Source organism: Ambystoma mexicanum, chromosome 5q (assembly GCF_040938575.1).
Source record: "Ambystoma mexicanum isolate Mex_15411 chromosome 5q, UKY_AmexF1_1, whole genome shotgun sequence".
Taxonomy (NCBI): domain Eukaryota; kingdom Metazoa; phylum Chordata; class Amphibia; order Caudata; family Ambystomatidae; genus Ambystoma; species Ambystoma mexicanum.
This window is the reverse complement of record NC_090933.1, coordinates 462,836,713-463,413,428: the sequence shown is the minus strand read 5'-3', so window position 1 is coordinate 463,413,428 and position 576,716 is coordinate 462,836,713. Positions and strand designations below refer to the sequence as shown.

The 576,716-nt window shown below is 45.2% G+C and overlaps 1 protein-coding gene across 1 annotated transcript; it reads left to right on the top strand.

Moving 5' to 3' along the window:
• Positions 1-127,159: 127,159 nt before the first annotated feature.
• On the top strand, positions 127,160-546,398 carry CDH2 (cadherin 2). Its single transcript, XM_069620955.1, has 16 exons — positions 127,160-127,620; positions 178,213-178,324; positions 447,408-447,634; positions 458,251-458,400; positions 470,797-470,952; positions 479,075-479,219; positions 481,922-482,094; positions 495,961-496,098; positions 496,786-496,971; positions 501,678-501,931; positions 503,520-503,662; positions 505,132-505,365; positions 508,265-508,498; positions 516,495-516,634; positions 519,681-519,845; positions 545,004-546,398. Exons 1-16 carry the CDS (start codon positions 127,528-127,530, stop codon positions 545,208-545,210), a joined length of 2,757 nt encoding a protein of 918 aa, XP_069477056.1. The 5' UTR covers positions 127,160-127,527; the 3' UTR covers positions 545,211-546,398.
• Positions 546,399-576,716: the final 30,318 nt, after the last annotated feature.

Here is a 576,716-nt window from a genome sequence, read left to right as displayed (position 1 = left end):
CTGAGGGTAGGAAGAAATATGTAATAGTCCTAATAGACTTCTCAAAGTGGGCTGAAGTCACAACAGTGAAGAGGCATTGCCAACTGCCCTGAAAAATGATCGCTTAGATCCGATCCTTGCACTCCCCTCACCACCTTTGATTAAATGTGAGTGGGCAACAGTGGTGATCCCACCCCTGCTGTGGGTGGATAGGCAGCGGAGAAGCTGGGGCATTGGCGTTACAAGAAATGGGTCGGCAGAGTGTCAGGAACACAAACCCTAATACCACAACGCAGACCACCTCACGGTTTCCTCCAACCCTGAACATGAAACGCTTCCTTCATACTCCCAAAAGACCTCCGTTATGGGCTGCTACATGGTTACCTGCTAGTGCATTAGCCTGTAAGTATGTGTTGCGTTCCAGCTGGGGGTTGTCAAGAAGACGCTGGAACGCACCCATCAGGAACAGGAAGTACCCGAAGTTGTTGTCACTGCGCTATGTTTCTTTGGTGCTTTAAAGAGCTTGTTCTGCCACCAGCATTTGCTTCTGTTTGTTAAGTCTGCGCCTTGTGTTACTTTAATATTTTGGATTTCTTGGATTACCGAACCTGCGCCTTACCTCCCGACCTCCGTTTGCTCTGCCCTCTTGCTTGGTTTTCGCCCGCTCGTCATGAACCTCTGCCTGTTTACTGGACTGTCTAGCCTTGCTCTCTTGGATCAGTTATTACCTCCCGTTGCCGACCTCAGCTTGCTTCCAGATTGCCTCCTACCTATTGTGATTTTGAGTGCTGTTACTTGCACTTACCTCTCGTCAGACCTTTTCCTCAGATTTTTCTTGTTCCAATTTTTTTGGCCATCATCGATGAACTTTCAAGTACTCTTGCCTGCAATACCCTTCTTCTGGATTTCTTCAAGTCAAGACCAGGCGTCTGTGTGCCGGCGGATACAGGTTTCTTGTTTCCTGGATTCATCAGACAGTTTGGACTTTGTTTGCAACAACTAACCAGATGTCCGCGTGCCATTGGGAATAGGGTTCTTTGGAACTATTTCTACCTGGACCTTGGATGCTCTACTTGCACCAACCCAAGACCACAACTCTCTCAAGTCTAAACACTACACTCACGCGGGTAAGCTCATTTTGATCTCCAATACTTCAGTCAGTAGTTTGGGGAATGGTTTAGAAATTGCTTATTACTAAGGTTTTCTGTTTTTACTCTTTGCCTTAAGGGGGAACCTTTGACTGCTACACCTTCTGCTTGTTTTCACTACCTGATTGTGTTTACTCAGGTGAGCCTTGTTGTCTCTGGTGTTTTGTACATTATTGCTGCCTTTGTTATACTAAATGACGGTATTTTCCTTGGAGTCAGCAGTGTTCCAGTGGTGTCCCTCCATGTCTTTCTTTTAATTGACTGCTCTGCTGTTATAATCCGGCAGAGTGGTACATTATTAGGAAGAAATCTTCCTCTACACTACCAGTTCAAGTATTCAGGACCTGGTCCAGGATAGACGTGATAGAGGGAGTTCTGACAAAATCAGAACCTCAAATGGACACCACGGACCCTTTGACTGCATTGGCTCAGTTAATGGCAGACCTTAGAACTGATATGGTCGCTGCTTATGCAGCTAGACAACAGCAAATAGCCGACCTTCAGTCCAGAATGCAACCACCAGGAGAGCACCTGCCAATGCCGGTGGCTGGCCCTAGCTCAGGGGCATCTAGGCAGGACTCGGGTACTGTGTATATGGCTGCCCAGTTTCTGTTGGCCCCACCCGAGCATTTTACGGGAGGCCCTAAAACCTTCCGTACCTTCATTAACCAATGCAGCCTGCATTTCTTGTGCCGTCCGGCATCGTTTCCCGATTCCACAACCAAGTCAGCCTTTGTATTGTCATATTTAGGTGGCACTGCAGCAATATGGGCTAATCCCTTGCTTGAGCAGTGAAGTCATTTACTGTATGACTGTGACACCCTTATCACGGCTCTAGGGAGAGTCTTTGAAACTCGTTATAGGACCCAGATCACTGATCATGAGTTACTGAACCTCCAACAAGGAAAATCAACCTTACTTGTGAAATTCTACCAATTGGTATCTGAAACAGGTTGGCCCAATGAGAAGAGAGCTGCCCTGTTTTACAAGGGACTCTCAGACGAATTGAAAGATACTTTGTCCATGGTCCCTGTGGTTCCCACAGTGTTTCTGGAACTTCTGGACCTTGTTCTGCAGATTGATGCTCGGAAAACTGAAAGAAAAGGGGAAAATAGGGCTGCACCCTTGTCATCCCAGAATGTACCATTACCCAATGCAGGGAATGGAGAGCCTATGCAGATTGGGGCCTTGCGTGGTCCCTTATCTTCCAACGAAAGGGAATTACGGAGAAAGAACAACTTAAGCTTTTATTGCGGCTCAGCTGAGCACTTTCTGCGTTCTTGCCCAAAGAAACCCGCCAAGAAACCGGGAAATGCCAAAGCCCGGCAATGAGTGGAGTCCAGTTGCCGGGCATATCACATTTTGACTCTTGCTCTTCTAGTCCCTTTCCTCTCCCAGTTGTATTTACAATGCCTTCTGGGGAGGTATGGACGGCCCGAGCCATTGTGGATTCCGGTGCTACGGGCAATTACATAGACTCCACCTTTGCCAAAGACCAAGGGGTCCCATTCATCTCTAGATTCTGTCCGGAGCTTGTTAATGCCATGGATGGCACTACACTGCTTTCAGTGTTAGTCACTGAACAAATCATCGATATGCAGATGACCACTAATGAGTGCCACACAGAATCCATTTCCTTCAATGTCATCACGGCACTACAGTATCGTCTAATTTTAGGACTTCCGTGGCTCCGCTTCCACAATCCCTTGTTGGATTGGTGTAATGGGACTCTGGAATACCACTCGCCACCATGTCTTAAACAGTGTACTACACAGTCTAAGCAATCCCTTGGTCAATGTCAGACCATTTTAGATACAGCAGGTGCCATTGGTGCTCTTGTCACCGTTACGTTACCTGAAGAATACAGGAAGTTTCAGGATGTTTTTGATAAGGGGGGTGCTGATATTCTTCCTCTGCACCACCCTATGATTGCCCTATCGAGTTGTTGCCTGGAGCTAAGGTTCCTTCTGGGAGGATTTATTCTTTGACACAGAAGGAGGATGCTGTGTTGAAGGAGTATATTGATAAGGCGCTCCAAAATGGGTTTATCCGCCCTTCCAAATCTCCGGCGGCATCCCCGCTCTTCTTTGTACCTAAGAAAGAGGGGGACTTAAGACCCTGCATCGATTATAGAGAGCTCAATGCGGTAACAGTCCATAATCAATACCCCATACCACTCATCTCAGTATTACTTGACCAGTTGGGAGCCTTGGTTGTTTACACCAAATTAGACCTGAGGGGGGGCATACAATTTGGTTTGTATCCGATGGGGAGATGAGTGGAAAACAGCATTCAAAGCAAGGTACGGGTTAAACAAGTATTTAGTTGTGCCATTTGGGCTCTGTAACGCCCCGGCTATGTTTCAGAGTTTTATGAATGATATATTCCGGGATATGATAGATCAGTTTGTCATAATATACTTGGATGACATCTTGATATAATCACCATCTGTGTAGACACACATCAAACACGTCACCATGGTTTTGCAGTGTTTGAGGGATAACCGTCTCTATGCTAAACTCGAAAAATGTATCTTTCATACCAGGCGAGTTGAATTCCTGGGGTATGACATCACTGACTGTGGTGTACATATGAGCTCTTCTAAAGTCCAGGCAGTGCTAGACTGGCCGATTCCTACCAATAGGAAGGCTTTACAATCTTTTCTTGGCTTTGCCAATTTCTACTGCAGGTTTATACAGGCCTTTTCTGCCATCGTAGCCCTGCCTACTGCCCTTTCCAGCGAGAAAAACGCATTTCAGTGGAATCAGGATGCACAACAATCTTTCGAGAAGTTGAATGAGGCTTTCACGTTGGCACCTGTGTTGTAACATCCAGATCCGGCCTTACCGTTTGTGGTTGAGACCGATGCATCTGACACTGCTGTTGGAGCAATCCTTTCCCAACAGTGTAGAGACACTGGGTTTTTGCATCCAATAGCCTAACATTCTCGTAAATTGACCTCCTATGAAAGGAACTATACGATAATGGAGCGAGAACTTCTGGCTATACGTGATGCCTTCCTTGTCTGGCGACATCAATAATTGGGAAATCCGCTTCCTGTACAAGTTTATACTGACCACAGGAATTTGTTGGCTTTACAATCCGTAAAATGCTCTACTGCCCGACATGCACGATGGCATGAGTTCTTTATCATGTTCAATTTCTCCATCACCTACAGGCTGGGACATTTACATTCAAAACCTGATGCCCTGTCTCGTATAAATGGTCCTTCTGAATCACGTCCTTCAGATGGCGCTTTGCTCTTGCATAACCAAGTTGTCTGTGCCTGCTCTATGCAACCTTCTCTTAAAACCATGGTGCAAGACTGAGGTCTGTCTTCACCGCAAGAATTGGGCGATTACAATATGGACAAAGTACAGGGTCTTCCTATTGTACAAGGTAAGATCTTTATACCTACTGCCCTTGCCAGGAAGGTAGCACTACAGTGGTGTCATGATTCGCTTGTGGCTGCACACCCGGGAAGAAGAAAGACCCTCAAACTCCTTAAGCGATGGTGTTGGTGGCTGGCCATGTACAAGGATGTGGTCCAGTACATTTCCTCCTGTGCCGTCTGTGCTCAAAGTAAGACCTCTAAAGCCAAACCTATGGGTCTGCTCCAGCCATTGCCCGTTCCTGAACATCCAGGAGTGATGATCTCCATGGATTTCATTGTAGAACTTCCTCCGGTTTCAGGTTTTGATACCATCTGGGTGGTCATTGACTACTTTACTAATTTTGCGCTGTTTGTCCCGTGTATGGGGCTTCCGACAGCCTCTCAGCTGGCTGAACTGTTTTTGCATCATGTGTTCAGATTCTTTGGTCTCCCAGATAACATTATCAACGACAGGGGGTCGCAATTCACGTCAAGGTTCTGGAGGGCATTGACATCTGCCTTAGGAGTAGAAGAACGATACTCCAGTGCCTACCACCCCCAGATTGACGGTCAGACTGAGAGACTAAACGCCATGTTGGAGCAATATTTGCATTGCCTTATACTGCAACACCAGGAATCATGGTATTTTGTTTTGAGCCTGGCAGAATTTGCGTACAACAACTCCTTGCACACCGCCACTGGGAATACTCCGTTCTTTGCATTGTACGGGCAGCATCCACGCTCCCTTCCCTTGGGGCCAGTCGCTGCTATGAATAATCCAGCAGCACAGTTATGTCTCCAGGATATAATTGACACCCATCTATCTGTCCATCTCAAGCTCACGAAGGCACGTGATCGTGCTAAGGTCTTTGCAGACCGACACAGACAGCCTGCTCCTGAATAACAAATGGGGACGAAGGTCTGGCTCTCATCTCGAAATCTCTGCTTGAAGGGTCGTCATGTCTTGGCCCCGAAGTTTGTTGGCCCTTACACTGTCCTTGACCTCATAGGTCCGGCAGCCCTCCGTTTGGACATTCCTCATTGTTGGAAGATACATCCCGTGTTCCACGTCTCTTTAGTCAAGCCCTGTCCTTCCGATACACGATTGACAAATTGCCCATCACCTTTTCTGGTCCAGGACTCTGATGAGTATGAGATACAGGACATTTTGGATACTAGGGTCAGGAGGGCTGTCCGCCAGTTCTTTATTGATTGGAAGAGTTACAGGCCTGAGGACCGCATCTGGGAGCCTGCTAGCAACATCCATGCTCCTGAATTGATGTCTCGGTTCTTGGCCTCCCGTGGGGTGAGGGCATCTTTTGGGGAGGGTACTGTCAGGAACACAAACCCTTATACCACAACGCAGACCACCTCACGGTTTCCTCCAACCCTGAAAACTAAATGCTTCCTTCATGCTTCTAAAAGACCTCCGTTATGGGCTGCTACATGGTTTCCTGCTAGTGCATTAGCCAGCAAGTATGCATTGTGTTCCAACTGGGGGTTGTCAAGGAGACGCTGGAACGCACGCGGCAGGAACAGGAAGCTGGTTCTGCCACCAGCATTTCTTCTGATTGTAGTAAGTCTGCATCTTGTGTTACTTTAAAATTTTGGATTTCTTGGATTACCGAACCTGCGCCTTGCCTCCCGACTTCCGTTTGCTCTGTCCTCTTGCTTGGAAGGTAAGGACCCGATTGTCTTCCTAGAGTCATGGATCCCAGTCAACCTGAAAATGGAGTTTGCAAGGGGGCTGGAGATACAACGGGCGCATAGAGAATCTAGAATAAATGGGAGCAAAGTGCAGACACCGAGACCAATGATTGCCTGCTTTCTTCGATACCCGCATGTCAGGCAGATTCTGGCAGCTGTTAAAGGCAAAAGTCTGATTAAGTGGGAAAGCCACAGTATATACTTAGCACCAGACTTCTCCAAGGTGACGTTAACCCAGAAGAAAAGATTCTTGGACATGAGACCAATAATGAGGAAATGGGACCTACACTATGGCTTGTTGGAACCTGCAAGAATGCTGGTCACGAAAGATCAGAAGACAATCATTTTTACGGAGCCATCCATATTATGCGACTATCTGTAAGATCTCGAGGTGCAGGCTATGGACACGTCTCAACCGGGAAGAGTGGGAAGCCATGACAGAGGAAGTCATCACCAGTGAGGGAAGTTGGAGAGTAGGCAATATGGAATGGAAGAGAGAAGTCAGGGAGCTCAGCACAAGCTCATCAGTGATAAGCAAATGACACAGGATGGCTCGAGTATAGACAGAATCCTAGAAAAGTTGAGATCTCTGTTGAAGAACTGACAGCAATAAAGGAACAAATGAGAGAGACATCTATACCGTTTGAGGTTTGGTAAAGAGTGAGAGGGATTGCTAGAAAGGGAGGAGCATACATATCACTCTGGCTGGAATCTAAAATCAAATGATGGGGAGGAGGTGAAACAGGTGGTTACTGGGCAGATGCCTGTTCATGGACGATTCATGAGATTCAGTAATAAACAATAGGAGAGGAAGGGTCCCTGATTTGGGATTCCTGGAGTATGGGGGTGGTGGACGGACCGGGGAAAGTAGCAGTAGGATTGGGATTGAGGGTAAGCTTGCACAAGGTTTATATACAAGACAGAGGTCTCTTAGAGTTCAGGAGATACATATTTCGGATGGCGGTTATAGTTTGAGGGTGATGTCCCTGAATGTCAATGAGTTGAAGCATTTTATAAAAAGAAAGAAGATTTTGCAATACCTAACATCCGAAAAGACAGACATAGCGAGAGACACACCTTGACAAGCGGGAAGCAGAGAAGCTGTGTAGAGAATGGGTATGGAAAGTGTACTACAGTAGTCTAGACAGAAAAAAGAAATGTGGGTTGGCTATTCTCATACGAAAATCACTTCTGATTTTCACCACGAGGATTTGAGCAGATGAGGGAGGTACATTTGTGGCGATTACAATGCACATTGGTACCAACCAGTTAATCATAGGCTCGACATATGCACCCACAGCAGACAAACTACAATACTTCTCAAATATTCGTGGCTCACTGGCGGGTATGGGCAATAGTCCAATGTTGATAGGGTGAATTGGAATTTTCCATCAGATCCCTACCTGGACAAGTTTTAGAACCCCAAAGATTGTAATTCCAGAGATACAGAGCATTTGGTACACTAATAGCCTATGCGATCCCTGGAGGTTATTGAATCCCTCAGTCAGGGAATATACATTCACATCATGAGTACATGGCACGAGATCACAGATTGACTATTTCCTACTTTCCAATCAATTATTAAACAGTGTGATACAATGCGACATATTAATAGAGGGGTCTTAGCATCTCGCTAGATACATCATATGGAAAGTCAAAGGCAACACAGTGGAGATTAAACACAAGTATGGTAAAACATCTGCAAGACAAACAAGCCCTAACAAATGCAATAGAGGAATACTTCACTCTCAATGAAGGCTCAGTTAGAACAGTGAGTAGCTTTTGGGCAGAAGGAAATGCTTATATCCAGGGGATCATGATGTAGCGAGGGGGAAGAAGGAAGAGGAAAGACATGCAGAGACAGACTGCTTGAAGAAGTGGTAACTAATCTAACTCATCTTTATGACGAACAGCCCATGCAGGAGCACCTCATAAGGGTTAGGAGAGCGAAATATGAGTTAAATACATTTTTTATGAGAGAAAGCAGTGTATACGCTATTTAGGACAAAAGCAACTACCTATTAACAGGGAGAGAAAGCAGGATGCCTATTAGCTTCACAACTGAAGCAGGGAGAACATGCAGGAATCACAATGCTGAGGAATGTAACAACGGGGGAAATTATTACTGATCCGAAGGATATAGGTTCAGCCTTCTGCAGGTTTTATGTGACCTATATACAGGGAAGGAGGCCACGGACCAGAGGGCGGAAGATGAGTTGTTAAATAACATGCATCTACCCACCTTAATTGCTGAAGAAAGGTTTCAAATAGGGGGATCATTTCTGGTAGAGGAAGTGCAGGAGGCCATAAAAGAAATGAAGGCAAATAAGTCACACGAAGAAGACGGGCTGCCAAAAGAGTTCTATAAAGTAGGGGGAGACAAAGTAGCAGAAATGCTCACTAGACTCTTTAATGAAGTGGCAAAAGAAGGGACACTAACCTCAGAATTCAATAGAGCCTTGGTCACTGTTCTACCCAAACCTGGGTGAGACTTGATGAACCATGGGTGTTACAGGCCTATTTCATTGATCAATGTGGATGTTAAAATCCTGGCCAAAATACTGGCAATGAGATTGCAGAAAGTAATTATCATGGTTAGTGCACAAAACCCACATGGGGTACATGCCGGGGCGCAATGCGAGAGACAATATGAGGATATTGCTACATGTATTGTGGCAAGAGAGAGAAGGTACACCAGGCGTAGCGCTTTCACTAGACGCAGAGAAAGTGTTTGACAGGGTGAAGTGAGGATATCTGTTCCTAGTTTTAGAGAAGTCTGGTCTGTGTGAAGACTATATACGAAAGGTTAGGTTGTTGTACTCGCACCCTAGCGCCAGGGTAAATAGAGGAGGATACATCTCAGAGCCAGTGGGTGTAAATTGGCAGGCAAAAGGAGACACTCACCCCCCCACCACCCTTTCCCAGGGAAACATGCAGGTGTAGAGGCAGGTGAGTTTCCCCAACATGTCTGTTTTGTCTCTTTGTTCTTGTTCTTTTTAGTTCTCCAGTTGTTTACCAGTAAGTCGGTTTATTACCCTAGTATATGTAACTCCTGTCCTTCTATAGTAATGACTTATAGCCATATTACTGATTTAGTACTCCTCCAAAGAGGATGCAGTATAGCGACAAGGAACAACATGGCTAGTAAAGATAAATAGAGGAAGATAGATGTGTCAGGAAGGGTGGGAGAACTCTCCTTCAGATAAGTAGAGGCGCAGAAGATAGGAATGTACTGATGGGGGTAAATCTGTTATGTTATGTGAAATACTTGATTATTAAAGAAAGAACTGCAACACATTTGGTCATAAATTTTACAAAAGTCATTGTTTTGTATTGCTTTGTATGAAAATTCAATAAAAATAAAGATCTCAACAACAGTATATGAAGATGACTAAGGCAGTTATAATGTTTTTAGATATACTAGCTGTTCCCGGCGTAACATACAGCGTTCTAGCAGATCGTAAAGGTGTATATCGGTTGGTAATTCATAAGTCACATCTAACCCCCTTTTTAAATATTGGAATTACCACTGATTGCTTTTAAGAAGGGGGCATAGGTCCCTGTGACTTGTGAATGGCCATTGAAAAGACTAAACGTGTAGGTAACTGTCTTGTTTTGAATTTGAAAGGCATATTTGTATCAGATGGAATGAGAGGTATCCGTGGTATGATAACAGTATCTAAGTTCCACCAATTACACTGGTCTCTATGATGTGTCTTTGTAGATGTGTAATTGTCAACCTTGTTCCATTGCAGAGTCCCCGTGATGGCATAGGATTGCATAGTAGCATGATTACAGCAGCTACTTTCAGTTTTAGTTCTTGGATCATCCTAAAGCGTTTGGCTCTTTTGAGACTGCAACGTTGAGTTGATAATAAACTGTTCAGTGACAGTGGAACCCCCGTGCCCTGTGTGAAGAAGAGTGGGGTGGAAAGAAGTAACTTGAGATTATTCTAAATGTTTGCGATAGTTGAAACTGAAGGTGACCACGTAGAATTGTGCTTTCTGTTTGTTAAAATGAAAGCTAGTGCACTTTGCCATTTGGACAGCAGAAGGTAACCTAACACTAATGAATTGCATCAGCTGACTATGGAAACATACCTAAGCGTTTTATATATGTAGATTATTCAGAGGGAGGGATCTCCGAGAGATTAATGACAACAGGGTACATCTAACCTCGAATGAAATGGAGACATATGTGATGAATCCTATGTCATCCTCAATAATTCCCCGTCAAAGATCTCCTCACACGTGACCAGGGGATGGCAGGCACTACCTGATCCTGACCCTGGGGGTGGTATTATGAGAGGGAATCACGTGGGAGGAGAAGGCTGTCAGGCAAAGGTGGTGACCCCAGTAGGATAGATGCAGTATTCTTCCCTACATAAAGAAGACATAAAGAATACTGAATAATTCCTAACATTTTAAAGGCTTGTTGTTAAGTCCTTCCCGTTGTAGACCCCAAAAACCGCTTCTAAAATTCACTCTAGGCAAGATAATATGTGTGCCTCATACACACATAATACTCCTTTAACATCTTCTGTCTCTAAAGGTTCTTTGAGCAGAAATCCTGAACAATATCACAATGAAAGTCACATAAATTTTACAAACTACGACTCCCAGAAAGCCTCAAGTACTGAGACGAAGAAGAGGAAGAAGGAGTTAAGGAAGATCAAGAGAAACACAAATATGCAGAGAAGTTGTTTTGAGGAGGTTCGGGTGAGCGGGACATTGAAAATGGTAGCCGCTTTCATAACAGGAGAGCCGAGAAAGAAAAAATGAGACCAGGAGTCGAGAATGGCACAGTTGGGGACCCCTGGGTAAAATGAAGAGAAGGACTGCACTGGAGAAAGCAGGGACTTTTACAGCGCTGCTCGCAGGCGTTACATACCATTGTGGTGTGAGGCTGGCAGGGATGCTGCAAGCACCAGGAAGGAACCGTTGGAAGACCAGCAGCAACAACACAGCTGCCAGGAATACGGTTGTGCAGAGGGACAGCAGTCATGCAGGTGAGTGAGTGCGGAGCTGCTGGGGGAGCTGAAAGGAAGCCTGCTGTGCAGGGGAGACTGTGCAGGGGAGACTGTGCCAGAGTGGGCGCTTCACCGAAGTGGCATGTTACGGGTCGGGAATGCTTCAGTACATCAGGGAGTCTATCCAGTACTATTGAGGACCCCTGGGCATACCGACAGGCATGGGAACAATTAAGAAGTTATTTTGAATATAGATCAAGTGAAGTAAAAAGACAGAAATTGAACAATTCCCCTTACATGAAATGTCAGTGTGGGGAAAGTTGAAACAAGCAGAACCCTGAGCCAATGAAGTAGAAACACAGTGAAGTAGTACAAAATAAAATGTAGGTTTATTGGTTAAAAACAAACCCTTTGCCCACATACATAGACATCAATAAAAAGTATCATTACATCCTTATAAATTAAAAAACATACTACCAAAACAGCAAGTTAAAAGTACACACTAATTTTTTAAGACATATTCAATTATTTACATCACTAAGATAATAAGAAAAAAGAAAAAGTAAAAGACATTTAATTTACGATTTGTCCAATAATTATTAAAATACATACAGAATAAAATCTTCAAATCAACTTTCCATTAGGTGACAAATATCAGCGGATGCAACTTTAAAATCCTCTGCCTGATATGAAAGGTTGCTTAATTCAAATTCTGGCAATCACCTGAAAAAATATAGGACCAAAATTGTTCTTGTTGTATGTGCCCGATATGTTTGACAAAATTATGATAACCGCTGGCGTATATTTCACTCAAGTTATCACATGAGGTGAGCAAATGTCGAGTAGTTTCAATTTTGTTCTGGCAGCTCCCACATAGCCTAGATTCGTAAGGAACGTTAGTCCAGGCACCTCGGCATTCATAGGTAGGTAATTGGTTGAAATGTAGTTTCATTATAAAACAACACTTTTTTGTGTTATGAACTTCATAAAAATATTTAAATGGCGCTCTGATAATAAAACCTTGCTTGACATAGTCACAGTAGAGCGCCTTATTTGATAAATGCTCAATATTGTGTATACTGTCCCAGATTTCGGCTTTCTTTTTAATTCCTTTTGTGTCCAAGCCAACCTTCATGGGATCCTGTGCTGTAAATGCGATATTTGTCTGAAACTTTTCAATATCTTGCAGTCAACCTTCCATCTTTTTATGTGGGCTCTCTGCGTTAAGCTTTAAATTTGAGGCAAAGTAAAGGGATTCTGAGATCTTACACTGTTCTTTCATCTTGAGGAGCAAGAGGCTACGGTGTGGTTTCCATATCGTGGTCAAAGAAGTTGTTCCCAATTCCAGACATAAAGCTTCCATAGGGCTCAATGGTAATCATTCTAAAGTGCCTGACCATAATTTCCCCTCCAAGACGCTTAACCATTGCATCTTCCAGTACATTAGAATCTCTAGTCCATATAGTGCCGTCGGAACAATGGTTGCTCTATATATTGTAAGCAATCCTTCTGTTGAATAACCTCTACTATTAGTTATAAATGATCTAATTGCAAAGAATGTCCTGCCTACTTGTGTGCTGATGTCATTGGTCAAAAGTTTAAAATCAAAGGAGTTATGTTTGGGCATTCCTATATACATATCGTTTTTTACAATTTCAATTGTTGTACCATCTAGTACCATCTAATTCTTGTACTTATTCTTTCTACCATTTATAATCATAATCTTGGTTTTTCCTAGGCTCAGTATTAATTGATTACTCTTTGAATATTTGTGTAATGCCGTCAAACTATGCTAAAGTCCCATAGGGGTACGGTCAAAAAGAATGGTGTCATCAGCGTAGGAGAGCCAACTGATTGCTTGCTGCACAATTTTCAGGGGATTATTCTTGCATTTGCATAATGTATCGTCACGGTCTGCAATATATATATTAAAAAGAACCGGGGCCAAGGTGCATCCTTGTTTTATACCATGGTTAGTGTGAATAGAGTCACTCAGCTGTCCGTTCATATTGACTCTAATTTTGGATGAAGTATTGGTATGTAGGGTGACTGCAAAGTGCAAGGTCGTTAAATCTAGCCCCCAACACTGTAATTTCCTCCAAAGTCTCTGGCTGTTTACTGTATGAAAGGCTTTGGAGTAGTCCACATAAGATATATATAATGGTTCCTTCTAGTAACTATAGGCTAACCGGAATAAATAACTCAGACACCACAGATTAGTCAATGGGCCTCATTACGACCCGGGCGGTAAGGGATTACCGGTACTGGTAAGGGATTTGGTACCGGTAATCCCTTACCGCCCTACTACGAGTTCCCTTTGCGGGTCCTTCCTTAACGCCTGCTTTTAGCAGTCGTTAAGGACGGGACCCGCAAAGGGACTTTGGTGCTAATAACGGTACCGCAATTTGAGGTACTGTTATTAGTGTCTTCCCCATTCCCATTGAGCCCTATGAGGGCTCAAATGGGAATGGGGAAGGGCCCTGGTGAATGGGGAATAACCGCCCCGCCAACCTTGGAATGGGGCGGTAATAGCTCCATTCACCAGGGCGGAGTCGGTAAGGATTTGGAGGCAGCCATGGCGCCAACAGCGCCATAGTTACCTCCAACCTTGTAATGACCCCCAACGTGCTTTCACCTTTACGGAAACCAGTTTTTTGCTTTTTAATATTTTGGTGTTTTGTAACAAAAAACTAATTTTACTTAATATAAAATGGCAAAATATTTTGGCCAAGGAATCGATCATGGCAAGCAACCTATAATTTTCAGCTAAGTCTCTCCTGACTTTTTTTATGGATGTGGACCAAGATGGATATTTCCAGTCTTGATTAGTTGCATAAACAATGTTTCAATCAGTATTGCCCATCCATGTGGAAAAACGATGTTAGCAACCTGGTCTGGGCCTGGAGCTCATGATGATTTAAATTTTATAATGACTTCTTCAATATCAGTTACTGAGATCAAAAGAAACCTCACCATGATAAATGCGGGCCATTTTAGGCTCTCTTTCCTTGTTTAGACTGTTAGTCGTGTACATATTCTTAACGTAACTTAACCAGTTATCAGATATTGGGTTAATTTCGTCTTTTCCGATCAGATCTGTGGCATGCCATTTATAAATGGCCTAGAACTTTTGTGAGTCTAATATACATGAGGCATTGTTTATAATTTGCCATTGCACTGTGGCCATATCCTTTTTATGCTGCCTGATCCCATTCCTATAGGCAGTTCTAAGTTTTGTTATTGCATTCTGGGTTGCAATTGTTGATAGGATCAATTTTATGACATTACGTACATTGAACGTCAACAGTTTTTTTATGGGCAACTGTCACGTCAAATAGCTTACCAGGATCGCTTTAGCTATGTGTCCTTCTAATTGTGTTCTTAGTCATGACTCCCAGTATATGTTCCATTTCATCATAATAGACATTGAGGTTTAATTCATCTACACTATCCATCTCAAAAAGTTCATGACCAGCTCATGTAGTTTTGTCACATGTTCCTTGGTCCAAGTTATTCTGGTGGCCGCAACATTAGTTGTGTAGGAGCCTGTCATTTGTACTCTTGGACTTTTAAGATTGTGTTAGATAGTAGATTTAATGGCTACATGATCACTAGGTGTATTTCCATCAAGCTCGAATTTCAAAATGCTACTGAGTAGTTTACGCCCAACAAATACATAATCAATCCATGTTGAAGAACTTCCAATGGACCATGTGTGTTGACTAGGTTGGCCAGGTTTCCCATCAACATGCAGTTGTTTCAAGTCATTCCTAGTAATAAACTCCTCCCATTGATTCACTTTACAATCACCCACCACTATCTCTTCCGGCAATGATTCTATTGCAATAACATTATGGTTATTTTTCATGATACAATAGTAATCATCCTTTTTCCTATTTGCGGGTTTTGTACAGTGCCTCTGAAAGTGAAAATCATCCATGACAGCAATTAATCCTGAAGGGTTAATCTGCTGCGCATTCATTAATTAAGTGTTCAACATGGATTATAGTCCTAGCAGTTTCTTCACCGATGGGAGGATCATATATGTTGACAATAAAGATTTGTTGCACTTGACCTTCAATGTAAATTGTAAGAATATCAGCCATAGTAAATACATTTACACACCCTGATTTAAACTCTGCCACACTCAGAGAGTTTTAGTGCCTATCAACAGCCTTCCCATCGGTCTACCAGTCAGATTTCGTCTTTCCCACCTCTGAATAATAGAATACCCATCCAGGCTGAAGTCATTAATGAGCCAGGCCTCCTGTACAACGAAGACATCAGCCTTCGTCAATAGACTGTGACCCTGTGGATTCTTAACAAATGAATTAAAAACCGTGAAATTCCAAACGACAATTGATATCATGTCCTCATCCACGTTTCTTGGTCAATTCGGCTTATTTGCTGTTCTTCTCTCTTGGCGCAGGTTGCAATTACTAATGGGAGCAATAACATCCCCCAGCGCTGTAGCTAGATTTCCTATAATGGATTCTAGTAATTTATTCGTATGGTTTTTCTTTTTTCCCTCCGTCTCGTTGTTTGATGGGATAATGTTGGTGGTTAGAGTTTCCTGTTTCTGTGTAAAGTCAAAACCTAGCTTCAGAAACTCAGCCCTATATGCCACAACCATTTCAGAAATGATGGGAGAGGCAAAGTGTACTTCTGCCCAGTTAGCTTCTTCCAGAGTGACCGGTAGTTCTACCAGTTCTAGGTCTTTAGACGTGATCAGGGGTGAATGGGGTATCTGTGTATAATTTGTCAAATACATTTACGATTTAAAAACGGGCTAAAGGCTGATGCATACTGTTCGGATACTCTAATCTTTTTGCTGATAATACTATTGTCGGTCTCCATCATCTTGACATTGTCATTCCAAATATTTGTCACTTGATCAATTGTCTTAGCGAATAGACAATCAATAGAGTGTATTTTCTCAGATGTCACACCATATTCATCATCAATCCTGGTCATATTATCTGACTCATCTGCTGATAGTGCTATCGCATGTGTATGATTAATCCAGTTAGCCAGTGTCCCTGGCTATTGCCGGCATATTGCCGGGGAATGATTTATGGACCACATTGATAATGTTCCAAATGTATTGGGTATGGTGCTGTTCACTAAGCCAGTATTGGTTATGTTTTTCACTGGTGGTGGTGCAGGTCCAGCATCCCTTTTATGCACATTAGGTTTCCTGTGCGTAGCTCAAGCTTTTTCTCTCCTTATAGCAGCTGCACGCTTATTCTGTCTTGCTTTTTTAGATTGTCCGTGTTTTTTTTTCCTTTGGTTTAGGCTGTTATCGCTCAAGGTGAGTGATGACGACATGAAGTCCAATACATTAGTCCTGAATTCTCCATATTTTTCACAGATTAATGAGTGGTCAGTTATGATGATCGTGGATACAGGTGCCACTAACACTGGTTCATGTTCCTGCTCATCTGTGGCAGCCGGGTAGTCCTCTCCTATCTCGGTTGGTTGGTTAGATGACAGGAAGAATTCCCCAGATTGAGCCGGTAGAACAACATCTACCAACTTTATGATGCCCGCTTTTAAAACCTGCTGCTCCTTATATAGGTTGTTGCAAGGAGTGAACAGTGCCCTCACAATAATCAACACCTCAGAGTCAGGCTGGTCCACCTAATTCAATGAGTCAGAGGAACTATTGGACGCATTATATACTTGAGAAGATGCATACATGCTTCTGGCAATAGGCTCTAAGCGAGGGGGGCAGATAGGTATGTTCTGTTGGTAGGTGCAAGTCCAATAACATTTCCCATACTCGGTTCTTTGTTGGTTTCACTTTGTGTATATGCTTGGGCAAAAGTACCTACACTCTGTAAATTCAGACACATATTCAACAACGAGTTATTGTCTACTGTGCAGACATCAAACTCAACTTGTTGGTAGGGATTTGGAGATTCTCAGATAGCACTGGCTTTGGTACTTCAGCAGCTAAGTTTGCAATAGTTGGTGGGTTGGTTGGTTTAAGAAATGCAGTTTTTTTACTTTGTTCCCTGCGCAAGTTAGTTAATGCTCTGCTTTCCTCCAGCGCGACCGCTATACTATATGAGGCCGCATTATCATGCAGCTTGCTGCAAACACGTTTTTAAAAATTCCTGCTTGTGTTAGTAGCTCAGGATTTTTCAGTGGTGTTAGTATTTCTAAGGTGACAGGTTTTACAACTTGCCGGCATGGTTTAGAATAGTGGGAGTTGTCACAAGCCACCCTCCGTCCACATGTCAAGGATGTTCTGCAGCTGGTTGTTCAAAATCTGACTACCCACAGAAGTAAAGGAGAGCAAAGATGGACACAACCTGCTTGCCCACCATATGTCAGCACAGGGTGCTGTTTGCACTCACCAAGCTTATGTGGCAGTGGAATGGGATAGTTCTGGTTTGACTCCCGGCACTAGGTTACTACGTCTGTGTGTTTAGCAGCGCTAGTTATATTGAAACTTAACAGGCTCCAAGGGGTTAGGCGTACACAGTAGCTAGTATTGCAGGTTACTTCATCTGCATCTGACATCTGACTGAAATACACATTATATTGGCTCACAACCAGCTCAAAGGGTTATATCCTGCAGTTGCACGTCATGAGCTTATCTATAGCTTGCTTGGAGCATGTATAGTATCAGGAGCAAGACTGGGGAGAATAAAACAGGTAGTACTGTAACCAAACAGGCTATCCAATTGTTGAAGGACCGTATTACGAAAAACTTAAGGCCAATTTGGCATGCACGTTTTTCCAGGTGTCCCTGCATTGCCTATGCAAAATGCAGCAGTGCGCACACAAAAACAGCAATATCAGCACTAGATCGCTATATTCTCTAGCAAAGTATGTCACATTGCTGCATTCGCCTCCTAGAATGCAGCCTTAAAGCCAGCTGTTGGCTAGCAGTGCCGACTGCAATCTCTCACTTGAGCTCCTCAAGCTCTTCACACCGGACAATGGTGAACAGCGCTACTGCTCACCTCTCCATTCCTGCAGGAAGGTGTAGGCTCTCTGCCCTGATCCACCGGCAATCTGTGCATCGGTTGGCTCTTACTTTTGCTTCTTTCAAGCACCGACATTGGGAGCTGGTAAGCACCAGGCAGGAGACTCCAGGCACTAGAGGAATTAACCTAGCAGCGTTAACATTACAGTGTGCCAAGCCGTACTGACGCTGTATCGCTGTAGCGCTGCATCAGCCACTTCTGACACACTTCCGACCAAACTCAAGAGTTTTGAATCGAGGACCATGCAGAAGTAGTACAACTGTGTCAAATGAAAGAACAGTAAACTCAAGAAGAAGTCCTGTTGAAAGGAGTGCATCAGACAGTGAACGTTGGGAGGCAAGATACCTGCCAGGAGATTATACCAGGTGATCTGTAAGGGATTCCTGATGGGGGAGTATACCAGGAAGTGCAGTCACATTTCATAAAGAGAGACAAGATACCTGGCAGGAGACTATAAACGGGGATCTGAAAGACCCAGAAATGGTTTCCTGGCAGGGGAGTATACCACGAGGTCAATTAAAATTGCATAAAGAGTGGAAAGTCCTGGCAGGGTAATGTACCAGGAGGTCCATTCATGTTGTATAAAGAAACGTATTTGTTTTACAATGTATTTGGTAAAGAAGTACACCAGAGATACTTTTGCCATCCTTAAGAAGATTTTGTTTGGAAGGGACACTTTGCCATCCTTAAGAAGTTATAATTTCAGAGAGACATATTTGCTATCCTTAAGGAGCTATTGTTTGGAATTGATACCCTTACCATTCGTAAAGAACTGTCATGTGAAGGAGGCACTTGTGCTATCCTTAAGGAAATGTTCTTTGGAAGACACACTCTTACTATCCTTAAGTAACTGTTCTTTGGAAGAGACATTTTTCCTATCATAGGATTAGGATAGGGACAAAAAGGCCTTTATTCAACCCTTTTTCTGTTTAATAAAGATGTCTGATGTTAAAAACAGTACAACTTTGTGTCTGCCTCTCATTACTGACCCCTCACATATGGTATTAGGAATGGGATGTTGAACTAGTTGACAAAAACTGGGAATTCATTGACATCTTTACTCTATAATGCAGCTTATTATCCAACAACAAGAGGAAGACAATTTCAGACTTGAAATTAATCCTCACAACACTTTTCTAAGTATTACACAAAAGATCCTAACAAAATGTGCCTTTCCTATATATCACCAAAAACGTGTTTCCCATGATCATCCTCTGTTAAACACATTCCAGGTGTTAGACTATAATATAAATGAATACAGTAAATTAAGTTTGGTGGTTATGGCAGAGATAGACCTAACTCAAGCTTCTCTACAAGCATCAATCCTAGCCTCAGGATGCCTGCCCGAGCCCTGATCAAACAGGAAGAATGATTAGATCCTATGTCTTTACTAGAGATAAGTGAACCAATAGAAGTAGACCCCTCTCCTGAGATAGAAGAAGAGGTATTTTCCTTTTTCGATCGACCAGCTAGAGACCGTGATACAGTTCTGTTTGAACAAACTGTTTCTTTCATTGAGGGAGAAGAGTCTGGGTAAAAAACCGAAATGACAATCTTATAAGGTCTTTTAGACCAGTTGACTGCCCATCAGATTCAGCAGAGAATTGATTCCAAGAGGGACTGGATAGAATTGCTGCAACCTCCGAGAGACACATGTTACCACACAGGGGGTCTCATTGCAACATTGCCGGTCCAGAAACAAGTGTGCCGATAACCCAGCCTACTCCCTGCTGACTAAGACCCATTCTTACCTTATCAATTGGCCTTGCTTGTTTTTTAATAAACGCCATCAGTTGGTCCTCCTTCTAAGTTCAGCGGACCGGCATTGCAAATGAAAAACGCTTGCTGTCGGCTGTGTATTGATTCAATAAATTCAACAAAAGTTGTGTCATCTCCAGTATTACTACCAGATCCAAAGACACAGGGCCTCATTACAAGGTATGCCGGTAGCCATGCCGCTATTGGCAGCATGGCTGCCGGCAAAACCGCATCCGTGTCCGTGTCCTCGGAATGAGGACTTACCGGACCATTCCGAGTTCGGATGGCCCGGTAATTCCTCACTCGAGGACACGGACACGGTTCATCCCCATTCCCATTTCAGCCCCCATAGGGCTGAATGGGAATGGGAGAGGGAGTAAACAACGGGCCATTACGAGATGGCCCGTTGTTTCCTCCCTCTTCCCCTCGCGGGACCCGGTATGCACGCTTGGTTTTCCCAGGCGTGCTTAACGTGTCCCGCGAGGGGACCTCGTAATGTGGCGGAACGGGTTGAACGGCGCCGCAGCCTTTTACGGCGCCGTTTAACCCGTTCCGCCAGGGTCGTAATGAGGCCCACTGTCTCTCCGCTCCAACAGAAGCAATATCCAAGAATGGCTGACTTGCCTGACTGATGCATATGACAGGACGTGAGACGTCACATACGCATGCACTCAATCCAATACCAGGTTGTCATATGACCAGTCAGGGACAATGTACGGCCGACAGCAAGTGTTTTTCATTTGCAATGCCGGTCTGCCGAACTTAGAGGGAGGACCAACTGATGGCGTTTATTAAAAAACAAGCAAGGCCAATCCATAATGTAAGGATGGGCCGTAACAGCAAGGAGTAGGCTGGGTACTTGAAAGTGAGTTGATTCTTCATTCATGAAGAGAACACAGGCGGCTGAACATAAATCGCCACAATGTAGACACAGAACCATATTGTTCACTGACCAGAGCTATTCATTGCTCCCTCATCCTCTATTCTCTCTTGTATTTCTGGCATTATAGACAGACCGAGTGGGCCACAGACTAATAAGCGGCTCAGTGCTTCTTTAACGTTGGACCTAGCAGTCACATTCTGAACAGTGCAGAGTCAGATGGATGTCACTCAGGTTAGTGACCTCTTTTAATCATGCATAAGGATAGATGTCGATCTTGAATACGACACCTAAACACAAAAATTAGTTATGAGGTGAAGCAACATTATTTGTTTAACAAAGATGCTTGGTAACAACAATTAAATTATGTTTTTTTAGAATGCATTGTGCAATTAGGAAACACGAATAAACATGTTATTTCCTACCTAATTTGTTTAGTTTTGCAACAATGTCGTTACCCTGTATTCTCCTTTTTCTGCAGGGCCACGACTTTAGTCGCAATTGAGGATGGTGCGGTAAGATATATAGCACTTGGCTATTCAATTCCAGATACTATTGAGCATATCACTGTGTTATTTATCGAAGGCTGTCCTGAAGAAAGTGGTATTAGCCAACTCATACAACTGAACCCGGTTGACAGGAGAGACATTAACAGGAGTACTTTCATCCTTACCCAAGCACACAGTTTCGTTCTGATCTCCTTATGGACCAAAAACGTTATAAGGGCACAAAGATAAAAGTGTCTTTGTTTCAACACACAAAGTGGTTGATATAGTAAACACTATTTTATATTTTAGAGATTCTAGGGAGATGTTTATTTTGTCTATAGGTTATTAAATTGAGCTGTACTAGAAATAGAATACTGAACGATGGCATAGCTGCTCTCTTTTTAAGTATGAATGATAGAGAGTGGTTGAAGAGGGGAAGAGAATAAGACCATCAAGAACAGTGATTTCTGAAGAACATATAAGATAACATATTTCTTTGTCTGGTTCTTTTTCTATCCACTGTTGTATAAGTTGCACACCAGCGCAGCCTAGAACTAGTAAAACAATAGGCAGCATTAGTGAGACAATCATGCTATACTTGTGTCTTTTTAAATGTGTGAACTTCTAGGTCACCTCCTCTTTAACTCCTCTGTGGATGTGAAGCATGTTGCAATGCACGGTTGTGCAGATGTCTTAGCCCTTCTTTTGTGTTAATTCTTGCCAGTAATACCTTTAAAATCCAAGAGACAACGATAGTGAATGGTGTCACAATCAGAGCCGTAATTGATTTGGGGAGTAAACAAACAGCCGTAAGATCTGATTTGATATCCCCTAAGAATTTGGAAAAAGGGAACCCCATTTAAGGTTACTTGTTTATATGGTGATGAAGAAATTTACCATAGAACCCCAGTTACTAGTGCGCTTCAAAGGGAGGCTACTAGGAAAAATGCTGCTGTCATCCCAGGGCTACCTGAAGAAACAATTATTGGTGCAGATTTCCCTAATTTGGAAAACATTCAGAAAAATGCTAGCAAGACATCCCTTCCATATTCTGAAATGTATTCATGGGAACACAAAGTATTTCCTTTGACAGGCCCTGTTTTTCAGGATTAGGAAACCCAAACTAAGGAACCTCTTCTTTATATCAGGGAGGCTATTGTTTTTTTAATCAAACTAATGACCTTAGAGTGGGAAGACAGTCTTTAATTTATTATTATAATTATAATTGTTCTTTTATAACACAGTTAATACTGGAGACCAGTTTCTAAGCGCAAGACCGGAATTCAAACTTGGGTTACAATGCGTTGTCTTGCTTCCAAGACAAACATGTTTCCCTTGATCTATCCTCCCGGTCCTATGGAATACTATGGAGTAATCACTTATTCCCTGACAAAGATCTCCCATGTGGCCAGGGGACAGCACCCGCTACCTGATCCTAACCAGGGGTATGATATTATGAGTGAGGATCACATGGGAGGAGAAGTCTGTTGGGGAAAGGTGCTGACCTCAGTAGGAGAGACACAGTATTCTTCCATACATAAAGAAGAAGACTGCACCATTCCTAAAATGTTCGTGGCTTGCTGTCAATATAAAAGTCCTTCCTATTGTAAACCCCCAAAAAAACCTTCTTTAAAATCTCTCTTGGCAAGCTAATATTTGTACCTCATACATACATAATACTCCTTTAACATCTCCTGTGTCTAATGGTTCTTTGACCAGAAAGCCTGAACAATATCACATAGAAAGTCGAACTCCCAGAAAGTCTCAAGTACTGAGACGAGGAAGAGGAAGAAGGATTTAATGAGGATCAAGAGAAACATAAACATGCAGACTAGGTGTTTTTTTAGGAGGTCTAGGTGAGTGGGGTGTTTAAAAAGGGTAGCTGCTTCCACAACAGGAGAGCTGGAGCAGAAGGAAGCAGACCTGGAGATGAGAGAAGCAAAGTTGAAGCAAGACGCATTGCGGAGAAGCACTGCGCTGGAGGAAGCAGGGCCTTTTATTCTGCTGCTCGCAGGCATTAGAGACTGGTGTGGGGTGAGGCTGGTGGGTACACTGCTAGCACCAGGATAGAACTGCCAGAAGATGGCAGCCACAACTAAGCTATTGGGAACACAGTTGTGCAGAGGGACAGCGATCATGCAGGCGAGTGAGCGTGGAGCTGCCCGGGAGCTGAAAGGAGGCGTGATGTGAAGGGGAGACCATCCGAGAGCAGGAGCTTCTCTGAAGCCACATGTTACAGGAATGCTTCAGTACAGAGGTGAGGCTACCCAGGACTTTTGGGGACCCTGGAGCGTAGACAGGCATGGGAACAATTAAGAAGCTATTTTGAATACTGATCAAGTGAAGTAAAAAGACAGAATGCGAACTATTCCCCATACACGAAATATCAAGGTGGGGAAAGTTGGAGCAAGCATTACACCAAGCAAAAGAATAATAATGAAGACATAAAAAGACATATCTTGAACAAATCCCCATACATGAGATGTCAGAGTGGGGAAAGTTGGAACAAATAGTACCTTAAGCCAATGAAGTAGAAACACAGTGAAGTAGTACAACTGTGTTGAATTAAAGGACAGTGAACTCAAGAAGACGTCCTGCTGAGAGCAGTACACCAGAGAGTGAACATTGGGAGGCAAGATACCTGGCAGGAGAGTATGCCAGGGGATCTGTAAGACTCAATGAGGGGTTCCTGGCAGGGGAATATAACAGGAAGTTCAGTCACGTCGTAGAAAAGAGTGGCAAGTTACCTGGCAGGAGACTGACTACACCAGGGGATCGGTAAAACCGAGAAACGGTTTCCAGGCTGGGGACTATAACAGGAAGTACATTATAATTGCAGAACGTGTGGAAAGTCCTGGCAGTGTAATATACCAGGAGGTCCATTAACATTGTATAAAGAAACGTATTTGTTTTTACAAAGTATATGGTAAAGAAGTACATCAGAGATACTTTTGCCATCCGTAAGAAGCTTTTGTTTGGAAGTGATGCCCTTACCATTCCTAAGGAACTGTTATGTGAACGAGACACTTTTGCTATCCTTAAGGAACTGTTTGGAAGAGACATTCTTACTATCCTTATGGAACAGTTATTTAAAAGAGACAGTTTTCCTATCATACTTAAATAATCCAGGGGAAGGTAAATCACCCTCTGGATCCAGGAATGACACCTTGGAAAAGACGGTTTCTGGTAGATTTGTCTACTTGCCTTAGTTGGGAACACTTTTTGCCAAATATATGCCGATACGTTTCCTTTTTCTTTGCACTTTTAGCATTCATTTTTAGTGTGAGGGAAGAGATGTCACAATCCATACCCCTGACCCCCTGAGGTATAACAGCCCCCTGGCAGCAGTGGGGCTAAAGCCCTTCACACTGGCCCAAGGGACTTAAAACTCCTACACAGGTCAGTTCCTTAGAGCTAAGCCATGCTGTCTAGTGTTTTGGGTGTGGCTGGGCCTGGAACTACTTGGCCTGGAACTACTTTACCTGAGCTATTTAAACCACACCCAAACAGCAGAACACGCTTCGAGTTATTCTGCACTCCTGCAGCGTAACGCTCGCTGTGTCCAGCTCCTGCTCATCTGCTTCTCCGGCGGCTCGATCCTGAAGCCCTAGATCCAGATTCCATTAATAACCTGGAAGAACAAGAACAGCATTAGTGAGCAAGAACACTTACCTGTGAAGTGACCGGTCTTGAATCCACCCTGCACTTCGCTTACTTCGCCCATCTTGGGAGTTCGCCGCAACCTGCAAAGGTAAGGAAACAAGGACAGCATTAATAACAATTCTTACCTGAGCAAGCAGCAAGTCCTGGCAGCACCCTGAGCTTCTCTTACCTCGCCCATCTCTGGGTTTCACCGCAACCTGCAAGGGAGAAGGAACAAGGTCAGCATTAACAAAGCACTTACCTGGGCAAGCAGCGCTTCGATCGCTCATCACTCTGGAACATCACCGCAACCTGTACAAAGAAGAGAAGAGAACACAGGTTAGCAATCAACACCAATAAACAGTGCAGCGCTCCGCGCATCAATAACTCACCGTGGTCTTCGCCATCGGCGGCAACTCCCAGATTGCAACCATCCCTGTGAAAACAAAAACAGACATTGTTAGGGAACAGCATAGTGGAGCAAGACGCCGAGAAGACAGAGAAAACAGAGGGAAAGAAAGTGACAGAATAAAGACTGAAAAGACATTATAACTCACCTGGAAGACAGCAAGCAGAGTCGGAGTCACAACCGGTCTGGACCCGACATAAGGGCACACGGACCACTGAAGCAACTAGGTCCATGGAACACCCGCACCAACCACGCGCCCCTGCACAGAGACGAAGGACCGAGAGTTCAACGCACAAAAACCTGAGGTGAGCAATAACCCCAAGGGAGGGGATTTGGACCAGAGGGAGGTGGGAGTCACCCATCACAGAACCAGTACCTTAACCCTCCATTCTCCTGTTATAGGTGCTACCCAACGTCTGGCACATAACCAAGCAGAGAGGGGTCCAGGATAGCGCTTAGACCTCCATCCAGTATCGTGTGGCGCCCCCGTGGATACCAGGTGAGCGTAACAGAAGCCAAAGCCTCAATTAAAAAATCCACCTGGGTGTCATGGAAGCATCAGAGACTGACCAACTAGCCCAGTTACTGGGAGAATTAAGGGCCGAGGTGCACTCCGCCCGGCAAGAAACCAACACCCTTAGGAGGGAGTTGATTGTCACCAAGGACTGCACCAATTAATTAGTCAGACAATTGCTCCAAACACAGGCTGGGCAGGCTCCGTTGCCAGGAAGTATTCCGTCGGTTCCAGCCACATCCGTCAATCCAGTGCAGGTGGTCCTCCCTGGGCAGTTCCTTTGGCCCCACCGGAACATTTCACGGTGGACCCAAGAGGATATGCAGTATTCATGAACCAGTGCCGCCTCCATTTTCTTTGTAGACCCAGAGCCTTTCCTAACGATCAGTCGCGGGTTGCCTTCATTCTGTCATATCTGAGTGGCAGTGCTGCGGATTGGTCCATACCGTTAGTAAGCCAGGATGACCCAATCCTGCGGGATTTCAGGGGGTTTCAACAGGAGAAGCTGTTCGGTCGACATGCCCAAGGCCAAGCCCTGGATAACGAACTTCCATCCCTCCGCCAAGGCAGCCAAGATTTCTTAACATATATCGCCACTTTTAACAGACTTGTCATTGAAACTGAGTGGCCTGAGGAGAAGCGAACAATGTTATTCCATCGAGGATTACGGGGGGAATTGAAAGACGTCCTAGCTCAGGTGGTAAACCCACCAGAAGACTGTGCAGAGTTCATCAACCTAGTGGTGCAGCTAGACCATAGGCTGCAAGATCGAAGGACAGATCAAGCCAGAATGGAGAATTGGACTGTGTATGTATACTCAAAGGAGAACAGTCCGCGTTCATCAGAAAATAATTCGGAACCCATGCAAATTGGGGGTACGGAGCCCATTAACCAAGGCCAAAAGAGACAAAAGGAGGCAACAGCAATTATGCCTGTACTGCAGGAAATCAGCTCACTTCCTCAGGGAATGTCCTGTAAAACCCCCTAGGAGAACAGTTGGAGCTACAGAGAAAGAAGGAGGAGAACAAGAGTCAGAAAACTTCCAGGCCTGGCAAGCGTAGAGGTCAGTTTGTCGAGCGAAGGAAAAGAGCCACAGACCTCACACCTTGCCCTGCCTGTGATTTTGATCAGTCACCAAAAACTGTCTATGATGCATAATTTGGGGGCATACATAGACAGCGGAGCCGTTGGTAACTTCATAGACCAAGGCCTGGCAACGAGGATGGGGCTTCCCCTCTGTCAGAAAACGAAAACTGAGAAGGTCACCACTGTCGATGGCACAGAGATAGCTTCTGGTCCTGTAACTCAACGCACAGCAGAATTGACCCTTCTGTGCCAAGACGGACATTGGGAAGCCATTGCCTTCGACCTTATCAAAGCCCTTCAGTTCCGGGTGATTCTAGGGATGCCGTGGTTGGTGGCTCACAATCCTAACATCGACTGGTGAGCCAAGAAATTAGCCTTTTCCAATGAGTGTGTTCATGCGTGCTAGCCGCAGTGGGAGCAGTGGGAGCCGCAGCTGTAGGAGCCGCCCCTCAGGCAAAGGGCGGCTCCTACAGCTGCGGCTCCCACTGTGTCTGCAGGTGTCCGCAGGGGACGCAAGGCGCAAGTTCAATTTGCTATCTCCACCTTCTCCCGGCCCACCCCACCTACACCTGGTCACTGCATTCGCATGGTGTCTTCACCTCACTGTGTTCCACAGTTGTGGTAAACTAGGGTTTTTTTCTCCCCTCGCAGGATTCTCAAACTTAGGTGGCCTCTCCACTGTGTACCTAATACACATTTACTGTTGTTGTTCTGAAATGTGGTAAACTAGGGTTTTTTCTCCCCTCGCAGGATTCTCAAACTTAGGTGGCCTCTTCACTGTGTACCTAATACGCATTTACTGTTGTTGTTCTGAAATGTGGTAAACTAGGGTTTTTTCTCCCCTCGCAGGATTCTCAAACTTAGGTGGCCTCTCCACTGTGTACCTAATATGCTTTTACTGTTGTTGTTCTGAAATGTGGTAAACTTGTGCTTGCCGCTCACTTCCTGTCTGCGTGCTCTCGTATCGTCTGTCTTCCCCCCCACTCCCTCCTACTCCATGGTGCTCTCTATCTCGCCTATCTTCTCTAACTGCTTCTCTATTGCCTATCCTGCTCTCCTCACTAAATCTGGTAGGAAAAGGTTTAAAAAGGACATCCTGGTCTCCAACCCAGGCCTTCCTATCGCTGACACCTACACTAGTGCCTGCTCTAAGGAAACTGTCACTGACATCCTCTTTTTCGTGCCTTCGCCTGACCTATGGACCCTCCATATGGTCTCTGTGCTCTCTCCTTTTTCCTCTTCTCCCATTAATGGTGGCACCCATTGGGATGTCCTCTTGGCCCCCTTCCGCTCCTCTAAGGCCATCATTAATGTCTCCGCTAATAGGACCGTCTTGGTCCAAGGCCCTCAGGCCAACCTTCACCTCTTTGATAGACGCTTCCCACGCCTCATCAACTTCCTTTCCTCTCCTGCTGACCCCCTCCTCTGTCCTCGGGTACCTTGCCTCTACCCTCGCTCCCTGCCCCCTCTAGTGCTCCTTCTTCACCTCCTTCTTCTACACCTCCGCAGGGTGTACCTCTGATCTGTACCCCTCCCCGGAAGTCCTTCAAGGATGGCAACCTTCTCCACATTGCCACTCTTAACTCTCGCTCTGCCATCAAGCATTCCTCTGATATCTGTCGCCTTCTTGAGGAACTGGACCTTGACGTCCTCGGTCTCACTGAGACATGGTTCACAGCCAGCTCTGTCACCAGCGTTGACACACTCCTATCGACGGTTACAAGATCCTCTCCGTACCCAGGCACAACCGTGCAGGGGGAGGTGTTGCCCTTATCTTCCCTGAGTGGATTCCTGCCACTGTCACTCCTACGCAGACCTACTCCTCTTTTGAATGTCTTGTCTGCCGACTCTCTCTCTCTCCTAGCCATTCCCTTACCGTGGCTACTATCTATCGGCCACCTGGTCAAATTTCCTCCTTCCTCTCTGAGTGGGCTGACCTCTCCTCCTCACTCCTGTCCTCAACCACTCAACTCCTCTTTCTTGGTGACTTCAACATCCACCTGGATGCCTCCTGTCCCCCCACTGGACTCTTTAGTGACCTCTGCGACTCTCTATCACTCTCTATTCTCCCGTCTGGGCCTACTCATTCTGCAGGGCAAACTCTTGATGCTCTGATCTCTTCTGACCTTCCCCTCTCCGTCCCTCTCTCCACTCCTCTCTCCTGGAGTGATCACTTTCTCCTATCCTCCCACCTCACCCTCCCTGCCCCACCGGCAAAGCCACCCTCATCATTGCCACCCACCTTCTCGGTCATCCGACCCATGAAGTGCGTGTCAGTTGAGGCTTTCGCTGCCACCTTCTCGCCCCCACTCCCCATTCGGCTGACTCCCACCCTGACACAGCCCTCTCCATGCTCCACTCTGCTATATCTGATACTCTTGATATCCTTGCCCCTGTCATGAGAATCCGCCTGAAGCCCAAAGCCAAATGTAACTCCTGGTATGACTCGGATCTCGTCACCCTAAAACGCAAGTGCAGGGTGGCAGAGAGGAAATGGCGTGCTTCATGTTCATCTTCTGACAAACTGGCCTGCCGCCTGCTCCAAAGGCAATACCGTCTCTCCGTTTTCACCAAGAAGAGAGCCCTTATCCAAGCCTGCATCTCTGCGGCAACTAACAACTCGGCTGAACTCTTTAAAATGTGCAAGGAGCTTGCCAACCCTGCTGCAGTCTCTACCTCTCCTGTCCCCTCCCAGGCCCTCTGCACTGCACTGGCCTCTCATTTCATCTCTAAAACTCGGGACATCCTGTCCTCACTCTCCTCCTATCACCTCCCTCCCTCTCTTCCCGGCTCTTCCTCTGGCCCTTCTGCAGCCACCCCTCCTCCCTCCTTCTCTGCCTTTCCCCTTTTTTCTGCTGACGAGGTTTCCAGACAAGTCCGATCTATGAAAGTCTCGTCTAAACAGGTTCACCCCTGTTCCCCCAAAACTATCAAGGACCACATCGACTCCCTAGCTCCTGCCCTGGCTGACTTTTGCAACCACTCCTTCACCTCTGGAGTCTTCCCATCCCCCCTCAAGCACTCCCTTGTGCACCCTCTTCTTAAGAAACCCTCCTCCGACCCCTCCTGCCCAGCTAACTATCGACCAATCTCCATCACTCCTTTCCTGGGCAAGCTCCTGGAGAAACTGGCCATCTCCCAGCTTAACCTCCATGCTGAAACTGTTGGTAGTCTTCATGACCATCAATCTGGCTTCAGAGCGGCCAGAAGCACGGAAACTGCTCTCCTGAACATCCGTGAGGACCTGCTCTTGAACCTCGACTCCAACACTCCGTGTGTTCTCATTCTGCTCAATCTCTCTTCTGCCTTTGACACTGTCAACCATGTCATCCTGCTCAACCGTCTCCGTGATAACCTGGGTATCACTGGTCAGGCTCTGGCGTGGCTGACCTCTTTCCTTTCCAATCGACCCTCCCAGGTCCAACTTGGGTCCTTCCTCTCTGACATCTTTTTCTCCACCTGTGGTGTTCGCCAGGGATCTAATCTCTCTCCCTGGCTGTTGAACCAGTATCTGGCACTCCTTGCCCACCGCATCACCGCTCTCTGCCCCAACTTTCAGTGCTATGCGGACGATACCCAGCTCATTTTCAGGCTACCCTCGGCCTCCTCCTCTCCTTCCCTCATCTCTGACTGTCTGTCTGCTATCCAGGAATGGTGTGCCGCCAATGACCTCTGCCTTAATGCCAGTAAGACTGAGATTCTACTCATCGGCACACCCACTCCTTCCTTCCTTGCAGCTCTCTGGCCAGCCTCTCTTGGCCCTCTTCCTGCGCCTGCAAGGCAAAAAACCTCAGGGTCATCTTCGACTCCACACTCTCCTTCTCTCCTCATATATCTGACGTCTCTAAGAAGTCACACTACCAGCTGCACCTCCTCAGAGGTATTCGTCCCTTCCTCTCCTTCCCCCAGAAGCTCACTGTCTCCCGAGCTCTGGTTCTCTCGAAGCTGGACTACTGTAACAGCCTCTATCTTAATCTGCCTGCCTCCACTCTCCGCCCTCTGCAACTCATCCAGAACAGAACTGCGAGACTTGTCCTTGGCCTCAAGCCCAGGGACCGTATTTCTCCAGGAATGAAATCTCTACACTGGCTCCCAGTGGCTGCGATGATTAAGTTCAAAACCCTCTGCATTGTCCACAAGGCCTTCTGGGGCCTGGGGCCTAAATACCTTCAACTCTCTCTTCCTAAATATCTTCCTTCCCGAGCCCTTCGCTCATCCGTCTCCAACTCCCTCAGGGTCAGCCGCTTCTCGAAGCAACGAGCTGGGGGTAGATCTCTCTCCGCGGCAGGGGCCTCCCTCTGGAACAGCCTTCCTGCCTCCCTGAAACTTGGGGAGAACCATCTCCGGTTCTGGAAGCACCTCAAAACCTTCCTCTTTGCTTCTGCTTTCTCTCTCCCTCTCCCCTGCTAAATTCTTCACTGAAACTGCACTGAATCTGCAACTGGGCCACTCTCACTGACCTTGGTCCTGGGCCCAGCCACTCTCCACTTGCACTGCCTCCCTGGCAACCCCTGCACTGCGGGACTGTCTATGTATCCCTACAGCCCCCCCTTCCCAGCACTTGTCTGCACTTACCTTGCACTTGCCACCAGCTGGCCCTATTTATTTATTTTTATTCTACTTACTTTGTACTGCAGTCCCCCCCTTCCCCTTGCACTTTTTCCCTTTCCACTACCCCTGCACTTGCGCGGTCTGAATGACACCTGGCCTAGTAGGATCGTTGTCTGTCTTCCCCTTGTTCCCCCCTCCCTGCCTCGTCGCGCCTTCAAACACTTGTGTATAGGCGCGTTACAAATGCCATATCATATCATATCATATCATACCAAGTGGAAATGACATCATCTGACCTAGAGACACCTGTCCAAAATAAAGAGGCGTTGGTACTAGGTGTAACAAGTACACTACCAAGCGAATACCACGATTTCCAAGACGTTTTCCAAAAAGAACAGGCTAATACCTTACCCCCTCACAGGCCATATGACTGTCAGATCGACCTCGTACCTGGTGCACAAATCCGTGTAGTCGAATTTATGCACTCACCGAACCTGAAAAACTCCACTTGAAATCATATCTGGACCAATACCTGGCAAACGGTTTTATCCGCCCGTCCAAATCCCCGGCATCCTCGCCCCTATTCTTCGTGCCCAAGAAGGAGGGGGACTTGAGAACGTGCAGTGATTACCGTGCACTAAGCCAGGTAACAGTTAAAAACCATTATCCTCTACCCCTTATCCCAGAACTGCTGGACCAAGTCAAGGATACCCAAATTTACACCAAATTGGACCTCAGGCGGGCATACCATCTCGTACGTGTAAAGAAAGGAGACGAATGTAAGACTGCCTTTCGTACTAGGTATGGGCTGTACGAATATCAGGTGATGCCCTTTGGGCTTTGCAACACTCCTGCCACATTACAGTACTTCATGAACGATGTACTACAGGAATTGACCGACGTATGTGGCCTAGTTTACATGGACGACATCTTGGTGTACTCCTCTTCTAAACAGGACCATGTCAGGCACGTTCGCTCCGTCCTTGCAAAACTCTGACAGCACCAGCTATATGCCAAACTAGAAACATGCTCCTTCCATGTCACCGAAGTCGAGTTCCTTGGTTTTGTCCTCACTCCCAGAGGCGTCGAATGGATATGCACAAAGTAGACTCCATCCTTAGCTGGCCATCACCTTCTTCAGTCAAATGTGTCCAAAGTATGCTTGGCTTTGCGAACTTTTATCACTGATTCATCCCAGGTTTCTCCCAGATTGTGCACCCGATCACTTCTTTATTACGAAAAAACAACAAACTGTTCCAATTGACAGAAGAGGCAGAGAAGGCCTTCCAGGAACTCAATAAAAGATTCACCTCAGCCCCGGTGCTATGACACCCCCGACCAGATCTCCCATATGTAGTGGGAGTAGATGCCTCCAGCATGGCAATGGGGGCTGTTCTTTCCCAAAGGGATCCCGAAACAGGCCAGTTACAGCTTGTGGCCTTTTGGTTGCAAAAAGTTACTACACCTGAACTTAACTATGCAATAACAGACAAGGAACTCGTAGCGATCAAGGCAGCCTTTAAGGCTTGGTGGCATTACCTCCTAGGCGCCAGGCATACCATCATAGTAATCACCGACCATCACAACCTACAATACCTCAAGACGGCAAAGGCTCAATCATCCTGTCAACTCAGATGGGCTTTATTCTTCGCAGAATATGATTACATAATCACGTACCGACCTGGAGTCCAGAACGGAAAAGCTGACGCCCTATCCCGCATGTGTATTGATGAGAACGCATATTCAACCCCAGGCCCGGTGGCCATTATTCTAGGTGATTATTCCTACTAGGACTTACACAACTTTATCTCTGGACGAACTCCAAAAGGAAATTTGGCTTCTAATTAACACCGAGGCTCTACAAGACTGGACCACTCAAGGTGAACATTACACAACAAAGAACCAACTCCTGTATTTCAGAGGGCGTTTATATCTACTGAATAAGGCACTACAAGAACAAGTCATTTCTGGTTATCACGACCCCCTGATAGAAGGACATCCAGGAATTGCCAAGACCCTAGACAAGGTGAAAAGAAATTATTGGTGGCCGACGTGGCGAAAGGACATTACACAGTTTATTCTGTCATTTGGCATTGTGCACAGAATAAATCCCTCTGCGTGCCTTCTTCAACCCCTGGAAATTCCACCTGCACCTTGGCACACACTCTCCCTCGATTTCCTCACAGATCTGCCTCCCTGTCAATGGTTTAGCACTATCCTAGTGGCTGTTGACCTATTCTCTAAAATGGACCATTTCATTCCGCTTAAGGGTCTACCAAATGCATCCAGTCTGGCAAAGGTGTTTTTAGAGCAAATCGTATGATTACATGGTTTCCCCTCCATCCTGATTTCTTACCGAGGGAGTCAGTTCGTGTCTACCTTCTGAAAGAAGAGTTGTGCAATTGCCCAAATCGATATTCGTCTGTCCACTAGTCACCATTCCCAAACTGATGGCCAAATGGAGCGGACAAATCAGTTACTAGAGCAATACCTACGGTGCATGTTATGTCAAGTGCAAGAAAGCTGGAAGAATGTGCTGTGGATAGCCGAATATGCCTACAACAACTCCCTACACACCAGTAGCGGACAGAGTCCATTCTATACCATATATGGAAGGCACCCAAGTACTTCCGATTTAGATACCCCCATGGCCTTGGAAATGCCTGCGTTGAAGACTTTACATATGACCATCACTCAAGCCTTAAAAAGGCAGAACACTTGATCCAAGCCAAAGAAAGACAGAAAAGATTCTCTGATCAACATCGAAGAAAAGCCCCAGACTACCAAGTCGGACATGAAGTCTGGTTGGCGTCTCGGCACATGCCCATAAGAGGAACTCGAACATTTCGTCCCAGATATCTAGGGCCCTCTACCATCAAGGCTATTACAAATCCTGTGGCAGTAAAACTAGCTTTATCACCAAATATGCAGATCCATCCCGTATTCCACGTGTCACTCTTAAAACCTGTTCAGCCTGGAACTTGGGTCAAAACACCACCAAATCCGGTACTGGTTAACGGAGAACCCAAATTTGAAGTCAAGGACATCCTAGATTCTAAACTCACTAGGTCCAAGTTATATTACTTAGTGGACTGGAAGGGATACGGCCCTCAGGACAGGACATGTGAGCCTAGCGAGCATGTCCATGCGCCATGCCTGGTAAGACGATTTCATCAGAACCATCCAACCAAACCAGGCAAGACAGAGGAAATACCTTGAGAGGGGCCTTAGGGGGGAGTGCTGTCACGATCCATGCCTCTGACCCCCTCAGGTATAACAGCCCCCTGACAGCAGTGGGGCTAAAGCCCTTCACACTGGCCCCAAGGACCTTAAAACTCCATCAAAAACATACATGGAGTCAGTCCTGGCACCTTTGGCGCCAGGCTCATTATGAGGAATAAAGCAATGCCAGTTTTGGACCTTAATCCAACATGGAGGCCTATTACACAGGTCAGTTCCTTAGAACCAAGCCATGCGGTCTAGTGTTTTGGGTGTGGCTGTGTCTGGAAGTACTTGGCCTGGAACTACTTTACCTGAGCTACTTAAACCACACCCAAACAGAAGAACATGCTTCAAGTTATTCTGTACTCCTGCAGCGTAACGCTCACCGTGTCCAGCTCCTGCTCATCTGCTTCTCCGGCAGTCCGATCCTGAAGCCCTAGATCCAGATTCCATTATTAACCTGGAAGAACAAGAACAGCATTAGCGAGCAAGAACACTTACCTGTGAAGTAACCACTCTTGAATCCATCCTGCGCTTTGCTTACCTCGCCCATCTCCGGAGTTCGCCGCAACCTGCAAAGGTTAAGAAACGAGGACAGCATTAATAACAATTCTTACCTGGGCAAGCAGCGAGTCCTGGTAGCACTTTGCGCTTCTCTTACCTCGCCCATCTCTGGGTTTCACCGCATCCTGCAAGGGAGAAGGAACAAGGTCAGCATTAACAAAGCACTTACCTGGGCAAGCAGTGATTCGATCGCTCATCACTCTGGAACATCACTGCAACCTGTACAAAGAAGAGAAGAGAACACAGGTTAGCAATCAACACCAATAAACAGCGCAGCGCTCCACGCATCAATAACTTAGTGTGGTCTTTGCCATCGGCGCAGCAACTCTGAGATCGCAACCATCCCTGTGAAAACAAAAAGAGACATTGTTAGGGAACAGCATAGTGGAGCAAGACGCTGAGAAGACAGAGAAAACAGAGGGAAAGAAAGTGACTGAATAAAGATCGAAACGACATTATAACTCACCTAGAAGTCAGCAAGCAGAGTCGGAGTCACAACCGGTCTGGACCCGACATAAGGGCACATGGACGAGTGAAGCAACTAGGTCCACGGAACAGCTGCACCAACCACGCGCCTCTGCACAGAGATGCAGGCCAGAGAGTTCAATGCACAAAAACCTAAGGTGAGCAATAACCCCAAGGGAGGGGATTTAGCCCAGAGGGAGGTGGGAGTCCACCCATCACAGAACCTGTATCTTAACCCTCCATTCTCCTGTTATAGGCGCTACCCAAAGTCTGGCACATAACCAAGCAGAGAGGGGTCCGGGAGAGCGCTTAGACCTCCATCCAGTATCGTGTGGCGCCCCCGTGGATACCAGGTGAGTTTAACAAGAGTAGTATGTTTTGGACACAAGGACAGGTTATATGTTTGACGACGAGACACAGACTGATCTTTAGTTGTAGTTTTCTAGGTAAGGAAACTTTCTTTAGGTTAGGGACTGAAAGGTCTTTATCCAACCCTTTTTTGTTTATTGAACACTACAACTTTGTGTCCGCCTCGCATTACTGACCCCCCACACATATTCGAGGTGTGTTGGAGTGTGCCACGTAAAAACCTCACTTTATCATCTGTAGACCAATGGTGATGTAGAAAGATTTAATAGGACACTCATGGTTTCAGTTAGGATGTTAATCAGCAAAGGGAGAAATTGGGAGGAGGAAATAGGGAGACGTGTATTAGCGTATAGGCTGACTCCCCATTCCAGCACAGGCTTGATTAAATTTTAATAACTTAGGAGAAGGAACCCTATAACATGTTGGGTCCACCTTGGATGGGGTTGGACAGGTATATTGAGTGGGACCGAGAGGAACTCTGAATGAATGTGTAAAATATGATAGGGAAGATGAAAGAACATTATGAAATGGTCAAGTGTACCAAATATATAGCGATGAGGGCAAGCCAACAAGTATATTTAAGAAGGCAGGGTGGGAGTTTAAAGGCTGCCCTCAAATGTGTGGGCCTGCAGGTTGGTGTGGACGTATTGCAGGATGCCATAGTCAGAGGAGAAGGGAGAGTGTGGAATAACAGCAAAATGGGACTGGCAAAATTAATGACTAGCGTGTTATGATGTGAACTTCAACGGCTTGATGATTAACCACATGCAAGATACCCAGGAGAATGCTAAGGTGGGGTAATGAGTGGCTGAGAAGTAGACTAGAATGTCAGGGAGAATTTGGTCAGATGGAGAGCTCCTGGGGGTCCATAGAACTGAACCTACAATTCTTAATAAAGTAGTCATTATTATATCACCTGGTCTCCTCATTAAGTCGTTTTTGGAAGCCATTTTCACTCTGGGATCCATCATTTGGCCTCAAACTCTAGGCCGCCAGCCACACTTGTGTCCACTGTATGATATGATATGATAAGTCATTTATAACACACCTGTACACAAGTGTTTCTAGGCGCGAGAAGGGAGGGAAGACAGAAGTAGGACAAGGCAAACAATCTTATTAGGCCTTTTGTCATTCAGATTGTGTAAGTGTGAGAATGATAAGTGCAAGCAGAGGGGGGGTCCAAGGTAAAGGGGAGGGGAAAACAGGGCAGCAATGCTCTGATTAAGTGCAGCCCCGGCAGTGTTGCTCTATGTAGTGCAAGGAGAACAAGGGATGCTAGGGGTACAGTTACATTCCCTAAGTGCGTGGTAGGCACGGACGCAGTCCAAGCGTGACTGATCAAGAAAGTGCCTGCTTCCCATTGAGACTCTGAGGGTAGTCAAGCAACCAGTCGATACAGCAGATAGGTAGGTCAGTAGAGGAGTGGAGGGGGGGAGAGAGAAAGCAGAGGAGAATAGGAAAGTTTTGAGCTGCTTCCGGATCTTAAGTTGGTCCGGCTCAAGTTTGAGAGAGGCAGGGAGGCCATTGCTGAGGGAGGCACTTGCAGAAGAGAGAGATCTGCCCCCACTCTCTGCCTGGAGAAGCGTCTAACCCTTAGAGAGTTGGGGGTAGCTGAGCGAAGGGCTCGAGAAGGAAGGTCTTTTGGAAGAGAGCACTGGATGTAGTGTGGGCCCCAGAAAGCCTTGTGGACAATGCAAAGGTTCTTGAACTTGATCCTTGCATCCACCGGGAGCCAGTGGAGAGATTTCAGGGCTGGAGGCCAAGGATACCTCTTGCAGTTCTGTTCTGGATTAGTTGCAGAGGGCGGAGTGTAGAGGAAGGCAGATTGAGAAAGAGGTTGTTGCAGTAGTCCTGCCTAGAGAGAACCAGTACTCTGGAGACCATGAGCTTCTGGGGGAAAGTGAGAAAGGGAAAAGTCCCTTTGAGGAGGTGCAGGTGGTAGTGGGACTTCTTGGTGATGTCCAAGATATGAGGAGAGAAAGAGAGATTGGAGTTGAACATGACATCAAGGTTTTTTGCCTTGCAGGAAGGCGAATGAAGAGGGCCCAAGGCAGGCGGCCAGAGTTAGAGAGGGAAAGCAGGGGCAGGGGTTCCAATGAGAAGGATCTCCATCTTACTGGCATTAATGTAACAAAAATTGGACCAATAGACAAAAGACGACAATGTACTATAGTTTCTGTTTCATTAATTCACAGAAAAGGATTTTAATTCATCAGATATCATTCCAACCCAGAATTCATATCTAAAAGAAACTCATCACACATTCAAACTGTCTACTGTGTTCAAAAGACGGTGTCATAAACAATATCACTGTCATACAATTCATATATTCTGCTTAGACCCTTTCTTTTTTACAGGTGTGTCCCTCTGTATCAATTACAGGAGATCTAACCGTCGATATGTGTTTCAGTGGATATTAGATAGGACATAACATCTCTTGCCCTCCAGTTCTGCCAACCTTCATCAGGACTGAGGTCAACTACCAACTGTGTGTTGCCTCGCAGGAAGATGGGGTGAGCAACGTAATCTAAAGAAATATACAACAATAAACAAATTACTCTCTTAATATATCATTGTCATCTTAACTTATTTATTGTTTCAATCAATGCAAACACAGTAACTTCTTCCGTTGTTACCAGTATTATACTCACCTCCTCTGCACAATTGTCAGAGGCGAGTATAGATATTCTACGACAAATCATGTGTATGCTCTGTCTGGAAATACATCAGCTAGTGGATATTCCTACAGAACATAAAACAGAGGACCAAGTATGTAACTACACTTGGGGCCCCTTTGAGTAGCCTAGCCTTGACCGCATATACAAATATAAACTGAAGGATTCAGGTACTCACTTATTGGATCTGGTAAATATCTCATTACAACAAGGCAGTGGAAATCTACTGCATATGTAAGTCCGGGATCAACATCTTGATAGTTGGTGTCCTGTATCAGGGTAGATTACCCATTTTAGTGCTGAGCAGTGATCTTTATTCCTGTTTGTAGCATTTACCTCTTGGTGCTTAAACAGTTCATGTAGGTTCTCTCTTACCGTGCTCCGATTTAAGTGCTCGCAGGTAATCTTTACTGGTCGTTTCCTTATGGACCAAAATATTATGGATGTATTGGGATCCTATCCTATCTGCCCTTGTATTGCAGTTAATGAAAATGAGAATAAAAATCGAAATGTAAAATGTTTATCTTTACGTTCCTACTTATTTGTTTTCAGTGTTTGCAACACATTAGGCGTTATCTCTGTGCTAAATTGCACAACATAGCTAGTTTGCTTGCTACTTTTGAAACTTCATTTCAGTGATCAGTATTGCTTATGATTCTATGTCAAGACCGGAGTCTCGGAATATGCGTCTCTTCCATTTTACTGATCAGCAGAAAGTATAAAACCAATGAACATGAATAGCAAACTCAATAAACTACAATAACCATGTTTTTGTGCTTTTGGTAGTTCGGTTCCTATTGGTCCTGAAACTGACCATGTGATAAACTCAACCAATCATCATAGTCTCTGCCCATAAATCACCCTGTCCTTCTTCCCTCTTCCTCTTTGTGTGCTGCTCGACAGCGAGTTAAGTGCCCTTTTTATCACTTTATTGTGTGAGTGTTGTTTATGAGTGTTGGTGTTTAAACATATTCGCATGCACACACACGCACTGTCAGAGGTGTTGGCGGAGCATATCCGCATTAGTTTCAAGTCTTTGAAGTTACAGTTGTGACGGGGCTGGTGCTCCCGCGACCGCAACTTCAAAGATCCGACACAGAGGGAACTGCGGTCACGGAAGAGAGAGCACGACGGGACCGCGTAGTTCCAGCGCTCTCTCTCCTCATTCCACGACCATTACAAGAGCATTTCAGTCAGAGTTTACGAGCACTAAAATCATTCTTACGATCTGAACGATTTACTTATATTTTAATTTCGCTTTCATAGCGCAACGTTCAATCGGGATCGAGCTACTCGATCAAGGAGCACAGCGCCCCTGCAGACCAATATAAGGTACCACAATAACGATACGGTCACAGTCCCAAGTAAAAAGTGATATATAGTACACATAGATCTTGGGTTAGGCCAGGACTATCGAATGCGGCTGAAAACATCCTTAGTGAATCCTGGGATCCGGGGACACACAGGGCTTATAAACCAGCTGGGCTAGATGGAGTAGCTGGAGTCTGGAGAGGAATATTCATCCCGATGAAACGGATATAGTACACGCAGCTAATTTCTTAGCACAGCTTGCAGCTCAAGGAAAGGCATACAGAACTATCAACGCGGCCAGGTCCGCGATATCGGCAGGACACCCTAGGGTAAAAGGCTTAGCGATAGGTGAACACCTCTTGATCTGTAGATTAGTAAGGGGGATAAAAATGATTAGACCCCCTAGCTAAAAGTATAATCAATTATGGGATGTAGACAAACATTTGAGATTATTTCTATCATGGCCAGATAATCAGGATCTATCCAGGGAGGCTATTTCAGGCAAGCTAGCCATGCTTTTATGCCTTTTAGCTTGTAAGAGATCATCAGACGTTAGAGCACTGGAAATCAACAGGAAAAGTGTATCTCCGAATGGAGTGACTTTTCTCATAACGAGAAGGACCAAGACAGGTTTGAGATCCATATTTTATAAAGCTTTTCCGGGACAACCAAAATTATGTCCGGTCAGATGCTTAGGAGCATATGAGGATATGACAAGAGAAGTAAGACCTCCAGGAGTATCCCAGTTATTGATAGCAATTTGTAAACCTTTTAAGGCCATTACACCGACTACCATAGCCAGATGGCTTAGATTGGTGATGGTACAGACAGGCATTGATATAGTGAAATATGGCGCTCACTCAGCTAGAGGAGCAATGGCTACCAACATATATGGTTTTCAACATAGGGGCCAGAGTAGAGGACATTATGAGGTCGGCAGATTGGTTGAATGAATCGACTTTTAAAACGTTCTATTTCAAACCTATGGAAAGTGCAACATCGATAGTGGTGAGTAAGCTTTGAACAAGCATAATCCGAGCCTCCGGACTTGACATAAAATTCAGATTTTCAACACATTTGTTCCAGAAAGTCATAATTCTATTGAATTGAAGACACAGAGGGGAAGGATTATGCTTCTCTTCCATACATTTATAGATTCAAATAGAAACAGTAATTGGAAGAAATTACAAAGGATTAACTAATGTATCTTTTTCTGAAGTTTACAACTGGTCTTGGACCTAGCAAGCAGGAACTTGCGATCTTGAAGGGCCCAGCAGTGTAGTGTAGATCTGTTGTGAGGGCTTATCCATCCATCGACAGCAAAATGTAAACAAGAAAAAGGTGATTACCCTTGCCACACCCTTCCCAAATGGATGACAAATGAGCACTATGCCAAGGCATTTGCTGCAACTGAATCCCCCTTGACCAAAGCACCAGTTATTCACTCTCCTGTCCCTGTCAAAGTTATTAGTGAGCGGATGGTATCCTTTGGCATAGGTCCTCATGTGATATAGCTTACACTCCTATTATGCCACCAATTTGTATTTTCTAGAGAAAGAAAGATTCAAGGAGAAGGTAATAATTTGATCCCACAATGGCAGAGTTTAGGTAACAGTGTGGAAAATTACTCCTCATGTGCTAAGTTTATCTGAAAACCAGCGCAGGCTGAACTTTACTGAAGCAGTCAATATTGGTCCCTTCTGTCACCTCGCATCTCAATTAACTAGGGAGAATAACATTGTGATTGAAAGAGTTTGCACTGATAAACCATATGTGTGTTGTTTCCTCATGAATGGACAAAATGTCCTGCTATGGTTGATTATACAAGCTAGGTTCCATCTCTCATGCAATTAACCCAACAGAGTTTAGAAATGTGACTTGTGGTCAGTCAGGAGGTGTGGTGCAATAGAGCAAATAGACTACAGGTCAGAGTTCAGGTACACCTTTGTGTGCGCCTAATTAGGAACAATCATCCTTGCATTGCCGTTTTCAGTCTTTCAGGTAAATTCACAGTTTCCCAAATATTCCTTAGGTTCACCTATGAGACTAGCCAAACAGAAACTAGTCCTGATTCTCCGGGAAGTAATCTGGATCTGGGTGAATGGGTGCGGGATAGAACAATTACTGCACTAATAGCTTGGAATGTTTAAAGGGGCCGGTCTTTGGGTAGTCTAGCAAAGGCTGCTCGTCATCACTGTGGCACAGATGATCAATACAGATGCAAATATGGAGAAATGAGAATAATCTTTGCTCTGAGCACAATGACGAGAACTTTTGACAAACCTCAATCGGTTTAGTTGGCTCCCATCCATGGAGATATACTTCTTGCTTAGAAAAAACACCAGGACACTTAATTTCTTTTGGCCTGTGAAGAGGTCAAGGTTGGCAAGTTTGAATGGTAAAATGAATTGGCTGGTCCACTCTGTTGTTGCACAGGTCGGAAAATCCTTTAGGGGTTTTGCCACAGGCGCACAGCATTACTGATGTAAAAAAACAGTTGAATATTATAGAAACAGTGCTCAATGAGGAGAATGATGCATTTCAGGTTGTTCACGGCCTGCACATCTGACCGTATTTAATCATCTCGCTCCTCATAATGGCAAAGATTTTAGCACTTGCCGATGTGGTCCTTGCAGCTATACATCATTCTCATGTGTATAAACCTTTATGGGCACAGTGAGAAGGGTAACCAATTTAGAACTTCGACTTGACAATTTGTAAGAACCATCAGGGCAAGGAATTTCCAAGAACATTTTTAAAGGATATAATGGGAGATCTACTCCAGTAATCTTCTTGATATTGGAAAAACAAGCTTCTACCAAAATAGTTGGAACATGCAAAAGCTTCACCTAATATGAAAGCATGGACCATAAGCCAGGGGGCACCTCCAATGAAAGGAAAAAACATTTGGGAACATTTTAGTCAGGCTTATAGTAGTGAAATACCAGTGGTAGCTGTTATCCGTTATTTGAATACATTTTGAACCTTTTGTAGGCTAAGACCAAATAGTATGCCATGCCTGATCATCTATCATGGAGCCCAAATCTTCTTGCCATCTGGCCATGTAAGGTTGAGGAATCTTTTAGGGAATGGAGTTGACAATAAGTAATAAGAAACAATCTTTTAACAGCTAGTCCCTCATCAAAGAGGTCCTGAAATTATGTGTTTTTATCGGCACCAGCTTTTTTGATGCAGGGGCTCGTGATCCAATGTCTGATTTGGAAATATGCAAATGTATCCGATCCACGGAGCAAGAATACTTATTTTCAGCCCTCGAAATCCATGGGAGTGGTGTCCCAAAATAGTTAACCAAGGCTCTCCAAGTCCCCTGCTATCCCATGTGTAAAATGCTGCAGATAAAACCCTGTAGTAAAATCCATATTTCGGTACCAGGGTTTCTCTCAGATGGGTAATCATTGGAACATCAAAAAGTAATCCAAAAAAGGAGTGTAGACTAAGAAAGAAGTAACGCTGTTTATTACAGCTGGGCAAGCACAAATTAAACAGCACAGTGGAACAGAACTGGTTGATAGGAGCTGACAAAACCACCCACTGCGGTCAAACTTCTTTTAGTATCACACATTATTTGCATAGTGAGAAACAGTTGTAAGCATTGTTGAAAATATTAGACATCCTACGAAGCTGATTGGTGGGGCTATGTCAATCACATGTAACCACATATGTTCATGAGAAATTATTGTAGTAAATGATCTTGAGCCCTCTGTTCAATACACCAAATACCTCCCTGTTCCGCCCCAGAAATTACTTTTTATTAGCAATACGTAATCGTGCTGTACTCCGGAACGTTATTGACCTGCCATTGGTTAGCAAACATGAGAAACACAAGACAGCCTGAGCTTGTGCGAAGGGAAACATTCAACCGGCATCCGACCAATAAGGTGCCTCGCGGACATCAGCGAGGATGCAAAACACTGTTACATCTCTGGACACCAAACCTCTTCTGTTGATTGTCTCAGTTCAGTCTCGTCCCCTCGCCACACTACCTTCTTCCCAGGCCCGTCTGTCAAGGGGACATTTTAAACCGCTGACCACAATGTGAATTTGTCTGTCACAGCATGCATTTATGTGTTTAATTTCCTCATTTCCCAGTGAGCACCCAAGAGGCTGGCTCGCTCACCTTGTATGTATCTGCTGGTCCCCTGTCCCAGTGACTGCTGTCTCCTGGGACCAGCCAGCTCGCAACATTACTCCTGCTCACCGCTGCTACGAGGTGCTCATGAAATTCATGTCTGCCTGTTATGAAGGGGCCTGTCAGAGTGGTATACTTACCTGTCTTATACCGCCTCACGATGAGTGTTATGTAATTCACATTGTATTATACTACTTGTTCTACCCCTCTCTTCTGCCCCGGGTACCCCCCTCCCCACGTGTCCACCCTTGAGTGCTCCCACCCCTCTCTTGCCCCCAGACCTCTCGAGCTGCACGTGCGCACTCAGCACATATATTACGCATTGCAGCTGTCAACAATGTCCCGCCTCCATCTAGGGATACCCCGTCGCTGCTCCCATTATTCCCATAGCTGGTATGTGCGCCCCCCTTGACAGCGATGAATCAGCACTTTTTGATGCAGGAGCTTGCAGTGCAATATCTGATTTGGAAATATGTAAATGTATCTCATCCATGGAGTAAGAATATTTATTTTCAGCCCTCCAAATCCATGGGAGCGGTTTCCCTAAATAGTTACCCAAGCCTCTCCAGGTCCCCTGCTATCCCATGTGTAAAATGCTGCATATAAAGCCCTGTAGTAAAATCCATATTCCTAGGACTGTAGTCAGCAGAGATGGGAAAGTGGGTGCCGCAGACCATTTAACTGCTCTCTACCGGTATCTTTACATAGAATTCATGGACAACAAATATGTGCACATTTTAAGGCAAAAGGAACCACCATTGATTTACCAGCCAGGTCAATGGGTATTGTCTATTTCAAGCAATCTCTTCCCCTGTGTAGAAGAATTCTAGTCCAGTTAACCATTATGCCTGTATGTAGCTCTTGACATCTGGTACTCCTAAATCCCCATTGGTTCTAGAGGCCAACACTGTTTACAGGGGTACTCGTGGAAGAGCTGGAGTCCACATAAAACAATTTTTTGTTTTAACTGGATTTCTTGTGTCTTTTTGGGGAAAATAAATACAGAGGGCTTGGAAGATATATAGCAGTTTGTGTCGAAGGCTGGACTTTATTGCCTGAATCCGATCGAACCAGGACAACTCATACTTGGCTCAAATCTCCAGGTGTGCTTTCATGGTCCGTAGAAATTTGGGGATGGTGTTTTGTTATAGTGAGTGATGAGATATCATGAGGGGCATGTCCAGCTACTTTATTTTAGTTTGTTCTCACTTAAATTCAAAATAAGCTTGGAGAAAGGTCAACAATTATTTAGTTTCAGAGATATTAAACATCTTGAAATTTGCATAGTTCATTTTAAACCCTCAAACATCACATTTCTCAAGAAGGGTAACTGTGTGCGGTAGCGTTGAAGGTGTATTTTGAACAAGGAAGAGAAGGTCATCATCAAATAGTGATATTTGTGTTGGCTGTTGCCCAGTTAGATACCCTGACTACTGGCATGCAATCTTACTGTTATGTAGGTAAAGGACTTTGGAGGAAGCAGGTAAGATGATCAAGTGTCTTTATTCAGTTACGTCTTTAGATCAGTTGCCATCAGATACACAACTTCATTAGGAGATAGAAGGAAGCTAAGAGGAAGCCCACTTGCTCCCACCACCTAGGCAACATTCTTCCAACTACCACAGGTGGAACACTCAGACTTATTGCTAATATTAGGATCTGTTCCTACAGTGCATACGGTGTTTACGAATCCAGTACCTACAGGTCCATACTGTTTTTTAGCAGTTTAGAACTGCAAATCCTCAAAATATTAAACTAACATGACTAATGCAAACAACTTTAAAAGATCCACAAACATTTGGAATATTCTCTGAGATGCACAATACCTTTCACTATAAAGGCAGTCACCCCTCAATAAGCAAATAAACATTTTACAACAAACATGCACTGATAAAAAAGCTGCACTTTCCGACTCTCTTGACTTCCTTGGGGAATGGCAGCCCAGCCTGCTTCCCACTGGAAAGACGGATAACACATTCACTGGCAAGTTAAGTAAACACAAGACTTGCAGAACGGTATACCTTCTTCGATGCCCTCTTATCGCAGTGGCAAAATATGAATAGTACCTTACATTGTCCAAGATGTCATGTTCATGCTTCTCTTAACTCCCAGACTCTGGTACCGCAGCTGAACAAAACGTCCACTCATGTTATGACTGTAACTCCTTCTGTGCCGTCGCAGAGGCAAACTCAGAATTTCATGCACATTTCCAATACCTGTAGTTCAATGCCCCGACACTGCCGCACAATAACACTTCTTAAATGATTTGTCCCATAGCCACACAGACACATGAAGGACGCCACACCCAAAACTCCATGGCGACCTGACCATTGACTGTGGAAATCCATAGTAACGAACAATGCTGCAAGGACACATGCAGCTTTACTACATTCTTGCGTACAGTGTTCGACTATGGCAGGGGTTCCCATCCTTTTGTGCGCAATGAGCAAAATTGGCATATCAAATAAAATGGTGAACAACATCCATTTTTTGATGGAACATATCGGCACACAGTTGGCAGACAAATGATTGCAACACAAATTAGAAATTCGAAAGTTTGCGAGTTTGGTGGCATCTCAACGGTACCGCTACTGTCACTTTGTCTGGTGGTCTCACTGCCGGATTCCAAGTGGTGGTTTGGCTGTGTTTGTCCCCACTGTGTTACACATGGCCGTAAATGGTCACTATGGGCTCGTACCCGGTTATACGGTTCTCTTGCCCGCTTGAATGGTATTCTTTGGAGGAGCAGTTCCAAGATGGACACCCATAGAGACCTTCGAACGGAAGGCAGCGGTTCAGTCTTCCCACATCCCTGCGAGACGCTGCAGAACGCTCACATGACTCTATTTCCGGACTCGAAGCCTATGGATCTTTGCTTCGCTTCTGCTACTGACGCTCTGTGAGTTCGCTCTCGTCTTTCTTGCCTATTTGCAGAAAATTCCATATTAATCCTTTCTTACTCTTCTGATTCTTTGTTTCTCAGTCCTTTTCTGCAGTTGCTCTGCTCAGCCCCCATTCCTTGCGAGTGCAGACCAGTCCATCTTATCAATCATTTTCCAGTCGATTCAAGAGAAGTCTCTCCAGCTTTCATTTCCTCTCAGAAACCCGCGAGGGTAAGCCCTATTTCCTTTGAACTCCCCGTTCTTAGTTTCAATCACAACACTTACCTATCTGTTCTTATAGAGTTCCTGTGATTTACCAGCAAACCCTTTCAGTACCCATCTTGTCAAGTCTAAGCCTTCCTAGACTCTATTAACGGTGAGAGGATCCTCCTTCCACCCTTTCCTAAACCTCCAACTCCCATTTCCATTCTAACCCTCTTCTTATCTTCCTTTCGTGTATCCAGAGGAAGCCTCCCAGAGGACATCAGTTTCTACAGCACCTCAGGAACATCTTCTCTCCACACCCACCTGTACGTCGAGACTCCAGATTCGTCCAAGGTTTTCTTCCCATTAGAGGGTTTCCCTGGCGGTCCTGTCCTCTCCCCTGGTTATTCTATTTCCAGGCAGGGGGGGTCAGGGTTGCCTCTGGGATATCTTCACAGCCGCATTTGCCTCTTCCATTTTGGATTCTTCGACTTGTCAAGGTGAGCGACTTGGTAAACAGTAACTTATCAGTAAGCGACGCCCAAAGTATTGACAAGTCGATATCCTCATGGAACAACAAATGCAGCAATTAATGGCGCCCATGCAAGCCATGTCTTTAGAGATTAAATCTTTGAAACAAGATAACGCTCAACTGCGACAGCAAGTCGCAAGGGCTTTTTCAGACACTCCCCCAGCCTCCCTACACACAATCATGTATGATGGTGATCCTTATAAACTTAAGGAATTCCTCGATAGTTGTACTGTACAGTTCACCTTTAAATCACGCTTTTTCCCTACAGACAAAGACAAAGTGGGATATGTGATTTCTCATCTTTCGGGCCCTGCATTAGCTTGGGCCACTCCTTTAGTCACCTCTAATAATGCGATTCTTGACTCTTACCCTGCCTTCGCTAATAGCCTTAAATCTATGTTTGGAAGGAAGGAAATAACAGTTGCCACACAAGAAAGACTCCTTGATCTTAAACAGGGGAGTAAGGATTTACTAGGGTACATCACCCAATTTAAACAATTGTCCTCGGAATTGGGTTGGCCGGATGACGGACTTCTTACCCTCTTTCATAGAGGATTAACAGAAGAACTTAAGGATGAGCTCTCTAAAGTGCCCCGCCCAGCCAACTTGGCTGATATGATTGCTTTAACTATGCAGATAGACTATAGGATGCATGAACGTTCCTACGAAAGAAGAAAGGGCAAGGGACTACGATCACATAGTGAGTTTTCCTCTACAGGGAATACAACTCTCCCTCAAAATGAAGAACCTATGCAAATAGGGAACATAAGAGGACCGTTATCAACGACTGAGAGAGAAAGGAGAAAGACACTTGGATTATGTATGTAGTGCAGGTCCTCCTCTCATGTGTTAAAGGATTGTCATTTGGTGCCCCCACGTTGCAGTACTAACACCAAGTCAGGAAACTCCAAGACCCTACTGTCAGGGGAAGAACGGTAGGGAGACAGAATCCTCCTTCCCCATGCCAAACCAATATGACTCTAGACAAAGCCACAAATAACCAGACGATGGTGGTAGTATCTCTATCTATGATATTATCCGAACATTTACTACCCGGCATTCCTGCGTTGATTGACTGCGGTGCAGCAGGTATTTTCTTGGATCAAGATTGGGCACAGAGACACAGTATTCCCCACATAACCAAGGCATTTGTTACTCCCATTCAAGGAGTAGATGGGAGTCCTTTAAGCTCTGGCCCTATCAAAGAACAAACTAATCCAATTACCTGCATGATAGCTAACCATAAGGAAACCCTAGTGTTCGATCTGATCAAAACTGCACATTTTCCAATCATCTTGGGGCTTCCGTGGTTGAGACTCCACAATCCTTTCATTAACTGGTCAGCAGGTACTCTTTTCCTTGGGTCAGAATATTGTGTCCACCATTGCCTTTCTCAGGAGTCGGTAGGTTTACATATCCCCTCTGTAGAGGCTCCTAACCCTTCAGTAGCAACTATCAATCTACTAGAAACTGTCCCTAAATGTCATTGGAAATTCTGAGCTATTTTTGAAGATCCCGAGTTCCCTATGTTACCTCCACATCGGAGAGATGATTGCCATATTGATCTGCTTCCTGAACATCCCATTCCTTTTGGCAGGATGTACGTACTCTCCCAACGTGAGAAGAATGTTTTGAAAGAATACCTTCAAACCAATTTACGAAATGGCCTTATAACCGAATCAGTGTCACCGGCGGGAGCCTCTCTGTTTTTCATTCCCAAAAAAGACTCAGATGAACTTCGCCCTTGTATTGACTACCAGGGTCTAAATAAAATAACCATCGCTGACAAATACCCCATGCCTCTCATAACGGACATCATCGAAGCAGTTAGAGGGGCGACTCTCTACACAAAGTTTGATCTTAGAGGTGCTTACCATCTCATTCGAATAGCTCCAGGAGATGAATGGAAGACGGCCTTTCGCACACCTTTTGGGCATTTCGAATATCACGTTATGACGTTTGGTTTGGTTAATGCCCCGGCTATCTTTCAGCGGTTTATGGACCATCTATTTGCCGACATTTTATTTCACTTTGTCATCACCTATTTGGATGATATCCTCGTGTATTCCAACAACCCTGAGGATCATATACAACATGTTAATACAGTTTTGGAACGGCTTCAATCAAATAAACTCTACCGTAAAGCCGCCAAATGTGAGTTTCATCGGGAACAAGTCAACTATCTAGGATTTGTTCTCTCCTCTCAGGGAATTTCTATGGACCCGAAGAAAGTATCAGCAGTTTTGGATTGGCCTTCTCCTGCAAGTGTAAAGGAGGTGCAGCGGTTTTTAGGGTTCGCAAACTTCTATCGGAAGTTTATTCCCTGTTTTTCCGAAATCATTCTACCCATCACCAGACTTTTGAAAAAAGGTAACACGTTTTCTTGGAACGGTACAGCTCAGAAAGCATTTCAAACTTTAAAAGAAAAGTTTACTTCTGCTTCCATTCTTATCACACCCGATCAATCTAAGCAATTCATTGTGGAAACAGATGCATCACAATATGCTTTAGGAGCCGTACTTCTACAAAAGACGGAGCAGGGGGAAGAACGACAAGTGACCTACTTATCTAAAACCTTCAATACGGCAGAACAGAACTACTCTGTACTTGAGAAAGAATTGTTGGCTATTAAACAGGCCTTCAAGGAATGGAGACTGTAAGCAATATTCAATCAACACTACAGCTAAGTCAATGCCTAGTCTGGGATGCTGAGGAAAACCCTTATTGATGTATTTTTATATCCAGTTCAGTACTCTGGATGACAACCCTTGTATAACACCCCCCTATAAGAATCCCCCTGACCCCACTGAGCCAGGAAGTAGGTTTTTTTTTTTGCAAATTAAAAGGTTTATTTGGACAATTCAAAAATATATATCTAGCACACTTTATAAATAAATTGATAACTGATATCACACTTCAGAATATGACCGTGATCAACAATGGATAATGTTACAGGGGTACACTGATTTGGTTACTTAGGAGTAGTGTAGAGGATGAGGTAGCTGAAAATGCTTGATGGTTTCAAGGAAATGCAAGGTGGAATAAAATGCAGTACAGAAATAACATGTTATGATTTTAGCAAAAGGTAATATGATCACTTTTTCTTTTGACAATTCACTCCCCCCCTATGCAATACAAGAAATGGAAGGAGAGCACACAGTCTTCAAGAATCCCACAAATCACACTTTATAATGCAATACACAGTTCCAGTTCCCCCAGCAAGCTTAGAGAAAACAGGGATGAGTTTTAAACACAGGCAAATTCCTTTAATGTGGTTTGCAAGGAAGTGAAAAGGTGCTAAAATTGCTTTTAATTCCCTCTAGAGGTTCAGGGTGAGTGAGAGATGCTTGTTGGTATTAGTTCAGGCTCACTTTACCAATGCCCTATGAGTTATTAGCAGATTGCAAACGAATTTTAGCAAAGAGCTGCTGATTTCTACAGATGAAGAAATCGGGCCAAATCGCAAATCGCTGTAAATTTCGCGAGTGCGTGTCTCGCGATTACGGGAAAAGTATAGGGAGTAGGAAGTCGGTTCTAGGTTCGTTGGAAAGCCTAGGTTCTAAGCTTCCAGATGAAATTTCGTTCCTAGCCCAGACGGTTCAAGAGATACAGACGATTTAATAAAGGTAGCTTTTCGGATTTAAAGTAAAACTCAAAATGACAGGTGACAGCTTGCAGCTGCAGAATTGACAGGTGACAGTTGTGCAGCTTTAAAAATGACAGATGACACGATTTCTAGGAGGCAGTTCTACTTAGGTTAAAATAGTCTGGATTAGATTATTTTAACTAAGAGATTGGGTTCTGCACAGTTCTGGCGGTACTCACAATATATTTTGGGCAGGAATGGGCCTCACCACGGATCTGGTCAGGTTTTGGACTGGACTCCGGTTCTGGTCTCGGCACTTCACAGCGATCTGGGTCACCTCTGCTCTCTGGGTCTGTCAAGCACCGGATCTGCTCACAACAGTCTGGTTTGTGGTTCTCTCGGGTTCCGGATACAGCACTGCTTTCTGGATACTGCTACAGGTTCTTGCAAAAATCCCTTGCAAAAATTCAAACAGCTCGCCCGGCTGTTCAATAGTTTGGTTGGTTTTTAGGCCTGCTGAAGAGGATTCAGCTGGTGGATTCAGGCCTCTCTGCTACAAATTCTGGAGTTAATTTCTGCTACAGGTTCTGGAGATTGATGGATTTGAAGTCTGGATCTCTGGACGTGAAGTCGTCGGTCAGCATGCTCCGCAGCAAATGGAATTGAATGTCCCTACCTGTCCCAGCAGTCTCTTTTTGTGTGTTTTGAAAATGGGTGTGTGCCTGGGCCTAGCTAAGCCTGCCCCTCTCACTTATCATTGGCCAAGCTTTCCTCTCTCCCTTGATTGGGGGGAAGAAATGGAGTGTCAGAGTGATGCTGTAGGCTTTATGGTCAGGGGAACCTCCCCTTGTCAAATTGCACACAAATCTATTTCTGATCCAAATACATATTTCCCAGGTACACAGTTGTTTGACATCACATACACACATCATATATTACTAAAGATAGCCCCTGTCCCGACTCTGGCGTTTCTAGGAGCTTGCATTCAAAAATGGCAACTTATTTTCGATTTTAGTGGGTTTTGCAACATTGGTTTTTCATCAAAAATTATACCAAGGTACATTTCCCTTCCACATATATCCCAGTAACTTTCCATGTCTCTAGCTTAAACACATTGTCTACAATAATCATAATTAGCGGGGTTTTGCCCCAGAACATGGTACAAATTGGAGTTTGGACTCAAATCGTGAGGGCATTTTTCAAACTAAGACTCTCAAAGTTGTACATTCCTGTCATTTGGTTACAATAAATTATCACTGTTTCTATAAAATATATATTTGTTGCAATTCAACTCCCCCAAAGTGTTTGGGTCCACCTCCAGGAGTCTGGGTGGGTCAGTGATCACATATTTCTCCTTGCTGGCAGAGGGCTGTTGACAGGAAACACTCAAAATTAACATACCCCATTCAACAGAAAGAGCCTTTTGTGTGGGCTCCAGCAGGCTGCCTGGAAGTCTCTCCTCAATCAATCAACATGGTCATGTGATATCTTGCCTCCTGGGGTGGGAATCTCTGAGGTGTTAAGGTTTCCCAGCCTCTTGGCCTCTGGGAACAGCAGGTGGCTAAGATTTCCAATTAACTAACAAGCTTTGAAGTCCCTGCCCCTCTTGCAACTCCTAAATACAGTTTCCCTGTCAGAGTTTAGACCGCTAGCGCCACCTATGGGGAATTTGTCGGTACTGCATCCATTTTTGAGTTGTCTTGAATTACTGCATTTCAATAGAGTGGTCTTTTGCTTGATAGTATAGGACCCTTGCTTAACATTGTTTTGATGGCATCCTTACAGTAGAGTGGTGATGTGGAACCCCTCACAAGAAGGTTGTATTTTTGGAGTGGTCTCGTGCCAACTGCGCAGTTCTCCTATTCTGGCGTGAATGTGAGCGGCGATAGCTCATCCCCACATCCACCCAGTCTATTGATTTAGTTTGTTCTGGGATAGAATAATGGGCGGCGACAGCTCATCCCCACATCTACCCAGTCTATTGATTCAACATGGGTCAAAACCCTTGACAAGACATTGGGCCTCATTACGAGTTGGCCGGTAAGAACGGGTCCATTTCCGGCATGCCGGAATGAGCGTGTCCGTGCACGTATGAACCCGCTAACACCGGGTGATTACGAGTGTGCGAGCACGCGCGTTCCCCCATGCCGGTAGTGGCAATCCCGCCATGCCGGTAGGGTGCCACCAACCCCCTTATACCGGCATCGCGCGGCACGCCCATAGCGCTACCGCTTCATACCAATACCTGAATACCGGCACGGTGATACCGGCACGGTATCACCGTGTACGTAAAAACCGGATCCGGAAATTATGTCATCGCGCAGGAACGGGAAATGGGCCGCCGGCCATCTTTAAAAACACAATCCATTGCCATCCTCCATAACCACCACTACACCCATGTTGTTGAGTGCCACAACTCAATCAGGATATCGAAGGCCACCAGAATAAGCACCCAAGGGAAGAGGAAGCAGCGTTTTTGTGATGCTGAACTGACAATGCTGGCAAACACCCTCGAACAGCATGCTGATATCATCAGAAGCACAGACCTTAAGCATGCGGCCCAAACCCAAAAAAAAGAGGTGTGGCAGGAGGTTGCTACGAGGGTGTCGGCAGTGGGTAGCACCCCAAGGAGTGTACGGGATTGCCGAAAGCGCTAGGACGACCTCCGCCTCTGGGTCCGGAAGATCCTGTCGGAGAACCGGAGGGCCGCAATGACGACAGGCGGTGGCACACACTCCCCTGTAAAGCTCACTGCATGGGAGGAGATCGCAAGTGGATTCATTGACCCGGAATCCATAGAGGGGATAGGAGACCAGAAGTTTGGCGCAGCAACTACAACAGTGGAAGGTGAGTGAACCATCACATCCACGCAAAACAAAACATGATGTGACACAAGTGATGTTGAAGTCAGATTAGGCACGCTAATGCATGTCCCAAGGCGACATCAACAAATCAATAGAATAATGAGTGCCACCCCCTGCACCACACGCATGATGAGTGAAAATTCCAATCCGAACAGAGGTGCAACATGACCCAACCATGCCCATGCCCCCCTCAGACACCAAAAGAATCCAATGCCACCAGCCATGCAATGATTGCCAACATGTCCCCTCAGTACACCAAATGCCACACAACAGAAATTAAATTGTACCTGTATGTATGAAAATATCACACCGCAAAACATCACAGCTGCCATTTGGCAACATCACTGATGACCTGCATCTCTTCTATCTCCCAGGCACCGATGAGGAAGGTGGAACAGAGGACACGGGTGCAAGCACATCCAGTGCATGCAAGGGGACCAGGGCCACCGCTACCCCCTCGTCCAAGAGATTGCCTTCAGCCACACCCAGTGTGCCACGCAAGGCATCAACCCTGCAGGGGGCACCTGCTGCGACAGTGGTAGCTGTTCCGCCGGCCACCACGGACGTCGTGTCCACACAGGTGGCTGAAGAGGCAGAGGTAATGTCCGTAACGCCCAGCCCAACGCCCATTGCCAGCACCCCCCACCTGTGGAGACTGAGAGCCAGGATGATCCATGTCTGCATGACTCCGACCTTGGAGAATCGGACATTGGCATCTTCGAGGAGGACACTGCCCAGGACGAGGACCCCACGCAGGTGCCTTCCACCACCCCGCCAGCCACCACCCTGCCTTCCACCACCCCGCCAGCCACCACCCTGCCTTCCACCACCCTGCCTTCCACCACCCTGCCTTTCACCACCCCGCCAGCCACCAGTACACCTGCGGCTGAAACCCCCTTTGAGGTCCGTCTGGCAAGGGTAGAGACCCGCCAAGAAGAAATGCTACAGATAATGCGACAACAGGTCGTCGCTGGTGATGAGGCCATGAAGGCCATAGCCATGGCCATTGCTGCCAATACAGCTGCCGTGGAGGCGTCCACGTGTGCATTCCGGGAGTGCATGGGGTCACTGACCCAGGCCCTTCTTGCGAAGATCACGCAAGTGCAGCAGCCACACCATGGCCCAGCCAGGGGACTGATAATAGACACCTCAACCACGTCATCCCCTTCCACCTCGGTGCAATCAAGCCCTGTGCGCTTAACGCGCAGGAGCGCACGGCGCTCGGCCATGGCACCCCCAGACCCAAAAGTCGCAAAGAAATGACATTATTGGAAATGACAGTATGTGAGGAACTACAATGGTGAAGGCAACACTGTTGGTTGCACACATGGGGACATTTGGGATCTGTGGGGTGGGTGAGGGAGTTTGTTGGCCTATTCACTGGGGTATGTGGGGTGGGTGAGGGAGTTTGTTGGCCTATTCACTGGGGTATGTGGGCTGGGTGAGGGAGTTTGTTGGCCTATTCACTGGGGTATGTGGGGTGGGTGAGGGAGTTTGTTGGGGGGTTCTGGGAGGGGGGAGTGGGCACAGTTTTGCTGTTACAAATAATACACAAGTTGTGATGAGAAAAATCCATGGCTGGACATTATTTTTTGTGTTCATCCATTTAATGTGTTAAGGTGTTCAGTGCCCAACCACCAACATTCCCTTTGTGCATGTTCACATTGGCCCAGTGTCTGACTGACACAAGTCATGCATCGTCCCTGTGTTTCAAAAGTATTTGTCAATTAGTGCTTGGTGTACAGCATGGCCGTCCCGTGCATCACGTACTGGCAGGGGGGCTCCTTCGCCTCCGTCTCCATCCCCTTCATCCTCACCCGGCCCATGCATGTCAATGTCAGGTGGCAATGGTACATTCCTTCGGACACACATGTTGTGCAGCATGACACAGGCCATGGTGATCTTTGCAACCTTCTCAGGCCTATATAGGAGTGCCCCACCAGACCTGCTTAGGCAGCAGAACCGCGCCTTCAACAGGCCAAAGGTCTGCTCAATCACAACACGGGTACGAGTGTGCAAACGATTGTACTCCTCTTCATGGCTATTCTGCGGGTTCCGCACAGGGGTAAGTAGCCACGGCCTCAAGGGACATCCTCCATCACCTGCAAGCAGAAACAAATAGGTGTGTGTCACTCTGAACTGCCACCTTCAGGGAGCATGGTCATGGCAGCAGCTATTTGGTGTGGGCATGCACATGTCCCTGTGCATGTACCAAATAGTCACCTATATGGAATGTATACTGTAAAGAGGTGTGGAACACTGGATGGGGTTGAATAGAGGATGGAGGGTGTAATCATGCATGCTGAGGCAGATGTGCTGTGGCAGTGAGACAATGTTTAGCCTCCAATTCATGCGGTATACTCTTCACTATGCATGGTCACACTAGCCGCATTGCTACAGTTGCCATCCTATTCAGTCATGCATTGCTTGCCATCACCATGGTGCCCCGGTTGTGCCTCTAACTTGTTGTCATCCATATGCATTATTTGTGATATGTGGCCCAGTGATGGATGTGTTATTTTCCGTTTGGCTGGGTCAGGTGAGGAGTGTTTAGCTCTGCATTCATTCTCCACTCACTGGCTTATGCCACCCAGGTGTACTATTAACCCCCCCTTTCCCACCCTGGTGAAGTATGCCCCCCTTTTCCCACCCGGGTGCAGTAGCCCCCCCTTCTGCATCCGCACACATGAGTACCCCACAGCATGGCCATGGGCCTGTTGTGCAACTCACCGAGCAGCCAGGCACGTGGTCCAGCATGTCGCTCCATGTGACGGGGTAGCGTGGAGTTGCGCAGTACCATGGCATCATGTGTGGATCCAGGAAATCAGGCGCAGCAATGGGTGATGACCTTGCTGGAGTCACATACCATTTGCACATTGATGGAGTGGTATTGCTTGCGATTGCGGTACACCGCGTCTATGGCATGGGGGACTACCAATTCCATATGGGTGCAGTCGATGGCACCAACACAATTGGGCATGCCTGCCAGTGCATGGAAGCCTACTTTGGTTTCGGCTATCTCCTGGGCAGTCCATGGTAGGGATGTGTGGGTGCTTGCGTGCTTCAGGAGGGCATCCAGCACTTGGTTCAGCATGCGTGAGAATAGTGGTTGTGAAATGCCATGCAGCTGGCCCACTGTGTGTTGGTAGGTGCCTGTGGCCAGGATGTGTAGCACAGACACCACCTTTAGTAGTGGGGGGATGGCAGTGCGTATTTGTATGTGGCTGGCAATGTCGTTCTGTATCATGTCAACTATGGTGGTGATGGTGTCACGGTCCAACCGGTACAGGGTGTGGATCTGCTCAGGGGTTAGGTTGAATGGGCTGGGTCTGGTGCGAGGGATTGGTGGCTGCCTCCTGCGTCTCCTATGTGCTGCCTGTTCTTGCTGCTGTAGTTGTTGTTGTTGTTGCTGTTGTTGCTGTAGTTGTAGAAGTATAGGCATGTCCTCCTGCGCCATGATTGCAAATGCTAGTGGTAGCATTTTGGTGTAGGAAGGGGTGTGGTGTGTAGGTGTGCTCCTTTTGTACTGGGCCACTCTACATTGCCTACACCTGTGGGGGGGGGGTTGTGGGGGGGGGGGTGTGCTCAGTTCATACTGGCACAGCCTCCATTGACTCCACCTGTGGGGATTGTGTGCACCTGTGGCAGCTGCCTTGTATCTTGGTTGCTGTTTGCGGGTGGTCCGCGATGCCTGTTTTGCCGGCATCATGCAGCCCGTTATTACCGGGTTTGCGATGCCGGTATTTGCATGTTTGCGTGGGTTGTAATTGGCACCTATTACAGGCATGCCGGTATTTCCTGCCTGAAGAGGCTCGTGTACGCGCCTATGCCGCTATTTGCGGCACAGTAAATAACGGTGCCGTTAATACCGGGTTTGTGGGTCAGAATGCTACGGAACGTTAAATGATGCCGGAATTTCTATACCGGCATCATTTTTCCCTTACCGGCATACCTCGTAATGAGGCCCATTTACTATTAGGATCTACCCATCCTATAAAGGTTTGCACAGACCATCAGAATCTCAGAGTGCTCCAAAATGCTTATAGTACTAACAGTCGACAAGCCCGTTGGGCTTATTTTTTTCTTCCCTTCCGGATCGAATTCACCTTTCTGCCAGGAAAACACAATCAAAGGGCAGACGCTTTATCCCGCAAGGACTCACCTACTTCTAAATTCTGTTCAGAGAGAATGTTTCCCAATGCGCAATTCATCGCTGTCATTACAGACTTTCTTCAAAGAGTGCGAATTGCTACAGCACAAAATCAATCATTGTGTGAGAGTTTCGCTTCCTCCCATCAGCTTACTAAGGAAACTGGTTATTTCTTTCATTGGGCGCAGGTTCTGATTCCCACTCCTTCGTTACAGCTGGAAGTGCTACAAATGTGTCATGATTCACGGGCTGCAGGTCACCGTGCGGTTCTTTCCACGTTGGAATTTATACAACGACATTTCTGGTGGCCAAATCTAAAATCTGATGTCCGTGATTACGTTGCAGTTTGCAGTATCTGTGCTCATGCAAAGACTCCATGAACCCAACCTTTGGGATTACTAACAAGGATGACTATTCCAGACTGACCTTGGCAAATTATATCCACTGAATTTGTGTCTGATTTACCTGTATCTGAAAACAAGACAACCATTATGGTGACTATTGATTATTTCACTAAATTAGCTCATTTTATCCCTTTAGTGAAGTTACCTGGAGCAACATTAATGGCTAAAATCTTCCTCTCTGAAATTTTCTCTCGTCACGGTCTACCAGATACCATCGTTTCAGATCAGGGTCCTCAATATACCTCCCTCTTTTGGCAAAAGATATGTCAAGTCTTAGGGGTCAAACGTGCCCTCTCCTCAGGATACCATCCCCAAACTAATGGGCAAACGGAACATTTGAATCAGACCCTAGAAGGATATCTACGATGCTTTGTATCAGCAGCTCAGGATAATTGGGTGGAATTGCTTCCATTCGCTGAATTTGCCTACAATAATTCTTTTCATTCTGCTCTCAGGACCAGTCCTTTTCATTGTTCTTATGGCTACCATCCCTCTTTTGTTCCTACTGTTTCGACTTCTACTTCCAGCTGCCCGGGAGTGGATAGCCTTATTGCCGACATTCAGGATGGGCAGAAACTGGCTAAACAATCCCTTCTAGCGGCTCAAGACCATGCTAAACAATCTGCAGATCTTCATCGTCGATTAGCCCCGACACTTGCTATCGTTGACTCTGTTTGGTTGGCGTCCCGCTTCCTTCCTCGCCACCTTGTCCCATCAAAACTCTCTCCAAAATACTTCGGTCCGTTTAAGGTGTTGTCCTTGGTGGGTGCAGCGGCGGTCAGATTGGCTTTGCCTGCCTCCTGGTCTCGTATACATCCTGTCTTTCATCTGTCTCAGATCAAATTGTTTGTGCGAGATCGATTTCACCGGAACAGAGTTGTTCCTCCACCTCCTGTCCTTATGGACTGTGGTCCAGAATTTGAGGTTGCTGATATTTGTGACTCTCGTTATCGACGAGCCAGATTACAGTTTTTGATTGACTGGAAGGGCTATTCCCCGGCGGAAAGAACATGGGAACTGGCCTCTGGTGTTCATGCACCTAGGTTGGTGCGCCGTTTTTTCGTCTTCACACGGGTAAACCGGGGGCGCCCCCCAGCAGAAGAGGGTATACTGTTACACAAGGCCGTAAATGGTCACTATGGGCTCGTACCCGGTTATACGATTCTCGTGCCCGCTTGAGTGGTATTCTTTGGAGGAGCAGTTCCAAGATGGACGCCCATAGAGACCTTCGAACGGATGGCAGCGGTTCAGTCTTCCCACGTCCCTGCGAGACGCCACAGAATGCTCACGTGACTCTATTTCCGGACTCGAAGCCTACGGATCTTCGCTTCGCTTCTGCTACTGACGCTCCGTGAGTTCGCTCTCGTCTTTCTTGCCTATTTGCATAAAATTCCATATTAATCCTTTCTTACTCTTCTGATTCTTTGTTTCTCAGTCCTTTTCTGCAGTTGCTCTGCTCAGCCCCCATTCCTTGCGAGTGCAGACCAGTCCAGCTTATCAATCATTTTCCAGTAGATTTGAGAGAAGTTTCTCCAGCTTTCATTTCCTCTCAGAAACCCGTGAGGGTAAGCCCTATTTCCTTTGAACTCCCCGTTCTAAGTTTCAATCACAACATTTATCTATCTGTTCTTATAGAGTTCCTGTGATTTACCAGCAAACCCTTTCAGTACCCATCTCGTTAAGTCTAAGCCTTCCTGGCTCTATTAACGGTGAGAGGATCCTCCTTCCGCCCTTTACTAAACCTCCAACTCCCATTTCCATTTTAACCCTCTTCTTATCTTCCTTTCGTGTGTCCAGAGGAAGCCTCCCAGAGGACATCAGTTTCTACAGCACCTCAGGAACATCTTTTCTCCACACCCACCTGAACTTCGAGACTCCAGATTCATCCAGGGTTTTCTTCCCATTAGAGGGTTTCCCTGGCGGTCCTGTCCTCTCCCCTGGTTATGCTATTTCCAGGCAGGGGGGGGTCAGGGTTGCCTCTGGGATATCTTCACAGCCGCATTTGCCTCTTCCATTTTGGATTCTTCGACTTGTCAAGGTGAGCGAGTTGGTAAACAGTAACTTAACACACTGATGGAGTCCATGGGACTCCAGGGTGGATTTTGGCGGTATTCGATTGATAGAAACATAGCGTGGCATAACTTATGTTTTATAGGGGTCTGTGACAAATCTGTGGATGTTTCCCCTTCTCCCCGAGGGGGGAGACCATTCCCATGGGGCCAGGAGGGTGCATCCTCAGTACAATAGGCTTCCGGGGGCCTGGTGAAATGATATGATAGGCTATTTATAACGTGCTTAATACCCAGAGGTTTCTAAGTGCGGACCCCGGGATCGAACCTGTGTTGCTCTGTGTTGTCTTGCATCCAAGACGAGCACATTGCCCCTGTGCTATCCTCCCGAGATGCAGGGAGAGGATGACATGGAAGGAGAAAGCCCTCATTGGACTTGGGAGGACCCACCCTTGAGAAAGTGGTATCCCTGCCAATCACCAGCCCCTAGAACCCCCCTTCCTATAACCCTGGGAGCAACCCCTTCCATAATAGGCTCATGAGTTATAGTCGCCCTGCCATTTCCCTAGAACGTACTGGGACTATGGAGAGCACAACTGACCCAAGGGAGATCAAGGACAGAAATACTGAGACGAGGAAGAGTGGGGAAGAAATGAAAGATATACTATTTAAAACCACTGAGATGAAGAAGATGCATGGAGGAATGTAGAGTGCCCCACGGAACCAACATGAGTATTCTCGACAACTTGGAATAAGTACTGGGACGAAGAGGAGGCACAGAGGCAGTAAGCGTACTCCCAGGAACCACAATGAGCAGTCTAGTTGTTGCTGGCTGCTCAGTGGTCAATGTAGAGTAGAGAAAGAAGAGAGACTAAAAAATAAGTTGTCTAGTCCTCCATGGAGGAGCTGCAGGAGCCAGCACAGTGCAGGAAGGTGCAAGAAAGCACACCAGGATGCCAAGAGGGGAGCTGGAAGGACCAGGGCCAGTCCAGAGTGGAAGGACCAGAAGGCGAGCTGGCAGAGAGAAGCTCCCGGTGTTGCTGAAGATTGGGAAGCGCGTGAAGGGAAGACTGCGCTGCCCATAGAAAGATTGGCACTGCAGTGTTCCCGGGCGGACCAGAGCCCACTACAAGGCTCCATAGAGGTAGGGGGAGTGCTCAGGCTGGCTAGTGGGAAACTAAGAAGGTGCAGTCAGCATCTTCATAGTCACAGGACCTGGCAGGCACATGAACCAGATCTGTCCCAAAACCAGAGAATCTTAAGGGTCTGGAATCCACCAAATCAAAGCAACGCAAGTCCTTCTCCTTGTGGCGGTACTTGGGAGGAAAGGGCTCCAAGTACCTGCACAAAAGGAAGAGGTATCTGGGACCCACTACATGAGAACCACATGAGTCCTCTTCCTCGTGGTAGTACTTGGGAGAAGAGGGCTCCCGTTCCTGACCATAAAGAGGGGTCTGGTACCCAATCCCATGAGAAGAAGGGAAACCACAGAGCAATTTACTAAGGACCATACTTGGCAGGGAAGTGAACCAAGCTGGCCCAAGCAGAAAGAGAGAGAAGCTGAGATCTGGGACCTACAAGAGAAGGAACTAGGGCACGGGGGTCATTGCCCCTGGTTTTGTTGCAAGAAATAGAGAATTGCCAAGAGAAGGAATGAGGACAAGGGTGTCATTTCCCCTGGTTGTTGCAAAGTTTGTATAACAGAGAAATATCTAAGAACTTTATGGAACTTAGTTTTACATTTATGAAGTTTGGGTTTGGAACCTTTGTTATTTGGAACTCTTTGATTGGATCTACAACCTATTCTTCTGAACTAAGAAGACCTTTTATTTTTTATAGTTTAGTCAATAGTGTGAGGGATGGAAATAGGCCTTTGCCTTGTGACAGTGGACTATTTACTTTAGACAAAAACAACCTGACAGTTTCCTTAGTTTTTGTTGAGGTAGGAAAACCCCTCTAAGCTTTAGGGAAAGGCATGAGTTTCCACAACCCACACCCTTTTACTTTAATAAATGTGTATGCCAATCAACATGAGCCCACTGAGTCCTACTTCTACACCCTTACAGGTCACTAATGGTTTGTTAAGTCATATCCAAAGGTGATACGCAGACATCTCATTATCTGTCCGATATACAAATCATACATTGTTTTCCACCACAGATAAAGGTGAAAAGCAGGGATGTCGGTTGGCCCCGGTGTATTCCTTTTGGATGTTGATTCTAGTACTTCTCTTAGGAGAGTTAATCTACCCTTTCTGAAGGATACATTATATAGCATGCTTCCTTATGCAGAAGACACGACTATTTTGGACTTGCCCCCGGCAGGTCTCCAACAGGGCCTGTTAAACACAAGTTACTATAGTTTTAAATTAAATATGATAAAAACAAAAATGATGGTGTTCATGAAAAGGGTGAAACCTTGTAGCTAATTTGTAAATGAATGTAAGGATGAGGGGGCGGTCTCATTTTTATTTGAACCTACTCTTCGCAAAGAGCGATGCTTGCTTCAATAATTTTAAGAAGACAGCTGAAAAGGCATCATTAAGGATTAGAGGGCTTTTACATTGTTATTTCAAGTTTGAGGCTTTTATGGCAGCAAAATCTATGGTGGTTCAAACTATCATGGCCTGGAGGAGTTGCAAAATAAATTCCTGTGCCAAATAATGGGCATCCCTGCAGATACACCTGGTAGCGTCTTATGAGCTGAATTGGGGGGTATTCAATTTGAAAGTTTTGGGCAAGTTAAAGTTTTTTACCTATGTTTTAAAAGCACATCTGGGATTTTCTGGTAATCATAAAGTGAATTTCAGTGCAAGTGCGATTGTATCCGTCCCTGGTAAAGAAATCTACTTGAGGTTATGGGCGGTTGTAAGGCACTATCCATTTGGATAGGGATGGGATATAACTAGATTTGGCACATTCAGTCACCTCAAAATAGCTCTAATAGCAAGAGCTTGTCTGATGGAGAAAGAGGCTGATGTCCAAAATATACCTAGGTTGCCCTATTTAGCCTTATATACAGACTTGCGTACACGTATAAGATTGCAGGAGATATCTGTGAAATGAGATCACCAGAAGGCAGGAGGCTGGTTAAATGTATCCATTCCTCAATAAATTAAGGTGTGCAGGATGTAACGCTCACCTGATTCCCGTAGAGGCGCCGGTCTTGACTGGGCGTATACCGTATCTTCAAAGGTGACGTGTAACACACGGCTGGCTCTTTGGGCTGGACCTCTGTGCACTGTATGTTTGACTCGAAGGGTAAGATGTCTGCAGATAGAAAATATGGGATTAATGAACTGGGTTATTGAATGTCTCTCTCTTCTTCCCTTTCTCTTCTCCTGTAGAACCCCGAAGGTTAACGCTCTCACCTTAGGTAAGTGAACGCCGTGCTCTCCATCTGCCTCGGGGCAGGGTGCTGTAACCAGTTTCTTCACTGGATAAGGGGAGCAGGCCTCTTGACTTCAGAGGACTGCTGTCCGTCGTTTACTGCACGAACGGTAAGTTTCGAGTAATTCTAATGTCTTTAAAGTCTTTAGTAATGATGTCTCTTGTTTTGCAGGGTTCCGGCGATGGTGGATGACGGGCTGAAGTGAGTTGAAGATGGAGCCCGTGTGATGAATAGAAGCGCCTGGAAGCACGTAAGTAAGCGCTTGTTGCCTGCTTCACGATGCGCTCTAACTGTCTTTTTATTTTGCAGGTACAAGTTCGGAGCGGCTGCAGGGTGCCGGAATACCCACTGGGTTAGATGTGGAAAGGAGTAAGGGCACGTGAGTATTAAAGTTCCCCAATGTCTTTAAACGCACCTTGTTTTGTCTTTCAGATGCGGGATGCAGCGCCGAAGGCCTCCGGAGCGTGCGAAGAGTTGGTAAGCTTTTGTCTTTCAGATGCCGGAATGCAGTGTGAAGACCTCCGGAGCGCACGAAGAGTAGGTAAGCCTTTGTCTTTCAGAATGCAGCGTGAGGCGTTGGTGACAGCCGATGGCCCAGGTAAGTGAAGAGCTGTCACTGAAGACCGTAATGCTAACCTGTTCTTTCTTGTCTTTATAGGTGTTGCTGAAGACTGGATTCAGGATGGTAAGCCTTTTTCCTTAGGCCCAGGATCAGATGCAGAAGACACGATGAGCGTTCTGCTGCAGAGGATGCAGAATAACGCAAAGCAAGATTCATCCATCGGGTGTGGTTTAAATAGCCTCCTGTAGTGCTTAGGTGTCTCCTTCCACAGCCACGCCTAGGTAAGAAAAGAGTTCCTGCTTTCCAGAAGAGTTCCAGTGTTCTGAACCTAGGGAGTGGCTCCTGCCCCACCCAACAGGAAAAGTAGTTCCAAACAGAAGAGGATCAGAGGCTCAACTGGCAGGCAAGTAAGCAGCATGGTCTGCTGCAGGTAAGTCCACCCAAGCATTATGAGCCCGGCGCTTCCAGCGCTGGGACTGGGCATATTTATGAGCCTGGTGCCACTGGCGCCAGGACTGGGTCCAAAAGGTCCCAATTGGGACTGGTTGGCACTCGGAACCTGGGTTATGAATCTGCTTCCAAGGGAGTTGGGAAAACCCTGACCTTTTGGAAGCAGAGATCATGACAGTACCCCCCCTCAAGGCCCCTCCCAAACCGGGCTTCTCCGGGGGTTTTGGCTTGTCAGGAAATGTTCGGTGAAATCTTTTGATTAGGCGAGGAGCGTGGACATATTCAGCAGGTTCCCAGGATCTCTCTTGGGGGCCGTAGCCTTTCCAGTCAATTAGGTAAAATAGTTTAGATTTGAAATCTTGGAGTCCAGAATGCTTTTGACTTCAAACTCGAGTTCCCCATCAACTAGGATAGGTTTTGGAGATTTAGTTAGTCGGGTTTGAGGTTGCACGGGTTTTAATAGAGAGACGTGGAAGACCGGATGTATCTTCATGTGCGGGGGCAAGTCCAACTTGACCGCTACTGGGTTTACTATGGTAGTGATGGAATAGGGACCAAGGTATCTTGGGTTGAATGTGCGTGGCCCTTTTAGAGGTAAATATTTGGTGGATAACCAGACTTGATCCCCTACTCGATATTGAGGGGCTTCCTTCCGATGTTGATCTGCTCCTTTCTTGTATTGTTCTTTAGCCCTTTGAAGGTGAGAAACAGCTTCCTTAAAGGCTTGGGTGATTGTAGAATGCAGGTAGTCTACTGCTGGTGTTTCAAGATCTTGGAGGGGATCCAACTCCGAGGTTCAAGGGTGACTGCCGTACAAAAGAAAAAACGGGGTTTTCCCAGTTCCCGAATGGACAGAGTTATTGTAGGCATATTCGCCTATCCAAAGGATGTCTTTCCAAGTTTTTTCAGTTTGTTGCAGCATGCAGCGTAAATACTGTTCCAGAGTTTGATTGGTCCTCTCGGTTTGTCCGTCGGTCTGAGGGTGGTGACTGGTCGATAGTCTCACATCAATTTGAGCCGACCGACAGCAACTTCGCCAAAAATGAGAAATAAATTGACTACCTCGATCCGAAATTAGAACCGAAGGAAAACCGTGCAGTCGGACGATGTTTTCGAGAAATTCTCGGGCCAGAGTTGCTGCTGTTGGCAAGCCTTTGAGCGGAATGAAATGCGCCATCTTGGAGAATAAGTCCACGATTACTAGAATCGTATTGTATCCGGAGCATGGAGGTAGATCGGTGATGAAGTCCATAGAAAGCGTATGCCAAGGGCGAGGTGGGATGTCAATAGGGCGTAAGAGGCCTGCTGGTCTTTCCTTTTGACTCTTGTTTTGGGTGCATACTCCACAGGACATTATAAAGTCTCTGATATCTTTTTTCCAAGACGGCCACCAGAAGTAGCGCTTGATCTTTTCTGAGGTCTTGGCTATACCGGGATGTCCTTCCATTAAAGAATCGTGATAACAAGAGATTACTTCTTTCTGTAAATCTGTGGTGGGTAGGTATAATCGTTCCTGGAAAAACAATAAGTTGTCCTTTACTGCAAAGTCCTTTCCTTGCAGATGCCAATTCTGTATGTCTGCTGGAGTTACAAGTTGCCTGGCTTTATCCTTAACTTCCTCTATGGATTGTGTGGCGATTACACCCAGAATTCTTTGTTCGGGAATGATTGGTACAGGTTTAGGGTTGATCAAGTGTCCTTCCACTCCCATCCGAGAAAGGGCATCAGCTTTACCGTTTTTTGTACCAGGTCGATAGGTAATTATGAAGTCAAACTCGGGAAAGAATAATGCCCAACGGAGTTGTCTAGAGGATTGGGCTTTTGCGGTTTTCAAATATTGCAGGTTTCGGTGATCCGTAATCACAGTAACGGTGTGTCGGGCCCCCAGCAGATAATGCCGCCAAGCCTTAAAGGCAGACTTGATAGCCAGAAGTTCCTTGTCAGTAATCGTGTAATTGATTTCAGGAGGCGAGAATTTGCGGGACCAAAATGCCACGGGATGCAACTGATTGGTTACCGGGTCCTTTTGTGATAGAACTGCCCCCATGGCAAGGCTTGAAGCATCAGTTTCCACGATGTAGGGGAGTTCGGGGCGAGGGTGTTTTAAGATTGGTGCAGAGATAAATTTAGTCTTCAAATCCTGGAAAGCTTGTTCCGCCTCGGTAGACCATTCAAAACGTTTGTTTTTCTTTAACAAGGCAGTGATGGGCTGGACTATTCGAGAGAATTCGGGGATAAACCTGCGGTAAAAGTTAGCGAAGCCTAACATGCTTTGCACACCTTTTACGGAGGATGGTGATGGCCATTTGAGAACTGCATCGACCTTCTTTGAATCCATACACACTCCGCCAGGTGATAATATGAATCCCAAGAATTCAACTTCAGTCACGTTGAAAACACATTTTTCCAACTTAGCGAAAAGTTTGTGTTGACGCAATCTTTCGAGGACCATTTTCACGTGTTTCCGATGTTCAGATTCCGATGAAGAATAAACGAGGATGTCGTCAATGTAAACAACAACACACACATCTATGAGCTCTCTGAGGACATCGTTCATAAAATATTGAAAGGCGGCCGGGGCATTGCAAAGTCCGAAGGGCATGACCTGATATTCAAATAGCCCATACTTGGTGCGGAAGGCCGTCTTCCATTCATCGCCCTCTTTTACTCGTACCAAGTGGTAAGCTCCTCTAAGATCCAGCTTTGTATATATGCATGCTTTTCTGACTTGGTCCAGGAGTTCAGGGATCAAAGGTAACGGATATCTATTCTTAACGGTGATCTGGTTCAGGGAGCGATAATCTATACAAGTTCTAAGGTCTCCTTCCTTTTTTGGAACGAAGAACAAAGCTGAAGAAGCAGGGGACTTGGAAGGACGAATAAACCCATTTGCCAGGTATTGATCCAGGTATTGTCGAAGGTGAAGGTTCTCAGGCTCGGTGAGGGCATAAATTCTACTACAAGGAGGAGTAGATCCAGGTATCAGGTCTATCTGGCAGTCATAAGACCTATGAGGAGGTAGAGAGTTAGCCTGATCCTTCCGGAAAACATCTTGGTATTCTAGGTATTCGGGAGGTAACTGGGGAGTCTCTGAAGAAATTGCTGCCAGTGCAACACCAGGTGGAGGGTGACAAGTAGAGACACATTCTGGAAACTGGACCGTTCTTGCTCGCCAATCGATCAGAGGATTGTGTTTCTCTAACCAAGGTATTCCTAGAATAATCTGAAACTGAGGGGCCTTGATCACATCGAACACGATCTTCTCATGGTGTCCATCTTGACTTATTAGCGTCACTTCTTGAGTGGTATGCGTTACTGGCCCGGAGGCTATCTCCGTACCATCCACTGTAGTAATGACGTCCTTTACAGCCTTGGGACAAAGAGTTAGATTCATCCTCGAAACCATTTCATGATCCACATAATTGCCGATGGCACCGCTGTCGACGTAAGCTTCAATTGCATGTAATCGATCCGGATTATCAGGGCTAATGAGGACCATAGGTATCACGAAATGCGAGGTCACGGAACTGGTTTTCACGCTCGGCAAGAGGACCTCTATTCTTGTCGGGCGAGGTCGTTTCCCTGCTCAGAGTTTGTAAATTTGGTAACTGCAGCTCCTACTGCCTTCTTAGCAGGTTTCACCGGACAGTCTCGGAGAAAGTGCCCTGAGTTTCCGCAATAGAGGCATAATTGCAACTGTTTTCTCCTTTCCCGCTCTTTTTGTGTTAGAGGACCTTTCATACCCCCTATTTGCATGGGTTCCCCGGAGTCTACTCCTTTGGAAGGAGTTGGCGGTTTGGAAAATACTCGAGCATCAAACTTGGAACGATCGGCCTTCCTGTTCTGCAGTCTGTGATCTATTTGAACGACTAAGTCTATATAGTCCGAACAATCTTGTGGGGGATTCACTACTTGGGCTAACACATCTTTGAGCTCTCCACGTAGACCTCTATAAAACAGCGTAATCCTTTTGTCCTCAGGCCATTGAGTTTCCACTATCAGTCTGTTGAAAGACGCAATATAAGCCAAAAGGTCTTGATTACCTTGTCGCAACGAAAGAAGCTCATTGTCCAAGGCCTGCCCCTGTGAATGTCTTGCGAACAGTTTTTCCATACTGAGCTGAAAAGCTTGAAAATCATGGAGGACCGGATCATCTTGATTTACTAGAGGGATCGACCAGTCTGCCGCATTGCCACTAAGGTACGAAAGCACGAAAGCTACTTTAGCTTGATCAGTTGGAAAGGCTGCTGGCCGGCATAAGAAATGCAACCGGCACTGATTGATAAATACTGCAAACCTCATTGGGTCACCAGAAAATCGTTCGGGCGGAGCCAGAGGTACATTCCCAGGTAGGTTGATCTGCACTGGATTCATAGAGGATGTAGAAGGAAGATTTCCCCCAGATGCGGGTAACGGGGTCTGTCCGGCTTGTGACTGTAGCAATTGTCTAGCGAGATCATCTGTTCGCTCCTTGGAAATAATCAGTTCCCTTCTTAGAGCGTTAGTTTCCTGACGGGCTGCATGCACTTCTGCCCTTAGTTCCCCAAGTAACTGGGCTAGTTGGTCGGTATCCGAGGTTTCCATAGCACCTGGACGGGAGTTTTGTGGTAGTCTTTGCGTTCTGTAACGCTCACCTGATTCCCTTAGAGGCGCCGGTCTTGACTGGGCGTATACCGTATCTTCAAAGGTGACGTGTAACACACGGCTGGCTCTTTGGGCTGGACCTCTGTGCACTGTATGTTTGACTCGAAGGGTAAGATGTCTGCAGATAGAAAATATGGGATTAATGAACTGGGTTATTGAATGTCTCTCTCTTCTTCCCTTTCTCTTCTCCTGTAGAACCCCGAAGGTTAACGCTCTCACCTTAGGTAAGTGAACGCCGTGCTCTCCATCTGCCTCGGGGCATGGTGCTGTAACCAGTTTCTTCACTGGATAAGGGGAGCAGGCCTCTTGACTTCAGAGGACTGCTGTCCGTCGTTTACTGCACGAACGGTAAGTTTCGAGTAATTCTAATGTCTTTAAAGTCTTTAGTAATGATGTCTCTTGTTTTGCAGGGTTCCGGCGATGGTGGATGACGGGCTGAAGTGAGTTGAAGATGGAGCCCGTGTGATGAATAGAAGCGCCTGGAAGCACGTAAGTAAGCGCTTGTTGCCTGCTTCACGATGCGCTCTAACTGTCTTTTTATTTTGCAGGTACAAGTTCGGAGCGGCTGCAGGGTGCCGGAATACCCACTGGGTTAGATGTGGAAAGGAGTAAGGGCACGTGAGTATTAAAGTTCCCCAATGTCTTTAAACGCACCTTGTTTTGTCTTTCAGATGCGGGATGCAGCGCCGAAGGCCTCCGGAGCGTGCGAAGAGTTGGTAAGCTTTTGTCTTTCAGATGCCGGAATGCAGTGTGAAGACCTCCGGAGCGCACGAAGAGTAGGTAAGCCTTTGTCTTTCAGAATGCAGCGCGAGGCGTTGGTGACAGCCGATGGCCCAGGTAAGTGAAGAGCTGTCACTGAAGACCGTAATGCTAACCTGTTCTTTCTTGTCTTTATAGGTGTTGCTGAAGACTGGATTCAGGATGGTAAGCCTTTTTCCTTAGGCCCAGGATCAGATGCAGAAGACACGATGAGCGTTCTGCTGCAGAGGATGCAGAATAACGCAAAGCAAGATTCATCCATCGGGTGTGGTTTAAATAGCCTCCTGTAGTGCTTAGGTGTCTCCTTCCACAGCCACGCCTAGGTAAGAAAAGAGTTCCTGCTTTCCAGAAGAGTTCCAGTGTTCTGAACCTAGGGAGTGGCTCCTGCCCCACCCAACAGGAAAAGTAGTTCCAAACAGAAGAGGATCAGAGGCTCAACTGGCAGGCAAGTAAGCAGCATGGTCTGCTGCAGGTAAGTCCACCCAAGCATTATGAGCCCGGCGCTTCCAGCGCTGGGACTGGGCATATTTATGAGCCTGGTGCCATTGGCGCCAGGACTGGGTCCAAAAGGTCCCAATTGGGACTGGTTGGCACTCGGAACCTGGGTTATGAATCTGCTTCCAAGGGAGTTGGGAAAACCCTGACCTTTTGGAAGCAGAGATCATGACACAGGAGGAAGCACAAAATGTGCTTGCAAAATAGGAGTTGAAGATTTGGTTAATTTTTTGTTAATTTGTAGTTGTTCCTCTGTTTTGCATCAGCAAGAAGTGCATAGGAGCTATGTTTTATTTGATTAATTGTAATGATCCGGTTTTTATATACAGCATGTTTGAATATGTTAAAGTTGCTTTCTTATTTTGGGCTTCTTCTGTGTGAATTGTATGAAAAATATGATACATGTTTTTAAATATTGCTAACTTAATGGAGAAATACGTTGAGTACTGCAGGTCATTATATGGTAGGATATAAAGAACACTTAATTGGGGCTTTGGAGGTTACCTCTTAAGAATTCTTTGGGAATGTTATGGCAAATGGTGCGTTTTAATACTCCAGTGGGCTGTTACATTGGTGACCAAGTGGTTAGAAATAAAACAAATACCTTTCTTTTCTCTACCCAAAAGGGATTTTGCACAAGACTTAGTGGCAAACATTGGCCCCTTCATAGAGGGATGTGGTGGTGTTAACTAAGTATTTGGATTAATTAATTGGCTTGTTAGTATAAACATATTAACAGTATCTTAATTGGATTTGAATATAGAGCAAATTATTATGAAAAATGTGCCATGCATTTACCTTATCTGCCCATTAACCATGTGTCAGATGGGCAGAGTATCAAACGATGACAATTTTTCCACTAGGACACTATGTAATAATAAATATAGGAGACACCAAAATTAATATTGCAGGCAAATATGCATGGTGGCATCAAACACAAACTACACTTGTACAAAAAGCAGTGCATGCAAACTATTTAACAAAGGAACGTTGGGTATGCATGCCACCTATTTGTCCATTATGCTCCTGTTAGCTGTACCAAGGAACGGAATATGATTATTTTCTCCAGGACACAAATATGGTTCAATTGTTTTACTCAATAATACATTTGTCATCTGAGCAAAGTAACTGAAGATGACATGGTTTTAACAATGACACTACTATAACAAGTAAGGACATTTACTGAAAATTAATTTGCATGGTGGCAACAAACACAAATCTTGCATGCATAACAATAAACAGCTGGAACCATAGCAGGCTCATTGGCCAACATTATAGCACAGTGCAGGACTGTGTCCTGGCTACAGTGCTACTGAGATCTCATTCCTTCAGTAGCTCCTTCTAGGACTCCACACCATGGCCCGGAGAAACTGGCAAGCAACAATTTAGGGTGCAGCGAGCTACATGTTTGGGATCCCTGGACTACGGCCTTTCCTCTGAACATCCAGCAACGGCTAAAAACATCACTCCTCTTGACAAGGGGCATGGAATTTTTCAGATTGCCAGACCCTTTGCCTTCTACCCAATGTCACTATTTCTCCAAAGACCACAGAGCTAAGGAGAGCTCTGCGCCACAAATGGCCCACCATGGTTTATCCCAAGGCAGTCCATGCAAGCCATCCTGATCTCCCAAACTCCAGGTCCCAGCCGTCCTGTACACAGCCTGCCTGTCCAAGTGCATTAGTTCTCCACCTCTTTCCCCCAACTGGAAGATCTGCTCAGTGGAAACTCTCTCTCCATCTGCTCTCCGGCCAGAGCCACACACTGGGCACTTCAGAGCTATCTTTGCGGCAGGGCATCAGGCAATGACCATTGGATACCGCAGCACCCTCCTTGTTCTCCTCTTTGGACACCCTGAGTATTCCTACTGAACAGCCATGCTGACTTGTCCACTGTTTGGACACTTTGTATTTTGCCCAGCCAGAAGCCTCTCCTCGTCTTAGATGACCTCTCTACCTCTATCCAGGCACACTGCCCATTGACCTGCCAGAATCTTCACTTGCTACCCTCTGCAGCAGCCCTTTTACTCACTCTGGGTGGTGGGAAACTTCTTCTGGGGACAGTGGGTCCTCCCTTTATCCCTTTCTCTGTTCCTTCCTCCTGCACTCCCGGCAGCAGTCTAATCTCCTCTTTCTCAATCTCACAGGTACCTGGCTTCTTCTTTCTCTGCCTGGATCCGTTCCAAGACCGACTCATCACCAGCTGTTATGTAGATAAATGACTCTGTAGGCAGCAGGTAAAATTATCAAGTTTCTTTATTCAGTTACTTTTGCAGATTAGATGTCATTGGGTACATAACTTAATTAGGAGATAGAAGGAAGCTCAGAGGGAGCCCACTGGCTCACATCACCCAGGCTACATTCTTCCAACTGCCACAGGTAGAACACTCAATCATTAACCAAAATTCTGGCACTCACCTAGCATTCTATAGATGACCTCACTCAGTCAGGCATGCAGGGAGATAGGCGAACAGCAGGAAGGACAGACCCTAACACTTACCAGTTGGGCAAGAGGCTCCGCTGCGAGAGTGATAAGCATGGAGGACAATAGACACCCGTGCCTAGTGCCTCTTGAGATTTGGATCTGCTAGTGTAGGAAGCCCTCAGCTCTAATCCTGGCTGTGGAATGGGCATAATTGGCGAGAACGAAAGTGATTAATCTAGGCCAATGCACAAACGGGTATCAACACTTACTTTAAGTGACCCCAATATATATGATCAAATCCTTGTTCAGCATCGATTGTAAGTAAGGCACCATGCACCTCCCACTTGGCTGCTAATCTAGATTGACCTGGGATGAACCCATCTCATCAAGATGGCTAATACAGAGTAAAATAGGAATAGTTTCAAATCGCTATAGGGCGATACAATTCTCACAAATTCCGATCCCTGCCTGGCTTTGCAAAAGAGTATGAATTGAGTCACCCATTGTAGTGGTAATGGCCCAGAAACTGCAAAACGATTAAATAGTAATACCAATTGTGTGGATAAGAGTGTGGCAATTTATTTTATAGAAAAGAGCTTAGAAGCAGTCGGGCCAGTCGTTTTGTTCACCAGAGTATTCTTTATGATGAGCTCTACTTTCCCAACCGAAATAGGCTCCTCGAGCGATTGCTTTTAAGAGGGACTTAAGGTAGGGAGGCAGGAGTCATGTAGACAAGAACTTTGTATCTGTTTGTTTCTGGGGCCCTTTGTGGAAAGGGCAGTATAAAGGTATGTCAGAATCTTCAGTTTTTCAGTAGCACATCCCTGTACTATCCCACATATATGATGCAATCATGGTGTTGAATCCATGACACGCGGGGGTTGCAATGTGGGTGCAAGGAACCTATTTGCTTTGTTGAAATTATCAAAATAAAACTATCTAGCCTTAAGGAGCTTAGAGGATATGTTCACAGCCCACAACACTGTTAACATTGCTCTAGCCACTTGCAGTTGCCAGAAAACCTGAAGGGGAGTTGTTACATTATTTATATTGGGTTTCCAGATGCAACACTTTTTCAGCTACAGTCCTCCACGCTGTCAGTTGCTTCTTCCGACGAGTGGCTGCGCTAATAATTGCACCCCATATTGATACCTTAAAGGCCTTCACAAGGTTACAAGTGTAGTTTCTTGTACTGTATTTTCTTTGAAATGTTGAGATATTTAGTGGTCAGAAGGGAACATATCTCATGGACTTTAATGAGGGCATCATTAAGATGCCACTGAACAGGCTTTAACATATGTCCACAAGGAGAGGCCAAATGGAGAACCAATGGGGAAGGGTCTGAAACTATTGCTGTTGATTGAACTGCACTAAGTAGTGGGTGATACATCAGGAACTAGTCTATCCTTCAAAATCCCAGGTGCACATGTACAACATATGTATAGTCTCTAGACCTGGAGTAGAAATAGCACCAACCATTGATTACATTTAGATCATCTATGGCAACATGGAAAATCAGAAATATTGGCGGTCCATGCAACATTATCTCTAGATTTATCCAAGTCCACATCGAAAACAGAGTTTAAGTGCCCTCACTAGGATGAGCCCTACTTTAGAAAAGTGATATACTTTTGGGAACAACTTATCGATGAAGCAAGTATGCTTCCCGTTTGGCCCATAGATGGATAAAATTATGAGGATCCCTGCGACCTGTTTGCAACTTAAGACCAAGAATTTTACTCTGCTGTTCCCTCATTTCACCCAGGTTTGTAAACTTTACATTTCGGTCAACTGAGATTGCCACATATCTTTTTTTCTCTTGCAGAAAAGAATTGATGAAGGAACAGTTCGGATCTGAAACAGTGCCAATCCCTTTGCAGCATGTGTGTTTTTCCTGCAGCAGAGAAATAGTGCGACCCCTCTCCAAGAGTTAACTTTTTCCCCCTTCATTGGTTAGTTGAGCTCTTGATCATTGAAGGGCACAAGTTTCAAATCAACCATGTGAGATCCTGCTTTTGACTATAAATGCCAAGCTTAACAGAACATCCAAAGGGTGCACATGTAGGGCTCTTGCCAGGGCAGAACTACATTGACCTGGCCTCAAGTGGGAGAGAAAAGGGACAAGACCAATTCTACAATGCTTACTCTGGTACTCACACACTCCCAGGAGCCACCTCAAGGATCTAGAAAGAAGGTAAGCATAAGGGGCCACCAGAAAGAGCATAATTTTAGTCATGATGGATGTTCAGCCCTGTGAAATCAGATAAACATTTCAAAATCTCTAGTGTTAGCTGTGTTCTCAGTTGCTGTTGTGAAAGCCCATAGCCTTGGACTATGGGACTAACTAATAGCTCCCTAAAGGGATGCATGTGTCAATTCACAGAAACCTATGTGGGCGTGTGCGCCTGCAATACAAGTTGATGAAATTGAGGAACTTCAGCTCCACCAACTCCCCATTAAGACCCAGCACGACACTGAGGGAGCGGGGAGAAGCACTGTAAAATGATAAAGGAATGGATCATTAAGACATCATAAATGCTCTCGTGTACACTCAAATTGGAATCCACACTTTGTTCATGTCTGTCCACTGATTAATTGAGGGGGAACTTCAGGACCTTAGCTGCTGCTTCTAGGGAAGAGAAATGATGACAATTATTCTAAAAGCCAAGAACAATCATGATAGGGAGTCCCCAGCGACATGGAATCTTTTATTGCTGAAGCCATGTGATCAAAGGCCTCATTTGCGTTGCATTATTGTCCCTGGGGCCTGGTCCTGAAAAAGCTTGATGGTCGCCCCCCTGAAGCATAGTCAAGACAGCCGGTATTAGCCCATTTTGTTGTTGGAAGCTGAAAAACACCTTGTGCGTTGTGTCCAAAGTTAGTTCCATCCAAATTGTTTCTCACAAGATAGTCATGAACAGAACCTGCACATACCTTTCCTGATCGGCATTAGACATTTCTTTTGGGATGCCCCTGATTCAATGATTTTTCAATCTACAAAGTTTTTGCCATACTCCAACGTTTCTTCTAAATGGTGCTGATGCTCCTCAAACTGTAACATTTGTTGCTACAGCTCAGATTAATTATAGTCATGACCACAAAATGCTTTTCCAGTTGCTGAAAATTGGTAAAGAGTTCTCAAATGGATTCTCGCAGCTCCTGTTTGAATGAAGTGATGCCATGCTTGAGCACCAGGAGCATGTTAGCTATGTCTACTCGAATTCGGGCAAATTTCCCATATCCAAAATGTCAGAGGAAGAAAAGACTGAATGTTATTTGTTCAATAATGACATTTGTTTTTTCTTCCTGCGGCCATTCAGACTTTTTTATTCTGTCTTTTTGGGTGTTTCCCTCTACTCTGATGGCCCATGCTGATTTCGCTGTATATGGTGGACCGTACCCTGTATTTGAACAGATGTTTTGCTGAGTTTTCTTCATAGGATGGACCATGTCCTAATCATAGAAGATTTGGGCTCTTTTGTTTTGGAGGATCTTTTCTGGATAATAAGATGGGGGCCAGTGCCACAGAGACGCTCAATGGGCATAAAGCTGCAGTGAGGGGAAACAGAGATGTGGGCTCTCCCGGCAGTCCCGCAAAGGTTGGCATGATATCATCACACCGCCCAGTGCAAAGGCTTCTCCAGCTTCCCACCTCTTCCTCATTTGCTAATACCGGGGGCCTGTCCACCCCAAGGGGCCCACAAGCTCAGGGTTCTGGGAGACAACTCACTGTAAACGCTTAGACAATGGTCAGTCCACTGCCTCTGGGCTTCTATGAGCTTTCACCTAAGCCAGGGAGAGAGGGCCCAGACACTGACACGAATTTGGGGGATAATCAGCTTCCTCCCTCCTCGCCTCCAGGATGCTCACTGATTCACCCAGGAGAGGAGCGGGCAGCCAAATCAGTTGCTTTAGAGTGCAGTTCTCCTACCCAGTTCCAAAGCGTTGTATGCTGCAATGATGCAGGCATCATGCAAGCGGCCCGCACGATCACCCCCACCACAGTCTGCGTTCCCCGTTTGGGTCCTCCTGATCAGGGCGGCCCGCTCCTAGTCCTGCACCTGAGCATCACAATGGCATTGGCGTACCAACAGTTTGGGGAGTCTGTGAAGTCCCAGCACACCCATCGCTATCTGCAGACCCTGGCCTTCGGCCCTCAACAAAGCTCCCTGGCTGGGGCCTGAGTCCCATCTCCATGACTAACCTCCATTTCCTCCTCTGCATGGCCCAGACTACGAGGCCCCGGTAATCGGGAGGCTCTGCTAGGTGCCCCGTGGTGTCAAAAAGTAAAGCTGCTAATTGTCCCCAATTTGCAGCTTGAATGTTGCGCTGCACAGTCTGCCTCCTCGTATTGTGTGACCAAGTTTGCATGGGCACACCACAAAAGCTGAGGGGTCAATACCACAACGATCCTGGGCTAAGCCATGCCTTCCAGGATTGTTTGCTGTTGTACAAGTTGTACTGATAAGGGGGGTTTATGTATCTATAACACCAGATGAACAGTAAGGGTAGGAAGTAAAATGTTTTATCTAGGACACGCTGAAGTTAGAGATGTGTATGAACTGAGAGCGAGGTAGAAAAAGAAATTGATGCCCATATAAATATATTACTTTAAATGGTAATGAGTGGATTAATAAAGGTCTGTCCTTATAGATCCGGTTCCAGTGAAACCCTTGACATTTTAACAGGGTGTGAAATAATGTGGGTATGTGTTGCATGTGTGGTAGAGTCAGGTATCTCACCCTGTCAAGAAGGGATGGGGACCCCTCTCATTCTGGGGTCAGAGACCTACCAGGTTTTTCACATGAGCCAGTCTTGCCCCAGAGATGGGAGGGACCCAGTCTCTGTCCCTTCTACTTGTTCCTGCATGAATTAAATGAATACCACTTTTTCTTGTCCCATGCCTGTACTGCATAATGCTGACCAGTATCTTTCTTGGCCTATACGACTTCAATATCCAGCATGTCTAGCGTTGATGGAAGGAGCTATCAACCTGACCAGGAGAGAGACCGCGAAGAGCTATCGTGCCTCTTGGCAGCCCGCACAACAGACCAGTGGATTAAGCACACTACATGACACAGACCAGAACCAAGGATATAACCACAGTGAGTATGCAGAGCGGTACACTCAGCGTGCCAGCAATCTCTGCGCATCATGCAGAAATAAAATGGACAATTCCCTGTGACAGGGCCACACAGTGTGTCCCCGGGCTAACAATCATAATCAGTGGTCATAAAAAGCCTAAATCAAACTGGGATATTGACTGCGATGGCACCGGAAAACCATTGCCTAGAGTTGGTGTACCTGTGCACAAGAAAGGGGAGAGGCTTAAGTCTCCTTTTATGTGTTTGCCCACCTGTAACAACTCCCCAAGGGGAAAGAAAGCCAGCAGTTGGCCTGGGTTAACAGGTGAGGGAGAGAGCCAATGGGAAAGAAAAGCATAGGATAAAAAGAGGCACAAGGCGTAGGTTGGTGTTGGTTATGCTGGTGATGTTAAGGAAGAGGAAGGAGGACCAAGAGACCAAGCAAAGGGAAGACTATAGGGGAAAGTGAAAGGAAGATAGAGACTGCTGGAATCAGCGTAAAATTCTGAAATGGTGCCATGCTATATTTTATATATGGTGTACTTTTTCCCCAACTATGAACAGACAGTGTGGAACTTTACTGCATTAAAACATTTTGGAACTATGTGAACAAGAAATATGGAACTTATGAAAGGCAGAGCATACTTCATGTAAACAACTGTACAACTGTACTACTGTACTGTTATGTTGTTTCTCGCCTATACTCTGTATGTAACCCAAGCTTAAGTAACCTTGTACCTGCTGCGCCCGGCTACCCCTGGGTTTTGTGCGCATTATCAAATAAACAAACAACAACTAATAACACCATGATCTGACAGTGGGGGGCAAAATGCGAGAACGCCAAAGCACTGTCGCCTGTTTCTACATCATGGGGAAAAACACTGCCAAGAAAACAAAGAGATAAACTCAAAGATTTACTATAGCACAATCATGCAATGGCAGCCTGGGAGACGTTACTCCTTAGTTTTCTTGGTCCCAAATATGGTTCATCTTTACAATATCAAAGAAACAATGTTAATAGATACTTGGTGTCCACTTGTGAGTGGGCTTTAATATTGAACCCAATAACTGAGTATACAGTGAAGGTAAATGCATTTAATGAGCACACAGCCCACGTGTGTTTTGACCTCAGGGGGCTTTCTCGAGGGTGATACCTAACAAAGCAAAGGGTACGTGGTTAGGGGGGACATTTTCCATTATATACAGATTGAAGCATAAAAAAAGATGGTGAAATTTGGAGTGCGATGATCCATGTAATACAGTCAGAAGAAATTATTACGGATACCAATTTCCAATCACAAGTGTAGAGGGAGGGTGGAAAGAAAAGAAGAGAAAAGAGAAAAAACAAGAATAAACATTGTTATAAGTATAACAAGATATTCAGTAAAGCTCACAAGCTCCAGCTTTATCTATTTATTTTTGCATTTTTTAAGCTCTCTAAACGCGTGAGCATCAAGGCGTTGGTTACAGAAATGGGCACAACAGGAGAGAAAAACTATATTTAGGATCACCGGTTATTACCTAGACAGGACCTGGGTGAAAAGCAGAGTCTTGAGCTGTTTTCGGAAAGGGCCAGTAAGGGTCTTGAAGATTGTGCTTTGATAGGTTTTTGGGGAAGGTATCTGGGGGCCGTAGCAGAGAGATACTTGTGGGTGATAGCTGAAGTTTTAAAAATAATGCACACTTCTTCTAGCGACTGATGTGTGATCTTGCCTTGGGATGTTTAGTGCCGCCCTGAGTGCATTGTTCTGAATGACCTGGAGTTGATTAATGTTCTGCGTGGAGGAGCCTGCAAGCAAAACTTTGCAGTAATCCAGTCTGGAGCCATTGAGCGCTCGGGATGATGGTGAGGCAGCTGTCTCTGGACAGAAAACGTCTGCAGGCGTTTATTAGCTTGGTATTAACTTGGGGCTCCTCGCCCAACCTAGGGTATATTTGTACCACACCTGGGCTGTAAGGCTGGCTGAGGGGGCACCTCTTGACATATTTCTCAACCATAGCTCAGTTGGGAATTTGTCCGAAATAGGATGGGTGATTGCGATGTTTCCTTGTCTTCTTTCGTGTCATGTATTTCATAGGAGGGGGGGGAGGAAGAAGGCTTCCCCATCCCTCTTCAAACAAACAATCCCAAACTCTGCATCCCACCCCGCCCCCTTCGAGGTAACAAGCATCAAGTATACTTTCAGTGTACATCGATGGAATATGGTCTCGTAATTGTTCATACCACTTAATCCTCCTGGTTTATGCAACTGTACCGCCCCATAGAGCGCAAGCCGCTGTCAATTCCCCCCTAGTACAATTATACGATGCAATTCAGGCTTGTAGGGCCCGGCCAACCGGGCCATGTATTATTCTTCTGGTCCATCTGTTATTGTTCCACATCGTATTAAACATTTTGTTCTTCAGCTATCAGCAGCTCTATTACCTTATGTTATCCTAGTTCTCCCCTGGCAAACCTGGCATGAACTGTTTACCCCCTTCCTCCTGACTTTCCTCCCCAATGGCTTTGCTTGGTCTCTCAGCCACAAACATATTCTGGGTAAGCATGTTCCAAGCCAGTACATCCTCACTCCTTTCTCTTTCGCCCCTTTCCATTGCTCTGTGGCACACCTCTGTCTCGGCCATTGCCAATCTTTGTAAATCTCCCCACCATGCGTCAATGCTTGGACCCCTAGTTTGTTTCCAGGTCTTGGCTATCTGTCTTTTAGCCAACATACAGATTAGATCTTTCATCCTTGGCAGATGCGCTGTCTGTCTACCCTGTCCTCCCTCTCGCTTATCCCTCGAAATATCCCTAATACACATGCCTCAGGGGGCCATCCTCTCATGTCTACTCCTCCCTCTCCCACTCTATCCACAACCTCCATCCAGAATGCGTTTATAACAGGGCAGGCCCAAAACATGTGGAGCATCCCTGCTTCCCCAGCCAAGCACCTACGGCAGTCCTCTTTTCCCATCCTTGGGATCTGAGATATCCTATACGGTGTCAAATCAGTGCGGTTTGTTACATACAATTGGATCAATTTAAATCTAGAATTTCTGGCACCTTTTTTGTGTAAAGGAGTACATTCCTCCACTCTGCATCTGTAAAGTCTCTGCTCAGGTCTGCTTCCCACTCGGTCCTCGTTTTCGTTAGCCTCTGCCCTTGCTTTCCCATCAATAAGTCATATAATCTAGGTACTGGATGACCCCCCCTCCGTAACATCATACATGGTTGCTAGTGTGCCATCCATCTCTATCCCAGTCTGAACTTCCGGCCATCAAGTATGTTAAAAACTGGCCCTTCGGGATATTGTTGTCCTGGTTTAAAGTCTCAAACTCCCGTAACCACATTTCCTCCATTAAATCAACCGCTGTGGCTACCACTTTTCCTTCCCATTGGATTCTAATTGCCTCCCTCATTCCCGGGTGCCTATTCACCAACCCTGGCAGTGGGATGTGTGGGGAATAGGGATCTTCTACCCTTATCAGTTTCCAAGCCCTCTTCCACATTGTCCTTCGTGGGGTACCAAATGTGGCACATGTATTAAACTCCTGTCACCCACCCATGCTATCTCTTTCGGGTAGAGGGGTTTGACCCATCGTTGAGGCCGCTGTGTTTCTACTGTTGGCTCGTCCGCCATCCACCCAATAATAAACTGTAGTTGACCAGGAAAGTAGTATGCTTCAAAGTTGGGTACACATATCCCACCTTCAGCATGACCGCCCTGCAGCATCCACAATGCTATCCTGCATCTCTTGCCCACCCACAGAAACTCCCTAACGGTTCTATCCATCCTGCAAAAAGATGTCACAGGTACGTTGTATGTAATGTTCACCAAGTGATACAATATGCTCGGCAGTGCCACCATTTTAATCAGTGCTGCCCTGCTTGCCGTTGATAATGGTAGCTCTTTCCAGAATAGCATGCTCTTTTCGAGACCATTCCACACCTTATGCGTGTTCTGTGTATGTGTGTCTGTGAGGTCATGCCAGATATCAATACCCAAATATCTGAACAATCACAGCATCCATTTTATGCCTATGTCTTGGAGCTGATTTCCGTTCAAGGCCCTCATGGCCCCCAACGGTAACAAACAGGATTTCTCCCTGATGATCCTGGTCCCCGAAAGTTCTGTGTAGCTATCCAGCACGACTAATATGTAGGGAAGATTGTCCTCCGGCCTGCTTAAATAAAGCAGTATATCATCTGCCTAGAATGATATAACATGCCTCACCCCTCTTATTGCTATACCTGCATCTCTATATTCTAAGCGTAAAACCTCTGCCAGTGTCTCCATGGCTAGGATGAATAACATGGGAGTCCAACCCTGTCTTGTACCCTTTTTGAGTCCCAACTACCGGAGATTATGCTTCCCCGTTCTTATCCTAGGCCTTGGTGCCCCATAGATCACTTGTACCCATTTCAGAAAGACCGATCCCAAGCCAAAGCGTTGTAGCTTAGCGTACAACAAATACCACTCAACAGAGTCTAGCGCTTAAATAGCATCCGGGGAACGTGGCGGTCCATGGCGTACGTGTCCACGTGGAACGCTGATCGGATAAAAGTAATTTAAGGTGGGTTGGTAGCTACCTCTGTTGATAATTTCTATTGACAGTATGTGGTATTTGTACACGCAAGATTTACTGCTCGCCATAAAGGATACTGATCAGGGTTCTATCTCTTTACGCATTTTGAATAAAACTAGAAAGCTGAAGATTGCACGGGCATTGCCGACCAATGCCACTTCCACTGTAACCGCAGCAGATGAGTGCTTTAATTTAGCACTGATCAATGCTAGGTCTGCTAAAAGAACGCTGTTTCTTTGCGCAATTTCATTCTAATGAATAACATCGATACAATTATGGTTACAGAAGCATGGTTCACAGAGACATGGCAATCACATTTTCATATGCTGACACCACTTAACTATTTTATTAAATGGTTAAATAGATAGGGAAAAAGGGGAGGTGGAGTGGCTATTATCTATAGAGATAATATACATTTGCAGAGTACCGATACCCTAAAGTGGGATGATACCTCACAGGTGTTAGCATGTTCCTTCCAATTCTCACTAAATGAGTCCTTAGGACTTATCTTATACTACAGACCGCCGGGCCCTGCTACTACGTTCCTTAATGCCATGGATACTTACTTGGGCGTGGAGGTAAGCAACCAGCCAAACATTGTGATTGTTGACGATCTCAATGTTTGGCTTGGGATCGGTCTTTCTGAAATGGGTACAAGTGATCTATGCGGCACCAGGGCCTAGGATAAGAACGGGGAAGCATAATCTCCGGTAGTTGGGACTCAAAAAGGGTACAAGACAGAATCTCAGTCTTCTCTCGAAACAATCCACTCATGTAAATGGGCATTGTTTGGATCCTATAAAATCTAGAGGTTTTAGGCTATATAATGTGGCTATCAAGCAAGTTAGCTGGTCTGACCACTTTATGGTTCAGTCTAATTGGGTATTGACGCCTACTGTAGATAGAAGTATAACACCTCCTATTATAGACTACTGATGACAAAAGAAAGATCTGGATAGAATTTCAGACATCAATTTGATGCTACATATCCCAGAACCCTATAATATGTCAGAAGGTGAGGCAGACTATATGTGCCTGATGCAACAGTTACAAAAAAACTGTGATTTCCTTGCACCTATAAAAAAAAGTTTTAAAAAACACCAGGAGAGGGAACCAATGGTTTAGTGAGATTGTAAAAAACATCAAAGAAAGTATCGGAAGGCCGAAAAGAGATGGTGTTTGTCTCAGTCCAGTGAAGATCCCATAATAGCCAAATTAGCATTAAAATGCTATAAAGATGCAATCAGAGAGGCAAAGGCATTAAGTCTACAAAATCAGATTAATTTAACCCAAACCAGACCGAAAGAACCATTTAAGGTCCTTGGAAAGATAGTGAATTACGACTGCATCAACACTAGCCTGCATTCAAGTTTGAAGATGACCAACGATTTTAATAACTTCTTTTTTGATAAGGTGGAACAGATCAGAGTAAATATTGATAGTCAATCCACTGGCGGATCTGACCCCATCATGCCGATCCACGAGGAGGGGGGAATATCCCCATATACAGAGTTTAATTTCACCACAGTGGATAAAGAGGCCATCAAATAACTAATTGGTGCACTAAAACTAACAAATCATAGCTATGATCCTATCCCGGCATACCTAGCACAAAAACATGCAGAAATCGTGAGCGGACCAATTCCAAGCTTTGTTAATGCATCGCTGGCTCGGGGATGTGTGCCACAGGATTTAAAGAAATCATACTTGACACCGCTATTAAAAAACCTAGTTTCGATCCCCATATATTGGCTAATTACTGCCCTATTGCTGGGCTGGTGTGGCCTACTAAGATTCTAGAAAAGGTTGTGACCATGCAACTCAAAAGACATCTGGAAGGGAACAATATTCTTGATACACTCCAGTCTGGCTTTAGGCTGGGACGTGGAACGGAGACAGCACTGATCAAAGTATGGGATGACATACTTCAGAATGTAGATAGTGGCAATGTTAGCATGCTTATTATGTCAGACCTGTCGGCAGCGTTCGACACGATTGATAAAAAAATTCTGAATGCTAGATTGAGTGAAGTGGCACATGTCTCCAAAGAAGCACGGAGATGGTTTGACACTTTTATGAGTGACTGTAAGCAGCAGGTTAAGATGGGCTGCTTCCTATCGGAAATGCTGACGATTGTCTGCGGAGTACCTCAGGGCTCCTCTCTATCGCCGGTTCACTTCAATCTTTATATTCGCCCTCTCCTAATAATTTTGGCACAATTTAATCTGCAGTATCATTCCTATGCGGATGATATGCAGATTTATGTGAGCCTAAAACAACCAGTGGAGGCACTAGAGAATATCCTAAAATGTGCAGAGGCAGTTAGAGGGTAGATGATAGATAATACATTCCAGTTTAACCCTAATAAGACTGAGATTATTATTTCCGGATCTAAGGAGAATCTAGGAACCACTATTCAGATGGTCCCAAGCCCTTCGATATTTGGTAATATCATAAAGTACACAGACTCTGTTAAGAATCTGGGTGTGTATTTGGCAGTCGGACATGGGGTACAATCGGCAAGTGAACCAAATGGTCAAATCAGTATATTTTCAACTGGAAATGCTGAAACCACTCCTCCCCCATGTTTCAGAAGGTGATCAAGCAATGGTGGTGGGCTCACTTGTTAATGCTAAGCTGGACTATTGCAATGGCCTTTTGAAAGGATGTCCTAAATATCAGTTGCAATGCCTTGCAGTGGTACAGAATGCAGCAGTACGCGTAGTGTCTCACTACCTTGGAAAAAAAAACAGTTTCCGAATTTAGGAAGAAACTACACTGGCTTCCGGTCCATCAACAGATCCAGTTTAAGTTATTGTGCCTGGTGTTCAAGTGCATACACAACCTCGCACCCTCTTACCTAGCTGCCAAGATTCAAACTTATACCCCCAATAGATTATTTTGATCTATGGCTTTAAATCAAATGGTAGTTCCCACCTCTAGATTTGTCCATTGGGGGAATAAAAGGATTTTGGTGGCCGGCGCTCGTGTATGGAATGGCCTACTGCAACACTTAAGGAAGATAGAATCTTTGACAGTTTTTAGAAAACAACTTAAAACATATCTGTTTGAGTAACATCATAGTGGTTACTGATTATTATTTCATATAAAATCTGTGCCTAGATGTGGCTTGCCACTTGGTTCCCCCAGGGGATTTGCGCTATACAAATTCAAAAATCAAATCAATCAAACCACTGCACATTCCTCCTGCATGCCATTGGTGTAATCGATTGTATGGTGAAATCTCCATATATTCCAATTCCAGCAGGTATTCCTGCACGACATATATCCTGTCTGATCTGGATGCACGATCACTCCCATTAAAAATGTTTAATCGTTGCACCAAAGTGGGCATCAGGATTTAGCAGTCGGTATTTGTCATGGAAAGAGGCCTATACGATCCGCATTCCAAAGCAGTCTTCCCTTGGTTCAAAATAGGTACTATTATGGATTCTCTTAAACTCTGCAGCAATTTCCCGTTCTCATATGCTTGCGCATACATCTCTAACAACCTGGGCGCTAGTGTATTTGCATATTCTCTACAGAATTACAGGTAGCCCATCTGCCCAAAGCGTTATCCCCATAGGCAACGCCTTAATAACCTCTTGTATTTCTTCAATTGTCAATGTTACACCAAGCAACTCTGCCTGTTCTGAAGTCAGGCTCGGCAGGGTTAGTTCTGACAACACCTTCTCTACCTCCGAGCGGTCTGCGGTCCACCCCTGATGGTATAAGGACTCGTAAAATCTGGCAAACACTGTATTCACTGCAGTTTTTGTCCTGAGCACCTCCCCCACACCATCTTTAATTGTACAGATTATTTCTTTTTTTTCGTCTTTGTGGCATAGCATGCCAGCAGCCTTCCTGTCTTGTCTCTTTCCCTGTGTAGTTTTTCGGTTTACTTCGCATAGTCCAATTTGCCTAGCCTCTCCCATTGTGCTATGTACTGCTGTTTAAGTTCTGTCAATGTTACCATCTCCGCCCCTTCCCGCCACCTGCTTATGTTCTGCCTTGGCAATTTGTCATTCCGTGTTCGAGAGGTCTCTCATTATATCGTTCCTGATGCCACTTATTCATCCTTTTGCCTCTCCCCTCATCACAGTTTTAAAGTCTCCCATTGTATGTCCACACTGTCCACTCTACTGGAGCTATCTCCAAAGAAACCCACTATACTATCCGATATCTGATCCCGGAACCCATCATCAAGTAACGCTTCTGCTCTCAACCTCCATACTGGAATAGGGGGTCTATATGAAAAATCCTGCCACTCTACTATAAGGGGAGCATGGTCTGAAAGGACCCCTGGCAAGAACTCAGAGTGCTCCAACTCTTCCAGTGTTTCCCGCCCAGGTAAAGGGGTAATCTATGCACGTAAATACACAGTGTGGGGCCGAGTAATGTGAGTATCCCTATGATTGCCCATGTTCCGACCTCCAAACATCCTCTAGAGATAGATGATCTATTAACTTTGCCAGGATTTTAGCCGGGGGGGGGCGGCTTCTTATATTTCCCATCTGATCTATCTAGCATGGGGTTCATTGTACAATTAAAGTGCCCCCCCCATATCCACATTGCTCCCTGATATGTGGCCAGGCATGGAGACAGGGAATTAAAGAAGGTTCCCGCATTGTGTTTAAGCGCATATGTATTAACTATACAAATCTCTCGGCTTTCCAAGAAGGCATACACCAAGATCATCCTAGCCTCCTCATCACTCCTTGTCTCCAAAATTTTAAAAGGAACTGAGGGCGCTACCCAAACCAGCACCCCACTAGCATATGCAGAGTGTGGCACGCCCACCAGCATCCCTGCCCAGTTCTTTGCAGGGTGCATTGTCTTTCCCTCATGAGGTGCGTTTCCTGCAATAATGCTATGCCCGCTCCTTTTCTCCTCAGATATGTACCCTTACTCGTTTGATGTAACTATTTAAAGCCTGTACATTCCAGGTCATTATCTTAACCCCAGGCACCATATTCAATTATTGTTCCTGGCTCCCTTTTCCTACTTTTTCCCGCCATAATTTGTTTTGTCCTCCCTTTCCATACCTCAATTGGAAGAGAATCGAGCATTCATCCCTTCTGGTGCACACTGCTGCGTTTGTCCTTTGAAATGGGACCCCCCCAACACTGAACCCAAACATCCCCCAACAGCCCTAACAGCGACCCCAGAGAGATACTCCTGCACAGGCCTAACTACTGTGATAGTCTCCTGCCATTGCTCCTTATTGCTTCAGTCAAACAGAAGGTTCATTTCATGTTCCGTGTCCCTGCCAGGCGCCGTCCTCTCACGGGTAATTGTCATGCCCCCTCGGTAGCTTCAGGATCCCTAAACATCCATCCACTTGTGGGCCTCCTCGGTGCTCTCAAAGAAGTGCGACTTCCCGTTATGTAATATCTTCAGCTTGGTGGGGTAAATCAGCATGTACCATAGATTTGCTTACCTCATGCTTTCTTTGGTAGGACCGAACTGTGCTCTTCGTCGCTGAACCAGCGCACTATAATCAGGATAGTTTGTTAAATTCAGGGATCCATTATTGATGGTCCCTCCCTCTCTCGAAAAGGCTAAGACCTTTTCCCTATCCTTGTAGTTTAGGATCTTTGTTATCACAGGCCTTTGAGGTGCGATCTTCCTTTCTTGTCTTGACAGCAGCCAGTGCACACGTTCCACTGCAGTTTTCACTGATATCAATCAGTGCCCCCACCACACTCTCATCCGCAGTGGTGGCTCCCTTCCGCAGCGTGTGGTCCCTGGGTACTGGGGAGTCCCGCCGACCCCGTCCAGCTGCTGTAGGACCTTATGCTGCTTTCGGGTCTCTGCGAACTGTATTGGGCTCTCTCTGTGGCCCCGAAATCGTCTGCAATGTGAGTCACTCCTCTGCCATTGGCCCTTCTGCTCACAATCCCTTTGTGCCTCTGTCACATTCCCTTCTGCCACATGGGCTCTCCTGTAGACTTGCGCCTTGCTAGCAAATGGGACATGTCAGCTACAGTAGCTGTACTGTCTCCCGTCCCTCATCTTTCGGGCTGACCATGCCAGCTGCAGATCGCTACACTTACAGCTTGGGAAACCAAGAAGTCTTCCTCGCCCATGTCTACTGGCTGGGAGGCACGTTAACAGTTTGCCGGAATCCAGCCGCCATCTTGGGAGCCGCGGCCGCACATTTCGTACAGCCCGTTCTCGGCGCGTTTCGGCGGTTGCTGCTCTTCTTTCACATATGTAGTTCCTGGGTTATTCCGCTATCATATCCTGCAATATCACACAAATTTGGGCATTTTGGAAAGGATCTATCACAGGATCATGCGGAGCTCTGTGGAATTGCTGCTTATCTACATGGCCGCTAGCCACGGCCCCCGTCCGCGTAGTTAGTGTAAAAAATGCTTTGGTCGAAAAAAGGGGTTTTGTGAAGATGCTGTAGAGGTTGGGGGAGACACACAAACCTTGGGGGACGCCACAGGTGGGGGCAGAGGCAATGGAGGAGAAAGCTCTCAGGGATCTGTTAGAGAAGAAGGAGGATATCCAGGAGAAAGCTTCAGCTGAGACATGGGCAGCCGAGGTTAGGTGTTGACACAGAATTTGGTGGTCCACAAGGTCAAAGGCTGCCAACAGGTCAAGCAGAAGGAGGAGAGCTGAGCTGCCAGCATCCCTGATCTCATCCAACTGTTTTTTTTTAGGTCCAGCAATGCAGATTTGGTGCCATAGCTTGGTCGGAATCCGGATTGGCGCAGGCCTAGGAGGTTGTTGTATTATAAGTAACGCTGGATTTGTAGGTATGACACACAATCCAAGGTTTTAAGGAGGAAGGGGACTGTGGTGATTGGGTGGTAGTTTGTAGGGACAATAGGGTCGAGAGTCTGTTTTTTTAACAGGGAAGGACCCATGCATCATTTAGACTGGTTGGCACTGAGCAAGTGGAGAAAGTGGAGTTAAGGAGGGTAGCAATGAAAGGTGCGAGGGGTTCAGGACAATACTTGATGACAGCCACTGGGCAGACATCCATGTGGAACCTGGAGGGTTTAAGGCCTTTAATGATCTGAAAAACCTTGTTTTCTGAAACTGGTTTTAAGTTAAATAAGGGAAAGTTTATTTGGGATGCAAGGAGCCCAGTGGAGGTGGAGATGGTGCTGCTCACCAAGTTTTCTTCTATTAGGATTTTCTTATGGAGGGTTTTGATTTTGTCTAGTAGGGCCTTTTGAATATTTGAGCACCAGGTGCTCTCATTGGTGCAGTTAGATGGAAGGGGTGCCAGAGATTCAAGTTCACGCAGGATCTCGAAAAGCTCACAGGAACTTGATTTTGCATAAGCGATTCTGGTATCATAGGTGGTGCTTTTTGCTTGGAGTATTGCCTGTTTGTAATCCCTCGCTAGGGAGGTGATGCAGTCTTTGGTCGATGTTCCTCCATTTTGAGTCAGCCTCATGTTTTTTTCAGACAGAGGGCTTTGAGGTCTGCAGAGAACCAAGTGTTGAGGTGCGATGCAGGTTTGGCTTTACTATGGGTGAGGGGAGCCACAATGTTGATGGCCTGTGTGAGTGTTTGGTCATAGGTGTCTACCAGAGAGGCTGGGTCTGTGGCAAGTAGCTGTGAGGGGGATAGATGATTCAAAAATGGGAGTATGCAGGATTTGGTTAAATAACGAGAACTTTGTGTTAGAGTGGGAGGCAAGGGTGGCACAATAGGTGGCGGTGAAAATGAGGCAGGAAGGGTAAGATGATATTGTGATCGGTACAGGGGCAAGGCAGATTGGAGAAGACTGCAAAGACACAATTAAGGTCAGCTAACCAGTGCAGTATCCAGCCTTTTATGTGCGTGGGGATACTTGTACGAAGCCAAGCGCCTTATGGGAGATGGCAAGGGATAAGGCATTGGTATCAGCTTCATCCATGAGGCCAAGGTTGAGTTCACAGAGGACTATGGTCTTAGATGAGTGTTTGGAGTTGGAGAGGAGGTGCAGGACATCTTCTTCGAAGGAGAGCAATGAGCCTGGTGCCCGATAGACCAGATGAAGGAGGTGTGTGAAATGCTTAGCTTAATGGTCAGTAGTTCTCCGGAGGAGATGGTGAAGTTGCAGGTTTCTCTATTTGTGAGAGAATTTCTTGCTATGAGGGCAACCCCTGCCCCTCTGGACTCTGCTCTGTCTTTACGTTAAAAGGTGTAATTTGATGGTAAGGCCACATATAAATCCGGGCCCAATACAGCGTGAAGCTACTTTCAGTAATGGCTAATAGATAGATTAGTGGAAATGATGAGGTCTAAAATGTCAAAGTCCTTGTATTGACCTTGCATTCCCCAGAGCTTCCTTAAGGGATGTACCTGTCAAATTCAGAGAAGGCTTGGTGTGCTTGGCTTGGCTATGAGTTGGAGTGACAGTTTTGTGGAGGAGAGAAGAGGCTTGTGCAATGTGAGTGAAGCTGCACGATAGTGGTACATCTATCTTGACTGATAGCGGTGTCGCTATGATGGGTATGTTATCGATTGTGTCAGAGCTCCTAGGTGTGTGCTGGAGCATCAAGTAGCTTTGGGTGAATAGTAGTGATCGAAAGTAGGTATGGAGGTCAGGTCGCTTTTACTAGAAGTAGATATGTGACTAGTTGGAGATATACAGGGTGATTCTAGGATGTTAAGTGGGGACTTTGCGGTGGTGCTCAGTGTGTAAGGAATGAGGGTTTCTGATGCAGGAGTAGTCATGTGGTTGTAGCCGGTGTTTGAGAGGGTGCTCAATTGGGAGACGCCAGAGGAGTTTTGGAGAAATCTAGGGCAAGTAGTAGTCGCCTGCCAGGGCACTTTTCTGGCACAAGGTGTCAGTGTACTGGTGTTGGTCACCTAGTGGTGTGTGGTGAGCGAGTTAAGTCGTACTCACCTTGCATGATGTATGCAGGGCAGCAAATTGCCCTGTGAGATTCGATGTGGCCATGACTCAAAGGGAGGGGTTGTGGGAGACTGTGGGGAGGCATTAGTTGTGCCTAACCCAATTCAGGCCAAATAGGGTTGTAGGAAAGAAGAGGGTGGGATCAGACCAATTGACAACATAATTGTAGCACCGGACAGGGTTGAAAACACGTACCTTGAGGTCATGTTATTTTTTCAGTCTTCCATGGCCTGACAGGAGAAGACAACCTTTGTGAGCGGCCTATCATGGGAGGCCGGCTTCACCTGTCGGCGCCCCGGCTGCAAGAACATGTTATTGGGCAACACCCAATCAGATGGAATGGTAGGCAGGCCTCCAGAATGGCATCTTGCAGCATCAGAATCAGAGGGTTTGTGAAAATTGGCTCCCATGTTGTTGTGCTTTAAATTGCACACATTAATGTTACAAAGTTCAGCAGGGCTTACATTCTCTCGGTCGATAAGCCCATTCAGGCGTGGAGTTACCGGAGGGCAGATGATCTCCTCCACAACATCAGGCCAGACAGGGGAAGGCAGCCTTTGAGAGCGGACTTCGTGGGAGGCCGGCTTGACCTGTTGGCTGCCCAGCTGCAGCAATATGTTATTGGGCAACGCTCAATCAGATGCGAGGGTAGGCGGGTCACCAGAACAGCATCTCTCAGCATCACAGAGCTTGTGCAAATCAGCGGCCATGTTGCTGTGCTTTAAATCGCACACGATAATGTTAGAAAGCTGAGCAGGGCTTACCTTCTTTGGGTCGATGAGTGAATTCAGGCGCAGAGTTACTGGATGGCAGATGATCTCCTTCACAGTATCAGGACATAAACGGAAGGCAGCTTTTGTGAGCGGACTTCGTGGGAGTCCAGCTTTGCCTGCCAGGTCCCCGGCCCCAGGAAAACACCTAATCAGAGGCAAGGGTTGGCGGGATGCCAGAACAGCATCTCTCTTCATCAGAGAGCATGTGAAAATCAGCGGCCAGGTCTTGTTTTACTTACCCATTGGGTTAATCCAAATCTGCAAATATTGAGATGCATGAGATTGCATTGAGTAAATAATAACTATCTGGAAAATCCTCTGTCTAAACTTCAAACATGCCCACCATGTCAATGGGGTTACTGAGGATGCTTAGATGGATCATATTAAACTCACTCTGGGGTCTGCACCTCTTGATGAGGTGCAGGTATCCACTCTGTTAGACGAGTGGGAATGCAATCTTTCTCCCTGGCTATGATCCTGCTAATTGAGCGTCTTAATGGATCGCGTGCCACCAGACCAGATGGAATATGTAATGACTTGCTAAAATCCTTCCCTGAGTTATGGGTGAATGCCCTTCATGTTTTATTCAAAGCCATTGGTAAAACTGGCCATATACCACCTAGTTGGCGAGAAAGTCATATTGTTGCACTTTATAAGAAAGGTCCTCGAAATAACCCGGCCAACTATCACATGCTTGTAATGATTGATGTGCGGGCCAAGGTGTTTGCTTGTGTTCTCCTTGCAGAACTTAATGCTTGGATCACTACTAACAACATCTTGAGCCCCTACCAAACTGGCTTTCGTATGAAATCTTCAACCAGTCATAACATCCTAACATTGATATCCGCAATAGAGTACTCCAAGCTCAAACACGACACAGCAGTATACTGTGCATTTTACTGCACTGCTTTTCACTCGATTTCGAGAAGTTGCCTATGGTCTAAACTAATTGAGTTAAAGATTCCAGCTGGTCTCCTAAGGATGTTAATGTTACTTCATGTTGATACTAAAGTGAGGATCCAACTAGATGGCCGCGGCAAGCTATCCAGATCGATGAGCTCAAACAGAGGAACTAAACATGGCAGAATCATTGCTGCGATCTTGTTTAACATCTATCTGATCTGCACAAAGAATTTGTGAATATCTCCTATTAGCCATTAAAAGTGGGCAGCAAACTTATTTGTTGGCTTGCCCATGCGGATGACTTGCTCTTGCTTGATATCACACCCAAAGGCCTTCAAGTTATGATTTCTGCATTGGGACTCTATGCGGACCAAAATTGCCTAATTGTCAACATCTAGAAGAGCAAGATAATGATCTCTAGAAGAGCAAGATAATGATCTTTCCTCCCAAGAAGAAGTTGAAATGCAACTTTGTATGGGATCTGAATGGCACCCCTCTAGAAAGAGTTCACTGTTATAAGTATCTTGGTTTAACAGTTGACGCCTTGTTGAAATGGAATGTACATTGGCTTGATACTAAAGCCAAATGTATGGTTATGGCCAATGTTTTAAGTAATTTTATCGGAAGAAATGTTAGAACATCAGTGCAGACTGTTCTTCTGTTATACACCACTAAAACTGTGCCTGTTCTAGCCTATGGAATCGTGATTTGGGGTCATGCCTCTGGAGTAGAACTCATCAGGTTTGAAGCCAAATTGTTATGTAAACTTCTTTGCATGCCATCTGCACTATCGATCGAGTTCCTATATCTTGAATTCAAACACACAGGAATAGCATTTGTTGTTATTCAAAGAACTTGTATGAATTGGGTAAAATTGCTCAGACTAACAAACGGTGCATGTATAGTTAACTATATCCAGTCTTTTCTTCGACTGGATAATCATAAGAAATTGGGCACAATTGGCAATATTATCAAAGTGTATGACAGATGGATGACTGAAACTGACTCCTCACCCAGCATCATTTCTGTTTCATCAACCAAATTCTTGCTAAAACAGAAATTTAATACCTTTTTTTATGAGAGCCAAATTGTACAACGAGCAGTCAATAGAAATGCGGGCTGTTTTATTGATTACATTAATTCACCTCCACATAGACCAGATTACATCCCTGCATATCCCAACAGTGGAATTGTGCGCCAATATCTTCTTTTATAATTCAATATCTGTGAGACATTGGAAGCGAAGGGTGGCCAAATGGGTACCTCCTGTGATAATCGATATTGTCGCCTCTGCGGTAGTGAAGCAATTGAAAGTCTAAAACACATTTTGCTATTTTGTGAAGCCCTAAATCCATTGAGAAATAACTTTATGAAAATGTATAATAACCAACTGGACTGTACTGATCTCTTACATTTGTGGCAAATATTTATGGAAGGTAACGATGCAAACCTGATTCATTTTATTATCACATTTTATTGGAAGTTCACTGATATTTTAAGGATAATATGAGTACTCTTTTTAGTAATGTTTTATGAACTGTTATTTTTATTGAATTGAATTTTAGGCTGTATTTTGTTGGGAAATAGACTGTGATATATATGCTGTTTCATGTTTGTCTGTAATGATAATGTGTTGTTGATGCACTATGAGCTTTTAACATTTTATGTCTTTTAATCCTGTAATTGTTTTAAATCCTGTACTGTTTATACACTGTTTATGTTTTATATTGTATATACAAGGCTTGACAGCCATATGTATATTATCCAAATAAATAAATAAATAACTAATAAGGTCCATTTGGTTCCTATTAATTAGGAATCTATTGAATGGAAACAATATAATTGGAGGTAGACTGTGTAATAGTTAGTGGGAGTTATTCCATGGTTCTGAATGTAAGTTTATCAAAACACCTATTTAAAAGAATACAGCATGATCCCTAGTTATATTTGTGTTGCTTGAGTAAGTTCTGGGTCTGATAAGTACATCTAGGAAGGACCAAAACTAAATATAGTATTTGAAACATGCACAATTGAAGATGAACAGAATTGGGAGAACTAGTATTATGTTGGTGACTTACCAATTACATTATTCAGGATACGCTCGTCCTTGTTGTATTTGGCTATCTGGTGTTTTGTGCGCACGTTCGCATACGCCATTTGGATACTTTGTTTATATCCAAACTAAGAGGTCATACGTATGGACGCATGACGTCGTCATTGGCTGGTCAACATTAGTAACTGTAAATTACTCTGTCAGGAGCACATATTGTGCTGTAGTTTATTTAAAAGTGGTGTTAGGATATGTTGATAATTTTTAAAAAAAACAATATTGTTGCAGGTATCCAATTTTAGCTATACATTTTCAAAAAATGGTATGCTCCAAGTTGAGTTGGGGATTATCTCGACAAAGTCAAGTGTGCATTACATCAACCTATAAGTAAACAAGTCAAATATTCCTGTGCTACGCCATGTGACTCATGAGGGTAAAATCTATCCCCACATATATTCCAAGCAAGTGGCTTTGCCGGCATTTGGTTGATGAGATCAATTTGGTGGTGCTGATCATTTTAACCGAGTCCATCAGACAGTGTAGAATCAAATTACAAATAAACACATTCTTGGATCCATATATAAACTTCGAGTCGCAATGAGTATGACCACTAATATTTGATAATAAATATGAGTGTTTAGTGGAAGATATTAATTTCATGCTCAGTATTAAGACTGTCAAAGAGGGTACAAAATGTACAATTGTATCTGGCTTCCAGCTCTGGCTCCAACTGTCTGTATTTCAACTCCCTATTTACTCATGTTACACAGGAAACGGTTTGTTTTCCCACAAATTTCACATCCTTCTTGTCTTCTAGCTGGTGGCATTGTTGCCAGTGTGATGCGAGCAGGAGTTTTAGGGTCTTGGCTTCCCATCTATTTTAGATGTGCATGAATCCTGATTCTCAGTTCATGTATGGTGCTCCCTATGTAGACTTTCTTGCATACACAAGATTACATAAATAGCTTATTTTGTATGGCAATTGATATGTTCCCTGATATTGTTTGTATTCATAGCATATTGGCATATGGAACAATTCCCACATTTGAAAAAGCCAGTAATGTCCTGCTTGTGTAGCCATGTCTTGTCTGACTGAGGGGAGCAGCACATAAAGGACAGACATAGGATGGAGCTAAGAGTTGGAGGTCTGGTTTTAGTAAAAGTGGGGCATTTAATAATATACAATTTGAGGTCACTGTCAATCGGTAACATGTACCAGTGTTTATTAATCACACTGTGTAACAAATGACTGTCAGAAGCTAGCTGATGATGAACAGGTTTCTGAAGAAGGAGCTACCAAATGGTATGTAGTAAATATGTGTTTCATTTGCTGCATTAATGATGTTTATGAATGGTACAATGTTTTTTTTCTACCGGCTTAGCTCCTTCTCGTTCATCAGTTTCACTTGTTCTGTATGTGGATGGTTCTAGGTGTGCGTTTGGTAGAGTCAAACCAGGTGTTGACCTTTTGCTCAAAAGCATATTTGCACTATCACTGTAAACTGGAGCTTTTACAATAGTCATTTCCAATTATGTCAGTATATATTTTAGGTGGACATGGTCCACTTTATGGGCAAAACACATTACCAAATTAGAATATGTGCCTTTTGATAGGTTAACCGTTCCAATGTATTGCACTTTTATTTTGGGGGGAGGCAATGTATTGCACTTAGAAGGATTTTGGGGGTATGCAATGTATTGCACTTAGATGAATTCAGAGGGTTGGAAATGTATTGCAATTAGGTGGCTTTTGGGGTAGGCAATGTACAGCACTTAGACAGATTTGGGGTTAGGCAATGTACTGCACCTTGATTTTGTGGGTGGACAGTGCATTGCACTTAGATGGATTTTGGGGGAGGGAGTGTATGACACTTAGATGGGTTTGGAGGTAGGCAATGTATTTCACTCAATAAATACCATTATAATAATAAAATATGAACCTTGAGGGCGGGCATGGACTAGGTATTGGACTTAGATGGATTGTGCGGGGTTGGCAATGTATCGGACTGGAGGTATTTATGATGGTGGCCAAAGTGTTGGACCACATCATTAGAAAGGTGGCCATTGTTTCTGCTCTTAGATGAAAAATATGTGTAACTAAGGTTTGTGCTCTGAATATCCATTAGGGTAGCCAACATGTTACACTTAAAAGACTTGTGTGGTTGGCCAATGTGCTGCACTTGGAAGAACTCAAGAGGACGACCTGGGTGCTGCTCTCAGGAGATTTTGTGGGGGTAGTCATTGTATTGCAAAGAGTGTAGCCTTGCAACAGTGGGCCTCTTGCGCTAAGTCTTTGTATAGCACTTGGAATGGTTGTGACATTGACCATGGTGCTGCGCTTAGTCGAGGCTTGAGGGCCACCAAGTTATGGATTCTAGGCGACTGCAGAATGGGTTCCACTACATAGAATGTAGGTGTTGGCAGAAAGCTGCCTGTACAGTTAAGTGGGGATTCCAATGTAGCCAATTAATGATAGCTGGATGCATGAACCCACTGTAATGTTCAACCCAGCTGTTTCAGAATTTGTCGACTGAACCATTTCTAGGATTTCACTTCATTATAACCAATGCATTTTTTTTGCCCTTGCACCCCGCGTGCTGGAATTAGTCAAAGGCGTGGCCACATTGCTGCACACATCTGCTTTCAGATACAACTCGAATGACACTTTGCACAACACTTCCGCCATAAGAATATAGCTACCTTTCACTGCAAAAAATGCTAACTCTAGCTACATACATAATTGACTATCCTCTTACACACACGCCTCTAGCTTATTTCCCTAGTGTAGCTCTCCCAACCCATCCATAAGCCAATTGGACAGGGTGGCTAGCAGGGACTCGGCCAAGCCTTCATAATCTTTAATGGGCATTATGCACACACCCATACAAGCACCTCCTAACTTCCCCATACTTCGCACCCTCCGAGGACGTTCGACCTACGGCGCGTGCATTGGTACCATAACCATGGTGAAAGACGCTATACAGATGACGAAATGAAATGAAGAACTGAACTGAATAATAAATCTAACCATTTCAGTGTGATTCTGACTGTGTCTTATTTTAGGGATCAATAGATCCTGTCTGTTCGGAGTTGAGGTTGTATGTTCAACTTGGTTATGTATGTTAGTTTGTATCTCTATCATGGAATTTACTGTTCAACAAACCACATTCTTCCATATAAGTAGTGTCATTACTGCAATTATGGTGTGCTATATTAAGAAAGCCTAGTTTAAAACATTGATAAGTCTAGTTTAAAACCACACCAGCCAATGTATTCGTCTGTAATTTCATAAGCCGACATGTCATGTGTTTTCAAATGAAGCGTAGATGTGTTATACATGAAGAAAGGTGCTTCCATTTATGAATTGGCAGTGCTCTTTCTAATTTTGTAATGTATTTTATTTAAAGCATGTGAAATAATGTTGAATGTAAAAGGAGTTTCTTTACCTGACAACAGTACAAGTGCCCAGTGCCCTATGGGAAATAAGTAAGTGTGATACAATAACAAATGGGGAGAAACATATTTTGAATGTATCAAATGTCCATAAGTACATGTTAGTTTGTTAGACTATAAACAGTGAAAATATTACTGCTTAAAATGCATGGCCAGGCAGAGGTTCTAAGTTTGGCTATTGCCAGTGCTTGTTTTGCTAGTTCTGTATTGAATATAATACAAGCTAAACTTCTAGTCAACCTACATGAGAACACATTGGTGATGGGAGAATTATACAATCTCCATCTGGAGGCCCAGGTCCTCTGATTCAGCCATCAAAGAAACACAATGGGTACACTACAGCAAAAGCATAATGTGCTCAGGGATTAGGAAAATGTCTTATAAATACATTTTGAATTCCAGTAGAGCCAAATCCATGGTCCTCCAGCTGATTAAGATCTAAATTGACCACATGATGAACATGGTTGCTGTCCACCTCTGTGGAAATGGTTGCACTTAAGAATTACAACTCTGAACGTGGCCTCCATATACAATTCACCAACTGGAGTTAATGGAAAGATTAACATAGGGACATGCCAGTCTCTCATAATAATCATTAGATTCACAAGGGGCTTCTGAGAGCAACTGACATGATTCATTGGGATGACACAAGTCTTGACATGCCCAGTTAAACATGGATAAGGTTACCCATTTCATTCAGCATTATTTGGGGCATATAAAACCAATTATTGGGTATACCTTTACAATGCAGTGGTTTAGACTAAAAACAAGTGTACTGAAACTGTAAAATGAGACTAAACTTGACAAATTAATATTTATTAATAATTGATCAAGTATATTAATACTGATAATGTTGTAAAACGTCATAGCACAAATTCATACCGCATTTGTTTAAATTTGGCTTGATTATGCAAATCTAAAAATCCATATTTCATTGATGGGACAAATTCCTGCTGGAAGATATGGAAGAAAATATTATTATGAGTCCAATTTTTCCATCTTCACCACTGCCACATGTGCAAAAAGTATTAACAACTTCTGAAATTAAGTGGTGTATTCTCTGGCTGTCTCAACCTGTTAAGCCAGACATTCGGAATATGTCCCTAATCATAAAATGAGTTGCAAATATGAAAGAGTGTGGGGAAATTAGAGAGTATTTCAGTTGAAACCAACATGAAGTGGAGAGAGAGCATGGGATTTTGAAGGCTGCAAAAAGGAAAACCTCTATCCAACTTGATGAGTTCTGAGCTCAGATAATATCTGGAGATAAGAGAGACCATGGTACTTATTCAGGAGGAGGCATGATGCAGATTTGATTTCAACAAAAAGAGAGATAGAGGGGTATGTGGCACCAGCCTACCCTCAACATAAAGGGATTAACCCTTAATAAATTGCAACAACCGAGCTGGTGCTCATCATCGCTGCTTTCTCTGGGTGGGTTCTATTCTCATACCATATTCGATTCTAGGCAAGGGAAAAACTACTATTTAGACATGGAATTGTAGAAAAATAAACATATTTTATTACTCATTTACACGCAAATATTAAAAACACACCTTCGGTGCAAAGTTAAAGTGCTTATAAAGTCTCCTGTGTTGGGAGTCTGAATATCACGTTAACAGCAGTATATGCACAAGCTTAGACCCTTTCCATCGGTAATTCAATTAGTTTTGATTTTTAACCGTTAGAGTGTATTGTGCTGTGTTGTTTATCACACCAGGCCATACCTTATTTCGCACACCTCACTCAAACACATTCCATTCACTCTTTCCTTCAGTCACTGTCACCATCTCATTCTACACACACACAACTGGTGCCCGACATGTTTCTTTCCGTTTCAATGTAATGTAATTAATACTTGGAAATTCTTCAGGGGCTTTTTAGTGAAGAGTTAGTAAGACATGCATAACAATTTTGTCAACGCCATAACCTAAAAACAGACAATGATTACTACAAACAAAGTAATGTCAACAATTCGTGTTGAGATTCTAGTGGTATCTTCTTCTTAAGGGTTTGTAGTACCCTTGCCGTCCATCTACCTGGAAGGTAATCACCACCTATCAGAGAGCAGTGACAAGGAATAGGCGTATTAGTGACCTATCCAACTACTGTACTCATAAGACAACTATAATAAAATGATAGCAGTTCAATCTCAAGTCTAAAGGAGTAACAACAACCGTAAAGAGTCAGAAAGGTACTTGTTTTTGTATAAACAATTTGAACCGAGAAAGTGACTATCAGTGCTTCATCCATGCCTACACTCTTGACAGAGCTTTAGGGATGTATCTTCAAGGTGGAGACGTGATCTACTTAATTCCAACACTGGCTAGTGGGACATGAAACTAACTTCCACTCACCCGTTTTATCGACTGTCAATCCACTGCTTTTGACGATGTGGCCATGTAGTGAGGGTTGTCTCACTCGTACGGAGCATCAGCTTTCACTGGATTAGAAAGAAGTATAAGAGAAAAGGTCCATTAGGTGCTTAACAATCTAATCAAATGGTATAGATTGTGCACATTACCCAGTCGGCTTACCCTGTGAGGCGGGTTCCGTTTCTAAGGTCTTCGAGGGATCGTCTGAAATCACTCGCCTTCTTCTGGGCATGCTGTGTAGTGCTAGTTCCACCTGACTCCGCCTTTAGAACACTAAAGAAACAAGACCATACAATTAGTTGCTGTTGGGTCATTTATACGGGGATGCATTCTGCAAAACCCACAATTCGCGGCACTCACTTTGGCTAATATCCCCTCTGAGCATGCTGTTCAAGCACACTATGTCCTTCAGCCCAAGCGGTTTAAAGCGCCGATATGTAATCAAGCGCCATTCCCATCTACACCCGTTGTGCGTTGATCACCATTCTTTCTCAGAACACGGGTTTGTTTTCATCTGCACGGGAAAGACCAAACGGATACAGATTAATCCCTTGTTGCTATAGTTAACGGTCTAGGTTCCTGGTCATTTTACACCCCACAGAATCACCCGCCCGTGCGCTATCTTAGTTAATTCCTGAAGACCTAAGTCCTTATTAACCGGTGAACTCGTGATTTGTATACCTTTACGGCTGACACGGGAAGGTTGCTATCGTGCAGCGTAAAGGTTCGGCATTGTCATGCACTTTCTGGTGACCGGTTTCGCCCCGTCCAGACTCCTATCAAGTCAACAACATATCTTGGTGAGTTCTCTTACTGCTAAAGTCGGGTATGAATTCCGCGTTCAAGCGTGGCTGAATCGTCCGCGTTCTCTCGGCAGTCAATCACTTCCGGGTTGGCTGCTATTCGTTTTACAGCACCTTTGGTGTTCTTTTACGTTGGTATTAGCGAAGGACGCATGCGCAGTGGAGCCTCAACACAAATCTTTGGTTAGTGAGTGTTAATGCTGCTCAGGTTCGTTCGTCAAGCCCATGGTCATTTTGAAAAAATGAAGCTTGGTTTAAGATTGTTTTCAATGTCCACTTCATTGGTGTTATAGTGCCATATTGCATTTGTCAGATAACCGCCCTGATTGTGAGGCTCAATTACTGTATTGATGATCTCTAAACTTCAGACCCACCAGTCGATTTTCACCTTGAGTCCTGTATTCATACTGTTGGTAAGAGAAATGAGCTGCTGTTCTTTTTTCAAAAGGGTTCTTTTATCTTTGTTGCCGTCCATATCTGACCTCTGTTTATATAGGACTGTCCTGCTGATATCTTCCACCGTATGGTTATGGTCAATCCAATGGTCTACAAGGGATGCATTCCGAGTCCTATTTCTTATGCAACTTTTATGTTCCCCAATCCGGATTTTGATTTTTCTATCAGTTTTGCCCACATACATTTTTTTTACAAGGGTACCAGACTGCGTAAATGACCATATTGGAGTTGCAGTTCGTGAAGCTTTTCTGTTGCCACAGGGTCGGCAAACCAATGTCTACTGCTGTACTTTTAAAAGTGGAGGGACAGCATAGGCAGTTTCCACACTGTGTGTGTCCCGTCAATGTTGGGAACCCCCATTGTTGTGGTAATGTCTTTTGCTTCGTCGGTTTCTTACTGATGTCATTTCTGGTAAGATGTTCTTTAACATTCCGACTTCTTTTAAAAGCAATACTAGGTCTTGCAATTGGATGATCACAATTCTCCAACAGGTGCCAGTTTTTACCAATGATTCTTTTGATTCCATTCGAGAGATGGTTGTATATGTTGAGTCTTTTACTTGTCTCTTTCTGTGTCCGCTGTTCCCTATATTCTAGGAGGGCATCTCTATTGTTGTTATTTGCCCGTTTCCAGGCGTTCTGGGTGATCTTTCTCGGATAGCCTCTGTTTTCCAGTTTTTCTTTCATTTTGGCTGCTTCTGTCCAGCCTTAAAAACTGGCCCAATGGTAAATTGTTGCGTACGTGGCGGGGGTGAAAGCTGGAACAGAGAGTTTCTATCAGTTGGTTTGTTAAATGGTTTAACGTGCAGTTTTTTTGTCTCAGGTTCGACACAGATGGTAATGTCTAGATAGTCTAGAGAAATCGTACTAAATTGGTGTGTGAATTTCAAGAATCCATTCTGCAGGTTAATCCACTTGAACAAATGCTCCAGTTCCTGTTCATTGCCAGTCCAGATTATAAAGATATCATCTATGTATCGTCGCCATTTTCTAATACGGCTCATAAACGGATTGGAATCATTCATGACGATATTCATCTCAAATCCCTCTATATATAGGTTAGCCACACTCGGCGCCAGGGTGGCGCCCCTGGCTGTTCCTTGTACCTGTTTGAAAACTTCTCCATTGAAATGGAAGTAGCTTTCCACTAGGGCCATTTCCGCACACCATAGGATGAAGGAAACAGGGGTGGTTTTCACAGTACGGTCTCTTAAATGTTTTTCTTCTAGCACCTCCAAAGACAATTGTTGGGGAATGCTAGTGTACAGAGCCACTACATCTAGCCCTACCAAACTCTCGATTTGTGGATCAAAATTCAAATCTTCCACTTCAGATATAATTTGCGTGGTGTCGTATTGCAGATTTGACCTGAGGCAAACTTGATTCCTAGCGGTGGATAAAGTGTACAGCATGAGGGGCCTGGCTGAGTGGGGATTAGGTGAAGTCTGTGAGTGCCCATGCTGACTTTATGCGTTAAAAGAAATATCTAAAAGGGAGTATAAAAGCCCCAATTCAATTAGATATACGCCCTCTAGAAGCATCTATTTACTAAGTGCCTGGAGTGGGTGGGACAGGTAGGAATTCTACTAGAGTTACAATGTTTCAGCATTTTAGTGTGAAATACACTTGGCTTTCTCAATATATTACATATTCAAACCCAAGTGAGATCTGATTTAGTGTAGACCAAATAGCATTTTTCATTGCACAGCGAGCAGAACCACTTATATTCCCATAGAGAATGATCGAATTTCAAATGAAGTTACATTTCACCAATGACACTGTGTTGAAGTGAGAGGACCCTCAATCAGATACACTAAAATGATCCAAAGGAGTTGGGAGGATAGTTGTCCTTTCAGAAAAATATATCTTTAAGTTGGCACATAGGTAAATCAACTTCTGTGCGTTCTAAATTGATAGCACAGCTTCCCTAAACTCAAGCATGTAGATTTTGATGCAACCCACCATAGATTGTATTTCACTTACATTCAATGCTTGGAACACACAGCACCACATTTACACCTTGGGGGGAATTCACACAAATGTAAACAATATTAATAGTGATTTGTATGTAACTTTTCCACGATTGCAATAATTATCATTGATATTGGAGAAAATAAAGTGTTCTGAAGAATCTGCCATTCATTAAAAGAAAGTCAGTTTTATGTACATGCTGTGCCAAGTATTTAAGCACACTTGCCGACAAACAGCAATGTAAAGATTGAAGTACATTTCGCTGCTAAGAAATTGCATTGCATTATTTAGATTAGAGGTTTTGAAGTATATATTTTCGATTCATATGAATGAATGTGTATGTTCTAGAATTAGCGAGATTTTACTGGCAGGTTGATGTCTCAACAAAGTAAATTGTTTATGCTTGTAAATTATATTGTGGTGACTTCCCCAGCATAACGTTAGGGGACCACACTGACTTCCATTGTCATTCAATTCAAATATGGCCGGCTTCTTGTCCCAGAATTTTAGGATGGAATTGTACAAAAGGGGTGTTACAATCAGAGAGCATTCCTTGGCTAATTTAATATTTAAATCGACAATAATAAATCTGACACAGTGGTGCAGAGGAAAATGTATGAGGATTTCTGAAGGAGTATGCAAGGTGAAGTATTTCCTCTGGTGAGAGAGAGGTACTTGGGTTTGAGTGTGTGTGCAAGGTGTGTGAGTGGGGCTAACTGAGGGACAGTAGGGAGTGAATGAGAAGGTGATTGAGAGGGTGAAAGGAGTGTCATGGTGGGAGGAGTATAGTTTGGGGAGGGGAGAGTATTAGTGTGGAGAGGAGAGAGTAGTATTAGTGTGGAGGGGGAAGAGAAGTATTATTGTGGAGTGTATTAGTGGTGTAGGGAGAGGAGATTAGTAGTGGTGGGGAGAGCAGTAGTGGCATGGAGAAGAGCGCAGGGGAGTAGATACATAGACCATCATAGAGAGCGGGAAAGATCAGTAGAGATGGAGAGACAACAGAGATTCACAGGAAGAAGGGAAGGAGAGTAGAAGAAAGGGGAAAGCAGAATAGAACATGAGTGCAAGGAGTACAAGCATGTGAAATGGAAGGACCAATTGGGGCTCTACGTTAAGGAGCACCTAGATTGTTACCTAAGGGAGATAGTTAGAAAGGGTGTTTGCTCTTAGGCCAACACCACTTGACAGGCACATACTTAGATTATATGGGTTACTGATCTCTAGAGACCATCCTGCGGTTGAGGGACGCATAGGCTAAAGAGGGAATGGCCCGCGCAAGATGAGAAAGAGGAACAGCCCTTAGTGAGCCCATTTACGATTCTTCCAATACAACCTTTCCACTTTATATCTCAATAAGAAGGGCTGAGCTGATTTTATGAGATTTCGTTTCAATCTGCTCCTCACTCGTGAAATATTACCTAGAAGGAATGTTTGTTGCAGCGATGAAGCCTTTTGTAGGTTTTGGAAAAATTGTATGGAAAATTTAAGATTGTCCTGCCTTGAAATATAAGCGACTGTTGTATTTTAGACGGTTTATTTATAGAACTGATTTTATTGATCGTGAAATGTTATGGACATATTTACAACACTGTATTTAATTATTTGAATTCTCTAAATCTATATTTGAATTGTTTGTGAATATTATGTATCTGTTGGTGTTGCTGTTTTTTTCTATTTTTTTCTATAATCAGGTTTAATGTATAATTGATTATTTGATAACAATGTAAAGGTTTTTTGATAACATTGTAAATACAATAAAATAATTTAAATAACGTTCAACTATCTTCGAGAGTTTTGTTCTTGAGGTCATCTGTGACACGTGTAAAGAGCAAATGGGGGGATGTAGAGGCAGTTTTATTATATTGCATGTTTGCTCTGCTGCTATTTGGATACAAAAGAAAATGGACCCTGGTAGTGGGGCTAGAACAGTTCAATGTGTAATTAATAAGCAATATTTCGAAAAATATATTTTATAATTTTTAAAATATCACTTTAGTTATTGTTTGCTCATTAATCACATAGACATATCACAATGTTTGACACCTTTCCAGTCTCTACACCAATCATCTACTCTTTCATTCCATACCGTTACTGATTCATTCTAACAAAACATGTCCATGAAACATTTGCCTATCACAAAAAATCTCAAACATATTTCAATTTCGATTACACCAGTGACAATTATTTGTTTGTATATATATATATATATATATATATATATATATATATATATATATATATATATATATATCAAATAGCTCCACAGCTTATTTGCTGGATCTACATATGTTTCAGTTTTCTAGTCGACCCTTGCATGATGGACCAATAATTCAACAACCTTCTCCAGAATCAACCCAGACTTCAACTCTGGTCTGATTTGTTGAACACAGGCAACTGCAGACTTCTGTGGTGAACAAAACTAATGTACTTCATCACAAAATCAAGAAATTAACAGCTTGGCTTGCATTTACTTCAAGCAGAGACCTGGTAACACAAGATGAGGAGTTCTCTTTTAGCGGACAGGTATGCAGGTTGGAGTGGCCGTCTACTGTTGCAGGTGTCTGTGGGCAGCCTTGGGCTTTTCTGACTTGGATTTTACATATATCATTTGACACTTGGATCTGATAGCATGAAGGCTGGTAGTGTGTTTCAACCTCCAACCCCACCCCCGGCCCCCTCTGCCACAGCCTCGGCCAGCAGGTAAAGGTCCAAGAACATGAGACCCCTGGTCTGTATAGCATCTCTTTAAGTTTAGTTGATTCTTCTCTGCTGTAGGAGTGGTGGGAGAAAATGCCAGAAGTTTTCTTTCTTTTTAAGGACTGGTTGGCCACAAGTGGAGGGTGGTGGAATTGTTCCCCTCTATTCAGTGGTGGAGCATTGATAAAGGTGTAAGAGTTGTTTTCAGTGTTTTGAAATATGTTCTGTTAACTCCCCATGAGAGCGCTTAGTGGGGGCTATTGGTTTTTTAGGGCGCTGGAGCTGCAATGTGGCTGGGGTCAATAGGAGGATGCCGGAGCACAGATGTGGCCGGGGCCTGCAGGACCATCTACCGATTCACTTTTCCATAATAAACCAGAGTGTTTGTTTTTTCCTTTTTTATTTTAGGCCTGGCTGGCATGATGGGTGCCAGTGGGTGAAGCAGACAGTGCAGTGCTGTGGCAGACCCTGGATTACTTTTTTGTGCCGAAGTAAAGGTCTGAGGCTCAGAACAGAATAGCTCACCGAATTATGAGGTGCCGGACTCCCTCAGATGAAAGGGATGCCATTCTCTTATTGCAGCACTGAGGCATTTTTCTTCTTTAAAAATCTCCTCTTGCCCAATAGGGAAGACCAGGTTGTAGCTGTGTTTTTTTTATTTTCTCTGACTGCAAAATGAGCAAACAGGCCTCTGGAATGCTTGCAGTGAACTCACAGGACAAACAGGAAAAGTGGTCAGCTCCCAACACTTCCCCCCAGCTCTCTCCCCTGCAAGTTTGATGACAAACCCTTTTTAGGACATTTGGGGTCCAAGGCAATGGCCCTATCCCCTGCAGGTGTGCCAGCTTACTTTTTTGGTTCCTCAGTGTCCGGGGAATTCACTACTTGGATACAAGTCAAAGCATAGCCATTCAGTGCAAATGGCTAAGGATAAAAGAAACTACAAAATGTAGCCTACTAACCCAGAAACATGTTGGTCCAGCCCTCTCATGCATAGCATGATGGTTATTGTCACGCTCACCTGGTCTCCACAGGGGCGTAGCACCTAGTCGCACGAATGAGATCTGCACTGGTGTATCACTGCTTGAATGATGATGTCCTCTCCCTTGTTATCACCCCAGGAGACTTTTGTCTGAAATGTCGAAACAAGATATTAGCTATTGAGTGGGGGTGGTTAGGTCCCACCTCCATTAACCTTCTGATGCCCAACTTCTCTTCTGTCTCACCTTGGAGTTTTGTGAGGTTGGCTCTCCGTCCTGCTTGTCTTTTTAGCAGGGGTGCAGTAGCACAGTCTTTCCCCGGACCTAGTTACTTCACTGGTCCAATGTGGCTGTCGCAGAGTCTGGAATATCTGGATTTAACAGGTAAGTCTCTATGCCAATGGATGCTTGGTATAGGTTCTCAAAGTCTGTATTGCCCCAGATTTAAACGTGTTTTGTCTTTTCTTTCAGGTGCGGTCTCGTGCGGAATTTGGATGAAGAATTGACTCTTCCTAGGATACTGAGCAGGTTCCCTTCAGGTGAATATTAGAGTGAGTGAGTGGCGCTGAATGTCTGAATAAGTGTTCATTTGCGTCCGCGACTAACCTGCTGTTTATTTTCCTTCTGTGCAGGCGGGGCTAATGGAAGAACCGCTCCAACGTATTCCGGAGGAATGCAGACCCCAGCTGAGTATTGGATGCCTGCACGGATGCCTTCTTCCCTGCAAGGACGGCGATCCGAAGATCAGCTGAAGGCGCAGCCGATTGGATGAAAACTGCAGGTAAGGCCTTCGTTGTACTAACTCCTGTTCTCTTCTCTTTCTTCTTTCAGGTACCGATGGATGGAAATCTCAGAACGGGCGTGGCTGTAGAAGTTTGAGGATTGAGCAGACACTGTGAACTGCAGGAGTGCAGAATAACTCGAAGCGTGTTCTGCCTGCAGGGTGTGGCTTAAATAGCCTTGCAAGTAGTTCCAGATAAAGTATTCCCTTTACCACACCCTGCCTTTCAGGTAAAGTAGTCCCTCATCCACACCCAGGGTATGAAGAAAGGCTCAGCCTCACTAGTCTGAGTAAGTAGTCCCATGCAGTTCAATCCAGTTTATGAGCCTGGCGCCAACAGCGCCAGGACTGAGTCCAAGAGGTTCTGGGACACTCATTTGGGGCTTGATAAGCCCTTATGGGTGTCAGTGACTGGGGTGGGCCCATCAGTTCCAGGGGTTTGGGAGCACGCATCATGACAGTTATCCCACAAATAATAGGGAGGGCTACAGGCCTTGCAAATTATTAAAAATCCCACTAGAACTTCAGGGCGAGTTCCTTAATTTATATACTTGACCTAAGAGAAAGCACTCACCCCATGGTGAGGGGTGACCAAATATTTACCAACTAGTGTACAGGCCCATGTACACGGGCCAAAGTGCAGGTTTTCATTCACACAGTGGGACCACTATATATCCTAATCCTACAACTCCCTCTAGCGATGACAACAGGCGAAGCTATGCGAATTGGACCACTGTATAACCTAAGACACAGTTCCCTCTACTAGCAGAGCATTCTGTGCATTCGGGCAGCCTCTACTGCGCATGAGGGCATCGGACAAACATACATCTGGCCTTTTTTCATTGTAAGATGTTTTATATGAAATAGTGCATTTCGCCATAAGCACACTTCATGTGGTGCAATGCTGCCACCAAGAGGCCAGCGATTGTTGGGAAGGAGAGAGAGTCTTCCCACATGCCTAGGCGATTCTGAGTGAGAAACAAACGATAGAGCACACTTTGAGAGAGAGAGAGAGAGCAGGGGTGGGGGTCCCCACAGGAGAGTACAGAATCGCGCAGTGCATGCATTAGGAGCTATATAGTAGAGGCAAGTGTAAATGCCACTTCAGTTATTGGCAGCCATTTTGGAACGTAGGTCCAAGTGCAGTGAAAGCGCCAAATGTGTTAGTATTAGGCTTGCATTATTAGCACAGACATAATCCACACCACAAGTGAGATTCATGGAGTTACAAGCCTTTCATTGTCTCAGAGGCTGTAGGCTTTCGCGCCCCAGGAAGAATGTGCTCTGCAAGGCCACGAGAAGGGAGCAGAGTGTCTATTGGCAGTCACCATCCCACAATAAAGATAGCATGACCACTCAGCCGCAAGACCCCCTGCATCAGATCTGCAGCCCTCCTATGCTTTGATCTCAAGACCCCCACATACCATGGTAGCAGCCAGGCCCAGACCACCCACCATAAAGCTGTAAGACCCCTGATCGATCAAAAAGATCAGAAAGCAAGGCTATCTTGCCTTCACATTTGGGTCACGTGATTTGTGCGAGGTCCCGGGGAGGGTTGAAGTTATATATCCCAAAACGATTGTGGAAGGCCTTGGGAGGTTGCTGGAGCATCGAGGAATGAGGGAAGTATGTGAGTAAGTATGAGTAAGTATGAGTAAGTATGACCTCGGCTCTACCCCTGGGCCTATATATGCGTCTGCCAGGTGAACCGTTACAGTGATAGAATAGCATTGTTTTTGAAGTAACTAATTACTTATTAGGCCCTGTTCTACTATGGATGACGAGCCCAGCAGCACGCATGTGGGCGGAGACAGACAGGAAGGCTGGGACCAATGGCCTAGCATCCTCTATGGTGTGGGTCAACCATGTATAGGGTCTCGCCAACCAACCTCGCAGGTTTTCAATGTATGTAATGACGACATAGATGACGCCAGGCGCCTTTTTAGCTTACTGCACACCCCTAATTTGGCAGAACGTTTAGTGGCAGCAGAGTTCTTTGCTGATGCACTCCTGTTTTGTAGGAATAAAAATGTGTTATCCTTGCAAGCAGTGTATTGTGCCTTTTTCCATAGAGGGTTGTATTTTTTCTGGTGTGAGCGTGCAGGGGCTTGCCTTCACCATACACAGTAACACTTTTATTTTCCATTTACTCCAAATTGTGTTTGCAGTAAATGGCAAGTAAGTTTCAAACATCCCCATACTCGCCAGCAAGGCGAGTACCCTGCAAATGGTACTCGCCCTTCATGAAATCCCCCTGCTGAGTGGGCTAGCATATTTTGTGATCCATGTGCAGCATTTGCCTCATAAATGCAACATCACGGCTCTAAAAAAAGGACTTATGGCATAATAGCTAAAAGCAACTCCTGGGTATCCGGCATCACCCAGTAAGTAGGAACTAACTTTAGGGAACAAAGAGCTAGTAAATAGCGGGTTGGAAATCTAGCTTCCACATACGTGGCAAACTATAAACGATATGGGCCATTATAGTTTAAATGTTTTAGAGCTGTATTCTAATGCTCCTTCAGACAAATTCCCAAACACCAAGATTTAGAATCATTTAGGTATGTATCTATTTATTTATTTTATTTTAAAATGTTTTGATTGCCATTTCTTAAAGTAACATTGTGTTGAATTACATTATTGTCATCTTATGCCGTATAGTTCAAAATAAACAGATAAGAAAATAAAAACAGCAACAAAAGGCAAACAAAACAGTAACGAACAGTTACTGTCTCCATACATGTTATATTACTTTGGTTTTGCATTGTTTAAGGGGGGGTGAAGTGGTAGGGGGGTTCGTTGTGTCAGGAGTTGGCTAGGTGCTCAGTCTTGGCGCACACCATCGGTGTCTTATTCACTTTTCTGTGGTGGAATTTGTCCGTTCAAGGGGGTCTATCATCCGAAGGGTGAAACATTTCTCAGACTAGTGTTTTCCATGCCTCAACCGTTAGACTTACCCCTTCGTCCGATCTGGAAACTCCCTCTCCTAATGCTTTAGCCTCCGCCAAGCGTTCCAATTCCCTGTACCATGCAGCGTATTGTGGGCCCCTAGCTTTTTTCCATGCCTTCGCTATAGTTCTCTTGGTTAGTATGCATGCCATATCCATAAACTTCACTATGTGCTTTACCTTAGTTATCCTGGGATAAGTTCCCAAGAGGCATTCCTTAGGGGACCAGGTGTATCGTGTTATGCCAATCCTTCTGCAGGCTTGTTCCACCATGGCCCAGAGATGTCGCGTTTTGCACATTCCCAGAACATATGCATCAGTCCTGCCCCATCTGTGCCACACAAGGTGCACTGGGATAGCATTTGTTTATTGAATCTGCCCATCTGGTTTGGGGTCATATAGGTGTGATATAGCACATTCAGTTGTATTACTCGGAATCTGACATTCCTGGATACTTCCAGAGGAGACTCTAGTGCCCCTGCCCACTCTTTCTCAGCAATGTCTGTCCCCAAATCCTCCTCCCATTTCGCCTTAAGTGCAGCTCCCCTGGGGTTGGGTCTGTCAACCAGCTGGTTGTATATTCTGGACACCGGTTTCCAGGCATCACCCAGGTTGTACAGCAATGTCATCAGTGGATTCACCTCTGGTCGTTCTGGCCACTCTTCCCACTTCACTCTAGCCGCCCGTCTAGCCCTCTGGTACCACAAAAATTGACCTTCGGGGAGCCCTTCTTTGGATTTCAATGAGTCTAATTATCTAAAACTCCTTCCTCGTATAGGTCCCCCAACTTGTACACCCCCCACCTTTCCCAGTGTCTTACAATCAACAGATCAGTTCTAACTTTGCAGATGTCTACGACCATTGGAATCTATTGTGAGTAAGAGTGTTCTAAGTGTAGGAGTGTTCTTGTTCTATTCCATACCTGCTCCTTAAGACCACTATCATGGGGGTGGTTTCTAAGCAGCTCGAACGGACCCAAATGAGTTCTTTCAGGTATACCGGGGCCACTAGTTGTCGCAGCAGTCCGGTTTCCGATGTGTCATCATCCGAGAGCCATCAGGCAACAAAGCTAAGTTGCACCGATAACTAATACTTTTCGAAATCCGGAAGTTGTTTGCTCCCCTCTCTGTGTGGTAGGGTTAGAGTGGACAAGGACAATTTGTACCTTCCAGTGCCCCATAGGAATTCCCAGATCAGTGTTTCTAGTAGGCGGAAGGAGTCTTTAATATAGTAACATACATTTTGGAAGTGATATAGGAACCTTGGAAGGATAATCATTTAAACAATTGATGTCCTGCCCATCACCGATAATGGTAATTTGGACCAGAATTTTATGGATGTGCGCAGGCCCTTGACCGCTGCCCCTGTGTTGTTTTCATGCATTGATTCCAGCGTATGTCGTATGTTAACCCCTAGGTACCTGAATGGGCTTGCTGCCATTGGATTCCTACATCTGGTAATTCCTCTATGGTCTTGCCCTTCATGCCTGCCATCAGGAACAAGCAGGACTTCTGTTTACTGAAGTGTATCCCAGAGACCTTTGCATAGTTCTCAAATACCTCCAACATAACAGGCACATATAATTGTGGGTCCCTCAAATACAAGAGAACATAGTCCGCATATAGCGGGATTATGTGGTTTCTGCCCACCCTTATCCCTGCATCAAAAAATTACTTCCTGAAGTAGATAGCAATCGGTTCCAGACCCAGTATGTACAACATGGGCGATAGTGGGCATCCTTGTCTGGTGCCTCTACACATATCCCAGGCCAAAGACACTATCCTCTCCGACTTCACTCTCGCCATTGGTTTGGTGTATAGAACCGTCACCCATTTAATGAATCTCTCCCCGAACCCAAACTCCTTCAGGACCGCCAGCAGCCATTCCCAGTATATGGAGTCGAATGCTTTAATAGCATCCAATGATAACAACGCAAAAGGTGATTGTTCTTTCTCAGTTTGGGCCATGATGTGTTGGATTCTACGGAGGTTTGCTGTTCTATTGCGGCCTGGTACAAAACCATTCTGGTCACTGTCCACCAGCCCGCCCACCACTCTAGAGAGTCGCTTAGCCAATATAGTAGTCAATATTTTAACATTGTAGTTGAGCACTGCAAGTGGGCGATACGAGTCGCACTCATCTGTGGGCTTCCTGAGTTTGGGTATTGGCACCACTAGTGTTTCTCTCATTCTCCCCGGTAGTATCCCCATTTCATACCCTTCCCCAAACACCTCATGTAGCAATGGCGTGAGGGATGACTCGTATGTTTTGTAGAATTCGGGGGGCAAACCCCGGGGGTTTTGCTAGTAGCCAGGGACCTGATTGCCTCGGTGATATCTTCGGCAGTGATTACCTCATCTAGTGCTTCTCGTTGTGACGGGTCTAGTTCAGGAAGTCCGATCTCTTCTAGTGTGTTTTGTATGTCGTCTTGGGGCACTGCAGTGTTATGTGCATATAGGTGGGTATAGAATTACTTAAAAGTGTCGTTAATTACTTGTTGTGTCTGGTGAATCTTGCCCCACCCGTCTTTGAGTGCAGTCGTTAGGTTTCTGGGATGTTCACTCTTGCAGAGCCACGCTAGTGGCCGACTTGGGCTATCCCCTTCCCTGTGGGCTCTTATGGATCTTGTTTTATAATTGAATTTGGCAAACCTCCACCATGCTTCTTTGCATTTACTTCTTATTTGGCTCAGTGTCTCTTCCTCCTCTTCCGTCCCCTGGGTGATGGCTTCCATCAATTTGATTTCCTCCTCCCATTGCTCTAGTTCCACCCGCAAGATTTTCATCACACTCCCCCCTCTGGCTATAATCTCCCCTCGTACCACTACCTTCAGTGCTTCCCATACAGTGCTCCAGTGTTCCACGCTACCCACATTCTCCTCTATGTATTTCACTAGGCTGTCCCGGAGATCTTCCCTGAAGGCCTGATCTGTTAAAGCTTCTGTGGGCATTCGCCATAATGGGATAGGGGGTCTAGGGCCTGCCGTCCTCCATTCCATCATCAGGGGCGAGTGATCTGAGATCGATCTGCCCAGATATTGTGCTGCCTCTATCTGCATGAGTTGGTTTCTGCCTATGAATATATAGTCAATCCTGGTGTATAGTCCATGTGGCAAGGAGAAATAAGAGTATCTCTTCTCTTCTGGATATAGCTCTCTACATACATCCACTAGGTCCAGTTGGTCTAGTGCTGTGTTGAGTGCTGTGGCGGCTGCTACTTTTCTGTTTAATGGCGGGCGGACCTATCCAGGTCCAGGTCTCTCACACAATTGAAATCTCCACCCCAAAAGAAAAAGCTGTCTCTGTGGTGAGTTATGTTGGCGCATAGTACATCAAGATGCGCCGGGATGTTGTGGTTGGGGAAATAGGAGTTAATTATGCATACTTTGGTCTGTTCAATATAACCCCACAGTATCAAGTATCTGCCTTCCACATCTGGCTCTGCGTTTACCATTCTGACGGGTATCTAGGGGCTTATCCATGTGAACACCCGTCTCGCGTATTTAGAGTACGCTGCACCATACCCCTGTCCACCCCAGCACTCCTTCAATTTGGACATTGACTCTTTTGTCAAGTGGGTTTCTTGCAATAGGGCTATGGAGACCTTTTTTCTATTCAAGTATGATTTTACCCGGTTTCTGCGAAGGTAGGTACCCATTCCCCTTATATTCCACATCAACACTTTGATTTGCGCAGCCATGGTCGTTTGGTAACAGGTCCCAGGACTCCCCACTCCTGCCTTTGTTGTTCCCCACAGTTGGCCGAGACCCAAGAAACCCCGTCCTCCCAGACACCCAGACAAATCGCACATTCCGTCTTTTCTCAAAACCATTGCTGCATCACCCCCTTCACTCCTGGAGACTTTGTAACCAACAAAAGAACAACCGTGTTAAACAAATTAACAAGTAACAATGAATAACTGCACCAAGCTGCCGCTTTAGACCTGTGGTGCTCGGGTGCCCCCATGTCTTCTGGACCCTTCCAGGTCATTGGGCGCAAATGTTGTGCTGGAAACAGGCCTGCACTGTTCATTCCGTGGGGCTGGCCCATGAGCCCAGTTCGTTTGGCCAGGCAGTCTCTCTGCCCAAATTGGTGCTCATTACAATGCCACAGCGGGCGCATAGCTCTGCTCAGTTGACTTACCTCCGTTTGTAGTTGTTATCATTTAGCTCGAGTGCCCCTCTCCCCCTTCTTCGATTCAGTTCATGTGACCGGTTTTTCCCTTTCAGCCAGGTTGTTGTGCTCTAGCCACATGTTGGCCGCTGCTGGAGTGTCCAAGAATATAGCCTTGCCCTTGTAAAGCACTTTCAGATGGGACGGATACATCAACATGTATTTTAAGTTCAGTTGTCAGAGCCTTGCTTTAATCGGTACAAAGGAGTTTCTTGCTCGCTGTACTGTGGGTGTGTAATCCGGGTAAATGGCGATCTTAGAGTTATCTCTTTTTATCTCTCCCCCTTCTCTTGAGTATTTGAGTAGGACCTCTCTGTCCTGGACGTTCAACATTTTCACGATCATTGGGCGGGGGTGTGAGTCAGGCAGTGGCCTCTTTTGTAGGGACCTGTGGGCTCTTTCCACCGCAAAGCCTTATGATAGCTGGCCAGTGCCAATTTCTAGTTGCAACAAAGTTTCTACAAACCCGGTCTGGTTCGAGCCCTCCATCCCCTCCGGAATTCCCAGTAACCGAATATTGTTGCGGCGGGCCCACCCTTCTGCATCCTCCGATCTCGCCTCTAGTATTGCAACCTTTCTCTCCAGCTCTTGCACTCTTGTTTTCAGGTCTGCTGTGGTCTCCACTGTTTCTTGAAGACCTGTTTCAGCTGCGGTCACTCTTTCTGTTAGGTTGCGTGCGTCTTGCCACATCAGGAGCATGTCTGATTTGACCTCGTCAATTTTTGTGACTATAAATGTCCTGAGTGCAGCTATAGCCTGTAATACCTGCCCATCTTTGGAGTTCTCATCTGGTATCTGCTGTTCGCTGTGTGTTGCTGTGTCCGCCTGCACCAAAATTCGGGATTTAGTAGCTGTGAAAGAGTCCATTATTGTCGATTTTGTTTTTCCTTTGGTAGGTGACATGGACGCCCGATAGTGGCAGAGGTTAACCGGCAGCTTTGTACACGTCTCTTAAGGTGTGGTTAGATAACTCATTGACTGCCGGCGAACTTGCGAGTCGGTCTGGGCTGTCTGGTGGGCAGTTCAGCAGTTGTTATATGGTGGGTTCCTTCCAAGGGAGGGTTCACTCACTGTTATTGTGGCCATTGGAAGTTCTGGTAGGTACAGGTGAGCCCATTGACCTCACTAACCAGTCTGTAGTCCTTGGATCAGTCACAGCTTCCTGATTAATCTCTAATTTGTCGTTGCTGCCATGTCTAGAGTTTGTTCCAGGTTCCCATTTTCCCGATCTTCGGTTGCATGTTCCAACCAGCTCCGTGGGTTATGGTTTTCATCTATGTTTTGTTGGCAGTTGCCCGTTGCCCTGTCTTCTTGAGTGTGAGCCAATTCGGAGATGCCTCTGCACTGTGTAGGGCCTGTACCCTGTGGGCTGGGCGTGGATCCGACTAGTGGAGTGTCGTGACCTCCGAGGCCAGGCTCACACTGAATGTAGGTGTATTTTGGTAGTCCAATTAAAAGGTGCCAGCCTCCGGTCTCAGTATGACAGTTCTTTAGTGTTCATTTGTTGGGTCACCTTACCACGTGCTAGCGTCCAGTCCTTCGCTTCAGTAGGGGCGTCCCAGGTTTCTCGTGTTATGCGGTGGGGTCTGCAGGCATAGGCCGGCCTCAACCTTAGATGGGCTCCCAGGGACTAGTTATACATTGGGGGTTGTCATGGTGCAGCGCAGGTTTCCCCTTGGCACCAGCACTCATGCGGTTGTCGCGATTTGTCTTTGGGGCTGAGGCAGCACTGTTGATCTTCCCCACCGGTTTTGTGTGGCCGCCCTCCCGAGGGTCTCGAAGTTGGCGGTTACTTGGTAGACGTTCATGTGATGGCTTTGGTCTTTAGCCTCATCTTCACAGGTGCCTTCCTGACTGTAGGATCGTGTTGTAGGGTGTTAGGGAGTGCCCTGCGACCCCGTATGTGCTGCTCAGCCAGTGCCCCCAGGCGCAAATGGAATTGCAGTGACAATTAATGAGGTGCTCTATTTCCAAACAGTAGTCGTCCGAACCTGCACCCAAGGGGATCCGCAATGTACGATAATGTCATATGTTCTCGCCAATGTGTTGCTCAAGGGATGTGGGTGTCCGCAGCAGCATCCAGTGGCAATGCGTGGCCCTGCTGGTCTTCGTTCGATCGTGTGCTGCAGGCTAAACCGCCATGGGCGGGTTGCACTCCTGTTCGCCGACTGGCGATCCCTTTGGCATAGAGCCCCCAGTTCTAGACAGGGGCGTTAGTGGCGGTCAGCCTGCTCATGGAGCATGGTCTTCTTATGTCCCACCTTTTCTCGTAGGTTTCCCGGACCTCAGGAGGGAGCCCCCCAGACTTCGGGCAAGGGGCAGTGTCCTCTTTGTTCACCGCCGTCGCCCTGCAAACGTACTTTTCAGGGCAATCGTGTCCCACCTCAGTGTGGGGCTGCGTACCCGATTGTGCTCCGTATCAGGGTTGATGTCTCCTCCACGCGGCTTAGATCTTCTTCGTCGCCCAGCATCGCGGTTTTATGGTGGTCACACTAAGCAGTCAGTTCACGGTGACCTCTTTATCCAAATGGTAGTATCTCGTTACTGCTGAGATCCCGACAGAGCTACCTCCGTATTCCAGAGCTATTTTCTTTCGGTGGGACATTCGGGAGCCTCTGGAACCGCTCCCTTTGCAGCAGGGGTCTGGAGCTCCTCTGTTGCACAGCATCGCACCGCGGCACCTACGGCGTTGTTGTCTGATCCAAGGGGTGTCCCCACGGTAAGCGTGTCACCGCTGGTAGCGGGAGGAACCCAGTCTCTCGCCTCCGGTATGCAGTCTCTGCGATCGGTTAGTTTCTGTTGGTCTGCGTTCCTTACAGTCGCTAAGCGCCGGCTTTAGGCACCATTTTGTGTGCCGTAGGGGCACTTCTTCTGATGCTCATATCTGCGGGTTTTCAGCTCTCCCAATTTCAGGGGAATTGGTTCACCTCACTTTATCAGCTGGAGGTTTTCGGTTTCTCAGCGTATATCTGATGCAGCAGGATCAGTTCTAGGATCTCAGGCAGGAGCCTTGACCGGCAGCTTCTTCACGCCATGAGCCCAGGCCACGCCCCAGACAGGTATGTATCTATAGGACCAGTTGGCTGGGAAGTCAAACGTAGCTCCTAGGGGTTGCTTGACATCAAGTTACAAAGGATCTGGTAGGCTGTAAGCAGGGCCTAATTAGCTCCCATATCGTGACAATTTCGAACTCTGCAACATACAGAGCAATACTGGAGTTACTAAAAAAACATACAGACAAACCATTCCCTCACATATTAAATATGCAGTTACAGGAAGTATACAATGTTGAGCACACTGAGGAGATTTTGACATTTTATATTTTACATGATGCCATTAAGGACACTGTCAAAGAACAAGTGTTTGTTTGATTTTAACAATATGTGTCCCGAGGATTTGTATGTGGGTTAAACTTGTCATATTGTGTGTGGTATGTGGATTTGAGTTTTTTGTGATATTTGTACTGTGCGGCTGTGTTTTTGGTTTGCCAGTTGTGTTGTCTTTCTTGGGCTGTGTGTGTTTTGCTTTATTTTGTGAAGTAGTGAGTTACATGCCAGGTATGGTGTGGACTAGGAATGTGCGCTAGGAGAAGTGTATTCTGACAGCACTGTGTTTTTTTATATGTGTTGTTGTGGAATGCATGTCATGCTCTTCAGTGTGCTGCCTGCATAATGGTGAGTGGTGTGTGTGAAAGATTGATTGTGTGAGTCGTATGGTGGGGTATGAGTAGGGTCTGTCTGTTGTGAGTGCAGTGTGTGATGAGTGTTGTGTTCTGGTTTGAGAGATTGTTTTGTCTACTGGTATGTGTGCTGTTTGGTTTTACTGAAGATATTAAATGGGTTCCATGGACATGCGCTTGCCAAAACACACTTTACATTCACAAATGATAATAATGACCCTGTTAGGTTGATGATTGACATTAAAGTTGCTTTGAAATCAATCTAAAGATGAAAGCAATGATTGCCGCTCAACATTGTGGTTGCCTTAAAATATTTTATTCATTACTCAATACTGTATTTGCCCAATACTGTATTTGCCAACACGTGTTTCAACCAATTTTGTTTTTTTTTCAAGGCACAGTATCTAGTCTAAGGTCTTCATAATTCCACAAACAGAAATTAAATTCATATTTCATTCATAATCAGAACAAAGATTAACATAAGCAACAGATTATTTGGTATATCATGGTAGATCACATCATACAAAAGTGTTGTTAGTTTTATGATTCAAAACAAGAGTGGCAAGGAAACAGGATATATGATAATCACAAAACAAGAATGAAAGAGATTTTTTGGAAAAGAAAAAGTAAAAAAGTCAAATGATAATTTATTGAATGCATCTGATCTTATATTCTTGATCACATTGTCTATTAGGGAGATGTCATCCTGCATGCTTCTTAGTACCATCCCACATGCTGTGTAGCAGTGTATACATTATTGTGAGAAGAAGCCATAAACTACTCACTAGATTAGACATTGTCCCTGATAAAGTTCAGGAATAACTAAATTACAAATAAGAAAATAGGAATATTGGGGTTTTCAGAATAAGTTAAAAGTATCTTTCAATTACAATTTTACGTGTGCAGACCAACACAAATGTATAATGGATAAGGAAAGACCTTCATGAAGGTGGTTAGGGCATTGTTGGCATTCCCTCTGTTCAGCAATTCAAAGATGCTCGGTAGTAACATTTCTCGCAAACTAATAGTGTTATTAATCTGTTCCTATATGGCCATATGAGTCCTTCTCCCATATCAATTAAATTATGTCTGATCCTCATGCGAATCATGTGATATTGTATAAACTGGAGATTAATATCCTTGACCCATGTCAATTATATAATATCTAGTCCTCATGTGAATCATTGCTTGAACTGAAGATTTTACGTCCCAAATATGAGTGCATGCACAGTGACATGGAGTGATTTGGTGATTCCCGCTCAGTGCGTTATCCCAATTTAAATGATTGCACCTTATAAAACATTTATCACTGGTATGCACAAAAGTGTCCCATGCACCACGGTGTCATCATGCTTTAGTTTGTGATTGCCCAATTGTTCCTTGTTGCAGCAACCGGTGCAGTACTCACAGTAGAGTTATAGATAATTGCTCCTAGGTGTAGTCAAATGGTCAATATCATTTGTCATGATTTCCATACAGATGCCTATATTATGAAAAAATATGTATACTTTTCATGCCTGCTATTATTAGGTTAGACATAATTTGCAACCGATTTTATTGCATGTTTTGTTTGATTATAGTAAATTACCTGTTTGCCTTGTCAGTTCAGTATGCTTGTGTTAATGGCTCGAATGGGCCACGCTGCGAGGTATCCTAAATCACTGTGGTTAGATCCCTATTGCCTGTGTGAACAAGTAAATGCATATATGCTGTGCATGTTCTATCTACATTCGTATTTGAGCTACAATATTGTGCACGTAAGATAATGCATGTCATGCATTTGATTAATTGTTGAATTAATTGAGTTCTGCAAACATCGCTATGCATTGCTACATTCGGATGCAAATTACCTATATGGCTGGTTAATACTGTACGTCTGTCCTTGCAATTTCACTTGTCCCAATGCTTACGTATGCCACGTGCAGCTGCGAAGTGTTCCAATTCACCACGGTTATTTCTGTGTTACCTACGTGGACAGATAAAAGCATATATATTGTGCATGTTTTATCACCATTATTATTAAATATATAACGTCATACACGAGAACTCAGTACTGTGCAGTCGACGTCATTGTGTATTGTGTGACACTACGTGTTACGCCCGTTTGTATTTCCACAATCCGTTACTCATGATTCTCATTTGCATCCTAATTAGTCATTTGTGTCATTCTTGTTCATGTTGTTCTTGACCAATCTCCATATTCCCCCACTGATTCGATATGTATAACCACCTGATTGCGTGATACTGTTTCTAAAAGACATTATTTTTCATACAATACCATTGAACACCTTCTGCATTAATTTAGTAAATAATTAATTTTAGAAAGGATACCATTACAATTGCAGCCTAACCGTACATTGTGTTAAATCAAAGACAATTTATCTCTATACGATTAAGTTCACGATAATGTATAGATACAATTTTTTATTAGCCGTTTATTTGTAGTTAGTATGAGATTTGAAAATTAGATTAAATGCTGCCTGTGTCAATGGCAGCTATACGATCTTTGCCACAATGCCTGGTTCCATCATTCATTTAGGCCTCTCAATCAATAGGCCTCACGCTACTATGGCTACATTTACACATTCAATTATTGATAATGATCAGCTCATGACAAACCATGTAGGCACTATTAAGTTCTATTTGCTACATGACATGTTGTATTACTACGTGCTTTGCACAAAATTGTACCATATGCCAAACTTCTTAATATGAATGCTGATGATTATGGTTAATTATTTAATGTCCATATATCATGTCATAGGAACACATTGAGTTCATGGTCACTGTTCAGACCTAGCTTGATGCATCTCAATGTGCATATCATGCGCGATTCCAATTGCCTTAGATGAAGTTGTCGATCGCCCCCTCTTATGTGAGCTTGCGTTTGTTGTAAACCCACGAAACAAATGTCGTTCCTGTTGTCTGACTGATGATGGGTCTGCCAATCGACTGAGAAGGGCAATTTGGGATCTTGGTTATTGAGATTGGACAGATGCTCTCTTATCCTGATACGTAACTCACAAATGGTACTCCCAACATATACTTTGTGGCAGACACATACTATAGCATAAACAATGAATGTGGATTTACAATTGATGAATTCTTTCATTACAGTTTGAAGACCACCATGGCACATAAATATTTTAGTGGGTGACAAAGCAAACTGACAATAGTTGCAGTTGCCACATTTATGAAAACCAATTGGTTTGCTTCTCATCCAATTTCTATCCATTTTGGAGTCAAGTTTAGGTTTGAGGAACGAGGGACTCTGTTTATTTTTGAGAGTCAAAGATTTGGTAAATATAATTTTGGGATTGTCAGTGATATATTGTAGTAAATCTGAATCCAATTTTAGAAGATGCCAATGCTTGTTAAGCAGTTTATATAACCGATCACTGTCGTGAGAAAACATAGGAATGAAAATGACCCCTTGAAAGGAGTTCTGTTTAAGTGAATGTTCTTTGTTTAATATATGATCTCTGTGTATGAGATTAGTCTTCTTCAGGGCTTTCCTGATACAAACAGAGGAGTACCCTCGTTCTTGAAACCTTCGCTCTAGCAGAGCACATTCCTGCATGTACAATTCCTGAGAACTACAATTTCTTTTCGCTCTGTGGAATTCACCTACTGGAATATTGTTGATCACCGATTTTTTCTGACAGGTTGTTGCGTGCAAGGTCGAAATGACCTCTGTCGGTTTCCTGTGTCTGCGTGTATACAGGTGATTGTTCTCTATATAAATCTTCAAATCAAGAAAGTCTATTGTCACTATATTAATTTCACCCGTAAACTCAATGCCAAATGTATTATTGTTGAGATATTCTATAAAGAAAGCAAAAGGTTTGGAAGATCCATTCCAAATAACCAAGACATCATCAATATATCTCTTCCATAAAAAAGACTTCTGTCACAAAATCATGAGTATTGTAAATATACGTGTACTCGAATAAACCCATTAAGAGGTTAGCCAAGGAGGGCACATATTTTGCTCCCATGGCAACCCCATTCCATTGTGTAAAGTACTGATTGTTGAAAAGAAATTGATTGTGACTGAGAGTGAATTCCAAAAACGCCTTGACCATCCCTAAGTGTGTGCTGTGTGATGCAGAATGCTTGCGAAAAGTAAAATCCAATGTGTCTATCGCTAGATTGTGTTGGATTGAAGTATATAACGACTTGCCATCTAAAGTCGCCAAAAAGTAATGTGGTTTCCACGAGATTTGATTTAGAATTATAAATGTATGAGTTGAATCTCTAAGGTAGGACGGTAACAGTGGTACTAGATCTTTGATCGTTGTCTCTATATACTCTGGTTTTACTGTTGTGCAGTGTGCGATATGTGTTTTGCTATGGGCTGTGCGTATTGTGTTATGTGTGCTGAGGAATCGTATGTCCACTATGTGGTTAGGATGACAAGGAATTAGAGGGGTGAGGGGGAAGGAGTGTGTGTGTGAGGGGAGCAGCAGGGGGACAAAAGGGGCATGGGAACAGGGGCTTCGGGAAAGGGGCTGGGGGAAAATGGGGTACAGGAGAGGTGGGAAGGATAAAGAGAGGGAGAAAAGAGGAACGGGAAATGAGACTGGGAGGGGAAGGATGGGATATTAGGGAAGGAGTGATTGATAAGAGGGACTGAGGTTGGGTTAGAGGGATGAGGGCGAGAGGGGCAGTAGGTGATTAAGAGGAGACAGAACATATGGGTGGGTTGATGGAGGGTAAGGTTTATTGGAGAGGCCTGGGGTGAAACGGAGAAAGTCTGCTGTGGTAAAAGAAGGCGGGAGAGAGTGAAATTGAGATGGGGTAAATCTGGGAAATCTCAAATGTCAAATGGTCATAGATCAGTCTGATGACGATAGCGGAGAAACTGACTTTTGAAACAAGAAACTGAAAGCGGTGTCCCAAGTAGCCTCATTAGAACTTTTCAGCAAGAACCTTTTCAGGAAGAAAGCTAAAAGTCTTTTGTAAAAATCTTTTATTGATGAAATGCAAATAAAAAAAATAAAAAAAAAGATGGGGTAAAACTGAGGATAGGAAGAGGTGTTGCGGGAGACATGGAACAGAGGAATTGGGGTGCGGACAAGACGAGATGAATGAGTTGGTGTAAAAGAGAGAGAGTGGTGAGTAGAGGCGTGGGAGAAGATGAATGGGTCAAGTGGAGAAAAGATATGAGAGAGGTTAGGAGGAGGAAAAGGGAAAGAGGGGGACTGTAGAAAGGAAAAGGAGAGGCGCAAAGGGAGAAAGGGGAGGTTGGAAAAGAGTTTGAGAAATGGCAAGGGATTTGGGGTGCTGAGACGAGGTGTAGAGAATGGGAGAGGTCGCGAAATGGCAATTGATTGGGAGTACCAAGAGAGCAATGACAGCAAAAAGATCAGTGTGAGGTTTGAGTTTGGTCCAGAACAGGTCCAACACAGAAGACAAAGAACTGTCAGGCTGCACTTTATGCGCAAATGTGTGTGTGGGGGGGGGCGCTGCTACTCGTTATGTTATCAGTGTGTGCATGTTTGAGGGTAATGACTGCAGGTATTGTTACCTGTGTTTCAGAGCAATGCCAGATAGCATGTTATGTGGGGGGAATTGCAATTCTGCTGGGTATGTGCGCACATTTGTGCGGGTTTGACTAGGTGTGTGTGAGGTCAAGCAGAATGTGTGATATATGCGTGCTTCACTGCTGTGCCAGTGCAAGGCCTCCTTGTATGCTAAATGTGTGAGTAAATTAAGAGTATGTATATGTGTGTGTGAGAGAGCATTGTCAATCGTCATGTGATGTGTATTTGGGGGCAGTGTTGTTGGCATATTGCATGTGTCTCTGTGTTGGGGGCAGTTAGTCCACACATTGTGTGTAAAAGCAGTGACAGACAGAATGTGTCTGGGGAGCAGCCTAAATAGTGTGTGTGCGGCCTGCATTAGTTGTGTGAGGGCATTTACAGTCGGCATGCTGTGTGTGCGTGTGCATGTATAGTGCCATTCTAAGTATTGATTGTGTGTGTGGTTAAGCTGAGCTGAGAGCAGCATCAGTATGCATGGTGTTTTTGTGAGTGCAGTGCCTGAATGCTGGTTGAGGTCAGTGCTGGCATGTACATTATGTGGGTATGAGAGCAGTATCAGCATTACGTGTGAGACAGCAGTGTCGATCTGCATGCAATACGCATGTGAGAGGGCAGTACTACCATATCAGTACTTGAGAAAGTGACTAAATGAATATTGTGTGCAAGGGGTCAGGCTGGATAACGGGTCACATGTATATCAGTCTCAATCTGCATGGTGGTTAAGGCAGTGCCAGCCCACATGCTAAGTGCGTGTGCAAGGCCCGCGTGTTAAGTGCGTGTGCGGGGAAATGGCAGCATGAATAGTGTGTGTGTAGTTTCAGCCTATATATTACGTGTGTGTTCACGACTGCACAGCATGTGTGTCTAGATGGCAAGAACGTTTGTTTTATTTGTGAGGGTGGTTGCAGCCTTACAAAACTGTCAGTCTTCAAGTGGTGTGTCAATCTGCATGTTTGTGTTAGGGTACTCAGAGTGGTGTTAGCGCCAACGTGTTTTCTAGTTGCTAGCTACTGTATGCATGTTATTGTTGAGTGATGTGCCAGCATGCATCACTGATGGTCGTTGCAATGTGCGTGCGTGAGTTTGTATGTGCCTGCTTACATTTTAGGAGTGTTTTGTATAAGTACAGCTGTAGTCGACATATTCCGTGTGCGTGAATGCGGCGGAAGGGCAATGCCAGCCCCCACGGTGCCAGGGCGAATGCGGTGCAAGACCAAAGGCTGTTGTGAGATTGTGTGGGGTCTATGCGGGTCCATTCTGCATTTGTGAGTTGGAAAAAGAGGGAGCCGAGGTGCTCGTAGCCCCTCTCTAGCTTGCATCCGCGTGTATTGTTCTCGACTCTGATGGGGAGGAGTGTAGTGTGCCGGGGAGACAGGAGGGGGAGGAGGAGGCTGGGCAGAGCTTCAGAGCACGCAGCCACCATGGGCTTACACTGACTGAAGCTCAGAGCGGCTGGAGGAACGCGGGAGGAGCCTAGCACAGGCAGCACCGGCACACCGGCGGCAACAGCACCCTGACACGCAGGAGCCCGGCGCTTCCGCCGCACGCAGCACCGTTAGCACTGACAGGAGAGCGGCATCCGCGCGGCGGTGGCGGCGGCACGGGGAGCATCCGCCAGGGCGCCGCAGTGAGCAGGACTCGCTGCACAGGACCGCCTCATCATCTGCACCGGGGCGCAGCGGCTCTCCGGACGGACGGAGCCCAGGGGCGCGGGTACCACAGGGCGCTGCAGCAGCAGCACTTGGCGGGCGCTGCTGCTCTTTGAAGCCGGATCCTCGCGGGCGAGGAGGCCGCCCGGAGCGGCGCATCATGTGCGGGGCAGCGCGGGGCTCCTCGAGGCGGAGGGCACCGTTCATCGTCCGGGCTCTGCGGCTTCTTGCGGCCGCCCTCTTTCTGCAGCAGGTGAGTGACGCTGGAGGCGTAGGGCGCCCTCGGGTTCATACGGGGGTTCCGCCCGGGGAGGCTTGCTGTGGAGATTTCGGGTGTGCGCCGCCCGCCTTTAGCGCCCCTTCCCGGAGACTTCCCCTCTGGTTTACCAGGCACGCGGCCGCCCGGTAAGGCGCATCCACTGCCTGGGGGCTACCGCTCAGTGCGGGGACTGTACCACCTGCGCCCGGGCAGAGGGGTGGCGCGTAAGTGACAGCGATTATTACCAACGACCGCTCGACTCTTGTGCCCTTCCGTTGCATGTATGTGTTTTGGTGATTTGTGCTTACTCTTGGCGTGTATGCGGGAAGCTACCCCCTCTCCATACGGCGACTTGCTCAGGCCGCTGCAGGTGCACGCAGGGCGCCGCGCCTCCCTAGTAACGGTTACTGCGCCCCCTTGTGACGGGAGGCGCGGAGGGCCCGGCTCTCGCAGGGCTCTGTCTCAGAGGCGCCTGTATCCAAAGGAGGCTGCGCGGAGACGGACGAGAGGGCGACATTGCAAAAACTGTTCCTAGTGTCATTTAGAACAAAAGATAACGGTGCCCTGCACCCTATGAATGCCTGTGACCGGTTCACTCCGGAACCCAACTATGAGCGGTTGAAACACCCCCAGCGGGCTTCCTGCGCTCACTGCTCACGGGGCACAAGGACCTCTGATCTCTAGGGCTATGCCTTCTGATGCCCCCCTTTTTTTATTTTTACCTTAAACAGCTGGGCTTGTTGCACGTACTCCCACCCTTAAATGTCGTCTCATAGCCAAAATGCTGTCTCATATCCCGGGATATAATCACCCACCCTTGGATGCCCTCTGCCACCCATCAGTGCATTTGTATACACCCGCCGCTCGGTGTATTCCCTCATTCCTTGATATGCTCGTATTGTCACATCCTGCTTATCGGCTACTTCTTATATCCTGTAGCGTTGTGCCACGCCTGGGCATCACCCAGCGACCTCTCCAGTTCCTGGTTTCCACCCAACTACATTCGCACCTCTGGCTGGACTCTTTCTCCCCTTGGTGACCCCCACGTCTTCTCTTCTCTCCGCCCCAGGCACTTTTCAACCTCCTGTCTGCTCTCTCCCACCCGCTGTACTGCCCACGCCTTGGTGTTTTATCACTATGTATTCTCTCCTGGACCTTGTTATAAATCCCTACAGACTTCCTCACCTCAGGGTGTTCTGTCCTACCCAGTGTGTACCGCGCCCCCCCTCCACTAGGGGGCCTTATCTATCCCCGTGTTTATTCTCCCACGACCCTGTGCCCTCCCCCAGCTCCAGTCGTACTACATGCCTCTCCTTGCCCCGTGCTTCTTCTTACAGATGCATTCCGTGCTGCAGCGATTGCCTTGCGCCCACATGGCCGGCTACACACCCCTGCTGTCCTCGTAGCCCCGGTGTCATATGATTTATACTACTGTCTTGTGGGGCCTGTGTGAAAACATCATATGTTCTACCCTACAAGTAAAAACCTCTCAGTGCGCTCAACTCAGGGGGTGTTGCCCCAGTCACTCGGGGCCGCCACCCACCAGCCTCCTCGAGCAGTGGGGGGTGCTCTCTCCCGGTTGCACTGGACTCTCCTCCAGTCATTTCGTTTCATTGAGCGGGACGGGCTCCTCCCACTGCTGCCGGCAGCCCGGCCACTGTCCATGGTGTTTAAAGCCTCCACCGCCGCCAGAGATTAGACGCCGCCTGCTGAGCCAGCACCGCACGCCCAGAGCGCACTGCGCCCCCGTTCCCGCCCGGTGCTCGCCTTTCACAGACATGCCCCCGCGCACATCAACGGTACCTGCGAGAAATGAGGCCCAGTGCCGGGTGCGCCTCTGTGCCCCCCCCCTGCAAAGGGAGCCTGTCTACTAGCACCCTAATGACAGTGTGTTCTCCCCTGCACCTATTCTGTGCCCAACGTGTGGTCTGGCCAGGGAGGGCACGATATGCCAAGCACACTACGATTCATAGAATGGTACCAATATTTGCAACCACACACACACACACACACACACACGTGTATAGACACTCATACACAAATATACACAGTGCAATATGTGCACATGATACACACACTGACTCGTACATATGCAGTTATAATCACACCTGTATACGCAGTCGCACACGTAAGTGATACAGTCGAAGGGGCAAAATAAACAGGTACACAACATTAACATGCATAGAGTTGCTTACTGCTCACACACACGTAAGGGAGCAACACAAAATATAGGTGCGTAAAATGTCCCACGAAACATTTCTTTACCTGTAGAATTATAAGGCAAGTGCACAAATACAGAGCCGCATACGTATACAAGTACACGCACTCTTACATGCACAGTCATGTACGCACAACACCAACAAACACATAAAAGCGCATACATAACAATCACATATCCAGCACACAAACACTTGTGCACATCACAATCGTCAATAAATGCATGCAGGGTTAGTACACACCCACATGCACAAGCATAACATACTGGTGCAAAGCACACGTTGTTGACAATGCATCGGTAGCTCTCCCATTTGGAAGTAATCCGGTTTTAGTAGGATCGCCCCTGCCATCCCTCGCCCCTTGCTGTTGTTTGCTGTGTACCCGCCACTGCGTACATTATTCTCGCTCCTTTATTGTGCAGGGAGTGGCTGAGATCAGGTTAGAGGCAGGGTGGTGGGAAAGACACAGAAAACCCGGGTATGTTGTTCCCTTTCACAGTTTTTACACTAGGGGGATGCCTGCCAATTCCTGTCGCTTTCATCCCCGTCCAATTAAGGGTTGCTGAGACAATGCTGGGCTATCTGGTGTGAACAGGAAATGGCCCGAGCGCCCGCTCGTCAGCCGGCATCATTGCTTCTGCTAATGTTACGGTCGGGGAATCCAATTTCCCCTTGACTGCTCTGGGTACTTATTAAATCAGGCTGCATTTTTTGATGTGCTGTAACAGATTGGAGATGCTACACAAAATCGATTGCTTTATTTATTTGCATCCCGGAGCAGGCGCTGTTTTTACATTTCATCCGGCCATTTCTTGTGGCTGGAACAAACACCACCGCCAGGCAGCCATGGCCCACAAGCTGCTCATCATTCGCACATTTCATCACTTTTCTTGAAATGCACCCGGGCAGTTTTCCTCACCATCAGCCGCTTTGCCGTGTCTCAGGCTGCGTGCCAGTCGCACCCCTCCGCCCCCCCCCCCCCCCCCGCCACCCAATTTCCTGCAAACCCAAGCACAGGGTGCACGAGTCTTTCTGCCCGGGCCCCTAGCACTGGCAATGCAGCACTGCTGTGTCAGCTTCGGGGCTGCGTCTCGGGGGACCTATGGATGGAGCTTTGGCTGAACCCCCATGTCCCCCTCCCCAGTGAGCGTGCTTGTTCTCGAAGGGTTAACTGCCATCCCTGCCGTGTTCATACTATTAGGAACGGGCACACTTGAGTGGGCGTGGGCAGTGTCAATCAGACATACATTCGGGCACACCGATTGCGCAACATGGAGATTTGGGTTAGTAGAGAATATTTCATTATCAGAAACTGTGTTATTTATCAAGGGCAGTAGTAGCGAGACCATATAGGCTTAATTTTTTAGTAGGCGTCCGTTGAAATAACAATACCATGCCTTTCTTCAACCCAGATAAAATCATACGAATCGGCTACACAACTTGCGTTGCCTTACTCCATCCCACTTCCAATAACCACCGTTTCATTTTCTTACTGCGGTTCTAAATATTCATACGTCTGCCATAAAAGGACTGCACCCCTTTTTTTTTATTCAGCTCACCCAACCACAGTGTATGCACCTTCCCTGGCGGTGACTCGCCGGGGGTTGGCGGTGCATTCGTGCACCTGTTTCCGCGGAGCGATGACATTGCTGTTCTTCTCCTTGTGCAAGCAAACGACGAGGGTGGGCTACATAAGTAGAAGTGGGATATGGGGCTAGAAGCCCGTTTCCTCTCCAGGAATACACGAAATCTCCAAGCAACTCTAGTGGTTTGTTTCGTTGCCGTTTTTAGTATGAGAAATATTTGCGCGGCGATGTGGCGTTAGCAGAAAACACGTGAGCCTTCTTTGTGCTCGAGCCAGGCACAGATAACGAGGCCACGCAGCCTATGTTCTTCGCATGGTGTGTTCGAGGGTCCGCTGTTAGCAGGGCCTCACCGCCAAATACCTTCCCCACCCTTCCCAAAACACAGCACAAGGGCGTTCGATCTGAGGGGAGACCTTGCTCCCACCCTCCCCCGGGTGCATAGAACCGAGCCATAACTCTGCTGCTGCCCCGAGTGCTCTCTGCCAATGCAGAGTTGGGGTCATTTCTAACTCGAGGAAACAAATTGCTTTTCCTTCCCCCATTATTCTTTCTGTCTATGTTGTCAACCGGGTCATAATGTTCTGCCCTTTATAGATAGGTGACCTTATTACTCATTTCCCACACAAAGTTTATTTGTGCGAGTGCGCGCCAGGTATGGGCGACAGTGACATTTTGGAATATCGGCTATACATGAACCACGGCGACCACTTATAGGCTGACCCCTGGGGCATGGGCAGAGCACTAGCACAGCGCAAGCAAGGTACACGGAAGTTGTTTGTTTTCTTTTTTTGTAAAGACGAACCGTGTTCTTTAACAGAGCAGTGAGTATGTCTGCTGCAGAGGACTCCGTGCCCCCACCCATCCTTAGGACTCATTCGCAGGCTGCTCGTGTTCTCTGGCATGCCGCCCCCACTGGACATCACTAATGCTGCTGTCCATGGAACCACAGAAAGCAGGTATAACCTGTAGCGTCCACTCATGTGCCCCCCACTGTCTGCCAGGCAGCCAATGAGCGAACGCGCAGAAAGGGGACCTGCACGCCAGATTCCTTTCCGCTGACCTAGTCGGTGTGGGCCTGACCCTGCTCCTGGAAAAGGACGGCACTAAAAACGGATTGGATCGACTTCAGATCTCCACTTCGACTTCTCAGGGAAGCGATTGCAGTGATCACACGTGACACCAGCCAGGAATTTTGTATCCAGGGCAAATTGCGCTCTTCTGTGCCCGAAAGATGTGGTTCCCGGACAAGGTGCTCTGCTTTTACTTAGCCACAAAGGCATACCAGCTCTCTTTAGTCCATTCTGGTGGGGGCTTTGTTTATTTGTGCATCACAAATATCACCCACAGATTCTTTGTGTCTCCAGGTCTTTTCCTGACCCAATGCATATTGCTCAAGAGAGGTTAAAAGGAAATGCTTGCTAAACAACATATTGCCCACATGAGTGGATTAATGCTAAACGTGAGCCTTGCAGTACCGTTTCTCTGGAGTGCTGTGTGCCAGGTGTTTGACACTCCTAGACCCGCAATGGAGTGGCTCATAGCACTGTAAATTCGAGATGATTCACCATAGGTTTGCGGTACTAACAGCTTCATAGCACCCATGTTCTAGACCAGGGTTGTCCAACTCTAGGCCTCGAGGGCTAGATCCATGCCAGGTTTTCAGGATAGCCCTAATTAATATTCATGAGAAACATTTGCCATTTGCATACAATGATGCTTAAATGTATGCACATTTGTCCTCATGAATATTAATGAGGGGTAGCCTGAAAACCTGTCAGGATTCTGGCCCTCGAGGGCCAGGGTTGGACAACCATGTTCTAGACCATGAAGGCTATATCCCAAGCCCCAACTCATGCCTCTGTAGATGGCGGTCATAATGTGATCGTGTGCCTTTGCACACTTTCCCCATCATAGTGTTCTTGCGTCTGGAGGAAAGAGCTAACAACGAACCACAAATTGCCTATCTGCATTCCCCCTAATACCTTTATTAGCAATGTGACGATCACAAGTCTGTCTTTTACCTCTATAGTCTCCCCTCCAGTCCAGGGGGCGTGGTGCATCATTTGGTCTCTTTCTCAGGATCACTCCTACTTTGTTCTTTAACAAACCATGTGTGTTATTGTTGTGCTCTAGCAGCATTGTCTGTTGTTCACCTTTGGCACTTTCGCTTCAATCCTAGTTTTATAGTTGGGTCCTTGCCACCCTAAAATCTATAAGGGGTGTACACAACTGACTACTATTTTGCACCAGTTCCCTGGTCTCTATTTTTTGCAAACAATCAGTAAATTGCGAGCCAACAGATCTGAAATGTCAGGGAAGTAAAATGTTATGTTATGTGGTATTTATAAAGAGCAACATCTGACATTTACAGACCCTCTTGGCACTGATGGCCGCCTGGGAGGAAGATTGGCGGCTGTCAGCTCTGGATTGCTTTATGGGAGCATCCCATAGCGAGGCTTGCTCTGTCATCTTCCCACTCACCCTGTTGACGGGGGCAATTCTCTGCTGGTAAATGCTGGAGATGGCTTAACAGCCCTTCCTGATCACAAGTAGATCTCCATACTAACTGAGGCAGTACCATCATGCCAGTTTAGCTCATATCCGCTGCGGGTGCTTAATGTAAAATTTTTTACTGCATTTAACGTTTTTAAAGTTGGGGGAGAGAGCAGTGTTGCAGTTTCTTTGGTGCTGTTAGGCATCTAGCAAAAATGTAGAGTGCATGTGCCTACTACCCAAAGCCAACAGCTTGCACAGAAAGATTTGCGGTGGGAGTGTCATGCAAACATCATCCTCAAGATCTGCTATAAAGGAGAGGGCATGGAGAGAGAGCAAACAATGACATGGCGCATATAGAAGGAGCTCACGCGGTGCCCAAGACCTCAGTCCAACCTCTTGGATTCTTTCGTTGTCTTCGTCACCTCAGCAACGAGAAAGCCTCCGAGTTCGCAGCTGGATTTTGGGAAGTTGATCTCATTAAAAAAAAAAAAAAATGTTTGGGCGGTCCTGGCAGGCGTCTTTTCCGGATACTCGTTCTTGGCATGGGGGCATTAGTAAAGTCGATGAGTCAAGCTAACTTTAGAAAACGTAGAATGGACGGTGGTTTGAGCTGGTGACAAGTTTCATGACTAAGGTGAGCACCAACTGCACAAAAGGACAATGTGTGAACTCCAGCTGTGATCGGGCGTATCACAGTGACTCCCTATTCTTTTCACGGATAAAGACATGTTAATAAAGCAGGATATGACTCTTAACAATCAAAACGTGGGGCAAGAAATCCTGAGATGCGAAATGGCACCCGAAGCAAAGATGCTTGGAACAAAAACCGTGGAAGTAGCTCCAGTGGCATGATGTGCAGCAGGGCCTACAGAGAAACCCTTCCACAACCACTGTAGCATGCGACCCACAACAGTGACACAAGTGGCATACCAAAGACCGCTATATTTGGGTGTTCTCCTGCAGTTACCAGGCAGAACAGTGATGAAGCATGCTAAACTACAAGGCCCTGATGCAAGCCTGATCATTTGAATGGTTGGATGCCAGATCCAACTGAAGAAAGGGGGCGGGCGTTTGTTTTTGTTAATTAAATATAGACTATTATGCTGCACGGACAGCAAGGACCAACCTTCTGCACTATGCATACATAGCGCCATTGTGCATGACGCCCACCGGGCGCCACTTTTTTAGTCACTGCATGATGTTTTTTCTTTAAGTTAAACCTATGATCAGGGCTAAATGCTAATACGTCTAAGGAGAGAGGGAGGCATTGTATTAGTGTACCTTTCAACAAGATCTAAAATCCCATTTCCCCAAAAAAGCTTCAATTCTGGTCTTCCATGGTAAGGTCATGATACTTCCCCTGGCACTCACCGTGTGCGTTTCCTGCCTTGTTGCTTGGAGTGTTATGTGGGTAGATGCATTTTGTGTTTTCCCTACACATGGTAGCTCGACTTTTTGTTGTATTTCCTTCACACCCAAAGGTTTTTTACTTTCTTGCAGGTTTTAGTATTTTAAACCACTTCTCTGTCTTGCAGAGCAGTCACCATAGCAACCCAGTTATTGGGGCCCCACCCCTGATCGCGAACAAGTGACTGCAGACATGTCGCTTTATCGTGGTCTCAGTTGGCAGCACACCCACCATGTTGCAGTGAAAACGTGTCCATTTGCAGTGATCCCGTTACTGCACTGGTCCAAGAGTGTGATATTGTACACAGGTTCCCGAGTTTGTCCTGAGGTCGTTACATAGCTCTGTGTGGGTTCTTTACGATGAATCTAGGGGCTTTTAGGCTGCTTTTGGGGTGGCATTGCATCCTGCGTACTAAAAGACACATTAATTGATTCAGCCCTCCTCCCACCCTGGTGGCAAAGGAGCTAGCTCTATGGAGACTGCTTGCAGTGCTTACATTAGTTTGTCCATTTGAGCAAGTGACCTAACTTTCGTTAAATTGTTTTTTTTTTTTTTTAAAATGTATATCTGAGATGTCTGAGAACCTTTTCACATCACTGAAACCTCATTCATAATGATTACCATCAGAATGTTTACTTTTAAATAATCTTTAATTGGTGGTCCTTTACGACCTTAAGAAAAGTTTCAGCATGTAGAATCTCGTACTATTCCGCTTGCTTGCAATCTCAGAGGATTTAATGTGTCTCAAAACACCTCAGAGGATTTAATGTGTCTCAAAACACTTCTGTATTAGCTGCGACCCTGTATCATACACGAGGGGTAATCACGACACCCGTACAGAACTTAGCAGAGAGAGGAATCCGCCATTAAACGCCTTATAAGTACACAAAGTATTATTATTATTATTACTGGATATATCGTCGACACACCATGGAATGCTAAACCACGCCACAAAGCAAGTCTCTGTGCTAATTGGCTCGATGGTTTGCTTGACTGAACTCCTTCCTGTGGTCATCAATATGGCCGACAAGAGGGCACCGCGACCAGGAAGTCATCAACTTTTGGTCACTGCCTGTGAAATAAGGTCTTGGTCCTCAGAGACAGGTGACCGCTTTCTCTAAAACACACGATCACAATTTGCTGTGTCAGGTGAGAGGTCAAAGGTTGCAGGGTAATGAAACCCTCACGCTCTTGAGGACGTTTGTTCAGAGTAGGGGTGACACGCGTTGGTGAGCATGGGGGGTGGGCACTGTATTCGTTCGATTGGTGTTCCGCACATGCGTAACGGCACTGCCCAATGCGGGGTACAGCGTGCAGCGGTACCTGCAGGAGACAACACACAGCCTCTGCAGGATGCACACCCGCATCTGACACGCTGGAGGGGGATACGCACTGGAGCTAGTTTAGTATGTAAGCCGGACTTTATCAAAAAGAATATCCTTGTAGTCGCCAGAATGCTCCCCCAACACCGTCAAAAAATACTATCCGCACCACCCCCTCCCACAAGCAGAAATGTTGCTCCACTTCCCTTCCCCCAAAAATAATATCCGCGTCTTTACTGCCAACCATAATCCCTCCCCCACGAACTGATCAGGGGCGTCTGCCAGGCGCTAGCAGAAGCATAACACCCCTTTGGAAAATAGCAACAGCATGTCTGTTTTCACAACTACAGCACGGACACCCTCCTCCGCTTCTCCAACTATATGGCGGGCTCTCCGTCACCGTGCAGTTAGCGTGTGCACATGCATGGCTGCCTCCGAGGTTTTAGCTTTAATTAGCGGCGTTCAGTTAGTCTTTGAGGCAGTGGGGGCCGCCCCCATGGAACGCTTTGTCTGCCACCGTGAGCTTCTTAAATGCAGCCCTTTGATTGATCGGTAAACAGAGCGGTGTTCTTAGGCTCGTCGATTGGTGCCTGCAACAAAGGAAGCCAGGAGGAAGGGGGGAGGGGGAGGCGTGCCGGGGAGCGAGTGACACATGCCCATAATCCAATCGAGAGATTAGGAAAACGCGGGGATGGGCTGGGCACCCCGTGCAGGTGCCCAAGATTTCATCCGGTCCGTGCTTGACGTACAGATGGGAAGCGTGTCCAAAACTCAGCACTGGATCACGCGCTCCCCGCACCCCTCTACCTTCTGCATTCGTTGCCATCTGTGATTTATTGCAGGGATGGCGAATTGGGTTGGAATGTGACAGAACATTGCAAAGGGCGCGGTTTCTGAAAGAACAGTATATGCACGAGGCTGAGCACAATTGCTGCTGTGCTTTCGCATTCTTTTTATTTAAAGCTCTCTTTTGGGTTCTGTGCAGTGCGCAAGATTTTGATTTTCTGTTTCACGTGGATTTCTTCGTGGCCCCTTCTTGCTGCTGGCTATTTGTTCCTGGAGCTCTCCCTAGAGGCACTTAACTGAGAATTGTGCAGGTTTTGGGCAATGGCCATATGTTCCTCGAGGCAATGTGCTTTGTAGTGTATGCACTGCAATCCCCATGACATAACATGTCAAAGAATCACGACTTCGATAGACCTAGTTTTACACACGCGCTTTGCTGGTCACATAAGACTATTGGTAAATGATGCAGGCATGGGTAATGAGACCAGGGCTTAATTCAGATTTTCAACACATTTGTTCCAGAAAGTCATAATTCTATTAAAGACACAGAGGCAAAGGATTATGCTTCTCTTTCATTTTACTACTCAACCAGCAAATAACAAAACCGGTAATATACATTGGTAACAAAGCTAGAAAAACAAACTACACTATCCATTGAAAAAAGTCTTTGGTAGTCCTGATATTATTGGTCTCAAAACTGACCACATGACAAACTTAACCAATCAGTTCAGTCCTTAACCATGACCACACTGAACTTCCTCTTCTACCTCTTTCTTTGCTTGATCGAAATTGCGTTCACTGTTAATCACAATCTTGTCATATGAAAATATCCTTCTTCAATTCCTTGGATGTTTGTAATCCACCACCAAACCTAATACAAAACAAATATATATTCAGTGATTGTAAGCCAAAAGAGGATGGGACAATCGTAAACATCCAACCGTTTCAATTTGCTATAACTTTATGCATATAATAACATTTAACATCTTTATATCATTTATCTTCGATTCCACTTATGTATATTTATAACTTTAAAAACAGTTCAATATATGTTCAACCATCCTTATTGATATCACGATTGATAGGGTGGGATAATCCTTCGCCTCCGTGTCTTTCATAGAATTATGACTTTCTGGAACAAATGTGTTGAAAATCTGAATTCTCTGTCAAGACCGGAGGCTTGGCTTATGCTTGTTCAAAGCTTACTCACCACTAACGATGCCACACTCTTGTTTTTTTAAAAAAAATTGAATGTTTTAAAAGTCAATTAATTCGACCAATCTGCCGATCTCATAATGGGCCTCATTCACAGAGCGTTTTCCAATGGGGTTTTGCCAATATAATATGCTTCTGTGAATTAGGCCCAATGTCTTCTACTCTTGCTCCTGTGTTAAATGCCTTGGTAGCCATCACTCCCCTCGCTGAGTGAGCACTGTACCTTACTACGTCAATGCCTGCCTGACCCACCACCCATCTAAGCCATCTGGCTATGGTAGCCGGTGTCGCAGCCCCAAATGGTTTGCAGATCGCTATTTATAACTGTGATACTCCTTGGGGTCTCACTTCCCTCGTCATATCCTCATATGCTGTCAAACATCTAATCGGGCATAATTTAGGTTGACCCGGAAAAGAATCGTATGGTATGGATTTCAACCCTGTCTTAGTCCTCCTCGTTATGAAGAAGGTCACCCCATTCAGTGATAAACTCTTCCTACTGATCTCCAGCGCTCTAATGTCCGATGATCTTTTACAAGACAGTAGACTATTTGGCCGAAATAGCCTTCCTGTATAAATTCTGGTTGCCTGGCCATCATAGAAAAGTTTCAGCACTGTGTCCACATCCCATAGTTGACTATATTTGTCTCTAGGGGGTCTAGACATTTTTACTCCCCTTAAGAGTCTGCAAATCAAGGAGTGTTCCCCTATCGCAACCCCCTCAATCCTGGGGCACCCTGCTGATATCGCGGACCTGGCCGTATTGATGGTCCTATATGCTTTACTTCCCTTGAGCTGCCATCTGTGCTAGGAAGTTGGCAACGTGAACTACATCTGTTCCATCAGGTTAATGTCCCTCTCCATACACCAGCCATGCCAGTTAGCCCATGCAGATTTGTACGCTCTGTGTGTTCCTGGGGCCCAAGATTCACCAATGATGATTTCAGCTTCATTCGATAATCCTGGCCTAACCCAAGATCTCCTGAAATCGCCTGTGCGATTAGATTGAGGTTGCCTATCCTCACTAATGGGTGACTGAGAACTCTTGGGTTCCCGTACAATGAACTCAAACCTCGGTAGAGCCACTGGGTCATGATATGATAATTCCAGTAGACTTGGGAACCACACCTTTCCCCTCCAATCTGGCTTAACCAGGACTAGCAGTGCTTTCTGCCTCCTGATCTGGGCTAGCGTCCTCGCTATCATGGAGAAAGGAGGGAAAACGTAATTTTTTGTTGACCCCATGTTTGGAGAAAGGCTTCTGTTGCTTCCGCCTCTGGGTCCGGTCTGCAGCTGAAGAACTGAGGTAGTTGGTTTTTCAATCTCGACGCAAATAGATCGACCTGGCATGGCCCCCATCGAGTCATCAGTTCTTGGAATAACTCCTTGTCCAGCTTCCAATCGCTGGCGTCCTTGAGGTATCTGGAGTTCGAGTCAGCCACCTCGTTCTGATGGCGCGATAAGTACTCTGCCTTCACTTACACTTTCCTCTGAAGGCAGAGTTCCCAGAATTCCTTTGCCAATCCTGCCAATAATTTGGATCTCGTCCCTCCCAGTCGGTTTATGTACCTGACTGCCGAGACGTTGTCCATTTTGAGTAAGACACAACATTGTGCTTTCTCCTGAGTCCAGCATTTCACTGCGAAAGACCCTGCTAGTAATTTTAGACAGTTGATGTGAAGAGTATTCTCCTGATCCAACCACCTGGCCCCTGTCGACAGTTTCCCGCATCGAGCTCCCCAGCCCCATCTGCTGGCATCGGGTTCGATGATCAGGTCCGGGGTGAGCCAAATATGTCTCTTACGTTCCATGCATCGATGTGGTGTAGCCACCATTCTTCCTCTTCCCTTATTTTGTGAGAGATTGCAACGTTTAATTCGTAAGGTGCGCCCCTCCTGAGATGTCTGATCTTCAATCTCTGTAGCGCTCTGTAATGCGGTGGCCCTGGGAATATAGCCTGGACCGATGATGCTAGGTGTCCCATTAACCTTGCAATGTCTCTCAGCGACATCTCTCTCCTTGCTAGGGTGTGTCTTATCTGTTTCTTGATGTCGTTCACCTTGGAAATGGGTAGGCTGAGGGATCCCTCTGTCGAGTCTACTATAAAACCTAGAAATGCCATTGTCTGTTGCGGCAGTATTCTGGATTTCTCTCAGTTTATTAGGAAGACCAGGTTCTGCAATAGATGTACCATTGTCTGCACCTGCATTCAAAGTGTCTCCCTGTCCTGACACATTAAGCATATATCTTCCAGGTATATTATGAGTCTTATCCCCTGGCTCCTGAGGTGGGTCACCACTGCTTTCATTAATTTGTTGAAACACCGGTTGTAGGTCAAAGGATCGGCAACCAAAGGGTCGAATGGTCAAAGGATCGACACCAAAGGACCGAAAACCAAAGGATCACATTTTTTTTATTTAATTTTGTTAACATTTTTTTTTGGGGGGGGGCTCCCCCCCCAAGCCCTGTTTTTGTGGTAAAAAAACACTTTTTTCACTAAACGAAAACCCCCCAAAAAATATATAATAAAAAAAAAATGGATCCTTTGGTTTTCGATCCTTTGGATTCAATCCTTTGACCAGACACCGTGAAACACCATGGTGCGGATGCCAGTCCAAAGGAAAGTCCTCCAAATTCCCATGTCGACTTCCCCCCAGATAAATCTTAGGAATTTGCGGTGTTCCTTTGCTATGGGTATAGTTAGGTATGCTTCTTTCAGGTCTATCCTGGCGAGCCAATCGTCTCAAATTAACGTGTCTCTTAATAGGCGTTTCCCTTCCAATTTGAAGTGTCTGTAAACAACTAATTTGTTCAAACCCTTCAGATTTATGATTGGCCTCACCTTGTGTTTTCCCCTTGCTTAGGAAACCTCATGAGGAGCCTGTTACCTGTCTTCTGGTATTTTTGCCTTCCAGCCCTCTCTTCCGAGCCGAGCTCTTCCTCTAGTTATTGTCTGTCTTCATTGTTTTTAGACATAAACCCCATGGAGGGTTCCTCTATTGTGGTATCATTTGAAAATCTATGTGAAAAACCTGCACCGTCACTAGTACCCAGGTATCTCCAGATATAGCGTGCCAGTTTTTTTATATATTCCGCTAGCCTCCCCCCTATTGTTGGGGTAACTAAGCGCAGGTTGCTCGCTCTCACCTGTGGATTTCTGTTGACGATCCCCATGTCGCCAGCCTCTTCCCCTTACTCTGCCCCTTGAGGGGAAGAAAGGTGTCTGCCTTCGATCTTCTTGGTCTCATCACTGTGTCCTATTATTGTAGGATCTATTGAATGTAAACCCTACCTCTGATGGCCCTCCCGAAAAGGTGTCTTCCATATACTCTCTTGAGCGACGCTTGTGCCTTATCCAGTGCTGCTTAAGAGTTTGGGAACTTCGTTAATTGCTTGATATATGAATCTCTGAAGAGTTTCCCCTTTGCTGTCATCGCTGACTCTGATGAAGCTAGTTCACTCCGTTTCAGATCTATTTTCACTAGAAGTGATCTTCTTCTTTCAGGGGCAATCGCATAATTGGCGTTACCCAGCATACAGATTGCTCTCTGGGCCCACCCGATCAAAATCATCGAGTCCACCGGTTTACCCTTCGCCCTGGCTTCTTCGCCCATCTATAAAATCTTGGTGAGTGGCCCCACCATGTCTAACATCTTGTCCTGGCATGATTGCCAGGACATATAAAGACCGTCTCACCAGCCCCGTCGCGACCGCAACTCTCCAGATCCCACTAAATGCGGATATGCTCTGCCAAAAACCTCTATGCTGTGCACGCGCGTGCAAATCTGTCCCTAATACAGCATATCATTAAAGTATACTGACATGTATAAAAATGTAATAGCGGGTAATGAAAATTGCACTTAACTCGTTGCCGAGCAGCAAAGAAAGTGGAAGTAGAAGAAGAAGTTGAGTGTGGTCATGGTCAAGGAATGAACTGATTGGTTAAGTTTGTCACATGGTCTGTTTTGAGACAATATTATCAGGACTACCAAAGACTCTTTTTTCAATGGATATTGTCATTTTTTGAGCTTTGTTACCAGTGTTCATTATTGGTTTTGTCATTTGCTGCTTGAGTAGTAAAATGAAAGAGAAGCATAATCCGAGCCTCTGGTCTTGACATAGAATTCTTTTCTTTTCTCTCGAAACCAGGGGTCAAGTCGAGGGTACACGCTGTTTGACAGAGTCCCCCCACTTTTTCAGAGGGCACCTTGATATGCTCATTTCTGGTGACTCCCTATTCAATTGGTATTAATGAGTCCCTCCACTTTTCTTGTAGGACTTGACCCCTGCTCGAAACCCAGCATCAACTGTGGCTATGAGCGAGTAGCCCTATCGAGCCATCTGGGAACCATCGACACACTACTTATTGTGAGGGTACTTCAGCCCTCTGATCGGCCACCATTGTTATATAGCTGTATTTCTGGACGTGACAAGCACACACATGCGGACAGACAGCAACACTCTTCTAAGACATAGATTTGTGTAAGCAAATATTGAATCAAGTGAACTTATCGTTCTGTGGCATGTTTTGTGGCCTAAGACATAGGAAACCCATTTGGATATTAACATTTCTTGGCTACCTCTAGTAATAATTATATATTTGGTTATTTATAACACGCTAACTACCCAGAGGTTTCTAAGCACGGACCGGGTATCGAACCTGTGTTGCTCCGCGTCGTCTTTCTTCGAAGACACGCACATTGCCCCTGAGCTATCCTCCCGAGCTTCCAGTCCTGTGACACTTCTGGGAATAGAACTGGCCAGTGATGGCATGGTATTACCATGCCCATAACACATATAACATGTTGCCTAACTGTCTTCTTCTCCATTGTGTATGTTGTGCCACAGGCTTTCCGTTTACCTGGCCAAGTAATAGTAACTCTTCACGGCTTTGGTTGGCATAGAATTCTGACCAGATGTCAGATTTCTCAGCCAACTCACCAGCTTTCCTTTCACACGCACACCAAAGAACCATTTCAGTCTTTCACGTGCTAATGTTGCCTATGTGCGCTCTCCTGTGTTTACCCAGCCCATTAGCCAGTGCTGAAAGGGCACTTGAATGATGTACTTCTAAGCAGGAAGGCATTGGCATGCCCTCCCTCCCTCCCTCCCTCCCTCCCTCCCTCCCTCCCTCCCTCCCTCCCTTCCTTCCTCCCTCCCTTCCTTCCTTCCTTCCTTCCTTCCTTCCTTCCTTCCTTCCTTCCTTCCTTCCTTCCTTCCTTCCTTCCTTCCTTCCTTCCTTCCTTCCTTCCTTCCTTCCTTCCTTCCTTCCTTCCTTCCTTCCTTCCTTCCTTCCTTCCTTCCTTCCTTCCTTCCTTCCTTCCTTCCTTCCTTCCTTCCTTCCTTCCTTCCTCCATGTCCTCCCTTCCCAGTACCCCCCTCCCAGCCCACTATGCAATCAGCAGGTGAAGGCAGGGATTAGTGGTTTTTGGAGACACTCTTTGATCTATCTGGCTGTAAACTTGTTTGGGATCATACCAAAATAAAGGATGTAAACACATTTCGGAGCCCAAAATACCGAATTTTAAAATATGTGTGGGTGGGGTTAAGTTAATAAAAAGGGTAGAGGGTTATTATGGAGGCTCCGGGGGTCTCTTCGCATATATATGTGGTTAAAAAAACAATCAGTATTTTGGGATTCAACCTTTTTTCCCTGCAATATTCACATAGATCCCACTTGTTTTGTGTGCTCATTCTCATACATCATCATCTTCCTTAAAGTGTCCGTAGTATGGCGGCTACACTGCTTCATAGTCGGGCTCTATGTTTTTTCTAGAAATGCTGTTTAGCTTTTAGTAGGGTACTTACATTTAAATAGTTTTTTGTTTACTCATTTCCATTGTAATTTTGTATAATTTACGGAAGGGGGTGTCCGATTTTAATTGGCGTTTTAAAATACCTGACTAGTTTATGTTTGTTTGAATTCTGAGCAACGGTCTCACACACTTGCCTGACGTTTCAGGGGAGTAACTTCCTCTCCCAAACACTTTGAAGGCGCGCTGCTGAATTTTCTCGGGCACACCACGCACTCTGCAAACCTTTTGTTGCCTATTTCCTTGTGTGCCCCCAGATTTAATGCTGATTTCCACGCTCACACTGATAGGGATCGTGTGAGACGTGTTTGAAGAAGGACACGTTCCTGGTGACAGTCCCTCATGCATTGGCGGCGGTGACCATAGACCCTTTGACGTGCGTCACCCCGAGTGGCTGCGTCTCTTATGGTAGTGACAACTTTCCTTCCGGCCTTCTGTTTCGCACTAGCACGGTGTCACCCACGGCAATGTCTTTCTCTGGGAGCCTCCACCTGGTGGTCTCTCTTTCATTCTGAGTGGCTCTCTCCGCTTGCACCTGCTCATTATTGATCTCTCCCGGATGTCGACCTCCGATTTCTGGTAACAATCCTCTTGGCACCCGTTTGAAGAGCGCCCTTGAGGGCTCCGATAGCGAGGCTAGGTCACGGATGAAGCGACCGCAATAGTTCACCATCCCCAGGAAGCTTCTAATCTCCGCTGGAGATGTTGGTGGAGCGGCTTCACGGATGTCCTTCACTTTCTCTGGATCAGGGGAGATCCCGCCAGCATGGAAAACGAAACCAAAGAACTCCAACCTGTCTTTCAGAAACTCGCACTTTTCTTTGTGTAAAGTTAGACCTAGAGTGCGCAGCCTTTCTAGGGTGTTCTCCAGGCGCTTCAGATGTTCTGCCTCCGACCGGGCAAAGACCAGGATGTCGTCCGACATGTTGATCACTCCCTTGAGTCCTGACAGAGCCCCCCTGATGGCATTTTGGAAGACTTCCGCCGCGGACGAGACTCCAAAACTGAGCCGCTTGTATTGATATAACCCCTCATGAGTTGTGAAGGTCGTAATGTATCTGGACTCGGGGTGTAACTCTAACTGGTGATATCCAGATCGTAGGTCCAGTTTTGAGAATATTTTTGCTCCCTGGAGTTCCCCGACGATATCATCTAAGGTGGGCGTGATGTGGCGTTCCCTCTTGATGGCTACATTGGGTAGCCTCATTTCCACGCAGATGCGCACCGCGCCTGGCTGTTTAGGCTTCGGGGCTACTACGATTGGGGAGACCCACGGGGTGGGGCCTTCCACCCTTTCGATGATGTCTCGGTCAACCAGGGACTGCAACTCCTTCTCCACCTGTGCTCTCAGATGGAACGGGATGTGGCGGTGTTTGAGAGCTATTGGTCTCACTGACCCGTCTATGTGGTGGCGTATTGGATCCGCTTTCAGCTTTCCTATGCCATTGAAGATTGTCTCGAACCGTTGCAGTAGGTTTTCCAGGTCAGCGCAGTACACCGCAAATGAGAAATGGACAAGGTTTAGCGCTTCCGCGGTGGCGCAACTTAGGAGTGAGTGTGGGCTCACACTTGTGACGAAGAATCTTGCCTTGATTCTGGTCTGTCCATGAGTCACCGGTGCTACGAACAGCCCCTGGATGGGGAGCGGAGTGTGTCCACTAAATGCATATATGCGTGCCGTGGATTCTGCCAACCCTGGTGGGCCAGGCAACGCGTTGTAATGTTCAATCGCTAGCACACAGACGGACGCTCCAGTGTCTATCAGGACCGCGTGGGTGTTTCCCCAATGTTCACTGTGCACTTGGGCTGACGCCGTTTCCCTGGGCCTTTGGCGATACTGGAGATGAAGAAGATTTCGTCCTCTTCTTCTGCGATGTTCAAGTCTTGCATGCCCTGTTCAATGGACGACACACCCCTTATCCTCCTAGAGGTGCCTCGGCCAATTCTCTCCGGACCTCTTGACGCTGCGACTGGTGTCGTTGCCCTGCACACTCTCGCATAGTGTCCCGGAGTGCCACACCTGCCGCAGGTTCTTGATTTGGCGGGGCACTCGCCTACATGTGGCAGGTCATATCCGCAATATTGGCATGATGGAGCATTGCTGTGACCTGTGGGTGGGTCTCCACCTCTTGGGGCCCATCTTGCCTTCCCTGGTGCATAGCGACCGACTGCAAAAGCTTCTTCCTCCTTCTTTGCATTAGTAGCAGCGTCCATCTTCGCCCCCCTGGCATCAGCCAGTTCATACGCTCTCCCCATGTCTAGGATTTGTTGTAGGGTTAGCCCAGGTTCTCTCAAAACCTGCCTCTGCAGTTTTCCGGAGCTGCACCCTTGCAGCAGCTGGTTATGAACCATCTCCTCTTCGTTACCCCATCTGCAGGAGCTTGCTAGGTGTCGGAGTCGCGCACAGAACTTGTCCAACGATTCATCATCTCGCTGCTTCTCCGCGCCCATGACAAACCTGTCAAAGTCTACGTTTGTCATGGGGAGGAAGTAATCCCTGAGTGCTTGTTTCACTGCAACGTAGGTGGCCACAGGGATGGTCAGCGAGTCATAGATCTTGTGTACCTCCATCCCTGCCGAGTATACCATGATGGCAATTTTTTCTGCATCTTCCGTGACCCCCACGGCCGTGAAAAACATTTCTAGCCGTTTCACCCACAGGAGCCATTTCGGACCCAGCTTAGATGCGGGCCTGTGGTATCAAATTCAGGCATGGGGCTTAGCGTGCTGTTCATCCTGCGTGGGATGGGGGCAATTGCACCATCCTGGTCATCCTCTTCCCCCATTTTGGTGAATAGCACTCACCAGTACTTGTTGGACACCTTCTGTGGCTGCTGGGCTGGTGAGCTGAGTCCCCTTTGTGATGTGGTGCTTCTCCTGCACCCTTTTCTCCTCCTGATGACTTGTGCCACAGCCCTGTAGATGTGAGGGCTGTGGGATTTCCAAAAATTGCTGCTGGGCAAAGCAAAAGTGCAAGTGGCGCACAAGCACCCTCACGGGCCGCTACCACTGCCTTTCACGTGTTGACCAAGATGGCCGCCGGCCATACGCGTGGACTCGTGTGAACGCGAGTCAACGTCCTTCTCCTGGAACGTTGCCGGAGTGGAGGATGGCTCCCGCGCCGTCCTCGTCGCCAGTGTTAAGTATTGTGGGGGCGATGGAGGGGGCCCACGCAATCACACACACACTCACTCCGCATACATCCAAGGAGCCACGCCGGAGACGTGTGGATGGTTTCGGTCCCCGGCGCGAACTGCCGCACGGGCCGTGTTTATTAACACTGCGCATGCGTGAGCCTCGTTCTGGCTCACGCATGCGCCCAACAGCGTATTGATACGCAACACACATGATGCACTGTTACTCGGGCCCAAGGTGAGGGGACACGCTTGTGGACTGAGTCCCCAAACTTTTTTCAGGAGTACCCCCACTTTTTTTCAAATGGCACCTTGATATGCTAATTTCTGGTGACACCACATTCAATTGGTATGTTAATGCGCCCCCTCCTTTTTCTTTAGGACTCAACTCCTGCCTGTTACTTCTTACTTGTGCACCTGTTGCCTGTTGTGGATGTCAGGGTGCAGTTCCTCCACAGTGCTTCGTCTTTAAATTCAAATGACTGGCAAGTCTTCACACGAAAGTTTATGGTAGCTGGGCCTGACACTGCAAATCGCAACCGTGTCGTGCAGATTTCTGGGCTATGGTCTACTATCTGCTCCGCAAATAATGGGGAGCTCATGCTTCCCAGCTGCAGGCAGACTGCCCTTTAGGTACTGACTTCGAATGCATGTGTGCTCGTATCATTTCAGTGTTGTTTTACTCCAGCAGCCAATTTCGTGCTTTGCAGCGAGGTCTATTGTCTCCTTGCTGGGTGGGATTGTAACTGTAACAGCTGGCCATGAAGAACATGCACAGTTCTGTGGGGATTACTTACTGGTAATCTTCATTACTTGCAGTCCAGCTCTTCCTCGTCACTGTATGTACTCATTGATGTCCCGACTCTACGGCCAGGATCCTTTTGTTTTTTTCTTCTTGTCCAGCCCCGTTATGGCATCATGTACATTACAGTGACTGCTCTCTCGCCTTCTTGACATCGCAACTGGGACGGGCGTGGTGATCATAAATACTGTGTCCTTATTACTGTTCCCAGTACTTACTCATTGAGGCATCTGCAACCACTCTGATGGCTGAGGCAATCATCACTCAGATCGCAACGCACTAAAGACATCCTGCTTTATTCTTTATTTCATTTTATTGTTTAAAGCACGGACCTACCTCGAGAGCAGCAGAGCGCTGTACAGATTGTGGGTAGCCAGCATTTTAGCTGGCATCTTTTAACAGTAGCGCAGTACTGTGAGGTCTGTGCATTGATATGTGCGACCATTGGAATTAGTCCCCAGTCAGGTGTTGTTGAAAGAGCTATGTTTTGAGAGATTTGTGAAATTGGAGAATTGTGAGGGCATTCCAAGCCCACAACAGAATTGAGCTACACAGGATAAGTGCATGACAAGAGAACGATTGTTTGCTGGTCCCCTCTTTGCGGACAAGTTTTGATTCAAGCCGGTTGGTCGATTTGCTGCGCGAGGAATTTGTGCCACCAGATATGTGGAGCTTAGCAGCCAGCAATGCTGGTGTACTACTTGTGACATGCAGTCTTGAATAGTATCCTGGATTGGAGTGGAAGCCAACGTAGTTCGCGTAGGATGGGGTAATTCTTTCAAATTTCCATGCTCCCATAATAAGACATGCTGCAGAGTGGTGGACTGCTTTTAGAGGATCCAAGTGAGCATTTCCCCCATCGATGTGCGAGACCACAAGGGCCTGTACTATGGTCTGGAAATTCTGTGGTGGTATGAAAGATTTGATTTTTCAAAGGGTAGAGATTCTGAGCCAGGCTATTTGGGCCTTCTTGGCTATGTGTTTCTGGAAGGACAGGCTGCTGTCAATTGCGGAACCTAAGGATTTTGCTGAGTCTGATATTTGTGGATCAAATCCTTCTAGGCGCATATCATTCAGCCATTGTTGAACAACTTGTGTTTTAGCGGGTGGACTGATGAGGATGAATTCAGACTTGGATGGGTTTAGTTTGAGGTAGGCGGTCGACATGCAGGACTGCATGATGGCTATGGCTAGGTAATTGTAAAGGCGAATCATATCCTGCACGCTATTTACTCTAATGTACAAATGAGTATTGTTTGCGTATTGGTGGATGACTATATTGGGATATTTGAGGAGAGTGCCCAGAGGCTCCATGTAAAGGTTAAAAAGGATTGGTGTAAGGATGGAGCTTTCGGGGACTCTGCAGGAGACCTGGAGTCGGTTAGAGTGCAACAAGTTCATCTGGACATCCTGGTATCTGCCTGAGCTGTAGGAGGTAAACCCGTTCAGGACAGTGCCAGAGAATCCCATCAGCAAGGAGGGAGAGAAGGATGCAGTGGTCGACAGTGTTGAATGCAGTTGACAGGTCAAGGAGGTCCAGGACACGAGTCACCCTTATCAATAATTTGGAGAGCATCATTCTCCACCTGGATGGTGACTGTCTCGATGCTACACTTTGGGCGGAACCCTGACTTATAGTCAATTAGGAGGCAGAGTTGTTCGATTCTGACGAGTAGTTGTATACCAACTACCTTTTCCAAGATTTCATCAATAAACAGGAGTTTCATAATGGGCCTGTAGTTGGCCAGGTCTTATTGGACCTAGGTTTGGTTTTTTCAAAAGAGGTTGTCGGAGACCAGTCTTGGCGGTGTCAGAGAATGATTCTTTTGCGAGGGAGGCATTGATGATGCTTAAGTGCCGGGCCCATCAATTGTTTAATGTTGACTGAGCGGGTTTTTAGCCTGACCTATGTGAGCCATAGTCCAGTTGGTGATTAATAATGGGATGGCAGCATGGCCAGACCAGTCAAGTGGAAAAGGGTCTGCACAGGTGATGTAGGGGGATGATGTGAAGATTACGTTTGGGGTGTTGCCTTTGTTGTACTTGGGGGAGAGTACAATTTGCTTACGGTCCATGGAAGCGGTCAGTATAAAAAGCCTGCTTCAGGTATGGTTGTAAGCCTGTGACTCAGGGACGTTAAAATCACAGGAAAAGACATTATTTGAATGAACTCTCTTGGTAGAGGAGAGTCATTTGGAGATGTTTCCATTGAATGAGTCACTGAAGTGAGGTGGTCTGTAGATGATGTGGAAGGTCATGGATTCATTGTGCGATAAAGGGAACCAGCAGGCGAGTGATTCAAATGAGCTTGTTCTGGGAGAGGTGATGATGGAGCATGGCCAATCGCTCCTGTGGATGATTGCTACTCCGCTGCCTGCCCTTCCTGGCCGGTTGGCATTTTGGATGCAGTAGCCATGGGGTAGGAGGATGTCAAAAATATGTGGGAAGAATGGGGTAAAGCATGTTTTAGTAATAAACAGGCCATCAAGGTTGTTGTACGAGATGAGGTCAGCGATCTCTGCAGCGTGAGCGACTGCTGAGCAAGCATTGGTCAGCATGAGACACCATGTACATGTGGTCCTGTGGTCCGTGGGTGTTGAATGGGGGCAAGGGCAATATTGATGAGGTTCGCTAGGGTAGCTTTCTGGGGCTACCCAGGGCACGTGGCCATTCGAACACTAGTGAGAGTGGGGATGGGCTGTGGAGGGAGGAGACACATGTTGATGTCTTTTGGTGAGTAGCAGTAGTAGTTAGTAGCTTGTAGGTGAAATGCAGGATAACAGGTCAGGCCGTTGGCCCTTTCAGGGCCAAACAGGCACAAACAGGTGAGGTCCTTCTTTGCCCGTCCCTTTGCTGAGGATGCTGGCGATGAGGATGCCTAAGGAAGAATGATTAAATATGTGATGGGCAGAGCAACTGAGTGGCAGGGCCTAGTCACGTGACCAGCAGCCTACTCAATGCTGTCTGCCTGGAGCTGGCCTACAGTCCTTAAGTAGAGTCTTGGAAGGCACAAAAACTGGAGGTCCGCAGAGCACTGAGTGGCAGGGCTTGGTCAAATGATCAGCAGCCTACCCAATGCTGTCTGCCTGAAGATGGCCTACAGTCCTTAAGTAGAGGCTTGGAAGGTGTGAAAACTGGAGGTTGGAGGAGCAACTGAGTGGCAGGCCTTGGTCACGTGACCTGCAGCCTATCAATGCTGTCTGCTTTGAGCTGCAATCAGTGCTCAGTAACTGCCCCCTGTACCAAAAGTAGTGGATACATGTGTATGAACGCTTAGACTGTATTGCCTAACAAACGTTTTAGGATCAGCCCAAGTCACCACTCTATAAATGTCCAAGATAGGCACCCCATCTAACTTCTGCTCAAGAAGCCTCCACAACTCTCATGGAAACCCTGAACCTCTTCAGGCAACTTTACCCCTGCTGCAGTGTAGGCTTCCTTGATAGTGTCCCTGGTCCACCTACTAATCGTGGCTACCAATGCCTCCCTACCTATGGCACTCCCCCCAAAGGTAACAGACTATCAAATGGGAGATACCCCTGAGACCTTTCTAGATAGAGCAGACACAGAGACACCGGATGCAGAAATAAAATTGGCAGCACAGCTTTGTGCGATAGATCAAATGTCAACATCACCTTTAGTGTAAGATTTAGATTGCATCTGAATGCCAACACCTCTGGAAGGACTTTCAAGAAGGGAGGAGTGCATAACAATGCCCCTAACTCTTCAAGATTTCTGGCCGATGGAATGGCCAGTAAAACAAAACACACCCAAAAAACCACCTTAATCGGGAGGAGCTTGATGTCTGTTGACTCCATGGTTTCAAAAGGTGCCTTGTAAAGCTTTTAAAACCAGCAGTATATCTCAAGCTAGCACCCCCCTGTGCTCTGGCTTCCTGCACGTCAAGTTATTTGGCAATTAAGAAACCAATGCTTCTTCCCTTTCCGAACCTCCACCTAGGGCAGCAAAACTGCCCTGATGGCCATCCATTGATCACTAAGAGAGGAAACCGACAGTCCCACACCAAACCCTCTTTCCGAAACTGCAACAATGCCAGGACTGGACAGTGGATGGGATCAGCTTGCTGCTGTTTGCACCATGAGAAAAGGAGTGTCAATGCCTATCATATGCCTTTCCGGTGGCGGAACCACTGGCATCCTGCAGAATTGTGGCTAGCTGTGAGGACAATCCTTGCTGCTGCCACCCTTCTCTCTGCCACTCTTCCCTCTCCTCGCTGTATCATGCCTGTACCTAGAGAGATGCACAGCACCACTGCCCCCCTGTTCTCCTCCAACAGCATCATCAGTTATAAGGCTAGCTCTAACAGGAGAGGGAAGCACCAACACTTCCTTGCCCATACCGGAGCTTCTAACACTATAAGGCACTCTGATTCTCCAGCATGGGGTCTGGCATGGATTCACATGCTCATGAATATTCCCCGTCGTCAGGCTGGGAATCCTCGGTAAAGAAAAAACCAGTATCAGTTTCGTTTCTGATCTGTCTTTCGTAGTAATAACCAATCACTGGTCTCTGCGTCATACTGACCACAGCCAATGACTGCCCTCTACCTAAGCACCGCCTCTGGCAGCCATCTTCAGATTTTTACCGCACGTTCATGTGTTGGGATCCTCGTGCTATTGCTCTCGAGCGTTAGTGCTATTTTTTCGCGCTTTTTTACAAAAAACTTCGATTCTTTCGGTCAAAAGAGCCTCAAGCTCCACCGATCCTACATCCGATCAACGGGGACCCGTGTCGGATTCATCTGTGCCCCTCAAGGGTGAAGATTTCGTCGAGCTACACTTCGGAGGACTCCAGAAGCTTCTCAGGCCCTGTCTCGGAGATGGCCCAGGAGAAGGGAAGCTCGACGCCCGGAAAGCTGTTCAGGGTCTGCCCTGGATGCCAGCTGCAGAACGTCTTCAAGGAGGACGAACACTCTTTCTGCCTTTACTGCCTTCATGAGGACAAGACGCACGTGGAGAAGGACTGTGCGTTTTGCGGCAACATGTCGGAACGGACCATGAAGGACCGCCAACAACGTCTCGCCAACTGGCTGGAGGGTAAGAGCCCGTCTGGCGAGAAGAAGAAGAAATCCGAGCGGTCTTCTAAGACCTTTGAGGGCGCCCCGGCGACGGGGGCCCAACATAAGGCCAAGCACCGCGAGTCCGCTGGCACCGGGAGCGCCGAACGGTCGGGCTCTGCGGGCGCCAGGCAGGGCGCACCCTCCCCGGCACCATCAACCACGAGCCAACGCTCTGGGTCGGGTAAGAGGAAGGCCGAGCACCCGGCGAAGCTCCTGGAGAGGCCCCGGTCGAGCTCTAAGGCAGAGGAGGAGCGTGGCAGTGCCCCCTCCCTCAAGGATAAGGCGGTGAGCGCACCTAAGGTGGTGAAGGCCTTGATCCATCCGACCAAGCCCTCTATCGAAACGGTCGCGGCGGCCCTGGCTCAGCCTGTGGTGGCTGCACCAGTGGTGGCGACCTCAGGGCCCAGAATCTCCCTGCCTCCTCGGAGGGAGTCTTCCTTTGTGCCCATCGATAGGACCCCCGTGAAACCCTCCGTGGGGAAGAAGAAGGGGGGGCAGGGCGTCGTCGTAGAGTCGGCCTCAACCTCAGAAGAGGAACTGATCGAGGTCTTAAGCCACGGCCTAGGCGTGGAAGAAGGCCAGCCCGTCGGAATGGACCCCGACGCAGGTGACGACGACGACATCGTCGAGGATACCGACGGGGCCCCTGCTCGCCCGTCGGATTCCCCTCTGCCAGCGCCGCAAGACAACTCGGCGGCCATTTTGTTGGCCATACAGTCCTTATGCTCCGAGATAAGGACGAGGCTACCGTTACCGACGGAGGAACCTCTCCCGTCGGGGGATCCAGAACCGGGACCTTCTGGTGTTCCCCCTACCAAGAAAAGAAGGATCCATCCACCACCTCCTTTTCATCCGTCGCGCCCCTTCCAGCCCTCCTCCCCGTCCACCCGAGGGGATGATACGGGGACTGACACGGCAGCGAGGGGTACGGACGACAAGGCATACGACGAGGATTTTCCGTCGTCGCCTCCCACCAGGGCCTCTCCGCCCGACGAGATCGGATCTTTCCACTCCATGATCTCCAGGGCTTCCGAGCTTTTCCAACTCTGCCCTGAGGAGAAGAAAAAGGAAGGCTTCCTTTATCAGCGGCGCGAGGCCAAGAGGAAGACGGTCCTCGCAGTGCCTCTGTTGGACGACATTTGGGATGAGGGCCTTTCCCTCCTCAAGAACCCTTCCACGACGCCAGCTAGAAGAGACCGGTACGAGAAAAAGTACCGGGTCCCGGACACGGCCCCCCTATGCCTCCGGGCGCAGCCTACCCCGGACTCCGTCGTCTCCGCGGCAGCCAGGAAGAAAGCGGGGGGGGGTGCGGCCTCCACATCGACTTCCCCGCCGGACGGCGAGGGAAAGAAATTGGATACTATGGGGCGTAGAGTCATCTCGTCGGCAGCGACGACGATTAAAGCGGCCAACGCCTTGGCTATCGTGGCCCGCTACGACAGGGAGCTCTGGTACAAGATGGCTCCTCTGCTGGATTTTCTGCCGGACGACAAGAGGGCGGAGGCCCTTGAGATCCTGCAGGAAGGTGAGGTGGCCTCGGACCACGCCATCACCGTGGCGACGGACATCGCCGACACTGGATTCCGCCAGCTGGGCAACGGTGTTTGCCTTCGACGTCGTGGATGGCTCAAAGCTACGGACTTCCGGCAGGACGTCCAGACCAGAGTCCTGGACATGCCCTTCGACGGGAACAACCTGTTTGGGAAGACAGTGGACGATTCCCTTCAGGCCATCAAGGCGGATACTGAGACGGCCCGGGCCCTTGGAGTCCTGCAACGACGGACGCCCTTTCGGAGCGGCGGAGGCAAGGGCGCCTCCAAAGGTTCCGGCGGCGGTTTCGCTTCCTACCGTCAAGCGGCCCGCTCGTCGTCGCAAGAGGCCTACAGAGGACGAGGCAAGTCTAGCGGACCCCGCCGTCGTCGCCAAGGAGGTCAAGGCGGCAAGGCCGCGTCCAAGCAGGATTGAACCGGCTTTGGGGTCGGGCCCCCACCGAAGCACCCCGGTGGGAGGCCGGCTGGCGGGCTTCGTCAGCGTGTGGGAGTCCATCTCCACCGACCGTTGGGTGCTGGACGCCCTGGCCCGGGGCCACGCGCTCGAGTTTCAAAGAAGGTGCCCGCGCGTCCCCCCCGTGGCCAGGAAAGAACTTCACGTCCCTCAACTTCTCCTGGAGGTAAAGGCGATGCTCAGAAAGGGCGCCATCGAACTCGTCCCAAAGAGGCTTCGGGGCTCCGGAGTCTACTCGAGATACTTCCTCGTGAAGAAGAAGACGGGAGGATGGCGCCCCATCCTGGACCTGCGACGTCTGAACAAGTTCATCAAGGCGCAGAAGTTCCGGATGGTCACCCTCCAGCACGTCCTGGGTCAGCTGGAGGAAGGAGACTTCCTATCGTCATTGGATTTGGAGGATGCCTACTTCCACATTCCCATCCTAAAGGGGCACCGCAAATTCCTCAGATTCGTGGTCCAAGGGCGTCATTACCAGTTCAAAGCCCTTCCCTTCGGACTACGGTCGGCACCCAGGGTATTCACCAAGTGCCTTGCACCGGTGGCGGCGCAGCTGCGCCGCGAGGGGATCCACGTCTACCCCTACCTGGACGACTGGCTCATCCGCGCCAAGACGAGGGAGCTCGCCGTGGTCCACACGACAAGGACCGTCCAACTCCTCACGGACCTGGGATTCTCCGTGAACTACGCCAAATCCCACCTGGTGCCCGCGCAAGTCGCACTGTTTCTGGGAGCGAGGCTCGACACAGTGTCCCTGCTGGCCTCCCCGTCGGAGGAGAGGACCAGGACCATCTTGGGCAAGGTGCAACGGATGTTGGTGGCCGACGCGGCCAAAGTGAGGTCCATCAAGTCCCTCCTCGGGATGATGTCTTCCTGCATCTACCTCATTCCCATGTGCAGGCTCCGGATGCGCCCGTTGCAAGAATTCCTGGATGCGCGCTGGATCCAGACGACGGGCAGCTTCGAGGAAAGGATCAAGCTCGACGAGAGTTTCCGACGAGCGATACGGTGGTGGGGCACCCGCGCGCATCTGACGGCGGGCATGGACTTCCAGACCCCAGCCCACCAGGAGACTGTGACCACGGATGCCTCCCTGGAAGGGTGGGGAGCGCACACCGAAAATCTGCACGCAAGGGGACTCTGGCTCCCGACGGAGAAGTCCCTACATATCAACGTCCTGGAGCTCCGTGCAGTGTTTTGGGCCCTCAGGTCCTTCCTTCCGTCCCTCAAGGGCAAGGTGGTGAGGATCTTCACCGACAACACCACCACCATGTTTTACATCAGGAAACAGGGCGGAACCAGGTCCCCAGCGCTGTCCAAGGAGGCGCAGGACCTGTGGCATTGGGCCGTCGCCCAAGGGATTTTTCTGGTGCCGTTTCATCTGGCAGGGATAAAAAACACCATCGCCGACTCACTCAGCAGGGAGCTGCGCTCGTGCCACGAGTGGGAACTACGGCAGGATCTGGTGGATCGCCTCTTCCGACGGTGGGGCACACCCCAGATCGACCTGTTCGCGACGGCGACGAACGCCAAGTGCCGGAGGTTCGCCAGCAGGTTTCCCCAGACGAGGAGCATGGGCGATGCTTTCTCGTTCCCCTGGGAGGGCCTGTTCCTCTACGCGTTCCCTCCCTTGCCTCTGCTAATCCGGCTCGTCAACCAGCTCAAGAGGTCACGGTGCAGGATGATCCTCGTCGCACCTGCGTGGCCGAGGCAGATATGGTTCCCGGACCTTCTGGACTTGTCAGCGTCCCCGCCGATCAAGCTGCCGGCGGACGCGGATCTACTCTCCAGGGAAGGAGGCGCCATCCTCCACCACGACCCGAAGTCGCTGAACTTGCAGGCCTGGCTCCTGCAGCACTAGAGTTTGGAGGATACGACATACCGGTCGATTGCAGAGAGGTTCTTGCAAAGGCCAGGGCGTCCTCGACTCTTAAATGCTATGGACACAAATGGAAGAGGTTCTCTGTCTGGTGCCACGCACAGAAGATTAACCCTCTACGGATTACGGCTCCCCAAGTACTGCCGTACCTGCTGACGCTGGCCAAAGCTGGTCTGGCACATGCGTCCATCAAGATTCATCTTGCTGCGATCTCCCGATACACCAGAACCACGGGCCGGACGTCCTTGTGGTCTCATCGTCTGGTGAAAGAGTTCATGAAGGGACTGTTCAGATCGTTCCCGCCGGTGAAGGCTCCGGCCCCGGCGTGGGAGCTCAACGTGGTGCTGACCAAGCTCATGGGACCTCCGTTCGAGCCTCTGCACTCGGCCCCGTTGAAGTTTCTATCGTGGAAAACAGCTTTTCTTGTGGCCATCACCTCCGCACGACGAGTGGGAGAGATCCAGGCCCTTTCCTGCAAGGCCCCGTACTTGACTTTCCACGACACGAGGGTAGTGCTCAGGACGCACCCCTCCTTCATGCCCAAGGTACCGTCGGACTTCCATCTCAACGAACCCTTGGTGTTACCTGTGTTCTTCCCGTCGCCTTCGTCGCCGGCTGAGAGGACTTTGCACTCGCTGGATGTAGCTAGAGCGCTGAAGTTCTACGTGGACCGCACGAAGGGTTTTCGGAAGACGTCACAACTCTTTGTGAACTTTGGACCTGTCAATCAGGGGAAGGCTCTCTCGAAGGCTTCCATCTCCAGATGGCTCTCCGGCTGTATCATGTGCTGTCACCGGTTGGCAAACCGACCGCTGCCTGGCCGTCCGAGAGCCCATTCCACCAGAGCGATCGCAGCTACCACGGCGTTCCTATCTGGTGTGCCCCTGCTGGACATATGCAGGGCTGCTACGTGGAGGTCGACGCACACCTTCACGAAATTCTACTGCGTCGACCGGGATTCCAGGGAGGAGTCCAGGGTCGGCCAAGCAGTGCTGCGCAACCTGTTCGCCTGAGGTGAGCCTGGTGAGGAGGTAAGATGCTTAATGTTGAGTTGATGTGATGCTTAATGTTGAGCCTTTGCCACCTCCCGTGGTTGTGCATGTGTGTACTGCTATGTATTCTTTATTCATGAGCATGTGAATCCATGCCAGACCCCATGCTGGAGAAGGAACAAGTTACTTACCTGTAACTGTTGTTCTCCAGCATGGGTCTGGCATGGATTCACATGCGAACCCTCCCGCCTACCCCTCTGCGGCTCTTCACTTGGTCATACTGCCACTTCACGTGCTTCCAAATCTGAAGATGGCTGCCAGAGGCGGTGCTTAGGTAGAGGGCAGTCATTGGCTGTGGTCAGTATGACGCAGAGACCAGTGATTGGTTATTACTACGAAAGACAGATCAGAAACGAAACTGATACTGGTTTTTTCTTTACCGAGGATTCCCAGCCTGACGACGGGGAATATTCATGAGCATGTGAATCCATGCCAGACCCATGCTGGAGAACAACAGTTACAGGTAAGTAACTTGTTCCATCCCTGATTTCCACTAGGACTTTGGGCAACAGAGCCAGCGGGGAAATGCATAAATCAACTCTTCTTGCCACTGGGCTGCCAGGGCATCTGTTCCCACCTCCCCTACGTTCTGATATCTCGTAACCTGGGAAGTTTTGAGTCTGTTTGACAAATGTTGACTGTCCATCCACTACAACAGTCAGGTCTTCATGGCTAGTGACAATCATACTATTCTCTCGAAATCACCAGATTGTGGGTCCCACGCCCAATATGAAGGAAACTAGGGGTCTCAGGTGAAGCCTGACCCATGGTACTGCAAATCACGTGTTGCCATATGTCCTTATAATTGTGACAGGCCTCGTATTGGTGCCCACTCATCTGCTAGGATGGATGACAGAAAGTCCTGTAGCATGTCAGCCCTGTCCACTGGGAGTAGCACTGGCCAGAATCTGGCACTAAGAAACTGGAGATTCAGTGATGGAATTAGCATTGACTTTTCCAGTTGATTAACAGTCCCAATTTCTGTAACACTGTGCACAAGAATTTCATGTGTCCCTTTAACAATGACTCCATCAGTGCTCTTACTAGCCAGCCGTCCAGGTGGGGGGAAACATATAGCCCTCAGGTGCCCACATAGGACTTGCTGCTTTTGTAAACACCTTTGGCGCTTTTTTTTTAGTGCAAAAGGAAGATTCTGAAACTGAAAATGGCATCCCAGGAACGAGAACCTCGGAAACGTCTAACTTCCCCATTGAATCAGGCTGTGGTAGTATGTGTTTTGCAAATCTATAGCAGCCACGAAGTCGTGTCTTTTGACTAGAGGAATGGCTCTTTGCAGGGTTTCCACCTTGAACTTCTTTCTGGAGATGAAACCGTTCAATCTTTTCAGATCCTTGCCCATTTGAAACTTTCCATGTGTCTTATGTACCAGGAAGATTACTCCTGTCTCTCCTTTCTGAACCCAGGACATAGCTCTCTTCGCAGGTAGCTCTCGAATCCCTTGCATCAATGCCACCAGCTTCTTTCTCTTTATGTGGACCTTATCCCCAAGTGACGGACCAAACATCAGCTTGGCCTCAAAGGGCACCCTGTGAGCTGCATCCTTTGGATGTGCATCTGTGGGCCAATCCCGCAAATGGAGATCTCTCCTGCCGGCCTCCACTGTTCCTATCACCATAGCTGAGGCCTTCACACCATTATAGGCGAAATCTGACACGAATGTGTTGTAGCTTGGTTCTGGGTGCATCCTGGATGTATGGGAAGGTGAGTGGAATGTTGTGGTGTCACTTAGGAATGTTAGGTGAGTGACTAAACAACGACCACGAGACTACTACAGAAGGACTCCTGTGTCTGAATGTGGAAACTCCCATTGACAACGAAGAGGGAAACGGGAGAAACAAAAGAAATTGCATCCAAATTCTTTTTTTTCAATTTCCCACTTTGTGGTGGCGTTATCTGCGCCTACATTGTCTCAGTGACACTTGCCTTGACAGTCTGCTTCGCAGGCTGTAGATGGGTATGCCCTGAATGCTGGACTCGCACTGCGGCCCAGCACCTCTCCCCCCAGCATTCGCGCAGGATGTTCCTCCTGCCTCAAGGATGTTTCCTCTTAAACGAGACCCTCTGCTACGCAGATTGGGCCCCCAGTAGCTTTGTGTTAGGTCCACCCGGAAAGTGGCTCGGCCATTCCCTGCCCTCCTCACAGCCTCTGCTCATCGCCCTTATGGCTCTGCCAGAGAGGGGTTTGAAGTGTGTGTGATTTCTGCAAGTCAGGTCCTGCTGATCGCAGAACAATTGAAACTGATGGTGAGAAGGCAGTCACTGTATTGTACATATGCCATAAAACCGTGGGACAAGAAGAAAAATAGAAGAAGGACCCGGATCATTGAGGCCAGGGCAAAAACAGTAAGCAACTGGGACAGGGAAGAGGGAAGTGGAGGTCATGTACAGTTTGCAGCAACGACATGTGTGTGTTATTCCATGACACACTACCTCACCTGGTGATCTTGGTTCTCCGGACAAAAATGGGAGAGACAAAGAGGGTAATCCAAAATGGTGCTCCACCAAGCTAAGCGTCTTGATCATCCCGTTCATGTCACTGTTGTTTTTAGCAGGAATCTGTATACCTTTGACACAGGACACACTTACCTTTAAACTGTATGTCGTGATCGTCATCTGATTCAACGCCATTGTCACTTGTTCCATTGTGGGCAACTGACATTTGCTATTGTAAGACATCACATGTTGCACAGCCCATAAACTGGAGGCAGCAGAAAGTGGCTGCCATTAATGGAGGCAGAATTCCGCACCGGCCAGAGAAACCGCTTACTTTATTACGAACTTGCTTCTGACATTTCGATACTGTGGAGAAAATACCAAAATACACTAAGGAGGTCATGATGAGTTTGGCAGTGGCGGTAAAACATGCAGTATTTCACAATACTGCATGTTTTACCACTCCGCAAACAAGTCTCCTTTCTGAAAATCTTAAATTCCACTTGCTTGCGTGTGGCTTTAATAACTTCCACCCAAAAGCAGCAATGGTTGAGGTAATAGTGCGTCCCCCAATGCACTCGAAAATGGTGAATAACTGAAAGGTCCACATGACTCATATTCACGGGGGCCCTTCTTGGTACCCCATGGTAACAGTAATACTATGTGGCGGTATTTACAAAGGAAATACTGCCTAACTGGTAATAAGGTCCTAAGTCATTAGCTTCGAGCTTCAACCTGTCCGATTGGGCCGCTCGGGTTTTGGACTTGAGGCCACCAGAGGAGACTAGCTCCAGGATGGCTGGGAGTTCTGGATGTTGGAAAATGAATTTCACTGTTTTGGGATATTTTTATTTTAGTTGTTGAATATAGGGTGATATTTTAAACGAAAGTGAAATAGTACTGGCTGCCACTATTTCAGTTAAAGTATAATTTTGTGACTGCTTTGTGGTTCTCAAGTAGTATTCACATTAATTTGTGAAATCATTTTAATGTAATGGCGAGAAAAATAAATGGGCAAAAAATCAATAATAGTGGTTACTAGAAAAAAAAACATTAACCGTGATTGCTCTGAAATTAATGAAGCAAGAGGGGTTTCTGATTACAGTTTCATTGTTGTGGTAACTCTAGAGATGAATATGTAACTCTGATTATTAAAAACTGCACAAAATGTTTGTGCAATCGTCCCACAAAAATGAAGATGTGTCCTGGGCCACATTCATGATTTATTGTATTTATTTATTTTATTTTATAGTTTAAAGCGAAGAGCTAGCTCGAAAGCAGAGCGGCAAATTGTGGGTAGTCAGGCGTCTATTAACTGTAGTGGATTGCTGTGAGTTGCAGCCTATGCGTCAGTCTATGCATCCATCAGGATTAGTCCTTGCTCAGGTACTGTTGAGAAATTCACTTTTTGAGATCTTTGTGAAATTTGTGAATTGTGGAGGCATTCTGAGCTGAAACCGGATTGAGTTCCAGGGGTGGGTGTGTGATAAGAGAAGGATTGTTTGCAAGGCCTCTCTTTGCGGACAAGTTGTGATACAAGCCGGTTAGTCGATTTGCTATGTTTATTTATTTGCATTTTTAAAGTGCTCACACAGCCCGGGGGCATCGAGGCTCTGTTACCATTTTTTGTTGTTGTTGTTGTCTTAGTTGTATATTTATACTTAAATACCGAGAGGTTTCTAAGCGCGGACCCGGGGATCGAACCTTTGTTGCTTCGTGTCGTCTTGCTTCCAAGGCGAGCGCGTTTCCCCTAAGCTATCCTTAGGAAGGTCTGCCACTAGATTTGTGGAGATTAGTCACCAAGTTCTTCTTGTGACTTCTTTGTAGATGAAACATGCAATCTTAATCAGTTTCCTAGTTTAGATCGCAAACCAGTGTAGTTCGCACAGGAAGGGGTGATTCAGTGCGCACTGTTAGGCCGAATCCAGTGCAGTTCCCTTAGGGAGCACTACACCAGATTAGGACTACAGGTGAGAGCAATAAATCCCCTTTGGTATCAGTCTGTACCACAAAGATTTAGTTGGTAGCTGTGGCTGAGCAGTCAGGCCTATCTCAAGAGGGAGATGAGCAGTATTCCCGGTTTACACAATAGGTATCACAGTACTATGGAACAAGTAAACACTGACCAAAGCTTTGTATCAAAAAGAGAATATATTTATTCTATACACATCTAGTTCAACACATAAATCACAGTTGATAAAGTAAGTTAAGTTTAGTCAATGAAAAGTATATACAACTCCCTATTCAATTGAAGACAAGTTTGCGGTAGAGTGAAAAACTGAGCAAAACGACACATCGAAAACCAACTACAAATGGCAGTCTGATAATTTAACAAAAGGGAGGGAAAGTACAAGTTAAACCGAAATATCTTCAGACACCCCCTAGCAACACTTCTCTGAAGTTTTGTGATCAAGTAATGCACAGTGACACTTTAGCAGAACGATAAGTGAATGAAAACTGAGCAAAATGGCACTCCACAAGTTAAAACAGTAGGAAGGAAGAGGGGTTTAGAAGATTTAGGTGCATCAACACATTTCTCATTGAAAACCAATCTAGTGATAGCAGATCTAACAAATCAGCCAGAGTCAATAGGCCTGAGCCAGAGTCAGTGGTACAGGAACAAGAGCTTAGGAGCAAAAATGTTCTTGTAGCTGCAGTCAAGTCTTTAGTAGAAAAATATTGAAGAGGTGGATGCGAGGCGAAAGACAATGTTAAGAGAGAGGGTGGCCAACCCAACAATTAGATAAAGGATTTAAAACACCTTTAGGGCTACCACGGGAAAAGGGAGGCCTGGCGGAACAATGTACCTTAAATGTGAAGAAGTGGCTCCTGCGGTGGCGGTTGTTCCTGGTAGTTCCTGCAGTTCGAGGGGTCCAGCAGAGGAAGAGAGGCTCTCGTCGTGGAGGAAGGTTCGAGTCACTGCACTACCCAGGGATGAAACCAACCTCGGTGCTGCCAAACGAAGTTTAAAAGGTACACTCCTTTTAATCGCGGTCCGGGTCGATAGCTGCCTAGCTATTCGGTCTCCAAGTGCTGGGCACTGTCGATTCGACCAAGGCAGGTCCGGAGAAGCGATGGGTGAACTGGTTGTTCCCACCAGCTCAAGGGAAGAAGGCTCTTTCGATGAAGATCTCCTCTCGTCGTGTGGAAGAAAAGTGGTGAGATGATCCGGCAGGGCTTCACCGGTGGCGTAGATGCTGAAGGTGTCTGTGGCTTCTCTCCCCTTCGGTTCCGTAGTTCCAGTGTCGACGTCTTGCTCTTATGCAGAAAGAGACTCATTCATACAGCCTAGCTGTCACTCACACAGTGGAGTGGTCTTCTTGGCGGGAGACACTCTAGCCTATCAGGTTAGAGTGCGACCTGAGTTGCTGTGGCAACTCTGTCCAGGGGTTCTACTCCCCCTCCCAAACAACAGACCCACCCCAGACTCAGAGGCGCCGAAAGGAGGGCTTCTTGGCAGAAGCCTGCCAAAAGAGCGAACAAAGGATCCCTGACCTGGGTTAGGAGTATGGAGTAAGAATCGAGAAAGAAGTTATATTAAAGATCTGGCAAATAAAACCTACCGGAGTAAAGTTAATAATAAAATAAACTGGCGGTATGTTAGAGGCTGTCAGTAAAAGTATTAGCCTCGAACAATGGGAAAATCCCATAGGAAAATATTTTCGGTTGAATATTTTTGGTAGTAACCACTGCCACCAGCCAGAAACTTAAAAGAGCGGGACTTTAAGGTACCCCCTCGAAAATGAACCTAAGGGAAAAACTATTAACCCTTTCCAGTACCTCCATAGTAAGATGGGTTGTACTGGTTAAATTCGTAAGATTTGATTAGTAAAGTCAATGGAGACTTTACATGCTCTGGGAGACAGTAGTCAGTCCTAGGATATGGAGTCTATGTTTGGGGGTCGCTACGACACCCCTGTGTCACTGCACGGAGGGTGCTGTGTAACACATGTGCATAAAGATGGTTCCTATGGGTGAGAGAAAACCCCATAGGCATTAAACACACAAAAATAGCCTAGAACACACATAGCAAAAATGCCTAAGAGTGGGAAAAAGAGTCTCACTCTTAGCAGGTAAAAAGACACAAACCCTTCAAATGCAGCAAAGCTGCTGGGGGACTCTATAGGTAAGGGAAATTAGCCATAAAACGAGAATTCTCCCTAACATGCACCCATAACGAAATGTGCTTTGGCTTAGTGGACTGATTGTAGGGGAACCAGGTGAGCAGCTGGGAGCCCCGGCGAGGGCATGCACTACAGTTTGGAAGTTCTGTGATGGGAGGAAGGGTTTCATTTTGTGAAGGGAGGAGATTTGGAGCCAGGCTGTTTGGGCCTTCTTGGCTATGTGTTTCTGGAAGAACAGGCTGCTGTCGACGGGGAAGTGTCGATGGTCAATCTGAGAGTTCCAGATTAAATTGTTCTAGATGTACATCATTGAGCCACGGTTGTACACGTTTTTGTTTAGCAGAGGGACCGACGAGGCCAAATTCGGTCTTGGAGGGTTCAAGTTTATTGTTGACAGTCGACATCCATTACTGGATGATAGCTAGGTAACCACAGAGATGACTGACGTGGGCTTATTACTCTCATAAATAGCTGCATATCGTCGACGTATTGATGGATGGCTATCGTTTGTGATTGCTCTGAAATGTGATCCTGAGGCGGGGTCACATCGTAAATGGTGCACAAGATGCCCCTGCAATACAGGAGGAACAATGTTGTTTTGATCACAAAAGAATGTACAATAGATAAGAAATCAGATTTGAAGGGAAGCAGTGAGCTTCTTACAATGGGGTGGGTTTGAGGGACTTCTGACCATGTTGTGGAGGGGAGTAAATGGAACAGTCTCTGGGGACAATACATAAGTGGACATACATAGATTAAGGACAATCAACATTGGACATTTTTTAATTCAGGGAGGCGGTAAGGCTAACTGTGCTCGGGATATAACCATGATGGGTGAAGTGCTAGAATTGAGGCAGAGTAAGTGATAGACAGAGGTAGGTCAGAGACGAGGAAACATTTTAGCTTCCAGGCAGATGGCAGGTAGGTTAAGATGATAACTCAGAGGCGAGGATGTAGGCTTATAGTTTGGTTTTGAACAAATCCATTTGGTTTGTTTCTTGGATGTCCGGGGAAAGAGAATTCCATGCAAGTGGAGCAAGAAAAGAGAAAGAACGGAAGCAAGAGGAAGCACAGGGCTGGCGAGGAGCCACAAGTGTACCCGAGGAGGCAGAGATGAGATCACGAGAAGGCTTGTAGAGTTGGCTACAGGAGGGTAGATACAGTGGTGCCTTACTGTGGATAGATTTGTGAATAGCTGTGTATAGCTTTGCTGGGATTACATATTTGCCTCTTGGACTTGTTAGCAAGACCCTGTACGATGTACACAAGGAGGTGGTAAACACACATGCTACAGCACTTGGAGCAATCAGGCAAGCAATAATGTATCATTCAAGATTTCCCTTTAAGTGATTATTCCAGAAAGCCCAAGGACACACTAGAGCTACCAAACAACAATAAATAGGAATATCCTTTCACAGTTTTTTAGCATTGACATAGTGAAAGTCTGCACGGGGATAACACACATTTGGCCCCACATCCCTTAAGAGGAATGTGAGGGAACGATCAGCAAAGCTGGAACTTGATGCTACAGATTGATGAGGATCATGAGAGTGGGTCGTATCTCCCCGTTTCTTGGTCTCCAGGCGGCAATGCAACTCAGTGACATCTTTGCAATCTAGAACCACAAAATATTTATTAAGATGCCTGGCGTGGATGAAAATACTGAGCACTTTTACCATCGTAATCTCCAAAAACAAGAGTTCACTACAGGGGTACCCAATGATCCTACTTCCCACTCGTGTTTCACCTTTCACATGTGCCATTTTAAATGTAGACATCTGACGCACATACACACGTTTCCTTTAACGTGAATATGAAACATTGTGTAATACCACTTAACCTACTTCACATCTTTTCTGGGTGAAAGGCAAAAGGCCTCTTGTTTAAGATAGTCAAAACAGAGAGTATGGTATCGGAGAGAAAGAGGTTTACGACCAATAGAAAACTGGTTTCCTTCCATGTGTCTGTTTCCTCTTAAGCTCAACCAAACCGACCACAGCCCTTAAGGTAAAGGCCCCATTGTTCTTTCAGCCGAAACCTATCCTTCCCCTTCCAGACCAAGACAAACACAGTGGTCAAGGGTATTGATATACAGCCGTATATGCTTAAAAAGCCCTCACACTACTACAAGTCACCAGCTGAATGAGCATTCGTAGTGGCCCAACTGGAATATTGCAACATAATCTACAAGGAACGTCCCACAAAACTCACTGAGATGTAACCAAGCATACATAAGCACACATGCCTACAACGCGTAACATAAAAAAAGCAAGAACAAACACATCTGGCTTTCAAAAGCTCATCATTAGCTGCATGACCACAGGATACAGGTCAAATGGCTCTGTACTGGGGCACCATGCACCCTACAGCAAAGGCCAGGTTATCTACCCACGTTGGGACCTTAGTTCAAGCTCACCAGCAACCAAGGGTCTTGCCTTCATCTGACAATCAAGTGGCTAAAGTTAAAGTGGTTACGTGGGACCCTTGGCTGGTGGTTGCAAGGGTTGCAAGTTTAAGATGCACCAAATCGATGTTTGAGAGCACAATGTAACCTTTACTTGAGCAATCCTTGAATGACCATTGAGCAATGTGGGTCGCAGCTATTGAGCAGCACAACATAGAGGAAACGTGGTATTTCCCTGCATCCTGCCTAGGTCAGCCACTGCTCCAACTGGAGTCACAGGCAGAATTCTTATCCAAATGATATGATCGACAGCAATCAACTTGTTTTGCTTCATAAAAGAAATACAGTTTATACATACGTGCATGGGTACTCTCTACTCTATTTTTCTCTCTCCCTCTCTCTCGCTTTCTCTCTCCCTCTCTGACACACACACACACACCCACACACACACTTAATTGTTTGTACTGTAAACTATTTAATCACACGACAATGATGGCATTCAATTTTATATTTTTCAGAACATATATAAAGAAATGTGTTTTAAAACTGTAGGACAGAAAGCCATTGTTTTTTTTTCCTGTAGTGATTGCCATGATTTGCTGTGTGAAGAAAGGAGATGCCTTGTTCCCTGCACATTGTCAGTTCCTTTACTCATTTCTTTTATTTTTTTCACCCAGAGAAAATCATATTTTTAAACAGTACTCCTCAGTCCTCAACAAAACTTACTAAAAAGTGCAGTTTGGTATTACATTTAAATGGTAGCATACGAGTTGTTAAAAATGGATGGCAGTGCCAGAGAGGGTGGATTATTCTTAACCAAATCAAGCAGTGCCTTGTGATACTTGGCAAGGAGTATATTTATTGCTCTTGTGGTAATGGGGGAGGGGCGAGAAGGGGGAAAGCAATCAGCACTTGGAGGTGGAGAGGTTCATAGGAGTGCAGCCCTGTGATTCTGAGGAAATGCCATAGACAATGATCTTTTGTGTTTCACGAAGGGAAAAGGAAAGGAATAAGTACTGTATTGTGGGGGGACATCAATCACCAATAGGAGTTAAAGGTTGTGGGGCATCCTCGTGATCTTGGGTAAAGCCCATTCTAAGTGTATTACAGAAAGGTGAAGTTAGTCGTCATTGGGTGATGGAGAGATTCCTTACAGTGTGGTCTCGTGATCTTGGGCAAACATACTATAAAATCTTGTGTTAAATGGGAAGGAATGTAACGTACTCAGACCTGGGATGTATAGGGATTCAAAGCAGAATGCAATGCAACATTGTGATCTTGGGCAAACAGTATATTCTGAGATGAATGCTCCATTATGAAACGTGAAATAACACTATGCAGGAGGCTTCCTTGCTGCTTGGGGTTCCTCCCCCTTGCCATTAAACATCCAGGAAATAGGGCCAAGCATTTCCTCCTTGCCGCTATGCCCTGAGCGAGTCATTGACTGGAGGTAGGCTCAGTACTCAGGAACGTGCACACCGAGTTGAGGAAGGTTGCTGACATTTAATCTCCACCTGCTCTCCACATGGTCTCTAAAATAAATTAGCTCACAGAACCCTGCTACGTGTACCTGCAACAATTCTGCTCTCTGCAAACTGCAACAACAAAAAATCAACTTACACAACTTGCCAGCACTAAATCCAACGTTTAGTAGTTGCATTGTCAGAATTCTTATTTTGATAACTACAGACTTCAAGTAATCACCTGTAACCTACATTAGTTAATGTTTTCATTATTTTTATATGAAACATTACAGGTGAGTCTCAAAAAATTAAGATGTAAACAATAAAGTCAATAAGTACACCGTAGAATGGGCATTTCCTTCTAAATGTGTCTGGTGTGAAAAGCCAGCAGGGCCCCCTTGGACAGTGCGTTCCATCATTGAAGATTTTCAAGATACATTCAGCCCTTTAGCAAAGCCAGTTGTGCTTACTTGACCTAACAGATTAAACAGTGATTGTGTGTATTTACTTTCAGAGGTGATCCCTATTATTACACAAGTATTTATTTAATAAAATATGATGAGTGTGCTTCTTTTCCTAGAATGAGAAATAACTATATCAGGGGGACTAATAAGTGGCAATCGATTTATTTTTTAGAAACCAAAATGTAAACATAAGAAATCAATTGGGGAAGTCTAGAGAAAGCTCCAAGGGAGCGAAATGCATGCTGACTTTTATTCCCCAAATAGAAGCAAGCACGTTTTGGTACAAAAGTAACCCCAGACAGAAGATATACAGAATACAAGATTACACACGAATTAGAGACATTGAGAACTGTCAAGGAAGATGCATATTATGGAAAAATGAATCAATAACCAGTATTCCTTGAATGATAAAGAAACAAGATAAAGGATAACCCATTTGGACCAATATTATACATTTCACAAATACAGCTATCTTGATTCTGAGAATATTGAGAATACTTCACTAGATTTTATTAGATATGAAGTAGACGTTGAATTAAAAAGGAGTGTTATGTACCCTGACCCTAATATGTAGAGAAGAAAAGTATTCCCCTTAAACATACTCACTTAACATTAATTGAAATATAAATCCTATGGCCTGCCATATGCTTAAATGATCCATTAGAATTAAATAAGGCCTCTTTATTTTGAGGAACTCAGAAGGAACATGATGTCTTGAAATACCACATATGTACAAAACAAGATAAGAAAAGGCAAATATACTGATCACTCACTCACGAAGCAATCTGAACGGATTTTGTCCTCAAGTGAGACATATACTGAAACAGATCAAGAAAAAATGTACAACAAAGGAATCTCAACCGAAACTTCTTTAAGTGGGACATACAGAGTGCGATTAAGATAAAATATCCAGTTGAATCTGTATATGAAAGTTTTACGACTGTTTTCTAAGTGAGATAATACAGACAAAATAATAAATTGCCTTGAATTAAATAATCTCTTGTAACTCATCTTCTTTCTGCATTTAGTTTAATTCATGTATACATGTTTTGCTCCTGTTGCAGCAGATGTGATACAAAAGCGTGGCCAGAGAAACATATTTGTTGATGCAAGGGACAATAGGTCAGCTGCAATCTTTGTAATTGACCACCATTATACTTCTTGACCTTAATCCTCTTTGTACCTTTCCAATTGTTTGTCTGTTCATCTCTATTCGCAACTTGCTTCTCTCATCCTCTAACCTCCCCACCCACCCCCACAGACCATGGTCTGATTTACCCAGCACAATTCCACATTTTGCCATTTAGCCTAAGCTTTGTGAGACCACTACTGTGGTCAGTGCTCCAGATAAGATTTGGAAGTGGCAGTAGTTTACTGCCTATTTTTTTTTAAATTGGGAGTAAAATGATTTTTTAGGGATTAAAAATGTAGGTCCAATTCCCAATGGGAGTATTTTATAAGCGGTTAAAATTATGTTTTAGCTGGAAGCCTGATTTAATAAATATATATATATTTCTTTGCACTAACTTGTTCATGCACATTAAAATATGCTTGTTTACTTCTTCCGATCAGTCAGCAATTATAATAGTTTCTTCCTGTGGTACTAGTGGTACTATATGCACTACTGGAACAAACATGGCCATGGAGCTATGTGGGTGAAAGCAGGTGCACAGTATTTTAATTACTATTTTTATTTTTGGGGAGTATTTGCCTATTTTTAGTGAGTAAAAGTGGCTAATAAACCCCTTATCTGTAGGGCTGATTGTGGTGATGGGCACAACATAACTTGCTTATTAACGTAACACAGAGCTTCAGATCTATGTATGTGGATGCTGTGGACATACATTTTCCCCTCAAAATGGGGATACATTCACATACTGCACTATTGGATGGCAATTAAGAATACCAAAGCTTATGAGCGCTGAGGTTAGTGTTACACAAACTACTAGTCTGTGGCCTGCTGGGGCTTTCCAAACGAATCAGACATATTTCAAGCCACTGGGAACCGATATTAGAGCAAGCAGCTGAAATGTTTTATTGAGCCGTAGCCAAGAAGGTGGCTCCCCAGTCTTGTTCCTTGTAGCTGGATTTATGGTTTATTTCCTCCCTGTCCAAGTCTGAAATCCAGGTGATATGAATTCCAAGAAGGAAGGTTTTTCTTCAAATCTCAAACTCTGGCACAGCTCTGGGTAACCCTCCAAACAATCACTCATTTGCCTGCCAAGTCATTACAGAAAATGAGAAGACCATACACAAATCAGACTTGGTCCCACCCCAAAAGGGGCAGTCCAGTGCAAACTGCTAGGTCACATCCCTTCTGCATGAGACCACAAGCATCCCCAGACATGTTTCAACCACATTGGGCGTCATCAGTGAGGAGTAGCTTGAGTCTCCAAGCATGGGGGTGACTATAGCAAAAGAAAAGGTGATGGCGGGTGACCCCTTCTGTGGTGGGACCAAGCCTGATTTACATATGGCCTTTCCCTTTTGTAATGACCTGGCAGGAAAAGAAGGATGGCCCGGAGGGATGCCCAGAGCAATGGCAGAGGTTTAGATTATTTCTAAACCTTCCAGTCATCCCCTTTTTTGTTGTGCTATATTCACCCGGAGTGGGATGGGTATGCCCAGACGTGGGGTCCATGCCTCCTGGGGCTAGGAACCCAAGCCAGTCCTCACTGATGAGGCCCAACACGGCTGAAACATATCTGGGGATGCTTGTGGTCTCATGCAGAAGGGTTGTGACCAAGTAGTTTGTGCTGGACTGCCCCTTTTGGGGTGGGACCAAGCATGATTGCATATGGTCTTTCCCCTTTTGTAATGGCTTGCCAGGCGAAGGGTCAGGAGGGTTGGACAGAGCAATGCCAGAGGTTGTGATTAATTCTAAACCTTCCATCCATTGACTCTTTTGTTTTGCAATAGTCACCCCGAGTGGGACAGTTATGCCCAGACGTGGGTCCTGTGCCTGCTGGGCCTAGAGACCCAAGCTACTCCTCATTGATGGGGCAATGAGAGGCCCAAACATGTCTGGGATGTTTGTGGTCTTGTGCGGACGGAATGTGACCAAGCAGTTTCGGCTGAACTGCCGCTTTAGGGGTGGGACCAAGCCTGATTTGCATATGGTATTTTCCCTTTTTTAATGGGTTGGCAGACGAAGAATAATGGTCTGGAGGGTTGCAGAGCAATGCCAGAGGTTAAGATTCATGCTAAACCTTGCAGCCATCACCTCTTTTGTTTGGCTTTGCAGAAAAAACCGTGGCTTCTTACAGATTATGGTCACTGGTTAGTTTTGAATTCCTAGCAAGTACATTAGTGAGAAATTGCCAATAACAGAGGAATTATCCATCTACGATGCTTTGACTTTTGATATCCATAAAATGCAGTAACACTTGGTTGTTGATTTCTTTAAGTGCCTTTGGGGATGGAATAGCAAGGCTTTAAAGGCATTCCTGGAAAACAAGGTGGTCCTATAAGTAGAGCATCCGAAAAGGAGGAGAGTTCCAGAGCTGATTGGTTTGGACTTATTTTGAAGCACCTCTCAGGCCAGCTTCCGACAAGCTGGGGATTTCAATCGTAAGATCTGATTTTGTGCTGAGGCTGCTTGTCTTCAGACTGTAACTGAGCAGCTCTTCTTAAGAAAGTGGAGATAGGCAAAGATTGGTGGATTTAAGACTATGAACTCTTCTTTGTCGACCTAATTGACCTGTGTCCACTTTTGGATATTGGCATGGCAGTTTTTGATTACTGTGGATTTGCTCAGTACTCAGGACAGCTCAGTCATTTTACATACATAACGAAGAGAAGCAGCACGTGTTTTTTTAAGGCATTCTAGTTAAATTGATAGAAATGCATGATTTGTTAGCTCAAACGCAAACCGCCAGGCTTCAATCTGAAGATTGCAATCGTTTATGAGTCATATTCCCTCACCCAAGATCAGTGTATTAGTAAAGTCTGATTGTACAATGTCCAGCTGTTTATTCTAATTGAGGGCAATTGGGATATGTATTATGACCACTCTATATTTAAGCAGGGATGTCCTTTCAAAATAATGCCAGGGGTAGCGGAAGTGACATCACGCACGATTCATGAATGGTGCCAGTGCATCCCTCCTCCCCATTCCCATTGAGTCCAATGGGACTCAAATGGGAATGGGGAGTCATTTTTTCCGGCGCCCGGCAATAGGGAATTGCCGGGACCGCCGGGGCTGTAATGCCCTGGTAGGTCCCCATTGCCGGGTGCCGGAAAAAAAAAGACTTTGGCGGCAGCCGTGCCTGTATTTACAGGCACGGCTACCGCTGATAATTAACTGAACACTAATGCTTGGTAAAGTCTTGTATTTTAATTTGTCTTCCTGTCATTTAAATAAAACAGCACCTATTCTAAGCTGGTTGGTGTTCATCACAACATATCTTTATATATTTGTTCGGATGGATAAAGAAGAGAATCTGGCAAAGGCTATAATTAAAAACGTGTCGTTCAAGAGTTGGTATAGGATGGCTTACATTCATCAGAACCCATTTCTGGGGATGTGCTTTGAGAAGACTGTAATGCTGGACACACTTTCAATACTTTGAAATTTAGGATTATGCATTTTATTTTGTGCTGGTATTCAGGGTGAAGAAACCATTCAAAAAACCCAAGTAAGACTCTATTAATCTTTCTCTCCTAATGAGGGGGCATCAAGGTAGATGTTATGGATTTACATCACAAAGCTTTCCGCACTGAGGCCAGGTTCATCATGTTACCACTGAGGGTCGTGATGTCCATTTGGAGCTGCTGCTCTCTACCTTTGCGGGGAAAGGGAGACATTGGCCCATTTCGTTATTTCCAGCCCCTCTATGCAGATATCAGAAAAACGTTGCCACTGGGGGATTTCAGAAACAGTGGACTGAGGCGTGTCTAGAGCAGAGGGTGGCGTTTGCCTTTGGCAACTTCCTGAGGAAAGCATGGGCTCAGAGAGCTTGATTATTGTTACCAGAGCAACATAATCCTGTCTAAAGAAAAAGGTGAATTACTATTCCTGTACCCATGCAATATTGCATGCACTATCTCAATACAATCATTGTTTTATATCACTTAGTGCTTGCTTTATATCCCTACAACGTCGTCATAACAAAGATTGTACAAATCATTTTTGGATATCACTATTTTGATTGGATGAACACATGTATGTCTTTGTTTTCAGATTGGATGAAATGTGTTTTTTGTTTGTTTTATGGCCGTATGATTTATTTATTTTTTATTTATTTGCATTTTTAAAGCGCTCACACAGCCCTTTGCTGGCATCGAGGCGCTGTTACGGGAATTGTTTGTTTACGAGTTGTGTAATTGTTTTTTTTTGTCTTAGTTGCGCACGCTTAAAGACCCAGAGGTTTCTAAGCGCGGACCCGGGGATCGAACCTGTGTTGCTTGGTGTCGTCTTGCTCCTAAGGCGCGCACGTTGCCCCTCAGCTATCCTCCCGGGATGATCCGAAATAAACAAATTTAACTGACTGATTATATTTTATTCTTGTGTGCATGTCCATAGTTTGGAAATTGGCACATATAATGTGTGCAGACAGCCATGCAGTAAATGCAACTATGAACTTGCAAGGCTTCTGTATGTGCTGTTCTTGGATCACTGAGCCCTACAGAAACACCCTGCTGAAGCGAATATTGCACTGGCCCCGATGTTACAAGCACTGCCTCTAAATCCATGGGTAGCAGAGACAGGGGCAGGGGTTGCAAGGGGAATGCCAGCCTACCCCCAAATGACGTCCATGAATTTAAGCGAGTTGTGCTAGAAAATTGAGACTGTTTGAGAGCCAATTGGTGGAGGCCAGCCTCGGTATCCCCCAGTTTACTCTGGTGGGGACTGTCTTTTATGCAAAGTGATGCATAAGTTTGCTATTGATTGGCTTGTATGTACAAATACAGTCCAAGAATGACTTCCATGGCTCGCATTGCAGGGACGAACCTTTGGACCTCTAACTATCCACATTACCTATTCTAACTTCAGTGAAGTAGGTGATGGTGGTGCTTGAAAAATCACTTTGTTTTAGGCATAGGATCTCTGTGGTGGGTGTGTTGTTAACTTTTCCTATTACTTTTTGGGTGCCACACTTGAAGGTGAGCACGTGCGTCATTGCATACATTTCTTGTGAGGTGAAAGATTTGTTGAATAACCTTCTGCGGTCCTAGTTCTGCAATGGTGCAGCAGATTATTTTTGGTCTGAAGTGATTCTGTCTTCTTCACTGCTCATGGTTTCCAGTAATATTTTCCTATTACCTCTCCTACGTTCCGCTTTGTTGCTTTTTGGCAATGGATCTATTTTTCCTCACGGCACTGCTGTCTTCTTTTTTTTTTGCTGTTCTTAGTGCGCAGTGTATTATATAGTTTGTTGGCAGTTTGAGTTCACCTTTTTGCTTTTCCTGTTATTGATACTCAGAAATGTGCAGGCGTCTGTGAGGGATGGTCATTCAAAGTTTCTTACTGGGGAGGTCGGCGGGCTGGTGCCTTTTTACCAGTCATGTACTGGGACTGAATCCACCACTTCCTTGTCTTGCACCCCCTACCGGCATTGAACGCTCAGTAAACATAGATACACAACTGCTTCCGCTTGCAGGAGCACACGCGCTCGCAAATCATGCTGCAAATTGTCAGGCTGGTTGAATATTTAGAATTTACATTTGTGGATATAAGTGGAACGTTTGGCCCTGAGAGTGTGTGTTTCTTTGGGGAGGGTGACCTGCATTCCGCTGGGGCTGCGCCGCATTCGTTAGGCATGGTTCTTTGTTGCCGTGGCTATTGTTTCTGGTTTACAATAGCTTAGTGTGGCATTTTGTGGGCAGGCTGCGCGATTCCCATGCTAATGTTTCCAGGCTTGTTTTATCCCCAGCCCCTTACCTGACCCGGCCACCCAGAAGCAGTTTGCATTAATTACAATGAGGGCTGTGTTTTTGGACCCTCGACTATTTCTTCACCCAACTGTGCCAATACGCCACTCAATTGGGGACAGGACAGTTTTAGGACGCTTTTGCAGTTCCTCTCTTGATATTTGTTTTCCTGGTAAACATACCCCCTTTTGAAACATCTATTTACGGAGACCCTAACAAATATTAATATATTCTATGCCCTATGCATAGCGCAACTATGGTCACTTTGCAGAGTTTGGGGCGTGTGTTTCTTTCTCTGAAAGTTGTCTTTAGTGGAGGGCGATGGTTATTGGTGACTTTGAGAAGGTTCGCCTGGTGGGGGGGTTGGGGCTCGGCCTCTCAATAAGTGGATGGGCCCGGGTAATTAGCACCAGGTGGTAAAGCTGTTATTTGAGCCTTTTTAATAGGGCATGCGTATTTTGGTTTAATTGCATTCATGTTATCTAATCAGACGTGACTGCTTCTAGATAAGAGACGTGCCGCACATGTTTTCATAGTACCGCCAGTGTATGATGAACACGTTGGCTGTCACCTTGTCCAAACCAGCCCTATTACTTATGTTGCAAAAGCTTTGCACGGTACAACCTAATATCCTCCTCTGTTACATCTGCCAGAAAAGCCAGAACTCCCACCTCCGGGTTAACTTTTAAATGGCTTTACAGTCTGTGGGGGGGTGGCGGAGGGGGTAGCGGGGGAGAGAAATGAAATGTAATATTCCCGACTCTCGCTGCAGGTTAAGAGTGAAGGGGCGAGCTCTTGTTTTTATAGGCAGCAAGGGTGATAAAGGAATGCAGACTGCAATTCATAATGTGGGGTGGGGTGGAGGCTATAAATATAATACGTTAGTACGTCAGCCGAGCGCCGTCTTCAGCCAGAACCCAGCTAACCCCAAAACGCGTTGTGAGGGCATTGGCAGGGGAGAACACGTGCAGCCTGGTTTGCAGGCAGTCAGGTGATATTTGTGTTAGCGTTTGGCTTTGCGTCTCTTCCGGGGCTGTTTTTATGCTAACCTGCCTGCAAGCTGAATCGTAAACACAAAGCAAGCCGTGCAGAGCACTTGCCTCGCGCAGCCATGAGCCCTAGCTTCTTGCATTCACTGCAGCGCACTTCAGCAGGCACCTGTTGGTCTTATGACCGTGGCACATCCCACGTGCCACATTCACGGTAGTGATGATCACATACAGTTGTACTTGTGTTAGTCATGTGCTGGGATTTCATTTAATCGGCGAGAGATTTGTGTTATTTATGATCTACTCAGCTAGCAGGTCATATGCTGGTATCACCTTGCGCCATGCAGCGGAAGGGGAGTGCCAGTCTACAGAGCCTTGCCCTGAACTGGGTAATATCAAGGACGTGCACCTGCGGCACAAAGCACTCGGGCCGCAGCAAGTAGCTTCTGCTCCACATTAAGGCGAACCTGGAGCAGAGCCCAGGCGTTGCAGAGCCAAGAAGCACGTAATTAAGTCTTTGCTTAAAATTGTATGGGACTGCTGCTCTGAGTGCACATCTGGATTAGTGCTTGAAAAACCTAACACACCTTATGTAAGCCTTGACAGACAAAAAAAGAACCACCTGCAAATGCTTAAGCCTTTGGAGTGGTTGTGATCTCCTGTTACCGGCATTTTGGGCATGCGCCCCTGTACAAGTAAGCGATAGTGCTTGTGACTGCCGGATGGAATGTTTTTGTTCTCCTGTGAATCCACTTAGGGCCCGATGACTGGGGAGTTCATATGTTTAGTCGCTGGAAGACAGACCATGGAGCATTTGGGTCTCACCAGACAAGTGGGATTTGTTCCTTCCATTGCAGTTATCAAAAAGTTGAACCTCCCTGCCCTCCGATTTCTAATTGCCGCCATCAGAAACAAAGAGGTTGCTTGTGCGTGTGAGGCCAGAATGTGGATTAATGCCAAGGGGAATGTCTCTGAGCTGCAAGCCCTTGTAAGTAGTACATTAAATGTGTGTTGCTTTTCAGGCTCCAGCAGAAGCCTCTGGTGGGACCACGTCATGCACAGTGGGATTCCTAAGGGATGTTTACCACGCCACCGTCTACAGGAACGTTCACGAAGGACAGCCTCTCCTAAATGGTAAGGATAACACAAAAGAACAATCTCTTGCTTCTTCTTCATCTTCTGTTTGCAAACTGGTGTTCTTTTTTCACTACATAAACTGTTCTACTGTTCAGATACTAAGCCAGTGTCAGCAGCTAATCCAGGAAAGTGTGTCAGCGTAAGAGAAAGTAAACGAAGTAAGATTAACCACGAGTCGCCAACACATGCCCACCTGCCAAGTTAATGGTACTTTTAGAGATGTTTCTATGGCAGACACTGATATGTGGCTCAACCCCAAATCCTTTGTTTTGGTATTCACAATATCAAATAAACTCCATCCTAAAAAGCTATCATAAAAGACTCGATGCACAAACCTTGTTTGCAATAATGCTGGATTTGGTTCGCATCCTTGTATATGGATTGGTTAGGAAGAAGGTCAATACACCTTATGTTTGTAAGAAGGTCCATACACCTTATGTTTGTTGCCAATTTTGTTTTTAATTTTGCACAGTAGTGCTAATGGTTATCATAGCACGTGTAGTGCAGGTCACATGTGAAAGAGCAAACACGTGTTTCGACCGAAGTCTTTATCAAGGTGAGGTACATGGATTTTAGAGCTCCTTGAATAAGGAGAAGGTGAGCTTATTCAAGGAGCTCTGCAATCCAGTTACCTCGCCTTGATAAAGACTTCGGTCGAAACACGTGTTGGCTCTTTCACATGTGACCTGCACTATACGTGCTATGAAAACAATTAACACTCCCGTGCGCAAAAAAACATAAGGTGTATTGACCTTCTTCCTAACCAATCCATATACAAGGATGTGAACCAAATCCAGCGCCATTACAAAAAAGGTTTACCCATTTAGTCTTGTACGTTCTCGCCATGGGAATTTCGGAGCTTGTCCCAAGCAAACCAACCAAACCTGGCTGCAGGATCCAATCAATTATTCGATTGAACCAAACTATAGCGCAGGGGCCCACTGTTCCTCCAAGCTCTCAACTTTCATATTTCAAAAAGATAACGTCTTGCAGAATGTTAACTCGTGGTGGGGTGTGGAATTGGAAAGCTCCCTGTGAGATCTGCAGCCTGTTTGTGATTGTTCCTGGACGGGCTGCTTCGCTTGTGCCTTCAGAAGCGACAGGAGTTAAAAGGGAGGACATGTCATGTGAGAGGCCAAGCCCCCAGTTTATTGTGAGTACAGGTACATAGATTTAACCCACAGTGTGCTGGTTCTGCTAGTCAGAGACCATCCTGTTATTCAAATTGGGAAAGTATTCTTTGGTGTGGCTTTAGTGTGTACAACAATTTCCCCTTAACTTTAGCCCTGCATTCCGCAGCCTCTGTTGAGCAGACCACAATTATAAACTTTATTCCAGTCTGCCCTCATTTAGGACTGCCAATGGGGCCGTGGGGGCAGCATTACACTTTGGGCCTGTGTAGCAGATGTTGAGAAAGAATTGAATATGTGGTGTACATTTTTTCTCTTTATCGTTCATCCATCTTTTGGCAGAGTTGTGAGCCAGCGTTGTCTGAGCCATTGCTAAGGATTATAGAGTGGATAGTGTAAGGAAAATAGTGCAAAGTGTGGAACAGGGAAGGAGTTGTATATGTGGGTACCCAGAGCCAAGGGCGTGGATGCTCTTAAATATGCTCATTCCATGAAAAACCCCTAGGAACCTTTGGAGCTGGAGTGAGGGAACGAGGAAATGGGTTAAATTAGTGCAAGGTTTGATACATGCATATATTTATTGCACTAGAGTCAGAGGTCTGCAACCTTTGGCTCTCCAGATGCTTGGGAGGACTACAACTCTCATCAGCCATAGCCAGCATTATCAATGGTAAGGGATCATGGGGTGTGTAGTTCAAAACATCTGGAGAGCTTCAGGTTGCAGGCTGTGCATATATTTATTGCACTAGAGCCAGAGATCTACAACCTTTGGCTCTCCGGATACTTTGGACTACAACTCTCATCAGCCCTAGCCAGCATAATCAATGGTAAGGGATCATGGGGTGTGTAGTTCAAAACATCTGAAGAGCTTCAGGTTGCAGGCTGTGCATATATTTATTGCACTAGAGCCAGAGATCTACAACCTTTGGCTCTCCGGATACTTTGGACTACAACTCTCATCAGCCCTAGCCAGCATAATCAATGGTAAGGGATCATGGGGTGTGTAGTTCAAAACATCTGAAGAGCTTCAGGTTGCAGGCCGCTGGCTAGAGCATATAGTGTGAATGTCATCAACCCTATGTCTCGGAGCTAAATAAACGTGGCTGTTCCCCCGTGATACTTGTCTGGTATAATGCTTGAATGGTGAACATTCTAGGCATATAATTTCCGCAAAGTTACCTCTGGCAGGATTACGTTTGTGTCGAGGGGGCAATCGCCGGCAAACGCTCTGATACCAGGCCTGGCCATTCATAATTATGCTCACTGAAGATGGATAGCTCATCTGAAACCACCTTGTTGGTATCACAGAAGTGTGTTGCATTAACATAATATACTCAAGGTGCAACCTTGGAATGCGTGCAGTCTCACCATCATACAATCGGACTCCCAAGTGCATCTTGCACCCGTTTCTATATCATGGGAAATTTTAGCACAGAAATGTACAAGAAATTCAGACAGTCATTGTTACCATAGAGACTTTGATGGGGTCGGCGGTACGGGGACTTTAATGGGATTAGGAGGTACAGGGGACTTTAATGGGGTATGGCGGTACAGGGCCTGCTTATTAGCAAATACCTCAATAAATGTAAAGAGTGGGATCGCCAAGGTTGCACATTTCAGTATACGATTTTTAAAGATATCTGATGATGTTCAGAGCCAAAGTCTGGCCGTCTTATATGGGTCCTTCCCAGTATAGTTGGTTCCGTGTGATGCTCTCCGCCCAGGGCTTGCATCGAGGCTGGAGGTGTGTGCTGTGTTACGTTCTCGCCTCCGCGCTCCTAGCTGTAAATATTCCCCGTGCTTGCCTGCTCCTTTGGACGCTGTTCTGGGAGATTAGTCTCAGGCCGCTTTGAGTGCATTTTAAACAAGGATTCATCTCTTTCCCGTGGCTGGGTATCTCGCATATAAATCTGTCTTGTCGAATCTGGACTTCCAGATGAAGGTGCAAAACAAATGGTTTCTTGAGACAAAAAGCCATAGACTTGATTTAACTCGACTCTGTGCGGCGATAGCTCACATTAATGATATTTTCACAAACCTGCTTTCCATTTTTCAACCATAATTGAAACCTAAATGGAGAAAAAATGGATTATCTCGGTGTATTTCAACCGGAGGCAGCAAATTATCCCAGTATTTTAGCCCGTTATTGCGATCACGCGCTACACCTATATAATTAACTTTGCAAACACAGGCACGTGGCGGCGCTTTTTGAGGCGAGGGAAGGTTTTGCATCTCTGCGCAGTGGACACGACCCTTGTATTGGAAGGCGGCACAATGACCGGTCAGCCCTCTGAAAACCCAAGGCCTATCGAGCCGTGGGAAACGTAGTGACCTGTCTGAAAAATGACCCAGAGAATTTGGAGCTTTGCTGAGTCCCAAGCACAGTGCTCTGACTGGACTCATTGTAAGGGCTGTTCCCGCAGGAAACCCTGGCATGCCTAAAAGCATATCATTTTTGGGTTGCACGTAAACAGACAGTGCATCATTGAGTAGCTTTCTGACTGCCCTTTAATTGCCCTGACCGTCTGAAATACCGTCATTGTCAAAAGCCCATTTTCCGGTGATTTAACTGGGTGCAGATGATGGAGTGCAGTCGTAGCTGCGTGCGATTTGCCTTTTTAGTTAGACTACTAGGGACTGGGAACTGGTGTAATGTAACCCCCTGATAAGCCGAAGACTGAACAGTTTTGATATTGGTTTTGTCATGCCGTGGAGGTTTTTCCTCGAGGCGAGATCACTAGATGGCTGTGATTCTGTGCCAGAGCGGCCGCATGACCCTTCTTTGAGTGCAGGGCTGCTTGATTCCAGTTTCAGATAACTCTCAGCTTACACGGGTCGGCACACAGGAGCTGGGGTTCCATGCAGAACACTCGTAATATGCGTCTGCATTAGTCACACCAGAGCTGGGGGTCCATGCAGAACACTCGTAATATGTGTCTGCAATAGTCACACAGGAGCTGGGGATCCATGCAAAACACGTGTAATATGTGTCTGCAGTAGTCACACAGGAGCTGGGGGTCCATGCAGAACACTCGTAATATGTGTCTGCAGTAGTCACACAGGAGCTGGGGAACCATGCAGAACACACATAATATGTGTCTGCAGCAGTCACACAACAGCTGGGGGTCCACGCAGAACACTCGTAATATGTGTCTACAGTAGTCACACAGGAGCTGGGGTCCATGAGGAACACATGTAATATGTGTCTGCAATAGTCACACAGGAGCTGGGGATCCATGCAGAACACACGCAATATGTGTCTGCAGTAGTCACACAGGAGCTGGGGGTCCATGCAGAACACTCATAATATGTGTCTGCAGTAGTCACACAGGAGCTGGGGAACCATGCAGAACACACATAATAAGTGTCTGCAGTAGTCACACAACAGCTGGGGGTCCATGCAGAACACTCGTAATATGTGTCTACAGTAGTCACACAGGAGCTGGGGAACCATGCAGAACACGCATAATATGTGTCTGCAGTAGTCACATCGGAGCCGGGGATACATGCAGACCACTCATAATATGTGTCTGCAGAACACTCGTAATATGTGTTTGCAGTAGTCACACAGGAGCTGGAGATCCATACAGGACACTCGTAATATGTGTCTGCAGTAGTCACACAGGAGCTGGGGGCCCATGCAGAACACGCATAATATGTGTCTGCAGTAGTCACACAGGAGCTATGGGTCCATGCAGAACACTTGTAATATGTGTCTGCAGTAGTCGCACAGGAGCTGGGGATCCATGCAGAACACGCATAATATGTGTCTGCAGAACACTTGTAATATGTGTCTGCAGTAGTCGCACGGGAGCTGGGGATACATGCAGACCACTCATAATATGGGTCTGCAGAACACTTGTAATATGTATCTGCATTATTCACACCGGAGCTGGGGATCCATGCAGAACACTCGTAATATGTGTCTGCAGTAGTCACACAACAGCTGGGGGTCCATGCAGAACACTCGTTATATGTGTCTGCAGTAGTCACACAGGAGCTGGGGGTCCATGCAGAACACTCGTAATATGTGTATGCAGTAGTCGCACAGGAGCTGAGTATCCATGCAGAACACACATAATATTTGTCTGCATTAGTCACACAGGAGCTGGGGATCCATGCAGAACACTCGTTATATGTGCCTGCAGTAGTCACACAGGAGCTGGGGGTCCATGCAGAACACTCGTAATATGTGTCTGCAGTAGTCGCACAGGAGCTGGGGATCCATGCAGAACATGCATAGTATGTGTCTACAGTAGTCACACAGGAGCTGGGGGTCCATGAAGAACACTCGTAATATGTGTCTGCAGTAGTCACACAGGAGCTGGGGATCCACGAGGAACACATGTAATATGTGTCTGCAATAGTCACACAGGAGCTGGGGATCCATGCAGAACACGCGTAATATGTGTCTGCAGTAGTCACACAACAGCTGGAAGTCCATGCAGAACATGCGTGATATGTGTCTGCAGTAGTCACACAGGAGCTGGGGGTCCATGCAGAACAGTAATATGTGTCTGCAGTAGTCACATAGGAGCTGGGGATCCATGCAGAACACTCGTAATATGTGTCTGCAGTCGTCACACAGGAGCTGGGGGTCCATGCAGAACATGCGTAATATGTGTCTGCAGTAGTCACACAGGAGCTGGGGGTCCATGCAGAACACTTGTAATATGTAACTACAGTAGTCACACAGGAGCTGTGGGTCCATGCAGAACATGCGTAATATGTGTCTGCAGTAGTCGCACAGGAGCTGGGGATCCATGCAGAACGCGCATAATATGTGTCTGCAGAACACTCGTAATATGTGTGTGCAGTAGTCACACGGGAGCTGGGGATACATGCAGACCACTCATAATATGCGTCTGCAGAATACTCGTAATATGTGTCTGCAGTAGTCACACAGGAGCTGGGGGTCCATGCAGAACACTCGTAATATGTGTCTGCATTAGTCACACAGCAGCTGGGGGTCCATGCAGAACATGTGTAATATGTGTCTCCCGTAGTGACACAGGAGCTCTGGATCCATGCAGAAAACTCGTAATGTGTGTCTGCAGTAGTCACAAAGGAGTTAGGGGTCCATGCAGAACACGTGTAATATGTGTCTGCAGTAGTCACACATGAGCTGGGGGTCCATGCAGAACACGAGTAATATGTGTCTACATTAGCCATCATACTAGCATGTCACGATCACTATTCACGCTGCATGGAACATTACTGGAAATATTTCTTATTTTTATGACTTTTGCACTAACCTGGGGATTTTTGACAGTAAACCTGGCAGTTTTGCTATTAATTCATAGAGTAAACAAGGCAACCTTCTGCTTATTGACCACAAATAACAAGGCAGTGTGCCAGTGGTTTTGCAATTAGGACATTCTTTAAATTGACTGCGACACTATAGTGGCCTAACCAATGCTTAATTCGGGAAAAGGAAAGTGAGGCTACCACAGTTTAAAACATTGAGGAAGCCTCGCCTGGAGCCTTACGTTCCCCTGTGACGCACACTTCGCTGGAATGTTGACGGAAGAGAAGGGACAGACGGCCATAGGCAAGCTGCTAAAATTGCATAAATGTTGTGACGACAGATTGAAAGACTTCACTCGGAAGAGCCTGGAAGTGATGACATATGTGATACCCCTGTTAACCCGGTTGAGGCAGTTGATGTATTTCAGCAGAGGTGTGGGTCTAGAAAGAGGGGTCCTGGGATAAGGTTCTACAGGGTGAAGCAGGTTTTAGGAGTGGAGTGGGCAGTATCATTGTGTTGCGTGATTGAAGAAGCAGTACAACACACACCACTGCCACCATAAGGTACTGTAAGGTTGCACTGGCTAACGTTTATAAACAGTGCCTCATCAGTACATAGTGTGATGGTGTTTTTGCACACTATTTTGGGGTAACTTTAGCAGAGCAATACCGGGGTCCTAAGAGAAGAAAATGATGTCCCGGATTGACCAACGCCCACAGACATTCAGCGCCATATTGTATTTATTTTAGCCCCAAGAGGTGACGGAGCACTTTCGCATAAGAACAGAATGAAAGAGAATACCCCGGACGAGTAGCGACACCAATAAGTAGATTCAGCAAAAGCCAATGAAGGAGTAGATGGTATTTGTAAGATGTAGGGAAAGAGAGGCAGGTGTCAGAGTCAGATGGGGTAGGTGTTCCAGATGTATACAAAGAATCTGAAGGGGAGTTTTTGCAAGCCTCTTCTGAGAGATAATATTGAAGAGGACAGCTGGAGCTGAATTGACAGTGGATTTCCTTTTCGTGGGACTTAGATGGAGAATGCCTGTTTCCTTATTTTCACTTTGGGGGCATTTTGAACCTAAGAAATGCTGAAGTGGTGCTTCTTGTGCAGTACAAGCAACCTTGGGGGGTGGAGTCTCAAGAGAGATGTTCAGGCTGATTGAGATCTATCATTTTGTAGTTAATGCAAAGAGCTTTCATTGCAATATGCACGTGCGGAGAAAACCAGTGCCCATTTTTTGTTTAGAAAAGGAGAGATGGGATCCAATGGCTTCTGCCCATTGAACAGACATGCAGCAGCTTGGAAGACCATTTCTGTGGTGAAAGGGTGATTATAGGAAGACCCATGAGTAAATGGTTTCCACCGTCGGTGTGTGAGAGCCATCGCTGGGGCAGCGGTGCAGAGGTTTGCGGGTGGTGCAAATGTTATATATTTTTTTTTTAGGAGGCTCAGTTAAAACCGAGCAGTAAAGATTAAGATCAATGTAAAGACACAATGATTTTGCGTTATGCGAGAGTGGTTGTGACGTTCTATGGCTGTATTGTGGACCCAGGACTGTATCGTGCTGTGAGATGCGTTGCTGTGGAAGAGGATGCGCTCTATTTTGTTTGGGTTTAGTTTTATGTGGACAGCGGATAACTAACGCTGGATAATATTTGGGCCAAGGCTGAGGTTTGGGAAATTAACTGGAGATGACACGCTCATTTACAATTGAATGTCGCCTGCATTTGGGTGGATGAAAAGGGTTTTATTGGATAATGGGATTGCCAGGGACCTCTGTATAGTTTCAATGTTATTGGAGAGAGAATAGGGTCCTGGGGTACACCAGTTGTCGCTGCTGGGAGAGGGATATCTGAACAATTCCATTAGGACCCATGAGCTGTTATGTTGATATCCATGCAGGAGGCGGGCGTAGCAGGAGCACCTTAAGGTAAACAGTATGAAGGGCAGCAGATACGTCACGGAGCAACAGTAAACAGGCAACCGCCTTAAACTGAGTAAGAATAAGGAATGTGTACATCAGCAGGATAAAGAGCGACAAAAATACTAGTATATCCTGCATGCTTTGTCCTCTTCTATAGCCCAGCCTCCTCTCCCTTCTAGTCTGTAATCCCACGCGGGCACCTCTCTCTCAGTCCGAGCATCATGTTGGAACCCAGTTAGTGCTCGTGAAGCGATAAAATGCCAATTTGGAGTTGTCTAACGACCAGCCAAAGACAATGCCTGCCAAATGTGGGTGGGCAAGCAAGCGATGATGACATTTAAGGATACCAATTTACTGTGGCAAGTAACTCAAGCCCCTTAAGCTACCTAGATCAGGCAGTAGATGTGGCTTAGTGAAAGGAAACTTGCAATTGTAGTAGAACCTCTGGATGTATCAAACAAGAAGACACAGCTTAGATGTGTGGATGGGAAGTAATGTGTGTGAAACTAATCATTTGTGAAAAGGGGCATGATCAGTTTGAATACATACATGGCAGATTCCAAGTTGGATACAAGCCCACAGGGAATGTGGTCACCATTGTCTTCAATGCCTGATACATGCTGAATGATGGGTCCCTTCTCGGTTTGTGGTACAACAGGCTACTAAGATTGAAGCATAACTGAGCTTCATCCCTGGTAAAATGAGTGCTGTGGTGGAGACATTTCAGGTTTTCATTCAGCATAGGCACAGTCAGTAACGCCCCTTTTAGGACCTTTCAGGCTAAAGTAGGGTACTACAAGCATCAGCTTTCCTGATATTTTGCACTACAACACCCATCAGTCCTAGCCAGTAAAAACAATGATGAGGGGTTTTGGGAGTTGTAGTTCAAAACATCTGGTGAGCCACAGTTTCAGAATCCTGCGCTACTTGCATATGATATGATATGATATGATATGGCATTTGTAACGCGCCTATACACAAGTGTTTCAAGGCGCGACGAGGCAAGGGGGGGAACAAGGGGAGAACAGACAACGATCCTACTAGGCCAGGTGTCATTCAGATCGCGCAAGTGCAAGGGTAGGGAGACTGGGAAAAATGCAAGGGGAAGGGGAGAGGGGAAGTGCAGTACCTGGTTAGTAGAATACAAGATAAATAATAGGGCCAGCTGGTGGCAAGTGCAAGGAGAGTGCAGTACATGGTTAGTAGAATACAAGATAAATAATAGGGCCAGCTGGTGGCAAGTGCAAGGTAAGTGCCGGGAGAAGGGGCTGTAGGATACAGAGACAGTCCCGTAGTGCAGGTAGGCAGTGCAGGGAAGAGTGCCAGGGCCAAGGATCGAGATCGATGAGTGGCCATTTGCAGATTCAGTGCACGTTCAGTGATTTTAGCAGGGGAGAGAGGGAGAGAAAGCAGAGGCAAAGAGGAAGGTTTTGAGGTGCTTCCGGAACCGGAGATGGTTTTCCTCAAGTAGGAGGCATGCAAGGAATGCAAGGACCACATGCAGTACATCTCTCTCTCTCTCTCTCTGGCTCTCTCTCTCTCTGGTTGCTACATTATGACATGTTTGTTGACTGGTTGTGCTAAGTTAGCCTATATTGTGCATGTTGTTCTCTTCCGTACTTTAAAATGCTATTTGTTGTCAGGTTTGTTATGCAATGCTATGTTATCTTATGCTATGCCATGTTATGTTAAGTGCTGGGACATGTTGTGCTATGCTGCATTTTTAGGATCTATGTTACTACTTTCCAAAGGCATATTTGCTAAAAAATGTAAACCAAAATAGTCCTTTTTAATGTACACCTTCCCTTTTCAACCCTGACTTGAACTTTCCCTTACCGGCCCTCTTTCCCTCCATCTGGTTCCTAACCCTGGTTCGAAATTTAATGTTCCTTGTCAAGGGTGTTCTGCTCCTTTTCGGTTTGATGTTTTTTGATTTTGGGACACAATGCCTTTTTATGCTAACTTGTTATGTCGTACTATATTGTGACCTGTTAGGCTGTTTTATATTTTCGTATGTTACTGTTTTTAAGCCTTACTAGTCTTTGCAGGCAGGAGAATGAAAGAATAGTGTGTGCCCCTTAGCAGGCTAGACCAGGAACTACGTCCATTGCAACCTCTGCCAGGGACTAAGCCGCTCACCCCCAACCCCTGAAAACCAAGTAGTCACTGCTCCTCTAGGGTAGCTGAATTAAGCTATTGGCCGTGAAGACAATCAGGGGGCTTTATCAATATGGGCCCCACATATTCTACTTTGACACCATTTGCATAACCAGGCAGCAATTTCAAGGATCCAGAAAGTGACATGTAGCGTTCCACAAAACACCCAAATAAATAAATATACATTTAAAGTGGCGCTGCGTCTATGAAAACGGTCTTAATACCTAAGGTAGACTTGCAAACGGAGGCTGGTAAACTGACTGTACACCTCCTGTTGCCCCCAAGGTGCTCTCTATTAACAGGGCAAGGTAGCTGATTAACAGGTAGAGTTGGGTATAAAAGGCTTGATTATGCAGGTAACTGCCACGTGAGGAGCCTCAGTCCAAGACACCTCCATCCTCCCACACCACTTCAAAGCGCTTCAACGCTTTAAAGCTCTTAGCCGGCCACAATAACTTCCAGGCTGCCCAGTCAAGCGCACTGCTCAAGCTCAACCTCGTTTAATAGTTCCAACCCCCCAACCCCCCTTCTTGAACACAGTACCTGGCTGTTCGTGGGCTTCGGGAGTGAGTCTGTGCACTGCTTCGACTCACCTACACCAAAGTTATATACCCATTGTACATTAGGCTGGTATAGATGCAGCATGTGTGCCCCTTGAAAGACCTTCCCTGAGGGACGCAGCCAGCTCTTGCATCTGTGACAGCCATCGCCACGAAGCCCTGAACATGCGAACATTCCACTTCACAAATGCTGCACTATGTATCACTGGCCCATGAACCGGAGGTCTCCGATGCATCAAGTTCCTATGGGTGCCAGAGTGGGCAGAGTGCAGGGGCTGCCCTTTAGACATTCTTCTTTCCTAGCAGGGCTGCCCATGCCTCGGCCGCTTTTCTGAAGAGCACTGTGACCTTAGGGTACCTGGCAGCGTTCCGTGTTCTACGCAGCAGTGACCTCTGAGTCCCGTGCTGCATCTGCAAGAAGGCAGAAGTGTTCCGCACCGAGCAGCCCAAAGTCCAAAATCACCAGACCAGGTAATCTGTCCCACCAGCAGGGGACAATAACAAGAGCAACCGTCCGGCAGCCCTCCCCAGCTTAGACGACAGTGAGGGTGGTTAATGGAAGGAGGCTCAACGTGTAAGAAAACACGGGAAAAGGGCTTGTTACGCACACGATAAAGGAACAGTAGTGTGAGATAAATGACCGAGCTGGAAGGTAGTGCCTATAAAGTCACATGGTTTAAACCAGGGCACACTGGCCATGCTTGTGAATTGGACACGGCTCAGCACGTCAAGGTTAGCAAGACTGCTATACAGCTCCCACCTCCCACCTTTTCAACCTTTTAACCTTGTAAGACGCTCCGAGACCCTCTGGGCAGCTTCAGTGTCCAACACAAATTCTGATGAATGCATTAATAAAATATACAAGATCCAAGAGCACATTTGCAGTCCCCTGCTTGGTCCTATCAGATGAGTACTTCTCTCAGCTCTCTTGCGGTGCCAGCTGCTTGCACTGAGGAGCTTTACCCCTTTGTGGTCACCTAAATCCCATTCAGCATTACTAATTGTGAAAGAAATCAGTAGATAATTGACACTGAGCAGGAATTCTAGAAACCCAGCAGCATTGCTCATCGGAAATACCCGAGTTCCAGCTAAGGCTTTCATGCTGCGGCAATAAAAAATGTTTGGCATGAAGAACTGCTTTCACAGGCCTTCTTCAAGGGCTGGTAACCGTATACGCCGCCAGTTTTTATTGTTGGAACCAGAACGGGGATAGGCCCTTAGAGTTATAAGGTGTTACAGCACACTCGACATTTATTGGTCAATTTAGGGGCCAGACCTTCTCAAAATTCCAGACTATCATTTTGCAAAGAATGGATGCTCGGAGGTCCACACTGTGATCTTATATGGGGAGAAGGTTAACAATCGGACACATTCTGTAAACATGAGCCCATGGTTTGATCTGCATAGTAAAGGAGCACTTTTGACAATAATTTAGTTTTGCGAAGTTGTGAGAAAAATTATAGTTTGGGTTTGAAGGATTTACATATCTTGCTTGTGGGTGCTAACTAGTGAATACGTCAAATAATTCAAGGTATTTATGTATTTTTATATATATATTTGCAGATATATTTACATGAAGGTATATTTACATATATATCAGGGTGCACATGTTTTGATTCTTGGCGAGTAAAAATGATGTACTGTGTGTATGTATAGAATTGAGGTGGCGAGTAACTTTGATATGGCTGGCTAGCAGCATGTATTTTGAATGTTTGCCCCATGTATATGTGTATATATATATTGCCTCCTACATACCTGGTTTCACCCTTATTGGGATCCTCAGTGCAGTATAGTGCAGACAACTTGTCCTGGCAGCCTTGCAACTGTCTGTCTTTGGTTGATTATAAAGTAGCACTGCCCTCTTAGACAAAGACAATTTCCTGGAGAAAAGGGTTTGCATTTGAGCTAATTTGCATACCCACAATGCCCTGCTGTTGTGGCTCAGAACTAGAGGTGAACTTCCAGCGATGGGTACTAGGTGGCGTTGTGGAATGTGTCACTTGGCTCAAATGGACTTTCCTACTTGTATGTAGTAGACAGTCTAAATGATATAGTTTACTTTACCCTTGCAGTACAGGGGCTGAAATATGGATTTGTTCACCAGGAGCAACAAGCAGCTCTAGGGTATGAGGCATAATCAGTTAGGCAAGAGCTACATGGGGGGAACCAGGAGCTAGTATGTAGCGCACAGCAAATCTCACGTTGCGCAAGATGCAAACTCTAACTTGTCCATTTTATAATATCCCAAATGCTCAAAGTGTCCCTTTGGGTGAGTTCTTTATTCTCGTCGATATACGTTCCCAAACATGCACAGTTAATATCACATGGCTAGGTGTGTATTGCACCACTTGCCACAGGAGTCAAAAGTAGCTCCTGGTAGTTGTTGGTTTAAAGCAAACCAGGTTCCCCTTGGCTATAACCAGGACTTAAATAGCTCCCAGCTCCTGGCAATTTTGAACCCTGCAGTACACTTCTGTGTGAAGTGGATGGGAGCAGTACTTGGTGGAGCTTTACACAGATTTCAATGTGCGTATTGTCAGTAATGCCAGTGGCAACAGAAAAAAAAGGCACTGACAAACCCAGTAGTTCTGGGTTTCATAAAGGCGATATTGTCATCAAATACTCTGGGCCTCACACCTTTTGGGAAGGTACAAACACCATTAGCCAGATGTTACCCAATGTATCTACAGATGGTATCATACTTCATGATGGAATTATGTTCGAGGTATTGTTATGGAAATCCTAGGTACAAACACTCTTGCTAGGTCTTTCCATCAAATCCCAGGTACTCACCCATTTTCCAGAGATGTCCATCAAAGCCCAGGTACTCGGGGTGGTGTTGCGATGCTAGGATAGGAATGGAAAAATGCATATTTGGCTCCAGCAGCCTTCCAAAGTGTACAGTCCTCTGTAGATGCCCCCCTCCCACCTTGAAAACATGCACTCCACAGCATTTTATACATTGTATTTAATTTCTCAAGACACTCATTTGCATGTGAAAGGACACCAAGTCTCCCAAAATCTTACCAAGTCTGCACGTTTGGTCTTGGCTCCCATTTCCCTCTCAACCGCTTTCACCCACAGCGCCCTCATGCATCTTGGTTGCAGGCAGCATGGTGCAAAACATCAAATACATGCAGGCAGCACGGAATGTTCGGCTGCAGTACTTGGACCTTTCAATCTCTTTTACTCACTACCATGTACATGCCAACATTTAGAAATTGGTGGCTGTGCCACCAACCTGCCAAAACCAATTATAGAACCTGTAGTTCGTCATTGACAACCCCGCCTCGGCCTTGAGCTCAGAGACTTATCTCTTCCATGTGAATTGTTTACTTTGGGGATGCGTTTCAAGCCAATGCCTGCTCACTTTGAGAATCTTATCTTATAGAGCCATTGCTCCGATTGTCCATCTGAAGTGGCTATGCTCGAGTTTTATCGACACTCACCCTGCACGCCCTGGTCTAGCCCACGGCCTTTCTGGCCCATTTTACGTACTGCGCCCCCAGCACCCACCACTTTGTTTGCCTGGAAGTCTCGGTGCCACAGCGTGCTCTCGAACTCTCCGCGGAATTCTCGAATGTCTACGTGGAGATTGAGGTTACAAAGGCAGTCGAAACCATAGAGCACTAAACGTTCTTTGCGTTTACTACACATGTGGCAGATTGAAATACACTCTCCGTGATGAATGAATTGCATTGGGAAAACCTCATTTCAGAGACAGTTTGTGTTTGTATGTATAATAACTTATGACTGACAGTATTTCCCACTGGTGGAGCATTGATGCACCCATTACCGCTGGCTGCCTTCTATTCCAGAAACATAAGATTTATCTGCTGTAATCTACGGCTTCTCTCTTTGCAAATATGCCAATTTGATTGTGCTCTATGGTCATGAAACCATAACCATGGGGCTGTTCACTCAATTATATACTTTCAACTTCACCCACGTGCTTCAAAGGCTTTTTCTCCTGCCAAACCACTTCTGAAGGATGTGTTCAAGCCAAAACACTTAAAATGGGAAAGTGTTTAAAGTAACATCCTTTCTTCTGCCTTTGGCACTGATCAAGTATCTATTCAATTTCCAACAAGGTAGTCGCTTGAAGAAGCAAAAGTTTACGTTGTGCCTGTGTTGCAGAAGTTGCAGTGTTACCACATGCATGTGAAATAGAAATGTAGCAGAAGGGGAAGGGCTTAGTGATGGATTCTTGCTTTGCAAATACCTCAAATTAATACAGGCAAAGGATCAGAACATATCCATGTGCTACTGTGACCGTAGGGCCAAAGTAATGCAGGCAAAGGATCAGAACATATCCATGTGCTCCTGCAACCGCAGGGCCAAAGTAATGCAGGCAAAGGATCAGAACATATCCATGTGCTTCTGCAACCGCAGGGCCAAAGTAATGCAGGCAAAGGATCAGAACATATCCATTTGCTCCTGTAACCACAGGACCGAAGAAATGCGGGCAAAGGATCAGAATGTATCCATTTGCTCATCTGACAGCAGGGTCAAAGTAATGCAGGCAAAGGATAAGAATTCATCAATCTGCTCCTGTGACTGCAGGGCCAAAGTAACACAGGCAAAGTATCTGAACGCATCCATTTGTTCCTGTTACAGCAGGGTCAAAGTAATGCAGGCAAACAACCAGAATGTATCCATTTGCTCCTGCGACCGCAGAGCCAAAGTAATGCAGGCAAAGGATTAGAACATCCATTTGCCCTGTAACCACAGAACCAAAACAATGCAGGGAAAGCATTCGAACGTATCCATTTGCTCCTGTGACTGCAGGGCCAAAGTAATGCAGGCAAAGGATCATAATGTACCCATTTGTTCTGTGACCGCAGGGCCACAGTAATTCAGGAAAAGGATCCGTTTGGTCATGTGACCGCAGGGCCACAGTAATGTAGTTAAAGGAACAGAATGTATCCATTTGTTTCTTTGACCACAGGCCGACTATTCTGCTGCCACTCCTTCAACATTTTCAACATATGGTTGTAAAAAAGACATTGTGTTTTCCTGAACCCAGTGCATGGTAAGAATCGTTGATAAGTAATATATGCATGATCAGGCAGAATTTACCACCAATTGTGCGTGAATGTTATGTGACGGTGAATGTTTTTAAAGTATCTGTATTTATAGTACAAACTATGAGGAACTAGTGGTTCAGTGACTTAATTATCTTGATGTTTTTACGAAGACCTTGAAAAATCGTTTTTAGTCACTTCAGTGTAAAACAAGTGTGGGTCCTAGTGTGTAAAAGTAGGTCACAATTGATTATTTGTTTTTGCATTAATTTGAAGTACAGGGATGCCAATTTTGATCAGATCAGAAATGACTTACAATAAAACATTTACAGATGGCGGAAGCACTTCCATGCTGGGCGCCTGTACAGTAGCATAAAGATAAGAGCATGTAGTGAGACAGTTTATGAGGGTGTAAAAAAGTAGAACACATGTCAGGGACAAAACAAACAGAAGCAAAATGTACATAAGAAAACAGGTGACTTACAAAGCAAAGGTAACATTAACCTAAGGGGGCGAGTGCTGCAAACTAAAGAGGAGTACTAACTAAATATACAAAATTCCATCATTAAGCATTACTGGAGGTAATGGTGGGGTCAGGCACACAAAATAATAACTTTCAATGTTGACCTTTATACATGTATATATGTAATCAATATTGTGAATAAACCATATCTTGTGATTTATACAATTGTAATACGAGCTTGATGTTATTGTTAACTAGGGTGTCAGATCTCTGCCCACATACATATGTCATGTACAGATCATGCCTGAGACTCTTCTCAATAAAGGTAGTCACCTTATAATATTTCCTCAGTGAAGAGTTGCTTCTGCCAATATTGTTCCTATTCTAAAGGTTCATAACAGTTAATTGCTGCTTATTAACAATGCCCATGTCAAACTTGGAGAGAAATTGCTGATTAGTCACTGGCCCTCATTCCGAGGTTGGTGATAGTCATGGCGCTATTAGCGCCATGACTAGCACCATTACCGGTACCGTGTCCGCCCTGGTTCGATGGGGACTTACCGGTCTAGTCCGACCTTTGCGGCACCGGTAAGTCCCCATTGAAAATGTCAATCCCCATTCCCATTTGAGCCCCCATAGGGCTCAATGGGGAGGGTGCTAATAACGGTACCGTAAATTACGGTACCGTTATTAGCTCTGAAGTCCCTTTGCGGATCCCGTCCATAACGCCTAGTAAAAGCAAGCGTTAAGGACGGGGCCGCAAAGGGACCTCGTAGTAGGGCGCAAAGGGATTACCGGCACCAATGTCCTTAACGGTGCCCGGTATCCCTTTGCGCCCTACTCGGAATGAGGCCCACTGTCTTTTCCAGTCCATGACCAAAGAGGGCAACATCTAGGAAACAGCTACTCATTACTACCTTAAAGTACTAAGCTTATAAAGCACTACATTTTGTGAAAATCTATGTACTCTGTTGTATCTCCAGAGAAAGGGACGGAAATGGAGATAACCCAGAGGCAGGCAGTCAAAGTAATGCCTACTTCAAACATCAAGTGCTATGATGGAGGGCTGAAGAATCTAACACTGAACATCAATGTTGGAAATGTAATTAACATAACTGGTCATGTATAGCACCTGTAAGCCACGAGTGGTGGCCTCGTTGCGCTTGGAAAGGGGGATATGAAAGAGTGATCGTATTTCAAAAGCAGAATAAATGCAGTAGAAGATGCAAACATTTTTCCGTTGAAGTGTATGCGCAGGAATAGTTGTCACAAATCTAGATAGCAGTAGAGCTGTGAATGCCAGACTAACATGGAAAGTACAGTGCCTGCATGTTGCAGTCCACCAGCAGAAGCGGCGTGGGGAGCAAAGATACACATGTATCTAAAATAGGCAAAAGGGCTATGCTGTGCACATAGGAACAATAGTCCTTACAAACAAGGCTCCAGTAGTGGTATGGCAAGATTAGTCAGGGCAACAGGCATACTTGGCAGGCCGGCAAATCAGGTGGGTATTATATCATGAAAGTAGTGTGCATTGAATGTCTCTGTCCGTGATGTGGCTAAACATGTGTTTGGGAAACTTGCACTTGCCCTGTGAAGGAAGAAACCTGGCCACTTGCCCTGCCCACGGTGAAGGCATTCGCGTTTGCTAGGGAAGCATCCACTCCCCCTGCCCATTATGCAGTTCTTTCATTTGGTAGCCAAGCATGCTGTTCTTCTGCTCATGTTTTAGCTGTGAACCTTTGTTAAGGAAGGGTTGCCCTTTTCCTACCCATGCTGTACGTGAACCTATTTGCAAGAAAACCACCCACGGGCCTTATCCGTCATCTACATGTAATCATGTGTGAAGGAAGCGTGCACTGGCCCTTTTCATGCTGCACCCCTAGCAGTCTATTAGAAGAGCATACACTTTCCCCGTCCATGCTGTACTTGTTCTTGCCTTGCCTATGCTATAACTGAAAGCGTGCACTGGACCTGCTTATCCCACTTTTGCGTTGCTTCTGCTATGCATGTAAGCACCGAGAAGCTTGCACTGGCCCTACCCATGCCATACTGTTTGCAGAGAACTTGTAAATGAGCTCCCGAAGCTGTACCTGCAACTTTTGGTGATTGTGGCTTGCACTGATCATGCTGTTGGTACCGGATCATGTCTGGCAGAGAAGCTTTCAGCCGGTCTGCACCTACAAAATGTGCCCTTCTTTGTGCTGGAAACGTGTGCTTGACTGGGCCCTGGTGCACCTTGTTGTGAGAGACACTTGAACTGGCTGTTCCCATGATACACCTGTTCAATAGGCAAATGGTGCTTGCATCAGCTATGTCCATGGGGGTGTGACTGTATGTGCGTTTGGCGAAATGGGAGTTTGTTTAAGCACCACGTGATGTGCTGGACATGCATGAAGAGAGACTGAAGCACATTTGGGGGTCCTGCATGATATAGTCAGTTGAACTTGTTGAGGGTGTGGCAAAATGACCTTGTACCCAGGGCAGCAAAATTCTTTCATCCGGCCCTATGGCCATCCAAAGAACAGCTAAGGAACAGTCCACCCGACAAACAGAATCACGAAACGAGATACACTACGAACATGACCAAGGAGCAGGCTGCTGAGTAAAGGGCATTAAAGGGTTATCTGATGAATTGAGGCAAGAAACCGACCGTTGTATACAAAGCCGGGGCTTTTAAACGCTCTCTGCCTGGTTGTGAGGTGCTAAAAGCGGGCGCATAGACACTTTACTAAGAATGCAAAGGAAATGTGGCACATACCGTTTGGGCATCGCTCCATCATGGTTATGTTGCTAATGCAATTGCCAGAAATGCCTAACCATGTGCAAATTAGTCAGTAAGGTGATTTTGTTTCCACCTGACGATATTTATTGAATTATTCCAACACTTGCCTACATCCAACGTGTCGGAATCAATAATCTCCAAGGGCATCGCATACAATGATGCTATAAATCGGAGGGCCCAAAAGTAGCGTGCCTAGGACACACAGCAAAATTAAAGAACTAAAGCGTTCTGTTAGGACATGAGCCTTGGTGCCTTTATCATTCCTGGTTGGGATTGAAGTTCTTCAGATGGCAGCACTACCCTGTGTGTTTTATGCATATTTAGAGCTCTCCTTATATATCTATGATCAATGCAAACTAAGTCTAATAACACAGTATTCCAAAAATGGACACTATGCTGCGAGTATGTTACGAGGGGCGGTCTTGCGTTAGCTGACTTTAGATACCATAGCTCATTTTGATCGGGGTCAGTGACTAGCCAGTAAGACACAGGATCTGGGCTATGAAGCTGGATTATAAAGCAATTCTGGGGGTCGATAGAAGGTACAATTTTCCATTTTAAATGTTCATGGTTAGGTCCCTGTTAGTTGTTACACTATTTTGATCATAACTGGTATGACCTGGTCTGCTTTATTCAGCTTTCTAAGAAACATACCTACACTTCATAACGGTGGATCTTTACCATTATTGGTTAATAAAAGCATCTCCACAATCTTTTCCATGGTTGGGCAATATAGGGCTCTCCAGGATCTTTTCCATTACTGGTTAATGAAGGCCTCTCCAGGATCTTTTACATTGTTGGGCAATGAAGACCTCTCCAGGATTTTTTACATTGTTCGTTAATAAAAGCCTCTCCGGGATCTTTTTAATTGTTTGGCAATAAAGGCATCTCCAGGATCTTTTCCATGGTTGGGCAATAAAGGCCGCTCCAGATTTTTGTTCCATGGTTGGGCAATAAAGATATCTCCACAATCTTTTCCATTATTGGATAATAAAGGCCTATCCAGGATCTTTTCCATTATTGGTTAATAAAGGCCTCTCCAGGGGATTTTCCATTGTTGGGCCACAAAGGCCTCTCCCGGATCTTTTCGATTACTGGTTAATATAGGCCTGTGCAGGATCTTTTCCATCGTTGGTTAATAAAGGCTTATGCAGGATATTTCCAGGTATTGGTTAATAAAGGCCTCAGCGGGATCTTTTCCATTGTTGGTAAATGATGGCTTCTCCAGGATCTTTTCATTATTGGTAATATAGCCTCTCCAGGATATTTTCCATTATTGGGGAATAAAGGCCTCTTTAGGATCTTTTCAGATGTGACAGCATTCACAGTGGGAGCCTTTTGTATTCATTCTGTCACACCACTGCACCGCAGATAATATGATATATGCATGCTTATGAGGCCCAATCTAATGACTGCATCTCCCATAAGCAGATTTGGAGTTTTCTGTTTAAGATATCAATTGATATAAGTAACAAGGCAAGAGTGAATGTGCATATGCTATTAAATAAAATGGTGGGGAAATCCCATTCCAAAGAGATTTTGACTGTTTATTTTTTAATAAATTGTGACTAACAATATTTCCCACTGGTGAAGCACTGATGCACCTGTGGTGGTTGGCAAGGCCTGTAAAAGCCGATATCAGATGTTCCAGCAATTCCCTTGTCTTGAGTCTTATCTGATTTTGACATGCTTGATTTTGATATCTATCTTTCTTACTAGCTATATTGATGCTGTTAATATTTGATAAAGTCTCTGAATTGCTAAGTATATCTGTTTGGAAATATGTACAGCATCTTTAGAAAAGACGTTATTCTTTTGTCCTGGTCTCAGCCTCTACCACAGGCTGGACAGGAAAAAGCTTATCAAAAAGAAAGCTGTCCCTCTAAAAACGTCAGAAAATGTGCTTCTGTTCCAGAATTCGTCTATGAGCCCAGCACCGCCCATTGCTTGTGCATTACCAACCCTGCCTCATCAGTTTGTATGTTTCTGCCAGATCGCTGGGACGCAGGAGACAGATTCACCTGATGAGGCCACGTTTGTTGGGTGCTTCTTTCTTTTCTTTTCTACCCCGGGTGGAAGGGACATTATTTTTTATTCCAATTGGTTGTTCTCATCTTGTCTCTCCCTTTGTCACTGCACGTCTTTGATGATGGGTTTCAAGAGAGCATTAAATGCTGTAGCAGTTCTCAGTGGCAGTCTCTTGCACAGTTTTTGCGGTTCCTAGTGTGGGACCTTTCACAAGGTGAGTTCCTGTAAGGTCTGTCTGGGAAGTAAGCCAAGGTTGCTTAGGAAACTCTTAGACTTTGTGCAGAATAAGGATTGGGTACTGGATACTACATCTGAATTTGTGGAGATATGTCATACATCATGCACATTTTTCCACTTGGTATCTGCAATTGGTGGCAAGATGGCATCCTCCATCGAAAAGGGACCTCCCGTTTAGAAATAGGGCACTCCAGACATACATATTTGCGAGTACCACTGAGCTGCAAGGGTTGGCCTCCGTCATGAGACAAGCTCTGGGGTTGAACGGCCACCAAAAAGGCTGAGGCTAACTCCCATCTTTTGGCAGTTGAGTCTACCTCCATCTTCTTGTACCATGAATTAGCTCCTGGGTGGGGGTGCCAACCAATCAGGTTGTTCAGATCACTGGCTGAAACCCACAATCTCAGCCTGCATTTTAAGCAGCCTGATGACTGCTTCCCATACCCCACCATCCATCTTCCCCCACCCTCTGCTCCCTTCCCCTTTGATCTATGATCCCTTCCCACCCCCTGCCCCACTTACCTGATTCCTTCAGAGGCAGCGCCTAGCCCCACCGCCCTCTCCGTGTCCTCGCCGGCCACCGTGGAAATGGTAGAGGGGCTCTGTATCCCAGCTCCACGGCACCCATCTTGGGTAAGTATTTTTTTGGATGAATGGGACGGTATGAGGTGTCCCGTTCATTCAAACAAATACAAAATAATTGAAAACCTGGGGTGCTAGTAGCAATAAACACGTTCTGGGTTCTTCACCAGATGGTAACGTCGCAAGGGCCTAGCGTTAAGTTATAACTTGGGACCCTGGACCGTTACCACCCAGTGAAGCTCCCAGAACGGGTGCTTATTGCTATATTCGATACCCGGGTCCAATACTTAGGTACCAGTACATAAAAGCAGTGCCTAAAAGCCATAAAATCCAGCAAATTTTCTCTGATCCTCAATTCCAATTACAGCCTAAAACGAATAAGTCCGTCATTTTTTTAAATGACAGGAATAATAGCTCTGTTTTGTTCTTTCTGTAATTTGTTTTATGGTGTAACAAAATGCAGCCATCGATTTGTTCCAAACCTCTCCCATTCTTCGCTTTGTGCTGCGGAGGTTGCTGTTGTTGATGGCACTGGTCCATGCTTGCACTGCCAATGTGTGTTAGCATTGTGCCCGCTTCTCTGACAATGTTACAACTGGCAAAGAAAACTGTGCCGAGCAGATTCCGGGAGCAGAATTCAGATATTGTGACTTTTTTCCGTTTAGCCTAAGCGCTTAGCGCTAAGGTAGGGATCAGCATCTCAACCTGCCCTCGAAATCCCCCCTTTCTCCTCCTCCCTCGGGTACTATTTAAAGCAGCCGGTTGAAGCACTGTCCTCTGAATATTTCATGGCTGTAAGGTCAGCGCGATGAATGCATCGCGTTGCTGCTAGGAAGGCCCTGGAAGCTGCAGAGCCACTGGACTCTGCATGCTTTCCCTCGCTGGCTGTTTGCATGTTAATCGAGCCCAGCTATTATGCGCAGCAGCAGAGTCCAACCGACGGATATTGCCTGAGAACAGAGCAGGGCTCTATGGCTCTGTTGTTCAGTAAACCCGCTCTGCACTTCACGCATGACCTGGCAAACAGTGAGGGGTTTTGTCGGAGCTGATCGATAAATTCAGAACCCTTTGTTGTGCGAGATCAATACAGCGTAATGAAGTCAGTGCTTCGACTCCCCGCTAAGAACCGCCGCGGGGGAGCGGAAAGTCTATTTTTCTACTTTAGAGCACTGCGAATATGTATAATTTGAAATTGTTTTCTGTTTTTCGGGGCTGGAGCAACATCCATTATGTATCCCTTCTTCGCTGCTAGCGGTTATGAACATTGTGCGCATTAACCCCGGGATTGGTCTGGGGCGCCCGGCGCTATTTCCATCAGCGGCGCAGTCACGCAGCCACTTAAAATGCCGGCCGGCCTGTCCTCGCGAGAAGCAAGCCGCGGGACTTTGTGACGTGCCCGCCTTCCGCGTGAAGCACAGATCAGAGCGCCCAGGAAGACCGCAACGTCCCCTGTTCGATTCCATTTTAAGATCACGCTCAGAAACCGCGTTTAAAACGGAAGCTTTTACCAAAATGGATGTGCTTGACACTGTTTCGCGGTGGCGGCGGCTCAGTCGAGGCGCTGCCGCACCCGAGGTCTCCGAGCGCCCAGGCCCAGCCCTCCCTAGTCCCTGGTTTGAAGAAGCCAGCTTTGCATGTGAAACGTATTCCCGTTGCCTCCTTTAATGACCCCCTTTGAGAAACGTCCTCCCACTTATGGCTCACATGATTTATAACAGTTGGATCTCGTATTGGTCATGTGTTCAGCAGATTTCATACGTGAGTTAATTTTATTTAATAATGGAAATTGCAGTAGAGACGAGTTTAGGACCCGGTAATTGGATGGCTCCCGCACTTGAATAGGATGAAAGACAGCATGAACATCTTTGGGGTATGGTGGGAAGGCCGCATCGAATTATCGTCCAATTTAAAACAGCAGCATTGCCTGAAAGGGCAAAGAAATTGCGCCCTTCAGTTCTCTTTTCGCTATTGACCCGAATCTGAATTCCATTTCAATTTTTTCAAATTACTATTAAGTAATAAATGACTGCATTACTTTTTGGTGGAGGCCAAAAGTGAGCCCCCATTCTTTGCGTAGGCGAGCACATGTCCGAAGTACTGACTGGAGCTAGAGACAAGTCTAGTGTTTATTTTTTTATCTTTAAAGAAGAAATATCGTCGGCCTTACTGTCGCAGTTCTTTTTCGAGCTCAAAAAAATAGTCAGAGCTCGGCAGTGGAGGAGCCTGCCTCAATATTCTGAGTTGTCCGAGGACTCGGACATAAGCGCTGTCTATCAAGTTACACAGATCCTACACAGCTCTGCCAGACTCTGGCCTCAGGCAATAGCGTTATCCCTTATGTTGAAAAGTTCTTACAGAAGCAAACCTTGATGGTGAAGGCATCGCTTGGCTTACTGTAATCTTAATGGCTCAAGCTTTTGGCAGCTGAGCTGTCTCTTGGTACTTCCAGATCTTATAGCGCCAGCATTCAGGGGATGGTGTTTTAATGGGTGTTAGCTGACACATTGGCGCTTTGCTTTGTGGAAGCAGGCAGGTGGTGTCAGGTTGCTGATGCTGGTGGACCTTTGCGGTGTGTGATCAAGCAATGGACCAGGCATTGCTGTTTTGCAGAAGGTGCTTCCTTTTTGCCTCAGTGGCGAGGGGATTTCTCCTTGCTCAGTTTCAGCTTGCAGGCAATGTCGCTTTGCTGTATGTTGATAGGCATGTGATCCTGCATTCATGTTTTGCAGCCGGCAGAAGAGACTGTACTACTCATCTGTTTTGACAGCAGACGACCCTCTTGCTGCCTGCTTGCCTAAACCCAACTTGAGTGAAGAAAAGGCACCGATATCCCCCAACGACAGTCTCACTACTCACTTCCATCCCATTGCTCCGTGCTGCTACACCACTCAACTTTGCCTCACTGCTCACCAGGCTGCCTCTTTTTTTATAACCGATTCTATTTGTTTTCAATAAGTACCCCACTTTCTCTTTTTGATAAAATTCTCACACCATCACTCCTCTTTTCCCCCTAGGAATAATAACATACATATCTTAAGGTGGCCTGGATTCCTCTTAATTCGTTTTCTACACTCCTGTAAACGATACACCTTAAACCAGTGCCATCCATTTCCCCAGACCGTCTCATGTTTCTCCCCACAGCCTTGCTGTTTATAATTTTTTTTTCATAATTCCATCTATCTGTGTAGACATGCCTTCCACTCTTGGAACCCAGGCATCACAGCTACCACCTCCGCACCCCACCTATCGGCCATGTCTCTCTTGGCTGCGACCAGTGCCAAAGCGATGAACATCTTTTCATACTTTGTATAAGCAAGTTCCCCCCATACCCCAGGCAAGACAACCTACGCTCTAATTCCAAGGCCCCACCTAGTACCTACATGATTTCCCTACAAATACCCCTCCAGTAGTCCTGGAGATGGGGACATATCCTTATCATATGAATCTTCATTACAATTTGGATGTAATGGAGTATCTCTCATTCCCATTCTCAGTGGGTGGTTCACAGAGTCCCCTAAGTACTTCCTCCAAGTCCTCATCTTCCAGTGGTCAAATATTCTCTTCCCACCTGGCCTGTAGTTTAACAAGCAGGAGCAAAGTTTATCCACTGATCATTTGCAGATGGATGCACCTTGAGCTCTGCCTGCTTGTAAGCTTTCTAGGTGTGAAGTGCAGGAGGCATCAAAGGCTCTGTTTCCAAAGGGGTGGCCTCACGCCTGCATTGTGGGGTGTGTGTTGGGCAGGGGCTGAGTATGTCAGTAGTAGTTAGAGGTCAACATTTGTGATGTTTTAAGTATGGGGAGCGGGCCTTTTTTACAAAGCTGTCTGCAAGTGATTGCTTTGCATTTGTGTGCAGTGACTAAGATGGAGAGAAATTGAGGATTAGTCAAACGTGAGGGGAGTGGGGGTGCTCCTTGGGTTTACATATAGTTATAAACTTAATGATCTTGCTGTTGGTTGCATTATGGTGAGAGATGTTTGGCTTTAATGTTGATGCATGGAGTTGTCCTGTGTTGAGGTCTAGGTAGTCTGGGAGACAGGGAAGGTGTTCTCCTAGGGTTTATACAGTGCCTTGATGCAATGTCTTCAGTTGTTTTAGTTTCCTTAGTGCAATGCAATGTGTTCTAGGCAGGTCAGGGACAAGTGTGCTGTTCCATTAGGTTGTGCCTGTGCATGAACGTCTAACAATTGAGTGTCGTTTTCGTTTTTGCTGCTTGATGGGCGTAGGTTGTTCTGTTAGGCATAAGGTGTTACACAGGCATTTGTCAGCACTGACACCATATCCACAGGTACACTATTTCCAACTGTTGCCACTTTATGGGCAGCTAGTACCATTAAGGCAGTGCGTGGCAAATGCCTATCTCATGCCAACATAAAAGCCAAATCTGTTGGCTTTGGCAATGCTTGTTTGAGGATGACCTCTCACAGCAGCTTGTTCAGGGCATTTTCAGTCGCCTCCTGTCTGGGAAATAATAATATAGCAAGTGGGTGTTGAACATGATGAACATTTAGCATTTAAGAAGAAAACCGTTTCCTTGCTTGAACGCTGCTGCTGTAGCCTCAGCAGTCAGGGCACCCGTGTTCAGATGGGCTCAAGGTGACCCCTGACTGCGCTGTGTTGTTATCACAAGTGCTTTCAGTGATTGTAGCTTTGCCTGCTCATTAGAGAAGTGCCCTGTGCAGAACGCTCCCATGATAAGCAAAACAACACCAATTAAGGAGATTTCAGGGATGCTGTTGTCATGCGGGGGCTTAGAAAACTATTGTGCAGTTTGTCATATAGTCGACCTTGAGGAGTGTTTTTCTCCTCTCTGGTGCCCTCGGGGTCAGAAGTTCAGCCGCACGGCTCAGTACTGAGGGGGCATTCTGAAGGGCCTGCAGAAAGATGTCAAGCAGCAGCACTATGATTCTGTCGCTGTTCCCTATAGATTTGTCCTATTAGCCATTTTAGCTGCAAGCGGATGACCTGGCCTGGGCCCGTCCGCATCCTCGAAGGAGGAGCTTGACAGATGTGACTCGCTCCGCAGGGCTGCAACAGAGACCTTTCTCGAAAGTATATACTGCAGCAGTTACCAAAAACACGAATTTCTAACCATTTAGAGATGAAACAAAAGAATTATGAAATGTCGATGTTTTTATTTGAGCAGGCCTGCAATGGGAAGGCCCATGCTTCACTCAGGCCTATGAGCGCGGACTAGCAGGCCATTGCCACCCAGCTAAGCAATTCCTAGCACAGCAATGAATGCTTTATTAAAATCTCAGTCTTCGGAATTAAACAAAAAACATTAAGAGGTAAACAACAACTAGCTCCCAAAACGTCTGAAGGCTGAAGGCTTCCATGTCAAAATAACTGAAGCCAAAATACAAGAGTACTAAAATATTAACCTAAAATTAACTACATGCCAAAACCCCAACATAGTCATGTACTCATTTAATTATACTTGAATGTATCCCATCATACATTATAAATAGCCCAAAACTGCAGCAGTTGCGGTGTAAACAGGAGGGATCCCGGACCATCTGTCTGTCCAAACGCGTCCCTTTTGTATTTTACCTTCTACCACCCTGAGTAATGAATGGTTTCATTTTTGAAAAATCAAACAATATTATTTCCTCTATATTTTTACATGGTCCGAATTGCAGATTCTTTGTCCTAAACTAGGTATCTTGACTGACCTCCAAGGCATGCTCCCTACAGTAGCCAGTAGCCAGAATGGCTGAATCGCAGAGGGGGCAACACCGCCTCTTTTGTTGGAAGCTGTATGATAGGGAAATTGGTTGCTACGCCCAAATGATTTCCATGTACGCCTCTGCTCTGCAGCCGTCGAAAGCGGATTCTCCTCATCAGTAAGGCACATTGGCGGCAGACATTTTATAATAGTGCACGCTTCACGCAAGCAGAGGGAGGGCAGGATAGATTCTGAACCCCGGGAATGCAATATATCAATAGCCGTTCGTTTCTGTGGCATAGGTCTTTATGAGGTGCTCTGTTTTACTTTGCAGCCCTAGAAATGGCAGACACAGCAGAAATCTGCAGGAGCTCATTAGTCTCTGCCCCTGCCCGCCAGCTCCAAAAAAATGTAATCGGAGCTTAAAATGCGTTTTCTCTACTGCTTGGAGTAAATACTTAGGAATAAAAGATTACCTAGGCCCTGGCTGACATTTCTTCTTGTAGCTTCTGGTGCAATCCTTCTTCTCAGTGTGCACTCTGCTGGGTTTCTGGCTCCTCGAGCAGAGGCGAGGCTTGTATTGCAGGCCCAGCCGGGCAGTGGGCATTGTCCAAATTGGCCTCACCCCCTGCTCCACTCTCTGCCATGGAGCGTGAGATTACAATGAAAAATGTAGTTTTGAATTCAATTCCTCATTGGTTATGCCTGCTCAGCTTGCGCTCGTCTCCTACATCTCCACTGCTCATTGCAAAGGTTTTTAATAATTGCCTGGCAAAACAGGCCTTGTTACGTTTTCAATCCATGATGGGTGCCAAGAGTGGCAGTTTCAACCAGCTTGTCATAGCCCTCTTGAACTAACCGACGTCACAGGCTCCAAATGCTGCAGCCTTGCACCTCGGTTAGGGTGCTTATAGCAGGAGCGGCAGTCCCAATTATTGGGTACCAAGGGGGCTAGAACCACAAGGGCAGGGAGGTATGCAATTTGTGTGGTATTTTTGTGTTTATTATAAATTGCAATCATAATCAATGGGCCCTGTTCCGATCTCCTTAAGCCTTTTAGGTAAAAAATGAGAGAATTTGTTATCTCTCTTCACCTAAACATTCTACCCACATATGAATATAAGGGGACCTGGTGCAGTGTCCAATATGAAGACAGAACATGACGTATGTGTAAGGAATATGTGGAAACTAGTCAACATGTTTTGACGCAATGCTGCCCCCTACTATCACAGTACCACAAGGCTTACTCGTTAAATGGTTATTTAAATTTTTGATAAACTTGTGTTTAAGGTTTTATGTTAACCAAAATGTACAATAATAAATAAATAAATAGCAACGTTTGCTATAATTTGAAACAAATAACATGCTGGTATGTATTTTATTTTTAAGTAGGCAACATAATGGTCTTCCTGTGTAATGTATCCCCTTAACAACCTGGTCAGAATGTCCCTCACCCCTTTGTCAGAAGCTCATTGCTTCCCATTAAATCTAATTTCTTATCTATTGTACGTTCTTTTGTGATCAAAAGAGCATTGTTCTGCCTGTATTTGAATAAATATGTAACAAATAGTATAGTTGAATACTGCACTGCATTGGATAGGGAACATGCAATGATGAACAATTTTAAACGAAGTGCACCCAGAAATTAGTTTATTCTCGCTTCTCAATACAGAGCTATTCACGAGAAAGTCTGAAAGGCACGTCAGGACTGTTAAAAAAAGGGGTATCAGGACCGTTCAATAAGCCCGCTGTCAAGCATGCATGCGCCAAACTTCATTTAAAGGTGTGAGCTCAGGCAGCGGAATCTGGCCAGCTCTCTGAGAAATATCAACGGAAAGACCCTCTTGGACAAAGAAACCCCTCTGTGTGTGTGATAGAGAATTGAGTGCATGCAGCATGGCTACCTGTCTGGGAAACATTTGCACCGGGTCCTATTAGCTTGCTTACTTTGCGAGTAGAGGAGCTTGCGTCCAGGAGAAGGTGGAGGGAGGGAGGGAGGGACGAAGGGAGGAAGTGAGGGAGGGGGTGATTCGTGGCTGTGGGGAAAATCCAAGTGGCATTTAAACTGTTGATGAAAGATCCTGATCTGCTGTCAGAATAAAAATATACTTAGATTGACATTGTATTGTCACTCATGGTAAAAAAAAAAACAGCCATGAATCTATTATTGGGAGATCACTTTTCCTCCATGACTGGCCGATATCACTCTTCTCTTCGCACCTCCAGCAGGTTGCCTAGCCTGAGTTATGTTGCTCAACTTGCACAGTGAGAAGACTTGGTTAACAAGCAGCACTGGGAGCTTCTACCCACCTGCATGGGAGAATGTCCCGATACCTGTTAGACGCTGATGGGAGGGGAATCACTTTGACATGGTGAGTTTCCATGCCTGCGAATCCTGGGTTGCTGAACATGCAGACATAATGCACATACAGGCAGGGAGAATGGTGTCTATTTCCTACCCCTACCCATGCACAGTTCACACAATAGTACTTGAAAGCCTATTGGTTAAGAGAGCTCATGGCAAGATTACTGGTCATATAGGTGGGCATGCAAACTCTGCTTTTGAGGTTGGTTTAGTACTGAGTGCTGCACTTCAATATACATAGGGTCTGTGTATTCAAAATCTAATCCAAAAAACCTGGCGATAATGACAAGATGTTCAAGGTGGCAGGTTGTGATCTAGAAACCAAAACAAACGCTGGGAATCTATCTGGACCAACATCTTAGTATGAAGGCTCAAGTGTGCATCTTGGTTTCATCGTCCGCATATTACATAAAGCTGCTTACTCAAATTCGTCTTTTTATCTCAAAAGCTAATTGTGAGATAATAGCAAGGGCCATTATAGGGTAAAAGATTGACTATTGCAGTAGCACATAGCGTGCTGAAAATCTAACTGCCACGTGAATGGCCAATTGTTATGCTATGCTATTTGATATTTGTATAGCCTACTGCTATTATTCTATGCAATGCAGAGTGCTCAGGGACATTTAATTGTGCTTTAATACACACACATACACACACTGTACTTCTATCCAGTGTATCACTGAAAATAGTTCACAGGCTGTCTTTCTTCTACAGATTTAGAGCTTCACTAAAAAAACACATAATTACCTGACTCAGCTCTGATTGCTTCCCTGAACTGCATAACTTCAATCCTCCACCTAATTAAGCTTATAGAGCCTGTAATTGGAGCTTCCTTCCTTACCAGCAACTACCTGCTCTACCTTTTAAGGAACTTGTACCTCGCTACATAGACAGTGCGAAGCAATTAAGCCAGTATCTTTTCTCTTAAAATATGAAGGGTCTTGACATACGGAAGAGGAGGGACACGCTGTGTGTTACAGAATACCACACAAAGACATTTTTAAAAAGTTTCTGGAAAACCTAATGTACCTGATTCATAGAGCTTTTTTCTATGGGATTGAGCCATTATAAAATGCTTTTGTGAATCGAACCCAAGAGCTATTTTTTGTATTTGTAAGAAAAGTCACATAACCCTTGCACATTAGTAGCTTGCCAATGAATCTGTCTTCACATGAGGTGAGGGATTGCACGTGTTCGGCAAAGAAAGCTTACTTTTCAAATGTTTTTTCTAAGCATGGTTTCCTGGGGTTCTGCACATTTGATGACAAAGGGTTTGAGCCTATAAAAGATAGATTCGATGACATTTATTAGCGTTTGTAAATTTAAAAGTGGTGTGGGCCTTTCTCCGTGAAATGATGTACATAGATGACAGAGAGTGGCAGATCAGACCTTGTATTAAATGGAATTAATGGAAACTGGGTGGTGAGGAATAGGGTAGTTAGATGAAAGGCCAGCACTACAGATAAGTGGTGTATCAGCCACTTCTCACCCCCACAAGCTGGAAAGTACTCCCATAAAAAATGGGGAGTAAAAATACTCCCAACTACATTGGAAGCAACAGGCCCTTCAGCGCCTGCTCTCGTGTACCCATTCCCACTGATATATATCAGGGGTACCAGCAAAACATTGCCAAGGGAAGAAGAAAGAATTATCTTTTCATTTGCATGAATTACTAAACATTGTGTCGAGAAGTGTACAGTTACAATATAGAATGGTTAGGCGAAAATATCACCATTGGGAATAGGAGTTACTTTTGTATTCCCTAAATAACAGTTTACTCCCAACTTTAAAATCGTATCTGTAATTCTGTAAAAAGTGCTTTGAACACCACTGTGAAGAGCATCTTCCAGGTCAGGGGGGGTGACCCCTAGAGTGTGCCAAAGACTAGTTACAGAGTTTCTGGTTAAGCCTGTTAAAGATCAGCATATGGAACTTTGGAGAACAAAATGTATAGAACGGAAATGGGGCAGGAATTGAAGGTAGGTGCATGGCCTCATGCAATATTTGAGTAAGGTGATGACAACAGTTATCTTGGCATCAGGGGTAGATGCTGACAAGTAGTAATAGGTTGAAAAGCCTAGAACAGTGTTATATGTATGAATTGCGAGGAGGGTTATTATTTGGGTAATTATGGCATGGTAGGGATGTTGCGCAGGATATACGTTTAACTTCAGTGTGCGTGGTCAGATTGAGAGCAAGTAGGTGTAGCGAAAGAGCAATGAGCAGAATTAGACAGTGAGACGATGGGACAAAGGGTTGTTCTGATGGCTAGGGGTTTCGAGGAGCTGTAGGTAGAGATATTGGTGGCTATAATTGATAGGCATGAGGGTGCAAAGAGAAATAGAAGGGCCCTAGAACAGTTGACTTGCATGGGTGTGTTAAAAGATCACTGTTTGGAACTGGGGGTGGAGGGTGCCTGATGAAGAACAAAAGTGCAGTTGTCCAGGGACATCTTGTATGTTGCAGATTTTTGATCAGAAGGTTTGTGTTATCCAGAATTAAAAGGAGCGAAGGATGTGGCAATTTTGTGTGAGAGCGAAGGATTTTAGGGTTGAACATGTAGAGGGAGCCTGAGGTGTTGAAGACTTAGCAGAACGTTTCATTGAACGAGTTAAGGGTCCTCAGGGTGAATGTCAGAAGAGGTGGGGTGATGGAGAGTCCCTGGAGGGCCAGCTTGTGTAGAGGGAAAGTGACAAAGGGGAGAATGTGCACTTGGATATTGAAGTTTGGATGGGGTGACTGAGGAAATGGTGGTAACAATTAATGTGGATGAGTGGTTGATCTCAGGTGAAGGGGTCGATGGATGTGGGGCTAGAACATGGAGGTCGACAGAAAGATAAGATTGACAGAGTGCAACCGGAGGGAATGGGCAAGCAGTGGCATTTGCTGTGGCTAGACAGCCACTGGCTAAGCAGCAGCTGTCAGGAATGGGTGGCAGTGATGAGGTTGAAGTCCGAGGGCAGCGCTAAGGTTGTACTATGATTTGGTATCCTCTGATTTCATGGATTCCTCTTGAACTCCTTGAATCTCTGGTGCTTATTTTTTTTTCACTTGAAGAAACTTCTAAACCTTGTAAATAAATGAGCAATCTTGTGAAATGCACGGACAGCCGAACTGAGAGCAGAAAAACAGAAAGTGTTCAGATTGGGAGTAGGTTCAGGTTTATATGCTCTTAACTGCAGCAGAAAACTGTACTGGAATCCTCCATGACTTCACTGGAGTCCATAACAGCCAAGTCAGCATATGTCTTGAGCGTTGCCCTGAATCACTAGAATGTGCAGTGCGCTCAATTGGGGCATGTGGTGATGATATACCTTGCTGCCCAACTTGAGGTGCCTTTTTGATCATATTGATTTTATTTCCACATTGGATTGGTATTGCATTTCTCATGACCATGTGAACACTCGCAGGGTAATTAATAAGGTAATGTTGGGCACGCAAAGACATATCAACATGCTTATTCACTGGCTTATCACACTCATATCACAGTGGACCTCCCTAACACGTTAGGGATTGCTTCCAGTTACAATGTATTTGTTCGTAATATTGTCATTACCATCATTACTATGTGTCCACTCAGAGAGACGTGGGTACCTTGTTGGACTATTTGACTTTCAGTGCGATTTTAAATCGTACCCAGTGGTCTAGTGTCGTCAGAAGAACTGACTTAATTCATCTTGCCCAATTCGACCGAAGTGTGTGATTTTGGACACACTGCGAAATATCAAAGCAAGTGCCCCTTCCTTGCTCTTAGCAGAATTTAGAAGCATGGCGAAAAGGATCCAGCTGATGCTATGAAGGGACATGCACTCAAAGCACGAATTTACAATATCCCCTGCAAAGTGTGTGTGCGAGGATGGAGAATGATGCAGACTTTTGTCATAACAACACTACCAGCAAAGCCTTTGTGCGGAGATCCGTGTGACTGACAACCCTGACTTACAAAAAGATGTTTGCGAAATGAGTAGCCGGCGAATGCTGGATGAAATCTAAACATACCGGGCTTGGGTGAAACCCATCACCCCGGTGTCGGATCCCGAGGAATGCGTCTGTGTGAAGCTTTTCCAAAGGCCTTTCTGCTTCACTTGCGCCGAGGTCAGCATCTGCATGCTTGCCTGCCCATTTAGATCACCATGCGAACTTCTTCAGGCGGCTATCATTTAGCAGCGCCCAGGACAAAGGAGGCCGAGAGCAGCCAGGGTTTATTTTGGTCCACTGGGCTTGTCTGCGGCCTCATAGCTGGAGTATGAAATCAGCAGCAGGGCCTTTGAAGCGTCCACTTCTGCAGTGGGTGCGATTTGACGGCGTTATCTGTTTGTGTGACAAGACTTTCCAAGCAGGATAATGTGCAGACATTCAATCGCTCGTCGGTTAATTGTTAGCCAATGACCGCTGGTTGTTGGTATGCAGCGGCGGCAACCAACGCTTCCCTGTGGAAGGGCTGTGCACGTTATAACATCAGGTGTGATTGGCATGTGCCCAAGACGAGTCGGTCAATGTCGCAGGCACGCCTCCATTGTTCAGGGCATGATCCAGTGAGATTGAGGTGTATAGGAAGGCATCCGAACAAAGGGGGGAGATCACTGGGGCGCAGGTAGATGTAATGATGCTTGATGACAATAGATTCAAGATCCCGGTAAGGATTAAAGCGTATAACAACTGCTTTATGAAGCCATTTGGTGGAAAATGGTCACTGGCAGAAAGCAGAACAGACACTGCTCTCAAGGCATGACATCTGCCCGTGCCCCAACTCATTGCATGGTCGTGGACAGCGCCGACGCTAGGCACGGGCAGTCTGCGCGCTTGCCCTGGGTTCTGCGCCGGTGAGGGCCTTGGCACTGCAGGAAGCAGCTGCCCAAGCATAACTAATTTTTCTAGCTCCAAGGGCAGAGTTTGGAGGGGCTGCTTCCTTCCCCAGTGCTCCCCCACAAAACAACAACGGGGAGGCCTTGGACGTACAATTAAATGGCCTTTGAAACCAAAGAAATATGACAATGATTGAGGGCGCTGTGAGTAATTTTGTCACTCAGGTAATTGTGATAAGAACAGCAATGGTAGCATTCTCAATGTAAAAGGCCTCACACGCCTTTATTCAGCGGCACAAATGTGTGTTGTTGAACTGAGACATCACACAAAATATGCTTCCATTTTAAAGTACATACTTTACATAAAAAATGTATACTTGTTGTCACACACATAAACTTTTTTTTATAGTGAGACTCTATATGCCTGTGTCAAATATTGACTGAAAGCAGGTACTGGCAATACACTGCTTGTTTTGAGGTTGTGCCTTCAAGTCTTAGAAGTTCAGTTGCAAAACATTGGAGACTTTTTAAGCCTTTCATTAATTTCCCCCACGTCACAGACAGCAAAGCAACTACAATCATATTATTTGCTTATGTGTGTTTTTGCAAGGATTCCTACATTTGTCTGTTTGGTTTTCTATGTGATTTATGTAATTTGTAAGTAATCGCTATAAAACAGCATTGTTTTAGCTCTTGAAAGCCAAACATTAATGCATGTGTGTGCCAACCATAGCTTTGTGGTCAAGGGTCAAAATGCTAGTTCTGGTTCAAACCCTTGCTTCGCTATTTAAGTAAAGTGTTTGATACTGAGCAAACCCTTCTATCACACTGTGCCTTATCTACCAACAGTGGGAGGCCCTACACGTTAACCAGTCTCACAGTCCACACCATTAAAATACAATGGAATCATGTTTCCATAGTCGGTAGTTTGGCTCCATATATAATATTTGCAATGACTATTCACATATTGCACATAACAGAATATACCTCATGGCTTACCCCAGGCTATTTCTCATTATGTACCTTGAGTCACCAGAGCTCCGTGACTAACATGTTTCTGTTGACCACTTTGCTATGAGATTTGAAGACTTGTGTTTAAAGTGCTCTTCTGCCCTCCGGTAAACTCTATTTAAACTTGTTATTGAAATCTAGTAATGTCCTTGGTTGAAAAGGGTTTGCTCAAAATGGCCTTCTCTTGGAATATGGCACATCCCCAGCGAGGCCGCCCATAGTTCTGTGTTAATATTTACAACACCACACTTACTGATCTGCCCTCGATTTCTGGGACAGAACCCATGTTAAAAATTGGAAAAATTGGATTGTGATTGGAATTATCACTCAACCCGTTCATGTCATGCTACCAAAAGGCAGCGTCGCTACCACCTCTTAGGACGAACTGGACTTCCATTGCCACCGACAGTCGTTTTCTTACTTATTTCATATGGAATTTACTTTTGACTTGATGTATCCAATTTTGGGATCTTTACACGTTGATTACCCTTTCATTGACATACAGCAGCCCCTTGCAGCGTTTTGTTTGTAGTTTTGTTAGTTAAACTGTTTGCTGAAGACTTGAGGATCGTTTTAAAGGCATAGACTCCACACGGATTCTTCTTTCTCAGAAAGGAAACACAGACCTCAGTGGGATGGTGCAGACATCCGCTCTTTGGCTGCAAAAGGTATGGGCGTGTTGTCCCCTGGCATCAGATCACAGACCTGTGATCTTCCCCCTACTTGCTTCATAGCTGGCAACCAAGAATGCAACACTCTGCCCACACAATCAGGGGGAGGACGAGCACAGTCAATCGAACAGGACATTCACTGATACACACACATTCACAATGTGTTCTTTCTGTGGGTCAGTGGCAGCACTTACATGCACACATGCCCTGGCCTCCTGCCACTGCAGAGGCCCAGCGAGAAAATACAATGTGCTCATGCCCCTCTTGGTCACGATACCAGTAGGCAACTGTATCTTGATCTTGCACATGCATAAAAAACATTTGGATGCCATGCCATACCTTTTTTCAGATTTCACTCCAGATTTATGAAAAAAGGTAGCAAAGAATGTCACTATGCTGACAGTTATTGGTTTATGGCTTGCTTAGTCTCAAGTCAGGCACTAAAGAAGAAGTCCTTTCTTACCAATTGTTGTATATTTGCACATCTTCCGGTCTAATTCATAATAATAGATTTGAACTTTAACTTTTTTCTTATAGAGGAGGAAAGATTGTGTTTGACTAGAAGATCTGGAGTAGTTGGGCCCTCCCAAAGTCTATGTGCAAAACGTAACATTGTGAATAGCTGGCCTTCATTTAATGCAAAGAGGTGCAGGTGCCACAAGGGAAGAATCACGTGGCTGCGAGCAGTTCTTTGATGTAGCTCTTCTGTACTGGCATTTTTGGACATGTTTTTTACATGCTGAAAGCCTACATAAGCTCTACAATACAGTGGTGTTCTGTCTAGTGTGGAAACAGCCAGACCTCTTGTTTACGGAACTGAACTCGTCATAAAAGGTTTTATTTGAATCAGAAATCGATGCAGTTGCAAAGCCACAGGGGAAAGATTATGCCTGCCTTATAATCTATGCACACATCTTACATCTGAACTAACTGAGCTTTGTTGTAGGCCAAACAGTAAGGGTGCCACACTGGAAGGGTCACCTGACTGCTTCTGCATGGTGAGCGCTTTCTTTACATATCATCATTGTATTGACAGTTTTGTTTCATTTTTTGAAGCATACTGGCACATACCTCTTTTGGTCAAGAAACAGCACATCCCCTACCCATAGGACCGAACTTCGTGTGAAGGAATGCCATCTGCATTGGTGAAATAGCCCGAGTTTTAAAGAAAACATAATAATAAAATAATGCAGGTAAATCTGCTTCTGAAAGTGAAATTTGATCATCATACTCCACTTTCACAATGTGCTATACCAAAAAGCATAATGCACACATGTACCTTGCTATAACTGTCTCATGACATCCCCAGCAGCTGCTCTGCTGTGGCAGCAGGACAGATTCAAAGGGTGCATGTGCATCCCTGCACAACTAGTTGAAAATACTTGTGTACCCTAGCAGCAGGTAGCAGTTATGAGAACAACATATTTTTAAAAGTATGCTGAGTTATTACATGGTGGCTACTGAGGTTACACAATTATACATCCACGAGCATTGGATGCCAGCATGGTGAGCAGTGTCTCCTGCATGACAGGGCCTGGTGCGTACCATCTGTCTGACCAGGGAGCACCCATAACAACCATGCTTTGCCCAATCCAGGAAGCTTCCCTTTGATTCTCCTGAGGAGGGTCGGCACCTTCCTTCAATGAAACAAAATTCTACCCGGGAGGTTTCCTGAGAATAGGTGCTTCAAAAACAGTCCTGTCATGACAAGGGTTATCTCACACCTGGTTGCTGATTAGTAGAGTCCTTTTGAAATATGCAGAGGAAGGGGCAGAGTTGGAATAGCCCAGCAGAGAGTTCAGATGACAGAAGGGTCTCACCATTGTATTTTTTGCCAGGGATTCCAAACTTCCTGTCCCTCATCCCCACCTCCTGCAGACAAGATACTCTGAGTATATCTTCATGCAAAGGACACATGTAACAGTAGCCAGGATTGGACCCTTAACAACCGGCCTGCTGTGTACCTTTGCTCTTTAGCCGTTTGCCTATATAAGGGGTGGGGGGTTCCCCTTCATTGATACCTCTGTGGATTGAAAGAAAAGAAGAATTGGCCGGGGACTTTGTTGGGGATATAATCTATCACAAAGTCCTTGTCCATAGAGGTGAAGACAAAGAGCATTAAGATGGAGGAAAGCTCTTCTCCCTGGCCATCCCCTGGGCCTATGTATGTGGACCAGCTAGCTGGACAGAGTCAACTGCAACTGAGGCACTGGTACATGATACCCTACCACTGTTGGTGACAAGTGCGCTCTAAAACCTTCTGGGATAGGAAGGGCAGGATAAAGGACTCACCTTTCCCCTGGGACCGTGGAATTGGTCTCATAGAGTCAACAAAGCATAAGAAGCAGCCAAAAGCCTGTTTTCCATCTCAAGGCCCTTTTCAAGCCAATTGAAAAGTTGTTGACTTACTTTGAGACACTACAAGGTCTTCTGTGCTGCCCTTGGCACTCCCAAGTACTTCCACTAACCTTCTTTTCAAGCCATCCAGACACTGACTCGAACCATTGAGGTAGAGCGCCTTAAAACGACCCAATCACCAGCTCGACTCCATGGAAGCAAACAGCACCATTGATTCAAACCAAAGGAAGCATCGCCTTGAACTGACTTGAACACCAACTTAACCTACTAGAACCCAGCTACTTACCCGTCTTGAATGCTACTCTCACCAGGAGAAGGATTGTCTCACTGCACACTCGACCACTGAATCGACTCTCTATGAGGTATCGACCCGACCTGCCTCAAACGCAGACTCCACCGGGAGCTCCTGTCTCAAACCATCTTGACGACGACTTGTCATTGGGATTGCACGACTCCTCTGTCTCAACACCAGCTTGACAGCAGAAGAAGTCTGGCTTGAGTCTGTTGAGTCTCAAAGACAAGACACTAAAGGTATCTGAAGAGGCCCTCCTATTCCTTAAAGGACTTAAGTGATTTTAAGTCCTCCTTTTCAAACTTTTTAAAGACATCTTCATAAACCTGACATTTTGCTGCTGAAATCTTTGCCTGCGCATCCGCTCTTCCAACCGCAAATGCCCCTTTATTTTAAAGTCTGCTTTCTCGTTTTTGTTTCCTTACAGGGGTGGGCCATTGGTGTATTTATTAGTTGTGTGCATTTTTGTTAGTTAAATCACAGATCCTATTTTTATAGAACCTGGCTTGGAAATTCTTATATTTTGGTACCCTTGTACTATTGTGTTGCTCCTTTGTTGTCTCCTGAAGACTTTAGCCTGCCCTCGGCCCACATTATCAAAGGAGGCACACCTGTCAGGCTGTGCTTGTTTCACCTTTAAGGTTGAGATCATTGCTAGTTTAGTAGTGGCGTGGGTCCAAGGAGGCACTTAAGCCACGACTCATTCCTGTACTCCTGCAGAGTAGTAGACTTTTTGTCACACTCAGAAAAAAAAAATATTCAGTGAATTTTACAGACAAACTGGATTCGTGTCTGACCACAGTTGACTGTTAGAAAGGGATTCAAACATGGCTTGCGGCAGCTGCGGGATTAAAAACGCGAGCACTAGACTGCAAGAAAGCTTTAGAATTGGCAAGGGCCCAAGTGCGCGTAATTGCATTTCATCTGTTTGCTAGCTGGACAGCTGGACCTGTTTAGTTGGACACTCGCACCCTTTGTCCTTCAGCAGTGGCTGGAAATTCCGGAGATTAAAGATTGCAATTAGAAGTTGCCAGTTAATGAGGACATACGCCGAGAACATGACATGTAAACATCTTAAACAGAGTTCTTATTTACTAACGTGACGCGACAGCTACGGCTGCGCTGCTTGATTCTTGGCCATTTGCTGAAGCGTTAACACATGACTGCTCGAGGTTGCCTCGGCACACACCTCCGTGTATTCACGCGACAGCAGCGTGCACGTGAACTTGTCAGGCGGGGAAAGGATCACCTGGTGGCGTGGTGTAAGCTCCCGCCTCAGGCAGCGGATCCCGCCATAGAGACTGCATTGTGAACGCGGCGAGCTTTCCATGGGAATCTCAGCGGCAGCCTCCGGCCGGCTGGGTGATAAGGAAGTGCCTCCTTTTATAGACGTCGCCTTTTCCTCATGGCCGCGAGGTGCTAGATGGAGAAGGTGTTAATTGCGAGGTTCACCTGTGCTCTCGCCACATATCTCTTTCTGCAGGTGCTAATTAAAAGGCACTTGATGGAAGAGCGTTTCCCACTTTTAGGGGAATAAATAGTTTCTGATCTCTTCATTAACCCATGACTGAAAATCTGTTGCTTTCCTGCTTTGGACGTCATTGCAAGCGTTCAAAAGGGAAGCGGTCCACGGAAGCAGAATGCGAGGGGGTTTGACGCGTGAATAACGGTGCAGGAAGGGCTCAAGTCGAGGGTCCAACCACTTTTTTCAGAGGGGGGACTCTAGCTGAAATGAGAAACAGTTAATGAATTAGCCGACCTTGGGGATCGATACTGTAGTGGGCAGGTTTGCAGGCAGGACACTTCACCACTGCACTATATAACCTGATGAAAAATAGCAAACAACTAAATGGCTCATTTTGGTACTGCATATTCCAGGGAAAACATTGATATTGGTGCTTGGAGTTTAAAACATGTACACTTATTAACATTTTTAAAAACACTATAGAAGAAAATATCCTCTCTTGGTTTTGTGTGTGTGTTAATTTTATGAAAGGCGTCGGCAAACTGGTTGTTAAATTTCTAATTTAACAGAAAAGACACACCTGCTGGCCCTGATTGAAAAAGGCAAAGAAGTTGCCGAAACGCGTGTCTCACAAATGGCATAAAAATACATTTTGATACAAACATATCTTGTGTTGAATATTTATTAATGGCGCTGCCACATATGTGAAGAAGGCTTTGCCTTTTTGTCAATTGAACTTTCAATACGGAGCAAGGGGTAGTCTCTGTACCTTCACACGGCAGCCGACATTGCTACAGGTGCAGGGCATTCACAGGTTGATATTCCAAGACCCTAATCGTTTTAAGAATAACGCACATTTGTGTTGTCCACCACTTCAGGAGGTCTAGTGCTGCCCTGCAGCCATCCTAAATACCACATGCAAAACAATGCGTATTCTTCCAGGGTATACTACCCGTGCACCCAGTAGAATACCCTTGTTTCTCTCTCTAAAGGATGATACCGTTCAGGGTGTTAATGCTACTACATAAGTCACAAACAGAGTACTAAGCAAGGAGAATAAAGGGTCACGGGCAGGGCAACATGTACGCTTCTACAACAGGATAGGTATTAACATGTTTTCACGTATGCATGCGATATTCATATTAAAAGCAACATGACCAGATTTTTTTATGCTGTGTATTGTCGGGGGGAAATTCTCCCGGGGCCGGCTGGGCCGTCCGCGGACCTCCGGGCAGGGAGGCCCCAACTCCTCCCGCGTATCCCAAAAATGAGTATGAGGCACACGCAAGAAGCAAGGTGATTCTGCTGTTTATTAAACAAACGGCAGGGATGGGTCAAGGATCGTATGCGTCCGTCCTGACACACTCTCTCTCTCCGTGGGGCTCGCAGGCCCTTTTTACCTAAGTATGACGTGCTACTTGCGTCACCTGGGAAAGTTAGCAAAAAACCTATCGCCACTCTGGATTGGTTCCTCGAGTGGTAGGGTTAGTATAGCATACGTATAGAGAACGTTGTTAGTGCTTGAGGGTCAGTCAGGTGGTATACTTGGGTTGTCCCTTCAATTAGATACATGAAAATTGTTACATGAAGACCCCTGAGGATTGGCTAATGTTAATGGCGTCAGTGATAAGAGCCCCATGTTCTGATTGGTCCACTCGCGAGCCCCCCAGTCTGGGACCATCGCTGTTCCCAGCTCGCGGTGCACCTGTCATTTGCAACAATGTATAACTATGGGTATGTGCAGACAATGCGAGGATTTGTTCATATGCTGGAGGGCAGACTACTCCCACTGCCGCAGATGTCCATTGAGTCGCTTAATTGTTGCTGCCTGTGTCTCAAAACGTGGGATCCAGGCGCCTCCCTCCTCCTGGGCCTGGCACCCTGTCAGGTTCGGCTTGGTCACGTGAGGAGAGACCGTGGTTGAGGCAGAATTCTGCACATTTAATATTGCATCTTCCACTGTGTGCCTGGCTTAGTTTGCAGGTGTGACCTTGGCTTCGGCTTGTGGCATGCGAGTTTGCAACATTGTGCCCTTGACTGTCTACTCTTGCCGGGCGCATTATGCAGGGTCAGCAATTGTACTCTTGCTCGTTCAATGTTCATGGAGGCTCTTGCTTGCGGCCTACTTGGGCCTGGTGCATAGGTGGGGACGTTTGATGCACGGCGCTTTAGGTTATGGTATCATATTGCTTTATCCCCAGTATCATGTCTTTGTTATATTTCTCATTGCAATGCATGGGATAGGAGAAGCGTCAGCAAGCATTTTAGATGAGTTCGTTGTGCGTCTTGCGTTTCTGCATTTTGAAAAACCTATGTGAAAAATAATAAAGATGCGCGTCAGTGGGTATGTCCGTCACATACGTCATAGCACTGAATGTGTTCTTCGTGTGGATTGGTGTGGGAGTGTCCAGTGTGCATGTTTGCACGGGTGTGCTGACCGTTGGCTAGGTCGTCATGGCATCTCTAACGATGTGTTCATTTACTGTTGAATGGTTCAGTCGAGTTCATCCATGCCGCAGGTACTGTTGAATGGTTCAGTCGAGTTCATCCATGCCGCAGGTACTGTTGAATGGTTCAGTCGAGTTCATCCACGCCGCAGGTGTCGGCATGGGCAGGGCAGGCTGGTGGGCAGGCTGGTGGGCACATCCGTATGTTCCTGTACCAGGGTATTTGGTCGTCTGGTAGATAGGCAAACTCCTCTCGTGGCGGGTGTCTGGGCCGCGATCCTCTAGGCCAGGGGCGTGAGGGGATTGGTGGGAGCCTTTTGTTCCATTCTCCCACTTCAGTCCCCCCTCTGGTCGACTTGTCGACCACAAACATATCTTTTTCCTTATCTCCTCTTACTCTCCATATTTTAGTTACTCCTCCCAAATGCCCATAGTAGTTGACATGGTCTTCAAATGACCAGTACATATATACACAGGTTCCTCCAGGTGTGCAGTATACCCATTTCCCTATGTAGCTCCTTGGGTTTCTTGGGTTTTCGAGCTTCACAGATGGTGGGTCCAGGTGGTTGGTGATGATCTGTTTGCGCAGTTTTTCTCTCTCTTTTATTATTGTGCCTGTGTGCTGGCCATCATCTGCCGGCATCAAGGGGTGCATACCAACCATTTCGATCATTTCGTCTGTGGTGCGTGCCTTCCGGGCCTTCCAGAATCTTATTATGATCAGTACAGCTCCAGCCAGTATTATGCATCCAACTATAATCTTCAGTCCGTCCGACAGCCAAGATGGCATCCATGACCATAACAGTGAAAACCAGCTGTCATCCTTCTTCACTCCTTTACTTTCATTCATCATTTGGGAGTGCACCTGGGCCAGTTGTGATACTGCTTCTGTCAGTGTACCATTGTCAGCATCGTTAGCAGGAATGAATGTGCAGCATGATTGTCCTATCTTTGCGCAGACTCCTCCTTCCATTGCTGTAAGGAGATCCAATACATATCTGTTCTGTAGTGCTACCATCCTCACTGCTCGCAGTTCCTCTTTTATTGCGTTGAATCCATTTACTGTAGAATTAATTGTCATCATTAGCTCCCATCTAGTTATCTGGAGCCATTTTGCGTTTGCGTAAGCTTGTAGTCCCGGATGTATTATTGACGAGAAGAACATTGCTGCTCTGCTGAATAGTCTGTGTTCTGGTGGGATTGAAGTGAGTGCTGTTTCCGACCTTCCCCATAGGTAATTTCCTGTCAGAGGTTCTCCTTGTCTTTTCTTTCTATTCAGGACATTGTTGTTGTTGTTGTCTTCGTTCTCTGGCCCCTTCTGAGGTTTTACAGATCTCTTCTTCCTCTTGTTTCCTTCATCCATTTTAGGGAAGTTCGCCATGTTCACATGTTTCTGGGGCACCACTAGTGATGGTACATTAACGTGTACCATTGTGCATATACCATTCCACAGAGGGGGCAGTGTGTGGTATGCCTTGTCTCCGCAGGCCCAGTAATGGTCCATTAGTACTGCTGTTCCTGCTCCTCTTTCATTTCCATTGTCCACCCCAATTATTTCTCCCCTTTGTTAGCTTATTTTAATGCCTCAAGTAAGGGTCCTATGTATGAGCTGTAATCAAATACCCATGCTCTACAGTAGTTGCATAGTCCCAGGAACTGCTGCAGTTCCCTCACTGTTTGAGGCAACGGCATTTTTGATATGGCCTGTACTCTTTGTGGTGCAATCTTTCTTCCGTATTGGATATGAGCTGGCCAATGTATAGTACCTGTTCCTGACAGTACTGTAACTTCTCTTTGTCTACCTTGTAACCCTTTTCAGCCAATATTGTCAGCATCTTCAATGAGTCCTCTCTGCATTGTTTCTCGCTGGTGCTGCAAACTATTATATCGTCAACATACTGCAACACTGTGCTTTCCACTTCAATGTTTCCCAAGTCCATCTGTATTACTCTGTTGAAAATTGAGGGTGACTCGCAGTACCCTTGTGGTAATCTGGTGTGTTTCCATTTTGTGTTCCTGTACGTGAAGCTTGTTAGATCTTGTGAGTCTGGATGCAGGGGTATTGAGAAAAAGGCATTTTTGAGGTTGATCACTGTAAATCGTGATGCCTCTGCTGGAATGCCACACAATATTGTGGCCGGGTTTGCTGCTATGGGTTATTCTGCTTCCACTATGTTGTTCAGGGGCCTGAGGTCCTGGATGAAACGCCAAGAACCTCCTTTAGCTTTGCGCACTGGGGATACAGCTGTGTTACATGGTGATTCTGATGGTACCAATATGCCATTATTTATAAGGGCCGTTATTGTTTCATATATGCCCTCATCTGCCTCTTTTGATAGTGGGTATTGCTTCACTCTAGGGAGTATTGCACCTTTTTTCAATTTTATTCTTACTCCTCCTATGCTCTTTATGCACCCCACGTCATAGGGACTAGTAGTCCATAATGATGTTGGGACTTTTGCCATATCCTCCTCAAAGAAGGGAACTGGGGTGGATGTGGGTGCTTCAAGTGCCATTGCAATTTTCTGTGCCACTTGTTTGTATGTTACTCTTAGCCATATGTCTACACTCATCATAAATACCATTTCACCTTCTTCCTTTTCTTCTGAAAAGAGCTCCTCGTCTGACACCTGGGTGAGCTTGCATCCCTCTGCTAGGGCTATCACTGCCCTCCATGCTCTTCCTTCTCTGTCTTGGGCATGTACTGCGATGTAATCAGCAGTTGCTATAATGCTCTCCATGCTCACTGAAATCACCTTTCCTTCTGGTTCATTGACTGGTGTTTCTGGTCTGAACAAATAGGCTGTTGGCCTCCTCCAGATCTTTCCTTCTATTCCTGGCCTCCTCCAGATCTTTCCTTCTATTCCTGGCATCCATGCAAATGCCATGTCTTTTCCGTACTGGAATAGTTCGCCATCTACTGGCTCAGCCCTAATCACTGTCTGTCCACAATATGCTTGCATAATTTGTCGTGCAGTGAGCATGTTTATTCCTGGAGTGGAGCAAATTATGCCGTCCTCCGTAAAGGAGATTGTCATATTCAACCTTCTCATTATGTCTCTCCCCAGTATGTTTACTGGTGAGGCCCTAGAATATAAAAGCGGGACTGACATGTCATAATCCCCTATTGATAAGGGAATGTTATCAGTAAAGGGAACCAACCCCCTAGCCCCAGAGAATCCTTGGGTGTTCATGGCTTCCCCTGACATCTTAAATTTACCTTCCCTTATGCAAGACCGGGTCGCCCCGGTGTCAACAAGGAATGACAATTTTTTGTCACCTATCGTTACCTCTATGCGTGGTTCCTCCGCACTATTAGGTGTTACCGACAGGATGGGACACACCAAGGCCGTCTGTGAGCTGTCCTATTGTGGGTATAATGATTGACCACTTCCTGTGTAAAGGTTGTGTCCCAGGACCATCACCCTTCCTAGTTGTGTTTGCTGTAGTTGTGTATTGGTGGAAGTTATGTTATGGTCTTGAATTTGGGCAGGTTGCTGTACTGCCTGCACTTGGGGTTGTTGTGTTATTGCTACCTGTTGTTGTGGCAGTGAATATGTCTGTGGCTGTTGTTATGTTACTAGTTGTTGCTGCCCATTTCCCGGTTGCAATGCCTGCTGTTGCTGGATGCCCTGCTGTTCCTGTGTAGGTCCTTGTTATCCCTGCTCTCCCCATGATGGTGTGCCTGGTCTCATTCTACATGTGCGTGAAATGTGCCCTAGTAATCCACAAATCCAACATACCGGTGGTTCCCTGTTCTGCCATGGAAAGCTCCCTGAATTGTCCTGGTATACTGGTTGCCCGGTGGGGTAGAAATGTCTTAATCCTCCCCCTTGCTGTTGTGTGTTATAGCCGTATCCCCTCCCCCTCATCATTCCTCCCCTTCCCCTGTTATAATTATAATATCCAGCTCCTGGCGTTGAGTATCCTCCTCCCATGTTAGTCGTGTATGGTTGGGGTGGTGGCAGCTGTTGTGCTACAACCTGTGATGATTGTATTTGGGAGGAATTTTGTGCAGCCACTACTTGTGTGTGGTTTTGAGTCATTGTTGCAGGTGTAGTTATTAGTGCACCTTCCATCGTGTATTTAGTAAGTTTTTTTCTGTACCAATTTAGCCTCTTCCGCTTTTCTATCTTCTTCCTTTTGTTTCATCTTTTTGTTTCATCTTTTCTTGCCATGTCCTACAATGATGTACTATCGTCAGTTGTATTTCTGGCCATGCTTTTGCTTCCATCCCCACTACCTTCTTCAGTTGTTTCTGAACTGCTTCTGGGAGCCCTTGTATTAGTATATGATAAAATATTGCTGGTGTTTTGTCCCATTGTTCTCTAGTTTCCATACGCCACTTCTCTTGAATTTCCTGGATATAATCAACAGGATCTTCGTTGTCACGCATCTTGCGTGAGGTAATTGCTCCTATGTCTGATGTGTATGGGTACTGTACCCTCAGCGCTTGCCATAATGCATGTCTGCAGTTTGCAAATGGTGCCCCATCGTGTGATGTGTTTGTTATTGTGACCTCGGGGAAGCTGCTCTCTTCCAGATGTCATCTGCTGCATCCCCCAATATTGATATTAGAAGGCCCTTTACGTCCCCCACTGCCAGTTTCTGTCCTGCGGTGTGTTTTTCCATTTCATATATCCATTTTCCCGCACCTCCACTTAATGATGGGAGCCTGCACTTTATATTTTCCTTGTCTGCATGCTTCCAAGGGACGTATTGTGGTCCAACCCCTCCCCTCTCCAGAAGTGGCATTAAGTTGTGTCCTGTTTGACCCCCTGGGTTCCACAAAATCGAGTCCGCGCACCCCTCCTCTTCTTCCGTTTCTTCTACATCGTCAATTGCGTCCATATTTCCCCTGCTCGTAACTGTTTCTCCTCCATCTCTTCCCCTTCTTTCATCATTCCCTTTATTTAATGTGGGCGTGTGTATTCGTTCTCCCTGCCTGCGTCCAGGGAGGTCTCTAAGCCTGCTTGCATAGGGTGTCAGTTCGTGGGAGAAGGGTGCGAGTTTAGGTGGGCATGTTGTGCGTAAAGAGTGTGGGGTGGTGGAGCATGTTGGACGGGATGATGAGGGTGTAGCTGCACGTGTCTGCCTTCCCGCCATTCCTTGCTCTTCCCCCTCACTTCCTTCCAGTTCTTCCTTTCTCCTGCAGGCCCATGGTGAGTCTCTATTTGTCCGGGTGATGTATAATTTATCTAGGCTTTCCCTTTCACTATTTCTTCCTTCCTTCTCCATTCCTTCTTCTTCCTCACTACAAAAGTCATTCGTGAATGGCAACCCCCAATCTGTCTTTTCCCCCCTAATCGTTACTGTTTTTAAGTCTATTAGATCCGTTCCTCCCGTTTCTTTTTTACCAATTGCTCCCCTTTGTGCTGATGTTGTTGCTACTTCTGTGTCTCTGTGTACATACCTCCTTACTTCACTCTCCCCTCTCCTATCTTCTCTTTCCCTTTCATTTTTCTCAGCTATTACTCTACCAATTTCCTCTCTTTTCTTTTTTAATTCCTCCATTACTTCACTACTCATCTTTTCCAATATCCTTTCATCTTCTTTCTTCCTTTCCCATCTCGCCCTTTCCCGTTCAAATATACTCTCTATCATCCTCCCTTCTTCGTATTTCCTTGTTGTTTCTGATAGGAATCTCCTCTTCCATATTGCCATTTTTTTTTCTTTCTCTTCTTCCTCTCTTTTCCTGTCACGCAGTGCTGCTCTCGATACCCTTTCTGCTACTGCCTTTACCCTTTCGGCTTCTCTCTTTTGCTCCTCAGTTCGTTCCCTCATTTTGTCCAACTCATTCTTACTTTCTTTCCTTTCCCGGGCTCTCTCTCTTTCCTTTCTCTCGAGCTGCTTGATCAGTGCATTCTGCTCATCCCTTAATTCTGCTAATCGTTCCTCCAAAATCTCTTCCTTTTGTCGTAACAGCTCTCCCTCCTTCCTTTTCCCCTCTTCCCCTTTCATTTCACTCTCCCTGGTATTATCCTCGTCCATTTTCCTTACTACCTCCTTCTCTTCTCCTGTTAATGAACCTCGTAATTTTAATAGTACCTGCGCAGCTACCCACTCATCATGTCCTATTTCCGCTATCTGCTCTTCTCCAGTCCTCCCCTCCCCTGCGGGCATCTTCCTATGAGCTGATCCCGTCGTACTAGTCCGCTCCCCTCCCGTGTGGCCACCTGTAGCTGTATATGGTGGCGGGCTGTATGCCGGGTTTGAGTACCCCTCAGCCGCCCTTAATTGTTCTCTTGCTATTTCTCCTAGTTCTCTCAAAGGATACAACCCCCCTCCCTCCGTTTTCACTACCTTCACTAGGGGTATATCGTCGCTCTGCTCCTTTTTTATTTCATTTTCGTTTGAGTTGTTACTCTTTTCTCCTCCCTCTTGTCCGTTCCCTGTGTTCTGTGTGCCTTCACTCTCTTTTTCCCCATTCTCCCCTTCCTCCTTAATCTCCTTTTCTTCCGTTGTTTCCCCCACAATGAACATTCCGTTTGGTCCCGGTCGGGACCCTTGGAACATCCTCCATAAGTTAAACACCTCCACGTGGTGTGTCAGCTTCTTCCCCTTGTATGTGTTATGCAGATGGGTTAATAATGAATGTTGGGTATATGGATCGAAACTGCCATTAGGCGGCCATGGTGTCGTCATTTTGTTGTCCGTCCCTGTGTCCATTCTATGCTGTATTTGATCAGTTTCTCCCTATGGGGTGACAGTGTTTTACATATATGCTGCAGCGGGGTAGTGAGGGTGTTTCCCCACCCTCCCGATCCTGTCCCGTGTGACATAGTAGCACTTCAATTGTTATTCTCCCACTATATAGTAGTGGTTATCTTGCTAATAGTGTACGCTAAACAATTTCAGATCCTTACCTGGCCCCGTAATTTTGGGGGCTTGCGATTGTCCGCTAAAACAAAATAGTAAAATATAGCATTTGCATTTGTATATTCTTTTCTTTCTTTTCTTCCTTTACCGAACACCCTTACGCCGCCCTGCGGCCGAGGCGCACGTAGCCCCCTGCGGCTGCGTGCCCCGTGTGACGTTCTTGTACAGCCGTCCCACTTTCTTTTACCCCTCCTCCTCTTTCTTCACTTGTCGTGGCCGGCGTTCTCCGTGCGCGGCCACGTCCTCCTTTTCACCTTACCCCGATCTACTCGTTACCGTTTATCTCCGTCTCCATTCCCTTACCATTATTCTGTTCCCCACCACTCTCCGAAAAATTCCTCGCATTCGAGATATCCTATGAAAGCCCTACTGGTGATGTCACCGATCTCTTCCAAAACTACTGGTAAGTTCTTTTCATGTTTTTAAAAGTTCAAAATACGCTTGTAATCTACCCCCGTTAACCTCAGAGCTGTCTTCCTGTCACGCCTGGAACAAGGTAATCAACAATATAATCGGACTGCGCACGCTGCATCACCTCGCGTGTGATACGCCCCTCGACAGGAGGGCTTAACCAGCCAATTATCTTCCGTATTAGGCAACCAGCTAGCTACCGCCTACAGGGAAACGTCATCTATCTATCGAGTTTCCTGCTCGATCAATAGGGATCCTCATCTACTCATTGATCAATAATCACCAAATCGTAGGAAACCGCACACACACACACCCTTACACGTGGTCACGACCTAGGCCAATCAGTGTCTACGGGCGGTCGCACGTGAAGTTTTCGTGCTCCGCCCCCTCCTCTTCCGTAATGTAGCGGACTGCTCTCGCACTTGTCCAGCTACCATTCACTTCACCGTCAACACTAATTTATCAAACCTTCGCTGCGCACCTGTGTAACACCTCCCGCCTCCCGTATTCTATTCCTCCCCCCTCCCTCACAATTTCACATTGCTTGTTGGGCGTGGCATACTCACCAACTTCTCTTGATGCGGGGCCGCTCGACTGCGTGCACCCCTCCAAGCGGCTCGCCACCTCCCCTCGTCTGGACCACGTCTGGACACTCGCCAACCGCGGGCGGGATACTTCTCAACCGGCTCCCGAAGGCCAATATCCGGACTGCGCTGTCCGGTCGTCTCGCAGTTCCGCGATGGTCCTGTAGTCCTCAAAAGGGGGCAGCGGCAGAGGGGGCCGCGCCGCCGGGCCTCCTCGCAACGGGAGCACTCGGAAAAAATAAAATAAAAGCAGATCTTAAACAGATCTCAGCAGTGCCTCCAACTTGTCGGGGGGAAATTCTCCCGGGGCCGGCTGGGCCGTCCGCGGACCTCCGGGCAGGGAGGCCCCAACTCCTCCCGCGTATCCCAAAAATGAGTATGAGGCACATGCAAGAAGCAAGGTGATTCTGCTGTTTATTAAACAAACGGCAGGGATGGGTCAAGGATCGTACGCGTCCGTCCTGACACACTCTCTCTCTCCGTGGAGCTCGCAGGCCCTTTTTAACTTAGTATGACGCGCTACTTGCGTCACCTGGGAAAGTTAGCAAAAAACCTATCGCCACTCTGGATTGGTTCCTCGAGTGGTAGGGTTAGTATAGCATACGTATAGAGAACGTTGTTAGTGGTTGAGGGTCAGTCAGGTGGTATACTTGGGTTGTCCCTTCAATTAGATACATGAAAATTGTTACATGAAGACCCCTGTGGATTGGCTAATGTTAATGGCGTCAGTTATAAGAGCCCCATGTTCTGATTGGTCCACTCGCGAGCCCCCCAGTCTGGGACCATCGCTGTTCCCAGCTCGCGGTGCACCTGTCATTTGCAACAATGTATAACTATGGTATATGCAGACAATGCGAGGATTTGTTCATATGCTGGGGGGCAGACTACTCCCACTGCCGCAGATGTCTTCCATTGAGTCGCTTAATTGTTGCTGCCTGTGTCTCAAAACGTGGGATCCAGGCGCCTCCCTCCTCCTGGGCCTGGCACCCTGTCAGGTTCGGCTTGGTCACGTGAGGAGAGACCGTGGTTGAGGCAGAATTCTGCACATTTAATATTGCATCTTCCACTGTGTGCCTGGCTTAGTGTGCAGGTGTGACCTTGGCTTCGGCTTGTGGCATGCGAGTTTGCAACATTGTGCCCTTGACTGTCTACTCTTGCCGGGCGCATTCTACAGGGTCAGCAATTGTACTCTTGCTCGTTCAATGTTCATGGAGGCTCTTGCTTGCGGCCTACTTGGGCCTGGTGCATAGGTGGGGACGTTTGATGCACGGCGCTTTAGGTTATGGTATCATATTGCTTTATCCCCAGTATCATGTCTTTGTTATATTTCTCATTGCAATGCATGGGGTAGGAGAAGCGTCAGCAAGCATTTTAGATGAGTTCGTTGTGCATCTTGCGTTTCTGCATTTTGAAAAACCTATGTGAAAAATAATAAAGATGCGCGTCAGTGGGTGTGTCTGTCACCTACGTCATAGCACTGAATGTGTTCTTCGTGTGGATTGGTGTGGGAGTGTCCAGTGTGCATGTTTGCACGGGTGTGCTGACCGTTGGCTAGGTCGTCATGGCATCTCTAACGATGTGTTCATTAACTGTTGAATGGTTCAGTCGAGTTCATCCATGCCGCAGGTACTGTTGAATGGTTCAGTCGAGTTCATCCATGCCGCAGGTACTGTTGAATGGTTCAGTCGAGTTCATCCATGCCGCAGGTGTCGGCATGGGCAGGGCAGGATGGTGGGCAGGCTGGTGGGCACATCCGTATGTTCCTGTACCAGGGTATTTGGTCGTCTGGTAGATAGGCAAACTCCTCTCGTGGTGGGTGTCTGGGCCGCGATCCTCTAGGCCAGGGGCGTGAGGGGATTGGTGGGAGCCTTTTGTTCCATTCTCCCACTTCAGTATACCCATACCTCAGTGGTCGAACGGCACTGAGAGAGTTGTCCTGAAAGTGGCAAATTGTGCCCCTGCCATGGGTGCCAGACCTCAGCAGAGGTATGGATAAGGGCACCAGCAGAGAGGCAGGCTGAAAAGAGAGTAGAGTCAAACATGAAAGACGTGTGAAAGTAATAAATGGGATGGAAGGTCTGGACGGAGTTTTTGATAGTTTGCATGCCTGCAGTGTCAGCGAAGAGCGATCAAAGCAGAGGAATGATCGGGAAAGGGCTACCACGTAATACTCCTTAGTGTGAGCCTGTAACCCGTCAGGTTTTTTTTTTATTACTATAAAGAAGTGCTGAAATGAGTGGCTAAGTGCCTGCCTGATGGACTTGAGTTGTGCTTCAATGCTATCCTTGAAATATGGGCTCCTACTTCTCTGCTACCCGTTACAATATCCTAATAGACCCCGGATGTGCAAATCTTAGATTTGACGTAGCCCGTAGTGAACGCGGAGGGCAGAAAAGGAGAAGAGGAATAGGGAATGTGGACCATCCTTCAGAGGCCGCCACCTCCATGGCTAGGAGCAGAGGTCCTGCCGAGATACGGATGGAATGGTGAAAGTTACCATGAGCTTAAGTGTTATGAAGGTGGCTCAAAATCCTCACTGTTCCACGAAATTCCACACTAACCCCCAGGACAAGCACGTGCAGGTCGCGTGTGCATCTCACCAGCCACACTTGGAACAGGACATAAACCCACATTCGGCAAATACCAACCATTTTTTTGTTCAAGAAAACTGCTGGGCATCTCAGATTGGCACCACTTTTCTAAACGACGACATTTGATGTTATTTTCTGCTTAGGGACAGCTAAATATCCTGTACAATGTGAAACACTCTGCATCGACCGACTATGATGCTGACAAGAGGCTTGCGACCGGTACACAGTTTAACAAGAGAATTCTGACCAATCCCGGAAGACATCCTTTGCCAAGTCTCAGACCCACCTCAGAACAGGTGTGGTCCACTTTGGTACAGAGAAATATCGTGTATGCCTCCAGGACTCGCAGCGCCCTGCCAAGCATCAGAATCTGGCCCTGTACGCGCTATTATCAAAACTGCATATATGACTTTTGATTGGTAGCTACGAAAGCCAGGGTCCCAGATAAGATTTGAAGTGTTCAGTTTTTTTACATCTCATTTTTGGCATTTGGGAGTTAAATTGTTTTAAGGCAGTGAAACATCGATCCCCATTCCAAATGGAGTTATCTTTTAGGCACATAAAAAATAGGTTTCAATAGTAAAACCAATATCTTTGGTCAAACCCCACTTTGTTGCACCTGCGAAGTTATGCAATTAAAAGGTGCTTATTTACCTTAAAGTTCCTTTTGAGATGCTCCTTCATGTGGCACGGCACTGCTGGCACCAGCGATCCGAACATATCCATGCAGCTGTGTGCATGTGCGCAAGGGACCAGCTTCTATGTGTGATTTGAGTCTTATTTTTGTTGGGAGTATTTTTACGTCTTATTTCTTTATGCTGGTAGTGTTTTTTAGGGGGTAAAAGTGGCTTGTACACCACTTATCCTGCATGATTGAGGAGAGTGAAGAACATTTGACGATCATGGCTTGTATTACCATATTTTCTTTTGCATTTGTAAAGCGCCTAAGCCCAAATGCATCAAGGCGCTGTTGCGAGACCAGTCGCACACAGTGTAGAAACTTCAAGGCAGTACATTACAGAACTAATTAACGTATGTACATACATTCTCCTACCAATGCCATCATAGACATGCCTAGGTGTGATACAAGTGATAGGTGTGTTTTTAGGCAAATAGCCACGTTTTTAGTGTCTTTCGGTTTCCACCTAGTTGTGTGGTGGCATGGATATTATAGTTTGTTGTGTGTGTGTGTAAAGTCATTTTCACACGCTACGTGCTTGCACAGTGAAATTTAATTTGCGTGTGCACTCAGTTAAAATTATTTTTGTGTGTTGTATTAGCACTCAGCATATTTGTGCCATGTGTGTAGGGGAGAATGGGGTGCTAACAGTGATTTCCAATTAACGTTTGGGAAATGTACTGCATATTTTTGTGGGCGGTTTCACTTGGAGATTTCTTTATTTGAGATGTTACATTTTTCAATAGTGAACGTATACTGTCTTTGCTATGTGTAGTAAAATTGAGCCTAAAGTGGTACGTTGTATCTTGAGAAGTTTCAAGGGTGGTTCTTTTGTGGCGACTGAGGCATCATTGTAGCTGGCTGAAAAGAAATGAACACATATGCACACCTGAATAATTCAGGAAGTGACATGTTAAATGGTTTTTTGATTAGTAAAGAGGTGCAGAGGAGTGAGACACAACCCTGACACTAGGTTGTGAGCTATAGAAAACAAAGGAAGAGAGGGTAACCACAGATCGTGGACCCCTCGCGTCCCCTGCAAACTCATGGTAGTGTAACTAGACAGTCAGTAGGTATAGTTTTCTAGGGGAAGATATATATCTATGTATTTTAAGAAAAATTTCTTACAATTAGTTCTAACAGTAGTTGTTTTCTTAATACAATTTTTAGTATGTCTGCAGCGAAGATTTAAAAGGGGTATTACTACAACCTGATACTGGCTTAACTAAGTAGTAATTAAGCCTGGCTTAACTGGACACCCGGGCTGGCCAAGTCTTCTTTTGCAAGAATCTTTTACAGACTCATGATCAAGGTACTTTTCTCTGCTCTTTTTCTACCACCTCTTATTTCCTTCCATATGATATATTATACACTACTTAGATCCATGACCTTGGTACTAAGGAGATTCAATTTTATGGATTTTAGGCGATTTATTGACCTATATAAACTACTGGAATTGATCCTGAATTACTGCTGCCATCACAGCATTAAAGACAACCTCGGGCACCTATGCAAGGTATGATAAAGTATGATATATAATAGACCCAATACACTAACAGCAAAATGTGAGCAAGACAGATTCTGGGTATTATGATCTCTCTTATAGATACCCTGAAAAAATCGCCACTGAAGTTTAGAATATGATGAAGGTTTATGAAGATGAATATACTTTGAAGAACTATAATAATCACTCCTGATGAAGGGAATCTTTCCCGAAACGTGTTGAGAATGAATGCTATGTACCATTTTTCTGTGAAAAATAACAGAGACTGTTACACATTTGTACATTTTTGTATTATATGTATTTACTATGTTTTTGATTAAATTTGATGCACGTTAATATATGTAATATCTATAATAACCAACAGATTAATATTTGTGAATAAACAAATATTGGTCTTCCTGAAATTATTGTGAAGATCATTTGTTATGAACATCACTATATATTATCAGGTTGTAGTAATACCCCTTTTAAATCTTTGCTGCAGACATGCTAAAAATTGTATTAAGAAAACAACTACCGTTAGAACTAATTGTAAGAAATTTTTCCTAAAATACGTAGATATACATCTTCCCCTAGAAAACTATACCTACTGACTGTCTATTTACAGTACCTTGAGTGTGCAGGGGACGCGAAGGGTCCACAATCTGTGGTTACCCTCTCTTCCATCATTGTAGCTGGCTGCCATCTTATTTCTAAGCCCAAAGTGATGTGAACCCCAGAAAGAAAGCTTCCTGGGCACGTTCTATGTTGATGTGTGGACCGCTGTAGAGTATCAACACTTAAGAGCGGTACACTGGCAAGTGCTGTACCTATCATGTAAAACTATAGCACCTGCACGAACCAAAGAAATCACATACAAGCAGCATATTGGCAAATTGTCTGTGGACCCTTTGAATGATGCTATTGATTGTTACTACTTTCTTTTTATATTGAAGGGCCTACTAAGCAGTCAGCGTTCCGAGATGATAAATCAAGTACCATTCACCTGGGTATTAATATTGCACTCCTTAGACGGGGAAGTTCCCTTATTATAATTATAATACCAGTCCGACTTTCCTGCGGTCTGCCCTCCTGCGCGTAAGAGCATCTCTTTTGGGCAGAGCTTTGCCAAAAGCACGCATTCTTGCCACTTCCGAAATAGGGTACCATGCAGGGGTGTTTTGCTAGGTCTGGAAAAGATCTGGGGCTATGCTACTGTCGGGACTGTCAGGACTCCGGGCTAGCTAGCCTTTGGGTACTAGCCCCTGAGCTTCTATCCAGGGCTACAACCAAAAGACCTGGGGCTATAGCCTCTTCCACCCTCCCCCACACCTCTGCAACGCCCCTGGTAACATGTATGCATGTACAAACTGGATTTTGTATAGCACACACCTACCTAATAAGCAACCGTGGGAGGGTTGTCTCGGGAGGATAGCTCGGTGGTAACGTACTTGCCTTGGAAGCAAGACGACACGGATCAACACAGGTTCTCTCCCCGGGTCCGCGCTTAGAAACCTCTGCGTATTAAGCGCGTTATAAATAACCTATCATATTTTCATATCATAACCGGCCGCTGTACAACGAGGGGGGATACAGTAACAGGCTACAATAAAACAAATAGCAGCATAGAATAAAAAGGTCAAAAGATTATTGACCGAGAGAATACCACAGTCCTGGGATAGATGTTAGGAAGGTGGGGTTGATGCGGTTCTTCCGATTGCCTTCTTTATTCTTTATAGCCACCTAAAACGTTAGTTTTATTATCGTATTAAGTGACCCCATAGACTTCCCTCCTCCTGACCCTGGCTTCCTGCGTTTCACAGCCGTTCGACTCGGGAGACATTCCTGGCGTCCACGTGAGCCCATGGCCTACTGTCTTTCACATTAGCGCTGCCCCATCAGTTTAAATGTATCATAACTGGCCTCAGATGGGTGCCTTTTAAGTCCTTATACTCCCTGTTAAAATAGTCCATCTATTACTTCCCCCCAAAGATCAGGCCTGCAGACGAACCCCAACAATCTTTGTAATTTACATGCCCCACCAGCAGTGTTTTCCAAAACAACCAAACCGAGCTGAGAAAATGCCATGCCCAGTTATTTGCAAAAACTTGCACACATACTATTTGTTAATCCACAGTTCGCCCTGAAACCTACCCGCATATTTCCTTAATATTTTGGCCCTTTCTAAAAGGTTTTTGATTTGTTCCCAACAGTCACGTGATTTCAGATGCTCCTTGATAACGCGACAGAGCTCCACATTTGCAGTCGCTCGCATTGGGCTTCTCTCATGACAAGTGAAGGGCATAGCTCAGAGGTGAGAGGTTAGATGCTATGCTTTGCAATTAGCACTTTCAGACTCTGCAAATCTCCGGGACCCCCGTGCACAAAACGGCCCTTTGTACTTGTCCCCTTGTTAGCAACACCCACTGAGCTTATACCCCCTGCCCCCAGTGGAAGGGACCATAGAATACTATTTTGTTTTACGTTTACAATGTTGGCAGGAGACGTGGTCCCTTAACTAAATAAAGGTTACCATTTAGTAGAGAATATTGGCACGAGGACTAGGTAATCAGAGGTGGTGTTGGCACTTGATCGCTTTAACTGCCCTGATGGGGTATAGTAGAAAGCTACGGAAATGGTTGCTCAAGGAAGTGATAATACAAGGAAAGGGCATGTCCAGCGAGGCACACATAGCAAAGGTGACACTGATCAGAAAAGCTCGTTTAAGTAATAACTCGTATTTCATTTGGCTTTTTGTCACAGTTTTACAGCTTCATGGAGGTCTAAATAACAAGTGGTTGTGTTCTGCAACCCAGTGAACAAGCCCTGCTGGGATTGAAGCCGTAAATCCGCTTTTCACCCAGGCACTCCTAGCATTTGCAGTTACCCACTGAGCTATCTCACCCACATGACTTGTGAGATAACAGACACACGCAAGTGGGTGGGACATAGGGAGTGTAGTCTGTTTGAATTCTGGGTTTTAGACGTGTGCCTCGACAAAGTGAACTCAGTCTGCCCACTTAATGAGATTGATCAGGTGGAGGAGGATACCTGTCATGGGGTAATACGCCCCTAGAGCTGTTGGTGTTCACAGTGTATGCAAATTACACATTATTATCATTGTTATGCAACAGCACATGACATCTTGAGAACGTGCACTTAAATGTGCGTGTATTTCCTATCCGCTTCCCATCTAGAGAACCTGTCAAAACCTGAGGGAGTAAGTAGAAGGGCTTTGCCCTTTGGGCACAGTTCTAGAAGGCCCATGCTCACAACAACACCCTGGCACTGTGGAAAGATTAAAAGTCGGACCACTGCTGAGCCAAAGACAGTGTCCATGTTCTTAAGCACTTTGCACAAGAGCACACCACTGGTTTGCTCTTAGGCACTGTGGTGGTGACTTGGCACAGTATAATATCTTTGTTGTTAGCATAACATAAAGGGGACACAAAGGCAATTTGGCTTATTTATCAGGAGTTGAGAACATAACACATTCGTATTTCTGACATACAAACCCTCCCGAATATGGATATTAAAAGGATTTCTAGGTGTACAAGAGGCCCGGGTCACCATTTCTCTTGCCTGCACATGCTTTTTGTGGTATATCCGCTTCTGTTTCATGCCATTCTTTCCACTTTGGCTTGTTGAGGAGCCCCTCAGTGCTGATGTTTGGGTGCGCAGGTGAAAGCGTCCCTCCCAGCTCCTCTGTTTTGTGTGGTGGATTTACTGTGGCATAAAGCACTATACACCTACCTACCTACACTGTTTGGGCACACAGCCACCTTCACCTTTCACATAGTCCAATGAATACATCCTGCATAGGAAGCTCAGGCAATATTTTCTCACTATAGAAGGCCAATTATTACTATATTTGTATAGCCTATTTCCAAGTAAAGCATCCCTTATCGCACCATCAATTAAATAATGTCTAGCATGGCATAGATCAAACTCTTCATCATAACCTTTTTGGCATCACAGTGCCAGGCATTTTTAATTTGAACACTCTATTCCCTTACCTTCTGTTACCAACAACATTCACCTTTATACACAGTCTATGCTTGACTATGCCATTCTTGGCTGGGGCGTTGCAGTCACAGAATTAACATTCAGGAGTTTGACCTGGGGCACTAAGTATAGTGGGTCGCGGGCAAATAATCCAACAAACTGATTACGTGCAGGGGTGGTTTATTATGGCGCTGTTGTCCTAGGGGTGCAAGGCAGAGCCTGGAATTTACCCATGTAGTTTTGCGGTTGAGCGTCCAAGCACAAGCTTTATTTGCCCATTGAGATTCTTTTGACTAGGTACTATCATTACTAACAGACATGACACAAAGTCTGCTGTTCAACACATGTACGTATGTTTATTGTCTATTGCAGCCAAAACATTGCGATTGCCAATGTATTCTTAGCCGGGTTAAGGGCACATCCACTGAATAACCAGAATCAAATGACTTGGCAGGTCTGGGGAAGGCAACTCCAAATCGTATGTGACATCATATTTCTTAAGTCAGAAGTCCATATGGCCGAAAGATAGCTAGAGATCACTGGATTCAAGAAGGTTACTCTCCGAAATGTGAATCTTTCCGCCAAAGCCGTGTGTCCTCATCACTTAGTCTTCTGCAAATAGCGGTTGATATTTTGCTACATCTACAGTTCTTTCCTTGGCCTGTCTCCTCCAGCATTTCACACAGCCCTCCATCTTACAACTGGGATCCAGGTCACTCTCATATATTGCCTTCCGGGGGACTAGCCGAAAGATGACACTTGACAGCACTGTTTGGCGGATGTAGGTACATGTGCATGAAAGTGTGTGAGCATGTTCAGTGCTGCTTTTTGAGGCCGATTCATTTTGTGAAAGGATAGCTGGTCCTGCTCCCAGGGGGCATTGCATGCAAGCGTTGATTCATGGAGAGTATTTATCGCAGGGCTACTGTAGTTACTATCTATGTCTTTCCTTGCTGGTTTTCCGAAATGCCTAAGGAATGTTTTCTGTTCTGTCTTACACACGAAGGCAGTTGGCTTGATTACACTTGGTAAAACAGGATCAGGTTTTGTCTTTCTGAGACTAAAGCAAATACCAACAAGGTTGTCAGCCAGATAAGCTACTAATGGCCCCTGAGACTTCCAGCATTCCTTTTTTTTTCTCCAAGTGCGGCTTGCAGTCGGCACCTCCCCCACACCATCAGCTTTTGGAGAGAGGGAGCAACATTGGGATGGTAGACTTGAGATCAAGAGGACTGCATGCCTCCAGGGCAAATGTTATCGGAGTGCAGAGCAGAGTCCCCATCGAATGAGAAATGGCACAAGCAAATGGCAGTAAAATCTGTAATGCCACAGGCCTATGGATAGACGCAGCAAGTTGATTCTCACACAGTATAATTAGGCACGTTCTCCCTCTGGTGCACTCAACACACTCTGACCAAAACACGCCTGAGCCATGTATGAGCTTTGTAAAACTGTTACATTGCATGAATGCACCTATCACATCCTCCACTCTACCCCTTTGCAGCAGTGTCCCCAGTGCATGGACGTGGAGGTTCCAGGGACACCCTTTAGTTTGATTTGGCATAGCTCCCTTACACACCAACATTTGCACCCTTAGACCAGCACTGCAACTACTCTCACTATAGTTCGTGGGGGCTATTTTGTGGTGTTGCAATGTGAAGGACACCACACACCCATGAGGTGGTGGATCAGTGGTTTCTGTCAAGCTGGGAACCAGCCACTGGTGCAAATCCAAATTAATCTGAGTGCACATGATTAAAAAGGTAGGGCTATCCCTATTCACTGTCATGTACATTGCTTCGAGAGCTGCTTCATAACAGCCTACCTTTCGCCATATTCACTCACACATTTATCTTAGCCATTGCCCTCTGTCTACAGTAGTAAAGGCATCACTGACCAGTTATTGTCCAAAACCTTCCAGTGACATTAAGTAGGTCAATTTGGATATCATTTGGCTCTTAGTTTAGTGGTAGGCGAGCTTAGCATTGAGTGCCTCGATGACTGCTCTGTGTGTGTGCAGGGTCCTCTCTCGTGGCACGGTCTCCCAGTGGCTCTCTGACCTGAGGAGACCTATCAGGCCTCTCAGCAACTACAAAAAAACCTGTAATGACAGCAAGTGTGGATATCCGGCACCGTAGACCCTTAGGGCCTGATTCACAGAGCGTTTTCCTGCGGGATTGCACCATTATAAAATGCTTCAGTGATTTAGGCCCTTAGCTCAGCACCACTGTAAAAATGGTTTCATTCGTCCTATTTTTAGCAGAATGCTGGATATTGTTCCTCAGTTATACGCCTTGGATTACAGGCTGTGCATTGCGGATGCCATGATTGTGATGTTCTTTGACGGTGAGCTTCCATACATTCCATCATACATGCATCCCGTGGCCGTTCCTTTGGCGCCATAGAGAACGGAGGTCTTTCTCCGTCTGCCCGCCCTTATTTGTTGCAGCAGAATGAACAGGCATGCCGCAAGGAGTCTCACGAAATCTGCCTGCTCGAAAAGTTGGCTGGTATGCCTTGGCTGCAGATTTACCTCTCAGATATGCCATCGGTCAGTTGTGCCATGCGACTTGGTAGGTATGTTTTTAACATTGCTCACTCTGCCTATAGTCACTGGGAACATTGTTCAATGGTTTGGCAAAAGCAACCAGGCCATAGGTAGAGGGGTGTGCGGTTCACGGGGGTGATGTTGCAATGGTCGGTTTTAAATAGACTACAGGACGATGACGTGGCACTTTGGAATCTAGAGCTGACTAACATCCATGAGTCATCCTGACCTTACAGGAATAGAGATAAAGCATTGTGTTGACGGACGCCATTTTGGATAAAGACTCAGATCCTTTTAACCCAGACCACGAATTTGGCCCCATGGCTCTTGCTGTTTGGCACTTGCTAATTAAACGTTGCCAAACCCCTTTGAGAAATGGAGTCATGCCGATATAAGACAATAGTCTTGTTCATCGCATCCCCCCACAACCTCTTCATAACACTACTGCCTGCTTGCCTCAGCTACGGATAAAAACAAAGTAACCGAAATTGAACACTGTGAATTTAGAGGTCATGGAAGCAGCCAATGAGAAGAACTAGAAAAAGAAGCTATTGGAAATAATCCTATAAATAAATACAGTCCACAACCTCCCCTAGCAACAAAGCAAACAACCTGTAGATCCCGTGCACCGGTGCTCAGTTATGCAAGGACACAGACATCGTTTGCTATTGCTTTGCTCCGACACAGTCGTTCTCTTAATAGGTGTATTTGTAGCTTCTCCATTTGCAGGTCTTTGCATTAGGTGCAAGGTGGGCATGCCGAGCGTGCAAATATCCCTTTTTCTTCCATGCACACGTTTTCTGTTAGGCTTTAGCCATTAAAATGTGTTGTTTTTAATCACACCGCACTTACAGTCTTGTGGTTTTGTAGAATTGCTATTGCGCTTGTCAATGACACACATTCGAAAGACTTTGGACAGGTCGAAGTTTGTGTTGGTTGCATTTTATCAAACCTTGAATGTTTGGGACTGAAATTACCATGCAGACAACGTTGTAACCGATATTGGTCTTCACAGGGTGATAATCAGCTCCCCACCCCGCGTTGTTTTAAGCCAGGGCATATTGCCTGCTTTCTGTTTATCTATCCAGTGGCTCTGGTATTTTGTTCTCTCAGAAGGGCGATTCTCTCAAAGGAATGGTACGCTCCACGATTATCCTTTATGCCCCTACTTACCATTAAATAGGGCAGCAACCATTGGAAAAGACTGTCTGCGTGACATGATCATTTCTTCTGTACACAACAGAAATTACCTCACCAATAGCCACAAATAAACAGTAATTGTATTGTGAGAATCAACTTAATTAACTTGTAGGTCATTGTAAAGTGAATTCAGTAAATGCTTTTTTGGGGTCTGGCTAGACACCAGAAATGAAGATGTTTGGTAGATTGTGAGCTTGTTGCCAGTCAAACAATAAACTAAGAACATTTTTATAATAATTAAACAATAATGTATGGTAATATGTACATCCCTATTGCACTGAAATGTGGAAATTGAGGACATATTTCCTTCCTCAGCAAGCCCGCCTTGAGGTTGTCTGTCTTTGTATCCTACTCTGGTATACAGTAGTAAAGACATTGGTAACAATAACATCCCCATCAATAATAGCCGGTAATTATAACCCAATAACCATTAACAATAACATCTGCAAGCCAACATTTGGGAAAGACCCATGCCCCGCCCTTATTCCGAATATACTTGGACACTGGTATAATAGAAAATGAGCTACGTCTGGAAATGCATGAGATGCATTTTTGCCCTTGTATAGTGTGTAATATTTTACCAGGGGTGTACTATTTCTACGCAGACCTTATTGGTGAGAAAGGTGTTTTTGAGGATGTCTTATGTGGGAAATATTTGCACAAAGAAACTCTGGTGTACATTTAATTAGCCTGCTAGCGACACGTGTAAACTAATAAAGGACTTGTACGTGCTCTCCCATTCCCAACTTTTTGGGAAGCCTGCTTCTGCAGCCTGGCAGGCCTGAAAACCTCTGAAGATGCTGCATTTTGCAGCCACAGAATTTGAAATTATAATCTTGTAATCCCTGGTATGCAACCATCTCTTCCCATGTCTGGGCACACCTCTCCATAATTTAACCTTCCACAGAGGCTTTTGCCTCACACACCTTTTTTGCTTTTCCAAAATGTAAAAAAATCAAATAATGTGACTATTAATTTGGCATCGGGTCCAGGACCAGAAATTGATGTTGGATTTCATCCTCAACCAACGTGTGTCAAATGGATGTAAGGAGTTGTCTGTACCAGTCTCTTTGTCTAGGTGGGTAGGGGTTCTGTTGGTAAAAGCAGAAAGCCACACCCCCAGGATGTGGACTTTATGAGGGTTGTTCAGGGACTGCAAGTTCTAGATATTCAGAGATACATGTACCTGCTAGCATAGCTTGCTAAGCACACCTCAGTGCATGGCTGAACACCACTAATGCCTCAATTCTGACCCCCATTGCCTGATAGAGAAGGTGTGTCTGCCCTGTTCAGCTGTGTCCTGATTCCCCCCAAAAGATATGGGTAGCACCGCTGGTCTATCATTTGAGGTTGAGCTCCACTTCCTTTGCAAATCCAGTACTTTGGCAACAGATCTCTGGCACCACGCAAACTTCCTCAGTTGTTGCCTGACCGAGCTTCTTCTGCAGCTCATGGTCCAGATTGTCACTGTACATGCAAGAAGAGAACGGGCGACTCTGTATTGTACTTGAGCGGATTCACAAGTATCTGACTAATGTTCTTTATCATGGTGGCAAGCGGAGCCCAAGAAGCACCCTGCCACACCTTCTGTTGAGTCCTCACTTACCTTGGAGTATGGACTTGGTACAGTGTTAAACATCTTCTGTGACTGTTCGAAATTGTCCTGAATATTCTGAAATATCCATGAAGGGGGGATGGAAGCTTTTGTGGGACAACTGCTTAACTTCCTAGTTTTTAGCAAGTTTTTCTTCGGCACTGGAGATCTCGCCACTCTGTCCTGTGGCACTAAATATGTTTTTGACCAACATAGTGTCCTATGCCTGTGATATTTATATCCAGCAGCTGCCTTGCTCTTCTGTGCCATTCCAAATATACTCTGTTTATGACTTTTTTCATCCTGGTTGCGCGCTGGTTGAGTTGACCTACTTCCCCATGTCTTTTCGCTGTTCCACGGATAAGGAGGAGACAGTCAATGCTTCTTATCCGATTCTGATTCACCTCTCGGCCCCCAGACAATGTTTTGCAACTGCTGGCTGATAAACTTGGGGCACATGTTTGCTCCTAATGAAGCTCAGCCTCAAGATTCAGAATCCATGATATTTTTCTTTCCTTTCGTCAAAGGTTTCAGTGACAAATGTATCTGTGGCTTCACGCAAGGGCCCTCTTCCTTTGGACACTGCCTCCTCCTCTGAGGAGGATCTGTGTGTTGCAATAAACAGGCAATTCAGTACAGGGTTAGAAATTGAGATTCAATGAGCAGGAGCTAAAACCAGCTCATGGGTGTAAGGCATCACCCTGTAGGCAAGAGCAACCACAGGAGAACCAGGACCTACTAGAGATGCTCCTTTAACTTTGGTCCCATTTTGTATGAACCATTGTGTTTAAATGTGTATTAGATTTGTTCTAATTGTTCTTTATTAACATTCTCAAATACTCCAAGTTAATGTCACTTTTACATGTTTGGAAGTCACCAGCTGGCCCTAGAAGCCAAAAGTAGCTCCTGGTAACTGTTGGTTTCAAGCTAGCCAGGCTCTTCTATGCTACAAGCAGGAGCTAAATAGCCCCCAGCTCCCCTCACTCTCGAACCCTGCAGTAGCATGATGGCCAGATCTCTGAAAATGTTAGGCCTCCGATCTCCTAAGAATCACAAAGGCTCTTGCATCAAGTCCAATCTTCTAATGCACCTATGAAGTGTTGTCTCCAGGACTTTGCAGCTCTTCCATGGACAAAGCCCCCATTGAGAGCCTGCATTTTTAAAAAGCCTAGCCAACAAGTTCAAATTACACATGGATTATCCTGTTTATGTCCAGGGGAACATTTCGGAGGAGCGCAGAGTAGTTACAGCACAAAGTTTCTGCTTCATGGTTTTCTCAGTACCGATGTAAGGATTGGACGGCATAGGAGTTGGCAGGGAAAATTGTCTTCCAAAATATTGCTTTTGCGTTGAGGCAGGTTAATTCAGGGTCATTTTTTGTTGAGCGATTCCTTTAAAACCTTGGATGCAATGGACACACTATTAGAGCTGTTAGCACCAGAGGCAGCAGCACAGTTTCCTTTCTGTTGAATTTGACAAAGGAAACTTCTTATCAACAGCTTTCTGTAAACCGAGACCTCACAAATACTGTGGAACATGCAATTTTACAAGGCTTCATGCTTACCTCAAGGCATTCAATTCAAAATACGACATTCAGAAAAGGTTTTATAACTCCTGTTTGATGGTCAAACACTTGTTACGGCAAAGATAGATGAGGTTCTTCAACAGTTTAAGATTGACCTCTTTGTCTACCATCTCCCCCTCTAAAAAGCCTTTTCATCAACGGCCATTTTTGTAGGGATCAAATGCCTATAATTCCAGCCAGCATGCTAGGTCGAATCCCAACGCGCTTGGGAAAAAAAAGATTTTGATCTAAAATGAAGCCTGGAGCTACAAATTCTGCATAATATTCCAAGGCTTGTCAGAGAAGTTCAAGCTCTGGCTCTGGAGCTCCCACTGTCACTTTAGTGACCTTTTCCGTGCCAAAGGTCATTGAGGCTTCCATGTGTTCCTCTTCCATTGCCTCCTTATCATCAGAGAATGACCCCCTGACTCATAGAGATCAAAATACTGTTGGTCCTAGAGTCAATGGAGGAAGTTGTGAAACACCAAATGGGGCCTAGATTGTATTCTGGACACTTACAGTAACTGAAATATCAGAAGGCATCAGAACCATTCTGAACTTGTCCATTTTTAATTGCTTCATCCTATTGGAAGGTTTCCACATGGTGCACATTCTGAATATCTTGGGGTCTCTACAAGGAGGGGACGGCTTGGCATCACACAGTCTTTGGGACGATTATTGTCCAATTTCCATGAAGAAAGAACATCAGAAGATCCTGTGATTCACAGTGGGGGAGTCATAATTTTCAGTGCACATGTTTTCCCTTTGATCTGAACAATGGCCCAGCAGCATTCACAAAGGTCATATCTGTAATGGGGGATGGGCACACCTCAGGCCTCAGGTAGATCCTCCCAGGAATCTCCTTTTGGGGAATATCCAGAACGTGTGCCACACTCTGGTCTTCCTTGGGCTTCTGATAGATTTGAACAATTCCTATTTGTCTCCACTGCAGAGGATTCACTTCCTCTGGACAATCCTCTGTACTTCACTATGGATGGCTTTTCTACCGCTGGGGAGAATTGTGCCAATAAAGAAATGATGAGAGATTTCCAGGCGGTGTGGGGAGGACAGGATCCAAGATTCTCAGCAGACTGTGGGTTGTGTGGGCCCCTACACTCAGGTAGTGCCCTTTGCAGGGCTTGCATTGCGGAAAAAGAGTTTCAGCATCCACATTCTCATTGGTGAGTAGGGCAGTATAAATGTTTAATAACATAGCATAGCAAGCTGATTTTTAATTGAACAAGGAAATGTATTTCCTGCTCTTTTCATCCAGGCAACACAATTCTCAAGCGTAGAGGCAGGGGTGGACTGGCCTGAAGTGAACTCTGGAGATTTCCCAGTAGGCCTCTGCAACCTGGGCCTCTTTTGGCGGTAACGTATTCTATTTCCACATTTTCTTATAGGAAAAGGGTTGGGTTTGCTGAAAATGTGTAATATGGGACCACTTTAAAAATTATTCCCAGGGCCTCTTTTGGTTCTCAGTCTACCCATGACTAGAGGTGCTCTACAATTTGGATCTGGCCACAACTTTAAACTTTTGTTTGAGTGGGATTATTCGTTTTTGTCGATTGTCAGACAATCTGTTACTCAGGTGGTGTTTTACTTGGGCACAAGTGTACCAATGCCACCCTTGCCAGATGAATTGAGTCTTGCATTTCAAATGCAAACACTTTGCATTCTCTTCCTCCAGCATATGTAGCTTTCCAAGGCCTGCGCCCATTCCTGTGATCTGTAGGGTGGCCACGGAGACGATTGCCCATATGTTTTGCAAGCTCTTTTCCTTGTACGTTTATTTCCATACGGTATACTTCTTTTGGCAAGGAGGTACTCAGTAAAAATTTCCCTTGAATCCACAGGACTTATGCTGTCACCTCCTCCCCTTGAGCTCTTTGCAATCTGTCTCAACAGGTTGGGAAGGAAGGAGAGCATCTGGACACAACAGCAATAAAACATATCTTAATGGTTATTTCGGTGCTCTTAGTCTGTGGCTCTACCCACTTAAGAACTCCCACCCAGCCATCTGCTCTTGAATATGCCAGTATCCTTCAACCACTGCTTGGTGAAAACCCTAGGAGCTGGCAGCTGGGCCGTGGCGCCCTGAAGGTACGCATACTTGCTAAGGGTTGCAAATGTTTAATATGGCCGCAGAATGACGCAGCATCGTCAGACTTCCTGCCCTTGCCTATCGCTGCAGTAGACTTCCTAACAAGTGGAGGAGTTATGGATTAAGAGTAACTGCAGCACAGTTTTTAAAAACGTTGCGTATCACACACACAGATTTGCTAATCCCTCTGTGACCTCTGGATAGAATATATAACATTATCACAACATTTCACTTTACGCACTTCAAGCAACAAAGTATTTCTAGTTTTTTGTTTTCAAACTGTTGATAGAGCCTTAGCTGTCAAGTCCGAAAAAAGAACCTGCATAGTGATGTGGGCAGTAGCCAGACTCGGATTGGCCTGTAGGGCAGTAGGGCAATGCTCAAAGTGTGAGGCCAACATTCTAGGATGGGCCTGTTTTTTTGTTGAAAGAATGGCCCACTTTTTTGCCCAGAGTGGGCCAGTTTTGTAAGTTGCTACACTCGGTTTACCAGGTGTTAGTTTTCAAATGCATTATTTGCAACATATTTTACCACAACACCCCCTGTGCCCTTTTGAGGTCAGGCCAATGATGCAACTTTAACAGAATCATACGAGTAGTGGAGGTGACATTACGTAAATCTTGACTCTGGAATGACAACACAGCAGTGGACTTCACAGTATATTTGACCCTGAGGAGTAGTGGAGGTGACATTACGTAAATCTTGACTCTGGAATGACAACACAGCAGGGGACTTCACAGTATATTTGACCCTGATGAGTAGTGGAGGTGACATTACGTAAATCTTGACTCTGGAATGACAACACAGCAGGGGACTTCACAGTATATTTGACCCTGATGAGTAGTGGAGGTGACATTACGTAAATCTTGACTCTGGAATGACAACACAGCAGGGGACTTCACAGTATATTTGACCCTGATGACAAGGCTGTGTATGTTTTATTTTAACTCGATGTTTTGATGACAGGAGCCTACACACTGCCACTTGTCAAAGCTGGAGGCATGCTTGCTGTTAATGGATCAGCAGACATGCCCAGTGTGTGATGTAAGTCTACAAAAATATCGGTAGCAGGTCCTGCATTCAGAAAGAAGTTATCAAGTTTGCCCTGGCTTCTTAAAATAATTCTGGTAAACCGACAAAGGCAGTTGGCACCACGACTGCGATCGAACCACTGGAGTCCATTTTGTGCCTGAAGGTGCGTGTGCTGTCAGTAAAAGCGTATTTTTCACAAGTGTGACTGAATTAACCCTATTGTTAAATACTGATTTTCACCTTCAATGGTACAACTATATCCACTGCGGTACCGTAAACATAGGTCTTCTGGAGAGGTAAAGAACTACACTTTCCCATTTCCTCTAGATGGGCCGGGCTATGCTTGTCTGAGAAACTGCGTCATCCTAGGTACGCTCTACTTGGGTCCGAACGTGATTGTGGGGGCTGCAGGCCGGACGAAGGGAAACAGTTAGCAGAAATGTGGACTCATACTATGAAATTGCCAGCCAGCACATTGCCTTTGCTCTGCTTTTGTTGTGTATTGTACAGCAAAATGAGCGAAACGAGAGAAGCAAGAAACTACGTTTTCTTTTCAGCCCTTCTGTCACTCTTAAGAAAAGGGTTTCCTTCGGCACAGATGTGCGACTAAAGGCAGTCCACGCAAGCATCACCGCCTCAGATCGATTTGACACAGTTCAGGGGATGGGCTTAATGATTTACGGAAGGGGCAGGGCAGCAGTTAGCTATGCACGTGGGAAGCTTCTGAACAGACGTCTTTCCGTCTGTTTATGGGGGCATGATTTGTTTGGCAGAGTAATCACAAAATTCTAACCATTCCAGTCTCTGTTGACGATGGATAAAAAAAGCGGAATCCTGCTTTTGATGCAAGTTCAGGAATGTTCAACAGATATAGTTGAATTTGCTAAAGTTATATGTGGAGAAACACACACGTGTGTGCTATTTAAAACGTAGTCGTTCTTCACTGTAAATACCCTAGATATATAGTATTGCTGCCATAATAAAAACCCACATATTTTTTCTCAGTTTGTGTACTACATACAGTTACTGTGTGGATTAAAGCACGCTCTGCGATAGCGACTTTAGCATTTTTTGATATGCCAATATTTTTTGCCTTGTTCAACTAATCGATCCCCGAACAATTGTACATTGAACTTTTGGAATGTTTTGTGAAAGTCTGTCTATGAGGGTACAATGTGAGCCCCAAAAGTTGCATTTCCTCTTCACATCCAATAGGGCACTTTTACTCCGACCTACAGCAGAACCCGCTGACAAATTTACATCAAACCCAAACCTCTTATTAATGTCTGGGCAACTGAAAATCCCATTTGGTTTGGTGAAAATCCGTTCACCAAGTGGGTCAAAAATTCCAAATCTGTTGGTTTCGTTGATGGTCTGAAAATAGTCTGGAAAAGTCTGAAAGGGAGCATATTACATGCCTACACTGTAGGGGGGACAAGGGCAAGTCCAGGAGGTGTGGAATAGGCCTCTTTGTAGGTCAAGCGTCTGTGGATCCGTGCCAGCGGACCGTCAAGAGCTTTATTTATGTAATTTATTTAATACAAAACGGGATGAACGATCTTTTGAACAAAATAATATACATACCAGTATTAAAGTGTAGACAGTACAGTGTGCCAATGAAAGTCCCTTCACAACGAGGATGAAGCATCTTGTGGGTAACCTGTCGGCGGTGGGTCAAGTGATACGTTAGCTGGGGACAAACATGGGCACAGTAGCACAGTAAAATAGAAGGGAGCAATACTGATTCAATTATAACATAATGAGACAGGAAGCAATTAGAGGGTAGGCTCGGGAAGGGAACAGTAACAAGGATGTGAGGGGAAAGGCTGGGGTTGAGGAGAGAGTTGGATAGAAAAGGAAGAGGGAAGAGGGCAGAGTGAAGGGAGGAGGAGGGGGCAAGATAATGCTTTAGAGTCAAATTGGTGGGGTTTAAGGGCACATTTGAAGGAGACAATCATTTGTGAATCCTTTGTTATCTGAAAATGAGTTACAGTGGACGGGTGCACGTAGACAAATGGAACAGAAATCAATAAGAGGCACTGGGTTACCTGCGGAGAGGTTGAAACGTCAGGCGGACGAGGGGCTTCAGTGGTCACCTGCTCGACCACTCGAGCCCCATGTGCGCCTGCCTATCTCCATCTAGTGCCAGAGAGGAAGTGAGGAACAACACCATGGATAGACAATAACGAGGAACATGTATTCGGCTTGATCCTACATGGACAGTCAATTCATATACTGCCACTACGGGGAAAGTGGAAAATGATCGAGTACCGTTGAGTTGAGGGCAAGTTCATCTTTGTTAAAAGGAGTAGTTCAGGAGTCCTACTATGTTTGGAAAGGGTTGAGGTCAACTGAAGACAATTTATGCTTGTTAATGGGTTTAGTGGGATTAGGGTAAAAGGTTTTGGGAAAGTATTTTAAAATTAACATACCATGGTCAGAAGGGGAGGGTTTGTTTGAGAGGATACAGAAGAGGAGAGCAGAGGAGATAAAGATTAGATCAAGGAAGTTGTCAGCTTTATGAGTGGGGTCGCTATCGTTAAAGATTGGGGGGGGGTGGTCTCTGAGAATGGAATTAAGTTTGGTTTGGTGCGTGGCAGTGAAATAATGGAGATTGAATACACCCATGAAAATGAGCTGCTAGGAGAAATGGAAATGAGAAGCAGAGCAATACCTGTAAAGAAGTTGTCAGCGGGCCAAGGGATGATAGAGAGAATAGTGACAGGGGATGGGTAGGAGCAATTATGCCTGCTCTAGCAAACTTAGAGTGACAAAGAAACAAAAGAAAATGTTAATTTTAGGAGGCTTCTAACTTTGCTGCTGCTAGAACAAAATTGCAGAATTGTTCATGAATCATACATGTGAATATGTTGGTCATTTATGTGAAGTTTCATCAAAGGGGTCGAGCAGACGGTGTGGATGTTTAGTTTTTTAAAAGCTTTTCCAATTGAATTTCTGCCTTCAAAGCCAAAACTGCATGAACAGTTCCAAAAAAGAAATGTACAAACTTTGAATATCTTGTGAAGGTCCGCCAAGAAGGGGAAAAAGCTATTAAAGGGATCACAATTAAACCCATTCAAATTCCCTTACGGACACTTTTACAAATTGCAGTTAAAAACTCACTGGACAGGTTCATATCAAACGTTAATGAAAAGTAGCCATGTCCAAAGCCCATGCATCGTGCACATTGGCTACTGGGCATGGTCTGGCCCATTCCTATCTAGCTATGCATAGAGGCATAGTATAGCTGTGGTAGGATTGCAGGGCATGAACTGGGCACAGTGAAGCAGGCCTTGCAAAATGTAACCGACCACTCTCATAGTCTAATAGTTTTCATGGGTACTCAACCTTGTTGGTGAGCAAAATGACATTCTGGGATGTTTTCCACTTTTTTTGCATTCAATGCAAACAGGCTTTGTTTGCAGTAAATGTAAATACAAGTTTCACTCTTGAGTGGTTGGCCTCTGGGTGGCACCAGTGTGCCGAACATGACGTGGGCTTCTGGTAACATGCACCATTTTACTAAAAGTGCTGGTAAAATGTGCGTCACCAGTCGCCATGGGTTGAGTGAATTTCTCGATCGTCGGGTAAGCAAATTAAATTACTTGACTTGCAGGTCTGGTGGGACTTTGCAAGGCCTGCGAAGGCTGGACCTGGCCTGTAGCAAAGACTAATGGGAAGTACACGTAACGGTCGATGACTTGGACTGAGGTGATTTGGTCATACCCTGGGCACAGCTTACTCTGGGAACGCCCATGGGCAATCCCCAGCAGGCAGGGAAGTCAGGGTTGCTGTGTCTATGTCGTGTCCAAGGAACATACCTGAAACCAGGTGACTTGTGGACATGGACAAACATGGACAAAGTATATCATAATAAAATTACTAAAAATGTTGTTAAATACAGTTCTAAAGACCTTTCTGACTTCAGTTTAAACCAGGAGGTTTACTTCCCTGTTTTTAAGCCAAGGCCACATCATTTTATGGCAGAAGAGGAAGTCAAATGGGCAATACCTTTAAATTCTCTTCTAACAGGGCTGGTCCTTTTCTCCATTTTGTTAGCCAAAGTTGTGTTTTCTTTAATCTCAAAGCTTCCCTGGACACCATTTCTGTATGAATAATGCTTTACATTGCTTAGGGATACACTTTGCGTAATCTGTTTCCGGTTCCTGTGATGTGACTGTGTACATTTCACCAAATCTGAGGTAGCATCAGTAGCTTTCCAAAGGCATATACCCATTTCTGGGATCTCTCTGGAACTACTTCCCATGTGTTCTGTAAGCACTAGTCCCTAGATGTGTTTTCCAAGTGCTAGGCTTCTCTCGCCAGGAGCTACTGTGTAACCTGTTTACTTGACGTCAAGTGACATATGCTGCACTTTTTGCTGTGTAAAGTGTGCCAAGAATTTGAGAATGGACGAAAGCGGAATAAACAATTGCCTTCATGGTATATCACTTTCTTAGTCTGTGGCTCTCTCTATCCTTAACAACTCCCACCTAGCCATCCCATTGTGCAAATGCCAGAACTCCTGCACTACGGCTTGTTGAAAAAAACTGGGAACTGGTGGTTGCACTCCTGGGGCCAATTCCATAGGCGGGCGTGGTGCCCAAGTGAATAACGAAGGGGTTCCGTACTGGGCATTCACATTCCACATTCTTTTGCTGCTTTATGCAGCCTCTTTGGGGTCGTTTTCTGGCCTTGCCTGCTGCAGTAAAATGCTTCCCAACAGGTTTTGAATGAGGGCGAGCCAGAGAGTAAAAGGACCTACCTCACTGTAAAGGCACTTTTTTGATTTCTTGTTGCTTTGACCTCTGCTTTGGGGACTAGCGAATTGTACACCATTTCGTCAAGTGAGCCATAGACAGTACAAGACCCATCCTCCGGTTCTGCCTGAAGTGGTTTCAGATTTCCATGCTAATCGTGAGATTCCTTTGACGTCATTCTTTCCCGTCCAATCCCTCTAATCAAGGAGAGGTAATTTCTAGTAGTCCGCAAGGCTTGTAAGTTCTATCTGGAAAACACCGTGCTGGCGAGTCCCCCGGAAAGCAAGCTTCCAAGGCACCCATTCTGTGCCAGTTGAAGTATTCCACACTAGAATGCTATAAGGTGAGGATTTCTCCTCCTGTGGGTATCAACGCTGAAGCTGTTAGGGCCAAAGCAGCGCTCTGTCCCTTCCGGTGTCATGCATAGGGCAGCTATATTGGCTGCTCCTCGCTCGCTCATTTTGGAAGTACTGTTCTGTTAATATACACTCCAGATCAAAAATCTAAACTTTAGTTTTGTGAGGCAATTCTGAAAATATCTGCGAGTCTATAAATACGCTGCTTGCCTTCAATTAAACATTGGATGCTTAAAAAGGTCCCTGAGCTTGGATGGAGGCTTGGAACTGACTGTACCTGTCCCATAAACTTACTCTCATTAGTGGTTATCGTTAACACCCTTCGCTCAAGATTAACCCAACTGATACTCTAGTGATAGCTTATGGGGTCTGTGGTCACGGATATATGTACTGTACTCCAATTTTTTAATTTTAAATGTTTGATATGTATAGACCTGTGCTTTGTCCGGCAGCTAGAAAACCTCCTAAGCCTTAAGATAAGACTAGAGAATAGTGACTATACCCAACACCTTATTATTTCTGGGATAAGAGAAAGAATTTCTCTTAAAAATGGGATCGCAATAAATAACAATTAGCAAGGGTGAATTAGTCATTTTAGTAGATACGTTTTGGGGGCTTTAATGGATCGTTCTGTCATGAACCTGAGTGATACCCAGAATCGATCTGGGAATCCACGGTTAAAAAAAAAGAAATTGGCTCGTTTGTTTTATGGTCACTGCTGAAGTGATAAATAAATGCCACTGTTAATTTTATTATGATGTTGTCAAATTTAAAATGGCGAATGGCGGATGGCGTCTCTATCTCTGGCCACTGTTGGACAGGCCGGACTGTGTAAAAACAATTATAGTAAACAAGAATTGTCAAAACCAATTGGTCTATTTTATAAATGTGTAAGGTTAGATTTTTTGTAACGGCCAAAGAGGACAAAAAAGGATTGCTGACCATCTCATTTTTCCTACGCCGACCTCTTAGTGTTGCCAGTGTGCGCTATTGTTGATTTTCTGTTGTAGAGACTTCCCGATGCTTCCACTTCACAATGTCTGCCAGACTGACTAGCAGCCAGTTCAACCTGCAGCCTTATATGTCATTGTGTTCTAATTTCTCTGACAGTACATGCACTGCATGGGCCAGAAATGGTCCAGGACTCAGATGCATACCCACCAGGCCTTGTGTTTGGGATTAGAACCTGATGCATTTGTACAGTCAATCTTGTCATTTGTTATCAGATGATGGGTTACAAAGCGATTGAGTGGAGAGAGTTGAGTGTATTTACAGTGGTTGAGGATAAACATGGTCATCTGAAGTGTGCAATTTTTCAGAAATAGTGCAATATACTGGTGGGTCGTGCCAGTTTTACTGCAATCTGGCATTGTGCAAAACTGCAGCATAAAATATGTTAACCAGTCTGTTCTACTTTAGAAACACGTTCACAATACAATGCACTGAAAGGACACATTGCAGCTGCTTTGTAAAACGTTATGGAAACAATTACACTATCTTGCAAAAACAGTAATCTTTAACAAAAATACTCTCCTATAATGCACAGCTCATTCATTTACATGCAGCTGCTCAAAATGCACAGCAACATTTCCCCCCAGAAAACATAGCGCAGTGATTCATTCCCTACCATGTGTTGTTACATGCCACAGCTCAAAGTCGCACTCCAGGAAAATGCACACTGAATAGAAGCATTGTCATTGAGCTGACACAAACAAGTAAATGATAACAATGTCAGGTGTGTCCTGAAAGCCCAAGATGGCGTCCATTAAAAAAGTGCTTTGGTTGGCATGCAATGGCTCAGTGAAAGGCACACTTTGCATTACAGAGCATCTGACTGCTGTACAACGCAAGAAAAAAGTGATTAAAAACATCAGTGTGTCATGAAGCGTAGAAAAAAAAAGGTATTTTTTTGCATTGTAAAACATTGTATTGACCATAATTTAGTACAAATAATAGAAAGCTTTGAAAGAAGTGTACGCATACCAGATGCAATAACTACGCTAGTAAGAGCAAAGTTGAAATAAGAATTGTATTATAAATAACCTATCATATCATATCATATTCAATTCCCAAGCCATAAGGATTCAGAAAAGGTCCAATATACCTAACTTATGGCCTGCACAGTACATATACGTTTTAGGAAGAGGCTCTAACCTGCTATGTTGAACAACGAGATGACTTGGTAGAGTTCGGGAGGAGCTGGGTTGGAGGAAGAGGTAGGAGTGCAGGGAGAGGAGCTGGGTTGGAGGAAGAGGTAGGAGTGCAGGGAGAGACAGATAAAGCAATTGACATGATAAGGACGGGCGTGAGGAACTGCTCAGATTCTGGACGGATTAGGTGTAATTGAACAGTTAGTCATAGAGTGTAAGAATGATTACAGATCTCCTCAAACATCACCCTTTTCACCTGGAAGTTATATAATATTCTCTCCATTTGTATCAGTTTCACAAGTTCGTATACCCATAGCTCAACTCAAAAGGGATTTTGGCTCTTCCAATTTTTCAATGTCAATTTTGTATACTAATAGGTCTCACATTAATCACAGTTTCAGATTTGTGTCCATAGAGGTTAGTGAGCTGTTATCATTAAACAATGCCATCTTCATCTAAAGTTGCAGTCCTCCCAGCCAAAGTTCTTCACCTGCAGACAGTCGATTAACATATGCCAGAGGTTAGCTTTTGGTTCATTGCACCCCCATTAATTATCACTGTGTTGCAGGCTTAGCCTTACCTTTTACTTTGGTGTCCAGTATAGACAATAGAGCAGATTTTGCTGTGAGTAGACATTTTGTTCAGACTTTTTTTGCAGACTGTTGAAATAGATTTTTTCCAGTAATCCTCGAAAAGGGCCATGTTTAGCTTGGATTTCCCAATCTTTCCTATTATTTCCAAGAGTTGTTGATTGTGCTTTCTAGAAGCTCGTACATGCCTGACACAGACCATGTTTTGTCAGAAAACAAGCATGAAAGTAATTTGTCCGAACCTGCCATAGCCGATGGCTAAATTGTTTCAATCTTACAAAGTTGGTCAATGTAATTCCATACTCCAATGTGGACAAGCCACCTTTTGTGACTGATTAAAGGTGAGTTGTTTGCCATTTGGAATGATACTACTGGTTCACAAAATGTTTCATTTTATCCAGTTGGTTCATGAGTTTCTTAGGCATTGTATCTGGATAGAAGGGTTGTTCCAGGGAAGAACAGTGAGATTGTGTTCCAAGTTTTGTTTTCTTCCCTAGTGTACTGATTAAGCACTTATCTCGTGGAGGTGACGTCGCCCAGTGAACAGTGGGTGAATTTCATTTGAAATGCTGCCAGGGATGAACTGAAGTTCACGAAATCTTCTTTATTTCCTTTAAAATCAGTTTCTCTTCTTCATGTACACATAGACAGAGGGTGATGAAGTCTGAAGGCATGATGGTATGCCTTGGGGTCAGGGGAACCAAACAGATCCTCTTTAAAGAGGGTTTCAACATATCCAGTGACATTTTAGCCACCTTCCCCAGGTGCTATATGGAGTCATTAAATAAGGCCACTATTTACCTATCTGCATACAGTCAATGGGCAAGAGGCACACACCTTTTGAAATATCTTCAGGATTGTAGGTAGTAAATTCATCTTAACAGGTTCCATGTGGAGAGGCCAGTTTTCATTTTTTGGATGACTATCTTGAGCTTTGTTTCCGATATTGAGCTTAGGTTTAAGCCACAGTCTATTTTCTTCAGTGCCTTTTATATTGGGAGGATCACTGACTTGGTTGATGGATTCAGAACATTTTCTTAAATCGTTGATAACAGAGATCAGCTCTGTGATTGAGGGCACAGGTGGAAGAAGAAACAGGACCATACCATGGCTGGATATTAAGCATGTAGTTTCCTGATAAAAGGTTACAGCTAGACGTTCAAGGGCAATCTTGCAACAGTAATGGGGGCACAGAACAGGATTGTTCTGTAACCGTAAACAGTGGCTCACTTGATAGCAGCCCTTAAATGCATAATTTAACAACTCTCTGTCCAACCTAGATAATTGCACTATTTGCTAGAAAATGGTGGACAATATAACAGAGCTATCACCAGGATGCTCTCTTTCTCCATAATAGGGCAGCTGATGGGACACAGTACCCCTCAGAATACTGCTGTAAGAGTTCTGGCAGAGAACTAGAGCGCCTTTTCCCAGACAAACCTAAAAATAAAGACGTTTTTGTTGTAAGTAGGAAAGTATATCCCAGCCATCTTCTCCGAACAAATCTTGATATGCAGAATGGCAAAGCCGCATAGAGCCCCTTTCCGCTCAGGCAAGTCATATGCCTTTTGTCGCAGCTGAATACCAGCACCAAACAGCAAGTACAATTTACAGATTTGAATGAACTTATCTGTTTTATGTATTTACATCCTATCTTGGTATGTGCATGCTAGGGATTCCTGTGGCTCACTTCAGCACAAACCTGCTTGTAGATGTGACCTTGGAAGAAAATCATTGAATCAAAGATCGAATTAAGAAGCAAATCAGTTTAAGTTGTGCTTTATATATTATCCATCACTAATGGGTTCAAAGAGAAGCTATAGCCAAATGTCATTATGGTGGGCTGTCTTGCCAGCAGGAATTAAAAGATACCGCCAAAATAGAATCTAGCTGAATGCAGAGTCTCCTAACTAACGTGGTGCAAAGTGTTGCGTCTACCAAAGACATGGACATAAATGCTTCAAAGAAATACTAGCTAAAGAATAATGCATTATGTTAACTAATCAAGTAAATAGTTGCTTTGTGGAACACTTCCGCTTTCTTGCTTCCTGCAGCTGGAAAAAGGAATAACACCCTGGGAAACAAAAGTGAAAGGTCAGTTATGGCATGTAATGGTCTGCCAGGAAAAGTGGAGGAGACACAAAGCTTCCATTAATTCAAAAAGGCTTTGGACAGAGTGCAGCACGGGAACCGGAAAGGGAAGTGCAAATCTCAGGACCCTGCAGCTTCTGTGTGCTACTACCAGCCTTAAAGGGGAAGATGCTGATCTTGGCTGTTCTTTTCGGGTCTCACATTCGAGGTTTCCGTGTTATGCCCTCTGTTTCAACTGCACAGAGCGAATTACCCTGAAAATGTGAACATATCAAATGGAGAGAACGTCATGTGAAGGGTATTATCTGTCTGTGGGCCTGAATTAAGCATTTCAGTCATGCTACATTTTGTCACAAGACCGGAGACTTGGTGCTGTGTTCAATTTATAGGCAAGCATAAAGTTCACGGATCACTGGAAGGACAGCATGTTGGATATGCTTCAAATGGAAAAACTTAAAAAATAACATTTGTAGTCCAACCTGCAACTCTTAGAAGGTCTTCGCCACAGCATGTGTCTTCTTACCTTTTAACCCACCAAACCAAAGATCTAAAGGACACTGGGTGGCGAGGCCTTATAAGAAAATAGCAATCGGTGCGTTAATAACAATGTATGGATGACATAGGCGTTTACCGCAGAGCAGCCCGGACGATATTAACAGATTTCTTAGCTAGGCCTCATAGTCCGGTCTCCAGCTACTGCCTACTGAGGAGCAACACAGAAAGCCAGGAGCGGCTCAAAGCAGGGCATGTACGCTTATGCCACACCTGATTGGTGGCATTGCCGGATGGGCATCTTTTATCCTTTTTGGCCCTTCCACTTTGGCAATGAAATGATGACGGTACTGTCGTTCTTTGCCCCTGAGGCGGCTAGAAAAGAGAATGTTTTCAGTCTTGTGATAAAATCCAAGTTCACACATGCTCTGGAAATGTAGTGAATATGTGTTTTACAAAGACGAGATGGCGATAAAGAAGCAAAATGAGAGCGAGCTTACAACTCCTACAATAACCCAAGCTAAGTTATGTTATTTGTCTTGTATACTGCGCACATTACTTTGCAGTGGTCTTAAATTGCCGTCACCATGCATATTTGCTATTTTGTCAGGGCTACGGGAACAGTTAGAGTGTCATCTAGAAAGGCAGACTGTCTGATGAATTCCTTTGGACAAGGGATTTTATGTGTCGTTATTGGCAGAAAACAACCCCGCCAATGCTCATTGTGCCGCTGCCTTTACGGATGAAGTTGGTGACCTAAGAAGTAGACTGTATGGACTCGAGTTGGGTTTTCCAAATCAGCAAGGAAACCGATTGAAACAGCCATTTTTATATAGAAAGTGAATGTGTGTCAGACCGAGATGTTCTCCTGCAATCAGACATCCACGCTTTGCTTGGGACATTGTAGTGAGAGTTGGCAAAATAATCGGGCGCTGGCCCTGTGAGGGCGCCGCACTGGCACTGGCCCCGAGCTTCGCAGGCTGAGCTGCCGAGAAGTTGTGCACTGCACATTAGATCAGGGGGTTGCAGGCTGCCCGGTGGGTGAAGCAAATGGGGTTCTGCTGAGCTGCAGCAGAGTACGCGGAAGGAGCCTGGTCTGGGTTGCAGGTGGGAGAAGCTAAGGTATTCCATCCAAGGCCTGCTCTTGAGGACTAGACGCTATGACTCCCGTTGTCTGTTTTTGACACCTGATCGTCCTACACCTTCTAGGTATTTCTGCTTGCCCTGCCTCGCATCGACTTTTGAAGTTCAGAACTTTTTAGACCTGGCCTCTCATCCATGTTTTTGTTATTTAAGTTTATGGGGTAGGATGCCTTCATTTCGCCCTGCAATGTTCACTTTGTTGCCTGACATTCACCATGTTCTGCTTCTTTGGATCATCAAGTAATTGTCTTGCTGTTTGGTTTCGTCTTGCACTTGTTCTGGCTTTTTCTGTCTCTTTTGTGATATTTTGTCATATCTTTACTGTGTACCCTTTCACTAAGAGCTTCGGCATAAAGCGTTATAGAAGAAAAACAATCAAAGGAGCATTGCTTTTTGTAGATGAAATAGCCATTCAGTCTACCTTCAATACATTATAGTCTGAAAGAGCAAGCAGACTTCTATTTCCTTCCGGCAGTACATGTGATGCACATGTGCTGCACACACGTAAATACATGAGCACAGAAGTATTACTTGTACCAACAGCTCCTTCAGGGGAGCGAACTTCTGCAGAATGCTAGGGGCACATTCAAAATGGCAGATGTCTGTGAATTCTTAGAGAGTTCATATGCACTGCTGTGCAAAGATAGCAGCACTTTTAAAAAAGAAAAATATGTCATTACAATACACCACATTTTTTATTTATAACTAATACTGAGCAATACTAAACAATTTATAGATAGTATTTCCTTTAAACACATATGACCGGGCAATCCCTTCATATTCTCCTACAAACCTGATAACCATCCCTTAGTCTTTTTGGCTGACGAAATTTGACATTAATATCTCAGCATACCAGTATGAAGAATGTTGAAGAGTATAAACCGAACGCCAAGTTTTAGATGTTTCCCAAGGTTATTTTAATTTGCTCTATTAGCTAATCATAATCATTTTGCACCATTCATAATTCATAGTTATCTGGCTATTTGTTCCTTTTGTCACTTTACAGTTTCAACACTCATCTGACTTGCTTCAGACCCAACCTCTTAACAGATGGTCTTTGAAGGCCAGATATTTTTCAATTGCCACTAGCAAATCGCTTGGCGAGTAAGATGAAGCATTGTGTTCATTTTTGCATGCCATGGGTGAGTGCGTTTTTATGCCAGGCTAGTAGCTTACAACTTGAAATGTGTACCCATGCCTTTGCATCCATGGGCCCATCTTTTGAAATTCTCCTTACCATAAACTGTACATTATTAGCGTGTAGCTGAGAATTTATTAAAATACAGTGAACTTATATTTGAATTTACCTCCTAAATACAGTCATGGAAATCGGCATTACATTGTTTGCAAATAGCAGGAAGTTGAGTGCTGAGGGACTTCTGCTCTTATCGGGCTCTTCTCTGGCTCCCTGTGGGGCATAGGGGCAGGGGCTCGTTGAAGGAAGTGGTGGCCTCGGGTCCACAGACACTGGGCTCCAAGGTGAGTGCTGCTTGCGGCATGCGACATGTGTGGAGGGTAGTTTGGGTCTGCGTGGTTGTCCTGCCATGCCTGCATCTTTTCGGATGGGCCTCTATGATGGTGCCTGTCTGGGACGCAATCTCCATGACTACCGGCAACCCTGGGACGTTTTTACCTGATGGTTGTCGGTGGTCCCGCCCCTTGGGAGGAAGGCTTGCTTTACTGTTGCCATGACTACTGGCGACAGGGGCAGTGCTGGGATTGGATTCCAGTTTTTGCGCTCCATATTCAGGGCAGCTGGGGCCATCCCGGTTGCCTGTTTTCTCTCCTCTGCTGGTCATTGTGGTTTCCTGTCAGTCTGCCATGCCCAGCTATGCGGAAACATGCTGCAAAGCGAAAACATCTGGAGTCCTCGGCTTCTTCCACCGGGTCAATGGATCGGCCTAAGCAGAAACAGGCTGTTAAGAAGAAGATTCTGCGGTTCTCCTTCTCGCAAAAAGAGATTAACACTTCGCTCAAACAGGCTCTTTGTGAACATGATGTGGGGAAGTGCAGGGGGGAATCTGATTCCTCTTCTTTGAGTTTGGAGTCCTCCTCCTCGGATGCTGTTGCTGAAGGAAAGTACCTGGACAGGGAGGATGTAGAGGCCATTCTGGCACAGGTATGGGATAGCATGGGGTTTTCTAAACCCTTGGTCCAAGGCAATTGCACGGACCCCACCATTCGGCAATACAAACATACTCCCAAGTTGGCGTTATCCTTGATTGTGGACATTTGCCAGAAGATCCTCAAAGAGTGGAAAGATGCCATGCCCCGCTTTATGGCAAAACTCCATCTATTGAATGGTACAGATGTTTTTCCCACAGAGTCTGTGGGGGCGGATGATATCCTCGCCAGCCTGCTGTGCCGGTCCTCCATGTCGGCAGAATAAGCAGCAATCTGGGACCCGGTGGGTCGCAAGGTGGACTCAGGACTTTTAAGAAAGTGCACTCTCGTGCAAATCTGGCCCTCAGGGCCAATATCTACCGGTCCTACGTGCGCCAGAGACAGAGCTAGGCGGCTTTAAGAATGTGCGCCAGGCTCTGGAGGAGGGCTCGGATTATGCTCCTCTTCTCTCTGATATGCAGAAACAAGTGGAGTTACTATCAGACTTGGCCAATGACGGTGTATGGGGGCTCAGTCATGCCCATGGGTGCTGGGATTTTAGCTCAGAGGCATGTCCATGATCGGGATTGGAAGACTGTGAGCTCCCACCAGAAGGCAGTTCTTAAGCTTCCCTTTGAGGGGGCTAAACTGTTTGGGGATTCCTTAGGAGACACATTTAACAAGTTTTTCCATGCCGTCAAAAAAGCAGTTAAGTTATGGCAGAAACCCTCCGATGCGACCAACAGGTCCTCTGCCAAGGCCTCAGTTTCATCGGGGGCCTGGGTTCTACTCCAGGGTCTTTCTAGTTCTAAAACCCCCAGGAAACACTGCCTCATCATCAATCTCAAATCTTTGAACTGTTTTGTGAAGAAGAGATTCACAATGGAGACTGCAAGACATTCTCCCGCTGGCTCGAAGGTGGATTGGTTAGGATCTCTGGATCTTCAGGACACATATTACCATGTGGCCCTGCTCCCCTCCCAGAGACAGTTCTTCCGATTTGCTGTGGGGAACCAGCATTTTCAGTTCCAAGTCCTTCCTTTGGGTTGCGCTCAGCCCCCAGGGTTTTCACCAAGGCGGTGGCTCTTCCCCTATTGGGACGACTGGCTGGTCATGGCAGATCGCTGGGGGACGGTTCTGACACAGCCATGGCTGGTCTGCCAATCCCTGCAGGACTGGGGATTTCTGATCAACTGGCCGAAGTCCCACTTGGTGCCCTCCCAGGATCTCATGTACATTGGGCCCAGTTTTGCACCCGGGTGGGAAGGGTCTTCTTGCCTCTGAAGAGGATCAGATGGCTTCAGTCTATTCTCATCAGGGTTCTCTTGCAGCTGTGGGTCCCGGCTCGTCTGTTGTTACAAGGGCACATGTTTTTCTGGTTCTCTGGGCCCGCCTTCATCTGCGTCCCCTGGTCTCCTATCTCCTGGCTATCTCCTGGCTCACTGGCTCCCTGCTTCTCAAGTGTATGAGGCCGGGACTCAGTCTCTTTGGATCTGAAGAAGGAGCTGCAGTGGCCGTTGCAGGTCTGCAATCTCCGAGGGGGTCGGGGAGTGAACCTGGGTCGACCCATGAAGACCGCTTTTACTACCGATGCCAGCGGACAGGGGTGGGGTGCCACTCTGAGCACCCAGTTGGCGGAGTGGTTGTGGGCTCTGTGGGAGCGTTATCTGTCGTCCAACTGGAAGGAATTGTGTGCTATCCATCGAGCCCTGTTGGGTTTCGGCGAGTTGCAGGGTTTCCGCTATGCCTTCCCTCCTCTCCCTCTTCTCCCCCAGGTTGTGCACCATATCAGGGGGTGCAGGGCTACGGTTCTCTTGATGGCTCCCTTCTGACCCGAGCAGAATTGGTTCCCTTCTCTTCTGGAGCTCTATTGTCGGGAGCAGTGTCTGATTCCAAGGTGGCCTTGCCCTCTACAGGCCGGTTTGGGGTGCGAGGTCCGGAAGATTCAATTGGCAGTCTGGATATTGCACAGTATCGGTTGACTGCTGAGGGGTTTTCTGGTCCAGTGGTCGATTCTGTTCTACCGGGCCAGATGCCCTTCTACCTTGAAGACCTATGAGCGGCACTCAGTCCGTTTTCTGGATTGGTGTGAGCAGTTCACGGTCTCCCCCTTCAGTATGGGCTTCCTTCTGTTTTTCTGTTTCTCCACAAGGGGTTCGACAGAGGGCTGGCGGTTTCCACACTTTGCTTCCAATGGGCCTCCGTTAAACTCCTCAAGGCAGATGCCTTGGTGGGGAAGTTTCTTAAGGGGATGGCTTCTTCTCGTCCCTGTACCTATAAGAGTTTTCCTCCCTGGGATCTGCCCGTGGTCTTGATGTTTCTCCAGGGCCTTCCCTTTAAACCTTGTGCATATCGTCATCGGGCACCTCATGCTCAAGACAACATTTCTTATTGATATCAAGCAGGCTCGTGGATTGGGCAAAGTGGGGGCTTTATTGTGTCAACCTCCTTTTCTGCGGGTGCTCCCAGATTCCATTATTTTACGCTCTGACCCCAAGTTTCTTCCAAAGGTGGTGTCACAGTCTCACACATCCCAGGAACTGCTTCTGCTGGCTTTTTCAGAATCCCTAGAGTCCTTAGGAAGCAGCTTGGCACACCATTGAAGTTCTGGAATACTGTCTCTCAGACGGAGCAGTTCTCTCGGACTGATAGTCTGCTGGTTACGTTTGGTCCTGCTGATGTAGAGAAGCACCTCAACACTCACACCAAAAATAATGCTACCTAATAGGGAAAAAGGCCCAGTACACCATTTGCAAGGAGACCAAGGTTTATTTCCACAAAAATAAAGACACGCGAACAAAGAGCTCTGCTGCCACGGAACGTTCTGGCAAAATCTGCACAAGCAACACTTTTAAAAGGCACACAGCATCATCAGTGATGTAGTTATGTACGGTACAAATCTGAATGGCTGGTTGCTGTGACCCTATACATAGGCTAGCTGTTCCATAAGGGATGCCAGGTCATTGAGCCCAGCCCACTCTGTCCGTCTTCTTCCACGTGGGCTCCTCTTCGCTCGTCATCAGGCACAAAGCTACAGTTGAGTGCTCATTAGTCTACGAAAAACAATACATTCTTTATCTCTAGCCTAATGTGCACTTGGTACTACATACATGGACTAAGAGGATACTTGGAGGTCATTGTAGCTCACAAGCCCCAGCTCGATTCCAGACATGTCGTCCCCCTTCCAAAGCTCCCCACCCTTGTCATTTGTTGTTTTGCCGCTCCCTGCACCTCACTGCACAAATCACGTGACCTAATAGGGAGACAGCCTGGTTCTGTTTTCTGATCTTTTCTGATCCATTGGAGGTCTAACAGGTTCATGGTCGTTGGTCTGGGACTGGCTAGTAACTTGAAATGCAAGGGTCTTAGGGTGGAGGCATTTAAGTGCTATGACGTAGACCTGGGACTGGTGGAGGTCGGAGGCTCATGCCCTCCTTCTTGTAGGATAGCTTTTCGAAGGGAGCTCTCATCCCCCTCATGGCCTTGCAGGGCGCATTCCTCCTGGGACACAAATGCTGGCACCATGAAACAATTAAAGGTTTATGAATCTATGTGACTCTGGCTTTTCTCACTGGTACCCATGATACAACCTTTTCCTGCGCGCATATGCTTATTTCCACGTTCATGGCCTAGGCCGGTTATCCTAGTTGCAGCACAGAGCCAGGCCTTGGTTTCAATATGGCTGCTACTTTCTAAGATGGCGGTTGATTCTCAGTGTACCCTATATCCAAAGTATGCACTAACCTCCTCCACACTGTGGCCCCTATCAACACCCCTCTCCCCCCTGCACTCTCCCCGAACCCGTACAACACATTTCCAGGCCTCTGGCTTATTCAAAACCGCTTGGGGGTCTGGGATGATCGTCCCCCTTCCTAACACTGGGACGGGTTGTAAGGCCTCGATAGTGTTCATCAGCCAGTGGATCATGACTGTAATTTTCATGGATTTTATGTCTGCTGGGTTACTTGTACCAAAACAAGTCCCACGGCGTTCCACTAGGGGGGGTGGCAGCATCCGGGGAGATGCCCAAGGGGTGTTTCTGCAGGAGATTTGCAGGGCTGCTACTTGGGCGCATCAGAGCATGTTTATCAACCATTACCGGCTTAACGTGTCTCATCCCTGGGATGGGACCTTTGGCATTGGGGTCTTGTCTGTAGGCATGGGTTGATTCCTCTTCGGGAGTAAGTGGTGTTTATGGTGCTGCAACACTTCTGTCTCTCTGAGTCTCATTGGGACCTCTCTGCATTGGCTATGTTTTGGTATACCTCTGAGGTAAGTACTGTGACGAGGAAGAGGGATTGTGGAGGTCATGCTCGAATTACTTACCAGTAATCTTCATTACTCCTATTCCTATTCTTCCTCGCCACAGTACTGACGACCCTCCTCTCCCTCAATGTGGAGGGTTCCATGATCCGGCTTAGATATTGTTAATGGGGGCTTATGGGTAAGAGGGAGAAATTATACCTCCAGAAGAAATAAAGTGAAGAGGGGTTCCTGGAGTGGAGACAGGGTCTCAGGAATAAGAACGGTGACGAGGAAGATTAGGACTAGGATTAATGAAGATTACCAGTAAGTAATCCGCGCATGCTCGCTCACTGTTCTAGCCACCTGATTGGCTGAGCGCCCTTCCCCTGGTGTGAATGGCATTTCTTGAACATAGCCAATATGAAAGTGTATTTTTACAGTAGAAGGCTAGCAAATCTTGAGCGTAGGCAGCATAGAATTGTGTTGCTATAGTGGCACTCTTGCATATTGTGGGCAAAGCAAGTGAAGAAGTGACTTTACAGTGTCAATAGTGGCATGTACTGGGCGCATCCAGTATGAAACTGTATTTTTACAATTGCTTGCTACCATATATTGTACACAGGCAGCATATAAATGTGTTTTACCGGCCAATGCTGGAATATATTGTTGACAGGCATTCAGATTTTTCTTTTGTACTGTTGGTGGCCTGGGCTTTATTCTTGTGCACAAAAACACATTATGGGTATGCAAGCACTGAATATCTGCAGTTACATTAACTTCAGTGCAAATTTGCTCTCCATTTGCAATAGCAGTAGGGCACCCTGCATTTACGCATCCTTTATTTGCATTTCTGCATGATCATTATTATTTATTATTATTTATTATTATTATTATTATTATTATGGTTTTTATTGCGTGCGGACCTAGCTTCCAGAAGCAATGGAGTGCTTTACAGAGGAATACAGATACACAACAGAGAGCTTTACAGAGGTGTACAACAGTGCATATGCATAACAGAGCGCTTTTCAGAGGTAAAAACAGAACAGATATACATCAGGGGTTGGATACAGAAAGGTACAGAGGGGTACAGCTGTACAGCGTGGCGGGGAGGCGAGAGGCGGGTGGCGCAGGGGTGACGTGATGGCCCAGGTGTTGAGGAGGATTCCCTTGGAGTAAATTGGAGTTTTTATGTGTTCCCCTAAAGAACCTATTGCAAATTGTATGGCTGTTTTTACCCATTTTTTGTGAAATGTGTTTGGTAAAATTAATCATTTTAATCCATTATTAAAAAAAAAAGTCTTGGAGGGGGAACTCCCACAGAGCAACTCATCCATAACAGTTAAGACTTGCTTGCTCGGTACAATTTGGGAACATATGTGTGCCCTTTCACTTAAAAACGTCATCATCGCCACTGCAATTCATTCAATAACATGTCCACTCTGCCTTCTCATTTTGACAATTCCAGTGCACCTGCTTTGGATTTCCCCCTCTCTGTGTATTTCAATCACAGCCTGCTTGCCAACTTATGAAAAAAAGCCTCATGCCCCTTGGCCCGCCGTGCCCATCGTCCTCTGTCGCAGCTGTCCCTCCCCTCCGCCGTCACATCATGGTCAGCACGTATGCAGAGTGGCTGCTTTACAAGGGCTGTAAGTGGCTGGAACGAGACGTAATCAAGGCATGAAAACAACTCCGGAGGAAATGTAACTGCTATTATGTTAATTTCCTCGCCACTTCATTGTGCCTTTTTGACATTTCGCTGTTGATTATGTGTATAATTGCCGTTCAGCAGTACAATGTAGACGTAGTCCGTCTGGACGCTGCTGATTAAAGTCAGGGTTTCTGCTGCCGACGCTCATGTGTATTCTGTTTCGATTGCATTATTTGCATCAGTAGGTACAGTGCGGACCTTCGGCAGCAAGGGCCCAGCTCAGATAAAGGATAATCTTCTAGGGAAAAACCCAGTGTTTTTCTTTGAAGATAAAACGCTAAATCCTCATATGTACACCCTGACAATTTGGTTTGGATGGTAAATAGTAAGTAAGGAGAGCAAAATGTGCACGCGCTGCTAGCCATTCACTAGTGATATTGACTCTTGGAGAGTAAGAAATGGTGTGCTGTGTGTATGTGTAGAATTGAGGTGGCAAGTGACTTTTTTATGACTGGCTAGTGGCTTGCAACTTGAATTTTTGCCCCCTGCTAAGTGTATATGAAAAGGTCACTCCAAATCTATTTGGACAAAGCCCTAAATATTTTTTTAACAAATTATGATCATTATGCATAAATCCATGTAAGTCACACATTTTTTTTCTGGGATCGACATTCAGATTGGATAAGCAGGAGCTGAAAGCAGCTTCTGAGTATTCAGCAATAACCAGTGTCCAGGAGCCACCACTGGGCAACAAGGGGCTAGCACATAGCATTACGCAAATCTAAATTCCACATAACTTGCAAACATATAATTGTGTCCATTATTTATGAACACCCATGCTAAAAATGTCATACAGAGGTGACCTAATGTTTATTTATAGATTGTCCCAAATGCACAGGGTTAAAATCTCATAGGCGTGTTTGATCGGCATCAGTTGACCTGTGAAGCCAAAAGTAGCTCCTGGTAACAGTTGGTGTCAAGCTAACCAGGCTCTTCTAGGCTACACGCAAGAGATAAATGGCTCTCAGCTCCCCTCAATTTTGAACCCTGTTTTTAAAACCCGGCTTCCTTTCAAAAACATTTGTATTCTGTCACTTGTCATCGAGCTAATTTTATTGTGGACCAACAGTAAATCTTCCCACCTGCATGTGTAATGAAAGAAAACTGCATGGGGAACCCAGTTTTTCTGGTGACATGCAGTCATATGGTGCACCCGCATTGTAAAAATGTTCTAATGTATTGAGTATTTATTGAGGAACCTGAAAGAATCTCTTAAAGAAAACAGACCTCACCTTCCTCAGCACCTTGAAGGAGTAGCTCACCCAGTGCGGTCTATGCCTAAAAATACGCTGATGGCCGTGTTTTTCCAATAACTTCAGGCTATTTTACTCATATTGGAAGTTGGCGCTGCCTGTCTCAGTCCATGCCCCCATTATTATTCTTGATCTCCTCCACTATCTGGATCATTCCCAGACAATCTACATCTAATACCCCATGGAAAGCACCCTTCTTAGAGATTGCTTCACTTTCTGTTCTTTTACCCTGTGCAGTGTTTGTGACTGAAGCACCCACTCTCCTGTTCAATAAATACAACGTAAAATATGCATTAAAAAAGTATAGATTAAGCTTATTAATGTCAACATCTGTATACATAAAAGCAAAGGTCCTGTGCCCTTTGTTATGAGCATTCTCGGTAGCCATTCCTGTCTTTGGAGCTCGCATACTTTGCATTCTGTACCTCTAGTTTTACTTTTATACATTGTAAGCCAGTCACATAGACGTTACACACTTGCTACTGAGACCTGCTATTGTACAAGTTCGACTCCCGGGTGGTCGGCTGAGCATCTTACGATTCCGATGTGAAACATGTTGTCATTTATTTTACTGTAAGACAACATGGCAGACACAGCAATGTCAAATACTTAGAACAGACGCAATATAGGATGAATGCCGGACTCCCTTTTCCAGAATGCAAAGTGCGGCAGGTTGGTAATGTCGCACCTGCTGATTTGCTGTTAGAAAGTGGTATTTTACCCGCCTGTTACTGATTTACACTGGAGGGGATGGTACATTGACAAGCGTAAACGTTTTGGGCTGAAGTCTTCCTAAAACGGAGTTTATTTCTGTCTTTAATTAGTCCTGCCCCTGCGTTAAGACCCAGGCATTGTGAATGAGGGTAGCGTGCCTGCTGGAGTGCTGACCCCGTTCCTGGCAGAGGAGCTCCATGTAAAGAGTGCTGTCTCTGTGCCTCTTTCCACGGCTGGGAGGGAGTAGGAGCTGCTGCGCTCCTCACAGATGCGGCGCTCTTTGTGACGCCTGCCCCCGACTTGTCTTTCATCCCGCCTTTTGTCTCTGCTGCGCCGAAATCGATCCCCTCGCGAAGCACACTATCAAATTCAGCAACTGGTAAAAGGATAGCATTTCAAAAGCCGGAGGAGGCAGGCAGAGACGCCGAGGGACCAGCTCGTGAGCCAAGATGGCCGCCACGCTGCGGTGAGGGGCGGCGTGTTGCTTCAGTCCATTGGGCCAACAGTCTTTTCAGACACTCACAATGTAGGTGACCTCCCACTCCCACGTCACCCCCTCCGGACTGTATGCAAAGTAGTGGACTTGAAAAGGGGCAAGTGTGTGGCCAAAGAACAACAAAACATTTTAAGCAAGGAAAGGTAGAGCTCCAACCGGGCCAGGCATTTCAAACATTTGTTCGCATGGAAAACTCAGTTCCGCTGATTAGAAGTTAATCTCCATCTTTGGTTTGCAGAGAAAGAGAATGCGATCACTGGAGCCTCCCCCTGCCCCCCATGACCGCGGGATGCAGGAATGCTGGGGAAATAAGGCCATGTGTTGCCCAAAAAGACGTGACTTCAGGAGTTTCTGAAACTGAATGGACACTACTTTCACTGATCCTTTTTTTCCATCCTTAGCTTTTTGTGATGATAATTGCACAGTTAGAGATGGTGACAAACACATGTTGACACAGTTGCTTCTTAGCAGGTGTTTGACTGCAGTGGGCATCATGTTGAGTGCTCTTTTTTCCAGCTGTTTCAGCAAACGTTTCAAAGGCCGATTTTATGGTTTTCAGCATTGATTCACATCTTTTTGTGGGCGCCGTGCATGCAGTCTCCTTCTATCGCAGAGCGAAAAATGATTACAATTGATTAGCTCTTAAGGAGAAATGTGTAGCGAGTTACTCTGGTAATCAAGGTAATTTAAGCCCCAGATCTTTATATCGATCAGACTGTTCCATTCCTTCTGAGAGATAAAAAAAACTTAGAAGCGAGGACACTTTGATCAGACTGTAGGAAAGAGAAATTAAAGGACTTGGGGCAACTTGTTTGGAATAAGAAAACCTTGTCTGTGGCCCAGTGCGGGATAGCACTTCACCAAGCAGCGTTCTCGTTTTTTTGGTGAATGTTAGTTATATTATCAGAAGGAAGTGAAGTGGGGGTGAGTGTCCCTGATGTGAGAAACGAGGAGGAAAACGTGATGCGTGAAGTCTCTCATGCTCTGCATACCAAACACGTGCTTTTTCACTGTACGCCGTTGACGAACACGCTGGCGACTACAGCCTCAATTTCTTCACATTAAAGGTGCAGATGTGCCATTGGCACCTTGTCTTGATTAAAATAAAAAAAAAATGGTCACAAGCCAACGTGATAATGAGGGTTTGTGAGACACATGCTTTGCGTTGCCATGGTACTGTCCAGGATGAATGTGGTGGAGATGTAAAATAAAGTTTGCTTCTCAAAGAAATTCTGTGGTTTGGGCAGCAACATTTTCTCTGTATGAGCAGTTTTATAGCTCATGGTTCTATTTTGTTTTTGTACCTTATTCAGATATTGGCAATTTCTTTAAAATATGCAATTTGAAGAGCTCTCAGGTTGCTCTATATCAGCTTTGAGTAGCTTATTCAGTGTTTTTCTTTTCTTTGGATTCTGGTACGCGTAGTCCTGATTTTATAATGTGAAAAATGCATCTACGTGTATCAGAATGCAAGGATTAGGTGACCACTTTTACAATTCTGGACTACCATAACGTGTTTTTGTAATGCACAGATTCTCCCCCAGAAGCATTTAGTGCAACAGACACATAACAAATGTTTTGTGTTTAACTTAATGATACTCCTCGTTTAGACCTCAGCAGGATGAAAGGCTGAGCGATCCTGCTGGCATTCAAACCTCATTTCTCTGCTGAACCTCACATGCAAATCATATTGGGAGTCTTGTGCTAAACGGGCATGGCCTGGTCCTTGCGGTATTAACAAAGGACAGGACTGACAGTTAGTGTAAGGTAGCTTTGTAGCGCATTGGGATCATTTTGATCATTGTACTGTGCTAGTGCCATTTAAAATGCAGCATTTGCCATAATCTTTCCAATAATTCGTCCTAAATGTAATACCTGAAAGTGTGAGACAGAGTCATAGATCTTCTTTTAGCGAATGGGGTGGGGGTTCGGACTGGGCCCAAAAACAGCTATGGGACCAATACAAATGGGCCACATTCTTGAACTGGAATTCAAGAGGTTTTAGTGTGAACTGTTTGGGAAGTAGAGCAGGGTGCTTGTTTTGGTAATTTCAGCATGAAGTGGTCCAAATCACAATTGGTTAAAACTACCAGCTACCCACTACATTTTAGCGCTAAAGTGGTCCATTTTGTCCCAGAACTCTGTCCAACACTGGCCTATCAGGCCAGCTCTTTTTATATACCACGGACTGTCACCACCTGCGTGGTCCCTTGGCAGGCATTGCCTGATAAGCATGTCGGAGTCTGGGGTAGGCCCCATACTTTTCAGTACTCCAATCTATGTGTTGACCAGTCCAACCCTGGTACTGCAGACTTCCTTACTCATCTGAAGGCCATCAGCACTACAACTGTTACTTGGCATTTATATAGCACCTTATATATCATTGGTATGACCTCAAAGCGCTGGTAGGTTGAACGCCCTCGGGAACCGCAGTTCAAGTTAGTGGAGAGCGATAGTGTCGTATGGTGCGTGGGTGCACCGGATATGTGTGCAGCTGATGTAGTTGTTGGATGATAGCTGCTTCCTAGCGATAGGTGTGGTGCTGGTGGTATCAGTTGGATGTGTGCAGTCAGGTGGATGGACATACAGACTGGGTTCTTGGCTACGTTAGGCCTGAGGAACGCCTATGTGAGCAGCTAAGCCGGAATGTGCTCAGCTAGCTGCGTTTTATTAGGGTGCTGAGGTGTTCATGAGGTCATATTCGTAAGTGAACAGCTAGGCCGAATTATCAGGTGTATAGCTGTGTTCTAGTTGAATGATGGTGTATAGTGGAGAGTAACTGTAGTGGTGTGATAGGTGGTTATTTGTAAGAGCGCCTCAGACTTTGGATCAGGCACGTGAACAGGACGGTGGGGACATACATAGCGACATACGGATATATAGCGACAGGGGTCGATACAGGTTTATATGGGGACACAGGTATGTATGGGGAAACAGATAATGACATGCATTACTCACCGTAATAGCATTTCTGATCATTGTATCTGCTCAGACTCACATGCCGCGCACATGGTCCATCATCCAGCGGCAACCGCGGAGCACCGCATTCGGTCCCCGGGGCCCGAAAGGGGAACTCTCAGAATAATTGTGATGCTTTAATGACAGCAGAGGAGTAAAAAAGCAGTGTCCCAGCAAAGCAAAATCGCCGGGTCACCCTATGGAAAGAAAAATCTGGATGAATTACGGATACGTTTGTTATAAACCGGCAGCTTGAAGCACTGAATTTAATTTTTAAAACAAATGGGGTCATGTATTGTAAGATATTGTATCTTTAATGTCAAAAAGGGCAACGTTAAGTACACACCATGAGCCGCTTGAGTAACAAAAGCAACAACCCCAAACCAAAACCATTTGTATTTTGCAAAATACAATTCTTCAAAGTAAAATAAAAAAACGCAGGATAGGGCAGAACATTATACAATAACATAAGTAACCACAATGTTCTACAGACTCTGAAACACTTTCAAGAATAAAAAAAGATTTAAAAAATGACAAGACCAACACCTTTGTATTGTGACCCTGCCATTATAGTGATTATTCACTCTGCTGCCTTTGCTTGATTATGGCCATGTGCGAATGTTGTGTTTATTGTACACCTCTTAAAGTTATCAACCTCCTATTTCCAAGCAGTGATGTGTTCTTATATCCCTAAACAAAGTCATTGCTGCACTCCAATAAGGTATGTTCCTGCCCTTTTGATATGTATTACTCATTGGCAGTCTTTGGCTTGTAATGCCCGCTGCATCTTGATCTCTGTTCTTGCTGTCACAGCCCGCAACTTTGCCAGTGCTAGAAATGGAGCGTCATCTCTCGTGTTCATCATTTGGGAAAGTTCTGCGGCTGCTTCTCTGCATGTTTTACTGCATCCTTTTCACGCTGAATTGCTGCATCTTCCAATCTTCCACTCAACGAGAGTGAAACCCTCTGAGTTTCCTGGAAGTGTCTGCCTGTGGCCATATTAGTTCGTGCTCTTCTCCTTTCTGCTAGACTGGATTTGTTGCACGCGCTTTCTGCCTTGTGGAATCTTTGACTATATCTAGTCTGCCAAATGCCTTTCTCTTCCTGCATTTCTTTTTGCCTCACATAATCACATCTCCACTCTTAAGATTCTATTTTGCCCCTCAGTCTTGCACAAGATAAGCTAGCTTTATATTGCGCCTTATTATAGCCTGTAGCGCTATGTGGCTATTTAGGGTCTCGAGTTTACAGCCACTGCCCGGGAAAAATAAGTGCCGATCGCTGCAGCCTCGTGCTTACTGTCCAGACAGAGAAAGGAAAGCATATACATATAGTATACCTATATCATTGTTGACTGGGCAGGCCCATTCAATTTACAATTGAGGTGAATTAAAATTTCCAAGAGTTTTATAATCAAGCAATAGCAACTATACATTTTTTCTGTGAAACAAGTTTACCGTATTTACAGTAAGTATTATATTTTGAATATTTCCAAACTATCGTGTTTTGTAGAAATATGTTGTCCTTAGTTGAGCCGTCAAAATTATCCAAATGATTTGTGTATTAAGAAAATGTTCTGCTCCAAGTGTTATTTTTTTGCATGTGTCAAGCCAATTGTTATTTTCCCACCATGGCTAATACATTCATGAGCAGTATGCAAGACATTTACTCGCATCACATCTTGGGGAAGATATGATTGCATGCACTTCGCAGATGTCTGAAATGAGCATGTGAGCAAAGATACATTTTGGTTAACAGCCGTGGTAGACAGGGGAACCTATATTTAAACATTGAGGAAACAGTGCTTACTTGCATACTTTTTATTACCACAAGCACATGCTTAACCTCTCTTCCCAAAGCTGATTAACGTTTGATGCCATGCCTAACATAGCTCTCTAGGACCAGAGAAGTCCCATGACCAATAAAAGGCATTGTGGAACCTTATCATGATCGCCGCCTTATACCCGAGCCTGCCCATGTGCTCCAGAAAACAGGTAGTCATGGTATTTTGAGATGGTTATTAGCACATTGATCCTGGAAGGTCTCATACCTACTTTCCACATCCCAGCAGTTAACCAAGGGAGGCACAGGTGCATCATCAGAAGGGAAAAATGGACATCGTTATGCCTTCTGGTTTAACAGGACGAAAAGAGGACTCATTAATGCAGAGTTCTGTTTTCCCTGTTTCATAAGTGTGACGAATCGGGAGCATTTGTCCCTTGTCCCAAAGGGGGAGCCATCCCCTTTGAGGCTAGGGAGGTGAGCCCACTCTGCAAGACCCTCCCTACGGGTCTGGGCAGGTGGAACCTCACTGGGAGTGACTCCCCCTTAGGGGACAAGGACTCCCATTCCCAAAGCGAACTCCCTATACAGGGTATGTTATCAGCATATATGGGACGGTTCCTTATCCAAAACACTGTATCCTCCTGCTGTTTTTGCTATAGGCAATGGTGAATCAAACATGTTGTGTGAAGAAAAGGAAAATATTTCTTTCAGGAGTTCTTATGAAAATGGGACGAGCCACCCAGAACATATGAGAGAGAGTGGTATGTAGGGTAAGCCACCTGACATCAGAATGCAGTGGAGAGGCGGAGCAAAGTGTGGCCACGGAACCAGCAGTCCTCAGACAACAGAGGATACATAACGGAGATGCCGTGGGCCCGGCAAAGTGGAAAACGGAGTAAGTCTTTTTCAGGACAGGGAACAAGGAGCCGTCCGACTTGGTGGCATGACCACAGAGGTGGCGTGGTGGGGCTGACGCCCGCAGAACAACACCGAATCCTGGAAGACTTGGAGAGTGGAAAGCTGCCATCTCTGCCGTTCACAGAGTGTAGCACATGGAAGAGACGCAGAGATCAGATCAAGCGAGAAATCTGGAAGGAAGCAGTGAGAGACCAGAGCAGATTACCCGAGCATGTGCCGTGTCCCTCAGGGTCCGCCATGACAAATAAAGGTACCAGGTTGGACTGGAGTAGCGGTAGGTTGCTGGGTGAACATGTGATAAAGAGTACAGAATATGGGTGATAACAACACAGAGAACAAGTATAAGGAAGCATTTAATGAACTGTTCAAGAATATGAAGGATAAGAATAGTTGTAAATGCTTAAAGAAGTGGCGACAAGGATACTGGGAAAGAGAGCGGGAATCCCAGGAGATAATTGGGATCAAGACCATTGCTGAAGAGTGGGGAAACCACTTAATGGGAAGTTGTTGAAAGTGTTTTGAGTTGAAAGTACCAAGCAAAATATACATTTAGAAAAGGAGTTTATCGGGGAGCTCCCAGGGTTGGGGGAAGTCTCAAAGCTGATAAGCATAGAAAACTTTCTGCAGTGAAAGGAAGATGTTTGAAAGCCTATCTCGAGGAGGGTGATAATAAGGCTGATATGGTCCGGAAGACAAGACCCATGAACATTTGGAACTCTTTAATCAACCCCAAAAATCTGATCAGAAGAGATCACCAGGCCGAAAGTATTTTGTCAATCAGAGACATTTGTGCGTAGAAGAGCTTTGTTGAATCAGAGATCCCTGAAAAACTGCTTCACTAGGAAAAGGCAAAAGGGAGGCCAGGAGAAGAGTGACATTCTTTTGGCTCAAGTTTAGTTATTGTTTATTAGTGGTAGGGTCAGGTAGATTTTGGTTTTGGACTGAGGACATTCTTTTGATTTTGACGTTCTGACGATAGACGAGCACCCTTAGTTTCAGTTAGGTAGGGACTTTCCCTATAGCGATCGGGCGAGATAGCTCTTTAGTTTATTATTTTAATAAAAGAAACCTGAAATGTCCATATTGTGGTCGACTCCATTTTCTGAACTACCACATAAGGTACGTCCATTCAAGCAGGCTCAGTGCAATAGGTCAAAATTGTAGGGCGGTATGATGGCAGGGCACAGTACAATTTGTAGGAATAAGTGGACCAGTACAAAGACAGGGCGTGATATAGCTATTGAATGGCAATAGAATATCAATCTTTATATACAACAGAGGCAGTAGTAAGCAGGTGCCAGGTTCTTAAGTCTTCCTCCCAGAATTGAGCACCTCTGTCTCATTGAACCAATTTATGCTTTCCAGATGCCATATTACCCCCAATTTACGGGGGCTATACTCTAGTTAAACCCTTTATCTCCAGGTGCCTTCTCTTTCCAACTGCTTCCCAGAACTTGCAACAATTACAGGTTACATTTGTAAATTGTCTTTGGTAAAGACTGCTTCTTTTCAGTATGCACACGTGCTTGTTGAATGCACTCTTGTGGGGTGCAACTATAAGGCACATCACATTTCATCCACACATCTCCTGAACTCCTGGTAAGATCTGCGGCACAAGTATAGGGCCTTTATTAGCCAGGCCGTGATTGTGACAGAATGCCATCTAAGAGGGTGTGCACTCCTGATCTTTTTTGATGTATGGTATGCAAAATGATGCAATTTTTGACTCTCAGAAAGTGAGTTCTGCTGAGTAGACCTCACTTTTCAAATTATCCATGCTAAAAGCTATAGTACACACTTGTACTTTTCTGGGCCACGTCTAATGACACACCCGCAGCTGCAATGTGATTTCGCAACATGTGCTTTCCTGAAACAGCCTGCTGGATCAAATTATTTCAAACAGTCATGGTCTGCCTTTGATAGTGGGCACTTATGGTTCAAACTATATTTAACTAAAGATCCTTGTGACTTGGTGGCAGAAATTTGGTTAAATATAAAACGAAATGTAGTTTGAGTAGATACAGTCAAAACTACGAAAACCCGATCTGATGTACATTTTATTATCAACTGATTTCCTTTGACACTTGCCACAGTAGAGCTATTTGTGTATTGCATCTAGTATTGAAAATCCGACTCACAACAGATGTTTGATCTGCGCAGGAAACTCTTTGTTCTCTGTGGGAAAGCTTGACACCATCCTGAGAGAACAGGACATACCTACTCCAGCGGTGGGGTGAAGGCTAGCAGCTTCAATGGACCTATCCAAAACAGTGGGAAAGTCATGTCAGTAGGATCATTACTGGACCATTTGATCTCACGCAGAGAGGAAAGGGTAGAAGTATAGTGGTGCTAGGGAGGGCAACTGTTCACAGGAGAAGGGTTAAGCTCTTTTGTATATGTACAGGGACACTTCCTTCCTGGGATCCTTATGACCTCCTGAAAATAAGGCACTCTGGGAGCTGACATCACTTGGAATAACCCTTGTTGCAGCAACAAGGACTGGCCCTTACAGCAGGCTTGCAATGGACGAATCCGCTGTGGCACAATTACTATACAAGGGGGCGAGACCCCTTAATAGAATCTTATTTGAATCATCGCCATAGGACAATCCACTTGAAGCTTGCTACAAGACTTCTCTGAAGCTTGTTGGGGTAAAGACTGCCCGAAGTCCCCAGCCATTAGGGTGAAGATTAGGATTTCCATGAAGGGTGCAGACCTTCTCCCAAACTGCTTCAGTGAAACATTTGAAGTGACCTGCTATTGAAAAGTCCTGACCGCAGCTGGACACTGGTACCCAGCCTTCTGTCTGCTGAAGCGGCAAGCCTGCAAGTACCCCTGGCCGCCTTTCCGGGTGGTAAGGGCAGAAGATGGGCTTACCTTTCCACTGAGACATAGTGGAGGGCCTCACTGCAATGCTTGGACCAACATAAGCTGCTTTTTCCTCTCCCTGCCATTTTGAGCCACTGCGAATGCTTTGAACTCCTTTGAGACACTGCAAAGACCCAAAAGAGCTCCCTGTAATACTCTACATTTCGAGAACTATAGAGCCGCGCCAATCTGAACTTCACCTGCCTTTCATGAGCATCTATGAGCTTCGAGCTATTGCTGCTTGTCGAGCATTGTGTCTTTGGTCCCAGTTGAGCCAGCTTGCCGCTGAAGATTAATCGCTACTTTTACGCATTGAGACCCAGTCAAACCTTCAAGCCACATGGATTTGGAACATCACAGGTTGTCCCACGCTACTTCAAGCATCAAGCTGTTGCTGCTTGTTCAATTACACCACATTGCTGAATCCCATCAAACCATCTTGAATAACTAGTACCCGATTTGGCACTACGGAAAGTGCCCAGAAACCTATCTTTCCGCTGTTGAGCTCCTGAAAGAAAACAATAATGTATCTAACAGTGGTTCATTCTGTCTACCTGGCCTTGTTTCACTACCTCTATTGACATGTAAGACCCCACTTTATACTTTAATGACACAGGCCCCACTTTATACCTTAATGACACATTCTTCAACTTAATTGACTTTTCTGCAAGACTGTTTACCTGCAGACCCCTGTTCTTCAATACACAGAGTGCCCCTTTCTCCCAACGTCTGCATTTGCTATGTATTTACTTACAGGGTAAAGTTGTTAGTCTTTTTAATAGTTTGTCTGACTTTTTGGCTTAATTAAAGTCTTAATTTCATAGAACCTTGATTGGACATTTCTTTTATTTTCTCAGTAACTTGCTATTCCTGTTTGGGAGACTTCCTTGCTGGCTCACACCCTCTTGTAGAGTTGAGCCTTCCCTTTGCCATTGCTACCATAAAGAGGTGAAGGAGGTATTGTGCACATGTTCGGCCTGTTTCACCCTTGTGTTTGGGATCACTCCTGTTCTACTAGTAGTGTGAGGCTCAGTAGGAGTATAGAAACCAATCCTCTTTCATGTCACTCCATCACAGCCTGTGCTTACTGTGTGCAGTGAGTGTAAGGGACACATCTAAAGGTGGGTGAGGCATGAGGGGGTTCGAGCCAACTGGCTGGCTCAAGACCCACTCACGTTTTGAACTGATGTCTTGAAAAAACATTAACCAACCCTGCCTCCTCATGCTTTCTGACCCTCCCCACCCCCCCAAAAATACAAACAAAATCTTCACTGTCCCATGACCCTGCTCTTTCTGATCACAAATGGCTGCCCTTCACAGAGTTCCTACTCTTTCCTTATTGGTAATCACTGGCAGTTTGTGCACGCTTCTCGGAGAGGGGTGACAGTGATGCTTGTGCGATATTCTAGAAATTGTGCATTAGGTCATGTGCTTCTTCTGACATTTGGCATGTGCATAGAACATGTTTCTAGTACAGCTAGACTTGGTTCATCGTGTGTTTCATCTATGTGCACGAAATCTGTGGGAGGGCAATGGAGGAGATGTGGCCACGTTTTCTAAAAGAGAGGTGTGTCCTGGATGAGAGTCTCTAAAAGTGAGGCCTACATCCTCTAATATAGAAGGGGATTGCTGTGGGGGTAAGGAGAAGATATACAAGGGGGAATATTTTAGGCATCACTGTTTGAGGACTATATAATGGGAACAGGGTAGAAGGCTGAACCAGCGTGTAGGCTCAAAGAGGCAGAATATGTGTGTCTCAGTGTGATTAGCAGGCTCCAAGTATGAACAATTTTGGAGTGACAAGTGGTCGGTGGTTGACCAAAAGTGAGGTGTGTGTGCTTCTAAGGAAGGCACATGTGCTGGATCTCAGTGGGGGTGAGACGTGTATGTACTGTGTTCACATAATCAATGTTTTGCTGGCTTGGATTTGGCTCTTAGAGCCAAGTCAGACCCTGTGGCATGGGTCTAGCGGGCCTTTACCCATGAGTACTTTGTTTCCCCACCTGTATGTCTTGCAAACGAACATAACAACATACTTTTTGTTACATTAAATCTTTAAAAGAAGGGCTATTTTCAGAATAAAAAACCTTTTGGGACTACACAGCTGACATGTATCTGTGTACGTAGCTGACATTGCAGGTGTCACTCGAGTGTAGCAAGTCATTTCCATTCAATCTAAGAGATCTGCCACTGAGGTGGTGAGCGGTAGGAGGAGTTGGTGTAGGCATGCCCAAAGAGATGTGTAACCCACCTAGTGTTAAGTTTCAGGAAATGCCCCTTTATGGAATTCACATTTATCTGAGTGGCCAGCAGCACACACTTGTAGGTCACATTATTGACTGGGTAGTTACACATCAGATGGAGGCCCTCGCCCCAGTCTGCTCACTCTGTCCATGGTCTGATCATCTGCTGGTTAACTTCACAATCTGCCTACCTGAAGCACCCATCTGATTGGATAAAATATCTAGGACTTCAAAAAAATCTCAGAATTTCAGGAGTGTCTCAGCTTCTAAATGTATAGAACTGATTAAACCCAAAATGCCCCATCCTGACTCATTCGGGAATGCAACTACTCTGGTTGCTCATTTATCTGCAGCCATTGCTGAAGTAACCGAGGTGTGAGCCCAGGAAAAGAAAAAGTTATCAGTCCCGAGACATGGAAAAACACCTGGTTCAATGAAACAGTGCTTGCATCCAGACTAGAAAAAAGAACATGTGAAAGACAATGGTGCAAAAGCCCCCTGAATCTTACTCTAAATATAAAAATGCAGTTCACAACTATACAAAAGTGATTATCGAGGACAAATCTAGATATTTTAATTCCAGAATTTGTAACGCCAATTCAAGATCTCGTAAATGATTCAAAGTGCTTAAAGAAGTGGAAGGGAAAAGCCCCCCTGCCCATGACATCAAGCATCACTTAGCATGGTGTCAACCGATCCAAGATGAATTTTCCAACAAAATTGTTGGCCATAAAAAGAGCATCCAAATGAAACAACACCTCCTTTTGCAAAACAATGCTGTCTCAGACTAATCCCCCAAATGACGCACCAAGATCTGAGTTCAATTTTAAAATAGTGAATAATCTCAAACTCTCTCCCTGCAGCGGTGACATTTGTCCAGCCAGTATCATTAAAGAATCTATGTCCTTTCTAATTCCATGGATTACAAGGATGTTCAATCAATCGTTCTTGGAGGGGGTGGTCCTTTTATCCCTCAAAGAAGTGTGGATAACTCCCGTTCTGAAGAAGAGCTCACTTGACCCCTCCTTAGCCAAAAACTACCGGCCTATTACAAATGCCTCATTTCTTCTTAAGATTTTGCACCAAGTGGCCTACCTTCAATTCCAGGAATTTAAAGAGCATAAGAACATCCTGGGCCTGTGCCAGTCTGGTTTTCGAGCAAGACATGGGGCTGAGACAGCTTTGCTGGATCTGAAAACCACCTTGGCCAGAATCGTGGGTAAAGGCCATCCAGCACTGTTGATGCTCCTGGACCTCTCAGCGGCCTTTGTACTTGTCGACCATTCCATTCAAGTCGACAGGTTGAAGGGCCTGGTTGGCTGCTCTCAAAAGACCACTGACTGGATTCCCCGAGTGTCAAGAGTGGCAGTGGGGGATGCTCAATCGGGTCCTGACATGATCAACGCTGTTGTGCCACAGGGCTTTTGCATCTCTCCATCTTTGTTTAACATGTATATAAGACCCCTCCTTGACTGCCTGGGTGTCCGTTATACCAACTACGCTGATGACACCCAGTTGGTTTTTGAACTATCGGGAATTTCATACAAGATTCTGAAACTTTCAATGGAGTCTACCGTGCAATTCAGTCATGGATGATAACCAATTAATTTGCTTTCAATGACACCAAGACAGAGCTACTCATTGTGGCCACTGCCCAACGGCTGAATAAACTTGATGCCACCTATAACTGCTTTAAGACTGCTGACACTTCTATATCAGTGTCCACTTGAGTCAAAACACGTGGTGTCTATTTGGATTCAGAGCTAAACATGAAAACCCATGAATCCCACATCCGAGCCGCTTCTAGGTACGTGGTAAAACGCCTTAATCAAATTAGTCCTTACATTTCTCTTGAAAATAGATCTATAGTGGCCTCAGCCTTGATTAATTATATGCTTGATTACTGCACCAGCCTCCAGTCAGCGACCACCAAGGCTAATATTCAATCTCTACAGCTTGTCCAGAACAGTGCAGTTTGCGCTGTCTTTGGATTACGCAAACAGGATCATGTTTCTGATTCCAGAAAAGCACTGCACTGGTCACCTGCTGTACATCAGATCTCAATCAAGATCCTGCTCTGGCCTATAAATGCTGGTCCTCTACTGCCCCTCTCAACTTGACGAAACAGCTGCTTACTGACCATCCTGTTCGTCCTTTGCGCTCTGGTGACCATCACAAACTCAAACAGCCCCTATTCAAGCTGATGAAATGTGGCGGCTGTAGCTTCCCAGTATAGGCACCTAGAGAATGGAATGTACTACCACTCACAATAAGGACTACCAACTCTCTGACAGGCTTTGAGAAAGCTGTTAAAACACACCTGTTCAGTCTAATAACTGGCTAATTTCCTTCTCTGACCTTCTTTCGCACTCAGTTTCTATGCTTGTCATGTCTGTCTGTCTGCCCCCTTTTTGTGCGCCCTGAGGCCCATGGGCATGTGGCGCTTTACGATACATAAAATAAATAAATACATCTTTTCAAAGGGTCAAGACCAGGACTCGGCACATCAGGTCTTAAGTTTGATCGCATGCATACTTCATTGTGTGTTTGTGTGTGTGTGTATATCGAGTGTGCTCCTGTGGTAGCTGGGCAGTGATCTAGGTCCCCACCCGCACTTGCAGGAGATTTGTGAGCTACAACTGTAGCATACATACCCATATCGATGTAGATCAAAGATATACAATAATGTACAATGCCACTGTACTCGCCAACACTTATTACGTGTCCATGCACCCTTAACGTGTACATATCACATGCATTCTTGTGCCAGCAGCACCTGATTAGAGCACCCGACGTTCTTACAGACTTGTTTTTTAAAGACTATTATGTACTGCCAAACATTGAGTACCCCATCTCTATTCTTCACTTCCACTTTTTTGGTCCACACAAACTAGGCGTTCCTACACAATCCGCTCGGGAAAGCGACGATTGGCAGCGCTCACCTCTTATGCGTTGTGCACAGTATGTTTGGGTCGTCTGATGTCTACCTTTCTGGGGCTTTTGAGTACAGGCCCACTGACATATTCATATTTATTTTTGTTTGTTTGCTCAACATATTTCATTTGTTTATCCATACCCCAGCAGACCACAGGGGCCTCAAGATTGTGTGCAGCTGAATATATGAATAGTATTAAATCAATTTTGGCCTTCAGGCTACAAAATAACCTCATACAGCTCTTATAAATGAGCCTGTTTCTTTTCCGCATTGACCTTTTGCGTGACACGGGGAAGAGCAGAGAATCGGATATGGTGGCTGAAACACAGCAGCTGGTGTGATCCACGAAACAGAAATGTCACCATTGTAAAAGCCTCCTGGATATCCGCGCAAGCATTGCAGGAATTCACCAAAGCATTCCGAATTTTTCTTGCAGCGTTGGTTTATGTAAGCAGTGTATATTTCTTGGCAAACAACAGTTTTGTTTATCAGATACCTAATGTAAGCTTGAGGGTTTTCTTTCATCCTCATGCTGAGAATTGTCTTATGTGTGCCGCGTATCACGAGAAATGAACACATGTTTGATCAAAAAAGACTGCATTTTAAAAGGCAACAAATAACCAATAATGGGGTTTGCATTTTATGTGTGTGGGCTACCGGATCAAGACGACTGTGCTTTCTCTGTTCGCAGCGCAGAACTCGACAACGCTGGCAAGGAGTTGTTATTGGCTCTTGTCCTATCGGCCATGGCGTGTAAGTGTTGTGTGCAGGTCCAGTGGTCCCCGCTGCGTGCGTGTCATGACTGCGTCATGACGCTGTAACAATAAAAGGGGCTCTGCTGGCACCGCGAGGGCAGAGCAGCAGAGCCCCAGGAAGTGGCAACTCATGTCTGCATTATTGTGTCTGTGTGTCTGAGGAGTGCCATGTGGTCGTGGCATTGTGTGCAGCGCGGCCCGAGTGCCCTGGGAGCCGCGGCTGCTGATGAACGGGGGTGACCCCCCCACCACACTGGTGAGACTGCGCCCGTAGGGTGTGCCCCTAGCTGCGATTCGCTGGTTGCCCACTGACGTCTCAGCGTTGTCGGGTGATCCCGACTACATTTGTGGGCTGCCCCGGGGACCGGAGGTAGCCCACAACAGTAAGCACTTGGGGCACTGCTGGATAAGGCCATGCATAACTTGATGAAGGACAGTAGTGTCCCCATGCACAGGCCCTCCCATACTCCTGCCGTGGACACCATTTCTTGTGGGTAAGGAAGGACAGATATTTTAGAGGGAACTACAGAGTACTCTATGCAAGAACAGTGGAGTGACAGTACAGTGGACAAGAAGGGTCCGCAAGAAACGGGAACAAGTGCATAGGAAAAGCCAATAATAAGGTAGTGTGTACACTTTCCCTGTCTCTTTTAATCTAATATTAACTCCAAGGAAACACCTCAAGAAACTGTGTTGCATATTTAGCTAGCTTACTAAAACACTCACCGATTCAGAACACCTGTAATCTCTAGGCACAAAGGAACAGCTTGGATCGTGGTGCCTGAAGACCTCCATCTCTATCCCGGGCACACACCACTGGCAGCAATCAGTGTCATTTCATGTTCTGGCACATGGGAGCTGAGGAGTGTGGAAAGAAGGATATACCCGTTTTTATTGTATGAAGCATAGTTTACAAACCAGACCATGCCAAATCCATTGGCATGCTTTATATTTAAAAAAAATCTTTTCTAAGGACCAGCGGAGTCCTGAAGAAGTTCCTTTGACGTGAAACATGTCTTGACTCATTTGAGAAAATACCGCCCCTTCAGTGATTTAATAATAGCACACATAAAACAAACTCTTTTCTAAAGCACAGTGGGGAGAGTGCAAATACTTTGGTGAGACTTGTGTTCACTGATTATTGTAAAAATGTATATGTATGGCTGCAATTCTTCAAAACCAAAATGCTGTGTATTAATACACCCCTGTTCGTGCAAAGCGAGGCATTTCAGCTACTTTGTAGATAACTGTGGAGCTGGGCTCTCTGGTCATCTTGCGAATTGACTGTTTCGGATCCAAGCTAGTCTGACCTTGCCTTTTGGTAAAATACATTAGACTTATTAGTTCTGTGACAGAGTTTTAATTCCTATTGTGGGCTCTTTCTTCACAAAGAAAAGTTATACTCATTTTCAATAAAACCCTGTTCTTCTCACCCCAAGGCCTGTTCTTTTAAGGTAAAATGAAAGCTTTTTCTTTCTAAATTTGACCATCATTTGGACTGTTAAATAAACAATGCATTTCACAGCTTTTTTATGGTTGCACCTTGGCCCTATGAGTAGATTTTGATGAGGGATGAGAAGCATGGGCTTGTGTTTTTCCGCCTCGGACATGTACATCTGTTTCATCTCCAGGCCGCTGGTGAATGAATGTCCGCAGTTAAACAACAGAAGCCCACATGCTAAGAAGTGCAAATGCTGTGGGGATTTGGTATATATGTCCATTTGAGGAATAAATAAAGAGTCAAGCTTTAACTCGTCAAACTAAGATGCATAAGGCAAGGGGAACTGATGGGCTACAGTCAATTATTTGAATAAAAGAGGCGAGGCACTTCGAGAAGCGTTATCAAGCTTTTTTATTTTCTTTCTGGAGACGGAATCCGTACTGGGGGAGTGGAGCCTAACGACTGTAGTCCCACTTCAGAGGTGTTGAAGAAAGTCGACGTATACAGACCTGTATGTCTTCCGCTCTTCCTTGTGGCAAATTAACTGAAACCCATAAGAAATAAGGGCTGGAGGAATATCTTGAACCTCTTTGTCACGTCAGTGTTTTTTGCCATTTCACAAAGATTTGTATTGGAGCCAATCATGGGATGCCAGATTCAAAAAGCCCCAAACTAGAGCAACTTTAGCGATGTTGAGCATCTTTGAAGTGCTCAATTGCAGATGAGATTCACAATGATGTGCTCAAGGGCATCTCAGAGATGCTCCAGGCATATTCATATTCCCTCTCATTGTAGGCTTTGTGAATCACATCGAGGAAATCCTGGAGCAAACCCGACATGCTAAGGGCATCTCCTGATTTCCTCCAGTGCAAATCCTAGTGAATTAGGCCCATCATTTTAAAGGCTTTCATGCCACATAGGCAAAAGTCTTCTCAATATCCATGCTAGCATTGTTGGAATGCCCTGATAATTCTGAATCTACCGTTGCTGTTATTCAAAAACTAAGACCAGCCATAAAGTGTGAAAATGGCCACTTGTTCCAAAGTGGTCATCCCACGCAGAGATGAAAATTGACCCATTTTGCACAGCCCGGCTTTGTCCCTGGAGCCTTCTCCCTGGAACTTCGGAGATCCACAAATTTATGAACAAAAGTATGAAGGCCCACCTTCTGAACCATGCCTTCTCAACTGGACCGAACTCTCTTCCCCGAAGCAACATCCACTGCCCAATTGCCAACAGTGTGTCTCTCATTCATGTGCAAGAAGCAGGGTCCTCATGCCAAATCTGATAGTGTGATACAAACAAGTAAACACAGAACTGTAATGAGTTCCCCTCGATTTCTGGTTCCCATTTAGGACTAACTTTTGAGCGCATTGGAAAAGAAATCCGAAAACAGAACGTGTTTAAAAAATGGAACCTAGTTTTTTATTTTTAATACAGTGCTTGTCCAATTCACATAACTTCACGAAACCTCTCTTCAGGATACTTGACTCCCTGGGCATCTCATATACAAACTATGCAGATGACACACAGGTTCTCATCCCCTTGTCAGGTGACTACACTAAGGACCTGGACACACTCAACAGCATATACGCCACCATTCAATCGTGGATGGCTGAAAATTGGCTTTGTCTAAACAGTGATAAGACTGAGCTCCTGCTTGTCGGCTCACCATCCACTCTGGGCAAACTGGATACCAAATACCAATCCTTCACTGTAGACAATATCCCCATCAAAGTCTCTCAAACTATCATAACACTGGGTGTGTATCTCGAGCCCAGCCTCACTATGGATAGACAGGTAAATGCCATCGCCTCATCCGCAGCATATCACTCCAAACTCATCAATGCCATCAGGCCCTTCCTATCACGCCAAAACTGCATCTCAATTGCCAGAGCCATCATCGGCTCCAGACTGGATCACTGCAATGCTCTGTTCATTGGAACCTCCCAAAAAAACCTCGCCAAACTCCAGATTGCCCAAAATAATGCCTTAAGAGCTGCTACAGGCACCTCTCGCAAGGACCACATCTCAGGGATCAGAAGGGAGGTACACTTGCTTCCCATCAAGGAAAGGGTGGTCTTCAAAACCCTGGCCCTTACAAATAAGTGTCTTCACGACCTAGCCCCTCCCTATCTGACCCGAAGGGTAACTAGACAAACAGTCGCCAGACCTTCAAGGGCAGCCTATGCCAACCGCATCACTGTCCTGCACACACGCAGAGTGCGCGCAGGAGGCACCAGCTTCCCCACTATGGCGGCAACCTTGTGGAACAACCTCCCTGCTCAGATTAGATCAATCGACTCACACATGGCCTTCCGCAAGGCCCTAAAAACCAACCTCTTCATCTAAGACCCTGTCATTCTAGGTATGCACTTCTACTGTATCACCTTGTATAGGAGAATATCTGTGTTGCCACCTGCTACCTAGACTAGACTGTTAGTAACCAACTGTAACGTCCCAAGTGTATCCTATGTAACCATGCGAATGCACCTAAGCGAATGTATTTATATATACCATGTGGGGCCGCTTACTGTAACCCTCAAGCAAGCCTTCTTAAAGTCTCCTTACAGCGCCTCATTGCCTGCGGCTGTAGTGCGCTTTACAAATGCTAAAATAAAATAAAAAATAAATAAATAACTCAATAATTCACACTCTTTTAACATTTTCTTAGCCAGGAGCTGGTAGTTTGCGGCACTTTCCCCCTCTGCGCTCCCCTGCACTTCTTGGTACTGCACTTGCACGATCTGAATGACACAAGGCTTAGTAGGACCGTTTTTGTTGTTTTTTTGTCATCCCTGTCCCCCCCAACCCCTTTCGTCTTGTTGCACCGTGAAACACCTTTTGCTGTATAGGCGCATTAAAAAAATCCAATAAATAAAATAAATAGTTGCCTTCAGGATCACATTCCTAAAATGATCTCCCATTTGAGTAGTAAGATATTTTGTGGAAAGAAGTCTGCAAATGGGCAATGTTTTCCAAATAAGTAAAAGGGAGCAGATCGCAAAGAGTGCCCTGTCATCAGAGCAGGTTACAGCAGTGGATTTTGTTTGTGATTTTCAGTGGTCTGATACCTCATTTAGCGCAAGTTGCTATCCTCAATATTGCCTTATTCTAGGTCCATCGTTTTTTTCAGTTTGTCTTCATTTTGATGAGTGGGCGGGAGGATCCTGACGGTTTCTCTAGTTCCTGAAATAGAAAACAGCGTTGTGGTTTTCTCTCCAGGCTCCAGCTCAGCTTTTATTTTGGTGGTGGCGGTGTGAACCCTCTGCAGTGCTTTTTTGGCTTATAGAATTGCAGAGAACCAAATAAAGAAAAAACGGCTTGTTGCAAACTTTAAATTGCCATTCGTCCGCAAGAAAGCCATTGCAAGGCTATCATTAGGCTGTTAGAAGAAAATGTTTTCATTTGAGCACAGAACACTCTCCGGGAAGGAAAATAAACAGCCAGGAACGAGTTATGTTAACAACCGTATTTATATATCCACGTGGAGTCTTATTTTTTCTGCTTTTAAAGGCATGCTTTCAAAGTGCTGAATTTAAAAATAAATATACATTTAAAATGACAGTGTTATTGCTCGCGAGAAGTTTTGTACCGAGAGCTATTGAAGCCGGGGACTTTGTTTTTCCACATGTTTTGGTCGCCCCGAGGAGCAGCAGAGTGCTGTCGCAGAGTAGTGTGGCATTTGGGATTCAGTTAAGAATGCAGGAACCAGGGTGTCACACACCCTCAGGTGCCGTTGGCTTGCACATATTTTCATTACTTTGTACACATGTACAATCTGGGCTGCTGGGAAAGTCAGATCAGTGCAATATCACAATATCATTAGATTGAGAATGGGTGTTGGAGAAATGACAACCTGTGAAGTGAAATTGGCGAAATTCACATCCAAATTCACTTCACCATCAGAGCAATTGTATTGTTAATCCTTCTCTGTGGGCCTGTTGGATTCTCCTTGGAAAATGGAATGAGGGATATCCTGGGCAATATGAGGAGGGCACAAGAACGCACTTTCAGTGCATCGTGGCTTAATGGGAGCAGAGGAGAATTTCCTTCCCACGTGCGAGTGACTCCCTTTTTTGTGGTCTGATGGCTCATGTAAAGGCACCTTTTGCCAGTTCTTTAAAATGAAGATGTGGCCCAGCAGAGCAATTTCTGTCTGGCATTGCTTATTGCTGCATTGTCCATCCGTCCTCATGCGGTACATGTTCACTCTACTCTTTCTCTAAAGTCCATTGTTTCCTACTCCCTCTCGTTGAGGATGTAGATCCGGTGGATTGGACTCAGGAGGCATTTATCAACTGTAAAGACCCTGTTTTTATATATCACTTTAATACCATGGGTAGCATGTTTCTAAACCTAGATTTTTCCTCATGTGACAGGCAAAGTGAGACAGCAAAACAAAAGAGGTGATGGCTGGAAGGTTTAGAATTAATCTTAACCTCTGGAATTGCTCTGGACAACTTTCCAGACCGTTGTTCTTCACCTGCCAAGCCATTACAAAAGGAGAAGACCATAAGCAAACCAGGCATGGTCCCACCCCAAATGGGGCATCCAGCCAGAGCTGCTTTGTCACATCCATTCTGCATGAGATCACACACACCCCAAACTTGCTTTCGGCCTTGCTGGGCCTCATCAGTGAGGAGTAGCTTGGGTCTCTCGTTACCCATCCCACTGGGGGTGACTACAGCAAAACAAAAGAGGTGATGGGTGGGAGGTTTAGAATTAATATCACTGGTAGAGAGACAGATTTACACCAGACAAAGCTATGTGATCAGATGAGGAGATTCTTGGCATTATAACTCCAGTGTACTGGTTCCACAGACAACACCTCAGCCACTACACCACATCTTCTTTGCAACAATTCTGTCCTACCTATCTATAAAGGGGTGCCTTGTATACATCCCTTTTAAACATCCCATTTCTTGCTATTGCTAATTATTTCCTTTGACCCCATTTTAGTTTTTGCTCATAGCGAGACAAACATATTGGTACGGAGTGGGGGGGGTAGTTCAGAAGGCAAAGACGCCTGCAGGTGTTTAGGCTCATAGGCAGCACTGCGATACCACCATTAGTTTGAACACATAGGCGGTTCTCCAGCGCACCCTACTGAGGTTGTTTTGGCTCATAGATGAGGCTTTAGCACCACCATTAACTTTGACTCTTGGGTGGTGCCACTAAGATCATGTTGGCTCATATGACTGCTTTAGTGCAAGCACTCCTTTTGGCTCAAGGTTGGATGTATCAAGGCTACATAGTTTGGATTCATAGGTGAGACCTTTGCGCAATCTAATGTGGCTACACAACTTCGTGTACTGAATGGCACTTTAGCTCCAGGCTGGAGGAACCATACGTAATGTGGCACTAACGGGCGCCAGGGGGGCAGGTGGCATTTTAAAACGAACGGCTCTGGAGAAATACAGGGTACCGTAAGTGGTTTCCCATCTTCTGCCATCCAAGCCGTCCTTCCAGTCCCTCTGCTTGGGAACAAAAAGGAGGCCCGCTCGCGCGATCATATTCCCTTTAGAAAACCAAAAAAGATGGGCTTTGCCATGGCTCCTTTTCTTTGTCATGCCTCTCGTTGCTTTCTTTTATAGCGCTAAATGCCCGCAACAATAGGCTGGGAACCTGGATCTGGCATGAGCCCCTGCTGGTGTGACCTGAATTCAGAGTATATCAAACGGTATGCATTAAACATGACAGCTCTGAATTAAAGTTTGTGCTGCAAGAACAGTTGAAATGTAATTGTATATGGCTTTCTAATGTGTTTATAACTGCATTCAGTTACTGTCAGATATCATTGTGGCTCAGTGGCTTCTGCCGCAGCATTTAGTAGCATTGTAATCCCTCCCTTATCGATCACCACTGCTGACATCCCCTCTCAGCTTGCTTTTAGCTCTCATACATGTATTTGGCATATTTCCGCTCATTCATTCTTCATGTTGCTAATAGTTTTGTTATGTAGGACCCACCCCATTTTTTAGCTTTAGCCATTTTTCAGTTTTAGATTTAATTGTATATGTGCATTGAATTAGTAATTCAGATTTTTAAATAAATCAGGAAGCATACAACAAGCCCATTCTAAGAAAAGGCTTAACATGAACAGTTTTGTCGTACTCCCAGATTCCATCTACCAGATCTTAACTGAAAAGGCAGAGTTCAGCATAAGCAAAAAAGATTGTTTTGCATTCCATTGATCACGTTCAATGCGGTTGGCAGAATGTGTCTCCTCTTACCAGAGATGAGCCATTTGAACTTGTCTCTACAGTTGTAAGTTCAGGAATATGACAGGACATGTGAGAACTTTCTTAATTCCTTAAAAGTCTTCACACATGCTTTAAAAAAATGTACTTGTATTTTTTTGTCCATCAGACTTTAGCAATTTCTGTGCCGGTTCACTGTTCTTTGTGCCATGACCCACACAGGTTGTTTGATACAAAACAGAACCATAGGCCTGACTTTGCTTGCAATGCTTGTTTTGAGGGCGGCATACACATTTTTGGCTGGATTATTTTGCTCAGCAGCAGTATCCGAGATTACTCTGGTGCTTTGCTGTTGGCCAGATGTATATTTGTAATCTGCAGGTATTCTGCAAGCGATCGGAATGGGTCAATTCCCTTCTCTAGTGCCAAATCAATCGGTTATTGAGATGATTCACGATCCCTTTCACGTATGCCATAGCAGGACCGTCGGACATGAATCATTGTCATTGCCTGCCCTCCCATCTTGGGTTTAAAAAGGCAGTTACGGGAGGCAGTCATCCTGCCTTCCAACTAGGCTGCTGGCTAGAGCGCCGGCTAGTAGGGGGCAACAGAGTTTTTATTTCTGCTGTTATGAATCATAGAATAGAATATGTAACTTAAGCAGCGAAGGTAGTTTTAAAAGCCATCGACAAATGCGGGAGCCCTCTACAAAATCACAGCATTCACATATGCAGGGGTCCTTGTACACTGCAGCACACAACAGTGGAAGCAAGTCTACTTCTTGTTAATGCATGACTAGACTTGCAGATCACATCATCTGGACGAAAAAAGAAAATAAAGAGATCTGGCAGGAGGACGTCACATTTTGCAATAGCAAAGTCCTTGAATGGAGCATTTGGACGCAGAGCAGCAGCAGTATGTGAGGAATAATTGCACACAGCCTGTGTGCTTTTACATTCCATAAAAAAACATGCAGTGGCGTAGCAGCTACTTGTGGGACAGAAGACAGAAGATGAGGAGCTTGCCACCCACCTCCATTTCGGGTGGCCACATACTGACAAGCCTCCCCCTCAGACAAAATGTCCCTTTACGTTTTCAAATGCTTGATAAGTGCAGGCATTGGTCATGGTGTTGCAGGGGAACAGGATTCCTAGGCTTATGGGTCATGTTGTAAATTGATCACAGGTTTCAGGCCCTTTGGTGCTTGCTCTAGGTATGTCCCCTGTCACAGTGATGTGCAGATGGCTGAGGCAATGTCTGCTGGCCATCAGCCTGTGATGTCATCTCTTCTTGGTGGTGGCCCACACTTGCAGCACAGCACATGTGGCAGACAAAACGCAGGTAGCACGGAGAAACAAGGGGAGCCTTCTTTGGCTTGGAGCCAGCATGTCACAATTCAAGGCCATCCCTGGACGCTGCCAAGCCTTACCAGCAGCACACTTGCTTAAAACTAATGGTCCTGTCACCTAGTCTGGAATCAAACGAAGGCCATTCCCACGGGGACTAACTAGATCGCTGACGTAAGCCTGGTGAGATTGGGGTGTTGGACACTTTTCATGTTGAAATTTATTGTATACAAATATGCTTTTTCAGCAGTGTATGATTAGAAAGCGGTGTTCCCCCATGCTACCACGCCTACAAAACTATGTGAGACCATGCAACACTTATAAGAATGACCAAGATCAAGTACTGAGCAACTGATGCTAGTTCAACATCAGCCCATATGCATATGTTAATTTGCAGGTGCCAGAATTGCCTTACGCTTACCACGATCTATCTAGAACGTGATGGAGCAGGCCTCTTACCTTTATGAGGGCATGCAGAGCGAATTGGCTGCACTGAGACAGGAATGTGCGCCTTCCATAGGGGTTCTAGTCAGACCACTGCTTGAATGGAATCATCCTCTAATTCTTCTCATGGCCCATTTGTACATATGACACAGTCAAAAGACTGGCTGGTGTTCTTAAAAATGGCTGTTATGAAAAAAAAGGTGACTGGAGGGCTCCATGAAATGTGACCATCATTTTCTGAAGGCTGTACCTTCTGGTAGCAAAATAATGTCCCCTGGGAGTTGTAGATTTTGGTTACTTCAGTTGGACGTAAACATATGAAGTCAGTGAATTTGAAAAGGAATGGTCAGCACTGGAAATTGTGTGTCCCAGTGACTTTGTGTCACCTTGTCATCCTAGGTAGATGAGATTCTCACAAAATCTCCTGGCCCTATGCAACAAGGCATCCTTTGATTACCACGATTCAAGGTGTTGAACGCGTCGCTATTTCCTCCCAAGTTGGGATCCTTAAGGGTGGGGTGGTTGGCTTATGCCGATGAGCTTGTTCAAATGGATGCCAGCCCATAGTCGTCTGCAACAAGGTTTAGACCTTGTTGGTGAGTTTGCCGGAGCGAACATGCTGATAATAAATCCGGTGAAGTATAAGATCTTAGTTTTTGATAGAAGGCCAAAGTATACAAATTTCATTTGGTGGCTAAATGGTGATAAAATCCAGGAAGTTGGACATCTAGTATATTTAGGTTTCATATTTGCCAATACAAATCAGCTCGGTTTGATCAAAGAGAAGCTGGACGCTAAAATTGTGACCTTTACGAATCAGATGAAGCTTATACATGTGAAATATTGTCAGTACTCCCAAGCCATTAATAGAATTCTATAAAGCTAAAGTCATACAAACAATTCAATATGGATTGGACCTTTCACCGGTCAGGTTATGGAAGTGCCTTAATGTGTTTGAAGGAAACTTCTGGCGTCCGGTTTTAGGACTGCCCCGGTCCTTGCCAATAGGGGTTATTCGCTTAGAGTTGGGGCTAAACTACATGAGATTTACGTACAAGTGGGCGAAACTGGGCTTATATTTTAAGATAAAGGAAGATAGTTGCAATTCTCTGTTCTCAAGGTTAGGGAATGTAGAGCGGGCACATCTTGACCCTTCCTTCAATGAGTTTATGCTTACATGTGAATGTTTTTTGGAGGAGGTTGGAATTAGAGCTGACTCTGAGAATGTTAGTTAAGAAAAATCTTAGACTGGGATTTTATTCAAAGTAGGGAAAGTGTAACATTTAAAATTATATAAAGAATATGGAAGACAACTCCCTCCCTTTGCATGTCCTAAGCCGTATAGCATGAAGTTTTATTCTCGTTTGATCAGGACCTGTTTTTTTAATTCAAATGCAATTGATTAACTACATTGGAAGTTTTGGGTCCCTAAAATTTGCTTGCTGTACGCTAGCCGTACCTGCCGGCTAGACAAATCGGACAAGATAGAAACATTTTGCCATTTAATTCTAGAATGTACAGCGCTGACAAAGAGAAGACTACCACATCTGGAAAGATTTATTCACCCCCCATTGGCTGTAGTAGCAAATATATTATGGGGGCAACCAATGGATCAATTACAATTTCCCTGATATCATTTTTAAATAAGATTTGTTGTTTTTTGGGCACTATTTCCGCTCTAGCTGACATGTTGATAAGTCTGCAAGACTGATTTTAGTAGAACATTCTGGATTATTTTAATGTTAAGCCCTATGATGTATATTGAATGTGTAATAGGAGGAAATCGAAATGAGAACTGAAGGGAATGTGAATCTTAATTGCAATATGTAAGTTTGAACATTTTAATATTCGTATTCTATATAAATTGGTCTTTTAATCAACTCATTTGTGAACTTTTTTTTATTATAACCGTAACACTCATAAAAGTGTAGTTTTGTAAGGAAAATAACCATCTATTTGTAAACCATTTAGTCGTTTCTAGTTGGATTCTGAGCTTAGCTTCCTTTAGACAGATTTCTAGTTGTGCCATTGTTTACTAGGAATGCATTGTTTTTTACCTTGTGATCAGAATTTCGCCTTTTAGGTTTGCTATCATTGTTCCGTTGACTATTGTGCCCTCTCGATGTGCAGTCGGGATAATGCGGCCTTTTTTGTATTGTGTTGTATTTTTTGTACTATGTGTGTCATTGTTATTGTTAGAGCCCCAATGCCTATACTGCAGCACTTTACACATAATGAAACTAAAACTAAACTAAACTTCATGTTAGCTAGTAAGAAATCACTGTGTGTGAGGCGCACGCTGAAGACATTTGTGCACAGCCTGCAGCACCTGGCAAGGCCATCTCAACATGCATAAAAACGTGATATACGGCTGGCTACCACACATTGCAACAATTCCGAGGTGTATTTGTCATTTTGCAGACCTCACAAAAAAAGCTTCACGGGATTTGTTTGACGGTGTTGTGTGGGGTGTGCAGGGGTTTTTGTTCCACATGGATTTCAGAGGAAATAAAACGAACATCCTGTTCAGAGTTTGTATTTGTTATTAATGGTGCACATTACATTGGATATCCTGTCTCTCTCGTAGGAAAATAAAATAAAAGACGCACCTTCCTCAGCCCTATTTGCCAGGTTGCATGAATCATCTAAGCAGGTGCTAAACCTACCCTCTCCAGTGTACTTCCTGCGTGAACACAGCTGTGGTCTGTGTGGACTAATTCCTTGTGAGGGAAGCTTGCACTATTGGTTCAATCTGATTTGTGCTTTGTGAAGGAAGCTTGCTCTGCTATTGCTGTGATTACTGTCCCAGTTCTGTTTGCCAGTGCTAAACCTCTGCTGTTACTCCCCTGGTAGACCTGTGCTGTGTTAAAGATATATATTTTTAAAAGCCTCACCACTGCTGTGTCTGTTTTGTGCATGAAAGCAAGCATGCAGCTCTGAGGTCCATGCTTTATGGTTCCTTTTTTGTGTGCTCATCATGCTCTAATTGTTGTATGTGCACAGGAAGCTTTCTATCCTACAGCTTTGCTTTTTCCATGTCAACAAAGGCAGTTTACAACTAGAGCTGGGGGAACCAAATAATGTATGAGTACAGCTGTGCCAGAGCATAGCCATTGGGCGTGATTGGGTAGAGGTGCCAAACGTGAGCCAAGCCAGCAAAAGATGCATACCAAACCCACTCTCAACCACAAAACCCATATCTGTTCTCCTGCCTCCCAAATCCCCACAATAAAAAAGCCCAACACCTGGCACCATCCTCCCTGGCCCCCACAACACACACCCATACTTGATATCCTGCGTGATTGCCACCGTAAGGGGAATCCTATATTTAGCACTCCAATTTTGGAAAATATATCACAGTGAAATTAAATGAATTGGCCAGTATCGCACACTTTCTGTAAAGTGGGGGTTGTTCCCATTCTGCACTTTAGGCACTTGACCACATATCTATTCATGCATAGCTGGTATAAAGGTGTGCTAAGCTAAAATAATGCTAGTTACACGCAGTGATGCTACCAAAAGTGGTAGAAGGGCGCTATACAAGATCACTTACATTACATTTCCTAAGAATTCCTTAAAAGTACACATCACAATATGAATCAAGCTGACAAATATATAACACCTTATGTTAAGCAAAAAAAAAGATTGTGGCTTTATTTTCACTTTCCTGAATGGAACTCTGCCCATATCTCGATGCAAAGTAATGTTGGCCTAAACAATCCCCTGTGTTTTGAAACTTTACTTTCAAGACTTAGATGCACAACAACAAAAACTTGCTACTTGTAGTCATGGTTTCACACAAACTCAGAGCTGGTTATTGCGCACAGCTTCAAGTTGACTTAAGCCATTGGGGAGCTATCCTCAGTCTTTCAGCAGGCACAGTTGGAGCAACAGGCAGCACCCACATGTCCAGGACGGTGGAATACAGGGACAAAAAGTAAAAGGCTGTGTGGCTGGTGGAAAGCTTCACGTCGAGACAAAAATGCCCCTTGCCCAAGACCAGTTTGACTTCCCCACGCCTCATTCACAAAGTGAGTAGTACATGGCAAACCCATGGCCACAGCCCACAGTCCGAAGTAAGAGTGAAAGAAATCGTCCTGGCAGTCAACTAATACGAGTAAAGATAAAAGCTACAGGCAAATCTTACCCACCAAACAGTGTAGTACATCATCTATTTCAATTTTCCGTTAGGAGAGCGAAACATGGCTCATAAGTGACAGAGCAATAAGCAAGTGATGGGATGCTTGAGGCTATGGAGAGCACAATATAACTGATCAATAATACACTATATAACTGGAGCTTTTGTGTAGTGCACATTTAATAGAATAATTTCTCAGTGATCCAAATTGAAACACCCAAAGTAAAAAGTAAGTAGAGAGATTTGCTCATGATTGCAAAGATGGATCAAGTGTGGAAGTCAGATTTTCTGGTTGCACAGTTTGCAATTTTTCAGGTTTAAGACCACCTATGTTCCCATTGCATCGTTATTTTTGCACCAACACGCAGTGGGTGGCAGTGCCACTTTATTTCACGCTGTGAATCTAACAAGGATGAGATTATTCCTGGCTCAGCTCCAGTTGGGCTCTTCTTTCACAAATGCACTCGAGCAGAGCCAAACATTTTGCTCTAACCAGGTTCGAGCCGGCTTTGTCTCCACCACCTCGATTTTAAACACGAGGGAAAAATAAGAACGCTCATGTGGTATGTGGAAGTGCGCAATGCAGGCGAAGAGGCAGAGCATATTTGGTCAGGGATAGTTATGGTCAGGGTTTGAGTCGCTATGTGGGTACGACAATAATACGTCTTGCCTAGGGCTGCAAATATCATTGCATCTGCCTTGCTTTCTTTCCCCGTTAGTATCTGCGAGGAATATATTTTTTTCACATATAGCTGCCATGCACAGTCCTCTGTATTCTCTAGACCATGTGCAAGTCATCCCCCACATTCATTTAATAATTATCACTATTCCGTCCTCCTGTTGCACTCCATGTAATTGTTCATCCTGCAGTCTCGTTTAGTAGACCGTTGTAAACATGCACCGTTTATTAAACCTGGCGTCTCTGCCATTCTTTACTACATTATTCACTGAAAGCAGCAATGCACATCAAATGTGTGCTTGTACAGTAAGTACATCATGTACTATGCTGTGTTCCTCAGTGTAGAAATGAGGGGTAGACTTAATAAGCATAAAATTACTTTGTGCATAAAGTATGTTTCACGTACTGCTCAATAAATGAATCCCCAGGACGCTTCAAGTGCGCTTGCCTCATCCCTTGACAAGAAAAAAAGAAAGGGGTTTGCTGGAAGAGAATTTAATGAACATATGCTGAGTTTACATTTCCAAATTGGTTCAGGTGGGAAAGATACTTGAGATTGTGCGCTATTTACCAGCCTACATGTTAGTTAGTGATACTCATAGAAAAATATAATACTGGCAGCAGAAGTCTTGCTAAAGGTGAACCACCAACCAACTGGCTCACAATGCGTGAAGCTAACTTGAAAACTGTTAGAAGACTATCACTGCGCACAGAAACAGTATTCGTCTAAGTTGAAAATAATGTGTTCAAGAAATATCGATCATATGCCAATGCTACAAATAATCGAATCCACACATCGCGTCATGAGAAATCTCTTCTTTGTATTATGAAGTAATAGCCGACACGTGTTTCGACCCCGACGGTCGTTTTCAAGGCTATTAATTACCCATGGTTGTACAATCAATTACAAAATAGGCCAATAAAATAATATTATATCATATTATGCAGTTGCTTGTTGATAAACAGAAAAAAGAAAAAATATATACAACAAAATCCACCAATGATAAAACATAAAGTAAATTGTTAAATATCATACCACATCAGTTGGTAAGAGGTTTGGGAAGAGCAAACGTACATGTAGATAAAAAGAAAAAGACAATACATTCAGTTTGCATTAGCCATCGTAGATAATCTACTTGAATTAAAATGCCCTTTGTTATATGCATGTAATCTTCAAAGCAATATATTTGTGATTGTGTTATTATGCATAAATGGCACATAGTGAGACGTGTGACCCGCGCCAAACACTACCCGTTTGGAGGCCATACTAAACTTGCCCGTGCAAGAAAACCTATAAAAGGAAAAAAGTCAAGAGTGCACATTAGGAAGCACCCGAGCCATCGTGACATGAAACGTGTGATATCAGTCCGATGTACAATAAAATGAAATTGAGGCCTAGTGCCGTGCTGCAGCCAGGGAATTAGGCCCAGGCCTAGAGCATAGAGATAGAGCAATGCCTGCCGGGTCGGTTTGCAGCATTGGCAGCAGCAAGAGCGTGAACAGTCATTAACCTCCCATTGTTTCATATCATTTGTATTCGTACTTTAGAAGCAATGCACCCTGCAAGGCCATGAGGGAGCAGAGAGTGCCCAGCAAAAAGCTATCCTATGAGAAAGAGAGCAGGAGCCTCCAATCTCCATCAGGCCAAATCCTAAGTTATAGCGCCCAGATGCCCATTCCCTGAGACCCCAGCATTCCAGAATACCATAAAACAGTTAGAGCACCAATACATCAGAAAGATCACAGCAAATGTGATTTGTACTGCGAGGTGCCAGGGAGGGAAAGTAACAAATGTAAGCCCGGGGTGGGAAGAACTGGAACAGCGCCGATGTGTCTGGAATCAAGCTGGGGTTTGTAAGCTGAAATGACCTTGACAGTATCCTCTTTGCCCATGTCTGCAAAACCAGGTGCACATTAGGCCATAGCTAGGGAATGTTTTGATTTGTGCTTTCTTAATTGGCAATTACTGATTTCGCAACCAATCACATGCAGCAAAGAACTGCATGTGGAAGAAGATGGACAGGAGACCATTGTCCTGACATCTCCTATGGAGCAGGCTGCCTAGGTATAGGGTTGCACCAACCAGCTACGCGGATGTGTTACCTATCTGATGTACGCCACTTGTGACCTTTATAAGCTATCGCCCACGTTGATTTTGTCAAAGCGCTCCGTGGCAGCAGAGTTCTTTGCTGGTGCATACTTGTCTTTTTATGGAAATAAACCTTGTTCGCCTTGTAAGAGATGTGCTGGGCCTTTTTACCTAGAGGGTTGTATTTTCTCTGGTGTGAGAGTTGAGGTGCTTCTCTACACAAGTAATAACGTGCCGCATACTTGGTTTAAAACCAAATATGATTTGTGTTATTACTTGACTAGACTGCATTTGGTGACAACCCAGGGACTGCATCAGGGACTTTCAACTTTTTTAAAATGAAAGCGGCCTCGAGCTTCAGAGGGGTCCCAGCAACTGCCCCCATTTGACAGTCTTGTAACATAGCAATATATTAATTTCTCTATTTTCCTTCTGGGGGCTTAAAATGAGCGCTTTGCAGCGCTCACATTACAAGTTGTGTTTTCTCTTCCCACGGGATATATAGTAGTGTTATCACCTCCTTGTCTTCTTACACTGGTTCCTCCTTATCAGCTACTTGCTGACAAAGAAGGGTTTAGAGCTCTTCAGTTTGCATTAAGTGTTTAAGCTCCCTGCTGGTTGGCCGTCTCGTGATAATTGGCTTGTATTTACCTTATCTTTGGCGCCATTGTAATGCATACACCCCATGGGAACCTCAGATTTTTTTGCTTTAAGCAGAGGGCCCCCAACTGTCATGTTGCAATGGGCTTCCACACATCTCCAGCCGGGCCTGGGGCAGCCAGTCTAGCCCTTTCTTACTGTGTCATGACATTTGTTCTGGGCATCCATGATCAACCAATTATGTGTTATTACTTGCCTAGTCTGGCATTTTTGGGAAGCCAGTCTAGCCCTTTCTTACTGTGGCATGACTTTTTTTTCTGGCCTTCCTGTCAGGGACAGCAGTATTGCTGTAGGCTCCTGCTCTGCATCCTCCATGCACAATAGGGGGTATAGCAGGAGCACACACTGTGTCCCAGTCCAGGCCGTTGACTGCACTGCAGGCCCAATAAGGGGCAGAGCCAGATGCAGAGCAGCAGCGCACCACTCCTTGTCCCACTCTTGTCCGAATGTTGCATGTAGAAGGTTCGGAGTCAAGTCATAAAATGAGGGACAGGAACTATTGTGCGTCAGTTTAGCATTCGTTTTCCAAGGTGCATTTGGGTGCAAAAGTATCAGGACTTGTTTTTGTGGCTCACCCCACAACTCTTGCAATGCAGGATACTCCCCTGCTTGGATATCCTATGTTATGTCAGAAGAATGCACAGGGCATCACCCATGCCACTAGGGTCTCAGGGTGCCTGGTGGCTTGCATGTGAGAATCTTATGTGAAAGAGAAGGCCAACACATAATAATAATTATTATTTAGCATATATATAGCGCTACAAATCCTCAGGTATCTGAGCACTGCTTATTATTACCCACTGTGTGTGGTGCTCATTTATCAACCTCGGAAGGATGAAAGGCTGAGTTTGGCCCTGCCAGGACTTGATACTGCGTCAGCAGGCTCTGCACCAAAGCAATACCAAAGCGAGCGCTCTGCTTTCTGTGCTGTTTGGTCACAGCTTCAGGAAGAGCTTACATTTACATACACATCAGGCAAACAGTTGAGGACTATTCAGGGGAGCAGTTTCCGACTGTACCACCTCAAGACGTATGCATTAGAGGGTCAAATAGGAGACAGCAGTGGCTTCATGTGGTTGGATTTGACCTCAGCAACAAGGCTCTACAACCTGACTCCAGATGTTTTCGGCTATGACTTGCAATTCTCTGATTCCTTACCATCATTTATGCTAGCTGGGAATGATGGGAGTGGTAGTGAAATACATCTGAAGAGTTATACGCTGCAGTGCCCTGCTGCATAATTATATCCGTAGTGAACACGCTTCTGTTTTCAAGTGAGACTTCCTCTTTCTTTATCAGTGGAATGGTCTATTTGTTTCTGTATCCACCCCAAACAGGACAGTAGGCATTTAACACTTAAAACCGGAGACCTATCCTCTCTGAAACCCTGAACGTTGTTAGATGGCTGAGCACAGGGGCAGTTTGGCTGCCTTGTCTTCCCATCTTGTTGTCGGTTCTTTATTCACCATGTTTTCCTTCAGCCTGCTAGCTAGATGTTTTTAAACCCGAAGACGTGTTTGCTTTTTTTTAATAAGCTTAAGATGAAAGTCTTTGGGAAAAAAAATGTGATCTGCCAGAGAAAACAAAACCCAGGGTGCTGCCAATCCATAACAAAAGGAGAATAGCTGTGAAGAAAATGTTCTGTTCTCTGCAGTAAACTTTCATTTATATGCAGGCTGGCAAACTGCCATGTGTGTAACATATGCTTATGCTAGCTAAAATAATGGTGCAAGTTACGTGTGCATCTTATGCATACTCATGCCTACCAGCCATGCACCCAACACACATATCCGTCTGTCCATCCATTTTTCTTCCATCCAACTATCCATCCATGAACACAAATCACTTATCTAACCTTTTATGCATTCACCCACCCATCTCGCCACCTTACCTGCCCATCTTCACACTCATCCACCTCCACCCACTTCACTCATTGTCTATCTAGAGATCCGATAGTGTGATATTTTTCTCATTTTCTACTTGAACTCATATTTATAATTTCTCCATGTCTCTCTATGCCTCTCTTTCTCTCTCTCGTTATATAAAAACAATATATATAGATAAAGAGAGCGAGTATATGGTAGAGAAAGTAATTTGAGCCAAGTCACACATTCCACAGCGCCACCCAGTAACCATCACTGGAAGTTCACCTCCAGTTCACAGCCACATAAACATGGCATTGTGATTTCGAAAGCTATTAGCCAGGCATAAAAAGAAACTCGCCACTTCAATTCTACACATTCACACAGCCACACAGCATACCATTTCTTACTCGCCAAGAGTTAATTCTCACTTGCCAGTGACTAGTGGGGAGTGCACATTTTGGGCCCTGTAAATATGTATATATACACAAATAAGTAAGTGTGTGTGTATGTGTATATATGCACATACATAAATGTGTGTATGTATATGCATACTGCATGTGCATATACATATGTATGGCTACCCTATAGTTAAGATAAAAACTATTTGCATTCACTTTACTATATATATGCACATACATATATGTGTATTGTAAGGCTGCAGAAGTACAAATCTGACACAGTGGTAGTGTGTTTGTTGGCAAATACTTTTATTATAAAAATAAAGAATATCAAAAACCTATCTTGCCCTATTTCTATGAGGGGTTGCCATACCGCAACAAAAACACTAACGACTCTGTCAGGATGTCTTGTAAAATGAAGTGTCCACCATCCTGTGTCCAAACCTATTTCAGTCCTTACACTAAACTACCTAAGGAAAAACTGATTATCCAGAAGGAATCTCATCTCGGATACAGGCCTTTTAAGTTCTATTTGGGGTATGAAAACACAAGAAGCTTAAACACAGTTCCCAAGTATCAATTCCCAACTTTAGTGTTAAGTCTGGTTTGCTATCCTGCCAGACTTAACTGTTGACCTTTTCCTCACAAAACATATTTTCTGTGTACCTTGTATCAAGAGGGCGGCGGGGAGGGGTGGGATCGCTTCCCCTTCCTTGCCTCTTCTTCCAACTTAAAACTGTAGCGCCAAGTTTGGTGCAGTATCCTGCCAAACTTGACTATAGAACTCAGAATTCCAGAAAATGTCTCTTTCTCCTTCACATAGGACCCAGATCACTCTGGATTGTTTCAGGGTCTCCCTGACTTGTTTTACAACTCCTTTCTCTTCTGTGTGGGTCCCAGACGCCTTTATAGTCTCGCAGCCCCTTGACTATATGTTTTTTCGCTCTTGCATGAGTCCCTGACACTTGTGCTTTGCATTTGTGAGCCTCACCCAACTTCATATGGGTCCCAGACCGTGGTGTGTGGCTTTTTCTTGTTCTCTACACCAGCTTCACTAAAAGTCCAACTGAACAGACCTGGTGTACTCTCCTGCCAGGTACTGTTCCATACAGGGTATTGTATACAGTTTGTTTCATTCTCTCTCTTCTTGACTTTCTCGGGGTCCCAGACCCTCTTATCTCAGCTTTTCCTTTGTATTTCTTTCGGGTCCCTGATCCATTTACTTTGACTTTGCCTCTGTGGTTCACTTGGGTCCCAGACATCTTTGTATTGGCTTTCCAGGACACTTGGTTTACTCTCCTGCCAAGTGTCTTCTGAAGAGATATATGTCTGTGTCTTTACATTTGTCTTAGGGCGCTTGACCCGTGTATTATCGGTCTCTTCACTTGGGTCCCAGACCACCTCGTATTGGCGTTCCGAGGCTTTTGGGTTACTATCCAATCAAGTGTCTACTGATGCCTCTTTAGTTTGTATCGGGTCCCTGACCCCTCTTAGGCTACCCTCATTCTGTCCCTAGATGGACCCAGGCAGCACCTGTACCTTGTCTTGAGGTTCCTGCTGCGTTACATCTTGCTCGGGATTCTCTGACTCTCTTTTTTTTCTCGCTGTATTTTTTGCCGGAAGGTTCTGCCGAATAAGCCCAATCGAAAATAATAGGGGATGGTGGATAGGGCCCCCCCCCCCGACCCACCAGAAAATGTGATGAGTTTTTTCGGGCAAACATTTTCAGGGACAAATGAACATAGAACCGGGTGAGCTTCCGATCCTTCTCTCTCTGCTCCCGTTGTGATGTGCATCCCTGCTTCAGCTTCAGTGAGTCGAGCTGCGTGGCGTCCCTCCAGGAGACTTTCAAAGTCTTCTGCATACTTGGTTTTTCTTCGGTTTCTCATGGCCGGACGGTTCTTGGCAGCGCCCTTAGAGACAGAAGCTTCTCTACACCGTCCCGCTCTACAGCTTCTTTACAGCTTCTTCCCGTGCCTCTCCGTCTGCGGCATTTAAACTTTGCTCTCGGTTCCTCAGGGGCAGGCTTGACCCGTGGCACAGTCCTTCTTTTAATTTGATCTTTAGGAGACCAATAGGCAGTCTCCGCAACTAGACTGCGTATGCTGGTTTCCAAAGGTATTCTGAACTGCTCCAGCCTTCCTCCTAGCCACAGTACTGAACTGATGATCATCACAGAGTTCAGTCGCACTCTTCTTCGTCTCAGTATTTTCCTGGTACTTGGTTTCCCTAACTCTACACAGAAAGATAGAGCTGTGGGGGACCACAGGGTACTGAGTGGGCTGAAAGGAAGGAGGGGACAGAACTGAGGGAGGGGATACTGTGTTCTCCCAAAGTGATTATCCCTGACCTCATGGGGTGGCACTTCCCCTACGGAAGCAGTGATGATACCCTGGGATTCTTCATATACCCTTCCCCTCATGAGTAAGACTTCCCCCATCTAGTATTGAAGACAGAGTTTTCCGGGGTTTCTCACCAGGTGCAATATTCAGCATTGTCACCCCACTACCTGGCATTCCCGTTCTCATTTCCGATTTTAGCTTTTTGAGCCACCCATTTATTGAATTGGGGTACCGTGCTACCTATTGTCGGCAAATGGGGGATCACTGTCACCCTGGTCCATAGTTTCTTCCCCAGGATGTCGATGGGGATTCAGGTCTGGGGATACCTCACTTCATGACCAAGGACACACCCGACTCTTTTCTCATCTTCATTTGCCCTTGGGGAAGTAGCTCTGATCTTATGGCGCATCCCATACTCCCACTATCTAGTTGGGCCCAGATTTATTTTCCTTGAAAGTTTGTGGGTACACTGTACTTAGTTTTATTTCCAGTAAATAAAATGATGTTGGGGTCTTTCCTACCCTTATCTTTCCTCCTCTTAGTCTTAGAATTCTCTGGGTTTCCTTCCCACTATGTTGTTATTTCACTAGGCTGGGCTAGCAAAGGGTAGTTTGATAATCACTTTCTTAACTTCCTCCTCCTGACTGTGTTCTTTAAATGAGGAGATGGTGGGGAAATTAATTTTATTTGAGGGGCAAACCCTCGCCTTGCGACCAAACTCCTCACAAGAAAAACATTTCTTATCTTGAGTAGGAGATGGGATTATAGAGGATGACATTCCTTCTTTATCTCCTACTTCGAGGGCATTGATATCTAGTTCACTGTGCTCAGAGTGTGCCAGTGTTTCTAATTCCTGGAAATTGTGGGGAGGTTTTAACATGGCGGATGGTTCTCCCTTCTCTCCCTGTCCTATCTAGAAGCTATGTCGGGGTGACATTTTATTAGGATAGATTTTGAGGACCTTCTGTCTATTGACTGGAAACGACAGACCAGGAGTTTTTCCCTGTACTGTGGGAAATTGTATTTGTGTGGACGGGAAGGTCAGAAGGTAAATCTGGTTTCCCTATTTCAATTTCTCCCCTGTATTATCTATGGGCTCCCCAATGAATGGCACTGATGTTACTATGAAGATAGGGTGGCTGCTGCTTTCCCTGGTAGGGGCCATAACTAGGGTTTTGCAGGTCGAGAGGGATGGTTGGGCATTCTCCCTCGGTCATTTGGGTGCTTCAACCTTCTCAGGGTATGGAGTGGTATTCTCAGCTCCTCTGGGTACCATAATGGAACCACCCCTATAGACGGATGTTGGGGGTTTACACTCCAGAATTTCTATCTCCAGAGGGCAGGAACTTTCCAGAGTTGTTAGCGTTACTGCAAAGGTTGATATTTTCCCACAAGGAGTTGCCCTCTGCCTGGTCATGATCAAAGTCAGAGTCTATCTCAGCCTCGCTGAGTGATAGAAAATGTTTTCTTAAGTACTACTCTTCCTAGGCAGGGTGACCTTCCTGTTTCTCCCTAGTGCTTAGACTGGACGAAAAACTCCCCTAGGCTCTCATAAATCAAGTTTCCCACCAACTTGCCCCTTCAATCTTAACTGAGCTTGATGAGAAATTCAAGAGGGCAAACCTCATTTCCTCCCTACAGGACATGAGGGGTAGTAATTGTTCTCTCTCTCTCTCTCTCTCTCTCTCTCTCTCTCTCTCTCTCTCTCTCTCTCTCTCTCTCTCTCTCTCTCTCTGTCTCTCTCTCTCTCTCTCGCTCTCTCTCTGTCTCTCTCTTTCTCTCTCTGTCTCTCTTCCCCCAGAAGGCATAATATAGATGGCAAAATTAGTGGGGAGGTTTACCTGTGGGTCTACAGAGATGAGGATCTATTCTCTGTCAGGAACCAAATATTCTCAGGAACAGAACATGCAAACCACACTCCCCCCCTAATTATGATACAAACCAATACCTGCAGACAACAAACAAGTCAGGCAGACACTGCCACAATAAGCCCAGTGCACATAAAAAAAAGCGCATCTAGAAAGCTCACATGCACAGACACCAGAGTCTCCTAGTTCTGCACGCATCAACAGATGAGCACAATCTCTACCCCTCTCTCTTCACTAACCAATCCTACTCACTTTTCCTACAGAGCCACGTGAGCACCTGGAGACCATGCAAATGGCAGCAGTGCACAGTATAAATCAACATAACATACGCTTTCTTGAAGTCGAGCATGGACAATAGCTTTTTATTAAAATTCAGAAAGCAATTGCCAGTCCAATTTTACAAAATACTTTGAATTTGAATATCCGGAAATATTGAATATAGTCAACTATTTTGCTGATTTGATAGATTGGTGAACTTGCAATCCTCCCAGAAACCTACATTTCTCCATTTTAAATCCCGACAGTGCAGACTCAGGAAGCCATTTTCTAAAAGCTCTGGAATTTTCTAAATCACCTCTACTCCTTCTTTTTGCCCATACTATTGCAAAGTGTGTGATGGCTAGCTTCGATTTACACAGTTGCAGGCAATATTTACAATAGATTCCTATAGAATCTGTGTTTTTAGCAAGTGTAAAAAGCAGGTGGATTCTTTAAGAATCCAATGCATGTACACCATCATAATTAGTTGGTGGCCTAAATGCCTATGGATTTGTATAGTGTTCCATGCTCCATCTTCATTGTACAAATCAATGAAAATATTGTGTAGATTAAAAAGCATGTGTACAGATTTTACACATGCATTTTATTCATGCTTTTTGCTCTTCTCCATAACAAACATGATCTCAAATCCGCCTGTCATTTACACATGACAAACAACATTTACCATGCATTTCAGTGGAATCCACCTGCGTTTGTCAGGTTTAAATACCAGCATCATAATCTGCTGGTGGTAATGCATGCAGAATTGTATGGAAGGATGGCTGAGGTGGCGGAAGCAGTAATTCCCCTCCACTGCATGCAGGGGACCACCAACGTTAGCACTTGCGTGGAGTTAGGAAAAGCTAGGCAAACTCATTTTGATTCTTTTGTTTTTTGCTCTGTTTTGTGAAAAGGTAAATGCCAATTACAGATTACCTTTTGCAGATGGTGTTTAGTAATGCATTCTTATGGAATCTGCCTGCTTTTTATCAGGTGCAATACTGAGGCAGATTCCATAGGAATCCTTCAATTTTACGCCTCCATGAAAATTTCACGCTATGCAAAGCACGAAATGCACTGACAAAATGGAGGGGACTGGCACAAAGGAGATCATATCTCCGCTCCAAGCCCCTACCCTGCCTTGGCACTGCAGTTAAATTAGTCGGAATGGGAAATGGAAGTGTAAAAGCATTACGCCTCACTTTTACTTCTCCGTTTACCACTCCGCCCAATTGAAAACTAGGGTGCATGACACTAAACCTCTAAATTATAGAAAATCTGGTAGAAAGTAAAAAACATGCAAACACGTTTTACTCATGCTTTTTTGCGCCTTCTTTTCACGTTACACCTGCATCAAAATGACCTTTGCCTTTCATCCTTCCCGGGTTGAGTAGAGTGAGTATCATTGAGTTTGGTGGCATTACAACGTTTTATTAAATTGTCATACGACAATCCAGCTTGTGGCATGGGCTACATGCAAATGAATAAATACACGCTTTGGCCATGTTCATATTTTGCAGTTGAACGTGTGGAAATCTGTTTTGCGTTCAACTGTTAGCAAACCTTTTTCACTGCAAAACAGACTACGTATTTGCACCGCTGCACATGTTTACAGTGTATTATTATTATGTATTCCTGCTTAGTGGGTGGGTGGGGGAAGGGCGGCGGTGGACGCTGAAATGAACATGTCAGCATCGCAGCATCCCGAGCTGTCTTCCTCTAATTAAAGCGTATTGACCGGAGCGCAGTGTTGATGCTGCAGATAGTGGTGCGATGGGAGCGTCACTGAGAACGCCATTGCGAGCCTTTGAGGTTAACGCCATGGGAGGATGAATGGCTGGTGGCCATGCCACAGACAGTGCCATTGTCTCAGCCGCAGAGAGGCAGGACGCCATTGATTTTGGTGGGGGAGGCCGGTCCGTGCAGCCAGCAGCGACAGGAACACCTTTTACGTGTAACAGATTGAAAGTCTGTCCAAAGCATAAGAGCAAATGGGCGAGGACCTGAAACACCGCGGCCAGAGTTTTAAGACGACAAGTCACCGGTGGCGCCGCCGCTCGTGTTTCATTTCGTAAGGGTGCGCCGATGCTTCGCGAGCAGAAAAATAGAAACGTTCATGAAAACAGGCAGCTTTATTTTCTTCTTGAAGTTTTTGTAGACGCGTCTGCCATTTTGGCAAAAAATAGGTTCTAGCTGGAGCTGCCTGCTGTTCCGAGGGAGGGCGCACATGCTGAACAGCAATGAAAAAGGGATCCTTTCGAGCAATGTGCTGTTTTATGGGGAGGGCGTATTAGGGCAATGCTTGAATGATTGCACACAAAATGCGCCAGTGAGTAAAGAATTATAAATGGAAATATGTTCGTGGCTTGTAGAGTGATCTGTGGATGCCTGCTAGGTACTGGGAGGCAGGGGGGCTTTAGGGACCATTACCACGCATGCGCCTCTTGACATTTACTCTTCAGTGAATGGTGGATTGGTTACCTAGTACACGGTGTCATTGGTTTCCATGTATTTGTTGTGGTTGCTTTGTGATGCTTAGTGTTCTTGTCTCTTTCAATCCTTGGCTTTAAAAAAGTCCCTATGACCACAGGGCCCTGTTTTCACAGAAATGTTACAGCACCCATGTAATGGAAAGGCAAGGGTGAGTGATAGTCCTGTGGGTGACAGAGATTGTAGTAGCACACCGGTGGTGTCGGTGCCATGTTTTTGCATTGCTGTGAGAGGCCACACGCTTGTAACTGGCCAAAGAATTGGTTCATTTGAAAGCCTTAAACATGTGCGCGCTCGCTGCCCTGCGTGGGTTATGATTGCCTGCGATGCAAACACATGCCCAGTTACTGCTGTAGCCCGGGGGGCACTGGACATGCAAGCACAAGGCTGCTGGTTGGGGGAGGGAGGGTGGTAAATGTGAAAATACGTTAATTGTCACCATTGCAACCCGGACACCTCATTGATCTAGTCAAAAGCAGAATCTAGATGCAAATCTGTATAAATCCACCAACGTGCCTTCCATGGCCAGTGTCCAGAAACCACTGCAAAGAAGTTAATCCCATACTTGCCTGTCAACACTCCTTTATCCAGCATTGCATGTTTAGTCACTGTCCCATACTTCAACCGGAAACAACAAGCGGGTCCCACTTCTCAGTACTGGCAACCAACCAACCTATGGAACTCCATAACCAGGTGACTCAGCACCTTGGCAGACCATATGGCCTACAGGAATTTCCTCAACACCTGGCTGTTCACCCAGCCCACAATAAACCGAATGGTGGTGATACATGCACATAGAAGGCTGACTCCCTTACAGGCCCCACTAGAGAATCGAAACTCCAAGGCCTCCCAGTGAGCAAAGTTGTGCACAGACAAGACCTCTCAAAGAAGGAGCCTCCATAGCCGACACGAGCAATCACTGCCACCAGTCAAGTACATCCCCAGACAAGGCCAAGGACAATCACAACAGAGAGACTGGCTGCAATCGGTCCGGCTCACCTCAGGCGCTCCCTACTTTGGACGTGTTATTTGAAATCCTGTCGGATTCTTTGCCATTATGCCTGCCTCAGTTGCTGGAGCTATCATTTTAGTCTCGCCCTACAGCATGAGCAGCAAGACCTCTCAAGGAGCACCAGCCCAGGCTGCGCCCAGGAATAGCAATAAAACAAACGACATCCAGGAGTCCTTGGCCGGACAAATACCCTCACTCCAGGAGTCTCCTACCCACCGACCTACTGACCTTTTTTCTAACCTTTTTAAATTACATACGCGGGTCCCCATACACACAGCGGCCAAACAGCTGCTAGCACCTGTCACCTCCCACCTCTCCATGCATAACTCTGCATCACCTCTACCCCCACACAAGCATCCCACATCTGCGGCGGCCAAACAGCTGCTAGCATCTGTCACCTCCTCACTTACTCCAGTAGGTCCACGCTGAGCTCTCCGTGCATAATTCTGCATCACCTCTAGCCCCTACCACACATGCATCCCACATCCACTGCGGCCAAACAGCTGCTAGCACCCGTCACCTCCCCACTTACTCCAGCAGGCCCATGCTGGGCTCTCCATGCACAACTCTGCATCACTTCTACCCCCTACCACACAAGCATCCCACATCCCCTGCGGCCAAACAGCTGCTCGCACCTGTCACCTCCTCACTTACTCCAGCAGGCCCATGCTGGGCTCTCCATGCACAACTCTGCATCACCTCTACCCCCACCACACATGCATCCCACATCCACTGCGGCCAAACAGCTGCTTGCACCTGTCACCTCCTCACTTACTCCAGTAGGCCCATGCTGGGCTCTCCATGCACAACTCTGCATCACCTCTACCCCCTACCACACAAGCATCCCACATCCACTGCGGCCAAACAGCTGCTAGCACCTGTCACCTCCTCACTTACTCCAGTAGGCCCATGCTGGGCTCTCCATGCATAACTCTGCATCAGTTCTACTCCCTACCAAACAAGCATCCCAAATCCACCAGACAACCGTCTATTCTGGCATACCTGTGAGTTGAGCAGACTACCAAGAATTGGGTTGCCCTGCTGATAAACAGACACCCAAGAGATACCTCTGGATGCCACTTAGAAACATACCACCATACATGAAACGGGTAGTCCATGCCGTCACCCATTAGTACTTCAAGGTTTGGACCTGTCTTTTCCACTACTTCAGTCTACCTTCCTTTTCCTGACTCATGCAACAGGAGGTCGATGTAATGTCAGAGGTTGCGCTTTTTTGTGCCACTTTAATCTATTACTTTGCTTGAGTTCGGCGAGCATAGCTGGTAGGTCCCTTGCATTGAAGCAGCTTCGCCTAGAGATAAAATTACCATAGCACGCTATGTTGAAGGATCAACAGGAAAGCTGAATTGGTGGCCTAGTGCGTGTGTTGGTATAGATGATATGATGTCTGCTATTGATTAAAGGTACCTGTAGGTGCCAAGGCACTCATGTTTGCCATAGAATCACAAGAATATGCTTAGATGGGAACTTATTTAACATTAGTGTATGACACCAACCACAGCATCCAATTGTTTCCATGGCTGGCAAGGTGCCTTTTTAGTTTATCTCATGTGCCCCTCAGTGACGTGCCTGAAGTTTGCCGAGGGCAAGGATTTGTGTTCCCTAGTTGTTTAAGGCACCCATCCTGCCTTTGGAGAAAAAACTCTGCAAATTCGTAACATGCAGCTTACAATGTCAGGCCACTCCTCCAAAGGCCTGACTGCATGCGAGATGTGGACAGGTGACTGACTTGTGTGTTCGGTAAGTGTGACCCCCCACCTGATAGGACCCATGCCCTGGGCCCCCACACTCAAGCAGAGTGGAAGGAGAAGCACACATGCGTGCATTGCGAAGATTAAGCAAGGGGTCTGCATACATCAAGGATATACTTGCTGCACTGCAAACTGTGAATCCATAGTCACACAGACATTCTTAGCGTGTCAATGCCGACACAACTAATATATATCAACATGGGGCTGCAGTGTTCACATACAAATCAAAAGCCCCTATAGTGCTTGCTGAAAGCGTTTCAGTGTTCTATTTAATCATGGCAGTGATTTTATCAAGCCCCGAGGGCTGAAAGGCTGAGTCTCTGGTGCTGGGACATGCCCCTGTGACCTGCACGGCGCCCTCAGCTCTCTGCAATGGGATCATGAAATCCCACACACAGCTTACAGGTATGGGTGTTATGCCGCTGAGATTCGCACTGTGTACCTTTTATTTAATTGAATGTGATGCCTTTAATGTTCGGACTTACTCCCCTCCCTTCCCATTATTCGCCGCTTTGCTCCTCTTCTCCCTTCCCTCTGTATGGCTCCTGGTGCTGTGAATGCTGAGGAGGAGGGGTGGCAGAATGCAAGCCCTGGTTGCATTAATAAAATGCTCATTTACAAATGTTAATGTAGCGCTTAATGTCATTGTTTAGCCCGCTTCTAAGCTCTGCACATGTTTGTCAGATCGGGGAGATATAGAGGTTTGCACAGGATTACCCAACGTGGTCAACTGGGGGGAGGGGCAGGATTAGTCCTTAGCTCTCCCAGTTCCAAAATAAATCGTATATAGATGTAATGTCACTATAATTATAGTCTTTCAAAGAAAGACCATTGTTATCTTTAATGTACTAACCCCAATCCTTTACTACTTGATGAGATTTTGATATTTTACTTTCTTGTGCAGGGATTGACTACCTTCCGTAATAGAATGACTGTATTGAAACCGGTGTTAGACTCCTCCATGGGTTTTCTTCTTAATCTGATCAGGATTGGCAGCAGGAGAGCACTCCCACTGTCGCCTTCATCGCGTGCTTTTATCGTCTTTCAGAAAGTGGCAGGGCCCTCCGAGGATCCTAACAATACTCTCATAGGCCACCTTTCCAGTTAAATTGAGGCAGAGTCATGATGTCATCTTTTGTGCCACGCCCCTCTTCCCATCTGTGATGTTATCTGAATATAATGCCTTTCCATGACTCCACATTTTATTGACCTATATAAAGAGTTTGCTTCTCATTAATGGTCCATATTGGCTGTAATCAAAGCCGCAAATCGTGTCGCCTGCGTGAGTTTCCTCTGCTATCTGCAGGCATTCCTGACAACCCTTTCCCATCTGTTTACTCCAAACAGTCAGTATTAATCCGTCAAAGCATAATCCCACATACAGCGACTCATCATGTATCTATATCTACATACAAGGAAGAGGCGGGTGCCAGCTGTCAACTTCCAGCGCATGCCCGTTCTTGATCTTTGGTCTTTCTGCTTGACTGCCTTCAGTCTCCTCCCAATCATTTCTCACCAAGAAGATACCTTAGCCACCATTCTTAAAAAATCCCAGAATGTTGGCCAATTTATTTACGTTTCTGGTATTTGTATAAAGCACACATCTGCCATGTGTATGGACTCGTAACACCATTGGCTGTGCGTAATGTGTGATTCTACACAGCTCTTGGCTGTTATGTAGAGCAGACTCTGGGAGGTGACTTTGCACCATAGTAGAAGTTGTGACATCTTTTTGGAGTCTGTGAGTTTATGTATTGTCCCTGAATGGTCCATAGTGTGCATATTGGGGTACTATATTGGACTATTTAGGAGTACTGCGTGTCAACTGAGTGTGCTGACAGCAACTTTGTGTGGGGTGCCTCAGTGGGAGAGTTATGACCTGCTTGGGGTATTTGTGAGGCTTACGTGTTTAAACGAGTGCGAGACTGGAGGTGTGTTTGTGAACGTGTGAAGTGTCTGCAATGGTACTGGCACAGAGTTTGAGGCTCGTACTGTTGGAACGTGGCACACTGTGATCCGTATTGCCTTTGGGACTATGTTGCTTGCATGTGGAAGATTGTTGCCTTGTCTGGCGTGTGCTGTTGTTCCAGTGTTATTGGGTTAACGTCTGTTCTGCTTTGCTTATTTCAACCAGTGTGTTTGTGTTCCTTGAGTTTGTTGTGCAGCAGCTGATGAGAAGTAACTTGCTGCCATTTACATGGGCTTGGCATGATGTTGGTAGCATGGGAATCTGGAGTAGGTTTGTCTGATGTGTTCTGTTGTATGGATTGATCTTGGAATTGAACAATGTTCCAGACCTTCAATCTACTGTTGTATTTCTAATACGTTGATGTATGGGGTATATTTGCAGGTTTGAATATGTGAGTAATAAGGGCTATAGTACAACATCACAGACACTATAGAGTCATTACAAGATGGATGGTAAGCCGGTGGTAATACTGACGGCTTACCGGCACTCTCGGCTTACCGTTTCTGCCACATGATATCCTGGTATTACCGGTATATTACGGGTGGCAGAGTAACAATAAGTTCCCATTCCCATGGAGTCGGATAGGACTCCATGGGATGGGAACAACTGAAACACCAGCACCGTTGTTAGCAGTCCGGGTGCTTCAGTGAATTATCTGCCAGTAGGGGCCTGAACTCCCAGCAGGTCAGGCCTGCCAGTAGTTCACTGACCCCTACCGGCAGACTCGGAGTATGCCGATCTGGAAAAGGTGCCTTTGCACATTGTTACCAGCACCTTATTTCCGGACCAGCATACTCGTAATGACTATGTATTATTAACTTAAGTTTTCTGTTTGTTAAGGTTAGTGCTGGCGTAGAGGAAAAGTCAAAAGCCCCTACCAAAAGTTCCGCCCCCATGTTGCCTATGTTTTGGGAACTGGAAATTGCGACCCATGCCGTACCAGTGAGGATGCCTGTACCGCAAAGAATTCTCGAAACAAGGTATCCATTCAGAAAACCCTATATGCATTCACAAAGATATGATGGCCTTCTGGACAGAGTCCCGGAAGAAGTGTGAAAATGGATGGAGAAAGAGGACTGGTGACGCCATGAAAAGCAGCACTGACGCACCCAGAAAAGACAAATGACAAAGGAACATAGACATTCTATGAGGTCTAAAGAGGAGGTGTCAAAGATGAGCAACATTTCGGGCCTAAATTCAAAGTCATTTTACACTTGTACAGATGCAGTAACGCAAGTAGACAAAGTGATCTTGAGGCTGGCTACGTAGTGAATAGATTGCAGCGATGCGCCAATCGGAATGCATAGAACCTTGATGTTGCACGATGCACTTTAGCAAAGCTTGAACCCTGTGATGGTTTCAGTGTGGCGCAGTTGGAAAATAGCTAATGGCGAAGGAGGAATTCAAGAAAGGCCTGGCTGGTCCAGCACCAAGAGTCGATTCCACCGTGAGCCTGGTTGTCTGTCAAGTAGCTACATGAACGTGAGAAAGAAACAAACTTCTGTTTGAGGTGGAATGAAAAAACACTGAAGGTGTCAAGAGTTCATCATTTAATAGTATTATATGCAGCAGAAAGCTCGGAAATGTGGTATGCAGTCACATGCTCAGATGAAAATAGACTTTGGGTCAAGCTACACTGAAACCAGAAGATAAAACCATGCCACACTCCCTTTTATTCTCAAGCACAGAGAGCTTCTGTAAGGCCAAGTTCAAATCTTTAATTGAATGGCAGACCGCAAGAGTGATTATAGATGTCAGGCTAATTGGGTGGGAAGTTATAGTCAAGTCCAGCCCACAGGCACCTGGCGTACCAGCCTGCATGCTGCTAGCGTGTGAAATATTCCAGAAGGGTACAAGCGTGCCAACCAATTATAGAGGGCCACCATGTAACAGAGAGCCCTATTGTTTGTGTAACCAATGAAGTGTCGTGTATTTTGGGACGATGAAGATGACTTGCACTAGAGGAGGGCTTAGTTGTCCACCTAATGGTAGAGACCCATTGACAACCCCTGTCAGTATGGAATGTATACCTAGATGCTCCCTGTAAGCCTATCACATCCCCAAGTAGGTTTTTGTAGTTTGCCACCTTGTGTGACATCACTGATGACAAGTTTTTACTATAAAAGTTGTGTTTTTTATGAAATTCACCTGAGATCATGCTTTGCGACGTCCGTTGATGCCCGTTGTAACTCCCTGTTTTAGTTAATTGCAAATAAAACAGTACTAAGTTTTGCCAACTTCCTGAGTCAGTTTGATTATTGATGTATGAGTAAGTTCTGCATCCCCATCCATCTCTAAGTCTAGCTGCCTTGTCTTAAAGGACCCAGGTCTATGGGTTCTATTGGTTCACTGGTGAGGCTTGTCTGTATGTCTTGTCAAGCACAAAATACCCACTAAACACTCCATTTACTCCAATTGCCTTCTCACTGGGATTTACACACCATTTCCAATCCCTCGCGCAGCAAACAATAGCCACTGATGCTGCCTCTCACAGCACATCACAGTCCCACACATAGCATTGCAGATAGATTTTTGCTAGGTTTACTGCCTCTTACTGTTGCAATGGCTCTGTCATTATGTATGCTTTGTATGTTATGTCAGTCTACTGTCCAGCCGAAGCCCAGTAGATTTCGGCCCTTAATTAGTCACCACAATGACATCATTCCTGTGAATTATGGACTTTGAAATCCCATGTCACCATGAAAAGAAACACTCCAGGAATGTATACATAGTTTCACAGCATCAAACAACTCATGTGATTCACTAAATGATTTATTTTTCAAACCATATTGTATCCAAAATATGGGTAGTCGGGGCAGCTTTTTGTGAGAAAAAAAAAAAAGCTTGAGGAATGATGGTATTCCCCGGGTCAAGTTTTGCACCTTTTCTTTTATCAATGGTACCTCCATTACCGAAGCCTGACAAAACCACAACAATGGCAGTTTAGCATGTTACATGTATCCAAGACCTATAGCATAGCACACGGGAGAGCAATGTTAGTAACACATACACATTATTTCCTCTCACCTGCCATTCACAACTGTCCAGGTGGTTTTCCACTGCACACTGCCTGCCATCTGCATCAGTTTGTATTTTCAACTCTACTGGAGTCGAGGTGTGTCGTCGTAAAAATACAGGTTTACATGACTATCATTACATGATCTGAAGGGCCATGCAATGAGTCTCTTTTTTCACTCTTGCCACATTTGGCTAACACGGATCGTTTGTGTGGCATTGTGCATCATCCATCTAAACCCGCTCTGTCGTGTACTGTATGTGTTTGTGTGTGTTGTGTAATATTGCATCTTTCGTGGTTCAGAGTGGGGGAGTTGGCTCACGAGAGGCAGAGGGTAGTCATACTGTTCCCACACCAGCAATAGGAGTAAATATATCACACTGCCCACTGCCATGCATTGTGATAACATTTAATAATGGTACTCCCCACCCCATGGCAAGAGGGGTGTTTCCATCCTTATACATCAACGGGTCCCTTTGATGACTCACATGACAAAAGCTGATACACAGGGCCGCAACTATGGCCCCACGATCGACACCCCTGTTGTTTTTCACACACTTGTTTGTCGCATCTGCCCCTTTTCTGGGTTATTAGTTGCTGGTGGGGGGGTCTTGGTGTGGCTCTACAACCTAAAATTGAGCGATACACCCCTGCACAGTCATTGCAGTGCCTCCCCCTGAGTAAGGCGCGAACACTCTGTTCTCTCTTGGCAGATCTCTGACTGGTGGATGTTTGAAGACATTTACACAAGCACACTAGAGATTGTACTTTATACTCCAACCACCACCAGTGCTACTCTTATTTGGGTTATTGGTTTCTACCGTGCACCATGGTGTGCATGGTAGACTTCTGCTTAATCCTCCCCATGACACTATCAGACCATGCTCCGGTCCTTATGCACATTACCCTCCCGGGCATGCTGGCTAAAGTCCCTTCCTGCAGAATGAACCTTATGCCACTACGATACCCAGATATGGTGGACCTGCGGACACAGGGCGTAAATAGATTCTGGCAGGACAACTTTATTGAAGGCTTCAGCACATTTCGCTGCTGGGATCCCTTCAAGACTTACTTCAGGGGGCATATAAGAAAGAAACGTGGGCAGAGAAGCAATCCCGACTGACGTAGGAGCTAGCTGCAGCAGAGCGTAGGCATAAAGCAGTTAGAGACCCCCAGATATATGCACAGATACACAAACTACGCTCTGAAATTACACGTCACCACCCTTAGAGCCCAGCAGGCCTTTTCTAAGTGGGCGCTTGACCTCTATGCATCCAGAGATAGGCCTCTCCATATGATGGCCCTCGCCCTGAAAGGGAGACAGTGGGGTCAAATAATTATGGCCATTCAAAGTGTGGATCGCGGGCTGCTCTCGAGGGACTTATCCATAAATGAAAGTTTTGCTGAGTATTATTAAGATCTCTATGTCATCCGGTTGGACAGGGACATACATATTGGTCATGCTCCTGCCAAGCGGAACTTGTCCTGCACTCACTATCTTCAGAGCCAGCCAGTCTGGGGATCACTGGTTTTTGACACCTTTAGCAGGACACCTTATTGCAGTTGGTAATTAGATGGGATATGTAACATCCAGACCGGGGGTGGGAGATTTCCTTGTGAAGTTTTCCCACAGCCAGCAAAAAGGGTTTGCCTTCGGCTGACATGTTTCCATGAAACAAAGTGGCTGTTCAAATGTCTCTGATATTTTGCATGTGAAACATAATATACATTGCTTTTTGTCAACCCGCACATCATGTAATTTCCCTGACAAGTTTCTGTTAGCAGTGATACATTTTCACATTTAAACTGCTTTGACTTGCACACATCTGTTCAAGCCGTTTTTGTGTCACTGTTTAAAAATCCTGTTTTCCATGTGAAAGGGTTCTTTGATTCCTCCTACTTTGGTGAATTGAAATGCTGCTTTTCCTTTGGTAGTGACAGGTAAGGCCCCTTTTCCACATCGCTCTTCAATTTTACTTGAAAATACACACATGACAATCCGTTTTTGGTTCAGTTTTTAAAATCCTGCTGTTCATTTGAAAGGGACTTCTATTTGGGGCATTTCAATGCACACCACACTGTGCATATTTATGCACACGTTTAGAGCAGAGGGCAGTGCAAAGATAGGTTACTTGACAGAAACCAGAACGCTTCTTTTGATTTTCATCTACATGGATGCAATTGCAAGCCATGGAGAATAGTCTCTGAAACAGAATGTATTTCTCTGAAACCTTTCAAAAAAAGAAACTGCACACTGGGATAAAAGGAATGGTTTCTTTACATTCAGTTTCTGCTGTGTTGTGTGTAGATGCTCATGGAGCAAACAGAAGCACTGTGCATATTTATTTTCCTAGCATTTTACGATTGTATAATTAATTAAATGGAAAACTAAGTTGCAATTGAGAATTCATCTTTTGTAACAAATTATGTTTTTTTTCAAAGTGAAAGCAAACCAGTATTGCACAATTGTATTTTTCAGAGTTCCTGTGCTGTGTGTGTAATCATGCTGAGGCAGATCATTTGTACATGTATAGAGTAATTAACACTCTAATTATAAAAACAGTGTGTAAAATGATGAGTATGCACAGTCTAGTTTACATCCATTCAACGTTGCAGTCAACGGTGTACATTACTATGAATGGTCTATGGCAGCAGAGTCTTTGCTCAAGGGTAAGGGATTGTCATTACACCAATCACAGGTGTTATAGCCTCTCAAATCTTCAAGACTACAATTAAAACATCAAAAACCTGACTCTCCAGGAAATGCAAGCAATGTTAAAAAAAAAAAAAAATTACATTTGCATTTGAAATAGAAACTCATCAAAACTGTCCCTGTGATAATCCAGATGGGTATTTCACTTTATGTAGCGCTCATACATGGTTCTTCCAGCATCTTGGAATTTTTGTTGATTATTATACTTCAGTCGATACTCAGTTTACTGACCTCTGAAGGATGTTAGACAATAAGATAGCTCAGCCAGTTGTTGCTATCTGTGCATGATCTGTAGGTTGCAGGTTCGAATCTCGGCAAGGCCAACTTCGTTTGGTGATAATTGTGATGAATATCTTCTATGTACAGCGATTTTTGCAAAAAGCACTATATAAATAACCATTTGACCATGAGATTAGGCATAGAATTTAGCATGGAGTCCTTGCATCTTTGCACTCTTGTATCATAACATTGGCATTCCAATTAGGTATTAATAGCTCCAGGAAATGAGGACTTTCATTAAACATCAAAAGACAATTCTGCTATCGAACTTCAAAACACACAATACAATTCATGTTTGCTTTACTGTGTAATTGGCTAGATTTTTGTGGTTTCAACACTTAACTATGTACAGGAGAGATCAAACGGCTAGATCTTAGAAAAATAATGAAAGGTGTATTCTGTCACAATGCAGAAATCTGCCGCAAGGTAATGATTTCCATACAGTTTTTGCACATGTTGGCTGGATGTCAGATACATTATACTCTCTTACAAAGGAGAAAATTCATTTTTACTCTCTTGAAATCACATTTACTCGCAAAGTTTAAAAATAGGGAGTAAAAAACTGCCTCCTCAAAATCTTATCTGGAGTACTGTATACTGCCCTTCCTCCTATTGTTTGTTATTGGTTTCATATCTGTACAATAACTGAACTGATCTCATTTTGCTTCAAAATCTAATAAGTAATGTATGTTTTTGATGCACCAAAGGCTATGTAGCTGAAGTGTGCTAAATACACTTGAATTTGAAGTCAATACTGGTGCTTGAGGGAGAATGGCATCTCTGGAGTATGTTGTGTGGCTGCGTGATGCATGCAAGGTTCCATGAATAATTATAATAATGGCCGTTGGGTCTGAGATGGAATGCAGGAGGATGGCCGGTCAGTGTTTTCCCTGCCATTCAACTGAGCTAAGGCTAACTGGATCCCTGCAACATATGTAAAACAAAGCTTTGTCATTGTCTACATCCTGACTTCTGCATATTCCTAACCGTCGTTCTTTAATATGGTACTGGCAACAAGGATGCTAACTCGCCATGTTGTTTCTTGACCTCGGCCACAGGTCAGTAGGTCCTGCACCTAATTGTGTTCCCCAGTACAAACCGGAAGCAAAGAAGTGGGCTAGTTATTCAACTAAACTTTATTTTGAGATTTACGGTGCCGCTTCTAAAAGGTTTCCTGATGCATTTCTCTGTCGTGATGTTTGAATATTAACAGAGCATCAGACTAATGGCGTTGTGTTTTGCTTGACTCCATGTCCTTAAGAAGGTGTTGTGCAGTGCTAGGCACACAGAAGCAGACAGTAACTGTTGCATCCAACTTATCTGGACGTTGTTGTGGGTGTCAATAGCTGTGTTGGCTGTTGTGAGGCCCATCCAGTCATTCCTGGTACTGCGCTCATCTGTGGCCCCTTCGCATGCTTTAGGAGGGGTTGTTTGCAATTTACATGACTGCTTATACTGGAGCACTCACAAAGCTACGAGCGTGAAAGTGTAGAATTTGGACACACACAGTTTGGATGGTTTGAGCCAGATGTATTTCTCGCGAGTACTGTGCCAACCTGGCTCTTGATATATTATTTTCTGTAGGCTTGTTAAAGAATGATGTGGTAGGTCAGGAGGGACGGAGTGAGCATGAGAGTGGCATGTTTGAAGGCTTCATGTCAGAGTTGTCTAAATGCTGTGTCCTCCCAAGTTTTAGGATTACTATTGTGTGCATTATTTTTTTGTGTTTTCTGTCTTTCGCTCAGCTACTAGCTTTTATACTTACTGCCTTAAACAATATGTTATATGACAGTGGTTCTTCCACTGTCTTGCTGGGACTTGTGTCTGCCTTTTTCTCATGCTTCTTCATACTTATTGATGAAGACCGCGTGTTGGGCTATGCTTGGCTGCATTTTGCTGCTGTAAGCACGCTTTGCATTTCGTGGATTGTGTTGTGTTCCTGCTTTTCTGCATTTCTTGTGCTTGCAGTATTCTGTCTGTTTCCTTGACTACCAGTGTGAGTGGTTTCCTTGTGTTTTTGCGAGCCTGATTGATTTCAGAGTGATTGGCTTTTGGCTGTTATTGATCCTTGGTAAATGTTATGGGCAAATGTTTTTGCAGTACAGGGCCTCCAATATTTAAAGGCATGCTTTCTGGACAAGCACTCATTGGTTGTGTATGCATGTCTCTAACCTGCTTGTCTGTGTGTACCATTTTGGGTTTGGGGTGTTTTGGCTCTGGTGCTGTGCGGAAGCCAAGGGTGTGTGTTGCGGGTGCATGTTCCAAAATTGTCCCAAGGGTGTGCACTCTAGTGACTTTCGCTTTGCTCTTTCTTTGTGGTGTTTTGATGCTTGAGTGTGCTTGTGTGTGTTTGTGTGTTTATATCTTGCTTGTATAATACATGTAAATGGAAGGCGTGTTGTGGCTTGTTTTGGAAGCTGTGGTGTAAAGAAGGAAGTGTGTTGTATCTGTGTTTGTGTGTTATCCATTTCTGTTCTTATGCAATGTTCGTCCAGCTGGTAGTCTGTGCCTGTATTAGAATGTTGCTGCAGCACAGGAGAATGATAGATGTGTGTTTTGAGTGCAAGGTTCCATGAATGCCAGTTAGGCCTAGTTTGGACTGGATAGCCAATGGGTGTTTTCCCTGTCTTACACTATTTAATGGGTTCCTCTAGCATATGTAAAGTAATACATCTTACACCTTGGCTCTCATCTTCCTTGCTCACTGCACCTTTCTTTAATACAACAGTTGGCAAACTTTTATAACGGCCCTTAGTCTATCAAAGTTGCCATGAAGACTTTGAAATAAAAATCCTCCACTGAGCATTTCTTATTTGCTGATGATAGCGTGAACTCGTAGACCCAAAGTTGCACATTTGAGGTTCATTGCTTGTCTTTGTCCCTATTATAAATACATTCTTTTTCAATAAAAGCATTTAACCAAAAATGTAACGCGTGTGATGTTAGTTGGTGTGAGATTAATGGTCACATTTTCTGTGAACTTGTGAATTTAGCAGACAGTCAATGCCAGTACCCATTGGCAATGCAGGGTATTTCTGCTGGATTCTAGTTATTTTCCACCTTGTACATAAAGAGGAAAGGAAATCCACAGACTGGACAACCTCAGAGACCTTTCTCTGCTATGACCTCTATCTTTATTCTCTAATCATTTGCTGGGGAGTTGTCTTCAAAAGATGGATGAAGGGCGGTCTATGGCTTCAAGCGTATTCAGCTCAACAGTCCTAGCATGTATTCCTCCACCAGGCCCAGGGTTCCTATCCTTGTTTGCACCCCATGTTGAAAACCGGCTGGATTGCTGCCATGCGTTTGATCGGTAATAGTGTCTCCACCTGCTCTTAGCTGAGCAGGCAGAGAGCATAGGGATTCCAGCCACTCCACCCACATAATGATATGTGTGCGGTGACACATTCAGACTCCCCACAGTGTGGTTTTCCAACTGTGGTGGTGCATCTGTGGGGGTGTAGGCTTGATTTTCCAGGAGCGTATCCCTTGTGCTATCATTCCAATGCAGCACTACTCCTCCTTTGAATGCCTGTTCTGCAGGCTCACTATCTCTATCTCTCCTGACCTCTCTCACTGTGGCCACTATCTAGAGGCCGCCTGGTCAGGTCGTCCTCTTCCTCTCTTCCTCGCTCCTTGCCTCTACCTCTCAACTTCTCCTCCTCTGAGACTTGAACATCCACCTGGATGCTACCAGCCCTTCTTCATGACTCTTTTGCAACCTCTGTGATTTTCTCTCTCTCTCTCTCTCTCTCTTTCTCTCTCTCCCTCTCTCTCTCTCTCTCTCTCTCTCTCTCCCTCTCTCTTTCTTTCTCTCTCTCTCTCTCTCTCTCATTCCCTCTGGCCCTGACCACTCTGCAGGACACATCCTGGATGCTCTGATCTCCTGAGACCTCCCCTTCTCTAACACTCTCACCACTCCTCTCTATTGGAGTGATCACTTTCTCCTTTCTTCCCACCTCTCTCTTCCCCGCAGGTCAAGCCGACTCCAGTACTGCCACCTACCTTCTTGGTCATCCGACCCATGACACGTGTGTCAGATGAGGCATTCGCCACTACTTTCTCTCCTACTCCAGCACCTTTGGCTGACTCACACCCTGACACAGCCCTCTCTAACCTTCATCTCTCCATCTCTATCAATCTGGATGTCCTTGCCCCTGTCATGAGGATCTGCTTGAAGCCCAAGTACAAGTGCAACTCTTGGTACGATTCGGACCTCGCCGCCCTTGAACACAAGTGTAGGGCGGCAGAGTGGAAGTGGAGGGCATCAGGCTCATCTCCTGACAAACTGGCCTGCTCCAAAGGCAGTACAGACTCTCTGTCCTCTCTAAGAAGAGAGCCTGCATCTAAGCTTGCATCTCTGTGGCATCTAACAACACGGCCAAACTTTTCAAAATCTGCAAGGAACTGGCCAATCCTGCTGCAGTCTGTACCTCTCCTGTTCCCACCCAGGCCCTCTGCACGTCCTTGGCCTCTCATTTCACTACTAAAACTCTGGACACCATGTCCACCCTCTCTTCCTCTACTTCCTCTTCTGCCACTCCTGGCCCTTTTGAGTCAGTCTCTCCTCATTTCTCCTCCCTTCCCCTATTCACCCCTGACAATGTTTCTAGACAAGTTCGATCTATGAAAGTCTTGTCAAAGCAGGTTCTCTACTGCTCATCCAGAACCACATCAACACCCTTGCGCCAGCCTTGGCCGATTTCTGCAATCACTCCTTTGCCATGGAACTTTCCCCTACCCCCTTAAGCACTCTCCTGTGCACCCCCATCTGAAGCAGTCCTCGGCCAATCCTTCCTTTCCGGCTAACTATCCCGATCTCCATCACTCCTTTCCTGGGCAAACTCTTGGAAAAGCTGGCCATCGACCTTGCTTAATCTACATACTGAATCTGTCGGTTGCCTTCATGACCACCAGTCTGGCTTCAGAGCTGCCAGAATCACGGAAACTGCTCTCCTGAACACCTGTGAAGACTTCCTCTCCAATCTTGACTCTAATCTCCCTTCTGTCATCATTCTCCTCGATCTATCCTCTGCTTTTACATGGTCAACCATACCACACTGCTCAATCGCATCTGTGACAACCTTGGTATTACTGATCAGGCCCTGGCCTGGTTGACTTCCTTTCTCACTGACCGACCCTCTCAGGTCCAACTGGGGTCTTCTCTCTCTCTCTCTACGTGTGGTGTTCCCCAGGGGTCTAACCTCTCTCCCTGGCTCTTCAACCACTATCTGGCACCTGTTGCCCACCGCATCACTACTTTCTGCTCCAATGTTCAATGTTATGACACTCAGCTCTCTCTCAGCCACCTCTGCTTCTTCTCTCATACCAGACTGGTGGGCCGTAATTCAGGAATGGTGTGCCGCCAATGATCTCTGCCTTAATGCCATTAAGACCTAGATCCTCCTCGTTGGGACACCCGCTCCCTCTTTTCCCCTCTATCTCTCTCTCTCTCTCTCTCTCTCTCTCTCTTGCTCCACTCTGGGCCCTCTTCCTGCTCTTTCCTGTGAGACTAAGAACCTTGGTGTAATCTTCTACTCTACCCTCTCCTTCTCTCCTCACATCTCTGACGTCTCTAAGAAGTCAAACTATCAGCTCAGCTGCACCTCCTCAGAGGTATTCTTCCTTTTCTCACTTACCCCCAGAAGCTCACTGTCTCTAGAGCTCTGGTCCTCTCTAGGCAGGACTATTGCAAAAGCCTCTTTCTAAATCTTCCTGCCTCTAATCTACGACCGTTACAACTTATCCAGAACAGGACTGCAAGACTTGTATTTGGCCTCAAACCCAAGGATCGTATCTCTCCAGCTCTGAAATCTCTTCACTGGCTCCCTGTGGCTGCAAGGGTCAAGTGCAAGACACTCTGCATCGTCCACAAGGCTTTCTGGGGCCTGGGACCGCTCTACCTCCAACTTTCTCTTCCAAAACATCTTCCTTCTCAAGCTCTCCGCTCATCCACCTCCAGCTCTCTGAGGATCAGGCGCTTCTCCAAGCAGAGAGTTGGGGGCAGATCTATCTCCTCAGCTGGGGCCTCCCTCTGGAACAGCCTCCCTGCCTCTCTCAAACGTGAGCCGAATCACCTCTGATTCCGGAAGCAACTCAAGACCCCTTTTCGCTACTGCTTTCTCCCTTCCTCTGCCCTGCTGATGCACTTGACTGCTTCGCACACTGGTCTCCTGGTCACCCTCTGAACTCGGGCCTAGGCTCTTGCATGTCCAGTTGCCCTCGCGCTGCCTCCGGGGTCCCCAGCACTTAAGAGTCTGTATCTGCAACCCGACAGTCCCTTCTCTCTGCACTTAGGAGCCACCTGCTGGCTGTACTTGTGAGTCAACTGCACTTCCCCCTTCCAGTCCCCCCTGGCACTTCCCTCTTCCCCACATTTGCACGATCAGAATGATACAAGGCCTACTAAGATCATTATTTTGTCCTCCCTTTGTTTCCCTTTCCTTGTCTTGCCTAGAAACACTTGTGTACAGGCGCGTTATTAATGCCACATCATATCACACCACCTGTTTCAAAATGGTGCAGATACAGCAAAAACCTTTCTGCGGGTTTGCAAGCATCTGTATCATTTTACACCATCCATCAAATAGGGGTGTAGACAGGTTCCATTGTGTAAAATAGTCCAATGAAAATACATTGGCCTTTTTTTTGGTAAGTTAGTGCAGTTAAAAAAACTTTACTTACACAAACCTGGACGTAAGCTCAGACAGTTGGAGCTATACAAACACTCGATGGCTGGCTAGCATTGGAAAACAGACACATTATTGTATTCTTGCATCTGCCCTTTTCAACTTTTTTATACATGATGTGATGCACACCTTTAATCATGTTGCATCTGATTCCCCGAAGTTGAACGGCCTTGCTTTTAGGGCCTTATGGTATGCTGACGATCTAGTCTTAATTTCTAAAACACCGATAGGTTTACAACGTCTCTTAACCGCTGTGGGATCATATTTGGATGATAATGAATTGATTATAAATATGAAGAAAACACAAATTGTGTACTATGCACCCAGAGCGACTAAAAGGACGAGAATTAACTGGATGATTAAGGGTATCAGTGTTGAGGTGGCTGTGAACTATCCATACTTGGGCATTTTGGTTGATGGAACCACACAAATGGATTCCCAGATGAGAGCCCTTGAGAATAAACTGGTGTCAGCAATCTCTCAGTCCAGAATTCTACTTTATAAATATGGCAAGTTCTCAATCAGTTGTGTAATTATTTTCTGGAGACAAAAAGTGTTGCCCAAATAATTATATGGTCTGGAAACGTTGAACATAATTAAATCTTCTCCAGCATTGGATCTTTCATGGATTCACATGCTTTGAATATTCCCCGTCGTCAGGCTGGGAATCCCCGGTACATTATATAGACCCTTTCCCGTAGGAAAACTTTTTCGACGCTTATGCGTCCTATCCACCTCGTTTTGTATCATGCGTGCCCGTGCCGTCAGGACGTCATGATATAAATACAGGCCCCGCCCCCGCGCTCCCTCAGATTTCAACCGTCTTTCAAAGCAGTGGGATCTTCGTGTTACTACTAGTGATAACTAGATTGTTTTTTTGTCTGTTTCGCGTAAGCGAAGTTCAAATCTGGAGAATTATGTCTGGAAAGGCGTTATTTCGCCCATGTGCAACCTGTGGCCTCAAAAAGGTTTATGAAGGAGACGGCCACATGGACTGTATCTACTGTCTCCACCCGCACCACGCGGCGGATACATGTGAGATATGCCAGGGTTTCTCCCAAAAAACCCTTAAGGACCGTAAAAGAAGGCTGGTCGACTGGCTTAATGACGGAGCGGGTGCCTACCCGGCTTCGGAAGTTGGCTCCACGGCCTCCAGGAGCAAGTCGGAGCCTCCATCGAAGAAGGTGCGGCCAGCAGAAATTCGCCCTGAGGACAAGCATAAGGGGAAACATGCTGGATCCTCCTCATCTCATAAAAAGCCCTCCTCCTCCTCATCATCTAAGACGGAGAGGCTGGCGCTGTCTAAATCCTCCTCAGGGGACCGTCCCAGGTCTTCCGTGAGTCGAGAAGCTTCAGCCGGGAAGTCGGCATCAAAATCGACAACGAAGTCTAAAGGCTCGACGACGACGACTTCCTCGTCGACCTCGGTGTCGTTGACGATGCCTATTACCGTTCAAGCAGCAGCGGTTGGGATTCCTTCGTCGACGGAAACTCAGTCTATGGCTTGGCTGCCTGAGGTCTATGACCCGATCCCCCCTGAGGTCTTACTGCAGCCAGACACGGCCTGCTCGGCGGAAGGGGAAGGTGACATGGTTCTGCAGCCATTGGATTTAGGCTTACGGCCTTCCACGTCGACGACGACGGCGACGAGTGCGAGCGGGGGTATGGTACCTATATCATCCACGTTGCTGAACCCCCAGACAGTTTTGTCTCTGGATGTGCTTAATACTCTTCAGAAGCTACTACAGCGGCTGGATACCCAGTTCCCTCAACCTGGGACGTCATCGTCACTTCTGTCTGTACCTTCCGTCGACGAGCAAACTTGTACGGCTCGCTCGTCGACGAATCACCCATCGGCTCCCCAGGCGGTAAAAGATCGTCCTCGAGCTCAGGAGGAGGGTGAGTTGTCGGAGTCCGACTCTATACATGATGACTCTGGGTCAGACATCTCCCTGTCACCGTCGAGGGACCCGACATGGAATTCAGATGTAGAATTGGAGTCTACGAGGAGCCAGACACAGCCATCTCCCCCTGATGATGTGGGAGCCTTCCATGCAATGATGGGGAAAGCGTGTTCCGAATTCGGCTTGATTCCTGAGGAGCAGAGGAAAGACTGTTTCCTTTTTGACCATATGGGTCAAAGGAGAAAATCGGTATTTGCCATCCCAATCCTTGACCACGTGTGGCAAGAAGGTCTCAAAACGATGCGCCATCCGTTCTCGGAACCAGCCATAAAGGGACGGATCGAGAAAAAGTTTAAAGCTCCTGAGTCCACTCCAAAATGTCTAACATCACAGCCTTTGTCTGACTCGGTGGTGTCGGCGGCAGCAGCTAGGAAGGCCAGGGTCCAGCAGAAATGTTCAACGCCACCGGAAAGCGAGGCTAGGAGGCAGGACGCATTTGGAAAGAAGGTGCTCTCGGTCGGAGCGACGACAGTAAGAGCAGCCAATTCCTTAGCGATCGTGTCACGATATGATAGGGAAATGTGGCACAAATTAGCCCCTATCCTAGAACACCTGCCAGACGAACACCGAAAAGCAGCTATGTTACTGGTGCGGGACGGCGAGGAGGCCTCGAACCACGCTATTAATATCGCAGTGGACCTAGCAGAGTCTGGTTTCAAACAAATCAACCATGGAGTAGTGCTTCGTCGACAAGCGTGGCTCAAATGTACTACTTTCCGTCCTGAAGTACAGTACAAAGTCCTGGACATGCCATGCGAAGGGGAGCACCTGTTTGGCGAAAAAGTTGATGAAGCGCTGAAAGGGATGAAAGAAGACACGGATACTGCTAGGTCCCTCGGCGCCCTTCAAACGGGTAGAAATTTTCGCTCTTTTCGCCCTTTCAGAGGTGCTTCTGGAAACTCCCGCTTTGGAGCCTCGAGGGACCGTGGATTTAACAGGCCCTCGTACTCTTCACAAGGGTTCAGACGAGCGTCCCAGTCGGCACGTGGAAGCAGGGACTATCAAGCCTCCAGGCGGCGAGGCTCAGGTCCGTCGTCAACGAAGAACAAGCAAACCAGCAACCAATGACGGCCTTCGGAACGTCCTGGGGGGTCGAGTCTCTCATCACTTCGACCGATGGAAATGCATCACCAAAGATCGATGGGTCCTAGACACGATTCGCATGGGTCATGCGCTGCAATTCAAAGACAAGCCTCCGCGTCTTCCTCCTTTATTCTCGACACAGCCCCACCTCCAAATCCTACGACAAGAGGCGGAGCTTATGTTGCGAAAAGGGGCGGTAGAGAGAGTTCCTGTGGCACAGGAAGGCCAAGGAGTTTATTCCAGGTTCTTTGTTGTCAAAAAGCCAAACGGCAAATGGAGGCCCATTCTCGACCTGAGGGTACTCAACAAGTGGCTAAAGAGCCAAAAATTCAAAATGCTAAAACTCCAAGAGGTTATCAGATCGGTGCAACCCATGGACTATCTCTCTTCACTAGACCTTCAGGATGCTTATTTTCACATCCCAATACGCCCACGACACAGGAGATATTTAAGATTCGTCGTCGGGAGAAAGCATTTTCAGTTCAAGGTCCTCCCGTTCGGGCTCAAGTCCTCCCCCAGGACGTTCACCAAGTGCTTGGCCCCTATAGCGGCCCATTTAAGGAAGGATGGTCATCATGTCTATCCATATCTAGACGACTGGCTAATCAGAGGGTCATCCAAGGAACAAACACGAGACAGTCTACGAGCCACAATGTCCATCTTACAGGAACTGGGCTTCGCAATAAACTTCAACAAGTCCTCAGTAGAGCCTTCGAGGACCTTGGTCTTTCTAGGAGCGGAGTTTCATACGCACACAAGCCTGGTGAAACCATCCAGCGAAAGAATTCAGAAACTTCAAAACAAGGCGTCGGAATGGAGCGGCGGTACCAGAGTCTCTGTGCGCAAGTACATGTCCCTGCTAGGGACCATGTCGTCCTGCATTCCGTTAATAAACAACTGCCGTCTGTTTATGAGGCCTTGCCAGGAATTTCTAGCGGACCGTTGGGCACAGAGCAGAGGTCGCTGGTCCGACAGACTGGTCGTCGACGAACAACTAGTTCAAGCACTCGGCTGGTGGAAAGTGTCTACTCACCTAACGAGAGGGATGCCTCTACTGGAACCAGAGTTCCAAAAGACGGTGGTGACGGATGCATCGCTGAGCGGATGGGGAGCTCATCTGGATATGTTACAGGTACAAGGCCAGTGGTCTTTGCAGGAGTCCTCCCTGCATATCAACCTGCTAGAACTGAGAGCAGTGCGATGGGCTCTGAAGTCTTTTCTTCCGCAACTGAGGGACTCGGTGGTGCGTGTCATGACGGACAACACCACTACGATGTTCTACTTGAGGAAACAAGGAGGGACACGTTCCAGGTCCCTATCGACAGAGGCACAGAAAATCTGGCATTGGGCCCTTCAACACAACATACAAATCTTAGCATTTCACCTACCAGGAGTGAAAAACGTGGAAGCCGATGCCCTCAGCAGAGAAATGAACGAAGTTCACGAATGGGTGCTGAACGACCAACAACTTCAACAAGTATTCAAGGAATGGGGACACCCTTCCATAGACCTGTTTGCAACGAAGAACAACAAGAAATGCCATCAGTACGCAAGCAGATGGCCTCAGCAGGGCTCACTGGGGGATGCGTTCTCATTCCCATGGACGAACAAATTCCTGTACGCATTTCCTCCTTTTCCCCTTGTCAGGAGGACGTTGCAATGGATCCTCAGGTACCCATGTCGGGTAATTCTGGTGGCCCCATACTGGGCCAGACAAGTGTGGTTTTCAGACCTACTACACTTAGCGGCGGCGGAACCGATGAGATTCCAGAAGACCCCCGACCTTCTGTCTCGACAGGAGGGTGTCGTTTGGCATCACGACCCGGACAGCCTCAAGTTGACGGCCTGGCTCCTGACTTCGCCGAATTTGGTCGGCTAACGATTCCGGAGGACTGTCGACGTATCCTGCAAGCGGCAAGAGCACCTTCCACAAACGCCTCATACGCGTACAAATGGAAAAGGTTCTGTCAATGGTGTGAGGATCAACCAGGTTTGGCCCCGCAATTGATTAGGCCGGAACAGCTCCTTCCATACTTGCTGTTATTAGCTCAAATGGGCCTGTCGGTGTCGTCAATAAAAGTACACCTAGCAGCCATTTCCAGGTTTACTCGTCGACGGCACTCGGCACCATTGTTCAGCGACCGCCTGATTAAGCACTTCCTTAAAGGCCTCTTTCGGAGTTTCCCTCCAGAGAAGAAATTTCCACCGGAGTGGAGCCTCAATCTGATCTTAACGTCTCTTATGAAACCTCCGTTTGAGCCAATGTCATCATCGTCTCTGAAGTTTCCGTCGTGGAAATTGGCCTTCCTGGTGGCCATCACTTCAGCCCGACGTATCTCAGAAGTTCAGGCTCTAATGGTGGACCCACCATACTTACGATTTTTCAAGACCAAGGTAGTCCTAGCCACTAACCCACAGTTCATACCAAAAGCTCCTTCGGTGTTTCATAAACACTCTTCTATCGTGTTGCCTACGTTTTTTCCGGAGCCATGCTCGGGAGCGGAGCGCATGCTACACACATTGGATGTAAAAAGGGCTCTCAAGTTTTATCTTCATCGTACGCAACCGTTCAGAGAAACGAGACAGCTGTTTGTGGCCTATGGGTTGGGTGCTAGAGGAAAAGCCATTTCAAAGCAAGGACTTTCAAGATGGGTGTCATCTACCATCTCGTACTGCCATTCCAAGGCAGGGAAGCCTCTTCTACGACGGCCAAGAGCTCATTCAACTAGAGCAGCGGCATCGTCGACGGCACTGTGGGCCGGAGTCCCTCTAGGGGACATCTGCATGGCGGCTACCTGGGCGACTACACACACCTTTACCCGCCATTACTGCCTGTCGCAGCAACATGCCGAAGACACCCGGATGGGACAGGCGGTGCTTCGACACCTATTCCAGTAAGGTAAGCCCCGGCTGCGGGGTGGCATCCTGTGGAATTTATGACTGTATGTGGTCCGTTTTTTCCCTATGTAAACTATTACTGATGTATACATAATCTTAGGGAACGGCCTTTTGCGAAGAATGTATAGGGGTTTGCATGCACACCTCCTCTTGGGGGTAGTACTGCTATGTAATCTATTCAAAGCATGTGAATCCATGAAAGATCCAATGCTGGAGAAGGGAATAGTTTCTTACCTGTAACTCCATTTCTCCAGCATTGGTATCTTTCATGGATTCACATGCGCCCACCTGCCTCCCCTGATCATGCAAACCGGTTCCCCCACTACTTTGGGGGCCGAAATCTGAGGGAGCGCGGGGGCGGGGCCTGTATTTATATCATGACGTCCTGACGGCACGGGCACGCATGATACAAAACGAGGTGGATAGGACGCATAAGCGTCGAAAAAGTTTTCCTACGGGAAAGGGTCTATATAATGTACCGGGGATTCCCAGCCTGACGACGGGGAATATTCAAAGCATGTGAATCCATGAAAGATACCAATGCTGGAGAAATGGAGTTACAGGTAAGAAACTATTCCCTGCCTTCTTAATAACATTGGAATCTAAATTTTGGAGAGCCGTGTTAAGTTTACCTCCATGCGTTCCAGGCCCGTGGGTAAGACACGAGCTGGGCCTCACGTCGCTGTTAGCGGAATATGAGTGGCGATTATGTGCCCTGTTTCGCAAATGTTTGGTACATACACAAATGGATAATCTTACCATTTTGTCCAAGTATATGTTAACATCGTCACATAAATTTGCGACTACCTGGACAAAATACATTTTGCGAATCTTAGCCAACGCTGACATAAGCATAGAGCTCCTTATTATGAATCCAACTAAGGCTAAAGATAAAATCCATAAGAGGGATTGGATTGAGACCCAAAATCTCTGCCTTAGATATAAGGACTTCAATAGCAGTGCCTTTTCTAATAAAAAGTTGGGAGAACTAGAAAGTTATTTATTCAGGTCTCCAACGCCGCAAGTGCGATCTTGCATCTTACGTCCCCGCTTTAATTTGTTTCCAACAAGAGAAGTGTTGCTAAGGAGGCGACAAATTGAGAATGAGTTGAATTTTTGTAGATTCTGCACAAATAAAAGCATTAAAGAATCATTAGAACATCTAATAGTAGAATGTCCAGCATTAATAGATCTCAGAGCCAAGTGTTTTTGGAAACATCTAACCCTTTTTGGCTGGATGGCAGAAGAGCACAGATGGACTACTATTTTAGCTACAAGAATCATTAGTATCTGCATTGCCACATATAACTTTCTGAATGCCTTAAAATTGAATACTGACCTAAATGTAAGGTTGTGAACTGCACAGTGAAAAATAGGTTGGTTGCAGGGTCTTTAAACTTTGATGCGCAGAAGCTATATAGGGTTAAGAGAAGGGGAAATGTGTTAGTCCACCTGCATTTTATTTTATCTTACTTTTAACGTATTGATGTCTTACATTATGTTAATATCCAAAGCCTGGACATGTCGTCCTCTTTTTTAATATGTGCTTATGTAGGTGTTCTTGATTTAGTTATTTGTAAAATTTCTTTCTTAACTGTACTGTTCTTTGAAATGAAGACTTAATGAATTAAGCATTGTATTTGATAAAAGTTGAGTTTCTCAGCTAAATTCAATAAAAAAAAATTAAAAAAAAGACACATCCTTTATCTACCTTTTGCCCTCTTTGTTGAATTTCAGCGCTAACATAGATAAAGCATAACAGGGAAACATTGCCTGCTATCAGGTCCATGTCTTTTTATAAGAGGGCTGAAATGGAATTTAGCTGCATTTGGCTTTTGTGCTATTGAGGTGGGTGGGGAAATTCACTCCAACTGAAGTCTGTTGTTAAAAATAAAAACACCCACTGCTTCGTAAAATGGTCAATTATGATGTTTATCTTGAATATAGTGGCAAAGGCCACATGGCAGAGAGTAGATGGGGCTTACTTTTAAGGGACAGTCTGAATTGGTCGGCATAGATGGCATGCACTGACATTCACATCAATGGGTGAAACGCTGCCTGGGGCTGCTAAATAATCTAGGAATTTAAAATTGGAAGATTTCGAAAATGTTACTTTTGGTGGTATGGGTCTGTTTGGGATGATATGGGATCAGTGTGCTCCAGAACTAGACTGCAGATTTAGTGTGGCAGGCTCCAATAAACCACTCAACATGCTCAGCACTGCTGCACGTGCATATGGTTGCTCAAAGGGGAGACCAGTGTGTATCCGTCTCTCCACTATCACTCCTCTCCTCAAAATGGGCTCTTGCCGTGCTACTTGGGCTGTGCAGGAAGAACAGTTGAGTGAATGGTGTAGCCAAATATCAGTAAAGAGGTGATAGTTGCTAAGGTACTCAGTGCTCTGCTTCCTTAACCCGCAGACCCTATTTCCTTGGTGTTTCTGATGGGGTGTGTGTCTGGCTGCGTTCATAGCTAACTTGGCCTGCGTGGCAATATAGCACTCTAGCAGGGTTCTTCATTGTGGGGAGCTTCAAGCTATTACGATCCTGCTTGTATCCTAGGAGAGCCTGGTTAGCTTGACAGCAACAGCTACCAGCAGCTGCTTTTGACTCCCCAGACCAACTGATGCCGAACAAACACACCTATTTGAATTTAACTCTCTGTGTTTGGGACAATCTATAAATAAACTTTAGGGCACAACTATGCGACACATGGTGACAAGTCATGGACACAATTCTATGTTTCCATCGTATGTGGAAGTTCAATTTGCAGAATGCTATCTACTAGCGCCTCATTCCACAGTGGTAGCTCCTAACCACCGGTTAATGCTGGATACCCAGGAGTTGAGTTTAGCTCCTGCTTATCCAGTTTTAATTTCGAGTTCTGCTGTAGCAACATTGATGGCTTAAGTTGAAGAAGCTTGTAGTGGCGCTTCAGAATGGGTTTCACCACCATCCATTTGATCTATACAAGTGCCATACAAGTGTTATTAATATAATGTGCTAAAGTATCTGATCATTCCTTTGACACCTGCGATGCTGTGAATGGAAATGATTTCTTAGTGAAAACAATGATTCTGATAGTTTTGACTGCACCAATGCTTTCTGTTGTTGCATTGCTGACTTATCAGAGCTAATGGCAACTTGTGGTCAAGTTGTAAACTTGGACATAAGTGCACCAAAACGATCTGTGCAGTATTCGACTCAAGATGTTCCGAATTGTAGCCTTACCGGACCGCAAGCCATCACATTCTTTCACTTATCAGCAAAACCATATTTCACCAGTTATTAAGCAGCAGTAGAAGCAATCAAGAAAGTACCACACAGTGCTAAAATCATCCACCGCCGAACACCCTGGCTCCCTTTTGCTGCGTGCACACATTCTCATTAACTGCGCAAGAATAAAGCATTACAGTGTTCCCTTATTCTAGAATGCATTAAGGCGAGAAAGCGAATCTCTGCGCTTGTAGAATTTGTACCACTTTTGTGGAATTTAAAAATCACTTTATGTTACGAACATATTAGGTGTCATGGATAGGATGACTTTACGCTGTTATTTGCCACCATTGTGCTTCGGTTGTGAAACAATTCTCTAACATCACATGATCCTGTCCGACCAATCATGTTGTCTAATTAACATATGTAATTCAGATCCCTTTCTACAAGTGCATTACCTTTTGCCCAGCACATCCTTGGTTCCTACGGCAACTGTTGCAAACTTGACGATGGCAGCCTTGTTGCCTGGGGAACGGAAGAGCCCTTTTTCAGTTTTCAAAAGTAAATGCTTCCAAGAAATGAGCATCAAACTTGCAACACCTCTACTAAACCTAAGAGTGCCTGCCACCCCATTCATCTATTTTTTTCGCAGAACTGGCTGACTATGCCTTCTAGCTGACTCCTCCCATATTTTACACACGTCCCCATAGAGAAAATACATGAAGTCGTCATTAATCATTGCATATGTTTGTATAGCATCAGTGACTTCTGTGTGAAAAGGCAGCATTCTGTGAACAGCCACTGTGTCCCTGCAGAACGGTTTGTTGTTTTTGTTTGTATCCTGTGCACGTTCTTTATGGCTATGAAGCCGGGCGGAGGTGAGCTACTCTGATATCCTTTCGCAGTTTTCTGTGATTTGACACCGCTCCGCCAGCCCAAGGAGTTGAGTACAGAGCGCGCGACGCCGTGGATCCTAGCAACCGTCACAATGGGCCATTTCTTTCGGACCGAGTGAGGCCCAGACTCCTTTCAGAGCAGCTATAAATTGACACTGGTTAGAAAGGAATGTCAGAAGCGCTTTAGGTAATTAGGGGATCACTTGTTTCCCACCATGTACAAGAGATATTAATATCCGTGCGATGCTGGCTGAACACCATGAGCGAGCTCCACCAAGCTTTACATTGCTTCCAGGGTAAAGAGTTCCGCTTGAATTCGCTTTCAATGGCTGGGCAATCTGTCAGCCTTCATATTTCTGTTGTGGTTCCGTTTTTACTGTTGCGTTCTCAGTAATTTCGTCCAGTCCTCCAATGCCTTTTACTCCACTGTGCAGACGTGCCTTTATTAGGGGTTTTACCTGCAATTTTAAAGCATGACATTTGCATGTAAATTTTATTTCCACTGAAAAGTGCACATCTTGAGTAAAGTTTCAAGCCAATCTCAAGAAGAATTATCATGTTAAGCAGAACAGGGGGGTGTTCTTTCCTTTAAAACATTCTTGAAAAAACACTTCTTGCAAATATAAGTGTGTGGTTTCATTCATCGACACCTGCTAGGCTCACCTGCTCATTACACAGAACAGCTTCTGAATGCTTCACAAGATTTTCACTTGGATGCAATGTTTCTTATGGCTAGACAGTAGTAATCGTAATCCATAGCCTGAAACAGATAGCTATCTGAATATATTGGCTACAGTGCTGTCTAGCATAGGTCCTAAGGATATTTCAAGTCACTGAGGAGTTCAACGACCAAATAGAGGAACGAGGCATGTTTTTTAGTGAAACATGAATTGTTCCTAATAAAAAGGATACAGTCTGCTTGAAGGTTATATGCTGTTTACTGTTGGGTTTACAACCTCCCAATTCCATGTGTTTTGAACTACAATTCCCCTGATCCCTCACCATTAACTATGATAGCTAAGACCAATATGAGCTGTATTTCAAAACATCTGGAGAGGCAACAGTTGCAGACCATTGTGTTAGAAGGACGAGTGGTGGGGCTAAGAAGATATTGGTTATGCAAGCTCTAACGGTTCTTCCGAACAAGGTATAACATGATTTTTTTCTTTCTGAGACGGCCTCCTGTACTGTGCTATGAGCTCTGAGGCAGCTGTAGGAGGCTTGCCTCTCATGGACAGGCTGTTGATGGGAACTGCAAGAGCTCCCTGCAGTAATTCTTATTCTGAGCGACGGGTGTGGTGTTCTGCCTCTCCTGAACATATTGCTCTGTTGAGCTCAGAGCGCCATTGCATATGTTTCCCGCATGCCTAGTCATCAGATGCTGCAAGAGCTCCAACGGTTTTCGGAAAGCAGTCTGCCCTCTGTTTGCCTTGTGGTAGCGGTTACGAGGGCTATATTTACTTTTGAGATTGTATAAAGAAGCGGTACTTAACAGAATGTGTGTAATCTCTGTAGATTTTAGCCCATAATTATTCACGTTAATGACATCATTCCTGTGAAATATGGACTTTCAAATCACATGTCACCATTAAAAGAAACGCCCCAGACTTGTATTCATGTGCTCACGGCACCAAACAAGTCATTTGATTTACTAAATGATTTACATTTGAAACCATATCCTATCCAAAATATGGCTAGTCAGGGCAGCTTTTTGTGAGAAAAAAAAAGCTCGAGTTATGATGGTATTCCCTGGGTCAGATTTTGCACCTATTTTTTGAACAATGGAACCTCCTCTGGTTTGCTCTTGCTGAACCGATTGCTTCTTTTGATCTGTTGATTTCCATTAATCAGGAAGTGCTTCTTTTTCATCCACTTCATGCCTCCAACATCCCACGGCTTGTACATACCATCTAAGAGGTGGGATGCATGAGGTCTCTTCCGTTTGCTGGAGGAGTCTCTTCAGCATAAGGCCTTCATAGATTCACAAACAGGTAAAGCAGATCCGCCACTAGAGCAAGGACAACCAGGAGAACAGTGTAGCACGGGGAAATGAGTCCTGCAAGCAAATAGCTGACGATTTGCCGCCAGCAACTTTTAATGTCACGATTAGACATAGACTACTTCCCTGAGGATGTGTGAACTGGATCAGCAAGGGCTTGAGATGTGTGTGGTGTGTGTGTGTGTGTGCGTGTGTGTGTGTGTGTTAGCTTCTATAATCCCAGTTTGAAATCCATCTCCCTTGCAGTCATTTAAGATACATGAGTTTTTCAATTTTCCGAGGTATTGCGTGACCTTGCCGTTTTGTCATGTAGTCCCTCTTTTAACATAGTTCTCCATTTTCCCCACCCCTTGTCCATGTGCTCATCAGTATACTGCAAATGTGACAGAATATAGATTACAAATACATTCAGACAACTGCATTGCCCCAGCTTCCCACGCGACGCATCAGCAGTGCATTACCCGAGCCAGTGCGCGTCTCTGCCTGCTTGCTGCTTTTGCGTATGAACAGTATGCGCTTCCTACATTTGAATGCTGCTGAGGCCATCTCATCAAAGACCTACCCGTTGGAAGTTATCAAAATACAGAGCAAGCAATAGGTGGGGCTGTGAATGTTGTTAGGTTTTGACATAGTGGTACACACTGCCTCAGCTCTTGATAAATGCAATGAGGAGAGGTAGGGTGAAAGACCACTGGAGAGAGGCATTCTGCTGAAAATGCCTATAGGTTTTTGATATTGGTGGTACAGTATAATGATGGATACTCTTGTTGGGCTATTTGTTACTAAAGAAAGTTCTGTGCGATAAGCGCCCACTGCATTGATGTGAATGCAACCTGTAATCACAGGTTTCAATCCCTCACGACCCACTCAGCCCCTTGGCATTGAAAGCTCAATATATTGAGTTTCATAATACCTATTATTACAGCATTTAGAAATAGGAGTATATAGTTCAATGTAACATCATGATGTATATTATTAGAATTCATATGTTCATTTCAGATTAGCAGAATGTTTCATTTTAATCGATGTTTGTCAGTGGATGCTTATATATTTCGCTTAACTTAAACAACATACAGCCTTTTATATGGAGCTATATCCTGTTTCCAAGCACTTTCAGTTTGTTGCAGATAAGGCAAAGGAGGAACAAGAAGAGAACTCAGTTATCCAGGATCGCACAATGTCGTGAAGTGGGAGAGCCATGATTATAACCCAATTCTCCAATGCCACGTGAACCATTTACCCACTGGGCTCTCCTCCCTTTCCAGTTCCAGGAAAAGCCAATGCCATGATGAAGCAATTGCACAACATTAATTCTCCAGCATTGGATCTTTCATGGATTCACATGCTTAGAATATTCCCCGTCGTCAGACTGGGAACCCTCGGTACACGTATATAGTCGTTTCCAATAGGAAAAATCTTCCGACACTTGTGTGTCCTATCCCCGTCTACGTCCTCTCTGGGGCCGCCCACGCACGCCCCGTTGGACGCAATGGTATACAAGCCACGCCCCCGCGGGTCCCGTCAGATTTCAACCGTCTCCAAAGATAGTGGGATCTCCTCGCGTAGTCTCTACTGCTAGATTTTGTCGAATTGTCGAACTCCTGTGAGTTTGTTAATTTTATCGGAATGTCGGGAAAACCTCTATTTCGCCCGTGTGCCACGTGCGGATTGAAGAAGGTTTACGAGGGGGACGGCCATTTAGACTGTATTTATTGCCTCCACCCTCACCACTCGGCAGACCAGTGTGAAATATGTAAAGGTTTTTCCCAGAAAACCCTGAAGGATCGAAATCGACAGCTGGTATCCTGGTTAAATGACGGTGCGGGAGCGTACCCTCAGTCAGAGGTGGGCTCTGTGCGCAGCGTGGCCTCTGCGAAAACATCAGGAGCCCCTCGACGCTCAACTTCGTCGGAACCTCCGGCTAAGAAGTCACGACCTGCGGAAAAGGACGTTCCACGAAGTCACTCTTCTAAGGACTCTTCTAAAGACTCTGCAAGAAAGACATCTTCGTCATCTTCGTCGAAGAAAGGAAAGGAGAGGCCTAAATCCTCCTCGGGCGATCAACACAGATCAGCCACGAGTAGAGATTCGGATAAACGCAGGGAGAGCGCTGTGAAGGCGGGACTGCCTAAACCACCTGCAGGCCCAACGTCGACGACGACGAACCAGTCGGTGTCCTCACTGCCGCTGATGCAGTCGATTTCACCCGTCATCAACCCAGCGACGACCTCGGCGACGATGTCCTCGTCGCCGGAAGTTCTGGCCTGGAGACCAGAAGTATTTGATATGGGGTTGCCTGACACATTGCTACAGGAACAGGCAGCGTCAATTGCCTCGAAAGAAGACGACGGCTTAAGAATTGTGAGCCCGGAGGACCTCGGTCTACGAGCCAGGTTTCCATCAGGAGCAACCTGCTCTCAGGTGTTTACCCAACCTCCAAGCTCTCAGGCGACCCTGTCCATGGAGGTACTGTCCTCCTTACACTCGCTGCTGAAATCGCTGGACGAAAGACTTCCACCTGTACCGTCGACACCCCCGTCGACGAGCCCGGCCCTTCACACCGCCCGACCAGATCGATCGGGGTTCCAACTACTCCAGCAGTCCAGGAGGAAGGTGAGCTTTCGGACTCCCTATCTGACCACGGGTCAGCGTCAGATATATCCCTCTCACCATCTAGGGATCCATCCTGGGTGTCGGATGTGGAAATGGAAACACCAAAGAGTCCCACTCACCCGTCACCACCGGACGATATAGGTGCCTTTCATTCTATGATGGAAAAAGCGTGCCAGGAGTTTGGCCTGGTCCAACAGGAGGAGAAAAAGGACTGTTTTCTTTTTGACCATATGGGCAAGAGTAGACGCTCAATATTCTCAATACCCATTTTAGACCATGTCTGGAAAGAAGGTGTTCAAACCATGCGTCACCCATTTTCTGAGCCCGCTGTCAAAGGCTGCATTGAAAAGAAATTTAAAGTACCAGACTCTACACCGAAGTGTCTTTCGGCTCAACCTACACCGGACTCGGTGGTGTCGTCGGCGGCGACGAGAAAAGCAAAGGCCCAACATAAATGCTCTACCCCTCCAGATAATGAGGCGAGGCGCCAAGACGTGTTTGGTAAGAAGGTTCTTTCTGTGGGGGCCTCAACGGTGAAAGCAGCTAACTCCCTGGCGATTGTGGCCAGATATGACAGGGAGATGTGGCACAGACTGGCACCTATCCTGGACCACCTCCCGGAAGAACATAGAAGAACGGCGATGTCCCTGGTTCGAGAAGGCGAAGAAGCATCGAATCATGCTATTAACATAGCGGTGGACCTGGCAGATTCGGGTTTTAAACAAATAAATAACGGAGTTGTTCTAAGACGCCAGGCTTGGCTTAAGTGCACCAACTTCAGACCCGAAGTACAGTATAACGTTTTGGACATGCCCTTCGAAGGTGATCTTCTTTTCGGAGAAAAGGTGGACGAGGCCTTGAAGGGCATGAAGGAGGACTCAGATACAGCACGCTCGTTGGGTTCTCTCCAGAGTGGTAATCCCTTTCGTTCTTTTCGTCCCTTTAGAGGAGCATCTGGAAACTCAAGATTCTCAGCAACCAGGGATAGATCTTTTGGTAGATCAGCGTATCCTTCCCAAGGATATAGACGCGCCTCTCAGACCTCAAGCCGGCGCAGAAACTTCCAGTCTTCCAAGAGACGACCAACTTATTCGTCGTCGACGAGCAAACAGAAAGACCAGCAATGACGGGAAGCGTACCGTTCTGGGAGGAAGAGTGTCAAGCTGCATCGAGGAATGGGAGACCATCACAACAGATCAGTGGGTTTTGGACACTGTGAGGTACGGACATTCCCTACTATTCAAATGCATACCTCCAAAATGTCCACCAATACACCTATCCCAGCCACATCTAAACATCTTGCGGCAGGAAGTAACACTCATGTTACAGAAAGGCGCCATCGAATTAGTCCCTGCATCGCAGAAAGGCCTAGGGGTATACTCACGGTGTTTTGTGGTAAAGAAGCGAAACGGAAAATGGTGCCCTATTCTCGACCTGCGAGACCTCAACAAGACCCTACAGAGTCAAAAATTCAAAATGCTTACACTGCAGGAGGTGATCAGATCCGTCCAAAGGGACGATTTTTTGGCGTCACTAGATCTACAGGACGCGTACTTCCACATTCCGGTGTGTCAAAAACACAGGAGGTTTCTGAGGTTCATGGTAGGTCAGACACACTACCAATTTGCAGTGCTCCAATTTGGTCTAAAGTCCTCCCCAAGAACGTTTACAAAATGTTTGGCACCTGTGACAGCCTGGCTGCGAAAGGGAGGGCATCATGTATACCCGTACCTCGACGACTGGCTTGTGAGGGGATCCTCCCCAGCGTCGACCAACGACAGCGTACAAGCCACCTTACAACTTCTGCAATGACTGGGGTTCGCAGTGAACTTCGAAAAGTCTTCTCTAAAGCCCTCAAGGAGCTTGAAGTTCTTGGGAGCTCAATTCGAAACCCACTCGGGAATAGTGAAACCGTCCCTAGACAGAATATTGAAGATCGAACAACTGATGAGTCAACTTCGCCTACAGAACACATTTTCCGTGAGAAAATATGTGGCAATCCTGGGTTCCATGGCTTTGTGCATCCACCTAGTAGCAAACTGCCGATTGTTCATGAGGCCTCTACAGGAGTTCCTGTCGGACAGATGGAAGCAGGCCACGGGCCGGTGGTCAGACAGGATAACCGTCGACGACGAGGGTGTCATCAGATCCCTCCAATGGTGGAAAATCTTTCACAACCTGGACAGAGGGGTTCCTCTACAAGAGCCGGAATTTCAGAACACCATCATCATAGACGCCTCCCTGACGGGCTGGGGAGCACACATGAACGATCATCAAACCCAGGGCAGATGGTCTTCGACCGAATCGCACCTACACATCAACGTGCTGGAACTGAGGGCAGTGAGATGGGCCTTGAAATCATTCCTTCCACATATCAAAGGATCAAAAGTAAGAGTGCTGACAGACAACACGACAGCCATGTTCTACTTGATAAAGCAAGGCGGCACCAGATCCAGGACCCTTTCGGCGGAAGCTCAAAAGATCTGGCACTGGGCGTTGAAACACAACATATCCTTAGTGGCTTACCATCTCCCGGGTGTGAAGAATGTGCAAGCGGATTCCCTGAGCAGGACAATGTCTCAAATACACGAGTGGGAGCTGGACACCGGTCAGCTACAAATAATCTTCGAAAGGTGGGGGACCCCCTCAATCGACCTCTTCACAACGAAAGAAAACAGGAAATGCGAACAGTTCGCGAGCAGATGGCCTCAAAAAGGATCCCTGGGGGAAGCGTTCTCGTTTCCTTGGACGGACAAATTCCTGTACGCTTTCCCTCCGTTCCCCCTTATACGGAGGACAATCCAGGGGATTCGCAGGTACAAATGCCGGGTCATTCTAGTGGCACCGTATTGGCCGAGACAACCATGGTTTTCCGACCTCCTACATCTGTCGTCGGAACAGCCTATAACTCTCCAGAAAGTGCCGAACCTACTGTCCAGGGACAAGGGAACGGTGTGGCACCACAATCCGGACAGCCTCAACTTAACAGCCTGGCTCCTGACTTTTCAGAGTTTGGCAGCTTGAAAGTCTCGTCGGATTGCCGGAGAATTCTGCAGGCGGCTAGGGCCCCTTCGACTAACAAATCATACATATGCAAATGGCGAAGATCTTCTTCACCTAGGTGAGAGTGGGCTGTCATCATCGTCCATCAAAGTGCACTTGGTGGCCATTTCAAGGTTTACGAGGAGGAGACAGTCTTCACCATTATTCAGTGACAGACTGGTGAAACATTTCATGAGGGGTCTCTTTAGAACTTTCCCCCCTACGAAACGGTTCCCACTGTCGTGGAGTTTAAATGTGGTGTTGGCTGCCTTAATGAAGCCTCCATTTGAGCCAATGTCCTCTTCATCCATGCAGTTCCTATCTTGGAAACTGGCTTTCTTAATTGCCATTACATCGGCTAGAAGAATGTCGGTATTACAGGCATTGGTCATAGATCCTCCATATATGAGATTCTTTAAGGACAAAGTAATTTTATCAACTAACCCTACTTTCATCCCGAAAGTACCGACAGTCTATCACAAGCACTCGACCCTGGTCCTTCCTACTTTCTTTGCGTCTCCGTCGTCGACGGCGGAAAAAGCCCTTCATACTCTGGACGTCAAAAGGGCGTTAAAATTTTACCTGCAAAGGACGCAAGATATCAGAACTACCAGACAGTTGTTCATTGCCTACGGTCCGTCGACGAGAAGAAGGGCAATCTCCAAGCAAGGCCTGGCTCATTGGGTCTCTTCGGCAATTACTTTTAGTCACTCCAAGGCTGGGAGACCCCTACAAGGACGCCCTAGAGCCCATTCCACGAGATCGACAGCCTCCTCCGCGGCTCTATGGGCAGGAATTCCTCTGACAGACATCTGCCAGGCGGCGGCATGGTCTGTCCCACACACGTTTACACGCCATTACTGCCTGGGAAGGCAGCACGCGGATGAGGTACAGATGGGACGGGCAGTGCTAAGCCATCTGTTTCAATGAGGTAAGCCAAGTACGGTGAAACTGTTGTCGCTTACCTTGCCTATTATATATATATATATATATATATAGGTGGGTGGATAATTGTGTATAGATGCATAACTATGTATTATGGAAATGCTTATATCAGAAAATAAGTTGCGGCTTACATACATATTTGAACTGGGGGTGTTTTTTGTCTTTGTGAATGTAAATTACATTGCACTCTCACCTCCTACTTCTGAGATACTGCTATACAATCTATTCTAAGCATGTGAATCCATGAAAGATCCAATGCTGGAGAAGGGAGTAGTTTCTTACCTGTAACTCCATTTCTTCAGCGTTGGTATCTTTCATGGATTCACATGCGCCCACCGGCCTCCCCGGAATGCAATGTGCAAGATATGTATGTAAGCCGGCCCACCCCCCTTTTCTCTTTGGAGGGGCCGAAATCTGACAGGACCCGCAGGGGCGTGGCTTGTATACCATTGCGTCCAACGGGGCGTGCGTGGGCGGCCCCGGAGAGGACGTAGACGGGGATAGAACACACAAGTGTCGGAAGTTTTTTCCTATTGTAAACGACTATATATGTGTACCGAGGGTTCCCAGTCTGACGACGGGGAATATTCTAAGCATGTGAATCCATGAAAGATACCAACGCTGGAGAAATGGAGTTACAGGTAAGAAACTACTCCCTAGTGTGCTTTAAATGTGTAAATATCTGGATTGTACACTCATTAACAGAGGGATGATGGAGGCTTAAGGCAGCCACCCCAGAGGCCCTACCCTCCTATGGCCTATATCTTTATTCTCTTATCTTTTCCTGAGTGCTGCTCTTCAAAAGATGGGTTGGGGCAGGGGGGGGACTATGGTTTCTTTGTGGCTCATTCAGTATAAACAGACCAGTGATGTACTCCTCCAAGTGTGCTTTCATGCCTTAGCAATCTTCAGGGAGGATGGTCAGTACAGATATGCAAGGTTGAATCCCTTTCAATAGTTACAAAATATTCTGGTCACTGTAGTTTTTTAAAGCCATCCAGGAACCAACTCTCCTCCATTACTCAGTGCTTCAGACTCAGTCGGTGAGTAGGAACATATCAGCAATGTGGCACTCCCACGTCAGTCATAGATCGCCTCACGGCAGCCCTTCTTGTGTCTGGATCTCCCAGCAACATGTTTTTCAAAAGGTCGCCGAGCAGCATACTCTGACTCCCAGTTCATGCAACCCCACAGTCCCATTAAATAGGTGCAAGGCATTCTGTTCAGTGTAGGTTTGTCATAGCCAGCTAGGAAAGAACGTCCCCCCTTACTCAATGCTTCAACCTCAGTGGTGGTAGGGGATTGTTAGAAATATGGTGCTACTTATTCAGGAATGGACCGTCTGGTGCAAACCCGCAGACTTCAGACCTTCCAACAATATGTACTTCAAAAGGTCAGCGAGAGGCACACTCTGGCTGCCAGCTCATAAAGCACCCCCAGGTCCAGTGATGTACTATTCCAAGCGTGCTTTCATTCCTCAGCCATCACCAGGGAGGCAGGTCTGTTCATGTGTTCAATGTGGAATCCCATTCAGTAGTTCTAAGGAATTCTGGTCACTGTAGTTTTTCATAAACGGCTAGGAACCAACTGTCGCACATTACTCAATGCTTCAGCTTCTGTAGGTGGGGAGGAAGTCACCAGCAATGCGGCACTCCTTATTCGGGTAAAGATGGCCCGACTGTAGCCCCTCCAAAGCTGGCACCTACCAGCTATATGTTCTTCAAAATGTAAGTGATGGATGCACTCTGGCTTCCAGCTCATACAGCACCACAGTCCAGTGACATACTCCTCTAAGTGCGGTTTTATGCCTCAGTAATCACCAGGGAAACAGGTCAGTTCAGGTGTGTACAAGGTTGAACTGGGATTAGTGTGGTAAACATGGCCTTTGGATATTGACTTCATTTGCAAATGCCTCTGACTTCCCCTTTCATCGAAGTTTTGTCATCATTAGGTGTCCACTTGAGCATAAGTCATATCTTTGACAAACAGCAGTGAAATGTGGATAATCCATTTGAGCCAAGGCACACATTCCACAACGTCACCTAGTAGCCATCGCTGGAAGTTCACCCCCTGTTCAGAGCCACATCAGCAAGGCACTGCAGGTATGTAAATTAGCCCAAATACAAGCCTTTTGCTCCAGGGAATTGTCTTTGCGTTAGAGGGCAGTGCTACTTTATACACAGCTTTTTCAACCCAAGACAGACATTTTGCAAGGCTGCAAGACCACCAGATACCTAGTTTCACCCTTATTAGGGATCATATATATGTAAAGTTGCAAGCTGCCAGCCAGACATAAAAAGTCACACGCTGTCTCAGTCCAATACAGGACACAGGACACAATTTCTTACTTGCCAAGACTAAATTGTCACTAGGAAAATGGTTAGTGGCGAGTGCTCATCACTGTTTTAGGGATTTATTTTATTTATTGAATATTTATAAGGTGCCTATACAGCAAATGGTGTTTCGAGGGACCACACGACAAAAAAGGGGAGGGGAACATGGGAGATAATAATAATAACAGTCCGACTAGGCCTTGTAACGTTTGGATTGTGCAAGGGGTGGAATTGCATCCAGTCCGTTGAAACGGAATAGATTTCGTGGCAAATCAATCCTGTCAGAGAAGACTGACGCACCACCACTTCTGCGGCCGGCTGTGCATAGCGCTAGCCCCCTGAGCGTTCTTGATAGCAAGCGGCCTAAAATAGGAGTTAAGCTACTAATGTCTCATCTCTGCAAGATCGTTTGTTGTTTTGTGTGTGCTTTTTTAGGAACCACAGGCTGCACAGTGCCAAGACATAGTTTTATAGTGTAAGATGACCATATCCAAATGAGTTTCTTGCATTTAAAGAGAACCTGTTTAACCTGCCTGTGGCTTTGGAGCGTGCTCTCATGCGCCATTTAGAGAAATGGAGAACTCCCATTGGTCACATAACCTTTCACCCAAGGGGTCCCCCTTCTTGAAGTGAAGTTACATTATGGGCAGGCAAGGTGGCGACTTCTGTCAGGTCCGTGTGAAATCTTACACTTTGCCTCTCTGCTGTCTGATGTGTGGCTCTGGGCTGAATGTCGCTCAAGGCTCCCTGCTGCAGACCATTAATGGGGTCAGGGTTCCCAGTCTGGCTTCCTGAAAGGAGGGGGCCCCCTGCAGACTGTGTGTTTCGCATTTGCATGAAAGAATGGGGGCTTGTGGAATGTTTTATTAGGAGGTGTTAATGGCTGCGGGTTGTTCGGTGCGGCGGGTGGAGGGGATTTGCCACCATAAATAACTTAATATAAGGCTCCCATTCTTCTCCCTGCTTCTCATGGGCAGAAGAACAAACGCATGTAATGGATGGGCACCGTGGCAGTCACAGAGGGAACTTTATTCAAGACTGTCTCCCTGCTTTCTTCAACATATTTTGGGGGAATACTGGCATGGACCCAGAGCAAGAGAAACCCCTGCCACCCGGTGTTGCCGTGCAAATCCAATGAGCACCGCAGTTCTCACCATCTCGTCTGAAGTCTGAATGTCTTCTCTAGCAAAACAACAGCTTTGGAAAGCCTACCACTGTACACCTGCTCCGTAAGCACATCGTATTTCTCAGCTTCCGGCCAGAGTGGTGGGGCGTTGGCGATACGCTCACGGTCGGGCGGGAATCCTTATTAGATATTGCTGTTGGCCTGGGATGTGTTTTATATAGCCGAGACCCACGTCAGTGTCCAGCAAACGCTGTACAAAGAACATGTAACGCAGCAGGAGCTTGCCCAATATGGAGTTCCGTACATGGAATGCTGTGTCGGGATCAGGGGCGAGCAAACATTTTGCCCAGAATTCAAAGACCGTGTTGGGACGGGAAGAGGGTGGGACCGTTGTAGACCGCACAACATAGTTCATTTCATACAACTATTCACTATTTTAGGAACAAGGAGATAAATAGACTGTGGTTTGATGCTTATGCTGGATTAGATCCTTTGACACCTGGTTCCCGGCCAGCGACTTAACTGCATCTACTCCTTATATAGCACAATAGGTTATCTATGTCAGTCAATGTTCAAACACCTAAGTGCAGCGAGGCAGTTTAAAGGAGGAGAGTTTAGAGGTACACATGTGGTTTTGAGCCCCACAATTTCCTTATATGCATACTGAAGTCATTGTGAACTTTTCTACTTTTCACTGTCAGATAAGGCATCAAAGAGCCACTTTTCCAAGAGGTTGTACGAATGATAGACAGTCGGTATGAAAGGAAATATGGTGTTCTACGACTGAGTTGTAACAATTGGGGAATTAGGAGAGACCCTTTTGGTATTGCTCTGCTCAAAACTGGATTCACATGGCCTGTGAATATTGCTTCAAAATAAAAGCAGGTCCATTGAAGACGGAAGCAATTGCATCCTTCCTCGTGGGAAAAGTTGGTAAGTTACTCTATTTGGGGTCGCTCAGACCTTGCATTAATGTTGCCCCATTTTCCTTCTGGAAACCAAGTCTGACACTGTAATGACCGTGCTTCATTTTCAATATTAATAAATTGGCTTGAGTCATATAATTCATCAATCGGCACCGCTCCTCCCAGGCTGCATTGGCTAATGTGTGGCTTGTGCACAAACGCCATAATGTTTCATTTGCCCTGTAGGGGTCTATCATTAGTAGTGCAGTGATACTGCATTAACAAATGTGTGCCCTCCAACGTTGCATATGTGCATTGTAAAGAGTGTGTCCACTGATTTGCATGAGGTTGTGCTACATACAAATGAAACCCTGGTGCCTGTGCACATATTTCATAGTGCACAGCATCTCTACCTTAGAATGCAGCTATCCCCCATGATAACATTCAGTCTATCTGCACACATAATGTCTCTTCTGCTTCACCTACTTTGCACAGCACCTTTGCCATTAGACTGCAGCTATCCCACACAATAAGATTGCACCCAATCTGCAGACGCAACTCTGTTTGTCGATTCATGAAATCGAATGCACAGCACTTTTCCTGGACTTGCATGAATTTTGTGCTGGCCTGGCACGCCTGTGCGAGGCGTCGAGGGCCTTGCGCGAGGCGTCGAGTAGAGGGCGGGGATGGCCTGCGCAGAGTGCGATAAAGGGGGCGGAACACCAGAAATGGGGACTAACTTGTGAAGAAGTGGGTGTTTCCGAGGGACGGCCTGCAGCATTCCGTTAACATGCCGAATATTGCGTGGCAAGAGACGTGCAACGTCTCTGCTGGGAAAGGCCCACGCAAGTCCTTCATAGGATCTGCCATCCGAAGGCTGGCATAACTACACTTGCTTGTGGGATTTTCAGCACGTAGGTGGGATCACATGTTGTATTTTGCGGTGCGTGTAGTCAATCGGGGTTCTGATGTAATGTGGGGTGCACGTAAGCTGTGTAGCAGGGTGAAGGGACGTTTTATGTGGGTTTGCACGCATATTTCCTGAGTTATTGCCAAGTTACGATTTTCCATATGCGTGTTGTCGGGGTGCTGGGTACAGTTACGGAGTCGCAGGCCTGCTTACGGGGGCCCCCACACACTGTTTCAAGGGTGTGTGTTTTGGCGCCCAGAGGAGTGCGCAAAGGTAGCTGATCTGGCAGTTTCCTGCTTTACATGTGGGTGTGTTGGGAGTGGGGCGCTCCAGCCGTGACTTGCGAATTCGGTTACTTTGCGTGATCAATTCCATGAATACACGTTGTGTGCATTTTTCTTCCAAAGTGCAGCACAGTGTTAGCAATTGTTCACCAGTCACAGCTGAGACTGTAGCAATCACACTATCAAAGTGTGCTTCGGCAATCCTGAATGTAGAGACTGCATGGGAGCCTATCGTAGCTTCTATTTGCTGCAAATATCGTACACTAGGGTCCCAGTTGTCCCCATCACAGACTTGTGGTGAGATCCTGAAGCTATGTCCCTGCTGAAGTTCAATGAAAAATCCTCACTCTGTACAACTTGCGAAAATTGTCAATTATTGGCTCCAAAATTGTAGGGCCAGGGATGGTGCAACTCTGTTTTCAAAAATTAAGGAGGCAATGTCTACAAGGGATTCCCATCTCAATATTAAGTGCCCTGCCGTTCAGTCATACTGCTTACCGAAAACCTGGGATTTTACTAACCACTGACCATGATTCCATTTCTAAATGTATTTATTTATTCAGTATTTACAATGTACCTATACACAATGTGTTTCGAGGCGCAAGAAGGTCATCAAAGAGCATGCCTATGGAATGATGATTAGACATTATAATAGTTTGTGTATAAAAACCGATTCCAGTTATCGGGGTAGGATATCCATGGTGGGATAATTTAAAGGTGGTGACTTTAACCTCTGTTTCAATTATTGCATTATCGTTGCATGTCGTTTCTAAATAACCCCATCCTTGTTGCCTTTTCTGCTCTGCCTGCCATTTTGTTACACCCACACCATGGAGTTGGTGTGCATGACTGAGTAGGATGTAGGGCAGGAAGGCATTTGGGCACATTAATGTGGCAGCTAGAGGCGAGGCCCTGAGTAGTGAGAAGGTTTCCTAAAATTAAGGTACATCTGGGATCAGGGACTGCTCTAAGAGCATTTCTGCATTGCCCATTGAAGTCACATCCTGCTGTTCTGGGTGGCCAGTAGCTAGCAGAGTTTGATGACAAGGGTTTATATCAATACAGTAAGATTGAATTTCCTTACTCAAACTTGAGTTTTGGTGTATTATGTGCTGCCATAGTGGCGTAGCACTTTCACATTGGCCAATGTCTGGACCAAACAAGCTGGTATGGCTCTGAAATCCCGAATGGCCAGGAAATTGGACAATGCAGGGATGCTGCGTCATTCCCCCTGGTGTGTGTGTGCTGCCGACAGGGCTCTCGGTGCGGTGCTCCCTCTCATCATAAAAGTGCTGTGCTGTGAACCCTGCTGCCAGTACCACTCCGTCCCCCCACAGGCTGGACCTGACAGGTGCGGCATAAGCACCACTCCCCCCAGCTCCTCAACCTACTGAGGTGGCGGGCGGGTGGCTTTGCCCTCTTACTGCATACTATCATTGCTGTGCCACACCTGGCAGACACGGACCGGCCTCTACCCCATGACCTCCATGACCATCACTCCAGTACTCTGCTAAGCTGCACCCAGCAGACGAGCCCCGGCTAGTTTCTAAGCTCCGCCCCTCCATCCTCATCATGTTGTACGTGGTTGCTGGGAGCTAGCCATTGCCCAGCAACCACTGTAGGCAGATTACCTTGGTTTTACCCCCTTCACTGCAAAAAGGGGACACATTAGCTTTATTCACCCTGCCCATGGCCGTATCTGGAGTTACGGGCCTGTAAACCTTGTTAAACACCCTCGCTATGCTCGGCCCTTTAAGTCGGTCCCCAGGACCCATAATTCCGAATATGGTCCTCAGGCTAGGTCTGTCAAGCTAAGTACAGTAGAGAGGTACCTAAGGACAAATGTGAGGAGTGTGGCACAAAGATAATCAGTGGTGGGGTGGAAGAGGTTCACAGGGGTCTACATCCACAATGAGTACTCGTCTACAGAGACATATCTGCCAAGTCGCGTATTCAACATCGTTTTATCCCTAACAGGACCTAGAATGCTTAGTGGTAAAAGGAGTTATTTTTAAATGGGAGGCTGTGAATTCTCCTCTCAGGCCCACCACATAGGGCAACATTGAAAACTCTAAAGTCTACTTTGAATAAGGCTTTTGGGTATTGTAATTTTAAAACTAATTTGGACATTAACACTAGTCATATCTAAATTCATGTTAGTGTACACATTAAGGGCCCCATCACGAGTTGGGCACTAACCCCAGCGGTATTACCGCTGGGGCTATTAGTCCTACCTCCAAACCCCCCGGCTCTATTAGCGCCGGGTCAAGGGTTTGGCGGAACGTTTAGTCCCCATTCCGCATTGGGCCCATTCGGGAATTTCCCATTCCCCATTGGGGCCAATGGGGAATGTTTGGCTTTATAATAGTGCTGAAAATCGCCAGAATTTACAGCTGGGGGCAAATCCGCCAAGCCCGTGATTTGGTGGACCCTTAAATGCGGAGGTAATAGCGTTACCACCGCATTGTAGAGTTACCGCCAAACTCGTGATGACCCTGTTAAGAGTGGGTGTGCGGATGAGGTTTCTTCATTTGAATAAACGATAAAGGCAGACATTACATTGTTTGTCCATTTTACAGTCACAGGTTCAAATCACAATGCAATGTAAGCATCATTTCTTCTCTTTTAATGCTATTATTGCCTCTTGATAGGTGTACACACTGTGGTGTAGCCATTAATGGTATGTGAAAGCTGATGGCAAGTCAGAAAGTGTTTCTTACCCTCGTTTGGCAGCTCCAGGTTCCTCAATGCAAGTATGCTTGCCATTTACTTTTAAATATAGTTATTCCAGTAAACTGAATGCAATGCCAAATTCAGGACATCACTGGAGGGACGCCATTCTTGGGGAGAGAGTGTCCGCTTCAGTCACAAGCTTTGGTCAATGACACAGCATGAGGGGAATTGTTACTAAAAGTAAATGTAAAGAGCCTGGCCAAGGAAACATGGTTGGGAGCAGAGCTTCACTCCCGCCCACAAGGGTTAGTCACTCCATTGGGACCTCAAAATAGGAATGAAAACGCTGGTGGGGATGTAGAGGTTCTTTTAAATGCATTCTCTGTGAGAGCTCCATGGTAGGGCATCTACGTAAGCGGGGGTAAAGATTGTGGGCTTGAGGCCTGACTGGGCATGGTAGTAATTTGGAAAAAGCAGGACAAAACCTTTACTGGCTATGTTTATGCCTAGTTAAATGTGAAATAAAAGCTCTTAATTTGTTCACTGCCATACCCCCCTCCCCACCGATGAACGATGCTTTGAAATGAACTAGACAGTTTGTGCAGTTAATTGGTCTATTTTGCTAACTCCGTAAATAACTTCCAAATAATAGGCTTTTTAAATTGCACATGGAAACCCAGCCTGAGCTTGTTATATTGATGTGTAGCTAAAGGCTGTTGGAGCTGTTGAGTGGTTCTGTCCGTCCATTTTATTATAAAAGTGGCAGACAGTGGATGGGACCAGTGTGTCCTCTCTAGGCTGTATGAAACGTTTTTTTTTTTTTTTTAAATACTCAATCGAAAATGGCTTAGATTGCTTAATTTTAAACTCAAAAAGTGCATCCTGTGGCGAGGACCTATTTCCTCGTTGCCAAACAAGCATTTTAAGTGTAGAGACACCATATAATATGAAACCATGCCAGCACTTCCGGTCACCTGGTGCCATGTTTCAAATGCAGACCTTTTTCTGCACTCCCCATTCTCCGGATATCGCCGGCGCTTGTCCTTCGCCATTGTTTTGGCTGACGCTCTCTTCACCAGTCTTGTCAACTAAGAGCGTGACCGAGACTCCACAGCTGAGAGCGAAGATTCTGCTCCGGCTTCCCCCTCCAGTGTAGTCCAGTCCTGATCAGTATTGTGCCCCTGCATATGCAAGCGTATCCCCCCTGTTCCAGTTGTACATTTAAGAGAATAATTATCTTTCAAATTAATCATAAATTTCAAGCCCGGAGAAAAATGCACGTGCCAGACTCGTTTAGCATATCAACACATTCACAGTCACTTTTCTTAAAGTAAATATGGTAATAGACAATTTATTTTGAGGTCTGGCACGTATTTTCATGAACTATTTGCAATTTGAGTGGTATTTTACATGCGTCGGGGCGGCTTGACATTCAGCTGGGAAGGAAATGTAAGCAAATTAAAGTGTTGCTGCAACATGTATAATATTTCTGGAGATCTTGCTGTTGCGTGTCTCCGCTAAGGAATCCTTTGGTTGGAGCGCCAACCTTCCAACATTTCATGTAGAGCCAGACATTGTTAGTTGAATGTGTCAGCAGGAAGACGTTCTCTATGCCCGTGCATAGGTTGCGCCCAATAACACTGCTGCCTTATGTTGCTGGCTCATTTGCACAATAAATCATTTGCTTCATGTGCATCTACTCCTCGAGCAAATTATATGACGACGGGAGCCTACTGTTCCATAGTTATGAAGACCTTGAGACTCTAATTAGTTTTCATCTGCATGATTAGAAAAACAAAACCGACAAGGCAAAGGTTTTGTGGATTTGCTGTTAATAGTGTGGGCCTCTGTACGTTCATAAATTAATGTTGCATTGCTATGTGTCTCGGTTGCGAGTTCGACCGAGCAGTGTCGACGCGCACAAGCCACGCCGCTCTGCACGCAATCGATGGAGCAAAGTCACCTTCTTGGTCTTCAGCCAGGCGTTTCTGACTTTATGGTTCTTGTGGTTTTCCTCTGACCAAAGGCAAAAGGGCTGGAGCGAGATCCGTGCCTAGGGATTCTAGCGAAACTTCCCACCCGGAAAAAAAGAAAAATCTCTATTGATTGCTTATGGATTTTTTTCCTACCCTCCATCGTGAAGAGTGTACGCACATCGGCGAGGGAGCAGGAAGCACGCAGCACATAATGCTGAATAGTGGGATGTGGTGATATATTGGCTCCGGCAGTCTCTATGGCCTACTCACCTCGCACGCCTCCCGCATTACTTCAGCTTGTGCTACCACTTCTTTCTACTATTCTTCTCGTGCGCTTATGACATGTGCGTACCAAATTACATTACCCTGGCAGTCACCCGCATTTGGGAAACCTGGAACTTGCAGATCAGAAACAATTTATTTGATTAATTATATATATTTGTGTAGTAAATATTCGTTGAGTAGCTGTACTTTGTGATTGTTATTGTTATGTTTTTTAAAGGGGGATAATGCAATGTGTTTTGTTTGTAAACTGAAGGCTATTCTCCATGATATAATATCTATTTATGTATATCATCCAGGGCTCAAAATGTGCACTGGTTGCTAGCCGGTGACTAGTGACAATTGACTCTTGGCAAATAAGAAATGGTGTGTTATGTCTATGTGTCATAGAGGTGGTGAGTGACTTTTTGTGGCTGGATAGAAGCTTGCAACTTGACATTTTTACCCATTTCATGCATATATACTAGTCAAAGGCCCAGATGTCAGGAGCTCTCTAAATTCAGCAACGGAAAAATTGAAAAGTATCCAAACTAACTCCCTTTCAGGAGGGCGCAAAACAAGGGAAGTACTTAAGAACGTTTTGAACACAGCTATGTTTAGGAAAAGGGGTGACTGAACAACTCCAATTTGGCCAGCCTCAAACCACGGGCAATGACATTTGACTTTCTGCCGACCCTTCTACCCTGCACTAATCAGCCATCAATAATCTTCCCACATACCTCATTAAACCTGCCTGCTCGCATCACCCCAATGCGCCCAACCATTCCTGTTGGTTCCCTCTCTTCTGTCCCATTATTCTGTACCTCTATATTGCCTGCATACTAAAGGCATTTTGAGGGGTTATATCTTCAGGCTATTTGATGTGCTGCTAACATCACCATACAGTAGTAACACATTTTTTTTTATCACTGAACGAATATAGGAATGCTCAAGAACATTGTTCTGATATATTGTCTGATGCAAGGCTTCTGTCCAGGCTCTGAATTCATCTCCATTGTTCTTCCCACTTCCCTGTTCTGTTATTTGTCCAAGCTAAGTCCGCACTTAATAAATACCCTAATAATACAAATCATAATAATTGTTTATCTTGATCGGTTTTCTGTATTATTTTTGTTTGTGACAGTATTCTAATTAGCTTCAATTTGCTGTCACTCCTCTGCACCTCACCCAGATATCTTTTGTGACCTTCATCACATTCCATTCTATGCCTAAGAAAGTATAGTTTCCCACCTCCAGTCTCTTTTCTCTGTAATTTCCCCTGCCTTCCATTTGCCCCTCCAGCAGAGGAATTTTTCTTAAGCAAACAGGTAGGTCCTGGGCATCACTAGTTCACTGCACGACCTTTACAATAGCTTTTCTGTATCTCACTTGGATTTTCTGTCTTCCATGAAAGGCAGCCTTTCTCTTGCACCGTACTCTCACTACTTTCCTCACTACCCTTCCCAGGCACATTTTCCAGTCTGTCTCAGAGTGATTTCTTGCTAACTACCCACCTGAGTTTCCAACATCCACACTGGGTGGACATATCTCTGGTCTGCATTGTCCTTTCTGAAACAAGGCACATTCCCAGGCCAAAGGAGGGTGAACACTGCTAGAGTAGGGGCTTTGGGCATCAAATAGGTTGAAGGAAGGGTGTCAGAAGGAGGCGGCAAGCATAGTAAAAATGATCATATCACGTTTTTCTTTACATTTATAATGATAGTAATGTTCTGTCTTATTATTACCCAATGTGATGGTATAAGCTGTCCTGCCACAGAGCTGTGGGAGGCAGGGTGCTGCGATGCAGAGTGCATTCTGGCAGATGAGCATGCAACTGGGCGGGCGGGATAGGATAGCATCACCACTTCCTACACTTTACGTGCATTTGATTTTTTTAATGCATATTTGAAAGAATGATCCAGCACCTTTTTGTATTATCACTGACCACAATGTCAAAACCTTTGGGCTTGAGGACCATAAAGAGGACGAGAAATGTATTGTGTTGTAGATCCCAGACATTGAAAACTAGTTCAGAATTCTATGCACTTTATTACTCAAAGAGAACATGTATTTCATGTTTGATAAAAGCAAAACATTTCATTTGGTAAAAAGACAAAGTACACATTATGAATAATGAGGCATTGTTCATGAAGAAAGGCCGGATGATGTCACGGTTGTTGTCACCATTCCACTCTAGTGCCGTTGGCTGTTTTATGGTTGTTTTGGTAGATAGGTGTTCGTTTTTTGTTTTGCTCTCCACTTGTAAGGTCCCTTTTTCACTGATATAAATCAAGCCTCAGAAATGAGCACTCAGCACTGGTCATTGGTGAGTGATAATTGACTATTGGCGAGTAAGATATGTTGTGCCATGTGCATGTGGAACACTAAGGGGGCAGCTTTCTTTTATGACTGGATAATTAGTAGCTTGCAACCTGACACCATTAGCCCTGCATGTCGCAACACTAAAATGATAGTTGTGGCCAGCATCTGCCACAGCATTTCTGAGTTGAATTAAGCTGCAAAATACAATCACAATGTCCTGGAGAGATCAGTCATTCATCTCAGAGATGGGGACAACGGCAGCAAAAGCTCAAACATGACGTAGCGTCATTAGTTACCATAAAAAAATGGTATATCCAAGTCCAATCCTCGGGCCAAATACCCTCCACATTTGCAGGATATCCAAATACAATACATTTGAATACAATGAATTTAAATGGGAGACATTTAGAACCTGTTGTTTCTGGCCGCCTCCGGGATTGGATTTGTAGACCCATGAGATAGATATATAAATATATATGAAGTGTTGACCCCAGAAAAATCAACATGTTGATACCGTAATTAAGCTCACAAAGTATTTTATTTTTGGGCGTGGATTATTTTATAATCACTTCTTCAGGCATAGATGCAATGAAGCAATCAGAATCCATTTCAACTATTGAAATTGCTTTTCTGTGCCTGTCTGTTCCTGATTTGGTGTTTCTCACAGTAAGGCATGTGCTTCAAAAGTTGACCCCATGCATTGCAGACTTCAAAGTTCGACTCATGCACTGAACTATGCAGGGTGCAGGGGTGAAAAAGCAACACTGTAACAGGCTGCCCTTAGAAAGACGTGAAGAAATCAGGTGGTGTCTATCATGGTAGGTGCATTCAGTATACATCAGGCTGATTTGTTTGCAAAATCGGTGGTGGTACAGTTATCCACATATCGTGCTTGTGCTCATAGAAGGTCAGTAGGGATGGGGCAGAGCCAGTCATATGAGAGACCTTTGAGCGGCAGAGGCTGGTGTGGCAAGGCTGGGGTCAAATACCATATTGAGATTGTGTTTCCCTGCGCCCGACTAAAGGAAAGAGTGTGACACGAAACAGGGGCCTTTACAGGTCTCCGGACAGTTTACGGGCTGCAGTGTTTAGGGCTTATAGGGCTGAGTTGGAGTCAGCCGGGCAGCAAACCAGTGCCTCAGTGAGGCTAGTGGGGCTGGTGCTGTGTCAGTCAGGTGCCAGTAAAGGGCCTTGGAAAAATTGATAGGAGGTGTTGCATCTGGATGTTGTGACCGCAGTTTATGACCCAGTTTATCTATGGCTGGAAAGAGAGAGAGCCTGTGAGTTGGGATAGTGACTCTTGAAGCCACTATCTCAGTTTAATCCCCTTGTCAGTGCATTGAACAACTGTCGGTTGTTTGTCTCCTGATGCTTTTGCTGGTTTTTGATTCATGTGCTTATTTGTTATAAGGGCATTTATGTAGTACATTTAGTATATTGCCTTGGCTAACCTGGTGAAAGCAAACTGTACTATATATATATATATAATCAAAACATAGTCCATAGGTGCCCCCCTGCAAGAGCGAACACTGCCCATTGACTTGTTCTTTGGGAAGGTATCCACTTGAGAGTCCGCAGCCACAATTTAGCTCACTGTACCTTTCACAGATGGGAAATACCCATTTGCATATCAGTCTTTGTCCCGCCCACATGGGCAGTCCAGCACCGAGATTCTAAGGCAATTCCCTTCTGAACAAGAGTACCAACAACAACCGCATACACTTGTTTCAGCCTTGTTGGGCCTCATCAGTGAGGTGGAGCTGTGCCTCTCTGAGCACAGTGAGCAAGGGGTCCACATCTGGATGACCCTAGGAAACTTAGGGTGACTAAACCTAAGTCCTTAAACAATCAGAAAATCATCCATAGGCGCCCCTCTGCGAGAACGAACATGGCCCATTGACCTGTTCTTTGGGAAGGTACCCACTCGAGAGTCTGCAGCCACACTTAAGCTCACTGTATCTTTCACAGCTGGGAAATATCAATTTGCATATCAGTCTTTGTCCCGCTCACATGGGCAGTACAGCACCGAAATGCTATGGCAATTTCACCTGCATGGTAGGTTTAAAATGGCTTGAAACAACATTTTACCTGAAAAGTAAAGTAGACTAATCCATTTCAGCGATGGCACACATGTCACAGCACTGCTTAATAACCATTTGCTAGAAATTCACCACCAGTTCAGAGCCACATCAGTAAGGCATTCTGGGTATACAGATTAGCCGAAATGCAAGCCCTGTGCTTCATAAAAGTTTCCTTGTTTTACAGGGCAGTCAACCCAAGACAGACATTTCTCAAGGCTACAGACAGCTGCCTGCCTGGCTTCACCCTTATTAGGGATCATCAGTGCAGTATGCTCTTGACAGCCTTGTGGTTGGGCATTGGGGCATGTTTAGCAAACGCCAGCAACATTATGGTGGGTTTAAAAAGGCTTCAAAAAAACCTTTCACCTGAAATCAGAATGTAGAATGATCAATTTGAGCCACGTCCATGCCACTCCTGAACCATAGCTGGAAGTTCACCTCCAGTTCAGCTAACTACACATCCGGTTTCATTTGGGTATGTGAGTAGCTGTCTGCAGCCTTAAGATAAGTCTATCTTGGGTTAGGAGTTCCCTTTAAGAGAAAGACAATTTTCTTGCATTTGGGCTAATTCAGTGAAGAAAAAGCGTTTGTTAAAGTGACATTAAATGATGGTTAACGCAGCAAAATTCCTGAAATTAGGCAGCTGTACATGATGCGCCTTCTTAACTATAAGCACCCCATTGTGCAGCCCATAGGCCCACAGATGACATCACAAACAACATCAATGGCCATTACAAATAGCCACTTTGCCCGAGGCCTGGCTCATGGACACGAAATGGAGGTTAATTGATTATTGACTATGGCTAAAGGCAACACCCTGAGGCTGCTTTGGGTGGCTTGGCTATGAGGCACTGGGGCCGAGTTATGTTCCTGTGGGAACCATATTTGGCACATTTTTCTGGCTAGGTGTTCTTGCTCCGCAACAACAATCTCCCTCTAGCAAAGACTTCACGGATATTTCTTAGGTTTTTGTTTTCCACTGGCTAGAAGCAATCTGATTGTAAGCACCTGGCACGTGATTGTTCGTAGACCGCAGGACATGGTAAACCGAGAGGGCATTACACCTGGGCTTAAAAGCTATGCTAACAATTGGTTCCATAACAGGTAGGTCCATGACAGGTTTGCAGACGTGTTTATCATTGGCTGCACCGATGTGAAATGGGCACGAGCCTGTCAGAATATCTGTCACACTGTAATCCCAGTGATTACCCTGCTAGTGACAACAACAGAAATCGAAAACGAATTGTTTGTCAGGATGTGGAGGCAGAACTCTAGCAAAGGACCGGCAGACGGGACCGAGTGTGCTTCTGAGGGAGTCCATGCTCATGGTATGCAGTTGTGAAAATAACAGTTCTTTACCTCTACACAAAAACAAATGGCAGTTTAATTTTCCACTGGCCGGTAAAACCGCATAGAAGGTTAAGCTCTCTGTTCCGCCATCTGTGTGCAATCTGCAGTCCCAGGTCTCAATCACGGCAAGATGGATGCAGACAGCCACACAGATAAGCGACGTCCCGGTCCATTATTACTCCCAAAAACCATGCACAAAAGTCCAACAAAAAACAAGGAAGCTAGTACAAATGCTCCCAACATAAAATAGGGTGCAGCGAGCAAGTAGGAGCACACACATGTGTTCGGATCAGTGGTCCCAGCAGTGCTGTGCCACAGGAAGGAGATCTGCTAGTATTGGTGCGTGCTCTGAAAAGGAACTTTAAGGTCAACATCCCTCTTTTCATTTGCTGGAATCACTAGGTGCAAAGATGTATAAATAACAAAATAATGTCTCTATTTAGTTCACTCCCTGAAATAATACCCCCAAATGGGAATGGGAAACTCTTATTTTGCTCCCTAACATATAATTTTACTCACAATTTAAAAATAAATAGGGAAATAACACCTCAAAATGTTATCTGGAGCCCTATGTACAGTCCTTTACTCTTAGAAGTCCATACATTGGTTTAAATTAGTTATTAGCATCCTCGGTGGGGCACTCAGCTAGGCAGGCTGCTCTAACCACAGGTGCTATTTGTCGAAACACGCCCTACGTTCAGAACAGGCTGGGTGAGAGTTGCTTGTCTTTGCCGCCATTGCTCCAGTGCTCTTTTTGCACGCCATTATCACCGGCTGTTTCAAATCATAAGTGCTGCAGACTTTTTTAAAGAAACGTATTATGAAAGAAACTTGCCTTCAACATGTGGCGCCTCTCTTCTTAAAGGCATTTTTTTGTATTAGTATAACAAGGGCTTTAAATCGGTTGGAGCCAACTGCGCCGAGCCCCAACAGGCTCAGAAATCTCATTCTGAAGCGAGGCCCTGCCAGGGCTCACTACTCGCCTGTGCCAACCCTGGCCGCTACAGGACAAGCCCTTTTTTCTAAAGCCTGAAGCTCTCGCACATATGCGAGAGCTTCAGGCTTCAGAAAAAAATGCCTTTAATTCATAATGTTGGCGCTGCACCTGCAAGCCATTCCTTCAAGCAAGAGATGCCCATGGGCCGGCGCCATCATTATGGAAGAAAGGTGAGGCCTCTGGAAGCAGAGGCATTTTTTTCTAAAGCCTTAAGCTCCCGCTCATATGTGGGAGTTTCAGTCTTTAGAAAAAAAGGCTCCAGCTTCCAGCGGCCCCACCTTTTAAGCCTTAATGGTGACGCCACCCCTCCCCAGAAGTGCAGACTGATCTTAGTGGCCTCTGCATGGCCAAAACGGTTCTGGTGCTCTGACGCCCCGTCCCAAACCTCTGCTCCACTGTTCAGACGTCCTTGTCGTCCAGATCTGCTAGATCTAGAGACGGGGTGCCATTCTCCACCACGATTCGGCATCTCTCATTCTGACGACCTAGCTCCTGACCTAGAGTTTGGCTCAATCCCATTGACTCAGGACTGCAAAGACATTCTAGCAGAAGTACAAGCCCCTTCCACGCTCGCTTGCTTCAGGAGCAAATGGAAGTGTTTTACCGGTTGGTGCTCAACACAGGGGTGAAATCCTTTTACCGTTCAACCGAACAACATCTTAACCTGCTGTCCCTGGCCTAATTTGGGCTAGCAACTGCATCCATTAAGGTGCACCTTGCAGCAGTATCATGTTACACATGTTCCTCTTCCAAGGTTTCTCTGTGGTCAAGGAGTTCCTGAAAGGTGTATTTTTCACATTAACCCACCTACCAGGTCTCCGGCACCGGCTTGGAAATTAAATGTATTCCTAACAAGGATCGTGCGTCCTCCCTTGCAGCCCCTGCCCAGCACCTAGTTCAAGTTCCTCTTTTGGAAAGTGGCCTTCTTGGTCACCATCACCTCAGCATGCAGGGCGTGCGATATCCAAACTCTCTCCTGGAAGAGACCATTTCTTACCTTCGACAAGTTCAAGGTGATCATGTGCACTAATCCATCCTTTGTGGAAAAGGCTCTATCAGTTTACCACCTGAATTAACCGATTGCGTTACCAGATTTCTTCGGCTTCACATGATCACCAGCGGCGAGAGCTCTACACTCATTGGATGTTGTACGTGTTTTGACATGCTACGTTGTCCGGACTAGGTCCTATTGTAAAACCTCTCAACTGTTTGTAGCGTTTGTCTCCTCAGTTGCAGGGAAGGCACTGTCCAAATCTTGCATTGCCAGGTCAGGTTCATCCTGCATTTCGTTTGGTCACCTTCAGGCTGGCAGACCCCTTCCAGGGTGACCCATGGCACATTCTACCAGAGCTACTGCTCAACAGTGTTCCTGACTGGGGTGTTCCTCCTCGACATTTTCAGGGCAGCGACCTTGAAGTCTGTTCACACCTTTACCAGTTTTTACTGCATCGACAGGGATTCTGCGCCAGAGTTCAAGGTAGGCCAAGCGGTTCTCCGGAACCAGTTTGCAACATAAGTTCAGTGTCTCCTGTGGTAAGTTTACTGCAAGGAGCTTTCCTCCATCCAGTATTTCATCCTTCATAGAGTCACATGCGACTCTCCTTCCCACCCCGCTGGCTCTTTTTGGCTCGTACTGCCACGTTATGTGCGCTATGCCATAATCTGAAGATGGCCACCAGGGGTGACGCTAAAGGACCCTTTCTCTATTGGCTTGGGCAGTATGACCCAAAATGGCAATTTTTTTTTATTGTAACATATAGTTTATTACAAACTTTTATTACAATTTGACTATACTAGAGCACTAAAGTGACTGAAGTTTGAGATTAAGTTTAAACTGCTCTTTGTTACTGACGATTCCCAGCCTGACGACAGGGAATATTCACAGCATATGAATCTATGAAAGATACCAATGCTGGAGAACAGGCATTCCCAGCCTGACGACAGGGAATATTCACAGCATATGAATCTATGAAAGATACCAATGCTGGAGAACAGGCATTCCGTACTTTAACTCAAGCAGGACTCAGCAACAACATATTTACTCCAGGGGGGGGCTCAGCATAAAAAAGTTTGAATACCACTAATCTAAATGGATTGTTCCCCTGATGATGCAAGGACAGCAGGAGTGCAACAGAAAATGTTCCCTACCATATACAACAGAACTGAAAAAACAGGACCAGCAAATGGCCGAGGTGCAGTACGCGTCAATGTGTATTTTTCAAACAAGTGTTTATGGTTCACTTTACTGCCATAATACATTGAGGGTGTTTTCTGCTTTCTTAAAAGAGTAGTTGCCTTTGGGGGTTTTAAACGGTTTTCCCTGTTTCCCCTATTGATGTTCTCCCCAAATATGCTTTTATGTCAAGAGCTTAAGACAGCAGGAGATGTGACCTTGTTATTAGAGCTGGTGGATGTTCTGCTTTTTCTGGCAATGATTTGTCGCAGTCCTTTTTTCCCCTCAAAATTCACGAATCATTTTAGAGAGGTTTTGTAAAGAAAATATTTGACTTTAAAATAAAGTTCACCAAAAATATCAACCTAACCCAGTCATGAGTGCGTGCCAGGATGCATTCTGTTCTGCCCGGGTTAGTCAGCTGGTGATGACAGTATGCCACGGCATGCTGCGCACAAAGCTATGCCCACGCTAATCCCTGCTTGGAACCCTGTGGCGCAGGGCGCGGGAGCTCAATCCACGGTGAGCGTCTTCTTTGCTATTGAATTGCTCTTCGTAAGTGGCGACACTTTGATTGGCTGCCCTACAAAGACCTTTCAGCAGCAGGCTCAACGCTAATCTAACGTGAGAGAAATTAATAAGCAAGGATTTACAAAACATGTAGCAATCCAATAAAAGAACATCTCTCAACAGGGGAACATTTCATTTTGAAACGTCAGTTTAATGTCTAATTGTTTGCAGTAAGTGAATTGATTTTATTGTTATTAGGCATATTTATACATCACTGGCCTGGCGTGAGTGGGCCAGAGAGCGCTGGGCATAGCATGCAGATTTACGAGCCTGGTGGTGCCTGCTTAATAAGGGCCACATACCTGACCGTGCAGATTGGTCATGCATGGTGCATATGCATTACATAGGTTATTAGTGAGTCATGAAATCCTTGCAAGTCAGGTGGCTTGGGGTGGACTCAGTAGACCGGTGTTGTGGGAAAAGCAGGCTCTTCAGCACGTTCCAGTAGTACTCGAGAAATACACGGGGTGCTTATTCCAGAATCTGGGGTCATAAGAATGTCGTTGTCAGTCACCAAGTGTGTATGAATTTGTTTTTCATTTTTGGGCTACTCTGCAGTGTATCGTTATTTTGTGATGCTCTCTTTGGTGTTCATTCATAAGGTGCACACTAGATCTAATTCTTCCCTAGCCGGTGTGGCATGGCTAAAGGCGCACCACTAACCATATACTAAAAACGGTCCATGATCCTAATAACTCCCCCTCAGCCACCTAACACAACACACACATATCTCTGGCACTGCAGAAACTAGAAAGCCCCACACACTCCGCAACACCCAACACCAACCAAGCACACTATAGAAAACCAAACCACGGAAAAATAGACCACCCCACATACACTCATGCACCAAAACACTGCCAATCCCTTAACAGCTAAAAGCAAACCCAGCACACAGTGACCAGTTTCTCCTAACTGAAGCTACCAGCACCATGGCGAAAGCTCTCTTGCGCTCTCCCTCTTCATCGAACGCTCCCGAGCCCTCCTTCCTCTTAAGATCCGGCAGAGCACCACGAAAATGGCAGCGGCGTGCGGTATAAATCACAATAACATAGCATAAAGGTATGTAAACCGAACAGTCTCCTAGCGATGTCCTAACGCTATGCCGTGAGTCAGCCCTTACTACTCGAGCGTCTATCTAGTGCTCTGCTGCCTCTAATGGTCCTGTTAGAATACCTTTTTATAGTTAATTGCACTCTGTCCATAGCAGATAATGCAGCAAATCTTTATGTCGGGTGAAATCTTATTTTATTATTACGCATGCCCTTGGGTGCACTTTGGCTGAGCACATGGGCCTCCACACCGCTGAGCGATGTGTGCTCGGATGCATCTGTTATCGTGTTTCATGAATAGGATTATCCTCTTCGAAGTGGGTCTTCGGAAGCCGAAAAGGGCAGTTCTTGGCTTGCTGCGAGGGGCAGGATCAATGGCCTCAGTTTCATAGGCTTTAACCCTTTGCAAGCTTTGAACATTTAGCGAGAACATCATAGCATTTTTTTTTAGCAATGAGTGCTTAAGCCTCCAAAAGCTTGGATCCTGAACACCAGGTGTCTGCATCAGTATCTTCCATTTGATTGTTTTTTCCACAACTATTAAAACGTAAATTATAGAATATTTTTTTCGGCTCCCATTGTCCAAGCAGCATCAGACTCTAGAGACAGGGAACCTGTGAAGGACCGAAACAATTCTGGGGCATAATGCTGGGTGATTCCATCTATGGCAGCGGTAAAACACACCGCCGGCAGCGCTTTCATTTACCTCCCCCTTGTGGAGTGGTAGCAGGACGGGCACTAGATAGGGGGAAGATTGGGTAAGGGTAGGACCACACCTCCTGTAAAACATGTTTTAAAAAGGAGCATATCTGCCAGTAACACATAGATCTACCAGAGTTGTTTGACCGGAGCTATGCAACATTAGAGAATACTGAAAAAACATCTGATCAAAACTATACATTATAACGCTCATTCCAAATGGAAGCTATATTAAGTCCCGCTGCTTATAGGGCAGAAGGCATGCCAGCCTCTTATCCTTGATGCTGTGTCGGGTTACTAAGCATAATGTCATCTGTTAGTTTGGGGCTTCCTGTTGGGACGAGGTAAAAAGTTAAGCATTCCTTTGTTTCAAATAAAAGAATAGCTATTGCGAATGCAACCTGTGAGATGCTCTGAAGACAAACAGCCCCCCCAGTATCCAGTTTATGCTCTTAGTGTTGATAGGCTCTTTAATGAGGGGCAATTTATAAGTGTTAGCTCATTTAAAAAGCCATTTGGGGTCATTATAAGTCGCCGGTCTGGGAACTACGGTACCGGTAAGCTTGCCGGTACCGTAGTTCCCGGACCGGTAAACTATGAGTTCTGCTCGCGGTGCCATTACAGCCGCCAGGTCTGTCCTGTCGGCTGTACCGGCACCCACGAGCAGAGCATGTCGGATGCACCGGGTCCATTCTCAATGGTGTCGGTGCATCCGACCTCCCCATTCCCATTGAGCCCTGCAGGCTCAAATGGGAATGTGCAGAAATGCATTCCGGCGCCCATGAATGGTTAATTACCGGGTCCGGCTGGGTCGTAATGACCCGGTAATTAACCATTCTCGGGTGCCGGAATAAATTGCAAGTTTGGTGCCAAACTTGTAATGTGGCCCATTGTTTTTAGACCACAGGGATAAGAACTGAACATGGGGCCTTCTTATTCTGAAGGCCAACCCAACGCATCAGTTAGCTGACCAGATCTACGTATACTTCTTCCAAGAGAATTAACGTGCCACACAGAAAAAGTTTTAAACTATGTTCTTTATGTTCATGTCTTTTTATTTCACACACCAAAACCTTTTTTGTAAATTACTTTTTAGTGACATATGGCACATGCCTGCGAAGGTTAACTGTCATTTGCTTTCTTTAGTGGTCTAGTTGCTGCTTTGGGACATGGACTGAATGCATCCCCTCGGCATCAAAGAACTTTTCATTTTCTTAACACGCCAACCACTGCCAGATGGCTCCTCAGTGTGACTTGGCACCTTGATTAGGAAAGTCGGGTCCATTTTGTCACTGTGCAGACATTAGTCTGTGGCAATCAATGTGGTGATGTGTGTGCAGCAATGATTTGTGCGCTGCCTAAATCACCACCATGTTTGTTAAGGCGTCTATGTGCTGTTCCTCTATGTAACAACACATATGAATCTTTGATGAGTCCCATGTCCATAAAATAGCACATTGGAATTGATCGTGTATGCAGCTCTAACAAGTGTGCCATACTGTCCCCACACTTAAACACATAAAGCAATCAAAGAAGTTCCCTCAAATTGTACCTCCACTAGGCCAAGCACCCTTTCTACACTGCCACAGCATTTTTTTCACTAACTGCAGGCCAGCACTAATAGGAGATGCTAATGCCAGCTCTGTTAGATGAAGCATGGGCCTGCTCTTTTTCAAAGAATAACCCCTTTGGTGTCCCCAATGGAGAGGAGGTAGTGGAACTGTGGACCCTTTATCACGGATCAGAAGCCGGTTTTGTTTAAAGTGCTTCATCAGGTCAGTGTTTGTAAGAAGTAAAATCCTTTCAGCACATTTTCCCTCTTTATTGGGTATCTCTTGTAGGGTATCCATTACTGTCTAAAGATATAATTTCATAAACATGTTCCTGTATTGGTGGCTGGGCATGCTCAGACTGAGACACAGTCCCTCTCCATCTACAATTCTCCAGAAACAACACACAAAAGATCCCTTCTACCCCATTTGAGTGGCTGATGTTGCAGCTATTTAATCCTCAAATCCAAAAACTTAATATGTCCCAATGATTATGTATGATTCATGGTTACAAACATTTTGATGTTAGGTTGAGTGTTGTGAACAGTGATGTTAGCACCAAGACACGTGTCTGTTATGTTATGTATTTACTGATTCACACATAAAACCTTTTTATCACCGACTTGTCTATCAAATATAGAGATCTCTGAACAATGTATTATTCCCTAAATCCTCAGTGATTTAATGCAAAGCAGACAGGAACTCTCATTGGTGCTATTTGTCTCCTTTCCCTCTCGTGTAGGGGTATTTTGAGAGAGTACAATACAACTGTACCAGACTGTCCACCATGGAATGTTAACCTTCTATCAGAAAATAATTCAGATAGTCTATGTTTACCCCTTGCAAAATACAAGTGAGGGGGTTCAACAGAACGCCTGCCATACAGTTGTCTGTGGCCCCTCAAACCCCGGAAGGCTGGTCACACCACAGTGTGTCAGTAGGGGCAGTTGGGCAGCAACAGCTCTGCTTTACATTAGATTTCTTCTCTAAAGTACTCGAATTACAATGTAATGAAACCAACTTAATTTGCTTGGCAATGATTTTTTATATTGAGGAGGGTTTTTGTCGTGTCACACAGAGGTGGCGTTTGAGAGTGACGTGTAACAGTCAGGGGGGCACGTCCAAGTGTTTCGCCCTGGGAAGCAGGTTGGCTAGAAACTGCCCTGACAGGGCCCAAGTCATTTAGCATAACCATATCAGCACACGGAGCAGGCATAGACAGTGCGTCGCCTCACAATCAGAAAACAACGCAGATATTGCCCTCGAGTAGAAGGTATGCCAAGCATTTGTTTTCCTGGGTGCTTACTGAATAGGCTTCCCTTTAGTCTGTGGGATTGCTAAGGACATGGGAAAAGCCGTTGTCATTGTGTGTCGCAGAACTCGAGGCATTCCTGAGCGCCTGGCGCTAGCGCTCATTAGCTTGTACAGCACCCGCTGCGGAGCCAGACAGTCAGTGGAGCAGCGGCAGCAGCCGACAGAGGCGAAGGCGGAGGCCGTCAAGAAAAGAGTACACATTCGAACGTGCGCCTGTCTGGCAAGGTTTAGTAATGTGTTGTGTTTGTAAATACATTGTGGGGTAGGGTAGGCCAAATCGAAATCTGAGCTACGGAGGGTTGCCTCCAAATCAGTTTTAACAGATGTTGCTCTGTGACTGTAAACACACTAGGTTCAGCATCACACACTTGGGCGCTTCCTTGCATTGCAGACCTGCTGTAAGAAATAAAACGCAGCATGAAATGGCAGCAAAGTGCCTGCCCATTGGGTGCATTTAGGAACGAATCGCTATTTTGGCAAGCAGTAAAACCTTGGAAGTGATTCTTATGTCAGTGCATACCCCTGGGTGGCCATTGTGTGTACTTGCAAGTAATGCTTTGTCTGGAAAAATACCCTTAACATCTTTTTAGGCCTTCTTCTCACGCGGCATGGGCACGCTGCTGTGCAGAAGCCTCAACTGAAGATAATCCGAGGGGCGTTCCATTCTTTTTTGGCATTCTGTCTACATTCCTTCGAAGTATTGATAATCGTAGACACACTTTGAAGCCCTGTGTCGACTTGGTTGTGCTAATAGCAGACGTATTGATCGCTATTCCATACCGGAAGGCTTCTCTGCAGCCGGACTCTCAAGTGTGCTCTCAGAAACACTTCACTTGACACTTTCTAGGTCTGTGCCTTTGGTCACTGTCCCTTCATCCCCAGCAACCTTTTTGCAATCCGCTACTTTGTGTCCAGATGCCTCATCTATAGCTTGTGGAATTTGACAGGTTCCATTTAGGATGTGTTATAGTTCTGCCCCAAAGCCAGCAGTAGTGTTTCCTGTAGGCAGTCTCCCATAACTTTCCCAGGCATCGGTGGCAGGGCGGGCTGGGCGACCGCCCTGGGTGCCATGACTCCCCCCAAGGAGCCAGCTCGGGGGAGTCTTTCAAGGGCTCCCCCCAGCTGGCGTTGTGGGAAAAGGCGCAGTAGCCTCCCGTGGCTGCGGTGATGGGCATTTCATAACAATAGGGGGCTGATGCCTGCATCAGCACCCTAGTGAGGTGAATACCTCCCCACTCCGACCCAGGAGCGAGGCGGTTTTCATTGGAATAGGGCGGCGCCCTATTCCAGTGATTAACTGTCAGGCGCCGGAGCAGGTAGAGATAGAAAAATAAAAAAGTGCTGCGCCTGCCACCCCACCCCCCTTTGGGGGGGGGGCAATTCACCCAGGGCATTGCTGCCACTAAGGCCAATCGGTGGATTCAAACTCTGATTCGTTGGCTGCCAGCAGGGGTCTCAGAACTATGTTCCCCTAAGCCATGCCTCTAGACCCACATAACCAAACCAATACTCACCCCCTTGCTGCATTCCCCAATTCAAATCCCATACATGGCTCCTGCATTTCCTCCACTCCACCTGCTATATTTTACAGCTGTTCTATCACGACTGAAGAAAATACAGTGAAAGAAAATGTTTTGAAAGGTCTGAGGGTTTTTGGCCTTAGACTTTTCTTTCCTGGTTTTCCACCAGCATTGAGAATTACCAGTTCTCTCAGGCCTAGGTAAGGGTCCAGTAGGTCTATCCTCCTCTTCCTCAGAAGCAGGGGGAGTCACAGACTCTGAAACTGGGGGAACAATGATGGAGTTCGGGGAGGAGGATAGGAAGGAGTATGAATGTGTGAAACTAGCTTCGATATAGTTTTGGCCATTGACCCTCACAGCATGCAACTTTATGCATCCTCCCCTGTCAAACCACACACCATTCACACCTCTTAGGGGACATGCCTAGGACCACATCCACCCCACCCCCATGACATGTACAGACAGCTGAGTCTGCATCAATTCATGTTTTTTTTATGTATTGCCCATTTGTATGACCCCTATACAGCCAAGTTGTGTCCAGGCACCACAAGGCAGGGTGGAGGGGCAAGAAGAAAAACAAATAATAACGGTCCTACAAGGCCTTGTGACATTCGGATTGTGCAAGTGCAGAATGGGAAGTGCTAAGGGAGGGGGGGAGTCAGGGAGGAAGGATGGATGAGGGAGAGGGAAAAGCCGGAAGTGCAGGGGGCCGCAGGGGCTAGGCAAGTGCTAAGGGAGCCAAGAGGGCAAGGGCTAGGGGAACAGGGGAAGGGGTAGACAAGTGCAAGTAGGCTGGACCAGACTCAGTGGTTTAGTCGTGGCATTTTTTTGCAGGATTGACTCATCAGAGCATATTCTCTTGTTCTATACACACGGTTATTATCTAGAGCGGGAGTCGGAAAGTCATCCCTCCATGATACATACATGTATGCTGCGTGTAGTGGTTTGGCATTGATAGTGGCTTGGCATATGCTTCCTAATAAAAGTAATACACTTCAATCAAGACTTTTTAATCCGCTTTCACCCTAAGGATTGCTTTCTATAGTACTCTTCAAGTGGCATTTTGGGCAGTATGGTTATTGCTCACCTAGGAATGCTCAAAAGGGGGACCATTTAAACTTGCTGTTCTCAGACAATGAGACAAAGAGAGCGTTACCATTTTTGCCTGCAGGTAACCTGGAAGTAACTCTGCCTCATTCTGTTTGGCCAAAGGCTGCTCTAGAATCGTAGGGAGTCTAATTGGTTGATTAAACAAGCATTGGCAATGCCAACCGTTTGGATTTTTGTGTAGGCATGGGAAAGGAACTTTTCAGGCAAGGCGGCAGTGGTATTAACCTGCTATAGATGGTAGCACTTGCCCAATGGTGCAAGTACCTGGGCATCTAATAGCAGTGCCTCACAAATGCCTAATACTTATACACATGCGAGAACTGTTGGCTTTGCCAATGCTTGCTTTTAACAGGGCCTCAATGAAGGACATTCGTAGTGCTTATAAATCGAGTTGCTGAAGGCAGACCTGGTTAGGACATTTTTATTACACCAGTAGCGTTGTAACAGCTCCAATGAAGTCATTAACTCTCAGAAGACTGCTTTGAAAAAACACAGACTCGCACCTCGAGTGCAAAGTTTGATGGTAAGGCTTGATTAAAGCAAGTTCAAATAGTTCCCATGAGGAGGTGTTTTGGGGATTAGGAGCAGGAACTGGGTGGACATGGCCATGCCCAGTCTGGTGGGCAAATAACCAACCAACACTTACAAGCTCTCTGTCTCTCCTCATATGCCCTTTCTCCCCATCTTTAGTGTAATGCAATATTTCTGGCCTATAGGTGATGCAAGCACCACATAATAGCTCAAACAAAAAAATCTAGACGTGCGTCTGAAAAGTGTATTGAACAGTGTTACCAAGTGGTGGATTCGGACAGCAATGCTCTCCTTTGAGGTCAAAGAAAGACACCTCTGGACAAAGATGACTATGAGACTCCTCACCATTTGATCAACCGCTCATCCACGTGGCTTAGTATATTTTGGTCATTTCCTCTAGCAGACACGCTGCAAACGATGTTAAAACTATTGGAATCCACCAAGTCCCTGTTTAAAAGATGCCTCTGTTTTTCAAGTCAAATTTTCCTCTGGCAAAACTCAGGATGTGGCAAAGTCGAAGATTTGCAGATCTCAGCACTGATTCCGGAGCAGCAGCTATGTTTTCGGCATTTGCATATTCCTAAATCAGCATGTCGGTAAACAATGACCTGAAGGTCGACCTCAGAAATAACTTAGCAATAAAAAGATAAAACCAGCCTCTCCTGTTGGCTCATTTTAATCTGTTGGACAGACTTGGTCCTTCTTTACGTTAGTGCTTGTTGGACTTTCTCACTGTTACTGTTTCATTGTATTTTCACTTATGCGGGGTCCTATAGTGGATAACTGCAGTCACCACTGGGTGATCCTTACGCTCAAACCATAGTGAAAGTCTCTCTCCTAGCTCGACATTGAATCATGTTCATTGTTTGTTGAAGAGTTAAAAAGAGGTCTTGAAGCAGTGAATCATCGTAAAACCAAGTGCACCTAATAATGAATGTCAAATATAACTTAAGCCAAGTGATCACTTCAGCCACAGGTCAATAAAAATCCCCCTCAGATGTATGAACTGTGTTGTGGAAATGGGAGGCATGCCAAAATGGGGGAGGCTGTGTGAGAGACCCCCGTCAGGGCCACAATCTTCGACCAGGGAGTGAAGAGACCCAGTGGGGGTGTGTTGTGAACGCAGACAGACTGGGTATCCCCTCTGGCAATCACAGGCAGACTGCACTGAAAAGTGGTAATACAATGAAGGCACCAAAGTCTTTGTAGAAACTAGGAACAGGTTTATTGCAGGAAGAGTAGTAAACTCATTGCTAGCAGGATAAATTAGACACACTGGACTAGTTAGGCACGCCCACTGGCATGGAACCCGGGGCCTAGGGCGTACCCTTGGATGCAGGGGGGGGGGAAGGGACACCAAGGGAGAAAGGGGAGGGTTGTAGAGGGAGTTGGAGTTGGGAGATTGTTAAGCGACTTCAATTCAGCACTCCAACTAAGTCAATGCCGAGTCTGGGATGCCCAAGGGAAGCCCTTAATTATATATGTTTATGACAAGTTCATGGATCTGATATATATATATATATATATATATATATATATATATATATATATCACACTTTTATAATAAATTAATATTTGATCGCACACTTGTGAATACGACAGTGATCAACAATGGATAACATTACACTAGCTCACTTTTGTAATCACTTAGGAGTTGGTATAGAAAGGATAAGGTAGCTGAGAATGCTTTTATGGTTTCAAGGAAAAACAATGATGGAAAGAATGCAGCACAGAAATCAACTGATATGGTTTCAACAAGAGAGAATATAATCACTTTTCCCCTTGTGGCGATTCAACCCCCCCTATGCAGTATAAAGAGGTGGAAGGAGAGCACACAATTTTCAGGAATACCATCAAATGCAATACCATTTCCGTTCCCCCCTAGCAAGCTTAGAGCACAGGGATGATTTTAAAACACAGGCAAAAATACTTTAAATGTGATTTGCAAAGAAGTGAAAATATCCTAAAAATGATTTTAATTCCCTATAGGAGATTCAGGGTAGGTGATAGCTACTTAAGATTGGTTCAGGTCAACACTATTAGTGATTCATGAGGGATTATTAGGTTGAAAACGGATTTCAGCAATGCAAAGCAAAAGCAGCTATTTTTTTTACAAGTGGTGAAATGAGCTAGTTGCAATTCGCGGCACTTTTTCCGAGTGCGTCGAGCGCAATTACGGAAAAACTATAAGGTGTTGGAAAGCTTAGATCCTTAGCTTTAAAATGAAAGTTAAACCTTGTTCCTAGCATATGCGGTTCCAAAGATGCAGACAATTGTGTGGAGGTAGATTTTCAGAAATTAAATAATGATTCAGAATGGCACCGGACACTTTCACAGCTTTGAAATCACAGAATGGACACACAATTTCTATGCAGTTCTAGGCAGGTTGAATTGGATGGGATAAGCTTATTTTAAACTAATAGATGACTATGCACAGTTCTAGCTGGGTACTCACACTATAAATTTGAAATAGGCCATCAAGATCTGTTCAGGTTGGCTGCGGTTCTCTCGCCACGGGACAGTCTCTGGCACTGGTTCTGGTCACAGCAGTCTGGTCTGGGTCTGGTCTGCGGTTCTGGATCTCTGGTTCTGGTCTCGGCAGTGCACAGCGGTCTGGATACAGCTCTGCTTTCTGGGTTCTAGCACAGGATTCTAGCCAGAATCAAACAGCTCGCCTGGCTGTTGAATAGTTTGGTTAGGTGGCTGGATTCTGAGGCCTGCTGAGAAGGGTTCAGCTTTTGGACTAGGCCTCTCTGCTGCAAGTTCTGAAGTCTGGATTCTAAGTTCTGTTTCTGGAGTCTTCTGGATATTGTCTGGTCCAGCAAAATGCTTCGCAAGAAATCAGTTTGAAATGGAAAAGTGAATGTCTCTACCTGGGTCCCAGTGGCTCCTTTTATGTCTTTTGAAAGTGGGTGGGAAGGCTGACTTTCTATGCCCAACCCTCTGAGGATCCTAATAGTGTCATGATCTCTGCTTCCAAAAGGTCAGGGTTTTCCCAACTCCCTTGGAAGCAGATCCATAACCCAGGTTCCGAGTGCCAACCAGTCCCAATTGGGACCTTTTGGACCCAGTCCTGGCGCCAGTGGCACCAGGCTCATAAATATGCCCAGTCCCAGCGCTGGAAGCGCCAGGCTCATAATGCTTGGGTGGACTTACCTGCAGCAGACCATGCTGCTTACTTGCCTGCCAGTTGAGCCTCTGATCCTCTTCTGTTTGGAACTACTTTTCCTGTTGGGTGGGGCAGGAGCCACTCCCTAGATTCAGAACACTGGAACTCTTCTGGAAAGCAGGAACTCTTTTCTTACCTAGGCGTGGCTGTGGAAGGAGACACCTAAGCACTACAGGAGGCTATTTAAACCACACCTGATGGATGAATCTTGCTTTGCGTTATTCTGCATCCTCTGCAGCAGAACGCTCATCGTGTCTTCTGCATCTGATCCTGGGCCTAAGGAAAAAGGCTTACCATCCTGAATCCAGTCTTCAGCAACACCTATAAAGACAAGAAAGAACAGGTTAGCATTACGGTCTTCAGTGACAGCTCTTCACTTACCTGGTCCATCGGCTGTCACCAACGCCTCGCGCTGCATTCCGGCATCTGAAAGACAAAGGCTTACCTACTCTTCGTGCGCTCCGGAGGTCTTCACACTGCATTCCGGCATCTGAAAGACAAAAGCTTACCAACTCTTCGCACGCTCCGGAGGCCTTCGGCGCTGAATGCACCATCTGAAAGACAAAACAAGGTGTGTTTAAAGATATTGGGGAACTTTAATACTCATGTGCCATTACTCCTTTCCACATCTAACCCAGTGGGTATTCCGGCACCCTGCAGCCGCTCCGAACTTGTACCTGCAAAATAAAAAGACAGTTAGAGCGCATCGTGAAGCAGGCAACTAGCGCTTACTTACGTGCTTCCAGGCGCTTCTATTCATCACACGGGCTCCATCTTCAACTCACTTCAGCCCGTCATCCGCCATCGCCGGAACCCTGCAAAACAAGAAACATCATTACTAAAGACTTTAAAGACATTAGAATTACTCGAAACTTACCGTTCGTGCAGTAAACGACGGACAGCAGTTCTCTGAAGTCAAGAGGCCTGCTCCCCTTATCCAGTGAAGAAACTGGTTACAGCACCCTGCCCCGAGGTAGATGGAGAGCACGGCGTTCACTTACCTAAGGTGAGAGCGTTACCCTTTGGGGTTCTACAGGAGAAGAGAAAGGGAAGAAGAGAGAGACATTCAATAACCCAGTTCCTTAATCCCATATTTTCTATCTACAGACATCTTACCCTTCGAGTCAAACATACAGTGCACAGAGGTCCAGCCCAAAGAGCCAGCCGTGTGTTACACATCACCTTTGAAGATACGGTATACGCCCAGTCAAGACCGGCGCCTCTACGGGAATCAGGTGAGCGTTACAGAACGCAAAGCCTACCACAAAACTCCCGTCCAGGCGCTATGGAAACCTCGGATACCGACCAGCTAGCCCAGTTACTTGGGGAACTAAGGGCAGAAGTGCATGCAGCCCGTCAGGAAACAAACGCTCTAAGAAGGGAACTGATTATTTCCAAGGAGCGAACAGATGAACTCGCTAGACAATTGCTACAGTCACAAGCCGGACATAACCCGTTACCCGCATCTGGGGGAAATCTTCCTTCTACATCCTCTATGAATCCAGTGCAGATCAACCTACCTGGGAATGTACCTCTTGCTCCGCCCGAACGATTTTCTGGTGACCCAAAGAGGTTTGCAGTATTTATCAATTAGTGCCGGTTGCATTTCTTATGCCGGCCAGCAGCCTTTCCAACTGATCAAGCTAAAGTAGCTTTCGTGCTTTCGTACCTTAGTGGCAATGCGGCAGACTGGTCGATCCCTCTAGTAAATCAAGATGATCCGGTCCTCCATGATTTTCAAGCTTTTCAGCTCAGTATGGAAAAACTGTTCGCAAGACATTCACAGGGGCAGGCCTTGGACAATGAGCTTCTTTCGTTGCGACATGGTAATCAAGACCTTTTGGCTTATATTGCGTCTTTCAACAGACTGATAGTGGAAACTCAATGGCCTGAGGACAAAAGGATTACGCTGTTTTATAGAGGTCTACGTGGAGAGCTCAAAGATGTGTTAGCCCAAGTAGTGAATCCCCCACAAGATTGTTCGGACTATATAGACTTAGTCGTTCAAATAGAACACAGACTGCAGAACAGGAAGGCCGATCGTTCCAAGTTTGATGCTCGAGTATTTTCCAAACCGCCAACTCCTTCCAAAGGAGTAGACTCCGGGGAACCCATGCAAATAGGGGGTCTGAAAGGTCCTCTAACACAGAAGGAGCGGGAAAGGAGAAAACAGTTGCAATTATGCCTCTATTGCGGAAACTCAGGGCACTTTCTTCGAGACTGTCCGGTGAAACCTGCCAAGAAGGCAGTAGGAGCTGCAGTTACCAAAGTTACAAACTCTGAGCAGGGAAACGACCTCGCGCGACAAGAATAGAGGTCCTCTTGCCGAGCGTGAAAACCAGTTCCGTGACCTCGCATTTCGTGATACCTATGGTCCTCATTAGCCCTGATAATCCGGATCGATTACATGCAATTGAAGCTTACGTCGACAGCGGTGCCATCGGCAATTATGTGGATCATGAAATGGTTTCGAGGATGAATCTAACTCTTTGTCCCAAGGCTGTAAAGGACGTCATTACTACGGTGGATGGTACGGAGATAGCCTCCGGGCCAGTAACGCATACCACTCAAGAGGTGACGCTAGTAAGTCAAGATGGACACCATGAGAAGATAGTGTTTGATGTGATCAAGGCCCCTCAGTTTCAGATTATTCTAGGAATACCTTGGTTAGAGAAACACAATCCTGTGATCGATTGGCGAGCAAGAACGGTCCAGTTTCCAGAATGTGTCTCTACTTGTCACCCTCCACCTGGTGTTGCACTGGCAGCAATTTCTTCAGAGACTCCCCAGTTACCTCCCGAATACCTAGAATACCAAGATGTTTTCCGGAAGGATCAGGCTAACTCTCTACCTCCTCATAGGTCTTATGACTGCCAGATAGACCTGATACCTGGATCTACTCCTCCTTGTAGTAGAATTTATGCCCTCACCGAGCCTGAGAACCTTCACCTTCGACAATACCTGGATCAATACCTGGCAAATGGGTTTATTCGTCCTTCCAAGTCCCCTGCTTCTTCAGCTTTGTTCTTCGTTCCAAAAAAGGAAGGAGACCTTAGAACTTGTATAGATTATCGCTCCCTGAACCAGATCACCGTTAAGAATAGATATCCGTTACCTTTGATCCCTGAACTCCTGGACCAAGTCAGAAAAGCATGCATATATACAAAGCTGGATCTTAGAGGAGCTTACACTTGGTATGAGTAAAAGAGGGCGATGAATGGAAGACGGCCTTCCGCACCAAGTATGGGCTATTTGAATATCAGGTCATGCCCTTCGGACTTTGCAATGCCCCGGCCGCCTTTCAATATTTTATGAACAATGTCCTCAGAGAGCTCATAGATGTGTGTGTTGTTGTTTACATTGACGACATCCTCGTTTATTCTTCATCGGAATCTGAACATCGGAAACACGTGAAAATGGTCCTCGAAAGATTGCGTCAACACAAACTTTTCGCTAAATTGGAAAAATGTGTTTTCAACGTGACTGAAGTTGAATTCTTGGGATTCATATTATCACCTGGCGGAGTGCGTATGGATTCAAAGAAGGTCGATGCAGTTCTCAAATGGCCATCACCATCCTCCGTAAAAGGTGTGCAAAGCATGTTAGGCTTCGCTAACTTTTACCGCAGGTTTATCCCCGAATTCTCTCGAATAGTCCAGCCCATCACTGCCTTGTTAAAGAAAAACAAACGTTTTGAATGGTCTACCGAGGCGGAACAAGCTTTCCAGGATTTGAAGACTAAATTTATCTCTGCACCAATCTTAAAACACCCTCGCCCCGAACTCCCCTACATCGTGGAAACTGATGCTTCAAGCCTTGCCATGGGGGCAGTTCTATCACAAAAGGACCCGGTAACCAATCAGTTGCATCCTGTGGCATTTTGGTCCCGCAAATTCTCGCCTCCTGAAATCAATTACACGATTACTGACAAGGAACTTCTGGCTATCAAGTCTGCCTTTAAGGCTTGGCGGCATTATCTGCTGGGGGCCCGACACACCGTTACTGTGATTACGGATCACCGAAACCTGCAATATTTGAAAACCGCAAAAGCCCAATCCTCTAGACAACTCCGTTGGGCATTATTCTTTGCCGAGTTTGACTTCATAATTACCTATCGACCTGGTACAAAGAACGGTAAAGCTGATGCCCTTTCTCGGATGGGAGTGGAAGAACACTTGATCAACCCTACACCTGTACCAATCATTCCCGAACAAAGAATTCTGGGTGTAATCGCCACAGAATCCATAGAGGAAGTTAAGGATAAAGCCAGGCAACTTGTAACTCCAGCAGACATACAGAATTGGCATCTGCAGGGAAAGGACTTTGCAGTAAAGGACAACTTATTGTATTTCCAAGAACGATTATACCTACCCAGCACAGATTTACAGAAAAAAGTAATCTCTTGTTATCACGATTCCTTAATGGAAGGACATCCCGGTATGGCCAAGACCTCAGAAAAGATCAAGCGCTACTTCTGGTGGCCGTCTTGGAAAAAAGATATCAGAGACTTTATAATGTCCTGTGGAGTATGCGCCCAAAACAAGAGTCAAAAGGAAAGACCAGCAGGCCTCTTACGCCCTATTAACATCCCACCTCGCCCTTGGCATACGCTTTCTATGGACTTCATCACCGATCTACCTCCATGCTCCGGATACAATACGATTCTAGTAATCGTGGACTTATTCTCCAAGATGGCGCATTTCATTCTGCTCAAAGGCTTGCCAACAGCAGCAACTCTGGCCCGAGAATTTCTCGAAAACATCGTCCGACTGCACGGTTTTCCTTCGGTTCTAATTTCGGATCGAGGTAGTCAATTTATTTCTCATTTTTGGTGAAGTTGCTGTCGGTCGGCTCAAATTGATGTGAGACTATCGACCAGTCACCACCCTCAGACCGACGGACAAACCGAGAGGACCAATCAAACTCTGGAACAGTATTTACGCTGCATGCTGCAACAAACTGAAAAAACTTGGAAAGACATCCTTTGGATAGCCGAATATGCCTACAATAACTCTGTCCATTCGGGAACTGGGAAAACACCGTTTTTTCTTTTGTACGGCAGTCACCCTCGAACCTCGGAGTTGGATCCCCTCCAAGATCTTGAAACACCAGCAGTAGACTACCTGCATTCTACAATCACCCAAGCCTTTAAGGAAGCTGTTTCTCACCTTCAAAGGGCTAAAGAACAATACAAGAAAGGAGCAGATCAACATCGGAAGGAAGCCCCTCAATATCAAGTAGGGGATCAAGTCTGGTTATCCACCAAATATCTACCTCTAAAAGGGCCACGCACATTCAACCCAAGATACCTTGGTCCCTATTCCATCACTACCATAGTAAACCCAGTAGCGGTCAAGTTGGACTTGCCCCCGCACATGAAGATACATCCGGTCTTCCACGTCTCTCTATTAAAACCCGTGCAACCTCAAACCCGACTAACTAAATCTCCAAAACCTATCCTAGTTGATGGAGAACTCGAGTTTGAAGTCAAAAGCATTCTGGACTCCAAGATCTCCAAATCTAAACTATTTTACCTAATTGACTGGAAAGGCTACGGCCCCCAAGAGAGATCCTGGGAACCTGCTGAATATGTCCACGCTCCTCGACTAATCAAAAGATTTCACCGAACATTTCCTGACAAGCCAAAACCCCCGGAGAAGCCCGGTTTGGGAGGGGCCTTGAGGGGGGGTACTGTCATGATCTCTGCTTCCAAAAGGTCAGGGTTTTCCCAACTCCCTTGGAAGCAGATCCATAACCCAGGTTCCGAGTGCCAACCAGTCCCAATTGGGACCTTTTGCACCCAGTCCTGGCGCCAGTGGCACCAGGCTCAGAAATATGCCCAGTCCCAGCGCTGGAAGCGCCAGGCTCATAATGCTTGGGTGGACTTACCTGCAGCAGACCATGCTGCTTACTTGCCTGCCAGTTGAGCCTCTGATCCTCTTCTGTTTGGAACTACTTTTCCTGTTGGGTGGGGCAGGAGCCACTCCCTAGATTCAGAACACTGGAACTCTTCTGGAAAGCAGGAACTCTTTTCTTACCTAGGCGTGGCTGTGGAAGGAGACACCTAAGCACTACAGGAGGCTATTTAAACCACACCTGATGGATGAATCTTGCTTTGCGTTATTCTGCATCCTCTGCAGCAGAACGCTCATCGTGTCTTCTGCATCTGATCCTGGGCCTAAGGAAAAAGGCTTACCATCCTGAATCCAGTCTTCAGCAACACCTATAAAGACAAGAAAGAACAGGTTAGCATTACGGTCTTCAGTGACAGCTCTTCACTTACCTGGTCCATCGGCTGTCACCAACGCCTCGCGCTGCATTCCGGCATCTGAAAGACAAAGGCTTACCTACTCTTCGTGCGCTCCGGAGGTCTTCACACTGCATTCCGGCATCTGAAAGACAAAAGCTTACCAACTCTTCGCACGCTCCGGAGGCCTTCGGCGCTGCATCCCACATCTGAAAGACAAAACAAGGTGTGTTTAAAGACATTGGGGAACTTTAATACTCATGTGCCATTACTCCTTTCCACATCTAACCCAGTGGGTATTCCGGCACCCTGCAGCCGCTCCGAACTTGTACCTGCAAAATAAAAAGACAGTTAGAGCGCATCGTGAAGCAGGCAACTAGCGCTTACTTACGTGCTTCCAGGCGCTTCTATTCATCGCACGGGCTCCATCTTCAACTCACTTCAGCCCGTCATCCGCCATCGCCGGAACCCTGCAAAACAAGAAACATCATTACTAAAGACTTTAAAGACATTAGAATTACTCGAAACTTACCGTTCGTGCAGTAAACGACGGACAGCAGTTCTCTGAAGTCAAGAGGCCTGCTCCCCTTATCCAGTGAAGAAACTGGTTACAGCACCCTGCCCCGAGGCAGATGGAGAGCACGGCGTTCACTTACCTAAGGTGAGAGCGTTACCCTTTGGGGTTCTACAGGAGAAGAGAAAGGGAAGAAGAGAGAGACATTCAATAACCCAGTTCCTTAATCCCATATTTTCTATCTGCAGACATCTTACCCTTCGAGTCAAACATACAGTGCACAGAGGTCCAGCCCAAAGAGCCAGCCGTGTGTTACACATCACCTTTGAAGATACGGTATACGCCCAGTCAAGATCGGCGCCTCTACGGGAATCAGGTGAGCGTTACAAATAGGTGAGAGAATCTACCATCCTCTGATTGGGGAAGAAATGAAGTGTCATTGTGATGAGGTAGGTTTATGGGTCAGAGGATCCTCCCCTTGTCAATTTGCACACAAATCTATTTTTGATCCAAATACATATTTATCTATGTACAATTTTTCTAATATTATATGTCCAGTTAACATATTTTCTGTAGCACCAAATCATCCAATCCCTGTCTTTGTAAGATGTCGTGTCCACTTCTGACAGAATTCTGCCCTTTTCATCCAGAACACAACCTCTAAAGGTTTCCAGAATTTATACAAACAAGCGCAAGGAATATGGCCATCAGATGATAAAGTGTCAGATTTTTATCATACAGACATTTGGAGTAATACCCTATTTTCCGCTACTACTCCCCAGAACATACCACAGAGTCCTAACACCTCTTAAAATGTGCACAGAAAAATCAAAGGAATGCTGATATTATTTATATAATTGTGACAGTTATGTACTATGAATTATCCATCTTTTTAAAATTGTGCTCTGGCCCAGATGGGTGTGGTTTAGGTTCCAAAGCATATGGGGGAATTTCTGTCTGTCCCCGCCTCCAAGCTCAGCTTGCTCACAGAGGCACTGCTCCTCCCAGTTTCTTCCAAGAGGAAGCCATTTACGACCCCCCTAATTTAACATTTGCCTGAGCCAAGGAAACTTCATTGTTCTATTTCCCTGCTCCCAGGTACCCCTCCACTAATTCAATCAGAGAGGTGTGATCTCCTTTTGGTGGGAACAGCAGAAGGCAGCCTGGCCTGTGAATGCAGTTGCTGGGCAAGTTTCAACGCCTGTCGGGGGTATTTGCCGGGCAGAATTCAATCTCTTCAAGCCAGGCTTCAGCTAAATGTCACTTTTGTTCCAGTTTTCTTCATTCAAATCAAACTTACAATTTTTACACATGCCGCTAGAACGCTGATTCTAAGTTCAAAACTATGACATTTAAACAGTTGCAACCTATGTGGCACTCAAAAGTAGGTCACTCATTTATTTTAAACATTTCGATTTTAGTGGTTTTAAATCCAATTTCACTTAAGCTGCTGACATCCACAGCTCAGCCAGTTTTGTTACAAACATTGTTTTAGGCTCTTCATCTTTCCAGATTTTGTATGCACACAAGACTACATTCTGCCAAATGTCTGCTGGTGTTCAGTGCGATTTTTGAATATCTTGCAATGTTTGGAATAGTCATTTTGAGCTTGCATTTCAGAGAAACAAATGTGATTTCAAAGCGCTTTTTGAGCTAACAGGCACTGCTGTTTTTCCTTTGGCACCACGTTTCACTCATGGCGCTTCTGGCCCATCATGCTCGCACTGGTGGGTTGCAGGTCAGGTGACCATTTTGGTGTGCGCAAAACTGTGCGGTTTTCCTAGATTCTGGCGCAAATGTGGGCTTTTCGGCCATCTTGGATTTTCTAAGCCCACAGCACCAAATGTTGTAGCCTAATAATTCAAACGTGGGTCAAGACACCTGACAAGCTGGTAGAGATGGCCAGGGGGAAAAAGAGATAGAGGGAGGCAGGCACAGAGAGAGACACAGAGAGAGAGATGGGCACAATGAGACAGAGACACAGGGAGAGGGAGAGACAGGGGCACAGGAATCTAGATACAGAAACACAGTGAGAGACAGGCACAGAGACACGGGGAGAGGGAGAGACAGGGTTACATGGAGACAGACAAAGAGACACAGGGAGAGGGGGAACAGGCACAGAGACACGTGGAGAGGTTGAGACAGGCGGTGTGGCAGACAGGCCAGGAGCCCTTCTGGTGGAAATATAGAGCTGGTCGAGGAGCAAAAGAGGGGGAGGATGTAGAGGAAAGACAAGGGTAGCCCTGGAAGGGTCCTCCTGAGCACTGCTGTCCCTCGTCAGCACACCAACACCAGCAACCAAGAAAGAGGGTGCCACTTCTCTCTCCACAGGCATATATAAGGATGTTGCTCTACCCACTTTCCAGGGCCAGCCCTCTACCCAGGCAAGTGTTTGTTTGGCTGTTGCCAGTACAAGTTCCAGACCCCCCCGGCACCCAGGAAAGTGTGTGATTGCCTGTCTCCAGGACAAGTTGTTTTTGGTTTCTAGGGGAGATGGGATGAAGGGCTGGACACACATTTTCAGGTATTCTGTGTGATTCCCAGGTTAGGGGAGTTGACATTATAGAATGCATGGCATTCGGAGCCCCAAGGGGAGATTTAATTGTTGGGTTTGGAATGGAGGAGGTTCACAGAAAGGGTGCAAGAGGTCAGGAGCTAGATTGGAGACTTGCAGAGGGCAGGATAATTACATGGTGTAAAGATTCAGCAATAGGTGGCTGATTATGCTGGGGCTGGTTTCTGGCTCAAGGGGGGGCTTGACAGGTTTTCCGACAAGGAGCATTGGCCAGGCCTCTGGGAGGAATGTGATCCCTCTGTTATTGGCTGTAAGCTGGTTGCCTAGGCTGGGGACAGGGAAAACTGGTTTTGTGGAGTCCCACAGAGGGCAATGTCTAGTGTGCCAGAAACAAGCAACTATAGGGATCATTAAGGTACAAAATATAGTGATCAGGCAATGTTGGGAACACACAAGCATTTACCAGAAATAAACAGCACAGAAACTAGTCTGGGGCGAATATACAGTCATATACAGTGCAAGATATTAAATACATTATTGGTAAACATGACAGGTCACACACTGCCATTTCCACAATATAACCCACACACAGAGACAAACACTAAAGACACAATGTCAATGATGTGCGATGTCCAGTGTGCCAGAAACAAAATACACACACAGATGAACATGCAAGCACTTGAGCATAAACAGCACAGAAACTGTAGTCAGGGGCAAATATACAGTCATATGCAGCGCAAGATGAAAATACATTTGGGAAACACAAAAGTCGCACATAGCCATTTCCTCAAGTGGGAGGTGCAGATCGATCTTTCGATTATTTAATTTCTTTTGTGTAAACTTGTAATTATCACGTAATTATCTCGCTATTCACTAACAGTTTTCCAGATGGCTTGCCAGGAGTTGGTGCAATTTTTCCCTCATTGTTTCTATATCCTGAAAGTGGTTGCTATATTGCAAAAGGTGACATTTCACATGCGCAGCTCGGACAAAAACAGTCATGCCTGCATTTATGGGGAAAGTGTCATTATTGAGGGGAGTGGCTTGGCTGATGAGTTGGTATGGCATTCTGCCAAAAGGAGATCACTGCTGGGCATGCTTTACTGTTCTGGAGGTCTCTGAGAACACATTTCTAAAAACAGCACAAGCGTCAATGATTTTAAAGGGAATGCAAGGTAACATATTTCCTCCTATACACACACACCCGACCCTCCTCAGTGGAATTTGTTTTTAAAAAAACAGTTATCAGAACGTCCTATAAAAAATCAAGTCTACAAAGTTTGGGAATGCCAACGTTGATGTACAAACATTCTCCCCAAATGAAGAATTTCCCAAACACATACTCCATCAACCTAGACATTGACGCATAAGATTCACTAGACTGCTACTTCATAACACTTACTACAGCATAGACGTCACCTGCCTAATATTTAAACTTTTTGACATGCAATAGTGCCAAAAATCTCAAAAAGTGGTGTGTACAATATTGGAACATGAAAGAATCCCCAATGCAAAAAACACTTTATGTTCAACCTTCTGTTTCTCCATGAGAGCACTCATAACACTTCACCAATTTTGGCATGGATGTTCAGATTTCGCTGGATCAGCAGCATGCAAAACTTCTGTGGATGAGGTGTCATAAATTACAAAGGTTACCATTACGTATATCGGATTTTATCATGAATTATAAATAATACATTGCATAAAGGTCTTCAAGGAAGAAAGGAAAACCAAATCTAGAATCACACATTATTTAGCAAAACCAAAAAAATTCCAGTGACATGGCATTCTCTGAAATGATATTTTGCTTTGATCAGACAATCACTAAATGCACGCTCTTTTGTCAAACGAATGTGGAGGGAATGTCCAATGCTAATGGCCTACAAATATGTAGAAACTCGGTGCACGAGTGGCTCATACATATTAATTGGCAGCAAACCGTGTCAGACAGTGGCAGATAGCAAGCCAATGAGGGGGAGAAAGGCAGCATAATAATGACAGCCCTGCAGCGCAGGGGCTGCAGGAGTTCACATTCTGCCCCTTGCTCCTGCCTTAATAGCCACAATCAAGAAGAAGAGTTTCCATTCCTAAACATTCAGCTTCAATCCGGGGCATCAGTGTTGAGGTCCGGGTTGTCCCCGTCACTGATGAACGAGAGGCAGGCCCATGACCAATGTGTGCCCATTTACAGATTGGCAGAAAAATGTGTTTGCAAGATAGGAATTACTCCTTTTGGCAGTGGCGAGTTGTCATTACAACAATGCACATTTTGACACCGCAGTGTAAGCACATTTACATTGTACATTGTCCGTGCCTCATTTCCCAGCTACATTTTAGCCAAAATTCAATAATCTCATTCCTCTGTACAAATTTGTGGGTACTCTGAGTCAGACCATGTTAAAGGTCATAGAAGACTTCAAAGCACCTCTGATAATGCTCTGTAAAACAGAGTTATACATTTTGCTGGCTGGTCTTTTCAGGGGACCACTGATCTGAAGCCCATCAACCAGTTCTTCGTTTTTGCAAGGATGCCCCACTTGGGGAAATTACATAGGATGTTTCTTGGCTGATAAGGGGTTGAAGACTGCTGACTTGCCCTAGTCTTTACAATACAACTCATGGACCATCATGCAGCTCATAAGATCCCGTGACACTGTGCTTTAATGCTGCACCAGAGTGCTTGGCAGACCTTGATTTTCATCACTCATTAGCTTGAGGCAACTGCTGCAAATGGGGACTTAGCTGGCAGAGGAAAACACAGTGCCATTCAGGGGCCGACCCACCTGTTGATTCCAGGCTCTGCTGAAAAGAGGAAGACCTTTCCTGTGCTGTCCCTGATAGACTGGTAATGGTTAGTAGTTGCTCTGTGGTCTCAGTGGCCAGCTGTTGCTTGCTGCCAGGACAACCCGCTCAGAGAAAGGCAAAGGATATTCCTTGCCAGATATGGGGCTGAGGACCACTACTCTGCCAGCTTATTGGGTCATTAGGTGTGGCCCAATAATGTAGGTCCTGTGGTAGATGGATCTAATGGCTATAAATTAAACAGTGGGAAATCTTCATTTTCTCCATCACTCCTAAACCAGAGGAAACACTTTCCTTGCGAGACCTAACGTCCAAAAGAAACAAAATGGACTAGCTGTAGGCACGCTAATCCTTTGACTCTGTGCTGTGGGCTGATCTAGATAGATTGTCCCTGTAAAGCATAAAGAGGTAAGCCAAATTCCAAGTTACACAGAGAACCAACACTTTGATGAAAGCCAGAAGAAAGGTTTTGTTGAACCGGGGCATTAACTCGAGTGAATGCCTATAGTAACCATTGCCAAGACAAATTGGCCTCCATTAGGAGCCCATGCCTTAGTTCCCAACCCCAAAAAGAAAAACAAATGTTTTTGTTTGTGCCACAACTGCACACTTGGAAGATCCTCTCGTGGTAAGCTCAGTCCTAACAAAGCACCATCAACACTTAACCGCTAGCCAAGAAGATGTTGCTCCATATCGATTGTGTTCAGGCTTAATTTCCACCTTTGGATGCGTGTTAAGAGTATTACGCGATACCTTGGGGAGGCAGCCATTTCGTTCTCTTTCCCCTGTGTCAGGGACTAAGTCTTCTACAGGGACTTCCAAATGGTTTAAGACATGAAGGCCAATCAACCAAAGTTCGGTTGGGGCTGAATCCACTCTAGTGTGCGCCGCTGTTGATATTTTAGAGTTTCAAAAAATGGTACTTCACTGCTGGGACTATGTTCCTTTATTCAAAGTTGTGTGCACAGAAGAACGCTTTATTGGCATCCTCTACATCGTTGTATATAGCGTATGAATGTGTGGTTGATTGCATTTGATGTGTTGCCTGTTCGAACTGTTATTTTGACCCGGTTGACCCGGTTGTAATCGGCTTGTTACTAAAAAGTGAGTATGGCTGGAGACAATGTTGATGGTGGCAGTACTCATTATATATCCTAATAAGATGACATAACTGTAAGAACCCAGTGTTCTCTCTTTCTGCATGACTAATAAGGACTGATTTTGGGGGGCAATCTGGTCCCGTGTCTATCTACGCCACAACCATCCTCCATCTGACCCATGATGGTCATGAAAAAGAATCACATAGTCGTTTACCTATACCTGATTCATACCTATTTGACTTAGCTTTAAGAAAAATCAGGACTATAGATATTAATGGGCATCCTGCGAGCTGTGTGTCAGTGTATTTGATATCGATCTTTATCTGTGTATGTTTATTATATTCTGGCTGGGGTTGCTGGGGGTTGTAGTCCCAAAATATCTGAAAAGCCAAAGGTTGCAGACCCCTGTTCTAGCATATGACGGAGCTGTAACAATGTGCCCTCGTTTTTAATCATTTTAGGACAAGGCAAACTCATACTGCACAAAACATCAAGCAAACATTGACGAATGGCTTTTAATAAAGTACCTCCACATCTTCCTCGTTTGTGGGAGCCCAGACATCTTTTTTTCTATAACTTTCAGATTAAACTGACCGTTTTATTCTTTTGACCTTATGAAATATGAATTTAGTTAAATGCATTTTTATTTAACGTAAAGTTACTCTTATTTGAATGAAAAAATGCCTTCCTTGCAGTTTTGACGCGATAGCAGCTGTGGCAATGGGCAAGATTTGGCTCTGTTTTGGTTTTTACATTGTAATAATTCACCATGGCATCAGCATATTGCTAAGAGCAAATAGAACCTTGTAGCCCACACCTGCACGCTGTTCTGGCTCTTATATTCCCAGAATCCCAAGTTATAAGTTATTTTCTAAGCAATTTGAGGGTGAGAAAAAAAGGGACGCAAGTCTTTTAATCTGCCCATCTAGCTCGAAGGTCTGCATTGTAAGACGATTTGGCCCTGGTTTAGAGTGAGCACTGCTCCGACATTGAATAAGAAAGACAGGCCAATATGGCCATCACGGAAAAGGGAAACAGGAGTCCGTCTGAGAAGATGACGCCCTCTTTCCATTTCTTTGTGAGATGCATGGAGGGGTGGCAAAAAGGGGAGATGCACGAGTCGTGCCTAAAAAAAACAATTTGGAGTAAATTGAGGTAAAGGGACAAGGGCATAGGAAGGTGTGCAGGGCCAGTAAAGGGCCTCAGATTGTAAGCCGATACATTCTGTTAATTCCAAATTAAAAGTTAGGATGCTTCGTTCATAAGTCTGCCCTAGATTGCATACAGGCATACAAGCGACTGGGCTCTCTATAGCAAATCAGACAGTGATAAACACTGTTCCTTTCAATGCATTCTGATATACGGACCAACTGTATACAAAGTTCCTTAGGAAATTTGGCTCCTGTGATGGGACCATTACTGAAGGAGCCATTGATGTTGATTGGTAAGCGGCTGCCTACTCTATCAGATTTACTCATGCGGGCCGATGTTCTCTGGCCTAAAACTTCTCCGATGTTTTTGAGTCAACCAAAGTGATGCAAGGTCACCTGCTTGAAATGTAGTTGCTGTAATAATGTGATCGGGGGTAAGCATATCATGTTGCAAGCTGCTATCCATGCATAAGAAGTCACTTGCCGCCTCAGTTCTGCACATGCACACAATGCACCATGGCTGGAGGCAAGTTAAAATGATGAGGCCTGATGTGATGAAATTGAATGATGCCACTCATCCTTCCATCAGAGAACATATTCTGCTGATACATTAAATTACCCCCAAGAGTAATTTTGAGATATGTTGTCTAAAGTGACCCTTTGACAAAATTGACATTGGACAGACTACACGTAATATTACAGATAGGCTCGTGTATCAGGAATAAGAAAGCAAAGTCAAATGTTGTGATGCATTTCTTGTAATTTAGTCATACCTAACTCTACTGTAATTTGAAGGGGCACGATCATCCAACTACTTCAACGTGAGACGTTCTGGATTTACAAACTTTAATCATGCCAGCTAGTCAAGCTTGAGAACCTTGATTTGAGCTTATGTTCACAATAAACGTCTTGGACCTATCTTTCGCATTTGCTTTTGGAGGTTTACACTTACGTGGACATTTATGTTGAGCTGGATGATGTCATCATTATTTGAAGTTTTTTTGTACATTATTTCTTTGTATTTTTACATGTGATATTTGGAGCATATTCTTTACTAAATCTACCAAATGGTTGAGCATTTGACAACATTGTATTTGGTGTAGGTGTCATGATTTATTGTTTCCATTAGTTTTGAAATGTTTGTTTTTCCTTTTTACTTAATTGATTTTGATTTTTTTGTGGCTTCACCTTTTTTACACTGTCAAATTAATTGTCAGTGTCATGGTTGGGTAATTTTTTGATTTTTATTTTTTTAAGCTCATGATAATTTTGTATCAACATATTGTTTTCAAGCAGTTAAACTGTTGTTGTTTACATTATTGCCATATCAGTCTTGAAACGGTGCCACATATGGAGGCAGTGGCATGACCACATAGTTATGTTTACATGATTACGTCCGGCGTCTTGTGTATGCATGACGTCACACATCATCTACAACAGGGCGGTGAGCCCACCTGATTTCTTTATGCCATTTTCTCTGGATCCAGACAATGCTTATCATGTATTCTTTCAAGGTAGTTGTGGATTTTTGACATGTTTTATACTTGTCATCATAAGTGGTGAATTATTTCAATTATGTCAGGATCTATTTGGGCTTTTGTGATACTTTTGAGGTAATTAGACAAAAAGGACCAGCCAGCTACGAAACATACCATGATTGGAAAGGATTACCTTTGTGTTGCGGATTTCTGTATGAGAGTTTGATCAGAATTGATTAAATTAGGACATATTGATTTAGATTAATTTCGGAATTGTTTTCCTTGTTCGTCATAGCACGGACAACAAGCTACTAGTTGTATCCTGGGCTACATACTAATATCCAAAATGTCTCCCACTTGATCATGCTAAACCACTAATTTACCAAAGCAACCTTGACAACTTAGCGAATGTAATGTATCTTAATCACTACTATCATATTCATCCTAGATGACCTACAAGTAAAAGGCACCACAAAGAGGTCAAAGGTTATGTAAGCCTTTATACTAGAGGTCAGCTCGTCAGTGGGATGCTGTACCAAATGGTTGTGGAAAAGACAAAAGAGGTGATGGTTGGAAGGCTTAGAAAAAATATTAACCTCTAGCAGTTGCACTGGGCAACCCTCCAGACCATCATTCTTCAGCCTGCCAAACCATTACAGAAAGGGGAAAGACCATATGTAAATCAGGCTTGGGCCAACCCCAAAGGGAACAGTCTAGCCAGAAATGCTATCACATCTCTTCTGCACGAGACCACAAACTCAGACATGTTTCGTCCTCATTGTGCGTCAATCAGTGAGCTGTAGCTTGGTTCTCCAGGCCCAGTAGGCTCGGGACCCACGGCCGGGCATACTAATACCAGATGGTTGTGCCACCCGTCTGTGTCCCTGTGATGAATGGAAAATGAAATCTGACGTTTTTTCAGAATAGAATATGAGAACATGGGGCCAGATTATCTGGCATTTGTTCCAGTGCTACAAATTGAGCCAATGCTTACAGAATGGAGCAAACATGTATTTCCACAGCTAGTATTATCACAAGGTTTGCACTTGGACACAAAATAATCTGTTTTTGTGCAATATTTGCTGCATAACATGACATTTTATGTTACGCAGCAAATACAGTAAATAAAACAGCCTGCTTCATTTTTGCTCTACTAAAAACATGTTTAAATAATACAGATTCCAGCTACATTTGTTTGCTTATTTTGCCATTATCTAAGCCGCAAATATGCTCCTTTTTTTTTTTTTACCAAGGTCGCAGTTGTGACATTCTTGCCCCTGATCTGACTTTCTTATTTGACAAGCCCATACATTTATATTGCAGTCAGTGACCTTCTCCTGAGAGTATGCACAAGTCAACTCTGCATTTATCTTGCAGTATGATTTCCCTTGACGTTTGACCTATGCAGATCAACTTAACATTGCCCAGACAAATGAGGAATGCTTGCTGTGTGGGGAGGACACAAGAGGAATGGTCCTTCAGAAACCGAGTCACTGCCGTCTGTACTGCTTTCTTTGCTTTTATTTTGTTGGAAACCATTAGTTGTGAAACTTGTGCTCTTCGTGTACAGGTATGTTCTATCACTGAAGTGGGTTTTTTCCAGGAAATGACAGAGTTACTTCATGTTGGCTTCTTTTTATAGCGAATACAAGGGTTCAAAGAGCAAAAAAAAAACGTTGTAAGTCTTTTCAAGCATAGATGAAAGCAGCACCATAAAAATAAAGCCAGGAATTCCAGAGATGCGGCTGGAACATAAACAGGTAGAATTGGAAAGGCTCCAGAAAGGTCAGCGAATTTACAGTCAGGGGGTGCCACTGAAGCACTGGCCCGTGCGATGGATGCACGGCTCATAACTCAAAGTCCATAATTGAACAGTGTTCGTGTGTATCGACCAGAAGAGATGCAGCATTTGCCGATGAGCTGCTAAAGGAAGGATCGGCCTGGAAGAGCCACCCCATTCCAAGCCCCGCCAATCAGAATCGAGCTCTTGCAAACGGCATGAACTCATCCCCAAGCATGGATTAATGGCTGCCAAGATGCCATGGCCTCAAAGTTGGAGATGATTCCTGGAAACTAGTTAGAGGAACACATCTGTGTTGAGGATGACTGATCTGTTAACCGGAGCCATGGAATAAGTAACCAACAAGCAGATCATGTATTAACTTTGTGATTGCAGTCATGTTTTTTAAAGACATACCAGCGTGCTATATCCTGACCATCCTGGCAGTCAATGCTTCACAAGAAGCCAGGACCCGGCCAGACTACAGCTGCAAAAAAGAAATAACTCGGAATGAGGCAATCTCGATTCTACGCCCGGGGCTGTGGCACATTATAACCATCAGCATTAGACTCAACCCCACCCTCATACAGTTCAGAAAGGAGCGCAAGAACGTCCTCTTCAAGGAGCACCTTCTACACACGCCATAGGAACCCGATCCCATCTGCCGTGCGAGTCGACCTTACACGTAACTTCCGTTCAAGTTGCTTCATTGAACGTAACAGACCTCACCTGGAACGTGTGCCCCATTTACTGGTATTCCTATTTACTCATTATTGTGCAGCACACAGCTCCAAGCTGACCTGGTATAAATACAATTTCAAAACTATAGCAAAGTGGAATTGAAGAACAAAAATACTCTGGAAAGTGAAGTTTTTGTACTAGTACTATTTAACACCAACCCTCAGATCAGCTGGCTAAAATAATCTAGTACCACTTTAAAACGTTGTTGAGTAATGGTTCTGTGGAAGGAGGTGAGGAGTAAAAGCTAAAATGGGCTTTTAATCTTCTACGGCAGGCTTGTCCAACCTTTTTGAATGTGGGGCCGGTGGGCCGGCGAGCCAAAAGTGAACACCCTGACCCAAAGCAGTATATTCAAAAGCGATGGTGTGTGATCTTTGACGCAATAGCATCACAGGCATAGCCATGCACTCCCAAAGATAGCTTTTGGTGTCGGGGGCAGTGATCAAAGGTTAGTTTCTTGTGATTTCTTCCAGTGTGTATGTGTTGATATTTCTTGGAAATAGTGGGGGCGACCGAGCGTAGCGAGGGAGCTATAACAATCTAGGGTGGGTTTTGGGGGGTCTCCCCCCCAAGATTTTTTTTCCAAATATGGGGCTGAAATTGTGCACTTTAGAGCAGGAAAAGTGACCAAAAAAGCCATAAGTTTACAATCAGTTCTAAAGGGGAACATGTACATTCCATGTCACTAACAGGAGACAAGAACATTGTAGAACACAACACATTTTAATGATCAATGTGTCCACAGTGTAAGACAGCACTGTCACTGATGTAACACATTGACATGCTGGTTGTGCCCAAAATATGCCTCTGTAGTAACATGTCTATGCTGTCTGTTCCCAATTTAGGCCAGCATTATCCTCTTCAAAGCATGATTGATTCTGCCTGAGCATGTGCAGTGTGCCCAATACATATGCCAGCTTTTCTCTGTAATACACATTCATTACTTCTGTGGTAATGAAAGAAGCATAATCCAATTCCAGGGGGCACCTGAGGCAGTAAAAGTCCTCCGCCATGGCCCGGTTTATTGGTCAGACCTAACATTGCAGAAATTAATTAATTAATCGTGTCCACGGACACGACAAACATTGAACAAATAAATAAATCGGGCAGGGGATCCGACTTATGAATTTCCCAGGGGGTGCCCAAATATAGGAAGTGACATAACCAGCACTTATATGACCGCATTTGCACGTAGTCGCCAACTTGGTGCGAGGGGGACGGGGGTGAAGAACAGTGGAAACATTGGCTAGCATGTATTGCATATACTAAAGGCAAGCAAGAAGGAGGTTTAAGCCTTCCAGTTGCATTCCAGTAGGCCAATATTGCCCCTACTCCACCACTCTATAATCATCCAGGTTGTAGTAGCCCTCAAAAGGCAGAGCAACACAACTAGGATAGGAGAACGAAATGCCATCCCATCCTGTGGGTGTGTCAAACCTCAGAGCAAAGACTGTGCGTATGCCTTGGAGCATAATCTCTCTAATTTGGTGCAAATCTCGCAAGTAGGTGCATGGGAATCCCATGCATGTGTGGGCTGCAGACCCCGGATCACTTGCACACTTCTTCAGTGTGAAACTCTGTCCAAGGCAGTACTGTCCCAATAGTGAGAAGTGTCATATTTTCACATTAACTATGCTTAAGCACTTTGGGTTATTGAATAGTGCTGCTACATTCGGAGTAATTCCATCCCTTTAAATATATTAGCTCTTGTATAACCACAACAGTGTTGATTTATTCTGATGATGATGAAGATGATGTTAGACTTGCTCAATAGTTCTGGTTCTGTATCATTAAATGTACTTCAGATCTTCATAGTCTCGGGAGGATAACTCAGGGGCAACGTGCTCGCCTTGGAAGCAAGACGACAAGGAGCAACACAGGTTCGATCCCTCTGGGTATATTATACCTCTACATCTGTGCACCCCTCTTGCCAAGAGGGGTGCACAGAGGGGTGCACAGATTTACAAATACACCCAAACCAAAACGATTTTTAGAAATTGAGGGACAGACTTGCTTTGCATCCGTGCCTCCATTTTTAGAAATTGAGGGACAGACTTGCTTTGCATCTGTGCCTCCATTTCTAAAAATCGTTTTGGGTTGGGTGTACCTCTACATCTGTGCACCCCTCTTGCCAAGAGGGGTGCACAGATGTACAAATACACCCAACCCAAAACGATTTTTTAGAAATTGATGGACAGACTTGCTTTGCATCTGTGCCTCCATTTCTAAAAATCGTTTTGGGTTGGGTGTACTTCTACATCTGTGCACACAGATGTAGAAGTATACCCAACCCAAAACGATTTTTAAACATCATTTTTTCCCCGGCTTTCACCCGGGGCGCCAGAGAGAGACACCGTATGGATGGAACAAAGGGCCATCCATACTGCGTCTCCTCTCTCTGGCCTGGGGGGCCAGAGGGGGGGCCGGAGCACCCGCATACTCTGCGACCCTGAAACTGGGCCGTGGCCTGTAACTGCCTCTGGTGCTTGGGGCACCAGAGACAGTTACAGACCACGGCCCGGTTTATTTATTTATTTGTTCAATGTTTGTTGTGTCCGTGGACCCGATTAATTAATTCATTTGTGCATTGCAGAAATAAATAACTTAATTGGGTCCACGGACCCGACAAACATTGAACAAATAAATAAATAAACCGGGCCGTGGCAAGGCAGTAACAATCCTCTGCCACGGCCTGGTTTATTTATTCATTTGTTCATTAGACTTCTTATATGAAGCTAATTGAAGGAAAAGACAGTCTTGTGTCACTCCAGCGGTGCAAACTCTGACCTCGAAAGGGGATATTTCTCAGTCATGGCATGGAGTGCCTGGCCAAAGGCCTGAACTTTAGTTGCCTCTGTAAACCGGCCTCTAGATAAGCTTTATACCAGGCCTTTTTACGCATGGAAATCTTGTAAATATGAGAGCTTTATTATTTTCCTGTGTACATTTACACACACGTTTATAGCAGAGGGCAGTGCAAAAGTCAGGTTACTTAACAGAAACCAGACTGCTTCTATTGATTTTTATCTACATGGATGTACTTGCAAGCCATGGAGAAAAGCCTCTGAAACAGAATTTATTTCTCTGAAGCCTTTCAAAAAAAGAAACTGCACACTGTGATAAAAGGAATGGTTTTTTTCCGTTCAGCTTCTGCTGTGTTGTGTGTGGGTGCTCATGGAGCAAACAGAAGCACTCAGCATATTTTCATAGCATTTTAGGATTGTATAATTAATAAGATGGAAAACTAAGTTGCAATTGGGAATTTGTTTTGTAACAAATTATGCTTTTTTCCCAGTGGAAGCAAATCAGTATTACACAATTATATTTTTCAGAGTACCTGTGCTGTGTGCATTATCATGCAGAGGCAGATCATGTTTACACTTATTATTTAATGTACTCTCTAATTATAAAAACAGTGTGTAAAATGATGAGTATGCATGGTCTAGTTTACATCCATTCAACCTTGCAGTCAATGGGGTACATTACTATAAATGGTCAGTGGCAGCTAGTCTTTGCTCGAGTGATTGTCATTACACCAATCACAGGTGTCATAGCCTCTCAAATCTTCAAGACTACAATTAAAACATCCAAAACACGACTCTCCAGGGTGTGCAAGCGCTGTTCAAAACCAAATGAAATTTACATTTGTAATTGAAATAGAAACTCAGCAAAACCTGTCCCTGTGATAATCCAGATAGGTATTTCACTTTATGTAGCCCTTCATACAAGGTTTGTCCAACATCTAGGCACTGTGATTATTATACCTCAGTTGTTACTCAGTTTACTGACCTCTGAAGGATGTTAGCCAATAAGATAGTCCAGCCAGTTGAGCGCTCGTTGCTGCGTGATCTGTAGGTTTCAGGTTCGAATTCCGGCAACTCAGCCTTTCATCCTTTCGAGGTCGATAAAGGAGTACCGACTTCGGTTTGGTGATAATTGTGATAAATATGTTCTATGTCCAGCATTTTGACAAAAGCACTATATAAATAAACATTTGACCATGAGATTAGGTATAGCATTTATCATGGAGTCCTTGCCTCTCTGCACTGTTGTATCATGACATTGGCATACCATTAGTAGTAATAGCTCCAGGAAGTGAGGACTTTCATTAAACATCAAAAGACAATTCTGCTATCAGACCTCAAAACACACAATACAATTGATGTTTGCTTTACTATGTAATTGTCTAGGTTTTTGTGTTTTCAACATTTAAAAATATACATGAGAGATCAAATGGCCAGACGCTAGAGTAATAATTAAAAGTGTATTCTGTCACAATGCAGCAAGCTGCCACTTGGTAATGATTTCCATACAGTTTTGAAATCACATTTACTCAAATAGGGAGTAAAATACTCCCACCTCAAAATCCTATCTGAAGCACTGTCTGTAAGAGAGAAGAGGCATATGGTTCAGCTTCTCTGTATGAGCATTCCAAATCCTCTGACCTTCAAAAGATAACAGAAGGATCCTCTTCCACTGCTGGTAAGATCATGCAAAACTTTGAAGGGATATTTCAGAAAAAGGATGACACTACCAAATCAATGCATCTGTCATGATGACGTAATTATGGAAATTACATGGAAAGGGCACAAAGGTGATGTTTACCAAGCATGGACTGCACACGAGTTGTGTGCATCATGACCACCTAGCCAATGGCATTGTTCGGCCCTAGGATAAGCGGCATACCAGCTGCTTTTAATACCTAAAAACAGGCAAACACTTCTAACAAAAACAAAATACAGAGTAAAAATATTCTCAACAAAAAATGGGAAACAACGGACACATATGGGCCTGCCCACTGCTTCCACCCAGACAGCTGCTCAGATACGATTGATTGGTGGTATCAACAAAGCAGTGCCACGGGAAGGACCTTTCATAGTATTATGGCCTGATCAAAATAGGAACTTGAAGGTAAAAATGCATCTTAAATTTGCATGAATTAAAAGGTGCAAAGACATATGAATTACAAAATGATATCTGTTTTAGAGTTAAAATATACTTATCCGTCTTGGGAAGGGCCGTTTCTTTTTCCTCCCAAAAAATGGTTTTACTCCCAACTTCAAAGAATAGAGAATGCAATACTCCCAATTAAAAATCTTATCTGCAGCCCTGGCACTATGTGTTGCCATGAGACCCAATTTCAGCACATAGGGTAAGTGAAAAGTCTGTGGGCTGATTTACAAATGCGTTTTTCAATGGAATAATTCCATTGAAAAACACTTTGTAAACCAGGCCCCTATTTACAGCTCTTCATAGGGCAAATATAAGGCAGAGACACCACCCTGTGATCTACACACACATTTATTTTAAAGTACTCGATGTTTCTGTATAGTGTAGTAATCTGCTTTCAGGTTAGGTGGGTGTGTGACATCACCTACTTGGAATGTTTATGTAGAATGTTGGTGTGCAAGGTTCTGTGAGTGACGGTTGGGAGGAGAGTGAGAAGAGTGAGCTGAGAAGATGGGTGTGGGGGTGAGCCCGGTGTTTCCCTTGTCATCTTGTGTCCCCTACCATCCCTGTGTCTTGAGGAAGAGTACTGGACATGGACAATAAAGGAACCTGTAACTTACCTGAAGTATTGGAGGTCCACTTTGTTACACTGGCGACGAGGATGGGATGGTAGGTGGATCGCCTGTCATTGGCACTGCTGGGGGGGGTGCAGCACTCCTGGAACACCGCCCCCGTGAGGTCCCCCCACACCCAGGCGGGTCCGTCTCAATTTGGCCCGCTGTGCGCAGCTTGTGCCCCTTTTAGGTCCTCCTGCGAGGTCAAGGTCTGGAGTTCCTAACATGGTGCTAAGGGCAACGTTTAACTAATGGGCAACAAGTTGGAGCCCGGACACTTGTTTGGTGGCACAGGGTAGCGGCGCAGAAGAGGAGCCGTCCAAGGGCTGGCGTTCCCCTGACCTGGAGTGGGTTGAGCGCCGTTCCTGCCATTGTGGGGTGAGCTTGTACCGCCGTTTCTTCTTCCGGTGGAGGTTGGATTGCAGCCGCCGCGTTGAAAAGGATGAGCGCACGGATGTAAGGGGGTGGTCTGCCCTTGGATGCCGCCTTCAAGGACCTGTATTGGAGAGTTAGTTTCTCCATGGAACTGCGGCGGCATTGCGGGGTTTGCTCTACGTGCAAGCCTGGGCGTTAATGCTGGCGTCTTCCGTGACTTTACCCTGGAGATGGGGGTGTGTGAAATTGAAACTGGTGCTGTTGCCCTCGGTGCTCGTAAAGACTAAGCACCAGCTTGGAAGGGGTTAACATGCGGCCCCGTGAAGTTGTTTGGACGGCGTCTCCGTTGGTTTGATGACGTCTTTGCAGGGAGAGGCGTTCCTGTTTGGTCACGTGCACATTGCACGTTGATGACGTCTTTGCAGGGAGAGGCGTTCCTGTTTGGTCACGTGCGCATTGCACGTTGATTTCCCTGCGTAGAAGCCTCGTACGCTGTACAGCAGAGGAGTTTAGGAACTCGATTGGTCTTCAGCGTGACAGCGGGACAGTATCCCGGGAGGTTCGGAAGTGGAGCAATGCGCCAGAAGCAAAGAGTTTCGGGGTCTTCCCGTTCTTTATGGCTGTCGCAATCAAGACTGAGGCATGCTTTGGAACATTGGAGTGGTTTTCTCATGTTTGCCATTCCGTGTTAGGCATATGAAGCCTGTCAATGTCTGCGCTATGGGTTTTCGGAACCTATCCAATGTGCAGCATGGCCATGACGTTTTTCATTTCAGGTCAGTGTGTGGGCCGTATGTGTGAGTTTGAGTGTGTACTTGTTGTGGCCCATGTTAGAGGGTTAGGTGTTCCCATTTTAGCTTCCGTAGTAGGATAGGGGTGTTACTGAAGGCCGTTGTCAGTCCCCTGTGGTGTCTTTGTGTTGTGGTCTTTCATGGGAAATAGACCTCTGTGTGTGGGTTTGGTTTTCCTTTGCAACTCCCAGGTGAGGGGTGGGGGTTTGAAATGCAATGTAATCGAATATGCAATTGAAATGTCGATCTCTTTGCTTTGTTTCATCTGGGGGATGGAGCGTTGGTCCGGACAATGGAGCGTTGGTCCGGGCAATGTAACCCCAAGGAGTGTGGATTTGGGGTGAATTTACTTATGCAGGAAATGCATTGTGAACTTACTTATGCAGGAAATGCATTCGTGAACTTACTTGTGCAGGAAATGCATAGTGAACTTACTTGTGCGGGAAAATGCAGTAATGTGACTTTTCACCGAACACTGACTTTCATGCATATCTTTATTGTGTGGTGCCCAGGAGCCCAAGCTAGTGGCATCGAGGGATGGGCTTGGGGTCATCATCGTCCAATGTTTTCACGTGTGATGTTTGTTCACCTTTGAACATGTGATGTGTTTTCATGATGTTGCATTCAAATTCCATCCTTGTTATGCAATGTTACCAAATGGCATTTATGCATGCTTGATGTCAGTGTTGGGGTGTGAATGAGTGTGCGGGTGCATGCTGTAGTTTGGATTCCTGTAGTCACGTATTATTACAGCATTTTAATGTTTGCGCCTTGTATGAGTGGCGTTGTGGTTGCTGTGTGCAGTCATGGGTTGAGTTGTTTTGCCCGTGTGTTTTGTGTCATGAGTGCATGGTCAGGAGTGCATGTATCCTTGTGTAGTGCCTGGTTTAAGCCGGGGTTGGTCGCTATGTTTTGGCACTCAGGGGTGTTGATCGTGAATGTGTGTGCGGGTGCATGCTGTGGTTTGGCGCTCCTTTGTCTTAGTGCCTGGCATTAGTTGTGCTAGGGTTGGTCACTATGTTTGCGTGTGTTGTTGATCTCTTGACCTTTGGTTGCATCTACCTGTGTGGTTTCAGGTTAGATGTCTTGGAGTGAGGTGTGATTATGGTCTTTGGTGCCTGGTCTTTCCAGGGTAGGTCACTTTAGATTTAGTATCTCCCTCATTACTGTGGTGATTAGTGCCTGATAGTTCAGGTTTGGTCACTTTGGCCTGTGTGTTGTGGTCATTAGTGCCTGAGCTTAATTCAGGGTAAGTCACTTTTGGCGGAGTCTTATTCTCAGGGCAGTTGTTCGCTGTAGTGATTCATAACGTTGTTATCTCTGTTTTGGTCGCTATGCCTGAGTTGAGTGGAGTTTTTCTTACTGTCCATAGTGTAATCCTATTGGACGAGTTGGTGTCAATTTTGCTTTGCCAGTGTGCCTCCTGATTCCTAGTCTGGTATGTCAGGTTGTCTCCTGGTGTGTTCGAAATGGATTTTGTGGATAGAAGGAATGGCCAACGGTTTTGTGCAGAGTAACAGCATGGTGTTGTGGTTCTTCCCCATGCTGTTGTCAAAGTTGTTTAAGTGGTCCCTCGGTTGTTAGGCATTTGTTGTTGCTTCCTTTGGGGGCGGTTGGTTAGCGCTTGGAGGTGCAGCTCTGAGACTTTGGGGTGGCAGACCGAAGTGGAAGGTGATTTGTGCTAAGGTGGCTAAGTTGGTTAGGTGTTAGTTGTGTTAGTGTTCGCTAACAATAGTTTTGGCTAGGGGTGGCAGCCCTAGGTCCTGAGGGGCAGCTCGGGACAGGCGTAAGTGCTCTGTTTTTTATTTTTGTGGCCTCGAGGTGTGACTGAGGGAGTGGTGTTGTCTTGTGTTGTCTTGTTTTGGTTGCATGCCGTTGGCAATCTTTTCCTTCTTGGTCCGTTGGTGTCCAGTTAATGCTGTCCTTTTGTTGGATTTCCGTTTTGGTTTTGCCAGAGGTTCTGCACATAGGCGGCCGCTGTGTTGTGGAATTTCTGGTAGCGTGGTGTCTTGGGGTGTTAAGGTCCCGTGCTGGTCACACTTCCTTGTCATTCCTTTTTGTCTTCCCTGGGAAGCGTTGGCGTAGCAGTTGGCTTTTGTGTTTCTAAGGGGGGGAGAAGTGTAGTAATCTGCTTTCAGGTTAGGTGGGTGTGTGACATCACCTACTTGGAATGTTTATGTAGAATGTTGGTGTGCAAGGTTCTGTGAGTGACGGTTGGGAGGAGAGTGAGAAGAGTGAGCTGAGAAGATGGGTGTGGGGGTGAGCCCGGTGTTTCCCTTGTCATCTTGTGTCCCCTACCATCCCTGTGTCTTGAGGAAGAGTACTGGACATGGACAATAAAGGAACCTGTAACTTACCTGAAGTATTGGAGGTCCACTTTGTTACATATAGCTTTTGGAATATGTAGGTTTTATGGTTTATAGGTAGGTTTTACAGCACGTGATTGCTTGTGTGAAGGGTGCCTGCAGTATTTTGATGGTATTGATCATCTATGCATACAAATTGACGGTGTCCAGTATAATTCAGTATCTTAGGACACAGGAATGGAAATGTGCTAGACATATGAAAGGGACTGTGGTCCAACAATGCTTTGTCATCAATATGTTTATGTTATTTAAGCAATTGACCCCGACGGAGGGGGGCACTTTCGGGCCAGTTAGAAGCCCAAGCAAAGCACGGGCTTTAACGTTAGCCCGGGTCATTACCTGTCCCAGTAATACCCCCAACTGGAGTGGTTTATTGCTATTAGTATACTAATACTAGATACTTATCGTTTTTTCAAGTTGAAAAATGGCATGTTTGCCGTTTCTCAACTTGGAAAAAACTACAAAACAAGATGGTCACTATGGGTCCGGGAGAAGGGAACTACACGTAGTTCTTTCTCCCTTTCCATAGCAGATATCGCAGCAACGGAGCTGCGCCGGGAACACAGAGTGTTCCCAGAACCGGCGAGGGACAAAGCAGTGCAAGGTAATTGGGGATTGGGTGGGGGTGTGTGGAAATTGGGGTTGGTGGTTGGGCAATGGAAGGGCAGGGTTTGCATGGGGCACGGCGGCGACACTTTCCTCAGTACCGGCGGGAAGTTGGCGGCCTTCTGCTTTCGAGGAGGCCCGGAGCAGGGGTTTTACCATGTGGTAAAACCCCTGTTCTGAACGTTGTGATTGGCTGGGAGGCTGCCACAGCCCCCAGACGTGTACTAATAAAACATTACTCTAACTTTTCATACTAAATTGACAAGCACGGTTTATTAAGAACTGCATAAAACTTTTCTTCCTTCTGTCATGTTTTTGTCATGCCTAGAAACACTTGTGTACAGGCACGTTATAAAGTCCATATCATATCATGGCAAAAATCAGATGCTGCAGCACTTTAATTCAGCGCGTTCTGTATTTACTGGACAGGAGATAATGTGCATCATCGTCGGGGATCGAGCGGTGAGTCATGTTAAACCTAAAGAAGGATACCTTGTCACCCCCTTGTTTTAACCCCACCCTTAGTTCTTTAGCTTGAACTTGGTATTCAAACCCCGTGATTAGAAACGGATCATGTGATCTTTGCATGAACAGCAGCAGCATCTATTGTTATTTTAAGGTTTAACCAAATTCTAACAAGCACAGGTGTGCAGCTTTGGGAGTCTTTGAATTTGTTTTTTCAGCTTGAAAGATCGTTTCTACTTCGTAAACTGCAAAGCCATCACTTTAAATAATTCATTGTATTTCAAAGTCAGACACAGAGATGCAAGCACATTGGCAATGTTGCCAAAACATGAACTAAAATGGGGGAGGTCTAATTACTATACGCCATACAAGAATGTACAAGATATTCATGGCGGGTGGCACGTTAGTCAGTTTCAGATTGGTTAGGCCTATTTGTTGAAAGAAAACCTTACATGTTGATGGCAAACACGTCATATTGCAGGTATTCGGCATTAAAATGGCATTGATCGGTTTAGAAGTGCAGTGTCGTGCATCCTGCACAAGAGTATCTCGAGAATGCATTGATTACCCCGGTTTGACATACTCTGGAGGCCCACTTGTCCCTGCACAAGGCGATCTGCCGTGACCTAATGTCAACAATACGTGCTTCTCTGCTCTCGACCTCTGCAAGTCCCCTAACATGCAGACGCCCACCCATGCCTCAAACGCCCGCAACCCTCTTCACAACACTCATTCGGTCTCCCTTTTTGAACTCTCTGGCTCCCTGCTCCCTCTGTATTGTCACCTGAAACATGCTCCTGATAACGAAGTCAAGGTTAGGCATGACTGCCGTTGCTCTTCCAGCTCTGCATCAAGCTCCCCACTAGTCAGCATCCCTCAAAAGACTCCCTTTACGCAACCTCCCCACGCAATATAATTGAATTGTTCAGTTTCTCCAATCGCTTTGATGATGACACTCAAGTTTTATTCTCTTTCATGTCCTTTACTTTTGACTGACTACGTCTTAGCCAGCTGAAAATAGTATCATCCTTAATCCTACCAAGCTAGGGATCACCTACTTCTCCTTAGCCATTGCTCCTAAAACGATTGCATCTCCCACTGCTTTCCCACCCTACTCCGTTCTCTCTTTCCACTGCCACCTTTGCCTCTTACAAACCTATTCAACATCCACAAAAACTGCCTAGCCACTCTAATTATTCCTACACACCATCACTGGTACCATGTTCCAGTGTTCCTATCCACCTAGAGCTCCTCTTAATCAGGCAAGCCAGGTACCTCCCGATATGCAGCCGTTCCTAACACAAGTTTCTCATTCATGTAATGAAGAACACGCATGACCTTCTCTGTCCCCATACACACTGCCCATCGCAGACCATCTCCTTAAACGCCCCCAATCACCTTCAAGCACAAGCCCAGCATTGCCTCTCCACCCTGAACGCCCCTGTACCTCCTCAAGGCTCATGTCTTGTTCCTTCCTGTAACCCCCTCGAAGAAAACCCTGCTCCCAAAGGTTACGAGTCACCACCTCCATACGGTCAACAACTATTGTGAGCAGTCTGTGACTCTAATGCAAAAAATTTAACTACTGTAGTCGGTTTGTAATGGCTCATTCACCACCCCCTCTCACAGCTTCCTCTAAGCATTCACTGCATAGTTCCAATGTTGCATCCAATGGAACCTTTGTTTAGTACATGTAGTCATTCAAAGCAGCGGGCAAAAATTCAAGTTGCCAGCGAGTAGCCAGCTTTAAAAAAGTCACTTTCCACCCCAATGGATATACATGCACATAGCACACCATGTCTTACTATGCATGTACAGGAGGCAGTAGTGTAAACTGAAAGCAGTAGGGTACTTGTAGTTTCCTGCACCAACCCATGCCACTACCATTCCTAGTGTTCTGGCTCCACCCCAAGCAAGCCACTGTCGGAATGCCTGTGGGGGTACCCACCACAGCTCCTTCACCTCCATCTCCTCACAATTCATCACCCCTGTGGTTCATTGCCGTCTCCTATTTCTTGCATCTAGCTGCTCCTACCGTGCCATCCATCAAAGCTGTGGTCAATCCTTGCTTTGAACCGCCTCCTTCACATTGCATACCATAGAACCCTCTCAGCGAATCCCATGCAGATGTAGATCCCGTCATTACTTTAAATCATGCACTATCCCTCAAGCCAGTCCCCATCAATCCTCTGCCTAGTATTCAGCCACTCCCCTGCTAAGCCTATTTTCTATAACTATGCCCATATTCTTTGTCAAAAGGAAACATTGGGCCTCATTACAAGGTTGGAGGTAGAACCGGCAAGGCTACCTCCAAACTGGCAAGAAAATCTGGCACCTACGAATGGGCAATTATCGGGGTATTCTGGCCCCGCTGGACCAGGTAATTGCCCTTTTGTGGGTGCCAGAGCCGGTATATCCCCACTCCCATTTGTGCCCCATAGGGCTCAATGGGAATGGGGATGCCTCTAGCACCGGCACGGTCCATTACCGTGCCGGTGCTACAGGCCTGCTGTGCTCGCGGGTGCCTTTCATTCCGCCAGGTCAGACCTGGCAGAATGAAAGGCACCCGAGGCACAACTCAGAGTTTGCCGGTCCGGATAAAATGGTATTGGTAAGCTTGCTGGTACCATTGTATCCGGACTGGTAACCTTGTAATGAGGCCCAATGAAGACCCTTACATGGTGAACATATTCTTTGTCATAATGGCTGCGTCCCTTGGCATAATCCAGCCTATTCTATATCATGGTGAGGGACATTAGCTCTGGCACATTTACGATGGATTTGTGTAGGAGATATTTTCGGGCACCGTTATTCTTATCCTCTAGCACAATTCATCTCTGACATAGTCTAGCACAATTCATCGCTGACACAGTTTCGATTTTTCTTCGGGACATTTGTTCTCATTCTTTGGCAGTTGTACTTGTTCTCATTGGTAGTTAGGCACAATGTGCCATGTTCTGTGCCATCATTGGGCACGTTCTGCTCCACAGTGTTCGGCATATTTGGTAGCACAGTGATGGGCATTTTTTTTTTTAAGTGCAGTTGTGGGCAGTGTCTGTAGTGTCTGTTCACCGTCAGTGACAAATGATCGCTGAAAATATATGTAAAACCACACATCATATACACGTCTGAATAGGTATACCTCCATAGCCAGACAGTCCCACAGCATTCTGTAATACGCCATTCAAGTGTGCAGATTAATATTTTGAGTTGTGTAGACCTTCTGGGTTATCACTAAAGCTTCATGATGAATCGCAGAATTGCTTTCTGCGTGCCAATCTTCTCCTCTGCCACTGGTGTTTGGTTGAGCTTCTGTGGTTTGGTCTGTGACATTCAGGATCAAATCTGTTCTTCATTCTCAGAAATTCATGTCTTGGGATATGTTATTAATTTAATGCTTAATCAACTCGTTCTCAAACAGCCAAAACCACTTTTGATAGAATTGCTAGACTAATAAAATGTATTCCAGACATGGGCCCTCATTACGACCCTGGCGGAGTGGGATACCGCCAGCGGTAATCGCGGCGGACCCGTCCGCCGTACTACGAGTTCCCTTAGCGCCATGGAGGTTTTCTCCGCCTGGTTTTACCGGGCGGAGAAAACCATGGCGCTAAGGGACCTCGTTGTTAATTACGCCGCCGTACTTTACGGCGGCGTAATTAACTCCTTCCCCACTCCCATTATACCCTATGGGGCAAGAATGGGAATGGGGAAGGGTAAAATGGGGATTGGGGATTTACCGCTCCGCCAAGGTCGGCATGGGGTGGTAAATCCGCCAACCCCCATGGCGCTATCGGCGGCTTTCCGCCATGCTCCGCGGTGCATTTTGCACCGCGAAATCCGCCAGGGTCGTAATGAGGGCCATGGCCTATTATTGGAAAGGGGCTGACGATCTTAGGGGCGGTGGGGGGTGGGCTTAACATACATTTAAAGGAGGCAGCGGCTGGAATGGAAATGGTCTTGTGCCTTCTAGTGGCCGTGCAAGGAACTGAATGGCACAAACTCTTAAGGTTTTTCTGCTCAGGCTTGGCATGCAGATTGAGGAATTATATTCGACTGGAAACCTCAGTGGCTTCGACCCAGGACAATGGCCTCCAAAAACGAATCTCCTTTCCCACATGTTTACTTTCCTCTGTTGTATTTTTTCGAATTGGAGACAAAAGGAATGTCAGCCCCCGGGAAGGCTTTGTGTTGGTGAGTGGCAGGGCCAGGAATTCAAAGGGATCAGTGAATCAAGCTTAATTCGGCCTCTGTTGGAGGCTCGGAATCTGAGTTTCGCTGACGGCCAGCATTTCTGCGCTGAAAAGCTGCACAGGCATTTCCATCAAACAGAAAGGACTTTATCCCAATGTTGCCCTGCCGTGCCCCCTTAGTCTGTGTTCAGGGAGTAAAGGGGATTATGAGTAACGGACACAACCCAGGTGACATTTTTCAGTGGCCTGCTGAACTGATCAGGTTTTGCCCTGTGAAATGAAGGACTAAGCACCATGCAGTGTTACAACCATACTCCATTCCGGGCAATGGAAAACGGTCTAGTTATAACAGCCTTTATAACCCACATGAATACATGTTTTTCAGAGTTCCTTTCCTTACATAGGTACAAGGGTCTTGAAGAGTTAAACGGGCATTGAGATCTTAATCACTCGCACAAACATGGTTAGGCGTTTCCAAAGCTAGAGTTCCCTCACACGACAAAAATCCAGGAAAGATAATTGGCACACCAGACACTTCTACAACACAAATCCAAAATACAATACATATCAGAAGAGTATGTTCCATACCTCGCTCTGCCGGTTGTGCTCATTTCTCTGGAATAACTTGTTTGTAATTCTCAACTCATTAGAGGCCAGATGTTCTGGTGTCTGCAATCGTGGAGGAATTGTTATGCACTGATTTTTATTAAAATTTGAAGTGTGCTACTTTTTCCGCAGGCCTTAAGATGGAATTGTGAAAGATGGATGTACCCCATTTGTGTCACTTTTAATGTGGCTGATTTCCCATTTATGCTCAGCCTTCTGCATTTAAGATTCTGTGTTCCGCATTGAGGATTCTGGGTATGTCCCATGACTTGTCACAGCGGATATTTGATGGTGTAATTTCCTGATCATTTGCTTCCAGTAAGTCTGAGAAGTATTTCTTCTGTATCCCTTTATAACATAATGTCACATGTTGAAAATAGACATATTTTAGAAGCTTCTGTATGGCAGTAGTTTATTTCATGACATTACAGGGTCGTATTTTTAAAATGTTATTCTTTACGCTGAGGAATGCATTTCTGATACATTTGCAAAGAACGTCAAGGTCACTAAGAAATGTGCATCCTTCGAGGGGATGAAGACTAGATTGGCAGAAGGTTATAGTTTTCAAGTAGGGTCACAAACCGTCAGTAATTTTGTATACAACTATATCAGTTTTAACCCGTTGAGTGCCCTTAGGACATTGATCTTTACAGCCTGGTTCTCATTTTGGTTCAATGTGCATATATACATCATAATTGTGGGGTTTCGGGAATAAGTCATGCTCCTCTCGCACACGTCTTGGGTTTCTCTGGCACTCTGGGGTCCCTGGGAGATGAGGGGTGGGGGCGTGAGGTGCATTTAAAAGCTTGCAATACAAATCACACCGAAGACAAATGTGTATGGACTCCATAGCCCTAACACTGTAGTTGTGTGCATTAACTACTGTTTGCAATTTTAGAATATATTGTTTGTTATTTTTTGTAAATCTACAGTTTGGGGATGGTGGAAAAAACATATTAATGCACTGATTTACTGCAAATGGTGATCTGGGCTACTTTTCTTTAGCTTGTATGTCGAAGGTTGGAGGAAACCTTCCCCATTTGAATCTGACTTAACATAGGCACTTCAGTATTAATGTGCTTCTTTCTGTATTGGGATTCTGTATTCAGATTCTGTATTCAGGATTCTATGAACGTCCCATGACTTGTCACTGGGAATATTTTATGGGTCATTTCCTGATAATTTGTTTCCAGTAAGTGTGAGGAGTGTTATCGTAACCTAACACTATGCGGTGAAATACAATCAGCAGATAAAAGCTGATTTGTTTTTATAGTATGTCATACTGTTTTTCAATGTTACATTTTTTTTAATAGCTTCATGAATTCAAGTAAATTATAAGCTTAATCAGATTACAGGTTTTCTTAGCTGTTTCTCTTCTTTAAATAAGGGTCGACATTGCTTGATTCATGGAAGTGTTTTATAATGGCGCACCCCATAGGAAAACGTTCCATGAATCAGGCCCTCAACCTTTTACGTTTGTTTTATAAGAACTTTCTAATATGGTGTGCCTTTTATAAAAGTGGTAGGGCGGATGTCAATATGGTTGTGGTGCCCACCATTTAAATTCACAACGTGAGTCCTTGATAATGTTACGTTATGATATGTTAAGAGTTTTTTTATACTGTGCCAGTCACCACCTTAGTGGTCTAACAGCACTGAGGCTTGTCCAGAAAAAGGCGCATTGTGCATTCAGATATTGGTCCTTGAGACAATCGAAAAATTGCAGCAGTTAAGGGGAAAAGGGAATAGGGGGAGAAAGATTAAACACACATGGAAGATGGGGGTTCTATAGCAAAACTTAAATACTATGCATTATACACAGCAGGGGAGCCATGCAAGGGTGGACTGGGAACTAAATATGGCTCTGGGAAAGTGGCCTCATATTATACTGTGAGAGCAAGCCAAACCCCTGTAAGTAGGGTTTGTGGTGCTCTCCAACAAGAACATTCAGAAAAATTTGCCGCTCGGTATGGAATCTTAATGTACATTCAGACTCATATATCAGGGTTTGAAATTGCTGGGAGCTATTTTGCTCCTATTTCTGCAGTGTTAGAGCCTGGCTTGCTTAAAACCAACAGCTACCAGGATGCCATTTTCAGAGTGTAAATATATAATGTGGTGTATTTCAGCGTAATTTATGTTAATTGAAAAAATAAGATTGTAAATGTTCTTTGCTCCTTTTACGTAGAGTAGAAGCCTCAAACTAAATCTCACAAAATGCATTGAAAGTTCAACATAGTACATAAAGCCAATCGATTGGCTCCCAAGTCCAACTGCTACATTACATTGCATATGTGACATTAACTTTGAGTGTTTGAGAATGTTACTATAGAAAAATTAAAACACATCATATCATACTATATAATAAAAGGCCAGATGTATGTTTGTCCGAAGCCGTCCTGCCCGCTTCGCCTGTTATCACCTCTAGAGGGAGCTGTTGCCTTATGCATACAACAATAAGACTTCAAGTTCATCTTCCAGGGAAACAAAATGTGTATTTCAGCAATGATAACATACAATTAGCTGCAGAAATGTCCCAAGACAGGGATACCACTTTAACAGCATAATTCAAGTTGCATAAACTTAGAAAATACATACATTTAAAAAAAACATATAAACAGAAATTAATTTGATTAGGAACTATTTCTCTAACAAACGTTTAAAAAAAAAATCAATGTACTATGTATTTAACTTCATTTTACTTTATTTTATGATCTCATGTCTACTTCGAATCATGCTGCACATGAATTATATCACTCTGACAGTCTTCAGCATTATATTTTTGAGTCCAAACCCCGTAAGTGGAATCCAACATCATGAGGAGCCAATACAACAATTGGCTGTATGTATTATGTTGAACTTTCAACGGATTCTGTGAAATTGTTTGAGGCTACTAAATGTAAAAGGAGTGAAGAACATTTACAATCTTATTTTTTTCAATTAACATAAATTACGTTAAAATAAACCAAATTATATATTTACAATCTGAAAATGTCTTCCTTTATACACTTCAGCCCATGTACAGTCTTTTCCACTAAATATAATGGATCATACATAATGTAAAAAAGTTAAAGTGTGCATTTTATGTTAAGTTAAGTTTGTGGTGCGCTATGTTCTCACTGCTCATTAACCAGCTGTAGTTCCTTCCGACTGGGTGGTGCTTGACACCCAGGAGCTGATTCTAGCTCCTGCTGATCAAATATTAATTTAAAACCCTTATATAGTGATTAAAGACACCCAGGAGCTGATTCTAGCTCCTGCTGATCAAATATTAATTTAAAACCCTTATATAGTGATTAAAAAGTCATTAGCCATTAAAAACAGACACATAACCCTTGTAAGAGAGAGAAATAGTATACTGCAAGCTTTATAATAAATATACCTCAGCAGGATGTGGGGGATATGGAAAGATGGAAAGAAGAGGTTGGGGTGCATGGGTTAGAGGTTACAATGAGCAGAAAACCTGGGGACCACGTCCTTTGCTAGCATTCTGTCATTGGAAGATAGCACAGATTAGGGGCGAGCCCAGGAGATACACGCCACTGGTCTAGCATGTGTCGCTCACACAGGCATATCTCCCTGCCAGGCTAATCTAGAAACAGTGTGGGGTTTGAACACTCCATCCTATTTGCCAGAACCAGACAAGCAGAATAGTTCTATGCTGTATGGGACTGTAAAATGATCTAGTTTGCCAAATTCTCACATCATTTTCTTGAATGTAAAGTTGTTACGTTTCTGATTTTCCCTTGTCACTAGCGTTTGGCTAGTGTCAATTGACTCTTGCTGAGTAAGAAATGGACTGCTGTTTGTATGGGGAGAATTGAAGAGGCAAGTCACTTTTTATGCCTGAATAACAGCTTCGAGCCTCCAACTTTTACCCCTGTCTCAGACTGTGTTTTCAAGTACCATTTTCTTTTTTTTTTACTCTTGAGTCATTTCCTTCAGCTAACACTGAGATCTGTGTTTCTGATTTTATAGGCACCCTCCACAGTGGACAAACCAACTGTGATATTTAACATAACAGTGTGGCGGCAGTGTACTACCCACCTGTGTTCAAATGAAAACAAGTGCATTCTCCCTTATTATCCCAAAGTTCAAACTGCTTTGATTACACTGGATGAGGGATAAGCAAAGCTGAAAAGCAACACTCCATTTTATCTGCCAATATTCTGCCCACCAACAAGACTGAAATGACAAAGGAAAGCCCAATTGTAATTACACCAGAGATTCTTTTAAGTACCAGTGTTTTCTTATCAATTACACAAATTCAGATTTTTTCCTTAAAGTTTGTGTTGTCTTCCCTCATAGTATTTTACGAATTCAGACCCATTTGCCATTTCCTTTTGGAAAACAGTGGGGCACTTAATAACAAATACTACTGACCTAACCGCTTCGTACGACCAGCGTTCTCAATTATGGCCCAATGGAAGCCGGCCCGTGAGGCTCAGGAGGTGGGTGCCTCTAGAGCACAGCACCCCCACCGTGTGTCTGCCCTTTTCAACCTGTGTGTCTCATTATGAAGCTGAGGATCAAATGTTTGAAGTGTGTCTGAGCAAAGGTGAAAATCCTTCAGGGATGCACAGATATCAGTATCAGAGAACTATTTAATTGACGGCGTACGTGGCCACGAAGCTGATACCCGGTTGAATGAGTGTACCCGCAAGGATCTTAAAGATCGGAGTGAAATGGCATGCCCCTATGGTATGCAGAGGACTGCAGCAGCATTCATGGCCGAATGATAGTTATTGTCGCCTGGTCTAAATGCCTCTGTTCAACACTTCTTTATGAATGGCTTGTTATTATTGGCTTCCCGGGTTTGCCATCACTTTTTCAGGTCCTAGACAAGCTCGGGAACAACCAACATCAAACCGGCACCATTTTTCCGCTACTGTTCTGTTGTCGCTGCAGATTCAGCCTGGTGCTACAGACCAAATCTTCACTCCTGAGGCCAATTACTTGGTATGATGAGGCTTTTTCCCAATCCACAGGGTTTCACTTTTAGATACATTTGTCTTTCCCTCCATTTTGTTATGCTCTTTTATGTGCCCACTGTGAATAGAGTACCTCCCCGAAGAGCTTTGTAGCTGAGGGGAAGACCTAATTTTCTCCACTTCAGCTCAGTTAGCAGTAGCTCTTTTAAAATGCAGTATTCATGCTGCGGCTATACCTGTGCCCTCTCGGGTACCATTGTAGCTTACTTTTGAGCAGTGCTGAAATCTGATATTAGCCTCTTTTGTTGCAGCGTTAATTTCACTAAAAGGTACATGACCCGTTTGGGAATATTTTTTCAAATTCATGAAGGCATCTTTTTAATTCACTGCAACATTTGCGAAGATGCAGGTGAAATATATTCAGAGAATGCAGGACTGTGCTCTGAAATGCTACCGACAGCTGATTTGTTTCTGATAATATAAATTGAAATGTCACCATACAGGGAAAATATATTTCCCTTGCAGAATTACCATTCCCAAACGCGCGTATGGAATTCTGCTCAGATGAAAATCCACACAGTGATGTCAGAGCCACTGCGCTGTGGGGTTTGCAGAGATATCTTGGATTGAGTGCAATGCCCCTGCATGCAATTTTCGCTATATATGTAAGGTTATTGTTATTTCTCCAGCATTGGATCTTTCATGGATTCACATGCTTAGAATATTCCCCGTCGTCAGACTGGGAACCCTCGGTACACATATATATAGTCATTTCCAATAGGAAAAAACTTCTGCCCTATCCCCGTCTGCGTCCTCTACGGGGCCGCCCACGTACGCCCCGTTGGACGTGATGGTATATAAGCCCCGCCCCCGCGGGTCCCTTCAGATTTCAACCGTCTCCAAAGATAGTGGGATCTCCTCGTGTATTTTCTTCAAATACTTATCGAATTGTTTCTAACTCCTGCGAGTTTGTCTGTTTGGTCCACTTCTAACTCCTACGAGTTTTGTTTGTTGGGCTGGCAATAATGTCGGGTAAGCCTCTTTTCCGCCCGTGTGCCACGTGCGGTCTAAAGAAGGTTTATGAAGGGGATGGCCATCTTGACTGCATCTACTGCCTTCACCCCCACCACTCGGCGGACCAATGTGATATTTGCAAGTGGTTTTCCCAAAAAACCCTGAAGGACCGGAATCGGCGACTGGTCTCATGGCTGAACGACGGCGCTGGAGCGTACCCTCAGTCGGAGGTAGGATCGGTGCGCAGTATCGCCTCAGCGAAAACATCAGAAGCCCCCCGACGCTCACATCCGTCAGAACCTCCGGCCAAAAAATCACGACCTACGGAGAAGGACGTGCCTCGAAGTCATTCCTCTAAGGCCTCATCGAAAGAATCGACGAAGAAATCATCTTCTTCTTCTTCTTCGTCGAAGAAAGATAAGGACAGGCCAAAATCCTCCTCGAGCGATCAGAAAAGATCAGCTACGAGTAGAGAGGCGGATAAACGCAGGGAGAGCTCCGCGAAGGCGGGACCGCCTAAGCCACCTGCAGGCCCTCCGTCGACGACGACGACGGCGACGATCCAAGTGCCCACTCCGTCACAGTCCCCCGCCTTTCAAACGGGCTCATCGTCGACGACGATTCCCTCGTCGACGGAGTTCCAAGCGTGGAGGCCAGAAGTGTTCGACATGGGGCTACCCGACACACTGCTGCAAGAACAGGCAGTTTCGATCGCCTCCAAAGAAGACGACGGCTTCAGAATAGTGAGCCCGGAAGACCTGGGGCTACGGCCCAGATTTCCTTCTGGTGCAACCTGCTCTCAAGTTTTCACCCAGCCTCCAAACGCCCAGGCTACTCTCTCCATGGAGGTACTTTCCTCCTTACACTCGCTCTTGAAGTCCCTGGACGAAAGGCTCCCACCTGTTCCGACGACTCCCCTCGTCGACGAGCCCGGACCTTCACACCGCCCGACTAGATCGGTCGTGGGCCCAACTGCTCCAACAGTCCAGGAAGAAGGTGAGCTCTCGGACTCCCTCTCTGAACAGGGGTCAGCTTCTGGTATCTCCCTCTCGCCGTCGAGAGACCCGTCATGGGTTTCGGATGTGGAGGTGGATCCTCCGAAAAGTCCCATTCACCTGTCTCCACCGGATGACATAGGGGCCTTCCATTCCATGATGGAAAAGGCCTGCAAGGAGTTCGGTTTGACCCAACAAGAAGAAAAGAAGGACTGCTTCCTCTTTGACCACATGGGCAAGAATAGGCGTTCCGTTTTTTCGATACCGATACTGGACCACGTATGGAAAGAGGGCGTCCAAACCATGCGGCATCCATTCTCGGAACCTGCGGTCAAGGGCCGCGTAGAGAAAAAATTTAAAGTTCCAGATTCGACGCCAAAATGCCTCTCTGCGCAACCCACGCCTGACTCGGTGGTATCGGCGGCGGCGGCGACGAGAAAGGCAAAGGCCCAGCATAAATGCTCTACCCCTCCGGATTCCGAAGCTAGACGCCAAGACGCTTTCGGTAAGAAGATCCTGTCAGTGGGAGCGTCAACAGTGAAAGCAGCGAACTCCCTGGCAATCATGGCCAGGTATGACAGGGAGATGTGGCACAGACTGGCACCCATTATGGACCACCTCCCAGAAGAGCACAGAAAATCAGCTATGTCCCTGGTTCGTGAAGGAGAAGAAGCCTCGAACCATGCTATCAATATAGCGGTGGACCTGGCAGATTCGGGGTTCAAACAAATTAACAACGGAGTGGTTCTACGACGCCAGGCCTGGCTCAAGTGCACCAACTTTAGACCCGAGGTGCAATATAAGGTCGTCGACATGCCTTTCGAAGGTGACCACCTGTTTGGCGAAAAGGTGGATGAGGCCTTGAAAGGAATGAAGGAGGACTCTGAGACGGCGCGCTCACTGGGCTCTCTCCAAAGCGGTAAGCCCTTTCGTTCCTTTCGCCCCTTTAGAGGAGCTACGGGAAACGCACGATTTGCGGGATCCAGGGATAGAGCATTCGGGAGGTCTTCATATCCGTCCCAAGGCTATAGGCGCGCCTCACAGTCCTCGACCCGACGCAGAAATTTCCAGGCCTCCAAGAGACGTCCCACTTACTTGTCGTCGATGGGAAAACAAAAAGATCAACAATGACGTTCTAGGAGGGAGAGTGTCAAGTTGCGTCGAGGAATGGGAGTCAATTACGACAGATCGGTGGGTTCTGGACACGGTGAGACTGGGACATTCCTTAAGATTCAAATCCAGACCTCCAAGACGTCCACCGATACGCCTGTCTCAACCACACCTAAGCGTCTTGCGTCGAGAGGTTGCGCTCATGCTAAAAAAAGGCGCCATCGAGTTAGTCCCTGCTTCGCAGAGAGGCTTAGGGGTTTACTCACGCTGCTTCGTAGTAAAGAAACCAAACGGGAAGTGGCGCCCCATCCTCGACCTACGGGACCTCAACAAAACCCTGCTGAGTCAAAAGTTCAAGATGCTTACTCTACAGGAAGTAATCAGATCGGTCCAAAAGAACGATTTCCTGGCGTCTCTGGACCTCCAAGATGCGTATTTTCACATTCCGGTGCGCACTCACCACAGGAGGTTCCTGAGGTTCTTAGTCGGCCAAGCACACTACCAATTTACTGTGCTCTCTTTCGGCCTGAAGTCCTCCCCAAGAACCTTTACAAAGTGCCTAGCACCCGTAGCAGCCTGGCTGCGGAAGGAAGGGCATCACGTTTACCCGTACCTCGACGACTGGCTCGTGAGGGGATCCTCCCCAGCGTCGACCAACGACAGCCTATTGACCACCTTGCGACTGCTACAGCGTCTGGGATTTGCAGTGAACTACGAAAAGTCTTCACTAAAGCCCTCGAAGAGCTTGAAGTTCCTAGGTGCTCAATTCGACACCCACACGGGACTAGTGAAACCATCCCTGGAAAGGTTGTGGAAGATCAAACACCTGACAAGCCAACTTCGTTTACAGAGCAGGTTGTCAGTAAGAAAATATGCGGCTCTCCTCGGCTCCATGGCATCGTGCATCCACCTAGTCGCGAACTGCCGGTTGTTCATGAGACCTCTACAGGAGTTCCTATCAGACAGATGGAAGCAGGCCACAGGCCGCTGGTCGGACAAGATAATCGTCGACGACTAACGAGTTATCAAAGCCCTCCGATGGTGGAAAGTGGCGAGCAACCTGGACAGAGGGGTCCCCCTGCAGGAGCCGGAATTTCAGAACACCATCATTACAGACGCCTCCCTGTCGGGCTGGGGAGCACACATGTCACGTCACCAAACCCAAGGCAGGTGGTCGTCGACCGAATCTCGCCTACATATCAACGTCCTGGAGCTAAGGGCGGTGAGATGGGCCCTGAAATCTTTCCTCCCACACATCAAGGGGTCAAAAGTAAGAGTGCTCACGGACAATACGACAGCTATGTTCTACCTGATAAAACAGGGTGGCACCAGATCCAGGACCCTCTCGAAGGAAGCTCAAAAGATCTGGCATTGGGCTTTAAAACACCACATCTCCCTAGTGGCATACCACCTACCGGGAGCGAAGAACGTACAGGCGGATTCCCTGAGCAGGACTATGTCACAAATACACGAGTGGGAGCTGGACTCCACTCAACTCGGGAAAATCTTCGAAAGATGGGGGACCCCGTCGATCGATCTCTTCGCCACGGAAAGAAACCGAAAATGTGTTCAGTTCGCGAGCAGATGGCCCCAAACAGGCTCCCTGGGGGAAGCGTTCTCGTTTCCGTGGACAGGCAAGTTCCTCTACGCCTTCCCTCCATTTCCCCTCATACGGAGGACGATCCAGGGGATCCACAGGTACAATTGCCGGGTCTTCCTAGTGGCCCCGCGCTGGCCGAGGCAACCATGGTTCTCAGACCTCCTTCATCTGTCGCTGGATCAGCCGATACCACTCAGGAAAGTGCCGAACCTCCTGTCCAGGGACGAGGGGACCGTGTGGCACCACAATCCGGGCAGCCTGAACTTAACTGCATGGCTCCTGACTTCTCGGAGTTCGGGAACCTAAAAGTCTCGACTGATTGCCGAAGGATTCTGCAGGCGGCCAGGGCCCCGTCCACTAACAAATCATATGTAAGCAAATGGAAAAGGTTCTGTATATGGTGTCAAACACAACAAAATATACAACCTTTGGAAGTAACTCCGGAGCAAATCCTCCCGTATCTTCTTCATCTTGCGGAGAGCGGACTGTCATCATCGTCAATCAAAGTACACCTGGCGGCTGTTTCGAGATTTACAAGAAGAAGACAGTCCCCTCCACTATTCAGTGACAGGCTAGTGAAGCATTTCATGAAGGGTCTGTTTAGAACCTTCCCTCCGGAAAAACGGTTCCCACCGTCGTGGAGTCTGAACACGGTTCTAGCTGCCTTAATGAAGCCTCCCTTTGAGCCAATGTCCTCTTCATCTCTACAATTTCTATCTTGGAAACTCGCGTTCCTAGTTGCCATCACTTCGGCTAGAAGAATGTCGGAACTACAGGCACTGGTCATAGACCCTCCATATCTGAGGTTCTTTAAGGACAAAGTTATTTTATCAACTAACCCTTCATTCATCCCAAAAGTACCGTCGGTCTATCATAAGCACTCGACCCTGGTACTCCCTACTTTCTTTGCATCTCCTTCGTCGACGGCGGAGAAGGCTCTTCACACTCTGGACGTCAAAAGGGCGCTAAAATTTTACCTGCAAAAAACGCAAGATATCAGATCCACCAGACAGCTGTTCGTCGCCTACGGCCCCTCGGCTAGGGGTAAGGCTATCTCCAAACAAGGTCTGGCTCGCTGGGTCTCCTCGGCGATTACCCTGTGTCATTCCAAGGCCGGGAGACCTCTACTACATCGTCCCAGAGCCCATTCCACGAGATCGACATCTTCCTCCGTGGCTCTATGGGCAGGAATTCCGCTGACGGACATCTGCCAGGCGGCGGCATGGTCTGTTCCGCACACGTTTACGCGCCACTACTGCCTGGAAAAGCAGCACGCGGATGAGGTACAAATGGGAAGGGCAGTGCTTCGCCACCTTTTTCAATGAGGTAAGCCAAAGTTTCAAGAATAATGCTGCCTATTATTTGGCCTCAGCTGTTTTTTCAGAGTGTATACATGAATGTACATAGTTTATTGACCTAAACATAAGTGGTCGGGTAGATATATGCGCAAGGGGTGCATACTGAGTCATATGACATAGCATTGTATGGCGGAAATCCGTTTCGTATCAGTATAATAAGTTGTTGCTTACATACATGGTGTAAACGGTAGTGTTTGGGGGTGTCTCTACGAATGTAAGTTACATTGCACTCTCACCTCCTTCTTGATGTTACTGCTTTACAATCTATTCTAAGCATGTGAATCCATGAAAGATCCAATGCTGGAGATGGGAGTAGTTTCTTACCTGTAACTCCATTTCTCCAGCATTGGTATCTTTCATGGATTCACATGCGCCCTCCGGCCTCCCCGGACTGCAATGTGGAAGATTGGTATGTAAGCAAGTTTTCCCCCGTTATCTTGGAGGGGTCGAAATCTGAAGGGACCCGCGGGGGCGGGGCTTATATACCATCACGTCCAACGGGGCGTACGTGGGCGGCCCCGTAGAGGACGCAGACGGGGATAGGGCAGAAGTTTTTTCCTATTGGAAATGACTATATATATGTGTACCGAGGGTTCCCAGTCTGACGACGGGGAATATTCTAAGCATGTGAATCCATGAAAGATACCAATGCTGGAGAAATGGAGTTACAGGTAAGAAACTACTCCCTTATATAGCACTGTGCACCACTAACATGGCTTCATGGTGCTATGGATTCGCCTGGGAGTGCATTAATAGCACATCTCACATTTATAGCATAGCTTAGTGTGAAATAAGGAGAGAGAAAGAGAGAGAGAGAGAGAGCGAGAGAGAGTGCGTGCGTGCGTGCTTGTGCGCGCACGTGTGTGTGTGTACATTAAGTGAAAAATCTTTAGTTAACAGAGTTAAGGTGACCAGATTTAACACAACAAAACCCTTGAAATTCAGCAGATGTGGGAAGTGAGTACCATCTGAAATTGGGTTCACCCGTTCCCCCCTCTTGCAAAGCCCATGAGCACATACATATTGTAACAGAAGGGATTTATAATGACATACAGAATGGCATCATGGGGGACATCTATAAATCCCAATGCCCACAATACAACGTAGCAGCCTTGCCTGGTGGCCCCTTACAGGGGCCCAACCCAGAGTACTGTATTTGTCTTTTGGAAATCCTCCCCAGTGCTGTGCCCTCTGTTTTAGTGTAAGTCTTGGGATTAAGAATATATCTAAGCAGCGTGCAAAATGTGCGATATTTGACTCTTGGCAAGTAAGAAATTGTGTGCTGGGTGTATGTATAGAATTGAGGTGGAAAGTGACTTTTCTATGGCTGGTTATTAGCTTGCAACTTAAATATTTGCCCCTTGCATGAGCCTGACATTAAGTGTCCCCTGGCTCCACTCAGTAGTCCTCAATCACCAACCTGGTGAAAATTGCACATGACAGAATATATATAAGAAAATGTTTTTCAAAGAGTAAAGGTATTATAAGATGGCACCTACTAACGTCAGGAAGGTGAAAGAAACCATGCATACAGTAGAAATGAAAAATTGTCCCTAATACAAATATACCCCAGGGCACAAAAAAGCAATAAATATAACTCACGCTATTGAACTACTTCACGAGAATGTAAATAGCATTGATGCAAAGGACTTCTAATATTTGAAGCAAGTTTTGCAAAGTAGTGACATGATCAAAACCATCATGAACATACTTGCACCCCAGCCCTTCCAAAACCAATATAATGTTTATCTATAGAAAGAGTGGAATGTTGGGGAAATTATTCCAGAGAGTTGGAGGGGACGGGGGCACTGCAGAGATGCTTTCCTTCGTTCCTTCCTGGTCACTTTTCAAAGCAACAGGAAATTGGCTGCATGGGATTCCTGTGCAATTTTTACAAGTCTCAATTCGTCCCAACACTCTCGCCACCATAACCCCAAGTTCCACACAAAACCCACGTAAACAAATCAACATCGGTGTGAGCCAAGAATGGAAATAAGGATGAAAGCTTGCTTCTGCTATTCCAGTGCTAAGTAGGTAATGGGTGCTACCCTCAATGGTGCTACATCACCAGTTTCTTAAATGTAAATAATATGAAAATGCTCAAAAATTGAAACAAACCGATTAGTTTCTAGTACATTAATTATTCACACAGTTATAACGAACGAGGACAAATAACGTGAGCAGAAAAATTAGGAAAGAAAGTTAGAAAATAGAATAAGCATTCACAAAGCCAACAGATCTGCCTTTGTAAACATATATATTGGCCAAAAAGACGCACCCACTGCGTTTGCAATGCTTGTTTTTATAGGTTTGACATTACAAATTCTCAGTGGTTGCGCTAGAAATTGTTCGGGCCTTATTTGCATATTCCTGTTGTTTGGAATAGACACTGTAACTTATTTCCTGGCATCCATGTTAACATCACATAAAAGGTGTATTTGTAGAGCAGACATTCATGCATAGGTGGGCTCAGTTGGCACCCTAGACAGATGAAGAGGTTCTTATCGTTTCTCAACTCAATGGTACCCATTTTATTGACCTCAGAAGGCTGAAGGGCTATGTAGAGATGAACCATTGACCGTGAGGTCAAAAATAAATCCCGGAAGTGGATGCATTAATCTGCTGAGGCACACAATTAGGGAAATTACTAAGGCGTGAGCGGATGAACAGCAGAGTGGAAACAAACATGGCCACCCTAACTTTGACATTGTTTTTAAATTGTGTCTTAGGTACAGAGTCTTTCTACTTAACCAAATAAACGTTCTGGCAAAAACGCAGGAAAACACACCCTGCCATGATAATACAATACTTTTCACTTCATTCTTGATAATGTGGTGCAGCTCATTGTTGTCACATGCAATGGGAACACACACACAATAGACAAAATATCATATCGCTGGCATGTAACATTAATCGGGTATCCTACCTTTCCAATATTGTGCCTTTGAAAATACTAATTTAGTTAAGCCCATGTCTATAAAATAGTTAACGCTACAACAGCGCTTTGACCATTATGCACTATTTCTTCATCACGCAGCAGCTTATTGGCTCCAGGGGCTCTCTACTTAATGCTGCAAGAGCTCTGTCACAGAGCTAAAGCTCTCACTAGTAAGACATTAAATGTAATGTGAAAGTCTGAAAGGGGAAAGAAACAAGAGCGAAGGAAGGAAGGAAGGAAGGAAGGAAGGAAGGAAGGAAGGAAGGAAGGAAGGAAGGAAGGAAGGAAGGAAGGAAGGAAGGAAGGAAGGAAGGAAGGAAGGAAGGAAGGAAGGAAGGAAGGAAGGAAGGAAGGAAGGAAGGAAGGAAGGAAGGAAATGCAATAAATGCATCACTGCAGCACATCTAGATATACTGTGGCACTACAGCTGTAGTATATTTTATAGTATTTCTTATTTATGGATTGTGGTAGGGCATGGCTACAGTTGTGGCAACCCTGCTGCAATATATACATACATCCAACACTGTATGGAATATACCTGAATAAGGCATCAGCAGCTCAGCTGTTAGTGGCAAAAATAGAGAAACGTTGGCAAAGCCATCAGTTTTGGCTTTTCTGTAGGTATGGGATAGGCATTTGTCAGGATTATATTCAAAACTGCAGGTATCACTTGCATAGCAGTATCGAATAGAACACCAACATACTTGATAGCTAAAAGGCACACCTCTGGAGGTTCTTGCAACTTACATAGCAACACTATCTAAAGGTTATAGTCTATGTTTCGCTTTTATATGAAGACTTGCAAACAACCCTTCTCCTGCCACTCCCCATCCATCTGGTACTCAATTCAGGCAGAGGCTAGAAATGCCCACACTATCCACAAAACACTATGTAGAGACAATTTTGATATATGTTGATCTTTTTCACTAGCCAGCATCACTAATTTAACACTACCTGGTGTTCAACCCCACCTGTCAATTTTGGGACAATAGACAAGATGTTTGATTAAAACTCAAATGTATTCAAACAAAATGATCAAAGGTCGTCCACTTGCTTTCTGCAGGGGAAGTGGCCACAATGAAATATATTTATATGAGAACTTAAATATATGATTAGAGTAGGCTTGCCTTCGACAATCTCGTCAGGAGGTGGCACTCACACAATCCTTCCTTAAATCACATAAATACATTTCTAAATATTAATCTTTAAAGATAGCTTTGCTGCTTATCAGCCAGTGTATTAAAGTAGTCTCTTAAATTCAAACATTCCATTTCACTTTGTATAACAACACATTCAAATACTTCAACTGACATTGATATAACCATGTCTAAAGAAATGTTCTACTGTGTGAATGTGGGATTGTGAATGTCTAATCTATGTGCGTGTAATTTAAATGCATGGTCAAATGAATTGTATCAGCTTTCTGCTGGTTTGGTTCTGAACAGCAGTGCTATCAATTTAGAACACAGATGATGTCATTCCACCCACCCAAGATAGGAACATGGTGTTGTGATTTTATAAGACAAGGATGAGTGCCACATCCACTTCACTTCATGAATCAAATCACTCTGTGTAATGTCAAATGAATAAAATGGACATTCGTGTATTTTTCTAGCGGAGCCACATTGACACAACTTAGCTATCTCACATTTCCAAATAATTTTGTATTATTTATGGCTTTCACAAATCACACATTATCAAACAATTCTTCAATAGAGTATGGGGTGGGGCACCTTCCAACTATGTCCCAATATTGGCTATTTCAATGAGAATGCTTTGGTTACCATTTAACCTTCACTTACACAATGCTACCATTTTCAGTGCTGGGAAGTGTTTTCTGTTTTACACAGCGCACACAACCCAGAGGAAACATTTTTCTATTTATTTAAATGTAATCTCCCTCAGCTTTAAGTATAATGAAAGCAGGATGAAATTCACACCAGCAAACTACAATATTCTGTTCTCATTCCATCAATATTTCTACCAGCCCCTACACTCTGTGTTCAGAAAATGCTTTGTTTTCTGCAAGCAGTTATCTCTCATTGAGCTTTAAATACAGTGAGAAGCCACTGTTACATTTCACACAAAGTCTCAATATATTCTCTTTGGAATGAACTCTGTCTAGTAGTCACCATCCAGTTCCCTTCCACACCACGGACAGATCAGGGCAATTATTCTACGGCACATATCTAATTACATTTGGGAGATTTATTGTACTCACTTTGAACAACTCTTTATTTGTATTTGTATTTGTTTCATTTGTATAGCGCAGCCAGGCCCGAAGGCAACCGGGCGCATATCTTCTACAATAAATTACAGGAATGACATATGATAAGACGAGTGGTTACAGTCATGGCAGAATTACAGTTAACATTACAGAAAATGTATATGCAATGGAGCCGTATCATACAAAAGCAGTAAGTAGTCCAGCGGTCAGGCTGAAGGTCAGGCTGTACTCATTAGGTCATGTGTGGTGGCTAGCCAGAACTTGGCTTTGTGTTTGAATGAGTTAAATACTGGTAGATTTCTGATGGCGAGTGGCAAGGTGTTCCAGAGTTTAGCCACCTGGACTGGGAAGCTAACACCTCCAGCTGTTTGCAGCTTAAATCTGGGGATCGTGAGACCTTGAGTTTGGGCAGATCTAAGAGACTGCGATGGAATGTACTGGGTGAAGCGGGAGGCTAGATAGATAAGTGCCTGGTTATTTACGCATTTGTAAGTGAGGGCCAATGATTTCAGGGAAATCCTTTGGGAGACTGAAAGCCAGTGAAGGTTCTTTAGTTTCTGAGATGTGGGCTGATCTTGGGATGTTGAGGGCCGCTCTGATGGCACTGTTTTGTGTGATCTGGAGTTTATTGAGGTTCCGTTGATTGGTGCCTTGGTATATAACATTGCAATAGTCCAATTTGGACACCACCAGTGTCCTGGCCAAGGAGACGCAATTTTGTGTGATGAGGAATGGTCGGCAGGCTGTGATCAGCTTGCAGGTGTAGGCCGAGGCAGCTACAACTGCATTGGTTTGTCGGGTAAGGGAGAGTGTGGAATCGAGGTAGATTCCTAAGGTTTTAGTATCTTTAGATTCTTTGATGGGAGTTGCCATCAATATTGAAAGAGCTAAACAAAGGGTTCAGTTTGTTTAGTCTCTGCTGTGTACCCAGGATGAGGATCTCTGTTTTATCATCATTGAGACACAACTCGTGTTGGGCCATCCAAGCTTGGATGACTTGGTAAATGTCATTCAGAGCTTTAGAGTCAACAATGTAGTCACCAGTAATGGGAATGAGTATCTGGGTGTCATCCGCATAATTAGTGTAGGTGATGCCCAGATAGTCAAGCACATCGAACAATGGTTTGGTAAATACATTGTAAAGTGTGGGGGAGGCACAAGACCCCTGAGGGTCTCCGCAAGGGACTGAAGCAGGATCTTCAGAGGAGGTAGGTGAAAAAACTCTCATATGCCTATTGTCTAGGAATGACCTAATCCAGTTAGTGGCATTGTCCGAGAAATGGGCAGCAGATTTCAGGTGCTGACAGTGAATTTGGTGATTGACCAGATCGAAGGCTGCGGATAAATCCAGTAAGAGTAGGAGGGCTAGTTTGCCATTTTAAGGTCTAAAAGAGCTTTTTCTCTCCCGTGTTTTGGTCTAAAACCAGATTGTCTTGAGCCGAGGAGGTTGTTCGTTTCCAAATAGTTCTGTATCTGTAGGTATGCTGCTCTGTCTAGTATTTTTAGGAGGAAAGGGACAGTAGTGATGGGTCTGTAGTTTGTGGGTATCTCCGGGTCTAAAGTCGTTTTTTTTAGGAGAGGGATAACCCTGGCATCCTTCAAGTTGTTAGGTACCATTCCAGATTGGAACGATGAGTTGATAAAGGTCGTTATAAAGGGTGCCAGGTCATGTGCTGATTCCTTAATGATAGGAGCCGGGCAGGAGTCACCTTAGCAGTTAGATTGTTTGAGGTTGCAGATAATACGTTCCACCTCAGAGATGGTGAGCGGGGTGAAGCTGAAAGGAGTGTGGGTAAAGGAGGCTGTAGGGGGCGTCACTAGTTTGGATAGGGGAGAGGTAAAGAGGGTGATTTGTTTGGCATTGATTTTGGATTGTAGGGTGGTTATTTTGTTGAGAAGAGCGCTTTGGATGTTGTTGCACCACGTGCTGTCCTTACTGCAGGTATCAGGTGCAGGGGAGGGGGATTCTAATTCTTTGAGAATTGTGAATAGCTCCTTCGTGTTGGATTCCGCTTGGGATATCCGCTGATTGTAGGTCTCTTTTTTGGCGTGCAAGATCGCTTCCTTATGATTAAGGCAGGTGATAACAAGGCGGTCTTTATTGGATTCACATGGGCGGCTTTTCCAAAGAGCTTCAGCTTTGCGCTTTTCATTACGCAGGTCTCTAAGCTGTGGGGTGAACCAAGAGTTCAGATGGGCTCATTGTTTGGCTTACCGAAGTTTAAGCAGAGCTATAGCATCGATAGCTCTGAGCAGTGTTTGGTTGAAGGTGTCTACTAGGACAGTAGGGTCTTTGTGCCGAGATGCACAGTTATTGAGGATGGGGAGGATGAGAGGGAGTAGTTTGTCCCTGGTAATGTCTTTTGTGTTCCTAGTAGGTATCGCAGGGGCTAGGATAGGTTTGGAGTGGGGGTTGGTGGCTGGTAATTGGAAGATAATGATGTGATGGTCTCACCAGGCACAGGTGTGGTTAGAACTTATCGAGATGCTGCAATTGAGATCAGCAATCCAGTCAAGCGTTCTGCCCTTGTTGTGGATGGGTTCGAGAATGCGCTGCTGGAAGCCTATGTTGGCAAGAGTGGTAGCGACCTCGGTGGCCATGTGGTCCTTAATGTCGGTAAGGCAGAGGTTGAAGTCGCCTAGTAGCATCACCTGAGAGTTGGGTTTCGTGTTGTCAGTTAGGATGGACGTGATGTCGTCTGTGAAGGAGCCAAGTGGTCCTGGAGGTCTGTAAATGAGGCCTAAGGTTGCAGTGTTAGTCGGAGCGAGGGTAAGTTTCACCAATAACAATTCAGCACAGCTAAATTGAGTGTTGGGGACGGTTTTCATAGTGATGTTGTCTCTATGTATGAGTGTGACTCCACCTCCTTTGGATGAGGAGGACTGTCGGTCAATTCTGTTGATGGTGTAACCATTCGGGATGGCGAGGGTGAGGAGTGGGCCGGAGGCTGCATGAAGCCAGGTTTCAGTAATAGCAATGAAGTCAAGGTTATGTACGCTAATTAGGTCAGTAATATCCAGAGCATGGGCCGTGATGGATCTGGCGTTGATGAGGGCACACTTGAGTTCTTTAATAGAGGTGGGGTGGTGAGATGTCATCTGAGTGGTGGACTGTGTGTTGTTGGTGCAGCTGCGCTGGGCACATGGGGCACAGGGCAGTCTGGATCTGAGTCTGAGATTCCTAGACTGAAGAGGGCATGGTTGATTGGGTGTAGGTTTAGTAGCAAAATGTTGAAGCCACAAGGCTGGGTCATTGAGGTAAGGGTTGACGAAGATGTTAGTGCTGTGCAACATGATGCGGGGGTGTATGCAGGGGTAGTAGCGGTCGGTCTTGGCCGTGCTAGTAGGAGAAATGCAGTAAGTAACAGTTAGGTACACTAAGGTGATCAAGTAAGAGATGTGATGACAGGCAGGTGGTAGCAGCCACATGACGTAATCAGGTGGTGTCACTGTACTGGCAGATAGGCGGTGTAGTTGTATGCAAGTTTGTAATCAATTAATCAAGAGGTAATAGCTAAATAGTCTGGCAAGTAAGTACATGTGCAAGGACATTCAGTTGCTCAGTGGCAGTAGGTAGATTCGATATAGCTAAGATTGTGCAAAATAGGCAGGATCAAATAAAACATGATGTGCAAAACAGTAGGCAGATTCGATTTAGCAAAGATTGTGCAAAATAGGCAGGATCAAATAAAACAGGATGTGTAAAACAGTAGGCAAAATCGATTTAGCTAAGATTGTGCAGAATAGGCAGGATCAAATAAAACAGGATGTGCAAAACAGATGGCAAAATCGATTTAGCTAGGAATGTGCAGAGTAGTCTAGTGCACGAGGCGTCTGGAAATAGGCTGAGGGCGTAGAATGGCCAAATCAGCTGGCCTGTGATGGTTGCTTGGCGACCCAGTTCACTGTGCGGCCATCTTTGCATGCATGTGGGATTTCGGCGTGCACAATAGTGGCGGCTGCTTCATTAAGCAGGTTTAATATGAGCAAGGATGTGCAGCCCCACTCGTAGAGCGTGGCACAGAGCCAGCAGGTACATTCAGGTGTTCCCAGGAAATTTGCCTAGTCCATTCCTCCCTTTTTCATGAAAGCTTTGGGTTAAGTTGGTTCAGTATCACTCATGCACAAGGCCTAATTTTCCTTGTGATATCCAAATACAGCACACATTCAGCGGAGAGAGGTGTTCTTCTTCCCTACAGCTTTTAATTCCAGAGTTAAAATCCTATTCCCTGTGTGTCCCTGCTTTTGAAAATGTGCAATATTCGCACATGTATGCCTTGATTATGTCACCGTTTTTGAATGGTCACGTTCCTCCATTGGCTTATCTAACAGTCAACACTCCCTCCTTAATACACCCCTCAATTTTCATTGAATGTTCATATGTTTGAATATGAAAAAATTGGGTGTCCGGTTAATATTGAATTCTAAATCAGTTTTCTTCTATATTTATCATAGCAACATGCCGCATCCATAAAACACAGGTGTATGTAACCTCATGGCCTAGACAGATGTCGGCATATATGACATGACTGTATAGCTTAAATGCTCATAAAGTTATTAATATTTATCAGTTTAATCATTTTAATCAATGTAGGAAATTCAAATTTTGACTGTTTAAATAAAGGGGATCACATGATCACAACACATTTTCCTGCTTGATTGTAACTAATTTGGCTGTGAACTTACATTCAAAACCATTTTGAAATGAAAATGCAATGTTAATTTAAATGGTCCATAGTTTCCCAAGGAGAGTTCCAACCTAAGTTTTGTTTCTGTGAATACTGAAACCCATGAGGCCAGCCTGTCTTCAAGTCAATAATTAGCCTGGTTCTGCCTCTAGTTTGCATTATGCTGTGCATCCGGTCCTGTTTTAGTCCTTAACTTATGTCAGAGGCGATCTGCAAAGTGCAAGAAGATGTGTTTGAAGCTCGGCACCAGGGAAACAGACCTGATGGTTACCGGGTGGCACATCGTAGATTCATGTTTTTATAGGATATTTTAGCTTGTTTTTATGTGGAAATCTTGACATTAAAGGAACATGCAAATGTGGGGGCTGTGCATTAACACAGTGGGCCTGTTTCTGTGAATTTAATGGGGTTTTCTGATGTGACAAATCAGCCTTCCTCCAAAGGGCATGTTTGTCAGAGAACAGCCAATCTTATGGAAAGTCCAAACCTGTTCTGTTAACTGGGGTATCCAAAAATGAAATAACATTGCCACATGGCAAACCATTGATTTCTCATACACTTAACTGTAATGTATGATGTTTAAAGTGTATCACATTGTTATAATCTTTGTACAATAATCCGACAATTGTGGGAAAAATACTCTATGGATTCACAGAATAATTCACTTGGCTTTTATAACTTTAAAATAAATCTTTCTGCAGTACAGGCTATGCTAACACTTGCTTAATCAAATTTCTATCGCCCTTGAATCCTGGTACTTTTGGATGTGCAGGTCCATGGTTTGTATGGAGTAAAACAGCATCTCATGAAGTGTGATGCTGCTTTGTATGTGACCGATAGTTTGGGTTTGTATATTGCTGTCAACCTCATTGTTCCAGTGCGGCAAGCCCAGTTCTCCATAAATGCAAGTGTGTTTTTACTTTGCAGCATTCAGCATTTCCTACTGTCAATTCAGATTTTTTCAAGACCCGTCTTTGGTGTAGGCGCTATGCCATTTATGGTGGGCTGCCTCTCAAGGGAGCAGGTCATTTCTTGTATCCCATAAGTGCACCCGTGTTGTGCTAGCTGCTCAGAAGCACAAGTTATGAATGAATCAATACATTATTCTGGTGCCTCTCTACTTTAAATTGAAGCAGTGTCATTTTGTATTTGATTTACCCTCAAATTAAAAGTGTGGATCTTTCAACAATGCCTGCCAGACAAATAAAAATGCCTCTCTTCCTCCTCCAACAGTACTGCACTTTTGTGTAAAATGCCAAGCCCAATGCTGGCACCCACCTGTTGTAAAGCGCTCTGATGCTCTTGAGCTAGGTTTGTGCTATGAGAATAAATAGATGTCACCTAGCTTTGGTACCATTTATTTAGTCATGTATCATTATATACACACTATAACCAAGTGTATATCACTTTAAAGTTCCTCCTTTGTGTAACTTTCTGAAAATATGTTCCGTTCGTTTTTTTGGGTGCCTTTGAGCTTGCGCTCATGGCAAACCATGCCTCAAGCGTCTTAACTATTTGCATGGTTCTGGTGCAGTCTGTCAGAACATAGTCAGCCATAGCAACGGTGGGACTATTTCACAGGGTTTTAAGGACCTTATTTGCAAGCCTGGATGCAAAAGAGCCTGCACATGGGTCTCTTATTAGTAGATCTGCAGTAATCTCCCCACCTTCTTGAGCGCTCTGCCCTACATCCCATCTTCTTGTTATGGCATTTGCACGATCCAAATTGTCTCACAACCTAGTAGGAACGGTATTTTTTGTCTTCTCCCCTGTTCCCCCCTTCCATCTCTCCCCCCTTTTTCTTTGTATGGCACTTACCCGGTGCACCACATGTTTTCTCCCCCGTTTCCCTTCCCTTGTCTTGATGCGCCTTGAAACACTTGTGTATAGGTGCATAAAAAATACCCAATTAATAAAATAAAGATGGAGACGCAGGGGTGTTGCTAGGTCTAGGAAATTTCTGGGGCTACGCTAATATTAGGACTGTCAGGAGGACTCAGGGCTAGCCAGGGCTACAACCAAAAGACCTGTGACTATAACCCCCGCACCCCCAGCAACCGGCATCCATTGGTCAGAAGACATGTAGGATTCGATGGTATTTTCTGCATGCACCTGGGGGTTTCTCAAACTTTCCTTCTGAACATTGTATGTGCCCCTATCCGACCCTAGTTTCTAAGTGCAGTTGGGCTCACGACTCAAGAGCTCAGACATGCAAGAGATAATGCCAGAGTTCGCAAGTTGCCCTGACCTGTAAGTAACTACTCCATACCATAACCGTCAGAAACGCAGAACACAGCATCTGTACGTCAGAGGAAATATTATGGTTAATGGGACGATTGAGCGTGTCATGTTGCAATCAGTAACTTCCCATTCCCTCCACCGCGTGACCTCATGTAGTGACCCCATTTCTCAAGGGCAACATTTGAAGTAAAGCAGCTGAGCAAGGAAGCATATGGAGTCGCGTGCTCTGCCGTGGCGATCCCTGGAGGGAAATCCATTTAGGTCGGAACTTGTTTCGAATGCAAGCTACGACTAAATACCCAAGATCAGCAACTGAACCACGACTGCAACAAGAAGGTCATTAAACTAACAGGAAACCAACCACACGTCTGTTTTTCTTCCCAGTGGTCGTTAGCCGCAAATATACATAACAAGATGCAACCAATCCATCATACGTAAAATATAGATTTTTCTTCTTCCCTTTTCGCTATTAATTGCCCTCAAAACGCATTTTTCGGAAGTGTATTTACAATCATTATCCGTGTGTAGTGACATGAAGAAACAGGATGCTCGTAGAGGCAAACATGTGCTTCCAAACGTTCAGTTTGCTAAGTATACTTTAAACTGTAGAACTGTTATTCCTCCTACTTTTAATGTTGCATACACCCTGATTATATGTGCACTCAGTAAGAGTGCACACCTGTAGAGCCAGCGGGTCAAGGGACATGCATGAGCAGCGTCCTTTCTATGCATTTTGGAATTCTCTCAGCAATACAAATGTGAACAGCGCCCCATAAATTATAAACCCGTCTGCGCCGTTCAAGAATTCGTCACTCGAAAAAGGTTCGAGAGATTCAAGTTTGAAAACGCAAACGTTTGAATTTGAAAAGAACAATTTGAAAAGTTAGAAAAAGAAGAAACTTTATAAAAACGAACAGGTTGAATGAGTCAGAAACTGGCTCGATTACCTGAATGAAAAAAGGGAGTTCCTTTGGTAAAAATATGAAAACAAAAACGTTAAAAGAGAAGAAGGCACGCGGACATGGCTACTGAGAAAGGCGGAAGGGGTGGGAGTGTGGGAGGCTCAAGGATGTATGTCCCTCGTATTGATGATTGAAAGAAAATGAACAGGTAAGGGAGTGGGGAACGTAACTACTGCAACAATGGGATGAGGGATGTAGAGGAACATACAATTTCAACATAACATTAAATGAAGCAAAAACACATTTTTATGCTTACATTTTAGAACTTGGGTTGTACTGCCTCTTCACTCCGTAACTTTAAATATAATGTAGAATACACCACAATCTCGAACAGTCATTGGCTGATGTTTGCAACGTAATACACTCCCGATGTTAATAAGTCTATGGAGCGGGGCGGTCTGAGCTGAGGGTCTTGTTGTTTTATTGGATCCCAGCTAGCACCCCCTTCGTACGGTTCCTGTCCACATAGTGACCATTTCCGTTCACTCCCAAAAGTAGGTGCTCGTTTTTGTTCCTATTTAAAACATTTTCTGAAAAGTCAAACAAATTCGCCTTGACTGGTGTCCTTAACTATTGTTATCGGGATTTTATTTGAAGAAACAGCCACGGTGCTGCTCCTCCGGCTGGTGGTAATCCACATACTTGTGTCTGGCTGAAAAAGGGGCACACCCTGTGCTTAATGTACAAAAACCGGCAATGGTAGTTTCCTCAGGCCCCCAAACGGTGATGGGTCGCCACAGGAAGAATGTCTGTTTTAAAAGCTATAGCAACACTTTTTTCTTGCTAGCACTACATCACTCAGCTGTGTTGCTGCTTGCAGAAGCAGCCTAGACCCCCTCATGGTGGCACCGCCGGTGGCTGTCGAGTCTCGCCATTCCCTGCAGCGGGCTAGGACCAACCACTGCACCTTTGGCTTCAACATCTCTATCCCACAGGATCCAGCTCGTATTTGCACTGCCCAGCATACTCCAGTTCCCGTGGTGCTGTTTGGAGAAAGCTGTGCTAACTTACTTCAAAAAACTATTTATGTGTTTTTATGTTCACTCCTCGCCTTCTGGAAAGCAATCACATCTACAAAAGGCAAGGTGTGACAATTATTGGAGGGGTCAAATCAGAGTTCTGAAACATAATCGGGGAAAAGCGGCACTGAGGGAACTTGACAAACAATTGTTTGCAATTTGGTTAATTATAACACCAGACAAATCAGTGCAATATAATCAAGCTATATTACTAAAAATAATGGTTTGGTTACTTTACCAAGGCATGGGAAATGTGCAGGTCGCCTTTGTCAATAAGGTGGCCAGCACGTTTTGTGGAATCAAGCAGTAAAAAACTCATCCTCTGCCATTTTACTTGAATAAATCGTTCAGGATCCTAGTCATTCTTTTAGGTTTTCCCGAGATCACAAGGCAGCACTGGAGTTAAGTCCCTCCACCTCCCTCCCACTGCTGATTGCTTTTTTTTTTTAATGTTGGGCTATGAGGAAGGCAACTTCAGACACATTATGAGATTGAATCACTAAGGTTTTCCGATTCCAGGTGTACCTTATGACAGGTGTAAATTATGCCTCTGTGTGATTGTAACATACTAATGGATTTGGAATTAACACCGAACATGTTCTAGACATAGGTAGTTTACGCATCCTGAACTTTCCATTCCCAAAGAAAAAAATACTTGTGCTTAAAATTGGGGGCATACTATATGTGCCTTTTTTAAATTACACAATACCATTATATAAGTGTACAAACGTAATTTGCCAGTTTCAACATTTACATTCCCTTTGATCCAGGCTGTTAAGAGTTGTCCAATGACTGTTTTCTCTTCCTGCACTCATGCTACCAGGGTGACAGCAATATGTGCAGTTCCCCACAGTTTTTGCTCTACTGACCCCACGATCGTTCAGGTGTGTGTCAGTTGTGGAGATACTTTTAAGAAACACATTTGTAAATGTGTCTGAATGCTTAAGTAAGTTAAACATTGCCACTGCCAAACACCTCCCTGACACATCAACAAAGAAGAGTCTCTCATCAAGCACTATGTAAACTGATTACGTTCCTCTGCCAGCTCACATCATAATCCCTGCTTAATCTGATTCCTGCCCATCAGCTCCCACCATTGAAAATATTGTTGGGGATCAAACCCAAGTGAACCTATAGAAAGAGGTGTCAATGGCACAGTCCTCTTTTGAAAATGTCACTACCACAGAAATCCCTAACGACCTGGGATCTATGTGATCACTGCACCGCACGTAATGTCGACTTCCATTATGGCGCAGTGCATTGATAACATATATCACTTATTCCCTGCATTCCCCGCATCGCCCTACACGCCCCCCCCCCCCACTAACGCACTTACCTTCTCTTCCTGCAGCGTCGGTTCCCACCAGTTTAAGTGGGTGGGTGCAGACGCCACAGGGCCTTTTTTTTCCCCTTAACTTTCTTGTCCCCCGCTCTCCATCTAATGAGAGGGGGGACACCCCTGCAACCCCTGACCCCGATTACCAGGAACAAGTGGAGCAGGGGACACCCCCGCAACCGCTGCTCCCCTTAGTCGGTGTAATGGGGGTCAGATCTTTTGTCTTGTGCGGAGGAGCAGTTTTGGTAATGGGTGAAATTTTTTTGCCGCAGTTATGGAACGATACCACGACCTGCATGCATGTGGAGGACTAGCTGTTCATGTGAAGGCCTGCTACATGGAAGCCTCCAACGGCTACTCGGGGCTGGGTTAGGCACCCCTCACTTTTCCCATACTACCACTGGGGCAGCATAATGTGTTCTACCCCATCTATAATAACCCTAGACATGGCATCTCCACACAGTTCCTCACAAGTCCTCCATTTTGTATTGTGTCGCTCAAGTGAATTGGGCCGAAAGGGCCCAATATTATGAGTTTATAAAGTGGGCTGTGCCAGTATCATGCCCGGTCCTGGTGGCATCCAACGCTGCCTCTTTAGGTAGTTCACATACATAGAACAGTAACTTCACAATAGAAAGCAAAGATGCACAATGCTACACGTTGTGCGGGTCAGAAAAAAACCTGGGGAGTAAGAGGCTCGTCCTCAACTTGTCAAAGTTGCCCCTAGTTCCTTCGACCCGGAAACACTGCTCCCACTCGAGTCTTTCAGTGGCACCCTGTGGATGAGATTAAGGCGATGAAGGAGCGCTGCGAATACGTGGTCATTTCCCCCGAAAAGCGAGGGCTGAACCCCCGCAAAAGGGGTGCGTCGCGCTTCTCAGAGAGTTATACTTGTTAACCAGCAAAACAAACCCAAAACAATAAAGCTTGATGTAGCACAGGAAAGTAGCTCTTAACAGGAGCCATGTGACACACACCGAGGTTTTTTATTGCAGTGCTTCTGTAAAATGCCTCCCCTCAGAATCCTGCTCAGACACAACACTTCATTAAGCACGGAATACAAAAAGGCCGTTAGACACAGCACACAAACTCAGGAGGCCGCTTAAAGCCGAAATGCCAAGTGCTAATGAAGAGAAGAGACAAAACACCAAACGTTTTTTTGGGGTAAGAAAACAATGAAAAAGACCAGCATGCTTCTTCGAGTCAGGTGCAAAGATTGCATCTATTTTTATATATTACGCTTGGATTTCTGGCGACCTTCCGTCGTACACTGTTCTAATGACTCCAAAAGTTGCGACTGCTTCTTTGCTATTCCTCCTCCAGGCAGGCAGCGAGCATATGAGATTCCGTGAAAACCCTCTTTCATTCGACAGCATCCGGCGAAAAAAAAGGAATAAAATTGCCAGCGCCCTGGCAAAATGATTCTCTTTGTGCAAATGGCGGCCATTAACAAATTACACTGAAGCATAACTAGCCGTAATTGCATTACCTGACAGAGTGCAGGTTGTGCAGTAGCTGCAGCCTTTCCCCTCCGCCTGCACAGCCATTATTCTCTTTAATTTGCTTGAGGCAGGTTTTGATATTCGCAGAGGAAAGGACTAGCAAGAAAAGAGCCAGACGGTTCCCAGAGAACATTGACAGCCCATGTTTTGCAGGAAAAGTGTATTGGTTGTATTACCACACACAGACAAACATACACATACACACACACACACACATCAAAGTGGTCACAAGGCCCAAAAAAACACACCATGAATTAATAGAAAAACAAATACTCACGCAGACTTTTGCGGCTGTGCAAATAATAATGGGTCAAATTGACTTGTCACTGTTTTTGCTGCCCAGGAAACATGCCAAAATCCAAGCTATTGTTTGTCTGTCCCTATTATGGAAAAATGCGAGACTTGCACATGTGACAAAATCAGTTGGCCAAGCGCTCTTGCCATATGGCTCTTCAGCAAAACCTGTTGGCCCTGTTGCCTATTACGAAAAGAGAGCAAATGCTGCATAACGATGTTTTTTTGCCCCTAAACATTATTTTATATTTGTCGGTATGAAACTGTGTAATTAAGCTTGCTTATGAATGATAGTATTAGTAATAATGGTAACTTCTCATCATAATCATATTTCGTTTGTTGTAGCGCTTCATTCCGAGTTCCTCCCATAGCAAATCACTGCACGAATCAGTGTGTTTTTTTAATGAATTCGACCGTACCCCATTATTCAACCTCGCCAGGTTAAAGGGCTAAGTTTAGTTTGGCCAGAATTCATTCACCCTGTGACAGTAGATTGCAAACAGAAGCCTGAAGTGAGTGCTTTCTCACTGAGGAGACCCTCCAGGATATTGAGTTTGCCCAGAATTCACCCTGTGACAGCAGATTGCAAACAGAAGCCTGAAGGGAGTGCTTAACTCTGAGCTATCTTCCTCTCTTTCCTGTGCAATATAACATTATTTCCCACAAAGAGCAGACAATACGCATCCGAATAAGCGACCACATTGTCCAACTGGACAGCGCAGCCTTTGCTAGGCGCACGTAGTGCACGAGGTCTGCGTCGACACGCTTTCTGACCTCGCTCTGGAACGCTTCACGCAACACTGTAGTCCTAAAGCGAACTAGGCAGAGCCATGGCTTATCGTGTTTCTATTTCTGTTTCTGTTGTTAAGTGTGGCATTCTTGAGTGAATTATCTTTGATGTTGTGACGAGAGGCAGGGACTGTGGAGACAAGGCATTCATGCTTTCCATGCCATGGCACTTAAGAAAGAGCTTCTAGAAATACTGGCACCAGTACATTTCCGCCCTGCTTGGTGATCATCTCAGCATCGTACTTATCATAAACTCGTGATGGCAATAGGGAATTACCAGGTGGGCAAAGTACCGCCATCTTCTTCATGATGCCAGGAATCTGTTCCACAGTCACTTACAATGGAGTGATTTTCCCACAATAGCTTTTAGTGGAAATGTCATTGAGTTTGTGTGTAAAAAGAACGGTGGGAATGTGTCTTCCACATGCACGTATGACTACCTCTGTTGGCATACTGCATTCCATGTGACCTGTTGAATCGGTTAGATGCAAGCCCACGTCCTCTCTGCAGTAACCCACAGAGGGGACGGGGCAGGACAGGCCTTTCAATGACAGGTGCATACATGCCCAGCATTGCCTTGAGCCAAAAAGGGAAATAGGAGGTCTGAAAACTCATCTTGTATCTTCTCTTGCCAGCCAATTCTGCCCGCTCTTCCCTCTTCTGGTTTTACCCTTGTTTACATTTTCTTGTGATTGTACTGCTTTTGATATATTTTATTCAGAGGCTTTGGCGAAAGGCACTCTATAAATTCAATAAAATGAAAATGAATTAAATGAATAAATGTCCACTGAAAAGAAAAAATACTAGCGAAACACTTATGTATGAGCGTGAAATAAATAAAATATCATATCATATCATGACACACAGGACATCATTTCATACGAAAGAGTATTCAGAGCTGAAGTTGCCTTCTGCAAAGGAAACCCCCCCACCCTCAACATATCCCTGTTACTTACGTTAATGATTTCACTTTATGAATTATTTGGAGAATTATCACCCGCTTCCACAGCTGCTCCTCTGAATGGTTGCCCGTTGCGCTCAACCTTATTGTCGCGATGTCTGGAGTCTGATATTAAGACACTGCCCCTGTCAATGTTTTTGGGACAAACTTTTCTTGATAATATAGAGCGGCAACCAAAGACTCAAGCTAGAAGCATCGTCAAACCGACCGACTTACACACCCATTTCCCCCCTTCATTCTTCTCCAAGATAACCAACGCCACTACACATTACTAGAGGCTAGCCACACTACACATAAACACACAGAGAATCAATCCAATGTTTGCGCACTACCAGCTCCTTGAGACTCTGGAAACAACACTAGAGGGACCACCCTTGCACATAGTCCATAAATCCATCAACACTACACAAATGCACAGCAACACAATATATTCATACACTTAACAGCCTTTCCGCGACTCTGGACCTCTTATGGACACAACTAACCAGTGCGCATGACTACACAGCCCACCCTAACATCACACAACACACACACCCAACACAAACACTAGCACACATCCGAGGCACTAAGTTCTACCCATATGGTCACAGCACGGAAGACGCTCACAGATGCCAGTTGCTCCTGGTTTTTAACCTATCCCATCCTCACTAACACACCCCGCCCTCTTCTCTTGCAGAGCCACGTGAGCGCCTGGAAACTGCCCATGTGTGATAGCGGTGCACGGTATAAATCAACATAACATAACATCTGGGAGATAATGCATGGAACATGTTTACCTTTACTTGTCTCCCAGTGCTTTGTGCACCCGTCTGTTTCTTCCTCTGCTGAAAGGGAGTGGACAGCAAAGCCACTTTTCCTTTCCTCATCCAGCTGCAATGCGTTGCCTTTCTTAGACTTGCCTGCAGATGGGGGTTTTACTGCTCTCTGGTGGTCCTCCCAAATGTTCTAAACACAGCTTTTTATAATATGTCAGTTTATGAAATATCAAGTATCCCTCATGCCATCAAATTCAATGATTGATTTGTCAGAAGCCTATCGAAAAGCACTCAATGCCACTACACAGATATGCATATTCAACTTGGAACGTGTTGTTGCAAGGTTTGCAAGACTTCCTTTGGTGGCATGCAGTCCCTGATCACACACTCACCTGGCAGGCATAGGGTTGGTAACACCTTTGTGGTGCACCCTTTTTCTTCTTTGGTGCAGCCTGTTGTGTGTGTGTGTGTGTGAGAGAGAGAGAGAGAGAGAGAGAGAGAGAGAGAGAGAGAGAGAGCGCGAGGGAGACAGAGAGAGAGAGAGATATTTCGTTCTGGCGCATGCACAGTTTTCATTTCTGCCAATGCATACATTATTCTGCAGTCAGGGGTGCCTGTATCCTGCCCACACTCTTTTGGGTCTATGGGTGTGAGTTTGTGCATGTAGATTGGATGCCACAACTGAGCCCTCAGATCCGGATAGCTATCTGTTGAGTCAGCCCTCCATAGTCCTTGGCATTGAGGAATGTGGGCAGAAGACAGGTGTGTGGGCATCTTCGTGTATTCACAGGCAGGAGGGTGTGTTCCGTTTTGGAGATTTCTTAGTGGACACTTTAGTTTGTAAGACCTACGTTGAGACAGTTTTGTAGGGCAGTACATGGTGGAGTCAGGGAATGTTAGGGTAAAAGCACAAGTGTGTGTTCGTTGAAATAACTAGATCCAGTGGTTGGCAGAGAATAACAACTACCACAGTGGGCCGAACTAGCTCTTCACTTTTGCTGTGGCCATATAGTGCATGAAGCTGCCATATATTGAGTGACTAAATGCTTCGGTAGACTTTCTCACCTGTCGTTGTACTGCCACTTACGGCATATTGACTGTCATCCACGGTTCCCTTCAAATACCCATAACTTGTAAGGAAACAAGGTGGAATTTGCCATGTACAGTCTTCAAGAGAATACAGTGTGGAAAATGCGCTTTTCTTACGTGGTATGGAATCGGTGATCCAGAGCGTATTTAGGATTTTTGATGTTCGTTTTAACTGTTGCAAGAGTACATGATCTTTGATGTTTCTGAGCCAGCACTACTGTTTAAGGCAGGTAGTTAAACTGTTGATGAGTATGTCACGGGCATCCACTTGCACTGTTATCCTTTTGTCTAACATTTGGTGTGTAATAAGGGGTGCATGTATGTAAAAAGGACAGATGAACGAGCGGCAGGTAGGAACACTTTGCAGAGCTGGGCTGACTTTGTGAAACTGGTGTGGTCGGGAAGGAGCTGATGGATAAAGTGGCACCCTTGGAAGAGGGATACGAAGCAGAGAAGAAGCCACCAGTGGTAGTGCACAGTCCGGCATGGTCTAGGAAAGGGAAGACCATTGTAGATCCATAGCTGGAGTCAGAGGAAGCTGAACACTATGCAGCATATTTCTTAGAACAGGCTATATGGTATGCAGCTCACCCTGATAATGTACACTAGAACTGCTTTCTACAGCTCTCTAGAAGTTACTCACGTAGGCACAGTGTTGGGTACACTGGATATAGAAATCTTGCAGATCAGAGAAGAACACGTGTTATTATCAGATCCTGTGTTGTTCTTCATTTTATTTTACTCAATTGAAAATTCCAGTGTTGATAGTACATATAATGTGCATGGTTCTATGTTTATTGTCCAGGCCTTTCGCGAATACATTAATTTGAAAAGGACTTTAATGTGGATGTTTAATCCGTACTTTGCTGATAAATGCTGCATAGCCAGTGAAACACTGAAGATATTGATTTATCGATGAAGATAAAATACATTTCTGTCTACCCCCAATAAAACTTTTCTATTCATCTTTCTCAGTTTCCCGGAGTGTGCTGCAACATTTGCTAAAGTCTTAATATAAGAACTGCTGTGATGTTTGTTCATAACTTTTGTGTCTTTTAATCAATTTATATATACTGGAGAACCATTTAAAGCTGTTAATAGGAGACAATTGGCATCATTTACCACCTAGAAAGAGTTTTTTACCGAAAGTGGCAAAGAACTGCGCCAGGAACGTGAACAAGTTGAGAATCTATACCAAGCAACTATTAGGAGTAATCATTTTCGGAAACTAGACATAGGCCAGGAACTGTTAAAAAAGATGTAGTGTTGTAACAGTGACATCTTTGTATCTTTTATAACGAGACACAATACTTCAGAGACAGAAGACACAAATATGAACAATGTAATAAATGCTTTCAAGGAATTGCCTATCAAAACTAAAGCAGGACAAAAAGGCCATTTTATTTCTCAGATTTCATTTGTGTCCCATGTGCGAGAGTTAGTGCCCTCATTTAAATATTTATGAGTGATCATTCAGATTGATCTGCTAAGAGTTATCAGATTCACACCCAATTACATCCTTTTAACTCACCATCAGCAGAAAGTCTCTTACACAAACTGTGGAACTGCTGAAGAATCGAGATCTATTGAAGGAAAAGATGCATCGCAATTGGCAGAACGACGTATAAACACTGACCTTAAAATGGTTCTCATGCACCTACGGGGTGAGGTGGACCTCAGCAAGTATGACAAGTCATGATGGCGATGGCCAGGACATTGCAGCGAGGTGGGGGTTGGCTGATATTCCTGGACTGCAGGGGTGGGCTGATGGGCTTTGCTGTTGAATGTATGTGGAGAAAAGCGGTTTTATGTCACTAGGGGGCCCTTGGAAGGGCAACAAGCTATGGGGACACAAGAATAAGCAACGATAGTTACGGATGTGGAGAAAGGGTCCTACCTCACAAATTAGGAAATTGGTGAAGTGGTAATGGGATGTAAATATTTATTGATCTAAGTGGCCCATGGGATGTAAATATTTAGGGATCTATAATTTTGTGTGCTTAGGATGGACATGAATTGCGCTCCTGAATGGTTTTCCAGTTCTGTTATTTTGTTGATGAAGCCTTTGTACAATGAATGACAATTGTCTTTTTTTCTGTATGTATCTGGCCATCGAACTGTTACTTGTTATTTTACACACAGAAAAAATAACACTGATTATAAATAAAACAAGCATTGGCAAAGCCAACAGTTTTGGCTTTTGTGTAGGCAGGTGATAGGTATTTGCTAGGCAATGCCATAACTGTACTAAGTGGCCATAGGATGGTCGTACCTGGGCATATGCTGTCAGTGCCTGATAAATCACTATCTAATACCTGTAAATAAATCAAAACGGTTGGATTTGCCAATGCTTGTTTTTAACAGGACCTCAGTGCAAAAACAGATGCACTTGCATAAGACATTTTAATTACAACATGGGCTCATTTGCAGCAAAACTCAGAAGACTGCTTAGAAATAACACTAGAATTACCTATACAGCACCAAGTTTGATGTTACTGCAAGAAAGAGCTAGTTCAAAGACATAACTGGAGGGTGCGTTTTTCCAAGGGATCTGATAGTGTGGGGGCGGGATTGGACATAGGGATTAGCCTACCCTTGGGCGGTCAGTGGGTGGGTTAATAGTCAAACAATGCCCATAGTTTGTGTCTCTCCTTTCATCCTTTCTCCCCGGTCTGTACTCCAGTGCAATAGTTTCTGCTTATTGGTGCTGGTAAAGCACCACCTAATAGCCAAAACTAAAAAAGGAGATGGAATCACTAAGAATGTCACCGTTAGAAAGTGCCATGATTCCTATAGATTTCTTTACATGACTCACTTGCCTGCTCTTCTTAGCTGAAGCGCCTTAGCCTTTTCCTTCAGAAAGCTGATTTTGAATTGTGAACGTGTGATGCTGTGATGTGCCTAGAGAGCTTCCTACCTACCCATGGAGGCCAGACATGAACCCCCTCTATACTTCTTCATTGTAATAGATTACAGTCACAGATGTGTCACACAATCCTGGACTATTTTCTTCTAGTACTATTAGACTTGCAAAACTTTGCTGTAACTGCTTGTGGTCATGGAAGAAAAATGAGTTGCTGTGGTGGAGCTGCAATTGTGTTTTATGGTGTGGCTGTACTCGGGGGGGGGGGGGCGGTTGTGTGTGTGTGTGTGTGTGTGTGTGCGCGCGCGCGCGTCCGTCAGTCTCTGTCTACTGTCGTAGTGGATTTTGTAGTAACTGTACAGAACATGTTATGATAGTAAATACTGAAATTGTGTACATAAAAATTATATATATATATATATATATATATATATATATATATATATATATATATATATATATATATATATATATGTATATATATATATGTATAGATCTGATGGCCACAGGCGTGTACTGTGGCTTCAAAGTGGTGTATATAAAAGCCACTGTTGAAACAGGTATGTAATGTTGCAGTCCCTGTACATTGCAGTGATTGTGTTGTGACCTATGAATACCGACAACCAGGTCAATTCGCCCTCTTCCCTGAGTGTGCATGGGTTGCATTGTGCAGAGTGCTGGTGGTCATTCAGTCTCTGCAAGCCGTTTATGTGAATGCTTCTCTGCATTGGTGCTGGACATTCCATGAATGCATTATCTTCGCCTGCGATAGGAATATCTCAGAAATTGGAGCACCTGATTACAATGAAATGTGTTTAAAGTGTCAGCGGGCACTACTTAAAAGGGCCCATCTGGGCTACCATATTGATCGTGCCCAGGCAAACTGGGCCCGCAACCTGCATCATCAAAATGGGCCCCCCGCCATGCGCATGATTACTATAGTGCGTGCAGTTAGCTCGCGCAGCCGTACGAGCAGGCCTTTTTCTCTTAAAGGGGGTTTGGTGATTGATTGATGATCGTAATTAAGGCACTACGTTGGTGTGCTCCTCCCCGGGGATTGCAGCGATGCTTTCAGTCTTGCACTTTGCAGTGCACTTACAGCTGTGCTCTGTACTCGGCGCACACCATGGTCTCGTCGTCTCCTCGTCGCCAGCGGAGAGAGGCCCAGAAGCGGAGGCACCAGCCACCGGGCGTCGCGGCTCCGGGCCAACCAGGAGAGGGAGGGGGCTGTGCATTTTTCAAGGCGTCCCTTCCACAATCCTAGAAGGGATAGTCCCCACTGACCTCCCTTTCTTTCCCAGCAAACATACTGGGAGGCCCGAGTGCTGTGTGGAGAGCAAATGCATGTTTCGTTGTCATAAGCATCGCGTTAAGTGGCCCCCGAAGTGCCTGTCCGCTCATTATTGTTCATTTTTTCTTTACAGTGCGGTTCACAGACTGCGACGAAAACAGAAGAATACGCTTTGAAACCAGCAGCCCCGCCAATTTCCGCATAGACGGGGACGGCGCGGTATACGCAGCAAAAACCTTTCACAGTTCACTGGAACAGACAGACTTTTTGGTGTATGCTCAAGATGAAGAAACGCAAGAAATGTGGCACACAACCATAACATTAAGCCAAAGACCGCAATCCAGGGCGGATTCTCTACAGGTAAGATTGCAAAGCAGACACACACAAACACGGGGCTCACAATGGCCATCACTGTGCCAGAGGCTCTCGAGTTCCCGCTCTCGAGTTCCCGTCACCAGGCCACTCAGCCTCCCTCATCATAAGGATCGATAGATACACTGAGACTGGAACGGGGTACCCATGACAACCGTGACTCCTGCTCCTCTCCACCCCAATGCATTGCCATGGAGTCCACCCACAGTCTGATCAATGAATCTGTATAGCCATGATCTTTACCTAGTCGCTACGGTGAGCGGCGTACAGTTACTAATTCGAAAAATCCTTTCCGACCGCACCATTGAGAAAACGAATTCCGGGCAAGGGGATATCTGTGTAAGTTGGCGAGAGGCGTAGAAAGTGAACCAAAGAGGGACAGAGTGTGAAAGAGGGAGAACAGGGGTCATGGGGAAGTTGCTGTGAGCAGAGTATGGGAGTGGAACCCCATATTAAAAAAAAACAAAAAACAAATAACGAATTCTCAATAATAAAGCAAAACAAACTAAAGAAGCCCATTTTCAATAAAGGGTCATTCGCATGTATGACCCATAACCCTGTGAGTAACTTTTACTTTATGGTCTTTAGGCACTCAGAGCTATCTCTGTATGGGTCTTGTATAAATAAGAACATATGCAATTCATTAATTCAGTATCGTGCGGTTACATCGACAGGTGTTTTTCAAAGTCCTTTTTTATGAAAAAATGACTTTGACAAAACTCATTGAAGTATAGAGTTTAAAAGGGGTGGGGAGGGGTTTGGGATGGGGATGATAGTATAGGAAGGGGGATTTGCAGGGGACCCACCAAAAAAATATTCTTTTTTGGAAGTAATTTCTTCGAAGAGTGACTTCTAAAAAACTTGTCGACGTAGGGACGTAGAACCCATTGATTCATGTTCCCATCAATCATTCTTCCAACCACACAGCCATTCATCTATTCAATGCGTTAATGCTTCCATCCGACACTATCAAATGCATTGTGCCTACAATCCTGTTCTGTGTAGGGCGGCGCAGCATCACCAGGCTCATTGCGGCGGTGGTTAAATGAAGTCAGCGGCACAGAGATCCCTTAGCTTGCACTTCTGCTGACACTTTGAGGAATCATAATATGTTGCAGAAACAAAATTGCAGAGCAAAGTTTGGAATTTGAAGCTCGCTTGCTTCAGGTGCATAATTTGCTATCTCTACCCAGTTTGTATCTGCAAGTGGTCTTTATTTTAAATTGCCTGAAAGCATTCCTGCATTTTGTCAAGCAACTAAATAACACCGGTGGGTAAACAATCTTCGGCAAGGTGGAATCCATCAGCTTTATTGGACAAGGACTGTAGATTTACATTGGGCGCAGGCTGGGATTTCTGGCTGAGTATTGCTTTTCTCTTGTCCCTTAATAATCTAATTAAGGGGAGCAAACCATTAATGAGGCCTATTCTGCGTCCAGGGCAGAGGACCTCCTTCGGGTGGAATCTGCCCCAAACCAAGATTACCTGGCCAGAAAATAAAGATTGACGCTTCAATGTCATTTCAGTGCCGCTACAGAGCGACACTGCACCGCCGCATTGTGCTGAGTTCGATTCCCTAATGAAGCATGCAGGTCTACCTGTTATTATTCAAAGGTGCATATCCAGGCAGCCTGCATAAGCATGCACTATTTACAAATCTATTAGTTAGTAAAATTCCGGTGGGTATTAATCAAATTCAGATAGTAAAAGCTCACTCCTCAAACACAGTGCGCAAGGGCGCAGCCTTTCTCTTGGAATACGCCAGATGTGCTGTGACATTAAACTGGTTTATACACCAGGAACAGCTTTGAACATTCCTGCCATTCCAACTTCTTTATTGCTGGAGTGTGATGAAATATTCCAGTAACAGGATGAGTTGCAGTGCCTCTTTTTGGTCTGTGGAATTGGGATCCCACCTCCCTCTGGCTTGTTCATTGTTTTTTTGTGAGAGTTCCACGTTAATACTTACTGGGATAACCAAAATCATTACAGCAATACATCCGAATAACCGTGGCCTTTGGTCCAGTGCTTGACGTACTTAAGAAACCACAAGTCATGTCAAAATTGAAAAGCAAGTTTGACAATCACTCAGTTGTACCGGTGTGCAGGCTGGTGTCCTCACTCCTGCCCCTTGGTCCGATGATGATCCAGTGTGCTGTACTCAGACCTATCGTAGTGTTCCGTCACTCTCTGATACACAGGAGAAACATCCTCTGCGTGCTTATCACTCTAACTGACTTAAATAAGCCAGAGCTCGAGATGGGCTGCACAAGATAGGGCTCCTATGTGACCACCAGGGTTCGCCGGAGGATCTTGTCTTCATATTTGCAAAGGATATTCCTGAGTGACAGGCCTGCACACGGGCCCATACAGCAGATGATTGGTTGTTTCAAGTTTAGAGTAGGTGCAATGGCCTTCCCTGCTAGCTTGTATCGCAGGATTCTTAAGATGTGTTAGCAGTGCTCCAGATAAGATTTGGAATACTCCCTAATATTTAATATTGGGAGTAAAATATGTATTTAGAGAGTAAAAATGTAAGTCCAATTCCTAATAAGAGTATTTTATGAGCGAGTAAAAATATGTTTTACCAGAAGAACACAACTGCTTTGTCATATTTATTTCTTTGCACAGTTATTCATGCACATAAAAAAATACATGTTTACTTCTTACAATCAGGAAGTTAGAATACTAGTTTCTTCCTGTGGTATAACGTGCACTACTTGTCCAAACATATCCATGGAGCTGTGAGGGTGAAAGCAGGGGTGCAAGATTCTACATGTCTTTTCCCTATTTTTTGTTGGTAGTATTTTTACTCTCCAGAGTATTTGCCAATTCGTAGAGAGTAAAAGTGGCCGATGCACCCCTTATCTGTAGGGTTGTGTGTTAATGCATTCATTGATTGATTCAGAAAGGAATTTTTATTCTGATTTTAAATGGATGATCATATTCATTAATTCTTAGTCGCTATTTTGTGACGTTAATAAATACGTTTTTAAAATAAAAAATAAAGAAATTGAAAAGACTCCTCTGAAGCCTTCCATCGAACAGCCTCATAGAACGTTTTAGGTTATGCTATGTTGGTGGCACGTTTAGTGCCTTCACCAATCTTAGGCTTTACAGTTGAAAACGAGGAGAGAAGCGTAAACCCAATAACAATTAAAAACGAATCCTACAGGAATCTCTTTCAGTTGCAAACTCACTGTGCTCCCAGTGGTCAGAAAGGGATTCACCATCACCCCTCCATTTATTTTAATACACATCCAATAAAAGACAAATGTGCCTATGTTATTTGACTAGCCTCCGTTCTTGTGTAGTACTGGGTGAAGAAATGTTGACAGCTTTCTTGCTGGCATTTTTCAATTGTCAATGAGTCATAGTTTATAATGTATGCAAGCAGCAAGTCTGCAAATGCCCATCAGATTGTAGACGTTCTCGATGCATCTTCAGCAAACATTAGTGCATTTTATTTGGACATGACCATCTTAAAGTTGATTAGGACATCACCAATGTGGCACCAGTACAAATCTTTCAGTGTCAGATCAACTCTGACACAGTCAGTGCAACTCATAAGGAGCTGCAGAGCCAGTTTCTAGTAAATGCCAGTTTCTTTGAGATGCTGCCTCTTAACGAAAGATCCCCCGTCCACAGTCCCCATAGCAAACACTCACCTTCATGAGGAACCCCGCTTCTTCCCTTACATTTGCCTTTGTTCCCTGAAGTTGATGTGTAGAATAACAGCAATAAATTGCTTTGCTCAAGATCTCACATTGTACTCAGTACCAGATCCAAGAGTATGGCATCTAACAAATACTGTCGGCACCAAGTGGCCCAAGCAGACAGTCTCCTGCATATGCAATGAGCCACGCTAATGGGATTTAGAGTGGGTAATCCAGTACTTAGAACAGGCGGCATCTATTTGATAAGCTCCTGACACTAGAGATGGCCTGCTTTGAAATATGTTGCGCTTTGGCTTGTTTACTTTCAATTGTGTACTATCTCACTATCCCTTCTTTTATTCTTTCTGTTCCACTCCACACTCATGTTAGTGAAGTGTAACATCACTGCATACAGTCTACAAATCTAAATACGATATCGTCTTTTTTCCCGGATAAGGGAGTATGTTCGATAACCAAATGTAGGGGTTCCATGTTCTTTCATTGTCAGGCTTTCTAGCGCCTGCTGTTTCAACATGGGAAGAACAACGATAACGTTCATCGAGTTTTTTAAAAACTATTCCCGCCCCTCCGCAACCTCTTATCACCCTTGCACTACCCCCAAAAAAACATGTATGAAATGTTTCCTTATTCTTTCCACGTTTAAAAGCCTGCCGTTAGAAAGCCTGGCGATAAAAGAACGTTGTACCAATGAAGGTAGCCCAAGTGACATCCAGAAAATAGCAAAAAGGCCTTAAAACAAATCTTGATGGACTTTTGCTCTCTTTACTAGCACACGTATTTATTGATTTATTTATTGGGTTTTTATAATGTGCCTATACACAATATGTTTCAAGGCGCAACAAGACAAGGCGGGGGAACAGGGGTGACAAAATAAACACGGTCCTACTAGGTCTTGTGACATTCGAATATCACAGAATCTGAGATATCTGACTTCTAAACCCTGCTATCCAGCATTTTCTTAACCAGGAAGGTTCTGATGGGAGATGCCTTTTAATAGAGCAGTTTAGTTATTAAGGGGCAGAAAAACAAAGCTTGCACGCTTGCACTGTCCCCACCCTCCCACCCGCACCAGAGCTTGTGAGCTTGTATCAACCCATGTATAACACAATTTAAATGAAAGGGAAGATGCACAACATTCACTGCTACTGTACATCATTCATCCAGAGCATAAAGGTATGTGGTCTGGGGAACATAGCATTTTAGAGTCTTACATTCCACAGATGAAGCAATATAAAAATATAGTCAATGTCCCCGGGAGGTAGTTGGCATGAGGCAAGTTCCAAAAATATTTTCCTGAGTAGCAGTTTTGGAAAAAGATAGAAAGCAGAATGCATTCTTTTGTATTTGTAGTTATTTGAGGAACAGGTATGGCAATTTTGATCAGAAATTATTTTCAATAATCCATTTAGTGATTGCGGAAGCATTCCCTCGAAGGGTGCCTGTACAACAGCATAAAGATGAGAGCAAGTAGTGAACCAGTTTAGGAGGGTGCAAAAAATTAGGACATAAACCAGGGACAAAAAAACAAGTAGAACCAAAATCTACATAGGAAATCTTGTGACTTACAAAAGTATAATTACCCTAATGGGACAAGTGCTTCAAACTAAAATGGAGTACTAATTACATATACAAAATTACCTTACTAATTGCCACTGAGGGCAGTGGTGGGGTCAGGTAGGGCAGATGGGGGAGATGGCAGAGGGAGCTCCCTCTTTAGCAAGTAAGTAGAGTTTAAGCCAAGCTTTGAAGAGTCCAACTCCTTGGATTCCCAAACTGTAATAACTGCACCTGGGCATAGCTGGGAACATAAAATGTTCAGCACTAGACACATAAATTGGATCTCCCTTTTTAGGAGAAGTTGGAAGATGTCACTAGAAATTTTAAAAAAAGGATTCACCCTCATATCGCAAGATGCAAAACACCACTCCACACCCCTTAATGACGTCTCTGAAAGATGCTAGCTTGCCTGTCCTACAAATCATATCCTCCTGTCAATACAGATTGTAGGCAATCCATATCTTAGTGTGGGAGGGTGCAATAGAACCATCATGGAGCAGGTGGCCTGTAACCAGGCTTAGGTCCCCAGTCTGACATCCTGGATTTCCTGAAAATAAATGTGCTCCTCTTCGTTGTTTCTTGTCCCATAGTAGAACTTTGTCTGCTGCCAACTGAAGTGTTCTCCAAACTGTGCCGATTTGAATTTCAGATATATATCACTCCAGAATTAATGTGACTCTTAGGGTATAGCATTTAGAGGGTACATGCATTACCCAGAAGCAACGTCACGGCATCTAAACTAGTCGAAATGGCAAAGATAGTAATTGGCTCTGGATGCACTATCAAAATAAATTTCTCGTCCTCATGATGGACACAGAAGACAAACAATCAGCTTATTACACCTCGTAACCTTTCCCCAGGCAACAACCGACGAAGGCCTAAACTAATGCATGTCCTAAGCCCTGCTAACACAATGCCCTCTCTTCATGGCTGCAATCACTTTCTTTCAAATTTTATGCCACTCAGGCCTCTAACACCTGTCTAGATATTCATCCATCACATACACCTAAAAACTTGGCAATGACAGACCTTGTACGCTCTACAGGAGAGGGGCTCCTTTACTATCTGCAGAAAGCCTCTACTGGCTTCAGCCAGGACTCCAAGATGACGCATTGATGTCACGGTGGGGTTGACTGCCTTATCAGTTCGAAATTCTCCATGGTGCATTACTAATGCACCTCAGTAAATATGGCCCTTTTATCTCATTCATTACGGCCGTCCTTCCTTCAATACTTCCTCTCGCCTTCATCCCCCAACTCACGCAGCCGTAGGTTCATGACTTTTTGGACGGGAATGTTGAAGAGGCGGTGCGGAAGAGTCAGGCCAGGGGCTCTATCCCCTATATATGTCAGCATCAAGATGAATACAGTAGCTTCATGCTCTACCCCAGATATTAACATTTTTAATCCACCAGTTTTATGCTACTTATGCATCACAAAAAACCTGCTCATATCCACTGATAATTACCACCTAGTCGCATTGGTCCACCTCAACCTATCAGCACCATATGACATAGTAGACCATGAGGTCTTGATCCATCACCTTCACTATCAAATAGGAATATTTGGCAATACTGTGATAAGTTCTTCTCGATGCTTAAAAACGGCACGGCTCAGGTCTTTATGTTCCTGTTTTCTTTTGCGCTTGTGAAAACAGTGCTATTCAGCACCCTAGAGCTTGTGACTCAGTTAAACGCATATATACAGCTCTTAAGTAACTTGACTGATTCCCTCTAATACAATTTCAGTTGTACGCGGGCGAGACACAAATCGTGGTGCAATTGGACCATCTGGATGACACAGCTGGTGACACTACTACACACAGAGGAATGATACATGACTCAATGTGTAAAAGAAATGTATGTGTAAATGGGAAAAAGACAGAATTCATAACATACAGCAAGCCAATTTGCCATCACCTGGACAGATTCCATGGTACCCCTCCAACCGCACTAGAGTTTGCAAAGAATCACCAGGCATCACTTTTGATAGCAACATCTAACTGCACCATCAAGTCAACACAGTATTTAAATAAAAACACCATCTACCAACTTTACTTGCTAGAAACTGTCAAACCCGGGTGAATAGTTACTAAAGTGTGTATGTTGGGCATCCGAAGAAAACATTAACACCCCTCCAACTGGTAAAGGATCACACAGATGCACAGCCTAAAGAAACAGGACTGCATCCCCCAGCGCTGAAATCCGTCCACTGGCCCGCTTTCCTGAGAACATAAAATCCTGTGCACATTACATTAGTCGGTGTGTTGTTACTACCACATACACCTATCAGCCTGGTGGTCCAGATACAACCCTACCAGGGCGCTTGGGTCACACCGCTCAAGCCTGCGGTTTGTGGCCAAACTAACGGGGCTCAGAGTAGTATGTGAATAGTGTTTGAAGATTGCTCCATCACCAACATATGGCTGCCTCCTGGCATGATGAACCTACTTCGAGTGTAAGATCCTTCCTGTTAAATCTGCCGCTGTCAGAATGAGCTGTGCAAAGTGTGGGTTTAGATTTGTTTTCAGCTGTCTCCTGATTTCCCAAGGTTATTGAATGGTCCTAAGCTCAAGAGGTAAGGCATTGCCATGGTTGCAAAGGCTCTTCCCATAAACTGAGATTTCCTTAATCCAAGAATTTGGAGGAGAAACCCCTGAGGAGCGCGGAGTCCTCATGGCGAATAGTACTGCAATGTATCTATCAAACCCATCTCTCCATGATCATAAAATGCTGAGTGGTTCATACACAAGGCCTTGAATCAGAGCCTACGATCCACTGTTAGCCAGTGCAGACGAAATGTGCTGACATCGCTTCAAGCGCAGTACGCTGTGCATGCGATGGATTAGTCCTAAAAACAAACTATTTGTATGGTCTTGGGGTGATTGTGCCAGCTCCATATTTGCTTGAACCATGTTTAGAAAGTTGAGGAATATTTAGATTCTTGTAAGTACCTTCAGATTGAAAAAGAACACAACTGTCAACTACTTAGCCAGTGTGAATTCTGCAACAAGGAGCTGTCACACATTTATTAAAGTTTTACCCATGTGTGGACAGTCACCTAATTTTTGTGGCCATACATTGACAGGCCAAAATGTGAAGCTGATCCCACAAACAGGAATATGTTTTGTTGGTTTTATGTTCAGGTTGTTTTCTGACATCCTGTCATCAGCTGACAGTTTCTGAAGTTCAGAGTAGACGCTTAAATATTTGGTGTCAACTTAAAAGTTTCGTCCCCAAAATGGTCCACCTTGACTCCATATGATTGTGTTACCTCAAACACTCCAGCCAGGTAGACATTATGCAATGGATCCCTGTGATCCACCACAGTTCATTGGACTAAATTGAGATTCACAAGGAGGTGTAAAAGGAGTTTTCGCTGCTGACCTGTAAGAAAGGAATCTATCCAGTTCCATGCCTATCCCTGCATTCCGTACTAGTGGAAACATTCTGGTGCACACCGGGCCTACAAGCTGTGCAAACCATTGAGAATGTGAGACTTCTGAGAAGCCCACCTAGCCTTCAGAGAAGTGGCTAATACTTAACAGTTCATGGGGCAGCTCCCTGCAGCTCCCTGCTTATGGTTATTGGGTACTTTCCAACCCTGCAGTGTCCCTCAGCTCCACACACAAGATGCGCGCACAGTCTTTGAAACAGCCCTCCCATTTCTGGCTAATTCATGAAAAGGTGTGGTTGCCAACTACCATGATCTGGTCACTTATAGTGAATTATATCGATGTTTGTTTAATGTTTTCTGCCTACAAGAATGTGACTGTGGGGCTTAGCTGTGAAGCCAGCTTTCCTTAACCCCATGCCATCTTATTTCCCTAATACTCACCACCGTATCGCCTTAACTTTCCTCTTCCTTTTGCTCTGATGCAGAATGTTTCTGCTAGTGGCCCCTTTTCAAACACCAGAAATATACAAATAAATAAACCTAACCTAAGTCCGAGTGTCCCTTTTCATGAGCAGTTTCTGATCCTAACTGCAGGGTGGTTGCAGTACCATATGATGAAAGACGGCCGAAGGAATAAGAAAACCTTGCCTGCCAAAAACGTTGTCAGGGCAAGTTCGTAGGGTGTCTCCCTTTACCTATCACCTTTGTTCCTGATTTGAACTTGGTTTCAGGTTTGAAAACATTGTTAATTCCAAGAAAGGAAGGATGACGTAGGTATGGGGCATAAGGCATTGGTTGGGATAAGTATGCGTTGCCACCTGACATTACTCACTGCACTTGATTGCAGTGGAGCTGCACATTCTGAGTGTACTGTAGGGTAGACCTTTTGCACAGAAATATGGGTCATGGTGACCATTGGCAGGCACAGATGCAAGGATTTAGTTAAGCATGACTGTATGTGCGTTGTGTCCCAATGCAATTCACGTCCCACATTACATTACTTACAAGTACCTCCATAGTGGCTTTCGGAACAACTCAATGTAAAGCAAAATCACAGGAACTGCTAACCACACAATCGAAAAAGGTCTGAAATCCCTAACCACACTGTCAAGAAAGATTGATTCACCTCTGTGCATGTATGTTTTGCTGGTATTCCTGGGACATTGAAGAAACAATGATTTGTCCGTGCCAGTGTAGTCGGTCAATTTCGGGATCTGTTGACGCGTGCACTGTTTTCACTGGCAGTCATAATTGATTAGAGAATGTTGCTGTTATCACTGGCCCACCATAGAGCCCCTCAGTTAATGATGCCTTCTGTGAGCATTTGAGAGCCCTTAGGATGAAATAGCAGCAGATTGGTGGAGGGGAGCATCGAAAGAAAATGTTGACAGTCAGCAGAGATTAATGACCAGAGAGCAAAGTGGGTCATTGGCAGCATCCATCATGGGTGACATAGGTTTAAAAATAATTACAGCATTAATTCAATGGGATTTAATAGGGTCATAAATATTTGAGACATTCCTTACCAGTGTGTATTAAACTTCTCTCATAGAACTCAAATTGTATTTTAGAGCACCCTGGATCTGAATGTAATGTACAGCAGTGCATTGCCTGAACTCCAGGCCCAATTAATGAGAAAAGGGGAGATTGGGCTGTAAAATTCAACACTATATTAACATCCGGACAACGAGCAGGATGCCATGAGCGGTTTATGAAATGAAATGTTTCTTAATTCAATGTATTTGCTTAGCTGATGATACCAAGAATATGGGAGTTTAAGATTTGTATTGTTCTATAAGAGGTTAATTGTGTGTCCAAGGGTTTCTGGATTTCTTTGTGTCTTGTTAATCTTGTGAAGAGTCCCGCACGCAGGGCATTCCAGCGCTGAGTTGTAATACCGCATGACAGCAGCATCAAGACTTTTCCATGGATACTTGCACTCTTTTTCAATATTTCTTATTTTTCACCGCTGAAGGAAAAGGGCAGAGTCAGCATAATCTATTTCCCGAAGCATCAAGACCATCAGCGCAGCGGCCACCTCCAGCGACAGAAGAGAGACTGGGTAATCCCTCCAATCAACGTGCCAGAAAATTCAAGAGGCGCTTTCCCCCAAGAATTAGTGAGGGTAAGCATGCTCCTTGTCTGTAAAGGCACACATTTATGAATGTAACAACTCAGTCATACGTTTCTTTTTAAAATATTGCACTTCTTGTCAAATCACACTGTAATATTTGCTGCTATTAGTGTCTTATGTGATGGTGCTCAATTTATTGACTTCAGGTGAATGAATGGCTGATTAGGATCCCCTGAGATGCCAACCTTTTACTGCAGATCACACAGAAATGTCCTAGGCAATCATTTAACCCAGTGCCTCCCCACCTGTCCACCCCGCCCCGTTGAGATATCCTATCTTGCTGTTATGTAGAAAAACCTATACAGACACAGCGAGACTCTTGTTAGAACGGCTTCTTACACGAGGCTTGAAGAAAAGCTAGAAGGCAGTACCGAAGGAGTAATGCATGATCTGGCCTTGGGGAAAAAGACAACGGCGTGCACCATGGGTTCAATCCCCATGCATTATGAGTTCAGTCCCAGGTTCAATCCCAGGTCAGTAGCTGAAGAAGTGGGTATTAAGTAAGATATAAACCAACAATAAAATAAAATAAATAAACTTGCATGTTTTGAGAATGGAAAAAAACGAAGTGCAGGGCCTATTGGTTTGGAGCATGACATGGAATAGGGAGTGCAGGCAAAGAAGAGGGGGAATCTTACCACCGAGAGAGAGGCCCAGTGCTGCATGTAGATGATAGTGGGAGATAGAAGTACAGAGTCACAGAGGTACAGAGTCTGGAAGTTCAAAAGGCTGTCTAAGCAAATCCAACTGTCATGCAAACCTTAATAGTGCAACCTCCTTGACCGTGCCCAATCTGGCTTCAGACCGCTCAGAGGAACGGAGTCCTCCCTCGTGTCAGTTTGGGATGACCTAAAAAGAACAGCGGATGCGGAAGGATGCGCTGTACTCATCCTCCATGACCTCTCTGCTGCCTTCAATACCATGGACCATACCATTCTCCTACACAAGCTACACTCTTCAGAAATCAAAGACACTGCCCTCAATTGGATCTCTTCTTTCATCTCTAATCACTCCCAAATAATGCCTCTCTAACCTTTCGCCGCTACATCCTGATGAGTACCAAAAGGAGCCCCACAGGGAGCATCCCTATCCCACTCCTCTTCAACATCCATCTGAACCCGCTCTCCACACTCATACGCTGCCACAATCTCAGCTGCTACAGCTACACAGATGACACCCAGATCATCCTTAAAAACCCCAAAACGCTGGGCTCCAACCGTCCAGATCTCTCATCATGCCTCTTATGCCTCTTGTATATTGATTACTAGATGAACACCGACCACCTCATCCTCAATCCTGGGAAAACAGAAATCCTAGTCAGCGCGAAAACAGCGCTCCTTCCCCAACCCATTCCCTGGCCTCACTCCCTATGCCCCTCCCTCACCCCTCACGTGCCCCAGCAACCTCCACCACAGCGAAAAACATTGGCTGCACACTGGACACAGATTTATCCCTCTCCCATCACATCAACTCGGTATCCAGAACCTGCTTCTTCCACCTACGCTCTCAGGCATATCTTCCCATACCTCACCAATCCTCACTGTTTCTCTGCCATCATCTCCATCATCCTCTCCCGCTTAGACTATACAAACCGCCTTTACCTAGGCACACCAGCGTTTCAACTAAGAAAACTGCAATGCTGCAGCTCGCCTGCTTATTAACCTCCCTCCCAGGGACCACATCAGTCCTACACTAAGAGTCCTCCATTGGCACCCCATTGGTCGACGCACTACCTTTAAAGCCATGTGTATCACTCACTGTGCCATCCACAACACCGGCCCGAAATTCCTCCAAGACAAACTCACTCTCTACCACCCCTCAAGGACACTCAGATCAGGCACAACATCTCTCCTAGTTGTCCCACACTACTACTGCACCAGACTGGGCGGATTCTCCTTCTCCGTCTAAGTACCGATTGTCTGGAACTCTCTGCCCCTGCACATTCGCAGCATTGATAATCACTTGGCATTCAGAAAGACCCTCCAAACCTGGATCTTCCCTTCCCCTCTTGAAACCTTCTTGCGCACTGTTCATACGCGCACAGAAACACTGGCCCAATCATGTCAACAAACCTATCCACCCAAACCTCCATGGATGCCAGCAGCGTTTGCAGCGGTACACTGTGATAACTTCAGCAGCCGCAGACGATCGTACATCACTCCCCCGCCCATCCCTCTGGGTCCCTTTCCGACTGCTCAAGCCCTCAATATACGGAGACCACAACTGCAGAGACCAGCCAATCGCATTGGACCTAGGAAAATGTCATTGAAGATTAATTCCAACCGAGATTAAGGTATGTATACCTTGCACCATGAGTTTAAGGTATGTATACATGGCACGGCCACCCATCCATACACTATAGAATGCAGCTATGGCTATGCAATTCAGCTCTCATAGCCGTCCACACTGAAACCCCTGATGTACCTCAATACATCTGCCCTTAGTATACAGTGACAACCTACAAAACATTTCGGTCTAGCTGGGTACACATTGAATCTCCAGCACTAGCACTCTAGCCTAAACCACCGACAACACCTGTCCACGTGCCTGACCTCCGGGCTGCTTACTGGAGCCGGAAAATGTAACTCCTAGAATTCCCCACACATGGACTTCGGTCTCTGAGCATGTTCCAACCACAAAGCGCACTGAGGCCATACAGGCCATACAAATGGGAAAAGGGTGCTATATAAATGACAAATACAATACAATACAATATATGTTTTTTTTCAAGCCTTTTCTACTGAGCCAAATCATCACCATAGTACTTCCAGAGTGCTAAGAATTGCCTGAAAGTTGGCATAGTGTGCCCCCACCATGGTATGCAGGCTGAAATCTGTGGAAGAAAAAAACAAAAGGGGGTAGTATGTGGGGAGCGGGGATAGAGGGTACAGATAAAATGTACAGCCATGTATGCAGCAGTTAAGCAGGAAAAAGAGCGAGTAGTGTTTGTGATAGGTTGGGTGCATGCTGATCTAGATGAACGGGGATCATTGATCAGTATTGTAGTGGGTACATTGTAAGGTGTCTGTATGGCATGGAGATATGTAGGAACATAGATAAATAGTAAATGCTAATAGTAATTTGTTGCTCTGTAGCAGATTAAAGATGTGCTCAAGCAGTCCCATTAAAGAGTGGTGGATTCAACCAAGCAAACCCTAGAATATTCAGCAGTTCCATGTGTTAATATCCCCGCAAAAATAAAGCGATACACAAATATCACCATATTTTTGCGCGATATTGACCCATGGACCCTGCGGGGGACACCTCCGCATTATTTTAAAATGTGCGGGGGACGCTCCCGCTCCCACAAAATATCCTTCCCAAAAATATCGCCTATGGCCGCGAGGCAAACGGCCATATGTACGGTGATATTTTTGGTGGGGATATTTTGTAGGGATACCTATTCAGCGACTGCCAAGCCAGAAAGCCAAAGAAGTAGCTAAATCAAATAGATACTGTGTGATAAGGCAATGTGGTTGGAAGCAAAAAGAGAACCAGGGAATGAGGGGACATGTGTCTGTCCTGTATGCAGTGAAAGCCTGGTGCCCTAATATTTGAAATGTTGTAAGGCCAGGGGTCTCAATAGGGATAATAAATGCTGAATTTTCTTTAGTGCTGATCTCGTCAAATATGTTTTCGAAGGGATCTAGCAGCAATGAACTGGGTATACCTATTTGGTTGTGGGCAGTAATGAGTAGGGTAATGTAGAGCCTTAGAATATTTGTATTTGATTTATTACATTTTTATATAGCGCTTTACGCCAAAGCGCTTTACAAGAGGACCAAAAGAATACAATAAGCATTGTAGAACAACATGTGAATCAAGTAACAGAGAGCAGTACATGCAACAGTTTACAACAGGTTACTTGAATGCAGAGGTGTAACATGAGGGATGTAAGACTGTAGTGGGAGAGGCAACAAGAAGGAGTTAGGATGGGTGTTAGGATCAAGAGAGAGAGGTAGTAGAATATGTCAGGGTGGGGATTGGAGGAAATGTGATTTTAGAGAAGATCGGAAAGAGGGGTAGGAGGAGATAGAGCGGATAAGGAGAGGGAGACGGTTCCAATGGTAGGGAGCAAGAAGTTGGAAGCAACGGAAGCGGGATGGGGCGCAGGGTGATGGAAAAGGAGCGAGTAGGAAAAGATCGCCAGAGCGGAGGGGGCGACAAGGGGTGTAGAAAGTGAGGAGAGAGGAAAGGTAGGGTGGAGCAAGACCATAGAAGGATTTGAAAACGAGACAGAGGAAATTAAATTTAAGATGGGAGTGAAAGGGGAGCCAGCCTAAGGAGGAGAGAGAAGAGGAGATGGAATCATAAGGTGAAAGAAGAAAGAGGGAGCGGATAGCAGAGTGGTATATAGATTTAAGGGGGGTTAAGTGCGCTGAAGGGAGACCAAAGAAGAGAGAGCAGCATAGATCTGAGACATAACGAGCTGAGTATTACAACTGGTCGAGGACAGCAATGGTTGCAGCGATTTCCACCATAGGATAAAACCTTCTCTGTTTCACTACACAGAGGAACACAGAAAGTCCATGCATTGACATTCTCCCAGAACTGCAAATCGGGCATGCATGTGGTCTATAAAATGTATATTATCAGCAACCTGAGACATATGACAGGCAAGCCTAACTTTGGCAATAAAAGAATGGGCTCAGGTCAAACTTAAGGTAGTAATGTTCACATGTCATATGAGATAAACGTCTTGAAGAGTGCAGTAGGAAGCACAGGCAGCTTAGACGCCAAAGGGCCATGGCCTTTGGGCAAAATCACAATGGGGATCACAAATTCATTAGGGACTGACATAATAGGCTTACCAGTAGGTCACAAAATACAATTGTGTGCTGTCCTTTACCTTGTCTTTGTGGGGTCAGAGTGCGGGCTGTGCATTTTCTAGTTGTAGGACTGTGGGAGGGTTATATTAACCTTTTGGCTTATATTGAGAGGTGCTATGGCCCTGGAAATGCTGGAAGGGGAGCAGTGAGCAAGGTGTGGACAAGCAACACTGCTTGGGGTACAGAGAGCAGCCATACAGTGAATCATCAGGTGCACAGATATCTGTCATGGTGGTGAGCTGGACTTCTTATGTGGCTGCATCTTGTGAAAATGGCACGACAGCAGGCAGAATCAGCAGAGAGCAGAAGCACATTGGGTCACACCCTATGAGCAAAATGAAGGTAAGACGAAACCCATCAGTAATACACAATGGGGAGCAGAAATACAGAGGCTCACAATATAGAAGCAGATCATGGGGTGGAGCAGGAATACAATTTCCAAAATAGAGGGATAAGCTAACATTGGGGTAGAACCCAGAAGCAAGATCACATTGATTGCGGAGCAGAAATAGAGGGAGACAGCCCAGGCGAACAGCACAGTGGGGTGTAACTCGGGAGAAAAACACAATAGGACCCAGGAGCCGTATCACAAAGGGGAGCAGAAAGACAGGCTGGCATAACCTATGGCTAAGATCAAAATGGGCATGCCAAAGGGCGAATTCACAATAGTGAACTGCAAGATAAACTAGGATGGCCAAACATTATACATAGAATGATTTTGTATGTTTCCTTAATGCTGCAGCCCACCAGAAGTCCATACAAGCGTGACACCTCGCGATAGGTATTGTGCAGCTATGGCGATCTGCTTAAGACTTTGCAGCGGCTCAGATTCAAGCATAGAAAATAGGCTAGATGGTGAATATGGTGCTGTCTGGGTGCAGGGAAAGCTACATACCTTAAGTGTAGCTCCCCGCGAAATGGCCAGGAAACGTGGACAAGATTGCAGGGGTGATGTGTGCCTCTGTGAAGCCTATTAAGCGTGGGGTAGAGCCATCATAGCAATAGAAACAGTCACAGGCTCCAGATTACTGGGCAGCGCCACTCCTGTCCTAACATGAGAAGGAGTGGCATCCGTTATGTACTAAATCCCACCATACGATTATGTGTTGCCATTTGCTTGGACACTTGGGGATAAGACTGAGGGCCCGATTCATGTAATTTCTTCAGGGTGCATTTTTGCAGTGCAAAGTCACTTTGAACTGTGCATATAATTCCATGAACCGGGCCCTGAAAGTTTATTATCAAATTCTATTTAGAGAGCGATTTTCATATTTGACGTGGTATGGAAGCTCCTGGACATTTTTTGCATATTTCTTGTGAAAGCCTGGCTCCTTGACAAAGCACTGCAACAAGCGTGAAACACGTGTATGCAAAATGCATTTGCAAGACATAAAAATATATTGCGCAAGCACTAAGATGTTGAGTCTTGTTCTCTTGACCTGGCCTTCAAAGATACTAAACTTATTTTTTAGATCTTAAAGGCATGAGATGGTCTTTATAACTTGTGGCTTCGGATTGCATTTTTCTAATCTCAAAGCTGTAATGCTTAGCCTGGAACAGTAAATTGGTGCCACTTTCTGGCTGAGTGTGAATGCGTTTTTTTGCTGATCCGCTGATTGGAACAGTACAGGCTTTAGAGCGGGAACATTTTGCTTTTGTACATTTTTGCATTTGGAAAGCTCTCAATCTAAAAAGGGAGTTTATTCAGAGTTCCTTTGTTCGTTTTGCATCACCCCACTTCCAAGCATGTTGGCTTCAAAGGACACAGTGTAGTATTTGTGATATTTCCTTGTTTATTGTGTGTTGTGTTCCTTGTTCGGTATAGGAGGAACTAAGCTCCAAGGGGCAGCAAGGCGCCTTAAGAGAACACCGACGGTGCAAGGAGAACCGCAATTATGAGGTGTTTCGCATACATTGTGGGGGGGACTAATTGAGACTGGATTACAGAAACCAGGATGTGATGGGTTTGGTGAAATAAGGAAGCGGGGGGATTCTGATATTCACTTGGGGCAGTATTAGGCAGTGTGCTTGTACCCCAGGATTTTACATTAGACAATATTAAGGCACAGGAACAAAAGCAGGCAGTCACATTGTAGATCGAATGCTAAGTGGAGTAGTACCTAGGTCTTCCAACTCAGCAATGCACACTAGTTCCATGCTCCCTCTTCTACAATCAGCATCACTTGCATCGCCTTGGCAACAGGGTTGCACAAGAGCACTCTGTGCCTGCTCATCAGTGTCTTCTATTATCAGTTACTGATCAAAGTCTTTTATACTGTTTTTGTGAAATAGGTAGGTGTATCAATATCACAAACGTGGTTTGTCAGGCAGGTCACCATGGCTCCAAAAAGGAGCTCGAACGAGTATTTCTTGCTGCATGTTTTGGGAAGTTGGAGCAAAAGGATTTTTAATAAGTAAAAACGTAGTTCTCATTCTTGGCTGGTGCACTTTTAAGCAAGTAAAATGGATGGTACATTTAAAAAACAGATCCTTTTTTTATAATCAACGATTCTTTTTAGCTAGCAAGTCCCTTAAAAGAAAATATGCATGTTAATGGCAAAGGCCTATAGCAGAGGTCCTCTTTGTGGAAGGCTTTGCTCATGCCACTAGTCTGAACACATCACCGGAACAGTGCAGGCAGCATAAAGGGCCAGACACGTGTATTTACACCATATTATATATTTATTTTTTTAGGGTATTGGCCTGATTATATGGATGAAAATAGGAGAGTTTGCTTCTTACCTGGAACCCTAGAGGCCTCATTGCATATGTATGCCCTCATGAAAGGGTCCAGTGAGGAAACCCCAGGCGTGTGCACAACATGCAGTATCCACTCAGACAAGCCGCAGCACAAGGATAGCACTACCGCGCCAATGGGCATACAAACCTATCAGATTGCATGAATACATCTCCTGCTAGTATTTGTCTGTTTTGAAACTGATGGTTTGTCATAGCCTGATTGGGTGTCCGCCAGAAGAATTATAATCAGTTCTGCCTTTTGGTCCGCCAGTAACGTTGTTGAGTTGCCAGAGTGTGCAATGCCGTTTCACAAGCTCAACAAGCACTGGGGTGCAAATACACTCTTATGTATATTTAACATCGAGAAACCTATTTTGAGATCTAAATATAATGCCTCTTATTAATCAGTACATTATGCGGTTATCATTTCAACAGCGAAAATCCGAAATCTTTTATCGTGCGCAGAATTAGAAAATGCACAGCTGCTGAATTGAACTGTATACCCGAAGACCAAGTTGCAAGCAGAATGTGTGAGCATGCACATTTTAAGAAAGATATGTTATCTTCTTGCTTTGCTAAGTCTAAGCAAAAGTTCCACATAATGTTGTAAGCTAACATTTAATGCAATGCTGCCAGCTATCGCTATGTCGCTTAGCTTGCCAGCAACCACAGATTCCTTTTTTCCAATTTCAGACTTGTCATTGTGACCTAGTTGACCTGCTTTGGGAGTAGAGATGCTCAAAGCAAATATGTTCAGCGTTACGTCATTAAAAATGAATCATTGCCCACAGGGATCGACGATCACTCCGCTGTACCTGTTAGCGTGAAGGTTCTGTCTTCAAAATCAGGATGCAAACAGAAGCTAGGAACACCTCTGTTTAAAGTTCACAGTTCCAAGCAAAAGCTCTTGGTAGAGTTGATATTAATGCAGCCACACTTTTAAGGTATATTTATGTTAATGTTAATAATTCTTGTACCGCACACTGTTGCCACTTGCGTTGTCGCTTGGTGCTCTGGCAGATCTGCAATGGGAGGGGGGATTGAGAGGGAGAAGTACAAGAGATCTTTGGTGTGCTGTTGGCATCTTCAGTTCGGAGAAACCGGTTATTGAACATAGGTGCGTTTTTAGATTGGTAGCTGTCATGTCATGTGGTTGTTGTGGTATGATTGTGCGTGGTTTGGTTCCATGTTGGGTGTTGTGAAGTGCGTGTGGTTTGTGGTGCCGTAGAGGTATGGTGTGTTTAGTTCAGAGTTTGAGACTGAGTATGTAGAATGGTGAGTTTTTAGTACGGTTAGTTTGGAAAAACACAGTTCAAACCTTCAACAATCCATCCAAGAGTGATACACTCCCTACCCCCAACAGCGAGTTAAGTCCAGCATATTTCCTACCCCCAACAGCCAGTTAAGTGCAGCACATTTCCTGCCCCCAGAAAACCATCTAAGTGTGATACATTCCCTACCCCCAACAATCCATCTAAGTGCAATACATTTCCTCCCCCCAGCGATCCATCTAAGTGTGACACATTTCCTACCCCCCACAATCCATCTAAGTGCGAACATCATGGGGGAGCACTTACCTCCACCAGGACGGAGCTGCAGGACCCGCTTTCACAGGCCTGCTGCAGCTCTAAACACTGTCCTGGTTACTGATCAGTTAGGAAGCTAAACGTCTAAGGGGAGTAGCCAATCAGAGGGGAGCGGAGGATGCACGAGGACGGGTGGGAAACGGGTAAAGCAATACCACAGGCACAAGAAAGAAAGCACACAGAGAAACAACAATGGAGGGGCTAAGAGTGGGCAAAGAACTGAGAAAAAAGGCATACAAATGAAAAGGGAGGGACTAAGCGCAGACAAAGAACTGAGACAAAAGGCAGAAAATAAAAATGGAAGAGCTAAGGGGACAAAGCAGAGAGAAGGGGCTGAAAAACGAAAATGGAGGGGCTAAGAGGGGGCAAAGAGCAGAGAGAAAGGGCTACTGATGGGCTCAGTAATTGAGAACTAGGCTGCAATACTAGATGGTCTTTACTAGCTGATACGTAACTTATGCACATGAACCACCTTCCTTATTCATCCCCCATTGGGCGCCATGTCAACATGCTGCACTTAAACCACTTGATCAGACAAGGACGTGAGATACAACCAGACATTAGTGGGTGATACAGTTTTTTTTGTCACTAAACAAGGTCACTCTCTGGCTGCCACTCCCAATGGACACACCCTCGCCTCCCTTGCACAGAGGCCCTGGTGCAATTGAGGACACAAGGTCTACCCTCCAGGTCAAAGGCCACTCCTCTGCCTGCTCCTTGCTCTGCACTGCCAGCGTCAGGGCCTCTGCCATAGGCAGTGAGAACTGGAGCTCTTGCTTATTGCGGCGCCCATCCTTCAAAATGTAGATGACTCTGCAGATGTTCAGAGGTAGCCATGTGAGGCTGCTGGTCCTTCGAGCTCTTGTAAGACAGCAGCTTGTCTATCAATCACACTCTTCCTAAGAACACAAAATGAAAGGTCAGCGAAGAAAACTGTTCGGGGATCGGCAAGGTAGCAGACAGATCTCTCACAGCAGGACTGAGATACAAATATTGAATATGGGGCTCACAAGGATGCTACTTTCACTGCTTCTGCCCCGCCATCATCACACCTGGCACGATGAATGGTCTAAGTTGAGGTAGAAAGTCTTGACTTTTCATTATTTTGAAGAAACTCTGATAGGGTGATATGGATATATTTGCTCGATTTCTGGACCACTGGCAGCAGTTCTGCCTGCAGTGCATGAAGATGCTGCCCTATGGAACTCTTCTCACTCACACATTGTATGAGAATCAAGGACCGCTTCTTTGCAAAACGTGACCCAGAGAAAGGCCTCTATGATTGCAGCATCAAAAGTTAAGACATGATGCACCTCCATTGGCATTTCTCCTGCACCTTGAATCCTAGGGACACAAGATCAAGTAATATTAGCCCCCTGGGGAAATGGTGGCATTCAATCAGGAGTCTTGGAACGGCTGGTGAAACCGCGGATTTCATTCCATCCCTCGTTCTGCCATTTTCCTTGACATGAGCCCCATTCCCTCTTCCTGGGGGGCCTCAAACCTAACACCTCCCAGCTTTCCCCTCCTCAGTCACCTGTCTTGCATACACTTACCTATCCACCTCTTTCTCCCGCTCTGGCACTGCATCCCTGCGGATTGCCACCTAAACATGGAAAGGAAACAGCTTTGTTTTTTTTTATTTTTAAGGACATCAGGCAAACGCAGGGCAAGCGCGCATGATTTTCTTTAAAAAAGAGCACATTATCAGCATTTGAAAGAGTTCTGGGTGGTAATGTTTCAGGTGGGCTTTGGCCTTGTCAGCCCTGACCCTGCACTTCAATCGGGCCTACATAGTCCACGACGCTGACTTAACTCTGCATTACAAAATGATGGACTATGCAGTAGGCTTTAAGGTGTAATCTATCAAGTATTGTACAACTTCATTTTCCAATTTACAAAGGCTAAAGTTGTGATTTCCAAAGTTTCAGTTCATATTATTATTGCACATTAACTTGTTAGATATATATATTTTTTTTAAATAACGGCAAATAGTAATTAGATAATTTGGTGTAATCATACAGTGTGCAAAACCTAGCAAACCGCTATTTGTTAGAACTGAATCAATCTCTTCTGTCACTGCACTTCCCTTTCCATTAACTGGAGTGTCACTGTGTCGAGTGCCTAATATCTGAGCATACCAAGGCCAGTTGACCATATTAGAAGGTTGCATATATTGGCAATTCACTGCCTCATTTATTTAGTTTAGTTTCACACTCCCATGTTGCCCTGGGTCCACCTCAGAGTGCTGTTACAGAGCAGATATTGGTTGCAGCTAATATCAATTTCCAGGGTCTATACCATTTCCGGTGTGGTGGTTAGCCCTATCAATACACACACAGGGCCTCTTTGTATAGAGCCTTCTTCAGTTCAAGTTAAAATAATGTTACTTGCCTGTATATTGAGATGGCTCCAAAGTCAAGGAGCTTGTACTCAGATGGATTTAACATGATGGCTTTCATGCCCTGGCAGGGGGGCGGACTTGGCTGGTAACGGCCCGCCAGCCCAAGACATGGTTGGCCCGAGTAAAGGGGAAACTAAAGAGAACAATAAAGTAATAGTTCACTAATCATGACTGTAGTTTCAGAGTCAGACAAGAAATTGTGTGACCTCGCGTTTGTCCTAACGAAAAGTGGCACAACAAGCCTATGGGTATCTGAGAAGCCCCTTGCCAGGCTGACAGGGAACTCAGCATGGCACAAAGCATGGACAGGGAAAGGCTGGTATCCAAAAGTAGAAGATGCCAGGGAAACACGAGAAGGTGTCGAGGAAGTAAGAACAAGTGTGGAACGTGACCTGGGGAAACAGGGCGTGGGTAGAGGCAATAAAGTGGCAGTTGGCAGAGGTTAGGGATTATAGGGAGGGGGGGAATATGGGTTGTTGTTTGTCCCTGATTGCTGTTGTACATCGACCAGACTGTACGACATATGTTTCTGAAGTCAAACGCACAGCCATGTGTTGTCAATAAATGCAAATAAAAGTTGTTTAATTAAAAAAGTAATGTATGTAGATGGTGAGGCAATCCAGTTCAGATATTTTATTGCAAAAAGAGGGTTTGCCTTCTGCAGCTGCAAGAACAATATCACTCTTCCAATAACAGTTGTTACCAAAGTTAGGTTTGTGAGTCGTCTTGCATTCATTTCGTCTATGCATGTTTTGGTCTTTGACTTGTTATGTTGACTACTTTGCTTGACGTGGGTGTAACATGGTGCTTTTTTCCTTTTGTTATTTAGATCCGATCTGATCGAGATAAAAATCTTTCGCTGCGCTACAGTGTTACAGGACCAGGAGGCGACCAACCTCCAACTGGTATCTTCATTATCAATCCGCTATCCGGGCAACTGTCTGTGACAAAACCACTGGATCGGGAACAGATTGCGTCTTTCCACGTAAGTTGTTAAATGAATGACACCTACTAACATTTCTCTTGGCCTTTATCAGGGGGATCATTTGCACCAGTTAAGTGTTCTCAGCTGACATTTGGAATGATATTGTAAGTTGAGCTGTCGCCTCGCAGTGTCCACTCCACTGGGAAGAATATATGTGTTGGCTTCCTCGGCCACACTCATTGTTTTTGGTTACATTACTCTCTGTCATGTTAATGTAAATTACGGCTGCAATAGAGATTACTAACCAGAATTCCAAAGTTTATTTAAGAGATTTTAATGTGGTTACCTTTTGTAAATTGATCAGAAATAACACAAATTACGGACGCCAACCTGGATGTAATTGAGAGAAGTTTGGTAGACAGCAATTTACAAATATAGCTGCACTTTTTGAAATGTAATCTTAAAATACTATGCCCTTCTAAATCGAAAATATAGATATAATAAGTCTCACGTCATTATTAATGTATTACTGTATATCATATTTTCAACACTGTCTAATTTGTGTGGGCATAGGATGCTTGGCTAAATTTGTCTTGAGTCCCATGCCTGTCCGACTTGTTCATGCCTAGCCTGTTACCAAAGTTATTTTGTTATTCCATCGCCTCATTTTGGAAGGTTAAATGCAGTCCCCATTTCCACCAAGCGCATATTTGGAATAAAGTCTTCATCCGAAGATATCAATCTGTCAAATAAAGTTGTGCATATAGGTTTTTGAGGAGCGGTGGAGACTGTGAAGTTCAAGAAATATAGTAATAGGTAGAAACTGCAATGATATTAAAAAAAAGCTAAATATCTGCAATACAGCCAACTTCCTTTAAACAGGCAAATATCTCATTTCATATGCAACTTAAATCGAATTCAATTATTTGTAACCCTGGGGACATTCATTTGGGGGAGCTTGCACTATCTGTTGCTGACCCACAGTAGACTGGTTACTAAGCTATCTTTGGAATCCCCAACTTGCCTACAACATATGTTCGTATTTATTACATATCACTATAAGGAGCACGGACTCCCAATAATAACATCAAACAAGAAATTGAGCTACAAATGACTTATTTTCAACTTGAAGTCTCCTATACTTAGGACATCTTCCCACTGTAATTATTTGAATGTCTCCTCAATTGGTTACTTTAATGCTTTCTGTGATCTTCTGGGGTGATCTTTAGTATCCTCTTTCAACGATACATTGATTACTTGGAGAGGATTTACATGTTCTGGACACACACATTGAAAAGGAGTGTTGTTTTCTGCATAAAGCGATTTTGCTACCTCAGGTTGCTATATCCTAGCTTGGCGGAAAGTCTATCAATTTACAGGACCTCTGTGGGAGGTTCAGAGTGACTTGTTTCAACACGGGGCAGGATCAGCCGCGTTTAGCTCCCTGAAGACCTGGCAGGCCGTAATAAAAGACATTAGGTGCTGCCCCTTTCGGATCCATATTGGGGTTTAGACCTGAAGAAGGGGGACAGTTATGAACAGCTTCTTTCGGGTCTCTGGGGTAAACCTAGAGTGGACTGGTCTTGGGCATTATCACTGGCCATTTTTCTTTATTTTAACACATTTTAGCACTCAGTCATCGCTCAGTCTAAGTCCCTGACACCCATCAGGAGACTTTGCCTGGGCTATCTCCTTTGGGTGGTGCTTTTGGTGGGACAGGGCTAACCCTCCCTTAAGCTGTCTTATTTGCTGCATGGTGTAGGGGGGTGTCTCTCCTCTGGCAGAGCGGGCACAGGCTACTCCACAAGGAGGAGGGCCTCTGTCAGAGGCTTTGCATTACTCTGTTACCGTAGCTCTATGGCACTGGAACCTTCCTGATGAAGAGGCAAATTCAGAAAGAAGCGCAAAGTACCGCCGCCCCCTTCTCGGCTCATTCTCTTATCTCGTTCCCAAATCAGGGTACTGCCTTTGGCTGGGTCACTACTGCCACCTTCTAGAACTCACCAGGCTGCTGATGTGCCTATTCTGGCAGGCTGTTCCTGGGGAAATTACATCAGGCCTTGATCTGCAATTGAAACCTGGCTGCCATTCACTTATAGCGGAACCCTGACGCTCATTTCTGGCACAGTAGCCTGAAGGCAAGTCAAACATTTACAAGCTTGTCCACTTCACATCACTAGTTACCCCTAAGGGGATTAGAAGGAAAATTACATAAACCCTGAATTGTAAAGGTTTTGCATTGTATTAGCCATTCAATAAACACGTTAAAACATGATACCTGTCTCATCTATTTGAGTATTGAATTTTCATGTATTTTGCCTACTTTAATCAAATGACTGTGCCTGAAAAACAATTTAATCAGAGTTTGCCTTATTCCGCAAATGGAAACTCCCGAAACTGCTGACACTTTGATACAGTTTATTTCTGTGTACACAATCAAATCACTTGGTGCCTTTGAATTATTCTCACAGAAAGTTGTCATGAATTATTTGAAGAAGTAGGCATTAGACCAATTCCTTGGGACACAATTAACGTGTATATATCTTTAGTGTGTCCCTTTTCCTCATATCTCAGATGTCAGAACATGTTGCGAGCACACTTCATACACCACGCAGGTGATTAGTGATGTGCGATTTAATGTTTGGGTGAAACAGCGGTGCATTCGCTAGTAACCTTTTGGCCCTCCAGCAACCCCCAGGATTAACCCACATGATGTAAAAGATGGAAAGATACACCACAAATGGTTTCTACATGTTTTCGGTAGAATCCATATTTAGAATGTTTCGCCTTAGAACGAGTCGAAAGAAATCAGGCTTTTTCTTGTGGTTTGAGGCCTTGATCACATGACTCACCGAGGGCCAAAAAGGGCGCAAGAGCAAGATAAAAGAATCCTGGGAGCGTGCTCGGGCAGATGTTGGGTGAAGGAGTAGATGTGCAAGGATTATCAATTACAGATAGGGGAAAATGTGGCTCAACAACGTCTTACCAGTACGTTTTGCTATCCCGAGTGTCTGCCAATGGAATGTGTCCTTGAATGGAATGTGTACAGCCATTCTGACTTGTAATCCTTGAAGGAGGATTACAGGCTCTTCATTCTGTTGTGGTAATTACAAACAGTATCTTTGAACTTCCTTAAACAGTTTGATTGATGTGATATTACAACTGACTCCCTCAGGAATTGGAGCCTTAGATGTAATTCTGAGGAAGGCTTTTGATCCTTTCAACCTCGTTTCAACCTTATATATTTGGTACCCTAGACTTGAGCTCTGATGTTGAACTGCTTCCGTCTCTGGCATTGTATGCCATGGATCTGAAAAATAGTTTGTCGAAGTTCCTCAGAGTGGTCTCGCCTCGAAGCACTTTACCGATTCCAAACAAGTTGCCAATTTCGTCCAGCGTCACTTTGCTGACAAGATTAGAATAAGGCCCTCAGTCTTTTTTTTTAGAGTAACATGCTTTTCATATTCCACAATCTAGTGGTTGGTTTATAGTATTACAGGTTTACTTCCAAAGAAAAGGTTGGCATCCACATGGGTGCTCTTGTTGCTTATCCCATGTGGAGCGTTATATTAATCTAGGGAGTTCATTCCCAACCCCAATCAAGGAGCCCTACAACACTCACTTATTTTTATTTGTTAGCGCTGGCCTTATTGAAGACTCATATAGAGCCACATAAATCTCCCCCCTATGCCAACAGTGAGCCAAGAACCAGGCCGGGGTATAGAAAGCACATATATTTATTTTAATTATGAGCTCAATGAATAATATTTGTTTTCAATCAAAGCCGCCACCTTCTTTGTGGTAGAAAACACAGCTTCAATTACAAAACACACTTTTTCTACATTTACCTTTGTTTCACAAACATGGAACACAGGCTAAATAAACTTCCAAAACTCTTTTCCCATGAACCCAGTTGAATGTTGAATTTCAATAATAAGGCACACTACTTGAACATAATCTTCACGTTTCTGGCTGAAAGTATTTCAGTGTCAAACATAGGCACAAATATAGTTTTATGAAAACTAGTTCACCTTCAAGACTTGAGATATGAAGTTCCCGGCGCACTCAGAAAGCAAGAATTTGAAATTACAGATTTGTTAAAATGCCTGTGTCAAATATTACACCAAAATTTAGCTTAGGAATAGACACAGGGTTGATTAAAAAAACAACACATACATCACACGTTCATTGTTGGATACATAAGAGATCACTTTTGCAAAGCACCAGCCCCAAAAACACAAGCATCAATGACATGAAGCACCCTTCTGTTGAGAAAGGCCAGGTCTAGGGAGTGGGGACAATTTAGAAGTTTCATTTTCCAGGACCCCACTCACTTAAAGGCCTGTTTTGGGGAAGTTGGACAGTCAAATGGAGATGATTATGAATTTTGGTTTTTTAGACCCCCCTTCACTTATAGGCCCGTGTTGGGGCAGTTGACTGTTTTGAATTTTCATTTGTGGGGCCAAGGACACCCCTTGGTTAAATACAATGTTGAAAGGGTGGTGACAATTGGAAATTTCGTTTTAAGATAAGAATACCTTTTCTTAAAACGCTTATTCTTGGGACAAGTATCTTTTGGGTTAAAAGGCAAGGTTTGGGGATGGTGACCATTATCAATTTAGTTTTGGTGGCAAGTACATCTTTTGTTTAAAAGCATGTTTTGGTAAGGGGTTCAGTTGGGAATTTTTGTTTTTGGAAGTGATACCCCTTCTCATTAGAGAAGTCAGCGGTGAACAGAAAACTCAAGGCACCCCAATTACTTTAAATTACCATCTTGTATCTTCCACGAGGGGGTGAAAGTTTTGAATTCTTCCAAGCTCCCCTATGCGTCAATCTATGTGGGAGTTAATTAAATTAATATACAGTGAAATTTGCTAAGCGTCTACAGATTATTACCCCCCACCTACTAATGGAAGAGAACCCACTATGAAAGGGAATTGGTTAATTAAATAGATCCCCACGCCGACATTTGTTTGGACAATCTACTTACTTTTGGAAATCTCCAGTCTCTGCACTCATGGAGACTGAGCAGAGCTTTGCTCTTAGGGGAAAACAGGATTATGGCCAGCACGTCATTCAGTCAGTGGAATTCCACAGCAATCCTCCCTCTATTGTTCATGGAAAGCCTCAGAGCCTCTGTTTTCTAGTCTCCCCAGCTCCAGCCCTCTTCCAATATTTCCACTCAAGTGCAATTTCAGCAGATCTCCTTTGGTGATGTTTGGCAGCTCTCGTTAGTGCAAGACCTTTTTATTCTCTAAGCACCTCCCATGGAAAATGACCATGAGGTGCTGCTAACTTATGATCTCACAACCAGGATTGGACATTCACATTTCTCTCCAACCCCCAAGTCCAGCCCCTCTCTAAGGACTGGTTCAGGAACCTAAAACAGAAATATTGCAACTCCCATTGTTTTAATGTCCAGTTTTACCAACAAAAAGTACCTACATGGCAAAAGTTTGTAATTTAGTAATAAATGCTGTGATATATATATATATATATATATATATATATATATATATATATATATATATATATATATATATATATATATATATATATATATATATATATATGCTTCAGCTAATCATAGGGATTTGATAAAAGAACACTGTGTACACACCATGTTGCACAGGCGCATGGCAATTTTTTGCCTTTTATACAAAAAGTATAATAGTTATGAGCATGCAATTTACTCTCCAGATACCTAATTTTACCCTCCGACCAGCTCGCCAATTCTTAAATTCAGGAAATGTTTGTGGCAGCCAGAAACAGCATTCAGGTTATAACATGATTTCAAAAAATCATATGTGGATAAAAATTTACATCAGAAGGAACAGCGTGTTACTAGCTTTCAAATGACCTATGAATGGACGCATTGTGACCTATTGTTGGTGAGAAAATCACTAGTTACGATAGTCCATTTAAATGAATGTGAGATTGTCACACGTATGCAAATCTTAATTCTCATTTCTCCAGGCCAGTTTCATTTCTTGGCAAGCATCTGACCAGAGCCTTCTGCACTGAATGTTTTTTTTTTAAGGGTGGGGTAAAAGCCATTAGCCTCTTTGTTTAAAAGTTGGTGGGCTGAGGAGATCCTTATCATGCATCAGACAGTTCACCTTTGCCCTATGGCCATGCTGACATCTGGCACTTTGTCCCGTTATCTGAAGTTGACCACAATTTTCATCTCAAAACCTTATATTTCTTGGTATTTTTCCCCATCCAGGGCTGGGTCTGTGTTGGTCTGGCCCTGTCATAAATACTTAAAGATTTCCCTTCCAGATAAGGCAGGCCTTGAAATTTGCCCAACAACAAGCAACAGGGCCTGTCTCAGACCTATGGAAAAAAAATAGCCTTTTTCAATTGTTGCCAATATTTTGCCTGTGAAGAATATTATCTATTTTAATACATTGTATCTTGTCAACACACACCAAGTCGTTTTCCTGATATCTTTATTTTAGCTGGGGAAAATGTGTCTCATGTCTTGATTTAAAAACTGCAAAACACACATGTAAAGCCATTTTAGTTTCAGTGTTTGAAAACTCTGCTTTTTATGTAAAAGGGGCCTTTGATTTTCTGTTGCAAATGCGAAATAAAGGCTGCTTTTCAGTTCTACCTTTCCGTTTGTAATGAAAGATATGCCTTTTGATTTCCAATGCTCGGCCATTCACGTAGCCTTTTCAGTTTGTCAGAACTCTTTCTTGTGTTACTGACAGAAACACACGCTTCAGTGTGGAAGTTTTTTTAAGACTGCCAGGTCTTTTTTTTCCAGTGGGCCTTTCAGTTATGTTTGTTGGGACCTTTGATTAATCCCCACATATGTGTGCATGTTCCCACAATGCCCCTCCTGCATATGCCCTCATATTGTTAATTTTCGGTTAATTTGATCGATAGGAAAGATTTTCTTTGTGCTGCTTTTCTCCCATAAATTTCTATTGCACACCCTTTCTTTTTGCTTTGTTTTGACTCCTAGACTGACTTTTTGGAGGCAAGTAAAGCCTTCTATTTTGCTTACCTTATCCTTTTGTTACTTTTTTTTAGAAAACTGACCAGTTCATATTACGATCAGTACTGCAAGACTATGGGCCTCATTACACGGATGGCGGTAAGGATTTACCGGTACCGGTAAAATACCGGTACCGGTAAATCCTTACCGCCTTACTACGAGGTCCCTTTGCGGGTTGGGGGATTTAACGCCTGCTTTTTGCAGGTGTTAAAAACCAACCCGCAAAGGGACCCAGGGAGCTAATTACGGTAACGCAATTTGCGGTACCGTAATTAGAGCCTTCCCCATTCCCATTATGCCCTATGGGGCAAAAATGGGAATGGGGAAGGGCAATGGTGGAAGGGGGAATTACCACCCCGCCAACCTTGGAATGGGGCAGTAATTCCCCTTTCCGCCAAGGCGGTGCCGGTATTTTACCGGCATGAACCATGGCGCTAATAGCGCCATGGTTCTCCGCCATCCGTGTAATGAGGCCCTATATCCCTTTATGGATTTCATCTATTTTGTATTTTTCACTTTAGTGTGATGCACACATCACCGTAAAGTGAAGTTCAGTTAGTATACTTTCTATTTTTTGTTTGTTTTGTTACAATTGCAATATTTCCAGAATGGGTTGGTTCCTCCACCCCCTCTCTCTCCCTCTCATTCTCTCCCTTTTCGACTCTGTCTCTTCAAATTCTCCACGCAGATGGCTGTTTTGTGTCTTTGGGACCAGCCATAAATCCACTTCCCCTTGGTACTTTGCCCATAAAATGTGAGTTTATAACAGACACACACTGCCAAATAAGCATGTTACTTACCTGTTCATTAGTTGGAGAGTGCATATAAACAAGTATTTTGGCCACAATGATAACAAATAGCTAGACAGTATATCAGAAAAAAGGAAAGTGACAAAATAATTCAAATGTGCTTCCGTTCACTTATATCATGGCTACTCATCATGTGGTGCTGCAGGTGTTTTGCACTTGAACTCCCATGATCCCTATCCAGAATATTCATTGGTGAAGTCATCATGGGAGTTGTAGTCCAAAACATATCGATGGATAAATAGTGAGTAACCATGTACAAATGTAGTATTTCTAATGGAAATGGTTTGATGTGGAACACAAGCCTAAAGTTCCAGGTGTGCAGATCTGTTGTTCAGCGCATTTTTATGGTTCTTCCTTGGTTTTGCAGCTGAGGGCACATGCTGTGGATGTAAATGGAAACCAGGTGGAGAACCCCATTGACATTGTCATCAATGTCATCGATATGAATGACAACCGACCCGAGTTCCTGCATCAGCTGTGGAATGGGACTGTGCCCGAAGGATCGAAGCCAGGTAAAACCTTCTCACACAAGTACATAGACGCCCTCTTCTTTATGTAGGAGAGATTGCCTGCATGTTGAATGAAGCCACATTTGGAATGCATATTGTCCCAGGATGATTTATGAGCAGATGTTGAAAATGTGGCATCATCCTGTTCTACCAGCCCAGCTGTTCGTTGATTTAGTTGTCTGTACTATCTTAACGTGCTGCTATGGGAAATTGCAAAAGTGGCTGATCGGACACAAAGAACATTTTAAGAGAATTGTTTGACTGCATGGTTAGCTGACAGTGATTGTAACACAGAATGTCTACTGTAGCAAGCAAACAATGGTGTGCATAACTTCTTCAGCGCAGTATAAATGCTTTTCAACATAACATAGGCTATTTTCCCACAAAGGGTGGTTAAACAAAGCCATAATTGCATAAAAGCACTACACAAAAGTTCAAATGAACTATGTGCCTCTGGAAGGCCTACGCACTCCCTTGTACTGGTCTGGTACACACACTCTGACTTCACAACAACACAATCAGAAGTGGACACACTGAAGTTATCAAAAGAGTACTTAATTCCTCAGAATAACTTCATATTTGTCAGAAAAAGCTGGCCCCTATTTCCCTGGCACGGCCAATCTCAATACCCTGGACATGATGACAAACGGGGACACTGGTCACCAAAGTTGGTTTGCCAGGGAACTGTTGACAGCAAAAAGGGAATTTCTCTGAGCTAGGAAGTGAAAGCAAATACTATGCCTGTAAGACTGGACTGGGAGCATGCTGACGCTCTCTAATTTTGAGAAAAGAGTGCTTGCTAGGAGTGATCTGCAGGTAAAGTCTCAAGAAGCATGGTATACATTTAAATATGAGATGGTTGCCTGTATGTTTAGTTTGGGCTAGTAGATGGTGCTTGCACCACTTATAAGCCGAAATTATTGCATTAGCTAGGGTGAAATGGCAGCTAAGGGGTTACACAAAGGTTGTAGGCGGTGTTTGGTTATTTGCCCATCTATTAACTGTCCATGGCCATGCTAATCCCAATGGGTATTCCTTCGCAGTTCCTGCCCATCCCCGCCAAAAACACGTCCTCATGGGAACTGTTTAAACTCGCTTTAATCAAGCTTTACCATCTAACTTTTCACTCAAAGTGCCTGCCAGGGTGTTTTCAAAGCAGTCTTCTGAGGGTTGATGACTTAATTGGAGCTGTGAACATGCTACTGGTGTAATAAAAATGTCTTAACCAGGTCTGCCTTCAGGTACTTGATTTATAAACACCTTGAATGTCCTTGTTGCGAGAACTTAGAACGTATATAGCTCTACTGTGTCCCGAAGGTACCCTGGTACTAAAGGTAATACTTTTAACAAAAAGATGGACCATGGCAAACCTACGAGGAAGCAAAAACATAAGAGTAACAAACAAGTACGGATTGAAAAGAAAGGTTTTCGGAGCTTTTCTAAACAGGAAATGTGCAGCAATAGAACGAAGATGAATGGGTAGAGAGTTCCATAAAACGCAAGTCCTATTCTCTTCACTGAAGTCCTGTTAAAAACAAGCATTGTCAAAGCCAAAAGTTTTGGGTTATGTATAATTATTAGGCATGTGCCAGGATCTGCTATTAGATGCCCAGATACTTGCACCTTTTTTCACCTGCTATCATCAATGGGCAGTTAATACCACTAGGGTAGTGCATGGCAAGTGCTTTTCCCATGCCTACACAAAATCCCAAACTGTTGGCATTGCCAATGCTTGTTTTTGTTGCTGTCTTTCTCAACTATTTGTCTTTTTGCATGTCTACCTTATATACAGGCCTTTTACCCAACGTCACAGCCAAGTTTGTTCTTGCCCCTTCTGCTTTGGCGATCAGATACCCGAGGTACTGACTTGGCAGCTCGCACAATACAATTCAATCTGCATTTATTGTAAATAATTCCATGTAGGAATCAATGTCTCCGAATTGTATGCCCTTTTGAACATTAATAAAAAATGATACATAAAGAAGGACATGCGGGCACCTTAAAGTGCTGCACAGCAGCACCTTGCCCAGGCTTGAAACCGGCATCCTTTCCGAAGAATTATGCAATAGTTCTCAATAATAATGCAAATTGGCAAGTGTGGTCCTCACTGTGTTGCTGCATCCTCCCGAGTAGCTGCATAGCTGCCAACATGACCCATTCTAATCTGTAAATGAACTTTAAAATGTGAAAATCAGAACTACAAGTCCCAGAATGCAAGGAAATAAAACAGGACTGGATAAGCACCTACAGATTGGATTGGATCAAGTTGGCAACGATGTAGCAGCGAGTTTAAGCTGCATTGGCCAGCAGCATTTCCTGCCTGCCAATCCTCGAGCCACCCTGTCTTCTTGCAAGAAGTGTTTTCATTTCTGAAGCACCATAATACTGAAAGTGCTTGTCAGACTCTTCTGAAAAGTCATCTGCGTGCTTGAAAAAACACTGTATGGAATTAGTGTTGCTGCTAGTGGGGGGCCTTCATCCGGACATGTTCTCTGTTTTCTGAGTCAGAAGAAAATAAGACACTCCGCTCTCCTGCCCAGGAACATTGATTAACCTGAACTCGCCGTGTTGTGAGCCCAGGGGCTCGTAAGATTGCTGTAGATGGGAAGTGTTTGTTAAAGGAAGTGAGTGTTTTAAGTAACCCCCTGGGTAATGTGAGTTAACTGTTGACATGCTACTGACAGGATTATTTCCTCTGGTTTCAGGGACCTATGTGATGACGGTGACTTCAATCGACGCTGACGACCCCAAACAACCAAATGGCATGTTGAGATACAAGATCAAGTCCCAGAATCCCAGCACTCCCTCTCCCAACATGTTTACCATCAACAACGAGACCGGGGATATCATTACGCTAGCTGCGGGGCTAGACAGAGAGGTGAGGCGCCTTCCTCGGCACAGCGCCAACAACACGTTAGTTTAAGGCCCGCGAGGGGTGAATTGCTAGGGGGAATGCCTTCTTGCAATAACAAAAAAAACAGATATTTATGTATGAGTAAATGTTCGCAGTAACGTTCATTTAAAATAAAATACAGTACTTGTATTACTTAGCATGATCTGGCGGCTGGCGCGCAACAGAGCAATGGCGACAGACATGGATGCGCGCCCCTCCAGTGCGCATGGTTGAGGCCTGACCCAGGCGGCGCCTGAATGCAAGGCATTGTATGTCAGTGTGTGTGTGATGCATGGCGTGCGGAAGTGGACTCGCGGCTGACCTTTCAGAGACGAGGTGTCCTCCCTGTAAATGATACTCCCGCAGCCTATTACCTAGCAACCCACAATACAGGTGGAACTCGCCTGAGCGGGAACCAGATGCCTGCCCGAGTCCCACAGGAACAAGCAGGCCCTTAACCCACATGATGTATTCACAAAGGTCCCAGGCCTTTTGTGGAGGGGCAGAACAATATGGTGTGCGCCCAGGAAGCTGTGACGTGTGCATTTCCCTTCCTGGGATGGCTTCATCATGTATTATGTATAGTTGGATTTCCAAACTTAGGTTTGCAAGCAGACATCGGAACATGCAAACTTTTTGAGTTGCAGTCTGTTTGGGGAAGATGGGTTACTTATAGAGGTATTAAGAGATGAACTTACGTAGGATCTCGTGCCTGTTGCCGTGGCACAGTGCCTACCCTAGGGCCAATCGCCTACAAACATTCCAGAACTTGTTTGACAAAATGGAAGTCACTAATGCATTAGGTTTGACACATGTTTGAATGTGTGTATGAGTTGTGAATACATCTCAATGCACTGTGCCCCAGACCCTGCATAAGTGCCCGATTTACATTGCCAAAATATATTATATTTATTTTTACTTATTCATTTCATGTGTAAAGTCTTTTATTTGGCTAAAACACGTTACAGTGTAAATAAAATAAAAAATAAATTGCCAAAACATGTGGCCACAAATCTGCACAGCTTACGCAATATTTGGGCTTGCTCTGCGTGTGACCAAACTGTGCATGGTCGCCTTCATTCAGCTGTTTAGCCTGGACGCATGGCCCAGTTACTTCCTGAAGGAGACTCCTGCTGTAGTCATGGGTCGGGTTCGAAGAGCTTCCTGTATACGTTAGAAACACGCATGTACAATCAATGATATAGCATGCTGTGCTGGCATAACTGGCAGCGTATTCCTGTTAAAAAAAAACGGCCCTCGTTTATTGAAATGCTCACCAAGCTCTTGCACATTAGCAAGAATGAGTGGATCTGTATCACAACCCGTCTCCTCCTGAGCTGTGGGCTCCTGCACGTCGCTGCTGTAGAAAGAGGACAACATTCTGTGCAAGAATGAATGCGCATATCACTAAAGCAAAGGTAAAGGCTGCAACCTTCCAGAATCGTTTCCCATGATCTTTGATGTGCGCGACACATGCAATGCATGCATAACCCAACACGCCCTCTGTAAAGACCCCTCTCTCACAGGAGGAGTTTCCTAATTTTACATGGCAGTACTGTGGAAACGGATCGCTTAGCATGTGACCTGGCCTTCTCTGCCACCAGAGGCACTGCTGGGTGGTGGGGGGGCTGAGGGGGCTATAGCCCCAGGTCTTTTGGTTGTAGCCCCGGGTAGAAGCTGAGGGGTTACTACCAAAAAGGCTAGCTAGCCCCCAGTCCCGACACTCCCAGAATTAGCGTTGCCCCAGATCTTTTCCAGACCGAGCAACACCACTGTCTGCCACCACCCTCTTAAGCTTTCCACTTTCTCCACTGTTGGTACTGGTGAATGCAGGGACAGCAGTGGACACTACCTGGCGGCCCAGTTTCTGTCAATGGAGCCAGCGAGATTCTAGAATGAACACCTTTATTTTCTAATCTTTTGGTGTGGGTATACGTGGGGACCGAGTGAAGACAAAAGGGGTTGCTCGGCACCGCAGCCATTTTTGTCCTTAGACGTCATGGGTTGCATATTAGGAACAGATAAAGACCACTTGTAAGCAGTGCCGGATTAAACCCTGGGGAGGCCCCGAGGCAGTCGAAATTCCAGTGCCCCCCTCACGAATTACATGAATGCTAACGCGTCGCAGGGCATTGCGCAGCGCACCAAGGCCTCTGCCTTCCCGGGGCCCCTAACAGGAGTGGGGCTCATAGGCCGGTACCTAATGGATAATCCGGCACTGCTTGTAAGGAGACATAAATCAGTGCATTCACCTAAACATCGTGTCCTAAATCTATAATGCACTTTTCCAGTAACAACCCCCATGCACCATTCCCAACTAAGCTATGTCCCACGTGCGACATCCAGCAGCCGCATACTGTTGTTTTGCCAAAGCCAGTTCCTCTGTGGTAATTCACTTCAACAAAAATCATTTCATTGGGAAGTAAATATATATATATATATATATGATTTGGTTGAGGTGGTGGGAGGTAGGGGTTGTAGTGGAGGGTATGGGTAACCCATTTTAAACAAAGAAAACCATGCAAATGGATTTGTGTTGAAGTAAATTATCCGCGAGTAATCTACTTTGGCAAAACAACATGGAGTCCAGCTAGCTGATTAACTTCAGCTCTGACGTGTGTTAGATCATCATTGGAGTCAAGGAAGCGGTGTGTTACATACAGGAGGGAGAACTGGTGCATGTTACGCCTCACAGCGTTTTTAAATGTCTTGCCCCAGCACAAGCTGGCATCAGAGAGCCCCCTAGTGTTAGTGCTGTTGTCATGAGAGCTGCAAGAGCACATCTCGGGCAGCACAGTGTGTACACACACATACGTGGGCTGACCTGAAATGAGAACCACTGCCCACACGTATCAACAGAAAAGCACAATATGTACTTAAAAAGTAACGCACTTTTAATATTTGGCGCATTGTTTAAAACAATGTCCATAGAATCCACACATGGACAAATCCCGATGTCCCAGATCTCTTGCCAACCGAGCGTACAGTACCTCTTCCCTGTGTCCTCCCCTAGCTGCAGGCTCTGGTCCGGGGAAAGCAGTCTCAGCCATTATTGTGTTTACATGCAGAGGGTTGCATTGCACACCTTCGGTCTCTGGCCCCAAAGAGGTCCTTCTGGAAGAAAGGCAGCTTTCAAACCCCTCTTATGTTCTGGTGAGAGAATGCTTCAAGAGCAAAGCTCTTAAAGATTGATTTTAGAAGGGCCGTGGAGTCTGTTAGCTCCTCCTTGATGCACAACAAGTGCACCATAGTGCAAGCTCTGTTATAATGGCGGCCATTTTGTATAAGCAAATGAAACTGTTGAACTTGGGAGAGAGTTATTGAATATTGGTTTTAAGAGTTTGTATGTTTCCATGCTTTTTGGTACCTTGCCCTTTACGATGTTCCCGATCCACCACGGCCACCATTATAACAAGAAATGACCACACCAATAGGTCTGGCTTTACGAAAGTAGAGGGGAAGATATTTTTTAAAACCTCAGCAGGACAAAAAAGCCTTAACCTCTACATTTGCAAAGCAGATATATTGGTATTACCAATCCTTGATTTATCAACATGAAGACTTCCTTACAAATTAGCAAACATATGCGCTGCTGCAATTTTCCTGTCTCCCGCGGGGCGCCTCGGAGGGGCAGCATCAGGGACGCCGGTGGTCCGAGCAGGCATGCCATTCAAACAGAACTTATCGTTGAGCACCATTCTCCCCCCTCCCCAACCTCCCTTTAGACTTAACTGTAAAGAATTTCTAATTAAAATTCTTGGAGTTGTTCTCACTGACCTGTAGACTCTTTTTTTTTATTGGAAAGCGCTCATCTTTGGCTGGTGTACGCTGCACGGCTGACCCCACTCTACGTGCCATGTCAGGCATCAGGAGAGCATGTAGGAGGCGGGCTAATTATGCCTTTTATGTACAATGTGTGAAGGACATTATTTCCTGGAATTCAATAGTATAAACGAAGGGTGCTAATTGTTCATTCATTTACTAAAGACGTCATCCTTGCCAAGCTTCTCGCTCGTTTCTTTGAATTTAATTAACCACAGTTATTAAATAATGCATTATTAGCTAAGTGGTCGTGCTTTTCTGGGCATTCGAGAATTCGGACCCCTGTTGCATCTATGATGTTCTCCAAAAAACACTCAATTGGTGCAAACACGTTTCTAAATAAAGCCTCTTTTTGCAGCAGGCGGTCAGAGCATTTTGTTAGCTTATAAAAGCCCGCCATAGTTCCTGCAGTCCGTCCGGGGTACACGAGGCAACATAAATGGCTGAAACTCCACACAGAGCGAACATGGCGCTCCCGTTGTGGACGAAACAAGCTGCTCTCTTTATGCAAGGGACGCTTTATGTTGAGAGTTAAATTTGTTGTTGTTAAAAAAAATATCCATCAATTGTTCCCCCAGCTAGCCAACTGGCTTTGTAATCGTGCTTGGTGCTGCAGTTCCCATAGTGACGTCCATTAGCGGCAGCCAAGATGTTATCCTTGCGCAGCCTCCCGTTAAGCAAACTGTGGCCGATGAAATGATGTATCCAACCGCGCGCCGAGTTCCTTAAACAGATTAAAGCCGCGCGCACTCTGGAGTTCTCTTGAGCCACCGTGCCAACACTGACCACTTATCTCAACTGGTGGTTGGAACAGCTGAATTTCTCCTCTTTTTGATTTCAAAATTAAGCAGCATGTGTGGAGGTAAACACGTCCTCCAAACACTTACAAATTGGTCTCTGAAATACGAAGCAGGCCCTCACTAATTAGATACGGAAAGATGGAACAGCTTGATACTAAACCATTTTTTGAAACATGTTTGGCAACGTGTTTTAAAAAGTCCTGCGTTGTTACATTGCTGGACATAAATGCGCATACAACTCCACAAAATGGACTGTTATCGTAAAATAATTTTGGACGGTCTGCGAAATGGGTTCCTAGATTGTTGGGTCTTTTATTCTTAGTTTATATATCATGTTTGAGTTTTGTTGTTTTTTGGAACATTGCATTCATCGTAAGTACCCGTAGACTTATTTTAATTGGCGACCAATATAACACATACATAGGCAAGGAGGAGTTTTAAGTAAAAAACCATGAGAGATATCCATCTGTGGCCGACCAAAAAGAAACCACAGATGGGCGTGGCTTGTCCAAGATGACACAAGCGGGGGAAATCTGGGCTCCCGCTCTTATTTCCTGATGCATGTACTGACTCAGCTGGAATGTAACCGGGAAACATAGGTAACACAACCTATCAGCCATGTAGTTAGATCCCCATCAGTATTTACACATGTCGGGCTCGGTGAGTCAAAATTACCAGGGAGCAAGAAGCAAGCTGCCAAATTAATTTGAGCAGTGCTTAGTGAGTTCTCCTTTTTAGGTTTCGATGAGGACGGCTTTAGATTTCCTCCAGAACCCGGTTATCTAATGAAAAATACCCAACAGAAATGGACTCCGGGATGGTGCTCCAATTTTCCTTGGTGGCTCCTTATGTCTCCTTTTAGGAAGTTGTCATTTTAGCATGGTTAGTCACTGGAGGATGTCGCCAGCCATTTAAATGTGTCTGGTAGCCTTCGCCTACCTTCCCTGTACGAGAGAGCACTTTGACTTCCCACCTAGTCCGGATCCTAAGCTACCTCCCATCACTAACAGTAGGATCCTGGATTGGTGGGCTTGGGAAATGGTCTGAGGAGCTGACGCCATTCTCGGTTAGTCACGGTACTCCCCACTGAGGGAATATCATTTTGGACCTAAAGACATGTAGGAGATATCGCAGCTTCATGAGTAATGTCATTTAGCATGCACAAGATGAAAAAACAAAAAGGTGTCTCGCAACATGCTATGTTGTACTACTAGAAGACTTGACGGGTAATGTGTACTTTTCACCGTTCCTGATGATGTTATGCCATATAATATTGAGCCAGAAACAGCATCTTCCAAAATAGAATGTGCGTAGCTAGTGGAAGACTTAGACTAGAATATGCACTTCTCAACATTCCGAATGCTATCCTGCTGGATCTGATGTACCCAGAAGCTCCATATGCCAAGATGCAATGCACTGAACTATTGGAAGACCTAGAACTGAATCTGCTAATTCCCAGCTTAATGATGCAGTCATGGAAGATGCCATTTCGGTCAATTGTGAAAAGGTCAATTTGTGAAAAAAGCCATTCAGACCAGGCTTGTAGGGGGCAGGGAGGATTTATTCAAAATCACCGGGGCTAAACAATCTACACAATATTGTTATCTATTTTTTTTTTATTAAGTTTTCTGAGCAGGACAACTATACCAGATTCTTGTACATATATCAAGCAATTCGAAATAACCCCGCTATATTGAATCAATCCGTTCAAAGGGGAAATATCCACAACTCCACAAGACACATTAGGCCGAGGGCAGGGGGTGCTGGTTAACAACAAAGACAAATAAGGGAAAGTGGGGTTTGGGGGCACAACAGGAGTGGTAAGGAATACCTGCCTAAAACCTTGTGGGGCCTGAATCCTTAACAGGCTCTCTGGAGCACCGTTCTTTGTATAACAGCGTCACCTCCCCCTCATTCTCCCACTGTCTCCCGATATCGTCTTGTACTACTTGATGTCCTCCTGTAGAGCATTACCTTCACTTGTGACTATTAATGACCTTGGAAGGTGTTGAGATCTTCCAGACTGTAACAGATTATCTTTTTATCAATCACCTCAACCCATAGCAAAAGCTCTCTCTGACCCACAACAGAATTCTTCAATTTCCTCATATCACAGGAGAGTTACCACCCCTGTGGTCAGGGGCAACCCCTTATCTAAGATATGCCAGAAAGGTGTGACATGAATTCAACTCCAAAAAATGTACACCATCTCCCTACTAGCAATTATTATCCTGTATTGGTTTATGGTCTTTGCATCGAAAATGATGCATCGAAAATAAAATCCATCAAAGAAAATCCATTAAAAATAAATGCATTGAAATGCTACCGTTTGAATTAAAAGTACATATCCATAGAAACGTGTCCACCGATTATAGAAATGGACAAGTTTCAATGGATATATACTTTTAAATGTAAAAGATAGCATTTTGATCCATTTATTTTTCACGTTATAACGTTACATGGAGCTGTCCAGTCCTGAAATCTTTAAAGTATGTTGGCACTGGCCAGCTTCATATAACGTTTTAGTGCTTATTGTTTATTAGGGTGGATTCCCCCCAACCCCTCTTAAACCCTAAGGGCACCCACCCAACCCTATGCGACCCTAACCCCTACACCATCCCTAACTCTAACCCTAGCCCTAACCCTAAATCTAACCCTAATTATCCATCGAAATTATCCATCGAAATGCATTCAATGAATATGCTTTTTGATTGAAAAGCAATTCAATTAATACATTTCGATGGATAAATATTCAATGGATAGTAATTCGATGAAAACACCAGATAGCTCCTGTAGTTCATGTCTGAAAATACGGTCTGTGGTCCAGAATTTGTGAAAAATTGTTCTTTGCTGTATCTAAGCCAGGGCCTGATCTAAATTCAAACACAAGTTTGATTCACAAATCTCCTGTCTATTCTCCCTTTCCAGATCCCTCTGCAACTCTGTAGCCCACATCTGTGCGCACTTGTTGCCCACCCACTCTTCCTTAACCATGTCAAGGAAGTTATAATGTTTTCTGGCATTCGCCTTCACATTCCTGAGGGTGTTCAGTAGCGCGGGCGATGCAGCGTTAGGTTACCTCGCTTCTCCCATAGTGGCAGTCAGTGAGTCCCGCAGCATACTATACTGTTTCTCCTCTGCTTAATCCAGCTTGTACTTGTATCGTAAGAATCTGAAGTCCTGTATTACCTTGCCATGCCAAAGCTTCTCTACTGACCTGATACCTTAGTTCACCCGCTGAGGCCAGAACACATTTTTATCACTTGCCAGGAACAGTCGATTTCCCCATATCGTTGACATAGCCCATCCTGATTCCAAAAGCCTCCATGAAAGTCTTTCGCCACGCTTGATAGTTCACAGCACCTTCTTCCCAGTTAGCAGTTATTCTAGCGTAATCGTCTCTCATTCAAAAAAATTGGACCTAAAATACCCTCTCTCCAGCTGGTGTCTTTCCCGCCACTAAGGCCTTCTCAGAGCTCGCTGAAAATGCATGCCTCATTATACTGCTTCACTATTAATTCACTTTTAAAAGTACCAGTGCCCACCCACTCAGAACAATGTCTCTGTATCAGTCAGAGCAGATTCGGATAACCGTTTACATCTTTCTCCTCTCCCTCTGGCTTTGAGTTCTGTGTCAATAATATGCATGAGCCTGGTGTCTGGATCCACCGCTTTGACAAACAGTGGGGATCAGTCTTTGTCAGGCCAGGGCTATTACCACATTTTCTCCGCAGATGTCTTTGTCACAGACAAGTGTCATGTGACATGCACAGGATAAACACATACTGCATATTCTACACTGCAGCGTGCCGAGCTAGATATACCTGCAGCTGGAATCTGCCCCCTCCAAGCATCCTACTGTTTTAAAGCTGGATAGCCTGAGCTAAAAACTCTTAGCTCCTAAAATGTTCTGCTCTGATATTGGAAACTATGCACATATACATTAAGGGCCTGATCCACAGCTCGTTTTTCAATGGGATTGTTCCACTATAAAACACTTCTGTGAATCAGGCCCCTAAATCTCCCAATAATCATTGTGCTCAGCTAATTAAAGTCCTGGAAACGGTATCTCCACTTTGTAACTTTTCTCAGGCAGTGATGCTGGATGCCATGCACAGATAAACGTTATCTCCCAAGATTAACCGTACAGAGAGACTGGACTCTCCGTATCTGTAACCCACACTTCAAAAGATGTCCTCTGCTAGGCTGAGACAGAATTTAGTCATACACAGACCTGAAGATAGAGAAATAGAAAGAGGCTGTTTATTTATTTATATATACACTTGTATAGCACGCTTAACCCTTAAGCGTCTAGGCGCGTGTTGCATCTAAGTATGTTAGAGACAGTTAGCAAGCAGTGTGCTGCTAATGAAATAGCTTAGAATGTTACAGAAATTTAGCAGGAAGTGTTCTGCTAAAGAAATAGGAAGGTTTTCAGTTTCTTACAGAACACCATGTAGGAGGGCTCTGATCCCAAGGCCTCCGGCTTTGGTCCGCTTCAGTCTAGGAATACATAGGCGTGTTGGCGTAAGAAGGCCGAGTGTGCCTGGCCGTGGTTGGTTTGGATAGTCTCTCGGACAGGTAGCCCAGGGCGGTGGTGTCAAGGCAGCAGTGGGAGATGGTAAGGATCTTAAATTTGATCAGTTCACAGACAGGTAGCCAATGTGCTGCTCCCATGATGTGATTGTTTTTGTTAACCCCCAGCACAGCTCTCGGGCATTGTTCTGAATTGTTTGGAATTCGTTCAGGCAGTGCTCTGAGGTGCCTCCTAGGAGGACGTTACAATGATCCAGTTTTGCGCCAGTGATTGCGATGGCAATGTTTAGGCCGTTATCAGTTGAATGGAAGGGTCGGCTCGCATAGATTAGTTTGATCACTTAAGCAGCAAAGGAGTCAGTGGCATTGACATGCCGGGATAGTGTTAGTGTTGCATCAAGGTGGAAGCTGAGGTGGAAGCCCGAGCGTCTTGACACATGTTGAGATGTGGATGGGGTGACTGTCAATGATAAACAACTGGTAGCCTGTGCTGTGCTTGGCGAGGTGGGAGGGGTTGCCAACAAGAAGGAGCTCTGTCTTCTCTTTGTTGAGGCACAAGCGGTGGGAGGCCATCCAGCCTTGGATGGTTTCATAAATGGCATTGATATTTCGGGAGTTCAGGAAGTGATCACGAGTGAGGGAGAGGAGGATCTGGGTATCCTTGGCGTAGTTTGTATATTTGATATTAAGCGAGTCAGGGGGGTCAAAGAGGGGTTTTGAATACATGTTGGAGAGAGAGGGGCGTGCAGGATCCTTGGGGCACTCCACAGGTGATGGCTGTGGGGGTGGAGGAGTGGTTGTCGGCAACGACTTGTGATGTGCGGTTGGCTAGGAAGGATGCAACCAATTTGGCGACGTTTACAGAGAAGGAAGCAGTGGCGGTTAAGTGGTGGCAGAGGATGGAGTGGTCCATTATGTTCAGGTGGAAGGGAACTGTAGTGATGGGCCGGTAGTTGGTGGGGATGGAGGGGTCAAGCGAAGGCTTCTTGAGGAGGGGTGAATTCCATGATTCTTTTAGTGAGTGTGGGACGGGAGGCATTAATGGGGGGGGGTGTGTGTGTCTGTGTGTGTGTGCGTGCGTGCGTGTGTGCGCGTGTGTGTGTGTGTGTGTGTGTGTGTGTGTGTGATTGCAGTCTTGGTTAAAACCTCAATTCAACAGATTGGATTTTTGCACTGGAGACCAATGGCGTTATCTGGTCACCAAACCTTTGGTGAAATTTGAAATCTGTTTATTTATTTTTTTTTTGTTTTTGCTTGTTGCTGACCGAGGGTGTACATTGCATTTTGGTTTATACCACCAAGCAATCTTGGTGCCTGTGCATATACCCATCTAGCTACTTTCCATTGCTTGATGCCTTGTATACCCTGAGCAATTCCTATTTGCTCCATGCGGGTTACGACCAGCGTTTCTGCCCGAGAGTACCTAGATCCTAGGTAAGCATGTGCTGTGTTTACTTTGCACTCTGTATTACCCCCATATTTCTTATTAGTCTACGGTTGTTGTCAACAGGTCGACATTTAACAGTAACATGCATGCTATACATGGCTCTTCGTTGGAATTGCATTGATGGCTGGCGTACTGACCTGATGAGCTGGTAAATCGTGCAAAGTCACTGTGCATAGGAGAGTGCTCCTTTTAATTGCGGGCCAGGCCCATACCTTGAGAAAGCGGTTTGCACTCAGATCATTGAAGTTGGAATTCTATTTTCAGTACGTTTTCGAGGAATAAAGGCTCCTCACATCAACTAGCAGTTTCTTGGCTGTCTCTCTCCAACAGGTGAACTCCCCAACTGACTGACTGCTCATCTGCCTTTCTAATCCACCACCAGCATCTCAAAGGACAGACTTGCAACCACAGTACCCCAAACTCCAGGAATCAGCTGTTTCACTGGCAGCGTTGAATCCATCAGTCCATGCATTGTCGTAATTCTTCTGCAATCTGTTACCATCTTCCACTAATGTACATAGTTATTTTTACCTACTGGGACTATTACTCCGGGCTCCCCGCTTCTCAATCCCATATCTTGAATGATGAAAACGCAAATGTAACAACATGGGATATTTCAGAACAGCACAAAATACCACCTGGAGGCTAAAGGAATGTGTAAACATATGAAGTACAATTTCCAACACACCCCTCATTGGTAGATAGCCTTACGCAGATAGTGTAGTAGTGGCAAACTATGGCGGTGTACTTCTAGCAGTCCTTGGCTACTTCGAGCAAGTCAGTCTCATCCAGCAACTTGGACTATAAGCTCCTCTTGGCGGGTGGAAGGGATTCACTGATGCTCGGGCGGTGCTTTACTGGGGGTCTTCCTGTGCCTCGGGCTGTGATGGATGAGCCTGCCTCTGAGGACAGATCTGCAGAGAACATGCACTGCACTGGAAGGTACAGCATAGCGTATAATTGTGGACTGACAGCGAGTAAAGGGTCCCCTTCCATCCATGTACTGCCTATTCAGGATCAAGTTTGGCGATGTCCCCCAAGAAGCCTAGACAGGGCTCCTTCCAAAATAGTGCTTATTTCTTTAAACGATGTAAGTCTTTCCAGGAGGGTGCTGAAGTCTGTATCAAGCTTGCCAGTTCTACAGACGTGGGTGAACTCTTGGGAGTCTACATAAAATAGTACACAGTATTGATGACATGGTGGGAGTACTGGAAGTGGAGTTAAGAGCGCTGCTCTCATGGGTGACGACAGTGGAGTGCTCCACTGGAAACCTACCTCTAAGAGGGTCAGTTCTGGAAGCTTCTGAGAAGAATGTGATTGAAGTGAAAGAGGAGGTTAAGTTAACATTGTACGTCGCTTTGTTGTGGTAGGTGTTGGGTAAGTTGAGGTCTGCTTCCAGGTCTTTGACAATAGACAGTTAGAGACTAACATGTATGTGCTAGGGATTCTAGGATCTGTGACAAGTGAGGAGCTAAAAGACTACGTGCAACGGTCTCAGCGAGATTGCTCTTGACGTGGACAACCGAGTAGTGAATGACGGAACGTATGAACTGCTGCTAGAGGGGAGCGCTGCACAGGCTGGGGGAGGAGGTATGGTTTTCATTAAAGTGCATGGTCCAAATATGAGGGACATTCAATTGAAAGCAGCTTCCATGAAAAAAGTGTATATTGACAAAGGGGTTAGGGTGTTAATGTGTCTAGGCATCTACACCTACTCTATGTAGAAAAGAAGGATCATACTGCAGATACCTAGGGATCTGATTCATGGGGCGGGGGAGGTGGGGGATGGATCGGGGACATATCCCGCAAAGCTGATGGGTGTCACACTGATTGATCATTTGTTTCTATGCCAGTTGATTCAACTAACGCATTCCTTGAAGGTCGGGGTGTCCCAGGAGGATGACTCTATGCTGTTCTCGTGTGATATGTGGTTGGGGTGCACATCATCTCTCTGTTAACTGAACATTCCTACTCGCTTTTGAGGGACTTTGCAGCTCAGTCGAGCTTTGGCTGTTTGTTGTGCGTTTCTCTTAGGTCCCCCTTCCCATTATCTACCCCCGCCTCTCCTATCACTTTTATTGTTTGGGGGTGGGTAATGGAGCGTGCACATGGGTAAAAGGTCATTTGGACATATTCTATGTTATACCCTTTGGGGGGGGTCTTAGGATTTTGCTCATTGCACATTTAAGATGACAAGTACCTCCTCAACTTTCCAAATTAAGCCAGACCCATCTTTTGTTCTCTAGCCGGGCTCTTAATACTAATGCTGGCTGGGCCACTTCACTGCTACTGCTTCATAAAGATTATTCTATGACTTGGAGCAGCGTGGAGTATGTATAAGCATCCGTTTCGAGAGATGGTGCTCCGAAACCTCTTTGCCTGATCCTACTGCCATCTTCCCATATTGTTCAATACGTTCTGCCTGTTTACTATGCATGATCCGACCTAAACACCCAGCCTATCAACTGCTGCACCCTTACGGCCTGATGCACAGAAGCGTTTTATAATGACGCAATCCCACAGGACAACGCTCCGTGAATCTGGCCCTTGGTCTTTACGCCACTTTCCGTTGCCACAACTTAAACCCAGATTAAAATGTCCCACAGATTGGTAGTTGAGGAACTGGGGGAAAAGCATGCAGGTGGCTGGTTGCATGGGAGTAAGGTGAAGACACTTTGTTTGCAAGCACATGCTCCCCGGGCTTTTGCTACGTGAAGCCATGGCACATTTGTTTCCCACATGGTGGCGCTGTTCCCAAGAGAGGCCAAGGGTCCACATCTATTTGCTGCGTTTGTTGAGTGCCATTTTTGGCAAATGGGTATCTAGAAAGATCGTTTTGCTGCATCTTCTTTTTTAAGCGCAGATCTTTGGCAGGACTTGTGCAATGATAGCAGGTGAATTTAGAATGTGGACATCCACTTCTTCTCCATTTAAGCAGTTAAAAAGGTTTTACAGAATGTTTATGATTGCTCTGATGGTGATGCATAATGACGGGGTGTTTGTATGAACAAGGTTAAAACTGGATCCTCAGTAACACGTTGGCATCATATCCCCCACAGTCAGCTCACACACACATCTTGTCACGTTTGATTAGGTACATGCCGTCAGTCTGAGGCGGGCACAACAACGCGCAGTTTACAAGCTCAACCAAATCGCTCACCTTTCACAAGGATATTGGGAGTAAACCGTTTTTGCCTGAAATAGGGCTTTTGTCTAATTGTCGGCTGTTGCTCTCTTCTCTTTCAGAAAGTGAAGCAGTACACGCTAATAATTCAGGCCACCGACATGGAAGGAAACCCGACGTATGGCCTCTCGAATACTGCGACGGCTGTTATTTCAGTAACGGATATCAATGATAACCCCCCTGAGTTCACTGCCATGACCGTAAGTATTGTGTTCATGTCGCTAGTGCTCCCATATCTCTCGTGTCAGTCGTCATAGCACGAAAGGTGTGCGCCTGCTGCCACCATTCGAAAGAAGCTGGGCGACATTCGCCGGGTCATTGGCTTACAGGGCATGTGACTCGCCTGGCACAGTTGAGGGGATGCAGCCCAACCAAAGGGCTGGCTGCTTGCTCGCTTTCAGGTCGGATTCAGTTTAAAATTCCACCGAGCTTCACGATGCTGCAGGCCTGTCAGAATTGTTCCCCTTAATAAAGCGCATGTCAGCTTCCCCAGAGAAGCGGATCACAAATCATTTTGATCATCGCTTGATGATAAAGCTCAACAGCATGAAACACCTACTACTCTCAACTGTTGGCTTGAAATTGGACAAAGATAAACTGTATGAGAAGTTTGTGAGGTGTGTTCAGAATTGCCTCACACTTTTCACTCAGTACTCATATTTACAGGGAAAATAGGCTACATTGGGTGCCTGCAGAAGAAATGTGCGTCACATTCACACACAATGGAGCAAGTTATCCAGTATCTATGGTAACCCGGGAGGAAGATCACCCTGCTTAAAAAAATAAATCTACAATATCTACATTCTAGGGAAAAGGCGATTGTTGTTCTTTTTTTTCCCGCTTATTGAAATGTCTCTTTCAGTAATCATGTTTTATCTTTCTTCTAGTTCTTTGGGGAAGTTCCAGAAAATCGAGTGGATGTTACAGTTGCAAATTTAACTATAAGTGATAAGGATCAACCGCACACCCCAGCCTGGAATGCAGTGTACAGGATAATTGGTGGCGACCCAACGGGGCGCTTCCGTGTTGTAACTGATCCGAACACAAATGATGGCCTGGTTACGGTTGTGAAGGTATGTGGGTGCTACGTGACTGCTGCCCGTCACATGTCTTGTGCATTGGGACAGCATGGCCAGTTCGGTGTGAAGACATGCCTTCTGGAAGGAGGTGCCTCCTTTCTTGTGTGGTTCGGGTGATCCTTAGCGGGATCATTCTCAGGCTTGATGGGTGAGGTGCAAAGCCCCCAACCATGGCAATTCCCTTTCACCACAGCATTGCTAATAGTCTTATAAGAGAATGAACAATCTGATCGCCATCTAATTCACTTTCCTTGCTGCAGTGTGTGCACTCTGGTTGTAGCTCAGTCAAAACTTGTTTTTTATCATCGTGAAAATAATGAAAGGCGAGAGTGAGTCAGTCTAGCTGGGTCTTCAAATGGGTGACCTAAGGCCTGCAGAGACTCCACAGCTGGCGCTCTGCCTATTAGCAGTGTCATTCATCTCTCCTTGCAGTGGCAGCTGGTGAATCTGTGAGTTGCAGGGGTGTAAATGTTTAGCTCGAATATGCCGGAACAACAGAGTGACGGGGATGGGGCGGAAGCATGAACCAAACAGAGGGGCTTGGGGTTCTTACCCCAAGAACATTTTAAAACAAATAGTTTAAAATGGTGGATTTTACTGCACACCCGTGGAAATTGGGTATAAAGCCACAGTTTATAATTGGTTTCCTATAGTAGTACAAGAAAAAAATCCAATAGATGCAAGTCACCAGCAGCGCACAGAAATATTTTTAGGATGTCTTTTGCCCATATTATATGCCAATAGGAAAACATTTTTATGTTGACTGTGACCATACATGTCCATGTAGGCTGCACCAGTGCATGCCAGTATTATAATAGAAGAACTTAATTTTGTTGCCTTTGCCAGTAAAAAATACCATGCCACATTCAAAATACATGCCCAGATTGGCTGCACTAGAGTGGTAAAGGACTGTGTAGCCTTAATCATATAAACTAACAATAGCATAAGAGATAGTTTAGAAAAATATATGATCAAATAAGTAAACATGTTTGCAGTTTCGTGCATTGCATGTTCAATCTTGTATTTTGAATCTTTGAATGGTCGAACATGGGAATCTTCGTCACCTCGTCTAATTCAGTAGCCAGTAGTACTGTGCACGTTAATAGGTTTCAGTATGTTGTTGTCTCTCAAAAACCATCTACTTTTTCTTCTGAAAACTAAAGAAAAGTGTGGCAACTTTGGTTATTTCAGATTGTCCGTTTTTCTTGTATTTGCGGTTTAAATTCAGTTTTTAATTGTTTTATGTGCAAAGGTTATAGCGGTAGTGTTGTTGTGGTGTTTGGGTGGCATTCTTTAATTATGCACAAATGGCAGTATAGGCTAATTTCATATGTTGAAGTACATCTTAAAATATCAGTTTTTTGGCATATCATTTTGTCCAGTCCTGTGTTCATTTAAAAGCAAAGTTGCCAAAGGAGTCAATTTTTAGGAATGGCTAGAGAGAACGCTAGCCTCTGCCAGCGCTCTTGAGAGGGGTATATAGTGTCAAGCAGCTGCTCCACGCTGCAGACAGTGCATCCTCTTCGTTAAATGCTTCATGGCCCCACCCCCTACCATCTCATGTTGCCCCCTTCCCCACTTATTATTAGTTGCCTTTTCTTTCTGTGTGTGATGGTGTTGGTGGTGGTGGTGTGCTTGTTAAAAGCATACCACCTTGAGCTCTGCACGGGGGCCTTTACCCCCACACTATTATGGCACTCTCACCATTGGCACAGCCTTCTGATGACTTAGCCGTTGTACTTTGATTTGCATAAAGAGAACATTTAGGAACATTAAATAATTACGAATCGCGTCAATATATATTTCACAAACCCACTAGTCTGATGGTTCTTAAAAACTTGCTAAAATTCCTGAAAGATATCTTGGTGCAGAGAAGCACACCCAGGTGGGAATGGGTCATTTCTGTCACCTGGGTAACTATTTAATAAGATCAAGCTGTGCGGCGCACACTTTTAGTCTGCGCTGCGCTTGCAGCGTGACCCAAAATACCAAGGGCCTAATTCACAGACCGTCTAGCGCGGTACAAAATGACTTTGAACTACAAAAATACACTTTACACCAGGCCTTATTCAGAGAGCGGAGTAAAGTGACTTTGCACTGCAAAAGTACTCTTTGCACCATGCTAAATGCACTGCAAAAATACACCTTTCCCCGCTGTGTGAATCAGGAGTATTTGTTGGCAGTGCAAATTCACATTGCACCGCCCTAAACATTGCATGAATTAGGCCCTAAGTCATACTGCTTTTTTATTTAATTAGGCCATCTAGCGCAGTGCAAAGAGTACTTTTGCAGTGCAATGTGACTTTGCTTCTCAAAATATACACTTTTCACCGCTCTGTGAATAAGGCCCAGTTGAAAGTGTTTGCTAGCAATGCAAAGTCACTTTGCACCGCACTGAACCTTCAATGTATTAGGCCTTAATCGCTCTCCCTGAGGTCTTGCAATGCCACGTCCATCCCTGAAAATTCATGGCATTTCCAAAGAGTGGAGGCATAGAGCCGTCATTGAGGAGTTGGGCGCTGCTGTGGGATGGGAATGGCTCAAGATCATTTTGTAACTCCGTTGGAAAGTGCACACATCAGTTTTGGTGCTAGCTTTCGTTCTTACTTTGCCCTACTCTCTTTTTTATGTGATTACAGTCATATTTGCTAATACCCTTTGGCATTAGGCTTCCACACCCCTTGAGTCACACTGCACAATGCTAAGAATTGTGCAAAGAACTTGGAAGAAATCTGATCTCAAAACAAGTGCTTAGAAAGTAGCCTAAAGGGAGAAGCTGTGACAATTGCCTGTGCTGTGTTATTGCAAAGGCTCCTCTTTCAAGCTGGCATATCCTGCGTGTAAAGACGTTCATTTATTAAATGGTTAACAAACTGCACCACCCCATTCATTAAAGCGTGTCTTGTTCAGAAATGTGAGAAGTTACAGTTCTCGAATGCCTGGAGGCAGTGTTGGCATTATGTTAAAGTGTAGAGCAGCATTGAAGAAGCCAAAGACTCCACAAATGCAAAGAGAAGGGGGGCGAAACAGAGAGAAAGTGAGGATGTGTGTGCTTCTTTTGTTAAGTTATAAAGCTTTTGTACTGCACCAATCATCATCGCAGTTGGCTTACAGCGCTGACACCTTGCCCAAGAAATTGGCTTAATTGTGTAGTATTTGGAGGAATAATAAGAAAAAAAACAAGGCATGTAATGAGTTGGTCGTAGAAACACAAATGCAAAATGGAGGCAAAGAACTAACAATGTTAATGCTTGAGAGTGTTGGTGTGTGTGTGTGTGTGTATGTGTGTGGCTGGGTCTTTGGTTTTCCCGCCATCCCAAGCCTGTCCGATAGGTTGTTCCATTTCATAAGGTGACTGTTGAGACTGGATTTCTATACTCTGGCCTGGTGGACAGATGTATAGGCGGCCAACCTAGTTTACTGACAGGGATAACTCTGTGAGCTGTTGCTAAACGAGTTCAAGGTAGCTAGGCGAGTGGTCAAGGCTGTCTCTTGAGGGGTGAGCCAGGTAATGGGTCCTCAATGAGTACACACAGTGAAAAGTCAAGGAACACACTTAGACACAGTTTTAAAAAATACCTATTTACATCTGTCCATATACCACTATGAAAAATGACTACTAGAATGTAATATTATCACACAAACTAAATAAATGATGCATATATACAATCACTGAAGTAGGACGAAATACATAGCAACCCCCTGCATGTTTGGACACTAGCCACAGAAGGTAGCCAAACGCGGTAAGGCTAAATAAAATTATACTAAATAATAGCAACAATGAACTGCTGCCACCAGCATGTTTCTTATGCACCCCAAAAGTATATATAAATCATCTCATTGTTAGTCTAGGGCAAAACAAAAAGTGTACCCCATTGTACTGTATTGTAAGATGCATTTGTACAATGATAAGTTACCAAAAGTGATAACAAGTTACTCAGGTGGCAACAAAGTAACAAGACTAAGGGAAACAATGTTTTGCAGCACTGACAGCCTGAAGGACATGTCTGTTTCCCCCATGACAGGGGAGCAAAAGCCAGTGCATTGAGGCTGAAGGCCCTATTCAGGTCAAATTCAGAAATTTAAGGCAAAAGGTTTTGGGGTCCATACAAATAGAGGGAAAGGTGCTGTAAAGAAACATCTTTCATAACAGCGACCTCTCAAAGCCATTTGCACACACTATTAAACACCCACCAATTGTTCACTAAATTTAAGATTTCATTTCTAGTCAGGAATAGTAAGTCACCTGTTTTATTGCCATGTAGTGGCATGTTGCCCTGTGCAAGTGTGTTCATTGGGCTCGGCCCTTTGGGATCCCATTTGAGCTTTTATTGGTTGTATTATCCACTTGCTCAATCAACGTCTTGCTCAGAGTCTGTCATACAACTAGGATCTAAACACAGGCAAGAATCTTAACTACATAAATACGTCTGCCTAGTAAAGAACACCGCACATGCTAATTTGTGCATTATTTTGCTCATTCATTGAACCTTGTGCCGTACTTTGTTTTATAGAACAGTATATGCTTTTGGGTATGTATCCACTTCAACAGTGGTCCCTCACCAGTTCTGAGGTTCACATAGGTTTGGGGTTTATGTCAGCAGGTGCCTTGCAGTCATTGTCAGAATGCTATTATATTACCGTGTACTGTGTTCTTTGCTGGCCATCCACTCTAAATCGCTGTTCCCCTCCTTCCCTAGCCTATTGACTATGAGGCGAGTCGGATGTTTTTGCTCACTGTGGCTGCTGAAAATCAAGCGACTTTAGCTAAGGGAATCCATCACCCTCCACAGTCGACAGCCTCTGTCTCTATCACAGTCATTGATGTAAACGAGAGTCCCTACTTTGTGCCAAACCCTAAAGTGATACGCCAAGAGGAAGGACTACCCTCAAAGACATTGTTGACAACCTTCACAGCGCAAGACCCGGATCGCTACATGCAGCAAACAATAAGGTACACTTTGTTGTTGTTTTGCATTATATTGCGAAAGGAGAAGGGGGGGCATACCACATGTATGAAGAGCATGTATAGTGCTCCTCAGTGATTTAATGTTCTGAATGTTCTCAGGGGTGAGAAAGGCCGAAGCAACTAGTTACCACCTGTTGGTTGTGCAGGAGAACAATATGTCTACTTGACCTGATTATGACTTTAAGACTACTCGGCAGTTGTTGGTAAAGAAGAGATAAAGGGGGGGACAGAGAAAGTTATATCTTCCCCTGCCTATCTGTACCACTACCGATAGACAGCGCTGGTGGGACGCCTAGCTAACAGTGGATAGAGTAAGAAAAATAGAAAAGGGCATCTCAATTTCTAGTTTCTCAGTTATTTGTGTTCTGTATCTGGTTGTGCTTTCACCTCTAACTGCTTTAATGCTTGTTTGTTTATGAGTAGTCGTACTATTGACAAGGGAACAAGTCGAGGTGAGATAATTCCATATATATGTATGTTGGAAATGGAATCAGAGTACCAGTAAGACGGCTACTCTACACATGCAGACAATACTCGCAACCTATCAAGAAGACAGTCCTGAAGAAGGTGACACGAATTATGGAGCCCACTGAAACCGGTGGAGACAGCGGGAAGCTTCCCGCTGCATTCCTCATTGTAGCAGGAGGGAGATTTAGAAATCACTGGATCTAACTTTTATGGCTGAGTCATCATAGTATAATTTTTTTAATCACTCTTTTGAGAGTACCTTTTTAATAATGGCATATTCACCTTCAGTAATGGCCAATAAAGCAGCCATTGCCAAAGTACTGGTTGAGATTTGCCTCCATTTTGCTCTCTCTTTTTATAGTTACAAACACAAAAATCCCTCTCTTGGCTCTCCTATCAATAGTATAACAACTCATAAACAAACAAGCATTAAAGCAGTTAGAGATGAAAGCACAACCAGATACAGAATACAAATAACTGGGAAACTAGAAATTGAGATGCCTTTTTCTATTTCTCTTACTCTATCCACTGTTAGATAGGCGCCCTACCAGCGCTGTCTAGAGGTAGTGGTACAGATAGGCAGGGGAAGATAGAACATTCTCCGTCCCACATTTATCTCTTCTTTACCAACAACGGCTGAGTAGTCTTAAAGTCATAATCAGTAGAGTAGACATATTGTTCTCCTGGACACACGACAGGTGGTAACTAGTTGCTTCTGCCTTTCTCACCCCTGAGACAATTCCAAACATTAAATCACTGAGGAGCAACATTGCTTGGGCCCAACCCATTTCCAACTATTGTTAAGCAAACAAAGCCCACTCCCAATTTGTTTATTTATTTTCCACTATATGCCTATTATAATACTTGTCGCCAATGAGGCTTACAATTACTATTTCAGGATTGTAACTATGTTTCTTGCAAGATGATAGATGACTTTAAACACAGAAAGTTTTGTAGTTAAGAATAGCACAAATAAAGTCACTGAAATGAGGGACTTGCGCCGTGGTTGGTTGGTGATACGTTGGCAGTCGATTCTGCCTTGGGGGTGTTGTGTGTGTTTAACATAGAGCATCTCTGGTTTATCATCCCATCTGCTCTCTTGTAGATATTCCAAGCTTTCAGATCCTGGCGGTTGGCTTAAAATTGATTCAGTGAGTGGACAGATCACAACCATGGCTGTTTTGGACAGGGAGTCGCCGCATGTCAAAAACAACATGTACAACGCTACTTTCCTCGCATCGGATAACGGTATGCCCCAGGATGGAACTATTTTTGTTTTATTTTTAAACCTGCTGCATGGATGTTCTAAAAGAAAGAAGAGTATACAGTGAGAACATGCCCTTCTGACTGAAATATCCGCCTTTTCTTTGTCCAATTGAATGCGCTGCTGTAGTTTGACATTTCATATAATCGTGTTCCTAACATGTTATCAGTACATACGTGTTCTGGAATATTGACAATTCAGTTTGTATGTTAAATCCTGTTAGTGCTGCATCTACCATAATGAACACAGTTATAGGGGAGAGTCAAGTCTATAGGTCCGCCTGGAAAGTCCTGCCCCCTGCTTTTCCTCATGGCGCCTCCGCGTGTTGCCAGTGTGCTTGTTTTGCGATGCCCTAGTGAGAAGACAATGATTTACCTTTACTGCACTGCATGACCTGCAGCTTTGAAATTTGGTGCTTTCTGCCTGCCTTGATGAAGACACTGTATCCGAATTTCAGTCCATCCCTCAAAACAAATGTAAAGCAGGAGTAAAGCATGATACTAAGCTATGGTGCTTCTGATGTCTCATAGAGGAAAACAAATAGCGGGCAGTAATCATTGGCCATACCCAGTTAACCATGAGTGCCCTGCCCACAGAGAATGCATGCCCTGCTAGTGCATGGACTTCCACGTGCTCTGTAATTCATGGAGCTTGTGCGGGCCGTGGATGCTACTTCCTTAGAACTGAAGCTGCTAAGTTATCGGGTGATTGCTTGCCATTTAATTTGATTTGTTATAAGCAGGTGTCATGTATTGTTAAAATAGGACTGCTTTTTATGGTACTTGAATTTCCAAGTATTTGTTCTTATGATGCTCTCTTTAGGTGCAGGCGTTTGAGCGCCGGCCATTTCGGCACAGCTGCTTGGGCGCAGCTACCCATTTGGCACGTGCCTTTGGGCGCGGCTAACTGCACACAAGGATCTATCAGTGCCGTATCATCCTTTAAATATATTGTCATCCCGAACACTAAAGGTAGTGGTTAAGATGACAGTATATTTAAGGAATACACAGCACGATCAATAAACAGAGCAGTGTTTTAAGTGAAAACTCCACTCACAAAAAGATTGCTGCGTCATGCGGGACACAGCAACCTATGTGTGAATGGAGTGTTCAGCTACCGTGAATGGAGCGTCCATTTACTGAGGATGCGGTGCTGATAGATTCCCGTGCCCGATTGCCCGCGAACAACAGGGCACGCCAAATGGGTAACTGCGCCCAAGGCGCCACACCGAAACGGCCGTCGCCAAAACACCCGCGGCCAAACGTCCTGCTTTGCGGTCTTCAGCCTCTCCATTGCCAGAGTGTTTGAACACTGACACCTCGTGCAATGTACCCGTAGCTGCCAAGGCTAAAGGGGGGGGGGGGTTGAGGTCAAAGATGCATGTGTCTGCAGAAGACTTGAACATATGTTTTTCTCAGCTGATAAAATGCCCTTTCTCCCCCATTTCTTGAAGGCATTCCCCCCATGAGTGGAACTGGCACGCTGCAGATATTACTTCTTGACGTTAATGATAACGCTCCCCAAGTGCATCCACAAGAGGCAGAAATCTGCGAAAAAGCAAACCCCAACGCCATTAACATCACTGCGCTGGATGCTGACATCAACCCCAATGCTGGACCCTTTGCCTTTGAGCTCCCATACCGACCCATCGACATCAAGAAGAACTGGACGATTACTCGGCTCAGTGGTAAAATCAAGAACACACTGTTTTGTTGTTTTTTAAAATTATATTGTAATTATAAAGTATCAAATGCAATGGGCAGCAAAGCTTTTCTGTCTGGTACTTTGTTATCCAGAAAGTTCTCGTAACTGGTACCCATCACTGCTGATAATTGAAGCATTCCAGATGGAAAAGTGCCAGATAAGAGATCAAAAAGTGCTGGACAACAAACTATTCCAGTTGTGCCTGTAAGTAAAGCAGAATTCCCAGATGCTTCTTCGGGCAATGTCGTTTCCAAGTGCCTTTTTTTAATGCCACACCTTATGACCCAGTCAGTGGTCGAAGTGGGCGGGAGCGGTTGGGCGCGCTGCTCCTCTACTTTTATTATTTAAGTTTTACTGTTCCTATCCTTTTATTAGAAAAAGAAACCGTTACAGACTGGTTTAGTTTTAAAATAAAAGTTCAGTAAGAAGTATGGATTGCGCGTGGGAGGGGGCGTGGCATTGGGGTTTGTGGTGAGTGAGGGAAGGCTGCTTCTTTTCATGCTCTTAAGACCACTGGACCCAGTACATTTTGATATGATATTTTATTTATATCGGGCTCAAACACAAGTATTTCAGATCACGACAAAGCAAGGAAGGGGAACAAGGGAGGACAAAAACAACGATCTTAATAGGCCCAGTGACATTGAGAATGCGTAAGTGCTGGGGAGAGGGAAGGGGTGAAAGTGCAAGGGAAAGGGGGAAATGGAAAAGTGCTGAGCATGGGATACAACAACAGAATTTGAGCGCAGACAAGAGGTGTCTGGTAAGTGCAGGTAAGGGGACTGTAGGGTAACAAATACAGACCCAAGTGCAAGGGTTGCCAGGGGCAGTGCGGGTGAGTGGCTGGGAGGGCATGCACCTGGGCCCGAAATCAGAGGGTAACCAGGTGCACAATGCCAAAGCAGACAGATCAGCAGGGGAGAGGGAGAGCGAAGGCAGAAGCAAAGAGGACGTTCTTGAGGTACTTCCGGAACCGTAGATGGTTGTCCTCATTTTGTCATCCACCACCCTCGATTCCCCATGGTGGCCTCATAGCAAAGCTTTTGCTTTATAAAAAGGATAGTAATGGTTAATGCAAGCAACGGAGGCAGTGGTAGTGATGAATTGCTGCAGTCTGTGTTTGCTATCAAAGAGGGCCCATGGTTGCAAGCCTTGAGTGAGAGACCAAGAATTTCTGGCGGGAAGGAGATAGGACAGGAGCAGGGCTGGACTGCGAACTAAAAGAGGCCCTGGAAATCAGTACTGGGGACCAAAAGAGGCCCTGGAAATAAAGTTCAAAGTGGCCCCAAATGATACATTTTCAGCACGCCCAATGCTTTTCCTATGAGACCATTTGGAATTACCACACAAGAGGCCCAGGGTGCAGAGGCCCACCGGGAAATCTCCAGAGTGCCCTATAGGCCAGTCCTGCCCTGGACAGGAGTGGGTAGGGTAGGCATGGCATTGGAAGCTGGGAAAAAGATGAGTTCAGCATGAGGCAGCTGAGATCCCAATGATGAATTACATGATAAGCAACTGTTTCATTTGTCAACGGAAAACAAACTGAATAAAGAAAAGAATAAAACCCTCGTGGTGAAATCATTGTTGGATGGACAGTCATAAAAACATAAAGGGCTTCTACCTCTGCATCATCAAAGAAGGGTGTCAGTGGAAGAATTCTCTGTGGCATTAGAGGTTTTGAGTCACGGTCAAAACCAGTTCAAGCCTATGGCATCTACTGACATCAAGTTTGTAACCATAAAGACGGCCTTTCTATTTGTCATCTCCTCAGCCTGTAGGGTTACTGACCTTCTGGTCCTCTGATGAAACAACCTAGTCCTTATAATCCACAAACACAACATTTCCGAATTCCAGCTGAATCAGGAAATCAATCTGCCTCTCTTCTACTCCAGTCTGAAGACATAGTTCAAAAGAACTCTCATCAAAACAGATATTAGTCGAGCAATGAAGTTCTACCTTGAAATAACCAAAACACATGCAGTTCTCTAACCATCTCTTTATCACATATGGTGGCCGTACTGTGTGGCACAAGGCTGGGTCAGTGACTGTTGCCTGCAGGGTATTCAACTGTATTCGGGAAAGGTATCCCATCAGGTAAAGGTACACAGCACGTACCTGTACCTGTACCTGTAACTGTTCCCTTAGGAGGCTAAGGGACTTCACAGCCATTTAGTCAGTGCTAGAGCAGCCTTGGTGGCATTCCAATGGCATGTCACACTTGAGGACATAGCAAAGCCGCTACCCGAGCCACTCATAATGCGTTCTGCAAGCAAGTCTCACTGAATCCCACTTCTCAGTTAGGCTAAGCTGTTCCTCCCAACGTGGGATGAACTTTCTGACTGCTCTATATTGCTGTTTCTTGATCTGCGTCCCTCTCCATCCTCCCTGTTTTAAGATGCGTTCTTATCTCCCACACATATGGAGGGCAGTCAACGGGAAGCAGGACTAAAAATATGTTAATCACAGTAGTGACTATTGTACACCTAGTCCATAGTCTCCTTTCCTCCATATGGCACTCCTTGTAATACCCTTGTAAGTTCCTGCTATCATAAAAAGGTTTGACGGTTAAGGCTGGCAGAATGCATATGAGTCAGGCACATGCCATGTATGTGTTGTGGCACCCATAAAGATGTTATTATATAAATACTGCTTCCTTCCATGGGGAGAATGGACAATAGTCACTGGCGTGAATAACTGTCCTTTTTAAAGTACTGTATGTGTAAACAGTGGTTCTATTTCTACTTTCTCCTCCTGCATTCATTGATATTGTGCAAATAAGGCTAAAGGAAGACATTGATAAGATCTCCCAATGTACTCATTTTCAAGTTACGAAAACTAAGTCCTGTTGCTGAAAACAAACCCATTGTTGTCTTCCTGCTTAGGTGACCATGCCCAGCTCACTCTGAAGTCCGGCTACCTGGAAAGCGGCATCTACAATGTTCAGATCATTATCACTGACTCCGGAAACCCTCCTATGTCCAACACGTCTGTCCTCAGAGTCAAGGTTTGCTCGTGTGACGCCAATGGCGACTGCAGTGGGACCGCCCCAATCGTGGGCGCTGGCTTGGGGACCGGTGCTATCATTGCAATTCTCCTCTGCATAATCATCCTGCTGAGTAAGTGCCCTATTGATTTGGAAATGTTCTCCTGATTTTGTCTTTCAACATTGTATCATATAACTAACTGCTAAACATAAAATGTTATGTTATTTGGCATTTATATAGCGCTATATACATCATTGGTATGACCTCAAAGCGCATGTGGGATGAACGCCCTCGAGGACAGCAGTCCAAGTCAGTCGAGAGAGTAGGGTGCTTGGGTGCACTCCATATGTGAGCAGCTGATGCGATTGCTCGGTGGTAGCTGCACCCTAACCTTAGGTGTTTTGGTATTGAGAGATCAGTTGAATGTGTGCAGTCTGGAGTTGATCTACAAGACTGCATTCTGGCGGCATTAGACCTGTGTTGGACGTTTATGTGTGCAGCTAGGCCGATTTGTTTGCGAGGTGTAGCTGTGTTCTAGCAGGATCTTGTGGTGTTCATGGAGTATTGTTCCTATGTGAGCAGCTAGGCCAAAATGATCGGGGTGTAGCTGCGCTCTATTGTGTGTTGGTGTCGAGTAGAGAGTGAGCATAGTGATAGGAGAGGTGAGTGTCTGGAATGGATGATTTATTCTTATGAGCCCACTGTTCTGGATTATATTCATGCGCTTCGTGATACCTGCACTCAGTGGGAGTGGGGACAAGGGGGTAGGCTAGGCATGTGTAGTTGACCCACAAAGCCTCTAGTTAGTTATCCTATATCATGCGCCTGCGGGACGCTGAGGTTGTCATCAAAGGTAACTGTTTTCTGATTCTGTCTTGGTGACTTGTTATTCGCTCTCATAAGTGTCATTGTTCGGTATCTTCTCGAACATTTGTCTGCAGGTTGTATTTACATTCCAGTGTAGTGATATTGATGTTGTGGTCAATGGTGGTGTTGTGGCGGCCCTAGATGGTCTTATTCATGTTTACGGAAAGAGTCGGGTTTTAGAGCTTTGCAGAAGGCCATGTAGTCATGAGTGTGCCGAATGTGTGGGGGGAGTGAGTTCGACAGTCTTGGAGCTAAGGTTGAGAACACAGATCCCCCAATCCTGGCTGAATTGGAGGTTGGGATCGCTAGTAAGAGGTCAGTGCTTGATCATAGGGTACCTGAGGGAAGGTAGGGTTTCATCTTCTCTTGTAGGTACGATAGGCCGGTCTTGTGCACTGCCGGGTGTGTAATGCATAGGGTTTTGAGGGTGGCCCTTGGTCCTACTGGGAACCAATGCAGGGTGCGGAGAGCAGGCGAGATGTGGTCTCTGTGTCCCAGGGCGAGAAGGAGTTTGGCAGCAGCGTTTTGGGTTCTTTAGAGTTTGTTAAGTTGGTATGCCGGAGCTCCCAGGAAGAAGGAGTTGGTGTAGTCCAGTCGCGACATAACAATGGACATAACAGCGAGAGTCCGTTGGTGTAGGAGAGGAAAGGTAAAATGCGTCTAGGGAGTTTGAGGTGGAAGTGACAGGATTTTGATACATTATTGATCTGACGGGAGATAGAGATAGTTAGGTCTGAGTCCATAGTGGAGCCAAGGTTTTTGACTGTTCTGGAGGGAGGAGGGGGGGAAGGTGCCAAGAGAGGGGGGCCACGATAGTGGTTGTGGGAGAAGGGTGGTATTGCCGCACACCATGATTTCAGTTTTATCTGGGTTCAGAAGGAGGTGGTTTTTTGTCATGCTTCAATCAATATCACTAAGGCAGACTTCAAGGTCGGGCGTGGGCTGGTGCTAGTTTTGGGAATTCTCAGGATAATTTGGGTACCATCAGCGTAGTTGTAACAGGAGAGGTTGTGCGCACGGATGATTCCTGGTAGCGTGGTCTGATAGAGGTTAAATAGGAGAGCAGAGAGTCAGGCACCTTGGGGTACTGCAGTTTTCACAGCGCGAGCAGTTGAGACAAAAGGGGAGAGGAAAGGAAGTGAAGTGAAGGCGGTCAAGGAGGATAAAAGGATTGACAATGTCGAAGGATGGCTGACAGATCAAGGAGAATCAGCGATGCGCAACATTCAGAGTCTGCCGAGTCCTTGAGATCCTCCCATATCGAGATCAAAGTCGTTTCTGTTCCATGGCATGGCCTGAAGCCTGATTGTGCAGGGTCAAGTAGTTTGTTGGATTCTACAAAGCAGTTCAGCTGGGAGTATGCAGCCCGATCAATGAGTTTTGCCAGAAATCCGGTGTTGGAGATCGGTCTGTAATTCTTAGTCAAGGGAGACGAGGGATGCCTTTTTTTCAGGTATTTTAAAAGCAACTGTTAAGGTGCCAGGGGTGAGGGAGTCTTTAGTATGGGCCTTGCATGTTCTCCTTTGCAGGTTTCAGAAGGGAGGCGAGAGGGATCAGAGGGTCTGCTGCTGGATAGTAGATCAAGGAATTCTTTTTTCGAGATGGGTTGAAAAGAGTCAAAGGCTAGCATTGCGGTCATCAGGGAGACGGATTCAGGAGGGGTAGAAGTTGGGGCCGGAAGTGAGGGTGGAGAGTTTGGAGTTAAGGATTGCCGTCCTTTCAAGTGCAGTGCTGTTGAAATGTAGTGAGAGGGAATCGCAGAGTGTTTGCGTGGGGGTGGTTTGGGTAGAGCTACAAGACGGTTTCACAAATTCAAAGATGATCTTGTGGACCTCTTTGCTGCTGCTGCTACAGTTCAGGATTTGTTTATTGTAATAGGCCTTTTTGGCTTTTCGGATTTGTAGTTATGGCAGTGGTGAGCAAACATAGATCTGAGCGGTTTTAGACGCTTGCCATTTGCGCTTAAGAAAGTTATTTCGACTTTTGAAAGCTTCAGGTGTGGGGTGAACCATTTTTGCAATGGTCCATTGCATGAGGCTGCGTGGCGTGACAGGGTGAGAGAAATTAAAAATTCTTTAAGCCAGAAGTCAAAGGATTCAATGGTTAAGAGGCAACTACCGGCCCGCGTCGCTGGTGGACAGTGTAGACGGGCTTGGGCTAGGTCGGGAAGTACTTTGACTTTGTTCCAGCATTTAAGATCAAAGGTGAGGGCAGGGGGAGCTGTGGGAGGAGGGGCTGGTGTGTAGATAGAGAAAGTGATGGCAGAGTGGTCTGTCCAGATGAGCGGTTTGGGACTGGAAATAGAGACGCGTCATAGGTGCTAAAGATCGCATCAAGGGTGTGACCACCAGAGTGAGTTGGGCCAGTGGTATGTCGGGAGACGTTGAGTGCATCTAGACTGTCGACCAGAGGATGGGTCATGTGGTTGTTGGACATATCAAACCAGATAATGAAATCCCCCAATAGTGTGAGAGTTGGGTGATTTACCTGAATGGTAGCTATTGAGTCACAGAGATTGTTGGCAAAATGTCTGTCATATCCAGGGGGTCTATATATGAGTAGGAAGCTGTGAGTGAGTGTTAAGGATAGTGAGAGTTTTACTAGAAAGAATTTGCAGGTAGCGTTGCATGCTTGGGGTTCGGCGAGTGAGATGGAGAAATGAGGTTTGTAGAGGATCGCCACCTCTAGAAGGTCTGTTGTGGGCAATAATGGAGTAGCCTGGGTGGAAAGCCTTGTGAGCGAATGGGGCAAAATCGTCAGAGAACCAAGTTTCAGTGATAAAAATGAGATCTGGATTGTCAGCGGATAGGAGGTCAAAGATACTGTGTCTGTTTCTCGTCACAGAGCGGGCATTGAAAAGGAGGCATGTGACTTCATGAGGGGAGGTGATTTTGATGACGCTTGTCGCGGGAGATGCTCATGGGACATGGGTGCCCAGTGAGATCGAAGGTGTGGTAGGATCCATCAGGTTGGTTGAGACAGACTGAGGGGGGTAGTGGGGGAACTTGATGCATTTACTATTCAACGGTCGGGTGAGTGGGTTAGGTCGTTGGTGAGTGAGAAGAGTAGGCGGGCAGTGGTAGGTATGCATGGGACGCGGTGTGAAGGATTAGGGGGAGTGAGTGGTGCATGTGTGGTGTGAGGGGCAGGAGAGAAGATTGGTTCGAGTCTGGAGGGTGCTCAGGGTTTGGGTGTGTACAGGGTGAGAAGTCGAGAGCAAGGGGGTGGAGATGGGGAGAGAGGGGAGGAGAGTGGCTGATGGTAGGAAAGGGTGGGAGGTTGGAACGATGGAGGTGTGGTGAGGTATGGAGAGTTGAGGGAGAGGCCCTTTCCACGTTTTGTGTGTTTGGCTCTCAGAGGGGTGTGAGAGAGGGAAGGGGGTTCAGAGGGACAGGGGGTGAGGCAACTGTTTTAGAAAGAGCAAGGCATGCTACCTTCAGGGAAGGGAAAGGGTATGAAGGGGGAGGTCTGTGGGCGGGGGTCGAGTAAGGGCTGAGGGAACGGGAAAGGGTGGAATGGGGAGTAGGGTCAGAGTGTATCGTAGGTTATGATGGGGGGGAGGTAGGATGTGCAGACTTTGAAGGTTGCGGTGGTTTTTGAGGGATAGTGCAGTTGAGGAGGCGCCGGGTTTACAAGGGAAAGGTATAGGGGTTGAGGGAGTGAAGGGTTGAGGTAGTGGGCGTGGATGGGGAGAGTGTCGGAGGAGGTATGACGATGTTGTGGAGACGTGAAGCTCTGCACGAGTGGGTGGGTGGGAGAGTGGGTGTCTGAGGGGGGTTGGCAGTGACAGGGAGGGCTGAGATGAGGGTATTGGTCTGGGACAGGAGATCCTGAGTGGGCTTAGAGAAGCTGCAGCAGTGGTGTACATCTCGTGATGTTTGGAGCACCAGAGAACTCCTCTGGCTTGAGAGTTTGAGATTGCGCGGGATGTGTTGACAGGGAGTAGGGGGTCGTTCTCAATAGATGTGAGAGGGTCGAGGGAGGACGATATGTTAGGGTGGGTTGAGGTGAGTGGGATTAGGGTTTTCAGAGTGGCGCGCCAAGACGCTCCTCTGGTCATAGAGTTAGAGGTGGAAAGATGATTGGGCGGAGGGGCGAGGGAGGTCGGAGTAAATCGGTGTTCGGGGGCAAGGGACGTAGGCGGCGACCAGATGTGGGATATAAGGGGGGGTTCATGAAGTTTGGAGCTGCAGCGGAGATTATGCATCGGGGGGAGGGTTGAAGGGAAATTGTGTGGTGTGGAAGGGGTGGATATAAGGGGTCGGTGAGGCGGTCTTGGTTGGTGTGGTAGCCATGGTTGGATGTAGGATGGAGTACTCTAGCAAAGAGCGATGTGGGCTATAGTGGGGGTTCATGAAGTTGGGTGCTAGAGTGAAGGTTCTGCGCTGGGGCGGGAGAGTTGAGGGGGAAGGGTATGGTGCAGAAGGGGCGGGATTATGGGGTCAGGGAGGCGGTCTTTGTTGATGTGCTATCTCCATCCGGTAGGGGATGCCAGTCATGGTTGTGGGATGAAATAGTCTAGCAGTGGAGCGATGTGGAGGTCAGAGAGTGGCTGTTCGCTGAGAAGTCGGGGACGTAAGGTACGCAGTGGTGAGGTACCCAGACTAAGATGGCAGCATTAAATTCAGAGGCAGAAGATGTAATATCAGAGCCTAGGTTTGGGTCTTCTGGATAGAGGGAGAAAGGAACCTGACACGGGCGCAGAAGACACCTGGATAGAGGGAGAGAGGGGTCTAGCATGAGGCACAACAGAAGATCAAATAACAGTAAATGCAGTAACCCTAGATGTGATAGCAGCTCCTAGATTTGGGACACCTGGACTGAGGGGGAAGGGCCCAACACGGGTTACATTTCAAGTAACAGTAAATGCAATAACCTCAGATGTAATGGCAGTGCCTAGATTAGGGACACCTGGATAGAGGGCGAAAGGGCCAAAAATGGGGTACAACAGAGGGACGTAGCATGGGGCACAACAGATGATCTGATAACAGTAAATGCAACAACTTCAAATAATAGTAAATGCGATAAGCTTGGATGCAATGGCAGAGGGGTATATTACGGGGCACAACAGAAGTTCAAATAACAGTAAATGCAATAATCTCAGGTGTAATGGCAGCGTCTAGATCTGGGACACCTAGATAGAGGAAGAAAGAGCCTAACACGGGGCTCAACACCGCGGTGTAGCACAGGGCACAACAGAGGATCAAATAGCAGTAAATGCAATAACCTTAAATGATAGTAAATGCAATAACCTCAGGTGTAATGGCAGCGCCTAGATTTGGGACATCTGGATAGAGGGAGAAAGGGCCTAACATGGGGGCGGTAGAACAGTAGCAATAGCAGTAACATAAAAGGCAAAAGTGCAAATTACTTATACAGTGGTTGATTTGAGGTAGATTCTATAGCAAAGGGACTCTACACAAGGGGTTACAGTGAGGTTTGACGGGTAAGTACACTTCACAGGAGTGGGAGAGAGGCCTGGGTTTCACAATACAGTAGATTTCACAGTCTAATAGGGCGATATGCGGTGGACACACCTAGATGTGAGAATCCTGTATAGTGGGAGAGAGGCCTAGATTTCGTATAGTACTATCTGTGGCAAGTTCTTCTTACCTTCTCCGTTGATGCTGGTTGACAGCAGTCTATTCCCTGAAATGCGTGTTTGGTCAGTGCATCCGGCTGCTACAGCTGGATTGCGGTTTGGATTATGCCTTTTGCAGCCACCTCATTGTTGGCTGTTGTGGGGTGTTCGGGGTCTGACACTGTGCCCTGGGACTTTGGTGGGGGTTGGTGCTGGTCCTTCTCTGAGCTCAGTGCATTGAGCAGGCTAGGTGGACTGGGTCAGGGTGCCTGTTTGGTTCTATATGTCGGTGAGGAAAATGGGGGCGGTTGGTGGTTAGGATAGGTTATGGTAGTGGCTGGTTCACCTGCAGACACCTCAATGAGTCCTTCGCCGCAGGGGCTGCATGGGCAGGCCGCTGCCCTGGGTGGATGTCTTAAATGGGTTTCTTTCTACAAATCCGGGAGGCTAGGAGAGGCCGCAGCGGTAGCCAATCATGGAAGGTAGGGTGGATGGAGGGCGGGAGTAAGGGGAAGGTTTGGCGAGGAAGGGAAAGAGGGACAGGGGCCAGGATGGAGGGTGCATGGATTGCACTTAGTGCACTTGGGTACTGCTTTGGCCCAAGTGGGCACGAGCAAGGTTCTGGGGGTCGGTCGGGGCCTGCCGCCACTTACCTGAGCTCACCTGAACAAAGTAGGGACGGGCGAGGACCACCGAGGCCGGGCCTCTGCACAAGGATGTTAGTCCAGCCAATCAGGGTTGGTGGCAGGGGTGGATGGCTGGAGTATGGGGAAGGCTTGGCCAGGAAGGAATAGGGGCCGGGATGATACTGCTTTGGCCCAAGTGGGCACCAGCAAGGTTCTGGGGGTCGGTCAGGCCCTGCTCGTTGGTGGGCCTAGCCTTTTGGTAAAGGCAACGCCACCTTCATTAAGGGAATCTCGCTGCACTTGGTCCCTTAACTTGGGCGGCGGGCCGTTTCCTACAGGGTCGGCCCACCACCTCCGCGCATATCACCTCCTTTTTAAACTGTTAGTGTAGGGTGAACCAAGCCCCGAGCAGATTCCACCATGCTTAGCATACAAGGAGGTACAGAATAGCACAGTTTATCTCTAAATCTTCAGAAGCCTTGGTCTTTGTGACGCCAAATCCTTTCCCGTCAATCACAACTTCAAGAGCCTCTTCGGTACATACCTTGGGCTACTTGGGAGAAGCCTTGCTCCCCGATTACATTTGGAAATTCCTATACACAATTTCCCCATAAGGGGGTTCATGTTAGAGCCATGACTGCTCTTCATTCTTTACGGTCCCTCTTTGGGCCTTCCGATTCTGGTATTATTATTATCGTCTCTGTTAGTCAAACTCGACCTTCTCTGGTGCTTCTTCTCATATTCTAGAAATAGGATCTGGTGGTGTGGGCTTGTTGTACATCTCTTCGCTCTTAATTGCCAAACCTGCTGTGATGTTGTGATTCGCACTACTGACGCAACTTGCGTTGTTCCTCAGTGAACATTCCACGTTTTTTTAATTTTAAATTTGAAAAAGAAGAATTTGAATTCTTCTATTAAAAAAACCTGTGAACTTTCTCTCCTTTTTTTCATTATAGTTTTATAAATGGATTTATTAATTTCCCCTTGTAATCTCAGGCAGTAGCGGTAATTAATAGTCTAACCTATTTCCTGTTTCTCTCTCGTCTCCCGCTAGTCCTTGTCCTGATGTTTGTGGTATGGATGAAGCGCCGCGATAAGGAGCGACAGGCCAAGCAGCTGCTCATCGACCCAGAGGATGACGTGAGGGATAACATTCTGAAGTATGATGAAGAGGGAGGCGGAGAAGAGGACCAGGCAAGTAAACTCCCTCCACCCCTCGTAGGTGACGTCATTTATAGCTCACAGGGGCAAGCAGTTAAGAAAGTGTGACAGACCATGGTACTTGTGAATTTAGGGTGCACCTTATAGATCTATCTGCCAGCGTTCAAGTTCTTATCCACAGGATGCCTTTTCCCAGTGTACATGTCCCTCCAGGCCTTTTTGTCTGCGACAACACAGACGTCACGTCTACTACAGTATCTTTTTAGGGGTGGGGGAGTTGTAGTGCGGCTAAGCCCTCTCAAAGCACCCATCATCTGGTGTGCAGGCGTGGATTTGTGACTGTGCCCTGTCTGGCACACTATGTGACCTACACTTCAAAGACCATCTGGCCAATCGATAATAGTGCTACTAATCCCCACTTCTCCGCTCTCGCCCCCCACCCCCATCCCAGCTACCCCAGGTACCTCTTTTCCTGTAACCCCGTAGGCTGAAAACCCTATGTACAGGCAGCACACCATTGATGCCCAGCTAGGTCTGTGCTTTGTAACCCTCCTACCACACACATGCAAGTCCATGCAGCCAAAAAAGTGGCCCTTCTGCCTGCAGTTGTGTTAAACTGTGACTGTTTACTGCTAAAATGATCTCGCCATTAGCAGAAAAGCGTTAAGTCGTCACTGATGTAAAGAACTGCTCTGCCCAGAAGTGGTGCATGGCCAGAGCTCAGAGTTAGACCATATAAATTGCACCAATGCCAAGCGAATCTGCGCCATCGTTGTAAGCCTTGGTGCAAATGTACCGAGTATTGTTGTCATTAATGTGATGCAGCCTCCAGCATTTGGGCCGAGGGTGCACAAAAGGGAAATTAAATGCTGTCTTATTGGTATCCGGTGATAATGTCTCCATGAAAATGGCTACAAGGTGGTGACATTTCCCTAAAAATGCACCCTTCAGACAAACACTCGAGGATTGGAGGTAATAATATATAATTATATCCCTCCTAGAATATTTGGGGGAAAGAATTTTAGGGGTCAGGAAAAAAACGTTGCTTCCCTGGCGACTGTTTCACAGCGACATTAACGTATGGATCTGTTTTATTAAGCAGACCCACGAGTGGAAAGTGGCAGTGCTCAGCAGTAACGCCACGTCTGCAAAGCTTTTCCCTTTCACAGTGTGCTCCCTTTTATTTACCTGGCAAAAAGGCATGTTCGAGTACTTTTCAGATCTGAAAACCTAACTGTTAAAATGAGTTAAGCTTTCCAGCTTCCACTGCTGAGTGATTGTGTTTCAAATACCGCCTGTGGGAAATGTACACAAACACAGCTTCCCGTGTGGCACACGCTGGGTGGGTTTGAAGTCCTGAATACGCAACGATTGCGTTAGGGACAAATATACTTTTCTCGATGTATAAAAACTGATTAAAGCCCCTCCCTCACACTGTACGTCTATGAAAAGTGAACTCCTGTCTGAAACGCTCTATAATCTCCTCAGCTACAAAACAAGATAATGAAATGTTTGAACCACGCGGCGACTTGTCTCTTATTCACAAAGCACGTTCACACCCACAGACACAGTACATAAATATAGAGGTGCCATTTCTAAATCCCTGGCAGTTTTAGCAACACTTACACCTATAGACAGCGTTTAACATAGGGCCAGTGTGCATACCAAGAAGAGCTTTTATAATGTGCTCTTTGTGTGTCCATTCTGCGTGCTTCACAGAAAATGAAGTAAGCTGGCAGGTAAAACATTAGCCAAGTCCACAAATCCCATGTTCCTCTTAAGCCCGGTTTCTGAGCCGGCACACTGATGATGACACACTGCGATCTAGGACTGCAGTGTCATTTTCAGAGGCAGAGGGCGAAAAGGATTTGCAGACACATGCGCACTCATGCCATGGAAGCGTGGCATTGTTCATCATTATTATGGGCACAGTTATGTGCGAGGCATGCCCCGTATGCCAGATTTCAGTTGCACCCACTTGCAGTCACCTAGTCACATGCCATCCTTCTGTGGCTTTGTCCATAGGTACTGTGTGCTAGGTACATACTATGTATCACACTGTCTCAGGTTCCATTTGCACCCATTTACAGTCACAGGCCCTCCATGCATGGTATTGGTCATAGGTACTGTGTGCTAGATGGATCACAGTTTGTTAGATTCCATGTGCACCCAGTTGCAATCACATTCCCTCCTTGTATGGCATTGTTCACACTTGTTGCATGCTATTTATATGGCATATATCAGTGTGGCCGATTCCAATGGTTATAGGTCAAAGTATCGAATCAAAAGAATCGAATGACAAAAGGGTCGAATCAAAAGGACCGAAAACAAAACGTTCGAAAAAAAAATATTTTTTTTTACATTTTTTTTGTGGAGGGGGGGCGTCCCCCGCCAACCCCTGTTTTTGTGGTAAAAACCACTTTTTTACCTAAACGAAAACCCCTCAAAAAATATATAATAAAAAAAAAATTGGACCTTTTGTTTTCGATCCTATTGACTCTAACCTTTTGAATTCGATCCTTTTGTATTCGATCCTTTAACCGGACACCGATTCCAATTGCACCCTTTGCAGTTACGTGCCATCTTTGCGTGGCATTGTTCCTAATTATTATGTGCTAGGCATATACCATGTAGCAAGAGTGTGTCAGAATCCAATTGCACCCACATGCCATAATTGTTCATTGTGCTAGGTATGTCATACGTGTCACAGCATGTCAGATTTCCTAACACAGATTTATTGATTTGCCGTCCCCATTGATGCATAGCACAAAAATATACTTTGATGCAATCTGGCAATTGATGAAGATACTGTTAGGAGTCGAGTAGTGCTGTTTTAAAGGATACTCCATTGGGCAGACTGAGTGGGGCTTCCGTAGGGCTTTGCCTATTATTAGTTAACTGGGCATCCTTTCGCACATAAAGCCCTCTTAAGGCTTCCATCAGCACATCCTCCTGGATGAAGCTTGCATAGATTCTGTGCTGATGTCTACACATGTCCTGATTGGGAGACGGGACTGTAACTCCTAACAGTCGCAGAAACGTGGGATAACAGAAACATATGTCCCTTGGTGTTTTGCAGGACTATGACTTGAGCCAACTCCAGCAGCCGGATACTCTGGAACCTGACACCATCAAACCTGTTGGAATCCGACGTATGGACGAAAGACCAATTCATGCAGAACCGCAGTACCCAGTGCGATCGGCTGCTCCGCATCCTGGTGACATTGGGGACTTCATTAATGAGGTAAATAACCTTGAGGTGGAAAACACATAGGATTTGTGGCCTTCTTGAGATTGGAATATAATCATTTGAGTCCATGTGTACATTCTCCAAGTAGGGGTTACATATATCAAATTAAGCATGGGTATGTGATGTGCATATTTGCCTGGGGAGAGCGCCTCAGGACCGCTTCTGGTGGATATGTGCGTATTTGCGTGGGGGGCACCTGCGGACCACTTCCGGTGGATATGTGCATATTTGCCTGGGGACCACTTCCGGTGGATATGTGCATATTTGCCTGGCACGAGCCCGGGACCACTTCCGGTGGTGACAGTGCGCGGTACAAATACCTTTAACATAGCATAATTCAGAAAATGCACAGCAGCTTATTCTCAAGGAGGGTGTGCTGCTGCCCCCCTAATAGATATGTAGGGGCTGGTCACGCATCCGCCCTTTGCTTATCCATTGGACCAGCAGGCAAAGACGTTGGCTGCTAAAGACAGGGGTCTCTATTTGTGAAGATGACCCTCTCCCCCTGAAAGGCTCCCACCGGTTTTCTTGGAAAATACCGTCTTTATTTTACCCCTTTCAATGACCACATTGCATGCTAAATTGGCACAAATAGGTTCTTTTTGGACCCGATCAAGCGGATCGTGGGTTGCACTGGCACAAATGTGTTTAACTTTTCATGAGTGTCCCCTTTCTCTAGCCCTCTTTTATACATCGTTTTTACTGATGAATTTGACTGTGTAAGCAGGTTTTTTAATGCGGGCAAATTTAATTAAATAGTTCCTACAGAAATGTAAGACTTATCAATTAAGTGTTCTACATTTGTATTAATTACATGCACACCATGTTATCAGCCCTCACCACAATCTCTTAGAGAGGGATTATGCACTGGTTTCCAAATAATGGACTAACACAACTATAGTTTAGCCTTAATTCACTTATTAGCTTGGATTAATGTAATAATGTTAAGAAATTCATTTTGATTTTCCTCACAAGTTCCCCTTTGAGTCACTGGAATGGTTGCAATTCAGTACTTTAAAGGGAACCAAAAGCGTTTCATCAAATAAGATTAGCAAGTAGGACACCGAATGAAAGCTCCTTCGTAAGTGCTTTAAATGCTTGCCTTGCCTTGGAGTCGGAGTGGCAACATGTCGGCTTCTCGCGCACAACGCTGGAATGCTTGACCAAATTAATGTTGGGGTTTCTCTTACTCCTTTCTGTTTCTTGAGCAGACGCGTCGAATTCTTTAAAAGTGGGTTTCCTTGACCAGGCTCAAGTTCCACGACTGCGTGTCTGCACTTAATTTTGTGCAGCATGATGTTAAAATAATTGAAATTGCAACAGAATGCTTTGTTAAGCATCACAGGAATTATCTAGGCCACGTAAACTTGTGGCAGAGTGCCCACTCGTTCCATAAACATCACACCTACACATTCATTCCTTGCTTCCGGCTTAGAAATGGTTCCTTGACGCAGTTTTGCCCATCACCGTAAGTGGAGAGAATTTTTGGACCTTCTACAGTGATGGAGCCGCTCAATCCAAACAGTCCCATTTCCGAAAGCAAGTGCTGTAATTATGTTGGGTTTTTATCTGTGAAAATTAAACGTTCAAGCAAAGACGATGTGAAAGCAAACATTTTCGAATTGGAAAATGATGTTGCCTCTTTCCTGTTATGAGTTTCTTTTATGAAATGGAGGGTAATCTTTTATGAACTGGAGGGTAAATCGATTCTTTGATGTGACATAAAGCTCACGGGCAATCCTTAATCTTTCACAAAGGCTTATGCAAGCTAATTTCTGGGAAGATTGTTGATCCCTTCAGTTTCATCTTGACCAACCCTTTTTAACGCTTCGGGTGAAAAATTGAGAATTCAGTCTCTGATTGGCGTTTATTAGATTAAGTCAACAGGGAACAAACATTGGCCTGAAAGAATGTGTCCACAGCTCGTTAGAGGCATTGTCATTTCAATGGATCAGCAGGATCTGGTGCTCCAGGCATTGAAGGACGCTCTACTGAGGACAGAAAAACACTAGACACCCCAAAGGAGCTTTTATCCCGTCACCCCAGCTTGATCAAGAATTAGTGAAATATTTTGTGACAGTTCATGGCCAAATCCCTGTATAGAAATTCCTGATGTAGAGATCTTGAAGGTTTATAGGCCTAGATCATTTCATTCCACAAGACACCCAGTTTCTGGAACCTATATAGATCAGGCTAAAGATAACTTCAAGAAGGGTGCTTGATTAAACACGAATCAAATGCATCCCCCTCCTATGCTCCTAATGATGGCGTTTGTGGCACCGGAGGAGGATACAAGAAACTCCAGAAATTAAGCTTTCCAGAATCCAATGACCCATAGGTCACTGGTAATGCAATGTATAGTGACCTTATATAGCACCCTTCGGCCATTTTTCTTGGCCTCACTGCACATGGCTCTGTAAGAAAAGAGGAAGGGATCATTAGTGGCAAAGCAGGAGAGGCAGGTACGAAACCTGTGATGTTGATGGGTGCAGGTTTGGAGTACGCGTGTCCTGGTCGCCGATATGCTTTCCTTGGGTTTAGTGGAAACACTTGGGAGTCAGATATCTGAAGGGGAGAGCCCAAGATCTGATAGACCAGAGCACTCCGGGTCCAGTTACCCCCTGATGTGTGTGTGTGGGAGGGGGCAGTGATAGGACAAAAGAGGAGAGCTTAGACATAGCTTGGTTAGTATTAATATGCTAATAGCTAGACCTGTGGAGTTCATGGATGATTTGTGTGTGAAGTGTAAGGTGGTAGGAGATACTGGGGGGGGGTCGGTTAATTGGGGAGGAGAAGGCCTTACAAGGCAAGACAACCTAGTGTCTTCCCTGCACTTCCATCACTGGCCTCTTGCAGACAGGTCGCAATTCAGTTTCTCATATTGCCACTGTCTATTCCTCTCCCTCTCTTTCTCTCTCTCTCACTTTATCTCAATTTAATAGTTACATTGTAGCCTGTGTGCCCCAAAGATCTGTGAATTGGAAGATGAGGTAAGGGGGTGTTCCTGATACTCCACTCATTATCATAAGCTACGTGCTAAGGGTTGTGGGAGGCAAAAACTTTTTGTTCAATGAAAGGGCTTCTTGAACAGTGGGGATCCCAGGCGCACATTTCACCTTGCTTAGTGTGTTGATTGTCAGGCTGACATGTGCCTTAGAACTCACTCTAACTTGCTCACGGGTGCCAGTAGCCAGTTGGGACTTTTGCATGTCAGGGCAGCAAAACAGCATTTGCCAGGGGCTCCTCAGGTAAGCAGGGCTGGGGCCAGAATCCCTGGTAATTTGCCCCGGTGTCTCCCACAAGCCTCAGTGATCTCTCTCACAGCCTGATGGCAACATTTAATTTCCTCGGCCCCCAGGCCGCCATTCATCTGGTGCAAAGGCAGGTCCTTCACTGCGGTCTCAAAAAGATGCTGCATCCTTGTAAGGGCTTCTTCACAAAGAAAGGAAGGGTAGGGAAGATAAAGGTGGGGTATGGATCCCTCAAAGTACTCCACAACGCTGGGTGCACCGTCCCTTGGCCCAAAGGGGGTGAGGCGGCTTCAGGAAGGTGAAGGGAAGCATGCTGACATTGAAAGGAAGGGATAAGAGGGCCAGTCCACTCTCACTGTAACCCCCAATGTTCAGTTGCTCTGCCCGGTGCACAGCAGCTTAATAGTGAAACGAGGGCAGAGCAGGTGTGCATTATTCACCTCGAGTTAAGGGTGGTCCTTCCAGGTGTAGTGAGGAGCTTTCAAGGAATTATAATATGTAAAAGGTGCAAGCTGCCCCCACTGTGGGTCTCCTAGAGACAGGAAGTTTGCCCCTCAACCAGTAACAGCTATTCACACTGCAAAGGGGACAGGACGGGCCAGAGGGGCTGCCTTTCATGAGTAAAGTGGTAAAGTGGGATTACCTGTTATGTGCCACAATATTTGCACTTTTCCCCACATTTTCTAGGATGTATGCTATGTCAGAACATTGTGTTTGCGTATTTCTTATGCTAGTTCCAAAATCTTGGAAACTACGCATGTTTTGCCCATGTGTACTCACTTTGGTTCCATGTTCGTTTTCTGCCTTCATGTGACACGCAGGCCCATCAGGATCTCCAGTATTTGCAATTTAGGAGGTAGATCTGCTGTCTATAGCATGACCCTGTAAGGTTCAGTGTCTGCGTGTGTGATTAAGGGGGGCAACTCTGCTGTCTATGTGTTCAGTGGTAGGTTACAGACTGGAGGGTCTCGAGAAGCAAGAGGAGGAACCGGGATCCAGAGAGGAAGTGGGGGTTGGGGTGAGTGGAGGAAGGAAGGCTGTAGGAGTTAGAGGTGCAAGTGGACTAAGGCAGGAAGCTAGAGGGGGAAAGGCCAGAGGGGCAAGAGGAGGAGTAGAGGGGAAGCTGGAGGGGCTGACATGCTAAGTGAACAGAGGGTGCAATAGGAGAGAGTTGGTGGTCTGGCTGAGTGGAGGTAGAAATGTCAGAGGGACACAGGATGCAAGGGCACCAAAGGCTGGGCGATGGTTGGGGTGGTATTGAGTGGAGCGTGAAAGGCAGGAGCCGCTAGAAATGCAAAAGGAGCAGTGGGAATGATGGTAGAGGGTCGGGCTGGGTTGAGTGGCGGGAGAAAGACTGGGGTAGGTGCTGGAGATGCCAGGGGAAGCTGGTGGGCGAAAGCCAGAGGGACTGGGGATGCAAGTGGAGCAGAGTGGACGCCGGGAGAGGGTTGGAGCCATGTTGAGTGGACAGAAAAGGCTGGAGGAGGTTTTGCAGATGCAAGGGGAAGCTGGCGGAGAGAAGAGGGAAGCTGGGGGAAAGTATTGAGGGGCCGCAGATGCAAGGGATGAAAGGGCAAGCTGGGAGGTGGTTGGGGCCAGGCTGAGCGGAGGGATTAAAGGCCAGAGGGGCTGGGAATGCAAGGGGAGCAGAAGAAATACTGAGAGACGGTTAGGCCGGGTTGAATCAGGAGTGAAAGGCTGGAGGAGTGGACGGGAATGCAAGGGGAGCAGAGGGGGAATGGGAGGGAAAAGGCTGGAGGGGCTGGGAATGAAAGGTAAGCAGAGGACAAGCTGAACAATGGTTGGGCAGGATTGAGTGGACGGAGAAAGGCCAGAGAAGGCTGGGTGTGCTAGAGGAGTAGAGGGAATGATGGAGAAGGATTATGCCCAAGAGTGGACTGTGGACCATAATCAGCCCTGGAAATGTTTGCAAAGTGGCCTCATATTACACTGTGACATTGAATGTTGCAATAATACCCTCTAAATATGGTTTACAGGGAGTCTCCCCAGAACACTTCGAAACGATGTGTTCAAATGTTGAACTTTAAAGCTCAACTGTCCTGACATAAAGATTAAAAGGAATTTAAACCTAACAAAAAATAGACATCGAAGCTTTGTTAAGAGTGAGGAATAACATACTAGATGCGGTATAGCAAATTCTTTGCTTCATCTGGTTGGGGGCGGAGAGGTAGAAGCAAATGGGCAGTGTGGATGGAAGGGATGATAAGAGGAGCGGAAAACCAGGGTACCTATACAAAAGTGGCCTCTGGTGCAGAGGCCCAGCTTGAAATCAGTAAAGTTCCAGGTAGAACAGTACACCACCGAGTATGCCAGATTAAATGGAAGGAGAAAGGCCAGATGAAGGGCTAGGAATTCAAGGGGCGTAGAAGGCATGCTTTCAGATGGATGGGGCGGGGTTCGGTGGAGGTACAGACACTGGGAGAGCTAGGGATGTAAGGGCACTTTCGGCATGAGTAATGAGGCAAGGAAAAAAAGGTGCTAAACTGGTATCAATGGGAATTATTACTTAGAGCTGACTCATGTGCAAATGGAGAGCAGGACCAAAGCGCTTTGAATCACATTGTGTATAGGCGCTATATAAATAAACAATCAATTCAGTTCAGGAAAGGTAACAATGAATGTAAAGATGTCTTATGTAGAAGCCTTTTGGAATTTTCTTTGGTCCGCTGAGCGTGGCCCTGTAAGGAAAGAGGATAATGTGGGTCATTAGTGGGATCTTGTTACAGACAGATACAATACCTGTGGTGTTGATGGGTGAGAGCTGGAAGACCTGAGTCGAGAGTGCCGGTATGCTTTCTATTGGCTTGTTGCAAACTCCTGGGACTATGTTTACTGAAAGGTAGCGCCCTTGATCAGATAGACTACTGTACTTTGGGTCTGGTTAGCCCCTACGTTATGGAGAGTGTGATAGGGTTAAAGAGGAAAGCTTAGACATAGCTCGATTTGTGTTGATTTTCTAATGGCTAGGCCTTTGGTGGCCATCTGTGGGAGTTTTCTGTGTGTTTAGGCGGCAGGGGATCTTGGAGGGGAGTCAATTAGAGGGGCAGGGGACCGAGTGGGGAAGGACTTAACGGCAAGACAACCTGGTATCCTCCCGCTGCAGAGAAGTCCAATTTCGTTTTCTCACACTGTCACCATCAATTCCTGTGTTTCACTCTTTCGCTCTCTCGCTCTCTCCCTTATATAGATTAATTGTACCCCATGTGCAGCAAAGAGCTGTAAATTCAAAGATTCAGTTGGGGGGCAGTTCTGATACCCCGCTCATTATCATAAGCTACATGACAAGGATATTGGAAGGCAAGAACCTTTGGTTCAGAGAAAAGGCTGCTTTAACTATGAGGACCTGAGTCAACCATTTCCCCTCCCTTAGTCTGTTGGCTGTCAGTCTGAGAGCTGCCTCAAACCTCACTTAACTTGCTCAGGTGCTGTGCTCAGGAGCCAGCTAGGACATTTGCCCATCTGGGTGCGTTCGTCGGGGGAGCAAAACTGTGTTTGTCAGGCAATCGAGGCAGGGGCCAGAATCCCTGGTCGTTTCTGCCAGAGATCTACCCCAGTGTCTCCCACAAGCCCCAAACACCTCTCACACGGTGCACACAGTTAGAGGCCTCGATGGAAATCTCCCTGTCCCCCACCCAACCGCTGCCGAGGCAACTCCGTAACTTCAGTTTCAGAATGATGCTGCAACTCTGCCGGCAGTCGCTCATATTGAAGTGTACTGGAGTACCATTTAAGCCAATGCACGTCATTAAACACTTTGATCACGCTGGGGGCCAGAATATTTCAAAAGATGACTGGCTCGAGTCCTCATTTCAGGTTTCAGTACAAAACACCTAGGTAGCCTCTTACTTATAACATTTTAATTATAATTATAATTGTTCTTTTATAACACGCTTAATACCAGAGATTGTTTTCTAAGCACGGTACCAGGATTCGAACCTGTGCTGCACTGCTTTCAAGACAAACGCGTTGCTCCAGGTTGTGGTGGTCCAGCTTCCATTGGATGACTACTTACAGCAGCCTAGCCTTATTAGTTCTCCACTTTAAAATGACCAGCACTTCTGAGCAGAGGTGAGATGCTTTCGAAGGGGGTGTGTGGGCACTTCTGATGAGAAATCAGCATGCCTATGTTAACACTTCCTGCACTGAGTATTCTTTTGGCACATAATAATAATTTGTTTTTTATATAGTGCTTTAATCGAAAGCGCTTTACATAGGACATATTTACATACATTGATATTATTACCAAATCGAAATTGGTACACATTTAACAACCTCAGAAGGTTGAAAGACTGAGTTGGCCTTGCTAGGAGTTGAACCTGCGACTTCCAGATCAAGCACAGATCAAAGCAACAAGCGTTTAAGCCGCAGAGCCAAGTTGTCCATTCCCTGACTGAGTGGCCCATCAGGTTCATGCTTGTAAGGGCAAATTCCTTTTTTATATTGTTTGCAAAGGAGAAACTTGCCCTTTTGGAATGCTTCCCATACAATGTTTTACTTTATGTCATTATCTTGTATTACATTCAATGGGTGTCTCTCAACTCTAAGAATATCCATTGAGAAACCTAGCAAATTTCACTTTCTGTAAAACTGTAACCAACTCCAAAATGAGCCTCATACAAAGGTTACCTCTCAACAGGTTTCTGGGAGCACAGCCAAGCTGTGTGATAGGAGTCTCGGGACAAGCGCAGATTAGGCCTCAGGCTGCAGCACCACATATCGACCTTGGGCACTGTGGCAGGGGGTACCGAGTTATCTTTTGATGTGAGGAGCTAGAATGTTGAGTTTCATTTCTTGGAAATTAAACAATATGAGAGTAGTTTTGTTTTTCCATTTCTCCCCCTTCCTATGAATCTAATACATGAATCATAGCACAGGCACGGCAGAAGGCAGGAAGTGATCATCTTGGAGCACTACTTGAATCGCCCCTTCAGGTAGTGCCTGTGTGCTCTCAAATATAATAGAATTCAGGTCACTCAACCTTGCTACTGTGTGAACCGTTATTTGCCTGTGGATGATGTGAGACTGTGCACAAATGCAAAAGGTGTCTGATGTGTGGCGTGTCTCACTCCTCAACAGTCCCAGAATCCGAACCCTAGAGTACCTTGGTCCCTTTGGCATTTATCCAAGTGCCCCACACTGTTTTACCGGGAGAATACTTTTGTCTGAGTCCTGGCACAGACTATGGGCCTCATCACAAGTCTCTTTGGCAGATTTGGCCAGTTCTGAGCCGGTGGGGAAATCCGCTGCAAAATTGCCGATTTTCGGCACGATTACCGCCAGTGGGAAATCCGCGTATCAGGCACTTTAACTCCCATAAAATAGGCAAATGTTCCCCAAAAAGAAATTGGGAGTAAAAATACTTGCAACACAAAATAGGAAACTGGCACTGATGAGCCTGTACCCCTGCTTTCATCCACACAGCTCCATGGATACGTTTTGCCCAGTAGCACACGTAGATTCACAGGAGCAAGCTTTTATTACTGCCTGATCTGAAGAGGTAAAAATCTATATTTTATTTTGCATTAATAACTAGCTGCAAAGAAATGTTTATTATAAAACATTTCTGTTTTACGTTTAAATTCACATTTTACTTGCTTATAAAATACTCCCATTGGAAATTGGACTTATTTATATACTACCTAAAAATCATTTGACTCCCAACTTTAAAAAATAGGGAGTAGCATTCTCCCACTTAGAACACTGAGTGCACTGCCTTGCTTGAAGGACATGCCTCGTAGTTGCCATGATCTATGCAGAGAATCACAGATTAGCATAAACACTCCTGCCAACATACCTACGTGATAACGAATGGATTCATAGAATGGATGCAGCGTGAACCTATCAAGGTCTGACTCTACAACTCCCACCCCTAAAAACTAAAAAGTATGCACTCAATATTCATGTATCTAATTTCTGTGACACAATTCCATGCTGCTTTACAAAGTTTACGATTAATGCAAGGCAGAAAGTCAATGATGTTCTTTTATATTTCCAGCACATGTGGATGACCCTGAGGAAATTGAATGTGCCCTTGAGAGCCTGGGACTTTACCTATTTCCTTGAGACTCAGGGTCAGACCGTGATATTCGTCACTTGTATACATGAACAGCAGAAGCCTATTGGCACTCAGCTGAACCATGACCCCCTCGTCCTTGAAATTAGGTCTTGAGTTTTGACATATGAGGAACAGTGCGAGCCTCTGTTTGTTTCGGTTCATACCAGTGTCATCCGTTTCAAAGATTAGCAGCAGAGGTTACAAATCTTGTGTTGAAAAAAAATACTTCTTTGTCTAAATTGTATATGTGTATGTTTACCATCCTTGTAAATGTTAGTGAGAAAGCAGTGACAGTGAGACAGCGTTGAGAATAACAGAATGTTAAGTGTGAATTAATCAGAAGAGGTGTCAGATATGGAGATGTGGTCCAATGGGGGAGGCACGATGAAGGCTGCCAACACGCGCAGTCAGGTGTGATTCAGTATGCAACTGTGGTTGTCTGGAAAATTTCAATAAATATGGATTTAACCTACGACTGATTAAATGAGAAAACTATGTTAAAATGTTGCTGTGTGCTGTACTGTAGAATACCAATGTTAATCCATTTCAAAAAGCAAAGGAGTTCTGGGACCATCTAGACGCGCCAGGCCAGCACAGGATGACATGCCCAGTATGCTTGATAAGGTGGCGTCTAATATTATTGAATACAAGTTTGACGATCCATTATTGTCACATAAAGCACGTTATTCTTGAAACCCTTGGTTGATTTTACCTTACCATTTCAAACTATTAATCTGTGCATGTCGTTTTGTACCTTGGCATAGTTCCGGGTCTGTTTCTGCAGAAAGTTGAGTTTTGTTTTGAGCTTGTTTGCAGGAGAAGAGTCACTGATTTTGGCGTCCTGTTCATTCTGACTGTGTGCTTTGTTTTGTGTGTGCTTCTGCAGGCAACCGGGTTTATTTTATACTGTGGATGTTTGTTTTTGGTTGTTTGTTTTTTGTTTTTATTTTTTATAATGCGCGAGCGTACCCGGAGGTATCAAGGCGCAGCCTTTACAAGAATATTCAAAGCGTAGTTACAGTACACAGAAAATACATAATACAAGAATAAAGTACACCAATGTTATATACAAATCAGTAGTAGGCCAGCAGGCCGTTATATACAGGTGATTATATACAGGTAAATAGGAGGCACACGGGCAGGTAAGCAAGAGGGCACAAGTGGTTTCCATATGCAGTAGGCGCTAGGCGCTTCAAATTTAATGGGTCTCACGTTTCAACCATGCGATTACCAGTGAGCGGAAATTCTGGTAGGGCATGTCAATTCTAAGGTTTGGAGGCAAGGAGTTCCACAACAAAGCAGCTTTTACTGGGAAGCTGTTGCCCCCTATGGTGGCCCGTTTGTAATAGGGAACGGATAGACAATTTCTGTATGCGGTTCTGGTGGGTTTTAAAGAAGACTGTCGGTTGAATCTGTTGATCAGGTAAGTTGGGGCGGCATTGTTCAAGGACTTATGAATGAGTGATGCCGTTTTTAAAAGGATTTTATCTTTAGTGGCTAGCCAATTGTTCTGTTGGCTGAGATTTGTAATGTGTTCCCTTCTGGAAATGCCCAGAGCTGCTCTTAAAGCATTGTTCTGAAGGGTTTGCAATTTGCTGGTGGTAGCCTTGGTGGATCCCAGATAAAGGGCATTACAGTAGTCAAGACGAGACAAAATAAGAGCTCTGGCGAGTGTCAGGCAACTAGAATCCGACAGGAAGGGTTTGGCTGCGCGGATTAATTTGCATGTGTAGGCCGTGGAGGATGCAAGGGAGCTCAGTTGTCTTTTGAAGGAAAAATTGGAATCTAGGTAGAATCCCAGTGTTTTGACCTCCTGTCCAACTTTGATGTTGTTTCCGTCAATCATGAAGGAATTGTAAGCTGGGCCAAGTTTCTTTATATTAAGTGTAGCACCTAGGATAATGAGTTCTGTTTTATCATCATTCAGGCATAGTCCATGAGTGGCCATCCATGCCTGGATGATGATGTACACCCTATTTAACAAGGCCGAATCCTTTCCGTAATCTCCAGAAAGAGGAAGGAGGATCTGGGTATCATCTGCATAATTAGTGTAGGTGACACCGAGATAATCCAAATCATCGAAAAGGGGCTTGGTAAATATGTTGTACAGTGTGGGGGAGACACACGAGCCCTGGGGAACACCGCAGGTGATAGGAATGGGGTCTGCTGCGGCCATGGGAGAGAAGACCCTCATGGTCCTACCGTTGAGGAAGGATGTGATCCAAGTGATGGCCTCTGTTGAGAAGTGAGCTGCAGTATGGAGATGTGAACATAGGACAGAATGATCGACCAGGTCGAAAGCTGCAGATAGGTCAAGGAGAAGGAGTAAGGCAGCTTGCCCGTTGTCTCTGATCCAATCAATCTGGACTTTTAGGTCAATGAGAGCGGTTTCCGTCCCGTGTTGGGGCCGGAACCCAGACTGTCTAGATCCTAGGAGGTTGTGTTCTTCCAGGTGCTTCTGTATTTGAACATAGGCCACCTTGTCCAGAATTTTTAGTAGAAAGGGAACGGTCGTTATGGGTCGGTAGTTGGTGGGTATGGCAGGGTCGAGAGTAGGTTTTTTCAGTAATGGGAGTACCCAAGATTGTTTTAAGTTAGTGGGGATAGATCCAGTGGCGAAGGAGGCATTGATCAGTTTTGTGATGAAAGGGGAGAGGTCCCGGGCAGCATCTTTGATGAGCTGAGCAGGGCACAGGTCTCCCTGGAAGTTGGACGGTTTCAAAGATAGGATGATTTTTTCCACTTCCAGAGTATTGACTTTGGCGAACTGGAAGCGGGCTAGGTCGGTAAGCATAGGTTTGTTGTGAGTTTTTAAGTTGAGTGTGTTATTCAGGGAGGCTCTTTTGCTGGAAATTTTACTTTGAAGAGTCACAATCTTATTCACTAGGGCATTTTGAATATCTGAGCACCAGTTTTTATCTTTGGTACAGGTGTCAGGGGGTGCTATGGGGGTTTCTATTTCTTTAAGGATTGTAAAGAGTTCTTTCATGTTCGATTTGGCTTTGGATATACGCGAGTCAAATGAGGTTCGTTTGGCCAGGTAGATTTCTTTCTTGTACAGTGCCGCTAATTTGGAGAGTTTGAGTTTGTTTGAGTCTGAAGGTTTTTTTTTTCCAAATGGCCTCACAACTTCTTTTTTGCTGCCTTAAGTTTTTGAGGAATGGTGTATACCATTTGTTGAGGTGTGTTTTTGGTTTGCTTGATCAGAGTTTGAGTGGGGCGATGTGGTCCATCGCGGTGGCCATAACCTTGTTATATTCTTCGACCAAGGACTCAGGGTTCAGGTCGTCTGGCAATGTGTTAAGAGTGGGAAGTAGATTAGGGATAAGTCTTTCTACTGTAATGTTTTTCTTGTTTCTGGTAAGGGTGGGTGGGGCCTTAATGATAGGCGGGGGTGTTGGTCTATCAGTGGAAAGCATGAATGAAATCAGATGGTGGTCAGTTCAGGCTAAAGGTGAGATGTTTGTAATATTCGCTAGGCAGTTATGGTCGGCCACCCAGTCGAGAGTTCTGCCTTTCGAGTGTGTTGGTGATGTGCATCTTTGCATGAAGCCTAATTCAGATAGAGTGTTGGCTATAGTGCTGGCGGGATGGTCTTCCGTGTCATTGTAACCCAAGTTGAAGTCTCCTAGGGTGAGTGCTTGAGTGGAACTTTTAAGGTTGCTGGACAGGATGGAATTAAGGTCTTCATCGAAGGTGCCAATGGTGCCTGGCGGGCGGTAGATCAAGTAGATGTTAAGGGTTTGGGTGTTAGTGAGAGGTATTTTTACTGCTACGGTTTCACAGGAGGGGGCATCTATAGAGGTGGCTAGTCTCATGGTAAGACTGCACTTATGGATAATGGCGACACCACCTCCTCTAGAGTTGGGTCGGTCTTGTCTCAGGATGGTGTAATTATCTGGGATTGCCAATGTGAGCATAGGGCCTGCTGCTGGGTGTAACCATGTTTCGGTGATGGCGAGGAAGTCAAGGTCTGCTATCGATATTAAGTCAGCAATTTCAATGGCATGGGCTACCAACGATCTGGAATTGATCAGAGCTCCCTTGATCTTGGGGCTGACTGTGTTTTTGGGAATGGAATCTGACTTTTCTGAGGTGGTAGTGTGGCGCTTATCCTGTAAGGGTTGAGGAGTGCCTAAGTTGAAGGAGTTATGAGGGGGTGAGGAGTGAAGTTTAGGTGATATGTCACTGAATTGTGCAACGGGATTGGGTCGGAATGGTTGCGTTCTGCGGTTTTGTCTATTAGGCAATGAGCGGGCCAAAGGCTCGTAAATTTTGGCTAGCCTGACTCTAAGTCCAAGGTTCCTTTCTGTGGTAATACGAGGGTGTCTGGAGGGTGGCAGTACCTGAGGCTCAATTAAATCTAAATAAGGTACTTTGATTGTTAGATCTAGATAAAGCTGGCATGTTGGGTAATTGTGGAGTCATCTTAGTAGGTATTGCAGTGTTGAGGCTGATCAGGATATAAGCCAGCAGGTAGGAGGTAAGTAGATACATACTGGATAAAAGCATCAAGCAGTGGTGGTTGATCAGTATAGTGCCACAGGAGGGATTACAATTAAGGTAGCAATGTCTAGGTAGCTAAAATACAGTTAGCGGCGGAGGTAGTTTAAGACACAGTTAACACCGCAAACTACAGGATCAATTTGGGCTCAGTGCAAAGTGATATCTAGATTTGAGATTGTGCAATTAGTTGGCAGACAGCAGTTCTATCAGGTCAATAAGGCACAATGCTGTAACAAACAAATATTTGGGCAAAATGGCTAAATGCAGGGATCAGGGAGTGGACAGTATGCAAATAGGCAGCGTAGGCAAATGGAGGAGAGGTAAGCATGAGAGACCTGTTTGTGCCACTTGGTACAGGTTATAGTATGGAGCAGTGCACAGTTGGGTCACAGTACAAGGTTATCATATAGTTTATGTGGTACTTACATCAGGTATGCAGGTACCTGTGCGTAGAGAATAGTTCAAGCAACAAAGATCGAATCGGGGTGGCCAACTGCGCCGAACCGCGGCGAATAGGGGCAGAACAGGGCCTTTTTCTTCGGCCTTCGTCTGGAGGCCACCGGCTTCTGCCCGCCGGCGAACCTAATTGGGCAGCTGGATATCCAGCCTGGTATCTTGGCAACGGGCCTCAGCCTCGTTGTCGGCCTGCATTGCGCCCGCCATTTTGGGGCCAGGCGCTCGAAAAAGACAGGGTCAGGCGGCAGTGGAGTGGAGCTTCAGTCGGGAAGCTACTCCAATGGTGCATGTAGTGTTGCACCTTGCAGATGGATTCTCGTAGGTAGGTCGTTGGGCTGATGGAGACCTGGAGGATCAGGCAGCATGGATGCGTGCCTTGGCAAATGGTGGTGTTCGCGGGCGCGGATGGCGCGGTGCTGGTGGAGTGGCTCCTGCTGGAAGGAAGGGAGGGGCTCCTGCCCACTCCACTTGAAGGGAGTAATGCTGCTCACTGGGGCAGAACAGGGCCTTTTTCTTCGGCCTTCGTCTGGAGGCCGCCGGCTTCCGCCCGCCGGCGAACCTAATTGAGCAGCTGGATATCCAGCCTGGTATCTTGGCAACGGGCCTCAGCCTCGTTGTCGGCCTGCATTGCGCCCGCCATTTTGGGGCCAGGTGCTCGAAAAAGACAGGGTCAGGCGGCAGTGGAGTGGAGCTTCAGTCGGGAAGCTACTCCAATGGTGCATGTAGTGTTGCACCTTGCAGATGGATTCTCGTAGGTAGGTCGTTGGGCTGATGGAGACCTGGAGGATCAGGCAGCATGGATGAGTGCCTCGGCAAATGGTGGTGTTCGCGGGCGCGGATGGCGCGGTGCTGGTGGAGTGGCTCCTGCTGTTTAAAAGCGGTGAACAGTATTTGAGTTTACTTGGGACCACTGCTTGGATAAGTTCGACCTCAAAGTTTCTTGCCAAGCAGGGAAGGATTTTCTTCAAGATTTTGAGGTATAGGTGGGCGTCTTGGTAAATGGCCTGATCTGCTCTGCATCCCGCCACGCCATGGCTCTTCTGGGGACAGTGAGTGCAGACGCTGGGGCGTGCGAGCGGGCGTGCGTGCGTGCAGCAGCTGCTCCCCACCCCTGCTAGAGAGAGAGAGAGCCACGTGCCAGCACAGAGCTGCCGCCAGAACCCCTGACGCCCCCCACCACTGCCGAGCCCTTCCAAGTGCAGCGCCTCCAGGCCGAAGTGCAAGGTCAGACGGGGGTCCCCCCTCAGCAACACACACTCGGTTTCTCGGGTTATACACACATTGCGACATCACACTTTTAATTTATCCTGAGATTGTGTGTCATTCATTTTCAGCCATGCCACTCTAAGTGCCGTTCAGTGACCCCCCACGCCTCGAGCCACCATTCCTTCAAAGACCATACCACCTCCTCCTATGCTAAGAGTATATGTATGCTCATGCTGCATTTGATGTGTATGTGATGGCCGGCTCAGTGACCAATGCACCCACTACAGGGATCTATGGTTAACCTCATGTTATGCCATGCTATCAAGTTTTTCTACTGTGCCAACCAGTGCTGTAGTGGTCTTACTGCGCCAGTACCTTGACCGAGAATTGACACATTGGTTAAGGTGAGGGATCAGTGGGTGAAGGAAAGGGTTATACAAAACAAAATGAGTAATTAGGAGGAGGAGGGGTGTGTGTGTGTGTGTGTGCGTGCGTGCGTGCGTGCGCGCGCGCGCGCTCAGGTGACCCTTGAAGGTTTTTTTTAGGCACCTTCTGCATACCTCAGGTATACAATCATCTGGGACTGCAAGGCCAGCTGTCAAAAGTGACAAAGCTAAGGAATGACTGTAGGAGCAGGTGAATGTATGGCACCACAGAGGGGGAGATGGAATAGGGCAGAGGAAGAGCGAAACCACATTCCAGGAGCCAGCCATACTTCCATGGCATCTCCATGAGGGTGAATTCACAAATATAACTATGGGTGGGCTAACATGAGGCGATTGTAGGGAGTTGCCCATCATCTTGGTGATATTCTTTAGGCAAGTACTTTAAAAGGCTAAGATAATGCCAAGGCACAATTGTCTATAGGTTGGTGCACAGTGATTTAGTTAGGTACATTTCACAGCGTTCTGTGTGCAATTTATATATGTATTTCTTTGCTGTGACCTACAATGCTTATCCTTGACTTCGGCAGCACATGTTAGTATGATCTATCAGAAGAGTCCACCACAATGAGCTCAAATTCATACACAGCCTGGGTAATGTACTCATTCGCAGTAATAACCTAGCCAGAACTCAGAATGGGGTACAGTGCAAATTAGAAGGCAGGTCGGTGGGCTAAATGGAGAGTTGTTTCATCGTGTGACTTACTGGGGTAAAAAATGTAGATTTATTTCTCAATATTCCGTTTTCTTGGTCATAGCTTCAGGTAAGAGAATGTCTGACGAAAATATAAGTTGCCTTCCTGAGAAAGGCCTCTTGTCACATGTGGCCCAGCTTACTGAAGGATTCAATGCATGCCAGCACATGTATTTTGAAGTTTTATACACAGCATTGTAGGGTCATTTGAGACTGTGCATGCGGGTTAGACCTCAACATATGGTCACAATCCGAGGGATGAGATATTATGATATGATATGATTGGGTATTTAAGACGCGTTAAATAACCAGAGGTTTCTAAGCGCGGACCCGGGGATCGAACATGTGGTGCTCCGTGTCGTCTTGCTTTCAAAGCAAGCACGTTGCCGCTGAGCTATCCTCCCGGACATTAGTGGGACGTTTGCACTTGACAACTCGCACAATGACATCACCAGGCTTCATAATACATCACACTTTGTTTGGATGTATCATTCTGGCATTACACTACATTTAATTCCATAAAATGTTCCTTATCTATGCACTGTCCTCAGGAAATCCAAGCCTCTTCTGAACAGCAGCGACCCAGTTCATGGCTACGGCAATACTTCTCATCCAGAGCTTTGGAGTTATAGTGTCAAGGAACACTTGTGTACAGGCGCGTTATAAATGACTTATAATATCATATCATATCAAGGATGATGATCATGATCACAGGTTCAAAGTCAGGCTGGTTCCCTCAGCCCTTCATCCTTCTGATGTTGACAAAAAGGAGTACCATTGAGTGAGCCCCTTTGGGGGTTGAACGCGCCCTCTACAAATACACCCGTTATGTTATTTTATGTTAGGAGCCAACATTGCAATGTGTGCTTTGGATCGCTGAACTGTCCTATATTAAGGTACATTAGTCTCTTTTCGCGTAGGGCTCTGCATCCTGTGGCTCGCCAGAGGCTGATGGGAGTTATGGTCCAAAGCATCTGAAGAGCCAAAGGCTGAAGGCTCCTGGTTTAGAGGGACATTTAATTACTGCATGTTATGCCATATATTTCCACAGGCAGTCTTAGTTTTGTGTCTGTTATGCATTGGTGCAGTATGTTACTGGGTCGTTACACAAAGAAGTCACATGTCCACATTAGACAGCATCAGGCCCTTGGGATTAGGATCAATTGTAAAGGACTCAAGCAAATACTTTTATTTATATTGTTTTGCTTTTCGGAGGAATGACACTGTAGTTACATCGGTGTCAAGCCAGTCGATAAGACATACATTGGGCTATATTCCTAGTGTCGAGAAAATTAAAAATATGCAGGATTTGCAGTGGGACGCTCTTGCTGTTTTACTCAATCTCTGTGACGGAGGAAGCAATCCACAGATGAATGGTCTTTTGGACAGCCTTTCTTTGGGAAACGGATGACGTGTTTTTGTAGATGAACACATATACAGTTGTACATCTCGAGGTTTTCTTACATGTTAATCTCTAAGACTCTCATGCCAATTCAAAATGAGTTTGGCCACTATAATTTTTTTGCACCATAAGCAATGATCAGGAAGAATGTACTCCTCACAAATTTGCCTGTGCCCCTACACATATTAATAACCATTTCTGGTGTTCCCTTCAAGAGAATAGCTGCCAGGCCGAAAGAGTATCTTGCCAATTGATGGCCGAAAGAGTATCTTGCCAATTGAGGGCCGAAAGAGTATCTTGCCAATTGAGGGCCGAAAGACTGTCTTGCCAATTGAGGGCCGAAAGACTGTCTTGCCAATCGAAGGCCGAAAGAGTATCTTGCCAATCGAGGGCCAAAAGACTATCCTGCCAATTGAAGGCCGAAAGAGTATCTTGCCAATTGAGGGCCAAAAGACTATCTTGCCAATTGCGGGCCGAAAGAGTATCTTGCCAATTGAGGGCCGAAAGACTGTCTTGCCAATTGAGGGCCAAAAGAGTATCTTGCCAATTGAGGGCCGAAAGACTATCTTGCCAATTGAATAGACGAATGACACTAGATCAGAAAAAAATGTTCATAATGTACCATGCGTGACTCGTCATATACTTGACACTTTACACGAAAAGGGGGATCGAAATTAGGACACACAAATATTGTAGGCAAATAATTTCTGATATCGTTGTTTGTCTTTTTGCCCTAAAATTGAGATACGGCCAGTGTTAATCATCAAAGGTCTCTGAGCAAAGGTTGACTAATGCTACACTTCATCATTTTGTTGAAGGCTGCTAAAAATTATTCCCACTGAAGTAGTGTGGCGAGTGGACATTTGTTGCAAAAACAGGTAAATTAACCACAATTGTTCCCTGAGATAGATGAATTACGCGTTCTTATGAAGCAATACCCACATACTTATTTAAAAGCAGCTCTAGAACATGGACATGGAATGTTAGGGTCTCAAGTTCTTAAAGTGGCCAACAAGTAAAGACCCAGGAATTTCGGCACTTTGTAGAGGTTTGAAAAGCACATGTCCTCATAGTATAGTGACCACAATAGGTTTTCAATCTCCCATAGATCAAGCTGGGGTAAAATAAAGCAAGTGAGTGTTCCACTGTAAACATACGAATATACACAGCCCTACGGCTATGGCTTTACTCGAGAATGAGGTCCCTTGGTCGTTAGTAAAAGGGCACAATGTCTAGACTATTGTGGGGCTCCAATGAGGTGTGTGTGTATTTGCACATGGTGCGGAGATCCACAGTGCAAATAATAAGAAATAAAAACGTGTCTACGTTCCTGATTGTTTTTAATCCAGAAATACGCAACCTGATTTCGAAAACTTAAGCTTGAAGTCTGTCCCACGCCATCCCCACTACGTTATTGATTTCATTACACTCTGGAACACTCATTAAACTAACATGAGAGCAGAAGCTTAGCACTTGCGATTCAGGAAACTGCCGAAAACAGAACTTTTCAAAGCCGGCTTTGTCAGGCCTCTGGATGCTAGAAGGAACTTACGAAGAATAACCGATGGGCGACTGGACTCTCTGGTTCCTCCTTTTCTATAATGAATGCATACTGTTGTTTAGTCTGGGCTATTAAATGTCGCTTGCAACACCGTTAAGACTAATCTATTGCATTTGAGTACTGTTTGGTAGGATTGGCATATGAGGAGGGACACAGTGTGTATATGTATTTTGGTTATGGGCGCACCCTTTGACTGCCCATGGCCATGCTAATCCATAAAGCCATTCCCACGCAGTTCTTGCCCCTGCCGCCCAAAACACCTCCTCATGGGAACTCTTTGAGCTCACTTTAATCAAGCCTTACCATCAAACTTTGCACTCAAAGTGGCAGCCAGTGGTTTTTCAAAGCAGTTTTATGAGAGTTAATGATATTGAAGCTGTAAACCCACTACTGGTGTGATAAAAATGACTTACCAGGTCTGCCTTCAGCCAATCGATTTACGCACTCTGTGTGTCCTCCGCTGAAGTCATGTTGAAAACACGCATTGGCAGAGTCAAAAGTTTTGGCTTGTGTATAAATCTTAGGCATTTGCCAGGCACTGCAATTAGATGCCCAGGTACTTGTACCATTTTGCACCTCCTATCATCAATGGCCAGTTAATACCACTATGGCTGTGCCAAAACCCCAAACTGTATCTTTATCCCAGCGCTCGTGGGACTGTTTTAAAAAAATTCTGATAGCATTTAATGTTACTAGTGCCATGCCTCTAGCTCCCCCACCTCACCACCTTCATCCCGACCCCCCTCATTTAGGGGGTGAGAACGAAAATAAGTCCACTGGTGGGGTTTTTGGTAATTAGCAATTCAATCCTGGTCTTTTGACCGGGAGCCCCATTGGCACTGTGCTTGCCTATCTGGAGGTGTGTTGACCCTGCCATGTCTCTGTGTCTGTGTGGATGCCTCATGGCAAGGTCATGTATGATGCCTGAGCTTATGGGTCATTGCCCTGTCAAGGCCCTGTGCCATGACTAATTGTCAAGGCCCCGTGCCATGCCTAATTGTCATGGACCTGTGCTGTGGCTTTCCGGATGTGTTTTTGCCCTGGATGGGACCTTTGCTGTGCCTGGCTTTAAATATCATGTCCATGAAGTTTGTCTTTATGAAAGTTTCAAGACCCTTTCCTCTGCCTCTCTGAAGATAAAATGGCCCTATGCTGTGTCTATCTGGAGATGTCAGGGTACTGGGCTTGCCTCAATTTAAGTGTAATGATCCTGTCAAGACCCTGTGCTCTGCTTGTTTTAAGGTTTCAAGGACCTTTATTGTGTAGGTCTAGGCATATCATGGCCCTGACAGGGCTCTGTCCTGTCCCTGTCTGTAGATGCCATGACACTTTGCTGTGACTGTCTGGAGATGTCATGGGCCTGTGCTTGCCCAACTGTAGGCGACATGATCCTGACACAGCTCTTTACCATAAATATTTGGAGACATCATGATCCTACCACAGCCCTCTTCCATGACTATCTGGAGGCATTATGATCCTTCCACAACCATGTGCCAGGGCTATCAAGAGGCATTATGATGATCCTTCCACGGCCCTGTGCCCTTTACTATCTGGAGGCATGATGATCCTGCCATGCCCCTGCACCGTGACCATCTGGATTGATCATGATCCTGCCATGCCCCTCTGCTGTGACTGTCCGGAGGCATCATGATTCTGCCATGACCCTGTGCCGTGACTATCTGGAGGCATTGTGATCCTTCCATAGCCGTGTGCCGTGACTATCGGGAAACATCATGATCGTTCCACGCCCCTGTGCAATGGCTATCTGGAGGCATCATGATCCTGCCAAGCCCCTGTACCCATGACTATCTGGAGGCATCATGATCCTTCCACGACCCTGTACCCATGACTATCTGGAGGCATCATGAACCAGCCATGCCCCTGCACCGTGACTATCTGGAGGCATCATGATCCTGTCATGCCCCTGTGCCGTGACTATCTAGAGGCATCATGATTCTGCCATGGCCCTATGACGTGACTATCTGGAAACATTATTATCCTGCCATGGCCCTGTGCCGTGACTCTCTGGAGGCATTGTGATCCTTCCACTGCTTTGTAAAGTGACTATCAGGAAACATCATGATCCTACCGCACAGCCCTGTGCCGTTAATATCTGGAGGCATCATGGTCCTGCCATGGCCCTGTACCGTGACTATCTGGAGGCATCATGATCCTGCCATGCCCCTCTGCTGTGACTGTCTGGAGGCATCATGATTCTGCCATGACCCTGTGCCGTGACTATCTGGAGGCATTGTGATCCTTCCATAGCCGTGTGCCGTGACTATCGGGAAACATCATGATCCTGCCACGCCCCTGTGCCATGGCTATCTGGAGGCATCATGATCCTGCCAAGCCCCTGTACAATTGCTATCTGGAGGCATCATGATCCTTCCACGACCCTGTACCCATGACTATCTGGAGGCATCATGATCCCGCCATGCCCCTGCACCAAGACTATCTGGAGGCATCATGATCCTGCCAGCCCCTGTGCCGTGACTATCTAGAGGCATCATGATTCTGCCATGGCCCTATGACGTGACTATCTGGAAACATTATTATCCTGCCATGGCCCTGTGCCGTGACTCTCTGGAGGCATTGTGATCCTTCCACTGCTTTGTAACGTGACTATCAGGAAACATCATGTTCCTACCGCACAGCCCTGTGCCATTAATATCTGGAGGCATCATGGTCCTGCCATGGCCCTGTGCCGTGACTATCTGGAGGCATCATGATCCTTCCACAACCCTGTGCCATGACTGTCTGGGGGCATCATGATCCTGCCATGGCCCTGTGCCCTGACTATCTGGAGGCATCATGATCCTCCCACAACCCTGTGCTGTGACTAAGTGGAGGCATCATGACCCTTCCACGGCCCTGTGCCATGACTATCTGGATGCATCATGATCCTGCCATGGCCCTGTGCCCTGACTATCTGGAGGCATCATGATCCTCCCACAACCCTGTGCTGTGACTAAGTGGAGGCATCATGACTCCGTTAGAGCTATTTGATCTGCTTGTCTTCAGGTATTGGGTGCGCCTTTCTGGATGTGCCGTCGCCCTGGAGGGTCTCTATGCTGTGCCTGATTGGTGAGGCCATTGCCCTGTGCTGTCACGTGCTTGTGTGGGTACGACGTGCTTTCATTGCGGAATGTTTTTCCGCTGGGTTTTTTACCTTTTTTGGGGGGGGTTGGAAAAATATACATATTGGGTGTAGGCGTTCAGGGATATATAACAAATTAAAGGGGCTGGGGGATTGGAGGGGGAACCCCCCCAAAAATAAAAAAATCGATTCGTTTTTTCGTTAAAAAAATCTGCGGTAAAAAAGCCTCCGAAAAAACATCCCGCGATGAAATGACATGGAACCCTTGTGTGGAGGTGGCATGACCCTCACAGGGCGTTGTGCCTGTCTGGGGGTGTCATAACACTTTGCTGTACCTGTTTTGAGGTGCCATGGCCTTAACAGGGACCTATGCTCTGCTTGCCTTGATGTGTCAAGGAGTTGCATGGCGCCTTTTTGGAGGTGTTGTCTTGACGAGGCTGTATGCTGTGCCTGATAGGCGGTGTCATAGCCCTGGCAGAGCACTGTGCTGTGCCTGTCCTTCGTTCTCATGACACCTCGCTGTGCCTGTTTGGAGGTGCCTTGGTCTTGAGAGGGACCTTTTGCAGTGCTTGACTTGAGGCATCATGCATCCAGTAACTCCACAGGGCTGCAAGAACCAGTGGTGTGCTCCATCCTGTACAGGGGTGACTGCACTTTCGATGGCTTGCTGCGATTGTGTGGGATTCATTAGTATGCGTACACATTCATGAATCATACTAATTATGCATTAAACCACAACAGCTAGCACATTAACCGGCCATTAGAACCTGCCTCTGGTGGTTTTTAGGCCCAGTGCCAAATGCAGAGTGACTCATCCTGTTGCAGTGTTGGAATGGTGAGATAAAGCACAACTCCAGTATCTTAATGCTATTTTAATAGGGGTAATTTGCATTGATTTCCGTTGTTTGCTTAAGATTTCGTTTTTTTATTTCTTTATTTGTGCTCTTCTGATTTCACTGTTCTTTCTTTGCAAATAAAATGAAGGTGAAGGCAAAACATCCTTCTTGACATTAGCTTTCCAGATAATTTTTAAATACTCTGCTACTGGCTCAATAATTTGCTGAATTAAGCGCCTTAATTGTGCAATCACTATTGTTGACCCAGTACAGGTTTCCCCTGGAAAGAAATTTTGCAGTGACCATTTGTGGCTATTTGATTTAATTACTTGTTTAGCACATACTGCAAACAGAGCTTGATCTTGGTGCTTTAAATTATTTGTGCAGGTGTTTCTAGGACAGCCGGATAATTCCATATCACCGGATACCACTCTTCTATTCATGTGCTTCCACTTCGCAAATTATTGTTATATATGGCATAAAGTACCCCTTACTGTACGTATAAGGATATTGCAAGTCACATAGGAGTTCCAGGACCAAATAGAGGGACGAGGCCGAAGGCTAAGTTCCTTTATAAGGTCACGGAGCTCTGAGGTGAATATCCTTTTTACTTACACTAAGGGGTATTTTATTCCTTAGAATGCATGGCCACACACTGCCATTCCATTTAATTCCTGGCCTTTCGCATTATCTAATGTAAGAGATCTTCCATTTGCTGATCATATATAATCAATGTGGAATCTGTTTGGATTTTAAAAAAGGCTGATATGGAGATTTGAAAGTGTTGCAGAAAAATTGTTCAAGCAGTTTAACAAAATGAATTGAAAACAAGTTTTCATTGTGTGCCTTAAAATAAGTAATAATATGCAGATTATTGCTGCCATGTGTTACACTCCAGCAATGCACAAATTAAACATTGTACCATAAGCACTTCCTTGTCAATTAATGGCTGTAAAGTGTCACAGAAAAAAGCCAGGAATTTTAAAAGCTTGCCACAGCTTTAAGTGGTGCTGTAACCGCTGGAATTCTGCTCTTCCCTGGCTCAAGCATGCATTGCGGATGCACAACCGGAGTGCAATAACTGATTACAAAGCAATTGTGATGTCATTTTCCTATTAAAGGTCAGTTGTGATGTGAAAACTAGCCTGTAATAAGAAACGGATCTCTTTTATACAGATATTGCAGGCTGCCATGTACTGTGAGGATTTTTTTAACTGAGCAAGACCATATCGCCAAGAATGCATTTTATTCTTAAATACAATCGATGCACTTTGAAAATGTGGGTCCTGTTGGCATGCAGTAATCAGGCCACCTTAGTTATTATCCAGTTAAGGTGTTGTCCTTTTATTGATATGGCTATGACGAAAGGCTGATTCAGCCATGCCAGAATTGAACATACCTCCTCTGGGTTTCTCTGCAGTGGGCGCTCAACCCATTCAGCTTTCTTACTGATGTGTCTTATTAACTAACTGGCAATTCATCTTCTGGATCTTCTGGGTGTTGCTGGAAAAGCCCACTGGTTGGTGCCCGTTTTAGGGCTACATTTTGGACAATCGTACACTTTGCAGTCATTTAGCCTCTCCTCCAGGTAACTCAAAACGTATTTCATTTTATTTTGCAGGGACTCAAGGCAGCCGACAATGACCCAACAGCTCCACCCTATGACTCCCTGCTAGTGTTTGACTATGAAGGCAGTGGCTCGACGGCTGGATCCCTGAGCTCACTCAACTCTTCAAGTAGTGGTGGGGAGCAGGACTACGATTACCTCAACGATTGGGGACCACGCTTCAAGAAACTTGCTGACATGTACGGCGGAGGTGATGACTGAACTTCAAAATGAGACTTTGATTTTTTTGGACAAGGACAAACATTTCAACTGATATTCCCAAAAAAAGCATACAGAAGCTAGGCTTTAACTTTGTAGTCTACTAGCACAAGTGCTTGTCCGGAGGCTTTTGGCATAGGCTGCAAACCAATTTGGGCTCACGGGGAATATCTGTAAGCCAATACCGCTTGGAAGAATTTGAGCTCAGTTACACTTGAATTTTACAGTACAGAAGCACTGGGATTTTATGTGCCTTTTTGTACCTTTTTCAGACCGTAATTAGTTTTATGTTCAAGGCTTTAATGGTACTGATTTCTGAAAGGGTGAATTAAACAGACAAGGTATGTTGTGGACTAGAAAGAGAAAGTGACCATAATTTGCTTCAACACGCTGGTATTACATTGCATTGCTTTTATTAAAATATGGAAGAAATAAAAAAAAAGATAAACAAATCTCATGGGGTCATTTTTTTGGCTGGACAAATAAAACCGTGAGGAACTGTACAGAGCATTACTTCTAGTTTTAGATGTTATTTTTTTCTCACTAAAAATCTAAAACTTATGCAGCCGGTTGCGGATAAAAGGAGTTGTCATATCACCAGTTTGTCGCAGATCTTTTTTTCCATCAGACACGGTAGAGTGTCCAACATGTTTCGCTCTTAACACATGTGCACTCCAAAATGATTTTGGTACTTCTGATGTTTTTATTTTCACTTCACTGTAAAAATGGTTTGTGTACATAATGTTTTTTCAGCATAGTCTATGAAGAAGTGCAGAGACTTCTGAACATGTGTATGTATTATTTGAATTTTGATTCAGGTTTTTTGCGATTTGCATGTTTATATCTTTTTGTTATGGATAAAGTATTTACAAAAGAGGTTGCGATCAAACGAAACCAATTCAACTGTTGGACTGTAGATTGAATACTCCATTTTTTTTATCGGTTTGAGAGTTGTGGGAGGGGGGTTCGGGACAGTCTTCTTAGCACAAATGTTTTACATAATTTGTACCAAAAAACAGGACGAGGTTGTTTGGCACTGGTGGCACTAATAATATGTTTATGAAAACAAACAAAAGAAACGCTTTTGAAATGGAGAGACTTCTGACAACGGCGTTGCCTCTGTATTGTGTCCCAGAATATAAATGATACACCTCTGACCCCCAACATTCTGAATAAAATGCTAATTTTGGATCCGGTGGCTGGTTTGAACTTTTTTCTTTTCCACTTGAGCAGCTTTGAATGTTGATGAAAATGCCCAAATGCTTCTGTTTCATGGCAAGGAATAGTGGGGGGGGGCGCATTCCTTAGCCATTCATTATTTTGGTGTTATACTTGAAGACTATGCAGACTTGAAGAATACGGATTTCTGCTGTGACTATGAAAAGCACAACCACGGGGAGATGTAGACGCTCTTTGGGTGTACAAGCCTCAGTAGCATTTTTGGTAAACCTTTCATGTTTACTTAGTAAATGGGCAAGTGTTGTATTTTGAAAAAGCAAAGTTGAGCACATAAACACACACACTATCAAGGATTTCAAAGCTGTTTGGCAGGACTTCCTATAAATGTGAAAGAGCATGTTCTCTTGGCTCGCAGTAGATGAAAATGTAAGCAAAATGCTTTGTGTATATTTGTTCATATATTTGATGTTTTTTTCATTTGTGTCAGCTTTTGTTTTTCGTCACAGCCACCATGGTTTTTGTGTCTGTGGTCTTAATGTTTGTTTCTCGCTGTATTATTTTTGTTTAGCCTTAACGTTTGCTTACGTGCTCTATTGAAGGGCACATTGATGAGAGCTGCTTAGTACCAAAGGTAGAGTTGTTGGGAGTCGCTTTATTGCACCACTGTGTTTTGAATACATTGACGCTAGATAGTCATATCATGAAGATAATGCAGTGCAATGTCCCTTCACACTAACTGACAAAGCACAGAAACACACACAAACTTTGTAGAACTTAGCTAGTGCTGTATCATTTTTTTTTATTTTTATGGTTGCCTCTGATGCCCATTGCAACTGTTTGTCTTAAAGTGATCAATTTTCTTCAGGCCTTATTTGCAGTGTATTATATATATATATATATATATATATATATATATATATATATATATATATATATATATATATATATATATATATATATATATATATATATATATATATATATGTATTTTGTTTTTTTAAAAGGAAGCTGAACATCTTGGGAATGACAAGATATGAGCGAAACACGAATTCCCAGTCAAGTTCTATGTGATATGACTTGGTTCTGCTGAAGCTGCTACAAGTCTGTAATAAGGTCTTTGAGCAAGGCAAACTCCCAAATCTACAAGGGAGGCGATCCTGATCTTGCCGCCCACACCAGTTAAAGAAGGGATGGAATGGGGGGGTGTTTGTTTTTACTGAATGTAGATACTAGTGTTGTTCTATCCTGTGGGATTTAATTATTTAAGGAATTCAGTATCTTACTTGGGACATTAACTATTCTTTTAGAATAATAATACATAGCACACATTTACATACATTATTATATTACCCACCAGAAATTGGTACTCACTTTGTCGACCTCGGCAGGATGAAAGGCTGACTTGACCTTGCTGGCATTTGAACCTGCAGATCAAACACAGATCACAACAATGAACACTTAACCTGCTGAGCCATTTTACCGGTGTATCCATAAGAATAGACCAGCAGTATGTGTATCAACTTGTCTGGATAGCCAGAAAGCGTTCACCACTTTAGACTATCAGAACATGCAAATACACTGGCAGGCTCCAGGCTGTGTAAAGAGTTAATTAGATGGACCAGGCTGCTTTATACTGACCCAATAACAAGGGTCAGGAAAATCAAATTGCCTCAGACGTGTGGTAATAAAATGTGGGCACTTAAACATTCCTCAAAGGTGTATGGACATCCTAAAGGAGGCACGGAAACGCGACACCAGACACTGTTGCTACAACAAGTGGAAAAGGTTTCCGGCATGGTGCAGTTCACAATCCTTAAAACCAATTGAGTGTTCACCATCCAACATTTTACACTACACGCTTTACCTACTAGACTCTGGCCTAGAACTTAACTCCATTAAGGTACACCTAGCGGCCCTGTCCGCGTTCACCACGTTGCAAAACAAAGTGTCTTGGTGGAAAGTTCCTGTTATCAAATCTTTCATGGAGGTAGTAAAGAGATTATACCCTCCCATTTCTAACCAGGTTGGGACCTTAATGTACTATCTAAGCTCATGGGCCCGCCCTTTGAGCCTATGCGCAAGGCCAGCCTAAAACACTTAACCTACAAAACCACCTTTCGGGTAGGCATCACCTCGATAAGACGAGTCAGTGAGCTACAGGCATTATCTGTACAAGACCCTTTCCTTGTAATCCACAATGACAAGGTGGTCCTTAGAACACATATTAGGTTTTCACCAAAATTCCTATCCAAGTCCCATGTCAACCAATCCATTGAACTACCTACCGTTTTCGAAAATCCATCTAATTCAGCTGAAAGAAGCCTCCATACATTTGATGTAAGGTAGCGGTCTTGTACTACGAAACAAAACAAAACCCCTTAGGAAAACAGACCAGTTCTTTGTTTCCATAGCACCAGGTAGGGAAGGTGATCACATTTCAAAAAGTGCCATCTCCAGATGGATAGTAAAGTGCATACAGCTGTGCTATTCACCATCAAAAAAGACCCTACCATTCACACCAAGAGCTCACTCTACCATAGGTACAGGAGCTATATTAACATTTATTGCAAACGTCCCCCTGGACGCTATTTGCAAAGCAGTTACTTGGAGTGCCATACATACCTTTACTCAGCATTACTGCATTGACACACATTCTAAAGCAGATTCACAGGCGGGGGCAAGCAGTGCTGAAACCTCTATTTGCTGCTGTACCTTGTCACAACCCACCTCCTACTCCAGGTTCTGCTCACTAATCTATGCATAGCATATGATCTAAGCACATCCACAAGCCACAGAAGGCATACATTACCCACTCTAATCATATTTATGTTGCTTGTATCTGCTTAGATTCACATGTGCCTGACCTTCTTCCCCTCCTGGAGTCGAAGGTGCATACATGTTTCTTGCTCTATCCCTATTTTCTGATTTATTACATCGGTACTCAAGTTACACTTCATACAATCTCATGTCAAACAAAATGTTCTGAGGGTCCTCAACGTATGAAGGACCATGGGTACAGTGGACGTTACACTAGGGATGGTATTGCTGACACACCCAATCCATGCCCCGTTTCAAGAACAAATCATACGGTGCTCTGACTACCATTAGATAATATAATGGAAATGTTGGTCTTTCCTGGATTTTCTGTCTACATGATACTGCAAGAAGTCTTTACACCTGATTCATGGGAGTGTTTTATAATGACGGAATCCCATAGGAAAACGTTCCATGAATCAGGAAGTTTAGCAAGTTTTGTGGGGGGTTGGAGGGAACTATTACAATCAGCCATAAAAGCTTGAGACACAGAGGGAACATCCCTAAAAGGGAAAGTGGTTGGGGGTTATTTGCCTTCATCCGATGATGCCATGTTATCCCCATGAGGGTCACTTCCCCACCCCATGTGGTACTCCCTCATATAGCCGCCCCAGGATCAGGTAGCAGCTGCCGTCCTTGGCCACATGGAGAGAGGCTGACATCAGATTTATCACAGCTTGTTTTTTTATTGTGATAGTTTATAAAAACCTTTCACAAATATAACCTACATAAAGCATACACCATATATACAAAGTAAAGTCCATACTGGGTGAATATCACTAATACTGTTTTCAAATTTTAAAATCATAATCTCAGAAATACTCATTAATAATTAACAATTCATAATCCATCTTAATTTCACAGCAGGTGTGTAATTAGCCTTGATCCTCGGTTTAGAGGTATCCATTACCACTAAGTAGAGTATAGTTTATATCAGTCATGTCAATTTCCCCCTAAAGTTCATGGATACACTTAAAATAATCTCAAACGTGCCAATAGACTGGCCCAAAAAGCATCCCCATCGACCATACTAGAATTGTACACAAATCGTCCATAGATTTCAATTCTCCATCTTCACTTTACTTTGCAATTTAGGATATGTTTCTAAATTCATGGGCTCCTTGCATAAATGACATCCACAATGTTCTTGTGCAATTCCCCCTCATGGGTCCCTAGTGATCCAAAGTACCCAATAAATTGAAGCGTAAGTAAATGCAACATATAATCCTATTGGTTGAGCAGAGTATATAGCAGTGAAGCGTTCCAAATCTTCTGTACCATATCCGATACCCCACCGAATGTTAAACATTTGTGTGTGACATCCCCAATCATGTAATCCCAATTTATATTTTACACAAAGAGGGTTGTCGGATAGGAGCTATCATGTAGCACAATATCCATTAGAAGCACATCACATTCGCTTGTAAAGTTTGAAGGAGATCCTTTGGTCAGAAGGAACTTATTCAAGTCTACATAAAGGGATTGCTTTGGTGGATTCAAAACTTTGTAAAAGATTTTGTAACTTATTCCAGTTTAACAGTGCCTTCCAGGATTACAGCCCTAATTCCTTACATATTGAGTTTAATGGAGTATTAATGGGAGCCTTAAGATGTTATGCACAAAAATCCCCTCTAATTGTTTTAAGATGGGATCTGTATTATATGCCATGTTATTTGACACTCGTTAACTTTGTAATTAATGGCACACCACGAGTGGCAAAGCTGGCCAAACAGAATCTATTCTATTAAGTTAACCTTCAGGTCACGAAGTGCAGTAAGCCCAAAACTAACAGCATTCCATGGTGCAAGTGCATAAGCTAGGTGGGCTCTTCTCGCTGGTTCCTGCATTTTATTCTACTCGGCTGCTCCTTAAGTCAAGGAGGAGGGGCGTACCACTCCCCAGGGGTGTACTACTCAGCAGCACCAGGAACATAAAATCCAGCTCTAGCGAGGCTGGCTGTTCTTGCTGGTCCCCACGATTTCTTTTCTTCTCAGCTGCTCTGCGAGTTGAGGAGGAGGGGCTTGCTACTCACCAGCACCAGGCACATTAAAAATCCCGCTCCCCCAAAGTGGGAAGCAAGGCAGGTTGTTCTCGTTGTGGCAGCTGCATTCTGCTGATCGCAGCTATTTGGTTCTGTTCCTTTACCTGGTAGAACTTTGCAAGCCTGTAAGCTGGCATCAAATGACATCAACCACTTTGACTTGAACTCTTTGCTCAGACACCTCCAAATCTTGAGCTCCTGGCCACCCGCCCCAGTAGCCTGCCTCTGAGCTTTAAAGCAGCATAATTGACTGCCTCCAGGTGTTTCTCTGTTTGAAGTGCAGAGCTTCCATTTCCTTGTATCTGCTCCTCGCTTCAAATGGTCAAAAGCAAAGCAGTCACAGATTTCCCCGGTTGAGGGGAAGAAGACATTTTCTAAACCTTTTAAACCAATTGAGGATGTCCATATTTTGAATGCTGAAATTCAAGGCCTCCTGGTGGACATAGATGTTATTTCCGCAGCTGGTTGCCCCACCGGCAGCCATTCATTGGAATCCCACAATCAGTAATGGTCATGTCAGGTGTGAGGGGGCAGACCTAAATCAAACAGTGTGATGAGCTCCCATTCCTTGGAGCTAATTGAGGTTTTTAAAGTTGTCTTCACTGGTACCAAGCCCACAACCCTTTGAGGTGGTTCCCGCTGTGAGGAGGGTCATCGCACGCCCAACCTGCTGGAAGCATTTCGGGTGACCAAACAGGGTGAGGGTGGCAACTGTGTTAAAGGGAAGAATTATGTGATCCTGATATCTCACCCAGGGGTGTGCCCTGGCAGAGGTGTGATTGAGTGCCACCCCTTCCCAAAGGAGAACCGTCTAATTTAGCTGCCACAGGATGTGCAAATTGTGGGTGTGGGTTGTGCTGTGGGGAAATGTAACCTGTGCACTAACCCTGTGCTTGAAGAGAAGGACGATTTCCACTCCGATAATGGGTTTGCTGAATAGTTGAAGGGCAATGTGTCCCACCGGAGGATACTAACTAGCCCAGTTAGGTAAAAGAAGCTGTCCTAACATCAGAGGTGGTTCCGGCGAGTGTTGTAAGTGACATCCCCCTAAGAAACCGCTTTGGACTTTTACGTGAGCTGGACAACTGCAACCCTGATCAGATCACCACAACATTGGACTCTGGTCTTGCTCCTCGCAATCCCGATGTCCAACCACAGTGCACCCTGTACAGCAGCTGTGAGTGCGGGAAACCAATCTTGAGCAAAATTATGTTGGAGCAAAGTAGACTCAAGGTGGCTGTACTCCACTTGGTGGGTGAAGTGACTAAATTGTCTTGTCCTGGGAACTGCTCCAAAAGTGCCTCCCAGCACCATCTGCCCCAGAGTGTTGTGCAATCCCTTGCTCCAGTGCCACTGGGTGCTCTTGGAATCACTTGTATCTCTATTACTTACCGCTAATTGCCTACAACTGGGATGGAGGCTAGGAGGAACTCTTTGTCAAAGAAACCTAAAACGCAACTATTGAGTAACCAGTCCACCTTGATTTCAAGGAACCAGCGGGAACGTAGGCCGGGGCTGGCCCCGGGTTCGATCTTGCAAAGTCGCAATTTGTTTCTATGCTTAGCGCCAGGGCCAACCAAGGTGATTTAAGGGCCCTATCAGAAACTATAGATATGTTTTTTTCCTGCTTGAATCCGCCAACTGGTTCAGATGATTTGCAATACTTAGAATCAGTCACCAGGGAGGGAAGGCCAGTTGTTTTGTTTAACATCTACAACAGACCATATGGTAGATCCCCACTGGAGAGTCTCAAGAAAATGCTCCCGATTATCCTTGATTACGAACTGAAGGACATGACAAATCCATTAATACTTGTGATGGGAGATATCCAGGGACCTCATGTAGGGTTTGCCAGAGGTTGCAACTGTGACCTCTTGAGGTATCCCTTGGTACCCCTGGGTCTCCCTTGCTACCTCTAAAAAAAAAAAAAAGTAAAAAAAGTTATTTTTCTTTTTCTTCCTTTTTTTTATTTTTGTAATGTTTGCTCCTGGGCTGTGGCCAGCACCATGTGGCTCTTCAATTCTGGAGTGGCTGGCTTTCTTGTTCAGGCCTCTTTAAAAAAGAATAGGAATAACAAATAATGTGTCTTTCTGGAATTCTATACAATAATTGCTAGACTCATTAAAGGTTTATTTCAGGCACACTTCAGGGCGTGAGTCACCTATTTAGTCTGTTCTTAAACACCTCAACTCAGCCTTTCATCCTTCCGAGGTCGATAAATGAGTACCAACACAGGTTGGGTGATATTGGGTGTATATTTTTCTATATAAAGTGCTTAAGTGTAATTGCTATATAATAACACATCATCCTCATGTAGCCATGCATTCACAGTAATTTGGTAATATGGGTCTATACACACTGATCCTAACGATACATATGGGGATCCATTCTTGTATGAAATGTACATCACATTATAGTGATATTGTAACCATATATTTCATAGTGTACTTAGGAACAATGCTATGTGATGCCACTTCCTGTTTTGTCAAGGGGTGAAAGGTTGTGTTCCATCGCTTCCCACGATATCACTTCAGGGTGGGGTCAAATGATGTCACTTCCGGTGATGTCATCAGAGGTCAAGGGTCGTGTGATATCACTTCTGCTACCCCAAGCATTTTGGTGAACTGACGTCCCTGGAGATATCACCCTCCAGATCGAGCCCTTGGAAGATCTCATGGGCCTCTGGGACTACCAGGACATTGTGCCTCATTACAAGTGTGGCGGCCACGGAATGAACAGTGCGGGTAAGGGACCGGCACCGTTTATTCCGGGCCCACATTACGAATTCTGCAGCCGGTCCCGCTCTGCACGCCTGATCAGACCAGACGTGCAGAGCGAGACCCGCTAGCAGAACAGGATGCTAACAACGGGCCCGTCATTAACAGGCCCGTTGTTAGCATCTTCCTCATTCCCATTGAGCCCTGTAGGGGCACAAATGGTAATGGGGATGTACCGAGTCCCGCGAAAGGGAATTAACAGGCCCTCCAAGGTCAGAATAGCCTGGTAAGACCCCTTTTGCGGCACCCGAACCCGAGTTTGGAAGTAGCCATGCCGCTAAAAACGGCATGACTACTTCAAAACCCGTAATGAGGCCCACTGTGTGGGACACCCTCCCTAATGTGATAGATCAGCAAGAGCTCACCAATATGTAATCGAGGCAGGCCGCATATTTTATGATGCCATTCTCTGAACTTGTAATGGTAGAATTAACCCTGACAGGTCTGCTGAATTTACATATGTGGGAAACCTCTACTCACCCACCAACAGCACAAGCACCTTCGAACAGTATCCACACATGCCGAAAGAGGAGGACACAGCCGTCAGCATGCGTCAACTGACAAGGTAGGTAGAACTACTGTAGTAACTGCTACCACCTCCTGCAATAAGTAATTTAACCATTAAACATACACACCCAGGACAACTTCATGCTTAAATTGAAGTATCTATTGTATGGTGAAACCTAGGCCTTTTCTCCCACTATCCAGGATTCTCAAATCTTGATGTAATTCTAACACTGTTTTGAAAGACAAGTTTTTCAGCCTCTGTCAGCTTTTATTCCTCTCCTAGAGCGAATCCTTTGTGCTACTTTGATTTAAGGTTCCAGGGTCTGCACTACGAGTGCCTATGTTGTGGCTGAAACAATATGAAACCAAATTTGTAGATATTGTAGTTGGTACTCTTGTAACGTGCGATCCCCAGAAAAGAATACAATCAATTTTTCAATATGATTTGATTTGTTTATTTTGTGTGTATCTGGTTTCTTCATGTATTTAATTCATACATTTAGATTTTTGCACTGTCCTTATTGCATACTTTCAGTATATATTTTCATGTATTGGATTCATACATATATATATCCATGTTATCATTAGGTGAATAATCTCCCAACACGTATTTCCCCACAGCTTTAGCTGTGGTTCCTCAGGAGAGATTCTGAACCAAAAGAAAAAGAGAACATTTTCGAATTTTGTCAAAATTAACACAAAGGAAAACCACACATCTTATTTTAAGAAAGAGGACCTTTGTTTCTTAAAATAAATATGTCCACTTACCCTTGTTACTGTTTTCTTGATCTTGATTGATATTAAGGTTGTGCTTTTCATTCACTTTGAAAGGTGTATTACATTATTTCTTGATAAATCTGTGAAAAAGTGCATATCGTGACTATTCCTTTACAACAACCTTTATTTTTAGTTTGCTTACTAGACTCTCTTCAAAAATGAAATGCTAATACACTTGGGGATATATTTTCTTTGATCAAAGGAAAGCATGTTGACATATACTGTCAAAAGTATTGTCTGGTCTCCCCATGCTTTCTATTCTAGGCAAGTAGTTGTTAAGAATGCCTTCAAAAGGCAAAAACAAACGAAAATAGCTAGATAAATAGATACATAAATAAATACATAGGTGAAAAATTGATTGTATTCTTTTCTGGGGATCGCACGTTACAAGAGTACCAACTACAATATCTAGTAATTCTAACACAGCCCGCCATTTTGTGAAACCTAGGCCTTTCCTCCTACTATCTAGGAATATCAAATCTAAGTGTAATTATATCACTGTCTGCCATTTTGTGAAACGTAGGCCTCTCTACCACTATCCAGAAATCTCAAATCCATGTGTAATTTTATCACTGCCTGCCATCTTTGTTAAAACTAGGCCTCTCTCTCACTATTCGGGAATCTCAAATCTAGGTGTAATTCTATCACTGCCTGCCATCTTTGTGAAACATAGGACTTTTCACCCAGTATCTAGGAATCTCAAATCGAGGTTTATTTCTTAATGTTCTCACTGCCTGCCATTTTTGTGAAACCTTAGCCTTTTCTCCCACTATCTAGAAATCTCAAATCTAGGCGTAATTTTATCACTGTCTGACATTTTGTGAAACCTAGGCCACTCTCTCACTATCCAGGAATCTCAAATCCAGGTGTGATTTTATCACTGCCTGCCATCTTTGTGAAACCTAGGCCTTTTCTCCCACTATCTAAGAATCTCAAATCTCTATGTATTATTTCATTGCCTGCCATCACTGAACCCTAGGCCCTCACATTACCCAGGAACACCCAGCAATCACTGAAAGCTAATAACTATAGACGGGGTAACTGCCCAAATTAACCAGGTACCCACAGTTGACCTCCCATACCCAACTGTGCTACCCCTTCCAACGCATAGCACCCCGCCTAGACAGTCCACCCATAGATAAAGGAACACCTGAACCTAACCCACAAAGTGGACAGACACCCTTAGAGGGCATCCAGCTATCACAATGCAAGAGGATAAAACGCAAAACTATCCAAACACAAGGCCCTTCAGGTGGGCTACTGCCCCTGTAACCTCCATACCCAAACCATTGTACTAGCAAAGACCACAAAATGCCCCAACACAGAACTGGGTGATGCCAAAGAGAATTGGAACAAGGATCAATCTGAACAGATCCACAGCCTCACCCTCCTCCAGTAGAAACCGCCACAAATACAGAAAGCACCCCAACAAACACTAAAACCAACAGAACAAACATCATAAGAGGAAAATCCCTATACCTTACATTATACCGCGCAACAACCACAGAACCTCGACACTTCAACGTCACTGATATTTCCAGACCCGCTGCGAACCTAATGAAACCCCGCAAAAAAAGAAGAGAGAACCCAAGAAGAGAAAGGTACGATACTAACGCCCTTACTCCCTATATCACAAAAACACATGGGCAATGCCAACAATGGCATCAAAACACAAAAGATGATGAAGCTGTAGAATTTACCAACCAGCTATCAATCTAGCGGACCGCTACAACGACGAAGCAGCCTCCACTGAACCCCAATGAATCGCTGACTACAACACAGAAGCACTCCAACTGAACATCTGCAAGACAATACAAGGATCAAAAAATAAACCTAACCACATCAAAAAGATCCAGTGCAATCTACTCAACGGCAGGTCAATGTCCAAACATGCCACCGAGATCTACAACTGAGGTATCAACATCTTATTCATAACCGTAACATGGCTAGACCACAATTACAAAATCACACTCCATAACTGCCTCCCTTACAACTTCAAATGCTCATAAGCAAATAGGAAAGAGGAGGAGGACTGGCAATAGCATACAAGGAACACCTGATAATTAAAACAGAGCAGCCATTAAGCATTGAAAACTGTGAATCCCTAATCCTTCGCCTATCAACAAACCCCAAAACAAACCTCAAATTAATTCTGGTATACAGACCACCAACATATGATGCAACCTTTGTGGACTCCTTCACTGAAGCAATCACCAACCTTGCTATCAAACAGGAGCACCTGATAACCCTTGGTGACTTCAACATCTGGTTTTACAAAGAAACTACAAACACACAAAAATCATTAGCCAAACAACTGAAGACAATAAAATTACATCAGCTAGTCAAAGAAACAACTCACGCAGCTGGACATACACTAGACGCAATCTTCGACCAACAAAAACCTCATTACCACGGCACCACCAATACAGATCCTCTGGAGCGACCACCTCATCATCCCCTTCATGATAACGGTGGCTAGACCAACAGCCAAACAACCCGACAAACTACCAACTATCATGAAAAGAATTTGGAGGACCATCAAAAATAGCAACCTAATTGAACTACTGGAAGTCAACAAACCATTGGCCACAACAATGGATGAAGCTAATCTTGACAAAAAAAACAGTACTGCTCAAGTGGATCACCAGAACAATAGACGAAATCTCCAAGGAAATACCTTTCACCCCATTGCTCAGACGAGTGACAGCAAAATCGTTTACCCCGCTTGAACTAGAATGGAGGAATAAAAACGACAGGGTCAAGAAATTTGAATTCCCAACGTCAAATCCACTCATACAAAAAGGAAATCCAAAAGGCCAAAAAGAAATACTTCGACAACAGAATCACCAAAGCTCCCAACACCCAAAAAGAACTGTTTAAAATCATAAACAAAATGCGAAACCACCCTGGCTGCAACAACACACCGATACACTCACTGAAACTATGCAACAACCTTGTAGACCACTTCAAAAACAAAATCAGTACCATCCAACAGATCATACAAAGCAGACCAAGCAACCTCAACATACAAGCCACCCACCCATCCAAGGATCATCAGAACAAACTCTGAAGTTTCCCCCAAATATTAGCAGAGACATTCATCAAGCTGTTAAGCATTTGCAACAAAGCCGGCTCCCCCGTGGATCCCTGCCCCCCAGACATACACAAATCTATCCCCACACAAGGAACACCCAAACCTTTTCAACCAATCAATTTCAATAGGGAAAGTACCATGATCTTTCAAATCAGCATACACCAAGCCGCTCCTCAAGGACACATCAGGCAACGTTGCGTACCATTCCAACTACAGACCCATCTCCAACATCCCGTACCCAGCGAAACTACTCGAAACATATGTCTATAGAATAACACAAGAATTCATAGAAGAACACCTACTGCTGGAACAGGCACAAGTAGGCTTCAGACTGATCGGAGGACTGGAAATGGCACTGTTCTCAATATGGGACCATCTGAAGGCAAATGCATACTCAGACAAGAGCATAGCTCTAATACTTCTGGATCTGTGATAGTATGTTTAGTGAAGTGAGCTGGGCGCTATAACCCTATGACTGATCTTGCATGCCAGTCTTGGATGTAAAACTTTCAGTTTACAGAAACGTTGTACCGGTGCAAATGCAAAGTTGCACGGTATTAGCACTTGGGCAAAGATTGCTCAATTTCTAAAAACACTGGGACATATTAGAAAACCATTGCACCGTGAGAAGTGCAGATTGCCATGTTATACGCACCAGGGCAGACATTGCCCTAGAGCAAAAATAAAAATCTTTACTGCATTTTTGCACCCAGGCAAAGTTTGCCCTAGTGCTAACACGGAAGGGTATTAGCACTAGGGCAAACATTTCCCTGGTGTAAAAATGCATCTTTATTGCACTAGGGTAATTTTTGCTGTGGTGCTTATAACATGTCAAACTGCACTTGTCATGGTACAATGGCTTTCGAAATGTGTCCCAGTGTTTTTAGAAATAGGGCCCTAGTGCTAATACTGTGCAACATCGGACTTGCACCGGTGCAAAGTTCCTGTAAGCTGGCCCCGAATGAACATGTTCTTTGTGAATTCCAGAGCTCATACATTACTCCATCTAAGCATAATATATTCAGTTAGTCAAATAAAAGCTCTCAAAACTCAACCCATTTGTGATTCTGTGCGCCTTGAGCTGCCTACGCTTTTTGAGATCTGGTGCATTAAGCCATGCTGACCCAGTCAGTCTCTTGACACAGCAAACAATCCAACAGAGAGATATCCGGCCATAGAACCATATTACCAGGATTCTCCAAGTGATCACATCCATACCGGCCTACAGCAAAACCCAAGTTATATCCATTGTTGGAGATTTTTACCAAGTGTGAAACGCTGGCATTTTCCTTGAGCCCCAGGTCCAATGTGAAGTGCTCCCTAAGCCCCAGTTGTGTTGTGTGCTTTATCTTCCACTCTCACTCCCTGCCTGTGATGGGTCCTCTTGCCTTAGATAATGCTGGTTCTGCTTTGCTGTGCTGTGTTTTCCCCTGTTTGTCTTTCCTTCACTCTATGGCTAGTTTGGACGGCCTCATTTGGGCTCCTCATGCCTGTTTCACTTTCCCACACGACCTGGTCCTTTTGGCTTGGCCAACCCAGGGTCTGTCTGGCTTTATCTCTTTCTCTTATTAGCTGGCCCATTTTGGTTGGGCAAACGCCTGTTCCTCTAACTTGCTCCGATGTTGCTTTCCTTGCATGGCTACCTTCTACTTCTCCAATCTCGACGAGACTGGGGCATTCAGCTAGGATTTTCCAAGCCTTCATAATGCCTTGATATTGTTCACAATATCGGGGCAGGAGACAAATAAGAACGGGTTGGGTGATGTTGTGTGGGGTAATCAAAGTTTTGTTGGTGGCAACTAAACAGGTGTTGAGGGTCTGGAAGACACAGAAGAAGCCGATGGCGGAGGACTAGATTCTAGATGTTAGAATTTTATCCAGGCTTGAGAAAACAATGTATTGTAAACATAACAAGGAAACCCTTTATGTGGAAATGTGGGGGAGCTTTATTGACCTTTATGGATGATGCTAGATTAGGTTCTGGAATGGAGTGCATTGATCTATTAGCATTATATATATGGGGAGAGGGTTTGTGATGTCTATGGGGTTGTTTTGTGTGGTTTTACTTGTTTGTTGTTATTTGTATGATACATTTGGTTTTGTTTTAGGTTATTCTTAAATTTCATATGGTGGAATATTGAGTTATGGTTTGGAATTCTGTTTTATTTTGTTTTTCACTGTTATGTATTTACTATTCAATGACCAACAATGTTAATTCTTTTGTTGATTGTATCTTGTTGAAAATGAGAAATAAAGAATTTTAAAAAAAAAGAACGGGTTGCCTCACTCCAGTCACTGTAGCAGTGGGGTTGTTTATAGTGTAATGGGGAGGGGTAGAAGTCTGTGTGTGTGTGTGGGTGTGCGCGTGTGTGCGCATGTGCGTGTGTGTGTGAGAGCAGAGTGAATATTTAAAGCAAACAGTGAGAGGGCAATAAGAGATCAACATATAAAATGAACAGAAGCAAAGCACAGCGATTGCTGCCTTGCGGGCAATCCTTGCAAAAAATCAAAACAAGATCCCAGTGACCTCGTTTTTGAAGCCAAGCAGAGTCAAAGACAGGCAGACTATAAACATTGTTTTTTTAACAAACACACGTTTATTAGTGATAGTTCCACAAAATTGGGTGATTGGAGAAAGCAACACCACCACCACCACCTGGATGGTTTCTCCATAGGGTTCCAACAGCACAGTTTCTTGGTTCAAATAAAAAGGCCTGTATGCTTCTTAGTGTTGGTCCCAGGATGCCCTTTGCGGCATGGTTTGGTAATGCTCAATCACTCATAGTCTGGGGATTGAGTGTCCTGAGGATTTGTTTTGGCTTTTGGTTCTTCTACTTGTCCTGGTTTCGTGAGAGACCACTCTTCCTGAGTCTCTCTGGCCTTTCATATGCTTTGATACTCATTTCAAAACCAACTAAATGAATCCAGGATGTCCTTATTTGCTCGTCTGCTTTCTAACCCGAGTTATCATCGACTCTTTTATTATTGAGGGATCTGATAGGAATTCTACATAGCTTTCTCCTCCATGATACATAATGGTCTCTTGCCTAAGGGGACCAGATTTTTCTCCCCCCTCCTCTTAACTAAAACACTCATTCTGCTTGACAGTCTCCTCCTCAATACTCCAAAACATGCTTGCCCGTTCTACCTTCCTTATTTCCGTCCTGGCAGGAATGTGGTGTGCCTGAATCTCCTCTTTGTCTTTTCTATTCTACTCCTTCTGCTATCACCAAACCGTCCTCCTGACTCCCTGCTTCTCCTCCACTGATGCTCCTCCTCAAATTCTACAAAATACACTCTTATCCTCTGGATAAGTGCCAGTATCCCGTTTAAAGCATACTCTTGCTGGCTATGCCATTACAAATGCCATGCCAAAATAAGATAACATGTGAAGACTGGCTGCACCAATATAGACCAGTCTAGCCACGTAACAACACTTATTGACCTGCTTTACACTTGATGCCAGTAAAACCTGCAATGCCACATCAGAAAATCTATCCAGATTGGTTGCACTAAAGTAGGCCTGCCTATTCACACAATGATATGATATGATATGATTTGGCATTTATAACGCGCCTATACACAAGTGTTTCAAGGTGCGACGAGACAAGGGAGGGGGAACAGAGGAAAGACAGAGACAACAATCTTACTAGGCAAGGTGACATTGAGATCGCACAAGTGCAGGAGGTGGGGGAAAGGGAAACGTGCAAGGGGAACGGGAGGGGGCAGTACATAGGATAAGAGTAAAATAAATAAAAACCAATAAATACAATAAATAAGAAGTGCAGCCAAGTGGTGGCAAGTGCAAAACAATATTTAGTACATTTGTTTTACTCTATTTGGCATGCCACAGTAAGAATGTATAGTTACACTGGCTGCACTAAATGAGGTCAGAGTAGCTATGTAATAACACTTATGTTTGCTCTAATCCTGATGTCCATTAAAACATGTCATGCCATTGTAAGAATTTATATTCTAACTGGCCTGCCAATGTAGGCCAGTCCTGCCACTTAATAACACTTATTGTGTTTCCTTACCCTTGATTCCCAGTAACACATGCTGTGCGACTGTAGGACTGCATGGTGCTAGGACAGTAGACTAGTCTAGCCAGGTAATCACACTCATCATGTTTTCATTGCCTATGATTGCCACAAAAAAAGAGCCATTCACATTGCTGTAGAAATAGACGTCTTCACTCCAGCCATCCCTGCACAATCAGGGGCCTGCTCCCTGGCACACAGGCTCACATTCATACCTTCATTAATTTAATGAATTTCTCTCTTTCACACACGGATTCATACATCCATTCATTTTTCGCACTCACGTGTACACATAACAGACAGTTTCTCGTTCATTCACGCACACTTACAGGTACAAACACTAACATGCACTCATACATACACGCATGCGTATAAAGCGTCTGGACACTGCCTTCCATGATAGCCACCTGACTCCCGCGCAGGAACCGGGAAGCAGAGAGAGTTTCCTGGTGCCTGAGTCCATGTGTGGTGGAGCTGGCACACCTCAGTCACCCACTGCTCACTACTGCACTGCCCCAAGCCCCTCTTAGGTGCAATGGGAACCTGATTGACAGTACATGCATGCCAGGTGCAAGTTCAGTTACAGGGAGCTCCACTGTTCATGGCGCCACTCAGCAGTGCCTAACTGCTTATGTGGTTTGAACGATTGTACATTCTGCAAAGCAGAATCAGTTGTGGGTGATGTTTGTTGATGTGTGTCAATGTTTCGAAATCCAGATGTACATTTGCCTAACCCTATCACTTTCTGGGTCCTTCGGTCCTGTTGATCTGGGATTAGGTTGTTACCACCTCTCATATCCCAGGCGATATCATTCGAGGGTTAGGATGTATTGCCTCAGAGATTCCTGTGCAAGTTGGGTGTCTATTTCCACTGTGAGTTTCCAAAAAGGGACATGGGGTTGATCTCTGCCACTGTGATAAGCCCCTGCCAACCCAATAGGACAGGGTGTGGTGGGCCAGGGCATCCCCCCATAACCACCCCTGACCGAGCATTGCATAGCAAGTGGTGGCATCCAGTCCCTGAGGCATCCTCACCCTTTAATCCAATGGTCAGACAGGGGACCTTCACGCACAATACACTGGCTCAGTGGGATCTTCTCACCTTCAAGACCATTCATTTGACACCTAAATGCAACATAGCCTGGATAGCTTGCCAAAGAACACTGTCCTCAATCAGAAAGCAATGAAGTTTTAAGGCAGATATCACCCATCAAGTGTCAGTGATTACGCAAGGCCATCACCTTTTGGATAAGTGCATTCCCTTGCTGAAATAAAGCACTCCAAGGTCAGTGTTACATTTTTTCCTGTGTTTATGTTGCACCTTCTGGCAAGTAAATAAACACACACACGCATATTGGTTCCATGTGTTAATATCCCCCGAAAAATATTGCCATATTTGTGCTGCAATATTAAGCCATGGAACCTGCAGGAGACACCCCTGCAAACCTCATAATTTTTTTAATGGAGCGGGGGGCACCCGCAACCCCCGCTGTCCCAATAAGCCCATAGATTATCCCTACTAATAATATTGCCTATGGCGTTACCCCACGACCATATATATGACGATATTATTGGTGGGGATAATATTACCTGATAACCACATATTTAGGCTTGAAGCAAGTATTCCCATTGTTATATAAAACTCTGCACGGTGTTGTTCTTTTTTTAATTTCTTTAAATCATGCTGCCTGTATTGGTCACTATAGAATTGCAATCCAACCACCATGACATGGGGGCATTTGGAACATTCAGCCAGAGGACAATGGGCTGTTCTCACCTGGTGAAGGGGAAACATGATATAAGCCAGCAACTGTCTTTTCTACCTGCTAGCAGAGAGATCAGTTGGAAAGAGAAGAGAGGAGCGAGATCTGACAGCCCCTAGGTACTGCCGTCCTGGATGGCCCATACTTGGAAGGCCCACAACTTATATGGAGCCATGAAAGTGGACCCTAAACACAATCTTCCTCTCATGGTGGGATATATAGAGAGTCGGGGTGGTGATGGACTCCATTCTCGAGTCTGGGGTGGAACGGCACCCGCCCACTGAGTTTCACAGAAGCACTGGCGCCGTTGTTAACGGTGCTGGTGCTTCCTTGTCCCCATTCGCATGGAGTCCTATGGCTCTCCATGGGAATGGGGACTTACGAAATTACCAGCGCCTGACTTCCCGGCACTCGGGTCGTAATACCCTGGGTGTTACCGGGAAGTCAGGCGCCAGTAATATTTTTCGGGTCTGGCGGCAACCCACCGCTATCACCGGCAGGGTTACCGCCAGACCCGTAATGAGGCCCACTGTATTATGAACAAGTGGACAGGATTAGGTGATAAAGCTATTGGGGCCCATTTAAAGACATTGGGCCTCATTACGACCCTGGCGCTAAGTGTTTAACGGCGCCGTAAAAGGCTGCAGTGCCGTTAAACACTTAGCGCCTTACTACGAGGTCCCTTTGCGGGACCCGACCTTAATGGCTGGTCTACACCAGCCGTTAAAGTAGGGGCCCGCAAAGGGAACTTGGTGCTAAGTACGATACCGCAATTTGCTGTACCATACTTAGCGCCTTCCCCATTCTCATAGAACCCTATGGGGCGAAAATGGGAATGGGTAAGGGCCATGGTTCAATGGGGAATTACCACCCCGCCAACCTTGGAATGGGGTGGTAATTCCCCATTGAACCATGGCAGACCCGTTACAACACCGGCTCCAACCATGGTGCTAATAGCGCCATTGCTTAGCGCCGGTGTTGTAATGAGGGCCATTGTAAGTTGAAAGTAACTGAGTCTGACTTCAGCAGCCTACTGTTTGTTATGGTATTGCTATTTGCTCATATGTTGTGCTCTTTTATCATTTTACTATGTGCTTACTCTGGGGCCTCCCTTTGGAACAGCCTACCAGCCACCTTGAAACTTGAGGAGAACCATCTCCGGTTCCGGAAGCACCTCAAGACCTTCCTCTTCGTTTCCACCTTTGCCCCTCTTCTCCCCTGCTGACCTGTTTTTCTCTCTTGGCACTGTGCACCTGGACACCCTCTGTCCTTTGGGCCCAGTTACCTGCTCACCCTGCCTCCCTCCTGTACTGCCTTTGGGCCTCCCATTGCACTGGGTTCTGTATCTGTACCCATACAGTCCCCCACTCTTCCTCTGCACTTATGAGATATACCCTATCGGACTAATCTTGCACATGCCACTTGCTGGCTGCACTACCACTTTTTCATTGCCTGTATTTATTCATTTATTTAACTTATTCCTTTCTCTCCTCTGTTCTGCACTTTCCACTTCTCCCACTTCTGCGCACTTTTCCCATTTTCCCTTCTCCATGCACTTGCACGTTCTTAATATCACTGGGCCTTGTAAGATCATTGTTTTTATTTTTTGTTCTCCCTTATGGATCCATATCGATGTTCACTCTATATGAGATTAAGTATGGATGGCTCAGGCAAAGAAAGTCCAGCCAGATGTTTTTTGCCCTCCTTTCTAAGCTACCATATTCATCCATGGGGTGGAGGGCCCAGACAAATCAACATATTATACTAATGGGAGTCCTTACCATAAGGATCATCACTGAGTTGTTCACTGAGTGGGAAGTGCTTAGCAGTGTTAAACTGGGCCACACAAATGTTATACACAATTGTCAGTGTCCCTAACATATACGCTATGAAGTTGGCCATGATAGCTGCAACTACTGTGTTGTGTGTTTTGTTCCATCTGTAACATTGGCTGACTTGGGGCCACAGCGGTTTCTACTTCCAAAGGCCTCTGGCCTGCCACTGGTCAGCATAACAGTCTACCTCTGTGCATGCTTTTCTTACAAGTTGCCTTCCTTCACAGGCAGGTATTCTCCATCAGGTGGACTGAATGGGCAAAGGCAGGAAAGTGGGTCAGAGGACATTGTCCTCGGCTACACAAGAACTTGTCAAATTCTCCATATTATTTTACATTTGCTTGAGTGTATTTGAACAGATTGGCTGGGCTTTGCAAAAGAAAAAGGAAAAAAGCATTGACAGTTCGGGAATGGCTGAATTGTTTGAATGTTTCAATTTAGGTTAACGGTGACATTTTCTGACATCTATCAGTTCCCAAGCATTGGTCGCCCAGGAGGGATCACACTGGATAAATACATGCATCTAGAGTTATGATGACTTTTTATGGCATCACCCATCAAGGACCCGCCTGAATATGCACATCAGAATTCAGTAACTATTGTGTGGTAAGAAACATTGCATTTTACGAAAAGCCTGTCAATGGACTCCTTATTTTGTAGTTCACAAAATGGGTACATTAAAAAAGGATGTTGAACATTGAAAGGAGATAATGAATGATTAGGCTCCAAGCCATCAACAGTGGCTGCTCACTTCCCCTTGCAAGTTTGTTAACCTCTAGCCCTCCAATGATCTGCCCACCAATGCTTATGTGCTTGAGAATGGGCTTTAATGTACAGGCATCTAGTAAGGAAATCCTACTGGTGCCGTTGTTACCATGTCGCCACATTACGAGTGCTGCTTGCGGGTGCTGCTCTGCACGCCTGGTCAGACTAGGTGTGCAGAGCGGCACCCACAAGCAGAACTAGATGGTAGCAATGGTACCATTGTGAACGGTACCGCTGCTACCATCCTCCCCATTCCCATTGAGCCCTATAGGGGCTCAATGGGAATGGGGACGTACCGGCTCCGGCTCCCGCGCAAGGGGAATTACCGGGCCCGCTGAGGTCAGAATGGCCCGGTAATTCCCCTTTCGCGGGACCCAGAGCCGGACCCGAGTTTGGGGGTAGCCATGCCAGTAAAAACGTCATGGCTACCTCCAACCTCGTAATGAGGCCCAATGTCTTACACAGCTGTGTTAGCTGCATCGAAGGGAGATGTTGGTGGAAAAATATTTCCAATATGTGTGGATGAAAGAGCAATTTCAGCAAGAAGAATCTGTAATGTATTCAAATGCTACTCTCAAGTTCAGGAACATTATCATGGCTGCACCCCCCTCTCCCATCTCAGTCTGTCTTACACTGTGCCTCAACATAATACCTTTTCTTCCCCTTTGGGCACAGTCATCATTTACTTTCTTTTCCCTCTTGAACCATGTGGGACCCACTGATGATGGATGATTTTGTGCCTCAAAATGCATCAATAGATTAAAATTTATTGGGGATAAATGCCATCAATATTTCCTGCAAAGCCACTTTCTTGCATCAAAGCCATCTGAGCCATATTGTGCAGTTCACCTACTTCTCAAGTCTTTTAGTCTTAGGATATAATGAAAATGCAATGGTTTCTAATTCATCTCATTTTCTCTGCTGTGAACCACACTTCTTTATCACTCTAGCATCCCTGTTGGAAAGCCCTCCCGGTCAAAAATATCTTTGAGAGTTTTAGAAATAAACGTGCTGGGCATCTACGTCTTGCATGATTTTCACCAAACTCAGGCTACCATCACTACTCGAGTAATGGTAGCTCTACATAGCGAGTGAAAATGACCTAGGAAATGATTGCTTTGGATAGAGAGATTTGGCCTCTAGATTTGAACACTCCTGTGCTGCGCTCTATTTATTAGTTTTAAAGTCCGGATTTGTCTGTGCACGGTCACAGGTTGGTAGAGGTGAACCCACACCTATAGTAAGGTATAAGGAGACAGTCCTGGTTACCCCGCAGTTCTTAGTTGTTTGAGAATCCTATGTATAAATTGATTCTCACGCTGCTAATGCAGTATTTTTCAGTGAGATGTTTATTGTTTGCAGTGTAGACAAATAGTCTATGTGGTGGTCAGCCGACACATGTTTCGACCTCGAGGGGTCTTTATCAAGGCAAAGGATGGGTAGTAGGAAGTGGGGTTGTTGTCCCAAATTGTGTCCCCTTGGGGTTGTGGTGTTCAAATTATGTCCCAAAGTTGGGTCTTGAGTTGTCTGTGGCTGTTGTTGACAGTCGCGGTGGAGCAATTCTGCAGTGAGGGATTATTGCCTTGGTTTCCACTGATTCTTCAGCATGACCTACCAACACTCTATGTACAGTTCTCCTTTGATTCCCAACTAAATGTGTGGCTTATACAACTCACACATACATACATACATACATACATACATACATACATACATACATACATACATTGATGCATACCGCAAAAGGCTGGGTTTTTGGTTTAAGTATCATATTATTGGGTGACCCTTCTTTTTATTCTCTTACATAATGTTCAATAGTTATGTCTCATGATCCCTCACCATTGACTATGCTGGCTAGGGCGGATGGGAGTTGTAGTCCAAAACATCTGGAGAGTGAAAGATTGTAGACCTCTGCTTCAAGGCAGAGTTCCCTTGGGTGTCACTAGTATTCACCTCTAAATATGTACTTATTCATATCTATTTATATGTGTTTAAAGAGCCAAAGCCTGCAGACATCAGGGCGAAACAGCAAAGGCAGGACAAAGGAGAATACAACTATTTCGGGTGTTTTAGGTAAAGAGTATCGTTTTTAAATGCTTGCATAATGTGAATAGACAAAGCGCCTGTCGCAGGTCCAGAGACAAGTTATTCCAGGTGGATGCTGCCAATACAGGAAAAGATCTGCCCTTTCCCCTCGCCCATCTGGATTTAGGGCGACATAAAAGGCTGGCATCACTTGATCGAAGAAGGGTACTTTTAGGCTTGTATTTAACTAGCCTTTCCTGACGGTAGATAGGGGCATTGGGGTACAGCCATTTCTGTACTAGCGTGGCCCCTTTGAATGGTACTCTAGCTCCCACTGGTAGCCAGTGCATGTCTTTTCTGATGGTAGAGATGTGAGCCCTGCGGGGAACAGATTTTACCATGCGGAATATGTGTATCCTTAAAGCGGATCACTTCCTCAAACATACCAACCACAAGGATGGGCACATTTCTAAACCCTCCGGGGCTGATGGCTCATCGTATAGTCCTTCCAAATAGTTTTTAAAATGTCGTCTAACTGATAATGGTAACCTGTGCACCCAAACCTACGAATCGATTGACTGTGCTCGCATCTATTTCAAATACAGGATGTAGTCTATTGGTTTCCTTACAAGCAGATCATAAAATCAATGATTCTACTTCTACATCTAGCAAATCTGTCACCATACTTGCATTGTTCCTTGCAACATTTCCACAACACCAGGCTATGCCTGCTTTTCGGCCACGCCCCATGCATGCTAGTCAGTCAGCATAAGGTTATTGCAGGGTAAGTGTACTACTTCCACATTTATAGCATGCTATCATTCCTACTCACACTGACTTCATTATTTCGGCTACATCGTGCATAGCCTCTACTATTCCTTGCATTGTGAGCACGTTCCTGTCCTCTCCTTTTTTGCTTCATGCACCTATTGGCACTCTAACTGCACTTGTTGGTTTCCTTTTGCTCTAGCACTTTATCGCATTCATTCAATGCATTCAAAGATGGATTCCCTTCCAAACATTCTTCCTCTTAGATTATTTTATCTTTCCAACGCACCACAAATTGGCATCCTATTCTTTGTTCTTTTGTGTTGGCATAGTTGCATGTGGCTGCATATATGAACAAAGCCACGTTTGTAATTTCTCTCATGTCATAATGGTGTCTCTCTAAATGAATTTTTCTCTCATTTACTTATAAAGTTTTCAAAGTAACCGAAACACTCCTCTTGTTCATTTTTTTCTATTAACATGTTTATTAGATTTTACAAAAGCATATAATTCCAAACATTCATATTCTTCAAACAGAAAATAAGCATAAACTGAGTTCATCACATTAAGCGCAACCCAACAAATAATAGAGATAGAAGTTATTCTCAGGCATCTAACAAATTCTCAAATCAACTCACAGAGGGACAGTTTAAAATTGATATTACAAATCTAAAAAACGACTCCAGATTTGTTCAAATAAGTTCATTTTCTTGTCTCTGTAAAGAATGATTTTTTTCAATTTTTGACACTTGTTTCAGGTCAGACAACCATTCTGAAACATCTGGTCTTTCCTCACTTTTCAACTTCCTTAGAACAAGATTTTTTTATCAGAGTTTGCTGCCCTGAAAAACCAGCATCGTTGTGGAAACGAGACATCTTCCACCAAGTCATCCTCACCCAGCATTATACTTGCGTAATCATAGGGGGTCATTACGAGTTTGGAGGTAGCCATGGTGCTATTAGCGCCATGGCTGCCTCCAAACCCGGGCCTGGGTCCAGTGTCACTGAATGGGGATTTACCGGGTCATTCCGACCTTGAAGGACCCGGTAAGTCCCCATTCAGTAAACCATTCCCCATTCCCATTTGAGCCCCCATAGGGCTCCATGGTCCCTTAACGGGTCCCGCTAGGATCGCCTGGTCAGACCAGCCATTCCTGCTGGGACTCGCTAAGGGACCTTGGAATAGGGTGGTAGGGGCTTAATGGCACCGCCATCCTTAACGGTGCCATTAAGCCCCTACCGCCAAACTCGGTATGACCCCCATAGTCTTCATTCAACGTAAGAACCTTCTAGTAGGATACCAAGAGTGGATTGTTCGTCCTGCCCGCCCCTAAACAGCACATTCATTATGATTTCCCGCGTTGAACTGCATATTTTGACCATTAAACAGCATTTAAAAAATCGGCCAAAATCTTTTGTCGAGGTGGTTCTCCTGTCGCATTCCTGTTGCATTTTGGGAATAAAGTGGTGGAGGTACACTCTGACTGTATGTACCAATAAATGCTCTCCATAGTCACTTTTACAGTAACACACAAGCTGCTTCAGTCACTGATTTCAGGTTTTTCTGACTGCAAGTGAACACGTTTCTATAGGAATTCCACCTACCGTGCCCTTCACTATTGCAGTACGACCGTTTTCCTGTTTGTGCTGCTCTCTGCTGTTCAAATATGCCACCAGTGATGTCTTCAAAACCCAATAAAAGGCGTGAGTTGTTTGTTCTCGAACCATCTTGTTTTCTACTGTTGCTGCTAAGCGAGCTGCGTCAGCTTTCAGCAGTGCCTCCTCATGATGAATGGTCACCATCCAAAATATTCCCTTCCCAGTCCCATTCCCTAACTTTGGTGCGGCTCGTTCACTGCGTTGTCAGGCGCCTCAGTGGGTGGGTGCACTTGGTCTGCTCTCCACAATATTTGCAATGGAATAATTTAATGCTACAATTGCAACCCACGGAGCATAGACGAGTGAATAGGCAATAAGAATGCACTGCACATGCTTTAATGCACATTCCCCAATGTGTTTTGTTAGGGAGAATTCTCATTTATGTACTAATTCCCTTCAAACTTAGAGACCCCCAGCTTTTTTTCTGGACTTTCATTTTCACCCTGGAGTCTGTGAGACCTTGTTGGCACTCTCTCATGTGTTTTTACCTGATTTGGTTTTTGTGTTTATAGTGTTTTTGAAGTCTGACAAACTTCATAGGCATCTGCTTTTAGTATGGTCACACACAGCACCTTCAGTCTAGTGTCACAGAGAAACCCCTTTAGATTTCTCCTAAGGTTTAAATACCTTTTCTTGTGTGAACTACAGTTCCCAAGAATAGTAAAGTGAAATTGACTTTACTTACCTTTTCTGTTTGTAGGTCCTGCAAATGCCATCTTATGTGGAGGGCTGGAGGGGGTGGGGGGGTAACATAGTAGCCCCACATCCTACATTCTCATGTAACATTTTTATGTTACCCTCACAACTTTAAATGGCTGGTGGCAGTGGTTTAATTTTTCCTACCGTTGTGCTTTTCTACCACAGGCTGAACCCTCAGCTGCAGTACAGCACCCATGAGTGACCATTTTGTCAAAATGGCCCCTGTCTTCTTTTTTCAGCATTTTCTGTTTGTGAGGTCTTTCGTGGGTTTTACTCTGTGCGTTGAGACAGGTTTGAGCCCTTTGTTTGTCTTGCCTTTGGCGAGTTTCAGCCCTGAAGCCTGCCTCTGGCTCCAGTGTGTCTGGAAGGACAGGATGTGAGGGAGGGTCCCGAAATATGCCTGTCCTTTGTCTCTAGGAATGCCTGAATGCAACTAGTCCTGATTGGCTGGCTGTCCTTTTAGGAAAAAGGTTAGACAGTTTCTGAGTATATGTGAGGACAACTAAGGGCAGTATTCATGGAATGTTTTCCTATGGGATTGCGCCATTATAAAACACTTCCATGAATCAGGCTGGTCATCTTCCAATTAAATCTAGATAAGCCTTTCCCAGCAGTAACAGTCTACAACAAGCTACCACCTATGAGGGACAAACAGTATCAAAGTCAATGGACTAGAAGTGTCTTCAAGGAGCCAGGACAGCCAGTTATTTGGGACACAGTCTATGGATCTGTTGCACTTCTTAGATCAACATCTTGTACAAAGTTAGAGAGTTTGTTAGGAAGAACAATCACTTCTAGGGTCACAAGCTGTTACGCCTGTGAGAAGAGAGTTGAAATCAACTATAAAAGGTAAGCCAATGCAATTCCCAAATGAGAAGCATGGCTAAAAGACAATAAGGTAAGTACCCCAAACCTAAACAACACCTCTGGTTTGAAGAAGAGTGGTTCAGCTGGATTCTGTCTTTCTACAGCAGTGCAGACCCTTGTTCCTGAGCCTTAGTCGTGGGGACAAGTGGGAGGATGTCTGGAGGGCTTGTGCGGAAGTACTTGGGAGGTCATCGACAGCTACGGGCTCTTTTCGGTTCAGCAGCACTTCGCGGTCGCTCAAATCAAAATAACACTGGCCTGTGAGTCAAATCTTTCCTGAGGTGAGCACTTACCTTGGTGAGCTATCTCGCTAATGTTTCAATGGAAAACAAAATAGTTTTAATATGAATGAATCACAAGGCAGGCCAACAGAGGTCTTTGTTACATTACACAAACCTTTCTTGTGTTTTTTTTCCATATTACAGCTACTTGCTTTACAGCTGTAACATTAAGGAGTTAGAGGTACGGTCTCGCTTCTGAAACTGGCAGAGGCAGGTTTGACTTCCTCCGGATGTACTGTACGTGGCCTATATACGTCCCACACAACACTGCCTTTTTCCTGCATTTATTGTGTGCAGCACCCATTGGAAATACACGTGCTGCACAGAAATGGTGTTGGAATTATGGGGCTATGCTCATTGTGGGACCAGTGGTGTAGCACAAAACATGGGGGCCCCCATTTCGGAAACAAATCACGGGCTGCTCCATACTCTTGGCCAGCCTAGATTACCATGCTTACTCAATATGCACGGACATACTATTGCAGGGATACGCAGCACACTATAGTAGGAGAAAAAGATATAAATATGTGTTTTAATGCATTATACAGCACTCTTTCTGAGAAGAATTGGCTAAAAAGCCAGAGCATTTGCAATTGTAATGTAGGGTAACACCTGTCCAAAAGTCCAAGGGTAACACCAATCCAAAAATCCAATACATGCAAGTCACCAACAGTGCACAGGAACATTAATGGTTGAATGAATGGATTGCTTTGCTATTAAAAATACCATGCCACAATTAAAACATGTCCAACTGTCTGCACAATGTAGATCGGCCTAGACATGTAATAACATATTACAGTAAAGCATGCAAGGGCACATTTAGACATACCTAGACTGGTTGCACCAAAATGCCAGTCGAAGCAATAACACTTATCATGCTTATTTTATCACAGATTCTCTAAAAACATACAATGCCAGTAAGAAACGGCTAGATTGGCAGAACCCAAATGCTAGTCTAGTCAGGTAATTACACTTAGCAGGACAGCTTTATCAGAGATGCCCTGTTGAAAAAAAGTCAAGCTAAACTAAGAAATGACTAGACTGGCTGCACCAAAATGCCTCTCTAGCCACCAATACCACATATAATGCCTGCTTAGCCTGGACATGTATGACCATTACGATTTATCGCACAATCCATGCCCCACCCCAACCCCACACATACCCTCTCCTTCCCACCCCCTGCACCAACCACGAAAATCAGCTCCTCGAACCAGAATTACCTCCACGTCCCTCTTCCTGGCCCAGTGCTTACCTATGAGGCACCTTGTAAGCACTGGGATGAGGAAGAGGGCGACTTGGAATAATAAAGATTACAGGTAACTAAGCCAGGCATTACCTCCATGTCCCTCTACCTCATCCAGTGGGTGGGATGCAGTGGCTCTGTTGCTAGAAAAAGTAGAAGCAAAGTGCAATGGTAATTGTGCTGCTGCTATTCCATTTTGAAGGCACTTTTGCGAGTGATCATTATTGTTTGCACTCGTTCTAGTGGCTGTAATGGGTGCTAATGGCCGAGCGGCCCAAAGTTAAAAGCCAGAGTCATTAGCACCCTGGGTTACCAAGCGGTAACCAGGGTGCTAAAAAGCAAAAAGAAAAGGATTTCATTGATTGAACGGGACACTCGTGGTGTCCCGTTCAATTAAGGAAATCCTTTTCCAAGATGGCCACCAGAGAAAGGGATGGCGGCGCTCTTATGAGCCCTTCTTCTCGCTCCATGGCAGCCAGAGAAGTGGGGAAGCAGCTTCGGGCATCGGCCTGCACCGCCACAGTGAACAGGTAAGTGGGGGTGGGAAAAGGGCAAAAAATGTAAAAAAGAAGGGAACGGAGGGTGGGAAGAGAGCGGCAGGGGGAGCCAGCCGTCCGGCAGCATGGAGCGCACACTTTCACCGGCAGGTCAAGCCTGCGTTCCTAGCCACCGGATTGGCTGGCACCCCCCACCAGGGTGCTAATGACCATTAATATTGTGTGAGTGTATTTAAAAGGTCTCAATGGACGCGGAAAGCATATGCTTAGTCATATTCAGACCCTCAGAGCTGTTATATACTAGTCACATGACACCCCCTTGCACTGCCGACTCTGTCTTGTGCATGCCATCTCATGCTGCTTCAGGAAGGTGCTTTTACTTAACTGAGTTATCAGCTCAAATGTTCTCTTCTGTTTCCCTGTATTCCCCTCAAAGGAAACCACTCATGACTTTAGCATACTTTATATGTTCAAAGACCTTGCTTCTTTTGATGGCCACTGCATTTGCCCGATAAGTAACTCACTCCTTGGCCCCAATTAATCGCAGTTTGACAGTACCCTTTGTTGGATGCTCAACAGCATCGTGGCTCTATACTCACTTCCCGCAAACACTGCATCCCTCGCTCCAGTCTGTGCCATTCTCTGTGGTCAGGAGGCTCCCAGCCGGTAGCGGCATTGGCCACTGGTATGTCTGCAGTGGCTTACAAGTTGTGCAGATTCACCTTCTCATCAGTGTAGCATTTCCATGCAACGTTTACAACTAATCTTCATTAGATAAAATCAGGAAAGCGTCTGCAAAGGGCAGCCACAGTTGTCAATATCTCTGTCTTCCAGAGATCTCTCACAGCAACACATTCTACTTGGTGACTAAATTGTATTACATCACTGAATTAGCATGAGCAAACTAATTGCAACTGTTTGCATGAAGATACTGCAGTATTGCATGATCTTTTCGTGACCTTGTTCGCATCAAGGAATTAAAAGTAATAGTCACCCTAATCAAGAAGCCATTTTGGACCATCTAGCCTTGATAATCTATTTTTTTGGGAGTAGGCAGCAATCACACATCATACCGACTCTTTATCTCCCAAGTGGTCAAAGACTTGATCTCAATCACTTGCTCTTATCTGTCTGAGCTGTTTAACCTCTCTCACTCTGCTGGACTCTTCCCTGCCTCGCTCAAATCTGAAACTATCTTACTGCTTTTGAAGAAAGCCTCTGCTTGCCCAATTGTTCCAGAAAACTATTGCCCAATTTCATCCTTCCCCATTACTCAAAAGACCTTGAGTGGGTGGTCTTTAACCAGATCACTAGTGTGGACAGTCACAGAACCGCAGTGTAATGAAAGTAGAGGAAAAAGTAAACTAATACAATAAGGATGTCCTAAAGAACATATGGAAAATGTAGGTGATTGAAAGATGGGAGTGGGGGTTTCGGAGGAGCTTCTTTGGCAAGAAAAAAAATGATGACTGTACTTTTGGACTGTGCCAAGTTACTGGGGGAAAGTCGCCATCTCAGTGCCAATGGATAAAACTGGAATGAATGAGTTCACACAAGGTGGTCCTTTTTTCACACCAGATGTCATCAGAGAGGCGGAGGCCAATACCCCTTGCCTGAGCACGACATCAAGAGAAACATATCACCGGCACCATGTTTACCCAGAACTGATTAGTCAGTTGGGCCCTTAGGGGCATGAACATAAACAAGGGACTAGTACCACGGGACAATGCAATTTTTATCTTAAGTGATGCAGGAATAGTGGAAGGACTGCTAAGTACTTTTCGATATTGAGGGGTCAATCAGGGCTTTAAGTGGGCCGGGGCCTGCCGGGGCTGGGCCCCGGCAGGCTCTGAAATTTCGTTTTGAGGCGGGGCCCTG

What these genes read in the sequence shown, in the direction of transcription:
- CDH2 (XM_069620955.1), top strand. Translation starts at nt 127,528, where the DNA reads ATGTGCGGGGCAGCGCGGGGCTCCTCGAGGCGGAGGGCACCGTTCATC. An exon ending in GCCCGAAGGATCGAAGCCAG is followed by an intron (nt 479,220 to 481,921) that starts GTAAAACCTTCT and finishes CTCTGGTTTCAG; the next exon opens with GGACCTATGTGATGACGGTG. An exon ending in GACGATTACTCGGCTCAGTG is followed by an intron (nt 505,366 to 508,264) that starts GTAAAATCAAGA and finishes CTTCCTGCTTAG; the next exon opens with GTGACCATGCCCAGCTCACT.